This window comes from Rhinolophus sinicus, linkage group LG09, assembly GCF_036562045.2.
Source record: "Rhinolophus sinicus isolate RSC01 linkage group LG09, ASM3656204v1, whole genome shotgun sequence".
In the NCBI taxonomy this organism is placed as follows: Eukaryota; Metazoa; Chordata; class Mammalia; order Chiroptera; family Rhinolophidae; genus Rhinolophus; species Rhinolophus sinicus.
The window spans coordinates 51,148,425-51,725,140 of record NC_133758.1 but is presented as its reverse complement, the minus strand read 5'-3'; the positions used below and the strand labels follow the sequence as shown (position 1 = coordinate 51,725,140).

The 576,716-nt window shown below is 39.6% G+C and overlaps 5 protein-coding genes, 1 long non-coding RNA gene, 1 other non-coding gene and 1 pseudogene across 19 annotated transcripts; 3 read left to right on the top strand and 5 right to left on the bottom strand.

Moving 5' to 3' along the window:
- The first annotated feature begins 67,493 nt into the window (after window positions 1-67,493).
- LOC141573171 (uncharacterized) lies at window positions 67,494-100,308 on the top strand. 2 transcript variants are annotated; one of them, XR_012498799.1, is made up of 6 exons: window positions 67,494-67,861; window positions 71,944-72,044; window positions 91,791-91,884; window positions 93,225-93,303; window positions 96,431-96,487; window positions 97,187-100,308. It is a non-coding gene; the product is annotated as an uncharacterized LOC141573171 (long non-coding RNA). The 2 variants fall into 2 exon arrangements; XR_012498800.1 differs by lacking the exon at window positions 91,791-91,884.
- Window positions 100,309-212,430: 112,122 nt separating this feature from the next.
- On the bottom strand, window positions 212,431-252,984 carry VAPA (VAMP associated protein A). 2 transcript variants are annotated; one of them, XM_019712596.2, is made up of 7 exons: window positions 252,337-252,984; window positions 236,744-236,896; window positions 233,239-233,342; window positions 232,714-232,794; window positions 223,779-223,910; window positions 219,614-219,787; window positions 212,431-215,776 (listed from the first exon to the last, which is right to left on the bottom strand). In XM_019712596.2, the coding sequence occupies exons 1-7, from the start codon at window positions 252,413-252,415 to the stop codon at window positions 215,618-215,620; spliced, it is 882 nt and encodes a 293-aa protein (XP_019568155.1). In that variant the 5' UTR covers window positions 252,416-252,984; the 3' UTR covers window positions 212,431-215,617. The 2 variants fall into 2 exon arrangements, with proteins under 2 accessions (XP_019568155.1, XP_019568156.1); XM_019712597.2 differs by lacking the exon at window positions 223,779-223,910 and having other exon boundaries at window positions 252,337-252,974.
- Window positions 252,985-283,308: 30,324 nt separating this feature from the next.
- On the bottom strand, window positions 283,309-285,792 carry TXNDC2 (thioredoxin domain containing 2). Its single transcript, XM_074339740.1, has 3 exons — window positions 285,664-285,792; window positions 285,440-285,545; window positions 283,309-285,149 (listed from the first exon to the last, which is right to left on the bottom strand). The coding sequence occupies exons 1-3, from the start codon at window positions 285,790-285,792 to the stop codon at window positions 283,309-283,311; spliced, it is 2,076 nt and encodes a 691-aa protein (XP_074195841.1).
- Window positions 285,793-290,973: 5,181 nt separating this feature from the next.
- On the top strand, window positions 290,974-291,321 carry LOC109435040 (small ribosomal subunit protein eS26). The gene has a single exon (XM_019712591.2). It carries the CDS (start codon window positions 290,974-290,976, stop codon window positions 291,319-291,321), a length of 348 nt encoding a protein of 115 aa, XP_019568150.2.
- A 13,679-nt stretch (window positions 291,322-305,000) lies between these two features.
- Window positions 305,001-426,803, bottom strand: RAB31 (RAB31, member RAS oncogene family). 4 transcript variants are annotated; one of them, XM_074340375.1, is made up of 8 exons: window positions 426,285-426,749; window positions 415,412-415,532; window positions 377,990-378,069; window positions 371,360-371,441; window positions 353,991-354,062; window positions 352,760-352,866; window positions 321,720-321,829; window positions 308,482-320,073 (listed from the first exon to the last, which is right to left on the bottom strand). In XM_074340375.1, exons 4-8 carry the CDS (start codon window positions 371,429-371,431, stop codon window positions 319,865-319,867), a joined length of 570 nt encoding a protein of 189 aa, XP_074196476.1. In that variant the 5' UTR covers window positions 371,432-371,441; window positions 377,990-378,069; window positions 415,412-415,532; window positions 426,285-426,749; the 3' UTR covers window positions 308,482-319,864. The 4 variants fall into 4 exon arrangements, with proteins under 4 accessions (XP_019568165.1, XP_074196476.1, XP_074196475.1 ...); XM_019712606.2 differs by lacking the exons at window positions 308,482-320,073; window positions 415,412-415,532 and adding an exon at window positions 305,001-308,475 and having other exon boundaries at window positions 426,285-426,803; XM_074340374.1 differs by lacking the exon at window positions 415,412-415,532 and having other exon boundaries at window positions 426,285-426,740.
- Window positions 413,440-417,496, bottom strand: LOC109435035 (GPALPP motifs-containing protein 1; annotated as a pseudogene).
- An 84,043-nt stretch (window positions 426,804-510,846) lies between the features above and the next one.
- On the top strand, window positions 510,847-576,346 carry PPP4R1 (protein phosphatase 4 regulatory subunit 1). 8 transcript variants are annotated; one of them, XM_074340366.1, is made up of 21 exons: window positions 511,309-511,469; window positions 511,684-511,728; window positions 513,235-513,425; window positions 529,974-530,058; window positions 531,069-531,175; window positions 536,758-536,900; window positions 537,376-537,522; window positions 542,677-542,784; window positions 542,918-542,983; window positions 544,025-544,183; window positions 547,010-547,137; window positions 554,604-555,127; window positions 560,720-560,892; window positions 562,174-562,269; window positions 564,524-564,709; window positions 567,340-567,501; window positions 569,886-569,986; window positions 573,255-573,375; window positions 573,472-573,606; window positions 574,107-574,248; window positions 575,191-576,346. In XM_074340366.1, exons 3-21 carry the CDS (start codon window positions 513,347-513,349, stop codon window positions 575,352-575,354), a joined length of 2,826 nt encoding a protein of 941 aa, XP_074196467.1. In that variant the 5' UTR covers window positions 511,309-511,469; window positions 511,684-511,728; window positions 513,235-513,346; the 3' UTR covers window positions 575,355-576,346. The 8 variants fall into 8 exon arrangements, with proteins under 8 accessions (XP_074196471.1, XP_074196473.1, XP_074196472.1 ...); XM_074340364.1 differs by having other exon boundaries at window positions 529,923-530,058; XM_074340370.1 differs by lacking the exons at window positions 511,309-511,469; window positions 513,235-513,425 and adding an exon at window positions 510,847-510,931 and having other exon boundaries at window positions 529,923-530,058.
- Window positions 524,834-524,907, bottom strand: TRNAI-AAU (transfer RNA isoleucine (anticodon AAU)). Its single transcript has one exon. It is a non-coding gene; the product is annotated as a tRNA-Ile (tRNA).
- Window positions 576,347-576,716: the final 370 nt, after the last annotated feature.

Here is a 576,716-nt window from a genome sequence, read left to right as displayed (position 1 = left end):
AAAATATCAGCCCTAAATGACATTTTAGATGAAATGGACATAATTTACATTTATAGAGCACTTCATCATAGAACATCAGACTATACATTATTTTCTAGTGTACATTGAACCTTCTCAAGGATAGACTATATATTGGGACACAAAATTAGCCTCAGCAAATTTAAGAAGATTGAAATCATAACAAGCATATTCTCTGATCACAAGGCTTTGACATTGGATATCAACTGCAAAAAGAAAGCAGGAAAAACCACAAATATGTGGAGATTAAACAACATACTTTTAACTAAAAACTGGGTCAAAGAAGAAATGAGAGGAGAGATCAAAAGATACATAGAAACAAATGACAATGAAAATACATCTACCAAAATACATCTACCAAAATTTTTGGGATGCAGCAAAAGCAGTTTTAAGAGGGAAATTTACATCATTACTGGCCTATCTCAGGAAAGAAGAAAAATCCCAGATAAACCACCTCCCATTACACCTTAAAGAACTAGAAAAAGAACAAATTAAACTCAAAGTCAGCAGAAGGAAGGAAATAGTAAAAATCAGAGCAGAAATAAATGAAATAAAGAACAAAAAGACAACAGAAAAAATTAATGTGACAAAGAGCTGATTCTTGGAAAAGATTAATAAAATTGACAAACCCTTGAATAGCCTCAATAAGATAAAAAGAGAAAAGACACAAATAAACAAAATCAGAAGCAAAAGAGGGGACGTTATCACAGATGCCACAGAAATACAAAGGATCATCCAAGAATACTATGAAGGACTGTATGACACCAAATTCACTAACTTAGATAAAATTAAAAGGTTCTTAGAAACATATAGCCTTTCTAGACTGAATCATGAAGAACTGGAAAATCTAAATAGACCGATCACCAGTATGGAAATTGAATCAGTCATCCGAAACCTTCCCAAAAGCAAAAGTCCAGGACCAGATGGCTTCATTAGTGAATTCTACAAAACATTCAAAGAGGATTTAATACCTGATCTGCTGGAACTTTTCCAAAAAATTGAAGGAGACAATATTCCCTAACTAATTTTATGAGGCCAACATTACCCTGCTACCAAAACCTGGTAAGGATGACACAAAGAAAGAAAACTATAGACCAATATCTCTGATGAATACCGATGCAAAAATCCTAAACAAAATTCTAGCAAATCGAATGCAACAATGCGTTAAAAAGATTATTCATCACGACCAAGTGGAGTTCATCCCAGGGGCACAAGGATAGTTCAACATATGCAAATTGATCAATGTGATACACCACATACACAAAATAAAGGACAAAAATCATATGATTATATTAGAAATCAGATGCAGAAAAAGCATTTGACAAGACACAACATCCATTTATGATTAAAACACTTAATAAAATAGATATAGAAGGAAAATACCTTAACATAATAAAGGCCATATATGACAAACCCTCAGCTAATATTGTAATTAATGGTGAAAAACTGAAGCCCTTTGCTCTACATTCAGGAACACGACAGAGCTGTCCCCTATCACCTCTGCTTTTCATCATAGTATTTGAAGTCCTAGCCAGTGCAACCAGGCAAGAGAAAGAAATAAAAGGCATCCAAATTGGGAATGAAGGAGTTAAATTGTCACTTTTTGCAGATGATATGATGATATACTGTGTTTCCCTGAAAATAAGACCTAACCAGAAAATAAGCCCTAGCATGATTTTTCGGGATGACATCCCCTGAACATAAGCCCTAATGAGTCTTTTGGAGCAAAAATTAATATAAGACCTGGTCTTATTTTGGGGGAAAAAACGGTATATAGAAAAGCCTAAAGACTCCACCGAAAAGCTATTAGAAACAATCAACGAATACAGTAAAGTTGCCGGCTATAGAATTAACATACAAAAGTCCATTGCATTCCTATATAATAACAATGAAATATCAGAAAAGGAAATGACAAAACCAATTCCTTTTACAATTGCAACAAAAAGAATAAAATACCTAGGAACAAACTTAACCAAGGATGTGAAAGACTTATATGCTGAAAACTATATGACATTTTTAAAAGAAATTGAAGAAGACACAAAGAAATGGAAAGACATTCCGTGCTCATGGATTGGAAGAATCAACATAGTTAAAATGGCCATATTACCCAAAGCAATATACAGATTCAATGCAATCCCCATCAAAATTCCAATGGCATTTTTTAAAGAAATAGAACAAAAAATCATCAGGTTTGTATGGAATCACAAAAGACCCTGAATAGCCAGGCAATCCTAAGAAAAAAGAACAGTGCTGGAAGAGGTATCACACTTCAGCTTGTACTACAGGGCAACAATAATCAAAAGAGTATTGTATTGACAGAAAAACAGACACCCAGACCAATGGAATAGAATTGAGAACCCAGAAACAAACCCACATAAATATGGACAGATAAATTTCAACAAAGAAGCCAAAAACATTCAATGAAGAAAAGACAGCCTCTTCAATAAATGGTGCTGGGAGAATTGGATAGCCACATGCAAAAGAATGAAACTAGATTGCTATCTGTCACCATGCACCAAAATTAGCTCAAAATGGATCAAAGACATAAACATAAGTCTGGAAACAATAAACTGCATAGAAGAAAACATACCGTGTTTCCCCAAAAATAAGACCTAGCCAGACCATCAGTTCCAATGCGTCTTTTGGAGCAAAAATTAATATAAGGGGGCCGGCCCAGTGACTCGGGCGATTAGAGCTCCATGCTCCTAACTCCAAAGGCTGCCGGTTCGATTCCCACATGGGCCAGTGGGCTCTCAACCACAAGGTTGCCAATTCAATTCTTCGACTCCCACAAGGGATGGTGGGCTGCACCCCCTGCAACTAGCCACGGCAACTGGACCTGGAGCTGAGCTGCGCTCTCCACAACTAATATTGAAAGGACAACAATTTAACTTGGAAAAAAGTCCTGGAAGTACACACTGTTCCCCAATAAAGTCCTGTTCCCATTCCCCAGTAAAATCTTAAAAAAAAAAAAAAATTAATATAAGACCCTATATTATATTATATTACATTATATTATATTATTTTATATTATAAAGACCAGGTTTTATAACACTTATGTCTTATATTATATTAAAATAAGACTGGGTCTTATATTACTTTATGCTCCAAAAGACTCATTGGAGCTGATGGTCCACCTAGGTCTTATTTTCGGGGAAACATGGTAGGTACTAAACTTATGGACCTTGGGTTCATGAGCATTTTATGAATTTGACTCCAAAGGCAAGGGAAGTAAAAGCTAAAATAAATGAATGGGACTATATAAAACTAAAAAGCTTCTGCACAGCAAAAGAAACCAACGACAAAATAAAGAGGCCACCAACTGAATGGGAGAAGACTTTTGCAAACAACACCTCTGATAAGGGGTTAATACCAAAAATATATAAGGAATTCATACAACTCAACAACAAAAAAACAAACAATCCAATGAAAAAATAGGCGGAGGACCTGAAGAGACATTTCTCCAAAGAGGACATACAAATGGCAAATAGACATATGAAAAAATGCTCAACATCACTGATCATCAGAGAAATGCAAATAAAAACCACAATGAGATATCACCTCACCCCAATCAGAATGGCTATCATGAACAAGACAAATAGTAACAAGTGTTGGAGAGGCTGTGGAGAAAAAGGAACCCTCATACACTGATGATGGGAATGCAGATTGGTGCAGCCGTTATGGAAGGCAGTATGGAGGTTCCTCAAAAAATTAAGAATAGAATTACCATGTGACTCAGCAATCCCTCTCCTGGGTATCTACCAAAAAAATCTGAAAACATTTATCCATAAAGACAAGTGTGCTCCAATGTTCATTGCAACTTTATTTACAGTGGCCAAGACATGGAAACAACCAAAGTGTCTTTCAATAAAGAAGTTGTGGTATATATACACAATGGAATACTATTCTACCATAAGAAAAGATGAAATAGTACCATTTACGACAACGTGGATGGATCTTGACATTATCATGCTAAACGAAATAAGTCAGACAGAAAAAGTCGAGAACCATATGATTTCACTGATATGTGGGATATAAAACTGAAAACAACAAAAGAAGAAGGCAAACAAATGAAGAAACAAAACTCATAGACACAGACAATAGTTTAGTGGTTACCAGAGGGTAAAGGGGAAGGGGGTGTAGATGAGGGTAAAGAGGATCAAATATACAGTGATGGAATGAGAACTGACTCTGGGTGGTGAATGCACAATGTGATATATAGATGATGTATTACAAAATTGTAACCTGAAATCTATGTAATTTGACTGACAATTGTCACCCCCAATAAACTTTAATTTAAAAAAAAAATAGTCTTTGATCCATTTTCAGTTATTCCTGCAAAAACAATTTTAAAAACCCTGAAAACAAAAAGAATGAATCCATGTTAATGGACTAATTGCTCAATTCAAAAGCTTGAAAAAAGAATAATAAACTAAACCCAAAGAAGGTATAGAATGTAAATAATAAAGATAAGAGGGGTGGGGGGTGGGAGATGAGGGTAAGGGGGATCGAATATATGGTGATGGAAGGAGAACTGACTCTGGGTGATGAACACACAATGGGATTTATAGATGATGTAATACAGAATCATACACCTGAAATCTATGTAATTTTACTAACAATTGTCACCCCAATAAATTTAATTAAAAAAAAAAAAAGATAAGAGCAGGTATTGATGAAATGAAAAACAAAAATGTAATAGAGATCAACAAAAACAAAAGCCGATTCTTTGAAAAAACTAAGTAGGACAAACATGTAGCCAGACTCATATAGACAGAAAAATACACAGCAACTAATATTGGTAATGTGGAAGTGAATACCTTAACGATGTTAAAAATTATGAAAATCTTTCTGCCAACAAATTTGAAAACTTGAAAGAAATAGATAATTTTCCAGAAAAATATAAAGTTACACATAAATTTAAGTGAAATATAAATATGAATGCAAATTTTATTCAAGACAAAATAGAAAATCCATATAAACACAGGACTATTACAGAAACTGATGTAGAAATCAAAAGTCCATACCTAAGGAACCAGCCCCCAGTAGCTTTAGAGGGGAGTACAGTGCAAAGAAACTACGGCCTAGTTACTTTTAGGAAAATATGCAAAGTTCTCAAATAAAACATGGAGAAATTAAGTTCACAGTACAAAAAAAAAAAAAGAAAACAACAAATCATAAAAATGTTGCACTTAATGCAGGAAAGCAAGGATAACTTGAAATCCATCTTGAAAAAGTAAAAGTTGTAGCTTATCCTTGGCTGAGAATAATAGGAACTCCAGCTTCTTTTTATTCACTTTTTTCAGATATAGAAGAAATGTATGTTGAATATTTTTAATTAATTGGAATATCTTAGAATATCAGTAAATCTTGTAATCAAAATACCTGTTGTTTTTTTTAAATGCTTGGTTTATGACTGCTGCTTTTGTTTCTGTTACTAAATGATTCACAGGGTATAAATGTCCTAAAATTGTATGACTTACAAATTAAAGGAAAGAGATGAACAGGCTCAGTCTTTGCCCAGGAAAAGCTCTGTAAGTTAGAGCAAACAGCATCACTGCTATGTTCTGCTTCCTTTAGTGTGCCAGTCAGTCTAGACCTTGGAAGGAAGCTTCTGCTCCGTCCGTGAGGGCCCCATGCCCCTCTGGCTCACAGTCACAACATGCAGGCCCAGACTGGCACCCAGGTGCTGCTCCTGCCCACGGCAGCTTGTCAGCCACCAGGGGAGGAGCCTTCTGGTTGCGATGCTTCTAGTTGTGATGCTTCTGTCCCAGGAAATCGTGAGGCTTTTCCAAGAGGCCAAAGGAGAAACTCTGCCTATATTGCTGTTCTTTATTTCTTTCTCCTAAAAGTTCGTAAAACAAATGAAGGAAAGAGATACAGACAGACGGACAGAGAGAGAAGAAATCTACACAGTGATTGCTTGCTGTCTTTCAAGTAGTCCCTCAAATTTTTGATAATGTTTTAAATATATTTTGTTGCTGTAATATTTAAACTATGAAAATAGTTACTATTCCACTGGTCATTGTGGCATTTGATGCTGGATTTATCCAACACTTGACAAACTTTCCCATTATTGTATTCCTGTTTATATTATAAATAGTGGGGGAAATGGAAAAATTAATAAATACTATAAATGGGTTCCTGATTGGCTCATATTATTCCACTGATACAAGTTGAGCTCAGTCATACCAGTATCCTTCCCTGGGGTAGGATTCCAAAGTGGGTCTGGAACATGTCGGGGCTGCTGGACCCCTGAGATGGAGCACCTAGATGTGGAGGGGAAAAGGAGGAGGGCAGAGACCACCATGCCTTTCTTGCTCCCCAAAGAACAGAAAGTGCCAATGGCCCCATCGGTCTGAAAAATCTAACAATGTCTTCCATCACTTTCATACCCAGTCCTGAGACACAAATCAGATAATATCATTTCCTTGAGAAGCATATAAGCATTTTCTTTCTTTTATTGCACATTTATTCTCTTGGCTTTTGTGAAGAGACTAAATCTATTACCCCACCAACAGCTAAAATAAGTGAAAGTGAACTTTTGTTATTGGAGACCACTGAAATTTGTGGGTTATTTGTTAGCACAGACTTGACTAGTGGAAGCTAATATAAGCACTTTAGCTCAAATTAGTATATTCAGTCTGTTGTCAAGAGCAGGACCAAGGAAAAAGAACATAGAAATAATCAACATTGATGGAGGAATAGTGACCAGGTGTCCCCTGGAGTCTCACAGTAGTTTATGATGGGTAAATCAGTATACTGAGCTCCCCTGAGTTTAGATGATGTTAAAAAAAACTTTAGTCATCTATATGATGTGTACTGAAGTTTCCTATTGTTGCACAATGTAGGAGACGACCTAATGCCCACCATGGTTAAGTAAATTGTGGTAAATGTACTTTTTAATTATTATTTAGCCATCAAAAATTTGAATTATAAAGATCATATAACACTGAAAAGTATGATAAATGTGAAGGAAGAATATGAATTTTTTTGGAAAACCATCTAAAAATATACATATGAACAAATACTAGAACAGAACATGAAAACAAAACAAAATTTAACTTTTTGCTATTTTAAATATTTAAAATGTTACTTTTACAACAATCAAAAAAATAAGAGAGAATAAATTCACTAAATCAAACTGTTCTAACACCAAAACAAAATGTATGGAGTTTTAAAATTATTGGCAAAATATTTGCAATTATTTTTAAACAGTCCATAATTTTCTCGCTAGCATGTGAATTACTGTGAGGGACTCCATCTCATTCTTGGTTTCTTTTTAAGAAATGCAATAATTACAAATATGACAATGGTCATAAAGCCACCACAACTTTCCAAAAGACTGGTTATGCTGACGTAATTAATAAGACCAGAAGTGAGCATTCTTCAGATAGAGAACTATACTCCTTTCACAAAAAGAACCCTGGAAACAAACCTTGTGATTGATCGAGGTTTCTTTAGCATTTCTCCATTGGGAACATGTACACAACTTCTTGCTTCCTAAAAACAACAAGTTTTCACATCTTCATTTGATAGCTACCTTAATCATATATTTCCAGTGCTGTCATGGATTTGTGTTTACAAATAATTGAACTCAGGTTTATATATTATCCAAGTTATGCACAATTATTATCAGATGGAGACTTAACAGCATTCACTTCGTATCTAGAATGGCCAGACTTCCTCACTCTACTCTGAAGCAACAAGGGCAGTATCCCCACCCTTGCGCCTACTCTTTGAAGAGAACCCAGTGATCGCATTCTCCTTTGGAAGGAGAGGCTGTAAGGAAGTGAAGTAGGAAAGGTTTTCATGTTAAAACTCAAGTCCTAATCCTTGGCTCTAACTCCAAATTACACAAGAAATTCCAAGTAAAATATCTTTTTTTTTTAATTTCCCAGTTTTATAAAGATATGTCACATACAGCACTGTATAAGTTTAAGGTATACAGTATGATTTGACTTACATATATTGTGAAATGATTACCATAATCATTTTAGTTAACATCCATCTTCTCATATAGATACAAAAAAGAAAAAAACAACATTTTTCTCCCTGTAATAAGAACTTTTAGGATCTACTATCTTAACTATATACGTGTGTGTGTGTGTGTGTGTGTGTGTGTGTGTGTGTGTGTGTGTGTGGAGAGAGAGAGAGTGCCAAAAAAATGTATACACACTTTAAAGGAGATAGCTCTATTAAAATTGTAATTATACCAATAACGAAAGATGAATACAAGTCATGTGTATACATTTTTTTGGCTCTCTCTGTCATACAGCAATGTTTACTATAGTCATCATGTTGTACGTTACGTCCCTAGTACTTATTTATCTTATAACTGGAAGTTTGTACTTCTTGACCACCAAGTAAAGTTTCTAAATGAGAGAGAAGAGATGAAGCAAAATTCATTAGGAGACATATAATACTTCAAAATTGACTTCCAATGATTTCAGAAATTGATCCCTTCCTGGAAAGCCAGTTGTATCTCTTAGTTCAAAGGTGCTGACACTATTTGCAAAGAGAGAATCCACAATATCCCTAGATACTCTGATTTTCTAAGCATTTTTGACACTATCTATAAATTTCTTCCACGGCAGTCACACATAATACATCCCACTCAGTTCTGTGACTTTTCTGTTACCCTAGTGATGGCCAAGAATAAGATGAGATAGACTTGAATGAATTCTTTTATTTTTATTAGATAACAGTACTTCTCACTTTTTTCTAACTTTACCATAAATTTCTAATTCCCAGCCAAATGTTTTTTCTCTAACATACTATACACTATCAAAAATCTACTTTTTTAAACCTACTTTTTCAAAATTCTCTTTGTATCTATAGTCATAGAGTAAAATTTTTTTAAAAATCAAGGTAGTCATTTAAATTTGTTAATCAGAAAACACATTTATTAGCCAGGAGAAGTTGGGTTATGCTGTTGCAACAAACAACCCCAAAATCTCAATGGCTTCACTGATACAAATTCTACTCCAGATCCAGGCAACTCTCCAGAACATCTACCCTCCGTGAGGTGACTCAGTACTCAAAGCTAAGAAGCTGCAGTCAACTCAGCAGGAAATGCAGGAGTAATGGAAGGTTTCAGAATTAATAAAATGCTACTGTTAGAACTGCGGTCTTCCATGTGTGTGGAATAAGAGGAGACACACGCATATGTAAAAGTACTAGAAATCTCTGACACACATAGATAATAAAATTGTGTATAGATGAGATAATGATACCCTTACTCAAAAAGAGTTCTAAAACTAACTTAGATTTCTTGTAATCTAGAACAGCACTATGCAATAGAAACATAAGGCAAGCAACTAATGTGAGTCATGTATATAATTTTAAACTTTTAAAATAGCTATATGAAAAATATAAAAAACAACTAGTAAAATTAATTTTAATAATATATTTTATTACTCCACTATATACAAAATATTTCTATTTTATGATGCAAACTGTATTTAAAATCAAATGTCTTACATTTTTCTTTTTGTACCAAGTCTTCAAAATTCAGTACATGTTCATTTTTGATAGTACTACATTTCAAATTCTTGGTAGCAATATGTGGCTGGTCGACAGCACAGATCTAGAAGGTGCTTTGAATCATAGAAGAAACTAGTATGTTCATTGACCACTGGTTTGCCATGCATTTGCATATATTAGCATATTTAATCCTTGAATCACTGCTATGAAATAATATGTTTTTCATTTTTAAAAATAGGGTGGAAAAGTCTGGAGTAGTCTAATAAAACACTGATGGCCACATGGGTCATAAGTGATTGAGCCAGTATTCAAAACTATATCTAAATCCAAACCCCATGCTTTTTCAACTTCTTAGATAGAAGTTTAGAGTCAAAAGAAAAAAATCTGAAATTGTAGTACTATTTAGTGAGTGATGGTATCCTGCCCTATAGCCTTATTGTTGTTTCCTCTAGAAGATGTTTAATTTCATCTCTCCTATAATTAGGACTTGATAGAACCAATATTTAGTTCAGCATTTAAAAAAAAAAACAAGCATTTCTTTAGCTTCTTAAATGTGTTCCTTCTCAGGGTTGGATGTGGCAGAAGAGGAGCAGAAGGAAAGAGAAATAGAATGGGTGAGACAAAAGGTAAGAATAGCCCACTAGAGTAGGTGAGGCATGGAGGTCACTACTCTAAAATTTAGGGGCTCAAAATAGCCATTTCATTATATTTCATAATCTCATGGGTCAGGAATTCAAGCAGCGCTTGGCTGATCTTTTCTGTTCCACATGGCATCAACAGATGTCACTCAAGTGTAGATGAGCAAATCTGGATGGCTTGTTCACGATGGCTTTGGGTGAGATGAATGGAAGCCTGGCTCAGGAAGGACTGTCCACCAGAGCTCCCATGAGCCTCCAGCCTTTGAGTGGCTGTCTCTGGGTAGTCAGAATTCCTTCACAACAGCTCAGGGATCTGAGAGAGAGTCCCAAGATGCTGGGTAAAAGCTGCAAGACTTCTTAAGGCCTACCCTCAGAAGTCCCAGGACATCACTTCCACCACATTCTGTTGGTCAAACAAGTCATTTAGGCAGATTCAGGAGGAGGGAAATTAAACTCCACTTCTTGGTAGGCAGAACCTCAAAGAATTTGCAGCCATCTTTAGTCTACCACAGATGGAGAATAAAAAGAGTAGCTTAAACAAGATAGACATTTATTTCTGTCTTGTAAAAGTCTAGATGGAAGCAATCCAAAGTGGTTATGGGACTTCAAGGTGTCAAGGACCTGAACCCCTTCTATCTTGTTGCTCTGCTTTGCCTGGAATATTGGTCTAGAGCCAAGAATGGTAAACCACAAGCCCAAGAGCCTAATCTGGCCCACAGCTTATTTTTGTAAATAAAGTTTTATTGTCACTCGGCCATGCTCCTTAATTTACATATCACCTATGACTGCTTTCACAGTACAATGGCAGAAATGAGTAACTGTGACAGAGACTATATGGCCTGAAAATATTAAAATGTTTACCATCTAGCCCTTTACAGGAAAAATTTGCCAAGCCCTGGCCTAGAGCAATATCCAAATGATGTCCATATTACTTCTACAAAGGAGACTGTATAATATCTGGGCAACCATGTCCCATCAAAATTTAGGACCTCTCTATTACTACACAAAATGGGGAATTTATGAACTGAAGCAAGTCCACAGACTCTGCACCTAGGTCCAACTGCAAGTATTAAGAGGTTGGAAGGCCAGACAAACATAGAATACCCAGCCACAGGCAACAGGGGTTAATCCAGGCATCCATTCTTATCCTGACTGTCTGGTTCTGTCAGGTGACTAGAACAGGGCAAGCAGGAGTCCAGGCCAGGTAGAAAGACGTCAGCATAGGAGTCTGTCAGCAGGTAGCTGGGTCTCATTCTGGACTCATGGGACGGAGGCATCAGTAAACTCACTGCTGCTATAAAAGGACAGGATCTCAGTGCTAGAGAGACTCGTATAAATGTAAGGTTTCAAGAGTGACTGGAATACAGAGGGAAAGATGGGAATCCATTTGATCCAATAGTGTTGAAAAACAGAAGCTGGTTCCAGCAGTGAGGGAGACTTTGGGTTATGAAAAGTAGAGCACAAGCTTGGAGTCAGATGTGCACATATCCAAAGTTCACAGTCAACATTTCTTAAAATCTTCACAAAGTCTGTGTGGATCCTTAAAAACCAGGAAGGGCAGAGCCAGCAAAGATCATATGTTCCCCATTGTGAGGAAAGAAGATGGCAGAGTCCACCAGCAAAATAGAGACCTACAATTTGTGCTTATCATTCCATTATTCACACTTACACTTTTCTTTTCAACCAATTCAGAGGGGAAAAAAATGTACAGAAAGTCCAATGGTGCCACGTTTTGAAACCAGGTAGTCATTAGCATGAGTGACATTGACATTGATCACAGTCCGGCCCTTTTGGGTTTCTTCTATATCTTCAAAAGCCCAATCTTCCTGTCCCATCTAGGACATTACAAAAATACACCCAAAGAATATTCTTTTAAGTGCATTGCCACTGCAGCTAGATGAGTATTATCCTGACTATTCATTATTATTATGGTTACAATTGGCATAATTTCTATATTTATTCTGTGGCCAGTCCAATCCCACATCTAGCCTCCGCAGTCAGTGCTGTGTTTTGCCTGGGAAATAGATGCCCACATGTGGCTCTGTGCAGGCACAGACACTAAAGGTAGCAGCCATGCAGATCTAAGCAGAGTTGAGTGTGTTTGGAGAATAGGTGACCAAATCAAAGGCAGGTGAGCAGGTTTGCCTCCCCAGGAGGATTAGTATGCACAGGCCGGGAGCTTGCTGAGGAAGCATAGTTCCATGAAAGCATTTACCCCAGTGATGCCTAAGAAAGCTCAGCCTGGGTATAAAGAGAAATGTGAAGTGTGCATTGAAGAGCAAGTCCAGACCATGATGAAGGATACAGAAACCAAGCCATCCACCATGGTCCAGGGGCGAGCAATAAGACAGAACTCAAAAGGAATTCAGCCAAAACTCAGAAAGTACACCTAAATCATCTCAGGCGTGCCAAACACCTAGTGGTGTTTCTTCTCAGTATTTGATTTTTTTTTTAAATGAATGTTTTTTTTTAAATAAATTTTATTGGGGAATATTGGGGGGACAGTGTGTTTCTCCAGGGCCCATCAGCTCCAAGTAGTTGTCCTTCAATCTGGTTGTGGAGGGTGCAGCTCAGCTCCAAGTCCAGTTGCCGTTTTCAATCTTTAGTTGCAGGGGGCGCAGCCCACCATCCCATGAGGGAATTGAACCAGCAACCTTGTTGTTGAGAGCTTGCACTCTAACCTACTGAGCCATCCGGCCGCCCCTCCAGCAGCTCAGCGGCAACTAGTAGTCTTCAATCTAGTTGTGCAGGGTGCAGCTCACTAGTCCATGTGGAAATTGAACTGGCAACCCTGTTGTTCAGAGCTCATGCTCTAACCAATTGAGCCATCTGGCCACCCCTTGATTTCTATTTTTAATGCTGAATTTTCCACAATCCACATTACATTAGGGTTCCTATGCACATCTCTTTTTCCCTCCTACTAGGTGGTAAGGTCCTCAAAGACAGGGCCTACATCTGATTCATATGGTGTCTTCCACCCCGAATACAGCATCTACAACACAGCAAATTTTAGTAAAAAGAAAAAAGAATTAATTGAGTTAAAGACCAAAGGGAAACATTTTTAAAGGCTCAGAGTTGTAATAAATCTGGGGTGTAATAAAAGTGACAGTTCACAGCAGACAGAGGAAGATGAAACCCAGGAGAGAAAGTGGCTGTGAATGCCCCCAGTAGCCCTCTGTGTACACTTTCAGAACATATTTCCACATGGACACAAACACAGAGATTCCTCCACAGGATGCAAACATGCTCAGAGCACACCTCCACGCAAACACAAACACACTTAGAGCATTCCTCCACATGGATGCCAAACCTTCCATGCAGAGAAATCCAGCCCTTCCAGAGAAGTCTCCTACCTGTCTATTAGGGTTTGGATATCCCCTAGAAGGAGTAATATTGATCTTTGAGAGGTAATGCATATTATAGCCCCATCTTTATGAAACAGTGCTGGGATTGCCTGGGCAGGGAAGGAGCTAGAACTCGGGGAGTTCAGCTCATGCTTTTGGCAACCTGATATCAGAGTTCTGAGGAGGGCAGCAGGTGGTGGGGCACTTAGGAACCCCGGACACTCAGTCTACAACTGAAGAAGCACATAGGCAGCCTGGCCACACAGCGGACATTTGGAACAAGGGAAGCAAGCTCTGGACTAGGGGACTAATATTGGAATGTAAGTGTATATTTCCAACACAAATGGTATGAAAAAGAAGGAGAAGAAGAAGGAGGGGGAGGGGCAGGGGAAGGGGACGGGGAGAAGGAAGATGAGGAGGAGAAGGAGGAGGAGAAGGAAAGAAAAGAAAAATAAAGAAAAAAAGAAAGAAAGGTGAGAGAGGGAGAGTTCTCACTTATGGGCACTGATGAAATGTGTCAATACCAATGTGAAGCCCAAGCTGCCATAGAGATGAGCTCAGAAAGGACAGAACTCAGGAAACCCTAGGGAAGCTAGTCCAGGGCCTACAGGTGAGAAAAGGCCATCAGAGGCTTCAGGTGACTTTGTGGAGTGACAGAGCATGAATCAGGACAGACTAATTATTGAAAAATAACAACCACCAGATCTTGGGGGGGTTGACCTAAAAAAATTTATATTTTGCTCATGTGGGTCAGCAAAGGAGGGGGTGGGTTTGGGCAGTTTGACTCATAGAGTCATCCAGGAACCCATCCTTCCATCTTTTTTCTCCATCTCCAACTCTTGGAGGCTTCCACTGGATTCTCTACATCTGGTCAGCAAAAGAGGGAAGGAGCGAGCATAGACGATCATATTTGGGAAGTTTTTTAGAACTAAGATCTGTCAGATCTCAGTTCTGCCCACATTGGCTAGACTTGGTATCATGACTGAGGAGGATATCTCAGAAGAAAAGGAGGTAGGGTTGGATGAACACATAGCAGGAGGCAAGTCAAAACAGCAGGTCCTGGAGAGCAAACATGATCAGAGAATATGAGAGAACTGAGGCCCTGGAATGGAAAGAGGCCCCCATGGAACAGGAAAAGATTAAAGAACAGGAAGTAGGAGGGCACTCGTTGCCCCATGACTTATGGTCGTGACATGTTTCGTCACTCACAAAGGATCTGTATGTCCCAGGACTAGACAGGTGTATAGAGCATATAAAATGTATTATATATGTTGCATTGAGGTTTGCAAAACAAGTTGTTTACTAGTAGGGACAGGACTATGGCCACGCATGTGTGAGACTGATAAGAGTGAAGTAAAAAACATGTTTTTGTGTGAAACTGAGCATAACAGAACTGAGTGATAAACACGTTCACCAAAACAACTTCTGGTTATCACCTAAGACGTAAACAAGTCCAACGAGAAGAGGATAAAAGCAGAACACCAGCAATGCTGTGCGCAGTCCGACTGGGGCTCGGCTAAGATCCTCTATGAGGTGCAAGCTGCAAGAACCTGCAAGTTCTTCCCTGCAAGACCAGCTCGCCTCAGATCCATCGTGGGCCCTGTCATCTCTCCCGGACCAGGGACCTTCACCACCTCGATTGACCCTGAGACTTGGTTCATTATTAAATTCTATTCTATTCTGTATAACCTTCTGTGTTTACCAGAGCATTGGCCTCTGGAGGGACATTGGCTCCCAAATAAAGTTGTGTTGATCACTCTATCTGAACCTGTGTGCCGGGACTTTGTTCCCCGTTCACATCACAAGTACCATGCAGGGACGTAGGGCTCTGATGAGGGGTTAATGTCCCCTTGACTTTCAGGAATAGACTGAAGTGTGGTGACTGCCTTACAGGCCCTCACAACAACAGGACAAGACTGTAGATGGAGTTGGAAGAGCGAGGGGCAAAAAGTCTTTGGAGGACCCAAATATCAACAAACACAAAGAACGGGTTCAAACCCATCGACACAGCTCCTGTGGTATGCATGTCTGTTGTAGAGAGTGACTCACGCAAGCCACAGCTACCACTGGCTGGTGGCTCCCAGTATGGAAAAAAGTGAAGAGCTGATGGCAGCCAGGTAGACAGAGAAGAAAGACAGTGGAATGAAATTCCCAGCCACTTCCCAAATTCAACATTTGTAACTAAAACTATCAAGAGACTGAGAAGCAGCACAGAGAAGCATGCACATTCCTCGCTCCCACGTGTCAGTCCCAGTGGCTGTGAGGGGTGGAGTCTGCAGATTCAGGTGTCCATCACTTTTTGGGCATCTCCATGTAACAATCCACACATTGGTTATGTGGTATCTCCCTGTCCATAAACTCTGACTGTGACTTTGTATTTCTCATGGTTCCAGAAATGCCTAGAAAGGGGCAGGGACCATGCTTAAAACTAATAATCTGAGGGATATTATGGAATATTGCAACTGCTATGTTCATTTGGAGGGGAAAGGTCAACTGGAAATAGACACATCATCTCTTTCTTGGAAAATCAGTTGATCCAAACCACTTCAAATGGAAATGATTTTTCAGGATATGTCTATGGAATATTTTCTGTCTTCAGCATCTCAAAAGTCCCAGGTAATTTAAGGGAAATTTTCTGGAGTCTTCCCTCTGATTTTAGTACAAATTATTTCAAAGCTTGTTTCATGCACTCTAAAAAAGAGCTTCTCCAAAATCCATTTGTCAGAAGTTTCCATGTGAGTAACAATGGCCACATCAAGACAATGTTTTTGAAACTTTGAGAAGAAACCTGGTCGTTAAAGATACTAAGCTTTGTTTCTCTGCCAGCCAGCCTGGCAATGCACTTAGGGGAGGTAAGGGCTAAGGACCAGCATGAGCCACGAGCTCTGTCCCTTTAAAGTGGTATAGAGTTCTAAAGGCATCCCCTGAGGGCTAGTGCTTATGTTCCTTATTTTGTTGTAGTTCCCATTTTCATTATAGGCATTTCTTATTCAGCTGTTAATACAGTGCCACAGAATCATATTCAAGAAGTGGTCAAGTGAGGGCCAATTTCCAGAATGAACCCCCCTATCGTTCATTTCCAATCTACAGGACTTATATAGGCTAAACAACACAAAATAAGAGAGACACTCCTGGTCTGTACCTCAGTGGTTCTCAACTGGGGATAATTTTGCTCCCCAGGGGACATTTAGCAATGTCTGGAGACATTTATGATTGTCACTACTGGGGGAATGCTACTGGCCCCTAGTGGGTAGAAACTAGGGAGACTGCTAAACATCCTACTTGTACAATGCACACGTGTTAGTCGGCTCAGGCGCCATAACAAAATACCACAGACTGTGTGGCTTAAACAACATACATTTATTTTCTCACAGTTCTGAAGACTGAAAAGTCCAAAATCAAGGTCCAGTAGGGTTTGGTTTCTGGTGAGAGCTTCCTTCCAAGCTTGCAGACAGCCACATTCTTGCTGTATCCACACATGGTGCAGAGAGAGAACAACTTTTTTAGTATCTCTTCTTGTAAGGGCAATAATCCCATCATGAGGAACTCATCTCACGACCTCATCCCACTCCAATTACCTCTCAAATACCCCATTTCCAAATACCATGATATTGAGGGTGAGGACTTCAACATATGAATTTGGGAGCAAACAAACAGTCAGTCCATAAGAGCACACAGCAAAGAATTATCCAGCTCAAAATAGCAATAGTACCAAGTGGGAGAAACATTACAGCACCCCAACATATACCACTTCTGATGCCTACAAACTATCCTAAGGGAGTTACTCCTCCTGAAAGTCAAAACTATTCAGACAGCCTCTCATCAGTTGAACCATCTCATAAAGGAAAGTAATCTTGTTATTTATAACCTGATGGAAACCACTGAATGATTCCAGACAGGAGAGTTTTCTAGAGCAGAAAGACTGCTACTGTGTGAACTTATACTCACATAGCTGTGGATTTCTCTTTGGGAACTTCTTCCACTGCTCCTTAGAGAAACAAAGGACACTTTATGCTTCACCTAGATATATTTATGTCTCTGATTTTATTTCTTTTTTGTGACATACATGGTGGCATGAGCATAAAAGTACCAAGACACAAGTGAATGGACATGTGGGCGTGGGCAGTGAATGCAAAGATCTTTGTATCACAGGCGGTCACATGACCTCTAAGAGCATGCACCATGGAAGAGGCAAAGTAGACAAAATGTCTCTCAGCCACTCTGGTGCTGGCACGATAGAGGCTACTCATGGCCCAACAGCAGGGACCTCCCATTCATCAAGACTCATCTGGCTGCTGCTGCTGTGAGCATCCAGTCTAGTAGCAAGAGAGACAGCAATTGACCTCCCAATGCAATACCATTTCTCGTGTCTTCTTCTTAGTGTCAAGTTGACTACATTGGTCATCTTTCATCTGAAAGGGCCAGGTTCCCTCAGGAATAGACATGCATTCTGGGTTTAGCTTTGCCTTTCCTGCCTGCAGAGCCTCACTCAGCCAGCACCACTGTCCCAGGGCTTATGAGGCATACGATTAGGGTAAATTACAGTCAGAAAGTCTGAGGATCACTAGCCTATAGCAATCACTCCCAACTTGCTCTCCCCAGGGATAATAATAACTACAAGCAGATTTGCTTACAACCTGCATTTGAACGATACACATGGCCCACTGGATTATCCATTATCCAGCAATTCTTGTCAAGGCACCTTTTAAAACACTCCTCCTCTTCAAAACATTTTCTTATTCCTTTTAGATTTTTTAACACTCTCTTTTGGCCCCTCTTCAATGTACTTTTTACGACTTCAGTTGCCAATGGAGAGCTCAGGTATCAACTAAGACCTGCTGTGATTTCATTCATGTTTAATTAATTCAAGCTGTCTGTTGCTTTCAAGTGTTAGCATGTGTTGGCCGTGTATCCCTGGAGCTCAGGCCCCAGGGCTGGGGAGAGCCTTCTGGATCTGACTCCAAATGAAAGCGTCTCACTTTGACTTCAGAGCCTCCTTGATGAAGGGTCTTCTCCCCATTGCTGCCCTTGTGAGGCCAGGCCTGTGTCTGAGCAGATGACCGATAGCTACCCCAGTGGCCGTCACAGGCGGACTCAGGAGGTGCTTCTGTGTGACCACAGGCTGTGCATACTTGGGGCGTTCCCCCTTCCTGTTCAAGGCTGACAGATGTTTATACCCGACTCAGCATCTGCATGTATCCCAAGTGCCCAGAGCCACGCTCCTCAGCATCACTACAGGTCAGGGCTCAGAACTTACCTAGGAACACGGGCCTCTTACTACTTCATCTCTGTCCCTCACTCGATTTCTAAGCAGGGCTCTGCAAGTAAGTGATCAATACATCTGAGCATGTGTCTGGGATGAGGTGACCATCAGAGTATCAGAAGTTAATTATGCAAATGTAAGTAAACCAAACAAAATCCCCACCTAAGTACCAGAGAATGGTTCTTCTTAATCCAGTGCAGCTTTCAAATTGCCTCCCAAAAGGTTAACTACCATGTTTCCCCGAAAATAAAACCTAATCGGAAAATAAGCCCTAGCATGATTTTTCAGGATGATGTGCCCTGCACATAAGCCCTAATGCGTCTTTTGGAGCAAAAATTAATATAAGATGCGGTCTTATTTTGGGGGAAACATGGTAGCAGAATGAGTCAAAATCTTTCAGAACTGTCTGTCGCCTAGGATGTATCTGATCACAATTTCCTTGTATGTGGTTGGTGTTGTGTATGGTAGTGGTTTTTCCTATGACATTAATAAGCACGAAAGTACCTAACGGCATGACCTAACTGATTGGAGGACATTTCAGTTCTTACTGAGATACAGAAAATCAGACATTTATCTCTCTCTCTTCCCTTCCTAGTCACCTCCCTTAATTTGGTAAGACTTCATTTCAAAATGCCCTGAACAGACATATATAATCTTATCTTTTATTTCAAGAAGTGGGATTCAAGGAGAGACTATCTGTGCCTCACCAGTTAAAGCAGGTGGTTCTGTAACATGAAAGTTACTGATAGAAGTTTCCAACATTCCCCAAATTACTTTTTGCTTCCCTCAAACTCATTGCTCAAGCTTGAGCTTTTAATCCAAATACCAGCTCATCATTAAAAATTGGCACAAAATGAAGTAAATAATTATTTTTCATGCCGGATGAATTTTAAGATGCACAGACACAAGTTCTTTGTCTTCTCTGTCTGAAACCAGACAAAAACAACCCATCTGGCAAAGCATAGCAGTGATGGAAATTTCTCTGGCCCTCACAAGGCTGTCAGTATGCAGAACAATTCCCTCTGCCCCACCCCCAGTTAAGGGAACAATGCTTTTCCCAAGAAAATATACCCTGTTCAAACAGAAGCTTGGTGTGGGGACAGAGCCAGGAGTGCACTTTCCAGGCTCTCGGCCTCACGTGGAAAGGTGCTCACTCGGGTAGTAAATGGCCATCAACTGTGATTGGATGGCCATCAGCTGTGGCTAGTTGGCCGTCAGCTGTAACCAGTGAGCCATTGGCCACTAATATAACTGCCGTGGCTACGCTAGCAGAAAATGGGGGCTAGCAAGAAGATGGTGGCTGAGCTAGCAAGCGGTGGAGTGTGGATTGTGGATTGCAGAGAGGCAGATTGCAGCTAGCAAATGGGGAGTCGGTCGGTTGGCAGAAAGGCGGACAGCAGATCGCACGTCATGTGAATCCAGCCTCCAGTGAGACCATAGTGGTATGACTCCCCTACCTATGGCTCCGTGGGTGTTCCTTTTTGGCCTCACCATGTCCTGCATTCTTATGTGGGGAGCGGGAGCTGAGACCCTGCAGGCTGCCCTGCATGACACTTGGGCCAGCCTCTGTGCTCAGATCTAGAGCACAAGGAGAGAGAAAGCTCGAAATCCATGCCTCAGAATCCACTCTTGCCTGGACATCAGCAATCAATGGTTCAGCAAATGAGCTAGGTTCAGAAGGTTGCCACTTTGGATTTGTACTTTTGTAGATTCTTCAGTGAATATTTAGGTCTCATTCTTGGAAGCAAATAAATGTGTGGCATCTAAATGCTTTTCCTCTTTGTTTTCCAGGGTGAATTAGTATATAAACACACTGAACCTTAGCAAAGCTAATGGCACTCCCCTCCTGCCCCACTGAAAATGTGAGAGTCTTGTCACAGAGGCATACCAGAGAGGAAGGACATAGACCACAGGGAGCAGGGCCGGTCTCATGAGGCCCGTCCAGGGTACATGAAGGAAGCCGTATAGCCAGCCGGTCCCCAAGACAGTAGAGGGAACCTTGTCTCTCAGGATTGAGCTAAACGTTGTGAACAGAAAGAAGACCCAGGAGGCCACCTTTCCATTGTGATATGTTAGGTCTCTACAGCTTGGAGGGCCAAAGGACCGCTGGCTCCAGTCATCACCTCCTGAAACATTCGTCTGTAGATCTTTTTAAAGCGCTGTCGATACCATTCATTCCCGCGGCAGTCCTGTGGGGGCTGCTCAGGACTTCAATCTTGCCAGCTGTAGATGGGGATGAGAGTAATACTGACCTCATCACCTTGTTGGGAGAGGAACAAATGTGAGCCTGATACACATTAAATACACAATAGATGTGAGAGCCTCCCAAGAAGGAAATAGCACTGTCATTAGTATTTCAATGTGAATTTGCTCTTCAGATGATTTTCTTCTTTCATTAGAGAGTCTGTGCAGAACGACAGCACGGGCTCAGGGTTTAGAAAAGATGCTGGACGTGGCAGGAAAGGGGACAGGAACGTATAAAGGGAGATGGAAGGTTGCGGAAGACAAACTTCGCTTAATCTAAGTATTTTTCATTGTGCTGGCAGGGTAAGGAGGCAGAGGCAGTCGGTTGCAGAGGGAGGGGTAATGGGATCATAATGTGGGACATCTGGGCCTCAGCTAGGAACTTGGACTTGGGAGAGGGCACCAGGCTGCATGCCTGGGCAGAGACCAGGAAGGGACAGCCAAACAAAGCACAACCGTAAGGGCTGGGCCAACACAGGGGTGAGGGCCAGGGAATGGGGATCAAGTGCTATGAGTCAGGGATGTTTGAGAATGACAGAATTTGGGGGGCGGGGAAAGAGCTGGAAAGCACTTTAAAATCACATAGCTCAATTTTCATTTTACAGAAACTGAACCAGGTTGTTAAATGACTATTTCCATGTCACAAGGAAAAGTTAGAAGTCAAATTCAGTTGTTTCCATTTAAGTCTAATGATCCCAAGCTTTTTCATAAATAAATAAATAAAAATATAAGTGATACAAAAACATTTTAAGTCACAATTTTCAAATTTCTCAATAATGCAATCAAAGGCAAAGTGAGTTTGATTTTGAACAAAGAGTTCCATTTTGGGCACTGAAATCATAATGACCTTCATGACCTCATTATCTATCAGGGAGACAGATAAAAGGAACCAGAAGACTTGGTTATTTGCATCCATTCCATTATCTGAAAAATATCAGCACATAAGTCCCGTTGGGCTCTAAGGGTTTTATTTCACCACAAGTAGGCAATGTGTGTGAACAGTTTGAAAGTGGGAATTCTCTGGGCTTCCTAAATATGATGGTTGCTGTTAAGTTGATTTATCAGGCCATAGTGATAAAAGTGAAGAATCAGGAAGTAAAGTAAGCAACAAAGAGAAACAATTTTGTCATAAAACTAGTTTGTTTTGTATGGGGGGGGGGGATGGACTTTTTTCACATGCTCAATAGATAGACTTAAAATGTTGATATGTCTTTCCATGTCCAAGTACATGAATGTTGGTGGTCTCCCCAGGGACTGAGTAGAACAAAACCCTAAGGAGAGCCAAATCTCAGGTGACTCCAGGAATATGCAGAGGAATTCCTCTACATGACTTTCTTTGATAAACCCAACTCTTTGTGAAATCAAAGTGACTTACTGGTTTCCCAGGAGCATGGCTGACACCCGTGCTAGTAGTGGCTAGAGTGATGCCGTGTCCCCCAGTAAGAATTCCTTCAGTGATAAGAGCTTCTGTTGTCTTACAGGATGTAAGGTCTCCCCATTAACTCAAACATTAGCCTAACACACTGAGTTCCCCCACAGAGTGAGTGCTCTGGACGTAAGTAGCAGCACCAGCCAGATTAATTAAGTCAGGAAGAGAGTTTGGGCACTCCAAAGACAAACTCTCTGTACCGTTAGATTTGCTTGATGAAAACAGGCCAGGGTGAGTCTCATAATGTTTTCTTCTGTTTGGCCACTCCACGTTGGTCTATGGGACTCAGACTAGCCAACCCACCCACATGTGTGGAAACAGTTCCCATTTAGAAAGCTTTCATTTCTCTTTTATAATCTTCTACAAGTCTAGATAAACTTTCCAGGTTAGATACAACTCAGCTTGATCATTCAATAAATTACTCATCAGACGTGAAAGGAGTCCAGGTCAATATCTAGTTAATGTTTACCCTGCTGACTCTGCCCTGTGCCTGATCTTTTTACCTGCTTTCTTCTTTAGAGCTGAAAACTAAACACACACTATTTGCAAAACGAAGAGGCCTAAGTGGACATCTCTCTTGGCAGGGGGTGAGGGCCCCACCGAGTAGGAATAGTGTTTGCCAACTTGGCCCATCCACATTTCTCTGACCTCTGCTGTCAGTCCTCCAGCTGTAGCAAAAATTCTATATTCAATAGACAGAATCAGTCAAAGGAAAATGATTTCCCAGTCTCAAGTCACTTCAAGTTCTATGTTAAGACCTGTTTCTGACCTGTCTTTGCTGTTATTTCCCTATAAAAATGGAAAAAAAAAAACACACCATATTTTTAGACTGTGTCCGGATTTATAAAGTGACACTTGTGTAAGTCCTTGGAGTTACTCAGTTATTCAGACCTAAGCCATACTGTAAATGAAGCATTTTATGATGGATTTTATAACAAATCCAAACCCTGTATCTTCAGGGCTTATTTTTCACCTGAGACTAATATCAGCTGCCTCCTGGGCACCTCCACTTCAATTGAACAAACCCAAAGCCAAATTAAATATCTTCTTTTTCATACAGTCATCTTCCTTTCCTAGTCACCTGTCATGCAGGGCGGCCTGCGGGGTCTCTGGTCCCATTCCTCACATAAGAACACAGGACGTGGTGAGGCCAAAAAGGAACACCCACGGAGCCACAGGTAGGGGAGTCATACCACTATAGTCTCGCTGGCCTCTGAGTTGGAGACACAGGAAGCAGGAGCCACACTACTCACAACCTGCCATCCACTTCTCTCTGCCAACCAACCCCACTTGCTAGCTACAATCCGCCGTGCTAACTGTAATCCGTGCTTGCTAGCTCAGCCACCATTTTCTTGCCAACCCCCATTTGCTGCTAGCCTAGCCACAGCAGTTATATTACTGGTCAATGGCTCACTGGTTACAGCTGACGGCCGACTAGCCACAGCTGATGGCCATCCAATCACAGTTGATGGCTGTTTACTACCTGAGCCAGCACCTTTCCATGTGAGGCCGAGAGCCTGGAAACTGCACTCCTGGCTCTGTCCCCACATCATTTATCCTTTTTCGCTCCTTCCCTTTGCTCTGTATTTCATAAATGGAACTGTCATTGGCCCAATGATTCAAGCCAGAAATCCAGCAGTCATCCTGCCACCTCCTCCATTCATTCACCAAATCTCGCTAAGTCGGGCTCCCTAACATTTCTTACACCTGTTCACCTTTTCTCCACCTCTACTTCTATTGTCTTTGATGGGGCTTCCATCATCCACCTGCATTAGTGTAACAGTCCCATAACAGGTTTCTCTGCTTCTAGTCTCTGCCCCTCCAATCCTTTGTCCATACTGTAGTCAAAAGTGAGCTTTCTAAATCAAAAACTCTCCTGAAAGCATACCCTCTTTTATAGCATTGGTAGTTCCTCATTGTCCTCTAGATAACACCTAAACTCCTTAATATAGCTATGAGACATTCATTCAAAAAGGACTTATTGAGCATGCTCTCTGGGCTGGGTCCTGAGAATAAATGCAAGCACAGCACACATGGTCTCTGCCCTCATGAAACTAGACTAGTGGGGGAGCCAGCACCACACACATAACCACACCAATCAATATCTAATTATAAGCTGTGATGGGCACTGTGAGAGGAGTTATGATATGGGATGAGAATGTGTAATGGGAGGTGGAGGGTAGGGGCTGAAAAGCTTCCACAAGAAAGTGATGAGGTGGTAGGGGAAGCTTTCCAGGAAGACAGAACACAATTTATAAAAATCTCCCTGATAGTAATGAGCATGTGTTTGAGAATCTGAAAAGAAGGCCAACATACCTGATGTGGAGAAGGCAAGACAAAGCATGACATGAGATGAGACTGCAGAGGTGGAGAGGGACAAAAATCACAGGGCCATCAGGCCATGCAGAGAATGATGCCCAGTTTTCTAGTATGTGCAACTGAATATTGGACTGGGATTCTGAAGGAGGCTGATTTGGGGAAACATAAGCCAGATCTTTAGACAAGCTGTGTTTGAGGTGGTTTGAATCACCCTAGTAAAGATTCATATAAGAAATAGATATCTGTATAAAATTAAAAAAAAAAAGACACTGCAGCTGGAGCTGGGCATTTGATAAACAAGCCTTATTTCTGACTACTGTTCTTCACAGCTCCTATATTCTTGATCAGCACTGCAGACACATGGACCTACTTGCAGTTCCACAAGCCCTCCATGCCCTCTTCCTTTGGAACCTTGCATATGCAGACCCTACATTCAGGAATACTCTCACCACCTCTGCTCATACTTTACCTGCTAATTCTCTACTTGTCCTTCAGGACTTGGCTTAGACAACAGCCCCAGCAGAATGTGCTCCCAAAGACCTGTGCTGACCCCCAAATCATAGTAATCCTCTGTATTGAGAATGTCTGCTTTCCTGTATTTTCCCACCAGTAGACTCCAAGCTCTGGGGAATGTGCTCAGTAAATATTTGCTAAATAAAACAGTGATGAATTTTTAAATTATTTATCCACAGACTCAAGAAATTCTACAAACCCAAAACAAGATAAGTGTGAAGAAATGCACAGCTGGACATATCACAGCTAAAAAGCTAAAAGAAAATCAAAAGTAGCCAGAGAAAAAAGACAAAATAACTGTAAAAGAGTACTAATTAGACTGACAGCTGATTTTCAGCAGAAAAGCAATGGAAGGCAGAAAACAATAGAACAAGTACAAAAGAAATTAACTGACAACATAGTAGCACACTGTACATGGCGAAAATATTCTTCAAGAGTAAAAGTTGGGGCAGCCGGTTGGCTCAGTTGGTTAGAGTGCAGTGCTCATAACTCCAAGGTCACCAGTTCAATTCCCATGTGGGTCAGTGAGCTGCGCCCTCCACAAGTAGATTGAAAACAACGACTTGACTTGAGCTGATGGGTCCTGGAAAAACACAGTATTCCCCAATATTTCTCAATAAAAATATTTTAAAAAGAGTAAAAGTTCAATAAATACACTTTTAGATCAACAAAAACCAAAGTGTGCAAGTAGCTAGCTGACCCACACTGAATGAACTACTAAGTGGCTTTCTTCTGGCAGAAGAAAATGTTCCCAGATAGAAGGCCAGAAATAGTAAATAGTAAATATATTGGTACATACAAATGAATGTTGACTATATAAAACATCACTTCTATATGTCTGAGCAGAAGGGAAAAGAGGTGGTCTCTTATGTCAGAACTGAGACATCAATTGTGAAGCTTGGAAAAAAGAAAGAGAAAGGAAAAACACATTTATTGAGACTGTTATTTTCCAGATTTTTCTACCACCTGGCTACTATTCCTAGGGATAAGGACTTCTGTTTCAAAGGATTTTTAATGCATTGTAACTTTACAAGATAAACTCATGGAATTTCATTGATTCTTAAACCTATCGATTCTATGCAGAGGGAAAAATAACCAAATGATTCAGGGCCAGCTCTGGGTCCCCAGGGGTGTCTTCTCTCCCCTTCCCCCTCAAAGACTCAACACAACAAAACCTTATTTTTCACTAGTGCAAAGTCCTCTGAAGGTCTAGGAGACTCTCCACAGCAGCTGTCCTCCATATATTGGCTCAGTGACCCAATATTAGGGTACCTCCATGTCTTCTTGGCTTCCATCATTCCCATGGGGGGGGGGAAGAGAAAAGTACAGACATGAGCAGGATTTTTTGTTAGCCTAAAGAAGTCACATGGCCATGCGTAATTCAAGGGGTAGGAAAATGGCTCCCCTAAGAACTAAGACCTCAGGGGATGAAAAATAACTCTCCAATCTAAGATGATCCATTATCAATGCCTACTTTAATCATCCTCAACATTCTGAAGGTTCTCTGCCTGTGAATTGTTCCCAACAGCACCAAAAAATAAAATAAAATAAAAATTTAAAACCTCATTACTAACTACAACTTTACAAACCTGAAATTTATTCTTGATTCTTCTCTCTCTCTCCCTCTCTCTCTCTCTCTCTCTCTCTCTTATTTATCTTATTCAGTGAAACACATCACCCATATGTCATAAATATCTCTTAAATTTGCCCCCTTCCCCTAATGCAGCTCCCTTGGTTGGGTCAAGCTGCCTTCTCTCCTATACTCATTGCTCTCCCTGTTTCCAGCCTCATCTCCTTCTTCATTCTCTATACTGACTCCCAATGGGAACTTTGAGCATGCTATGTCTCCTTTTCAAGCCCTCAGTGACTTCTCATTGCCTCAGTACAAAGGCCACCTGCACATGGCCTGAAGACCCCTCATGAGCTGGTTTCTTTCTTTCTCCATCTTTATCATCACCTTCCCCACCCAATCCATGCTTTGATCATAACACATAATTGTTGTTCCCCAAAACCCAAAGCACTGAGAAACACCCTCCATCATTTTTACTACATTTCCCTCAGCCCTACCTGCCTGGTGAATACCTGCTCATAGTGTAAGCACCAGCTCAATGTCCCCTCAGTAACACCAGCTCTGCCCTCTTTCCCCAACTCCTGTTTTATTCAAAGCCCTGAGTCTTATTCACCTCTGTCTCTCAGGGTCTAGCAGAGTGTCTGGCAGAGTAAGTATTTTTAAATGTTTATTGGATAATTAGTAAATGAATACTAACTCTTCCATTTGGCATTCAGCAACTCTGTCCCCAAAAACCTGGGTCCCTATTACCTTTAATAAAAATTATTGTAGAGACAGCTAACATTCCGCTGGTGCTTACAATATGCCAAGTGCGATTCTAAGTGCTTTACATATACTAACTCACTTTCTCCTCTTACAGCCCTGGGAGAGACACACGATTTATCATTCCTATGTTCCTGATGAGGAAACTGGAGCACTGATTAGTAGTGACTTACCCAGGTTACACAGCTAGTAAGTGGCAGAGCTGAGACGTTTACTCCTGCTCTTCACCTCACTGGCTGCAGGGAGAGCCAAGAGCTGTGTTATCATGGCCTCTTAGGGTCCACACATAGACCCTCTGGGGAGGTACTCCATACTCCATATTGGCCAGATGTGCAGTGTTCCTGCCTCCTAGAAGCAGGGAAGGATGAGTGGCTCTCCAATTCAGGTGTCATTCCCTCCAAATCCAGAGGGGCAATGGTGGTGAGTTTGGCTGACTGTAGTAGAAGACTGCTTTCACCCTATCTACTCTCAGACTGACCAAAGGGCGTGCCAAGGAGATATTTAAAGTTCATAAGGAAAGGATTCAGCCTCCATCTAGCAGTGATAACTAACATGTGAGTGATAACTACGCAGCAGTCTTCTAACGACACACATGTATCAACTCATTTAATCCTCCTAGCAACCACTATGAAGTGGACACTATCACTGGCCCCATTTTATAAGTAAGGGAGATAACTCACTCTAATCACCAATGACCTTGCTCAAGGTCACCTGACACCTGAGTGGCAGGGCAGGATTCCAACCCAGATATCTGGCTACAGAAGACGTGCAGGTGAAACCTGGCTTCTCCAAAATACTGAGCTGGGTCATTGCAAGCCAACTGCCGGGTCACTTCTGATTCTCAAAGGCAGTGCTTGCTTAGCTCACCTCCTGTGCCTTAATGTTTTCATCCTCTTTCCCCTTCAAGCTCAGAGCTGAGCTACCTTATGCCTTTTCCAGTCAGCCCTGCCCTGACTTCTTTCCATGTACACCTCCACCAACAATCTATTCTCTTATTCACAGAGGAAGCCAAATTTGCATTTTCCTCCCATTCACATTGGCCCATTAAAATTATTTTTACAGGGGTTTTCTGTCAAAGCAGCTGATTATCTTCCTAAGTTTATCAGGAATGAAGGCTGAAGATGGGGGGCTTGCCCCAGCTTTGTGTCCAAAGAGTTTTTACGCCACCTCTAGTCCATCTATGCCAAATTGATGTGATTTGAAAGGATCTGTCCAAACATACATGTGCAATTTTCATTAACTTGCTCCCTAGAATGCAGGAGTGAGTCAAGGAGAAGTCCTTTACTGGTACATACTCTGTGGGTGAAAACCTCCAGCTTTCCTTTAGTTGGGAAGAACAGTGTCTGGAAGCAGTCCACTGCCAGGCTTTATTAGAAAATTGATATCTTGTGAAAGACCCTGGAGAGACACAGAGAGTGGACAATAGTTATCAGGCCCATCAACATTGATCCTAGGCCAACTCTATCCATCTTAATTTGTCATCTGCGCCCTTCACATAGCTTATGACTAAACAGACTTCATAGTCATTTTAACACTGGAGAATACAAATTTTAATCCTGTTTTCTCATGGTTATCTCTAAGTGACTGGATGAGTAAGAAACCATATGAAATAGCCCCAAAGTTTTCATGATGTTTTGGGAAATATGAATGACTCTACTTAAGACAGATTTTTGTCATGTGTTTTTTTCTCTAACATGACAGGAGATGATCAGGTGACATTACAGTGTCCTGGAGTCCTCATCCTTGAGCCCCCATCCTCGAGTCATATTGTAAAAATCCTCTGGCAGAAGTGTTATCTTTTCAGGGGTTTGGAGGCAGAGCCTCAGGAGTCCCCACATCCTTGACCTTGCCTGTGCCATGCCTTCCTCCTGAATCATGAAGGGTGGTGTATGAAAATATTGGCAGACTTTGGACAAACACAATTATAATATTTATGTTAAACTCACAATCAGCATGGTTAGTTAACCCATCTCTGGATTCAGAGCCATACAAAAATTTCATTACACAAAGCACATCAGATGCATCTTTTACCATACTTTATTTTGAAGGCACTCTTGACTTCATTCCACCAATTATAGAAAGATGCTGTGGAAACACCAGTAGACTTTAGATGTAGTACAACCATTTCTCTAGGTTACGGTCTCTTGACTTCATGCACAATTTGAAAAAGACATTTTTATCTTCCTATTGAGCTTTTAACTTTTACTTTGTTCTCTTCTCTTTGTTCCTATATGTTGTACTTCTCTGATTTTTGTATTTTAAGATTTGAAGTTACCTACTACTTCTTGGACCTGGAGAAACAAATTACTCATTGATTACAGCCAAATGATAAACAGTATTATCATCATCTGGGGGGAAGGGCAGAAATTCCTGGCATTGTGAAGTTAATTCATTGGAAAAATAACAGCATGTGTCCTCTAGTATTTAAATAAATGTGACCGTGGCTACTCCTCTATTCTATATCATTCCAGAAAGTATTCAGCAAAGAGAAACTCAACTTTCTGACATTTTATTGCATCCAACAGACATCTTTATGTCTTACGAAACATATCCTCTCCATCTTAGGAAACAGTGTGCTATAGAAGTGAAAAATACAAACCTAGACCTGGGATCAAATCTTGGCATCATGTGACCTCGTTATAAATTGACCTTTCTAAGCCTTAGTTTGTTCATTGGCAATAATATTACCTACCTTACAAAGTTATTGTCAGGATTAAATGAGATAATACATAGAAAGAATTTACTCAGCATGGAGCCTAAAACATGTATATGTTAATGAATGCTAGAAGTACTGGCAACCATTTTAATGTTCTGAAATAGGTTATTTAGCTTTGGTCTCTAAGTCATTGAGTAGCATGATAATACACACACACACACACACACACCCTTCCCAGGGCTCCAGCTACCATTTGCCATTGATTTCTCTTCCTCCTGGTGAAATCTATGGTTCTTTGACCTGGGGCTGCCTCTTCTCTTTTAGGCTACCAGGCAACATCATACCAAAGAGTCTGTGGTTTCTAAAAAGGTTCTTCCTTTGAATGACAAGGTATAGGTTAGGACCTACAGACACCATGAGATCCTTCTTGGTGAAATATCTCACAGTGATAATTAGAGGCCACTTTTCAGAAATAGCCTGGCAAAAGCAAATGAAAGCAGATGACTTCTTCAAAGAAAGCCCAGGCAACAGATAGGTCCATAGTAAGTAGCGTCGGTTGATGACAGAGCGACAACAGGATGAATCACATCTGATAATCGATAAGCCTGCATTTTCAACTTCAGATCAACAGCTCAACTATTTGTTTCATGTTAGATTGTACCCTTTAATGAAGCACATGGTAACTAGAAAGTGTTTCTTTTTCCTCCACTTCATCTTCTAGGCATGAATTCCTCCGTTATTTAGACCAAAAAATTCACTCCAATCTATTCTATGAAAATTATATAGATCACAAATTGTTTTTTAAATTGGATTTTGTACTTTTTTATCAATTTTATACTTTTGCATGTTTCCTAAATGTTTGGAGGTAAACTTTCTGTATTTAAAAGAATAGTATGACGTTTGAATTTTAAAAATAAAGATGAAGAAAAATAACAAAAACTAGTAAAATCAAAGCGTGTGTTGGAATTAATCCACCAGAAAGTCCTGCAGAATTGCTTAAGGTATCTCAACACTTGGCTCAACTCTGTTTATGGCCAAAGCAACGCTTATATCATAGAGATGAAATCCTATAGACAGCTCAGATTTCTATTATATTCATGTAAACAATGGCCAGCACTAACCGTTGACCGGTGAATGCCTTCCTTTCAGGACGCAGCCCTACTATCCTTTAACAGTGTCTGAGCCCCAGAGGGAACAAAAGGACCAGAGGGCGGTGTGGCCCCTGCCAAGCAGCGGGTGAGTCTGGTCAAACTCACAGGAAAGGGTGAGACCCTGCCTCAAGCCAGCTGCCAGCAGGTGACCTCATCCAGCGTGGCTCCGGCATTCCAACTCTTTCATTAAAGCCATTTTTTTCACGGAGACATTCAGCAGGCCGACTTGCTCCGGGTGAGCGGAGCCGACAGGGGCGGGTGGGCGAGCGGGGCGCTCACACCTGCGCAGCGCCAGGGACCGCGCGCCGCCCCGTGGGGCAGGTAGCTGGCTTGGCCTCTGTGCGCTTGCGCGGAGCCAGGCCCATTTGGAAGTGGCCTGGACGAGCGGCTCTCGCTGTGGGGCAGTGGAAGGGAGGGGCGCTAGGGTGGCAGGTGCACCCTAGACAGAGCTTCACCCTGCAGTAAATTCCATAATTACAGGTCACGGAATGGGCGCCCCTTTGAAGTGAGGGAATTTCTTGTTCCTGTAGTGGATACAATTTGGCTGAGATATCAAATGCAGATAGTAAAATTTTAATTAACAAATCAAAGCCTTTATCTGGAGTTTTTAGAACTGCAGCCAACAGTTTTCTTCGATCTCAAGAGCTCCAGTGAGAGCAGAAGAGAAGAAAGCAGTGCCTTTGTATTGCAGAAAACTTTCGACTTTTCCTGATGATTGCTCTCAAAGATAAGACTCCTATTAACTGCGTTTGGGAAGAGACTTTGAGGCCTTTCTGCAAAGGGGCTGTGTTTTTGAAAGCCCCTTGACATTTTTCTCTGGTTAACCATTTGTCTTCAGAGCCCACAATAATTTTTCCAACAAGCCAAACTATGAGAGATGGTGTGTCTCTCGTGTGGGCGGGCAACACGCCCAGGACCAAAAACATAATCAACCCAAACCTTCTTATTAGGAGCCTATTGTAGACCCAGTCTTAGGAGAAACATAGAGATAAAGTGATATTAATTACTTGCAGGTAACAGTTTACTTCCTATTAGCCTTTCAACAAATTCACAAGGGAAATAGCAGAAGCTGCCATCCACTGCTATTGCAGACCCGGGAGCCCACACTCCGAAAGGAAAAGAGTGTGTTCTGCCTCTTGGTCCAGACACAACACTCACGAATAAAACAAGAGGAAATGATGCACGGCAACATGAAATTAACATGTAATTAAAACATCGGAATCCAAATTTGTGGGTATATGTACTATATATATACCTATATGTATATAGTAAAATAATTAAGTTGTAATATCTGATTGTGATTAAAGACACTTTTTATTTTCATTTTTTGTGCTTTGCTCTAGCTTTGGGTTGTTATTTTTTGTTTTTTGTTTTTTTTTAATTGACATGTGTTAAATTAATAACAAATTGCTACAGCAGTTAACTGGGCTCTTGAAGGCAGAGACCAAGTAGCTCCAGTGACTGACTCCTAGTGCTGATCAACATGTGGTTTTGGGTTAATTGGACTGTGTGGATGGGATGGAGGAGAAATAGAGTTCACTTAAGATTGCACACATAGGATATGAAGTGGGTCTGAAAGAGGAATGCAAAAGAGAAGCAGGGACTCATCTGTAGAAAACACCTATAAATACGTAAAGGCCCTGCTGGCCAGAGGAAAGTTAGGAATCTCCCCCTCATATCACTCCCTTTTCCTGTGTCCAGGTAATGAGCTTAACCTGGAGAATTCTAACTATTCTCCTCTAGTCCATCTGTAGTCTTGCTCTCATTGGCCCTGCAATTTGGAGAAGAGTGGAACTGGTAAGGAAGCCTGAAGTGGGGGGAGAGGAGACCTCTGAGACCTGAGTGTGGGAGCAGAGCAAATCTATTGATTTATTTGACAGCAAATGTTTTTCACAAGTTATGTCTAAAAGAGGTTAAAATTCAGATTGGTTTAGTCAATTTTGTGACACTAATCTCTTTGGTAGGGGTAGGGAGATACATAGGCAGGCTGTGGAGGAAAGAGTGGGATTAGTCAAAGTTAAAATGGCCAATTCAGAAGCAGAATGGTGTAGCCACCTTTAGTGTTGCATGGAAGCAGACACCTCTCCTCAGCAATCTGTTCCAAGTCTGGGAATATTTCAGCATTGCCATGCCTCCCTGGGCAGCTTGTCCCTTGCAGGGAAGTGCTTCACTACATTGAGACCACTGTGCCCAAGGCTACCAGAGGAATCTCTCTTGGAAAAGGTCAGAGCAATTGACTAAAGAAATCCCCTCTTGACTCTGGGCTGTAACTCTAACCCCTCGTCCACAACCATTCCCCTGGGAGGTTTCCATGCCAACCACTAGAATGTTCTGAGCATAAATATGGTCTAAGATGCATTTGACAATTAAAGCTATTTATTGCTATCATGATTTCTCTTTTAGGTGGCTGTCATGTTGGAAAAACAAAAACAAAAACAAAAGAAAATGCCTGTGATGCTCTCAAGATGGAAGCAAGTCCTCAGAAAAACTGTAAGAAGATGGCATCGTGTTTAAAGCATTGCACAGTTTTCAAACATCTGTCCTTGCCTTATGATTAAAAGAGAAAGAATTTGTAAGAAGATGGCATCGTGTTTAAAGCGTTGCACAGTTTTCAAACATCTGTCCTTGCCTTATGATTGAAAGGGAATTTGTACGGTCATCAAAACACAATACGTAGCATTAATTGATTGATTTTTACAATTCACTGGGTCTGCAGTGTACTAAACATGAGAGGCTCCTCTTGGCTAGTCTGTTTTTCATGACTGTGCCTTATTAATTCATTTGTATCAGCTTAATGACTGTGAGGGCTGCAAAGCAAGACCAAGTCTATGGAATTCTTCTTGAACAGCACTTAACTTAACACATGCTCACTTAGGCATTTGATAAATGTGATCTGGCCACAAACTCTGAAGGGAGATGTCCAAAATCTCAGGTGTCCCTATTAATTTGTTAATGCAATTAATTAACTAATCACTATTTACTATTTATTGGGTACTTACTATGTGCCCAGTACTGTAAGCTATAGTTTAATCCTCATGACATCCATGAGAAGTAGGAACAATTATCCCTACTTTCTTAAGACACAATAATTGACAGAGATAGGAGTTGACTCCAGCTCTGTTTTACTACAAAACCCCTCTTCTGAACCAGTCCAATACTGCTGCCACATGACAGGGAAATCTATTGGGGAATATAAAACTGTATGTCTGTGGTCCCCACCTGCCTGCTATGAATTTATGATATATTTTTGCAATAAGCTATAGACATAAACCATCAGCTCCCCATGATGCGATGGAAAGTAAGTGCTGTAGCATTCAAGAGGAAGTGTAATCCTATCTGCTGGAAGTACCAAGAACATTTCCCAGAAGATGGAGCTTGAGCTGGCTCTTTGGTGATGAAGGCAACTCAGGTTAATGTTTTCATAATTTCTAAGTAGGTTAGAAGGTGAGAGGGGCCAGTCATAAAACATCTTTACATGTTCTTGCAAAACTTAAGGAGAAAAGATTCATTTCCATGGCTACAATAGTATCTAGTTTAAACCTACAGTAACAAGCTCATGATAAAGCTAACACCACACTAACCACAGCAGCTACCATTTATTGACTATTTACCCTATGCCGATATTGTAGTAGCAATTATTAGATCTCATCAGATCTTCCAATAACCTTAAATTCCTATATATCCCCACTTAACAGATGAGGAAACTGAGGCCTATGGAGATAGGTAAGTTGTTTGTGTTCACACAGCCCCTAAATGGCAGAACTGGAGTAGAACCCAGGTCTCTCTGATACCAGAATGTACAAGTCTGCACTTGGCCACCCTGCCTCTCTCAGTGTAGCAATCGATGGAAGACATGGGTAAGAATTCAAAGTGACTCTAAAAGGAGATTCTTGGGAGATACACTGTGCAAGCAAAGAATCTTGCACTGGTGATCAGAAATGACTCTCAGAATCAAAGCAAACCTACAGGGTTGGAGAGAAAGTGAGATGAAAGATGACATCACTCAGGTGAAGAATCTTCATTTCCCTTTTTACCTCCAAGAGAAATCTATCTGACAAATAATCCAAGTCCAAGGTAATGGCTCAGGGAATGTGTGTGTGGCCCAGGACTATAGCAGGTGATGCACACAAGAGCCTGAGTATTTGTCTTCCAAGGAGGCCCAGACCTCAGCCTGAGAAAAATGAGCACCCAAAGAGTGGGATCCAGCTGGCCTGGGAAATTGGGGATTCCAAGCGAAAATACTGGCTTGACATTTGTTACATGCTATTTCCCCTCTGGGAGGTATATGTATAGTAAGAAGGCCTGTTCCATAGATATCCACGTGGTCCAACACCCTGGTTAGTAGAAAGCTGATGTGAGAATGTGATATTGCTCTATGACTGGCTTTCAGTTTGACCAACACTGAAAGACAGAGGACTCTGGCATCTGCTGGCCCAGCAGCCACTCCACAGAGCAGAATTTCTCATCCTGGGGCTGTGACTCCAGGAAGAGATTAGCTCACACGGCACACAGAGGCAAACAGTCCTCCTCCCCTCCATTTTTTTCTCTGCTGCCTCCATGTCTAGTTTCCTCCTACCCCACTTTAAGGGTCTGCCCCCTCCTCCCTCCAACCCCACAAAAACAGACACAGAAGTGATACATGCAAAAACCATGGCCTCAGGAAAGACCTTGGTACTGACAGTCAGAGGTCTCAAAGTTAGAGCCTAGGCTCAACCAGAATCACCTATGTGATCTTGGGCAAATCATGTACCATATTTCCCTGAAAATAAGACCTAACTGGAAAATAAGCCCTCGCATGATTTTTCAGGATGTCCGTAATATAAGCCCTACCCCAAAAATAAGCCCCAGTTAAGATCGTCAGTCAGACGGACGCATTTACTACATCATTGCAACACACAGTGGATTATTAAATTATAAAATAATAATGTTAATATATAATTAAATATAAATATTATTATTGACATTAATACTTAAAATAAATGATAATAAATTATAATTAAATATTTGTAAATACCCAAGTGGGCGCCTTTGGATGAGAGGTAAACACCTATGTAAACAGATGAACTCGAGACTTATTGCCGAATGACCAATCAGAGTACAGACATAACGCACAAACGTGAGCACTTGATAACGAATGGACATGATTATGTCTAATATGAATCTTCATAATTCAATACATCGTGTGTTGTAACGGACTTACTTAATGCACTCGTGTGAAATAAAGAAACGTTTTCTGAATTTTGGTTCCTGCAATTTTTCATCGCTTTTGTGTGGACCATCATTCTTAACTGTCATCATTTTTGTTGCCACTCCTGTCTCGTAAGTCTTCAATTCACACTTGATTTAATGGTAGATTTAAAGGGAATAATATTTTGACCCCCAGACAAGATGAGTGCAAAAAGAAAGAGCTGTTCTGTCGAGTACAAGAAAGGAATCGCGGAAGACCCCCGGGGCAAAACTCTTAAGGCTTTCTGCGAAGAGAAGCTGGATCTCTGAATGGTCCAAAAATGGCGAGCAGAGTACAATAACCTCAGTCAACAGGTGGACGAAGGAAATGCTAAGAAGCGCAAGACTGATTCTTTCTCAGAATCTGTGTGAGCAATAGATGGCTGGGATCGGCCTTTCATCCCAAAAGGATGTTCAGAAATTCCACACTCTGAGGCACTTCCCAGACCTACCTTTTCAGTTTGGGTTCATGATGAGCCCGTTTCTCTGTCGTTAACACAGGGTCCTAGGGCAGCAAATCAGACCCAGACTGAGGAAAGAACAAGTTAACCAGTAAGTGATGGCAAAAGGCCTGGGGCTTTTGGGGGTAGCCCTGCCTGTTTCTGTTGCAAAAGTACATTATCTAGTAATGAAGCATTAATTTAATTGCACTACAACAGGTATGGTGTAGAAAAACTAACAATTATAATTGTACCTGCTGTCATGACAAAAGATTATATTGGTCTCCTTACACCACTTCCTGGCATTTGTTTCCCAAATGAACACCAAGTTAGCAACCTCAAATCACTGAAGTGTGAACTTCACTGTGAATTTCTTTAGGATCTTTTCCTGTTTAGGGTTGATGTGGAGCAGATAATGGAAGGAGAATCTGATTGCCCGGGACCGAGTTGGCTGATCTCCAGGCTGGAAACTGAGGATCTGGGGCCATTCGTGTCCTGGCTTCCTCTCAGCAGCCTGATGAGTCCCCACCTTGGGGACTTGGCATGGAAACTGTCTTTAAAGCACAATAAAAAGTGTTTCTCCAGGAAGCCAACTTGGGGAAGTGGGAGGCCAGCAGAACCCAGGCTCCTGGTGGAGCAGAGGGAATGAGGGGTCTTGAGTTATGTGGGTCTAGGCTGTGGTTCTGGGACAGGAACTAGGGAGAGCTGGGTGCCTCTCCACAACAAAGGGAGAGAAGATTGCAGTGGGGGAGTTGATAAGAAGGTAGCAAAAGGTAGAATGAGAGAGATCTGAGCGAAGCTGAACGGGCCCTTCCATGGCAAAAGCAGCAGCAGCGGGAGGTTTTAAGAACTGGATTTGACGGAGGGCAGGGGAGTGGAAGATGAGTGAAAAGGTGAAGGAGAAAAAGAGATACAAATTTCCAGTTACAAAATAAGTTACTGAAATGTAGTGTACAGCACAGGGAATATAATCAATAATATTGTAATGGCTTTGTCTGGTAACAAATAGTTTTCTAGAGTTATTGTGGTGATCACATCATAAGGTAAGTAAATGTCAAATCACTATGTTGTATACCTGAAATTAACATAATGCTCTATGTCAACTATACTTTAATTAAAAAAAAAGAGCTGGGAAGTCTACTGTCTAATTAGGTTACTGCTGTGCAAGGCTGCAGTATCACTGCCTGTTATGTTACCTGCAAATCAGTGATAAAAACCAATGACACACAGCATCCTGTGTCAGCGATGCCTGGGAAGAGAGAGTTCTAGTTCCAATCTGGGGTGAGCCAAGAAGGAGCTAAAGACACATCCTCACAATGTGGAGAATGTGAGCCCTGTTGGAGCAGGACAGGGCTGGAAGAGTGGGCAGAGAGGGGAGCTGTGACACCAGCACTGGGCAGCAGGTCGCTAAGGCACTCTACGCCTGCCAGGCCATATTCATAAAGAGAAAGAAAGAAGTGGCTACTGCATAGTTCATGGCAAGACTTCCGTGAGAAAACAGAAAATGTGCTAGCACAGTGGTTGACACTTGGGCAAGAGAAGGGAATGGTTATCATCTTGCTCCTACAAGTATCCTCCTCTTGTTTCTCCCTTTTTATTAAGTCCCAGCGGGCTAAGGAACTGTCTTCCTTAACGCATTTACTGACAGGGCTTCCCTGTCTGATGCCTGTCCTGTCCTTGCTTCCCTGGGAAACCCCTGCTTTACTCATTACGTGCTGCCTTCAGATCCAGCCAATTTCTACCCTCAGTGTAAGACCTCCACAATACCAGGAGAGTTTTGACTCTGAGGTTTTGTTATGAAACTCGAATCGTTACAGGGCATTGGAGCTAGAAGATGAGTCTTGTCATACACCTGATTAAGACAAGTGATCAGGCAACCCGCAGGAAAGCTGTTTCCCTGTTCACTAAAGCTTCCTCACTTCCTGGAGAGTTCCCTCTTCTTTATGCTCCTGCCGCTTCTGTTTCACCGTCACTCAGCGACGCATCAGGAACATTCAAACTCGCCTAAGGTGGAGGAAAGCAGCCCTGTACCCTGGTCAACCTGGTTTTATTCATTTTGGGAATGTGACATTGAAACAAGTTCTGTTCCCTAGATCAATACTTTATTAGGTTGAAATCTGCAAATGAAAGGGGTTGTTGCCTGCCAGGAAATCTGTGAAAACTATTTTCAACTTTGCTAAGAGGCAAAATATTTGTCTTTAATAAGCATGGTGACTGAGACATAAATGTGCTTATAAATAACTACACCAAAAATGTGCATACACACACTACTTAAGTAAAAGGAATGTGAGGCCTTACAAGTACCGCTCTGATTTCTCCCCAGCCCATGGCCCGCGGGGTAAAAGATAGCTGCCACCATAAACTTCAAAACAACTGCCTCTTCCAGAGCCATAAGCCTTGCTAGGGGAGGTCCCTAACTCACTTATGTCTCATGGACACCCATCTTCCAACATCCCTTAAGATAGTTGTGGCTGTTTCAGACAAGATGGAGGCAGCGGATTGCATCAGCATAACTGTCAGTTTCCTGCGACAGGTACATTGAACCTTAGGTCTCAGGCTGGGGGGCCAGTGGTGACCAGTGAGCCTGGGTATCAAGTGCAGCTCACAGTGTAACAGGCCGAGGTTCTGGCTGCATTGTATATCCCTGTAGAGGCCTCCTTCAGAACATTTCTGAGCTCCCCCGTATCAACTGTAGCACTGTGTAAACACACACACCCCAAACGTGACTGTCCAGCTGACAGGTCAGGATAAAGCAGTCATCTGACCATAACTGCTAAACCACTCAGTTCAGAGAGCTCAGATTACAGGGACTATGAAACCTGAGTAAAACTTGAAGGACCCAGGACACTTTCACCAGCCAATCTCCCTTCTTTACTGCAGAGTTAATAGCAATGTGAAAGAAAACGTGTGTTGGCACCAGCAACAGTTATGTGACCCAGATACTACAGGCTCAGCTTTGCAGACCGCAGCCGGAGTGACACAAAAATCCCAACGGACAGAGGGAGCTGAGGCCATTAAAGGTACTGAGAGATTTTACTGCCATGGAACAATAAATAAACACACTTCACTAAAGAATACATAGATGTCTAGAATTCTTCAGGAGATGGCAAAGTCCCAAAGCACTTCTGGAAGTATTTTTGGCATTCAGCGTCTGCTCCATCTGCATGAACACATCATCCCACTGGGAGAGGTTGGGGTAAATCTAATAAAGCCCTCCAATTCCCTGATTTATAGGTGGAGTGGCCTTTGAGTTGGCCCTAATCCACACCCAGAAATTAATCCTGTGATTTTTCATATGCAATTGATTGGAGTGAGGGGGTGAAATAAAATAAACCCCTAGCCAAACACACTCATACTTACTGAAAGTATACTAACACAGACTCTTTCGTAAATAGATCTTTACTTGACACATGTGTCACAACAGTGTTTATGTTTAGACAGGGACCCAGGAAATATTAGGTGCAAGGATTTGATTGAAAATGTTTTGTGAGCATTTTCAACATATAAAGCAGTATTAAAATATTCTCAAAAAGTACGTAAGTCCTAAACCAAAAGTTATTTTAAGAGTTTAAATATCTTGCATTTTAAACATTATAAGATATGATTACATATTAGTCCTACAGATAGTTCTAGGACCATCCCAAGGTACCTAAGAGGTCACCAGGTCTGGCTCTGCCTACATGAACAATGAGATGAGCCGTAAACCTTGAGACAGCTGGGGCCTGAATGAAGCAGAGCTGTGCCTTCCTCCAAGTCTCAGGGAAAAAGCAGGCATAATTGCCAGGAATGGGATAAAACTGTCAAAAGTGCATAACATAGAGAAATCCTAATATGTAAGTGTAGATTCTATTGTTCTTCAACAGTGAAAAGCTGAGTCTTTCATTCACATGGCAAATGGGAAGACAATTGTCAGTACTGCCTTGGGCCACTGAGCTGGGTAGGCCCACCACCCAGATACACACACACACACACACACACACACACACACACATCAATACTTGCAGGGCTTTGTTTCATTCCATAGATAAACATTTTACTTCTTTTAGTAGTGGGATATTTCCATCATGATCAACAGTAGTTTCTTTCTGGATAAATTGATATTATGGGAAACATTGTCCAAATCTGGTAGCAATCTTTCCATAGCATTGTCTCTGCTTAACACCAGCAGCTCTCTCATGCTCTCACTCTCCTCTTGCAATTGTTTCTTCTTTCCTCTCTGCTACTGCCTCCTCTAATCCAGTCTGAATTTCTGAGAAAGGCTAGGTACAAGTCACCTGTGAATCATGGTTACGCGAAACAACAGTGCCTCAAAATACAAAAGTGTTTCAGAACCATGGACAACAGGACTCAGGTGGGGATGGCAAGTTATATGTGTGTGAGTATTTAATTTGCCTTTATGTATACTGTGTTTCCCCGAAAATAAGACCTAGCCAGACCATCAGCACTAATGCGTCTTTTGGAGCAAAAATTAATGTAAGACCCTATCTTATATTAAAATAAGACCGGGTCTTATATTAATTTTTGCTCCAAAAGACGCATTAGAGCTGATGGTCTGGTTAGGTCTTATTTTCGGGGAAACATGTTACATAAGCAAGTCAAATAATCACATGGGTATATATGATAGAAAAATATATAGGAATAGGTATAGATACATAAAGACAAGTTAAAAACATACATATGTATTTATTTATATTTATAGACACACATATATAATACATGTAAATTTTCTAACTTACATTATTTCTGTGTCAGTGTTTGAGTATTCAACAACTCAAAACAACAGATATTTGCTTTTGTTTTCAGACATGACTAAATCTAAACCTCATCATTTGTAACTTTAGTTAAAACTTACAGTCTGTTCTTTCCTTAACAGAGGAACATCACTAGAATTTTTATTTCACTTAACTACAAATTTGAGTCGGAGAGAAATTTTCCTACAATAGGTAACTGAGAAAGAATTGGAGGGGATCAAGGAAAAGAAGGATTTTTGTATTCACTTTAGAAAAAAGATTTCTGAACATTAAGAAGCATTGATCTGTGAAAGATGAAAGCCAGTAGGTAGCCTGATGTGTGTATATTTCCAAAGGGGAAGAAAAAAAAGTGGTCAAGACCTTGGTCAACCACCAGGTGGTTCATCTGACCTGGACTTGAGCAAAAATAACAGCAGTGATAATAAATAATATTTATTGAGCACTTACCATTTGCTCAGCACTCTAGGGAGAACTTTTCCTATGTTAATTCAAGCAGGAAAAAATTGTTGAAAATTTTTAAATGGGCAGAAGAGATTACTGGACATCTTTTCAGTGGAATGCCAGACACTTCTCTGGTGATTTCTCTTTGACTAGATTGTTTCACAACTCTGTAGAGATAAAGATTAGCTTGTAGAAAACTGAGAGTAATGCAACTTATTCCATAGAAATGGAAACTTTATCCAGTGGTATACAATTGATTATTGTGAATACTGACCAGTTTTTCTAGCTTTGCATCCATTTGTAAGTATATGTCATCACTCCTTATCTGACTCTAGATGTGTGGTTCCTGAACCAGTTGTAACATCTAGTGAATCCCTCATTAATTAATGAGTTATGTAAAATCTTTGACACATGTTCATTTTGAAATTGTGTGAATCATGATTTTATTTTTTTTTAATTTAGCCTTTAACATTCATCTAACCTTCATAATAATATCATGAATAATAGGAGTGGGTTTGATGGGGGCCTTCTAGCAAATGGAAAAGGAAAGGCAGTAGACAAGCAACCCATACATGGATTCAAAGTAAAGGGCTTTAATGTCATTTTATACAAACTCCTTCTTAACATATAAATAATTCTTCTCCAACATCCCTACATACATAAGTACCTAGTACACAGGAACTTGCCACTTAGGAAGTAGTCCATTCCAGGGTTGGAAAACTATATTCTTAGACAGATATTTCTTATATTGAAAGGAATTTTCTCTCTCTGAAATGTTAACCATTCTCCCATGAAAAAAGTCTACTCTACCAAAGAGTCTTTTAACTGTTTAAAGGTAAATATCTCTTATCCCTGCAGTCTTCTCCAGAATAAATTACATTCATCTGTCCTTATTGGAGATGGTTTCCAAAATCCCAACACTACCATCTTGTCTCTTTTCTTGTTGCTCTTGAGTTCATAACATCCCCCTAGAAACGTGGCACCTAGAATTGGAAACAATACCCTGACCCACCCAGCACATTGTTCCTGTGATCTGAGCCCTAGAAGTGTGTAGGATGTTAGTAAGTCCAATGGTTATAATTTGTGATATGACTGTGATTTGCTAGAAATCCATCATATAAATGAAGCTGGCGCCAGTTCTTTTTGCCTTTTATGTGTATTCACTATGGAGAGCAGGAGATTCTTTTTAATATGTATGCTTACTTGTTTCTAGTTAGATTCATTAAAATCTTTATTTCTAAAGCTATTAATAATCCCTTTCATTCAGTTTTTATTGAAAAAATTCTGCTGTTTTCTGCTTATGTTAACATTATTTTTATATTAACAAATTAACTCTAATAATTAAAAACCTATTAAACTATCTATTTGATTTACTACCCTGTAGTCAGATTATTCAAGTATATGATAAAGAATTCATTTTGACACTAAACTAACAATCAATCAATATTTATGGCTACTCTTCATACTTGTTTAAGAATTCATGCTGATGGAATCCACATTTCTGAGAGTTGTTCAGCAAGAAAGCGCTAGCCAGTTGTGGGAAGCCAGTGTGACAAGAATCCATGGTTCCCTAAAATTTGAACAAAGCTGCAAAAGATTATCCCAAGAAAAGAAATACCCCAAAGACCCCCAGGCCTGTAATTAAAGTGATCAACTACCCCCTCCTGTAACTCTCCATCTTCTAGCCCCTGGCTGGCCAGGGCAGCCCTTGGAAGCCTACCCTGTAATCAGAATGGGGGAAAGAATAACAAAGCAGAGAACAGGAAACTGTAGATATCTTCTCTACCAGATGTCCCTCTGCTCACTGAAGTTTCAAAAACGCAGAGCTTTAAATCTGACTTATTTCCTTACAGGCTCAGCTCACCCTCCCTGCTGAGCTCATTCATGGGCAAACAGACAGATCCTCCCTGAAGGTTACTAGCACAATGTTATCCTTGCGTTTCATACCATTGTTAATTATGCACATAGAGTACACAAGCTCTAACATATGTTGCCAAAAAACTGTTGCGTAAAGGAAAAATACCCTCTAGTTCATTGATCTTCATATCCAAACACTGATTTTTTTTTTAACCACAATTATTAAAATAAAGGACATTTTGACATCCTGTATAGACAGAGCCTGAATTCTTCAGTGTTCTTCAATGTAAACATATTAATTATCATATAAGTTCTTTATGACTGGTAAAGGCCCCTTTGATATTGTATAACCATCATAATCATGGGGAAACAGATATTGAAAGAGTAGGCAATAGGCTAAAGGTCACTAGCAAGGTCAAGGATGAAATCAGATTTAAGAGTGAAAGTTTCCACTTCATTAGTCATTATTCCCCAGTGAGACTCCAGCACATCCTGTTAGATCTTGTTATGTCTACATTCAAAGCGAATTTCTATCATCAGCAAGTAAGGAAATCATCTGAGAAACATCACAGAATTCAATTATCTAATTTGATTGTTTGGGTATAGAAATGTGGGTATCTTTTTCAATGTCAAATAACACCTTCAATGTTTCCCTTTAGTTAAATATGGCTAACTCCTTAAACCTAAAATGAGTTCTTAGTTCACTACTGATTCCATTCCCTTAGGAGAGCCTGAAGTAGGAAATACTGACAGAAATCCTTGACCATGTGTTCTGCACACCTAAGCCTTCTCTTTCTGAGTGCACAGCATTTGTATTAATTACTGGACCACTTTAGCTGATGTCGGGAAAGTGCCTTCATACATACAAGGGAGCCTTGGATAGGCACTGAGGATTTCATTTGAACAGAGAACCAAACTCGTACCACTTAATGCAATGATTTAGCAATAAAGTTAGAGCAATTGTCTGGCTATTCCAACTTGTTAGGGAGAAAACCATGGGGAAGCTGTACATGTGAATTCTGTGGAGGTTGATAAATCTTTGGCCAGCTGACAGTGCTCAAGAATGTGCAGATAGCTCCCTGGTGACAAAGCTGTCTTCAGAACAGGGCTAGTCCAGGACCTCAGAAGAGCCAAAGACCAGGCCATTCAATACAAATCCTGGCTGACAGAACAAATAAACTGTGTTGCCTTGAGATGCTTGTGAAAGGAGCTCTAGGGCACCAATGCGTACAGAACAAGCAGCTCAAAGCCATTTGTGTCCAGGCCTCTCAGATCAAAGATTGGTTTGGGCAAAAGGAAATTTTGAATTTGACAGGATTTTCCTGGACACATTCAAAACAGGAATAGCATGACAGACCAGGAGCAACAAATTCAACTGCATGCAAATCTTAAGGAAGTAAGGTTGGATGCACAGGGGCAAATGCTTTAGGGTCCAAAGTGGTGCTGCCTTAGAGAAAACCGGCAAGAATGAAAACTAGCCCTCAATGCAGTAATCCCCAAAGCTTGTGGCAAGAGTTAGAAGTAAAAGAAAGGAGGAGGGGAGACGTTAAAGTAAGCAAACGAATTCCTTGACATATGCCGTATGAGTTTTGACACTTTGATAGGAAGAATCTGTTACAGTGCTTAAAAGTTCCAAGCCTCACCCCGCAGGGTATGGGGGAAAAAGAGCAAAGAGTTCAAAGTGAATAATTACCTGTTATTGATGTACTATATTTAAAGACCCTGGCTAAGGATTAAAGACACTCTCAAGGCTGTTAACAGCCTGCAGTAAACAAGTCATGATTCAGAGGGGAGGAGGAGAAAAGAATTTCAGAAGGATTTCCTCAATCATTCAAGAACCCTCTGTAGGTAAGGCAAAGTATGCATGTTTGCATTACACAGAAGGAATATTTAAGACCAGGAAAAAAATCATCAAACACTGCTGGAGCTTCATCTTGGTCCCTGGAGTCTCCCCCTGTGAACTTGACTCTTCCAAGGACTTTGCCTTACTGTCCATTATATTCCTGGTACCACAGAAGGATGGGCAGTTGGTGCACAATGAACTTGGTTAGTTGAGTATTTGGCAAGATGAACACAATTTCTTCTTTACAGTTTCAAAAAAAAAAAAAAAAAGATTTTATCACTGAAGTAAATGGTGGTCCACCAGAGCCATTTCCTGGGGACAGTCCTAGAGGAGGGATATTTCTCTCTAACAAAGTCCTCAGAAGCAGTCACTGGGCAGCTCCCTGGAGGACGCACTTGCCGATGCCCTGTTTCTGTTCCTCTTTCCCCCTCTGTGGTATCGAATTCTCTGATCTCTCAGCTGAGGACTATTATTCTAATGAAAAACACTTCCAGGAAATCAGTGCAAGACAGATTTAATTTGATGTGGAAAAGAATTTCAGGCGCACATTATGTCCATCGGAAATTACGATCGGCTTTAGCTTTCAAGTACCCAGATCTGAAGATGCCACAGTGCTTTGAAGGAAATAAGGAGTACTTTTTCATTTTGTATTTTTTAATCTCTTTTAGGAAAAAATAAAGAAAAAGAAGAACCATCCTTCCCTCAGGGAAAAGCCAGTTCTGATCAACTAATTGCAACCTGTGTATGGGCAGCACCTGGCCACGCTCTCAAGCCATGAGGCCACGTGTGCCTCCTGGAAGCCGCCTGGAAGAGTCCAGCCTACCCGGGAAGGGCACATCTGGTCCCTGAGAGGCCATCTCCCTCAATTTACCCTCTCCTATGGCACAGCTCTGCTCAGGGAACTTCAACCTCTCAGGTTCAAAGCACATTCTCTGAGCTGAGAATCAAAGCCTCCCCAATTCGCCTACACTTGCTTTTCCAAGCCCAGCTCCCATATGTGCCCTCAACAAAGCATGCCCTGCATCCAGGCTTTTCCAGAGCTTATCACCAGAAAACACTTCACCCAGCCCATAGCCATCCTTGTTCTCTGCTCCTTCCATACCAGAGGGTGATAAAATCCCACATTTTTAGAGCAAAAAGGGACTAACCAACTCTGTACCTGAGTTCCAGAAAAATAAAATAAAATAAAATAAACTCTCTGTGTAATAAGCTGCCGCTCTCTCTTGTCTCTCAGCTTTACAAGACACAGCTCCAAACATTCCTTGTCCTTCCTCTGCTCTGGACTTTGAGGATATACAGTTAAACCAGGCACATCTCCTGAGCTAGAAACTTCACTCACATAGGTCTATAAATATGCTAAAAAAAAATCATAAATGTCATCCCTCCATATATTTTATTGTGGTGAAATATATATAACATAAAATTTGCCATTTAAAAAATTTTAAGCGTACTATTCAGTGGCATTAATTACATTCCCAATGTTGTGCAACCATCACAACTATGTATTTCTAAAACCTTTCATCATCCCACACAGAAACTCTGTACTCATTAAGCAATAACTCCTCACTCTCCCCTCCCCCAGCCCTTCATAACCTCTAATCTATTTTCTGTCACTATGATTTTTTTGCCTATTCTAGATATTTCATATAAATAGACTCATGTAATATTAATATTTGTCTTTTTGTGTATGGCATATTTCACTTAGCATAATATTTTCAAGGTCTATCCATGTTGTACATATATCAGATTTTCACTCATTTTTAAGGCTGAATTATGTTCTATTTACATATATAACCTACATTTTGTTTATTCATTCACCCATCTGTCAATGTGCACTTGGGTTGCTTCCATTTTTGGCTATTGTGAATAATGCTGCTATGAATACGGGGATATAAGTATCTGTTTAAGTCCCTGCTTTCAGTTCTTTCAGGTGTCTACCTAGGACTGGGATTTCTGGGTCATTCTTCATTTATATTTGATGGATGCATGGATAGATGGATGGATGGATGGATGGATGGATGGATGGATGGATGGATGGATGAGAGTTTCCAGCAGAGACATGAATTTTGTGCAAAGGTACCAATGCATAGTGCCGCCTGTGTAAGTCTGTGCTGTAGGAAGCCATTTGGAATGGCTGCATGGGGGAACCCAGCGATGAGACCATGGGGGCAGGAACTCTCCTGAAACCACATCATTTCCGTCATTTGAATGTGCTTAATCCGAACCTGACAAACTCCCAGGAATAGGTCAAAATGTGACTGGTTCCCAAACTTTCCTCTTCCCTGACAACCAGGACAAAGGTCATTCAAAGAAGCAAAATGCCCCATGGCCTGCCAACAAAGTAGCCCCCTTTTTCTGTCACTCCAGAAAGATGTCAAGCTAAGGAGATTTATGTTTTTCAGGAAAGATCATTCTAATGTATAAGACCAACCTTCAGTGTTTTATTTTGAACACCTCTGTTACCCATCTCCCAATCAATAGTGACACAAATTACTGGAGGTAGAAAAATTTTCTGCAGCATCTGTCTCACAGATGAAACCTGCCATGGATCAGCTAACTTTGGAGACAAGCACCATTAGCTATGACAGAAAATATGGGAAGAGAGGGAATTTGCGGAAAATGATGACTTCATTTTCAGACAGAGACTGAGAGGCAGCCCCCAGGAGTAGCGTGGGTGCAGAGATCAGATCTCCAGGGAAAGGTCAGCCTTGAGAGAAAGATGTGGGAGTCAGCAGTTAAGATTATTCAGCTAGGGATATGGTTTCAGAAGAAGAGAACCAAGACCAGAATATTGAATAATTCCAATATTTAAGAGATAAGTCATTACAGAGTTAAAAGAACAGCAAAATTTCATAATGGTCAAGAGTAGTTCAAGGAGAGGGTGATCAACATTACCCAATACCATGGAGTCATGGCTCAAGTTAAGTATTCCATTGGGTCTGACAACTGGTTGGACCAAGAGGTCTTAGAGCAGTCTCGGGGAAGCAGTGGTCAAGATATCCATCTTTGAACAGTGAAGGGAAGTAATGGTGTGGACTAGGAATGACTGCCACATTTGGTAACAGATGCAGTACATGGTAGACACTCGACTGTTTATTACATAAGTAAACGCAGAAATAAACACTTAGAAGAAGCAGCAGTTAGAACTATATATCACTACTGAATATATGACCATCTATATTAAGATTGGGAGATGGGCATATTTAAAATTATTAATCAGTTACAGAAAAGCCTTGAGTTGTTTTAAGTTGGATGAACACTATTTAATGATATGACTGTACAGTTGCCCATGTTTGTAATGAATGCAATAAATCAGATCATTAAATACTCTGGCTTTGAAAACTTGATGATCTGGAAAATTAGAACTTGTTCTGACTTGGGCAAATGTCTCACCTAGCTAAAGGCAGAGCCAATAGTTTAAATACTTTTGGATTATCTTAAATGTTTAAGAATACAGATAATAACAAACAGAAAATACAATGACAATAAAGAGATGAACTAGGATAACCATCTCAATTATGGTCTTGTTTACTGTAGAATATTAAACTCAGAACCCTTCTTCAATCCTCTCAGTTGCCCTGAGGAGTGTGATGAAATGAACTCTGCACTTGAGGTCAAGAGAAATGAAACAAAATGAAAAGAAATCTCTTACTTAAGAAAATCCTAACATCCTTACATCCTACTGTAGTTTAACCAGTGGCTCTTACTGATAACCTGGAAGTCCTACTGGAAACATTGGAGTCAAAGCAAATGGAAACAGCGTTCCACTGTGGGGCCCTGCACCTCTTTGCCATTTCAAAAGGGGTGAGGGGAGTAGGGAAGAGACCCTGCAAACTGGCCCTTCTCTCTCCAGTTTCAGTGTCTTGGTTCCACAATTTTGTCAACTTACTTTTCCTAAAACACCATTTTCATCCTGTTACTCTACAGCTCAAAACTCTTCAATGAATTTTTATTTCCATTTACAAAACATTTGGGCTAGCATTCAAGATTCTCTAGATTCTGGCTTTGTCTTTCTTATATAAATTCTCCAACCAAACTGATCTGCCTATTGTGCTCCAGAAACTCTGCCCACAGTCCTGCTTCAGTGTATTGTCTCATGCGGGATCCTCCCTGAAGGTACTCTCTCCGCTAGTGCCTTCCATCCATGACCTTCCTGCTCACAGAGAGATGCATATCTAGTTTGAGCTTCTTGAAGACATAGGCTGAGAATCAAATTCTTTATATTTCCCACAGTTTGCGGTATAGTGCTATTCAAATACGGGCTCAGAAAAAAAAAATGAATGAATGAATGAATAGAAGAGTAAATGAATAAAATAAAACCCAAAGTTGCAATGATTTTTGGAAAAATAAATGTATTCATTGAGATGCTTTTAACCTGTACTCAAACTGGCCTTCCACAAAGAAATGTATTATGTTTTATTACCACATGCAGCTAGAAGCTCAGTGGGAGGATAAACATCAGGGCTGCTTGGTAAGTGACTCCACGTTGCCATCAGAAGTCCAACCATTTTCCGTCTCTCTTGCCCGCTTCTGCCTTGCTGGCTTTGTCCCAAGAAGGTTGCCCTGTGGCTTGTGATGGCTGTCAGAAGCTACTGGAGCCATGAATGTTTTTTGTTCATGTCTAGTGGGAGATAGCACAACTCCCCGCATAAACCCAGCTCAATCACCCAGCAGAGTGCCACATGCCAATCAGCTTGCACTAAAGTCAGAGGTGGTATCAGCATCGTTTAAGGCACGTGGAATGCCCTAGATAGTTTTCCAACAAGACTAGATAGCCTTCTTAACAAGTTTTATTAGCAAGAGGAAGGGTGGTGAGAATTGACGCTCAATAAGCAATCAACAGTGTCCACTATAGCAGGGCTAAAAACTAAATCATGACGTTATTATGTGCATTATCTCATTGAATCACAATGCTGTAAGCAAGGCATGTTTTTCCCACTACACTGAAGAGGAAACCAAGGCACGGTGATGTCTAGTAAGTTGCTCTAACTCACACGGGTTTTAAGCAATAGAGCCAAGTTTCTAAACTTGGGTTCCTATCTTCATGGTTAAAGAAATGACCTAACTGGAAGTTGCAAAGAAATGCGGCCCTAAATACAGCTCTTCTATTTACCAACCACAAGAGCCAAGAATTCCTGCCTATAATCATTCCTTAAAAGGGAAATCGGCACCACCAACAAGTAAAAACATAAAAGTATTACTTAGGAAGTATTGACATGTTATCACTGACATTCCTGAAATTAGCTAATCAGGTTGGCAATTTATTATTTTAAAAATGAATAAATGGGGAGTCCAGTGAAAGCTGACCAGGCACTATTCTAAGCACTTCTCATGTATTTTATCATCAAATATTCACAAAAACCCAGTGAGGTCATGTTATTCCCAACTTACAGACAGAGAAGGTGAAGCCCAGGGAAGTGCAGCAACTTGCCCAAGGTCACCCACCCAGCAGTTGGCAGCGCTAAGATTTGAACCCTTGCTCTGAAAACCTACCCACATCACTTCCATACGTTAATAATTCTTGTATCTGTTTTGTAAAATCAGAAATTGGGGAATTCACTCCTACCTTGCTGGTAATCCATTGGAACAATAAGGCCAACTCCCCTCTTCTCCCCACGCTCCAACATCCCCACTCTCCCAGCTGTCCCAGGAAAAGAAAAAAAAGAGAGGCCAGGTATATCCCCTCTAAACCAGGCAAACGTATTGTAAAGTTTACTTGGACCCCCAAAGCATACATTCTCAAGGAGGGAGATATCACCCCCAAGCAGGCAAAATTGGTTCTTGGGGGCCAAAAAATTCAGATATTGTAACAGTTTGTGGTCCTCCATAGCACAATGCTACTCAACAAAATCTTATTTCTCAGTATTTCATTTCTGCCATGGGAAGATTTTAAATTTAGTCTAATTTTTCTCCTTAGGAAGGTGATTAAAAAAAAAAAAAAAAAAAGGTTGAAAGGTTGAGAAACACTGCAGGTAAGAATCCATTCTTAACATGGTTAAGAACGCCATGGGTTCCCCATCTCCACAAACAAACCTTCCCTGAATCTGGTCACTGTTAACTGCTGACCTGCTTGTAGGCTCTTTCCCCACATTCCTGATTACTTACCAGAGCTTCCTAAGTATGTTCTTCACATATATTCTGAAGTTTATACATAAGTGTTCCAAAAAAGGAAAAATTGGGGAGAGTCTATACGTTTGGGGAATACTTAATCAGATGCAGTTAAACTGCTCTCTTTGCTGCAGACTCCCCAGTCTTTAGCCCACCAGTGGGCACAGTGACTCTCCAAGTGACCCAAGGCACAGCCCAGAGCTTGTCATGGAGCATCTTCTGGGAGGACAGGATTTGGGAAATGGCTGCCTCAGACTGTAATCACCTGGCACCAGGTCCTGTGGTGGGAACCTGAGAAATCTTTGTTGATGGCATTTACTTCACTTCTTTTTGAATTCAGAATGTTCCGATCCTCACCTCTGCTTCAGCCAGGCTGAACCTCAAGAAAATTGCATAATAGGAAGTAGAAATAGAAAACCATCTACGCGATTTTGTTCCTGTCAGAATTTACAAATGCAGCAGCATTTGCCGTCTACCCCTTCCTCAAAAAACACACCCTACCTGCTATTATTGCATTGCAAAAGGATAATGGGAAAGTGTTAATGAGTATATGCAAATTGACTTATTTGCAGGAACAGTGTTTATAGACAAGAATGAAGGAAGAGGGTAGAGAAGCAGAGTTCTGCTAAGAATTCCTCTTGCAAAGGGAATCTGCTGAAGGAGATGAGGAAAAATGGAGGCCAGAGGAGATAGATTAAAGCACAAAGATCTCAGGGGAAATTTGCAACAAGGCCAGGAAATAGACCTAAGAGCTGAGCCAGGGCACTCTCTGCCAACCCTCACTACCTCGTACAGCCAGGGGTTATTTTAATGGCATATACTAAAAGAAAATACCCCACAGCATTGAAATTGCCTGATCTCCAACAGCCTTTTTAAGGATTTCTGTAAGCACATTTCATTTCCTCCACACGGCAGGACCACCTTCTTTGTTCAAATCTCACCCACACGATCCTAACTCATGCTGCTAAGACTAGTCCTGCTTTCAAAGAGTCACTTGGCAAAGCTAAGGAACTTGGACACTGGCCAGTAACAAAATGTTTCCAACCTGGAATTTTGGAGGAGGCGTACAGGCTATCTTTGCCTACCTCCTCCCTTTCCCCCTTCTAAGCCTGGTAGCTATTTTCTGAGTGCAAGCGTTTGGCTTGGCCCTAGCCTGATGCCCACAGGCATGCTTGATGGAAGAGACATGTCTCCTGCATGAGTTTTATTTTTTATTTTTTGCCTTGTGACCTAAAGATACCTGTACTGGACTCTCTATGGCCATAGATCTTAATCTCCCTTGTTTCAAAAATTGTACCCAAGGTTGCAAGAAATCCTAACTTGCTTTACGTAGCATTTTCCACTGATGTCTGTAAAACTCAAATCCAAAATTTAGAACCCATTTTTGGGACCATTAAGCGTTTTCATCAGTGATATATATTTTTTAATCTTAGTGCTTTAAAAAACTTTTTTTTTCTTTTAAATGTGTGCTTGTGTCCAAGGGCAAGGGATTTGAATGATATTTCTTGCGATTATTCCACTTAATCAACAACCCAATGTAACTCCAGAATGTCTTATGCATTTCTAAGCCATGTGTTTGCAATCGGCAGTTGCTCTTTGAGCATGGCCAGCAGATGTTTTTGGCTTTTGAATTCAATTTCAGCAACCTTGAGAAGGCACACATAGCTGGGCAGGAATTGAATGGTATTAGCTCAGTTTAGATTCTGTAGAAGCCAGGTATCTGTGCAGCCATCTGCCTGCTCCAGGATGTTCATCTGCATATACACACCAATTGCTCACTTAGTTCTAGACCCCTAAGACGTGGACATATAAAGTGAAGGGAATGAAAAAGTCCCCATCTGTCTGAATGCAGGCCTGTCATGCCGGGTGTGTCTATGAAAAAGCCTGGGCATTTACACGTGATGAACACAGTGAGTCCCGCAAAGGCTCTGCTGAGTGCTGGCTTTTAATTTAATCAGTGAAGCTTGATAAATTGCTCACCCCATGCCCTGTATCTTTCACATCCTGAAACATCTGGGGGGAAACTGGAAGGGAAATGTTCTGTTCATCCCAAAGAGCCAGATGTGTGCCATCACGCGGAAGGAATGTCCAGATGCCAGAAGTCTCCACTGAATTCCTCCAAGTGAGGCTTTTCCTGCAGGCCTTTGAAAGTCAGATGAAGAACTTCCAATCGAGGCTTACTCAGTATGGTAGAGTGCTTTCTGCCACTTCCAATCTTTTAGAAGATGTGGTGGTATAAATAAATAACAACTCATTTTATTGTGAGACTAAGAATTCTTTCTTTTTCAAATTGTATTCTATTTTTAAATAAAATCCATTACGTAGATGTAAGTGTGTGAGAGTGTTTACCTGCATATATGAGTGTGTGTGTGTGTGTGTGTGTGTGTGTGTGTGTTATGTGTTAGCTAGAACAGGGATTTCAAAACAAGGCTACCAGTCAGCATTACCTGAAAAGCTTTCTAGAAATACAGATCCCTGTTCCAAATTGGACCTATTGAACCAAAATCTCCACCTTCCAGGAATCAGTATTTCTAAGATACACTCATTTGGTTCTGCCATCAGAGCACAAAGTAGCATTTGGGAACCAGGAAATAGGAATTACATATTTCAATTACTAATACTGATACTAATACTAATATTAATACTAATACTACTGGGTAACTTTCATTAAACTCCTACCATTTGCCAGGCACTATTCTAAAAATTTGAGAGACATCTGATTTAGCCTTTACAAACACCATGTCATGTAGGTACTATATAGTATTTCCATTTTACAATGGAGAAAATTGAAGTTCAATCACAGAGTTGGTAAGTGGTGAAACTGAACATTTAAGATTCTGGCCTAAAGAATTGGTTCTTATTGAATTACAGCTCCTGCAAGGCTGCAGCCCATGTCGTTCCCAGAACCCTTCCCCCAGCCCTAAACATCTCCACTTGATGAGAGCTGAATGGAGAGATTAATCCTCTTATCTAGTCCAAAATATTTGTTTTACAGATGAAGAAACTTTGACCTAAAGAGAATAAGTGACTCTTCTAGGAACATCCAGATGAAACCTTAGATTTTCTGATTTTATCTTTGCCCTGCAAAGAGAGCCAAATTTAGTGGTACTCAATTAATTTTCTAAAATTTCCAAGTTTAAGGGTCTCTGGAATTTACAGGTTAAGTTGAAGGATTTCTGGCCTTAGACTTCTAGAATCCAATAGCGCATGTGTATAGGGTCCTGGGTTTGTTTGTTTGTTTGTCCAGATAAGAAATATATTCAAATTCACCTTAGAAGTCTGCTTTTACAATCCAGTTCTGTGAACATATATTTAGGGTGTAAGAAGTAGGGAAAAAACAGCTAACCTCATGGCATTTGGAGACATCAGACATATGTTTCAACAGTTTTCCCTGAGGCTCCCAACTCACACATTGCTTATTGTTAAATTTTCAGTTAATATGGGCTGCTTGAGACTTAGACCTCAATAATCTGCCCACTAACATACTCTGGAGGCTGTCTCTCTCCTTTGCACACACAAGATTTTTTGTCAACATTATTAAATAACTCTAAACCATTTTAAATTCCCAAATAAAGACATTAGAAATTATGTTTTCACCTAACATGATGCAACTATCTCTCATACACCCAAAGACATGCTAAGTCTCTCCCCACAGTAACATACAAAGTCCCATATTTTACTTCATCTATCTTTGGGGGAGCACATCACACGAAACCATTTGCAAACTAAGACTGAAGTTTTTCCTTCTCAGTAAACTGGTCATAAGGAATCCGCAATGATGCCATAAGTGGAGGTTGAGAGAGTGAGGAGTCACTAGAGCAGAAGTAGGAGCCGTAAGAATCGGAGCCACGTGCCTGTATAGTTTCCATGAGCCTTCATGTTGTGCTCAGGCCCAACGCTGTATGTTTTACTTCCACCTAATGATGGGATGCTGTGCATGCCGAAATTTATGGCTTGGTTGGTCCGAAAACAGCCAGTTAATAATGGGCAGTATAGATTTTTTTTTTATTAGTTTCAGGTGCACAAGACAAAGCAATACTTAGACGTTTATCATTTATATCCCTCACACTGTGTGAACCCCCCTCCCCCATCCATTATCTCTCTGACATCGCACAGAGCCATTACATTTCCACTGTCTCTATTCCTAATGCTGTACTCCGCTTCTTGTAAGTATATACATATATACACACATACATATATATATATATATATATATATATATATATATATATATATATATATAAAATTATAGTTGGCATTCACTATTGTTCAGCTTCAGGTGTACAGTGCAGTGATCAGGCATCTACATCATCCCTGAGGTGGTCTCCCTAATGAGAAAAATGTCCATCGGATACCCTACAAAATCTTTACAACATTATTGATTATGTTCCCCAAATTAATTTTCAAAACCCCATGGCCATCTCGTGGTTACTGACTGTTTTCTAATCCCCTCAGTGTTTTCTAATCACCTTCCCCCTTATCCCCCCCCCCCGCCCATCTAGCAACCCTCAGTTTTTCCTCTATGTCGCCAAAGCTGTTTCTGATTAGTTCATTCACTTATTCTTTTCTTTAGATTCCGCATATAAGTGAGATCATATGGTCTTTGTCTTTCTCTGTCTGACTTATCGTAGCCTATGGTCAAGTCTTCAGCCTCTACTCTGTGTAGATATAGAGACTCAGTCGATACGGCCCTGTAAGAAGCCAGAAGCTATTTCTCAAAAGAATGATTACCTACAGAATAGCATAGCAATGCTCCCAAACCCTAAATATCTGCTCTCTGATTCATTTATAAGGGGCCACCAAAGTCTCAATATGGCTCCTGTGTGTCAGAGACACATCGAATGTCATGGAATACACTTGATCACAAGGCCAGTGTGGCAGCACAGCTTGCACCGCCGTCTACTGCACAGCCTTCTTTTGTTATGAGACACTCAAAAACAGCAGTCTTTTGGGTCACTCAACAAATGGGTCAGAGTGACATGACCAAATGAAGTACATGAAGCCTTCAAAATCCGAAAAAAGTCCATTAGACTGTCTTTTCCTTCTTAGTGGAGGAAACACTGCATGCAGAAACTTAGCTTTCAACATATTTTATAGCACTGGACCCCTCATAAATTTTGTGGGATGTATTTCTGCCCTCTGTTACACATATGTCTTATCAAATTGTGTGGGTCAGCTTCTCTCCAACTCATTTCCTGCTCACTAGGTCCAATCAGCATGATATCATCAATGATCATCAATGCAGTAGGACAGTATGATGTTCTGTGGAATGGAGAGACGAGCAAGAGCCCAGCGGATCAGAGTATGACAGACTAGAGAATTGATATAACCCTGAGTTAGTTCAGTAAAGGTATATCGCTAGCCCTGCCAGCTGAAGGCAAACTGTTTTTGGTGATCTTTACTAATAGGTATAGAGGGAAAAAAGCATCTGCAAGCTTGGTAGCTGCATACCAGATGCTAGAGGATGTGAAAAGAATACAGACATGCCTTGGCAATATTGAGGGTTTTGTTCCAGACCACCAAAGTACCGCAATTACACATTAAAGCAAGTCACAGAATATTTTAGTTTCCCGGTGCATATAAAGTTTATAGTTACACCACAACATAGTCTATTAAGTGTACAATAGCATTATATCTAAAAAAACAACGTATATACCTTAATTTAAAAAATCTTTATTGCTGAAAAATGCTAACCATCATCTGAGCCTTCAGCGAACAGTAATTTTTTTGCTGGTGGAGGGTTTTGCCTGGATGTTGATGAACACGCACTATCTGCAAAGTGTAATGAAATGTGCTGTGCCTGCACACATCTAGAATTGCAACTACATTTGGAGTCACTACCTGATTAAATTCACAATAATCCACTGTTGATTCCTAAATTTGTCTGTCTTCTGCACAGGCCAAACAGGCAAGTTACATGGAAATATGGCAGGATTCACTAACCCTGACTTTTGAGTCCTTGATAGTGGAACTAATCTCTGAAGTCCCTCCAAGAATGTCATAATGCTTTTGAAGCAGTTCTAGAATCTTCCACTTGACCTTTCCCATCATAATAGACCTTGGGTCACTTCATGCATCAGGGAAGCAGTGTGGGGAGTCTGCCAGTTGCTGATATATTCCAGTCTATGCCAATTGTATATTCCAGAACTGGGGATAACATAGCATGGTTTCAGAGACACACTTGGTGTACTGTGAAATGAACGTGAATCAAAGCCTGGTTAATCAACTAAACCTAACAATCTCCTCCTCTGACTGATGAACCATAGCAGCATTTCAAGTCCCTAGAAAGTAGTGTCATTCCACAATCAATATGAAATAATCCCCTTAAAGTCTCATTATTTCCCCTTCCCCAACACACAGTCACCTGAAAAACTAGCCACACATCCCTTTGGAGAAAGGCAAGAAGGAGATTTACAGTATATATTCGTGGCCATGCTGTAGGGTTAGCCTGGCTACAGATGAGCAGTGATAGCTGTGCCTGCATTTGCTCTGAGAGACCAAATGGTAGTCACACTCCTCACACTGCAGGACCCTTCTCGAAACACCTCCACCTACCCACTGAGGGCATCCAGGCAGCCATGCAACCTTACAACCCCTAAAGTCTCTACAGCTAGCCAGAGAGAAAAGGTTGCCTAGACTCTGCTCCCTCTTGTGAGAATATGAGCTCCTGTGGAGATTCTTTAAATATAAATCTGTACGTACCTTAGGGGAAAAGGCCATATAAGTCAGGTATTATAAATGCCCTGTGAATTCATTTCCTGGGGCTGCTAGAACAAATTACCACAAATTGAGTGGCTTAAAACAAGAGTAATTTATTCTCTCACAGTCCTGGAAGCTAGAGCTGAGAAACCAAAGTGTCAGTAGGGCTATGCTCCCTCTGAAGGCTCTAGGGGAGACTCTTCCTTTGCCTCTTCTAGCCTATGGTGTCCCCAGGTATTCCTTGGCTTGTGGCAGCATCACTCCAATGTCTGCCAACATCTGTACATGGCCTTCTCTCCATGTACATCTCTGCATGTCCTCCTCTTCTCATAAGGACACTGGCCCTTGGACATAGAGCCCACCCTACTCCAGTATGAACTCAGTTACATCTGCAAAGACCCTGATTCCACATGAGGTCATATCCTCATGTTCTGGGTGAACATGAGTTCTGAGGGGACACTCTTAAATCTCCTGAGCCCTTTAACAGTATTTCTCAATCCTGATAACCTTGTAAGAATTCGGTAGCTCCCATTAGACCCATGCTGCCTGGGTCCCACTCTCCTCTCCTGATATACTGCCTCAGTCTTTCTGAGATTGAGTCCAGGCCTCAGTGCTTTTTCAAGCTCCCCAGGTGATTTTTTACTGGCTGTGGACCAGTGGTCCCCTTGGCGTATGACATTTCACCCAGCCTAGACCCAGGGAGCATCCCGGTCTCTGCTCTCCTAATCTCCAGCTCCCAGTCATTGCTAACAGTGACCTGTCTAGTCCACAGGGAGTTTGCAAGATCTAAAGTCACTATCCAAACTTTTTGCCTTAAAAAATGCAGGACATAGCATCCACATGGCCAGAATTAGGTCCTACATACAATAAGTACTGCTCAGCCTGGATCCACTCCATTCTGGCACTATTTTTACTTTGGGCATCTATTCTATATTGTCCCTATAATACGCCAGGCAGTGTATTTCTGTACTGCACTTCTCGGTCGGCTGACATCTCTCAGCCTTAGTCATCTCACCTCCCCACAACCCAAGGGACACAGTAATCTCAGAAAGCATAGGCACTCTGTTTCCTAATGCTCCCTCAGCAGAGTATTTCTTATAGGTGTGGGTGTACTCTGGAGGGTGGACACGCCCATCTGCATTCTTTCCCATCCCCAGACCCCAGCCTTCAGACCTTCCTTCCTTCTCCCAACTGCACACATGTACCTGTTTCCTTTGGCGTAGCCCTACCCACTGGCCCCATTGTCCTGCTTTTCCTAGTGTTTACACATCATCCCCTAACACAACTTTATGAATTTAAACATGAATGCACACAAAAAAATATGCTGCGAGTCTACTGCTGTGGGTCTAACAGCTTTCATTTAGGATAAACTCACCTACTGGTTTAAGTTTTCATTTAGGATAAAATTAAAGACTGGCTTCCCAAAACTGAAACATTGGTAGTCTTTCTTATTTACTAACATTGAAAAAGGACATCTCCTTCGCTCTACAAGAGTTATAGTCTCCAGTTGTGGGAGAAAATCTGTGCTTTTCACTTTGTAAGTAAGCTTCCAAGATGAATTAAATCTACATTTATTTCAACCCTGAATGCTCACAGAACCCGGGATCTCCCATTGTGGAGTCGCCCCAAAATTGTCTTCCTAAAATAGTGCCTTGTTCTCTGAAGGACCGTTCAGAGCCTGGACTGCTGTGTTATTGAGATGCATTATTTGTCTTCTCTCCATGTCACTGTGCTGAATTACAGAAGGAGGTAGGGCCAACTTGCCCTGTGATTGGCAAATAAGTGCCAATTGTTTCCAACACTTCTCCTAGAATTATCTGCTAATTCTGTTATGTTTAATATCAGGTAATACTATATAAAATTATAATATTATATACTACATATAATATTATAACAATAAGCTATGTTTCATATCACCTGGTAGGCCATACAAAATTTCTGTGAGCATACTATGCTTATAAAACAGATCGTTTGAATTGCACAGCCAAGTGCCCCTAGCTGCTTAGCTCCCTTTGTACTTTACTTCTTGGCAGTGAAATTCTCTCTCTCCATCTCACACACACACACACACACCCCACTCCCTCCTCATTTGGTAGTGGTTGTTTTCCTTCAAGTGCTTTGCTTGGGGTATAAATATCTTTGTGGTGAGAAGCACATCTGCCGGTTCCTGGAAAACTACATATACAGCAAAGGAAGCTAATCAAATGCACTGAAAAGGACACAAAGAAACCTTGCCCAAGCATTTTTCCCCAAGGCTATTGAAAACTTTACTGCTGCTTCCTCCAGTGCCACATGGAAGAGAGGCTGACAGGGTGCCAGGACAGTTTTCTGCCCTCTCATGGAAATAGTGCATACAGATACCACCACTCACTCTTTCAGGTTTGCTTTCAGACGATGGCTACACACAAACCCTCAGCTCACTGAGGCCCTCAGGCCTCGCTGACATCACTGGCAGGAGCTTCTTTGCACCAGTAGAACTAAAGTCCCAGAGGAAGCCTGGAGGGGAAGAGAGGAGTCAGCTGCCCTGGTCACTCAGCCAGCTCTGCTGGCCAGCTATATTTTGAGGATATTATTCCCCTTCCCTGGGCCTCAAATGCTCCATATTTAACAGTAAAGGATTTGGATTTAGTGATCTCTCAGTACCTTTCAAGAGCTAATGATGTGAAATGCTGAGGCAATGTGGACTGCTGACAAAGATTAGCAATACCTAGCTTCTGTTTGAGCCATTTAACTCAAACTGGTAACATGTTTAGTAAAAACAGTCTCCATGATTTGCATACAGGTCCAAAAGATTTGCACAAATAGGGAGTTTGTGCCTATCCACAAATGTTTTACTCAGTGCCCTCTCCGGGGGTTCACCACGGCAAGAGACGATCTAGTTCCACTTCTTCCTCCTTAACCTGTCTCAGCTTTTATTATTTCTGGAGTATATTCCTGGTCAGTATGCACCATATTAGAAATAAGGTTTCCCTCTAAGAGCTAAACTATGACATAAACATTTAACGAACCCACCAGAAAGACACACAGGAATAACAGAAACAATGCTGTGTGCTCCCCACACCTCCTCCTTTTCCAGGAACGAAGGAAGACACCTTTATCAGCCTCCTTTAAAGTTGGCTTTGAACCACTCACATGAGTTCTCTTCACAAGCATGTGAACAGAAGAAATGCCATGCTGAGGCTAAGGCAGGTGGGGCAGGTGTGTGTTCTCCACGCTGCTCCCATCTGTGCAGCGGGAAGCAGAGCAGTCTCAGGTGGCAGAGTTGATGCTGGAATCATTGTGAGTCTCTGAGTCTCATTTGAAGAAGGCCCACTGAGATACCTGATCACCTCAGACTGTGGTATGAGCAAGAAATAAGCTTATCTGTGTTAAGCCACTAAGATGTCAGGGTTTGTTAGCACAGCAGAGCCTACCCTGTCCTGATACTTCAACAGGCCAGTCACAAAGGCACAGAGAATGAGTGTCCTGAAGACTCCAGCAGCCCCTGCTCCTCCAAACCTTTTCCTGGAAGAAGGGGCCTTAGCCCTGGGGCTTTTTCTGGCTCCCACTGGCAAAGTCTTCCTTGAGCTAGAAACTGATACGGTTATTCGGCAAACTTATTTAATTGATGGAAACTACTAAGTTACCAGTTCACCTAATGTCCCTTCTTCTTATTCATAGCTCACCAAAAAAACTCCTAATTATGATTGGGCATCCAATGTAGTTTTGTTGACAGGGAGAGGATGTCAGATCAGAAGAAATTTGAGTTAAAATATTCCTGTGACAGTGTTTAACTAGACACAGTAAATTACGGCTCTGGCACACTTGCAGCCCCATTTAGGGAAAATGTTCCTGCACACAGACCAGGCTGAGGGGCCGACTTAGAAGGCTATTTTGAGCCATTAGATTCCTACCACAGTCTAGTTGATGATTCATTCATTCACTTATTCATTCAACAAATATTTATTGAGCATCTACTACTGTAGTGGGACAAACTGCAGAATCACATGACAAAGGGTGGATACACAGAGGGTGAAAACTTCAGAATCATAATGCAATGTACCACGTGACCCATCAGGAACTGAGTCAGGGCCCTCGGGTAAGGCTTCACAGACGTGAGCATGCATAAGAATCACTTCCAGAGCACATCAAATACAGATTCCTGGGCCCACCCCCAGAGACTCAGATTCAGTAGGTCTGAGGCGGGACCTGAACATTTACATTTCTAACAAGCTCCTGGGTGAGACCGACACTGCTGGTCTCGGGGCACATACACGTAGTGATGACCCACCCACCCCCTCCTAGGGACTGAGCATCAGATCCATGGGAAAGTAGGCAGAAACATTTTAACTCTCCAGATAATAGCTAATATCTCATAATGCAAATGGTAGGACTCTCTTTAGCTCTGAGTGGGGGTTTCTATTTGGACACATCTGTAGTGCGGGAGACCCTGCTCGCTGTGCCATTTGTCGTGCAGGGCGGCATGCGGGGTGTGGGGACAGAACCCCAAAAAGCAGTTTCGAGGCTCTCGGCCTCACATAGACAGGTGCCTGGCTCAGGTAGTAAATGGCCAACTGTGATTGCATGGCCATCAGCTGTGGCTAGTTGGCCGTCAGCTGTAACCAGTGAGCCATTGGCCACTAATATAACTGCTGTGGCTATGCTAGGAGAAGGAGGAGAGAGAGAGAAAGAATGGGGGCTAGCAAGAAGATGGCGGCTGGGCTGGCAAGCATGGATGGCGGTTTGCAGACTGTGTGGATCCAGCCTCCAGTGAGAGTATAGTGCCGCCAGAGAGAATATAGTGGTATGACTCCCCTACCTATGGCTCCGTGGGTGTTCCTTTTTGGCCTCACCGTGTCCTGTGTTCTTGTTTGGGGAGTGGGAGCAGAGACCCCGCAGGCCGCCCCGCACGACAAATGGCGCAGCGAGCAGGGTCTCCCGCACGACAAATGGCGCAGCGAGCAGGGTTTGGTGCCGGCCAAAGCTCTCCAAAGGGCGGTGGAGCAGTTTGTGCGTATGAACACCCAGTCTGAGGAAGACCAGGAGGAGCAGCTGCCGGAGAGCTGGACCCCCGTGGAGGGGTGGGAGGACGTGGACGGTTCTCCCACCAGCACAGGAAAAGCCATGCAGCTGCTGCAGAGATGGAGCCCCGTGGAGAGGTGGAAAGATGTGGACGGTTCCCCAACCAGCACAGGCCGGAGAAAGCGAAGGTCGTTGCAGCCCTGTGGGCCGGGAAGTTCCTGCTCAGGCAGCCCGGATGCAGGACTTATAGTCCCAGGAGGTAACGCTTGCTGAGTCCTCCATGGGAGATGAGGGTGAGGTCAAGGTCGTCCCTCACCCCCAGGACAGCCCTGGTGAATGACTAAGGACTATGGGGAATTGCCTTCCATCCCTAATTTAATGGACCACTTGACTGTTTGTTTGGGAACTGTTGTTAGTGGAACTGGGGGATATTTGCTTTTGTCTCTTGACTGGCCGCCATTGAGAATATATAAGCACCTTGATTGTGAGTCGCTGTTGTTCCAGCAGGGTACCCTGAGAGGCACAGAGAGTGGCAGTGCCCTGAGAGCCCTGGCTGAGTCCAGGAAGTCTGGCTGAGCCCTGAAGATACCCTGGCTGTGCCCAGGAAGTCGGGCTGTTCCCAGAGAGAGTGGCAGTGCCCTGAGAGCCCTGGCTGTGTCCAGGAAGTCGGGCTGTTCCCAGAGAGAGTGGCAGTGCCCTGAGAGCCCTGGCTGTGTCCAGGAAGTGTGGCTGTGCCCACAGAGAGTGGCAGTGCCCTGAGAGCCCTGGCTGTGTCCAGGAAGTGTGGCTGTGCCCACAGAGAGTGGCAGTGCCCTGAGAGCCCTGGCTGTGTCCAGGAAGTGTGGCTGTGCCCACAGAGAGTGGCAGTGCCCTGAGAGCCCTGGCTGTGTCCAGGAAGTGTGGCTGTGCCCACAGAGAGTGGCAGTGCCCTGAGAGCCCTGGCTGAGTCCAGGAAGTCTGGCTGTGCCCTGAAGATGCCCTGGCTGTGCCCAGGAAGTCAGGCTGTTCCCAGAGAGAGTGGCAGTGCCCTGAGAAATCCTAGCTGTGCCCGGGGAAACTAGTGGTACCCTAAGAAGTCCAGGAAGTCTGGCCGTGCCCAGAAGTACTGGTGGTGCCCTGAGAAACCCTGGCTGTGTCCGGGAAGACAGGTGGTACCCTAAGAAGTCCAGGAAGTCTGGCCGTGCCCAGAAGCACTGGTGGTGCCCTGAGAAACCCTGGCTGTGTCCGGGAAGACAGGTGGTACCCTAAGAAGTCCAGGAAGTCTGGCTGTGCCTAGAAGTACTGGTGGTGCCCTGAGAAACCCTGGCTGTGCCCAGAGAGCCTGGCTATGTCCAGGATGTTGCATTCACCCCCAGGCTCCTCGCACAGGGCCCCTCGCGGAAGATGCTTGTCGCGTAGATTGTGAGGCGAGAGCCTGTAGGGGTGGAGTGTGGGGACAGAACCCCAAAAAGCAGTTTCCAGGCTCTCGGCCTCACATAGACAGGTGCCTGGCTCAGGTAGTAAATGGCCAACTGTGATTGCATGGCCATCAGCTGTGGCTAGTTGGCCGTCAGCTGTAACCAGTGAGCCATTGGCCACTAATATAACTGCTGTGGCTACGCTAGGAGAAGGAGGAGAGAGAGAGAAAGAATGGGGGCTAGCAAGAAGATGGCGGCTGGGCTGGCAAGCATGGATGGCGGTTTGCGGACTGTGTGGATCCAGCCTCCAGTGAGAGTATAGTGCCGCCAGAGAGAATATAGTGGTATGACTCCCCTACCTATGGCTCCGTGGGTGTTCCTTTTTGGCCTCACCATATCCTGCGTTCTTATATGGGGAGCGGGAGCAGAGACCCCGCAGGCCGCCCCGCGCGACACGGGGTCTCTGCTCCCGTTCCTCACATAAGAACGCAGGATGTGGCTAGGCCAAAAAGGAACACCCACGGAACCATAGGTAGGGGAGTCATACCACTATAGTCTCCCTGGCTGCTGGGTTGGAGACAGGAAGCAGGAGCCACACGATCCACAACCCACCATCCTAACTGCAATCCACGCTTACCAGCCACCATCTTCTTGTTAGCCCCCATTTTCTGCTAGCGTAGCCACGGCAGTTACATTAGTGGCCAATGGCTCACTGGTTACAGCTGACGGCCAACTAGCCACAGCTGATGGACATCCAATCACAGTTGATGGCCATTTTCTACCTGCGCCAGCACCTTTCCACGTGAGGTCGAGAGCCTGGAAATTGCACTCCTGGCTCTGTCCCCATACATCTGACAGAGTTAGGGGGAACCAACACCTTGTTGTTCTCTGACCTTGTATAACTGAGCACACAACTTGATCCAAACTCCTCAACTTTTTTCCCTGTCAAATAAGGATTATAACTTCTAAAAAGCATTCTATAATCCCACCCCCAACATATATACGTTGAGTTACCCCTGCCTTCCATTAAGCTGTTATTTAATCTCTATTCAAATATTTAGAGGAGGGTGTTCAAAATATCTGTTTCCAACTCTGCTTTCCTTGAGAGCTGGTAACACCATGAGAGCTGCCTCTGCATCTTCCTCATGGATCCCCCTAATGTCTGACACTTATTATGGTCTAACTTATGTTTGCTGAGTGAATAAATAAGTTGAGGGAGTAAGATTTCCATCTGCTGGGGGAAACAGAACTCAGGTGAAACCATTTGAGAACACTGTGAATCAAAGGATCTGGTCTCCCACTCTTGCATCAGGACTCGGCCCAGCTCTGGCCTCCAGCTTTTCCTAATTTCACATAATTAGAGCAGTGATTTTCTTTATGGCTATATATGAAAACACCAGGAGAGATTTTTAAAATTCTGATGCTCAAGCCACCGTCCAAACCATTTAATCAGAAGCTTTGGAGCGGGACCAGCCATGAGAAATTCTTTAAGCTCCTAGTGATTCCCACATGCAGCCAGGACTGAGAACAGCTGAGTGTCAGAGGATGGCCAGCTCTGCAGGCAGCAGCAACGCCTGCAAGACAGACACAGGGGTACCGATGAGTCATGGCTAGAGCGTAACTATCACCGCCATGAGCACTGCAGCTATTTAGAATCAACAAACAATCTGAAGAAACAAGAAACATATTCTTCCAACCTTGGTATGAAAACAAGGGATTAGCTATGATTGCATAAAAACTGGATGCCTCACTAATCCTTACAGAACCTGTTTCATTATGAGTTACAAAGAAGCAATTGGTATGGGTCCTCGGAAGGACCTTTTGGCTAATGGATGACCTGTCCACAGGCTAGAAGAGGGCAGCTGGCGTGGGGTTGGTCTAACGGCCCCTTGAGAATGGGAGCCATGTAGTACAGGCCCTGCTTGTCCCAGAGGGTGGTATATCACAATTGTGCCGGGAGAAAGGGGTAGAGCACACAGAAATCATGTCCCAGGGAGGCTAGAGAAAGTGCAGAAAAGAAGAGAAAAATCAAGACACAGAAGAGAAGGGAAGAGAGAGGAAAGGCAGGGAGAAGAGAGGTCTAAAGGTGAGGCTGGCCCCTTAGAGATGAATTTGGCCAGGACCTTCCCACATCGCCTTGGCCCCAGGGCCCTCTCAAGCAGCCAGTCAGGCAGAGAACACTGAGCTCTCTCCTTTCTCACTGTCCCCAAATGCCCTGTGTACTCTTGATTCCCCCAGGGACAGAAGGTCATGTTCCCAGATCCGGGAACATGTGGAAACCCAAATGTTGTCCAAAGTCCCATGTGATAAATACCCAGTGGTTTAGGTAGAGGGAAGAACAATGCTGGTGGCTCTGGGCCACCCCTACCAAGATGGTCTGTTGGTTTCTGATTACCCAGAGGAATAAGCTGTGGGGCCAGAGCCCCGGAGAGTAGTTTGCAGGCTCTCGGCCTCACGTGGGGGGGTGCTGGCTCTGGTGGTGGATGGCCGTTGGCTGTGGCCAGTTGGCCGGTTGGCCGCTGATGTAACTGCTGCAGCTAAGGAGGAGAGCCGAGGAGAGCCGAGGATTGCCGAGGAGAGCGGAGGAGAGTCGAGGAGAGTGGAGGAGAGTCGAGGAGAGTGGAGGAGAGTCGTCGGTCGGTTGGCAGAAAAACGGACAGCAGGTCGCACGTCTAGTGAACCTAGCCTCCAGTGAGACCGTGGAGGTATGACTCCCCTACCTGTGGCTCCATGGGTGTTCCTTTTTGGCCTCACCATGTCCTACATTCTTGTGTGGGGAGTGGGAGCAGAGACCCCGCAGGCCGCCCCGCCCGACAAATGGCACAGCGAGCAGGGTCTCCCACACGACATAAGCATTGACTTTGTAGGGTAATAAAAACCCTGCGCCAAATTAGCATTAGTAGGCAGGAGAGCATCTTGTCTTTATCTGAGGCCTCCCTAGCTGAACACAGTGGAGGTTCCACATGTTCAGTAACCAGAAGCAGGAGACCCATGTAACCACCTGGACATCAGTTTCAGAACCAGGCCTTTGGAGACCCCTAGTCTGGCTAATTAGTTCCATGTTCCGTGTCTCAGAGGTGGTGACGGAGGTGGGTGGACACAGACTTCTGGCCTGTATCATACCATTGAGAAAACACTACATGACCATTCCCAGCTGTTTCTTTTATGGCAGGTCCCACTGGCTGTCCTGGCTAATCACATCATGTAGTGGGACTAAACACAGCACTCACCTTCACTAGCCTGGAGAAAGGGAATAAGGAGATTGAAGAGCTGAGATTTCTGTTTTGTCCAGAGTAAAGTGGACATGCTGATTCAGCTTCTGATAATATTTTATCCTCTCAGGAATCTGATGGCAAACTAAGTTCAAAGTGAATCATGAGCTCTGCGACTACCGCTTAGCCATCGGCTGCATTAGGACGATGGAGGGATTTTTCTTAGGGTTTCCACCATACAGCTTGACGGTGCATGTGGCCCTGTAGTAGCTTCTAACACTGTCTTGTGTTTCATCCCAGATAAATCAAGAGCTACATGCCTCAGGCAGTCGTAAAGCCCTGCCTTCCAAACCAGCACCTGTGCAGTCACATTGTCCATTCAGGGACCAGAAGGGTCCGAATCAGGCAAACACCAGGCTCAGCTCTGTTTGGACTCAAACTGCAGCAACAAGCACAGCCAGAGAAAGGGGGATAATAACTACCTGCTCTCTGGGGTTACAGTGATAATCCAATGAGGTAAAATGTGAGAAGCACTTGCGACCCCACCAGGCACATGGTAGGTACCCAATGATTGTGAGAGAATCCATATCTGCTCAAGACCAGTCTATGGTCTGGTCACGCATTCCTAGCGGCTGTGAGTCCCAGAACCAAATTCTCTTTTAAGAAACAGCCTAAGAAGAAAGCTGACTCTTGGCAGAATGTTCAGCTCTAGGACAGAGGCTAGATCAGGACTTTCCTCCCCTCACCCATCACCCTGTAGGTTCTGGGGGAGCCTTAGGGGCCTGGGAAAGAGGCCAACAGCCTCCACAACTCCAGGCCCCTCTCCTACCCTGCCTTCCCCAGCTGCAGGTAACTTTGTCCATTCTGATTTGGGAGTGGGTGTAGGGAGTGTGGCAAAGGGGTGTCATGCTATTGGCTGCTTGTTTGTTGATTTTGATTGTTTTTGGAGAAAAAGAAAAAAAAATTCATGATGTGTTAATTTTTGTTTTCAGAGCTAAAAACATTCAGAAGCACTTTCCGTAGCCTGTGCCACACTCACCCACATTTGCCCCCTCTCAACCACCTCCCTGTGTTCTCGTTTTTTCTTCTACCCCTCTTCTTCTTTGTTGCCTCTTTCCTTTTCTCTCTTCCCTTTTCCCCTCCTCCACCTCCAACTCCTTCATCCTGCCATACACCCCAGCCTGGGGATGACTATGGGTGGGGAGCAGGGGGTGATGGTCAGCAGTGGGGGTCAGGGTGGGAAAAACAGACGCATTCCAGTTCCTTTTTCTCCACCTCAGATTTGTGTTCAGACACATGTGCAATAGGGCGAACAATTCCATTTCATTATATTGTACATCTTTGGACGAGAAGCCCCCTAAACTGAACTTGTGAATGTATTTTTAAAATTACAAAGTGAAATGTGTCTTGAGTGACTGAAGAAAACATATCAGGCAATCTGCTGATTTTCTGCATATCTGCTCCAAGAAGAAAACTAAAATCCACTAGAATGGCATGGGGTGAAATATGACTGTCCTCCTACTGGATGAAATATATCAGATTGGTTAATATTTACTAAGACCCTATTACCAACAAAGTAGAGGTGGTCTTCAGAGTTTCTGCCTCAGGCTTGCTTGGATTTAGATGTCCCTGAAGAACTCCTCAGGAGAGTAGCTCTAGATAGAAAGGAAAAAATGCTTACTCTGGGGCCACACCCCTCCCCCACCCACTGAGGACATTGGCCCCCCTGCCTGACACTCCACCATCCCAGGCTCACTTCAGTCAGAACGCCTTCCACACCGTGGGAGGAGCAGCCACAGCCCAATCTGGGCCCCAATGTGGGCCCACAGACTCTGGCACCAAGAGAGTGGTGCTGGCTTGAATCCATGGAATAAGTCTGAGCCAGCAGCCTCCCCCACTTCACGACACTCCCCCCGTTCCAGGTAGCATCCCACCAGGGCCCTGGACCCTCACTCTCTCTCCCAGAGAGCCTTTGGAGCCGTTGCCCTCACCCTCTGTTCTCTCCCCTTCTATCCCTCTTCCCTCTCTCAGCATTTTGCAAACCAGCTCATCCTGTGATTATTGCACAAGCTGGGACATCAGTGTGCCTACACTCACAGGCAAAAATTGCTCCTGCCTCAAGCAGATGGGCCTTTGAGAATGTGAGTGATTTTTACTGGACCTTGTCTGCAAATACAGTCACCAAAAAATTCTATGCTCCAGGATGCTGACCTGAAGTCTTCAATTCACAGCTCTCCCTGTGAAATGTCAAACTTTTTCCAGAACACCTCTAAAATGAGACAAGTTCAGTACTACACAGTAGATGTTTATGAATTCAGCTATTTTGAAATGGTAATTCAATGAGAATGAGCCTTTGAGAAATATATCTTGGTAGAAATTTCCATGCAGGATCCTAGTTGAGTTTGGTTTTTAAATCTTTTAAGAGATTTTAAAATAACAAAACCCATTCTTTCTACCATGGGGACAGGCTGTGAAAAAATCATTTCTTTGACTTTGAGGTGGAGAAACTCTTTCCTACCTACACGAGGATTTATTTATGTGCATCTCTACCTACTGATTTCTGCAGACTCCTGTTGGTACACAACCCAGTGTATACCAAAGCCTTGTCTGGCTGGGAAGGAGACAAAGGCATGACTATAATACATGTCACAGTGTCCTCTGTGGCTAGTCAACAAGTGACAAAATCATTGCTTTCATGAGATGTTTTGAGGATGGTTTCAGTTTCAACTCATCGATCTCTTTCCTTCCACAGCATAGTTAGAGATAGATAAGTGCAAATCTAATGTTTAACTATTTTAATGGACACATCAATAAAAATAACATTCACATAACACTTTGTGGATTATATGGCATTTAGACAAAAATCATGTTGCTTAATCATCCAAAAGCCAACAACATAGGAATCTCTATTTCCCCAATATTTTGACCCCTCATGGCACAGTAGAGAGATTAAGCAAATTGTCAAGGTCAAACTGCTTGCAAAGGTACTGGGGTTGGGGCTTAAACTGGGGTCTTCTGCCTTGTTCATCACCGTTCTTTGACCACAACCATCTCCCATCAAGAGCCGCTGAGAAGTTGTTCCATTCTTCTGCCTTACAGCAATGCTACACTTGCAGAAAGGCCTGCCTATTTCCAAAATTTTCCATAGCAGACACCCCCCCACAAAAGTCTCTCAATTACAACAGTTGGAGGTCTAACACCCATCCCAGCTGTTTCTTACTTCACCTCTATCCCAGAGCTACACTCTTGCCTTTGGTGTATTCACCTCCGGAACAGAGTAGTGTGGGCTGCCTTCTTCCCCCCAGTCCTTCTCTTCTCAGAAGCAACTAACTAATATATGTTTCAGCCAGGGTGAAGCGGAGGAGCAGACCACATTACGTGATGTGGAAATGGGTTTCTTACAGGGAACAGCCCTTGTGGGAGGTAGATGATGCGTCTGGGTGGCTCAGCCACCTCTGAGCCTGTTGCTCAGCTGGCAGTCAGCAGGACCAGCTCCCAGGAAGGCAAGAGGGATATGAAGTGGGGGAGACCAGTGACAGATGAGAATGACAGCTGTCTCTGACTGTCTCCTGCAGCCGTGATGATGTGGGTGACCAGCAGACAAAACTGAAACCAAGCAGAAGATGCCTGGGAAGCTGGCGCTGCTGCAGGCCTGACCGCCATCCCACCCAACAAGGTCAGATAGCGAGTGGGGGACTTGGGGCTGGATCTGCAATAGCCTGCCCTACTCCTGCCCAGTGAGCATAAAATGGCCACTGCTTCACTCCATCCTTCCAAGTTGCACATAGATTTCTCCTTTGGTGAACTATATATACATACTTTTTTTTTTTTCACTTCATGCATGATTTGCCTTGACTTTGAAGTCTTGCTAGTTTCTCTACTGTTCACATCGCATAGATAGAGCATAAAAGGAAAACCTGATTGCAGTAGGACTGACACCAAATTTGGGTTAAGGTCCAACTATGTATGCCAAAGCCTACTTTGAAAATACTTCTTTAACATTTTCTGCCACGTCCTATTTCACACCAACCTTTATGCAACATTTTAGAGACATGTGAACATGAAAAAAATATCCTCGTCTCTTGCCCAGTCAGTAAATCTTGCCCCAAAGCACGCTTATAACATTGACAAACTGAGATTCACATCTTGTCACTGATCCAGCAAACTGTAGCAAAGCTTTCAAAGCAAATGACCTTTTACTATTCTAAAGTGTGGCTTTAAATTACTGACCCCTCCATAACTCCACAGTCTCAGTGAGTTCATCCCACTCTGCACTAACAACGCAAGACCATCTCATGCCCAGATCAAAGGCAGTGCACACCAGGGCTTTTCCTAAAAAGAAAACAAGACATTTCACATGCTCCTTAAAGGCTCTGGTTAATGGAACTTGGCAAATCTTTCTTCTGTGCATGCATGTGACACACAAATACTGAAATCTGTCCAGATGGGTAAAAACTGTCTGATCTCTGTTATGAATAACAAAGGAACCCAGAAATCAATAGATTGCCTGAGAGTGTGGTGGTTATTATTTCCATTAGTCGATTGACGTGTCCAAGCAGTCATGATTAATGGAGCTGAAGCTTCACTGTGAGAGGAGGGGAATATGTCACATTACCTCAGGGAATACCTGCAAAATTCCATGTCCAGTTAATTAGGCTTTCTTTTAAGTTTAATATTCATCAGAACAATCTTAGTGTCATCATTGAAAATTTCAATGAAATATCCTCGTCAATTTTCCTGCTTTACTCTATAGCACAGGCCTTATACATGTTAAGTAAAAAATGGTATTGAATTAACTAGTTAATTAAATTTTCATTGTTGATTCAAGATCTTGAAGGGCTTCAAATTCACATTCTGTACACAATAATTTCTTTTCAATACCCTAAAAACAGAAGCTAGGTAAAAATTATTGGCTGGATCTCTAGCAACCTTAGAATATACTTCATAAGATTATTTTCAATAAAGCCCTACTATAAATTTCTCTTTTACCATTTGCTTTTTTGACAAAGGAATTCCTGCTGCAGGACATTCTGTATATTGAATAAATCTATTGACTTATTGATTCAATAAATTTTTAAAACTTTTTTTATTGTAGGTTCTGTGCTAGGCCTTGAGAAAAAAAATTATAAAATCCAGCCTTTACCCTAAAAATAGTATAGTCTAATAGATGATGTAGTGAAGTAAACCAGAAATTACAAGGCAGTGAGATAAGTTGCTACGACAAATGTTCTGAGTAGATAAGGAGCTACAGTGGGAGTAAAGTTCTTAGCACAAGAAAAAAATTGTAACTACTTGTGGTAATGGATGTTAGCTAGGTTTGTTGTGGTGGTCATTTTGCAATCTATACATATATTGAATCATTATGTTGTACAGCTGAAAGTGATATGTTATACCTCAATTATACCTCTATAAAATTAAATTGCCATGGTCCAAAAAAAGCATTTAACAATTTTTTTTAAATAAATCGACACTAATGGGGAGTGTTAAGTGAGCAGTGCTATCTGGTTGTGTGTTAGACACCTCACTCTGGCTAGACCTGGAGATTCGATGAAAAGCGAGGGGAGCAGGACAAGGAGGCCAGGCTCAGTCAGGCCTGGGCAGGTAGGAAGAGGACAGCTGGGAACTCGTCTAGTAAAGAGACACTGTGCGGTTCAGTATCTGATATACCTGGTCATGAAGGAGAGCGAGGACTCTAGTCTGGCCCTGGTTCCTGGCGCAAATGATAACGCATAATTCACAGGGAGAGGAAAGCCAAGAAAAGCATCATGACTGTGGGGACAGAGCCCCAGAAAGTAGTTTACAGGCTCTCGGCCTCACCTGGAAAGGTGCTGGCTCGAGTAGTGGATGGCCGTCAGCTGTGGCTGATTGGCCGTGGGCTGTGGCCAGTTAGCCGATTGGCTGCTGGTATAACTGCTGCGGCTACGGAGGAGAGCCGAGGACTGCCGAGGATTGCCCAGGAGAGCTGAGGAGAGCGGAAGAGAGGAGAGGAACAGAGTCAAGAGAGTGGAGGAGAGTCGTAGGTCGGTCGGTTGGCGGAAAGGCCGGATGGCAGGTCGCGCGTCCGGTGAGCCCAGCCTCCAGTGAGACCATAGTGGTATGACTCCCCTACCTATGGCTCCGTGGGTGTTCCTTTTTGGCCTCACCATATCCTGTGTTCTTGTGTGGGGAGCGGGAGCAGAGACCCCGCAGGCCGCCCCGCCCGAAAAATGGCGCAGCGAGCAGGGTCTCCCGCATGACAGTGACTCAGAGGGAAGAGGATGGGATGAACTGAGAACAGGTTGCATTTGAAATGTCAAAGGATGTTCTTCTGGAATTGTCATGGAGAGGGGCTCAGGCAACTGTTAGAGACTATACACATTTGAACAAACAGGGCATGGAGGAATCAGTCAGCAAGAATATATAGTGTGACAAGAGAACAAGACAAAAGACAGAACTCTGGGAAGTACCAACATTGAGGATCGGCTGCAGAGGCAACCAGCACTCAGGAAAGACGGGAAAACAAAACGTCAGTGAGAACAAGGAGAGGCTTGGGCTCAGAAGCCAAGGAAGGAGATCATTTCCAGGAGCAATGGGCCACAACAGTGCCATCCAATCTAATTAAAATGCAAGCCACAGGTGTTCTGGTGGCTACCTTGAAAAGAAAATCAAAACAGGTAAAATCAATTTTAATAATATATTTTGTTTAATCCCGTATAGCCAAACTATTGATTTTTAAATGTAATCAATATAAAAAATATTGATGGATTTTACATTCTTTTTTCCTAAGGAGATCTCAGAAACCTGATATGTATTTTACACTTAAAGCTCATCTCAATTCAGATGCTAAATTTTCCTTAGAAATGCTTGCTCTATATTTATATTTCATAAAATCTAGTTGAAAACCTAGATTCACAGACCCAAGTTGTTCCAATCATACTAAAGAGTTTTTCAATAACTTGCACATGCTAAGTAAAAAATTGTAATGAATTAACTAATTAACCAAGTATCTATTTTTAAATTTAAAATAATTAAAATTAAATGAACAATTCAGTTGCTTGGTATTCAGTAATCCTCCTCCTAGTTGGCTACAACTCTGGACAATAAATACTGTGGACATCACAGAGTCACAGAATCAAATGACACAGAGCAGCCAGTAGAGATGAAGGGCCAGAGGCCACTGGACATAGCAGTGAAGCGATTATTTCAGTGGCTATTGGCTGCACGTAGCCTGACAGTAGAGGGTCAAATGTTGAAACCAAGGTGAGGAAAAGTCAGCAAAGTTAATTCCTCGGATACTGACTTTGTAAAGGAGGAGAGACTGTGGTAGCCACAGTGGAAGCAGAAACATGGGAGCTTAGAACTCTTCCTTTTTTTAAATTTCTTTCTTTTCTTTTTTTTTTTAGTAAGACAGGAGAGTGGTAAGAAAATTGACAGGTTCAGGGAAAGAAAGTACCGAGAGGGAGAGAGATTGCCCTTTAGGAGAAAAATTGGTGCAACCTTTGAGGCTTTATTCTCTGAAACCCCTGTTTAAAGCAATATGTGATAACAATACTCATAACAATAAAGTTTATTGAGTGCTTGGTTATATTTACTTTGTGTATTATCACATTTAACCAACATGTATTTACAAAATCATAGATTACTTTATAACTGTACACAATTTAAATTAAAAATACTCTTTTGCATATCACTTATTCTTTTTACTTATGTTTTTCCAGTTTTATTGAGAAATAATTGACATATATCACTGTATAAGTTTAAGGCATACAGCAAGATGGTTTGATTTACATATATTGTGAAATGATTCCCACAATAGGTTCAGCTTACATCTATCTTCTCATATAGAAAAAATGAAAAGAAAGAAGAAAAGAATAAAGAGAAAAATGTTTTTCTCCTTATGATGAAAACTCTTAGGATTTACTCTTATCAACGTTCTTATATCATACAGCAATGTTAGCTATAGTCATCGTGTTGTACATTACATCCCTAGTACTTATTTATCTTATAATTGGAAGTTTGTCCTTTTTGACCACCTTCTTCAAATCCTCCACCCCTTAACTCCCATCTCTGGTAACCGCAAGTCTGATCTCTTTTTCTATGAGTTTGGGGTTATTTTTTTTAAAGTTGTTTTCTTTTCTTTTTTTTTAGATTCCACATGTAAGTGAGATTATACACCACTGTCTCTGTCCAACCTATTTCACTTAGCATAATGCCTTCAAGGTCCATCCATGTCACAAATGGTCATTTTTTTTTTTTGACTGAATAATATTCCACTGTGTGTGTGTGTGTGTGTGTGTGTGTGTGTGTGTGTGTGTGTATCACAATTCCTTTATCCATTCATCCATTGATGGACATTTACATTGTTTCCATGTCTTGGCTATTGTAAATAATTCTGCTATGAACATGGGGGTGCAGATATCTTTTTGAGTTAGTGTTTTTGTTACCTTTGGATACATTCCCAGAAGTGGAATTGCTGGATAATATGGAAGTTCTATTTTTTATTTTTTTGAGGAAACTCCATACTGTTTTCCATAGTGACTGCACCAATTTACATCCCCACCAATAGTGCACAGGGCTCCCCTTTCTCCTCATCCTTGCCAGCGTTTATTACCTCTTGTCTTTTTGATGATGCCCATTCTAATAGGAGTGAGGTGATATTTCATTGTGGTTTTAATTTACATTTCCCTAGTGACCAGTGACATGTTGAGCATCTTTTCGCATAATTGTTAGCTATTTGTATGTCTTCTTTGGAGAACTGTCTATTCAGGTTCTTTGACCATTTTTCAATTGGATTTTTTGTTTATTTCGCTAGAGTTCCATCAGTTCTTTATATGGTTTAAATTTTAACCCCTTATCAGATATGTAATTTGCAAATATGTTTTTCCATTCTGTAGGTTGTCTTTTCACTTTATTAATGATTTATTTTGCTATGGAGAGCTTCTTAGTTTGATATAATCCTGCCTATTTATTTTTATTTTGTTGCTTGTGCTTTTTGTGTCATATCCAAAAAATCATTACCAAGACCCATGCCAAGGAGCTTTGTTTCTATGTTTTCTTCTAGGACTTTCATGGTTTCAAGTCTTATATTTAAGTCTTTAATCTATGTTGATTTAATTTTTGTGAGTGTTGTAAGATAAAAGTCCAGTTTCATTCTTTCACATGTGAATAACCAATCATCATAGCACCATTTATTGAAGAGACTGCCTCTTCTCCATTGAGTATTCTTGGGTCCCATGTCAAATATTAGTTGACATATATGCTTAGGTTTGTTTCTGTGCCTCAGTTCTGTTCCATTGGTCTATTTTTCTGTTTTTATGCCAGCACCATGCTGTGTTGATGCCTATAGCTTTATCTTATAGCTTGAGATCAGGAAGTGTGATGATGCTTCCTTCTTTGTTCTATTTTTTAGGGGTGGGGAGCTATTCAGGGTCTTTTGTGGTTTCATATAAATTTTAGGAGCATTTTTTCCTACTTCTGTAAAAATCTTGATAAGGATTGCATTAAATTTATAGATGGCTTTCAGTAGTATTAACATTTTAACAATGTTAGTTCTTCCAATCCATGAATCTGCAATACCTTTTCATTTATTTGTGTCTTCTTTGATTTCTTTCATCAATGTCTTGTAGTTTTCAGGGTAGAGATCTTTCACTTCTTGAGTTAAATTTATTCCTAAGTACTTCACTGTTTTTGATACTAGTGTAAATGGGATCAATTTCTTCCTTTTTCAGAATTTTGTTGTTACAGAGTCACAGATTTTGCTTTGAGAAGAAAAGCAGAGACTGGAGCAATCATTGTTAAATCACAATTGGAACTAATAAGTAATCACGATGAAAACAAAATCTCAGAGGAATATGCTAGAACTTGGAGTTGACAGGAAAGGCTTCCCAGTTATGTTTCCATGATCTTTTGCACCGTGGGCTTGGCATTCTCCTATGTAGAACTGATACGAAGTAATTTCTGACACAAAAGCAATGTAGGAACAAACAGGAAGAGAGCAGATTGTGAGCTTGCCTTCCCAGTGCAACTGCACCCTCCAGGGTTACAAAGTCTTGACAAAAACGCAGCTTCCAAGTAACCACTACTCTCAGTGAGGCTGAGGGTCCGCCTCTGAAATCCCCTTATTTGTACACCATGACCAAATCATATGCAAAGTCCTGGGCGAGACTCCTCTATCGATAACTAGAAATCATAAGGAAAAATGATTTATCTCAACCAGCCCTGCAGAGAGGCAAACAGCTGCTCCCACATGCAGAAAACATGTCTAGCCCACTTCAAAGACACTGTGCATGTCTTAAGCACCAAAGGAAAGAATTCCAAAAAGAAAGCCATAAATAAGTTATCAGCGGGAGAAGACATATTCAGCATTTTTGATTGTTCTGTTGAAAAGCAGAGTTCCCCACCCCCCACCCCTGCTTTTTTTCTTTTGCAACCTTGAGCCAATAAAGCTATTCACATATTTTTTTTTATACTGAGTACTAAAAAGTCTATATCAAAAAAAAAAAAAAGGTTTATCCATCTGGAATAGCAATCCTGGTGCATGAGAAAGAAGGCAGTAACCTCACCTGGTTTTGAGAATTTACTGCTAGCCAGTTCCAAAAGTTCTGTGTGATTGAGCGAGACTCTGCTGCCACCGCAGCAGATACCAGAGGGAGGACTTTAGGTGAGAAGTTTAATCCCAGGGTTTATCTAATCATGGTCTTGCTGGTTTGTTTGAATAAAGATTAGCTCAGGGGATCAGCAGTGTCAGTCAGTACAAGACCCTGTTAAGACTCCACAATCACAGCTAACACTTATATAATATACTTGCCTATATCTCTGAGACTATTTTTGCTTAGTTTACTCATTTATTCTGTTCTTTAGATTCCACATATAAGTGAGATCATATGGTATTTGTCTTTCTCCATCTGACTTATTTTGTTTAGCATAATATTCTCTTGGTCCATCCATATTGTTGCAAATGGTAAGATTTTGCTCTTCTTTATGGCTGAGTAATACTTCATTGTATAAATGTACCAGTTTCTTAACCTAGTCATCTAACAATGGGCATTTCGGTTGTTTCCATGTCTTGGCTATTGTAAATAGTGCTGCAATAATGCTCACTAATCATTAGAGAAATGCAAATAAAATAGTGCTCAACCTCACTAATCATTAGAGAAATGCAAATAAAAACCACAATGAGATACCACCTCACTCTGGTCAGAATGGCTATCATCAATAAATGAACGAACAAGTGCTTGCGAGGATGTGGAGAAAAGGGAACCTTTGTGCAGTGTTGGCAGGATTGCAGATTGGTGCAGCCAGTATGGAAATCGGTATGGAGGTATCTCAAAAAATTGAAAATGGAACTACCTTATGACCCAGAAATTCCACTCTTAGGTATCTATCCAGAGAAATCAAAAAAGCTAGTTCAAAATATATATGCACCCCTATGTTTATTGCAGTTCTATTCACAATAGCCAAGACATGGAAACAATTGAAATGCCCATTGAAGGTTGCTAGATGGGAGGGTGATGGGGATGGTGGAGAAGGTAAAGAGATTAGAAAGTACAAATTAGTAGCCACAGTATTGCCATGGGGATAGGAAAGACAGTTTGGGGAATATAGTCAATAATGTTGTAAAGATTTTGCAGGGAGTCAGATGGGCACTTGTCTTATTAGGGAGACCACTTCATGGACTGTATAGGTGCCTGACCACTGCACTGTACACCTGAAGCTGAAGCTGAAAAATATTGAATGTCAACTGTAATTTAATATATATATATAGTCACAGGATGTGGAGTACAGCATAGGGAATAGAGTCAATGGAATTGTAACAGTTATATATGATTTCAGAGAGGTAGTAGATTGGGAGAGGGGGGTTATCACTTTGTGAGGGGTGTAAATGTCTATTACATTGTTTTTTACACCTGAAACTAATTATATAACTATATATATATATACATACATATATATGTATAATTTGCTTGTGCCAAGCAAAATTCTGAATGCTTCACATATTTACGTATTTACATTCCTTTGCTCTTCATAACAACCCTTATAGATGAGGAAACTGAGGAATGGAAAGGTTAAGTAACTTGCCCAAAGTCATACAGCTAGTCAGGTACAGAGCCAGAATTCAAACCCGGGCTACTTAGCTCCAAGTCTGCAAAATGTCTGCTAATCTTGAGTGTTTCACTTCAACTCAACTATTCTTTCATTTAAATCCCAGTGTCCCCATTGAGGAGGACTGACACAATTAAGGAGAAGTCCGTCAGGTTTTCCAAGCTAAAATTTCAACATCATTATCCTAACGGATATGTGTCATTTCAAGGATCAAGTTTTACTGAATTAGAGCTTAGATATTTCCCCAATTTACATTTAAATAAATTGCTTCTTGCTACCATTTCCAAAAATGGGCCTACCTACTGTCAGAGGGACAGTTGGTGGAGTTTACTACTCATTAGTCACATCTATCCAAGAGTATGATGTGAGTTTCTGTATTAGTAAGCTTCCTGATAAAGGCTTTAGCTGCTTCCAGAAGGATCTAGGGAAGCAAGTACCTGTTAAAGACTTCATAATGTTGGTGAGCTCAGCAGAGAGGTCCAAAAGTTGTGGAAACAGGAGGCCTGTGAGACTCTTGTGTTCTCTTTCCCGTGCTCAGTTCACCGTCATCCTTAAAGAAATGACTGACCTAATGGCTCCTCAGTGCCAGCTCCCAGGATAGAGAGAGGGTCTCATAGATAAATAAATAAAAGAAGCTGAACTGCAGCTTCAGAAAATCAAAGAGCCCACTAAAAATTGTCTCTCCCTGGAGCTGTCAGCTTGCTTAATTCGAGATGGCAAATCCTGGGGAGTACGCACACCAGAGAGCCCAGAGAGGTCTAGAACTACACCAAATGTTAGCAGAAGTGACCACAATCTCCCAATTTAAGCCCACCACGGCCGTGGAACTCAACCAACTAAACTCCTAGTAACCCAAAAGGAAAGACATGGGCTCCTGGCCCCAGCTGGATGGCAGTACCCTGTACTGTGGTCTCCCCTCACTGCTGGGAGTGCTGGCAGGGGCTCCTGGCCAGCTGTTGGACCTAAAAGGGAAAAGCAAACTTCTGGCAACATTGTGGACTGGCCAGATTCCTTGTAACATAACAAGTCGTGCTCATTTTCTTGTCCCTGGAGTTCTAAACCAAGTCTCAGGCACAAAACGGGCAGAAACCTTGAGAGTGGCTGAGATGCCTCCTTGTACTTCTTTGGGCAACACAGCTTGTGATGGCAGGACTGTTAAAATGACAGAGAAAAGGGAAGTGGTGATTGTCAAGCACACACTATGAGCCAGGTTTTGTCCACACATTATCCCATTTAATCCTTAAAACCTTGTAAAAGCCAGTGTTGTTATTCCTATTTACATAAAGGTACAAAACACAGAAAGGTGGCACGGTTTCAAGTTGTAAACCAGCTCTCTAAATCCAGTTGAGTCCAAAGCCTTATTTCAAAATATATTGGTACTTTAATCAACTGATTTTTCAATAGTAAATCCTAGAACTTGAGAACTGGGAGAGGTATCAGAGATCGTCCTAGTCAAACCCCTTCCACCTGCAATGGAGCAAACAGGGTCCCAAGAACTAAAGGCAGTGGCCAAAGTCTCAGTGACACTTGTTTGCTTCTGTATTGTTGTCTAGTGCTGTTGTATCAAATTACCAGAAGCTCGATGCCCTATATTGACACCCATTTATTATTCAGTTTCCGAGTCAGAAGTTGGGGCAAGGTGCAGGTCAGTTGGTTCTCTGTTTAGGAGCTTACAAGCCAAAATCAAGGTGTCCGCCAGGCTATGTCCCCTTCCAGAAGCTCGGGGAAGATTCTTTCAAGCTCTCTGAGTTTGTTGGCAGAATTCAGGTCCTTGTGGTTGTGGAGCTAACGTCCCCATTTCCTCGCAAGTCACATCTGGGGGCCACTGACATTCCTGTCTCATTGTCCCTCCCTCTTTATAGCAGCAAAGGCACATGGACTTCCTCTGGTTTGAATCTCTCCACTCTTTCTTCTGCCTCGTCTCTGACTCCAGCTGGAGAAAGTTTTCTGTTTTTTAGGGATCGTGTGATTCCATTGGGCTCACCCAGACAATTCAGGATAATCTCCCCATTGTAACCTTAATTATATTGTAACCTTAATTACAACTGCAAAGTCCTTTTGCCATGACATGGTCACAGGTTCCAGGAACTAGGACGTGAACATCTTTGGGGACCATGTTGCCTACCACACTGTAGTTCTGACCAAAGCCAGAGGAGACAAAAACCCAGAATACCTGTTTAGCCACCCAAATCAAGCACCATGTGTGTCAGGAGCCTCAAGGCTCTATGCTGGACTGATGTTGGGCTGGTGGCTTGTATCAGCAGAGGTGACCACCCCCCATTCCCTGCCACTCATGGAAAGCAGACGAACCACGGCACACTCTGGTTTTCTTGATCTCTGGGGCCTGTTTTGGTAGTATGCCTTCATCATTTTGGGAGGGCTGCTGCAAATCCTCAGAACATTCAGCAGACAGCTGTGCAAATATAAATACCAAAAACCTATTGCAAAATATTCATTTGTATGTTAACGTATGCATCATTCAATAAACATTTATGGAGAGCTTACTGCAAACGGACAATGTGAAAAAGATTTGTGGGTTTGTAGCAACTTTGAATTATTTATAAGGCAGCTCCCTTGATTAATATAAATAACTGAATTGACCACATTTGGGCCTTTCCATGGGTCAGACTTCACATGGCCTGAGTACACTGAAAAGCCCCAAGAGAAATGAGTCTGGTGGCGAAGTGACCAACCCCACTCCACAGGTGATAGATGTTGGAACAGAAGATGAGTGACCTTTAAAAATGGGATGAGGACGTGTGATTGCTGTCACTGCTGTTTGGGCCCCAGTGCCACATCTTTCTGCCTAGGTGCTCAGCATGAAGGAGCAGGCAAGGGGACAGTTGTCCAGCAGGACACATACTAGGCTCTTCAGCGAGGCCAGTGAGGATGTCGTGCGTGGCAGCACATGTAGTGGACCTCCATTCGTGTCCTACCAGAGCCCACTGCTTCTGTGTTTCAAAGCTGTGCACCCTGATTATCAGCTCATCTTCTAAAGGACTGACATGTGAAAATGAAATTATCAAAGCCAGAACTTATGCAGGAACTACTCACTTTTCAAAAATATCCGGCATTCATTATAAAACATCATTAAACAGCAAGCTTTCTTTAAATGTGGTTCGATTTAGTAAGAGGTTCAGATTTGTAAAGCTGGAAGGAGCCTAGTAAACCAACCTTTATTTTAAAAAATGAAAAATGGGGCCCAGAGAGGAATACTGACTTGCCTGAGAGCCCAGCTAGTTGGTGCAAACAGAACTAAAACTCAAACTCTGAGCATGTGCCCTCCCTCTATCACACCACGCTGCCTCCTATAGCAATGGCCAAGTTCATGTTTATAAATGGATAAATTGTGCACATGGATATATTACATGCCAAGTTATATGTAATGCAGGGTCTCAGCTCCCGTTCCCCGCACAAGAACGCAAGATATGATGAGGCCGAAAAGGAACACCCACGGAGCCATGGATGGGGGTTCATACCACTATATTCTCGCTGGAGGCTGGGTTGGAGACACAGGAAGCAGGCTCCACACGATCCACAATCTGTCATCCACTTCTCTGCCAACCAACCAACCCCCTAGCGTAGCCACGGCAGTTATACCAGTGGCTAATGGCTAACCAGTAACAGCTGATGACCACCCAGCCACAGCAGATGGCCATCTAATTACAGTTGATGGCCATCTAATAACTGAGCCAGCGTCTTTCCACGTGAGGCCGAGAGCCTGGAAACTGCTCTCTGGGACTATGTCCCCACATTATATTAAACCTGTACCTCACTTCACACCGAAGAACAGAGAAGTGGGGAGTGCTGGCTATCTGCCAGGAGAGCTGGGTTCTAATTCTACTTCAAAAGTAACAAACTGTGACCGCAGGCAAGTTGTTCAACCTCTCTGGACTTCATTTCCCTTGTATGTAAACTGACTAAGGTTTAAAGCTTTTCCTATCTCCAACACAAAAAGCCTGTGGCGTTAGCTACATGTCATGTGAAAAATAGAAATATGGAAGGGTTTGGGCAGAAAACTGCTGACTTAATTTGTTCTGTGCAAGGAAGGCCGACGAAGCAGGGGTCTTCAGATTTGGTGTAAAGGGACACCGGGTCCATGATGATTGCCCTTCCCAGCCCACTCAGATATGGTGTGAGAGGTGGAGGAGCCCATGGGTGGGAATCATGGAAGTAGGTAGCTCAGATGGAACATTAGAGGAAGCGAGGGCCCACCCACCCCGAGACTACATCCCTACAGCTGCTGCACACTAGACACTGTGAGCCTCTCGAATCACAACCATCTGTTAACAAGCACACTTTCCAGTGCCCTCCCATCCTAGCCAAGGGTGAAGAGGGATGGCACCTGTGTTCGGGGTCGTTGCACTTTTTACCTAAGTCTGAATTCTGAAACATGAGACAAGGATAGCAGAAGGACACCCCAATCTCCAGCAAGCCCAGCTCTGCTTCCTGACAAAAACTGGTTGAGAAAGCTCCCAGTGGCTCTCCACTTGACCTTCACTTCAACCCCAGCAGAGAGACAGATATTCTCCCCATTTTATAAATGAGAAAACGGAGGCTCTGCAAAGTGACTTGGCAGCCCTGCTCATACTCTCAGCCTCTCCATGGAACAATGTCAGGGTCAAGGTCCGTGTACCCATCAGAATGCAGTGTTACATGCAAAGTGGACTTTCACGAACATCAGAACACTCAACAGGAAGGATCAGAGAAGGCCCAGCTTTTATACACTGTGCACAATTACGAGGGCAAAAATGCACAGAAGCTGATAATTAAGATACTCAAAACTGTTGAGGAGGGTAACCAAGTCCTAACTGGCTTTAGTTGGGCTGAATGAGGTTCAACAGAACTTCAGAGAAAGGAGAAGGATAGTAAAAACTCTGCAGCCCTACCTGTTATCTTGCTTACAATCGCAACACCATTTGCTTAACAAAAATAGGTATGTTGAACCCCAAGACAGTAATAATGCTGTTCAATGACAGAAAAAGGAGTTTTTATTACTTGGGCAATCTAATGGGTGTCATGCAAGGACTAGGCTCCCACTCCCCACACAGTAATGCAGGATATGGTGAGGCCAAAAAGGAACACAAATGGAGCCATGGATAGGGGTTCATACCACTATATTCTTGCTGGCAGCTGGGTTGGAGACACGGGAAGCAAACATCTATCAGTATCCCAACGAGGGGTCTTCCTGCACCCCAGTCTCGCTGGCGACCGACAAGACGTAGGAAGTAGGATCAACATGATCCGCAATCCGCTGTCCACTTCTCTGCCAACAAACAACCCCTTGCTAACTGCAATCTGTGCTTGCTAGCTTAGCCATGGCAGTTGTACCAGTGGCTAATGGCTAACTGGTTACAGCTGATGGCCAACTAGTCACAGCTGATGGCCATCTATACCCGAGGCAGCACTTTTCCATGGGAGGCCGAGAGCCTGGAAACTGCTCTCTGGGATTCTGTCCCCACAGCCAGGTAACCTACAATGTTTCTGCCAATTCTGCAATGATGTGCATCCCATCCTTACCCAGGCCCCACAAGAGAGGGCTTGTCATGCAGGGCAACCTGCGGGGTCTCTGGTCCCGCTCCCCACATAAGAACGCAGGATATGGTGAGGCCAAAAAGGAACACCCACGGAGCCATAGGTAGGGGAGTCATACCACTATGGTCTCACTGGAGGCTGGGCCCACCGGATGCCCGACCTGCTGTCCACCTTTCCGCCAACCGACCAACGACTCTCCTCCACTCTCCTCGACTCTCCTTGGCTCTCCTCGGCAATCCTCGGCTCTCCTCCGTAGCCGCAGCAGTTATACTAGTGGCCAATTGGCTAACCGGCCACAGCCGACGGCCAATCAGCCACAGCTGACGGCCATCCACTACTCGAGCCAGCACCTTTTCAGGTGAGGCCGAGAGCCTGTAAACTTCTTTCTGGGGCTCTGTCCCCACACTCCACCCCTGCAGGGTCTCACCTCACAATTTATGCGACAAGCGTCTTCCGCGAGGGTCCCTGTGCCGTATTAGCCTACTGACACCTACGGAGGAAAAGAAACGGTAGTCTTAGGAACCAACAATGGCAAATCCCTTCCATCTGGGAGGATACATGCTAGCTTTTTGTCCTGGGAAAGGAGAGTCGCTGCCACTGGCACCTTTCCTGGTTTGTGGTACCAGACCTTTATGGCAGTGCTTGGGGTCCCTTGCATAGTTTCAACATGTAACAGAACAGGGGACCCCATAATAGGCCATAGTGAGAGCACATAGTTTCCTCGCAAAATCAACCCGGTATCAGGACCTCTGTATACTACAGTCACTTGCGTTGGCCACTCAGCCACCACCCCTGGCATCACTTGCAAATCATGAGTCAAACCGGCCCCCCATGGGGCTATCAGACCCAACCACCGACAGTGGGGGCTTTTGACCTGCCAGGGCCAAGTCCATTACATAGTAGTATGTCCCCAAGCGGACAGTCAGACGATCCATTAAATCATGAATTGAAGGCACTGCAGCGTGCAAGGGTGGCGTCACCTTATTTAACTCCCTATAGTCCACAGTCATTCGCCACGTCCCATCTGGCTTCTTGACAGGCCATACTGGGGAGTTAAAGGGACTGTGCGTTGGCCTCACAATATGTGCCTTCTCCAATTCCAATATTGTACAACCAATCTCCTCCTGTCCTCCTGGCAAGTGGTGCTGTCGCACTGTAACCACACGCCAGGGCTGTGGCAACACTTGAGGAGGGTGGTGAGCATGCACGCGTGTCACCGCTTTCACCACCCGGATCCGGAGACGGAACTCTCCTACCGACGTCTGTAAGCTGAGGCCATGTAGCACGTCCACCCCTAGAATATACTCTGGAACGGGGGAGACATAAACCTTGTAGGTACGAGGAGGAAGCCTTCCTATACCCACTGGTAAGGAAACAGCCTTTACAGTCACAGTCTTTCCCCCGTAGCCATCAATGCAGACTGCTGGTCCTGGGAACAGTTCTGGGTTCCCATAAACAAGACTGCAGTCGGCGCCAGTGTCAACTAGAGCCAAAACCCTCTGTACATTCGAAGGGGACCAATGTATGGACAGTTCCACGTGGGGCCTCCGGTCCCTGCTCATCCTCTCTGACCGGGTACCTTGGCCCCACCCCTAATCAAGCTGAAAGAAGTCGGCCTCAAGCGGCTGCATGAAGTCCTGGAGGGATATGGGTCGCGCTTTCCCAGACTCCTCCTTTATGCTTCTCCGGAATTGTTCCGGACGCAACTGTTTCCAAAGTTCAAGCAGGAGTGCATTGGGTTGCTGGTCTATTTTCTTCCTATCGACGCCTGCTGCCACGAGATCACGCCACATCTGTGCGCGTGTTACTCTCTGAGGCCCGTGACCTCTCCCCTTTACCTTTGGTTTGGGCTTCCAGGTCTCAACTGTGCGGACCTCCTGTCTTAACTTCCTTCGCCTCCGGCTTTCAACATCCCCTAGGGTGGCCATGGCAGTTGTAACTTCATGGATCCGTCGCCCTACATACAGTGTAAGAATAGCAACCAAGGATCCAAAAGCACTCTCAGGTGCAGTATCCAAAACCAGATCTCTCATACTGGCAGTAAAAAGCTCGTCATCTGGGCCCTGCACATTGAGGTTAAAAATAGCATGTCTCATACCCATTTCACGGATTATTTGCGTAAGTTCTGTATATGACTGCCATTGACTCACAGTGTCTGGCAGCTCGCCAGCCTGTCCCCATACTGTGCGTACCGCAGCAGTGAGCCACGCCATTAGAGAATGGTTGCCTTGGTTGTTGGCCAACCTATGGCAGTTTTGTAACCTTTGTCGCAGGGACGGATGTGCTGTCACGAAGGCTAGCTTTTCCATCTTGCCTGGGGAGCAGAGAATGCTGTCTGCTCCCTCATCCCATAAACGTAATAGCCAAGCCGAGACTGGCTCTCCAGGGCGCTGTCTGTACCGCCTCCCCAGCTCCTGCAACTCAGTGGGAGTGTATGGGGTGTAGGTCGTGAGCTCAGTCACAGCTGGGTTGCCGGCAGCAATGCCCCCAGGGCCCAAAGGTTGCTCACGTTTTACCCTTTGCTTCAAGATTGGCCGGGTTTGGGGTTGGGAGCTACATTGTCTCCACTTGCTTCCTCCGCGTCTGCCTCAGAGTCTCCACCTTGGGGGCCCTGTTCTAACAGGCAGACCCGGGCCTCCAGCGCTTCAAACCGGGACACCTGGTTTGGCACCCGGGCCCTTTCATTAAGCCCATTTTCCGTGTTGAGACTCAAGGCCTTGAGGAACATCCAGCCCACGCGGCCGGCTGTAGCCTTCTCCTCCTCCAGCAACCTTTCAGCCAGAGTCTGCAGGGCCCTCTCCACACTGGCCGGAGAGCCGTCCATGTCCTCCCACCCCTCCTTGGGGGTCCAACTCCTGAAAACAGTGGCCACCGAACACCATACACTGTGTGGGGGCCACACATCCTCCTGCCCAGAGTCAGACACCATTCCTACCTGGTCGGAATCTTGCTCACCGTGCCAGGTGTCTGAGTGGGTGGAGGCCTCCTTGTAAGATGTCCACCACCCTCGGAGCTTAAAGCCGCAGCAGATCATCAAAAGGAGGACAACGCCTTCTATGGCCAAGAAGGTGGTGTGCCAGCTGGAGGCTTGAGTCTCCCAGGCAGACCGCGCCTCCCGTTCCCGGTGTCGCTCCTAATGGGCCTCCCAAAGCTGGGCTCTCACATGCACAAACCGCTCCACCATGCTTCAGTAGGTTTTGGCCGGCACCGTACCCTGCTCGCTGCGCCATTTGTCGTGCGGGAGACCCTGCTCGCTGCGCTATTTGTTATGCGGGGCGGCTTGCGGGGTCTCTGGTCCCGCTCCCCACATAAGAATGCAGGATATGGTGAGGCCAAAAAGGAACACCCACGGAGCCATAGGTATAGGTAGGGGAGTCATACCACTATGGTCTTACTGGAGGCTGGGCCCACCGGATGCTCAACCTGCCATCCGCCTTTCCGCCACCCAGCTGACGACTCTCCTCCACTCTCCTTAACTCTCCTGGGCTCTCCTCGGCAATCCTCGGCTCTCCTCCGTAGCCGCAGCAGTTATACTAGCGGCCAATCGGCTAACCGGCCACAGCCGACGGCCAATCAGCCACAGCTGACAGCCATCCACTACCCAAGCCAGCACCTTTCCACGTGAGGCCGAGAGCCTGTAAACTTCTTTCTGGGGCTCTGTCCCCACAGGGCTCCTTCCTGTTTCCTCAAAATGTAATTGCAAGGGCAGGCCTGGACTCATGCTTATAGCCATACAGTTATTACTATACAGGGAAACCTCGAATCTGGATGTAGTTAGGATGTGACAAAGGTGCAAAGAGGCCATGCCCCCCAATGGCCCCACACAGGTGTTATTTCTGGGAGGGCAAGGGAGTGTGCTTGGAAGTGGCTTCATTCATAAACACATGCTCCCTTTCCATTGCCTGCTAATCTTTAAATTCTGACTCATCTGGGCTGAGGACCTTTGTTCTTTTGATGGGGAATTTCCATCTGTTGAATACACTTAAATCTTTTTTTTAAAGGGTTGGCTTTCTAAATGTTTTGGTTCTTAACTTTTGAAAGTTTTTCTGCTTTTAATAAGGTGGTTTCCTTTTTATTTCGTTAACTCTTTTGCTGGGAAAGATCAGAGTAACCACCTGTGCTGGTAGAAATTCAAGTCCACCACTGGCAATAAAAGCCATAATAGTCACTGGGGAAAAAAATCATCATGAAAAATTCTGTCTGCCCTCTTTCTCTGCCCTGTTTTTATAAATAGAGAGTAAATATTTAAGTGGAAGCCCATTGTGGGGACAGAGTCCAAGGGAGCAGTTTCCAGGCTCTCAATCTCAGGAAAGGTGCTGGCTCAGGTATAGATGGCCATCAGCTGTGACTAGTTGGCCATCAGCTGTAACCAGTTAACCATTAGCCACTGGTATAACTGCCATGGCTAAGCTAGCAAGCGCGGATTGCAGTTAGCAAGGGGTTGTTTGTTGGCGGAAAGGTGGACGGCAGATTGCGGATCATGTTGATCCTACTTCCTATGTCTCGCCGGTCGCCAGCGAGACTGGGGTGCAGGAAGACCCCTCGTTGGGGTACTGATAGATGTTTGCTTCCCGTGTCTCCAACCCAGCCGCCAGCAAGAATATAGTGGTGTGACTCCCCTACCTATGGCTCCGTGGGTGTTCCTTTTTGGCCTCACCATATCCTGCATTTTTGTGTAGGGAGCGGGACCAGAGACCGTGAATGACATCCCGCATGACACTGGCCTATCCCACTGTTTTACAGAGAAGGAGCCTGAAGCGTGAGGGGGGAAAGTGATGAACCCACAACTACCCTGGGGTTTGCTGGCAAACCTGGGGCCAGGACTGAGAGCTTTGGACTCCTTTCTGGTGCACAGAAATATGTGGTATCTTCAATCATCAACAGAAAAGCCCAGTGCAGGCACAGGCTTTGCCCAGTCCCGCTCCAGCCCTTGTATGATTTCCTCCATATCCCTATCATTTCCTTGCCGTAGCCCTGGCTGCCTCTCTCTTCTCTCCTTCCCACCCTCTCTCCCTCATGCACATGGCCTCCAAACGACTGCTTCTGTCACCAAACTGCTCTGTATGTACACCAAACAGTATCTCCACCTCACTAGAAAGGCTTGCATGAGGGAGGGGGCAAGTGATGGGTGCAGGTGGAGGGGGTGCAGGAGGAGGGATGCGGGAGGAGGGGTGAGGGAGGGGTGTGCAGGAGAAGAGGTGCAGGAGGAGAGTGCAGGAAGAGGGGTGGACAGAGACAAGTCCCGATCTGGAGCACACAGAGAAGGCATATAGAAAAACTTTAAAGAAGAGTTGTAACACTGGTTGATTTCACAAGGAATGATAAGTGAATGATAAATTGGGGACAGAAGTTTATGCTCCCCTCAATCCCTACAAAAAGCTTTCCACAGGGGGCGATCCCCCCACAAAGCCAGAAACATTCAGTGTCCCTTCAAGGACCTCAGGCTGAAAGAAGGAACCGCAGTGCCTATGCCGTGTCTCTCAGCCGCCACTATGGGCTCCAGCCCAGAGGTTTGCTTTTAGGGCAGACCTCCAGCAGAAGCGCAGGAAGATTTATAGGCTGCTGCCAGAGCACCGGTCACCTTATTCCAATGAGACGGATTTTCTGGCTAGGTAGCTCAAGAAAGCAGGACTTTTTTTTTTTTTTTAAATACTAGATTCTAACAAAAATGGAGGAATGACAGTTTTATCAGCCTGCAGCTGGAATGTCCAGTTGTCAGTTTTAAAAGCCTATGTCTATTTACAAGGCACAGTTTAACCTCTATGGAATTTGTAGACTATATGGATTTGTATTGCTTGATCCTCAGAAAACATGAACGTCTGTGTGATTTCAGTCTAAAGGGATGGATGCTGGTCAGGCTCTTTGATCATCTGGAAGTCCATTTAGACCAACCTGTGTGAGTAAGTCCAGTATTTCCAGTTGTAGTTGTTGTTTTTAATCCACTGTAACTCTAACTTTTTAAGAAATGTTATACAAAATCACCTCAAACAATTTCAAAATGACATTAACTTCCAATCAAATTTTTAGAGTAATTATCAATTATATAACTTTTGTGTTGGTAGCACTGAGTAAAAATCAAACATTGTAACATAATACATATTTTCATATCTAAATACATATACTCATCTTTGAGACTGCTTGATTGAAATCTGTGATCATATCTTTATTTATTATATACAAACTATCAGAGATATGGAAAGTAAAAATGAGTGACTACCATACTGAGTGAACTTTCTGAATCCTCTGCTTTGTAAGTTAGGGTTTCCCAAAGGCTGTTCAGTGACTCTTCCATCAGAAAAGGGCTTCCTGGTGGCCCTTGGGGCCAAAGACATCTTTCCTTCCTTAGCACCATAGCTCCGGAGACAGGATTCCATGGACTGTTAATACATTTTATGTTAAAAGAAAAAAAAATTGTATAGACAAATAAATTTAGAGAATAGCGGGTTGCCAAACAAAGAGAACTTGGCTCATCATCCAATAACTGGTCAATTTCCATTCCTTGCCCTGTCAATGACAAGAATCTCAAGGTAAATTGAATTAGATCTCCTTTACCTATAGGACTGGCTGAGAGCAGAGTCCCAGATTATCCAAACCAATCAGTCCCATGCCGAAGCGGAGACGCTCTGGAACACAACCTGAGCTACACAAACGGACTGAAACCTCTGTGGCATCAGCATCCTCTCATTTCTATCTTTTCACCCCAAACACTAATCCCAACAGCCTGCCAACTGGGCCTCTCTCTTAGCAACCAAACATCTAATTAAACAGTGTTTTGTGGCATCTGCAGATAAACCGCAAAACAGATGGTCTGTGTACAGAGGAGAGTCATCTTTTCTTCTTTCCAAAATAGAACAATGAAGCATAGATTCAGAATTGGCTGTAGCAATATTCTTATTGGTATATCTTTACGTAGTATAGTTCCTAAAGTGCTTCATCATTTCTTTGTGGGGTGGACCTGCATTCATTGTTTTCCCCTCTTCTAAAACATTTAGTATTTCTCCAGCCCCCCTGCCTTTCTCTTACCCACCCACCTCTTTCACTGTCTGCTATATGGAAAAAACTGCAGTGTGTTTTGTGTTGACTAAATACGCAAGAGAATGGTAACCTGAGGAAAATGCAAGACATTTCTTATAGCAGCTCAGAATATAAGGCCACCAGTTGAGACAAGTACCCACCCCTGCTGCAAAGCCCTGTGGGCTTCAGCAAGGCCAAATCCAAAGCTGTCATTCATCATGTTTAGGTTTTCACATTCTGTGGCTGTTTTCCAAAGCATGAAGTGATTCTTAAAGTCCTGGATTGAGATGCTAACCAGTTCTCAGGTAAGCCCTGGTTGGTCTTAGTATGGTCCCTGCTACTAAGCAAAGGGGGTGGAGGTGGAGCCAGTGAGGCCAACTATAGAACTAGATAAAACTCTTTAAGGAAAACTCATCCTACCCGGCATTGGGAAGCTTTGAAATGATAACGTATCATTTTGCACACCAAAAGGGGAACAAAATCAACAGTGCACATGGAAAAATTATGTCCATTGTGTCCAGAGGAGTATTTTATGGTTCAGACTTTCAATCTTGTGTGCCAGAGAGAAGCCCAGTGGTAGACTGATTTCAGAACAAAAAGCAAAATATGGTCACACTTCCCTTTACGCAGAATTCTCTGGTGCTCAGTTGTTTGTGGATAGAGCATGAAATGCCAGCTAGAGGCCAAGGGCCTTGAGAGCAGGGGCTTTGTTTCTATACCTGTGGGCACCACTACACATAGTAGGGAATGAAGCAAGTTTGTTGAATGAATATATGAAAATTCCTTTGCACTTCCATGTTATAAGCTCCATATGAGCAGAGGCTAACTGAATCTTGGTGATTCCCGTATTCTTGTGCCTAAAAGAATGCTTATTCTGCACAAGGGAATAACAAGAAATAGATTTATCTTCCATCTTAAAAGATTAAAACACTAGACAACATATAGAAAATGATTTCTAAACATTGGACAACAGACAATACAAGATAACAATCTCTGAGAGGAGGGAAACAAACAAAATGAGCCTTATGATTGTCTCACCTTACCACCTTAAGACAGTTTCCAGGCTACAAGGCAAGAGGGGAAACGCAAATTAAGCTCTGTGATCTCAATGAGTTGAGGAGACAAGTTGAGAATTCAGGGAGGTCAAGGTGGCTAGAGTTCACAGGGTAGAGGAGCAGACAGGAGCCTAGGACTACTTCATGTACCCACCAGTAATGCCACAATATAAGGCCATCTGGTATAGTATCTCAGGAGTAGGGAAAATAAGTCCCAGACCAGGGGCTACTCAGGTCCCACCTAACAAAGTTTAAAAGAAATTCTCATAACGACCAAATGGCTTCCAAGTAACTTAATTGCATCCCACAACAAAGCCCAAAACAACTTAAATGAATACCAAAAACCCAATGCCTTACAAGGTAAAATGTACAGGTGAAATATCTAGCACCTAATCAAAAATTGCCATCCATGCAAGTAAGCAGGAAAATACAACCCATAAAGAAAAGAATATCAATCAATATACACAGACTTAGAAATGACCAAAGGGTAAAGTTAGTAGACAAGAATATCAAAACAATTAATATAACTATATTCTGTATGTTCGAGAAGGTAGAGGAAGGTATAAACATGTTAAGCAGAGACATAGAAGATATAGTAATGACTCAAATCAAACTTCCATAAAATCTAATATCGGAAATGAAAAATACATTGGATGAAATTAAGAGCAGAACTGCAGAAAAATTTAACCCTAGCAATATAACCTAATATGAAACATTGAATGAGAAAAAGACTAAAAACATTCATTGAGTTGTGAAACTCAGAAGTTTAATATGTATGTAACTGGAACCCCCAACGGCAGGGGACAGAAAAAATACTGAAGCAATAAAGGCCACGTTTTTTCCAAACTTGATGAAAACTCTAAAATCCACAGATTCAAGAAACTCAACAAACTCTGAACACAAGAAATATGAAGAAAACTACACTAAGGCACATCATAATCAAATTGGTTAAAACCAGTGGTAAAAAGAAAAATCTTAAAAGCAGTCAGAGAAAATTGATACATTACATACAGAGGGGAAAAAAAGATAAAAATGATAGCAATTTTCTCTTCAGAAACAAGGCAAGTCAGAAAACAGTGGTTTTCAAAGTACTAAGAAATACCAGAATTCTATATCCAAAAAAAAAACTTTCAAAAATGAAAACAAAATAAACTTTTTCAGACATATAAAAGCTAGATGAATTCATCCCCAGCAGATCTGCACCACAAGAAATGTTAAAGGAAATCCTTCAGGCAGAAGAAAAGTGACACCAGATGGAAATCTAGATCCACACAAAGGAATGAAGAGTTCCCCAAACTGAAAGATAATTATGATACCACTTTGTAAAAAATTCCCCAGCAGAAGCTAATGTTTTGCTCTCCTTTTCTCTTCCTATATCCCAAAATAAGATGGTTACACACAGAGCTTAAGAAATTTCACAAAACTATTAATCAACTAATATTATTGAATATACAAAAAAATGTTTAGTGAGCCATCATTGGTGTCTCATTGGAGATACTTATTAAATGTTGAAGGAAGAGAGAGGGTAGGGAGGGTGGGAGGGAAGGGCACCAACATAGTATTATATTAAAGCCAATATTCATTTATCACGTGAGCTGACTGCTGCTATAACATTTTTCCCTTCACTTGCAAGAACTACCTACCATGTCCTTCAAGAGTCAGCAGAAAGTCTGGCCTCTCTTCTGAAGAGTGCTCATGCACCAGCCCCTCATCTTCTGGGCACAGTAGAAAAGATAAAAATGAACCTTTGCACACTAGCTTTCAAAAGTTATGGCCTCTTTTCCAAGGACTTATAGGACATTGGACCAACACCCCCAAAGGGAGCCCTTTACTGAATAACTGCAATAACCAACAGAATGTTTCTAACACCCACAAAAATAGTTAGACACCCTGTGCTGGGCATACAGCTGAAGACAGACTCAGTGCATTTCCTGATGACTACATTTAAATTAAATCATGTATAGTATGTTCATATGCTATGCTCCAAATTTTACTTCAGGCCAAAGAAACCTGATCTGGCTTAAATATAATGAGCCATCATTAATGTCCTATGGCCTTGGTGGTAGCCAGGGTAACCACTACCCTCCAAGTAGTGCCTCTGTGGGGCTGTTCCACACAACATCAAGACAGCTGAGTAATTTCATGACAAATTAGTCCAATAGTTAGATAGGAGTGTCAAAACAACAACAGAAATTCTTCTGGCATTTTTTTTAAACTTGTAACTACTAGTGAACACAACATGCTCTGTGAATCTTCATAATGCAAAGGATACCCAGTCAAAATTCCAGTCAGCTCAGTCAAACACTTGTCAATTTCTGTAAGACTGAAAATAATAATTTCCTGAATTTTTTACATTTGAAATCTCTTTCATGAATAGATACTGCAAGGAAAGTGTTTGAAGCATTCTAAAGAACGGTCTTCAGTCCCAGCTGGAGTAAGTCCTATCCCCATAGTGGGCAGGGTCCCAGTCTCACACTTCCAGGAGAAGGTTATTTGGAGTCAACTTGTTGGGGCTTTGAGGGTGCCTGTGAGCAGGAAAGGGACCCTCAGCAGAACAGAGACGGGGCAGGCAGAGCTGACCCTCCTGGGGCCAAAATAAACAGGCTTTTTGTGGCCATTATTTTAATTAGATAATTTAATCGGTCTTGACATGCTTTCTATACACAGACAAGAGCACACCCGAACTGCCACAGGGTGGGTGATCTTGAAAAGGTCTGATTTTTCCACTCACTCCTGGACATAAAAATAAGGAAAAGCTAGGAAGAGTTTTATTTTTTTTTCCTTCACACAGTACCACTGAATTTTTTCCAGCGGTCTAGAGAAGAAAACAATCCTTAGAACCAATTTTTTTAAAGGAAATTATTCATTTTTCCCTAATCTTCATAAAACATGGTGACTGCAGAAGACCTCCCTGTGACAACCCTTATTCTCACACAGTCCCAGATTAAAGTGTCCGAGCCCCACCCTTTGTGACCTTTCTGGAGGGAGGGGAAGGAGAGAGGGAAGAGGGCAGAGAAGAAGGAAGGGGGAGGGCAGAGGGGAAATATGAAGCAAAGTTAGTTTGTCTTCGTTTTTAGAAAAGCATAATTAATAGAAAAAAATACATATTTTAACAAAAGTTTCTTCTTTTCAGAAGCAACATAATACTCTTGTAGGCAAAGGGATCAAATAAATACAGTTCCAAGTACAAATTATTTTCCAGGAAGACCTACTGTTTCTGCTCATCCAAAACTTCTTTTTTACCTGAAGGGTGGTCTCCATATTTGGCTTCCCTTAGAGGCTGTTTAGGGACATCTTCATGGGCCCAGTTGCCTCCCTCCCAGGCCACTCCCTACTGCTGTTCAAAAGGAAACATGTATGGTTTACCACTTCAACCCTTGCCATTAGTCTGGGAGGCTTCATTTTTCTTTACCCAAGTGACCAAGACCCTGAATTTTCATTTGATTTCTTGCTACTGTAAACTCTGAAGTGCCTCTTACAAAATAAAGTCACTTCCTCAGATCTGTGTTAGTAACCCCCTGTTAATTCTTTTCCCTTAGCGTAGCGAACCCCAGATAAATGGCATTTCCGTGGAACAGACTGTCCTCTTTAAAAAGATCAGACCCAATAGTTTTTACATATTCTGGATAGTAATCATTTGTGACATCAATATATTATAATATTTTCTTCCAGTTTGTAATTTGATTTTCACTTTGTTTTTAGTGTGTGTGTGTGTGTTGATAAACCAAATTACTCATTTTAATGGGAGTCAAATTTTATCATTATTTTTTCATTTATTCCTTGTGCTTTTTTGTGCCATGATGATAAAAAAAACAAAAACCCTTCTCACCGAAAAGGACATAATGATATGTTGTGATACTATTTTCCAGTGTTTTAATATTTTTAAACTTCACATTTAAGTTTTAATACACTGGAATTAGTTTTTATTATGGTATGAGGTAGGCCATTATTTTTGTTTGTTTTCACATGGGTAACTATTTGTTCCAGCTGCTTTTATTGAACTCTATCCCTTTCTCACTCAATAAAATCTATGTCATGTACCAAATTTTTACACATGTGTATCTGTCTATATGAGGTCGGACAATTAAGTTCACAAACTCATCGTAGAAAAAGTGCTACATACCTTATTTCTGAATATCACTATAGTCCCCTTTGAAGTACTCCCCTTGGGAAGCTATGCCCTGATGCTAGTGCCTAGTCCACCCTTCAAAGCAATTTTGGAACTCTCTTTTTGGAATGGCCATCAGAGCTGTTGTCGTGTTATACTTGATGTCCTGAAGGTCATCCAAATGTCTTCCTTTCAATATTTCCTTTATCTTCGGGTAAAGAGAGAAGTCATTGGGGGGCCAGATCAGGTGAGTAGAGAGGGTGTTCCAATACAGTTATTTGTTTACTGGTAAAAACTCCTTCACAGACAGTGCCGTGTGAGCTGGTGCATTGTCGTGATGTAAGAGCCATGAATTGTTGGCAAAAAGTTCAGGTTATCTAACTTTTTCATGCAATATTTTCAGCACTTCCAAATAGTAAATTTGGTTAACTGTTTGTCTAATTGGTACAAATTCATAATGAATAATCCCTCTGATATCAAAAAAGGTTAACAACATCATTGCAGCAAGTTCATGAATTTTATTGTCCAACCTTCATATGTATATATATATATATTAAAGACATGAGTTCATTCTGAGAGCTCCAATTTCAATCTAACACCACAAGGTTTATTCTAACCTACCCCCTTATCTTATTTGTAACTTCTTTCTCCGATAATGAGAAACATGGCTCTCATTATTTACAATAAAGTTTATTTTTTGCTCTATCTTGGAATAAACACAATGTAGTTTCAATTTTTTTTGTTTTGGTTTTTTTTTTTAAAAAAAAAAAAAGGTCATACCTGAGCCAAGCAGAGGAGATTATGTACAATCCCAAAGAAATAAAGCTGGAAGAAAAAGAAGCAAGTCTGCATATCTCCCTTTCCTAGGATAAGAGTAGAGAGTCAGGGCCACGCCAGCTATGAGCATAGTAGCCAGGCAACCTCAGAGTGACAACACCACCCTTTGGGCAGAATCTGATGCAGGGATTAGAATAAAGAATATAAAGTTTAGCATTGAATCTGATGCAGGCAGTCGTGGGATGGTGGGCCTTACTATTAAAATTGTTGATTCCATATTTACTCACCCTTCTCAACTAAGAAAATTTCAAGAAATCCTCCTCCCTTCTCATTTTCCTGCCAAAAGGGAACCCATACAGAATTATAACAAAGAGGATCTGTGTCTCTGTTAGGTGCTCTCTAGGGTTTGGTTTGCAAATATAAATTCAGTGTATTAACATCTTTGCCATTTTTTAATCTATTCTTAAAAATCACATTGGATTACTTCGAGGTGCTATCAACCCACTTGGAAATGAGAAAACTGGGACAACGTGGCTTCCGCCCTGGCAGGCAGCTTTGACAAAGAAACAGTGAGACTCCTAGATGAAAATCTTAGAACTTTGCTTTCCACTGAGCCCTGATGCTTTCCCAAGAAGTTGAAATATCCAGAGGGAAATGTCTGGGGGCAAGGCTGGAGGAGGTGAAGACAGCATGGAAGGGCAGATCTCTGTCACTTCAAAGCCAGCTTTCGAACCCTGCGATGAAGGAAGTTCCATTCTTTCCCACATGTCTCTGCCTGGCTAAATATAAATCCATCTTGGTTTATATTATGCTGTCTCTAATTGAATCACATTCTTCATTTGTTTAATTCAGAAACAATAAGCCATCCTGAGCGCTCCCCGGGAAGCCTGCCACGGCTGCAGTGGCCGGGTTCCCAGGCACGTCCGGCTGGGGCCTGCCACCAGCATCACACCAGGAGCACATGAGGGGCTCGAATGTAGAGGTAGGAGTGTGGACCTAATAGGTTTTATGAAACCTATTAACATAATTCACTATATCAAGGAGTCCAAGAGAAAAACCTAATACCCACTAGATGCCCAAGAGGCTTTAAGAGCATTGCCCTTCATTCTTGATTTTCACCAAAAAGTCCTAAGTGAAATCAAAACTGACTGTACTTGTTTGACGTGACAAAAGATCTACCTCAAAGCAGAAGCCAAAATTACCTCACCTCCCATGGTGAAGCACTCGGGACACCTTCATGAAAGGGCAGGAGTGAGACAAGTGTGTCACCGGCACCCTGTTATCTAGAATTAGGCTGAAAAAAATGAAAAGGGAAAGAAGGGGGAAGATTTTTTTTAATGGTCATTACTTGTAGATGATATGATTATGTACCAGAAAACCCAAGAGAATTAATTAAAAACTAATATAATTAAAATTTAGTAAAAACCTGGTAATAAATCACTTATCTAAAAATTTATTAACATGAGGTCTTGCCTCTCTCTGTTTCTGTCTCTTTCTCTCTCTCTCTCTCTCTCCCTCCCTTCCTCCCTCCCCCCCCATTATTGCTATTGTATAATATTTTTTTAAAAAAATTTACTAACATGATGAGGTCCTGGTTTATGGTTCCGCATATGCTCTGTTCTCTCACTCTTTGGACAACTTTTGAGCACCTAGTGTGCTGGTGGGGGTCTCGGTGGTGGAGGTTCAGCAGAGAACAGAACAGAGTCCCTCCTTTCTTGTGCAGCTCATCTCCTGGGTTGGGGAGGGAGGGCGTGGGGAAATGGATGGAAAACAAGGGAATCAATAGATACCTAATGTTCAGGTTGTGAGACGTCTGTGGTGAAAATAAGGCCAAGTGAGAGACCAAAGACAGAGGGAAGGGCTGTTTTTTTTTGTAGGAAAAACAGAGAAGTCCTCTCTGCAGAATTGACCTTGGTTGAAGTCCCGGAGGCAGGAGGGGCACTAACAGATACTGGAAGGAGAATGTCCCGCAGATCGGACATCAGGGCCCCCCTCAGTGGGTCTGAGAAACAGATCTGTGGGGGTTAAGGGAGATGCCAATAGATGAGGCCAGAGGTCACTGGGGGGAAATCCTGCAGGGCTTGAGAGGCCATGAGAACTGTGGCTTCTATTGTTTAGAGGGTTTTCAACAGAGAAGCAGCGTGACCTGACTTTCTGTCAGAAGAGAGTAGGACACAAAGAGGTACCACCTCACACCCATTAGGGTGGCCATTATCAAAAAAGTATAAAATAAAAACAGAAAACAACAAGTGTTGGCGAGGATGTGGAGAAATTGGAACCCTTGTGCAGTGTTGGTGGGGATGTCAAATGGTGCAGCCACTGTGGGAAACAGTATGGAGTTTCCTCAAAAAGTTAAATATAGAATTACCATATGATTTAGCAATTCCACTCTGGATACATACCCAAAAGAATTAAAAGCAGGGACTGGAAGAGATATTTATACACCTATGTTCATAGCAGCATTATTCACAATCAGCCAAAGGGTAGAAGAAACCCATTAACGAATAAACAAAATGAAGTGTGTGTGTATATGTAATAGAATACTATTCAGCCTTAAAAAGAAAGGAAATTCTAACATAGGTACAACATGGATGAACCTAAAGAACATTGTGCTAAGTTAAATAAGCCAGTTACAGAAGGACAAATATAGTATGATTCCACTTATATGAGATTCCTAGAGTGGTCAAATTTATGGGATAGAAAGAAAAACGGTGGTTGCCAGGGGCTGGAGAGAAGAGGGAATGGGGAGTTAGAGTTTTAGTTTTGCAAGATGAAAACAGTTCTGGAGGTGGAGGGTGGAGATGATTGCGCAATAACGTGGATGTAATTCAGTGGATGTACCACTGAACTGAATACTTAAAAATGGTTAAAATGGTAAATTTTATGTTCTGTATATTTTTTCACAATTAGAGAGATGGGGGGATGAAAAAGAAGCAGGTCTGTGTTAGTCTTTATTAAAATGTTGTTTTACATATTGCTTGGCCCAAGTGACCTCAACTGACAATCGTTCGTTAACGTTCAAGCGTTTATAATGGGCACACTAGGTAAACAGCCCTTTGCAGAATGCAGCGATAAGGGATGATTCCTTGTGGAAATGTCACATGCTGCAACAGTCCAATACTGACGGGTGAACTGTGCACAGCAGCTCTCTCATGAAGCCAGGCACAGCTCACTGTTCTATTTAGTAGAAACACCAGGCTGACAACCAAAAGTATTTTCATGGCAATTTAATTCTTTACGGCAATCTCTGAGAAATAGTAAAGGGAGGTCTCATTCATGACTCACCCCAGAACTTTTTACGTTTCTCTGGCTCATCTCGTTCTCAGTATCCTTCTCTGAACCTCACAGGGTGGCAGCTACCCTCAATCCTTCCCTCCCTTCAGATGCCAAAGAAAACTCCCCCGCCAGCCTGTTCTGGCTGTGCATCCCTCCCTCCTTCCTCTCTCACTGATCTGAATCTCACCCCCACCACAACCCCATCTCTGCCACAGACAGACAGACTTCTTCCCACACAGGAATTGAGGGGGCTGTGAATACTCAGACATCCTCTCCAGTGGAAAGCACTACTGGTTGATTTATTTCCTCAAGGTGATCAGAATTTGGGAGGCTGCAAATAAAACGTTTCAGAGATCACACAGGTTGAACTACGAGCAAGTTTACTGCTCACCATCCCTTAGGATGGTCAAGGAACAGCCTCTGGGGCAACTTCATTTATTATTAAGAAATCATGAACCTTTAAAGCCACCACACAGGTCTCTGTTTCTGAGCATTGCACCAGACAGAGCCCCTCCCTTTTATCAACTGTCTCCAGGGCCCTCATGCAGAGAGCCCACTTCCTTCCCAAAGCCTCCTTGTAGTGAGACAAGCACTTTGGCAAACTGGATTTTACCATCAGACTATACAAATGACCTGTCCTTCCAGAACAATGTATCCTTCTGATAAATTAAGAAACAAAATCAAATAACAGAAAGCTAGCTCTTAAAATCCATCAGGACAAGTGAAACGTGCTATAAATCACACCAGTTTGTAAGTTTTCAGTTCTATGTTTGTACTATTCTGCTTTCCAAAAAGATACATAGGAGAACCTCCTAAGACTGGGGGATTTGTGGTCTCAGGAACCAGGCTGAGACCTTTGCTATGAGGGTTCCACCCTCTGGACTAAAAGTAAAAGCTCAGGTGAGACCGATCCCTCTGGGCACTGCTTGGCAGGTCACTGCTGGTTCATGTCATTGCAACATCTTCCAACTCAAGGCAAAACCCACAGTTTCTGTGGTTCTGGGTTTTCCATTTGATGTGGTTTTTGAAAATACAACTAATCATTGAAGAGCATCTCTTATTTCAAACCACAGCTCAAGGCTATTTTTTAGGAAGGAGGATAAATTCTGCTCTGCACTTCCTCCTGCCACTTTCATCTTAATGACCAGTTAACCTAGTTTACCACCAAACTAAGCACTGGTGATGGAATAGAGGAAGCAGAAGGTGCTCAGGGAAAGAACTATCTCTGTCACCTACTTTCCCTGTGAGGCCAAGTCATACCCTAACACCTGCGGTGGTCCTGGAGCCACAAGCTATGAGCTGTCTTCTGCCGGGCTCAGGCCTCACGGGACAAGCTACAAATGTGCTTTTCCATTCGAGCTCTGGGCTTCTACATTCTACTAAAGGGGGAGTAGCATTCTCTAATAAAAGGAGGAAATAAAAGCAATATTGGCTGATGACCAAGCAACAGCTGAAAGTTATCACTTTGAGTCATCACGTGTCTCTGTCTTTGGATATTTGTTCTAAAAAAAAAAACACTATAAAGTGGTTCCACACTGTTTCTCACAGTAAATGTGATGATTAAACAGACAACAACTCTCAATTTAAAATTTGCTTTTTCACACAGTCATAGGAAGTGATTTTTTCAAATATCATATTTGTGTGCAGTGTAACTTATGAACACTGAGCATTGTCCAAACTTCTTATAGGCTAGCCAAAGCGACATCCAAACCCACTGCCCCAGGGAACTGCGGGTTCTGTATCTTCTTCATCGAGTTGTAGTCACATTAGGGTGAGCTTGCAAGGTGGCAGGAGGAGCAGGGCTTGGATGCCACTCAGAACATAGGAGCCTTTAGCCACATTCCCTGCCAACACCGTCACCCAAAGTGAATGCTGTGCGAGCACACACCTGCTGGGTACCAAGCTTTGCCGGTACATCATATTGTGTTAGGCCCTTGACATTAGCTCATTTTTATCTTCATAACACTTCTGCGATATAGACCTTCTGTTTTTCATATAATCTCTGAATTCAGCTTGTACAATATAACTTATGACACTCTAGGGAGTCAAGCATCCACCTGGATGCCTGGATTGTGTTATTCCTGAGATCCTTGCATCTTTGGTCTCATAGTGAGGATAGGCTGATGGGGTGGGCCCATTGGGACCTAAATTGCAGGTGAAAACAAGGAAAAAACTCATCCTAAGACATGAATGAGCTGAGGTAAATATCTATGGCTAACAAGGAATGAGTCAGACTAACAGGGGCAGGTGACTGAGTGCCTGCCACACACACTGTCCCCTGCTCAGGTTCTGCTGAAACACACCCGGGGGGCCGGGGGAGGAGGACCAACAACTGAAGAGCTATTCCAAGATGTCCACGAGCCACAGACACTAGGAACAATAGGGTTAGTGGGATTGGCTATGGTGATGGCAGGAGCAGCCCTGAGGGGCCTGCACACAGGCGGTTTGCAGACAGCCACTGATTGGCCGTGAAGAGACATCAACATGTCCAAGACCCTTAGCACAGGGCACTGTCAGACACTGATGTTGTGTCCCAGATGTCTCTGCCAGCCCAGAAAGCACTCCAGAATAAAACTGAACAAGAGAGGCTCAGAATTCATGTAAAAACATTAGGGCAAAAGGTTTGTGCCATCTTTACTTTCCCAAATACATTTCTGAACATTTCCTGTCCTCACCAGGTTCCATGGAGGCAAGGCTGCTGGACCTGGAGTGCTACAAATATAGTAGACACAAGTCTCAAGGGAGGTCTCTTGTTTGAGCTTTCTCTCCAGTCACTCCAGCCAGTTCTTCCATAGCCTTTAGGACCAGTTCCTCCAGAAATGTATGCTTTTCTCTATTTTACATTTTATTTTCACTCCCAAACAAACTGAGTTAAGCTGAGTTCTCCAGGCTGTCTGCAAACTTGGCCACTCCCAACACCAGTCTTCTCCAGGCTCAGCATCGCTGTTTTAATTTCTCTTTTAGGCTCAGTCTTCTAGGTATGCTTTCAGTATCACTCAGATCTTTTTGGATGATGCCATCTAAATGTCTCTTCAAAATGCAGCTTTGTTTTTCATCCAATTGTAAAGGTAACACATGCATTCAAACAAGACGGAAAAGGAGAAAAAAAGAAAGCAAAGATCACCTGAAATCCAATTTGCTCAGTTAAGTTAGCAAATTTTGCAATGCCCAACCAATATTTCTAGTCTCTGCCATGTCCACAGGCCAAAGGGAAGTGAGGAAGATTTGGCCCAGGTTCTATTAGCACAGCTCTGTGGACGAGAAGTTCCATGGGACACAGACGGGACAGGTCGACAGCTATGCCTTCTCTGCCTCCAGCAGCTGTACTGCCAGCAATTGCTTTGACATGGAGAATTGAAGCTTGTGCCTGCAGAACTTCTCTGGGTACATTAAATAAACATTCGTAAATGTCAGGCACTGTTGTGTGATTTTCACCTACCTAATTTCTGGCCCCTACTTCCTCCTCAGTGTCACTTACCATTCTCCCCTCAATAACTGTCCTGTGGCATAACTTACCTTTTGACACAGATGATTCAGCTCTTTGACAACTTTCACTAAGACAGATCTCCTTAGTCTCTCCTAAATCAAAGGGATTTTGCAAGAACAACAGAGTGTAAACTCTAAGTAGTGTTAATCCCTTTGGGGGAAGTCAGTGACCTGAAATTGCACAGCAAGAACATCCAGAAAAAATCACCTCCCACAAAGATGAATGGACCTCAGGCCAAGAAACAGTGTCATCACGGTGATAGTGTCACAGCCATAAGCAATTGAATTTAGCCCGGCTTTTGTATGACCTGTGAATTATGGGTCCTTTCCTTGCATGTGTGCTTTACAAGCATGACTTCAGCCAAAATCCCTATATGGCTAGTATCTAGAGGAATGGAAGGCACGGACAGTTGGGCTAGTGGATGAGGGGGAGCATTTTGAGGCTTGGGAAGTGGTAGCATCCCACCCACTGGTGAAATGGGAGCATGAAGCTCTCTGATTAAAATGCATGTATTCCTGTAGGAGAACTGCACAGATGCTGTCAGCCATAATGATTTAGAGTGATCACGTCTCAGGAAAGAGCCTTGCTGCTCCTGGGATTGGTGGGCACAGAGCAGCAGGGGACTGGTGCCAGGGGAGGGCAACTGGCCAGGGAAAAAACAAGTTGAGTGGATAGGCTTGAGAGGAAGGAAACTGAGAAGCCTGAGGAGCAGGGAAGGATACCTGGGAATCTCTGATTCCTTGTCTTACCTTCTACATCCAGTCAATCGCTAAACCCTGTCAACTCCACCTTCTAATAAATTTGAATCCACCACCTCTATGGCCATTCCCTCTGCTCAGGGTCCTGTCGCCCTCATCTGACTTAGAGCTTCTCCCTAACTTCGGACCTCCAGTCTTGCTCTCCAATCCATTCTCCACATTGCAGCCAAAAATTCCTTTGAGATATATATATTTATATATATATATATCCAATGTGATGTACCTGGCTTAAAGTCACCAAAGTGTCTGCCCATCACTCTTACAGTGAGGTGCAAACTCCCTTGGCATTGCTTACTGAACCCTTTGCAGCCCATCTCCACCTATCCCTCAACCTCGAGTTTCACTTTTTCCCAACTTGTACACAATGCTCCTGCCAAACGCACAGTCATTCTGCTCCTCCAGAAAGGCATCTGCATCCTGCCTCTCCACCCTATGGCTCCCGTTTTGTTCCTTGCCTAGACCCTCTTCCACTCTTTTCACCCTGCTCACTCTTAAGTCATTTAAAAGTCACTGACTTGCAGATTCCTTCTTGATCCCACCAGAGTGGGTAATTTTTACCAAGGGGGTAGGATCCTTCCTCTGGGTGCACATGAAAATCTCTTGGAGAGTTTAAACAGAAACTATACCAATGCCCAGGCCCTCCCTCCCCTAGAACAATTCAACCCACCTCCCTGGGTGAGCACCTGGGCCAGCGGAGTCTACTAGCAAGCCAGGTTTGATTGCTATTGGCTTTGTCTATGCTTCCCAAGTCCCAGGTACTTTTGCTATCATAGCCCTTGTCATAAAATGGCAGTGCTTGGTGTTGCCATCACATCATCATCATCATCATCATCATCATCGTAATTCCTATTGCAATAATCATTGACATGTTATTCTAAAATTCATACTTCTCTTTTGATTTTCACGTTTCATATTTGAAGGCAATGCCCATTTTCATTGTTAGGTTACCTCCCAAAAGAGTGCTTGACATATGAAGGGATAACACCTGTTTGCTCCTTGGCCACCTACGACACCAGGTGCTGCATCTCTATTCACATCTGTTGTTCTGACTCAGGAAGCAAAGCCAACAAGTGAGGCCACATATTGGAACAAAGTTTGCTGGAGGCTCTCGGGCTCCCGCTGCAGGTGCCAAAGAATATCTGCACAGAAAGGCTCTCTTTGCAGTGATTTGGACAAAGAACTGTTCTCTCATTGTTTATTATGAAGAGCCTATAAAGATTCTTACAGATTACTCAACAATGCCTGTGACTCTGGGGTCTGTTGATGGCTGGTGTTATTGTTTTGAGAGCACAGCTCATAAGATTGGCTAGAATCACTCAGGGCCAGTTAATCAGAAGGAAGAGGCGATAATGGCATCTTTATGATATACAGTTATGTGATAAGATACAGACGTAATGAGAACTCCTTTCTTCTGGAAAAGATTAAAGACATAAAATCCTGGCTTAGGAAGAAAAGACTCTTTGTTCTGCTGAAACAAAGTGATCGGATGTCTTGATTTAGGCAGAACAGGACCTGATGCTCTAGGACTGAACCCCTATCCGTAGATTTGGGGAGGGGGATTATTTTTCTCTGTTTCCTGGGTTTGTGAGGCACCTCTTGGAACCTGAACTCTTTTGGGGCTGTCCATCCTCTCCTGGGAAGCAGTGACCCCACTCAAAGACAGGACCAGGGGCCTGGGTCTTCCCAAGCACAGAGACGAGGTCGGGGGAATGCACCCGGAGATGCTTTCTAGCACCCATTTTTGGGGGTGTGCAGCATTGGCAGCTTGCCGAGACCAGCATCTGCCATCCAGAACTAGTTCTCTGCTGGTCTCCCTCCATGGAAATTGTTCTGATTTTTCTCCCTTAAGAACCCATCAAGCGACACAATACACCACATTACAGGAATAGGAAGAAAAATCCAGAGCTTTGGAATCACTAGCCAGGAAGAGAGTTTTGCTCTTCTTCCACTATTACATAAAGAGTTGTGTTGGGTGACTTCTCTCTTCTAAGTCGATGGCCATGGTCAGAATGGTGAATTTGAAGTTAGAAGACTGGGAGCCTACCAGTAACTAACAAGCCATCTGGCTTGGAGCAAAGTAATTTCACTTCTCTAAGCCTAATCCTTCACCTGTGAATTTAGAGGATTAGAAGAAAAATTGACCCTACATCCATGAAGACAAGGATTATATCCATTAGGGTTGAAGTTGGATTGCCAGCACCTTGCAGGGTGCCTGGAGCATAACAGGACCTCGATAAAAATTGCTGAATGAAATAACGAATGCCTGCAGGAATGAAACAACTCTAAAGGGCCCCGTTGGCTCTCAATTCTGTGATTCTTGCCAGATATTTTTCCAAATCACTCAGCCTGCAAAATTTGCACTGAGCTCAACCCCCAGTAATTTTGTTCAGTGTGCAGTGAGTCCACAAGATCAGCCTAAATGCTTAGACTTCTATGGAGATTCCCAGAGAAAACCAACAAAACTAAGCCAAAGGGAGAAATTGATCGCATTTAACAACCTCTCATTTCTAGGCCCCATGTGACTGTGGCATGCTCTAGATTTGGAGACAGAAAATATGATCTGAAACTCACTTTTGTCAATTACCAGTTTTTTTGCCTTTGAATAAGTTGCTTGATCCCTCTGAGACTCAGTTTACTGATCTATAAAGCTGGATAATGATGTAATAATCACACACACTCACACAGGGTTGTTTTGATGATTAAATGAGAAAATATTTGAACTCATATTTTATAGCAAAAAAAAATGCAATCGTGTGTCAGTCTTTGCTATTATATAGGCCAGTGGTTATTTTCAACACTGTTCTAAGTGGACAGGACATAAAAAGCAATTACTAATGCCGCTTTGAAATCTGACTGGATGGGACATCTTAGGAGCATGCCAGACACTCACCCGGTGCTGCCACTTTAGAATTTTAAACATCAAAAAAATCTTCTGGAATAACATTGTGATGTTTTTCACATACACAAATGAAGAACATGTGGATTCAATTTCATTATATATATACACTAAGACTTCAGAGGAACATCCTGGGGAAGGGATGTGAGCTTTGGGAAAATCCTAGGTTTGAAAAAAAATACAACAATTCAAAAGAAAGGAAAACTAATATTTAATGAGTACTTGGTATTGGCCAGATACTTTATATACGCCATCTCCCCTAATCTTCACAACACCCCCATGGAATGGGGACTGCTGTCCCTCATTTACAGATAAGGCAACAGGATTTCAAACAGGGTGGGTTATTTACAGGAAGTCACAAAGTGTGTCAAAGCTGAGACTCAAACCCGAGTCTGACTTAAGCTAACGCCTCTGCAGCTTCTTCTACCCACTATGCTTTGCAGAAGATGCTCAGTACAAGATGGGGTCACGACTGCCTCTCTGCACATAAAATGTCACCTTCCATCAAAAAATGTAGACTGTCCTCCATGGGCTTTGTGGATTTTAAAAGACCTCGACATGGTTATGTTTCCTTAGTCTCTGCTGAGAATAATTTGTAAAATGGCCTCAGCCTGAGAATTAACGCCAGTGATCACTTCACTAATGCTGACGCAGAAACACATTTCCAAGTGTGTTTGCTTATTTAGTAAATATTTATATATGCCTCAGGCACTTGGCCACATCCCAGACAGGCTCGTGAAAATATCATATTTGGGAGCTTTATATTGAAGCAGAAAATCTTTGCTAAATGGTGTGGAAATGACCATAAAGTTAACGAGGACTTATTAGCCTTATTGGAAGAATCTGGCTACTTCTCCCACTCGTTTTCCAGAAGGGTACCACCTTACTGCCTTCCCATGGGAATGACAGAGACTCGTCCCTTCTCCAGCCTTGTCAGTCTTCCCAGCAATACAGGGTAACATATTTGCCGAGATGGTGGCCTGGCCGAAACTTCCGTCAGACTCAATGAAGTGCTGGCCAGTACACAAAGGAATGGCCTCCTTCTGTGTATTCCCAGACCATGACTCCTTAGATCCATAACCAGAGCAGGACATACAATTTGTACAGGTGTGGGGAAGAAAGAAAGTGTGATATGTCCATTCCATACAGTGGGCTTTTACGTTACCCTCTACAGACAAAGAGGAAAAGGGCTTGTTAAAGGTTAAAGCTAGTGGACACAGCTTCAGTTAACATTGTGTGCCAGGCCTGAGGTACACACTGTGCTTGGCCAACTTTAAAGCTATTCTCTCCTCTCTGTTAGAAAATGTTGTCTCACACACAGAAGCTTCAGAGATGCTTGATTACAAGAACTCACTATTAAACAGGCCCAAGAAGAGTTTCCAAACCCATAGGTGATTTTAAAAATCTTCCAGGAGAAAGGTTTCTCAATGTTGACATTATAATATTTCACTTTGCGTTACAGCTTTAAAAACAATTTCTATTTGCATATCTATTTGCATATCATTTTATAGTCTATAAAGTACTTTCATTTTATTGGCCTCATATAACCGTCATCACAACACTTGAGGTAGAAGTTGTTATTGTTACTGTTATAATTCTCATTTTTAAAATGTGAAATCTGGCGCTAAGAGAGGTTAAAATATTTGCCGATGCTCCTGACTTTGGTGCTAAGGTTGGAACACAAACACAAATCTGGCCAAAAATCCTGCAATTATTTTCTAGATCCCTCTTGGCATTTCTTTCATCCCTTAGCCAACAGTTTCTTACAGATAAGAGTTTCATCTTCTGTGTATTTATTATAGAGCCCAATATCGATACAAAATGCAAAATATATGAAGATTTTAATACTGAGCTTGCAGTGAACACTTTTACAAAATAACTGAATAGATGAAGTTAAACAATATTAAATACAATCATGTGTATTTCTGCTATTACCTTCCCGTTTCCCACATACAACATTGTAATCATCATGAATACATATTTTCCTTGCGCTCATATTACATATGTATTTGTCATTTTTATTGGCTACACAATGTTCCATTATATTCATGCACCATAATTTACCACTCCATTTCTCCATTTGGGGCTTTTGAGTTACTTTTCCATTTTTTCCCTTAATAGAGAATTATAAGGTACTAGTTCAGAAAGTCCTTCCCCTGCATGTCACTGGCTGTGCCTCTTCTGACAAGCTCAGTTAGTCAGACAGGCAGAATTCTTATCGGTATCTGAGCAACTTATTAGGAATTAAAAGGTTTTGGAGCTCAAGCTAACCGAAGCAGAACCCCTCTGGGAGTAGGATGGAAGAATCTCCGTTTAACAAGCTCCCTAGTGATTTCACATATCCTAAGATTTGAAAACCATGAGTTATTTACATGAACCTAAATAAAGCTGGATTCTGTAGCCAATTCATTGCTTTTCAGTTGACTACCTGCTTCTAGTTTAGGTTTTCAAATTCTGTACACGTTTATAAAGTATCTCTTGTCCTCATGTATTTAATGGACAAGGATAGGGCTGGGTGACTTGTTGAGGAGTCAAGGGTAAGGCTTTAACTCAGCCTAAAAAGGAGGCTACTTTTGGTTCCACACAGGATTGATTAGGAGTCTAGTGAGGTAAAGGCTTCTGTCTGAGAATGTCCCTGGCACTTTCTCCAATAAGCAATGACCCAACTACTGCATAATCTCTATTATAAACACTCAGACCACCCAACAGAAAGGCAACATTAAGCTCTCCTTTTGCAATCAGTTTGCCATTGTGTGTGTCTGTGTGTGTGTGTGTGTGTGTGTGTGTATTACTATTAATAAATATAAAAGGGCCACAAAAAAGGTAGATGAGATTTTCCCAAGATGGCCCCCAGAAAAACCCTCAAGAATGTCTGCCTGTTACTTTTTTCTTACCAAAACATCCATTCAATTGGAACCTGGGAAATACTCTTTTTTACAAAAGTCATGCAGCAAAAGGCTTTTGGCATTCAGAGCCCAGTATTTGCAAAGATGCAACTCTGCTGTGAAATCTGTTAGGAAGCTCTTGGGTTTGTCAGTACAGATGTAAGAGTTTACTCATTCAAATGGCTATGCTCAGCAATTGCAGTCTGGGAAACTACTGTAATTAGAGTTCCCAAAGTCAAAACTACCCTTGCTTGATGCATGGAGAGACAAAATAGGAGAGCTGGGCTCTTGCACAGTGATTTCTCCCATAGACTAGCTTGATGTGTGTCAGCAGTATTAGAATCTTATAAAGTATTAGAGTGTTCTGGTTTAGGAATCAAGCAGACCTGGATATGAATCACAGCTTGACATGATCTTGTGTGGATCAGCTATCTGCTCAGCTACTCTGGGATCTGCTTCTTTTTCTCCTATTTTATCAAAACATATTAGTCCTCTGACTCATTTTTTCAGCACCTTATTTCAGCAAAAGCTATCCTGATAAACTATTTACAGAAGGTACTAATGGATTAATGCATTACCCTTCCAGTATCATTTAGTTCTAGAAGTAGCCTTAATGCCTTAAAACTATAGCTTTCAAAATGGTGATCCCACGTTTGGGGGCATGCCTTGAGCAGAGGCCCAAGTGGTGGAGCTCTAAGCTTCCCTCTCTCCCTCTCCAACCACAACAGTTCGCCCTTTAGTTGTTCTATTTTAACAGAGCTCCACCCAAGCCTACATTTGAAAAAAGGAAAGACCCATTGCTATGGTAGTCAGAATTCTAAAAAGTGGGCCTCCATCCCAGGATTCCATGACTCATCCTCAGAACCTGTGAGTATGATGAGCTACCACTCCTATGATTAGGTTATGTTATACGGCACAGTGCACCTTTAGGGAGATGATGCAGGTAGCCTTTAAAAGCAAAACACTTTCTCTGGCTGATGGCAGAAGAAGAAGGTGGAGAGATTTGAAGCAGGAGGAGAATTTGGCTGGGTGACTTGACACGTAGCTTTGCTGCTTTCAATATGGAAGGAGACTTATGAGTATTGAGCACCAAAGATGTGTGAGGCATTTCCCCACACACCCCCATGAAGCATGACATTTCACTCCACAGATGAAGAAAGAGAATTCAATGGAGATTAAGAAATTTCCCCAAAATCAAATAAGTGCAACTCTGATTCAAAAACCTGGCTCTTTTTTTACAACTAAATAAAGGATAACCAAGTCATTAAAATACTCTTAAAATAGAAACAGTAAAAAAAAAAAAAAAAAGACAACCTCATTCAAAATTAAATGCATGCAAATTAAGTGCAATATTGTCTATTTATCTATTAACATAAATTTGAAAGCTTGATAATATCAAATACTTATGAGGGTAAAAACCAGACACTCCTTTACTGTAGATGGAAATGTAATTTAGAATATCCTTTGAGAGATAAATATGGTAAAACTTATAAAAATTTGAAATAGATAAGCCTTTGACTCAGGAATTTCACAGCCAGAAATTTTTCTTACAGATCCACTCACAAAAGTATGCTCATGTATCTATGTAATTATGGTCACTGCAACATTATTTGAAATAACAAGAGAACAACAATCTAAATGTACAATAATGCACATAATAAATTACGATTCATCCATACAATAGAAGATCTATACAGGTGTTAAAAAGAATGAAAATAAGGTCAATCTATAAGGTAAATATAAAAAAGAACCAAGAAATGTTATTTCATGAAAGAAACAACATGCAAATTAGTTTATCATATAATCTCATTTGTACAAATAGTTTTTACATTAGATGATGTACATTCGTGTACATTAGTGATGATATGTGAATTACAATTCTCTGGAAGGATCCACAAGAAATTGTTGTGAATCATTTTCCTTTAGAAAGAAACATCAGAAAATAAGGATGAAAGTAAAGGGGAATTTTGACCTTTTTGCAAATGAAATATTAAAATATGCATATTTGTGTTTAAAATATGTATATATTTTATTTTAAAGCATATTTATATGAGTGAATGTATGGATGTGTTTGTTTATTTGTTTAGTTAGATAATTAATGAATATTGCTTGGAAAAGAATAAACCATCCATATTCAGGGTCTCTTCTGCCGCAGCTTCTTGTTCCATAGAATAAGGAAGACATGAAAGAAAGGTGGTTATTTGGGAAAATTCTGATGGAGCTGCTCTGTGCTGGGCAATAGGCAGAAAGGATGGTGCCATTTTAATTTCCTTATCCTTTCTTTTATTATATTTTTTAAAGTTATGTTCTTAGTGGTTGCCCCAGAAATTGCAACTAACATTTGAATTTATAATAGCCTAGCTCAGATTACTACCAACTTAATTTCAATATTACACCAAAACTTTACATCTACAGCTCTGTTCCTTCCTCCCTCTTTTGTGTTGTTATTGTCATACAAATTAGATCTTTATACATTGTATGCCCATCCACACAAATTTGTATTTATTGCTTTATGCAGCTGTCTTAAATCAGATAGGAGAAAAAAAGTTACCAGAAAACAACATTTATATTATTCTTTTATAGTTACCTATGTAGTTGTCTTTATCTGTAATTTTTATGTTTTTTTGTGTGGATTTGAATTACTATCCAGTGTCCTTTCATTTCAGCATGAGTGTCCTTTTGTATGATGTAGGGCACATCTGCCAGTGACAAATTCTCTCTGCTTGTCTTTATCTCGGAGTGTCTCAATTTCCCCTTCAGTTTTGAAGGATAGTTTTAATGGATATAGAATTCTTGATTAATAATGTCTTTCTTTCAGCACTGCAAATATGTCATCCCTTAATTATACCCACTGCAAAAAAACCAAATGATAATTATGTGACATGTTAGAGGTGTTAGCTAACACTATGGTAGTAATCATAGTGCAATGTAGAAGTCTACCGAATCAACACATTGTACACCTTAAAATTACATTATATATCAATTATATCTCAATAAAAATACATACAGTCCCATTCATTTATTTTAGCTTTTACTTCCATTGCCTTTGGAGTCAAGTTCATAAAATGCTCTTTGAACCCAAGGTCCATAAGTTTAGTACCTATGTTTTCTTCTATGCAGTTTATTGTGTCAGGTCTTATGCTTAAGTCTTTGATCCATTTTGAATTAACTTTGGTACATGGTGACAAATAGCAGTCCAGTTTCATTCTTTTGCACGTGGCTATCCAATTCTCCCAGCACCATTTATTGAAGAGGCTGTCTTTGCTCCATTGTATGTTTTTAGCTTCTTTGTCAAAAATTATCTGTCCACATAAAACCACATAACTATTTATGTGGTTTTATTTCTGGGCTTCTGCACAGCAAAAGAAACCATTGACAAAATAAAGAGGCCACCAACTGAATGGGAGAAGATTTTTGCAAACAGTGCCTCCGATAAGGGGCTAGTATCCAGAATATACAAGGAACTCATGCAACTCAACAACAAAAAAACAAACAACCCAATTGAAAAATGGGCAGAGGACTTGAAGAGACATTTCTCCAAAGAGGACATACAAATGGCAAATAGACATATGAAAAAATGCTCAACATCACTAATCATCAGAGAAATGCAAATCAAAACCACAATAAGATATCACCTCACCCCAGTCAGAATGGCTATCATCAACAAGACAAATAGTAACAAGTGTTGGAGAGGCTGTGGAGAAAAAGGAACCCTCATACACTGTTGGTGGGAATGCAGACTGGTGCAGCCGTTATGGAAGGCAGTGTGGAGGTTCCTCAAAAAATTACGAATAGAATTGCCGTATGACCCAGCAATCCCTCTCCTGGGTATCTACCCAAAAAATCTGAAAACATTTAGAGATAAAGACACGTGTGTTCCAATGTTCATTGCAGCTTTGTTTACGGTGGCCAAGACATGGAAACAACCAAAATGTCCTTCGATAGATGAATGGATAAAGAAATTGTGGTATATATACACAATGGAATACTATTCGGCAGTAAGAAAAGATGATATAGGAACATTTGTGACAACATGGATGGATCTTGAGAGAGTAATGCTGAGCGAAACAAGTCAGACAGAAAAAGCAGAGAACCATGTGATTTCACTGATATGTGGTATATAAACCAAAAACAACAAAAGAACAAGACAAACAAATGAGAAACAGAAACTCATAGACACAGACAATAGTTTAGTGGTTGCCAGAGGGTAAGGGGGCGGGGGGTGGGGGTGGGAGATGAGGGTAAGGGGGATCGAATATATGGTGATGGAAGGAGAACTGACTCTGGGTGATGAACACACAATGGGATTTATAGATGATGTAATACAGAATTGTACACCTGAAATCTATGTAATTTTACTAACAATTGTCACCCCAATAAATTTAATTTAAAAAATATATATATTTAAAAAAAAATACATACAAATAAGTAAATAAACAATCCAACTCTCCTCTGGCCTCCCTGTTTTTTAATGAGAAATCAGCTCTTTCTCTTATTAAGTATATCTTGTATTGATGAGTTGTTCCTCTCTTGCTGCTTTCAAGATTTTCGCTTTTAACAGTTTCATTACGCTGTATCTAGGTGTTTCTCTTTGAGTTTATCTTAATTGGAGGAGTTCATTGAGCTTCTTGGATGTTAATGTTTTTCATCAAAATTGGCAAGTTTGGGGTCATTATTTCCTCAAATGTTCTTCTGCCCCTTTCTCTCTCTAATCCTCCTGGGACTCTTATTGTGTTTTTGTTGGTCCACCTGATGATGTTCAACAAGTTTCTTAGGCCCTATTTATTTCTCTTCATTCTTTTTTCTTTCTGGCCTTTTGATTGGATAATATCAATTGACCTATCTTCAAGTTCACTAATTCTTCCTTCTGTTTACTCAAATCTCCTGTTGAAACCTTCTAATAAATATTTCATTTCAGTTATTGAACTTTTCAACTCCATAATTTCTATTTAGTTCTTTTTTATAACTTCTGTCTCTTTGTTGATATTGTCTATTTGGTAAGACATTATTCTCCTGGTTTTCTTTACCTCTTTGTGCAAATCTTTGTCTAGTAAGTTCAATGTCTGGGCTTCCTTTTGGGTAGTTTTTATTGATTGCTTTTGCCCCTTCTTATAGGTCATTTTTTTTTTTTTGCATGTCTCATAATTTTTTGTTGAAATTATATCTCATACACTATAATACTTATATTTTAAATAATATAATGTGGAAACTTAGAATATCAGATTCCCCCTACTCCCCAGAATTTTTGCTCTTGCTATTCATTACTATTGTTGTTATCTGTTTGTTTAGTGACTTTTCTGAATTTATTCTATATTTTCTGTTGTGTCTGACCACTAAAGTCTCTGCTTGGTTAGCTTTGTAGTCAGCTAATGATTAGAAAGAGATTTGTGTATGTGCCTGGAACTGATAAGTCTTCCAAGTCTTTGCCAAGGATTCTGTGTGCCTCAATCAGGCAGTTTACAACTCTGTCTTATTCTTCATTTCCCACTTTTATAGAGCCTTTAAGTTAACCAAAGATGAGAGCTTATAGTCTTCTCAAGTCTTTCCTGAGAATGTCCATAGCCCTGGGCATGCACACAACCCTATGCAGGCACATGGCCTTCTAGAGTCCCAGGAATATGTTCGGGTTCTTCAAATCCCCATATGGACATCTTATTCTTTGGATTTATCTTTTAAGCTTTTTGGTTAGCCTTTCGTTTTCCCCAATTGCTATCCAATGTCTCAGGTAGCTGAGTTATGCAATAATTGCCTCTCATTGTTTTTGACAAACACCACGGGGGAAAATGCTATTCATACTTGACAAACTCCAAGTCAGGTCAAAGACAGCCTTAAAAATGGAGTCTTTCAGGGAACCAGTAAATGGGTCAAATAATGACAATTCTCTGGAAATGGGGCTTTAAAGGAGCTCCGACTCTGTTCAGCCCCCTACAGTGGCTGCCAGGCTGCTGGTTTTCACCATAATCACAGGCTATTTGTTTTCAATACTACAGTGGAGCTGGAGGAAGCCTTTGGTTCATTCTTAGAGTTTTCAAGAAGTTAATATTGACCACTTTTTAAAAACTTTTTTACTTTTTTATTTTTAAGGAGGGCACAGCTCACAGTGGCCCATGCGGGGATGAAACTGGCAACCTTGGTGTTATTAGCACCATGCTCTAACCATCTGAACTAACCAGCCACCCATTGACTACTTCTGTCCATATTTCCATTGCTTTTAAGGAGGAGAGAATTTTCAGAGGTCTTTACTCCACCATTTTCATTGCTATCACTCTATTTTATTTCATTTTAATTAACTTAAATTTAAATAGACATATGGGACTGGTGGCTATTGTATTGGATAGCACAAATCTATAAAATACATTGTGAAGTCAATTGACAATCAAGTCAAATCTTATATAGTTGTATACTAAGGAAAGAGTGAAGAAACAAAATGAAATCACCACAGCCAAGCTAACAAAACCACTTAAATCAGAATGGTCTGAAACATGAGGAATAGATTTATTTTACTTTAACTTGCCTGAGGACTTAAACTTTTGGAACTCTCAGTTCATCATCAATGCCTGGAGATAAACAAATGCTATAGATAACCCTCTGAAGAACCTAGGAAAGAATGTTCATGTGTCCAGACCACCTAACATTCATTTTCCAGACCATACGACATCTGGAAAATCACCACCTTGGACCAGCCCAGAAGCTAAGGTGTAAGACTGATTCTTCTCAAGACCATAAAAACTCTCAACCTTTTATTTTCCTTTGCTACACTCTGAGTAATGCCTGGTAGTGTTTCCAGATTTGCAAATCACTTAAGATCCTTGAATAAAACCCTCTCATTAATTCTAGCAAAGCTTCCTGATTCATTAATGCTCAGTCAATAATACAAATATAGTCAACTTAAAAATGAATAAGTTGTTTAAATGAAACTCAACATTTTATAGCTTATAGAAAACCTTTCCAAATTGCTCAGAAACGCAATGAGAAAAATAGATATCTTCCCATATATATATTTAGAATGTGAAATGGGGCCTCCAAAGGAAGGCAGTCCTAAGGGTTCCCATGTTCTAAAATAGCACAGATGCCCATTGATCTATAGAGATTATTTTTTAAATAGAGGCTAAATCATTTTACAGTTATTTAGCTACTTGCAGCTTTCTAAGCTAAATGAAGCATAAATACAACAACAATGATAAAAATAATTGCAGATACTGAAGAACTACTTGTGCTGTGTTTTGCAAGTTTTGTCCTTTGATACTCCCAAGGGTCCAGTGAGATTGAAGGTCATTATCTCCGTTTTACATGAGGAGACTTGAAGGAGAGAGGCAGATAGCCTAAGATCACAAAACAGTGTACATAGTATTGGGGCTGGCACCCAAGGAATGCCTAGGCCCGTCCTCTTAACTTGTAAAGAGATAACCATACTTTGTGTCATTTTTGCTTCTCCAGGGGTGTTTCATTTTGGTTCGCTTTGAAGTCATTTTGCTTATTTGGGGCATATTTCCATTTTGCCCTCTAAGATCACATTTAAGTGGCAGGGAGCTGGTGGTCCAAAGAGCAACAAATGTATCTCTAAATGCACTGACATTTGTTTCATAGAAACTTGGACGGATAAGGGAACAGCAGGACTACTCACACATCTTGTGTTTTCCTAGCCTGGAAAGACTGATTCTCCTGATCCCATAACTTTGTGGGTAGGTTTGAGGGACTTTCCCAGTTTGGGCACTGAAAGTGCCACATAACAAGAAAACTCTTAGTCCCAGGCAAACATGACAGTTGGTCATCCTAGATGTAGGTGTTATGAGGAAATAGCAGACAACACCCTGAAGTCAGTTGGAGGTAAAAAGAGTATCAGTCTCCGCTAGATTGTCAATTATAGATAGCCACATTTTGACTTCCTTTTCTGCTGAGGAAAAATCCTCTTTTGTCAAGAAAACCGCATCCCTTCATCTGACAGGTCTTGGAACAAGAACTTCAGGGTCTTGTCCCAGGAGCCAGAACAATGATCGTGAATATCCCCTGAAAAGGAGGGTCTTTCCATTTCTCCACAAGAGAACAGCACATGCCTGGAGCCTTCAATGTGAACAACATCAGCATTCCTCCTGCATGACCCAGGTGTAGACAAACATATGCTTCACTCTGGGAGTGTCACCACTAGATGGTAATCTGACCAGCTAAAATCTGCCTCACACTTGAATGTCTATATGTTAATAATTGGGGCGACATCCTGGGTGTGTGTACAGAAAGCTATATGTCAACACTGAAAAAAAATTAGACAAAAATTCAGAGCCAGCAATTACCATGTTTCCCCCAAAATAAGATGGGGTCTTATATTAATTTTTGCTCCAAAAGACGCATTAGGGCTTACTTCAGGGGATGTCATTCTGAAAAATCATGCTAGGGCTTATTTTCCTATTAGGTCTTATTTTTAGGGAAACATGGTATCTATATGGTTGGCGTGTGTTTGAGAAAGCCTGCAGGTGTTTTTACTGGGATCCCCAATGATGTCCTCTCGCTCTTCCTTCATCTGGTTAGCTCCTATATCTCCTTTAGATCTCAGCAAAAGCTTCACTTCTTCTGAGAAGGCTTCCCAGATCTGTCATCACTTACTCCACACATTCACATGGCACCAGGCACTCTCCTTTTACAACATCTTCACATAGTCTTACAATCATTTGTTCACAGTTCTACCCCCAGCACCTAGCACACACAGTCCTGGCACATCATGGGTGCACATTAAATAGCTCTGGAATGAATGGTCTCTATTCAATTATTAAGTGTTCTTAACCAAAAACTTACAAGTTCCTGTCATGTTAAATTTTTCAAGAAATGAGATATCATTTTTATTCTTACTGGGATGCTTGTCTCTGTGCTTCTGGGGGAAAAAGTGGGGAGAAAGTGAATGAATAAATATGATTATCCAACTATCACAAAAGCTCTGTGAAGTATGCAGGCCACATATTATTTCCATTTTATAGATGAGGAAAATCAACTGAGAGCCAAAATATGAGGAAAGAGGAGATGAGGACATCCTCTAGTCGCCATTGGGAGGCCGGGCACAGCTGCTCAGGGAGCGCAGTGCTCTCCAGTGCTGGCACTGCTAGAAATCCAGGGGCAGACAACACATGTGACCGCCAGCAAATTCAGTGGGAAAGGTCCAGCTGTGTCTTATCACTACCATTTGTAGGGATGTTCCTCTCACCCTCTTGTTACTTACCCTCTGGGCTGCCAGGAAGCCAAACAAAATGGAGAGCAGCTGAATTTAAAATATTTTGATGGTTATTTTTTCTAGTTCAATAAATTAAAAACAAGTAGGTTTGGTTTCAAACTGATACACTGGGGTTTAGTTTTGTTCTCCTGCTTTGTTGTACTTTTTTGTTTAAATAACACTGGTTCAATTCATGGGTGAATAAACAATGAATATTTAATTTTAGCTAAGTGGTCAGTAAATTAGAGTGACTCACTCTCATATCAGTTCATAGCTCAGTTTATTCCTAGTCCCTGAGAGAAACAGCAATTCCCTGCCCACCATGCCACATCACATCGGCTCCAGGATGGAGCACTCTGGGTATTAACACACACAGGGCAGCACCTGCCCACTGGCTGGTAGGGCAACATGGAGATTGCATAAATCCAGCTCAAGCTGCCAAGGGGCTCCTAGACTCACCAGATATTGGCTGAGAGCAAATCACACTGAGTAGCACTTGTTTCTGGCAGATAAATAGAAGCAGGGTGAGTACGATGTAGGAAGCCTGTCCCAAGGTATACATTACATTAGACAATTCAGAAAAATGGTGGCTTACTATTCCAGGTTTCAACCAGCCAAACCAACTCTGGCACAAGACCACCAAAACTCCCTTTTCACCATCTTTTAAGAGGCTGAACACAAGGGAAATAAGTGACAATATGCTGATACAGAGAAACACCATCCTAGGAACCCCTTAGGACACCTTCTTCCCCAGGGATTCCCCAGGAAGCCTTTCCTGATGACCGAAGCGGAGCTCGGGGTCCCTCCTCCTTGATTCCTTTCCCTGAGTATAAAGAGCGGCACTTAGCTCTCAGTTTTATAAATTCCATGTTGCCACGTTTGCCTCCCTAACTGGACTGTGAGTTTTGGGGCAGATAATTTGTCTTACTTACCTTTCTGCCCAAGCACCCGCTCCTGGCAAGGACCTTAGGCATACCCTAGGTTCAATGACCTGTATCTATGACCTACATACAAATGTCCTGCACTCAATAAACATTTGTTGAACTCAGCCCAGAATGGCTATGCCCAGGATGCAGAATGTGGTTTCTCGGGAACCTTAACAACCAAACAATCTGAAAACAAATAAAGACCCTTGGCTTAATCACGGGGTTTCTATTCACATGGTTTAGTTTGTTCAAGTCTTTGTTCTACCTTTTCTCTCTGATAACGCCATTGTCCTGAACCATCCAGAGTGCAGGCCGTGGGTGTTTGATGGACACGTGTTGATAAGACATCTGCACTCAGAGCTGACTGGCACTTTCTGACATCACTGGTAAGGAGAAGCCACAGGTAGGGCCTCAAATATAAAGACCGTTCATGGGACCTCCTTATCTTATTTCCTTCTCCCAAGGAAAGAGTTGTAATCATAATGAAGTGTCTGAATTCAACAGGCCACTTGCACACTTCCTCAGACCTGAGTGTGCGGATATAGGGAGTAGCCATCAGCCTGGGGTCGGGCCAGGGCTGTCTCCATCCTCCATCTGGCATATCTTTCCCTACTCACAACACTTTTAGGCAAAACCACTAGCCAAGATAAAGTTCACAGTATTGGTACACTTCATTTTTATGTCATCTTCACCCATCATTTATTTATATACTTAACAAATGTTTACTGAGCACCAACTAGGTCCCATGCACTACGCTACGTGCCATTAGGGTACAAAGGTGAACTAAAACATGGTTCCTCCCCAAGGTGCCTGCAGGACAAGCTTACATAAAGAAAATTGTTAAAATCGTGGGATTTACATAAAAAATATTTTAAAAACATAATAAGGGCACGGAGAGGACACTGAGAAAGACCTGTGTGCAAAGGGTGAGAGGAAGAAAAAGAATCTGAGAAGGAGCCATGGGAGAAATGGAAGGAAAAGGAGAACACCCACCTTGAGCAGCCCACTGGGGCGTGGCTTCACTCATTCATCTCGTGATATGACAGGCTTTGTGCTAGGCTGAAGACCCCAGGGACACATAGCAGGGCTGGAACTCCAAGAGCCAGTCCCCCACGGAGTCTGACAGTCAGTGTGAGAAATTGTTGCAGGCCACCTGAGCAGCAGCTGCCAAGGACCAGCTCCACACTGGACTAACCAAAGGCCGATGTCTTGCAGAGCTTAGCAAAATCTGCCCAACATTCGGTGGCTTGTGCTTGCTTGCATGGAGATTGCTTATAAAAATTTTGACTAGGTTAGTTACTCAGTAACATGGTTTACCCTATGGTAGCTGAAGCCCAGGCTGTGTTCAACAGGTGTCAATTTGCTACCATAACTCTAAGGTATGGTTCAAAACTGACAAAATTCTCAGAACCACCCTAACATACTTCCCACACTTTCCCTCTGTTAGTTTCCAACACCACACCTCCAAGAAATACATCAGCCTTTCCACCCAAATAAAAAGTATATATCTAACTTGACCAGCACATGTTACTGACAGAGGTGTTTTATCTCATTATTCTGACCAGGGTTGGTGATACGGTTCAGTTCGTTAAGGCCAGTTCACATCCTAAAGGCTTGCAGCACTCCGTCCTGCCCTGAGGAGCTACTCATATCCCACACTTGAAATGCTGCTGCGATCCTTTCTACAACAGTTTTCTTCCTGGGTGTTGCAATCCAATTAAAAGTAAAAGAATGAATGAGACCAATGAGATAAAAGAGAACCAGGATAAGCAAAAGCATTCTAGGGTCAGAAGGTAGTACAGGAAACCTCCGTAAAACTTCTTTCATTGAGCAATCACAGATGCTTCATGCCATGTTTTTCTCATTTTTAAACAATGGTCAGGTGTTTTTAAATAAAATCATCTATCCAATTTAACCCCCCTTTGATGGAAATCATTGAAAGTACTGCCTTGTTTCTTCGTCCTGGGTTTCAAGTGTTTAAAACGCATCACATGTGTTCATTCTCATAGAGGAATTCATAGCAGAATTTTCTTCACTTTACATCATGTCAAAATTTAAACATTAAAAGAAAAAGAAAAACTCCTTTAAGATTAAATAATTCTAGCAATGCTGAGAAATCAGAAGACTGGTAGGGGGGTTAGACTTAAGATCTGCCCTTGTGATCTAAGGGTAGAATCATGTCACACGTGCATTAATCGAACCTCAGCAGGTCGCTTGGCCCTGGAAGTCTCCAGCCAAGACAACTGTGAATCATTATAAAGGCCTTCAGTTTCTGGGGCACTAACTGAGCAGGATTCCTGAAGGCAAGAGAACAAAGAGCTGTTCTTTCTCGTGTTTTTGTTGGATGCCCAAGTGTCTTTGAAAAAGGACGAGTATCTACTAGTAGATTAACACTAAGAAAAAGTCAGGATTAGAAAGAGGAGAAAAATCGGAGAGGCTGTGCAACTGCAGTTCTGTAGTAGTTCAAAAGCTCCGTCTAACAAAGTCCTGGCCACCAAGCGACTCCTGCTCCCTCCTGACAACGCTAACAGTTGCCAAGAGGATGGGAGACACATGGCGCTTTGGGACCCGGAAAGCCACCAAGGCTGCAGAGGCAGCACGGAAGCCCTGCGTTGCCCCAGTGCTGACCCACCCTCCAACCCTGCCCCTTCCAGCATCACTCAGGCTAGTCAAGCCTGTTCAACAATTTCTTTTCTGAAATAGTCTCTTTGATGCAGCCTCATTTTGTGTTCAGTGACATGAAAGAGATACTGATGCTGATTATCAAAGGCTTGTGCTCCAAACTCCAAGCGGCTAACGCCTGAGGGATGTAACCTTATCTCTTCCTCTGACTTCAACCTCCCCCAGCTGTGCAGGGCTCCATCAGTGGTTAGTAGCACATCTTTTTTCCCCTACTAATTTCACAGCAGATATTAATCTGAGTTGGGGGAACATGAATTAATACCTTAAGCTTGTAGGTCACACTCAGGCAACATGCTCCACGGAGTTAAACACCATGGACACTGAGAGAAAGCTGACACCCAGGGCTCCCAAGGGAGCAGGTTTGGCTGCAGAATTCTCTCAGCATCAAGGCCTTTCTCCACAGGCCTTACTCCTATGGAAAGTGTCTATTACACCATCCGCCAGAAATCTTCGTTGATAATTTCCTCAGAATAAAAGATCTGGCACCTTCCTGCATTGGGCTAATTATTTTCTGTTCTAGACACTCAATATACGAAATGTCTGAAAACAGGGGTATTAGGTATATCTGCATGGTTACAGCGGAATAGCACACAACCATTAAAAATTACATTTAGCTGAATATCCCATGATGGACAAAAATGCTCATCATATATCACTAAAGGAAAAAATGGAGTACAAAACAGTATGTGCAGAATGAATTTTGTTCTTATAAAAATAAAATATAGTAAACTGAGTTGAACATGTGTGTTTGCGTCTGCACAAAAGAATGTGTGAATGGAGTCCTACCAACCCAGCAACAGTGGTAGCAGCAGTGTAATGGGACAGTGCATGGCTTGCCTTCAGTCTTTCTTTGCTTATATGTATTTCCTGATTTGTCCACAAGGTGCATTATTTCCTTAACTTACAAAAGTTTAGGATTTGACTATCTGATGCATAATAAGGAAAAGAACATTGTCATTTTAAAGAAACCACCCATGTGTGTAGATAGAACATAGCCATACACAAAGGGATAAATTTTAATTACCTTTTATGCATTTCTTTTGAAAAGAAGCCAATAACATAGCAAACTTCTTTATACCTGCTAATTAGACCTGCTGAGTCAGCCACCTTTGACACCAGCATCCATCTGAATAAAATCTCAAATCAGTTATGAAAATTAGGCGGCCAAAATTGTTCCCACTATCTACTTCAGAGTCAGTTTTTAGTGTTAGGCTCTTCATGGAGGAATGTGTTAGAAACACATACCTTTGCTGCTCTGGTTCTGGGATTAAATGAGGTAATGAAGGGAAACTATCAATTGTACCTCACCATACAAGAGTGATTCTTGGTTCTGTCATTAGATATACGGTATCTGGGAGCGGTCATCACACCTGCCTCGCAGCCTAACCCTTTGTCTACCATGAGCCTTTTCTGGTCGATGGGGGTGTGAGTTTCAAACCTGAGTAAAAGGAATGAAGGGTCAGATGCCCCCTCTCCATGGTCTCACTGAAGACAGTTGGGCATGGAAGAGTCTGAAATTCTAAGAAACCATCTAATAGCAGAAGGACACAGGACAAGGAAACCAAGGGAAAACTAAGAGCCAAGAAAATTAATAAACAGATGAGGGTCTTCAGTGTCTGACCCATTGGAGTTATCATTACAGAGGACAGGATGAAAAAGAAAATATATGTTGGCTAGTATAAAAGTCAAAATTCTACTGGAATTTCTTGCTACCTAAAAATGTACACACACACACACACATATATATGACATATGTATATATATACACACACACACATATATATATATATATATATATATATATATATATATATACACACATATATATATCACATATATATTATATATATATACACATGTATAAATATTTATTATATACTGTGTTTCCCCAAAAATAAGACCGGGTCTTATATTAATTTTTGCTCCAAAAGACGCATTAGGGCTTATGTTCAGGGGATGTCCTCCTGAAAAATCATGCTAGGGCTTATTTTACAGTTAGGTCTTATTTTCAGAGAAACATGGTATATATATATATATATATATATATATATATATATATATATACCATGTTATTTTCAGAGAAACATGGTATATATATATATATATATATATATATATATATCCCAAAAAAATGTATATAGGAAAAAACTGTATTAACATTGTAACACTAAATATATACCAATAACAAAAGATGAATACAAGTCACGTTTGACTTCTGCAATTACAAGAGGTGCTCAAAGTGGTTCCCATCAGCATCCAGACACTTCTGATGACAGCAAACTACTGCTTGAGCAACACTGACCAAAGTGTCCACTTATATACATTATTTAGCACCCTCTGTATATGTACTATATATCTTATGTCTATGTCCTCACATATACACATTCCTGAGTGCCTACACTGTTTTCCTCATTCAATAACTGGTTAGTAAGTCTGTTTCACTATCAGTTATGAGACACCCCCCCTTGGGCTTTCCAGCATTATATGTATCAGAAGGTCCATAAACAGGCCTAAAATCTAAAGGCTGGCTCCGGGAGTCTGATGTTCCATATGTGTGCACTCATAGATTTACTGCAGTGAGAAGGAATATTGCAAAGAGTGCCTTCCTCACCCTCACTAAACTAATATTTGGTCTCAGGCCCTTGGAACAAAACACACACACGCATCTGTTGAGCATCCTGTGCATAAAATAATATTCAAGTGTAGAATTGGATCCTGACAAAAAAGGGAGGAAACTAAGTGCATTTCTCTTTTGTTGAGCTTTAAAAACAATTCTTTGTCTTCTTGACTCCTATCAACATGACCCAAGCCCACAGCCTCTCCTCACCTCACAAACAGTGGCCCAGCTACCCACATCCTTTGCACAGACCAGGGCTGAGGGCCATTCAGGTTTCCCCAGATAGGCCCACCAGGCTACCCCACCTCTACTCTGAGCATTAATTTGACATTCAGTGCCCTGATGCAGCAGGAGAGCTTTGCCCACGGCTCTTTAGTTCTGAGGGGTCTGGCCAGAGGAGAGACCTGTGCTTACCTTCCCCAAAAACCCCAGTGACTTTCTGAGCCATTGGAGGTCAAGCTTTACAGTGCTCAGGCCAGGCCTCCCTGCAGCAACCCCCCAACCCTGCCTCCCCTCTGCCCAGAGGGCCTTAGAGGGCATCTGCTACCTTCTGCTGCCCCCAAGTGGCTGACAGCAGAGACCCTGGGAGCACCAGGAAGAGCTTCCAAGTGGGTGTTGTCCTGCTTCCCCCCCCCCGCCCCCCCAACCTGTCCCCTCAGCAGGTGGGGGTAATATGATTCCAACCATTTGCATTCCCTTTGGGAGGTCAATAATCTCGGTGGATGTCAGACTACTGTCACACACCTGCATGAAAGCAGTCAAGGGCTCAGCTCCTGTGCTTGTTTCCTTCATGAAGTTCCAGGTAATGAAGAGAAGAAAACACAAAACTGCAAAGCAAGGGTACTAAGTTCTCATCCTGGCCTCTCGAGTCTTGCTAACTGCCCAAGCTAGGTAACCTAGCTCCCCAGAATGTTTTCTTGAGAGTAGAACAGAAAAAATGGCAACACGTTTTCTACCTATTCAGAGGGGTGATGTGAGAAATGTGCTCTCTCCAGGTAGGGTTACCAGATAAAATACAAGATGCCGACTTAAGCTGGAATTCAGATAAACAATAAATAATTTTTTAGTGTAAGTACATTTCAAATATTTCATGGGACATATTTATAGCAAAAACCTTTTCTTCATTTGTCTGAAATTCAAATGTAAGTGAACATTTGGTTCTGTGAGGTTTTCTTTGTTGTCTGTTTTGTTTTTCAGGGTCTTTTTCCCCCTAAATCTGACAACTTTATCCCAAATGTCAAACGTCCCTACTTTTGCAAGAGTAAAATTCGTTAAACTCCTTCTCCACAGCCTGCCTCTCAGCAACATTATCACCTGGGCTGACACAGAGCTAGCAGTTTCTGACTGGAAAGAAGAGAAGTGAACACAGAACTTCATCCTGAGACCCCCTACATGTGGGGGAGCTCTGCAGGACCTCGCACCTCCTTCTGCTTGTGCTGGGCACCTTAAGACGAGGGCACCAGCTGGCTTTGGGAGTTGCCTCATACCTGATCTCAGCTAATATTTTTTCCAAAGTCAGAGATAAAAAACACTTTTAAGGCCCTGACATCTCCCAGATATCTGTTACTCATTTTCTTTGGTCTTGATTTTGTTTTAATCTTGTATAAGGGCTCAGGCTCACTGTCATGCAGGGCGGCATGCAGAGTCTCTAGTCCTGCTCCCCACATAAGAACGCAGGACATGGTGAGGCCAAAAAGGAACACCCACGGAGCCATAGATAGAGGAGTCATACCACTGTATTCTTGCTGGAGGCAGGATCCGCATGATCTGCAACCCGCCATGCTAGCTGCAATCTGCGTTTGCTAGCACAGCCACCATCTTCTTGCTAGCCCCATTCTCTGCTAGTGTAGCCACGGCAGTTATATTGGTGGCCAATGACTCACTGGTTACAGCTGACGGCCAACTAGCCACAGCTGATGGCCATCCAATCACAGTTGATGGCTCTTTACTACCTGAGCCAGCACCTGTCTATGTTAGGCTGAGAGCCCAGAAACTGCACTCCTGGCTCTGTCCCCACACACATATTTGACTGGTTTGGGTTCCTAAGCCAATAGTGTCCTGGAGTTGATATTTTTCTCTAGATAAGAGAGGTAACACCTATGTTTGTTTCCAAAGCCATTTGACACCATTGCCTCATTTCCCCTTTATAAATTGGAAGACATCATGGTACAGAGCAGGAGACCTCAACCCCAGCTGCACACTGGGATTACCTGGGGATCGGGAGTGGGGGTTAAAACACTGATACCCAAACCATTCCCCAGACCAATGACATCAGCATCTCTGGGAATGGGGACCCTGGCATCAGTGTTTCCCAAGGTTTCCAGGTGATTCCCATGTGCACATAAGACTGAGAACACTGGTTCAGAGCAGTGATTCTCATATGTGGCCCCTGGACCAGGAGCACAAGTAGCCCCTGGGAGGTTGTTAGAAATGCATGTTCTTGGGCCTCATTCCCTACCTACTAAATCAGAAACTCTGGGCTGGGCTGTCCAGGTGATCCTGATACATGCTTAACTCAAGGATCCCTGGGGCAAAGAAAAGCACAGGCTTTGGAATTAAAACAGTCTGGCCCCAGTTCTAACCCCAGTGCTTCCACCAATGAGCTCTCAAATCTTAGCTTTTACATCTGTGAAGTGGAGATGATTCTAGCTATCTTATACATAGATGAGGGAAAGATTCCATGAAATGAGGTGCATAGGTTACCTAGTTAAAAAAAAAAAAAAGAAAAAACTGACCAACCTCAATAAATGCAGTGCCAGCCACCTGGTTTGTTCAGAAAGAGGGGGTCTCTAGGATGTGAGATTTCAATGCTGAAACAAGAGAGCCCAGCACATGGGCGTTAACTAGTCACCCTATTAACACATGCCAGTTTTCTCTGCCCTCATTCCCTCATAACAACACTATGAGGGTGTCGTGCGGGAGATCCAGCAGGGTCTCTGCTCCCGCTCCCCACACAAGAACACAGGACATGGTGAGGCCAAAAAGGAACACCCACGGAGCCATAGGTAGGGGAGTCATACCACTATATTCTCTCTGGCGGCACTATACTCTCACTGGAGGCTGGATCCACACTGTCCGCAAACCGCCATCCACGCTTGCCAGCCCAGCTGCCATCTTCTTGCTAGCCCCCATTTTCTTCCTCCTAGCATAGCCACAGCAGTTATATTAGTGGCCAATGGCTCACTGGTTACAGCTGACGGCCAACTAGCCACAGCTGATGGCCATGCAATCACAGTTGATGGCCATTTACTACCTGAGCCAGCACCTGTCTATGTGAGGCCGAGAGCCTAGAAACTGCTTTCTGGGGCTCTGTCTCCACACTCCACCCCTACAGGCTCTCGCCTCACAATCTACAAGACAAGTGTCTTCCGAGAGGGGCCCTATGCAAGGAGCCTGGAGGTGAATGCAATATCCTAGGCACAGCCAGGCTCTCTGGACACAGCCAGGGTTTCTCAGGGCACCACCTGTGCTTCTGGGCACAGCCAGACTTCCTGGGCTTCTTAGGGTACCACCAGTCTCCCCAGGCACAGCCAGGGCCTCTCAGGGCATTGCCACTCACTGTGGGCACAGCCAGGCTTCCTGGACTCAGCCAGGGCTCTCAGGGCATTGCCACTCACTGTGGGCACAGCCAGGCTTCCTGGACTCAGCCAGGGCTCTCAGGGCACTATCACTCTCTCTGGTCACAGCCAGACTTCCTGGACTCAGCCAGGGCTCTCAGGGCACTGCCACTCTCTCTGGGCAAAGCCAGACGTCCTGGAGTCAGCCAGGGCCACTCAGGGCACCGCCAGGGTTTCTCACATTTTCTCGACGGTGGCCGGTCGAGACACAAAAGCAAACATCTGCCAGTTCCACTACATGGTGGTAAGTTCTCAAGCAAACAGTCAAGCAGTCCATCAAATCAGGGATGGAAGGCAATTCCCCATAGTCCATAGTCATTCACCAGGGCTGTCCTGGGGGTGAGGGATGACCTGGACCTCACCCTCATTTCCCACGGAGGACTCAGCAAACATTTCCAACTGGGACTACAAGTCCTGCATCCAGGCTGCCTCAGTAAGCACTTCCCAGCCCACAGGGCCGCAACAACCTTTGCTTTCTCCGGCCTATGCTGGTTTGGGAACCGTCCATGTCTTCCCACCCCTCCATGGGGGTCCAGCTCTCCAGCAGCTGCTCCTCCTGGTCTTCCTGAGACTGAGTGTTCATATGCACAAACTGCTTCACTGACCTTCGGGGAGCTTTGGCCGACACCGTATCCTGCTCGCTGCGTCATTTGTCGTGCGGGGCGGCCTGTGGTGTCTCAGCTCCCGCTCCCCACATAAGAACGCAGGGCATGGTGAGGCCAAAAAGGAACACCCACGAAGCCATAGGTAGGGGAGTCATAATACTATATTCTCGCTAGCGGCTGGGTTGGAGAAACAGAAAGCAGGAGCCACACTGTTCGCAACCCTCACTGCACCGCTTGCAGGCTCAGCCACCATCTTCTTGCTAGCCCCCATTTTGTTGCTAGTGTAGCCACAGCAGTTATATTAGTGGCCAATGGCTCACTGGTTACAGCTGACGGCCAACTAGCCACAGCTGATAGCCATCCAATCACTGTTGATGTCCATTTACTACCTGAGCCAACACCTTTCTATGTGAGGCCAAGAGCCTGGAAACTGCTTTCTGGGGCTCTGTCCCCACAGAGGGACGTGGGTCAAGCATCATAATCTCCGTTTTACAAGTGGAGTCACAAAAACTTGAAAAGACTTGCCTGAGACCCCTCAAATCTGGTACAGCTGGGCTAGGACCTCAATTGACTGCTCATCTACATGAGGAAACGAGTACCAGGACTAGCTTCATGGGTGTGCAATTCATGCAGTCACATGGGCCTAGCACTTGGTCACATGCCCTCTTAATAATTTTTGGAAGGGACTCCGCATTTTTAATTTGCATTTGGCCCTGAAAATTTTGTAACTGACCCTGTTAAATGCAGAGAGAGACTTAGTGATTTACACAAGGCCACCCAACTGGGAAGTGGCAGAACCTGGATTAAAACCTAGGGCGTTGGCTTCAAGCCTGGGGTCCTGTGGGGACAGAGCCAGGAGTGCAGTTTCCAGGCTCTCGCCCTCACGTGGAAAGGTGCTGGCTCAGGTAGCAAATGGCCATCAACTGTGATTGGATGGCCATCAGCTGTGGCTAGTTGGCCATCAGCTGTAACCAGTGAGCCACTGGCCACTAATATAACTGCCGTGGCTATGCTAGCAGAAAATGGGGGATAGCAAGAAGATGGTGGCTGGGCTAGCAAGTACGGATTACAGTTATCAAGTGGGGTTGGTTGGTTGGCAGAGAAGTGAATAGCAGGTCACGGATAGTGTGGCTCCTGCTTCCTGTGTCTCCAACCCAGCCGCCAGCGATACTATAGTGGTGTGACTCCCGTATCTATGGCTGCGTGGGTGTTCCTTTTTGGCCTCACCATGTCCTGCGTTCTTATGTGGGGAGCGGGACCAGAGACCCTGCGTGACTCCCTGCATGAAAGGTCCTAATGAGAATACTCTGGTTCTAAGAATGAACACTTCTTTTATATTTTCATGCGGAGTCTCAGGTCCCGCTCCCCACACAAGAACGCAGGATATGGTGAGGCCAAAAAGGAACAACCATGGAGCCATGGATAGGGGAGTCATACCACTATAGTCTCACTGGTGGCTGGGTTGGAGACACAGGAAACAGGAGCCTCACGATCTACAAACTGCAGTCCGCTTCTCTGCCAACCAACCAACCCCACTTGCTCTCTGCAATCCGCGCTTGCCAGTTCAGCCACCATCTTTCTGCTAGCACCCATTTTGCTGCTAGGGTAGCTACAGCAGTTATATTAGTGGCCAATGGCTCACTGGTTACAGCTGACGGCCAACTAGCCACAGCTAATGGCCATCCAATCATAGTTGATGGCCATTTACCACCCAAGTGAGCACCTTTCTATCTGAGGCCGAGAGCCTGGAAACTGCTGTCTGGGGCTCTGGCCCCACACCACCGTCTGCTTCTCTGCCAAACAACCAACCAACTAACTCCACTTGTTAGCTGCAATCCACTTGCTAACTGCATTTGCTAACCACAATCCGCCATCCACTTCTCTGCCAACAAACCAACCAATCCCCTAGTGTAGCCACACCAGTTATATTAGTGGCTAATTGCTAACTGGTAACAGCTGATGGCCAACTAGTCACAGCTGATGGCCATCTACCACATGAGCCAGTACCTTTCCACGTGAGGCCCAGAGCCTGGAAACTGCTCTCTGGGACTCTGTCCCTACACATATACAAACACTAAGCAGAAAAGGAATCTCACACAATGTTGGGCACATTAGAACTTAAGGTAGGTCTTCACCTCATCATGAAGTATATGAACCAATCATATTATGACATCATTTGCAACATTTCTTAAAATTCTCTTTAAAATGCCAAAAATACAGAACATTTCAATTTATCAGTAACATAAAGTCAAACCCAGTCATTTTTCTCCTTCCACTTCAACTCAATGAAAGCTACTAGAGCATTCCCCAAACTTGAGGACTCCTGATAAATCATAGCACATGTCTTTGTTGGTTTGGGCAGCTATGACACAATACCATACACTGGGTGGCTTAAACAACAGAAATTTATTTCTCGTGGTTCTGGAGGCTGAAAGTCTGCCATCAGCGTTCCAATGTGGTCAGGTTCTAGTAAGGGCCCTCTTCCAGGTTCAGACTTCTCATTGTATCTTCACGTGGCAAAAAGAGGGCAAGAGAGCTTTTGGGGATCCCATTCATAAGGGCACCACCCTCATCACCTAGTCACCTACCAAAGGCTCCATCTCCTAATACCATCACATTGGGGATTAAGATTTAAACATATTGGGGGGGTGGGCACAAAAATATTCAGACCACTGCAGCACCTATGCTAGGAATTGTCATGACTTCACCTCTTTCCTAATGAAGACAAAATTCCCCAAAATTTCATGGTATGGCTGGTGTCCCCATGCTAGTGTCCACATGTGCCCCAATGGTACAGAACTGTGAGATAAATGCAGAATCAGCAACATCCTGAATCCCCTCACCCTATTCATATCTTCTTTTCCCCTCCATGACCAACGACCCCACCCTAAGTTTCTCTCTTCTTTTCTTCTGGCCTTACCTGTCATACCCTATAGCATTTATGAGGGGTTTAAATGTCTAACTATTATGTTGTCCATCTGAAACTAATTTTTTAAAAAAGAATAAATATATACCTTAGGTTTTCACACCTTAGCATGACTATAGTCAATATGTACTTCTCCCCAGTGTTTTCAATTAGTGGAATAAAAAGCTTTATCTCCATTAAAAGAACTTCAGGTAAGTGTCAGAAACCCCTTGGGGGTTTTGGGGGGGGGAGACAGCAGACTATCCTGCATAGGTGCCATCAACCTTGAGTGAATGAGAACCAGCCATAAATCTATGAAGGAAATCCATAGGCATAAATGAACCACTTTCTTTAATCTCCTCCAACTCCTCCTCACTCAATTCACCTGTCATCCCCCTCATGGAAGATATGGGCTCATAGTCATGAAGGCTCAGTTAGGTCTCATTGGCAAGTATGTCAGAAAGGAGGGAAGAAGGAGTGGACAGAGAAACAACTAGACATGAGGTCAGAAGTATCCCATATGCATGTCCAAGAGAATGTGGGCCTCAAAGTTCAAGTCAACTGTAAGCCAATAGGAGTTGTTTGCTCTCCTAGCATCTCACATTCTAGAGTCACAGCTCATTATGCCTGAGTTCTATCTAAACAATTTGAGGTTTAGAACTACGTTTGAAGAAGACTATAAAAGAGAAATTGGAGGCAGGAAGTTAGTAGAAAATGGATAAGAACTGCAAAAGAGGAAGGAAAGAGATTTAGATAAATGTCAGCCAAGCGTCTGCACTAGTAATGAACAGACTCTGAGACAACTGTTTTGTGAGGGAAAAAATGCTCTGGGTGGATAGAGACAAGTCCAAGACTCTCTAGTGAGGAAAGTAAGATCTGAGTCAAATGCAAGGTTGATGACAGTTGAGTCAGGATCAAATGGGCTATTTGTGAAGGAAGTGCATCTGTTCAGATTTCAGTATCCAGAGGTGAATGGATAGCTAGTAACTCTCAGGGAAAGAAAAAGGAGAAAACAGTACTGGATGTATTATTTTCAACTAAAAACTGGAACAATAACTAAGGAGTATTGTGGTACATTACAGAGTGCCCTATGTAGATTGTCACTTAACAGTTTTTATAATAATTATGTATTTCAAAAAAAAATAGTGGAGAAGAAAACAGAATCCAGAGAATGTTTTGGGTTCGTTGTTTTTTTTTTGTATCTATATATTTATTATTTTCTTTTATTACTTTCAGGTGTACAAAGCAACATAATAGTTAGACATTTAAACCCCTCATAAAGTGATAACCCAGCCCCCCAAGCTACTACCCCTCTGACATCTTATATAGCTGTTACAATACCATCGACTCTCTTACCTATGTTGTGCTCCACATCCTGTGACTATACATACCTATGCATTTAGTTATAGTAGACATTCAATATTATTCTACTTTAGCTCTTCAGGTGAATAGATGCCATCTACACAGGCATCTACACAGTTTATGACGTGATCTTCCTGATAAGTCCAGTGCCCATCTGGCACCTTACCTGACCTTTACAACATTGTTGATTATATTCCCCATACTGTATTAACTATCAATTTATATTTCTTAATGCCTTCACCTTTTTCACCCTGCCCCCAACCCCATTCCCATCTATCACCCTGATAGCTCTAGTACCTATCTGGCACCTTACCTAGTTATTACAATATTGTTAACTATATTCCTTATGCTATACCCTACATCTCCATGACTACTGTCTAACGACCAATTTGTTTATCTTAATCCCTTCCCCTTTCACCTGTCCTTAACCCCCCTCCCATCTTAAAGAAGTCCCTCTAAGAGTCCTCGTAATACTGGTTTGATAGTGATGAACTCCTTCACCTTTTTCTTGTCTGGGAAGCTCCTTCTTTGTCCTTCAATTGTAAATGACAGCCTTGCTGGGTAGAGCAATCTTGGTTGTATGTCATTGCTTTTCATCACTTGGAATATTTCCTATCACTCTCTTCTTGCCTGCAAAGTTTCTGTTGAGAAATCAGCTGACAATCTTATGGGGGATCCCTTGTAGATAACTAACTGCTTTTCTCTTATTGCTTTTAAGATTCTTGCTTTGTCTTTAACCTTTGGCATTTTAATTATGATGTGTCTTGGTGTTGGCTTCTTTGGGTTTATCTTGTTTGGGACTCTCTGTGCTTCCTGGGCTTGTATGTCCATTTCCTTCATCAGGTTAGGGAAGTTTACTGTCATTATGTCTTCAAATAGGTTTTCAATTCCTTGCTCTCTCTCTCTTCTCCTTCTGGTACCCCTATAATGCGAATGTTGGTATGCTTGATATTGTCCTGGAGACCCTTAAACTCTCCTCAATTTTTTGGATTCTTTTTTCTTTTTGCTGTTCTGGTGGGTGTTTTCTGCTACTTTATTTTCTACGTTGCTGGTTGGATCCTCTGCTTCATCTAATCTATTGTTGATTCCCTGTAATATATTCTTCATTTCCATTATTGTATCCTTTATTTCTGACTGGTTCTTTTTTATGGTTTCCATCTCCATTTTTATGAAATCATTGAGCATTCTTATAACCAGTGTTTGGAACTCTGTGTCTTGATAGATTGCTTATCTCCATTTTGCTTAGTGCTTTTTCTGGAGCTTTGTTCTGTTCTTTCATTTGGGACATGTTCCTTTGTGTCCCCATTTTGGCTGCCTCCCTGTGTTTGTTTCTATGTATTAGGTAGAGCTGCTATGTCTTCCAGTCTTAGTAGAGTAGCCTTACGTAGTATGTGTGCTGTGGGGTTCAATGGCACAGTCTTTCTGGTCATCTGAGCCACACACTCCAGATGCATCACTTGTGTGGGGTTGTGTGTGCCCTCCTCTTGTAGTAGAGCCTTGGTTGATAATTGCACATCAACGTGAGGGATTGACCCTTGGGCTCACTTGTTGTGAGGACTGACCTTGACTATAGTGGAAGAGTTATTGCGCAGGGGCTGATCCTACAGAGCGGGATCTGCCTCGGCAGGACTCTGGTGCCTGCCCAATCTGCTCCTTGGGTGTGTCATACTTGGAGATGGCCAGGTGATGCTCCAGCTCATTTTGAAGCTGGTCACTGGGGGCGCCAGCCCCTGGACCACCTTGGAGGGGATCCACTGTAGGTCTACTTCAACCACAGCCTGTGCCCCATGCAGGGCCACCTAGCAGGAGCCAGAAAGCAATCCACAGATGTCTGCCACCTGTTCTGTGCTTGGAAGTGCCTTGAGTGACCAAGCCGCGAACCAAGGCTGGCTGCCACTAGTACCAGCTTAGGGCTGCTCAGCCAGAGGTAAAGGACACACTCAAGCCAGATGCTGTTGGTCTGGGTTCCGTGAACCTTTGAGAATCTAGGAAAGTCTGCAGTTTAAGCCAAGGCAGGCAGTCTGCAACAAAAAGCCCTGGAAGCCAACTGGGTATGCCCGAAAGTTGGGGTGGGGGGGCAGGTCTCAAATCGCCAGGGCAGGATGAATGAATGGTGGAGACTCAGAAATGGTGGCCACCTGTGTTTGCGCCAGGAAGGGGGAAGGCTCAGCAAAGAAACAATGGCCTCTGCCAGCTCCCCCATCCAGGAGAAAGCCACCTCTCCAGCCCCCATTGCAAGCCAGACAACTCAATTCCTCACCATTTGTCCCTACCACATTTTCAGCTGCTGCCCCAGGACTGGAGCTCAGAGCTAGCGATTCCATTGGTGGGTAAGTCCAGGTGCAATCCCTTTAAGAGGAGCGCCTGTGAGTGCAGCTGCACTGTCTCACTCAGTCACAACCTCCGCTGATTTTCACAACCAGAAATTATGGGGACTTCTCTCAACCCTGGGCTGGGGTGGGGCTGGTATGTCTTGCTCCTTAAAGGGATAGGGGTTCCCCAGAGCCGAAGTAGCCCTCCTGATCTTTAATGGTCACACACGGGTGTGGGACCAGCCTGTGTAGCGTCTCTGACCTTCCTACCAGTCTGGAGGTAGCTTCTTCTGCAAGTCCTTAATTGAAAGGTTTCAGTTCAGCCTGATTTTAGGCGATTCTCAATAATGGTTGTTTTGTAGATTAGTTGTAATTTTGATGTAGTTGTGAGAGAAAGTAAACACAGCATTTACCTACTTCACCATCTTGGTTGTCCTGTCTAGAGAATGTATTTTTATAAAATAGATCTGATTGGTGATGCCCTGGGTCCCTTCCCCACCCAGCTAGTGCTGTATCGCCCAGAGCATTCTTGGCTCCTGGGCAGCTGGCGCCACCCCATAAATTGCGGAAACCTTTTACAGCAGTGGAAGGCCATGGCAGCCTAAGGAACTTGCAGTGGTGGAGAGTCAGCCACAACTGAGTTGCATCCTCTTTTTGGTACCTCTAGGGGATCTGTGGGCCTAAGGTGAGTGGTGGCTAGCCAGTGTTTTTCAGGGCATTTCACGAAGTAGTCACAGACCAGCACTGGTGTAAAAACCGAATCCTCATTAACTTTGTAAAAAACACAGCCCACACCCTGTGACTCCCTAGAATCCCACCCCGCCCAGCTAGTGCTGCATCAGTGGGGGCACTCTCAACTCCTGGAAGGCCAGCCTCACCCCACAAGCTGTAAAAGCATTTTATAGTAGCTGAAATTCATGGCAGCCTGGAGAACTTGCAGTAGCAAGCAGTCAACCACAACTAGCACTGAAGTCTCTCTTGGACACTCTCAGGGATCTGTATGGCCCTAGAAGAGCAGTGGCTGGCTACTGTGTTCTCAGAATGATTTGCTGAAGTGGTCACAGGCCCAGCGTAAGAACAAAATCTGCATTAATTCTGTAAAAACCATCAACCATGCCTTGTGACTCCCTGGAATGTTGCCCTACCTAGCTAGTTGCTGCATTGCTGGGGACACTCCCAAAACCAGGTAAATCATCCAGGCCTGTACACCTAAGAAGCTGCTTTTAATGGTTGAGCCTTTCAGGCAGCCAGTAGGTGGCAACAAGCCTAGGGGGGCACTGGGCCATTTGCTAAGCTGCCCCAAACCCAATACTGGTAGCAGCTGGCCTCAGTTCACAGTGAGACCAACCCCACACACCTTCAGGTCTAGCACAGGCAGCAAAAAACCACATATAGCTTTGTGGCTCCTACCAGGTAGCCCTGGGCCAGTCACAGGCTGAAATTGGCCTACACAGAAGTCCCTCCCAAGAGACACCAGAAACAACACACACAAAGATTGACTTCATATCACACCAGAGCACTACCCAGTTAGCCCCACAAGTGGCATACCCAAAGGGTGATCTCAACAGGAACAAGAGCCCACTGTGGTGAACTCCTCTCTGAGGGGTCAGCCCCACACAGCAGCTCACACAGTGTAGGCATAGCCAGTTCACACAGCCAGGCAACATGGGGGTCAAACCCACCCACTGACATGCCAAAAGCAATCAAGTTTCAACTACAACAGAAAAATATATACAACCTATATGGGACACTTCCAGAACACACGTACAGATGATCAGGGAAACTGTACCACTGGACCACAGAGGAACTATAATACATAAGGTCACCCAGCAAAGACTGAGAAACATAGGAGATCTACCTAATCCATAGAAGTAAACACAGAGAGAAAGCCAGAATGAAAAAATAAAGAAACATGTCCTAAATAAAAGAACTGAAGAAATCTCCAGGAAAAGAACTAAATGAAATGGAGGCAACCAACCTACCAGAGACAGAGTTTAAAACACTGGTTATAAGAATGCTTAGGAAGTTAGTGAAAACTTCAACAAAGAAACATTAAGCATAAAGAAGGACATAGAAACCATAAAAAAGAACCAGTCAGAAATAAAGAATACAATAAATGAAATGAAGAATACACTAGAAGAAATCAATAGCAGATTAGATGAAGCAAAGGATTGAATCAGTGATTTATAAGACAAGGTATCAAAAAACACCTAATCAGAAAAGAAAAAAGGAATTAAGGAAAAAAGAAGAAGAAGGTAGTTTAAAGGACCTTTGGGACAATACCAAGCATAGCTACATTCACTGCATGGGAGTACCAGAAGGAGAAGAGATGAAACACGGGATCAAGAACCTATTTGAAGAAACAATGACTGTAAAATTCCCTAACCTGGTGAAGGAAATAGACATACAAGCCCAGGAAGAACAAAGAGTCCCAAAGAAGATGAACACAAACAGGCCCACACCAAGATATATTATAATTAAAATGGCAAAGGTTAAAGACAAAGAGAGAATCCTAAAAGCAGCAAGAGGAAGACAACTAGTTACAAGGGAGCTCCCATAAGATTATCAGTTGATTTCTCAACAGTAACTTTGCAGGCAAGAAGGGAGTGGCAGAAAATAATCCAAGTGATGAAAAGCAAGGGCCTGTAACCAAAACTACTCTTCCCAGCAAGGCTATCATTTAAAATTGAAGGCAAGATAAAGAGCTTCCCAGACAAGAAAAAGCTAAAGGAATTCATTACCACCAAGCCAGTATTACACTTTGTAAGTGGGCATTTTCCAGCCAAATTGCGTCGTAACGCGGGGCTTTTTTGACATTTTCTCGCCAGAATTAGACTTTCCGTAAAATAGTCATATCTTTCGATCTATTTGATATTTTTCTATGAAACTTTCAGTGTTTTAGTTTAAAAAGAGGTCTCTATTTATTTACTTTGCAAAATTTTTGCCGGTTCCAACTAGAGGCGATATGATGAGTTTACTCGTTTCCCACAAACAATGTGTTAAGAAAGACTTCTTTGAGAAGTGGGAAAACAAACAAACAAAGATCAAAAATATGAATAATAAAATGGCAATAACTATGTACCTACCAATAATCACTTTAAATGTAAATGGATTAAATTATCCGATCAAAAGACATAGGGTAGCTGAATGGATAAGAAAACAAGGCACATGCATATGCTGTCTACAAGAGATTTACTTGAGATCAAAGACACACATAGACTGAAAGTAAAGGGATAGAAAAAGATATTTCACACAAATAGAAATGAGAAAAATCCTGGAGTAGCAATACTTATATTGAACAAAGTAGACTTTAAAATGAAGATTATAATAAGAGACAAAGAAGAACATTATGTAATGATAAAGGGATCAATCCAACAAGAAGACATGACCCTAGTAAACATCTATGCACCCAACATAGGAGCACCTAAATATATAAAGCAAATATTGACTGACATAAAGACAGAGATCAACAGTAACACAATCAAAGTAGGGAACTTTAACATCTCACTGACACCAATGGACAGCTCTTCCAGACAGAAAATAAACAAGGAAACAGTGGCCTTAAATGACACACTAAACTAGATGGATTTAATTGATCTTTTTAGAGCGTTTCATCCCAAAGCAGCAGAATATACGTTCTTTTCAAGTGCACTTGGAACATGTTCCAAGATAGACCACATGTTAGACCACAAAACAAGTCTCAATAAATTTAAAGATTAAAATCATATCAAGATCTTCTCTGACCACAGTACTATGAAACTAGAAGTCAATTACAAGGAAAAAAAACTGAAAAACACGCAAACACTTGGAGGTCAAATAACGTACTACTAAATAATGAATGGGTCAACAATGAGATCAAGGAAGAAATCAAAAGATACTTTGAGACAAACGAAAATGAAAACATAGTGACCCAAACTCTATGGGATACAGCGAAAGTAGTCCTAAGAGGGAAATTCATATCAATGCAGGCCTACCTCAAGAAACAAGAAAAATCTGAATTAAAGTCTACACTTACACCTTAAGGGAACTGGAAAAAAAACAGCAAACAAAGCCAAAGTGAGTAGAAGGGAGGAAATAATAAAGCTCATAACAGAAATAAATGAAATAGAGATTGAAAAATAAAAAATACAAAAGATCAATGAAACCAAGAGCTGGTTTTTTGAAAAGATAAACAGAATGGACAAACCTTTAACCAGATTCATCAAAAAAAAAAAGAGAGAGAGGATCCAAATAAATAAAATCAGAAATGAAAGAGGAGAAGTGACAACAGACACCACAGAAATACAAACAATTTTAAGAAAATACTGTGAGCAGCTGTATGCCAATAAATTGGACAATCTGAAAGACATAAATTCCTAGAAGCCTACAATCTTCCAAGTCTGAATCAAAAAGAAACAGAAAATCTGAATCACTAATCAACAAGCTCCCAAAAAACAAAAGATCTGGACCAGATGGCTTCACAGGTCAATATTATGAAACATTCAAAAAAGCATTACCACGTATTCTTCTCAAACTATTCCAAAAAATTCAAGACGAAGGAAGGCTCTCAAGCTCATTTTACAAGGCCACCATTACCCTGATTCCAAAACCGGACAAAAACATTACAAAAAATAAATAAATAAATAAAGACCAAAAAAAAAAAAAAAAAAAAAAAGCCTACAGGCTGATATCCCTAGTAAACATAAATGCAAAAATCCTCAACAAAATGTTAGCAAACTGAATTCACCAATCCATTAAAAAGATCATACACCATGATCAAGCAGGATTCATTCCTGGTATACAAGTTTGGTTCAATATCCACAAAATCAGTTAACATGATACACCATATAATGAAACATACAAGGCTTTCTGCACTCCTCTTATGGTCTTGCAGGAGACACCACTCACTGTGTCCACAGGTCTCTGGGTGTAGCACAGGAGCTCTAGAGCTCCCTATCCTGGGGACCCGACTATGCAAAGCCCTATTGAGTGAGGCTGGAAGAGCAGAGAACCAACTCCCTCTGACATAGGGCAACTCAGCAGACAAAGGGAAAGGCCAGAGCTGCTGAGTCCATCTCCATGGGTCAATTCCACATCTACTTCCTCCTTAGCGTGTGATTTTGAGCAAATTACTTAAGTTTCTCATGGAGATGATGACAATCATTCTAGAACCTTCCTCTTTGGATTATGCTTATAGGCTTTTTCAACAAGAAGAAGAAAAGTCCTGTATCACTGTGGGGTTTCCACACAGCCAAGAGAGAATGGGATAAATTCAGGATAAAAGTCAAAAACTGAAGGGAATCAAAACAACCTAATGTAGACACAGACAGTGCCACTAACACTCAGAAGTTCTTTTCTTTAGGTGAACTATTCATTTAGAATTAACAAAGCAGTTGCAGTAGTAACACAGGCAAAGGACTCAAGGCTGCAATGCCTTGACACACTGCTTTGTTTCCATAGTACCACACTCTGCCTCTGCTCTGGATTCATGAATCCACTATTCATTTCTTTTTAACTTGGATTAATTTTGTCATTTCTTTCCTTTAATTCAACTAATACCTATGGGTTAATAATGCTGATCAGGGAGACATGGTTTTTCTTGAAATATGGACTAAATTATGTTTCCAACCATCATGGCTTTGCCAGGAGTCTTAACTGCCCAAACTGCTCTTTTCTGGGCAAGAATTTTGCATACAAAGCAACACAGGATCCTGCGGTTGTGGGAGAAAGTAAATGTTCTCATTGAACATCTTTTCCAGCACACAACCATCTGTCAACCCAAGCTAGTGGTGTAGGTGACATTTACTTGGGTGGGAGCAGGCGATGAACTGGACATTGCCATGTTCCCCTGGTGAGGCTCAAAGAGCAGTACCAAATGAACGTTTTGGGCCAATATGGCAATGGCCTCACCTAAGAATCACCAAATTTTGTAAAAGCATTTGGAGAATTTACATCACTCAGGGACGGTTATGGTTAAATGAAGGCTTTCTTTAATGATGAAAGACAAAAATATTTTTGATGTTAGAAAAATCTTCCTCATATCCACTTACAGAGTGGAAAACTGCAAATGTTTCAGAATGTGGAAAGAATACCAAATGGAGGCAGGTCCTGTTTATTTCCACCTTCCAGTTCCTCAAACAAGAGGATGTCGGTGTCAGAAAGAAGAAAGAAAAAATGAGACAACACTTCAATCGGATATGCAACCAACCCTGTAGGTTTGGGATGCAGAATGTTAGGAAGTGTCCTGTGAGCTTGGGCCAGCGAATGCCTGAAACAAATGACCCAGATGAGTTTAATGAGTTTATTCCTTCACTGATGAGCTTTTTTTCAAAAAACAGCATTTTTTTTTTAATTGTGGTAAAATACACAGAACACAAAATTTACCATTTTAACCATTTTTAAGTGTGCAGTTCGGTGGCATTAAGTACAGTCACACTTTTGTGCAATGATCACCACTATCCAGCTCCAGAACTCTTTTCATCTTGCAAAACTGAAACTGTGTACCCACTAAATACAAACTCCTCATCCCACCACCCTGATCCATCCATGCCCGCAAATCTCTGGTAACTGCCATTCTACTTTGTCTCTATGAATTTGACCACTCTTACTATCCCATGTAAGTGGAATCATGCAGGATTTGTCTTTTTGTGACTGGTTTATTTCACTTAGTATAATGTCTTCAAGGTTCATCCATGTTTTACCATGCATTAGAATTTTCTTCCTTTTGAAGGCTGACAAATATTCCATTGTTTATACATACCATATTTTGTTTATCCATTCATCCACTGATGGTCACTTGGTTTGCTTCCACCTTTTGGCCTTTGTGAATAAAACTGCTGTGAACATGGGTGTACAAATATCTCTCTAAGATCCTGCTTTCATCTCTTTAGGATATAAACCTAGAAGTGTCTTCCTTAATTTCTTAATCTTTCATAGTGGCTGAAAAATTAAAGACACACAATGATCTTTAGTGAAATGCAAAGTGTATTCAAATTCTGCACATGTGTGTGCTCATATATTAAATAGATAAATAGATAGAGAGATAGATAGAGAGATGATAGATAGATGATAGATCTTATGTTCAACTAACTGCTACATATCAATGGCCTGAGAAGTTGCCTAAAATTCTGTGAAAAACAAGTCTTTTCCTTTCTAATATTTGCCTATTTCCACAGCATGAACATTTTCATTTAAATCATCCAGGGAAGTTAAAACTATAAAATCAATGGTGTGTTCACTCTCTACATGGATGTCCTCTGCAATTTTTTTAATTGTGGAAAAAACAAAACACATAACATAAAGCAATTTTAAGCATACTCACATTGTTGTACAACAATGAACTTTTTCATTTGCAAAACGGAGCCTGTATCATCAACTCCCCTTTCCCTTCTCCCAGCCCTTGGCATCCACCATTCTACTTTCTGTTTCTATGAATTTGACTACTTTAGAGACCTCAGAAAAATAGTATGATTTTTAAAATTAAAATATTAAACAGAATTTCTAGGCAATAAAGAAAATTATCTATTTATTGACCATTAACCACTGTATATACACATAAAAAGTGCTTTGGCAATTTTTTTACAAACTTCTCATTTGTTAGTGATTTAAGACTGTTAACTTCCTCTGAAGGAAAACTATTCAATTTTAGTCAAATATTTGATGAGTAGTTAAAGGTTTTATGATAGAGGCCTATCTACTTCAATCAATGAAGGGAAAGTTATTTTGAGAAACACCTGCTATCATTTCAGATTTCTTTCATGGTTGATATGTCTTGGCCAGATTTGGCCTCACTTTCTGTGAACCATATGTGTGGGGAGGCCTACCCAGCTTAAAGGGCCTGGAGCACTCTAGTTAGATCTCTCTTCATTTGTTTAAGATTTCTTTAGGTCCTTGCAAGAAAGTGGTCAGCAAGGCAAAAAGTAACTTAAATATCTTATGGTAAGATCATGACACTGCCCTGGTCTTGTTTTCCTTCCCTACCCTGGACCACACTGCATCATCTTTCCCAGTATTAGCTCTTCTTCCAGCAGCCCTCCTGTCTCACTAGGTCCCACCCTCCTTCCCACAAGCCCTGTTTTCCCTCCCCTATTTCCTATATCCTCAAGAATCAGTTGCCTTAACAGAACATCTTCCCCACCTTTATTTCTTTTTGTTACTACATGACAAGTACATAAAATGGTAAAGGGACATTAAATGTCTTTGCAAAATGGTCTTCCTTTTCCCCTTCCATCCTCTCTTTTCCTTCCTGCTCCTTCCCTATCACTTCTGCTAGACAGCCTATACTAGCCTCACTAGCTTCCAGGGATCCCTGCTTACCAACAAATCAGTCAGTTGCACACTATTGATATTTACAGAAGGTCTGCCAGCAGCATCTCAGGCCCAGAAAATCAAAAAGAGGAAACTTAGAGCAGATCTAGTTATGTCACCAGGTGAGATTGTGCCAATCGTTCCTTCCTCTTGGGTTGAGTTATCTACGTAGGGTACTACCATGAGAGGAGCTCCAGTCAGGATTTGAGAAGTTCAGCATCAATTCTAAGATGTGACTATACTTCACTTACAAACTAATAAGTTAGTTTAATTCTATTTCATGGATCATGGCAGGAGACGTGAGACTCCTGGATCAGAAACAAATGACTGATTATTCATGATACAGCAAGCAGCATGAGCATCAGCATATTTGCATCATTTCTTCTTGCCCTCAAGTTCCACAAAAGTGACCCAATGAGCCCAGATTGATACTACACATGAGTGGGTCTGTGTCACAGCCGCAGAACACTGAGGGTGGGGAATCCAGTGCTTTTATTAAAAAACGGTAAGCAAATCTGCTCTTTAGGGAATGGGGGGGGGGGTGAGGAGATGTTACCTCCTTTCTCAATGGCAGCAGCTGCAAGAACAACTCTGAAGATGGCCTGGGGAAAAGAGCACTCAGTCTTGGCATATCCTGTAGGAGCACAGGAGGCCTGAGGATTCTCCCAACATTTCCTCCCAGGTCTGGCCCTGGTGGTGTGACTTTCATCAAGTCACAAAACCTTTCTGGCTCCTCATTTCCCTTATCAATAAAATGGTATTAGTAATATGTACCCCATTTTTCTCAGAGAGCCACAGCATCCATGTTGGAGGTGGGAGGTTAGTAGAATTTTGAGGAAGCAAGGAAAAGACTGGTTTCCTGGTTGGGAATTTCCCCTGGCAAACATCAGGGCTATGTGGAATCCATAAGTCACTCTGAGTTTCCTCCATGTCATGCAAAAAGAGTAACATTTTGCAAATAGTTTTGATGCCCAAGTTCCACAAGGTCAGGTTCAGCCTGTGCTTATGCTGAAAGCCCTAGTTCTCACCAGCTTCCTTCATGCTCTATGGAGAAAGCTCACCTGGATCCTGATACTGAATAACAAGTGCTGCAGAAACTTCCCTGTCCCACTCTGTCTTTTTACCCCACTCTCCAGTACAATTTATTTATCTTACACCCTCCTACCTCAGATCACAGTTCTCTACTACATGGCCACATGTCCTGAAGCATCAAAAGGACACTGAATCTGTGCTGATGTGGATGAGTGAATTGTAGATTACACAGAATGATCACAGAAGATAGACTCATCTGAAAACTTTTACCCACTTTCACCCATTTTAAAAAGGCATTCTAATTTACAAACTCAACCTAAGATATTTGCAGTCTAAAGTCAATAAAACATAATTCATTTTTTCAAAAGTTTTAACAGAACTGTGAAAAGGGTACATTAAAATATAAATCTGACTTCATTGGTCAATAGCCCATAACATACACAAATTTCCTACAGGATCCTGATAAAAGGATCTAAAGATTGAAATTTTAGGATTATTGGAGGGAAACACTTAAGAGAAGACCTTCAGATAGTCAAGAATCATAATTTCAAAGCTGGCAACCGAGTGAGTTTTAAGCTGTGCTTATGATATTGGTGCACAGACATATCACTTCATAGCAGACTTAAAAAGAGAGAGAGAGAGAAGACCTCCAGGTCTTCCTAATTATACACTGAGAGTGCCAGTTGATCTGCCCAGACTACTGGCCAAAACTTTATCGTAGTAAACACTTTATCTACAACCTTATATATATTACACACTAAAATTTGTAGGTCCTCATTCCGACTCTAGGAGGTAGGTGAAGTAGACATAATCATTCCCATTTTAAAGATGGCCAAACTGAAACACCTAGAGGCTAAATGAGTTGCCCAAGATTAGACATTCAGCAGGAGGCAAACCTAGAAACAGGCCTAGGTCTCCCACCTTATTGTCAAGTTCCATTACACATCTGTCTCTGAATCCTTCATATTTTTGTAAGAAATGCCTGGATAATCCGGTCAAAGAAGGAAAAGGAAAATAATCCTGCAACTTTTTTAAAGGTCCAGGCTGATGGATATATGTGCCATAGACATAGCTACATAGGTAGATGGATAAAAAAAAGTAGGAAAAAAAGAAACATGTACACATATCCATAAACATTTAAGGCAACTTTGAAAATTAACCACAATATACAACAGAAAATCAATAATAAAATCAGGTTCAAAATTAGTTGAAAGGAGCAAATAAATGGATGCCACCAATCACCAAGATGTAATAGGTGCTGCCACTGGGGGCAAGATTCAGTCTTGAGACCCTTGTGGCAGTCTGGGATATATTTGTCACTATTGGGTAAATATAATTCATTTGGAGAAACGAATCTTTTCATGCCTTACAGGTTTTTATAAAAAGGACTTTGGGTAACATGATAAAGTCCTCCACTGTACTTCTATAAAATACCCAAGTTTGCTCTTCAGAAAAAACATTTCTGTGTCAGCTGCCCTCTATAAAAGCTGAAGACATGACATTAAATCTTGATTCGTTGTATGCTTTCCTGTGGGGAGCTAAGATAATGAGGTCCAGGTACATAGCTTTCAGATGATCTAACTTGGAGCTAAGGTATACGTTGTCTGGAGCCCTGTTTTCTGTCTCTTGACATCTAATTCCCATAGACAGGAAGAGCTCTCAGTGTGTAGGTATCTGACACCCCATAAACATCCCAGCTGAAAAGCTGCAGATGTACTGGAGTTAGATACCCAGGAGTTAGGAAACCAGGCAGAAAAGAAAAGGTGAAAATAAAGGGAGAAAAACACAGGGCTGTAAATTGAAGATTGTAGATAAGATTATGTTTTTATAGTTCATGTGAATGAATATAGACATTTTCTAAGTGCCAGTTACATCAGTTTCTTGAAGGCTTTGATTCTTGCTTCGATTTGTAGGTTTCCACATTAACAGCACATTTAACTTCTGTGAGTTTGTTCAGTTATTTTATCTTCCAAAGTATCCAACAGTTACTGTCTATTTGACATTATTCTCTTGAGCTAATTTTCATGTTTCAGCTGCCCCTTGCCTGCTCACTCTGACACTTCTTCATTGATTAGAAATAAATTTCCTTTTCAATTCCAGTTGCAATCTAAACCAACAGGTATGGTCTCTGAAAGAATAAATGAGGGAAGAAGATGTGAATTGACTTGTACTTGAATAAATGTGTATTCAGTCCAACAAGTATTTATTGAGCTCTGTGTATGCCCGAAACTGTGCTTGGTGTCAAGCTTTCAAAGATGAATAAAGCGTGCCCTACCCCCACAGTGAGCTCATGATTTAACGGAGAGGAGTATGTTGTTGATACACAATCCGTAACAGGAAATCCAGCCTTTGAGCACACATACTATCACACTCTACTCTGTGAGTGCTATGATGGAGGAATGAATGGAGCGCGGTGACTGGAGAGGCCATTCTGGATTGGAGAACAGGTGATTTTTCAGAGGGACAGTGATTGCTACTCAACATCCATTCCACCACCCCAGTTCCTTGTTAACAGAATCCTGAGTTTGTTCATACATCTATAACAGGACGACCCCACAGGAGTAAATCCTGACTAGTCTAACCCTGTCATGGGAATCCCATTCCTCGTGCCAGGATCCATTTAGGCATGGAAATGTGCTGAAATTCTGGCCATGAAGGTATGAAAGAAAGTAGGCTGGGGGAACTTTTAGGAAAGGTTTCCTTGTTCTTAAAAAGAAACGCTCATTTCCTCTGGATCAGATGATGGGAAATGTCAGCCATCTTGTGATTATGAGGTATATTTGACTAAGGGCATTAGGTAGTTGGTTACCTGGTATTTATACGTGTGGACATGTAAATGTACATGTGTGGGCATGGGCATTTATCTATAAAGCTGTGAGCTTCTTAAGAACATGGCCTAGGTGTTACACATTTTTTTCCTCCTGCGGGATCTAGCATAGTGTCTGGCACATAGAAGATATCACCTCAATGTCTTTGAATGAATCAATAAATAGAAATTCTACTTACAACATTTATTACAATCATATATTAGTGTATAACATATCATTTTATTAAAATTTTAACAGACATATGTTTCCAGTATATGTGATGTCTTCTGCTTTATAATTTTTCAAAATACAACCCATGACTAATCTAGACTTATGCTGTCCAATCAGGTAGTCCCTGGACACATGTGGCTATTTAAATTAATTAAAATTCATTAAAAATTTAGTTTCTCAGTCACACTAGCCATATGAAACTAGTAACTACCATATTAGGTAGTACAAATACAGAACATTTCCATTACCAAAGAGTTCTGTTGGGCAGCACTTATCTCAAGAGTGCACTGCCCATCTTTGAATCTAGCCCAGAACTTGGAACATAGTAGACACTTGATAAATATTTGTTAAAATAATTAATTCACTAATGTATTCTATTAATTATTCCAGATATTATTAGAGGAGCTAATATAAACTATGGTAAGCCCTATCCTACCAGCGAAAGCAATAAAACTAAATATTTAGCATATGGCAAAGCCCACTGGTCTATAAGAATGCTGAGCTATCTAGCAGCTCCCACAGACTTCTTTACCACCCAACTCCCCTGTTCATCCAGACACAAAATCAAGCCCGAGTTGAGCTGATGTACTGAGACTGAGCAGCCATCATGGCCTCTACTGAACAGGTTTGTGGTTCATAATAGATTCCTTGATTTCTATCCGTGTACTTGACTCTCCTAAAGGCAGCTGAGCCAATGTTCTTTTCAGAGCTCATGTCCAATCTCCATTCTCTTAAATTTCATCAAGAAATTTCACTATGAATTAGAGATTGGAGATTACTCTCCAAGCCCCAATGGATTAAAATGATTTCTAGTTCTGGGCCAGCAGATAACACAAGCATGAAGGCCAGACTGTTGGACAGCTGGCTCAGCTCCTTCTTAGTTTTGCAACCTCAAGTAAGTTGTCCAACTTCTTCTGGCCTGTGTTTTTTCATCTATACAATGGGGATTTTAAAAGTTCTTCCTGATAAGATTCTTTCAGAATTTGATGGGTCAATGTGTGTGAGGACTCTTGGCCCCTCCCTGCATGGGGTGTGCCCTGGATAAACAGCTGGATAAACACACAGAAGGCACTAGCAAATGCGGTTTCTCCTTTTCCTTTCCCTAGTATAGTCTGCCCCTCAATATGACCACCTTTTTGAGGAGTTTTTACTTATTTTAGATAACTTGTACACTTGAATCCACCAAACAGAAGAAGAAAAATAAACCCTGAGTCTAAAGAGAAATCAGCCCCTGAAAAGCAACAGTCTACCCATAGAGCAGAAGCCTGGCCCAGAGTAAACCTCCTTGCACATGGCTGTCTGCTGTTGCTGCTAACTCACCTTCACACCTTCTGCCCTCATAAAATGACCCACCCCCACGCTCAGGATGTAATCTTGAATCTAATCAAAAGAAAGTAAAGCTGCTCCCAGCCAGTAATGCTTAGATGGTGCTGAAAGACACAAGGTCCACACGGTCATGGGGACTCCCTTGAGACTCTCTGCCCTCAAGCTCAGCAGTCCTTTCTCATCCTCTAGTACCCTTTCTGCTGGCCAATTTCATCTCCCCTCGACCATGGCTGTGCAACCCCCGACCTGTCTCACGTCTGTTCTTTTCTTCCCTCTATCACTAGCCTCTCCACACAGGATTCCTGAAAATCCTTTCTAAAAGAATAATGTATGCTCATAAGGATATATGCACCTAATAGCAATGAATTTAAGAAGGCAAATATTAGAATACGTGTCCTTACTTAAGTCCATTCCTCTCACTTTTCGATGCTAAGAGAGCTTCAGATTTAAAATGAAGGTCTCGGTGGATAAAAATGACCAATAATAAGGAGTTTCTTTAATCTCCTAATAATACATTTCAATACATATGCTCTCTGGGGTAATATAGGAAACTGAGTGAATTGTATTCACTCTTGAGAAAGCCACAAAGCTGTAGAACTAGTACTTGTCACAAAATTCAGCAATGTCATCCAGACATAACTAAGCATCCTTTATTTAGCCTTCTGGTATATATTTACAGTAGTATGTGCTATAAAATATTGTTTTATTCAGTATATTTAAACATTTTTCTTAGCCCTGAAACTGCCTTCTGGCCTCCAGATTGAGCATTATTCCAATTTAAGCTTTTCATGATTTTATCAACTTGATAATACTGCCTCTTTCCACTTTTGTCATTACACACTAAAAAAAAGTCTTAGTGGTATTATTTGCTCATCCTTGGGTCTTTGCCCATCCCAAAGTACACCATAAATATTTTAAGACATTTTAAATGTTATCTTTAATATTTTTAAGATGAATCAGCCTTTCTATATATTTTGTTTGTTTGTTTGAGGATTGTTTCATCATTGACCACATTCTCTCTCCAAGTTAGTGTAGCAAACATTTAACTGTAGTGCATTTGCATAATATGGGGCAAGCTTTAAAGAAACAGAAATACCTAATCATTCATGGAAAGTTCTTAGTTTTTTCTTTGCATACTTATCTATTGATGCTTAACTTGATTGAGCCTTAGTATTTCCAGGCTTAAGGAGATCTTGCTTTGAGTAATCACCCAGGACACAACAGTTTCAAATGCTTCTGGAATGTTTCAGAGGTGAGGACAGCTGTGCATTAAATCAACCACAGACAAACTTTTTATCATAGTCCAGGCAAATGATTTTGACTGCTAAGTTTTGAAGCACTGTATCAGTTTTCCATAGTTCTTCCTTGAGATTAGGAACCAAAAAAATAATGCTTTGCCTTTTATTACTATCACCTCTGGAGGAGCTACTTGTTTCTCTTGCAGATGTTCCTGTCCCACAAAGTAAGAAGTCACAGCTCTGCTCCACTCCCCTAGGCTGAGCACATATATCTTCACATTTTAATAAGAGTAACTGTTTTCCTGCCAATCAAGAAAAGTGTTTCCCCAATAAAGTACATAGGAGAAAACATAGGCAATAAACTTACTGACATTGGTCTCAGAGGGGCTTTTGTGAACTTGATCCCACAGGCAAGGGAAGTAAAAGAAAAAAATAAAAGAATGGGACTACATCAAACTAAAAAGCACCTGCACAGCAAAAGAAACAAAAAGTCAATGAACCAAATGGAAGAAGATATTTGAAAATGATACCTCCAATAAGGGGTTAATATCCAAAATACATAAAGAACTCATACAATTCTATAACAACAAAAATGAGCAGAGGACTTGAATAGACACTTTTCCAAGGAAGACATACACATAGCCAACAGATATATGAAAAGATGCTAAACATCACTAGTTATAAGGGAAATGCAGATCAAAACCACAATGTGGTATCACTTCACACCTGTTAGAATGACTATTATCAATAAGACAAGAAATAACAAGTGCTGGAGAGGATGTGGAGAAAAGTGAACCCTCACACACTGCTGGTGGAAATGTAAATTGGTACAGCCACTATAGAAAACAGTATGAAGTTCCTTAAAAAAAAAATTAAAAATACAGCTGGAATATATGACCCAGCAATTCCTCTTCTAAGTATCTATGCGAAAAATTTGAAAACACTTATTCAAAGGATATCTGTACCCCTATATTCACAATAGCATTATTCATAATAGCCAAGACGTAGAAACAACCTAAACGTCCTTTGACAAATGATTGGATAAAGAAGATGTAGTACATACATACAATGGAATATTACTTAACCATAAAAAAGATGAAACATGGTGTCAGATGGCTACTAGACTTATCAGGGTGATCACTTTGTAAGTTATATTAATGTCTAATCACTATGTTGTACACCTAAATATAATATTGTATGTCAATTGTAATTGAAAAATACATTTAAAAAATGAGATATTGCCATTTGCTACATGGATGGATCTTGAGAGTATCATGCTAAGTGAAATAAATCAGACAGAAAAGGACAAGAACCAAATAATTTCACTCATATGTGGAGTACAAAATTAAAAGCAAGAAATGAACAAACAAAACAAGCAAACAAACAAGCTCATAGATACAGATAACAAGAATGGTGATTACCATATATTTGACCCCCTTTACCCTCTTCATCCTCTCCCACCCCCTTTCCCCTCTCATAACCACTATTCTGAGGATGAGCACACAGTGGAGTATACAGATGTTGCAGTATACAGTTATACACTGAAATAATAACGTTTATATAATGTTAACCAATGTTACCCCTCAATAAATTTAATTTTTTTAAAAAGAACCATATAGTACATATCATTAAAAATGAAAAAGAAAGAGTTTCCCAGAGTGAAAAAGAGGTGGGGAGGAAAAAAAGTGGGTAAAGGGGGTCAATTGTATGGTGACAAATGAAACTAGACTTTTGGTGGTGAGCACACTATAATGCATACTGATATCAAATTATAATTGTTGTACACCTGAGACTTATATAATGTTATTAATCAATGTTACTTGAAAGAAAGGAGAGAGAGAGAGAGAGAGAGAGAGAGAGAGAGAGAGAGAGAGAGAGAGAGAGAGAGAGAGAGAGAGAGAGAGAGAGAGAGAGAGAAAGGAAGGAAGGAAGGAAGGAAGGAAGGAAGGAAGGAAGGAAGGAAGGAAGGAAGGAAGGAAGGAAGGAAGGAAGGAAGGAAGGAAGGAAGGAAGGAAGGAAGGAAGGAAGGAAGGAAGAGTTTACTTTAACTATTCCTGCATTCATCAACAAGCATTAATGGAGTACTTCTTATGTGCTAAACACTGCTGGATCCTGGTACTGTATGTAGTCAAAGCAAGCTCTAGAATAAAACATGCAAACAAATGATCATGGTAGCCCATTGGTACAATGACCAAAGAAGGGACCAGGTGCCACAGGAGGGACACAGAAGAGAGAAACTACTCTCTCTGAATGAGTTGGTGAGGGCAGCAGAGAGATGGTGACCTTCAAGAAGGACTTCAAAGACCAGTAGTAACTCCCCAGACAGAAAGAAAAGACAGAAAGCATTCCAGACAGAAAATATTCACCCATTTAGAAAATAAATAGGTGCAGAAACACAATTCTGTTCCATTTTGGACATGGTAAGTATGAGGTGTCTCCAGGCCCTGGAGGTGGAACCATTTAGCCAGAAGTTTGAAACTGAAGTCTAAAGCTCAGGAAAGATGGCCAAACAAGAGTTAAGATCCCGTGGTTGAAGCCACAGTGTGTCTGGTCTTAACCCAGAGTGTTATGATAGAAGAGAAGAGAAAAAGCTAAGGACAGTGGAACAGACAGGAGAAATGGAGGTAACTCAAGGCAGTGGTTATAGAAGCCGGAGTATTTCTCTTTTTCTTTTGAAAAACCTGTATAAATGAAAATAGAAAGATGTTGAAGAAATCTCATCGACAGAGCCAAGAACGAAATCTCTTCTTCTCGCATTGCACACCACCAAGGGCCTGCTGCTTCATTGCTTTCCCTTTTGGAAGAGAGACATTTACCCTTTCCTGCTTTCTGTATCCTGAATTTTATCCTTTATTTTATGTTCACTCTAACTCCCTCAACTGCTTTTTCCTTTACATTGTAAGATCTTTATAAAAGAACTCAAAAGAACTTGTGGAATGAGAAAATTTATAAATAAAAATAAAGATCTAAAACATTATTCAACATAGTATCCAAGTTATTTTATTTACTAAAGAAGAAACCATCCATTTCTAAAGAATTAGTTTTTCAATGTTTTTAGATTTTAGGCATTTATTTCACTACTAGCAGTATCCTCTCCAACATAAGTGGCCCAAGGATCCCAGATCATCTGAAAACACAGCAGCCAATCCCAAGGCACAAAGGTCTTTCTGAAGTTACTGGATTCTTCATCCAAGTTCCTGAAAGGAAGACTGTCCAGGCAGTGAGTTACATGACCTGGAAATTTACCCAGAGTGATGGGAGAGTGGTGGTCATAGAAAGAAAGTTTTTTTTTAACCTGCCAGCATAGAGAGGAAGTGAGGCCTGAGCTCCCCAGGGATGCAGATGAGGTGGATTAAGGAGTGAAGTCGGGGTCCTGTGGTGAGGCAGAGCAAGGAGAATGACACAAGGCCCAGAGGTCATTAGAATTAAGTTGGTTGGGGGTGGTCTATAGGACACTTGTGCCTTCGGTTCTGTCATACCCACCCATCACTTAATGCTCAAATAACTATAGTCCTGCCACCATTTCACCCAACTAAGGGAAATCCCATCTTTCACCAAGTTTCCTCCCAAAGAGCTTCTGGGAATCCCAAGGAAAGTTTACAGAGTCCACCAATCTAGGCTTCTGTCATTGGCCAGCTGTCTTGTCTCTGGGAGGACTTGCAGGCCAGCTCCTGCCATGTCACAATGCTCTTCCCAAGCTGTAGCACACTTCCCGTGCCCCTCCCCGCAGCATGGATACAAGTTCTAACTCAGTTTCATTTACTCTAAGATCAGACTGTAACTTCTACAAAAATGCATTGAGGACTTGGGGATAACGGGGAGAGTTACAAAACAGAAAAGAAAAATCTTAAAAGTGAATGCCACATACAACTGCATACACTGTCCGTGGGCCGAGGCCCTCCAGACCTGTCAGCTTGCCCGGGAGGGACAATCTAGTTATCACTAGATGTTTCCTGGACTCATCATTATCAGCTCCCTCTTTTCATTCTTTGAGTGCCCCAAAGAGAAAGATGAACTATATGATTTATCTCCCCACCACCTCATTCGGAAGTGCTTTTATCATGGTGCCTCACCACAGGGTCCTGGGCCTCTGCTTCTCCAAAGATCAGCAAGAGGGAAAACATACACCCTGTCCTGAACCAGCTTTCCAGTCAGTGTAATAACACGCAGAATGCAATTCTGTCAGTCTATGCTATCAGACTGGTAAGTTCAAAAGTTTCTTTTTTTTAAGAACTGGGTCATAAATGTACATTTATTTTTCTTCCCTTAATAAAGCTCTAACAATACCTGATTATTGATGGATCAGAATGACCACTCACCACCTCCTGGACAAAGTCCAAGCTGTTCAGCTGAAGTCCTAAGCCAGAAGGCAAGCGAGCCACTCCCACCAGATCTCCTTCCCCTACATTGAGCAAGCAAGAAAGAAGGGCTCAGTTCGGACCTCTCCCAGGGTGCAGACTACTGAGTTGCTAGCTGGCAGGGTACTTCACAACTGCATGAGCCCTGTCACAACTGCATGAGCCCTGACTTAAGGGCAGAGACCCGTAAGCAAGGTATGTGGGAGCCAAGATTGTCTAGGGTAGAGCAGTAAATGCACCTGGTTCTGGTCCAGATCCAACATGTTTTAGCTTAGTCACAAACAACAGCTGAATAGAACACCTGGAAAGGATTCTTTGCCTCTATATGGCTGCAAGGTAATCTCTGATGACTCTAGGACAAACCAAGAGAACACTTTGAAGCTTTTCCCCCTCAAACAAAAATGTAATTGCAAAGAATAATCCAACCTTCCATCCAGAAAAACAGAAAAGCTGCTGGTAGTTTAAACGTAGTAGTCCCCGTGTCTCCCAGATTCCAGCCATCAAGGCTTCCACAGCACTAAGGTTCCAGTTCAGAGCCCCCACACACTCTGTAGCTCCTCAGAGCTCCATCCATTGGTTATGGGTCACTGTTGCTCTCTCGTTTGCCATCCAGGAGAGGGACATGCACAGTGAAGGGCCTATGCTGACCATGAACTCATCTGGAACACAGCTCCTGGAATAAAGTGGTTCTGACCTAATCCAGCGGCTTTGGAATCAGGAAAATGTGGATTTGGTTCTCTGGGCTCTTGACTGATTTATCACGTGACTTCAGGCCTGTGTCTCACTGTATCCATCTGTTCCTCCTACTCCCAGAACCTAAAACTTAAAGGGAGATCTGAAAGGCGCTCAATATTGAGCTGTGTTGTTTTCACATCCATTACTCCATCAAAGAAGCCTGTTAATAGAGTGTACCCTAATGCTTCCACTGCACAGTAACCCATCCGTTCACCTCAGCAAAAACATGGCATTGACTCCAAGTCATAGTTCAGAAGTTAAGTGTTTGTCCCAATGGCTTCTGTTGTGCAGCATCAAAAGGAATGTTAGGTCTGAGCGAAAGGCTGCCTTTGTCCTTGTAAATTTCCCTTGGTATAACTTACAAGGGACCCACTGACCCCAAACGAAAGTGCCTTCTCTTGTCCGTGGTTTGCTATTTACACTATAAAAACCAAAGTAAGCAGAGTTCACCAGCCCTAGAAGCCTTTCAGATGAGTGGAAAGGGTACAGGGACACTGGGATTGAAGCTGTGTGGCAAAGAAAATCTGCTGGCGACAAATGGTAGAGGAAACAGGCCACAGCTATCCTGATGAAATGAGAGGCGATTATTCTCAAAGTGATCTTTGCTGTTTTCATATTGTTTCCACGATAAAATCAGAAGTGATGGCGGGGTGGGGGTGGGGGGAGCTCATTGCACTTCAGTCAGACGGCTTGAGTTATAGCCACGGCTTCACTTCTGTGGTTTTCTGGATAAATCACTGAACTTCTTGATGCCCTGATTTCCTCCTCTGCAAAATGGGGACAGTGGTACACACTATTGTTTTTGACCGAACAACCTCCATACCTCTTCTCTGGTAAGAGCACCTCAAATCTATTTTGGGAAACAGCCTTCCTCCACTTCTGGCCCCACTGAGCCTTCCCTGCGGATCATATTGACAAGATCTGGGCCTGATGGACCCTCTCCCAGACCCTCAAATCCTGACCATAGGGTCCCAAGCATGTACTCTATGAGCCGATTCATCTCAGCCTTACTCTTCAGCTGTTCCTTCAATTATGTGAACACTCTTTATCATCCCAATAAATTCAGTTTTTGCTGAAGCTAGCCAAAATTGGTTCCTGTTGCTTGTCACCACAGAACTCTAATTATAATGCTTTTGATAATTGCCCTGGCTACCTCACGGATTGTTCTGAGACTCAAACTACCATGTAGTAACAGCATTTTGCTAAGCATAAAGCTCTGCATGGATTTTGGCATTTTTACTATATGTAGATTCAAACTCTCAGTGCATGCTGGGTGACACAAGTCCTGAATGCTGTGAAATTTCCATCACGTTGGTCTAGTGGAATTTGGGATACATCGTGCCAAGGACTCTCCCCTCAGGATGAGAACAGCATGCACCATATGCTGCCTCACTCACTTGGCATGATGTTTTCCATTTGGACCTGAGCACCTGGCCAGGCAGGGTCAGTGGGTGCCCATTCCAAGAAGGCAGGCTGCAGGCATCATGAGCTAGATTTATCCCATGGATTAGTTGGGATAAATTCTCCTGGCCCTCAGAGACCAACTAAATAAACAAGGGGAGAACATAATGTCAGTGTGAGCTTTACAGCCTAAAGGACTAGACTTGGGCAGAATGATGTTAGAGCTGTCATGACTTTCATTGAGATGCTTTTTTAAATGCTCAGCAGTTTTAATGCTATTAATTGAGCATGCAGCTTTCTTGGTTTTCCTTTGTGGCTCTTTCCAGCCATGATACAAGTGCCCAAAATGCTAGATTTGTTCTTTTAAAAGAAACAGCTTATGGTGAGAGTTTGGGGTGGGTTCAGTCTGCTTAACCAGCTGAGGGAATTCAAAATATCATTTCAAAATGTACATACTTGTCCCAGAGATTTCTGTTGTCCAGCATCAAGAGGAATTTTAAATCTTAAGTGAAGGGCTGCCTTGAGTAAACAGAAATTATCATATAAATGAGTTACCCTTGCTTCTTAAATTGTCCCTGCATAGGAGAGGTTTGCAGAAGAGGCATTGCACTTCTCAATTTGGTGTCTAGTATGTGCAAAGTACCATGTATGATACATAATTCCTCTGTTACAGTTCTTGCTGACCAGCAGAATGTAGGCTGGAGGGAGAGATGAGCCCTGAGCAGAAACAGTTTTAATCAAAGGTAGAAAATTGAAAAGTGCCATAAGAGAAGCCAATACAAAGAGAATGCTGGGACAAGTGAAAGGATCTGTGCAGGCGTTGCCTCTGAGCAAGGCCCTACAGGGTGGTAGGAATTGGATATGTTGAGATAGTAAGGGGAGGGAAGGAGGAGTTTCAGCTGAGAGGAAAGCTGTGTACAGGGTTTGGCAGCTAAAAACATGAGGCTAGAGTTTAAGTGGGGTAACCTGGGGAAAACTACTGTTAATAAGTGATAAAAGCCAAGTTCCAAGCCCAGATCTGTGTAATTCTTCTATAAACTAGAAAGAAATCAATGGCCACTTGATTTCTGAGAGCATGACATGTACAAGGGGTGATCAAACAATATTGTGAATGTTTAAATTTTAAAAATATTATTACAGTAAAAGACACATTGCCATTAACCCCCCTCAAAATACTCCCTGTTACTCTCACTTTGAACACACTAATCCCATCATTCTTGCCACTTTCTGAAGCAGTTCTGGAATTCCTCTTTCGTGGGTGTCTTTAGTTGCACTGTCTTGGCTGCCTCCATGTTCTGAATCATGTTGACTTTAGGGAAGAGCCAGAAATTGCATGGTTCCAGATCTGGTGAATAAGGTGGATGAGGACACACTGTAATGTTTTTGTTTGACAGAAATTGCTGTATACAAGAAGCAATGTGTGACACGGAGCATTGTGATGATGGAGAATGATTTACAGCACACTTTAAAATACACCTTCTCTCAACCGTAGCTCACACCCAACTGACTGCACCAAACAAGTTGAAACTTGTCACACACTGTTACTAAGGCTTGATGCACTGCTTCCCATATTGAAGATCCCTGCCTTTCTGTTGGATGGCATTTGGCAGCAGCAAAACCATATTTTGTGATCACAACAGAAAGGTTCTGTGTCACACATCACTTTTGGTACGGCAATTTCTGTCAAATAAAAACATTATGATGTGTCCTCATCCACCTTACTCACCAGATCTGGCACCATGCAACTTCTGGCTCCTCCCCAAAGTCAAAATGACAATGAAAGGTAAATGTTTTTAATTAATTCAGGATATCGAAGCAGTCATGACAGCACAACTAAAGACACTCACAAAAGAGGACTTCCAGAACTGCTTCAGAAAGTGGCAAAAATGATTCTGATAAGTGTAATCGAAGCAATGGGGAGTATTTTGAGGGGGATTAATGGCAATGTATTTTTCATTGTAACAATTTCTTTTACTTAAACATTCACTGTGTTTTTTTATCACACCTCGTACATGCAGTATTGCAAAGTCTACAAAGGACTGGGGCACCTTAGAGATGGCCTCTGATATCCTGAGCCCTAGAATCTAGCTGAGGAAGCAGGTCAGACATATACGGTGTATGTGTGGTGTGTGGGGCAGCCTCCCCCAGCCTGTGCCCTCTCCTCTATGTGTACAGGAAAAATCGTCAGTAGCCTCATCCCCCAGAGTATTCGAGAGACTGTCCGAAGGAAACATCCTGCTCAGAAACCAGACTTTCATCTTCACTCACCATTTCCTTCCTCTCCTCTCAGGCCCCTCATGTCAGTGCCCATGACCCTGAAAACTAGAGGAAGGCTACCCACCTTGGCACTGCTGACTGTGCCCAGGAGAGCATATAGATGTTCTTGTGCAAAAGCTAACTGCTGATACTCAAAGCTACCAGCCCTTCGAGTGCCAGGGGAGTGTAGGGATTTGACAGCAATGGGAGAGCCATTGTCACAATAGCCCTGTGCCCCTCATTTCACAAAATCTACCTGAAAAGAGCTTCCTCAGCTTCTGGCCCCAAATGCACCCTCCCTAAAAGAGCCAACACAACCCACAGGGCAGATGGGAATAGATATTAAGCCTCCATAACTGTCATCTCTTTTCCTCACTCTTGGTCCCAGAACCAAAACAAAACATACATCACATCTTCTTTGGCCAAAAACAAAACATACATCACATATTCTCATAGTGATAAGTATCCAGAGCAGTCACTGCATCATTACCCTGCAAACAGCCAAGTTTATATGTATATAAATATTTATGTATATATGTATATATATATAGTATATATATATGAAATATGATATAACATATATGATAGAGATAGATGATAGATGATCGATAAATATAGATAGATGATAGATAGATAACAGATAGAAATTGTATATAAAATAATAACTAAATATATAAGGTAGAATGTGACAAATGTCAAAAGAATAATGCCCTTCTGATGAGAAATCAATCTTAGCAGAATTTCTTTCAGGGAAAGTGGAATTTAAGCAAAGTCTTAAAGACAGAGAAGCAAAGGCTTATTTACGCATGCTTGCATAACTCCCAATACTCCTCCTATCAGAGCACTTTTCCCACTAAATGATGGAAAATGTCAAATGATCTATCTTTATTTTGAAAAAAGTCATGGACACATTCCATCTAGAATTTCTCGGGCCACAATGTGACATAGGGGAAAAGTCCCAGATGTAAAGCTTAAACATTGAGTTCAACTCTGCCACTTGCTTGCTCTGATATAATGGACAACTCACTCAGTCTCTCTGGTGCTTTAGTTACTTCATTTGCAAAAGGGCAATAATAATAATAATAATAATAATAATATCTAGTCAGTCTTCCCCGTGGGTAAGAGGATAATAAGAGATCAAGAAAGTGAAAGGTCTCTATCAACTGGCAGTAACCTCACAAATGCTAATATTCATAGTCAAACGTTCAACCAACCTATGGACATAGAAATGTCACAAAGAGCATCCTCCTTACCAATTTCCAGATGAAACTGAGACACAGGGCATCCAATTAAGTTACTTCATGTGTTGATGCCAGAGAAAGCCATGAAGAGCTGGTCATCTTCTGGCCCCAGACCATTAGACTTTGCTCCTATGTCTGTGAGGGCTCCACGTGGCAGGAGGTAGCTAGCAAGGACCTTCAAAGAACATTAGCATATCCCAACTCTGGGAGACATGGTAGCCATGTCTCCCAGAGCCAGGTGGTGCTTTATAAAATGAAAATTTCAGATACAAACACCACTACATTTCAGTGCACGCACAATGTCCCTTGCCTGCCTGGGCAGAAGATTGGAAACTTTGTGCCACCTACCTCAGTGTGGACACCCTCAGCTTTGGAAGGTGCTCATTGGATCTCATGATTCTCTAAAATAGTCTGGATTTTGTCCTGAAAAGGACATTGAAGATAACCTCGTTCAGTGTGTCATTATAGAAATGAGAAAACTTGTGCTAAAGAAGTGGTATGATTTATTGAATATTCACACTCTGTTGGCCTTGGGGATTTCAAAGTAGACAGTGTATATGGCAATAAAGAAATAAGAGTGAGCATGAAATTCTAATTTATGAATTCTTTTGAAGCCACAGATGGGAAGAAAATTCAAGTGTGCTGTTTATCAAGTGCTGCTGCCCATGGCAACACAATAGTGTCTCTTGACTAATGAGGACTTTGGAGGAAGTTATCCATTTAATCTAACACGCAAGTCATGTTCTGCCTTTAGTCTCCAGGCACAATTCTCTTTTGATTTTGCCACAAGGCCAGATGGCAGGATGTGGCTGAAGAAAGATTAAAATACATTTCTTACTCAAGGACAAAGTAACTGTGAGCATCTCAATGCCCTCTCATTAGCCCCTTCTCTCTACCCCACCCCTATCATAAGTTACTGCAAAGATTATTCCAGTATGTTTCATACACACTGCCCAAGTGTCAACAAAGCCTTGGGACAACTGTCTCAGGCATAACTTCTGATCTTGAGCTAATGAAGTGGAAGACAAAGTCCACTGTAGATTAAAATACAATATTGGTAGATTCGCTCCGTCCTTGAGACTTCTAAAAATAAAGCTCGGGGAGGTAGGGCACAAAGAGTCTGCTGAGGGAGTAGAGGTGACTCTGGGGCCGTGTGGCCTCTGTGTTAGACAGAGTCCATGACCAGCTGACCAGCTGAGTTGGGCATCACCAGCCACATATGAAACCAACTCTCCAGAGGGTAAGGGGGGAGGGGGGTGGGGGGTGGGAGATGAGGGTAAGGGGGATCGAATATATGGTGATGGATGGAGAACTGACTCTGGGTGATGAACACACAATGGGATTTATAGATGATGTAATACAGAATTGTACACCTGAAATCTATGTAATTTTACTAACAATTGTCACCTCAATAAATTTAATAAAAAAATAAAATAAAATAAAATAATTAATTAATTAATTAATTAATTAAAAAAGAAACCAACTCTCTCTTGGAGCGTTTCAGGAGGTAGTGAGGAAATGGAACAGCAAGTTTCCATGTGCAAAAATGGAGGGCTCAAAGTGTGATACCTGGAGGCCTGACCCTCTCCAATATTTGTGTTTTCCTGTGTTATGAACAATGTCTCCATCCACATTCTTGTAATTAATTGTCATTTTCAACATTATTATCAGCATTAGATTTATCTCTGCCCCACAATACAATAGTGTGTTTCCTTATGCCCACAAAAATAACAAGCTGAAAGATTTGAGATCATAAAGAGAAATAAAATTGAATTAAAATCAATGCACAATGAATAACACCCCTACAATGTGTCATGTATGTATTGTGCTACGTATTAGGTATACAAAGCTGATACAAAAGCTGTGTAATCTTGAACAAGATCCTTGCTGTCTCAGTAACTCAGTTATCTTGTGTATAAAGTCAATGGTAGCTAATACTCACCTTGCATAGTTTAAAAGAATAAGTGATGACGACTTTAGAGAACTTGGTTCTCAACAACTGGAAGCTGCTAAGGTGCAATCTTAGCCTTGAGAATGTCAAAACTGGAGCCACTGCTCTCTGGGTCTTTCTGCACCCTCCTTCCCATGTACACCTGGGGAAAGGGCATTGGACACAGGGCATCCTGGGGCAGCAAGCCTATGAAGGTCTCCTGAAGAACAGTCAGCATCTGCACACGACCCAGATGGAGGAACTGACCAGGTCTGCTCTGCCATTGCGATGTTGTGTGGGAGGTTAAAATCCCCATGATGTACCTGGCCATCTGAGCAGTGGCACACCAGAAGGCAGGTAGATGTTGCCTGAGCTGAACTAGTAAGGAGCATAAAGTGACCCCTGTGCCCCACAGACCTGCCCTCCTCATCGGGATTAGTGAGATGTTCTCATTATGTATCTGAGCCTCATTTTAATCTCTCCAGAATTACAGCTTCCAGTTAATTAGTCAGATGCATTTATACATCTTAAAATATCATGCAGGCAAGAGTTTCAGAGCCTCTTCCTTCATTTGTTTGGATAAGGAACCATTACTCCCTAACAAATGGTCACTTGTGTATAAATTCAGTCCATTTAACATCAACGTGGGCTGGACATGGACAAGGCACTAGACTACCCACTCCACTGGCTAAGAGGTCACAGTCACTGTGCTCAAGGAAAGATAAGTATAGCACAAAATACCTATGATACCAGGTAAGTGTCATTAAAAAAAGAAGAAGAAAATTGGGAAAGACTTCATGCAGGAAAGAACATTTCATGTTGACTCAGAAGACCAGAGCTATTCCAGTTGTGCCAGGATTTGATTTTTCATTCATTAAATCAGCCATGATTTCTGAGCAGATGGTGTGTGCCCACTAATGTGTTAGAACGATGGATGTTCTTATAGACGAGATCAGAAAGAGAGGAACCAGGTCTGCGCTGGTCATGTGGACAACCCATTTCCGGAAACGGATCAGCTGAACAAAGACCTTCTATTGATGCTCCAATTCTGGGCTCATCCCCAGATCCAAATTTCCCTTTAATTTCCTTTTTAGCCCAGATTTTAAGGCCATATGGCCACCATAAAACATTTTTTAAATTCTGCTCTTTAAAATTCCATCTTGGAAGTACTGGAAGTGAGTGCCTGAGCAGTTCCAGCTTCCTGCAGCCCTAGGAGCCCCTTACGCTGACAAAATCACCAGTTGTGGTTTCAAACCACGTTTGTACAAACCATCATTTTCCCTTCTTGGATTTCTAGGTTCTGGTCTCATTCACATGCCAGGTTTATGAAGTTGTGCAAAGCGCAGGAAGTAAATTCCTCTCTAAGAAAGTGATTTATAACATTACATTTGTGGGCCCACACACTGTCGGAATAAATCTAGTTGAGTGTTTCTCCAAGTTCTTCTTCATCATTTATCTCTCCCTTATTCCCTCTCCCTGCCTTGTCCAATCCACCTCAATATACGCACTCTCACACACACACACACACACACACACACACACACACATACACGCACACAAGGCCCATAGCCCCTATGCTTCATTCTCATGTCACAGGGCTATGGTAGGATCCCACTCTGGGGCTTGTATTCCCACTTCTGTGGTCTCATTCAATGGCAGGCCAAATAAAGGGCCTGTGACCCAGCTGGAAAACCTGGGCCTAAAATGTCAGCCTCAAAAAGACTCCACAGAGAGAGTCTTCAGAGGGACGTGGTCCATGTGTTGATGGTTTGGCCCAGCTGACTGAAGTCAGCAGAGCCTTTCTGGAAGTCTGACTGTCCACACAGTATTGTGAATCATCAAAAAAGGAAGCTAAAAAGCCAGCACTGTTGCTTTCAAAGGACAGAAGTAGGACCAGGTGTCTCACAGGCATCCCAACAACTGCCAGGAGCCACAGCACTGTATATAATAAAGTCCATCCTAGGAGAGGTGCCTGTACCTTTAACAGAAAGATAAGCAATGGGTCGGTGTGGAGACTGGTTATCTGATTTGGTCTAATATTTCCTCCCGCCATGCATTGCTGTCTACCAGCGGAGAAGGTAAATAGTTATGCCCAAGGTAATTTTCCTCCTGCCCCTTCTTTTCCACGTAGCCTTTTCCACTGCATTCAGAGATGTCCCTAAATAACCAACACTGAACCTCAGTCTCTCTGCAAGGAGCCAAAGCAGGAACATTTGCCTACAGTGTTAAAACAGCCTGAGTTCTGGCCCCAGCTCAGAACCTTGTAATGACTGGGTTTTCAATTCTATCCTGTTTGTTAGATTTCTTGAAGACTGCTTGGATTTCTCTCTATGGTATCAGCCAGGAAGGAAGTGCTGGCACACTGTTCTCCCAAATCATTTGTCAGTTCAGACGATGATTTGTCAGTCCCTGTCTCTGGCTTTAGATGCTAAATGGAAAGGAGAGAAATGTACTGAATTCTGGTTATATGTTCCCTACCAATTTTTTGATGTCCAACAAATAATTAATTATCTGCTCCCAGACAGTAAATACCTCTTCGAGAATAAATTGAATGTGTTGAAGGAGGCACTAGCAAATGCAGGTTCCTTGGTGGGCCGGCCTCACACTCATCAAAAAACCGCCAGGGCATATCAAGAGCCAAATTGGGGAGCAGTCTCTGAGGCATAGGGAAAGTCAAGATCCCACAGTGGGTTGGTGCAAGCAACTCTTTCTGAATTATCCAAGAGAATGATTTCTCCTGACCTATTTATCAAATTTCACTGAAACCTGTTAAAAACACAGATTCATCATTTCAAAATCATAAAATCTCATGGTTGGACAAGAATTTAAAGTGACCTATTTCAACCTTCTTTCTGATGTTTACAAATAGAGTGGTTTTGCAATATCTCCATAAAATATTCTCACTGCCACCCAAAATTCAATCCCCCTTGAAGAGCTATGTGGGAGATTCCCCTACACTGAGGCAGCACCCTCAATGTCCTGGCCCAGCCATGTGGGAACAGTAACCACACAATCTAGTGGCCCTTCTCATATCCACTAGCCTTTCAACTGTGCCAAGATATATGCACCCCACCTCCCTTTCCCATTTTCCATGTGGCATAGTTAGGGATGCCCATGGGTCCTGACTCTTCTCCTTTCAGAGTGCTCCCATTCATTTATGCACCACTTCAAAGAGAGGTGCCCTTATGGAACCCCCCCCCCCATGCTCTACGAGTGGTCCCACTAAGCCAAAACAAGATGATAGCTCCTGTCTTTCTAAATACTACACTTTTGTTACCACGGCTGCAGCTCATATTCTTGGCAGGCACAATATACCAGTACTAAATATTAACTTGATTCTCAAGCAACCTTTAGCTTGTTACACTCCTGTTCCTGCTAACCCCTACTGCTCCACCTTAGATCCCTGCGATTCATTTTCTGGACCCAAGAGCTAAGCCTTTTGTTTGCTGGATATTTTAATTTAAAAGTCAACAGCTAAACCACAAATCAAACTTAAGGCACACCTATCCATGTCCTTTTAAGGTTGCCTCAGAACACGCCACACACACACACACACACACACACACACACACACACACACACACAAATCCAGCAGGAGAATAAGAACTGTCAAGTTGAAATGAAGCCCAGACCACATTTCATTTAGACAATTACTGCCCTATTAATTTTAGTCAATTATTAAATCAAGCCCCCTTGGTATCCAGGGAGCCTGAAAGAATGTAGCCATCTATCAAAGAAATTGCTCAGGTGACAATGACAATGGAGCCATCCTCTTCCCTCAGTCCCAGAACACAACCAAGGCCAGGGAAAATGGAGGGGCCATGCCCGCACCACTGCAGCTCACAGGCCTCCTGGTCTCGGTGAAGCTGGCAGAGTCAAACAAATCAGTGATCTCCCACCCAGACCCACTCACATGCGGGTTCACGTGCCATGACTGGGCTCCCCACGGGATTCTACCAGCAGCACGTATCAGCACTAGTTCTGGTTTTTCCCACTACAAGTATTAAGACATGCAAACTTCCTTCTTTTTTCCCTTGATTTTCAGTCCCTAAATTACAATTACAGGAAGAGAGAAAGAAAAGGGAAGACGAGGAAGGAAATTTTTGAAGAGGATGAGGCTAGTCACAAATATGTCTTGCAGCTCTTTTAAAACATGGACAAAACTCCACATGCTCCAATGTTTTGTAGGAAAGCAAACTTGTGAGAGGGATAAGGTCCACTGACCTCTAGCCTTGGGAGAGGGAATAAATTTTTCCCTCCCAGCATCCACTGGCAGAAAGGGACTGACCCTAGGACATCCAGGCCACCAGTCAGGGGGTCAGATATCCTGGACACAGAAAGCAGATAGGAGGGTTATCCATGAACACTCTAACTAACGTAAACCTGAGCTGCACCCGTGCCTGAAGCAAACATGTTTCTTGTCCACAGTCAGGGTGAAACAGGGTTCTTGCCTGCTAACTGGGGCTTATAAATTGATCACCAGAGATTGTTCTTCCTGGTGATCCTCTTTTCTCCTCCTCGGCTCATAAATCACTTTTAATTACCAACCCACAAGTCTTCCTTTGAACTCATTTCTTTTACATGGCTTTTCGTTGAAAAGAAAATCGAGCACAGTTAGAAGTGCAGTTAGGGCTTTTTTCCTGAACATTTCCATTACTTTGTTGTTGTTAGTACTCTGATGTGGGGGCTGTGTTGGCCAGAGGCACCAACTCCACTTACACACAGCTGGCAAATGAAAACAATATCAGAACATCTCTGTTACACAGCAGGCTTTTATATAGTGATGTTTCATATTTTACTGCAGTTTCCTTTGGAAATGCTGAAAGCAACGACATCTGTTTCCTTTCATTGGGATTTTTATGTTCTTCCAGCCAGAAAGGAGAGGATAAAGTTCATTAATTCAGCATAGTAATAATTACAATGTCCACATAAATTTTGTTGGTTTGGTGCTTTTAAATATTGAAGCATCCAGCAGCACCCTTTTCCCCTCCCGCTTCCTCAGTTAAGAAATGAAGATGATGAGAAAACTGGTAAACCTCAGGGTGAGACTTCAGAGGGCTTGCCAGACATAAAGAACTTGCCACAGGCTTTCCAAGGGGAAGGTGACATTTCCAGCCTGCCACTGTCAAAAACCTTAGGACTACAAAATGAGGTGGTCAATGCACGTGTGATTGGCCAGTCACCATGGACACAGGGAGATTTATACTGTCCCACGTTTTATTTCTAGAAGAAAGTAAAAAATCTGTCACAGATAAGCAAAGGCAGGAGATAAGAGTAAAAGGAGGTAAGGCCAAGACATGAAAATCCACGTAGCTAAGAAGTTTGAACTTCTTCCTAAAAGCATAGAATCCACTGAATCAGAGGAATGACTTGCTAATATGTGTGTTTTTTCAAAGATCACTCTAGCTGCAGTTTAAAAACGTATTGAAAAATAGTAATACTTGAGACAGAGTGACCTAGGAGGCAGGCAGGCACAGTGATTTGGGCAAGAGCTGATGGAGGCCTGGATGTGGGAGTCACAGTAGGCAAGGGGAGACATGCACGGATCTGAGAAGCACTTGGGACATAGAATTCACAGGACGTGGTGATTGAATGAATGGTGAAGAGATAAGAAAGATGTAGAAGTCAAGGGCGACTACCAGGATTCTAGTTAAGATCCCTTACAGACTTGCTATGAGGCCCCTAGGTAGAGAGTGGTCCCATTGACTTGAGTTTGGAAATAGGAGAGGAGTAGTGGGTTACAAATGAAGGATAAAGAGCTCAGTCTTGGACATGCTGAGTTTGCGATGTCCGTAAACACCCTGGTAGAGATGAACATTCATAGTGGATTGTGCATAGCTGGTGTTTAGGAGAAACTAGGCTGGGTATTTAGATGTGAGTTGTCAGAGAACACAGATAACAGTTCAAGCCACAGGAAAATACAATCAATCAGCAGAGCATGCAGGATGTGAAAGAGGAGAAACCAAGACAAAAGCCCAAAGAAGCTCAACATAAAGGGAGAACTGAGGCAGATACCTGCAAATGAGATTAGCAGGGCCATCTGGAGAGGAAGAAGGGAAAACTAGAAGTGTCAACAAATGTCCTAAAAGCTTACAAAATGTTTCAAGGATGAGGAGATGATGAGCAGTGCCAAATGCTGCCAAGATTCACGGTCTTTGGTCACCTTGTTGAGAGCAGTGTTGGTGGCAACAGAATCTGAGAATGAATGAGAAGTGGGGAAGCAGAGACAAACACTGATGAATGCTGGTAGTTGCTGAAGGGAGATGTGGGAATGAAGGTCAAGGGGAAATTTTTTTAACTTAGGAACGAGATCTGCATATGTTTGAAGGCTGATGGGGAGGAGACCGTAGAAAGTGATGAAGGCAGAGGTGGGGAAGAAATAATCCCAAAGAGAAGTCCCTGTGGAAGAGAGAGGGAAGAGGACCCAAGCCCAGGTGAGTTGCCTCACCTTCTCCGTGGCAACAGGGTCTGAGGAGAATCTGCAAGGAAGGAAAGAAGGTTATAGATTTTGTGGCAGAAATTTCATAAAGTTGTCTCCTGACAGTTTCTGTTTTCTCTGTGAGAGTGAGAAGGGAACAAGGAGGGTAAGAGATTTGGAGAAGAAGGAGAAATTTTAACATAAGCTAAAGGAAGGAATTCCTGCAGCCACTGGAGCTCTCCTCTCAGCCTGAGGAGACCAGAAAGTGAGGAATCAAAGAAGTTGGCACCCAGGCGAACGGGGCTACACAGGGTTCCTGGCTGCCATCCACCATGGGCGGATGATAGGATCCCTTACAGACTTGACATATTTAGTTCATTTCATCATTTGCTTTCTAGTCATATATATTTATGGATGTCTTACAAAGAACCAAGCCTATTCTAAGCCCCTGGGCAAACAACAATGACTGATAAGGCAGTGCAGCCCCCCAGGCATCACCCCAGCCACCACCCCAAACGTTCTTCAGTCATCTGTTAAGCTTTCCTTTCAGCATCTTCATCATCACCCTTCAGTAAGAAACTCAAGACCTTTATTTTTTTTAATGTACTTATTTGGGCATTACGTATTTCTCCAAATATACCGAGGGTGCCAAAATAATGTATACGAGAGGACACTTTGGTCAGCGCTGCTCAAACAGTAGTTTGTTGTCATCAGAAGTGTCTGGATGCTGATGGGAACCACTTTGAGCACCTCTTGTAATTGCAAAAGTCAAACGTGACTTGTATTCATCTTTTGTTATGGGTATATATTGAGTATTAAAATTTTAATATATAGTTTTCCTTTCTTAAAATATGTATACAGTTTTTTGGCACCCTCTGTATTAGCCTGGTGGTTATTCCAGAATTTGAAGTAGCTGAATGACAAAGGATTTACTGACTATTTTGTATTAGTCAGGCCTAGAGAGGAGCTCCGATGGCTGCAGGAATTCCTTCCTTTAAGTTATGTTAAAATTTCTCTTCTCTTCCCAAAATCTCTGACCCTCCTTGTTCCCTTCTCACTCTCACAGAGAAAACAGAAACTGTCAGGAGATAACTTAGTGAAGTTTCTGCCACCGAATCTATAACGTTCCTTCCTTCCATGCCTGTTCTTCTCAGAGATTTTTATTTCATTTTTATTTTTAAATCTTAGGAAATTTGAGGAATTCAAGGCCTGTGAATTTAGCACACCTACTCATAAAATAAGGCTGATCTTACGGTAACCTCCTTGGCTCACTTTTTTTGGAGCTGGGTGAGCACTTTAGAATGAATGTCCTTCTGTTTGAATGGGTCAAGTCACCTCGCTGGGCAGCCCCTTGCAGTACACTGAAACAGATTCCATTTTGAAGGAAAAGATGTGACCTTCAGGTGAAATGAAGCAGCTAACTGAAATGCATCCTAAAATATAAACTATAAAAGGTAACCCAGCAAACTCAGACAGGCAGGGGCTGCTGTGTGAATGCAGGGAGGCTAGACACGGCTGACTGACTCTGGCTCAGAACCTCACTACCAAGTGATCTAAGAAACAGTGGTCTTATCCCGTGCTTGCATCATTAAGTCAAGTTACATAATCATCCTGTGCCTCCGGTTCCTCATCTGTTAGATTGGAATAAAAACAGAATACCTACCATGTGTGGTTGTTACACAGATTTATGAGTTACTAGCTACATTAAGTATTTAGAATCTTACCTAGCAGTTTGTAAATACTAAATAAGTAGTATTCTAAATTTTTTATTCCTCACCAAAAACAAAGTTGGTCAAAGAGATGGGATTATGACATGGAAAAACCATCCTCCCTTCTCCCCTCAGTGGGTAACCTATAGAGGACGGAGGAAGTGACTGTGAGATCAGCATCTTCCTTCAACCCCTACACAAAACTATCACATTTATTCCTGTCAGGAATTCCACATTAGGGCCCATATGTCTGATAAGAGCCTGTGTCACCACCTCTCCACTCCCCCAGGTTGTCCTTCGCACTGTGCAGCCAACTGAGGGAGCCTCTTACCATTTCAGTGTGCATTTTTCTGACAGAAAAGCTGAGGTAACAGAGGTGTCCTGGACACTTGAAAAGAGATTACTGAATTTGAGGGGAAGTTGTAGGAAGGCAACTTTCCAAACCAAAGTAGGAGAATGTGATCTAAAGACAATACAGGAAACCTGAAATCAAGGTTACCCTCCTGTTTCAGAAAAACGGCAAGGACCGAGAAACTCAAGCAGCACGCAGAGATCAGGGAGAACACAGCTTTATTACGCCGGCGGGCTCAGCGGGATCCTTCCCAAAAGACTGAGCCCCCAGCAAGGTTTTGAGTAGGTTTTTATGGGTTGGGAACTTCCTTGAGTCGGGGAAGGGGTAGGTGTCATCTGGTGATTGGCTCAAGGTGTGGCTTGGAGGGTGGTTATGGGGAAGTGGGTTGGGGCTTAGGATGGGGACTTCTCTCTCTGCTGGGGCCACCATTTTAGCTCAGTTCCATGTGGCAGGGAACCATTTTAAGGTCAGTTTCCCCATCACTCCTAGTTGAGGTGTGCAGGGAGGCCCCCAAAGGAAGAGTCCCACCCACCCCATTTACACCTGGAGTTCGGAATAGGCTCTGTTTTATTCTCTCCAAAGAAGAGGCTAAAGCTCCCCCCACCCCAAGCTCCCCTCACCCACTAATCTCTAAATTCAAAAGTTCTGTAAATCAACTCAGGGTGCTACAAAATCACAAACTCCCATTTAAAAGTCATGTTTAAGAAACACAGAGAAACTCATGAGTGCTCAGAATTGGGAAAACTCCAGATTAATTGCCAGGTATAATTCCCCCTTTTTATCCCTAGTGCCTCAATCTGACAGCAAGTTTTTCCCCAAACTGCCTGGGGAGGGTGGAGGTGAGTTGCTCTTCCTTGACTACCAGGGTCATTGCCTACAATATATTGGTTGATATTTTGAACCTTAAAAGAGAAATAAACACTCAATGGTGTCCAGATTCTCTGATTGCACGGTTTAGAAATGTGTTCTGTGTTTCCAGCACATCAGATCCTAAACATTGGATTTAGGTGCAATGGAAAGAGACCCACAAACGAATCTGTTTTATATTGTTACATATTTCTGGTTAAGGGCAAAAGCAAGCAAATAAGACTTTCAGCAGATTAAGCAGCCAGGATTCATGTCAGGAATGAAGAAAGCAGTGACGGAAGGACAAAATACTTCTGCATGACATACCTGGGCTCCAATGAGGGTCAGTCCATACTCTTGTTGCCTTCTATCTGCTCCTGCAATCTCAAAACTGCTTCACATGAACTTACTTCCTGTTAAAGTATTAAAAGGACAAGAGAATTCATGAGAAGGGATTTCTTTAAAATTGTGATTAGCTTTTCCCTTTGACTATTCTCAATCACATGCAGAAAAAAACACATTTATGTGTCTGTGTTGTGGGGGATTGTGGGGGCTGCTGTTACTTATCTTGATGAAGTGGGCTCTGAGACCACACTTCAAAGTGACCCTGTCCCTAGGGAATGGAGCCCACTGATGTCTCCCCTTGGTGTCCAAAGGCCCCTTGGTGATTGAACCTGGGCTTGACGAGCAGAAAGCAGATTGGCCATGGGAGGAGGCCAAGTCACTCCTGGCCAAAGGTCATGAGGGAAGAACCCACGTGCCTCTGTTGTCTGGAGTCAATACATCAGTTCATCATGCACGCTCAGGACTGGTGAAGCAGCACTGGGTTGGGACAGTAATGATGAGCACAAAAGGCCCGTGTTTGCACCCTGGGGTTTGGTACGCAGAGAAAAGGCCCAGGTAGACCCTAATGATTTATCTGTCTGCATTCCATGGTTCCAAATGGCTTGAGACAAAGAGTAGTCACCTTGTTTGTGAAGATGGTAAACTGGGGATGAAATCCGGGTTTATTTTTCCTCCCTGTGTTTAATAACCTGTGTGGTATGTAAAGAGTAGCAGAAATAATGCTATAACAAAAGTAAGCTTGAATGGAATTAACTAAGTCAATAAACTGATGGTGTCAGTGGTCTAGATAATTCTAGAAGGAACAAAGGAAACATGATCACATTGGAGTCCTTTTTATACAAAATATACTTGGCAAAGACAGCGGGGGATGCTAGCTCTGTATTCTGGATGGTACTCATGTCGGGCTTTTAGGTATGCTGGAGTGTCCCCAGAGCCACTCCACTGGGCTCTTAGCAGGCCCTTCAGCCTGGGACGCAGTCTAGTGGTGACAGTTACAGGCTATTCCTCAGCTTGGCTCATAGGTCACACCCAGCCCTCTTGGACCCAGTATTGGGGGACTCTGAATTCTCTAAGAACATGCACATGAGATGAATCTTGTCAAAGAAAAGGGACCAAGAATCTGTGCTCTGGGCCAGAGGTGATGAAGAGGAGGGTCTGTTTAAATTCTGCAGGGCTCCCCTAGCAGCCTGGTGTCCTGGAGCAGGCAAGGACTTGACGTGAGAAGAAAAGAGCTGGCTGGGCCTTGCACGGCTCTAACTAAGTGGGGTTAAGGGAAATAGCTTCACTTCTGTGGCCTCAGCCTCATCCTCAAAATAGAGCCAAGAGCTGAGATGAGTAATGCAGGGAACCAAAAACTAGAGCGCACTACAAAAGAGGATTTCCTTTTTTCTATCCACCTGCAGATAAATCCCCTCATTGTTCTTCCCAAGTAGAGGTTGCATAAGAAAAGGGAACCAGAGACAAGCCATGAGTTTTGGGATCATTATAAATGTATTTATAATTTGTATCAATAATTATACATATAAATACACTTAATACTTTATATATTAATATATAGCTTCATAAATATAAATTACATTGGATGGCACTTGGCAGCAGCATTCACCATATTTTTCGATCACAACGGAAAGTCTCTGAGTCACACATCGCTCTGGTATGGCAATTTATGTAAAATAAAAACATTACGGTGTGTCCTCATCCACCTTATTCACTGGATCTGTTACTGTGCAACTTCTGGCTCTTCCCCAAAGTCAAAATGATTCAGGACATTGAGGCAGCCACAATAGGGCAACTAAGACACTCACGAAAGAGGACTTCCAGAACTCCTTCAGAAAATGGCAAGAATGATGGGATAAGTATGTTCCAAGCAACGGGAAGTATTTTGAGGAGGATTAACGACAATGTATCTTTTACTGTAATCAACATTTTTTATTTAAACATTCATTGTATTTTTTATCATACCTCATAATTACATATGTTATAAATATAAATATATACTTAATACATTGTCACATACATATGTATATATATTACATATATGTATATGTGTATATATATATATATATATATATATATATATATATACACACACACACACATATATATATAGCACAAATGCTTTTGTCAGGCAATGTGCTAGGTATTTATACTCCCAACAATATGTCATTATCCCCATTATATAGATGAAGAAACTGAGGCAGGAGGTTCAGGAACTTGCTCTAAATCATCCAGACTCTGCCTGACCCCTTTTCCATGAGAACTGCAGAGAGAGAAGCCTTGGTGTCAGCTCTTGCTCCTCCCAGGTGAGGAGCTGCCCCATCAAAAGCAAGTTTGGAAGTGAGTGAGGAGTTATCCTCTGCCCCAAACCCTGGACTTTTGTTGCATCCAGAGGTCCTGTGACATTCTTCCCTCATTCTCCCACAGTGGGTGGAGGTTGTTGCCCTCTGTTGACAATACAGACAGGAGTTGGTCTTTCACACTCACCAAAGCATGCCCTCAATAGACCTGGGATCCTCATTGCCGCCAGTTCATATCAAGCTGCATCCCACCTCCTCACCCTTTCCCACCCTATGCACACATTCCCCTGGAATGCACTCCCCCATCACTTCCACCTGTCCAAATCCTACTGTCCTTTCAGGCCAGGCTCATTCTCACTGCTTCCACAAAGCCTTACAAAGGTACTCCAACCCCCACACATCACTCCCTTTTCAGAGTCTTTGCTGTCCTTAGTGCAGCCCTGTACAGCTTGATTTGTCACACAACTGCCATTTCTCCCAAACAGACTTTCAATTTCTTGAAGGTAGTGACTATGTCATATGTAGCTTCTGTTGTTTCAGGCTCTGAACCCCATGTACAGCACACAGTCAAAGCTTAACAGATTCTCACGAATTGACTGAATTGATTGATGGGTTTTAATTAAGCAGTAACACCACCAGAAAAAATGAGAAACAACTGGTGGCATTTGATAATGACACCAGGAAGGCTGGTTATTTGGGACCTCAGAAGTTTCATAAACTTGCAACATATGCTTCTTTTGTACAAAACAACCTAATTAGTTTTCTCATAAAAGCATCTGGGTATACATTCCAGGCTCTTATCAGGGGAGCAGTCACAGACTTAATAAAAAGTGACTTCACTCACCATCATTATTAGCCAGTGACAGCAGTGACCTGAACACCAGGGCAGAAGGCACATGCCTGCCCCACCGTCGCACTGCCCGGAACTCCTGCAGTCCGAGCAAAGCGGAAAGAGCATGTTTTCTTATTTGTGTTCCCATCATTTACAATGTATATGCAACCTGTCTCAGCCTAACAAGCTATGCCATAGAGAGCAGCTTGAACCCTCAATTTCCTTGATGTCTCTTATAACTAAAAAGATTTCTTTGCTCTCATTTAAAATACTAGAGCAACAAAAGCAAAAATAAATGAGTGGGACTACATCAAACTAAAAAGCTTCTGCATAGTAAAAGAAACCATAAATGAAATGAAATGGAATAAGAGAAAAATTTTGCAAATCATATATATGTATAATAAGTGGTTAATATCCAAGAACTCATACTACCCAAGAGCAAAAATAAGTAAGTAAGTAAGTAAGTAAGTAAGTAAGTAAGTAAGTAAGTAATCCAACTTAAAAATGGGCAGAGGAATTCAATAGACATTTTCTCAAAGATGATATAAAAATGGCCAACGGGTATGGAAGGTCCTCAAATAATGTTGTTTCAGTCAATGTCATTTCATTATAATGTTGATGAAAAAAAAAAAATTGATTCCTGGCCAGGGCCACTGTCTGTGTGGAGTTTACACATTCTCCCCCGTCTGTGTTTTCTCTGGGGACTCAGGTTTCCTCCCACATCGAAAAGATGTGCGTGTGAAGTGAATTGGCATGTATACATTGTCCCAGTCTCAGAGAGTGTGGGTGTGAGTGGCCCTGCAAATGAAGAGTATCCTTTCCAGGGTGGGTTCCCGTCTTTCACCCTAAGATGTTGGAACAGGCTCCAGCCACCCTCGACGCTGAACTGGAATAAGTGAGTTGGAAAAGAATTATTATACTTGTTTTTATTGATCTTTCTAAAATGTATGTATAGCTCACATTTATTTCAATGTTTAATATTAGAAGTGCTTGAGGTCTTTATTTAGAAGTTCGGTGATGTTTTATAATAAAAAATATGCCATAGTAACTAAGCTCTTGTTTAAATCAATTAGTTTATGGTGAAATTGGTTTCATTATATGTCATTACACTTAAAGTCACAGTTCCAAGAACCTGTCTATGACGTTGAGTGAGGACGTACTGTACATGAAAAGATGCTCAACATCACTAATTATCAGGGAAATGCAAATTAAAACCACAATGAGATATCACCTCACACCTGTCAAAATGGCTATCATCAAAAAATCGACAAATAAAAGTTGGTGGATATGGAGAAGAGGGAACCCTTGCCCTGTTATTGTGCAGTCACTATGAAAAACATTATGGAGGTTCCTCAAAAAGATAAAGAACTACCATATGACCCAGCAATTCCACTTCTGGGTGTTTATCCAGAGAAATCCAAACACTAATTTGAAAAGATATATGTACCACTATGTTCATTGCAGCATTATTTATAATTGACAAGATATGGAAGCAACCTAAGTGTCCATCAGTAGATGAATGGATAAAGAATAAGTGGTACTTATACACAATGGAATATTACTCAGTCATTAAAAAAAGAGTGTAATCTTGTCATTTGCAACAACATGGATGGACCTAGAGGGTATTATGCTAAGTGAAATAAGTCAGACAAAGACAAATACTGTATGATTTCACATACATGTAAAATCTATAAAATAAAATTAATGGACAAACAAAACAGAAACAAACTCATAGATACAGAGAACAAATTGATGGTTGCCAGATGGGAGGGGGTGGAGGGATGGGTGAAAAAGGGGAAGGGATTAAGAAGTATAAATTTCCAGTGATAAAATAGTCACAATGTTGTAAATTACATCATAGGAAATATAGTCAATAATATTATAATAACTACGTATGGTGTCAGATGGGTACTAGACTAGTCAGGACGATCACTTCATATGTTATACAAATGTCTAATCACTATGTTGTACACTTGAAACTAATATAATATTGTATGTCAACCATAATTGAAAAATAAAAAATAATTTAAAAAATGACTTTCCTGAGTGAGAGATCAACAATTTTCCCTCTGAAAGAGTTACCAGGGCTTACAAAGAATTGGCAATTTTGTGGTTCTGGTGAGCTCAAATAACAGAGTCTCTTGAATTAACTACTTTCCCAGACACATTAAGCTAGGATATATTCTTCCAGTTGTTCCATGCACCTCCTTATCTTGTTTCACTACTAAAGTCACCTAATCCAGAAGGGCAGACAGCTCGATTGATTGATGAGTAGCACTCATTCTATCAGAGCGCAGTGAGTCACTAGTGATTTCTGCTATCCATATATAAAGGGAAATCAAGGCACATTGACATAAATGTGGCATCTTTATGGCTTCATTGCGTACATTGTTATTTTCTTGTTATTTTTTGTTTTTAATTTTAAAACTGCTATATTTTTTCTGATTAGATGAGTAATACATCATCAATATATTAATAACACCTAAAAATACAAGGACAAATGAAAACTTCAATTGAAAGTCCACTGTCCTGAGATAAACACCATTAACAGTTTGGCAATCTTTCTGTCATACAGACCTTTATGCGTACACACGCACACCTATAACCATACACACACACACACACACAAACACACGATGTTACATAATTGAATCACATCATACACAATGGTATGTGAAAGAAAACTTTTAAAATATATCTGAGTCTTGTTTGTTTATTGGGTTCCATTTTGTTCTGTTTGCTTCTTTCTCCCTTCCCCCTCCTTCCTATGCCCAATACCAAAAATTTTTATTTTGCTGATTTTATAACACATTCTAATATTTGGTTAGTCAAGTCACATATACTCCCAGTATCTTTTTCCAAAAAAAATTTAACGATTTTCATTTTATTTTCTAAATATAATTTTGGAAAAACTGACATTCTTATGGTATTAAATCTTTCCGTTATGGGATGTCTTTCTACTTGTTTAGATTCCGTTAGTCTTCATATAGATACTATATCTTTCTTGTTAAATTTGCTCATAATTGAGATGTCATCAAAATGGCAGCGTGAGGTGAGCCTCTGTAAAGCTCCCCTGGAATTTACAATGAATCGAACAACAATAACTCCACAAAGGACACCCTGCACAGCAGAAAGGCAAGACGAAGAGGCCCACTACTGAATTCACCTAAAGGTGGGCAAATCACGCGAGCGGGGGAGGAGGGAAGGGAGAAGTACAGAGACGGAGCCGCGCGGGCGCAGGACGCAGACCTAGCTCAGTGCTCCGAGCTCGCTGCTTCCCGGAACTACCGCAGCTGTGGGAGAGGGAAGAACTCGGACTGCTAGGGCTCCACTTATGGCCCACAGGGCTGAGGGGGCAGCATATAACACGGCTGAACCCAAAGCTAACAGCAGAGACCTCGGAGAAAAGACTGAGGAAAGAAGGCTGAAATCAGTGGTTTAAGCCCTCACTGCCAAGCAGAGAATGGAAACCTTAGGCACTGAGACTAGCCGCCCCCTCCCTACCCTCCCAGAGCTCACCCCGCCCCCACCTGCCCAGTGCTAGAAGCAGAACAGTAGCAGTGTCAGATCAAAAGAATAGAATATTTGCTGTTCTGAGAACTGAGGACCACAGACACAGATTTGCAGCCCAACTAGTTCTGGCAAAGGGGAGGGAGCTGTGGAAGCAGGACCGGCTGTGGTGGTGGTCACCGACATTGCTCTGGGCCACCTCTCACAACTCACCCCTCCTCTGGCCCCACCTACCTGGGCGGATCCCTGCAGGAGTAAACAGAACCGCTGAAACATTCGGGCTCTGAATCTGGAGCTGGAAGAGCTTTGGAACATCAAAAGCTCTCCGCATACCCACACAGACACTGCGCCCTGTGACCTAGGTGAACTATTAACAGAGGAGAAGCCCATCTCCCAGGGAATCCCCCCATTGTGTGAGAAGCTGGAATAGTGCAGAGAAAACATAGCACTACCGTGTAAGAGAGAGAAAAAAAGGCTGCAGTCAGAGAAAAAATAAAACATTCTACCAACAATTACTGGAAAACAAAAAAAAGACCTCTTCCTATCAACCTGTTGCAGAAGCCACTCCTGTAGATGTCTAGGAAGAGAAATAATAAATCAGAAATTGCCATGAATAACCAAGACAACAAAACAGCTCAGAAAGAAAATGAAAAGTCTCCAGAAAAGGAACTTAAAGATGTGGAAATATGTGACTTAAATGACAGAGAATTCGAGATTGCAGTTCTGAAAAAACTCAACGAGATGCAAGAAAACACAGAAAGGCAGTTTAATGAACTCAGAAACACAATCAAAGAAAAGCATGAGCATTTTAAGAAAGAGATTGAAATTTTTAAAAAGAACCAAATAGAATTTCTGGAGATTAAGAACTCAATAGAAGAAATTAAGAATGAAATAACCAGCTTAAGTAGTAGAGTTGACCAGATGGAGGAAAGAATCAGTGACATCGAAGACAGAAACCTGGAAATGACACAGATAGAAGAAAGAGACTTGAGACTTAAAAGAAATGAAAGAACTCTACAAGAACTTTCTGACTCCATCAGAAAGAGCAATATAAGAATAATGGGCATACCAGAAGGAGAAGAAAGAGAGAAGGGAACAGAGAATATATTCAAACAAATTATCGATGAGAACTTCCCAAACTTGTGGACAGAACTGGATCCTCGAATCCAAGAAGCAAATAGAACACCTAATTACCTCAATCCCAACAGGCCTTCTCCAAGGCACATTGTATTGAAGCTGTCTAAAATCAATGACAAAGAAAGAATCCTCAAGGCAGCCAGGGAAAAGAAGACGGTAACCTACAAAGGAAAGCCCATTAGATTATCATCAGATTTTTCAGCAGACACTCTACAAGCCAGGAGGGTGCAGAACCAAATATTCAAACTATTGAAAGAGAGAAATTATGAGCCAAGAATAATATATCCAGCAAAGATATCCTTTAGATATGAAGGAGGAATAAAGACCTTTCCAGACATACAGAAGCTGAGGGAATTTTCTAATATACGACCTGCACTACAAGAAATACTAAAGGAGGCTATTTGACCACCATCAACAGGGACAATTTGTGGCAACCAAAACATAAAAGGGGAGAGTAAAGGCCTGAACCGGAATATGGGAATACAGAATGTAAGCGGGCTGAAGAAAATGGAATATGCTAAATATCAAACTTTCTTTTACATAAACTTAAGGGTAACCACTCAAAAAAAAATCCAGAACTGAAATATATACTGAAATAAAAGAAGAAACAGAGGGAGACATCATAGAATACCACCACACAGAAATAATAGACAACAACAAAAAGGCAAAGAAACAATGGAGACACAGCCTTACCAGAAAAACTAAAGATAGAATGACAGGAAATCCTCACATATCAATAATCACCCTAAATGTAAATGGACTGAACTCACCAATAAAAAGGTACAGAGTAGCAGATTGGATCAAAAAACTAAACCCAACCATATGCTGTCTCCAAGAGACACATCTCAGCTACAAGGACAAGCATAGACTCAAAGTGAAAGGGTGGAAATTGACACTCCAAGCAAATGGTACCCAGAGAAAATCAGGTGTAGCCATAATGATATCAGATGAAACAGACTTCAGGGTGAAAAAGATAACAAGAGACAAAGATGGACATTTCATAACGGTAAAAGAGACTATACAACAAGAAGACATAACAGTCATCAACAGTCACGAATCAGGGAGCACCGAAATATACCAAGCAACTACTAACAGAACTAAAGGGAGAAATTGACCAAAACACAATTATACTAGGGGACTTAAAGACATCATTGACAGCTATGGATAGATCATCCAAACAGAAAATAAATAACGAAATAGCAGCCCTAAATGACACATTAGATGAAATGCACATAATTGACATTTATAGAGCACTTCATCCTAAAACACCAGACTACACATTCTTTTCTAGTGTACATGGAACATTATCAAGGATAGACCATATATTGGGACATAAAATCAGCCTCAGCAAATTTAAGAAGATTGAAATTATATCAAGCATATTCTCTGATCACAAGGCTTTGAAATTGGATATCAACTGCAAAAAGAAAGCAAGAAAAAACACAAATACATGGAGATTAAACAACATACTTTTAAAGAACGACCGGGTCAAAGAAGAAATTAGAGGAGAGATCAAAAGATACATAGAAACAAATGACAATGAAAAAACATCCTACCAAAATTTTTGGGATGCAGCAAAAGCAGTTTTAAGTGGGAAATTTATATCATTACAGGCCTATCTGAAGAAACAAGAAAAATCCCAAATAAATAACCTCATGTTATACCTTAAAGAACTAGAAAAGAAGAACAAGTGAAACCCAAGGTCAGCAGAAGAAAGGAAATAACAAAAATCAGAGAACTAAATGAAATAGAGAACAAAAAGACAATAGAAAATATTAATGTGACAAAGAGCCGGTTCTTTGAAAAGATTAACAAAATTGACAAACCCATGTCTAGACTCACTAAGATAAAAAGAGAGAAGACACTAATTAACAAAATCAGAAATGAAAAGGGGGAAGTTATCACAGACACCACAGAAATACAAAGGATCATCCAGGAATACTGTGAAGGACTATATGCCACCAAATTCAATAACCTAGAAGAAATGGACAAGTTCTTAGAAACATATAGCCTTCCAAGGCTGAACCATGAAGAACTGGAAAATCTAAACAGACCGATCACCAGTAACGAAATTGAATCAGTCATCCAAAACCTTCCCAAAAGCAAAAGTCCGGGACCAGATGGCTTCACTAGTGAATTCTACCAAACCTTCAAAGAGGATCTAATACCAATCCTGCTCAAACTCTTCCAAAAATTGAAGAAGAGACAGTACTCCCTAACTCATTTTATGAGGCCAACATTACCCTGATACCAAAACCTGGTAAGGACAACACAAAAAAGAAAACTACAGACCAATATCTCTGATGAATACAGATGCAAAAATCCTAAACAAAATTCTAGCAAATCGAATACAACAATGCATTAAAAAGATTATTCATCACGACCAAGTGGGGTTCATCCCCGGGGCACAAGGATGGTTCAACATCCACAAATCCATCAATGTGATACATCACATAAACAAAATAAAGGACAAAAATCATATGATTATATCAATTGATGCAGAAAAAGCATTTGACAAGATACAACATCCATTTATGATTAAAACACTTAATAAAATAGGTATAGAAGGAAAATACCTTAACATAATAAAGGCCATATATGACAAGCCCTCAGCTAATCTCATAATTAATGGTGAAAAACTGAAGCCCTTTGCTCTACGTTCAGGAACACGACAGGGCTGTCCCCTATCACCTCTGCTTTTCAACATAGTGTTGGAAGTCCTTGCCAGAGCAATCAGGCAAGAGAAAGAAATAAAAGGCATCCAATTGGGAATGAAGAAGTTAAATTATCACTCTTTGCAGATGACATGATGCTATATATAGAAAACCCTAAAGACTCCACCAAAAAGCTATTAGAAACAATCAACGAATACAGTAAAGTTGCTGGCTACAAAATCAACGCACAAAAGTCCATTGCTTTCCTATATACTAACAATGAAATCTCAGAAAAAGAAATACAAAAAACAATTCCTTTTGCAATTGCAGCAAAAAGAATAAAATACCTAGGAATAAACTTAACCAAGGATGTGAGGAACCTATATACTGAAAACTATAAGACATTTTTGAAAGAAATTGAAGAAGACACAAAGAAATGGAAAGACATTCCGTGCTCATGGATTGGAAGAATCAACATAGTTAAAATGGCCATATTGCCCAAAGCAATATACAGATTCAATGCAATCTCCATCAAAATCCCAGTGGCATTTTTAAAGAAATAGAACAAAAAATCATCAGATTTGTTTGGAACCACAAAAGACCCCGAATAGCCAAAGCAATCTTAAGAAAAAAGAACAATGCTGGAGGTATCACACTCCCTGACTTTAGCTTGTACTACAATAATCAAAAGAGCATGGTATTGGCAGAAAAACAGACACATAGACCAATGGAATAGAATCAAGAACCCAGAAATAAAACCACATAAATATGGACAGATAATTTTTGACAAAGAAGCTAAAAACATACAATGGAGGAAAGACAGCCTCTTCAATAAATGGTGCTGGGAGAATTGGATAGCCACGTGCAAAAGAATGAAACTGGACTGCTATCTGTCACCATGTACCAAAATTAATTCAAAATGGATCAAAGACTTAAGCATAAGACCTGACACAATAAACTGCATAGAAGAAAACATAGGTACTAAACTTATGGACCTTGGGTTCAAAGAGCATTTTATGAATTTGACTCCAAAGGCAATGGAAGTAAAAGCTAAAATAAATGAATGGGACTATATGAAACTTAAAAGCTTCTGCACAGCAAAAGAAACCATCAACAAAATAAAAGGCAACCAACTGAATGGAAGAAGATTTTTGCAAACAGTGCCTCTGATAAGTGGCTAATATCCAAAATATACAAGGAACTCATGCAACTCAACAACAAAAAAACAAACAACCCAATTGAAAAATGGGCAGAGGACCTGAAGAGACATTTCTCCAAAGAGGACATACAAATGGCAAATAGACATATGAAAAAATGCTCAACATCACTAATCATCAGAGAAATGCAAATAAATACCACAATGAGATATCACCTCACCCCAGTCAGAATGGCTATCATCAACAAGACAAATAGTAACAAGTGTTGGAGAGGCTGTGGAGAAAAAGGAACCCTCATACACTGTTGGTGGGAATGCAGACTGGTGCAGCCATTATGGAAGGCAGTGTGGAGGTTCCTCAAAAAATTACGAATAGAATTGCCATATAACCCAGCAATCCCTCTCCTGGGTATCTACCCAAAAAATCTGAAAACATTTAGAGATAAAGACACGTGTGCTCCAATGTTCATTGCAGCTTTGTTTACGGTGGCCAAGACATGGAAACAACCAAAATGTCCTTCGATAGATGAATGGATAAAGAAGTTGTGGTATATATACACAATGGAATACTATTCGGCAGTAAGAAAAGATGATATAGGAACATTTGTGACAACATGGATGGATCTTGAGAGTATAATGCTAAGCGAAATAAGTCAGACAGAAAAAGCAGAGAACCATATGATTTCACTGATATGTGGTATATAAACCAAAAACAACAAAAGAACAAGACAAACAAATGAGAAACAAAAACTCACAGACACAGACAATAGTTTAGTGGTTACCAGAAGGTAAGGGAGGTGGGGGGTGGGAGATGAGGGTAAGGGGGATCAAATATATGGTGATGGAAGGAGAACTGACTCTGGGTGGTGAACACACAATGGGATTTATAGATGATGTAATACAGAATTGTACACCTGAAATCTATGTAATTTTACTAACAATTGTCACCCCAATAAATTTTTTAAAATAATAAAATAAATAAATAAATAATTTGCTCATAATCATATCATTGTGTAATTTTTACTACTATTGTGAATACTTCCCATTCTTCCCATTTCATTATTATGTAGGCTTTTGCTATTAGGTGTGTGTGTGTGTGTGTGTGTGTGTGTGTGTGTGTGTGTATCAATTACTTTATCATGTGTCTTATTCAGTCATTTTACCAAATAGTCCTATAAATCTCAGTCATTTTTATTAGTGTTTCTTGTATTTTCTGAGTATATGATTATGTTGTCAGCAAAAAATATATTTTTGTTCAAATATATATACCAATTATTTCAATTTTATATTATAATGTATTAACTGCACCCTTTAAAAATAGTGTTATTAAGTGGCAATAGTAGACAACCCTGCTTTTCCCTATTTGTTATTGAAATGGTTTAGGATTTTATTACTTAGAGTTATATTTGTAATGAGATATGACTAGGCAAAAGTATTCATCAAAAACAGAGGTCAGTAAACTGCTCCTGGACTAAATTTGCTACCCATTTTTGTAAATAAAGTTGTACTGGAACACATCCATGCTTGTTTACTTATGTATTGTGTATGGTAGCTTTTTACTACAATGGAAGTGTGGAGTAGTTGTAACAGAGAACATATGACCCGTATTATCTAAAATATTTACTATCTGGCCCTTTGCGGGAAAAGTTTTCCAACAACCTCTGGTCAAGAGAGGTTATGCTGTAGTAACAAACAACTCCAAAATCTCAGTGGTTTAACACATTTCTTTCTCACTCCCACAAAGCCAGCTGTGGGTCTGGACAACCTCCAGGTGAGCGGTTCTCCGTGAAGTGACACAAAGCTGGCTGTTTCAATCCTGTGGCTCTGCCATCACAATGCAAAGCCTCCTGAATCACCACAGCAGAGGAAGAGAGCATGCAGTGTTCTCACACCCACTCTCCCATGCTGCAGCACAGCTCATTAACCAAAACTACTTATGACGCCACCGAGTTAGCAGCAATAGATCTGGGAAATATAGACTATCTGTGTCTGTAAGGAGACAGAAACCAGATACTGGTAAGCATTATTAATATCTACCAAACAGACTTTATTGCATTTTAGTAAGTTTTTTCCGTTCCTATTAAAAAGTTTTTATTCAGCTAAATTTTCAACATCTATTGATATGTTCCTGTGAGTTTTCTCCATAGGATATGTAATAAATTATACCCATAAACTTTCTGTGAGGAAATCATTCAAGTGTTACTGCAATAAAGTCAGTATTTTTTCATAACAGTTGAATTTTATATAGTATTTTGCAGCTATATTCATAGTGAGATTAAGTAATTGAGCTGTTATTTTCCCTTTTTGTACTAACTTTATCATATTTTATGTTAGGGCAGGTCTCAATCCTGGTACTCATCAAAATCACTCAAGGAGGTTTTGCAAAATACTGATGTCCAGGTCCAGTTCCAGACCAACTGAGTCATAATCTTTGAGTATGGAGTCCAAGCAATTTTTCAAACTCTCTGGTGATTCTAACTGGACAGAATGTACTAAGGTTAAATTGATTTGTATCTTCTTTGTAAGATGATAAAAGTCATTCTAGGGATCAAATTATTTAACCTTTCTCATATACTATGTCTGGCATTCAAACAACAAAGCACACTAGAAAAAAGAAAACCAACAAAAAGGAAATTTACCCTTTCAATTCCAGATAATTGAAGAATAAGGCACAGGATATAAAATAGCTATCCTTAATATGTGTCAGGAGATAAAAGATTAAATTTTTAAATTTTTCAGAAAACTAAAAACTATTTTAAGAAGGAAATTCTAGAACTGAAAAATGCAGCAAAATTAAGAACTGTAAAGGTTTAACCACAGATTAGATATAGCTAAAGAGAGAAACAGTAAAGTAGAAAGCAGAAAATATTCAGGAATAAAGCAGAGACAGACAAAGGAAGAAAAATACAAAAGAGAGGGTAAGATACTTAGGGGATACAAAAAAGAAGTTTAACATACAAATAAATGGAAACTCATTAGAGGAGAAGAAAGTATTTGGGTGGAAGATATATTACAAGGGATAATGAAGGAAAATTTTCTAAAACTGATGAAAAATACCAAGTCAAAAATTTAAGAAATCTTTCTTTCAAACCCAAGCAGAATTGACAAACAAACAAACCCGCACCTCATTGCATCATAGTAAAACTGCTAAAACCAAAGACAAGAATACTTTAAAGAAGCCTGAAGAAAATAGAGAAATTCCTTTACAGGAGCAATAAATAAACTGATAGCTGACTTCTTACAAAAAGATTGGGAACCAAAGACAATGGAATGATATTTTTAAAGGACTGAAAGTAAATTACTGCAAACCTAGAATTATATACTTAGCAAAAATATCCTTTAAGAATATAGGTGAAATAATGACATTTTCAGGTAAATTTTTTAGAAGAAATGGCTATGAAGTATCTGGCTGCTCAGGAACACTTTTAAACAACAACATCAAGTAGTGAGCAATAGACTCTGCTAGTGGGCAATCAAGTTTTCCAGTTCTCTCTCTCTGCCTGGTTTTGGAAGCAGAATGGGTACCTTTAGTCAATTGTGAGGGGTGTGAAAGGATGACAGGAGAAGAGACCTGATGAGGAAGACACTAGACTTCCCACAAATATGGGCACATGGCAGCTGAAGTGTTTTAATAAGAAAATAGAAGCATAGTTACATTTATAGTGGGAAAATTTCACATATAAATTAGAAATGCAGAGAATTTAACCACAATTCACTTAACTTAGGGTTGTTATTTTTTTTTCTCATGCCACATGAAATCCATGAGTAGGTCAATTGGCATTATTTCAGCAACTCAAATGTATCAGGACTTACAGTTCTGTGATTCTCTTAGTCTTTACTTCATGGTATCAAGATGTCTACTAGAGTTAAAGCCAACCAAATTCACATTTCAGTCTGGAAGAAAAAAGGAAAATAACACAAGGAAAAAGTAATAGAAGCCAAAATAAGAGAGTAAAAGATCCCAGAAATTTCCAGCAGTGTTCTGTAAAACAAGAAAGAGGACTAAACTGAAAGAGAAATAAAAAGCACTTACTTGAATACAGAAGTTGCAACCAGGAGACATAGGTTCAGGTAGCAACCTAAAGTGTACTTCAGAAGAAAAAGAAAAAAAAACAGGCCTTATAAAGCCTCAGGTTACATGTGCAGTCCTCAATCTTGTCTTTTTATGTAAATGAAGACTTCTGGTTAGGTTAATTGAGATTGATTAGTTTTAATATGCAAACGAAGAATGCTGGTTGGCAAAACAGATTGGCTCTTTTCAAAGTAAGATGGTGTGATTGCCCTGATGAGGAAGAGATAAGGTTTAGGCAAGGAAAAATATGTTGGGTGGAACGTGTGTAAGACAAACTTCTCTATGGCCTCCCAGCTCCAATTTAGTTCCCTTGACATAAATGACTCCACCTTGGCAACCTTCATTCTCAGTTCCATTTACTTCTGGTTGTTGAGGATAATATCACATGACTTTCCACCCAACTACAAAGGAGACCAAGAAATGTCATTTTTTTAGTGAGACATAATGTTAACCTCGCCCCACCAAATGCAGAGGTCTCTCAGTAAAGAAGAAAGAAAGAATGGATATTGGGGAAGTAGTAATGCTGCTGCTCCAACCACACCAAGTACACACGAAATCCATAATCCTCACTTTGTAAAAATTCATTGTAATGCCTGCTTGAATTTCCAAAATACCTTTATTCAGAGCAGTAAATGTCTCCTTAAAAGTTACGTTTTTATTCTCTCAAAGTTTGTATGGTGTTTTTTGGTTTGTTAGTTTGCTTTTTACAGATGCTTCCAGACTGAATTTGTGGAACATGGTTTGAACACCACGAATATTGTTTTATTTTTATAGTCAACAAAAAAATATTCTCTTAGAAGTCAAAGAATATCATTACAAATGGTACGGCTAAAGAGTAAACATAAAACTATTTTCCAAAAAGCTAAAATCAGATTTTTTTAAATTGAAAATGTCCTGAGGCTTCATTCCTTTCCATTGAGGTAGGGCAAGGAAATGTATTCATTCATTCTTCGGATAAACTATCTAATGATGCTAATGAACTCCACCTAGCCCCGTTTCCTTTACAGCCTAATGAGAAGCAGATATTCCCAGTGGTACCCTCACCCCTGCCTTTGCTCTCCTTTCTGAGGCAAACAGCTTTCAAAAGATCAACCATTTCTGGAGAATGCTGGTAATTTCCTTCTTTCTGAAAAACCATGCCAAGCACAGGGAAAGATGCCCCTTTAGTTACAGAACAGAGACCTCCAGACACTGGCCATAGGATCAGATTTCCTCACCTAAAGACTTTCCAGATTCAGTCAACCTACCCATGAGTTACAGGATGTGAGGGGCCTGCTCTTTGAGAACAGAGACCCAGGCTCCAATTCCAGTTCAGCCTCTGTGGAGGGTAAGTGCCTGACAACTAGCTTTTGATAATCAAAGCATCTATCTCAAAGACATCCATCACCTCGAATAAACACATTGGAGGCTACACAAATAGATAAAGAGCCCGGCCCCCCAACCCATGCAGTTTCCCTTTCAGAAAGCCCCAGGTAACCTCGATAACTGATCACTTGAGTGACCCAGCTTTTCCCTTCCCGTGCTTTAATTACCGCTCATATGTTTTAAATTCATCAATAAAGATTGAACCCAAGAAACCTTAGGCACCCCACCCTCAACCCCAATAAAGGCAGAACCCCTTGTCTGCTCACCATCTCTCTCTTTCTACCTGTGACCTGGTTGTATGTCCCCAGGCATGCTGTGTACTCTTGACTGATAAATAATAAACCTTGTTTTTTCAAAGTTTTCTGAAGGTTGTTGATGAGGTACATCTTGACACAACATTGGCTCTTGTTGAGTAAAAACTGGGGGCTGCTACCAGTAGGCTGGGCCCAGGTGAGTGCCTCAGGCATTCCTAGCTGATAGCATCACTGCTCATAGACTGAGACTCACACAAAACACTCTGTATAGAGACATTTAAATCAAATCCTAAAGCATGCATTTGAACAGCCCCTTTTAAAAGCACATTCCTCTGTGGTCTCCAGATTTATTGCCCTGGGGCAAGAGAAGGCAAGTACTTGGTCCTTTAGCAGGATAAGAGGCCTGAAAAACTGGCTGACCTATAGGGAAATGTATTATAATTTAGTTTATAAAGGACCAAAGCTGGAAAACTCACATCAATTCTCCCCTCTGCCTATTATGACTAGACCAGGAGGTGGGGGTGGTGGGGAAGACGGAGGGTCAGACTATAGTCAGAAGCAGAGATGGGGGGATGGAAAGGAGGGAACACAAGGCCAGTGGGCCCTGGGACCCTCTGAAAGGCCATCTGAGGGGCCCACACCAACTTGGGACAACCCAGCAGTCAGATGGCAGGGCCTCCCCAGATCATGGGTGGTGTGGACCTGGCCAGGGCAGAATCTGTGGAGGGTGCGCTGATCCTCCAGGGGAAGAATTTGCAGAGCTCAGGAGAGGCCAAGTGTGAAGGTTCTCCCTGCAGGCACAGACTGGACCTACCTGCAATAGACAGAAGCAAGGCTGAGCAGCAGCGACACTGAGGCCCCACCCACCAAGGCCAAGGCATTGACGTCCCACCCATAGAGGCCCTAGAGCTCCCAGGAGCCCCTCACCCTACTGAGTCACCACAAACAAACACCCACACACTCCATTAGAATAGAGCAAGTGACTAAAGAGGAAATAAAAAAGTGAACAATTATTAAAAACAAAACACCACATTGCCTGGAGGAATTTTTTTTAAATTATTGGATTAAGAATAAATTTCAAATGGAAAAGAACTAAAAGTGAATTTCCCCTCATCTACTGCCTAGGAGGTGGAGGGAGGATGGTGAGAACTATAACTTTTGCCATAAAACAAAGAGATTGCATTTTCTCAGTCCTCTAAACCATGATACAGCTGGACTCACCCTATACTGCATGTATAACCTGTGCTACTATATAACACCAGGGTATTAGTTTCTTGTGGCTGCTGTAACAAGTTACCACAAATTTAGTGACTTAAAACAACACATTTATTATCTTATGAGTCTGGAGGTCAAACGTCCAAATGGGTCACACTAGATTAAAATCAAGGTATCAGCAGGGTGGTATCCCTTTGGGAGGGTTTGGAGGAGAATCTGTTTCTTTGCCTTTTCCAGATTCTAGACGCTGCCATATTCCTTGGGTTGTAGCCCCTTCCTCCATCTTCAAAGTCAGCAGCCTAGGGCTGAGGCCTTCTCATAAGGCTGTCTCACTAGTTCTCCCTCTTCCAAGTCTGAGGACTTTTTGATGACATTGGGCCCAACTATATAATCCATACAATCTCCCTATCTGAAAGTCAGCTGATTAGCAACGCTAATTCCATCTGGCGCTTTACCCCTCTTGCCATGTACCATAACATATTCCGTTTCCCGGGATTAGGAAGTAGAGATCTTTGAGGGCCAATATTCTGCCTACCACACCAGATAACCCTTTCTTCTCCTCTGTGAAAGGGGGAGGATATGGGCTTATCGGAAGGGTTACATGAGTTAATGTAAGTAAATTGACAGTCACAGAGTAAACATTCATTCAGTACTTGGGTGATTCTACCCTTGATTCACCCACATGATTGCTAAGCTATGCACTCACCCCTTCTTCTACCCCCGTGTTATTGCCTGGCCCAGACTGGATGGCTTTTTTACCAGGCACAACTCAGACACTCAAGAATAAGAATTCTTATCAAAGCTAACCATCTTCTCAGTCTTTGGCTCTTATAGGGTAGTATGTTGAAGCATAGGCTTGGTGTATATTGAGATTCATTCCAAATGGGTGTGCACAAAACCTGATGCATATACAATGCCTGCAGAGAGCAGAAAAAAGCCAGAACTAAATTGAATTTCAAAAGCAATAAAGTTAATGAAGTTACTCTCATTAGAGTTCCAAAACAGTAAACTGGAAAACAATTATGTATTAACATTTTTAATGATAAAAAATTTAGGAATTTTTTTATTTATAAATTACTGTTATTTTAATCTCTTATTCAAGCTTTGCTCCCCCCTTGGCCAGAGATTCAATTTGAAAACTGATGGATAGGACAGGCCATTTACATGTTAACAGGGGTGGAGGGGGAATATGGAAACCAGAATTTAACCATTTAAATTAATAAATCAAAAAGTTATTCAATATTTGAGTAAAGGACCAGATACAAATAAAAGTTTATGCATTTATAAGGCATTATAAAAAAATTATTGCTTGCAACAAAATAAGTCACACAGAAGAAAGTAAAGAAATTAAAGATATTATTCTATATTTTCATCAAATATACTACAAGGGTTTTCCCACATTATTGCTATAATCAGTCCAATTTTATGATGGAAAAATAAACTTTCTATCAACTATCTGATATCTTCTAAGGGAAAAAGGAGGAAAGTTTTGCATCTATCCTTAGAATCAAGACAAACTCTTCCTTCAGTTGGTAATTACAGTTTGAATAAAAAACATAACAGTTTGATGTTGTTTGAAATGTGGATTTTTAAAAGGAATTCACATATCAGTATATGGAATAAACCATCTGTTTATGGGGTTTCCCCATCCAAAAAGCCTCAAGACATAAAACCACATTGCCACCTGGTGGCAGGATCAAATTTTGCAGTACTTCATTTTGATTGCTCACCAGCCTTAGATTTCTATTTAAAAAGTGAAAAGGATGTTGTCTTAGGTGGTTATCCTTTAACTTCAAGAAAAATGAAAGGGGCTGAAGGACAAAGTGTTGGCAGTACTGAATTAAAAGAAAATGTTATTTAAGTGCCAAATCTTCTTAGAAAAGCCATTAGCCCCATTCCTTCTGTGGAACAAAGCCCCACCCCACTGACAACCTGGAACTCCACTTGAGCTCACGTCAGGTGACCCCTCCTTTGTTTGCCTTGAAATTCAGCAGTGCCATTTAGCCAAAATAAAATCAGTAAGGCTTTGGAGGTTATGAAACCAAATATAGTTATTTATCTAGTTGTAAAAAGCATAAAGGAAGCTCCAAGTGTAGGTGTTACTTGAATCTAATAAATGCTTGTGATTTCCTTTTCAAACACATCACAGTAGTTAAAATATTGTGGTTGAGATATTAAAGAGAATGTCATTGTGGGAACAGAGCCAGGAGTGCAGTCTCCAGGCTCTTGGCATCACGTGGAAAGGTGCTGGCTCAGGTAGTAAATGGCCATCAACTGTGATTGGATGGCCATCAGCTGTGGCTAGCTGGCCGCCAGCTGTAACCAGTGAGCCATTGGCCACTAATATAACTGCCGTGGCTACGCTAGCAGCAAATGGGGGCCTAGCAAGAAGATGGTGGCTGAGCTAGCAGGAACGGATTGCAGTTAGCAGGGTGGAGTGCGAGTTGCGGGTTGCAGAGTAGTGGACGGCAGGTTGCGGATAGTGTGGCTCCTGCTTCCTGTGTCTCCAACCCAGATGCCAGTGAGAATATAGTGGTATGACTCCCCTATCTATGGCTCCATGGGTGTTTTTGTTTGGCCTCACCCTATCCTGCGTTCTTATATGGGGAGTGGGAACTGAGACCCTGCATGACACCCTGCATGACAGTCATAAGAAAAAGTGATTCAGCACAATAGCCAACATTTTATAGACTAGGAGAGAACACCCAGTGACATCTTTCCCACATTATTGTTATGTGGGAAAGTGTGAGGGGGGAATAGAAAACGTGCATGTGTCTGAAGCCTCCTGTAAGGTCTACTGTGAGGGGCAGTCTTGGTTCGTCAGTGACTTGGCTGTTCCTCAGGAGAACAGAAGCTTTATGATCCTAAAAAACTCAACAAGATGATTCCTATTTTAAACCAATATAATTTATATCTAACTATAGTTGTATAATTTTGACCCATTTATCCAAATTAAGGCCACATATATCTTCATAATTAGATTACAGAGTCAAACACCAAGCACCGAGCTTTCCCTGGGGCTCACTCCCTAAGTCCTCATAAGGACACACAGCAATGCACTCACCGGCCAGTGCCCAGTCCCCCTTGAGTTCACCTGCTGCCAATCTTCTGGGAGAGCAAGGGATTCCATGTGTGTGGAATCCCTCCAGTTCTTCCCTGAAAAGTCAGTCCCTACTTGCTGGTCTCCAAACCCCATCTCTGCTCACTGCCTGTGGGGACAGAGCCCCAGAGAGTAGTTTACAGGCTCTCGGCCTCACGTGAAGGGGTACTGGCTCGGGTGATGAATGTCCGTCGGCTGTGGCCGGTTAGCCGATTGGCCGCTGGTATAACTGCTGCGGCTACGAAGGATTGCCGAGGATTGCCGAGGAGCCGAGCAGAGCCGAGCAGAGCCGAAGAGAGCGGGAGAGGAGAGTCGAGAGAGTGGAGGAGAGTCGTTGGTCGGTCGGTTGGCAGAAAGGCGGATGGCAGGTCACGCGTCCAGTGGGCCCAGCCTCCAGTGAGACCGTGGTGGTATGGCTCCCCTACCTATGGCTCCGTGGGTGTTCCTTTTCGGCCTCACCATATCCTGCGTTCTTGTGTGGGGAGCAGGAGCAGAGACCCCGCAGGCCGCCCCACCTGAAAGATGGCGCGGCGAGAAGGCCTCCGCGCACGACAAATGGCGCAGCGAGCAGGGTCTCCCGCACGACACTGCCCTTCCCAGAGGCCTGAGATTCAGCCAGCAAATCCTCATAGGATGAGGAAAGAAATTCAAGGGTTTCCCTCAGGAAAACTGCCAGCTCTTCAAGATCTCTTCTTCATATTTGCACACTGGCAGCCATTTTCCCCCAAGACTTGCTCATGAACTCTGGTGGCTGAGTTAAGAGGTTCTCACCTGAGCGACATGCCCCTGGGTCAGAGAAGGGGCCCTGCTCTCCTCATCTTCCTCTCATTGCTTGAGAGTGGAGTGGAACCAGAACAAATACATGTCCCCTTAGGCTGTAAGGACCCTCCAGGGGTCTGCCACCACCATCTCCCCTTGTGGGAAGAAACCAAGTTCCACAAGAGCACAGGCAAATCGCCTACCACTCAAGCTGCCCCTGCCTTCCTGTTCTTGGATATGGGCCCAGCGAGCAGAGGAAGTCCCTCCTTTTCCAAGACTTAAGGCTTGCTTCATTTCCATATAACCACTTCCCAGAATGACTAATATTGGATGCACCAATACCTTTCCAGAAAAGTCTCAACCCAGTCCTGAGGTCCCAACAACTGCGAAGAAGCCAGCATTTCCTAAAGTCAGATTTGTTTGGTCTTCTATGCTCAGAATTATAGAGGATTGGTGCTTGCTAGAAGGGGGTGGTGAGTGTGTTACCGGAGAGCAGACCCTTTTCAGAGCAATGTGCAGGCTTTGTTTCCACACTGGGGGTCGAACCCTGTGGTGTCCGGGCTGGTTTCCCTGACCGGGGGTTGAACCCGGGCCTCATGCACAACTGGGAATCCTAGCCTCTCAGTTGCCAGAGGATGGGCCCTCCTTGGTACAGTGTCCAGGTTCTTGGCGTCTCGAGCAAAGAACTGAATAAGACACAGAAATAAAGTGATGAAAGAGCAGTTTGTTAGAAGAAAAAATACACTTCAAATGAGTAGAAGCGGGCCCAAGCAGAAAGCCGTGGCTCAAGGGCCATTATTGGAATAGAAAGTACACTCCAAAGGGTTAGGAGTGGGCCGTGGCTTAAAGGCTCAAAGGCTCAATGGGCCAAAGGCCAAGGGCCCAAAGTGCTCAAAGGCCCAAAGGGCCAAGGGCCAAGGGCCAGAGCCAGGGCCAGGGCATCATTAACAGGAGAAAAAGTACACTCCAAAGAGTCTGGAGCAGGCCAACCGAACTGGAGAGGACTTGGAGTTTTTTATCCCCTTTCTCTAAAATGGGCTGTTCCTTTCCAGGGGTGGGACCACTTGATTGACACCTTTGATTGACAAGCGGCTATTACCTCACCTTTTTAGACTGCCATGTTCCTTCCTAGAATTCAGTCGGTTATAATGATATTAATGAACTTCTGGGCATATGTATGATATTATAATGATGGCATAATGAGGCCCAGGTGAAATGAAGGTCATTGTAGCCTTTACTGCGCAGGTGTGACTGGTTTAATTTAGTTGGGTATTTTGTACCCATTTGTTTTCTCATAGGGGTAAATAATTATCATGAAAAGGGGAAGTTTTGGGCAGTCTCATTCTGTGGGTTGTGTTGGATGTGCAGGAATGCAGAGACTAAATGCCTATCTCTAACTGCCTTGTTTTCCCCTTGAGAGACTTGATCCCCACAAAATCTCTATAGGAAGTTGAGGGACAGGGGGTCTTTTCTTCTGTACCTGCTTCCTGCTGGGGCTTAGAGCTGTCCCTACACATTGGGGAATTCTCAGAACTCTCACCCTATCTAAATCTTAGATGAGAGGAAGGGGTCTCAAGATCTACCTGGAAGACCGTGTTGGCTTCAGTCTTGCTGGGGTATCATCTGTATCCCAAAGGCCCCTGAATGAGGAAAAATAGATTTTAATTAATAAATTTCTTAAAGAGCAGAGCTTGAAGCTATTGATGCATGATGGAAAATCTATCAGCTCCTATGGAGCCTGTGGCCATTCAACCGGTCACTCAGGTGGCATCAGTTGTCCAGGAGCTGGACCCAGAATAGATTGGAAAGAACATTAGGCTTCAATGATTACAATCAACAAGTATAAATCACAAATTTCAGGATAATTATCTAAAGCTGGGGGTAAAACACTTCTTATGATTACAAAATAATTAAGAAGCAGGGGTATAGGAGCTAAAAAAAAAAAACTGGGAAAAAGGAAACTTTAAGGAAAAGGAAACTTAAAATCCCTATAGGAAAGAAAATTTAGTTTTTCGGGGGGTCAGAGGGAGGGCCACTCACTTAGCCCATATCAAGTGGAAGCAAGAGTTAGGAGTATTGTCCAGGAATGGATGCTGGGTAGACATCGTACTGTCCACATTTCATATCTTGTAAGAATGCAAATAGGGCTAGAAAGCGGCTTTCCTCATATTCATCTCAATATTCTTTTCCTATCAAACTACGTACCTTTCTTTATCGTGTGAGAATGGTGTCTGTTTCTTCTGGGAACTACCTCCTTTTCGTCGGATAAAAGAATATTGTGTTATGTTGTGCTGATTAGGCACTTAGGATCTGCGAATGCTCTGAGGCTTTCTGATCTTGGGGAGTATCTCACAAGCACACTCTGATCAGTAACCCCCTAAATTCTTGAGGGACCTTCTTCGCAGATCCCCTTAGTTTTCTCTCCTTTCTGGTACTCTGCCCTGCTATCTCCTGTTGGTCTCCCCTGACTCTCAGCTACATCTTTTCAACTTGGAAAGTGTTCCAGGCTTAGTTTAGATTACCTCCTCCCTGTGCCTTGGTCCGGAAACTTTCTCAAAGCCGTATCTGGGGTAAATGTGTGGGTCACCTAGTTTCTTTCCCATCTCTTAGTGGTCATGAGTCATCATTATCTAATGGCCGGTTCTTGAAAACTGTTGCTCTTTTGATTTGGCCTATTTTTTTGGTTGTTTCTGGTGCAAGGATAAATTTGCTCCCGGTTAGTCCATCTTGACCAGATGTGGCAGTCATTATGAAATCTTTATGTACTCATCTTAAATTCAATTTTCTTATCCACATTCTATTTACCTTTAAATTTTGGTCATCTTCGATACATAGTTTTTATATAATTAGATGTACTGTTTTCTTTTTTTTAGAAATTACTTCCATTGATTTTAAATTTGGAAAGTTGTTCCTACAATCCCAATAAATCAGATATTCACTTATTTTTCTGTTTTGTTTTGTTGGGTTTTTTCCCTTACATTTTGTTTCATAATTTAGTTCTGGAACTAATGTTAGGATAAGATGTGAGCCTCTCATTTCTTTTTCTCCCTAAGTTGTTAATTTTACTAAAATAAGTTTTGCATAATATACCCCTTCTCTCTTTTACTGACAAAATTTCCTATATAATATTTAAAATTTTTACATATTCTAGAATTTGTTTCATCTCCACTTATTTTTTGTTTTGATCTGTACGTTTTAATTATTGCAGCTTTAGAGCATATTCTATCTGAACAGGTAAGCTTTGCCTCGACTCCTCTGTTTAAAAAATATTATTCTCATTTACTTATTTTGAACTTTAGAATTATTTTATCAAAACCTCGCTCCCTGCTTCCTTCCTCCCAAGATTAATTCCAATGGGATTTTGGTTGAAATAAATAAATATCTTTAGAATATTTGATCTCTCAGAAATATGGTATATCCTTTCATTTTCAAAAAGTTTTCCTTTACGTCTCTCATGAAAGTGACAAATCAATTTAATGTTTGTGATTTCTTTTCCTCTGAGAACACAGTAGAGTTTAACATCGATGACAATCTCTTCTTTGGGGGAAATTTATTCCACTAGTGCAGGGGTGTCAAAACTTTTTTCAACGGTTTTTACCAAGGGCCATATGCGGTAAAATACACAAACAGCCGGGCCACTCACTCGAGGAGAAGTATGTATTGCCTCACTTGGTTTATTTAAGTAAACTAAATATATTTTTGGAATTTGCTGCAGGCCAATTAACAATGGATTGTGGATCGCAGTTGGCCCGCGGGCCGCAGTTTTGACACGCCTGCACCAGTGTTTAGGGATTTAGCTCTGCTCTTCTTACAACTCTCTATCCTGGTCCCTCATTCTTGTTCCTTTCCACACAATTTTACTTTAAAATGTATTGAGTTTGGGAGATGTATTTTTTTCTCTTTATGTAAACAACTGGAATGTGTCAAACTGTGAGGTTCATACTCCTTTAGAAAGTTTGGGTCTTAAAGACCAAGAAACCCTCTATATCAGGAAAACTCTAAGCTTAGGGAAAGCCTTTAGAATATGCCTGTCTTATAGAACACGATGTAAGATTATCTTATCCGTCTGACTCATTAACCTTGTCAATAGTTGTATTCATTCATTCATTCATTCATTCATTCATCATTCATTCATGCCTTCCCAAAATATTTTTTGGGCTCCTAATACAGGCCAGGCCCTATTGCTAGCAATGGTGGTGGCGGGGGTGGGGAGTAGGTAAATGGTGAATGAGATAGGATCCCTAAGTACTTTCAAAGTGCCAAAAATTTGGGGGGTGGGTGGGACTGGGGGGAGGGAATAGGGACAGATTGTGGTTGAGGCTTAAGGGAATGCAGGTCCACGAAAGCAGGTGACAGGCTGACCTTAGGAGACGCTGGCCCCTGAGAAAGGCCGGAACATAAAATAAGAAGGAAATAAAAAGAGTATTGTCTAAGCAGGGATTAGGATCTCGACTGCGGGACCAAATCTGAGTGAGGAAACGAGGGGGGAAAGTTGTCCTTAACAAGAAAATGGTAAGATTGATGTGTGGAAGAGTTAGTGTAAAAAATATGGCAATATGGGATATTTCTGCAACTAAGATGAAAGGATAGAAAGTGTGATAGCAAAGTGGTAAATCTACAGTCAAGATTCCCGAGATATTTCTGTCCTGTGGTGACACCCTTCAGGGAGAGACTGGGAGAGTAGGTGGCAGAGGTGGTGAGAACAAGGCCACTGAAGAGGGGAGGTCAAGAACTAGAAACCTGCACAGTGAAGTCACTGGGAGTCATAAGAGCAGAGTGGAAAGGAGGGCTGGGAGTCGGGAGCTGTCATCTTACACGAATGGGAAGCAACAAGGTCTGACTAGAGAACAACAGTTCAGCAAGGAGGCAACTAGACTATGGATGGAGTGAGTTAGAAATGAGTATAGCTTTTGCAAGAGGAAGAGAGGACAGTAGTTCAGAATAGGCATGAAAATGAGGAAGAAAAGCAGCCCCTCCTCCTGGCTCTGAAGTTCCTTCTCAATTTGACACCTAGACTTCTGTCAGAGCATGGTGGCCAAATGTTTCCCCTAGAAGGTGAAGATAGAGGAAGTGTGTTGATCACACACTGTGAATTCCAGAACTCTGTGCAGAAATTAGTATAAGAAGAAGGGTGAGAGATAGGATCAAGTCGAAGCAGGTCTGTCAGAGTTTTCTTTGAACTAAAACCTGTAGTAAAAATGCATTTTATATTGTTAACCTGTATGCATGCACAATTATGCGCCACCCCTCTCTCAACAAAAATTTCTTCTGCACCTACTACATGCCCATCAGTTCTAGGCACTGGGGATACAGCACTGAACATAGCATACAAAATCCTGCTCTTGTGGAATTTTCATTCTGGTGGAGGAGCAGAGAATACAGTAATAGCAGATAAATAGAGTATATAACATATTCAGTGGAAGTGAAGGGCGTGGGGGGAACTGGCATGGAAAGAGGCTACAGTGTGGAGGGTGGGGTGTTTCAGGTTCAGTGAGAGAGGCCCAGAAAGGCCTCCCAGAGTAAAGGCCTGACAGAGGTGAGGGCCGAGCTGTGTGGACACAGAGGGAAAAGCATTTGGGCAGAGGTAGCACCAAGTGTAGTCTGAGCCTGAAATGTGCTGGAGGAGTGTTCCACAAAAATCCAAAGACCAGCAAGATGGAAAGAAGGAAGGAGCAGGAAATGAGCCTAGAGAGGTAAGGGGGGTCTGGGAGACTTTGGAGCCTTGTAGAACATTGTAAGGTCTTGATTTTTACTCAGAATGACATACCAAGGCTTTAGAGCAGGGGTGTCAAAACTTTTTTCAACGTTTTTCACCAAGGGCCATATGAGGTAAAATACACAAACAGCCGGGCCACTCACTCGAGGGGAAGTACGCATTGCCTCACCTGGTTTATTTAAGTAAACAAAATATATTTTTGGAATTTGCTGCGGGCCAATTAACAGTGGATTGCGGGCCGCTGTTGGCCCGCGGGCCGCAGTTTGGACACCTCTGCTTTAGAGTGCCGTGAGCATAGGAAAGAGGTCATCTGACTTAATAGGTGCACTCTGATTCCTGTTCTAAGAACAGGCTGAAGGGAGACAGGGGTAGAGTGAGGGAGACCTGTTTAGACTATGGAGAACATGAGGGAAATAAAGAGCCTCAGACCGGGGTGGTAGCAATGGAGGTAGTACAAAGTAACTGGATTCCGAGGGTATTTTGAAAGTAAAGGCAACAGAAGTTTTGGGGAAGATTGGTTGTGGCAGTGAAAGAAAGAAAAGAATCCAGGACAACTGCAAGGTCTGTGGCCTGATCAACCAGAAGGATGTCGATGGATGGAGCAAGCACGGGAGTGAGAACGTATATAGTTGGAAGTGTGGAACGGATGTGCGAGGTGGTTGGCTATATAAGCCTAGAATGCAGGGCAGATATCTGAGCTGGAGAGAGAAGAAAATGGGGGAGGAGCAAATATATTAAAACTTTCAGACAGATGAGGAGAAAAGCCAAAGCTCTGCTTCCTGTTGGAGACTAGAGACCTCTTCCAACATGCCCTTCCCCACCGGTGGCAGCCTCGAGAAATGAGAAAAGAAAGAGTGGTGTGCCCTTATGAAGAAAGAGAGCCAGAGAGACTGAAGGGTCTCCCTCCACCCATCTGGTGTATGGAAGGATCTACGAGTTCCTGTTGGAGACTCAGGAAGTAGCCCTGACTTGAGAACCAACGGCCCTGCCATGGGGGGACACAAAGGTGGAGGGTAAGGAGATCCCTGAGCAGGGGTACGATGCAGAGTATTGCTGAGATCTGAGGACCAGCAGCACTGTGAAATCCAAGTCTTTGAGATGAGAATGGTGTTGATAATGACTTGAACCTTGAGTTTAATGAGACAGACTTAACTACTCTGACATGGACTGATTAAACCGGAAGAAGCGGGATGTACTAACTGGTTTACAGCTACATCTCCTACTTTCCCCTCTGCAGGAGTTGGAGTCCAACCTGAAAAACATAGACTTAGAGGGAGAAAATGATAGCCACTGCAGAATAGTGGCCCCCAAAGATGTTCACATTCTAATCCCTGGAATTTGTGAATGTTACCTTACATGAAAGGGACTTTGCAGATGTGATTGAGTGAAGGGTTTTGAGATGCGGAGATTATCCTGGATTATCCAGGTAAATCCAATATCATCACAGTGTTGTTAGAAGTGGAAGGCAGGAGGGTCATAGTGAAGGAAAGAGATGTGATGCTGGAAACAGAGGGCAGAGTGATGTGATTGCTGACTGGTCCACCAGCCCAGGGAAGCAGGTGGCTTCTAGATGGTGGAAAAGGCAAGAAATAGAATCTCTCCTGGAGCCTCCAGAAGGCAAGCAGCCCTACTCATACTCTAAAACTGGTGACTAATTTTGGACTTCTAACCACCTCTAGAACTATAATCAATTTGTGTTGTTTTTAGCCACTAACTTTGCTGTAATTTGTTACAACAGCAATAGGAAATTAATACAGTTCCCTGGAAGAAAATCGGGGTTTTTACAAAAAGAAGAGGGTGAAGTCTGGTTGCAAAAACAAATGAATGATCTATATTCATCTTTCCTTGTTCAGTTCTTCCTCTTGATAAGCACAGCTTGTTGTTCTCCTTTTCCTTCTCTTCACCCTCACTGTACCTAACACTAATAACTCGAGAGAAGAGGCAAGACAGGTGGAAAATGGGTGGTCTTGTAGCCTGATGAGGAAAACATTCATGACCAGGCCCCATAGTTCCACGTTCCATCATCCGGACTCTCACCTGTAAGAGGCTTGATTCTGTCTATAGATCTACTTCACCTTTTAGAATAGTTTCCAGATTGCTGGCTCTTCCCCCTACAAAATCACTGGAATCAAAGCCTTTCCCAAAATAAGAAGATTGACATTCCTAGAGATCTAGATCAGTTTTAAGTTTTAGTTCTAAACAAATGAGGGAAGAGAAGGACTAGATTGCTTCTTACATGTTTTCTCTACCTGCAGAAAGGAAGTTCAGTCCAAAAATGACAAAAGAGAAATATGTAGGTCCCAAATTATCACAATTCTATGCAAACACACTTGTAATGTCATATAAAGAGAAATTTCAAATTTCATCACAATGTCTGAGGGATGATTTGGAAATTAGCACCAGTTTTACACTAAAAAGCTCGAAATATTTTCCACAAGTGTTCAAAAATTTATCAAAATAAAATTAATCTGTTTTATCTGGTAATAGCCACTTCAACAGTGATCACTAGATTCCAAATGAACAAGTTCCCCATTTCTCAAAGGCAGAGCCATAGCAACAGAACATGCTTCTCAGACTAAGGATGAGAGTAACTCTGACCTGCTCTTCTAGAGGCTCAACCGCCATGTGACACAACAATATACTCTTCTGATGTCTTTCAAATCTATTCTGGAGAAATTAGGTGAGCTTGCAATGAATCTTGTAGAAACCAAATAAAGATGTCATGAATAAGAAGAGCTCAGTCATTAGATTCATGAGACTTAGATTCTATCTGTAAAGAGCTAAAACAATGCATGTAGCATGTCAGCATTTCTGAAACTTTTTCTTACTGAACTTCTCAAAATAATGGTAATAATGATATCATTGGGAGAATCAAGATCAATAATGATGGCTAGTACCCATATGGTGTTAACGATGAGCCAGTCGGTTTTCAGAACTCTACAAATATGAACTCAATTAATTCGAACAGCAACCTTATGAAGTAGGTACCAGGTGCACTTTTTCGAAATCCCCTTTTCACAGATGAGGAAACTCAGACGCAATGGTAATGCTGTAAATGTTGTATGGCAAAGACAGCATATGAACCCAGGTAGTCTGATTTTAGTCTTAACCACAAAGTGCATGGGTCCTTTTCCCCCACCTTTCAGTTGTATCTATTCACAAATGAGGGCCAGAACCTCATGTGCCTCTGGGCATGCTACCCTGAGGACATAGCACTTCTGTGAATCTAATCATGAGGAAACATCAGAGAGAGCCCACATTAAGTATTCTATTTTAAAAGGTGAGGGGTTACTGTAGTCTTCAAAAACAGCAATGTAATGAAAGACAAAGGCAGGCTGAGGAACTATTTCAGATTAAAGGAGACTAAAGAGAAATGACAACTAAATGCAACATGTGCCCCCAGCCTGGATCTTGTTTTGGAGAGAAGAAATGCTATAGATGACATTAATGGTTAGGGGTAATATATGCATGCTATATGCAACTTAGTCTTGACTGGTTTAAAGACAAAAAAAACATGGGTATACATATATATGTATAGGTATATATGCACATGTGAATGGGTACATATATGTATGCGTACATGTACATTAAGAATGCATGCTTACGCATACATATCATGAATGTGTACATGCATATAAACTGTATTATTTTATGTGTGTATATGTAGAGTGTAAATGATAAAGCAAATGGGACAAAGTGTTAATTGGTGGATATGTCTAAGGGTTTATGGGTGTTTTGGTACTATTTTCACAATTTCAAAAATTGTTTCCAAGTAAAATAAATAATTAACAATTTTATTCATTGGTTGATGAATACATGTTGTTTTGATACTATCAATATGTATTTACACTAAATATATTTAATACCTAGGCATTTAGAAAGTTGTCTCTTGGGGAGTAGGATATTGGAATTTTTTTCCTTTTCTATAATTTCCAAGCCTCTATAATCAATCACTGTTACCTTCATACTCAGAAGACAAGAAAAATTTTAAAAAGTGTATCACACTTAACAGTCTGCTTACTTTCAAAAATAGCCTCCTTTAATTTAAAGTACTAATACATTTTCTAACTCAAGACTATCCATTGGCCATTAATCAGCGATTAAAACTTTTAAATTCTTGCCATATTTTTGACATATGATTAAAGGACAGAGTAAAAATGGAATTTTAATATTTATAATGTACCAGAAACTATGCAAAGTTCTTTAAAATGTCTTACAGTGCTCACTACAATCCTACAAGGTTACAAAAAATCAGACTGCATCACTGATGAGAAAGCTGGACTTTGGAGAGGTTCCATCATTTGTTCAAGGGCATGCGTCTTTAGTCAAGAGCAGAGCTGAAATCCGAATAATCCAAGTTCCTCTGAAATTCACATGGCTCCTGCTGTCTCTCTATTGGAGCTTTGTTGCATACACTCAGATAATGCCTTCAGCGGCAGAACTGGTTAATGAATTCAAACATAAAATTTCAAGCCAAAATATCCACTGTCTGGATTTATTTTTTTAACCCACATAATCAGGTAACTGCCCAATTTTCCACATCATTTGTACATAAATAATAATCGCTAACATTTGCTAAGCATCTGCTTTATGCCAAGCTCTGCTACAGGTGCTATACTCTTCAATCCCTTCATACCCAGTTAAGTAGGCATGGTTAGTATCCTGCCTTGCAGGAGAAAGCTGGGACACAGTGACATAAAATGCCCAAGGTTATAACTAGTAAAGTGACTGAGCAAAAATAACCTACAGTGTCAATCCAGACCCCAGGCTAATAATCATTTTGATATGCTTCCTCCTCAAGCTACTTATGCTTAGTATTTGAAACCATAATGTTAAATACCATTTATATAGCCATTAATCTAGATTAACTGGTTGAAAGGCCAGCTATAGAGCCTGAATTTCAAAATACCCTTAATTCTGAAACCATACCCCAACTTTTAGTCTCTAGTGCAGTAATAACCTTGAGATATATTATTCTTGATGCCAAAAGCAGAGACATTTTAAGTTCCCAGTACTCAGAGTGACTGAGTGCCAAGTAAGCTGTCATTGTTATTGAAGTGAATGCAGTTTCACAGTGAATCATTCCTTTTTCTCAAAGGCAGCCCAGCAGTGATAGGCCCAAGCTTGGGATCAAGACTGGGGCTACCACAGTAAGCCCAGACAAATTTATTTCTCCAATTTCTCCTCTGTTAAAAAGTTGGAAAGTTTGTTCTGAAAAGGAGATAGTGTATATGTGTCCTGACATATAAGTACTCTGTAAAAGTAGCTTTTACACCTGTTTCAATTGACCATGTTTTGGACATTTTGGGCCAAATCATCTCTTGACTAGGTACAAGTGCCTTTAAGTATTTTGCACCTCCTAACAACAGGGTCTTACCCCCACCTTCACTCCACTACTGTCCATCACAGGGCAAGTACTCAGTTTTAGTAACATGTGATAAGTATCTAAACCAGGGATCACAAATTCAGGTGAACACAGGGATGAATACAAAAACAAGAAGGGATAGGAAATGTTGGTTAAACTGAGTAGCAGTTTTTGTTACCTGTGGGAATCTGTGTTCCGAATCTTGAATTTTTCCACGCAGGAATTCCAGATTTTTGTGACATTTCTCCATGTCCAAAACATGCAAGAAAACCCTTCTCCACACCCACACACAAACACAGTAGGATGCACAGTAACATGATCTCTCATGCACTCAAGCACCTCATGTCTTCCCTTAGACTTGACTCCTGGAAGTACGTGTGCGTATGTACAGTCATCCATACTAGCAGGAAGCTTTGAGGGCAGTATTTGTCAGACCAGTTATCCTCTGGTCAGCCTTCCTCTCAGTCCTAGAACCACAAGAAGTGGCTTCAGCAGCAGTGCCAGGGCCCTTGTAGGTACTGGTGTCTTAATTTTAATTCTAGCATTGGCAGCAACAGAAAACATCACGACAATGGGTCAAAGCTGGTAAAGCAGATAAAATGGTGTATTCGTTTATTGGGTGCTCGCTTCGGCAGCACATATACTAAAATCGTTTATTGGAACACATATGAAGACACCCCAAGGTATATACTTGGAAGTTTGGGGGCCTCCAGCTAAGAACTTTAAGGTGAGGGTAGAACTAGAGAAATAATATTCTGTGTAAAGGACACACATTACATTTTAAAACATGCAAACTTCACAATATACTAAAATATTGACGCATGGACAAGAATGATAAGCATAAATTTCAGGTTAGTGGTTTGACAGGGAAGTGTGATCCAGGAAGGGTATTAAGACTTTGATGATTTGCTCCTTAGAAAAAACCAAAAGATCCAAAGAAAACACAGAAAATAAATTCTGTGAAAGCTGAGGAAAACTTCATGAAATAAAAGCAAAGGAGAAAGAAAACACCATTCTGTAGGCATTACAGTCCATCTTATCCCCACACTACCATGGGGTGGGAAAAACATTATTCAAACGTAAAAGTTCACCGTCTATTGGCATCTGCAGTGCACTTTTTTTGAATTAAAAGAGAACTAAGTATTGGTTGGAAAGAATTGTTTACATATTTAAGTAGCTTAAACACTGTTTGTTGGGAACATTTACGCCATTTACTACCTCAACCAAATGCATAGATGTTACTACAAGACTTTTTAAGTAGTCCATAATGGTAGCTTTTCATTTCAAATTGAATCGTGATGCAAACGTTAAGAAAAGGAAATGAACAAATTTTTAGCACTTTAAATTTCATGTTGGGACCCTTTCAGTATATAGTCAATATACTTATCTCCCTGAAATTCCCATTCCATCCAGCACTTACCTTACAAAGGAATCACTTTCTCAAATTAAAAATTAAGGTTCTTATTAAGGCATTTTTTTCATTGCAGAATGTAAACTCTTGGTAAGAAATCATTTCTTAAAACATGTATAAGGAAATTCCCCAGTTGACAAATTCCATGGGGAGTGAGGGTGTGTGTCTCAAAAATTCAAGAGAATTTTTCCCTTGGGAAGATGAGAATTCACTTATTTGATAAATTAAACATGATCATTAAACTTTCCAAAGAAAACCTGAATTTTATTTCAATAATTTCATGACTTGATGACAAAGTACACAAAAGCACCCTAAGAAATACTTTTGATTCTCATTTATCTTTAAGTTGAATTTAAATGAAGTATTTCCATAAATTTAATTCAAAGTAGCTTGATACACACCCTCATACATTTATCTAAATATTATACATTTAGGGACATACACTTTGGATTAAAATAGCTCACAAAAAGTTTGTCCTCCAACACTATATTAAAACTCTAACTCCTAATAAACTTCTACTTGAAACGAAGTACCAAAGTGAGGAATTCTTATTGTTCAGGATGTATAAGATTTCAACTACTGGCAACTTCAACTCTCCATCACATTTTTTTGGACTTTAGGTGTCAATAGCTTCTCTCCAAAAAACGTATTTTTCCTCAAAGTTCATACGTTTCTCTATTACTTGACATCCTTTGTTCTTTGTAGAACCATAAAGATTGAGATCATGAATTATCAAAATTCAGATCTTTGCTTTAAATAATCATTAAAGAACCATACAGAAGAGGTCACTGTTCTCCAGCTTTGAAGGTTACACAAACTATAAGTTCAATAGCCTCCTTATTATAATACAATAAATTTGCTTACTAATATTCATGCTGGTTTTAACAGCTGAGATTACTAATGGGCATGTTTATTTCTTTTCACTTCTTTGAGATAAAGGCAAGGAGAGTCTTTGAAAAGTTAAAAGGAAAAGTTTTCAAAGAAATATGAGTAACTACTGCCTTTAAAGTGGACTCAAACACATCACAAAATTACCATACCAATTTTTTGTGGAGACAATATTTGACTTGGACCAGGGTACAAGTCATTTCCTTTGCATAGATTACAACAGTTAAAAGCCTGGGCTCTAGAACTACACTGTCGGGCTCCAACTCCGGTCCTGTTACTTAAGCTGTGTAAACCTGAACTTCTCTCCATCTGTCTGCATGCCTATACAATGATGAACAGCACCTATTTCCTAGGCTCTGGGAGATGACTAAATGAGTTGACATTGAACTTAATAGCTGGCACCAGTGATAAGCACCTTGAAAACCATTGCACACTTTGAGAAATAGATGGGCAAAATAAATTTCTTAGGTGGGTAAAGATAATCTCTTTGGATATCAGCCAATTGGTAATTAAAACTGAACCCCATAAAATTTCTCAAATTGTTTATTTTTGTACAGACAGCTCTCATTTACAAGTTAAAATCTTTTACTGGTGTTCTAACAATCCTAACCTTACAAAGACAGTTCTTACATTAAGCAATACCTAAATGTGACTCCTGCAACATAGTTTTAAAGATTAGTATACAAAAAATTCTGAAAATGCAGCTGCCCTATATTGTAGAACTTAAGTCTTGCTTAAACCTATTCTGTATTTGGCTTTGGCATTTAAAAACCTATAAAGCAGTTGTCCGGCTACAAATTAAAATGAGTGTAGAGCTTAAAAACAAGTAACCATGCCAGATCTCCACCACAGACCAATTAAGTCGGTATCTCTAGAGGTACTGTTCAATCATTATCTTCTTTCAGGCTCTTCATGAGTTAATGTACTGCGGTAGTTGAATACCACTAAAAACAGTCATCTTAATACTTCCCTGCACTTTCTTTCAAGATGAGTGTTATATACAGGAAGAACCAGAAAACAATAAACTGAGTTTTAAAACAAAGGTGGTAATAGGACAGTATGCATAACTAGAAATTATCTGGCCAATCAAGCTTTGTATTATAAATAAAATGTTTATAACCTTATGAAGAAACGCATTGTAAAAATAAAGTATTTTGCAGTCACTTATGCTTGGTTTTCAATAAATCAGAAAATGATTAAGTAAAAAAATAGGATACAAAGTTGTATGTATGACTATACTTAAAGAGTATTAATATTATAGGAAAATGTCCACAGAAATTGATGCTGCTGGATATCAGGGTTTGGCATTATTTTCTTTTTTTTCATACTGTATTTTCCAAATTCTCTAAAATGCGTACATTATTTCTACAATCAGAAACCTAAGGTAAAATTTTCTTTCTCTTTAAGGATGAATATTCAAACTTCTTTGCACCAATCTCCAACAGGCTGAGCATTGCCAAGAGGTTAATGTTCCTGCACAGAACTCTCCAGAAGCATGGCTTCTACCAACAGTGGGCTGTCAAATGCGGAACTAAAAGCCCAGCTGATCTCAATTTCCCACTAAAAAGCACTTAACCTCTAGGTCACTAAGCAAAAGACTATCTGCCAACAGAACTCAAGTCCCAGTCAATAACTAGCTATCACTACTTGACAGAACATTAACCAACTATCATAATCTGTTGAAATCAAACTCCTTTTTTTGTTTGGAAAGGAAAATGACACTGCATCACATTTTAAATCAGTTTATTTATTCACGTAACAGCTTAATTTCCTTAGAAAGCTAGAAAATAAAGATCATTTATTTACCTTACTTTGTTGTTTTTCCATACGGTAAACATTGATCTTTCCCTAACTCTCACAAAGGTCAATTTTTAAAGATCTATGCACACACCAAAATCACTGAATAGGAATGTGCAAAGCTCTAGGAAAACTGTTACTTGAATGTTTTTAAAGTAGTAGATGACAAGAACTGTTTTTTTACCTTATTGATAACACTTGTTTTCGAAGTGGCATAATTCGAATGATTACAATCCAAAAGTAATTCCCACAACAGATAATATCAATTTTAGGAGAAATTTTGACCTAAAATACTTGGAAAAATTAAGATATTTTTTTCTTTGACCAGAATTTCTAAATTTGATACACAATCTTCCAAGTGTCTTTTTTTTTTTTAAGTTAACACACCCAGAATACAATTCTTAAATTCGTTTCTTGTTAATACAACAATGGGCAAAATTAGGGTACATTAGTTATAGAAAGAATGAAGGAGAAGGTAGTGCATTTAGCAAGCGTCACATATGAACTTAAGGCCTTAGTTATTTGATTGTGATTTCAGTATTAGCAAGAGTGTATTTCCCTCATGCTTACATACACAAGTAAGCAGGCAAACAAAAATTTCTAAACATGTAAGGAATGAAGACAATTTCATCTATATTGTTGTCAGCCAATTAATACAGTTGGACTCTTTTAATTTTACCACTGGTAGTAAAATAATCTCATCGCATTTCATACAGCAATTAAAAAGAATAGAAATTAAGTCTCCTATACAATCAGAACATCCCCTGATCTGTAAAGCAGTTAAGAAGCCGATGTACATTTTATTTTGCAGATGCTACCCAGACTATACAATCTATCTCAAAACCAACCCTTACATAATGCATTTTATAGAATGCCTATCTAAAAATACATTGTATTTCATAGTGTTTATTACCAACATGAAGAGAGGATTTCTAGCCTTAAACATTAAAACCAAACATATACCTGAAACTATTCAACAATCTTATGATAGAAAATGTCACATACACTTATTAAATAACATCTTATGTTCATTATCTAAGTCATGTCAAATTAAGACACATTTTTTTTCTCTGTAGTTACCAGAAAGGACACCAAGCTAGTCAGGAGAGCAGATTTCTAGATCCAGCTCTGCCTCTACCTACCTGTGAGACATAGGAAAAGCTCTCTTAACTCTCATAAAGGCCTCAGATTCCTCAACTATAAAACAAAGGGGTTGAATACAATGAATTCTAAGGAGCATTCCCATAAAACGGGATTTTGCCAAATTTTTGAGAACTTCAATTTAAAAAAAATTATAGCCATGAAATATCAAGCTTGATACTTATCACCAACAATATAGATTATATAGAGAGCTTTAAGCCAAGGAATTACTGATTCTGCATTTATGGGACAAAAATGCAAGACTTTTTCTAGCATGCTTTGCCAGTTATCAGAAAGGGAGGGAAATTTTACAATGACTGTAAAGCATACAACAATGGATACATACCTGCCGTAACATGCTAGTAATAGATAGGTGTTACTTGTGTTTGTTTTTAGTAACTTTTGCACACAGCAAGAGATTTGTTTTTTATAAAAGATACCATAGAGCCAATGGCACAATACATGTGATCTGACAAATCAAAACATACTTAAAATGAAAAGGCAACCAAAATACTTTACATCTCTCATTTATAAAATGTATACAGACTTGAGCCTAACACACTTCACTGCACCACATCAAGTCCGAAAGTCCAATTTCCCTTTCAGGTAAAAGTGTATCTTTTACAAAACCAATACCTATTTTCAAGATCAAGTCACTTGTATTAGATTGTACTCAGTAAAAAAAACTGAATATATTTTCTATGGTTGCAAAATTTCTATGCCAGTACAAACGAAATGAGTAAGACATAAGACTAAGTGCAGGAGAGTATCAGACCCTATAATGCATATTTATATTGAAAATGTGTTTCATGTGCTTAACAGATTTGCAAAGGATAGTCATTTTTCACAAAGAAGATTCCCAAGGCTTGCTCAGTAATACCAAAGTTCCATAATGGGAATTTACTTTGAGTGTCAAATTGGGTGGGAAAAAACACCTACTTTTAACTATTATTATAAAATTGTTATAAAAGAATTAGGCTGGTTAATAAGCACTTGACTACAACCAAGGAGAATGAGTCTTCCTTGAGAAGATACTAAAAGAACCTAGTGAGACTGGGGTAAATTAAACACAATAGTGCCACAAGGCATACACATAAACTGACAAAAACTACAGCACTTTTATTCTCACGGTACTTGCTTATTTTATAATATCTTGAAGACAAACTGATTATGATCTTCCAAAATACCAAAAGTAGCTTGAAAATTTATCAATTCCTTTCCTTAATAGAATGAGGACTTTCACCTTCAAATATTGTAATATCTGAAAGGGTTTCAATGCAAGATAAAATTATGCATTATAATTTCAAATTATCATAGTATAGCCTCCCTGGTATCCCCGTCTAATGACACAACAGACACAAACAAGCTATCGAGCAAGAATCTGTTAACAGTTTTATTTTTTATGTTAAATACCATGGGACAGGATTTTAAGGATGAAAAACTCAGTCAACAACGGCCTCACAAGGGATAAGAAAAATTCTGCCATGATATTAGCAAAGGTAAAGGAGAAAATTTACACTGTAAGAGGCACCATTTCCCCACAGAATACCTCTTGGCATTTCCTGAATGAGTGGGATTAGCAATCTAAATAAATCATATTTCAAGAGGTAACAGCAACAGATAAAATTTAAAGGTATTATTAAAATAACATTTACAAGACTCTGAACAATTCTTGAACTCTTATTAAAACCACAAAGAAAGAACAATTCTTTATTTATGAATTTCATAAAGGACTGAATGTGCAACCGACATCGCTAGTGAGGATCTGGTAATATACAATTTGTCCAGTAGCCGAACAGTTTTTTTATTGTGTTTTCTAACCGTAAGAGATCATTAAAGGCAAAGCCTATATGACGCTGTACACACACAAAAAAATGGTCACCGTGGGCCATACTACCAATGAAGTGGTAGGTAAACAAATCTTTTTCTGGTCAAGAGGAAAAAAAAAAAAGAAATAGCACTCTGCATGCTTTACTCTACAAGATGAATTTCCCTAGAAAGAATCCAATGAAAATGGCTGCAATTACAACAAGGAGTGAAGGAAGAGGACTGGTGACATTATCTCTGAAGGATGCAGCTGAGGTTGATCCAGGTTTATCCGAGTGTGCTACCTTTCTGAGCCTTAAGCCTTCATCCTAGAAAAAAATATAGGCAAAGAGATTTTAAAAACAAACACGCATGTAAATAAGACTACAGAGGTAAAAATCTACAGACAGAAAGCAGATCTGTATGCATGTGGCTGGGGATGGGAATAAAGATTAAGTGTTAGCTGGCATAAGAAAACTTTCTAGGGTGATGCAAACATTCTAAAACTGGATTCTAGCGATGGCTACACAATCCTATAAATTTACTGAAAATCACTGAATTGTACATTCAATGAGTATCTTTATAGAATGTACATTATAAAAACTGGTTTTAAAAAGTGGAGCTCAGAAATACACTCCTAAAAAATCTGAAAAATCAGATATGGTTGTATGTACATAGAAGGAAAAATTCCACTAAAATTAGTACAATTAAAGAACAATTCTGTGCATGCACTTTTATTTCCATTGTGGCCCACAGTATTTTTACATTTGTTATACCTGTCCTAGCCCCATCAGTGCCGAAGACTACCAGAAACAAATCTGTAATCTGACTGGTTTACTGACTCATTGCAACCAGGGCACCCACGCAGCTGAGGCATAAGGAGTATCTCACCAAAGGAAGAGACAGGACTTTATAGGATTTGGGGGAAGGAGGAAGTTCGGGATGAAATTTAAATAATGCACTGCTTTGATAAACTCAAAGTAATACTTTCACTGAAAAGTTCGACTACAGTTAAATGGTATTTCCATGCCACTGACTGTGGTGTTTGACTTTACCCCAAGAGGTGAAACTATAAAAAATCTTGTTAATCAGTGTTCCAGAAAGGAAGTTTAGGAAAGCAGATGAACATTTTTCTCTATTTTTGTGTTTTTCAAAAATGAATAATAGGAAATTTTTATACTTTAAAATAATCATTTATTTTAATAAAATGTAGCACCTTAACTGAATTTACTTAAAAATATAAATAGTGTAATTTTTATACTTTAAAATAATCACTTATTTTAATAAAATGTAGCACCTTAACTGTATTTACTTAAAAATATAAATACTGTAATTATTTTTTGTGGCTTTTTGACACACTTTGAAGAACAAACTTGAAATCAATTCATGCAGTGAAAAGGGATAAAGTAAAGCAGGAGGGTTGTGTGTAAAATGTTCAGCATTGGGTCTGAACTGCAACGTAGACACAGAATTCTGTTTCTTTGAAATCTACAAATCATAACTGATGTGGAATGTTGCATACAGAAACCTCTCATCTGAAACTCTGCACCTGGAGTGAAAAGGGAGGCTGCTTCTCTGCGCCAAAGTGACTGCACTCCAACAAGAATAGGCTGCTTCACTCTGATATGATGGTTTCATACAACAACGCTTCTGACAGTCTATGATTTTAGGGGCAATGTTTCTCAGTAAGTAGTAGTCACTCAAAATAGGAAGTTGTTATGACACTTTACCAGTGGCAGTGTGACCTTGGGGAAAATACTGATATCTGTATCTGTGACCTAGGCAGTTGGCTTTATCTGTGTGTCCTTCATCCCAACCAGATGAATGGCAGGGCACATTTTTACTTCCTCAGTACCAGCTAATTTTATTTTCTCACACTGATTTTTCTAGGTGTTTATTAATACCAAGTAAAAGAGTCCTCCTGTTATCATACCGCTTTATTTGCATTACTGGATTTTCTGAGGGTTTGTGGGTCTTTTTGGTTTTACTCTAATTAGTCCTGTGTGGAAAGAGCAGTGATTCTCAATCCCAGCAAGAACTTTAAAAAACACTGGTGATTCTGATTCAGTAGGTCTGAGGAGGGACTGACCAGGTCTATTTTTAAAAAGCTCTCCGGGAGATTCAGAGGCATAGTCTGGAAGAAGAACAACAGGGGTAGAGGAATAAAAAGGAGTAGTGATTAGACATGCTCAAGAAGATTAATCTAGCAATAAATTATAATGGCCCTTATGTATCAAATGCTAAAGGGCCTGAAACTTATTCTACAAGCCAGTGATCTTTTACTTATCATTTGAACAGCAGGATGTTTTTTCAAATAACATCTCCTAGAGAGCATCAGCCTATAAAGAGTAGAGACCAGGAATTAAGTCTCACTCAGCTCCCTGTTCACTCTTCTTATTTTCCAGCCCTGCCCTACCCATTCTAGTCCTATCATTTCCACTTCTCCCCTCCCTGCCAAAAGATAAACAGTGTTTTTTTGAACAAATATTCCGAGCACGCTAATGAGCACATCTTTCATCAAAGAACACAACTGTGCAAGACATGGCAAATAAAGTAAAAGTAACAAAAAACTGCACCCTTAAAAATCCATGGGTGTGTGGGTGTGAAATGGAGATCTTCTTTCCACTACCCAGACAGGTGCTGTGGGAAGGGGGTAGGTGGTTCCCAAAGGGGGTACACTAAAGGATATGAAGAGCTAGCCAGAAAAATTATTTCAGCATAGATCAATTCAAGATATAGTGCTTCTGATTCAGAGTGTGGTTCCTTTGTACATTTTTTCCAATTTACTACTTTTTATTTTTTAATTTATTTTATTACATTTATTGGGGTGACAGTGGTTAGTAAAATTATAAAGGTTTCAAGTGTACATTTCTATAATACATCCTCTATATATCACATTGTATGTTTACCACCCAGAGTCAGTTCTCCTTCCATCACTATATATTTGATCCCAGTTCCTATGTACATTTAACAGACAGAATAACCAAATGTAGATTAAGTCCCATAATTTATCTTATTTACTTATATACATTTTTGTATCATCTACTTTGATTAAAAAAAAAAAAAGGACAAAGCCTTAAAAAAGCAATTTAAAGGTACTCAGATCTTGAAATAATTACTTGTCAAAGGCTATTAATAACCTCCACACATATTCAAATTCCTCAATTCACTGGCCCATTCATTTATTCATTCAAATATACAAATGGCTACTATATGCATGTGCTATGAATGCAAAGATGAATGAACACAGTCCTTACACCCCCAAGGAAACTACAGCCCACTAGAGGGAGAAATACTTCCAACAAAGAGGTATGGTGGAAACAAAGGAGACAGCATTCCGAAGCAATTTTTCTTTTCTTTTTTGGAGGGAGAGTGTCCTACTGAAAGGATGACAAGAACCAAGTACCAAGAGATGCATGTGCATGTACTTATGTGCTGTGATGGTAGGAAAGGAATTCGAGACATTCTAGTCAGAGGGAAGAACTTAAGCTAATGCAAAAGAAGGGTGATAAAACAGGGAAGTTTCTTTAGTAGACTACAGTGCAATGCTGTCCAATACAAACATAGTATGGTTTTCAAATGTGAGCCACAGAAGTAATTTTAAATTTTCTAATAGCATGTTAAAAAGGTAGAAAACAATTGGCAAAATTAATTTTAATATATTGTATTCAATCCAATATAACCAAAATATTATTTTAATATGTAACAATACAAAAAAGGGCGTATTTTACTTCTTTTGTACTAAGTCTAAGAAATCGATGTGTATTTTACAATCACATCCTAATTCAAACTAACCACACACCAAGTGCTCAATAGCTCCATATGACTAGTGGCTGGCTACTCTATGGGACAGCACCATTCTAGACAGTTCATATGACTAGGGCACAGAATGTGAATGGTACAAACAAAAGAGGAAGCTAGCAATGTCACAAGCCACATCACAAATAACCAGGCCATCTTCTAGGATAAGAACTTGCAGGCAATCAGAAGCCACAGTAAAACTATAAAAAGAAGATGGGAAGTAGGAAGCAAAGGACAGGACATAATCAAATTGGAAGAGAAGAATTGACCAAAGATACATTAAAAAGCTGACAGATAAAATGGCGTAATAATATTCACATATCCCATGCCTTTATTTAAATCACTTATTTTCAAAAGTAACTTACTCTCAGGTGTCGATTTTCTTCTGATAGCTTCATCATTTCTCCTTGAAGTCTTTTACACTCTTCCATGAGTTTCCTTGTTTCAGTATCATTGAGTGAAACACTATGTGGTTTTGGCATGGGTCCATCTTGTTTAGATGCATTCAGTGGAACAGCTTTGCTAGGTTCCATGTCATTCTGTATTACAAAGACAGTGGGAGTTTTTTAACTGACCAAATCTCCTTACAGGTTTTAAACAAATAAAAATTTAAATTCCACATCCTTCTTTAAAAAAAAAAAAATACTTAAAAGTTTTGACAATTTTCAACTTCACTAAGAAATTTTTTTAATACCAAATGTTATGGTATTTGGTACCTGTGAACAATTTTAGAAGGACTACATCAGTAAATGTCAGCAGTTAGATTAGCAAAATAAGCAGCTCACTCCCCTCCTGTACTCCCATAATCCTTTGCACTTACCTCTACCAAAGCACTTATCATAACAATGCATTTTTTATGTTCTTTCCTACAGTACTTCAAAGGCTGGGATATCAAGAGTCATTTCTCTTTGTATTTATCTCCTTAATCCAGCACTTTGGCCAACAGTTATTCAGTGAAAGTATGCTAAATGACTGATGCCAACCAAAATCCAAATATGAAGGTCACTTTCAGTGCTCTGATTCTGTAATTCAAATGAGGTTCTAGGAGGGTTAGGGAGATATTATCAAATTCCTTCCAATAAAACTAGAAGACTACCTAAGAAAAACACTTAAAACCTAACTCCTATTAATGGGAAAAAATAACTAAAGGAAATAAAAATTGAAGGGGAAATAATGAACATAAACATACGATGGCAAAAAACAAAAAAACAAAAAAGAGGGAAGGGAGTTAATTTCATGATCTTAAAATTCAAAATATAAATGATTCTTTCAAACTAAACAGTATCACTATTTGCTTTAATTCATGAAATTCAGTATGGAATCACTGTACTTAAGATACTTTTATAACTACAAGCCCCCCAAATCTTAATTCTTACCAACACTTACCCATTTGAAACTAGTAGCAAGGGCATGGAAACTCATACTAGGGCAGTGCCAAGTGCTCGAGCCTGTGATCTACAGTGCCTCGGCATCCTTCCATCCTAACATCATTTATCCCATCACATACAACGTAACAGTATTAGTGCAACAAGTCGTCATTTTAATTAAAATTTTACTTGCTAAAAATTTAACTTGTTAGATAGAAAGAAATAAACTGCTTAATTCAGATATAAACATCTAGATTTTAATTATAGATTACACACCTACCATGTTTCCCCCAAAATAAGACCTAACTGGTCTTATTTTCAAGCCCTAGCATGATTTTTCAGGACGACATCCCTTTAACGTAAGCCCTAATGTATCTTTTGGAGCAAAAATTAATATAAAATCCGGTCTTATTTTTGGGGAAACACGGTATCACATCATCCCAGTTCCTGAATTTATATTAAGTGCAAATAAATAGTTCAAGGGGAAATCTAGTATTTTCTTATGCAGGGGATGTGATTTGATCAGTATGTCTAAATCCATGTAAAAATTAATTATGTGAGGTTCTAGTGTACAACACTATATATTTGACCTGTGAACATTCATATTTGTCTATTGTTCTTTAAAAGCCTCACATTGTGAAGGGTTTTTAAGAAGCCCACTTTAATTTTCTTCTTTAAGTTTTTCTCTTACTCTTGTTTTTCACATTATCCTTCCCTGTCCCTCTATTATTAAAAATCTGTTTCAGGTGTATTTTGCTCTCCACCAGTATTCTTTCCTATTCTTTTCCTTAGTATATCTTGATTAAGAATTGGGGAGAAAACATCATGCTTATACCAAAAAGTCAAAAAATTAAGAGGAAATACATGAGGCCAATATCTGAAAAAAAAAAACATTAAAATGAGGAATCATCAAACTGTTCATAATTGGATTTTTATTTTTAAATAAATTCCAAATTCAGACTTAGGAGGAGAAAATCACCTACCTCCCATTATCTCATCAACCCAACACAACAATTATTTGTTATCTTCCAATATTTTTTCATATGCATATTTTGTATAATTTACATACAAGTAATATTTTTATCTTTATTCATTTATATCTTTTATCATTTTAATGACACAATGTCATTAAATATTCTTTTCTGTTCCTTACCAAAATAATTTAAACATTTCACTCGTTAGATATTTGATGGGTAGCTTCCCACTCTTTGGGATTTTAAGTAACATGTCAATGAATATCTTCTTACTGTGGCAGAATTAGATTTTCTTTTTTATTGTAATTTTTTTTAATGCTGTTATACCACTTTTATAACAAAAAGGAGAAGAAATGTCATTACCAATTTGTGGAACACAGACATAAAGGCTAGAATGCAAAAGATACAATGAAGCTTAAACACATTCCACAAGTGATCCAAGTTAAATCATGGAACAAGTTACATGGAGTATTGTTATAGCATGTACTATTCAGGTCCCTACAAAGCAGTCAACATACATAGTAGATACAAAAAAATCTAAGTTATTTATGTATATTTAAATATAAGCATACATAACCTAACTTAGCTGAGGGTTAAGGGAGGTGGGGGGGTGAGGCTGAGTCATTTGTGTAGTAACAATCTGAAGAGCCTGATGGGAAACACTAAGGCTGTTGTGACTTTAAGGATATGCTTCCATTTAGGAGCTCCACTTAATGAGGTTTGGCTCCAGGAAAAGAGCTTGTTCCTTGAGAGTTGCTTCAGAAAATTGATGAATAGTAACATTACATTAACATTATATTTACCACTGCAACTTAGAATAAACTGAAAGTTCAAGGCCATGATATCAATTAAGAATATATACCATGTCTTGTACTTTTTCCACTATTTTATTTTAGCCTATAAGCAGTAATCTCTCTCCATCTATGAGTTGAATTTACTTCTGTATTCTTCTGTAACAATCTTCAGAATTTCAATTCGAATATTGTAAGTTGTTCCTATTGGTGGTAATTAGACAGAGCCGGAGATTGGAAATAGAAAGGGAAAGATAAAATATAAACAAGGCAAGATAGATTTTTACAATGAAGCCTTGGGAAGGACAGAGGAGCAAAAGAACATAAATATGGGGCAACATTCTTGTGACTATTATGAATAAGGGGTGTAAATATATAAAAAGAGAATTAAAAGACTAAAGCCAAGAGCTATAGCATGAAACTGTCAGAGGCATCATTAATCTGGGAAAAGACAGTATTTGAAAAAATAAGGTTATTGAAGATTTCTTTTCACTTTAAACAGCCAATTTACTGTTTCTCTAGGATCATCATTTCTAGAATACCTAAAATCACAAAATCAAAAAGTATTTGACATTCAGATAAAAGGCCAGATTTTTTTAAGCCTTAGTATACATATTCTCTGAGAAGCAAAATCAAAGTATAAGCAACCTGCTCAAACTGTGGGGTTCCTGAAGTTTCCAGAAAACAAGAAATGGTAAAGTGAATCACACAGCAACCATTATACCACCTAAAAGTCACCACTGTCTTATTGATGTACCATCATTTTTCCTGAGTACACAGGTACATATGTGTATACACATACATACATACACACACACACACACACACACACACACAAGTACACTCAAAGATGACCTAAGATATTTAGGGCTAATACCACAAATTCTCCTACCCTGGGACATTGTAAATAACTAACAAAGACAGTTAAAGACGGGTGCTACTATTATTTGTACTTGATAAAACATAAAATAGTAATTTCACTAATTTTTTTAATATATAAACATACATACTTGCCTGGAAAGCAATGTTTGCCAGCTCCTACCTTTACTGCTATGCCTGCTAGTCTATTCAGATATGTTCCTAACTCCCTTTCTCTAGCGTATGCTCCCAAAATCTCAGTGACAGGAAAAATCAGCAATTTCATAATAATGTTCAAATTACATCTGTCCTGCTCAATACTGAGATTTTATTGTTAAACGTTTTTTTAGAATAGAGAACAGTTTGTGCATGATATTTAAGTGATTTGTAGTTCTACTGTCATTTTAAACACAGTTGAAAATTTCAATTCTTTTTACTTCACCCAACACACTCACAATACCACATATGTGCTAGGTAACTACATTAACAAAACCAGTAACATTAGTAGACTCCTATGTCTGTTAGCTCCCTAAAACAAACCTTCTGCTTCTCCTGTTTGAACACAGTGAGTCCCCTGGGGTCATTCTTCATGTTATAACTGGCAAGAGTTGCAACTGTGTGGTTGATGGTGCTCACTGAAGTGACAGCCGGAGCAGTCCCTGGAGTTATACCCTGAGGTGGCATGGGAAACATATTCTCAGATTCGCACCAAATTCTGAGTTCTCCTGCATGGTACTGGGAATGACTAACATAGAAATCATTAGACTCTAAGACATTCACATTTTATTCTATAAAATGATGTTAAACATAAGAAATACTACTAATAAATAATAGCTATGTTAAAGCAAAAAGTACAAAATTTCTGAATTTTTTATATTATTTCCCTAACAAAATTACCTATGATTTTGCATTATGTTCAAATTGTATACAAACCTTATTAAATTTATGCTAGTCTCAAGTTATCCTAAAATGAGTACCTTCTAACTTTGTGACTCTTAATTTTTGTTACTAATCAACATTTACCAATATCTGAACAAGGACTTCATATTTTCTTAACTTTGATAACACTCAACCTGAACAATTAAGTTAATTGAATTTTTCCCCAAGGTTCAAAATCTACAATGATTTATAAACCTCTCCTATACTCAACACCCCTCCCAAAACATACACACACACACATACACACACCCTCCCAAGATCAATAAACAAATTTAAAGATGCATGTAACACTGTAGTATACAATTATCTCCGCAGTTCTCTTCCTATCTTCTCAAGTTCCTCTAATACAGATAAAAATAATATTACCCAAAAAGTTTGGAACAGACTCTGAAATAATAGTTATTGATATCCAGATCACTGTATATAACTAAGAGAACTCTGTCTTAATAATGCATTGTCCTCAATCTGTTCTTTGTCTCAATAGAAAATAATGTATATTTAATCATAAAAGATATTTATACATAAGACTCCTGAAATGCCCTGTTCTTCACAGCCCTTCATTAAAACAAATCATTAATTTTTCCTAGAAAATATGTCATTAACAGATGTTACACACAGGGCATAAATATATTATATGCAGGGCAATACATTTTTAAAATCTGGAAAATGTCAAGTAGAGCTTCAGGCTTCAAAAAAGCAAACAAACAAAAGGTTTAATTGAACACAAAGAACTGAATAGGTGATAAAATACCATAAATAACAAGTTAATTAAAGTCACATTCAATCCTGAAAAAAACACTAGCACTAACTGACCTCAGATTTCATAATACAGAGTTGATAATAACTGAAAAGAGCTAATAATTCAGAAAACCCCACTTTGTGAAATATAAAATAGTCAATGCTTTAGTATCATCTGCCTCCAGCTATCAACAACATGCTGAATGGCTCTCAGTATTAGTGCTGAACACAACTCAATTGAACTCTGTAGACGATTAATTTCCTGAAATATATATCCAGTCAAAGACCAGTTACTACCTAGGACTAGGGAGACAACATGTATTTTAGTGTGCTTAAAGGCAGTATAAGTTAATACCTGTTGTCCAGGGAAAATTATTAATAGTACCTCCTTTTATTCTAAAATAGAAAGGTTCCTGGATTTCTAAGGTCACTCTATGATCCAAATTAGACAGCTATTTCTCAAAAAGCAGCCCACATTGTAATGATGGTTCAAATAAATTAGAATTGTTTTGTCATAAAAAATGACTTCTTTAAACTATAAAAATAAAAACATGGATTCAACCACTGTACTTCTAAAGCTGACACCTTTCTTACCCTACAAGATTGACTACAAAACTTCAATCATTTTCTTATTTATATAATTGGTATCAAGGTCCTAAAAGAACCAAAGAAACCTATAAAACAATAACATACCCTTTTCCCACAGTTTTTAGAACATGTAAGTGCCCAAGAACTAATAGTATACTTAAAAAGATACATTTAGAAATGTATTCTTCTTGAAAGGAAAGTATCACCTTTAATCAAATTGTCAGAATTCAGCTTTTTATAGCATTTTATCAATTTTTCTGTAGTAAACTAACAAACTTTATCTAGACAAAACACTATTCAATAATGCCCTAATTTCCCAACAAATAAGTTTCACACTAAAGATAAACATACATAAAAAGGATGTTAAATAATTTTGTAATTTTATCTATGCTCGATAAACGCTAGATGATTTCTAACTAAATTTCTAGCTGGGTACTAGAGAAAAACCAGTATGTCAAAGACACTATGGTTTTTAAGCAGTTTTATCAACTTCAACTATAGACAACATTGAAGTTGAAGTGACAAGATACAATTATTAACAAAGTCTAATTACCACATGAAGTATTATAAAAGAGGTGTTTTATATGTATTTATATGTATATAAAAGGTTACATCCGTAATTATTGTAGTAAACAAATAAACAAAAACTATATTTTATACTATTTTAAACAGTCAGATTTGGCTACATTGAGGTTTCGTATTTTCTGAAAAGAATGAGTTGCAACATAAAACTGATGACTTGATAGAAAGTCATATAATCAACAACTCAGAAAGAACTGGGTGTGTGCCAGGTTGTACTCAATTTAAATATATTTCTCAGAAATTAAGAATTTTTGTAGAATCTGCAGGTTAGTAGCACTACAAGGATGAGTTTAAGCAGTAACAGTGTTTCCAAAAGTGTCTTTTACAGAATACCAGACATTCCATAAGAAGTAAATTACACTATATTAAATAAAAATGAAATGCTGGGTTAAACATATTTTCTTTATTCAAGGCCTATAATACCGTGTTTCCCTGAAAACAAGACCCAGCTGGACCATCAGCTCTAATGCATCTTTGGAGCAAAAATTAACATAAGGGGGCTGGCCCGGTGGCTCAGGCGGTTAGAGCTCCATGCTCCTAACTCCAAAGGCTGCCGGTTCGATTCCCAAATGGGCCAGTGGGCTCTCAACCACAAGGTTGCCGGTTCAACTCCTCGAGTCCCGCAAGGGATGGTGGACTCCGCCCCCTGCAACTAAGATTGAACACGGCACCTTGAGCTGAGCTGCCGCTGAGCTCCCGGATGGCTGTTAGTTGGAATGCGTCCTCTCAACCACAAGGTTGACAGTTCGACTCCCGCAAGGGATGGTGGGCTGTGCTCCCTGCAACTAGAAAACGGCAACTGGACCTGGAGCTGAGCTGCGCCCTCCACAACTAAGACTGAAAGGACAACAACTTGACTTGGGAAAAAGTCCTGGAAGTACACACTGTTCCCCAATAAAGTCCTGTTCCTCTTCCCCAATAAAATCTTTAAAAAAAAAAAAAAAAAAATATTAACATAAGACCCGGTCTTATTTTAATATACTATAAAACGGGTCTTATATAATAATATAGTATGTGATAAATATAATATATAACATAACATAATACTGGGTCTTATATAATACAATGAGACTGGGAATAATATAATAAATATAATATAACAATATAATACTGGGTATAACATAACATAATACCGGGTCTTATATTAATTTTTGCTTCAAAAGACGCATTAGAGCTGATAGCCTGGCTAAGTCTTATTTTCAGGGAAACGATGTACGCAAATATACAATGTGCTTATTTATAGGGAGAAAGTATTTGCAGCATTTTTCCAAACTCATTTCACCATAGTACCTTTCCAATGCAATACACTTTGGGAAATACTGCCTTATAAAAACACAGCTGTGTTTCAGTCCTTCTTTTCAACATGCACATGAATCCACTAAGGCCACCTCCAGACTACGAGATGTGATCATACAATATGGTGAATGTTTAAATAAAACAAAAATTATTAGAGTAAAAGACACATTATCATTAATCCCTCTCAAAATACTCTCCCTCTCACTTGAAACACACTTATCCCACTGTTCTTACCACTTTCGGAAGCAGTTCTGGAAGTCCTCTTTTGTGAATGTCTTTAGTTGCGCTATCGTGGCTGCCTCGATGTCCTAAGTCATTTTGACTTTGGGAAGAGCCAGAAGTTGCACAGTAACAGATCCAGTGAATAAGGTGGATGAGGACACACCGAAATGTTTTTATGTGACAGAAATTGCCATACCAGAAGCAATGTGTAACAGTGTTATCACGACGGAAGATGCTTTATGGCACACTGTAAAACACACCTTCTCTCAACTATAGCTCACACCTGACTGCACTGAGCAAGCTGAAACTTGTCACACACTGTTACTAAGGTTCAATGTGCCACTTCCCATATTGAAGATCCCTGCCTTTCCACGGGATGGCACTCAGCAGCAGCATTCACCGTATTTTGTGATCACAACGGGAAAGGCTCCATGTCACATATTGCTTCTGGTACGGCAATTTCTGTCAAATAAAAACATTTTGATGTGTCCTCATCCACCTTATTCACTGGATTTGGCACCATGTGACTTCTGGCTATTCCCCAAAGTCAAAATGACCATGAAAGGTAAATGTTTTGACAAGAAACTCAGGACATCGAGGCAGCCAAGACAGCGCAACTAAAGACATTCACAAAAGAGGACTCCAGAACTGCTTCCAGAAGTGGTAAGAATGATGGGAAGTGTCTTCAAAGCGAGGGGGAGTATTTTGAGGTGGATTAATGGCAATGTGTCTTTTACTGTAATAATTTTCTTTTATTTAAACATTTACTGTATTTTGTGATCACATCTCGTGTATACAGTATATACTTTTTTACATTTGTGTTATATAAATTTGAAATACTAATATATTGAAATATTAAGTCTCATTTTCTGTATAAAACTTATAACTGCAAATCCAAACACTTAAAAATATCCATCCAGAATTATAATGGCAAAGCTAACAAGCCATGTGAGTTGCTATATGGAAACAGCACTGCAGCTGGTTCACAGAATACGTGCCTATTCTTCTCAAGGCCAGTGTTGGATTTTACACTTTTAAATTATCCAAGACATTGAAGAATATATCCCAATCATAAAATGCAATCATTACCCCAAGAAATAAAAGGATACACATCATCCTATCTAATGGAGACATAATTTTACCATTAAAATTTTACCATTTGAAGAAGTGCCTTCCAGTGACAATCTGGCCTCCGTTCTAATCTTTGCCAAAAGAAAAGTTTGATAGAAATTCTGAAAAATCATTGTCTTACCCCAGTTCCCAGATTATGATCTTGAAATACCATCTCCCATTGAAAGCAGCCAGAGCTTCTTCAAGAAATGGCTGATTCCAGGTCTGGGTCTGGAAATATCTTGCCATATTAGACATCAAGAAAATTACCAAAGGACCAACTTAAGAAGGTAAACCAACTTAGGGTAAAAGGACTCGGGAATCAACTTAAAGAGGTTCCTACTGGCCAATTTTAGCACTAATAATGATAATAACCACAAGGAGTTGAAACACAGATATGTTAAGTCCATGAGTTTATAACAATACACAAAAGAGAAGAGAGACGGGGAGGAAGGGAGGTTGACTGTACATCTTATCAGAGGGACACCTGTAACCAACTCACTTTTTGAAAGCCTATAACTGAAGAGAAAGACTAAGGCATTTATCCTGCCTTTATAAACTCTATCACTGAATGAATAACAAAATATTAGATGAGCACCAGTTTCTCTCTACACAGGTACTCTAAGTAATATAAAGTAGGAATGACAGAAATATCGCCATTATGTAACCTTAAATAAATTAACTGACCTAAACCATGTTTTTTTAAATTTCAACTTTATTGACATTTTGGGCCTGATAATTTTGTTGCAGGGGCTGTCTTATACATTATAGGAAGTTAAGCAGTATCCCTGGCCTCTCCCAACTAGATGCCTACAGCACATCTCTCCCTCAGTTGTGACAACCAAAAATGTCTCCAGACATTGACAAATGTCCCCTTGGGGGGCAACGGGGGATGGGGGAAGGAGGCTGATCTACACATTGCACACCAATGGCTGCTAACTTCACACAGAACAACAGACAGACATTATGTGCCTCCTTAAGAAAATATATCTCTACCTACAAAGCAGTCTTGCCTCTCCGCACCAGCAAAAATAAATTTCAATTTAATCAAGTTTCTAGTTCCAATTGTAGGACATACCAAAGACAGAAGAAAAGTTAAATGACACCACAAGGAAGCAATCAGCAAAATCTAGTCTGTTGGGAAAAGTCTATATAGGACAAACCCAGTTTCTTTAATAAATAATTTGTAAGAGGAAAACAGTGAGGGAATCTATAGATTAAGAGATTTAAGAAACATCCATAGGAGTATGTGGCCTTTATTTCGATCTCAATGCCAACAAACTGCAAAAAAAATTTAAATGCATTTGTGAGACTAATTTGAATGTTGCCTGGATAGTTTGATATTATCTATTAATCTTGTAAATGCTTACTGGTAATATTGTCATTAAAATTTTTCCCTTTTCTTGAAGTCCTTATAGCTCAATGTTTATACTGAAATAGTTACAGATGCAATTATATTACACCCGGGATTTCCCTTAAATAATGTGAAATGGGAAGTGGTGGGGTAGATGAAATAAGATTAACCATAGACTGGTAATTGTGAAAGCTGATCACAGGTTCACAGGCCTTCATTGTACTGTCTACTTTTCTAAGTCTTTAAATTTTTTCAAGATAAAATGTTAAAAAAATCATGATCTTCAGCAAATATTGCCTACTGCTTAATCAGTCAGTAAGTATATTGCAAGTCCAAGTAGTTCAATTAATGCAAATACATTCTGCAACTAGTTCATGCAGGCTCAAAATCAGATATTCTCTCGAGTACTTTGAAATTATTGAACAGACTTCAGGTTACTAATAATACCTGCTCTGAAATGGTTCCAGGACCAAATCACTTCTGCTCATGTTCCATGGCATGGGACTCTGGGACTCCATTCAGTATTTGTTTACGCCCTTTTGCGGATCCAAAACCACTTTCTGGGATTACTACAGGCTATACATATATGTAGATACACCTGCTACTCTCCTGTATGATGTGGCAAAATGGCTAGGCTCAACTACCATAGCCATATCATTTCCATCAACTTCTGGTTTGGTTTCCAAAGCACTGAGAGCTACTCTTGATCAGCAATATCAAATACTTGGGTTCCAGCCCCTTTCAGACTACACTCTCAAATTGTCTGCTATCCAGAGCATACTAGAAGCTCAGATGAAAGATAGCTCTATGTTTATTAAATGATTGTAATAAAATGACATAAACATTGAGAAAATATCCAAATATGTTTTTAAAATAAGTCAACCCTTATTTCACGGAATTTCACTTTCTGGAATATACCCAAAGGAAACAAAAACACTCTGTCAAAGAGATATCTGCACCCCATGTTGATATAGCAGCATTATCTACAATAGCCATGACATGCAAATAACCTAAATGGACATCGATGGATAAAGAAGTTATGGTATATATAACAGTGGAATATTATTCAGCCATAAAAAAGAAGGAATCTTGCCATTTACAACAATATGGGTGGACTTTGAGGACATTGTATCAAGAGAAATAAGTCAAGACAGAGAAAGAAATACTGTATGAGCTCACTTACATATGGAATCCGTAACAAAACAACACATAGAAAAAGAGATCAGATTTGTGGTTACCAGAGCTGGAAAATGGAAAGGGGAGAATTGAATAAAGGTGGTCAAAAGATACAAACTTCCGGTTATAAGATAAATAAGAACTGGGAGTGTCATGTACAACATGATGACTATAGTTAATACTATGGTATATTTGAAAATTGTTAAGAAAGTAAATCCTAAGAGTTATCACAAGGGAAAAAACACTTTTTCCTTTTACTTTTTGTATCTGTGTGAGATGATGGATGGTAACTAAACTTACTATGGCAATCATTTCACAATATATATGTCAAGTCATGCTTAAATTTATACAGTGCTATATGTCAATTATATCGCAAAACTGGAAAAAAATTTTAAAATAAAATAAAATTAGTCAACCCAGAAAATATACTGTCACGTTTTCTGGGTGCCAATAAAGAGCTCTGCAAGCTACGGATTCCTGGCACCCTAAGCAAAAGAGAAAGTAAAGTCCAAAAGGGATGCATAAAATGCCATTGAACCCTCCTCACTTTCCAGTAAGAATCTATGCATTCACATGAGGTTAGGGGGCATTTAAAAACATAATTTAGTCAAAACCTAATTATCATTCAGGGACTTTTTCATTTCAGCTTATTCTTAAAGAGTATTAACACAATAATTGAGCCCATGTATTTAATCTGCAAGTTTACTTTTCAATAGGGCAAAGAGCCTCCAGATCAAGGGGATAGTCATGTCAGACTATAACCTAATTGTGACAAATAATACTAGTTATCCATATTACTTTATATATTGTCACCAAGAAAAACACCTATTTACCTTTCAAGTCCCTCCTACAACCATAGAAAAAGATTCAAATTTGTATTTCAGAAGGAACATATGGAAAGTGACCACAACCTGTTCTACATTCAAAGATTATTTTTTAAACTACACTTACATGCTTCAGTCCCCCAAATTATATTTACCTCATAGTAATCAAAAAGCAACCTAAAAATTATTTACTAAAGAATAAAATCAGATGGATTTTGGCCAAAATCAAAACTAAGCAAAATACCTAGGGGTAGCCAAATTTGGAATAAACTGCTTGTTCATGTAAATCAAATCTCTTATCCCCAGACTGCTGGTATATAGTTGCCAAAAAGTGGTTTATGTCTGCTGTCATTTAATTATATTTATATACACGCCTCATTTTTTTTGAAAAAGAACTTCAAGTAGTTTAAATGGCAAAAATTTGGTAGAATTAAATGATTCTCCATTATGCAGCTTCTAAAAGCATTTTTTTCTTGAACAAACAAATGTTATAAAATGAAAATGGCATATCAAGTTTTTATTAAAACTTCATCACTGAGTCTTATAAAGCAGAATAACCATTATTATACACCCCACAAAGGTCAAAACAAAAGAAAAATTAATCTCAAAGTAACTGAGAGCTTGTTAAAACAATTTTCCTACTTACCAATTTATCATTTTCATTGGGCATTTCAAAAACACATCTCAATTTAGAATCCATTAAATCATCAGGTTTTGCCTCTTTCCACTAAAAACAAACAAAACCAAACATGAGACAGAAGAAATATGATCCTGTCAAATAGGTTTCACCTCGAGGGACAAGTAAATGATCAGTGTAGCTACTAGGAGCAGGAGTCTTTGGCTCAACCAGGATGCAATGCTGCATTCTGTCATAGTTACCTGTCAATCCACAGAAATTTCTGTATAATCCTAAAAAGAGCTACTATCACCACCCGTTAAAATCACACTACTATCTCTATAGATATTACAGGACTTTCTCCTTAATGGCATTTCTAAATTGTTTCTAAGAAATACTATTTCACAATTCTTTCATCATTGAAATACGTTAGGGTTATCTGTAATAAACAGATCTTTGGATTTTTTAAAAATTAGGTTTCTCAATTGAGAACTAAACAAATCCCAGTTTAAGCAACATTCCCCAAAATAAATTCTATTCAACTTCCATACTTACCACAGCTTCCATATCTGAAGTGTTTGGTGGAGCAAAAATTGTCTGTACCATAAACTTGTGTTTACTCTTTTCATTGGGATCATAGTCAAAAGGCTGTAGCATTACTAAATAAGAAGAAAGGACACATTACATTGTCTTCTGCATTTGTTTGCTTCTTATTCCTATTATCTCATTCACTAATATAATTTAAAGACAACCAGGATGGGTTCAAGAAACCAAACACTGGACTACTGGCATTAAGGATCCAGAATCAACTTTATGTTTTCCAATTATTTTTAAATTGTCCACCTTTCTGATTTTCTAAGTATTTAACAACCCACAAAATAAACTGATGGCTATTTTAAAAAAAATAAATATCAATCTATGATTGTCCCCTCTAAACTTAAATTTCAGGAAATTTTCAAAACTTTGTCAACATTAGCTATTTTAATGCCTGCAAGCTTGGATTAAATCTAGTAAATTGTCTATTAAAACTATAAATTTAGGTTTCATTTTAACAGTGATTACCTCTTAAAATTAGACAACAAGTGTATTTAAAGGAGAAATTCTGAGTAACTTAATAACTCACTACTATGTTAGTGTTCTAATATAACTAAACTTTTTTAAATAGATGTTAAACACCCATTCAAGAATTTATCAATTTGTTTAAACCTGATTCTAAGAAAACAAAGTATACAAGGTAACCACATGGCCGCATGATGTCTAGAATTCTTCTAGCATCCTAATAATTATATTCAAATTTTTTCTAAGAATTTATGATTCTCAGTAGCCTACAAAAGAGGGATTTTAGAGGTCCCATGTGGTTAAAAGTCATGCTAAATTATGTAATATAAATCTAATAATGAATGAATCAGCAATAATACAAGATATGTATATAATACTGTGGAAATCATTCCTCTGATACTTAAATTATTTCTAACATATACAGAGGTTACCAAAAAAATGTATACACCTTTTAAGAAAGGAAAACTGTATTAAAATTGTAATAATATATACCGATAACAAAAGATGAATACAAGTCACATTTGACTTCTGCAATTACAAGAGGTGCTCAAAGTGTCCATCAGGGTCCAGACACTTCTGATTACGGGAACTACAGCTTGAGCAACGTTGATCAGTGTCCACTTGTATACATTTTTTTGGCAACCTTCCCCACCACCCCTGTGTGTATGTGTGCGCGCATGCGTGCACAGCATCTGAGAAGTCCATCAAAGGTAAAAAAAAAAAAAATTTAAGCGCCAAATACATAGTAGCAGAAAATGCACTATAAATGCCCAGAATCCAGACAAAGCACAATAAACTTCCATTAATACCCTTCACTGAACAATCTTTATAAGCTAATCACTAGGAAATGGATAAAAAGAAAACTTAAAACATGGTTGTGACTTTATGACAATTAGACTTCAAGGTTGCAAACCATGGAACAAAGACAAATCTTAAAACTATTAGGTTGGTGCAAAAGTAACTGCAGTTTAAAAGGTTACAAACAATTGCAAAAACCACAATTACTTTTGCACCAACCTGACATATATACACACACACACAAATTAAAAGAGTAAACCCATAAAACTAAGTGCTAAAGGGTGAGAGGAAAATAATGAGTAAGTAGATAATCAATCAGGGAAAGTGGCTGGAGGGAGTGTAGTTTAAATGACTCATATGGAAAGGCACTGCACTAAAAATCAGAAGTTCTAATGGAAGGAGAGGAATATGAGGGCATGCTATGCAAACACGTTTTTAGTAAGTCAGATGTTCAATACAAGGGGCTTATGTTGGAGAAAGTGCTTTGAAAAGTATACATTTTCTTAAGAAACATTAATACAGTAAAACTTCAACAATCTAGAACCCTCAAAGAAAAAGTCATTCTGGATAGTTTTATGCATTTCTAGGAATGTAACTATTTGCATCAAAAACTATTTTTAACCATATGAAGAGAAATAATTCCATTTCTTCCAATTTAGCTAAAGGCTTAAAGATTTAGAGAGCAACTTCCAGAATAAATGTACTAATTGCTTTATCTTCCTATTTCCCATCCATTTTTCCCATGAACTGACGAGGTGGACAAACAAATACGAAAGCATTCCTCCCAGGCCACCATACCACAAGGCTCACTAAAAACATCTTTTCTAGGGCCTCCTACCTCTGAGTTTTTGACATACAACTGAGGGAGGACTTAGGGTCATCAAGAACTCTAATCATGATATGTCCTCTATTGTCTTTGAAGTCAGGTTCTACTTCTAAATACTCTTAATGGGTCTGTTCTAGGCTTTCACTTTGTATAATTTGCTATTTTTAATCTACTGTAGACTTGCAAACCAGAAAATTGATACAGAATTATTATAATACCTTATAAGAAGCACCCAGGCATTTTTTTTTTTAAGGTACACATGTCTAGGTCATGCCCCTAGAGATTCTGATCTGGGAGAAGTCCACGTGTGTTCCTGCTCTGTGTCATTACAACACACAGTGAGAGTTGAGAACTACTAGAAAGTAAAAGTAAATGGTCTCTGTGTGAGGCCTGAGAGGTTCTCCCATTAAGTAAGATGCATTCTCTTACTTGTTTCCTATTTCCCAGCTATGTTAGATAAGATCTTTAGGGAGTACTGTCTTGGAAAATCTGAGGGAAGAAAGAAATATTTTATAGAGGGCATTAACTATGGCACCAGCACAGACTTCACAGCAAGATTAAGCAATCCATTTATGGGAGGAACCAAGTATACTCCTTGGGCTCCAAGTAAACACAAAAGGGAGTAATAAAACTGAAGTTTTCAAGTTCAGAGCACCATTGGCATTTACAATAAAAGGCAGAAATACCCATCTAATTTGATACAATCAGCAAAAAAAGAGGCATTGTATTTTAAGCAAAAGATTTGGAATACTTCTACAGCTGCATGCAACATGTAATGCCGTGTTACCCCGAAAATAAGACCTAACCAGACCATCAGCTCTAATGCGTCTTTTGGAGCAAAAATTAATGTAAGATCCCGTCTTATTTTACTATAAGACTGGGTCTTATTTAATATAATATAAGACCCGGTCCTATTGAATATTATATAAGACCGGGTCTTATATTAATTTTTGCTCCAAAAGACGCATGAGAGCTGATGGTCCGGCTAGGTCTTATTTTCGGGGAAACACGGTATTGGTTAGAAATCTGAATAAGAATGATCAATTACAAAAATGATGTACTATTCCAAAGATAAACTAATAAGGGCAGAGAATGTGGTAGTGAGCTGTAGAAATAATCGATACAAGATTTTAAATTGACAGTAGCTTATAAATCAACCATATAAAGAAAGTCCCATCACAACATTAAGGGTGAGAAATTTTCTGCAACAGTTTGCAAACAGTAAGAGAACAGAAAGACAGCATTGAAGGCAAAGCCAGAATAACTTAAAAAACTTTTCTCTCCCTCCGGATGAAACCCTATTAATTAAAACCAAATTAAACATAATCACAAAATATCAAAATTCAAACTGTATAAATTCAGGATATGAGTTGCTACCTGAAACAGTCACCGTCGACCCTGGGTCAATAATCCCACTGTTGGGCCTCACACAGTACCGACGAGGCGCTGTAGTCTTCACTTTGAAACACACTTTTCTATCCGATGGATTTCGCAATTTAAGATTTGTAGTGACTACATCTGTGAAGGGGCCTGTGAGGTTTAAAAACCAAAAACAGGGAAAAAAATTTTTAATTGGATACATACATATACACACACATACACAAACACACATCCCCACAGCAGAATTCAAAATTAAAGGTATATAACCTCAATTTTATTTAAAGTACATATTAAAGTCTATGTACATAAATATACAAAATGACTAACAGAACTTTTCTCCAAGTGGTAGACTTACAAGTGAGTTTTACTATCTTCTTCATTCCTTACCATAGTTTACAAAATTTCTACCTGAGCATGTATAATTTCTATCAAAAAAAAGTATTTTAGGTTTCAATTTATGAAATAATTACACAATTACATTCTCATAGTAGTTTAGTACATTACTGAAAAGATCAGGATTTTCCAATGGTCTGCAAACCAGTGCCAATCTTCAAATTCATTTTACTAAGCCAAATGCAAAGATCTATATCTGAAGATACATAAATCCAATGACAACAGTGCTCTTTTTTTTAACTTAATTAGGTTTGATTCATTCACTCATTAATTCACTCACATATTTGTTAAGTGTTTATTATGACCACTGTGTCAAATGCCCTGCCCTAGGACACAAAGTTTTTAGGCATTGGTTCTACACCCAAACAACATAAAATGGCAAAACAAGGAAACCGAAAATGGTGATCCAGTCCTGCCTGACTTAAACAAGTCCAAATCATTTTTTTTAAAGGAGGGGAAAAGAAAGATTAGAGCCATTTTTGCTCCTGGCTGAAGAAAAACCCAGACAGATTATACAGATTAATTTAGACAAAATACCCATTAATTTGTAGAGGATAAAACTATGTCCCAATGGGAAGCAATAACTACACACTTCTAACACAAAAGCAATTTTAAATGGTTTTTAAAACAATCAGTTCTAAGTTACCGCTTTTAAAAAAAACTAGAAGACAGAAATCAAAGACAGCTATTATAAGGCTATCTTTCTTTTATTTAAATAAACAAGAATAAGCACGTCTTTTAAAACTTGAAAACAAACAGATCTGCCTAATGCAACAAAAGGAAAAGAAATTTCAAACACAAGGCCATTAAAAGGTACTTATTTGAAGTCCTGGTAAGGGAAATTATTTTATCCTATGTTTAAAGTTTTAGAGTTACAAAATGTTTTCTAACGAAGATTTAAAACTGGGATTAGAGGACAGAGATAGAAATGAGAGAACATTAGACTATACAGAAAGACTGAGAACCACTTACAAAAAAGAAAAAATTTTAATGTAAAATAGCTCTTTAAATCAACGGGTATGCATGTCATTTTGGGGGGGAAAGTATACACAAGGTATATATGAAATACGATCTTCTGAACAACTTGCTTTAATTACATGTCAAGTTAATCATTGAATTTGTGTATTATTTCACAACCTTTGCTTCCTCTTCAATCCCAATTGCTTGCAATTTTTAATGAGCAGATTAACAACTCTACCATACATTAGCATATGAGTAAAGAAGAAAATTAATCTGTTCATTTTGCCACATGAATCCACAAAATGGGTGGCTACAGACACATTTTAAACTACTGACAAAACTAGGAGTCTTAAAGACATAGACTCCCTTTCTTAACAGTCTCAAAGTCCATAAATTACTACAGATTATTGAAAACATATAAAGTTTTATAGAACTATTTCAACTAGAACTTTAACATGACAAAAGAAACATTTCACAAAATTTTAATTTTGAACAATCCTATATTTTCATAATATAATTATGTGAACGTTTCAGTTTTAAATTGCATTTTTGTAATTATCCCCAATTTAGGGGAAAATACCAATTATCCAAAATAAAGTAAAATAACTGATTTTTAAAACTGATTTAGAAAATAAATGTGTCAATTTTCATCAACGTGTGAATTCTGGAATAGTACTTCAACTTTATATTGCTTAGCAGGGCCTATAAATCTTCAGTAATAGGTTGTGGTCCTTCTAGACATAAAAATGCAGACTACCTAAAGATGAAGATAGTATGTCAAAAGAAAAAAAAAACTCCACCAACGTAAAACAAAATTAACTGGATCTGTTAGCCTTATCAATAAAATATAAAATTACCTATAATAAACCCACCTAACAAATGAATTTGAGATTTTCTGCTCCATTGTGTCCCTCCTAAACAAGCCTCTCATTAAGAGTTGCTCCCAGCAGTCTGAGCCTGTTTTCCCAGTTAAAATGGAAAATTAGCAAAGTACTGATAACCATTAGCATAAGAATAATCAGATTTAATAGCTTTAGGGGTCCTGGGAAGGAGTATTGTCCACTCTTGTGGGTCACAGAACCTTTTAAGAATCTGATGAAAGCTTACTACCCCAGAAAAACATACACAAGCTAATATTCACAATAATTTTACACTGAATTGTTGGGGGTTAAAGGTGAGGTTGGGAGATTAAGGTTGAGGTGGAAGGGAGACGTGGACCCCTGAAGCCCGAAGGTAAAAAAAGACCTGATGAAAACTACCTGTACAGAGCCTCAAAAACAGAGGGAAAGAAAAACTATGTACTGTATTTCTTAAAAAAAAAAAAAAAGCCTAAATCCCAGGGTTATACTGTCCCTATCACGTATTTTTGCCTGACATTATGACTGGGTGATGTAATTGTTGGTGGGAGTTGGAGAAGAGGAATAAGATGTTAGACATTCTGCAAAACCAGGGCAGAGGCACACAGCAAAGCATTATGCCCCAATCTCACCAAATTTTCAAATACACCTCCAAAAATACATATTGGTGAAAAATATCTTTTTCAGAAATACATCTATTGTGTAAAACAGGAAAAAATTGTTCTTTGCTCCAAAACTTTAAAAGGTGCGTTCACCATTACAGAAAATTATTCTACCAACAGCAATGTCACTCATGATACTTGAATCAACAATACAACATATCTGTATCAGTAGATATTTGTAGGTGACACATTCATATGATTCTACCTATATGCATATTAGTTTGCCTTTATTTCAAAATGTTAAAAGAAAACTGATCAGCCCTCTACTCAAATAACTCTTGCCTTATTTTCTTAAATGCAAGCTTATTTGTTACAAGCAGCTTACAAGCATCTGGCTACTTCATTGTATCTTCTAGTATAGTCATGCCCAAACACTTACACAATCAAATGCATATTTCACTACAAATTAACTTTCGTTTTATTTCTCCCTTATATTATAGTTAGGAAATTATGTTAAAATTTTAATTATGTATGTTGGCAGGAAATTTTAGGCACGATTTTATTTAAGGATGGTCAAGAGGCCATTACAAAATATAAAATATTAAAATAGAATATTGCATCCTATAGGGTTAAAAAAAAACACTGCATTGTATCAATAATCTGCTAATTGAATACTTATCCTCTGCAATGCTCTGGTAGCTAACGCATTAAAAAAAAAAAAAAAAGTAAATGGTTACAATAAAAGCCAGGATAAGGGTTAACTTAGCAGGGAAAGGAGGTGGTTAACAGGGAGAGAGTACAAGGAGGGTTCTGGGATGCTGGCCTAGTTCTATTTCTTGTCTTGAGCAGTGATTACATGAGCATTTACTTTTGCTAATTCCTTAAACTGTACATATTTTTCCTTTATGCAAGGCAATAAATGTTTTTATTTTTTTAGAAAAGCTGATCTTTGATGTAACCTTAAAAAAAAAAAACTGAAAAAAACAGTGGAAAGCAGGGAATTTTACCCCCCGTTTTACTGAGATGAAAAGCAGTTTTGATGAGAACGTGAACATTTGAACCAATTTATGTAGAACATAAACACCACGTTTTGAAGATTTCTAAAACTCAATCCCTATAAATGAGGAAAATCCTGTGATTTGTCCAATATATATGCAGTTTAACATTTAGAAACAATTATTGCAATAATCCATTTTAAGATCACCTGATAGTCAAGTATACTAGTCATTAACCACAAGTACCATCTGATACATACTTTCTATGTTAGAAAGGAAATTTCACTGCTTATATGTAATAATATTCTATATAAAACAAGAAAACTCCATATAATTCAGGTTACATTTATTTGCACTCTTTTACTGGGGAGGGAGGGACCTACAATCAAAATAACTCTACCACATAACGATTATACATTGGTTGTCCTCCTTTAGTCTAAGGAGACTAGTTTTAAATAGTCATAACATTTTCTGTCACTAAGTATTCTGCCCTAGCTCAACTACAGTTGTCATTGCCAGTAAGCCAAAATCCCATTCACAATCCCAAATTCTAACAATCAGACAGAAATGTAATGTATACACACATGGCCTCTGTGTAACAAGGTTTGGACACATGTCTGAATAAACTTGGAACCTGGCATTTCAAAAAGGTAGGAAAAGTTTAGGGCAGCTCACCCAGAAGGCGATCCTTCCTCCTCTGCCTAAAGATATATTTCCAGCATGAAACACCCTTTATATTCAGGCAGTATCCCGAAAATTCTAGCATTCAGAGCAATGATTTCCTATTAAATAGCGGGACCTTTATTCTCCAAACCTCCCAATCTTATAAGGAACCTTCACATTAAGCTAAAAATGGTACCACTCTGACTAAACAATTTTTTTAATGGTTATCATCCATCCTTATTTTGATAATTGCCATTAAGTTTTCTTGAAATGTCAAGCTGAGTTTAGTTGCAAAGAAAATTCACTTGGGGAGAGAAAGGACGAGACCAGTTAGCTTTCCCCCTAAGATTTTGAAAAATTTCAGAGAAATTGAAATAACTGTACAGTGAACAATCATATACCCACTACCTAGATTCTACAATTAACATTTTGCTCTATTTACTTTGAGACATAACAATCTATTTATCCATCTCTGCCTGTCCGTTCATCTATCCATCTTATCTTTGATACATTCTAAAGTAAGCTAAGACTTCAGTACACTCACTTCTAAACACCTCAACAGGCAGATCAACTTGAGTTCAATATTTGCTGACTGTGAAGAGAACCAAATTTTAATTCAGGATAAGTAGTAATATATGGCACGCAGCGTTTCTCTGAGATGCAGCTTAAGAATAAACAGGCAATGTACATGAACGTTAATTCGTGAACTCTGTGAGATCCATTTCGGCTAGCTACTCAGAGGCCTGCTGCGAGGCAATTCTCCATGGGTTTCTAGCATTTCTGCATGTTTTGCCAAGTGGAGGCACTGGGGGCTTTTATCCAGACTATCTTTTCAAGGATGTATTAAACAGTGAACAGTCTTGAAAGACAATGTCTCCCTCCTGAGGAGAGTATAGGTTTGTTTCCCGTCCAGTATAATAAAAGTAAGTCTCCTCTGGAAAAAAGGTCAGGCAGGTTTCCACGCAGCCCATTATGAAGAGTAATATCCTTTGTCTCTAAACCTAGGAGTCTCGTGTCTTCTACCAACACCCATAAAATTGTAGCAGGCTAAATTTTCAGACCCTTCAGTTCTTGACAAGGCCTTTCTGAGCTCTTAGCTATGAGGTACCTCTGGATAATTAATACCAGAAAGTGCAAAGTTCCAAAGGGTGAATCTCTGAGGAAAAACATGGCTGACAGTATAATTCACATGGTGCATAATCTGTACCTCTCTGATGGCACTTCTCACTTTCTTTTATTATTTATTGATGTACAAGGTCTTATCTCACTCAACTAAACTGCAAGCCCCTTAAGAAACATTCACTTCGTCCCTGAATGAGTAATTAGCACAAGTCTTAAGTCGTACTAGCTGATAACATATTTGTTGAATGAATATACACTGGAAGTATGGTTGAATAGTCACATAGATTATTTTTAATCAACATGCAACAACCACAAAAAATACCAGAAGTATGCATATTTGCTTCAAATGTTTCTAGGTCTTCAATTTGTTTCAAATTGTTTCTAGGTCTTCATAAATCATTTATTTCAATATTATATTCTTATTCCTTCATCCTGCCTTAACTGAAATAGAATAGGTAAAAATCCTAATGAGAAGGCTAGATGCTCAGCTCAAATATATAATGTAGCTGTAGCAATGCCAAGATAATGACTACTTCAGTTTTTCCACAAGCAAATTATCAGCTGTATAAATAGTTTTCCAATTACATAAAGGTTATGTTGCTGAATAGTGTAATGTTAATGCTAACTTAAATAATCATGCATATGAAGTATACAGAATATCTACTAAGAATTACCACAGTAATAGCGTGGTGGCAGCAGTTAACAGTAAAAATAGTGATAATAACACAAGTTTTTACAATAGCTAGCCTTTATTGGGCACTCACCATGTATCAGTAACTGCATGAATTACATTATTTAACCTTCATAACAAGGCTATGAGATACTTTTACTATGTATCATCCCCATTTTACAGATGAGTCAACTCAGACTCAGAGAAGTAAAAACAACTTGTTCATACAACTATTACAAATACAATGCAACTAATACAAAGCAATGAAAGTGGGAAGTCAAATCAGGTCTGACTCCAGAGCCTAAACTCTCTCTCATAAATTCTATGTATTTTATGCAAACTATCTAGCTATATTTATTTCCTAATTCATAAGCACTCCAAGTGGAGTTCTGCAACATTAAAGCATGAAACTGCAGTTAAATCCGTAATATATGAAAAAAGATTTTTAAATGGATTATTGTATTTCTCTTGGTCTCACAGGTCAACAATGAACATTTCCTGAAACGAGCATCAAACACTGAGAAAGTATTTTACGTTTCTATCTAAAAAAGCCCTGAAACATTTTCATTATAAATTTTAAAAATGAGGTCACCTTAATTTATTTGTTTTTTCTATATATTTTTTGAAATGTATTGAAATCTCAGACTTTAGATTAGTTTTTAAAATCTAGATAGGTGTAGGATGTGAGGAAACAAGAGAAATGGATATTTTGGGAGAATATGAAATAAATGCTTCTAGCACCATTTATAGATTTAAAACTCTCATTAGATTAGAAGCCAAATATTTATAACATGAAAAAATGATCACAGTTATATTAACTAAAAAAATTACAGGCTATAAATGTGCAGTTACACACAGAAAACATAAAAAGAAATATCAAATGTTAATAGTGGTAGGTATGTGGTAGCATAGCAAAGTGGTAAACATATAAGTATTGACTTTATAATCAGAAAGGATTTTTAAATGGGTACACACATTAGCTTAATTTGTTCATACACCTTTTATTGGTAAAGTCATAGTGGAAAAACTGAAAAGATTCGGAAAACATGTCTTCCAAGGATGTTGTCATTGAGGGTTTTGGTAGTGGGAACAGAACTCAGAAAACAAGACCAAACAATCATCTTTCCCTACAAGTTATAAAAATAAAATTTTTTTCTGTAGAGAAAATAAACAGAAAATAATCTAGGCTACAAAATACTCTTACCTTTAAAGGTATGACAGTCCAATTCATGTCAGAAAGAGCTCAATGTAACTTAACACATGCGTGTACAGTTGTTATTTGTGAACTGTTACAGAATGGTTATAAATTAATTTACTTTACTTTCCGATAAATATGTTTTTCTGCTTGTTTTTACATGCCTTGATTTGTGAACTGTTCCTACAAAGTTACAAACATTAGACTTGTTTTCTAGTTACCTCTATATAACTTACCTTATTATTTGAAAAAAAAAGACTTTAGACTGTGTAAAGAGGTAAATTACTAATGAATAAAGTAATATAGGAAAGACAAATGAATAAAGCGATACAGGAAGAACAAATGAAACCAAAGGCATCAAGTCTAACAGCAAAGTAATTTTTTTCTCTTACTATAAAAAAGCACTGAATGTTCCTTGTAGAAATCTTGGAAAATACAGAAAAGTTAAAATATAAAAACAAAAGACACTCCTAAATCCTAAAGTAGAGCTATTGATTGCGAACATTATTTCCTTTCCAATCTTTTTTTGTTGCAAATATTACCATAAATGGGCTCATATTTTGCAACTTCTCAATGGAGGGATAAGGCTGTCACCACCAAACATCACTAAAAGTGAGACAACCATACATTATCTACACCTGATGTGTCACAATTCCACCTATGAAGTATTTTTACCAAAAAATATTGAAAACTGAATCTAATCAAGCCCTTTAAATCTAACTCCAAATTTAAAAGAAATACATATCAGAAATATCAGGAATATGGGACATTCTCCTGGAGAACAACCTGGTCTTTTCACCAAGTAAATGGCATGATTAAAAAAAGAGGTAGGGAGAGGCACTGTTTAAGGTAAATAATACTTGGATACAATAAATAGGTTGAACAAACCAACTAAAAACCAGGAGTACAATCGAGGAAATTTCAATAGATTACATATTAGATGATATTAAAGGACTATTTTTGGTTTTATTAAATGATAATGGTGTCATGATTATATATCTTTTAAATGCCCCTTTTTTCACTTATTAGAAATGTAAGGTCAAATATTTAGGCTTGAAATGTTGTGATATCCAGAATCTGTTTTAAAATACTGCAGCAAATAAATAAAAAAAGCAAATATGGTAAAATGCTAATATTAAACTTAAGTATATGAAGTTATTAAATTTAAGTGTATAGAGGTTCATTATTATGTTTGTATGAATGCAAGTTTTCCTAAGTTTCAAACTTTTTATCGAGTAATTTGCATCACATTTCAGTTAAAATAAACCCAGTAAACAAGCATTTGCAAATAATAGCCTCCTCTTACACTTCATTTTTTTAACAAGGATTTTCCTTTAGTAGTTACACAAAATAACATTACATTTTGTGGTCTGTACACTATAATAAACTAGTAAACATTCTCTTAAAACAACTTTTTATGGTTGAAGGAAAGCAAGACTCATCCTATCCTATATTAACTACTATCACCTCTGAAAGGAAGACAAGATTTCACTGAATGGGTCAGTCAAGATACAAAAGCAACAACAAAAAGAGAGCTCAGAAAGTGCCTCCGAGAAAATAAAAAGGTGCTGGCTAACAGACTAGACTATCTTCACAGGCCATCTATGCATGGGCTGGTTAAGAAAGATCTTAAAAGAAATTTAAAAGGTAACTTAGTCCAGTTAACCCACAAAATTATCAACACTAACAATGACGAAATACCAAACCTTGAAGAACTTAATCAAGGTTTCCCAATTCTTTGTTTTTCCATTTCATAGAAAAATGTTTTTTGGACTCAACTGTCATATGTATTCACAAACCTTTAGGACCAGAACAACACCCAAGAAATCACCTAGTCCTACTTCTCACCTCAAAAATGAAAAAGGTGAAGCACAAAGAATGAACAATTTATCTATGGCTAGTCAGCTCTTAACAAAATACCCTACTCTCCCTTTCCTGGAACTACAAAACTTTGAAAGCACACCTATCTGCAATGGCAGATGAAAAACCCTACTGAAAGACATCCAAGACTAAAATCATGGGAATTACAGCAGAAATCATCTTAGTCTTATTAATGCAATCGATGTTTTCTGGGCAATCATCCCATGACTGATCTTGTTACTACTGATATAAAAATAAAAGAAATGGGCACGTAGTTCACAGCGCAGTTTGGTACTGGAAAATATGTAATAAGCATAAATACTATATAATGTGGTAAGCACTGTTATCACAGGGAAGCACATACTTCGACAGTGGCATGAAGAAGGTAATGACCAATTTAGATTGGGGGAATCAAAGCCTTCACAAGAGGAAGTGATTCTTAAACTGGAGACTGTCTAACAGAAATGAAGGAGAACAATATTCTGTAAAGAGCATGTACAATCTTGCAACAGCTTCAAGTATTTGAGAAAAAGGTTTTACATAACCAAAGCTACGGGTAAGAAAGAAATGGAAAGGTAGGCAGCAAATTTTGGACTTTTTCAAGTACATAATGAGAAAATACTGTGGGTTCTTTTTGTTTAACCAAGGGAGCAACAATATCAGGGTTGCATTTTTCAAAGGGTAGTTCTAGCAGCAGTGTGGAAAACAGGCTGAAGAGAAAGGGGCACTGAAGAGGTACTAGCCTGTTGACCAGCAGAGAAAAGATAAAAGATAATCATCTGAAGCAAATGAATCATCCAAAGCCCAAACCTCTCTCTGAGAACCACATCCCTATAACCAAATGCCTACTAGTCACTTCTTCATTAATGTCTTGAAAGGACCTAAACATATCTAAGATATATAATGAGATCATGTTCTTCCTCCTACCATTCTCCCCCACACCCCCAAATAAAAGGAACGTATTTGGTCCTCATCCAGACACCCAAGGTTTCTTAGCTGAGTGCATACCACCACCATTCCTCCAGTTATGTAAGCCAGAAATCTCAGATATCCAAGGTACCTCTATTCTCAGTGCTCATATTTAACAGACTGCCAAGTCTCATAGGTTTGACCCTCTTTAACTTCACATCATCTCCAACACCATTCCCTCGGTCCAGGTTGTCACCTCTTACCTGGACTACAGCAACTGCCTAATTCATCTCTATCTCCCCTCTAATATTACTTCAATTGCTACCAGAGATAGATAGATAGATAGATAGATAGATAGATAGATAGATAGATAGATAGATAGATAGATAGATAGATACAAAAAAAACCAAATGGGATGTCACTCCATTCCCTGTACCAATACCATTCCCCCCACTTAAAATCCTTCAGTGGGTTAGGATAAAAACTGAACTTCTTACTTAAAGCAACATCACACTCATCTTGGCTGTTTCCACTACTGTCACATTGACTCTTTCAGCCTTATAAACAACATGAAATGTTATTTAACATGTTAAATAATATGTAAATATTTTACATATTTTCCCTCCTGCCTCAAGATCTTTACATATGCTGCTCCTACTGCATTTTCCTTTCTTCTTCACCAAGATAACTTCCAGCCATTCTTGGAAAATCTTAGTCCAATTGTGACAGCCTTGCCTGACCAGATTGAAATCCATTATTTTATATTCTCATAGCACTACATCTCTCTTATAGCTGCATTTTCTTCTGCTGATAATCTTGTTAGTGTCTATCTCTTCCACTAGAATTCCCTCATGAAAATAAAGACTGTTTTACTTAAAATCATATTTCCAACATTTATTCACCACACATTACTATAGCAGAAACTCAAATCTTTACTGTATAACTGAATGAATTAAAACAAATAAATTTAAAAGTACAGATTAAAGGGGACAGGTTCAAGGGTTATCTCTGAGAAGCAGAAACACACATTTTAATTATTAGATGTGCAGAGTATTTCTGATGTAAGTAATGATGATGCCACTAAAAAATAAAATAATTTGGGAAGAAGAGTAGGTGTGGGTAGTAAAAACCCAGTTGGTATGTTTGAAACTCCTGAATAACATTTAAATTCAGATAGTCAGTAAGTAATTAGTATGTATTCCAAAATTGACTGAATTAAAAATACAGATTTGGGTGTGTAACATGTGCAGAGAGAGTAAGGAAGAGAAAGAGAAGCCCTCAAAACAATGAGACTGAACAAGGAAAGTTCACAGAAATAAAATTGAAACCAAATCTGAATCTCAGAAACACCATCATTTAAGAAAAAGAAGACCACAAATCAAACAATAAAGGGAGCAAAGAAGAAAATCAGAAGACAACTGTATCATAAAAGTCAAAAGAATTAGTTTTTTTAAAAAAAAGGAAGTGTCAATAATGTCAAGTACCAAAGAAAGGTCAAGTGAGATAAAAATTGGAAACGATCAGTGCAGTTAGCAATCAATAAGTAGTGAGGACAGAGACAGTAGTAGTGGCTACGGAGCTAAGGAGCAGGAGAGCCAGTGAACACTGACTATTTTTCCAAGCTGATTGCAAAGGAAATGAAGATCAGGAAAGGACATGTACCAGAAGGAGTTGGGAGTCAAGGAAATATTTTGTTTGCCTGTGAAATGAAAGACTTAGGTGTATTTATATGTTTAAAGGAAGAAGCGAGTGGTTGAAACATGAGTGGGAAAATTGCTGATGGAACATGGTCTAAGTAAGAATCATGAGGATTTTTACCTTAACCAGCAAAAATAGCATAACAAGCTTGGATCTGAGGATTTTTCTTTCTCAGGGAAGAAAGTATGGATTATGTGCAAGGGAACAGGTGTTACAAGAGGAGATAGCACATCATAGAAGGGCTTGCATGGCATACTAAAAAAAAAAAAAAAAAAAAAAAAAATCAAAAATCAGACTTCTATCCAGTGGGCAATCTAGTTATTTGAAAGCTTTTAAGGAATGGAATAATAAGATGATATCTATGTCTTTGGGGTGGGGAGGGTGGGGGAAGAACCACTCCAAGGTTTTGCTGTAGCCACTGTGAAATAGAAGGTCATCTCAAACACCTAAAATAATGCCAAATATCCAAGCGCAGAAGTATTCTGTATCTTCACTTGTGCTTCTTCTTAGTGATGTGCTGTTAATTAAAAACTAAGGACACATCACAGGTCCCTTGGTCCCTAAGAGAGCTTAATTTTCTTTATTGATTTGTTATTGTTATGGGCCACCTTCAAAACAAGGGTTTTGGTCTATTTTCCTCTTTCTCTGATCATTAAGGGAAAGAATATATTTGCAATTTATTTTCGTATTTTCTGGACTTTCTTCTTCAAATTTTCCTCCAAAACTACAAATAAGTAGGAAAAATAAAATGTAATATAATAAAAAATAAGAAATTTTACGGACAAAAAAATAGTCTCTCACATGTAATAACAAATTTCAAATCTTAATTCTAGGTCAAATTACTGCCAGGGTTTAAATAGAATTTGAAAATACCTATGTCATTTTTTTTTGTACTAATGTAACAAAAGAGCTACTTTAGAATCCATTACATCATTATAAAAGCACTTACACATATTAACAATTATATAAAACAAACAACAAAATTTTTAATACAATATTGACATATGCAGAAAATGAATTAAATTATTATCTGCCTCTCCACAATTGTGCTAAAGTGCTGATAATTCATATGATGAGTATGTTATGCATATAGCAGAAAAATTCACCCAATCTCAGAATGATTGAATGAGTCACTTGGAGAAACCTATCAGTCAAATGTAGTGTCAAAATAATTCAAATAAACCTACTAAAAGATGACATTTTGCAAACTATCCTTTGACAGACTTTTACTTCAATTAAAAATTATAGGTGATTTAGGGCAAGTCTGTTAAATGAGTTTTTATATCATCACCAAACTAAGCATAAGGAGATTGTTAATTTTAAATGAATCTCCTTACTTACTATTAAACTGCACACTGGAATACAGAGCCGATTCCGTCAAAGCTAAGTATTTACTTTTGACTAAAAGAATAACATCAAGGAGGAAGAAACCAAATAACACCAAGTGTCACCTAATTCATCCTATCCCTCCTCTTTCCCAATCCTCCCCATGACCCCACCTGTAAACAGAAACACACAGCAAACCACTGGGTATCTAAGTATAAGCCATACATTCTCTCACATCTGTGGTAGAGCAAACCACTACTCCCTTGCCCAACCCTTTCCCTGCTCCTCAACTGAAAACAAGCTTCTTCCTAGAATGCTTCCTTAAGGAAAGAGAGGTCAGGGAGGAAGGGGCTTCTTTCCTCACACATACTTGTTTTGCCTCTGAAGTAACATCTGTATGCCTTTGATGTCTCCTTCAACTGATACCTGCTGAATGAATTACTCATTGCTTAAATACTCTTAATACAGGGATAGCACAAAGCTTTCAGTAAGTGTTTGCTAAATAAATGACCCAACTGAATGTGTCCCTATAAACTTTTCAATGAAACACTTTTTCAGTGAATTTTAAAAGGTAGTCATTGATGTCCAAACTTTTAAAAATGGGCCTTGTGAATTATTTTCATCCACAGCACTAAACAGTCTATTCTATACTCATAGCTAATAATTCTTCAATACATAAAATAAGTAAAATATATGGATAAGTCATTGTGTAATGCTTTTGGTTAACTTGCTTCTCTACTATTATTAGTCTCTTACTATGGCAACATTACAACTTCTCTAGGGAAAAAGCTTCAAACTTTGGCTATTTCCTGGCCTAAGCCTAGTTAAAAAGGCTTCTAAATCCCTAACAGCAAAACACACATGGTTATCCAATAAAGGAAATTTCCTCTATAAACTCAGCCTGTCAAAAAGTAAAAGCAAAATACTTAAATTCTGGAAAGAATACACACCATAAAAGTTTACACTAAATTCCTCCTATCTAAAATAACGACTATTTGAATTAGGTAATTTCATGATTACCCACAGGCTTTTTTTTTTCCTTTCAGTTAAAACTATGTATAATCATGCCACACGCACCAACTTGAAACGTTAAATGCACTTAGTGCCCGTCAAGGTATTTCATAGTTGTCTTAAAACCAATCCTTACCTAACAAGCAGCTCGCTCACATTTCCATTCAAAGATACTTGCAAATGCACTAAAAAGCTTGCAAAATAAAGGAATTATATAATATTACTCTAACATAATGCCAGAATACACTATTTTAAAATTCCTAGAACTATTCACTTTTCTTATGAAAAATATAATTGTGCTGAGTGACACGTTATCACCCTTATCAGGCGTTTGTTGAAAAACCACAAATGTAAAGGCAAAAGTCACAAACACTTTGTCAAGGCAAAAGTCTCAAACACTTAAGATTCCGCAGCAAAAAAAAAAAAAACCTAAATGAAAGGACTAAACAAGAGCAAATACTAGGTTTGCTCTACGCGGAAGGTAAGCTGAAATGTCCTATCAGAGGACCAGGAAGACGTCTACTATTAACTTACTATCAATTCTCGGACTGACGCAGAGTTTTCCTGCCCGCACGCGCTTGGGTCTCTGCCAATACAACCCGGTAAGTCATAACCAGAAGACTTCATGGGCTTCTCCGCCTCCCTAGCGCTCGATATACCTGACAGCCGACTTATAAACTGGGCAAAAAGGCAGGGAGCAAAACCCTCGGCGTAGGCCGAGGGCGGGCTCCACCCAGCCCCTCCTCAGAAGGCGGACTGAGGCAACGGAGGCCGAGGAGTGGTTCTCTCTCGGAACCGAGTCCAGGGGCTGCCGCGCCACTGCCTTGCCTCGCCTCGCCTCCCACCGCCTCTGACAGCCCGCGCGGGAGACCGCGGCACTTGCGCCAGCCCTAGAGCCCCCCCCCTTTCCACCGGACCAGAGCGTAAGCTCTAAGGTCACCGCCCACCCACGCCCTCCTAGACAACGCCCGACAGCCCTCCAGGACTAAGGACAAGTGCCAGACGCGGGCAGCAGCGCGGGCAGCACCAAGAGGCGCCCCCGCGGGACCGCAAGATGGCGGCGGCGGCGCCAGGGCCGGGCCCCTCCGCCTCGCCCGGGCTGGCGCGCGCACCGAGGCGCGAGCGGCCGAGGGAAGGAACGGGCCCGGCTGCGGAGTAGGCAGGCAAAGGGCCGGAGCGAGGCGCCGCGGGAGAATGAGAGTGCTGGGGCGTGGGGGAGGGGACGCTCACCTAAGGCCCCGGCCTCCGACCTTCCCTCCACACCCACCGCCCGCCCCAAATCAAGCCCTCCGCCCGCCCCACCCCAGTCAGGGGCTGCCTTTTTCCTACCTTTGAATTTGAGGTCTGTGGGCGGGTCCAGGACCAGGATCTGCTCGTGCTTCGCCATGGCCCCAGAGGCGGACGCCATCGGAGACAGCGCAGAGCGGGGGCGCGCCCGCGGCGGCGGTTTGCTGGCTGGAGGTGGGGGACGACGGCGGCGCCGGCTCACCCGAGCCCTGTGATGGGGCCAGCGCACAGCTCCCGCACCCCGACGCTTGCCGTTCTGTCTCCGGGTCGGTAGGCCTCCCGCTGGGTCAGCAGCTTCGGATCTCACAACTGACTCAACCTCACACCAGCCGTCGCGGCCACGCGCACTGCGATCCTCGGCACCCCACGTGACAGTTCTGCGTGCCTACGTGCGCGCCCCAGGAGCCAGGACTCCCTAGCACTCGTCCCGCCCTCGAGTCCTGCTCTAAGAGGCGCGGGCTGTTGCGCCTGCGCACTCCCGGCCTCCTCGGCGCCCGGAGCATAGCCCAGCTGTCAAGGGAACGGGTGTGGAGAGGGGCGGAACTAAGTTCCGTGGAACTAATGCGGTTTGCACTGCCAGGCAGGAGGGCACAATCCTCGTTCACGCTTAGCTGCTATTACAAAACTGGAGAACCCGCTGTGGTAAGGCATCACCATCTCCCAAACGGGAATACCTAACGGAACGAAGGAGTAGTCAGACTCACTCACCACAACTCCCAGCATGCTTTGTGCGGAGGGCGGAGCCGCTGCCTACGGCCTGTTCCTTTTGCGGCACTGCGCGATGCTTGCTGGGAATTGTAGTAGTGACTGTTCGTGGACGGGAAGGAGAGTAAGGTCTCTCGGAGGCCAATGGGCTTGGGCGTGCTGACACTCATTTTGGCTCTCCGATGGCCTCTCGTCTGCGCTAAAAAGAAAAAGAAAAACTTTTGGAGACTGACCTGAGGTCCCCTGGTTAGAAATAAAAATATTCTCTGTGGAAAACATGCCGGGATTTGTCGGGTTTCTCTCTAATCCTACCCGATCCTATATTAGTAAAGGTAAATTCTGTGTCGTATTCCAATCCAATCTCTTCTGCTTCCTGAATACTCCAGTGATGCAAAAGCAGATGAAGAAACGAACCTCATTTAAAAAGCAAACGCGTCGTTGGGGAAATCTGACAAGGCACACGTATAAAGCTAAAAATAAAGTCAAAATCTACAGCGTTCAGTTGCTGTAGTCTATTCATCAGTTTTGATTAATGACAGACCCAAACCAAAACAATTGTCACGTTCACATACAGGAAATGAATTCCATCTGCATCATTTACGGTGGCATGTAGCAAACTGAGCCAAATGAGAAAAATCTCAGTAGCAAAGTTGCTGATAAATCTTTAACCGATTGCCAAGGTAATGGGGATAAAATCATTAAATGAAACAAATAAATGTGCTATAAATAAACCTACTTGAGTTTAAATTCCTAGGAAGCACCGCGAAACAAAAGGCATATTGATGTTACTACCATGAAAGGGCAGCCTAGGTAGTCTAGAAAATAAATGAGACAAATGGAACAGTAGTGGAGGCGTAGGCACAAAGTCCAAGTTTTCAGGTGCACTCCACGTATCAGAGCCCATCTGGGAATAGCTCTCTGGACTACATAGCCTAGCATTCACAGAAGATTGTGCTACACAAGAGGAATGTATCTTCAGTCATGAAAAATCTCAGAAGATAGGAGTGCTTAAGTAGTTTGAAAAGCATATTCTAAATTTACCTTTCCTTTGATTTCTATTTATTAACAAAATTTATTTTAAATGTCAATTACCCTTAAAGGAGAATACAAAAATTGTATGTTTACCAAAGGGGGGGGGGGGGCTTAGAGTTAAAAAAAAAAAAAGTTGAGGTTGACATTCATGCCACAGGATAGTGTTCCACATAATTTGGTTACCAACTGACAGCCCTAAAACTGACACAAACTCCAATTTTTTGCTTGCCTAAGATGTCTTATCAATTGCCAAGTTAGCCTTGGCTGAAGTGGTTCCTCCACAGCAAGAATGACACTTCTCTTACCAGAAAGCATATGAATCCCCAGTGTGCAAACAACCAATTAGAAGGTATAACATGCTGAGGAAGTTCCCAGTCACTCCCCTATGGGACAATGGCTGGGCATTCACCATGAGTTCAATAGGAAGCCAGAATTGGATGTATTCCAGTTTCCCAGTCTGTATCATTAAGAAACCTCTGCCTATTTAAGTCATCACCTTTGGAATCAACTGTTTTTCTCTTCTCGATATTGCTTCAAAAATCATATAGTATAGTCTTAAAATCTATAGGAATTTAAATATACGGTAATCTATTTCAGTGGTTTGTGCTTGGATATTTATCAATACCTTTCTCAAACAGTTCAAAGAACTTTACAAACATCATCATACACTACTCAAAACAACTTTATAACAGTTAACAAGTATTAATTTATTGTTAAATATGAAAAGGAAAACACAGGTGAGAGCATCTCACGTCAGTAATAGAGTTAAACTATAGAGAGAAAGTTACCCAATTTTTCATTCTGTACATTTTTGCTCTTCCCAGTCACAATAAAATGACAACCAAGAGTGATTAAAGCAACCATTTAAAATGTAATTGACCTATCTATGGTTTAACACATAAGCTAGGAATGGAAAGATATGTAGCCTAATGTTCATTACTCTTTTTACATCAATTAATGCAGCTCTCCTGAGATATTAGCAAAATATATCCAAACGTATTTCTCTAGCTCTCAAGCTTTCCTGAGTATAGGAGGTGTGAAGACCTTGAATATTACTTCGACCTACTTGAATCACTAGTAATATTCACCTTTGGACAGATTATCTCATGGGTTTGGCAAGGATTAAAAAAAAAAAAGAACCACCAGTTTCCAGTATTAACAAATGGTATTAACAATGTATACCATCTTCTCCATAGTTAAACATGTTAAGCTTTACTATAGAGGAGTTATATAATTATGAATATGTTTATGATCAATTTTCTGCATAATTCAATTCAGTAAACATTTAAATGGACATGTTTTCAATAAATATTAAAGCAGTGAAGTGTATTGAATAAGAGTACAGGCTTTGGATCTGAACTGGTGGGTTCAAGTACTGTTCTTCTCTATGTGGTCTTAGCAACTTGAAGTCTTTGTACCTGTTCTACATTGGTAAATTGGCGAGAATGATAATACCTATATCTGAGGTTTGTTATGAGAATTAAATGAGTTATTACACATGAAGAGCTTAGAATAGTGTGGATTCCAGGACTGTTTCCTTATTAATGTTAAATGTTAAATTATTGCTGTGTGCTGGGCACAGTGGTAGGTTATATAGTGATGAGCCAATAGACATGGTCTCTGCCCTTACAGGCTTATATTCAGGCAGGAGAGACAAACATGAATGCCCATTTGCAGCTAGGATTCTGTTCTTGAAATAAGTTCAACTAGTGAGGTACACTCACGTGATAGTGGAAAGTTAGAACTGAGATGGAGGCCAGCTTTTTGCACCTTCTGGCTATTTTTCTGCTGAAGCAAGAGCAGAGACTTGAGGCTTTTTGCCTAGCATTCCAGTGCCCATGTACTAGCTTCCTGGATGTCAAGACACAGTTAATTGTTGCAGGGTCAGCAGAAGCAGTAGTTCCTTCCTGAGTCCAGCTTCTTGATCCCTGGGTCAAAGGTAAGAGGGGCAGCCTCAGAGGCAGCAGCTGCCCTGATGGGGCAGTTTATTCTTGCTCTGGGAGTTATCCTTCATCTAGAGGCTGCTCCTCCACCCATCCCCAAAATTTTATTAGCACTTAATTCCCTTTATTGTGTTGCTTCCTGCTTCGGATTTTAGAGTGCTGCAGAGAGTCAGGTGTCATGGAAGCCAAGAATGGATCAAGAAGGTCAATGGTGTAAAAATCTGCTGAATTGTTAACTATAAGGTGAGGACTAGAAACCTTTCACTTGACAGAGTAACATGATGCTGCAGGTAAAATATGAATGAAACAGAATCACTGCACACAAAGAGCTCTTTCTAAAACAGATAGATATGCTTGAGAGTGATAACCAACAGAAATATGCATAAGGTCAACAAGTATTACAGGGATGCACTGCTTGTATAAATGTGGATATGTTGGTGGGGCTTATTGTAGCATACATGTCAAACTTCTGTGAGAAATATAGGTTCCAAGAGAAGGCCGATGGAAGCTGCACCAGATCAAATCAAGTCTGGAAAAAGAAGAATTAGAAAAAAGACTTACCCTGGGACTTTTCTTTGCATGACAACTTAAAACAGTTGAAACTATAAGATTAAGCATCTTTGTATATGAAAAATAATTTGAATAATATGTGTTTTCTCAATTAATCTTTTATGCTGTAAAAGCAATATGTCCTTATTGTAACAAGTGGCACAATCCAAAAGCAAATGAATAAAGTTTCCTCCTATACCTCCAATGTCCACTCCACGGAGGGTAATTAGTGCTAACTGCCTGGATTGTGTATCACTCCCCAACTTTATCCATACTTATAAAAACATAGCTAGTTTGGTTTGGTGGCTTTTTTTTTTTTTTTTTACAAGAATTCTAACATATTACTTTACAATTGCTTTATTCACCTAACAGTGTATTCTGGATATCTGACAAGGTCAATTGGCATCTAACTCAGTCTTTTAACAGCTGAATACATAGAATAGATTCTGAATCCAGAAAATACCCATCTATGGTACCATTTGTTCCCTATTGATGAATGTGCAAATTGTTCTAGGCTTTTATCACAACTAATAGCATTGCAATAAACATCCGTATACACATTTCCTTATTACAGAATGCTTTTATTTCCACAGGGAGATTCCCAGTGATGCAAGCACTATATCAATGATATGTCCTATTTCAATACATACTACATACTGTTTATCCAAAGGGTTGCTGTAGTTCACACTTCTATCAGGAATGTATGAAGGTGTCCATCTCTCCCATCTTCACCAAGTGCTAGATCCCACCCCATACCAGCAACAGAAGAAGGGCTGCGTATAAGTATCCAAAATTGTTTGGGTTAATAGTTTTGGCCTCCAAAATTGTACATTTTCATTGAATCCATCCTTATTCATTGAACCCATCTTCTCCTCTCGATATTCCATTTTTCTTCTCTAGACTACATAGATTACAGCACCTGTAAGCAAACAGATTCACTACCGTTAATAATGTGTTTTTCCCACAAATACAATTATTCTTAAAGGAAACCAAAGGTGCTTATGAACATTAAATACACATTTGACTCCCTGCCTGACTTCTCATAGTCTCTGAACACACAGGTTTCTTCATATAGCCCTAACAAAACCTTGAGTAGATGTGGGTGAAGAACACAGATTTGAACATCAGGCAGACTGGACTTCAGTCTCCATCACTTTTTGCCCAGTTATGTACTTAAACTCTACAGCCTTATTTATAAAATGGCAATAATACAACGTATATTTAATATTTTTTTTGAGTCCTAAATAAGATAACGTTAGTAAAGTGCTTAGCATAGTGCTTGGCAAATAGTAACCTTTTAATAAATGATTGTTACATGACAGTACACAAAATTTGGTATCTCCTTTGAAATATACACTATATATATGTAAGTTGTTAGATATTTAAATTCGCAACTGAATGCTATCTTCTTAATGAGATATGGAAGATAATTTTCTAGGGTTTTATGAAAATACTGAGGATTGGATTTTTTTGGGGGGGTTGTATTTATTTATCCCAATTGTTGGTTAATGACCTGTTTTGGGCCAAGTTACATGGTATAGGCAAGGGCTGACATGAAGAAGACTAATACCTAGTTTCAGTCCTGAAGAAGGTGATAGTGTAAATGGACTTAAACAAGCATAATATAATGTGTGATGTGGTTAAAAGAAGCAACTGAAAAGAATTATGGAAGACTAGGAATAGGAGTGATTAACTCCAAAGGAGTTGGGAAATGCTTTGCAGATATACGACCATTTCAAGATCATGGCATTTTTCATGTCCAGGTACACACACACACACACACACACACACACACACAGGCGCGCGTGCGCACACACCTTCTAAGATTTACTATTGAACATTTAACTTATTTTCCTGGAATATTTTTTATTTGTGTTTTTTGTTTTGCTTTGTTTTGTTTTTTGGTAAGAAACAAAAATATTTAATGTTCATAGCAGCATTATTCACAGTAGCCAAAAGCTGGAAGCAACCCAGATGCCCATCGACAGATGCATGGAGAACAAAATGAGGTAGATACATAAAATAGAATATTATTCAGCCTTAAAAAGAAAATTCTGACACATGTTACAATATGAGTGAATCTTGAAGACATTATGCTAAGTGAAATAAAAGACACAAAAGAACAAATACTGTAGGATTCCACTTATATGAGGTACCTACAGCAGTCAAACTCATAGAGACAGAAAGTACAATGGTGGTTACCAGGGGCTGGGGAGAAGAGGAATGGGGAGTTCGTGTTTATGGGTGGAGGGTTCCAGTCTGGAAAGATGAAAAAAATCCAGTGGATGGATTATGGTGATGGTAGCACAACATTATAAATGTACTAAATGTCACTGAACTGTACACTTAGAAATGTTTAAAATTTCCTGTTAGGTATATTTTACCAAAATAAAATAAAAGAATAAAAACATGTGTTTTGTTTAGCACAAATGGTTAATCATGTCATTCTGTAACAGTGTCCTTGCTGTCTACTTCCATCTCAACATCTCTTCTTACCTCACTTATCCTGGCCGTTTTAAGAAATAGCTTGGGGATCAGAGCTTAGGGTCACTCAAATCTGGGGTCACTTCCTGACTCTATCACTTATACGGGGATAATAAAACTACCTCACAGGGTTGTTGATAAAATTAAATGAGATATTACTTGTAAATTTCTGAGCACAAGAAAAAAGTGCTCAATAAATGTTACCATTATTATAATTTACTTGATAATTGCTCATTCATAGGCAGGCATGAATGTTCATTTCTGGTTCCCTTTTTAGAGGCAATATAAGTTGGGGATAACTAAGACTATAAATTTATCTGAATAAAATAATCAAAAATTTGAATTGTTACCATTGGAGTTTCAATGGCACAATCTGACAGTTATTTATGAAGGAATTCTCTTTAGACATCCTGTTGAACTTGATGCTAGTACTGTCACATAAGTCTGGGCTATACTTCATCAGCATATAAAGTAAGTTCTTAAGCATTACATCAAAAATAAGAATGTGAATCCATTTGGGGATCACTTTTTTATTGCAGAGATTAGTAAGTACCTGTGGTTCTAAACCAGTGGTTTAAGCCTAGGGACCAAATAAAGGTTGGGTGACACCATGATTAAATAGATATCCACTTAGTGAGACCCAACCAGTTACCAGTCAGGAACCTGAAAAGTTCAGTCTGAACCTGGATATGATTAGTTCACTCTTCACAACCAGAGCACCTGTGAGGTGGGGTGGGGCTGGGAGGCATGGAGTCAAGAGTTCACTCAAGTCACTCCAGAGGAGTCTGGGGACTTCACTGATTCATTCATCTGGAGAGTTTTTGCCATGAAATACGTAAGTGAAGTTGATAGCACCAGGTGATAGAGGAAGAGTTCAACATTGTAAATATTCTCGGTATTTTACTCAGCAGTATCACTTAGTAGTATACTTAGTACAATGGCATTAGCCACTGTCAGTTTGTAATATGTTTGAAGAAATTGAAGTATTTAGGTTTAATTTTATTTCAGTGCAGTTACATGGCATGGCATGGAAACTTGTTGAAGGAATTCATGGAGCTGCTTCCTCAGATTAAAGAACTTTCTTTGGAATTAAAACGCTCTGAGAAATTTAATTATCACAGCCTCAGCAGTTCACCAGATTTTATTTCCTTACAGCTGTAATGAAAACAGTGGAATCCTTGAACATACACACATTGCCTTTCTCTTTTTCATTTATATTCTATTTATGTCCTCTCACCTCCTTTTAAACGATTGCCCCGCCAACGCTGGAGCATGCTGGCAAAGAATAAAAGTCACACAAACATAGAGTCCAACTCCAGAATTATAGCATCAATCCCCTCATCCAGCTGGCTTCACCTTCCAGGGTTTCACCCGCAACTGCACTCTGTGGTCAGGGACAAGAGTCAGCAGTAGGACTGCACTGCCAGGCTGCCCCTTGCCCAGTTTCCTCGCCAACAGAGGGTGATTGACACAGCTGGGAAAAACGGAGTACATGGCAACCGGAATTTAATTATTCCTATTTTAAATTTGGGTGAAGATCAATGGAATTACACATTTTGAGTAATTGTGAAGCTAAAGAATGGAAATGAAATCATAATTCAGATGTAAACCATGGATTTTAATATGTATTAATTTTTCTTTAAGTTTCTGTAGTTACATATAAAGCGCAATCCAGATAATGTGTGGTTTATCGCGTAGCAATCTAACCAGCATGGTTCAATTTCAGAAGAAATACATCAAGCTGAAATTAGACTAAGCTCACCAAGAAGACTTAGTAACCATGCAATGTTGGAAATGAGTATATAAATTCTGAACTCTTTGGCAATGTAGTAAATGATGCTTGGCCTCTGATTGGTACATTCTCTTTTACAAAATCTTTGAGATGGAAGCTGACTGTCAGTATAAATTATGTAAACACTGTCTAAAGAATCGAATTTGTATTGTCTTTATTATAAATGGTCAGTGATTAAGATGAGACATATAACTTAATAAACTCCCTGGGAGCAGGGACCTCATGCTGTTCACTGCTGTATCTTCAGCAAGACCTGGAATTCAGAAGGTTCTCAACATGTATTTATTGTTTTCTACTGTTTTATTTTGAAATAATTTTAGGCTTACAGAAAGTTGCAAAAAGAGTTGAGAGAGTTCCTCTATACCATCGCCGTGTTTCCCCTAAAGTTAATATCTTACATAACCATAGAACTGTTTTTGAAAACAGGAAAATATTGATTCAATGTTATTCACTAACCCATAGATCTTTTCAGATTTTCTCCAGTTTTCCTACTAATGTCCTTTAATTTGTCCAAGATCCAATCCAAACTAAGGAGACATGACAACCTCCACCCTGTGATAGCTCTTCAATCTGTTTTGTCTTTCATGTTTTCTCCTGATTGGCTTGAGGTTACACACTTTTAACAAGGATACTGCAGGAGTAATGTCTGGCCTTCCTCAATGCACCCTATGAGATATATGTGGTGCCAATTTATTACTGGCCATGATAACTGCTCCTGTGGTTAAGGTGGTATCTGCCAGCTTTCTCCACTCTAAAGCCACAATGTTTTCCTTTGTAATATGTGTCTTGTGATGAAATACTTGAGACTATACAAATACCCTGTTTCTAATCAGACTTTTACTTGCTAATTTTAGCATCTACCCATGATTCTTGCCTATAACAATTATTATGGAGATATTTGCCTAATAGTGATTATCTATTCCATCATTCCTTCTACATTTATTCATTGGAGTCTCCTGTAAGAAACAGCTGTCTCTTCTCCATTTGTTCATTTATTCATCTATTTATTTAGGTAAGTATGGACTCATGGAAATTTGTTTTGTTATAATCTACTACTATCATTACTTTTGTTGTTGCTCTTCTTCTTTCACATTTGACCATTGGAAGCTTTTTCAGGTTGACTCCTGTGTTCTTTCAACATGCTCCATCATTTTTTGAACACTTCCTTACTTTAGTTACCACAAGATATTTTAGGATCATTCTGTACTTTCTCTGCCAGATCCCTGAGGGCCCTGCTTACTTTAATTTGATAATGGTATTTGGAAACCAAGATTAGCCAATTAGATGTACTTGTGCTACTGGAGTGTCATCACCTATAGGCCCTTTCAGTGGACAAAGCTAGGAAATATATATACTAAAATATACGCAATATACGCATGTATATTTAGTTATGTACATTAAGTTCATACTGATACCTTCCATTCCAATCCAACATCAGAGAGTTCATACTAGCCTTCTCCCCCCTTTCCTTATTTGTAACTCCTTTCTCCAATAGTAAGAGACCTAACTAGCGTAATTTATTTATTTGCTCAGTCCTAACATGCATACAAAGTAATCTCAGAATTGCTAACCCATATCCCTGAGAAAAAGAGATTTATTGACTAGAGTACGATATTTTTGTACAGTTCATTTTGTCTTTTACTTTACCATATAGTCAAAATACTGTTTTCCAAAGTTACTTAGGTTAGTGCTTTTCTCCCCACTGCCTTCACTGCAGTTGTTATTCACTTGCAATACAATTCACTTTTTACTGTTTGTATACCATTTTGCCCCTCCCCTTCGCTTTAATTAATGATTTTGGGGGTATGGAAAGCAATAACATGGTTCTAACAGTAGAAAATATACTTTTTTTCCTTTGGCACGAATGAGTATATATATATATATATTTTTTTTTCTTTTCCCTTATCTAACCGTCATTTGTACTTGAAGGGTAGAATATAATACTCTTTTTTTGCCTTTGCTTTTTTTCACTTGATATATCCTGGAAATCACTCCATATCAGTTCATAGGGCACTTTCTCATCCTTTTGTACAGTTGTGTAGTATTCCATTGTGTAGTAGATATTCAACTACAGTTGACCATTGAACAATGTGGGAGTTAGGGATGCCAGCCACCTGTGCAGTCAAAAAATCCATGTATAACTTTTGGCTCCCCAAAAACTTACCTACTGATAGCCTACTGCTGACCAGAAGCCTTACTGATAACATAAACAGTCGATTAACACATATTTGGATGGCATATGTATTATATATATATAGCATTCCTACCGTAAAGTAAGCTAGAGAAAACAACATGTTATTAAGAAAATCATAAAGAGGAGAAAATACAATTACAGTATTTGTTGAAACACATCTGTGTTTAAGTGGACCCTTGCAGTTCAAACCTATGTTGTTCAAGGGCCAACCGTACTTTGCTATGTCTGAGTATTTAGGCTGTTTCTAACATTTTGCAATAATTAATCAATGCTTCAATGAATAACCTTGTACATATATATTTCCATATTGTTGCTACATATATATTCCCATATTGTGTGTGCAGGATAGATTTCTAGCAGTGGGATTTTTAGACTAAAAGGCAAGTGTAAATGTAGTTGTAGGTATTGACAAATTTCCTTTTATTTTTCTTCGTATTTTCTACACCAGAAGCTATGTGTTTCAAAGACTACTCCATCAAAACAAGCACATTTTAAATTTTCTTGTTGGTTGCCCATATTCTGAACTCCAGATTTAGTTTCAGACTTAGGGAGGACCTAGTTTTACCATCAGTGGGTATAGATCAACTTTGGACCCCATTTCTAACTCCCTTCTTCTCCTTTCCCTGCAGTTTTTCTCATCTCTCTTTGCTCGCCACAAGGCTTACAGTGGGTGAATGTAAGCTAGAATACAGGAGACACACCTGGGATTTTTAACTCCTCTGTGTTTTGTTATCCATCCCTAAATGTGGCTATAATACAACCACCCATCCATTTTCACCTTGCACCCATATACTGAGCTGACTATCTGTAAACCAAGCTTGAGCTCTTTCTTCCCCCTTTCACCTGGTTGTATAGAATCTCCATGTGATCATGGATATGAACTGGTGGAGGGGCGCTGGGGCAACCACCATGGGTGATGTGGGGTTTTGGCTACTGCTCATGTTTACTTGCTCTCTTTTCCTGTTTAGGCTCAAACCCAAATGTGTCATGCCCATTTCATGATGAACTGTTGTGTGACCTGCCTGACTTTACAACTTGGTGGGTCTGACAGAAATCTTTAGACAGTTCATAAGGAGTAGTCCCAGGTGCATAGTTACTTGGCGCCCTGGTAACAAACCAAAATCTGATTTTCAAAAGGTATTGAATTCTCTGCTGCAGACAATATGGTCATGTTCTAGAGCATCACGACTTGTTATCAACTTCCACAGGGTGCTACTGCATTTTTTTCCCACCACTGACATCTCCAGCACTATAGACTGTACTGGATCTTATGGGCCACTAGCAAAGCTCAAAGCCCCACTCAAAGCTGGCAATCTTCCTTCTGTGTCATCTGAGCTGGAGCAGTATTTCCAGGGTAGAACATGTTACATGTGACTTCTTCTTGTGATAGAGGATACAAGAACAAAAATTTGGAAAAGGTATCTTGAAACACCTCTGATCACTGGACCTTTAAAAACTTTCCTGAGGTGGCAAGTTCCTGACTCTCCACCATCCTCCCAAGACCTCCAATACACTAGCCCATTTTGCTGTCCTGCCCGATTAGCATGATGCCATCAATGTAATGGATCACTGTAATGTTTCACAGGATGTTCAGACAGTCCCAATTTCTTCATACTGTATTATAGCAGAGGGTAGAAAAAAAAGTTCACAATGCTCTGGAGAAAAACAGTAAATAAATATTATTGTCCATTCAACATGAATACATATGATTTCTCTTCAGAATAGAAATGAACACATTTGCCAAATCAATGGCCACAGATCATGTACCTGAGGCCTTATAAATCTTCTCTGTTCAGCAACTGCAATGGGGCTACAGCTTGGGTAAGCTTGAGGTATACTATCATTTGGTTTCTGCAGGTGCCAGACTGGCTAGTCAACAGGAGACAGGATAGGAGGTATCACCATTCTGTATGTTTTCAGGTTTTAATAGAAGTACTAGTTGCTACGATGCAATATTGCTTTAATTTATTATTTTGACCCGGGGATTGGGGACTATTTAGAAGCTAGTACCTAGCTTTCTCCACTATGATAGCTCTTACCCTACAAGCCAAGGACCCAAAGAGGGTATTACTCTAACTGCCAATTATACACTCAGGGCATAAGAAGTGACCATTAAGTGGCCATAACAGGGCCAACAATAAGCTAGGCTTTAATCAGGAATGTGAGATTGGGGCAGGGAGAAGAACATGCACAAGATGACATTTCAGATCTCCAGGTATCCATGTCAACAAAGACTCTGTGTCCAACAAGCCTTGAAAAGTCTGGATATTCCCTTTGCCCCGTGTATAGTGAGTAATTCAAGTAAATGGCCAGAGGTCTCTTCAAGGTAGTCTTGAGAGAATCACCACAGTATTTATTTGCTATGTTGTTGCTGCATCCTTCCTCCTGGGGATTTACTCATCTCCTCAGTCAATGTGTTCTGAATGTGAAAATTGGCTTAGGTCTGGGAACTGAGCCAAGGAACATGACTTTTATTGGAATAACTCCCCTTGGCTTACTGTTTCTCTATTCCTGCATTCTTGCACATACTCTTTCACCCATCCAAGGTGAAATTCCAGATTACCTCTCACTTTAATCCTCAGAAATGCCTTCCACTCAAACACAATCTTACAGTCTCTTATTTTCCTCAAACTTCTCGTTTCCCTTCCAATTAATTTTTTAATCAATATTCATAGGCCATCTTTCATATGTGTCATTTGCTTCTTTGTTCAGAACACTGTTGTTATAGGAGCTAAAGAAAGATATAATAAAATATACAGTTGGTTTTTGCATGCAGTGCTTTATAGATTATTTTTTTAAATAACCAACTTTCCATACTACTCAATCTTATGAGGAATTAAAATAATTAAAATATTTCTGTGAATAATATTCTCACAATGGTTCAGAATTTCTTAGACCGTTCAAGAAAATATCATACTAGAAATACTTACTTCATATGCAGGAACATATTACTTTTAAGTATATCCTAAAACTGACCTATCATTGCTACTCTATGTTTACACACCTTTTGCAAAAATATTTTATTCATGAGTATATTAGTTTCCTGTGGCTGCTGTAACAAATGATCACAACTTATTGCTTAAAACAACAGATATTTATTGTCCCACAGCTCTGGAGGTCAGAAGTTCAAAATCAAGGTGTGGGCAGGGTTGTGCTCCCTCTAGAGGCTCTAGGGGAGAATCTGTCCTTTCCTTCTTTCATCTGGTGGCTGCCGGCAGTCCTCTACTAGTGGCCACCTCTCTCTAAACTCTGCCTCTGTCTTCACATAGCCTTTTCTTCTCTCTGTGTGTGTTGCGTCTCCTTTTACCTCTCTTGGATATGGACACTTGTGATGACCTTTAGATTCACCCGGATAATCCAGGATTATCTCCTTATTACAAGATCCTAAACTTAAGCACATTTGCAAAAACGCTTTTTCCACGAAAGGTAACATTCACAGGTTCCCGGGGTTAGGATCTGGTATATCTGGGGCCAACATTCAACCTACTACAGTTGGTACTAATAATCTTCACATCAATTTAAGAACTTGGTTTAAATTATCTTTGACAAATAACCCAACATAGAGAAATGCAATAATATACAGAGGTGCCTATATAACTACCACTAGTTGAAAATATAAAAAACATTCAATCAACAGACTGTTTAACATAAAATGAAAATTATCCCATTTCTAATTCTCTTAAAAAATGACTGAGGTTTTGTGAAAATAATATTCCATCTAAATTATGTGTAAATTTGCCAGTGATTACTATACAAATCTAGGTATCTCTCCTTTTTTTAATAATAGGGTTGAAAATTATCAAAAGTTGAAATGCAAAAGATACCAAAGTCAGATTCAGACCCAAATACTTAACTTTTCCCCCACACCTTAGTAAACTTTGTTTTGTCTTTTGTCAAGGGACAGCAAACCCCATTACGAAATTAAAATATCCTGTATTTCGGAGGGACTTTTAGCCATCCATCTTATTACCTCATTTACAGTGAGATTGGTAAGCATCATCTAGTTACAGCTATCCAGTTTCTAAAAATGCCATAAGCAGTATGATTTTAGATTTCTGGTGCAACCCAATGATCCACCTAGAAAAGAAATAGCAAGAATATTGCTAGGGTGGTCCTCAAACGCTAAGATCTCATTCATTCTGACCACGGTCCTTGAAGTCAGTGTGACCCAACTCTGCTCTGTACCTCTCTCACGCTCACCAGTGGTTGTTGAAGGTGACAACTTTCTTCTCTTCCCACACCTTCCCTACATCATCTCACCTGAGCCCATGTTGTCTTCATGACCAGTAACCAGATTCTGACTTTTATTCCCACTGACCACCCCTATGGTTTGGGCAACTTCTGCAGTCCCTTCCTGATTTCTTTTTTTTTTTAATTAAATTTATTGGGGTGACAATTGTTGGCAAAGTTACATAGATTTCAGGTGTACAATTCTGTATTACATCATCTATAAATCCCATTGTGTGTTCACCACCCAGAGTCAGTTCTGCTTCCATCACCATATATTCGACCTTCCTGATTTCTTATGTCTCTTCCTCTTAGGTGCTTCATTTTTAGCTTGGTTGGCTTCTCTGCTATCTGAGATGAGCGAGATCTCTACTCTCAGCCCTGACCTTCAGGAATTCCCCATTTCCCTGCTGGTCAGCTGAACTCCTGTTCCTCTTGGAGAGGGGACATTTGGACAAGTTTCGCTTGAATTAATGAAAAGGCATCTAATCATCGTCTAAAGGATCAACTAGGGTTATCAAGATCTGATATTTAAGCAAGTCAATAAAGTATAGAAGAATCCTAAGTATTAGAAATTATTTATTAATTTCTTAATTAACTGAAAAATGGAGGAATTTTTAGTTTCATATGCACCTCTAAACAGTTTTCCTAGAGAACAGCCTATGGGCTTTGAATAGTCACTGCATTCAAAACAGTTTATCTATTGGGTGTGAATAGAGCTCATTCTTGACATATGCACTTAGCTTTCTGTCTTCAACCTGAATATCAATAATAAATATGCATACTGTCTGAACCACACATCATAAATCTTGGCCTTTTTTTAAGTACACAAGGAAAAAACAAACAAACAAACAAACAAACAACAACAACAAAAAAATATATATATATATATATATCTCCAAACTGAAGTATGAAGTGGGATTAATATTTGGATTTATAAATACTTTAAAAAAAAACCTCAGATGTTGAAACGGAATTTAAAAGCAAGTATCTTTATCATATAACTAATTTCAAGCTCACAGGAAGAGATCATATTTATTAGGGAAATGAACATAGGGACAAGATCATCAAAATCCATTAATGTTGAATTGTTTTATTAAGATACTGCTCCAGTTATTTAGCTGTTTCTGATAGAATGACAACACACTACAGTCTACCTATTGTTAACTGGTATGATTTAAAGGAGATCTTCTTTAAAGCCCTCTCTGGGAGGTAACTACCTCCTCTCCCAAACTAAGAATCATTAGCTAACTGGTGACTTCCTCCTGGATCTTCCTAATGTCAATGACAGATATTGATCTATGAGTCATTAGACTTGCATTTAGCTTTGTCTTTCTGGCTTTGTAGCCTGCCTGGGTCACAGTAGAGAGATGCAGACCTTTCCATCTTCCTCCAACCCATACCAGTAAGATGGTTCTCCAGAGGCCAAAAACCATTCAGGGATGTTTAGTGAAAATAGCAATAAGGCCTGCAGACGTGTTCTGTGTAAGAACAACCCTGCTCTTCTCCGTTCTTCCCCATGCCAGATTTCACTCTTACTTGAAATGGCCATCTTAACCTAAAAGAACATGATTCTCAACTTTAGTGCTTAAAAGTAATACACTTGTAATCAATATGGAACAGAATGATCATATTTTCTTCCGATTTTCTCAATTCACCTTTCTTCATTTCAATCACTTTCTCTCTTTTTAATTTTAACTTCATGTTTATCATTTTCTATTATCAGCTTTTTCATATTCAAATAAGTTGTCTTTTTCCATTCTGGAATTCCTGATTTTTCTAAGCCTTGAAGCTAGAGCCTTTGGCTTTCTCTGGCTCCACACTATTTTGATCCCAATATTTTTAATTGTTGCTCTTGGCGACTATTTTCACTGTGAGTGTTAAAGGATGTCCTGATTAACATGCCACTGTTACTTCAAATTTTGCAACCTAACTTCTCCTTGTACCTTTTAGGTCATTTTGTTTTTTAGTTAACTTCTATCTCCATAGAATGTACATTTCACAGTTCCCTTACAAGATCTTAGAAACTGCCCAAAATCTGCCCAAAATCATACTGGAATTCTTCAGGCACCAATATACCATAACTTTCAAATATTTACTGAATATAATTTATTTGAAATGAATCTTTCTGCCTCAAAAAGACAGAAGCGTTGAGCATCACTTAGAAGATCAGACCCCAAAATTGTCTTATCCTGTTCATATGCTTTGCATCTTTCTGAGCATCCACTTCATAAGTATTTTGTATTCTTTTTTGATTCGTATTCCATATGTCATCGTTAGTGAAACTTACATGTTACCATAAGATAATTTGTCATTTGAATAAAGCACAGAGTGTTATTTAGTTCTTTAGCCATATAGTTACAGACTTAAGAAAATCAGATTGGATTAAATGAAATGAGGTATGTTTAAAGGGAATATCAGGTTGGGTTTTTCATGGGAATTGCTAAGTGGAGATAAGGGTGATTCTCACCAAATTTTCTGTGTAGCTCTTGGTCTAAGGCAGTGGTGCCAAATGTGACCCCCTACCGTGGATATGCTTGTCTGCACAGTAGTTCTTCAGTCCTCCCTCTCCCTATGTAAGCCTGCTTCAGTCATGGTTTTAATGGCACTGACCCTGCTCCAGGGGTACAAAGTGACCCAGCCTGACCAATCAGATTACCTCATCTCCCCCAAATACACAGGTTCAGGGATTGGCACATTACCCAGTCAATCAGAGTTTTTCCAGAGACTTCTGTTGGATTTATAAGGAAACAGTCTCACTTTTTATCTGTGATAATGAGCCATGGAAGCAATCAATGATAAAATCAAGATGGGCAGCAAAGCTGAGAGGTGGAAAACATCAGCGTCCTAATGATGTTGGTTAACCACCACTTCTGCCTAAAGCAGTTTGTCCCCTTAGAATTTCCAGTTTCAAGATCCAATACACTCTCCATTTCTGCTGGATCAGGTTTGAGTTGGGTTTCTGTCACTTGCCACAAAAAAACTAGTATATCACCTGCCCCTTAACACCCACAATTACTTAGGCAGTTCATCTCCAAACAGAAGAATTTCTACTGATTTAGTCTCTAAGGCTATTTATAATATAAAGTTAAGAATGCCCAGAATGTACAACTAGAACAGAAAAATCTCAGGTTATGTTCAACATTCAAAGACTCTGCCAGAACATCCTTGACCTTGGGCCATTATGTTCTCTCTCCCTTGCTTCTGACCTCCCAGATTTTGTATTTCCTAGCAGTTTCCAAGTAGTTGGAATCTCCGAACTATAACATTGGTTGTTTTTTCTTTTATTATATAAGTAAGCAGAAAAAAATAGAATGAAAGAAAAAATATCTATACAGTGATAACCAATAATAACACTTTATGCTTTTTATTCAATTTTTAAATAAAATATTAAGTAAATTTAATATTTTTACCTTTAATTCTCTCTTTTTTTTTTCACTTCTCAGTGAATTTGGAAGAGGAAACCACTCCTGTCCTCATTCCTCACTCCCACTACTCTAAGCATTGACTGGGAGAAAGAAGGCCTTTTGAAATAAAAGAATTTCAGAAATCTGGCCAGACCTTTATGAGGCATGTTACCAAGACCCCCACATCTATGCTCCAGGAGAAGTCAGTGGGCTGTAGCCCTTTTTAAATTAATTAGACAAGGAGGCCATTAGAATGAAATTGCCCAATGCCTTGGTGACCTACCTAAGCAAATCAAAACCTCCGCCTGTAATGCATCAAGATTAAGAAATCAAAACCTGGAGACTTCCGGAAAAATGGCGGCGTGAGGTGAGCCTCTGTAAAGCTCCCCCGGAATTTACAAAGAATCGAACAACAAAAACTCCACAAAGGACTCCCTGCACAGCAGACAGGCAACATGAAGAGGCCCACTACCGACTGAAATCACCTACAGGTGGGAGATTCGCGCGAGTGGAGGGAGGAGGAGGAAAGGGAGAAGCGCGCGGAGACGGAGCCGCGCGGGCGCAGGACGCAGACCTCGCTCAGTGCGCCGAGCTCGCTGCTTCCCGGAACTACCGCAGCTGCGGGAGAGGGAAGAACTCGGACTGCTAGGGCTCCGCCAGGGCTCCACAGGGCTGAGGGGACAGCATATACCACGGCTGAACCCAACGCTCACGGCAGAGACCTCGGAGAAAAGACTGAGGGAAAAAGGCTGAAAACGGTGGTTTAAGCCCGCACTGCCGAGCAGAGAACGGAGCCTTAGGCACTGAGACTAGCCGCCCCCTCCCTCCCAGAGCTCGCCCCGCCCCCACCTGCCCGGTGCTAGAAGCGAAACAGTAGCAGTGTCAGATCAAAACAACAGAAAATTTGCTGTTTTGAGATCTGTGGACCACAAACACAAATTCAAAGCCCAACTAGTTCCAGCAAAGGGGAGAGAGCTGTGGAAGCAGGACCGGCTGTGGTGGTGGTCGCCGCCATTGCTCTGGGCCACCTCTCACAACTCACCCCGCCCCTGACCCCACATATCTGGGCGGATCCCTGCAGGAGTAAACAGAACTGCTGAAATATACGGGCTCTGAATCAGCAGCTGGAAGAGCTTTCGAACATCAAAAGCTCTCCGCATACCCACCGGGACACTGCGCCCTGTGACCTAGACGAACTATTAACAGAGGAGAAGCCCGTCTCCCAGGGAATCCCCCCTTTGTGTGAGAAGTTGGAATAGTGCAGAGAAAACATAGCACTACTGTGTGGGAGAAGAAAATAAGTTGCAGTTGGAGAAATAATAAAACATTCTACCAACAAGTACTGGCAAACAAAAGAAAGACCGCTTTCTATCAACCTGTTGCAGAAGTCACTCCTGTAGATGTCTAGGAAGAGAAATAGTAAACCAGTAATCACCATGAATAACCAAGGCAACAAGATAGCTCAGAAAGAAAGTGAAAAATCTCCAGAGAAGGCACTTAAAGATACAGAAATATGTGACTTAAATGACAGAGAATTCAAGATTGCAGTTCTGAAAAAACTCAACGAGATACAAGAAAACACAGATAGGCAGTTAAAGGAACTCAGAAACTCAATCAAAGAACAGCATGAGCATTTTACGAAAGAGATTGAAATCTTAAAAAGAACCAAATAGAATTTCTGGAGATTAAGAACTCAATAGAAGAAATTAAGAATGAAATAACCAGCTTAGGTAGTAGAGTTGACCAGATGGAGCAAAGAATCAGTGACATCGAAGATAGAAACCTGGAAATGACACAAATTGAAGAAGAAAGAGACTTGAGACTTAAAAGAAATGAAAGAACTCTACAAGAACTTTCTGACTCCATCAGAAAGAGCAATATAAGAATAATGGGCATACCAGAAGGAGAAGAAAGAGAGAAGGAACAGAGAATATATTCAAACAAATTGTCGATGAGAACTTCCCAAATTTGTGGACAGAACTGGACCCTCGAATCCAAGAAGCAAATAGAACACCTAGTTACCTCAATCCCAACAGACCTTCTCCAAGGCACATTGTATTGAAGCTGTCTAAAATCAACGACAAAGAAAGAATCCTCAAGGCAGCCAGGGAAAAGAAGACGGTAACTTACAAAGGAAAGCCCATTAGATTATCATCAGATTTTTCAGCAGAAACTCTACAAGCCAGGAGGAGTGGAACCAAATATTCAAACTATTGAAAGAGAGAAACCATGAGCCAAGAATAATATATCCAGCAAAGATATCCTTTAGATATGAAGGAGGAATAAAGACCTTTCCAGACATACAGAAGCTGAGGGAATTTTCTAATACACGACCTGCACTACAAGAAATACTAAAGGAGGCTATTCGACCACCATCAACAGGGACAATTTGTGGCAACCACAACTCAAAAAGGGGAGAGTAAAGGCCTGAACCGGAATATGGGAATGGAGAAAGTAAGCGTGCTGAAGAAAATGGAATACTCTAAATATCAAACTTTCTTTTACATAAACTTAAGGGTAACCACTCAAAATAAATCCAGAATTGAAATATATACTGAAATAAAAGAAGAAACAGAGGGAAACATCATAGAATACCACCACACAGAAATAATAGACAACAACAAAAAGGCAAAGAAACAATGGAGACACAGCCTTACCAGAAAACTAAGGATAGAATGACAGGAAATCCTCACATATCAATAATCACCCTAAATGTAAATGGACTGAACTCACCAATAAAAAGGCACAGAGTAGCAGATTGGATCAAAAAACTAAACCCAACCATATGCTGTCTCCAAGAGACACATCTCAGCTACAAGGACAAGCATAGACTCAAAGTGAAAGGGTGGAAATTGACACTCCAAGCAAATGGTACCCAGAGAAAATCAGGTGTAGCCATAATGATATCAGATGAAACAGACTTCAAGGTGAAAAAGATAACAAGAGACAAAGATGGACATTTCATAATGGTGAAGGGACTGTACAACAAGAAGACATAACAGTCATCAATATTTATGCCCCCAATCAGGGAGCACCGAAATACACCAAGCAACTACTAACAGAACTAAAGGGAGAAATTGACCAAAACACAATTATACTAGGGGACTTAAATACATCATTGACAGCTATGGATAGATCATCCAAACAGAAAATAAATAACGAAATAGTAGCCCTAAATGACACATTAGATGAAATGGACATAATTGACATTTATAGAGCACTTCATCCTAAAACATCAGACTATACATTCTTTTCTAGTGTACATGGAACATTCTCAAGGATAGACCATATATTGGGACATAAAATCAGTCTCAACAAATTTAAGAAGATTGAAATCATACCATGCATATTCTCTGATCACAAGGCTTTGAAATTGGATATCAACTGTAAAAAGAAAGCGGAAAAACACAAATACATGGAGATTAAACAACATACTTTTAAAGAAGGACTGGGTCAAAGAAGAAATTAGAGGAGAGATCAAAAGATACATAGAAACAAATGACAATGAAAATACATCCTACCAAAATTTTTGGGATGCAGCGAAAGCAGTTTTAAGAGGGAAATTTATCTCATTACAGGCCTATCTCAAGAAACAAGAAAACTCCCAAATAAATAACCTCATGTTACACCTTAAAGAACTAGAAAAAGAAGAACAAGTAAAACCCAAGGTCAGCAGAAGAAAGGAAATAACAAAAATTAGAGCAGAACTAAATGAAATAGAGAACAAAAAGACAATAGAAAAAATTAATATGACAAAGAGCTGGTTCTTTGAAAAGATTAACAAAATTGACAAACCCTTGGCTAGACTTACTAAGATAAAAAGAGAAGACACTGATTAACAAAATCAGAAACGTAAAAGGGAAGTTATCACGGACACCACAGAAATACAAAGGATCATCCAAGAATACTATGAAGGACTATATGCCACCAAATTCAACAACCTAGAAGAAATGGACAAGTTCTTAGAAACATATAGCCTTCCAAGGCTGAACCATGAAGAACTGGAAAATCTAAACAGACCGATCACCAGTAACTAAATTGAATCAGTCATCCAAAACCTTCCCAAAAGCAAAAGTCCGGGACCAGATGGCTTCACTAGTGAATTCTACCAAACCTTCAAAGAGGATCTAATACCAATTCTGCACAAACTCTTCCAAAAATTGAAGAAGAGACAGTACTCCCTAACTCATTTTATGAGGCCAACATTACCCTGATACCAAAACCTGGTAAGGACAGCACAAAAATAGAAAACTACAGACCAATATCTCTAATGAATACCGATGCAAAAATCCTAAATAAAATTCTAGCAAATCGAATACAACAATGCATTAAAAAGATTATTCATCACGACCAAGTGGGGTTCATCCCGGGGCACAAGGATGGTTCAACATACGGAAATCCATCAATGTGATACATCACATAAACAAAATAAAGGACAAAAATCATATGATTATATCAATTGATGCAGAAAAAGCATTTGACAAGATACAACATCCATTTATGATTAAAACACTTAATAAAATGGGTATAGAAGGAAAATACCTTAACATAATAAAGGCCATATATGACAAACCCTCTGCTAATCTCATAATTAATGGAGAAAAACTGAAGCCCTTTGCTCTACGTTCAGGAACACGACAGGGATGTCCCCTATCACCTCTGCTTTTCAACATAGTGTTGGAAGTCCTTGCCAGAGCAATCAGGCAAGAGAAAGAAATAAAAGGCATCCAAATTGGGAATGAAGAAGTTAAATTATCACTCTTTGCAGATGACATGATGCTATATATAGAAAACCCTAAAGACTCCACCAAAAAGCTATTAGAAACAATCAACGAATACAGTAAAGTTGCGGCTACAAAATCAACGCACAAAAGTCCATTGCCTTCCTATATACTAACAATGAAATCTCAGAAAAGAAATACAAAAACAATTCCTTTTGCAATTGCAGCAAAAAGAATAAAATACCTAGGAATAAACTTAACCAAGGATGTGAAAGACCTATATGCTGAAAACTATAAGACATTTTTGAAAGAAATTGAAGAAGACACAAAGAAATGGAAAGACATTCCGTGCTCATGGATTGGAAGAATCAACATAGTTAAAATGGCCATATTACCCAAAGCAATATACAGATTCAATGCAATCCCCATCAAAATCCCAATGGCATATTTTAAAGAAATAGAACAAAAATCATCAGATTTGTTTGGAACCACAAAAGACCCCGAATAGCCAAAGCAATCTTAAGGAAAAAGAACAATAATGGAGGTATCACACTTCCTGACTTTGGCTTGTACTACAGGGCTACAATAATCAAAACAGCATGGTATTGGCAGAAAAACAGACACATAGACCAATGGAATAGAATTGAGAACCCAGAAATAAAACCACATAAATATGGACAGATAATTTTTGACAAAGAAGCTAAAAACATACAATGGAGCAAAGACAGCCTCTTCAATAAATGGTGCTGGGAGAATTGGATAGCCACGTGCAAAAGAATGAAACTGGACTGCTATTTGTCACCATGTACCAAAGTTAATTCAAAATGGATCAAAGACTTAAGCATAAGACCTGACACAATAAACTGCATAGAAGAAAACATAGGTACTAAACTTATGGACCTTGGGTTCAAAGAGCATTTTATGAACTTGACTCCAAAGGCAATGGAAGTAAAAGCTAAAATAAACAAATGGGACTATATGAAACTTAAAAGCTTCTGCACAGCAAAAGAAACCATTGACAAAATAAAGAGGCCACCAACTGAATGGGAGAAGATTTTTGCAAACAGTGCCTCCGATAAGGGGCTAGTATCCAGAATATACAAGGAACTCATGCAACTCAACAACAAAAAAACAAACAACCCAATTGAAAAATGGGCAGAGGACTTGAAGAGACATTTCTCCAAAGAGGACATACAAATGGCAAATAGACATATGAAAAAAATGCTCAACATCACTAATCATCAGAGAAATGCAAATCAAAACCACAATGAGATATCACCTCACCCCAGTCAGAATGGCTATCATCAACAAGACAAATACCAACAAATGTTGGAGAGGCTGTGGAGAAAAGGAACCCTCATACACTGTTGGTGGGAATGCAGACTGGTGCAGCCGTTATGGAAGGCAGTGTGGAGGTTTCTCAAAGAATTACGAATAGAATTGCCATATGACCCAGCAATCCCTCTCCTGGGTATCTACCCAAAAAATCTGAAAACATTTAGAGATAAAGACACGTGTGCTCCAATGTTCATTGCAGCTTTGTTTACGGTGGCCAAGACATGGAAACAACCAAAATGTCCTTCGATAGATGAATGGATAAAGAAGTTGTGGTATATATACACAATGGAATACTATTCGGCTGTAAGAAAAGATGATATAGGAACATTTGTGACAACATGGATGGATCTTGAGAGAGTAATGCTGAGCAAAACAAGTCAGACAGAAAAAGCAGAGAACCATGTGATTTCACTGATATGTGGTATATAAACCAAAAACAACAAAAGAACAAGACAAACAAATGAGAAACAGAAACTCATAGACACAGACAATAGTTTAGTGGTTGCCAGAGGGTGAGGGGGGTGGGAGGTGGGGGGTGGGAGATGAGGGTAAGGGGGATCGAATATATGGTGATGGAAGGAGAACTGACTCTGGGTGATGAACACACAATGGGATTTATAAATGATGTAATACAGAATTGTACACCTGAAATCTATGTAATTTTACTAACAATTGTCACCCCAATAAATTTAATTAAAAAAAAATAAATAAATAAAAAATAAAAATAAAAAAGAAAGAAATCAAAACCTAAGGATGACCAATAACAAAACAGCCAACTAGTCTTTGAGCTCTAGTCAGTAAATTAATTTCCTCACTGTGCTTCCACACCTTCTCTATGTAAGTTTTCCCCCTAGCTCTTGTCAGCAGAGCGCTCTTGACCACTTCCAGTTTGGAGCTACCCGATTGGAGTCAATTTTCATTCAAATAAACTCTTAAAATTTGTAATATGCCTCAATTTATTTTTAACACCCTGTAAATATGACTCAGCAATGAACCCATTGTCTTATTCCTGGTAGGACTGTGGGGCCAATTTGAGAAAAAGGGGTTGAAGTAAAGATGCTCCCCATATAATAATGTGAAGCCCTAACTCCATTGGAAAAGCCACAGTCTTGTAAACTATTGGGACAGATAGGAAGAGGTTCCTGTAGGAAGAAGGTCCTTATGGGGTTAAACAATTCATCACTGAGAAGTTATTATGTTATGGAAGCGTGTGTATTTGTTCATCAGTTGTGTTCTGAATTATCAGAAAAATAAGGGCATGTTAGGGGGGATTCATAGTAGTGGGAAATCTCAAAGGAGTTGGACCCACCCAAACCCTGGCCTGTTGAATGGAACTTGGACCACAAAAGCCCTCACAGGCTGTGTGGCCCTTTCCTCTCTGGCAGTGGTATTCCAAACTGAGTAGCTGAGGCTTAGGAAGGAAATGCCGCTGAGAAGGTGACCAATTCTAGGGTAAGACAACTCTTGTGGGTTTCTAGAAAGGTGGGTGGAGATTAGATAAAGGTGATTCTGTCCTATAGAGTAATTGTCCTGAAAGCAAGAAAGCACATTTATGAACAACAGTGTGTGCGGGATCGGGGAGGGGACAGTTTAATTTGTTGGATGATTTTCCTTTGGACTATAGTAGAGATCCCTAGGCCCCAGCCTACAACTACTGAATGCAAGTTTTGAAGTACAGAGGCCTAGAAATCTAAATGTTTAACAAGCACCCCATGTGGTTTTTACGACCACTAGTTTGAGAAACCCTGATTTAAATACAATTCCTGAACCACTTTTAGTTTTCTCATCCCCCTCCTGGATGGGACAGCAGAAAAGAATTCAACAGACACTGCATTCCCAACCATCTAATCTGCTTGAGGAAGTGCAGGAAGTCAGTGGAATGCCGTTTGCCCCGGGGTACAAGAGCTTGGTGATAGACCCATCCATACTCCTGAGATTTATTTCAAGGCAGAAGAATCACTTGGAGAAATGGACCATTGGCCTCACTGCCATCTGAGGCCTTGACATTATGATTTCTTGATTTGTGCTTGAAGGCCTATGTTAAACAGACTGCAGATCCATTTGGCACAGTCTTCTCTTTGATCTTTGGATAAGAGCCAAGGAGAGAGGCCTCAGGAGAAAGCAACTCTACCAACATCTTGTTTTCACTTTTAGGGTTGACTCCATAGAGCTCTGAGGCAGCACTTCTTAGGGTACCACCTCCCAGCTTTTCTGATGTGTTATTGGGGCTCCTAAGCTTCCCTTAGAAAATGTTTTCTCTGTGATGCATCCCCAGAAGATACTTTAGGTCCAGACTCTGAGCGTCATCTTAAACTGTTACAGGCTAAATTGTGTCCCTCCCAAAATTCATATATTGAAACCCCAACCCTCAATACCTCAGAATGTGACTATATTTGAAGATAGGGTATTCAAAGAGATGCTTAAGCTAAAATGAGACTGTTAGGGTGGGACCTAATCCAATCTGACTGACAGCATCCTCAGAGGAGGAAGTTTGGATGCACAGACACCAGGTATGTGAGCACACAGAGGAGTAACTATGTGAAGACAAAACAGTGAGAAGGTACCATCTGCAAACCAAGGAGAGAGGCCTCAGGAGAAAACCAACCCTGCCGACACCTTGATCTTGGACTTCCAGCCTCCAGAACTGTGAGAAACACATTTCTGTTGTTTAAGCCCCCCAGTCTGTAGTATTTTGTTATGGCAGTCTTAGCAGACTCACACAAAAGCTAAAGTTCACAATGCTGTCTGCACTTTTGTTATACTGCTATGTTCTCATCAGTAGTATCATTTCCCTACATTCTTGCTGGCTGTACTGTCAACATCTGGTTGACTTTTGTTTATATTTCCCTGTCTATCAGTGAATTTTTTTTACGTTTATTAATTTGTTCTTTAATGTGAACTGACTATGGCTTTTGCCTATTTTTCTATTGGGGTATTCTATTTTTTCCTACTGATTTGTAAGAATACTTTCTATCCTAAATATATTTAATTTCAAGTCATCCATTTTGCAAATATTTTTGTTTTTTTTTTGTTTCGTTTTGTTTCCTGTTACTTTTGTTTATATTTTGTCATGAGAAAGCTTATATTTTTTACATTTGAATCTATTTCTTTAACTACATTTCTATTTAGAAAATTTCTTTTCTATCCATGAATCAGATAAATGTTTAACTAAATCTTCAATTATTTAATGATTCCATAGTTTATTTTTTGTTCTTTAATCCAACTTTTATTTATTTTGGCATGGGAACAGGATATAACTTGATTTTCCCCCCAAATATCTAAATATTGCCACACAACTTTTAAAAAAATAATCCACACACATTCCATTAAATTGAAATGATTCCTTTTTCATATATTATTACTTATATACCGAAGTTTGATTCTTGGTTACCATGACGCTTCATTGCTCTCTCTCCTTCATCAATACCATTCTTGGTATCACTATAGTTACTATACTAATTATTTATTTTACTATCTGATAAGGCAAATTTCATTACTTCTCATTTAAGACTTTTTCCTACGTATTTCTGGCTATGATTCTCAGTGAATTTTTAAGTATTTTATCAAATTCTCCCAATGATCTCATTGAGATATGGGTTGTGATTACATTATGTCTATTAAATTAAGTGGAAAGAATCAACAGCTTTCAGTGTTTTTCTCCAGTGGGGAAATTGAGCTGTGTCTCACTTTATTCAGATCTTCTTATTGTATACCTCTCAAAATTTTTAGATTTAGCCTTAATAATCCCTACTGTTCTTCTAAGTACTGTTGCTAGATATTTTATTTTTTGTCACTATTGTGAATGAAGTCTTTTCACATAATGATTCCCAATTATTTGTCACCGATTCAAAAGGAAGTTATTGGCTTTTGTATGTTACTCTAAGTACTGCCACTTTGTTGAATTCTTATCAATTCAAACAGGTTTTCCATTGATTCTTATAATTTTCAGGTGATTTTGTACTATTCCTGATGTAAGTCAGGGAGGAAAGCAAAGCACAACTTTTGTTCAAAATGGAACATAGTCAGAGAAAGGTCTCTCTACATAGTGAAAGAACAGGTATATGAATCATTAGTAAACATCCATATATATGAAAGTACAAAAGCTACAAACTTATAAACCTTGAATCTGGAATCTGTTCATTGGAAAATGCTTTATGATTACAGTTTTGGCTTATATGGAAGATTATTACCAGGAATAGCCATATGAAAATTTTCTCTGAATTTATTATAAAAAATATTGTCAAGAATATTATCCATTGTTCAATGTCGCAAACTTAAGTTACCAGATGAAAATTTTCATTCAGGAATTTACAGGACAGCTTTTACCTCTTTTCCAAATTCTGATGCTTGCACCTTTCAGGTATTAATTGAGTTTCCCTTTTCTTGCTCCACCTCCCGGTTGCTAAGAACCTCAGAACAAAATTCGCCACTCAATCAGAGCAACGATATGAGCCCTCAGAATTGATTTATTATTTGTTTTCATGTTCCTAATTTCCTCTTACTAGTTTATTATGCTTATCATTAATGCTTTTGTAGGTCATTCCAAATATTTTTTTAAAAAAGTCAAGTATATGTGGTCTTTTGTTTGCTGTTTTTAGGTGTCTGCTTTTAATGGCTCAAATGAAGTCTATGATTGAGATACTAAGGAAAGTCAAGTAGACACAAGATGCAAGTTGTTGGAGTAGTCCCCCTCCTTTGGGACTGAAGATAGGGATTGCAACTCAACTGGATAAATGAAGATGCCAGCCAAGTTCCTCAGCAGTGGACTAGAGAAAGCATGTCCCACCTAATGGAGGTAGCTGCCACTCAGCTCCTAAGATTAGATAGGTTTCATGAGGTAATGCAAACCTGGATTGCTATATTTTACAATTTTTCAAGAAAAACTAGAATTCAATATTTTAAAGAGAATCCCGTTTTTTGAAATGTTGACAACTAGTTCAAATTCTTTAAAACATTCTAAACCAGCAGAAGATAGGATGGTGGCTGACAGGGAACAGGGGGAGATATGAGGAGTTGTTGTTCCATGGGTATAAAGTTACAGCTACACAACATGAATAAGCCCTAGAGATTTACTGTACACATAAATGTGTACTATTTACTGAACAACTATAGTGCCTATTGTTAACAATATGGTATTGTGCACTTAAAAACTTAAGAGGTTATATCTCATGTTAAGGGCTGTTACCACACACAAAAAAGGAAAGGGACACACAAGGAAATTTCTGAAGATGATGGGTGTGTTAATTACCTTGATTGTGGTAATGATATCATGGGTGTATGCATATGTCAAAATTCATCAAATTGTATACATTGAATATATGCAATTATTTGTATACACATTTTTTAAAAAACTCTATTAGCCCATGGTTTTGCTTTCCATGGTTTCCGTTACCTCAGTCTGAAAATATTAAATGGAATATTCCAGAAATAAACAATTCACAAGTTTTAAATTGTGAAAACTTAATAATTCATTAAGTTTTTGTTCTGAATACATGACGAAGTCTCGTGCTGACCCCCTCCATTCCACCTGGGATGTGAATCATCCTTTGTTCTGCCCATTAGTCGTTTGGTTATCAGATTGACTATCCTGGAACACAGTGCTTGTGTTCAGGTAACCCTTATTTCACTTAATAATGGCCCCAAGCATAAGAGTAGTGATGCTGGCACTTTGGATATGCCAAACTGATGCCTTTCAATGAGAAGGTAAGTATGTATAGGAAAAAACATAGTATATATATAGGGTTCGGTACTATCTGTTGTTTCAGGTGTCTACTGGGGGTCTTGGAGCATGTCCACTGTGGATGAAATAGTAGACCACACCACCATCTGTAGCCCAGACCTTAGCCTTTGGGTTCTGAGACATCTGGGAGTAGGTATCAGAAACTCAGTTACCAGAGGGACAAAGCAAAAGGTTTGCCACCAGGGAGGTGATGTCACAATGGCACCAAGGAGCACACTGACTTAAACCTGAATAATAAATAAAACTCTTGGCCTGAGAAACCTGAAATTTTGAGCTCTGTCTCAGATTTTGTGAGCACGGATAATAGAAAGACGCCTGGATTTGAAATCTGGAAGCATGACCTTGGTCTCAGCTCTGCCACCAATGAATCCCATACAGGGTTGGCAAAACCATGGAATTTCCCAAGGCTTCCATAACACTCCCCGCAGAAGAAGAAGGTTAGATATGATATGTGAATCTTTCAAAATCTTTATTTCCTGAAGTATCTTATCAGAAAATCCAAAGTTATGTGAGCATGAGCAAAGAAGTTTCCACTCATCTTTAAATCATGTACTTCTACAGAATTTTCTAAATTTCCAATGTTGCCGCTAACACTAAATGAACTGAATTTCCAAGGGTGAGTGGAAAAAGAAAAGATTAAAAAGTAGAGGACAGCTTGACTTCCAATCTTCACCAAAGCAAATTCTAATATCACACTTTCCTATCAACAAAAACATGGTCATAATATACTGTAGTGCTTTGATTACTTTTTGAAACAGGTAGTTAATATTTATAATTTACAAACGGGCTATTTAGACATACATTTTTGTTATATCTCTTTTGTGAATAGAAAATCACAAGCTATAAACAGCTGACTCTTTACAACACTTTCAGAATACATGATTACTTTAATTCTGCAATGATTGTTTCAAGTTTTTCCTTAAGGGCTCCACAAATTTCGCCCACCTTTTCTTCTTTTTTATAAAACTGAAAGGTTGGAATACAAATGATCTCAAGGTCTTTCACCAGCTCCTCACACACATCAATGTCCACTTCCAGAAACAGTACATCCTCATGCTTCACAGACAGGGAACAAAAAAGAGGCTTGATTGTCCTGCAAGGCCCACACCACATGGCTGAGAAGTCCACAGCCACCAGCCTCTCCCCAGCCTCCTTGAGTGCCAACTCGAAATCCTCCTTGCTCAGGATCACTTTCACCATATTGACCTCTGAGAGCTCCATTGTTTCTGCTGGGATATTGCCTTCTGTGGGCTGGATGGCTTCTTCTGAGGATTTGGGGGTTTCACCCTCCTTGGGCTGGATTGTCTCTTCTGAGGATTTGTGGGTATCACCCTCCTTGGGTGAAGTGTTTTTTTCTGAGAACTTGGGGGTGTTGTCCTTCTTGGGCTGGATGGTTTCTTCTGAGAAATTGGGGGTGTTGCCCTCCTTGGGTGAAATGGTTTTTGCTGAGAGCTTGGGGGTGTCATCCTGCTTGGCTGAAATGGTTTTTTCTGAGGACTTGGGGGTGTTGCCCTCCTTGGGTGAAATGGTTTTTGCTGAGAGCTTGGGGGTGTCATCCTGCTTGGCTGAAATGGTTTTTTCTGAGGACTTGGGGGTGTTGCCCTCCTTGGGTGAAATGGTTTTTGCTGAGAAATTGGGAATGTCATCCTGCTTGGGCAGGATGGTTTTTTCTGAGGACTTGGGGGTGTTGCCCTCCTTGGGTGAAATGGTTTTTGCTGAGAGCTTGGGGGTGTCATCCTGCTTGGCTGAAATGGTTTTTTCTGAGGACTTGGGGGTGTTGCCCTCCTTGGGTGAAATGGTTTTTGCTGAGAAATTGGGAATGTCATCCTGCTTGGGCAGGATGGTTTTTTCTGAGGACTTGGGGGTGTTGCCCTCCTTGGGTGAAACGGTTTTTGCTGCGAGCTTGGGGGTGTCATCCTGCTTGGCTGAAATGGTTTTTTCTGAGGAATTGGGGGTGTTGCCCTCCTTGGGTGAAGTGGTTTTTGCGGAGAGCTTGGGAGTGTTGCCTTCCTTGGGCTGGATGGTTTCTTCTGAGGAATCGGAGGCATTACTTTGCTTGGGCAAAATGGTTTTTGCTGATAGCTTAGGGGTGTCGTCCCGCTTGGGCAGGATAGTTTTTTCTGAGGAAATGGGAGTGTCATCCTGCTTAGGCAGGGTGGTTTTTGCTGAGGACTTGGGGATGTCACCCTGCTTGGATGGGATGGTTTTTGTTGAGGAATTGGCAGTATCACCCTGCTTGGGCGGGATGGTTTTTGCTGAAAAATTACGGGTGTTACCTTCTTTGCGCAGGATGATTTTTCCTGGGGAACTGAGGGTGTCACCCTGCTTGGGTGGGATGGGTTTTTCTGAGGAATTAGCAGTGTTACCCTCTTTGGGAAGGACGTTTTTTTCTGAGGAATGAAGGGTGTTATCCTTTTTAAACAGGATGGTTTTTCCTGTAGACCTGGGAGTGTCACCTTGCTGCGGTGGGATGGTTTTTGTTGAGAAATTGGGGTTGTCACCTTCTGTGGGCTGCATGGTTTTTGCTGAGGAACTGGAGATGTCACTGCGCTGCTCAGGAAGGAATGTGTCCGCAGGCTGTGGAACTTTGGCCTTCTCTGCAGCTTTGTGTTGTATGTTGCTGACGTCATTGGCAAAGGCCTTCTCCTGAGTGTGTGCTGGGACCAAGAACTCTGGGACCAGGAGAGTCACATGGTTGGACAGAACCCGTAGTGATGCATTCTCTGAACAAAAAAAGCAAATAAAATAAAGATGAAAAAAAGAAATTAAAAATAAAATTCTGATCATATACTCCAAGGAAGACTGGTGTCATTCTTAGAGCTCACAAATGTAGTCCTATGAATGAAGTTTTAATTTGAATAATCACATTCAACAGAAAGCCAAGCAGCATGTGATTACATGTATCCTTTATCCTTTTTTTGTTTAACTACAACTTTCTCAGCTTAGTCTGACACTACTGCCTATTCCCTAAGCACATAGGTCCCTTAAGGCAACACTTTTTCCTCCCTCTTACCTTTAGGATCACCTTCATGTGTTTCTGCTTGTTTGTCTGGCCTCATTTCCAGCTCTTCCAGGGCTCCAGCTTTATCACTTTCCATTTCCGGTTTTTTGTCTATATTCTACTTCATAGTGAAGACAAGGCCGTGCCTGCCAACTCTTTTCAATCTAACATCATAAAAGGAGTAACAATTTATATTCTCATAGTACTTACAGATTGTTTTCCCTCTCTGTACTCACAACAGTAACGTTTGAGAGTTTTGTGACAGCCTCAGTTATGCTGGCCACACTGAGGCTGTGCCCACTGCCTGATATGCACTCATAGTCATTATTTCCTATAACACAACAAACCACTGAGGTAAGTACCATTATGATCCTCACTTCACAAATGAGAAAATTGAGCCTTGGAGAAGTGATATAACTCGCTCAAGGTCAAAAGCTAGTATGTGGGGCAGATTCCAAGCCCGCACTCTGAGTACCACACTGCACTGTACTTTTTGCCAAATGCCCTGTCCAGGATGGTAACTTGAAACCAACTTTCCTACAATATCCCTCTAGGATTCGCCAGCTGCAGATTTTTCTTTATAACTTACCCACTGTAACCACCTACTAAGTGTCTCCTCCTAACCACATTACCCTCCTCTGCAAAGTACCATCCTGTACGAGCTATTTGGGTGGGACTAGATTGTGACACAGAAGAATTCCCTAACTGAGAGGAAGAAGTGAAAACATCACCCCTTCTATCCCAGTATACGGGAAGCCAAGAGAACAGGTACATACACGGTCGGACTATTAAGTTCAGAAACTTTCCACCGTGCGCATATGTCCTGGCCTCCTCTCTCCAGGTTGAAACCTTAGCATGGATGCAGGTTAGATGTGTTCATAAGAAAGCTGAAAGCAGAGGAGTATTTGCCTCATGCTCCAACTGGAAGGCCAGGAAAGTCCCACATCCACATGGACGCACATCAACATAGCAACAGGGGCACTGGCAGAGGATGCAACTGGGTTGTTGGGCCTGGGACAGGCTCCTGGCCTTACAGCCTTCCATGCACATGCTAGGAATCCAGAAGTCCTGCATGCCCCAGAGTGGGGTTGTGAGTGTTCTGAGAGGACCAGAGAACCAGTAGAGGTCTCGAGAAAGAACGAAGAAGCCATCGTGTAGAGGGATTTGCAACCAGGGGCAAGGACTAGAGGCACAGGCTCAACCAGTAGGTAGCACGACAGTGCCCCAACCCCTAGATGGGATCAGTGATCCTCAGTAGTCCTCAGTCTAGGGACCAGGCCAGCAGAGGCAGAAGGCCCAGCCACAACTAGTCCACATAGTGCTGTGCACCCATGTATTATGGAGAAAGGAGAGGAACTGGAAAGATGAGCTGCTACCAGAATGAAAAACTGTGCTTTAGGCTGAAACACCACAAACAGGCAGATTTAATTCTGTGTCCCTGCTCCTCACCATCTCTCCTCAAATCCACTTGCGATGAGGCTCATGGGGAAGAGTAGATTCACTGAATAAAAGTTTTGAAGTCACATTTTATCTGCACATCTTGATTAAAGTGAGGAAGTGAGGAACTGTGACCGTTACACTTATACTTGGAGATCTGAGTTGTGTTTTAGGTTCAGCAGAGTTATTCCAATTATTTCTAGTCTTCATTCTGCAATTCAGATGGATTCCAAGCAACTTGTAATATTGATGCCTCAGAATAATTTTTATTCATCTTGTCATAAAATATTTTTTCTTTCAGCACAAACTTGTCCCCAAGTTGCTCATGAATCCTTATGTCAGTTGTGGTTCTGTCAAGAAAACAATCAGCTATTTTAGGCATAGAAAGATTTAGGTGATTATAAAATAGCTGGAAAGGCTGCCTTTGGGCAAGGTGTCCAGGAACAATTCTAGAAAAATGAACAACGTTGCAGAACTGGCCTGACAGGGAAGGTAGGACTCCTTAATATCAGGAGGGTAGGGAATCATAAAGTCACTGCAAGAAATATTGACTTCAAGAACTTTCTGCTATAGCTTCAATCCCGGGGTGAGTCAGCCACCCCACAACTCCCTCTCAGCACAGCGCTAGAGATAAAGGCTGGAGTTCTGCTCCAGTGTCCCCAACAAGTCCCCACCACAAGGTCCCTGCAGAAAGGGACAAAGCTGCAAGTCTTCTTCTCAATAGGTTAATCTATTGGTAGAATCAAATTTGTATCCAGAACCTCAGCTGCAAGGGAGTCAAGGGAATGTGGTTTTTAGTTTTCCAGCCTCTGCAGTGCAGGAAAGTACACTAGAAGTTGGAATAAACACTGAATGGAAATTCATTTCTACCACATATAGTGATGATCTGATGGTCTAGCTTTTTATACATCATACTGGCGTAATTTTTTGGCTTTATACTTACAAAAATAATATATATTCATAACAGAAAAATTAGAAAACACAGATAAGTAAAAACAAAATAAAAATTACTCATAGCGCCAATCTTCAGGTATCACCACTATTAATATTGTGAAGTATAATATTTGTCTTTCTTCTATTCATATGTAAATATTTTCAAATGAGATAACTTTCTAAAAGACACTATAGTTGACCCTCAAACAACAAGGGTTTGAAACTGAAACTGCACAATTCCAACTTATAAGTGGATTTTATTTCAATAAACACTGTATGTGTATTTTTCTCTTCCTTACGATTTTCTTAATAACATTTCCTTTTTTCTAGCTTACTTTATTGTAAGAATAAAGAATATAATACATATAGCATACAAAATACGTGTTAATCGACTGTTTATGTTATCAGTAAGGCTTCCCATCAACAGCAGGCTGTTAGTAATTACATTTTAGAGGAGTTAAATTTATACTCGGATTTTCAACTGTGCAGGTGGGTTGGTGTTGTTTAAGGGTCAACTGTATTTTGCAATCTTTTCACGTAAGAATATATTTCGAATATTTTCCATGTAAAAATATGTTCACCTATAGCAGAGGGCAGCAAACTTTTTCTGTAAAGTGCTAGCGAGTAAGTATTTTAGATTTTGCAGACCACATAGTCCCTATTATAGCTACTCAGCTCTGGTGTTGTAGCATGCAAACAGCTGTTGTGGGTTGAATTGTGTCCTCCCAAATTTCATATGCTGCAGTTTTAACCCCCCAATTCAGATCATAAAGGACTTTAACTTTATTATATTCAATTTCCTTTTGCTTCATTCCTTATGTGTGTGCATGTATATCACACATATTTAGAAATAAAATGTTAATATTTGTTAATTTTGGGTGGTGGGTTTGTTGCAGCTATCTTTGAAGTGTTCTATATTTGTAAGACTACATAAAAGAGGAGGTTACCAGCTGGGAGTTATTGCACATTCTGATGCAAGGCGATCAGCAACTGGACAAGGGTCATGGTGAACAGTGGGGATGACGTCCCTCCTGCAGGTGACTCATGTTGCAGTGACATGTCAGCTCCTTGAAAACGGGCACCTCTGAAGGAATTTGACTGGAAGATTCAACTACAGGGCTCTGTGGTTCAGATCATGTATTTGTTAACTGATAGAGAATATTACTTGAATAGAGAAGCATTTGGCACACAGAATCCCTCTTTATTAAGAATTTCTTTTGTAATCAGATCAACATAGCATGGCTTCGTGCTTGCCATTGGAATATAAGAATGCTTATCTTCAATAAAATACTTCATTTCAGTAGTGATTATTCTAAGTGTAAAGTTATCTACACTTCGTATTCCCCTCCGATTTTTTCTTATTGATAATATATGACTGCTGTTTCAGTACTTTTTGCAAAAGTAATCAGAAAGCAATTGATTGTATAAGTCATTGCACAACTCTGGGTTTTACCTGGTTCACTCACCATATCCTACTTTTCTTTAGAACATCCCCCCAATCTGAAAGATATTGTGGTGGTCTTACATTAAATAAATAAACCCATAGATCAATTTTAACAACTACTGGAGGATTATGTTTGTTACCTAGTTTCTCAGTGTCATAGTAACAAACACTGGAAAATCTAATATATTCTTACTATTCCTTCTATTTTTCAGGATTTTCCAAATTTTCATAGAATTCTATGGAAAACAGTATGGAGATTCCTCAAAAAAATTAAAAAATAGAACTACTATACAATCCAGCAATTCCACTTCTGAGTATTTCTACAAAGAAAACAAAAACAATAATTAAGAAAAATATATGCACCCCTATGTTAATTGCAGCATTATCTACAATAGCCAAGATATGGAAACAACCTAGTTGTCCATCAATAGATGAATGTGATAGAGAAAATATGGAACATATTACAATGGAACATTACTCAGCCATAAAAATGAATGCAATCCTGCCACTTGAAACAAGGTGGATGGACTTAGAGGGTATTATACTAACTGAAATAAGTCAGACAGAGAAAGAAAAATACCTTACGATTTCACCTATATGTGGACTCTAAAAAGCAAAACAAACAAACAAATAAAATAAAACAGAAATAAACTCACAGATACAGAGAACAAACTGATGGTTACCAGAGGGAGAATGTGGGGAGTCGGGCAGAAAGGAGGAAAGGAATTAAAAATAAAAAAGAATAGACATTTATAATGGAAAATAACATTGTTTTTTAAAATGCTAAATCAATGCTTTTCTTTTCTACCTCCAAATGGCTCATCATACAGAGGATTTGTCATGAATAATCAGTATTTTATCTAAGGTGCAGACCTAGTGCCTTTGTACCTGGCTTTCTGAGTTCATTATCCCATTCATTCCTCATCAGTTCTGGACACAATGGTATCTATGTTTTGCTCAAGGAAGGGTACATTACTGACTTTTCTCAGTTCCTTTGTTCTAATATTTAACCCCCAACATTTTTGTGGCTGGGAAGACTTCTAGCATAATGTTTAAATTTCTCCTATGTAAATATTTACTGGAAAATTCTGTTTGGCGCTATTTTGGTAAAATCCAGGTTAGTTGTAAGTTTGTTGTTTTAATACCAATCGGCTGCTACAAAAACTTTCAAAATGCACATTACCCTTCCCAGTGCAGGGATATTGCTCTCTGCACATGATTCCTTGAATCTCCCAATGCCCACCTTCTAAAGGAAGCCAGACAAGTGAGTTAACAGACTACAGTTACCTGCCTCCAGAACAAATGGCACCCACAGCAGGGTAGAGCAGAGCATCAGGCCCCACTGAACATCTCCAGTGCATTAATTGTAGCTTTGATGTTCGGAGTCATGACACTGTTCTTCTTGGGAAGGGCCCAATCTCACTTTCAGCAAAGTGAGTGTGGCATTCAGTGGGCACTTGATGAATGGATGGATGAAAGCAGGATGGATTACAGCAAGTACAATGCGAAACGGTTGATGAAGGTTTACATTAAAACAGTTTAAAAAATATTTTTACTGAAATTACCTTTATTAGAATCTGGCAGACCATCATCCTACCTTGAGCCCTGAATAAAGAAATAGGAAAGAGGTAAAAGAAACTATTCCTGTAATACTTTTTCAAACCATCCATACCAAGTACAAAATCAGAATATTGAAAAACGAATGTTGCTCCCTTGGGTCGTCGCTTCCAAGATGACCAAGAAAAGAAGGAACAAAGGTGGTGCCAAAAAGGCCCACGACTATGTGCAGCCCATTCATTGCACCAACTGCGCCCGATGTGTGCCCAAGGACAAGGCCATTAAGAAGTTCGTCATTCAAAACACAGTAGAGGCCGCAGCCATTAGGCACATTTCCGAAGCGAGTGTCTTCGACGCCTATGTGCTTCCCAAGCTGTATGTGAAAGTACATTACTGTGTGAGTTGTGCCATTCACAGCAAGGTAGTCAGGAATCGTTGCCATGAAGCCCAGCAGGGCCGAACACCCCCACCCCAATTTAGACCTGTGGGTGCTGCCCCACGACCTCCACCAAAGCCCATGTAAGGAGCTAAGTCCTTAAGGATCGAAGAAATAGTCTCTGGGGGAAAAAAATAAAATGGAAATTATACTTTAAAAGAAAAACAAATGTTTAATTAAAAAAAGAGTGAAATGTCACATACTCACATTTGATCCTAGCCACCTGGTCCTGTCAGCACCACAAATTTAGTGAAATGATGTCACATAGCATAAACCTTTTCTCCCGAGTCCAAGTACAAACTTATTGAAGGTAAGGGACATTACACTGGCATCTCCAGTCTTTAGCTTGGAGTGTAACACACTAACACTCAAGGAAAAGTTATGCTGTAGGATCAAAGTGTCATGTGAGTTTCTCTTGTTTCCTGACCCTCCATGGTAATACTTGACTAACTTCCTAGTCTTCTACTGCAATGCTGAGGGTAGAAAATAAAAATGATAATGTAATACTAAACTTTTCATATTTAATGCAAAAAATGTATTATCTTTGATAAACACTATTTGATTTTAACTTATAAGATAACCTGCTACACCAAACTTTACAGTGATTAGAAGAGGAGCTGTTATTCCCCCAGGGGGACCTGGGAAAGCTCCTAGGAGTGCTCCCCAGTCTCCAGAAGCCCAGTGGTGCACTGCCAGGCAGAGAGCAGCAAATGTAGATGGTCTTCTAGTGGGGAGAGCAACGATGAGGTGAAGGTGGTTGGGAGCAGCAGCCCCAGCCAGTGATTGGCAGAGACGGAGTCTGGGCCCAGATGAGAGGGATATTTCACCACAGATGGCAGAGTTGGAATTTTATTTAGTGTGCAATAAATTGTCCCAGAAAATTTTGAGGAAATGAGATGATGTGATCCATAGTTTAGCAGATTCACTGTTAGCAGATTCAACTATAGATTTGAGGGTCAAAGGCAGAATTCAAAGAGATCTGTTAAGAAACTATCGTAATAGTTGAGAAAAAATATTTAAAGCCTAAACAAGGACAGTGGACAGTTCAAGGTCATTCCAAGAAATTCCAGAAATAGAATTTAGATTATTAGATAAATGCTTGAGAAGAGCTGATACTGACTCTCAAATGTGAAGCCTGAGCCACTGAAAGAATGCAATGCACGAAGCACACAAGTAGCAAAGTGGAGGAGTGTCTGCATGCCTAAAAGGGGCATCGGTACCTGAAGCGGGATGCCCGTGGTGCACACTCAGCAGGCAGCTGGGAACCAAGATCTGATCTCTCAAAAGAAGTCAAGCCAGACCACAATTTGGAAGCCAGAAGCAATCGTTGAAATCATAAAATTAGATAAGACCATAAGGAAGGGGGTATAAATTGAGCATGATCGGGAGCATGAATTTGCAAGGAGTACCTGCATTTAAGCACATAAGAAGTCTGAAGGTGCAGTGAAAGAAGCGAGGTGAACCATGGCACCCAGGCCCAGATGCCAGGAAAGGAGCATCAGGAGAGAGAGGTCAACAGCCTCAGATGCCCACAGGGAAGTGGGGAGAGTGTGAAGAGGGAAGTCAATAGTAGGGCAATTAGGTAAGTCACCAGTAACCTTTGAAAGCTCAGAATGAGGGATAGCGACTAAATTCAAGTGAGGAGTGAACAGAAGATCAAAGAAGTCAGAGGGTAAGGGGGGTGGGGGGTGGGGGGTGGGAGATGAGGGTCAGGGGGATCGAGTATATGGTGATGGAAGGAGAACTGACTCTGGGTGGTGAACACACAATGGGATTTATAGATGATGTAATACAGAATTGTACACCTGAAATCTATGTAATTTTACTAACAATTGTCACCCAAATAAATAAATAAATAAATAAAGAAGATCAAAGTAGAAGATCATGATTCTCCTTCAAGAATTTCATTAATGTAAAGAACAGAGAGGGTTGCTTGTTGGGGAAAACGAGATGGATGGCAATTGATCAAAACTAGAGAAGATTTAAGCACATACGAGGTCTGACAATTAAGTTTGTGAACTTATTGCAACGATGTTGCTAACCTTTTTTGATATCAGAGGGGTTATTCATTATGAATTTGTACCAACTGGACAAACAGTTAACCAAGTTTATTATTTGGAAGCGCTGAAAAAGCTGTGTGAAAAAGTTAGACGACCTGAACTTTTTGCTAACAATTCATGGCTCTTGCATCACGACAATGCACCAGCTCACACAGCTCTGTCTGTGAGGGAGTTTTTAGCCAGTAAACAAATAACTGTATTGGAACACCCTCCCAACTCACCTGATCTAGCCCTCAACGACTTCTTTCTTTGCCCAAAGATAAAGGAAATATTGAGAGGAAGATATTTTGATGACATCCAGGACATCAAGGGTAATACGACCACAGCTCTGATGACCATTCCAGAAAAAGAGTTCCAAAATTGCTTTGAAGGGTGGATTAGGTGCTGGTGTGGGTGCATAGCTTCCCAAGGGGAGCACTTCAAAGGTGACCATAGTGATATCCAGCAATGAGGTATGTAACACTTTTTCTAGGATGAGTTTGCAAACTTAATTGTCCAACCTCATGTAAGTTGGCCAGAGGGGAAAAACAGTACAGAGAGAATTTTAAGATGGAAGCAAAACAGAAAGTTTTGGATGTGCTTAAGTGAGATGGGATCCTTTTCCAAAGGACCAAGAAAGGAGACAATGGGTACAAATCCAGAGAAAACTTGAAGTGAAAGAGAGCAGAGAAAGCTGGCCACTCTGGGGGTCATCCAGGCCCACTCTGGGACACCAGTTTTGGCACTGGGTTCTCAGAAGCGAATTCAGGTCTCCGGCCTTACTGATGCAGGAGCGAGATGTGAGGGCCGGATTCGTGTCTCGTGAAAACCGAAGAATGGAAGCACGGACCAAGAAGACGCAAGAAGTTGCAAAAGAGGATAGTTTATTAAAAACCAAAGAAATATGGCTCTCAAGTGGGAGGGGGTTCCCGAATGGAATGCCCCCTGACTGAGGCAAAATCTTCCCTTGCCTGCTTGGGGAAGGGGGCTGGCACCTTTTAATGGAATTCGTCTATCAGGTTTGTTTTGTTTGCCCATCCTGAAGGGATTAGCAAAATAACTCATTCCTAGCTATCAGATCTGCTCCCGTTTGTCCAGCCAAAAGGGATTTATGAGATCATTTATTAATCTCAAGGCACCGTTACATTTTGTCCTGGAGTGAGTGAGTTACTTCAGAACCTGGAGTTTTAGGATATGGCTGTCTTTTGTTTATTCCACCAGGGACCTTCCTGTCTATCTAGCAACATGCTAACTAACTGTAACCCTAACTGCCATTAGGGAACAGGGGCGATGACTGCTCTGGCTAGCTCAGGCTGAGGACGGGTGTAGCAAGAGACCGGCAGCTAGGGCTTGTCCAGAGGTCTATCTAAGGGTCCCCGGTAGATGAACAAGTCCAGGTGAGGATGTTGTTGTCTTATAGGCCATCGTAGCCAACCAGTGGGTAGTCTGTAAGCTGAGATGCATTGTAGGCAACAGCATGAGGTAATACCTATAATAATGACTGAAAGAAAAATAAGAAAAGTTTTCTTAAGTCCCGTTAAACTGGGAAGCCAGGAAGTAAGGAAGGAAAAATCCAGGCCAAAGAATCTTGGGTTTTTGTTTAATATTGGAAACTTTGTTGAACTTTATCTTTAATTAACTGAATTATTAGAGAGATTGAAACAACATAACCCTTTAAAATTTTGACGTCCTTGATTGTGTTTGAGAAGTAGATGATCTATGGCAGCTCTGTTTTTGAGAGCTGTTTCTCTGACCTTTCTTAACTCTTGTCCCAGGGTATAGATCGCCTGTGACATAGTGTGGAGGGCCTTCGTTATTGAGCAAGCTATTTGACTAATCTCTACATTTAAAGCAATGGCTAAAGGTGGGTGATTCGGTGAAAAGACACGGCAATAATATAAAGTCATCAACAATTTATTCATGTTTTATTATAGGAATGGTGGCAGCGAGGTGGTCTTCTTGCGTTCTCCTCCAGAACTTACCAGAAATTGAACATCTATAACCCATCAAAAGACTTCTGCTCATCACACAGAACAGCTAAGAGACTCCAACGAGGATTACTTGAAGGTGGGCAAACTGGGCGAGCAGGGGAAGAGGGAAGGGAGGGGAGTGTAGATGCAGCCCGGCCACATCCACTGCTGCAGAGACACACGGGGTCCCAGGACAGGACAGAGACCACAAGAACCAGGAGGTGGGCTCTTTCCCTGCGTCCCACAGCTGATCTCTCCTGCTGAGAGAGCAGCATACCCAGGTTTGAGGCAGTAACCTCAGCTGAGACCTCCAGCTGGGCCCTAGATCAGACAAAGGAAGTAAACACCATACCTGGGCTCTTCCCCCCACTCTCCCAATCCTACCTCTGCCCTTTCAGAGACTCAAGCTGGCCCCTGAACTGAAGAGTAGTGTCAGATTACAGAGGAGCAGTAGTGCTCAGGATCTGGGAGGACCCAGCGTGCAGTGCAGCTCTGACCCAGGGAAGAGGCTGGGAAGACTGTGACACTGCTGGGCTGGGAGAGAGAAGACTCCTCCATCCCCAGCCCCCATCTTTTCTGGCCTGCCTAGAGCAAGGCAATTACAACTGCGGAGACACACCCAGGGGTCAGCAGCAGGTGGAAGAGGCAGCTCTGGGCTTTCAGCAGCTCAGAAATCTTGTGCCCTGCACACACACACACACACACACACACACACACACACACACACGGAAGAAGTGCCCTAAGACTCAGGAGACCTTGGCACAGGGATGGCTGTGTTACTCTCCGTGCGCATATGTGCAGGCAAGAGCAGAAGCTGCACTGACTTTGTGAAAACTTTGTAAAAACCATCCAGACCCCTCAGCCCCACTCATCTAGAACTGCAGTCCCAGGGTCACTCTGGGCACCAGGTGACCTGCTCTGCCTGCACAAGACGCAGAGGACTCTGGTACAGCAGAGGACAAGCTGGAGATTACTTGGTGGGCTTAAGCCAAGACTGGCGCTGCTTTTTTTGTTTTTTTTTTTTATTATTATTATTTTTGATATTTTTACCTGTATTGAGTGTGGGTTATCAGTTGTTTTTACATGTGAGAGTATTTGTTTTTTTTCTTTGTTGTTGTTGTGCTTGGTGATTGGCTTTGTTCTGAAATTGCCCTACACCAGGGCCCAGCTTAAGAGGCACAAGATTCAACACACCCCGAGGCCAACTTCAGACCAAACCAGAGTACTACCGGGTTTGACCTACAAGTGACACCCCCAGAGGGAATTCTCTACAGGCACAAGAGCACATAGGGACCAAGCCTCACTTGAGCGGTCAACCCTCACGCAGCAGAACATCCTGCTGTGGGCAGAGCCAAGTCTCACAACTAGTCAGCCTAGGAGTCAATCCCACCTACTGACAAGCCTAAAGCAATTAAAGCTCAACTTTAACAGGAGAATACACACAACACAAGGGTCACCTTTGGAGCACATGCACAGGAGAATAGGGAAGTGGTGCAAGTCAAATATAAAGGACACATACTACATAAGATAACTCACCAAAAACTAAGAACCCTAGGGGATCTACCTAATACATCGAAGCAAACACAGAGAGTCAGCCAGAATGGGGAAGCAAAGAAACATGTCCCAAATAAAAGAACAGAAGAAACCTCCAGAATTGGAACAAAATGAAATAGAGGTACATTTAAAGCAATGATTATAGCAGGTACTATAAAAAGAGATAAGGATACATACTCAGCAGGGCTGAATAAATGTCCATTTCTTATAAAAGAGTTCCCATCAGTGAAGAGCATCCTATCTGGGTTATCTATGGGGTATTTCTTGTAAATCTGTTCTAGCAGCATAGGTTTGTATTAACACTTGTTGGCAGTAATTAGAGCTAGGGCTTAGAGGTCTCCTGACTAAGCTTTTTCCAGAGCCCCCTTTTTTTCAGGTCTCTATTTTATCTTTACAACCAAGCAGGTTTCAGAGGAGCAGTTAAGAAAGAATAAATGGCTAATTAACAAGCTTACCTGCCACGTCAAGAGTCACCTGTAGTTTTGTCCCTGTGATGAGAACAGCTTGGGAGCCACTGGGAGTGTCAGGCCCTTTAGTAAATCTCAGCCATTTGTGGGCAAGGAGTTGGTCCCTACTCCCTTCAGAACAGGGGGACAATCCTGCCTCCAGTGCCCTTTAGTTTTGCACTGAGTGCACGGCTGTTTTGGAGGACTAGGACATTTCTTACTCCAGTGGTCTGGGCTTGCACATCCAGAGTAGGCTCCTTCATCTGGCATTTTTTGTTTTCTGGGGCTGGCGGGGTGATCCTGAGGTGGCCCTGGACTTGGCCTGTCTATTAACTGTAGCTAAAAGTCTGGCCTGTCTTTGGCCTGTTTTTTTTTCCTCATCTTCCCTGTCTTGATTGTAAAAGATGTAGCAAATTCCCTGGCCTTTCTTAGGATCTGTGTCTTTTTATTAAGATGCAACAATGGGTCAGAATTACTATAATATAAGGGCAATAATCTAAGCTTTTTCTTTTTTTTGACAAATTTTGTAACAGGGATAACATGACTTTAACAGTAGGCTTATTTAGAATGTTAGTAGGCGGTTTCCCTTTTACAATGAATCCTACTGCGGGTGGTCCCTGCAGGACTCACAATCAGCATAGCAAAGTAAGGGGGAGGGGTCTGGCTTAAAAATTAGCCACTTGGTTTTAAAAGTGTCATTTTTTTTTTTCCCTCAGTTACCTCAGGTATTCCTGGTTATAGGTGGGTTAGGAGATGGGTGAAGTTCCCTTAAAGCGGAAAGAAATGCCTGAACATATGGAATTTATGACCATTTGTCTTCCCGTCTGCAAAACAGATCTAGCTGTACAATAGTATTATAATTAATATTTCCCTCCGAAGGCCAAGTCTCTCCATCTTTTAACTTATATTTAGGCCAAGCCTCGGAATAAAAGAAGACCAGGTACCGTTTTTGTTTTTAGAGTCTGAGGGTCAATTTGTCCCAATGTTTTAAGATGCAATCCAGGGCGGGTGAAGGCGCGTGTGGGCTGATTGCCCATTATGTGCGGGAGAAGAAAGGAAAAGAGGCGTCCCTCTTACTTTTCATCTCCCAACAACCTTGTCTGGAGTGTCCCCCAGAAGCCTGAGCCACGGAGACTGTGCGACTGGTTCCGAGGCGTTTGAGGAGATGTGGCATGCCAAGGTTAGTTGCACTTACCTGGGCTACCCGACCCGTGTCCCCAGGTAACGCCTGTCCATATCCATGTCCATACCCGTCTGGATGCTTGACGCCAGCCCACAGGCAGATAAAGGCAGTGGCCAACGATGGGGTGTGGAAGGGTATATGGCCTAACTCTGGCCATCTCAAAAACTGATGGCGCAATTGATATAATAGCAGCCTTCTGAATACAGGTGTTTAAGGAGGGAGTATATACTCAAAACTTGTAAGGAAGGTATACGGCCTAGGTGAGAGGGAATGGAAGGAGGCCCTAAAGCCTAATAGGTGAGGGGGGACTGAAAGAGATATCTGAAGCCCCAAAAGTCTTCGGACAAGGCTGCTTCTTCAAGGAAAAGCGAGTCTGGAATATGTCTGTCCACCTTAAAAACTTTGCTTGACAGTGGCTGCAGGTACTCCGGAGGAGGTGACCTCTTTCGGCCTCTCACCCTCGGCTGTTGCTGCTGTGGTGCTGAGCTGGGGGCGGAGTCAGGCAGCAGAGTGGTACAGTGAGATCGCAGAAGAACAAAGGGGATGAAAAATCAAGTTTCCAGAGAGACATTGTGCCGTACAAACACAGACCTCACAGGTGTTTGGGTTTGTCTTCAGCACAAGTCCTAAATGACTTGTCCCAAAACCAGGTCATCCTATCAAAGGTGGATCCCCTGGTGGTATTCAAATGTCCGACCCATGTCCACAGAGGATGGCAAACAAAGGTGGTATAGGAAAGTGAGCAAGAGATTTTAGGGTCCCCTAAAAGGGCTTGCTTACCTCCTGACTGGCTTGCCAAAATATGTTACCTGAGAGTGTTGAGGAGGTCTCATGGGGAAGGGACCCCAGACCGACATCTCAAGAGTTGGGGAGAGATAATGACAGGATGAAGAGAGCAGCATGGTTGGAGGAGACATCCCACTGGCACCCTTGCGGGCAGTTGGGCTGAGAAGGGACATATGAGGCCTGTGGAATTCACCATAGAGCAGCCACGACCAGAGTTCCTCAGTTGCCTACAAAGGCCCACAACCCCAGTCGGGGGGTATTCAGTCTCCTTGCAGAAAGGAAAAAGGCAGTGGAGGGATAGGATAAAATAGCAGTAAGGGGGAGGGAGCCTCTGCCTCACAAGAGAAAATGGTCGGACTGGGGACATTTCCCCAGCTCAGCGCTGGAAGGGATTGATCCCAGCCCTTCAGCAAAGCCTTACCTCTCCATGGCTTAAGAGTGGCAACCACGCTGTTTGCATTTAAGTGGCTGACGGAGGCCCACTATTTGTGTGACAAGAGAAAGAGACAAAAAATGACGAAGGCCCATAAGTGGGCAAGTAGAAAGGTACAGACAATATTTACCTCTCCTTCAATCCCATGAGGAGCCCCCAAATGACGTAGGAGATTTTTCCTGTGAGTGAGTGCCAGGATCTTGTCTTGTGAAACCGAAGAATGGAAGCATGGACCAAGAAGAGGCAAGGAGTTGTAAAAGTGTTGCAGAATCCAAGACCGGAAAGAACCCAAGCAGCACTCAGAGTTAGGAGAGTCAGCTTTATTACACCGGCGGGCTCAGTGGGATCCTTCCCAAAAGACTGAGCCCCTAGCAAGGTTTTGAGCAAGTTTTTATGGGTTGGGGACTTCCTTGAGTTGGGGAAGGGGTAGGTGTCATCTGGTGATTGGCTCAAGGTGTTACTTGGAGGGGGTTATGTGGAAGTGGACTGGGGCTTAGGCTGGGGACTTCTCTCTCCCCATTGGGGCCACCATTTTAGCTCAGTTCCACGTGGCAGGGAACCATTTTAAGGTCAGTTTCTCCATCAAAAGAGGATAGTTTATTAAAAAGCAAAGAAATGTGGCTCCCGAGTGGAAGGGGGTTCCCGAATGGGATGCCCCCTGACTGAGGCAAACGCTCTTACTTTTATACCTTCCCTTGCCTGTTTGGGGAAGGGGGCTGGAGGCTTCTAATTGGATTTATCTATCAGGTTTGTTTTGTTTGCCCATCCTGAAGGGATTAACAAAATAACCCATTCCTATCTATCAGATCTGCTCCCTGTTTGCCCAGCCAAAAGGGATTTATGAGATAATTTATTAACCTCAAGGCACATTTTGTCCTGGAGTGAATGAGTTACTTCAGAACCTGGAGTTTTAGAAAATGGCTCTTTTGTTTATTTCACCAGGGACCTTCCTGTCTGTCTAACAACATGTTAACTAACCTGTCTCACTACAAGGTCAGAATTGCTGGACCCTCATGCAGAAGTTATTTCAAAGAGCCAGTTAGGAATTTCAGTTAGGGCTGAACAATGGTGTCAACATGGAGGTCAGTGATATGGAAAAGATAAATCAAGCTGCCTGAACTGTGGGGTCCAGGAGTGTCACTCCAGCAGTTTGAAATCAGATAATAGTTCACTGAAACCAGCAAATCTAGTTAATAGAGTGATTCAGCTCTGTCAGCCTGAGCTGGTTAACCCTTAGCTCCCCAGCCAACACTTCCTCCTAAGATGAAAGAATGGTAGCATGGGCTGGGCATAAATGGGGATACCCTGCTTACTAACAGTTTAAAACTGAGATAGTCAGTTAAGCTCTCCATTCTCCTTCAATTGTGCATCCTTCTCAGATTGTTTCATGGATAAAATAAGGTAGAATTTGAAAATATTTAGCTCACAGGAAATATTCAGTGAACAAGGATTTCCTTTTCCTCATTTCTTTACATTTATAGTGCTTATTATGATCAGAGTAAGAAAAGATAAAATGGAAGTACTTAGAACAGTGTGGCAAATTGCAAATGTTCAATAAATGCTAATTATCATGACGATTATGCAGCCATTTAAAAGTTTAAAGTACATCTGTATGCTGATATGCATGGAAAGAGTTCCAAAATACTGTATATTGATTGAAAAAAGCCAGAATAAATTGAAGATTGTTGCCAGAGGCAGTTGGAGAGGGGGGATGGAATGGATAAAGGGGGTCAACAGGTGCAAACTTCCAGCTATAAAATAAGTAAGTCCTGGGCATCTAATGTACAGCACGATGACTACAGTTAATAATACTGTATTGTATATTAGAAAGTTACTAAGTAAATCTTAAAAGTTCTCATCACAAGAAAAAAACTTTGCAATTATGTGTGGTGATGGATGTTAACTAAACTTTTTTTTTTTCCTTTTTTTAAGGAGGGTACAGCTCACAGTGGCCCATGTAGGGATCAAACCGGCAACCTTGGTGTTATTGGCACCACGCTCTAACCACTGAGATAACTGGCCACCCTAACTAGACTTATTGTGATGACTGTTTTGCAATATGTACAAATATCAAATCATTATATTGTATGCCTGTATGTCTGAAACTATGTCAAGTATAGCTCAATAAAAAAATTGTTATAAAATTTAATTTAAAAAAGGAGAAAATAATAGTAACTAACATTTTACTTCTGTCTTTCTTACTAGTCCATAGTCTTGGGTCTCTAAACTCCTTGTCTCTGTTTTCTCATCAGTACAATGAAGACAACATTATCTACCTCATAAAGGGAGTTGTGAAAATAAAAAGAGGTAATATAATGTAAACCACCAAGCACAGTACCTGGCATATAGCAAGTTGCTATATTCGCGTTAGCTATTATTGTTTTTGAGCATGTGCTGTGTGCCAGGACCATAAGAAGGGCTTCTGTAGAGTGAAACCCCTACAGCCCACTATTTGTGTGACAGGAAGCAGCGCAAGTGTTGACATCCGTGTAAACAGCGCCCCCTGTGGTTGCCTGGAGCTCCAGGGCAGGCAGACCTCCTTTTCACATGCATGTTCTCATTGTGACAACTTGGGGACAGATGTTTCCAGAATTCAGAATTTTGTTTGAATTTTATTAAAGTAATATAGTACATCTATTACAGAACATCCAGCAAAGTCACCCTTATTTGGGTAAAAAAATGACTATTACATCAGTTCAGATCTCGTTTTACTGCCAAATGAGTTCGTATCAAACTTAGAAAAAAAATCTCTCCACTCACGAAGCTTTTTGGATTCCAGAATTGTGGACAAGTGTGCACATAAATTGTTTTCTGCATTTATATGGGAGGAAACTGAGGCCTAGAGATATTAATCTGTTAAACATTCCACTGCCAATTTCCTATAATATGACATTTGGATATTCCAACTTTCCATTACTATAAATGATACTGGGCAAACACCTTAATATGTGCATATCACTAATTAATTAAACCTGTGCTAGCCAGCTACCACATTATGAGGTCACTCAAGCAACCTATGGAGAGTTCCCACCTGGCAAGGAAATAAGGCCTCCTGCCAACAGCCATGTGAGGGAGTCAGTCAAGGCTTAAGATGCTGCAGCCCCAGCTGACATCACAATTCAACCTATTAGAAACCATGCTTCAGAATCACTCAGCTAAGCCATTCTCAAAATCCTGTCCACACAAACTGTAAAATAATAGGTGTTTATTGTTTTAAGCCACTAAATTTTGGATGAACATGTTATGCAGTAATAGATAACATGTATATTATATATAGTACTGTGGGGACAGAGCCAGGAGAGCACTTTCCAGGTTCCTGACCTCACGTGGAAAGGTGCTGGCTCAGGTAGTAGATGGCCATCAGCTGTGACTAGATGGCGATCGGCTGTAACCAGTTAGCCATTAGCCACTAATATAACTGCCATGGCTATGCTCTCAAGCGCTGATTGCAGCTAGCAAGTCGGGTTGGTTGGTTGGTTGGCAGAGAAGCGGACGCAGATTGCGGCTAGCAAGTGTAGTTAGCAAGCGTGGATAGAGGATTGTGGATCATGTGGATCCTGCTTCCTGTGTCTTGCCTGGCCGCTCGTGAGACGGGTGCAGATAGACCCCTTGTTGGGGTACTGGCGGATGTTTGCTTTTGTGTCTCGACCAGCCCCCAGGGAGAATATAGTGGTATGACTCCCCTATCTATGGCTTCGTTGGTGTTCCTTTTTGGCTTCACCATATCCTATGTTCTTGTGCGGGGAGTGGGAACTGAGTCCCTGCATGACAAGTACATACATATATGTATACATATAATATATGTGTATACACATACACACCCACACACACAAACACATCTACTTAATTCCTAGAAATAGAAAAACACGATTAGTGGGTCATAGGATATGATCTTTTCAAATGTTTTAAGTACCTATTGTCAGACTACTTTCTAGAAAGCTTGTACCAATTTATATGCTGATCAATGTGTATGAGACTGCCCATTTTCAGTATACTGCCAATGCGTGGTGTTACTGTTTGGTTTTTTTAATAAACACTGGAAAGGAGGGGAAAATATAGCTTCATAGTTGTACAAGCAGCCTGTTAAACTACACATTGCTGTAGTGTGTCTTGAAACTTTAGAGAAGACATTCCTGGAGATGGATACTCATGGGATTAGGATGAGGTCTCCCTCCTCTCCTAACCATCAGGCCCTGACAATCCTTACCTAAACAGAAAGTGTTCCCCAAATTGTCATATATAGGTAACCACTCCTTAGTGTTTTCCTACACAATCAGAACACTGGGTCTCTTGGTGATTGTGGGTTTTGTTTTCTTTTTCTTGCTTGATTATGTATATGGAAAGCATATGCTTTCCCAGCACATGCTTTGGGTAGTGTGATTCGAATGCTGAGAATATGACACTGCTTTCCTCCCTCTCCACATCCTTTTCCCCTTGTTCATCTCGGCATCAAATGAAGCTGTCAGAGAAATCATAAGATCCACAAGTGTGTATGACAAAGGATGTGTGTGCTGGTGGGCAGGTGGGAGTAGCTGAAATGATGAAGGAATGGGAATAAGTAACCTCATAAAATGTACTGAGCACATTAAGTTGGTGGTTACACTTATGAAATCCTTCTGGCATATTTAAGAAGTCAGTCTAATCCTTCATTGTTTGTCTCCATATCCTATCTCTGAAAAAAATTAATACAGCAAAATATAAGGACTAATAAAACACTTTGAAAGTACCAAATGCTATCATTTTGTCATATTGGCATCAGGTTTTTCTATCATGAACTAAATAAAAATAACTGATAGTTAAATGCCCTCTGTTTCCCTCCCTGATCCTGTTTACTTCCCTACCTCCCCACCACCATGAAGCTGATGTTTTTCCTTTTACTTCTTCCTCTAGTTTTACAGACATATTGGTAAACAACATACGTTATTGTTTTGTGTTAATTTGCATGCTTTTGTATTTATTCAGCTTGCCTTATTCACTCAGCCGGGGCCACAGCCCTGTTGGTCAGGCTGTGGACTCCACTCATGCATACCACTATGAGAGTGGCTCCCCGAGGAGAGTGCAGTATGGTCACCCTGCACTTCACATTCTGTTTTGAGATATATGTTGATGCATGATAGATCTTGCATTCATTTTAGTTACCCATTGTTTTCATCATGTGGCTATGCCACCTTTTATTTATCGATTTCATTAGAAGACAATGTTGTGCTATTGTACAGTGCCAGTGCACATCTTTATGTCTGTCTTTATATGTACAGGTACACAAGTTTCTCTGAGGAATCACCATTCTTTATTCTGAGGTGACTGTAATTTTTTTAAAAAGTATTCTACTGAACATTATAGTAAGAAAAAGACAAATTTGGTAAAACTTAAAATATTTATTAGTATAAATCAATGTGCGTTAAACCAAAAATAACAGATACAATTGGGCGATGTTGAGACAATGCTTTACTATAGGATACAAGGTGGAAAGGTCGTAATTGCCTGCAGCGGCATCTTCTATATGCGAGAACTGGGTCCAGCCCAGACAGAAGCCCTTTATAAAAACACGAGAAAAAAGAAGTGGTTTACACAACAGAGCACTGACATTGGATCACTGGGTCTGGTTTCAACGATGATGGTTGAAAGAGTAAACTAGATAACAAACAGGTCTGAATACAGCTCAGAGACTTTTCTTTTATAAGCTAGCTCATTATTCAACTTGCTATGAGCATTACAAAGCCATGACAAGTGGAGTCCCTAAAAGGACCTCAATGAGGCATCACATGCCATATTCCTTGATCTTAGAGGAAGTACTTCAGTCATCCAAACCTCCCTCAGAAAATGAATTCAATTCTTATTGGGGCACAGCCCTTTTGTTGGCTAAAGGTTATAGTTTTAAGTCTTCAACCTTTCATAGTCTACAAGGTAACGTCATATTCAGCACCCTAGTGTACCATTTTCAATTATAAAATGGCAAGTCACTTATGTACCTACAAAAAAAGTTTGCATAATTCTACTGCCATCTTATGGCTTTCCACTGGGCAATAATCCCAATGACAACTTACGCCTACATTATATAACACACAGTCATGAGCCAAACTCAGCCAGTGAAATGGATTATATGTTGGCGTAACAAATATGAAAACATATTTACACATATAAACATACCGCACATGAAAGGAGAAAAAAGAGCAAATTTGGGGAAATTATGTGGACGAATCTACATCACATGAAGCTACTAGACATTTGGAGCAACAGTAATTTCCAGGCCTTTACATACTATTACTTGGTTATAGTTCAATTATTAGAACAGCTAGAAAGTAATCTCAAGACAGAATAAAGGAAGATAAGAAAGCCTGGGCAAGGCTCCAACATCTATCTGCAGAAAAGACTGTTTATATGAAGGCTTGTGTGCCCAAGTGCCACCTACTTTCTTCACTCATTGCTCCAAGTAATGATTATTATATATGTTCTCATCTGACTGGCTTGAATAGGGAAGGCAGTACAGAACAAGAAAAGAGTGGCTTCACACCCTCATGTATTTCTGAAATAAAACCATGGGCTTGTTCGTAGTTATCTCTTACATGTGGATAATACCAGACATTTTATGCAGGATGCAACCACCAGAGACCCAGCCCAAAGCTGCGTAACTCCACTGGGATGCATACCAACCTAGCTAGGCAACCTGAAAGGCTGTCTAGAGATGAACCCAGGTTCTCATGGACAGGTGGATGAGGAAAGTTTACAAAATAAGCTTGCATGTCACCTGGGAAGGCCATTTCAATTTTCATCCCAAATTTTTGAACTTTGGAAAGAGTCATGCTAATTGCTTGGCCTGCAAGCAGAATCATGTTAGCAAGTAATGTTGAAAATATGGAGAAAATCCTAAAAACCCCTGCAAAGGCCCTGCCAAGACATCTAAATGCCACTTGCTAACATTTTTTGAGGTACCTGTCTGGGAATGCTCAGAGGCACTCGTGAACCCAAAATAAATGTTTCCAGCCTTCACATTCTAAGATTGTCAAACTACTCTTGCAAGTTGGGTGAAACAGTAAGAACATCAAATTGACAACATAGTCTTAAGTTAAAAAACCTTAATCTGTGATTTCCGCCTGTTTTCTTGATTACTGTCCACATAAAGAACTATAAACTTGGCTTTAGTCTCTCAAGGACTCTTCCTTTTTATCAATGGCAGGATTCAGTGTCTATGTGTCAAGAGCACAGAGGGCACAGCCCTGACAAGACTGTGAAGCGCCAACTCGCACTGAGTTACTCAGAGTTTGAGGTCTGTAATCAGCGCATGGTCTCTCTCCTGGCTTTTACATTGTCGGTTTTCAATAAATGTTTGCAGGCTCTTTAATGTTCATAGCAAAGAAGGTACTGGCTGGACCACTCTGCATGATTAACCATTTCTGAGACCATTCTTTTATAGTTTCTTAGCCACAACAAAAGGCACGGGTCGGAATTTCCTTTAAGAATCACCTCCCAGCATAAGCCACAATAGGAAAACCACTGCTTCTTGATCCCAAGTTTTTATGGAAGTTAGAATAGTAATAAGATTTGAATTCGGAATGGAAATAGCTTTTCTTCCTCTCCATGCCTATTCTCCCTTTACTGCCTTTGGATTCTTATATCTTTATTAACTGAGCAGACAGGGAACTTGAAAAGGAAGGTTTCCTTAAAGCCTATTGTCAGTTAATTGGCATTCCAGAGTTAGACCTGTTGTTAGCCCTAATACCTACCTCCCCAGGTTTGGCATCTTCTCACATCCTTTCTCCAATTTTGCAGTTGGGGGTCTAGAATCTTAAGGTGCTGGTACTTTCCTTGGCTGCTTTTCTGTAACCTGTTATTAATTGCTATTATTAGAAGTTTGCCCTATGATATAGACTCAAATGTCCTCCAGTTAATTCCTCCCCCAAGACATGACACTATCACATATTCTCTTAGTAAAATAATATTCTGTGCATTAAACCTCTCTAAGAGAGTAGGGATTTATTGCCGTGGAAGTGATACATGCCAAGTGGTCTCTGGAATAATATTTACATCCTACATCTGTCATGCTTATACAGTAACTACTTAAACGACTCTTCCAAACTAGACCTCCCAAATCCCAAAATTACATGCAATATTTTTAGTCAGATTTGGCTTGTTTGTTTATAAATGACCAAAACTTAGAAAAATGTTGATCAAGTAAAAGTCAGAGATGTAGACAACAGTTTCTAATACACCTTTTTCCACTTCTATAACAGCTCAAGTCTACAGTTTGAGTGATGGTCCAATTATATTCCACTGAAAGGTAAATTAAATAAAATTAAATTAACCTTTCAGTGAAGGCTGGTTAGGTAACAAAAGCAATGGCACTGAAGAAGTTACTGGAATTTGGCTAGGGAACACAGGAAATCAGAATGGACGCCACTTTAAAATCTCACACAAAATAAGCCAGTAAGATTTTTGTACAAATTGAGAATATTTTTAAGTTTTTAACAAAAACTCAACTATACTTATTACCTAACTCCATTCCCTCCCGTGTGCGTTTCATGCATGAAAGGCGATGTGGTGGATTTTTCCAGAGTTTCCTCAAATCCTTTTCCAAGGACATTTCCTGTCCCATTCCCGGCAGGTCTTCTAGGATGCCAAGCCAGAGTGCTCACTTCTCTCTAATTGAGGTGCCAGGCCACCAAGAACGGAGGTCCTTCAGCAGTGCATGGGGAGGTGGCTCTGGCTTCTTCAAGTACAGTGGGTTGTGGCCCTGGTCAGCAGCACCGACGGCTGGCTTGCGTGGTTTGCTTCCCAAGTTTGATTGCTCCATTGTTACCATTTTCATGGGGGTCTAAGGGTGGGATCTGGCGACCTGGAACAAAAAGGAGACCGAGTTTGAGTTTCTTTTTACCAGTCGACACCACACACAGAGTGTGACTGTGCCTCAACAGCGCCACTCTACGGAAAGCAAAGGGGATTCAGGAGTAACTCTTTTCCTTTCTCTTCTTTCTTTCTTTCCTTGTCGCTCTGCTGAATGAAGTCAAACTCATGTTTAGGAAGTTAAGGAAAAGTAAAATCAGCTTTCTGATAACACAGATTTCCTTAGATTTGGAACCTCTTGCTTCTGAGTAAAAGGGGGAAGTTCTCATCCACCTTCTCAGTATAGACATCAGTCCACGGTTCCTCCCCAGCCTTCCCACAGATGTACCCCACTGCACTGAGCTGCTCCATGGCACCCAGCTTTCAATAATAACAGTGAGTACTCATTTTTTCTGCCTCTTAAAATAGAACTGGATTGGGAATTGTAATCTTCCTCACAGTATCATTTATTAACACTCAGCTCCCCACCCGTCACCCTGCCAATACACTTAGAGCATTAGCTAAAAAGCCCTGAGAGACTCTCTTCACAGAAAACAGTATTTTAATGTCATCCACAAGTAATCTTATTTAATTCTTAAAATTATTCAAGAACCTCTGTAAATAAATACAAAGTAGGAATTTAAAAAGGCAATGGAGGGGGATAGTGAGGTGGTAGCTAAAGGATGTGGGGGTTTCATTTTTAGAGAATAAAGATATTCTAAAACTGACTGTGCTTATGATGGTTGTACGTATCTGTGACTATACTAAAATCCATTGAATTGTACACTTTAAATGGATGAAATGTATGGTACATGAGTTTTAAAAAATGTATTGTTATTGAGATATAATTGACATATATAACATCATGTAAGTTTAAGGTGTACAACCTGTTGATTTCATACATTTATATATTGCAATATGATTATTACTGTAGCCGGAGAGAACACCTCTGTGATGTCACATAATTATCATTTCTTTTTTGTTGTGGGAACAATTAAGATCTAGTCTCTTGGCAACTTTGAAGTTTATAATACAGGACTGTTATCTGTAATCACGTATGTGAGTTTTATCTCAATAAAGTTGTCCTTAAAAAAGGCAATAGAATCTAGAAATCACAAATATTTGTTTAGAAACTCACAATTTTCAAAGTTTTTCACAGGCACAATCCTCACTTAACTCTGTGAAGTTATGGAATGGCCATTATCATCACCACTGTACTTTGCCTCGGAGACCTTAGGTTAGGTCCTGAAGGTCAAATCAGTAATTAGTGGCACAGGTAGTTCTTTGATTATACCCTACATCTTGATTTTTCTGACGGACCCCAAAGCCTGTGTTCTTCCTACTCTATCCCATTAGCTCTCTATGCTATTTTTCTATCCCCCGTGAAAAAGGCATGAAGCTAGGTCTAAAATAAGGATTTTTTTATCAGCTAATTAGCATATCGGTTCACTACATAACCAGCAATTAGAAATGGAAGGGAAATAGTTCTAAAGACTAAGTCCTTTAATGCAAGTGGATGTTACCAAAGGACCATAAAGAGAGTCAAAATGCCCTGATAAAGGTGCATTTCCACAAAGGGCAGAAATAAATAGTTCCTTTCGAGGTATTAATGCACTGTGTAGATTGGGTGGTGTGGCCAATCACCAAAGCTCAAACATAAAAATTAAGGTCATTGGCAATCATACAAAATTCAAAATTGATGGCCCTTCATCTTATTATGGAGCAGATGGGAAAGTTGTAATAATTTCTGCAGCTATTGCTTCACCATTTTATATTGCCAACAAAGCTATACAAAACTTTTGCGGGTCATTCTTGAAAAAGTTAACTCCTAATCCAGAAGCAAATGAGAACGTAGGTATGTGTTTTCCTCTTCTGGACATGCTGTGTTCTTTTATTAATTATAATTAAAAACAAAAAACCCAAAATGCTTCTACTACTTTGTCAGTCTTAAGTTACAAATAGAGGGGAAAGTTCCCAATGACTACCAATACTCTGATTTATTAGGTCAGATCTTGCCAGTCAAGTGTTACTCCTTGAAAGAAAGTGATAAAGTGATGGGTTTTGGAGGGATGATAGTGTCAACTTATATCATTATTTAAGTTACTCAAATTAATATTTCAGGTGCCTCCTGAGTGTGTATAGGGACTTTTGCTTTTGCATCTAAAATATTTTTGGACAAAAATTGTAATTCTGATTAGTGCAAGCTATTGCCCTAGTTAACTAAGATAAGCATTATTTACTAATCAGTATTTTGGGCAATATCAAAATCAGTATCTCTACTAACATCAACTTCAAGCTATTCTTATGCTGTTAACTCTAACTTTAGTTACAAAACAGCATTAGGCTTTTAGCCCTCCTATACATGGCTTATTCTACATGCCTCATGTCATAAGCTTTTTCCTGTGAAAAGTACCCCAAATACAGAAAAAGTGTATACATAAGATATTCATTACAGTCACAGAAGGGTGAAAATCCGAAAACAAGGAACATACAAAAACAAAATGGTAATGCTGGGGCGGCCCCTGTCATCCGCACCCTTCCCTGCTCTCCCCTCCTTCCTCCCTCTTTCCTGCCTCTCACTTCTCTCCTAAGACAGTGTTTGGGATGCAAGATTAAGTAAGACCTCAGTCATGCCTCAAGGAGACTCCCCTCTTACTCATTTTAAACTGTTTTTGAATCAGTTGTTGAATCTGGCTTCTTAGAGTCACCAGGTTCTATTTATCTTCAGAATATTCAAAATCTCATGTATTAGAACAAAATACTTCTAAAAACAGAATCACTAATTTCCTCAGATTTCATTTTGCTCATCTGGTAGAAAGAGTTTTGAAATCTGAAAGTCAGTATTCCAGTTAAGAGAACTCAGTCAAGTTATTTAATATCTCCAAGATTTCCTTTCCTCACCTATAAAAAGAATATGGGAAAGTTAACTTGACAACTACTACACCATACAGATATATGGCTATTACTGAGATGACAAAAACTAATGACAGTGAACAGAGTTACGGTTCTGGGCACAGCTCACATGGAGTTTGCACGGAGAGAAACCCCTGTCTAGTGGCTCACCATGGTCAATACTCAGGGTTCAGTTACTAGGATTGGGACCCACCCTGCCTCAACCTAGGAGGCCTCACACACATTCCAACTTCAAACAATGAGAAGAAAGTAAGTGCTTCCACTTTAAGGCAGAAAGAGAAGAAAGGGTCATAACAATGAGGCAAACACCTTAAAAAGAGAAGGAAGAAACCAGTACTGTGAAAACACAAGAGCTCAGGACCTTGTGGCCTGAGTGATTTGGAACTTATTGAAAGGCTAAATGTACTTAGACAAAAGAATAGTTCTGGAAAGTGGCCATAGTGTTTTGTACCAAGGTTATCACCTTGGAACACTGTTGAATCAGTATTAATTTCACAGGGGATAGAATAGGACAAAATTGTATATACAAACATCTGAAAAGGCTCTGAGCATCGTCTGCATGTTTCCACTCTTACAAAATGTCCTCTGAGTACGCAATCTCCGTAACAAGTCATCCTTGAGTATAAATCTAGGCCAGGGTGTTTATTTTAACAAGGTTTGGATTGTGTAAGATTCTGTTTGGGAAAAGTTAAGACTCTTTTTTGAAGTTCAGTTTTCCTGAAAAGTTGACAGCCTAGAGAAAAAGCAGGTTTTATAAATGATTCCTCAGGAATGCACTATGTGAAAAAACAAAGTCCAAGTCTATAAATTTTATAATGGCTCTAGACTGCAGGCTGTAATGCTTTTACACAACAAAGTAAAACAGAATGCTTAGCTGCTGCTGTTCTTCCTTTGTGTGATGGACCAGCCATTTCCTGCATGAACTTAAAGTCCTCCCTGATCGTTTTGTTGTTTATATTCTTCTCTCCTTTTATTTCAGTTCCAGTATTTACTTGACTCACTATCTTTTATTGCGTGTTAGTGGTGCTGGTAGTTGCTGTGTAACTTCTACTGCTTGATCCTGATTTTCTGAATCGTTCATATTAGTAAATTGACCAAGCTTATTAGGACTTGACAGTATTTACTCTTGATAATGAACTTCAAGCCTCTCCATTTAGAGAGGGAGTCTTTAGGGAACACTGCAGTCGTGGCTCACAATCTTGGAACATTGCCCTAAGAATACAGAATGGGGGCAGGTGGAGACATGCGTGACACTTGAGGTCACTCACTGTTACGTCCTCTTGTTGCTGTAAAGAGGACAATACTGGAATTATTAGATGACCCTGGATAATGGTACAGAGTCTGGACATGAGGAATGAGATAACATTCCATATAGGACCAGAAAAGCTTAGGAGACAAGAAGTGAATTCATTCAGAAGCCTTGCTGAAAGTCCAGTTCAGGGATAATGAGAGCCTTAATTTGGGTGCAGTTGAGGGAAGTAGAAAACAAAGACGGAAAGAGCACTGCAGAAAGACACTTGGCAAATGTGACAACTGATTGCATGTAGAAAGGTGAAGAGAGAAATAAAAAAAAAAACCCTAAAGTTAAATCTCTAGTGAGCTGAAGAAAGGTGATGCACCAACAAAGAGGTAAGTAAGGGGGAAGGTCACCACTAGCTGTTAGTCCGAAATGCCAAATATCTTCAACATGGAGGGCTTGACTGACTCTAAAATCATTAGGCTTTCTTATCATTCAAAGACATCTCCCCACCCTTCCTTTTTCTTTCAAATTAACAGGCTATTTTTTTGGAGCAGTTTTAAGTTTATAGAAAAAAACTGAACATAAAGTACAGAGAATTCCCATCTACTACTCTCCTCACCCTCAATTTCCCTACTAACATCTTGCATTAGTATGGAACATTTATTCCAATTGATGAGCCATTATGGATCATTATTATTAACTAAAGTCCACAATTTACCTTAGGGTTCACTCTTAGTGTTGAACATTCTATGGATTTTGATAAATGTATAATGACATGTAGCTACCATTACAGTATTACACAGAATAGTTTCACTGCCCTAAGTGTCTTCTATGTTCCACCTGTTAATCTCTCTCTCCCCATCTCCAAGCCCTTGGCAACCACTGATCTTACTGTCTCCATAGTTTTGCGTTTTCCAGAATGTCATACAGAAGGAATCCTACAGTATGCAACCTTTTTGGATTGGCTTCTTTCACTTAGTAATGTGCATTTAAGGTTCTTCCATGTCTTTTTTGTGATCTGATAGCACATTTGTTTTTAATCACTGGATAATATTCCATTGCATCTATCTCTTTGATTATCTATTTTAATATTTAAAAATTATAAGACACAAAATAACATAAGCCAGAAAGGAAAAAATTTAACAAACTAGACTTCATCAAAATTAAAAACTTCTCAATTCCTCGAGTCCCGCAAGGGATGGTGGGCAGCGCCCTGCAACTAAAATTGAACACGGCACCTTGAGCTGAGCTGCCGCTGAGCTCCCGGATGGCTCAGTTGGTTGGAGCGTGTCCTCTCAACCACAAGGTTGCCGGTTCGACTCCCGCAAGGGATGGTGGGCTGTGCCCCCTGCAACTAGCAACGGCAACTGGACCTGGAGCTGAGCTGCACCCTCCACAACTAAGACTGAAAGAACAACAACTTGAAGCTGAACAGAACCCTCCACAACTAAGATTGAAAGGACAACAACTTGACTTGGAGAAAAGTCCTGGAAGTGCACACTGTTCCCCAATAAAGTCCTGTTCCCATTTCCCAATAAAATCTTAAAAAAAAAATAAAATTAAAAACTTCTGCTCTTCCAAACTCATTGTCAAGCAAATGAAAAGACAAACCACAGCCTAGAAAAAAAAAAAATTGAAAAACAAACACCTGATAAAGAATATATATCCAAAATACATAAATAATCTTTAGAACTCAACAATAAGAAGACAAACAACTAAATACAAAACCGGTTAAATTTGAACAGACACTTCACCAAAGAAGACACAAGGATTACAACCAAGCAAATGAAAAGACACTTATTAGTCATTAGGATGATGTTCATTAAAACCACAAGCAGACACCACTGTACTCCCATTAGAATGGTTACAATTTTATCAACTGACCATACCAAGTGTTGGCAAGGACATGGAACAATTGGAGCACTGCTACGTTGGTATAGGAACATAAAAGGCTAAAACCACTTTGGAAAACATTTTGGCAGTCTCTTAAAAGTTTAAACATTACCTACCAGATAGGCCAGCCATTCCACCCCTAGGCATTTATGTACCCACACAAAACTTGTACATGAACGCTCATAGCAATCTTACTTGTAATTTCCAAAAGCTAAAAACAACCCAAATGTTAGGTGAATGGATTAACAAATTGTGGCTTATGCATGCAGTGGGAAACCACTTAGCAATAAAATGGAACTCAGCAAAATTTATATTTTAAACTCTGTAGGACAAGTGATCTAATTTCTTGAATAAAGAAACTGCATGAGGGAAATACAGAGAAAGATGGAGGAAACCTATTGCTTAAGAGAGGCTTAAATGACATGTGAGGTATGATCACAAAATACGGTGAATGTTTAAATTTAAAAAAAATTATTACAGTAAAAGACACATTGCCATTAATCAACCTCAAAATACGCCCCCTCGCTTCAAACATACTTATCCCACCGTTCTTGCCACTTTCAGAAGCAGTTCTGGAAGTCCTCTTTTGTGAGTGTCTTTAATTGTGCTGTCATGGCTGCCTCGATATCCTGAATCTATTCAAAACTTTTACCTTTCATGGTCATTTTGACTTTGGGTCAGAGCCAGAAGTTGCACGGTGCCAGACCCGGTGAATAAGGTGGATGAGGACACACCATAATGTTTTCATTTGACAGAAATTGCTGTACCAGAAGTGATGTGTGACAGTGAGCGTTGTCATGATGTAGGGTGAAACCGTTTGCCCATTTCTCTGGCCATTTTCTATGCACATCATTTCTTAAATGCTTGTAAAGACATTCACGAAAGAGGAATTCCAGAACTGCTTCAGAAAGTAATAAGAATGATGGGATAAGTGTGTTTGAAGCAAGGGGGAGTATTTTGATGGGGATTAATGTCAATGTGTCTTTTACTGTAATTTTTTTTATTTAAACGATCATAGTATTTTTTGACATACCTCATATCAACTAATCGCTGTGTATGAAACTTAATTTGCTTACTGATTCCAACAATTGGACTGCAATGTAAAATGAAACCAAAAAAACATTTATGACCATTATGAACTATTTGGAAATCTGAACACTGAATATTTGATATTAATATAATAGCACTAAGATTATTAATGTGATAATGTAATTGTTATTATACTAAAAAAGGTTACATACTGATATTTATGAATGAAATGTCTGGGATTCCTTTCAAAATAATACAGGCAGAAGGGTGTGAGGGAGTGTGAGGTAGAAATGAAACCAGCTTGGTTGGTTATGAGTACATGATGGTTTATTATGTTACTTGGTTTACTGGTGTATATGTTTAAATGTTTCCAGAATAAAGTCTTTTTTTCTAAGTTCCCTGGAATGTCACCACCACGAAACAACCATTGTTAACATTTTAATGTGCATGGATCTTTCCAATCTTTACCCAGAAGCATATATTATTTACTATTATATATTACATGGTTCACAATTTATGAAATCAGGATATACTACAAACCAGTTCAACTTTTGCTTCACATTGAACAATGTACCTTTTTTTATGTCAGCAAATAATAGCTACCTTCATTTGACAGCTGCTACAGTATTATGAAATTTGCAAACGTTTTGTTTTTAAATTTCTTTAATCTGCTCTAAACCAAAAGTAACTACCTAAGGAATTTCAAAAGTACAGTGGACTTAAAATAGCTAACATTCTGTGCAAGAAATGATTACAGAACAAGACATGATTATTGCCTATGAGTCTTAACTTCCTTTCCCTCATATTAACATCCTATTCTAATTTTTCCAAATCAATATGCTTGTACCTCTAATTATATTCACTTTAAAAAAACAAGTATTTCTCACCTAATTCTCAAACTAACAACAAACAAACAATAAACCTAGTTCAACGTCTTCAGGTGTGATTTTCAGAAGAAAGCCTGGTGTTCTTTTCTTTACATTATGCATTCAAGTTCAGTGGAACAGAAGCACAGCTGTCTGGCCGAGGTCCCACCCCAGTCCAGACATTTTTCTGGTGAGCTTGCAGCAGCACCTCTTTTAGCCCTCAGGGAGAGTTAAAAAAGGTATTTGAGTTGAATAATTAAAATCCACAAACCAAAGCTTGTGTTCCTCACACTCCAGAATCCAGCCTGCCAGGCTCAGAATCAATCCAGCCCCAAGAGAACTTGCTCCTGTGCCAATCTTCCTCATTCCAGGAAAGGAAATGCTGGGAGTGCGTCTGTGTCACTTTTCCTTGTTCCCCATTCCCAACCCACTACTCAGTGTTACTGGTTCTATTTCCAAAATTTCTCAAATTCGTGTCCATTTCTTTCTACCCTAGTAATCCTCTCTCCTAGATTATTACAACAGCATCCTAACTGGGTAAACCTTTTCCAAGCTTTCCTCCTCCCAAACATTCTCCAGGGTGATCTTTTGGTCAATGTAAATTGGATAAGCCACATTCATGCTTAAAACACTTGAGTAGCTTCTAGTTGCATTCAAAATATCACCCCCTGCTTCCCATTACAAGGCCAAGCAAGGACAGGGCTCAGTCTCTAAGCTCACCTCCTACTGCTGTCCCTGAGCCCCCACCCCGCAGCCTATCACCTTCCTTTCTCTTCCTTAAATGCATCACACCACTTCCTTCCTCAGGAACTCAGCTCTTGGTGTTCACTCGGCTTGACAGCCCTTCCTGAGCACTTTGGCCAATTGTCCTCTTCTCATTTTTCACGTCCAATTTAAAACCATTTACTTGGGGAGATCTTCTCATTTAATCTAAAGTCCCCACCTGTCACTATCCCCACAGTCCTTGTTCATTTGCTTGGTAGCATTTATTACAATGTGTAATTATACACCTATTTGACCTTGTGCCCACAGCCTGTTTCCCCACTTGACCATCAGTTTGTTTTGTTCCCGGTGCCTAGCATGGCACCTGACCCACAAAAGAGGATATATTTGTTGACTAAATGAAAAAAGAGATACTAGGCCTATTCAACTGGCTGGTACTATGCAAACTTAAGTTCCCATAGAAAAGCGACTACATTTTTTATCTAGAGAACCCTCTGAAATATTATCTCCTGCAATATCATGAAATAAGGTTGAAGGTCCAAATTCGAAACTTTTAATTTGGCACTATCCTATTTACTAGTCTCAGCTTTATGGGGAATAGGACAGAATAAGATCTACTCTCAGAGAACTTAGTCTCACAAGAGAATAGATGTATACCTGAAACACTTGGAGAATCACTTAAACAGAGAATATGTTCAAATGTCAAAATGATACAGGAGAACATAAGTAACCTCATTGGTGAGAGTTGGGGCAGATAAAGACTTCACGGAGGGAAAAGATTTGAATTGGACCTTGAGGGAATTAAGGCTTGTAGGGAAGAAAGGAGGAGCACCACATATAGGGCCCGAGAGAGCAAATGTATGAAGGAAAGAAAAAAGGCAAAGCATGTTGAGGACCAAAGGCTGACATTAGGTCTCTTTACCTTGCCTTTAAAGTTACGATTACAGAGACAGGCAGAGAGAATAGTTTCATAAGGAAGACCATCAGGATTTTTGGTTTTGCTTTTTAACACTGTAATAAGTAAACAGCAGAATATTCTTTGTGTTTTCCTACAGCAATTTAAAAACTCAAATGTATAACAATTTTCTTGGCCAAGAATTCTTCTTATATCTTAACTCAAAGAGGAAACTTTTAATGTTCAATGGTATAAGAACCCAAGAAAGAAAAATGAACAACGCTGGGGGGAAATGCATGGAAGAGAATTAGCCCCAGGCTGTGGGGTAAAGTAGGTCCGAAACTGTGATTTACAAAAGGGTGCCTGGAGGAATGCCAATCCCAGGACAATGCATTATGTGAGGACTGTACACATACCACCCAAAACTGGGCAGCACTTAAATCCTTTCCAGGGTAACTTCAGTCTTTGGAAATAGATAATATTTTGGTAAACAATTTCCAGTTAGAAAATATATTAACTCATGTTCAGAAAACACAGTTGATTCATTTCTGGTTTATGAACACTCTGGGAATGTAAAAGAGAAACATTTATCTCTTCATCCAAGTCAATATGAATTAATTTTATTTAAGCACGCCTTTTTATAAGGGCTTTTATTCTCACTGCTCATTCTTGTTTTTCTATTGCATCTTTTTTCTTGGGCATGTTTGCCTCTGGAACATTGTTTTGGGGAGCATAGGTGTCAGCAATATCTCGTTCTATTTTGAGCTCAGGGAGAACCATGTTTAATACAAGCAGAAATAGGCAAGAGGAGAATAAATGAAATGTCTGCTGCAATATATTTAGGTGTACTGTGTTTTAAGTTAACCCATAATTAGGCTACAACACCCCCTTCTGAAGAAATTCACCTGGAGGAATAAAGAGGCCGGGAAGGCACCAGCACTTATATGACGAAGACAGGTCTTGCTGTGCTGTATATTTACAGGCTTCTTTGCTAAGGCACTTACAACAAAAGTATAATGAAACAGAAACAAACAGATGTTTATTTGACATAGAAGATGAGGTGACACACGTGGTCTACGGCTTCTGTAGGAATTAATTATTTGAAACCATAATCACCCAGGGCTTTAAATAAAACACTTGTTTTTTCTTAAATGAATAGATCACTAGGATCTCAAAGTCCCCATCCCTTTGAGCTGTGAAGACCTCATATGCATGGAGGGATTTATAGTGGTTGGACCAAAGAAATATCTTTCAAGTTAAGATATGAATTCTTACTGCTTAGGTTTGTTTTCTTCTTTGAGGTCCTTATTTAATTTTTTAATTTTAATAATGACTTACATACACCTCAGAAAATCTCCTAGCTTGTGCAGAAACCTCAAGTTGAATTTCAGGTGGTATATGGAACGCTGAGCTTCCTTCACTGAGCACTGCCGTTTGCACTGTCTGCCTTCTAGGGGCTAATGCAGAAGAGAGTTCTAAAAAATACAAGTAGCTGCACAAAGGAAAGGTATGAATGCCACAGTCATCAGGAGCTATCTAGCTTCATTAATTAAAAGCATTAATAAAAAGAATTAATAGCTGTACAATTAGTCTAAACTACCAGAAAGCCAAATGCCAGCACAAAAGAATGAGTCTGATCTAAGGAAATATGAGGTTAATGGAATGAGCTCAAGCCAAACCCTCTCAGATGCCATCCACAGTTACACAGCCACGGAGGGCAGCTGAGCAGTTTCCTCACAGCAGAGCACTACACCCAGGGCCCATTTTTGGGAAGGAGCCAGAGTCTGGGGATATGGGGTTTCCAACATAAAATTACAGTCTTAGCATTCTGGAGCTCAACCACTCAGGTCAGTGAGCTTGGAGAACACCATTCTGTTGAGAGTGTGAAATAACGGCAGGAGAACGAATCCTTCTGAAGGAGGCAGGAAGGGAAGGTGGTGTAGACCCAATGGACAAGGAAGGCCAGGCGATGCAGGGCTTGGCTGTATTCTTTCGTGCATTTCTGTATTGTGCAAGTAACCCAGTCAGAGTTCCCCATCTCCAGTGAATTCTCTGTCAAGCCAAAATAAACAAACAAAACATTCCCTGCTGTGGGTTCTCAGAGTCTGAAGTAATGAACCAAAACCAGTTAAAAGCAAATCAAATCTGTTCTGGGAAGCAACGGCCCCTCTGACTTTGAGAGCACTGCCAACAATGACCTCAGAGAGATCAAACTATCAGTTTTCCTTCTGGAATTCCCTTCTGGAACTGTCTGGAGCCAAGATATTTGAGAATAACTGCCAACTGGTCAGGAGTTCAATTTTTTCTAAGGTGACTACCCCAGGACTTTGAGTCCCAGCACCTCACTAAACACATACCTCTTGCAAAGTCCCCGATTATACTCTGAAGTTGTCTCAGGACAGTTTTCCAAGACAGCTATCAGCAGGTCACTCTCTGAGGGGACCCATCACTACCAGAGAAGTTATGAAGGTGAAATCTGGCTATCAGCTGGGAAACAGCTTTTGGATAAAGGTTATTCATGGGGAACCAGCATAAAGAAAGGGAAGTATACCATTGTCCAGAAGTGTAGATGAAGAAGGGAGCCAATACCGTCCATTAATTAGGTGATCAGAAATGAGGAAAATCTTTATAAAATCAACTCTCCACCCAATTCCCAATCTTAGGCCATGTGGGACACTACTTTTGTGGGCAATCATTGGGCAAAAGTACTAAAAGTTTCTCATTTCATTTGACTAGAGTCATTTGGTTTAATGGGTGAATTCAATTTTCTATAACTTCTCACTATTTCATTTCTCCTCCCCTCAACATATTAACATATGAGGAGAAGCAGAGTTTGCCATCCCAAAACAGGCCTTTTGGGATATGGATTATTTTAAGCTGGTTATTCTTAAGAAAAGAAAGACTCAGGAAAAACCTTTGACCTTCCCCCTAACTACCTAAAAGAATTTAGATAGAGGACCTGCTCCAGGAGGAAAGTTATCATCATACATAACAATAATTTAACAGGAACTAGTGTGTGATAGACTAAGGGTAGAGGGGTGGGGGAGACAGGGGGGACCTAGCAAGGCCTGTTTGATTAAAGTCCTTTCTGTGTCCCATTGTTAAAGATGGCCAGCAAACATTTATTTACCAAACGTTTGCTTTTCCATCTCCATGTGAATTGCCTTCCTGCCTTTTGAAGGCCCAAACCACAACCACCCCTTCTCCTTGGCTCAAGATGGCATATAAGCCTCAATTGCCAGATCTTTGGGTCCCACATTCTTATCGACCCCCATATACACATCCATAATAAATTTTGTCATTTTCTCCTATTAATGTGTCTCATATCAATTTGATTATTAGTCCAGGCAGAGAATTTAGAAGGGTAGAAGGAAAATTAATTTTTTTGCCCGCACACATAAACTACTATAGAATATATAATTTTCTAATTAAAATAAATTTTATTTTATAACAGAGTTACTTCATTTTGGTTCACAAAACAGAATTGTCAGGTTAAAGCACAGAATTATGGAAATTTAGAATTGGAGGCACAATATAGGTCAGTAGTGACAAGTGTATGCTTGTAGGTTTTATATCCACAGCATCAAACAAATTCACGCAGAGAAAAAGTTCTACTTCAGCGCTCTATAATTTCATCCTTTGACTCTCAGAGACATAAAAATGTAAGCTAAGCTAAAAACACAATTTCAGGTACTTACTGATTCCTTGAAAGAGCTCTTCGATATTAATAGCATTTTTTGCACTTGTTTCAACCACGATGGCCCCTATGGATTCAGCATATTCCTTCGCATCCTTCAAGGGAACCTCCCTGGAAAAGAAGTCAAACCCAGATAGAAATGAATATGAATGCTTATTTGTAAAATATAACTAACCCCAACAGACCAAACAAAAAACTTATCTGGAAATAGTTCCTTTATTTTCCTGTAGAATATCAACTCCATTGCTCAGCAAGCACTGAAAACTTAGTATGGATGTGACTTTTTAAAGTTTTAAACCTGGTCTCTGGCATCATGGAGACAAGATGTGCATAAATAAAATATTGTCCTGGTCCCACAGAAGGAAAGAATTCCGGAACAGTAGGAAAAATCATTATGAGTATGGCAGTATATATTCCAGCTTTCAGAGTTAGGGTTGATTTCAAATATTTTTCCCCATAATAATGAGGAAAAAATATTTTTTTAATTGTGTGTTTGTGTGCGTGTGCAAGTGTGCACACATGTTTCTATAAGACTTTCCATATGTCGTCTTTGACAAATCAGACAAAATATGTGACATGATCTGAAAGTTTGGAAATGAACATGGTTATAGCAAGAATAGCTATGATGCAGTATGACATATTTGGACTTTGACCCTTAAAAGGCTGGTCCTGCAAAGGTTTTAGGACATAAACTCTATTTAAATGAACATTCTAAAAATACATTTATTGATCTACTTTTAATGTAAAGATACTATGGTGGATCCAAAGACTAAAAAGTCAGTTCCTATTCTCCAAAAGTTTATTTATTCAACAAATATTCATTGAGCAGCTATTGTATGCCAGTCTTTTTGTAGGTGCTAGAGAAAACCCTAGTCCTTGCCTTCTGGAATCTACATTTGAGAGCAAAGGCAAACGCATCCACGGTTACTCTAATCCACAACAATGTAACATCTGCAATAAGTAGATAATAAAGGCACTAGTACAGTGCTTCCAGAGTAGAGGGGTAGAAAGCAGTGCATTTTGATCAGTGGAACCCAAGAAGATGCTTTGGAGGGGCTCATCTAAAGTGTGTCCATGCCGGGTAAGGAGAACAGAGGAGAATTGTGATGCAAATTCTCCAAACAGCCTGACAAAGCCCACGGTACAAGAGTGCCTTCATCCCCAGAGAGTATATTAAAAGTCGATTCTGCACCCCAACACTGCCTTGGGTGTAATGGTGGATTTACAAATGAATGATATGGTGTCTGAGAGAGGGTCCAGCAGGAATCGTGGCAGATGGGCAGGAAAGCACCTGGTGGCCAACAGAAAACAGTGACAGGGTCAGCTCCACATTCTAGGAAAACACAGTACACAAAATGAACTAGCGTGGGGCTGTGAGGAGAATAATCTGGAAGCTCCTCTAATGCTGAGGGCGAGAGAGAACACAACGCTGGACTAGGAGGGCTACAGGAGAAGAAAAACGGGAGGACAGAAAATCACAACTGGGAGGGGGGAATGAAGAGACTTTCTCCATCTCCCCATCTCCTTCCCTTTCTTCTGCCTACTCCAAATTCCTCAGGAATGGTTACAACGGGTTTATAAAAGTACTGGGAAAATTCTACCACAGCATTTAAATTCTTTATGTACCCCAAATTATATAAGAGGAGGACTTTTCAGGTACTAACTGGAAAAGAGCCTAACTAGAGCCTCCCATATTAAAGACAGCTGGCCCAGGATTCCATGCCAGAGGAGAGTCCTAAACCATGTCAGCGGGAATCTGTACTTCACAGTCTCTCTTACCAAAGACATACTAGGAAAAAGTATGCTCTTGAATTTACTCTCTTTATTGTTTCTAACAGATAAGCCCTAGGCCTCTCACAGGTATTAAAAAAAAAAAAAAAATTCAACTTTTTTGGTGGTGATTAATTTTATACTTGAAACATTCCAGAAAAGGGCTTTTCTTTGTTCAGTTTGGCATGCTACCGCATTTTAAAAAATTTTTTCGTGGCAGTCTTTGTCAAACTACAAATAGAAGGGTGGGGGCACATCTGGTAATCAAGGAAGCTTCAGAGATCCCTCAAGTGAGAGAAGGTTACATATACAGTTGAACGCTTCCTTAGATCCCCTCTCATCAATTCCATTGTGGGACAAAGAGGAGTAGAATAGGTTTTGCCAGGATTAAGGTGAGAACAAAGTCACAACACAACACAAAATATCCATGCTGAGAATAACAGTAAACTAGGATGGGCTAATTATCTCAGTCTACAATTCTAGGCCTTGAAATGGAGAGATAAGAAAAATGTGTCCTCAGACTTCTCGTTAGATAAATGACTTGCTCAAGATGACAGAGCAAATTGGGGTGGAGGCAGGGTTGAACCCAAGGCCTTGGCTCTGCCTAGTTTGCTTCCATCAGGCCTTGACAACACAGCCACCCAGCTGGCACCCACACTCTAGAGGCTATTCTTTCAATCTTTATAGACAAAGAATATATGGGTTCAAAATATCCTCAAACTGTAGTCAGGGGTAGAGGATGGGGAGGGGCATATCCCACCTTCCTGAAGAACAGTTCTTACTCTAAGGGTCTGGAGGGCCAGTGAAAATGTCTCTGATATGAACTGAGATTAGAAGGACCAACCACTGTGGTTTGCCAAAATACATTTCCACTGCTATGGTATAATAAGAAATATGTATTTGGTTTTGGTCCCTGGTTCTTCGGACAGAGCTCCTAAAACCCATGGAGTTTCCTGAGTAATAAGTGTGTCATCAAGAGTCCCATTAGACCACACCTGAGTTTCTGATAAGGAGGGACCCCTAGATAGCTTCAGGACGGGGGCTGGTCCCCTAAGGAACCAACCACAGGATTAGAGGGCTGGAATTTTATAAACACTCCTGAACACAGGCTGAGAGCTTCAGGTTGGTGAACACATGGAGGTGCTGGGAGGGCAGCCTGCACACAGAGGGCATGGAAGCCCCACACCCCTGTCCACATACCTTGCTATATGCATCTCTCCCGTCTGGCTGGCCCTGAGTTGTACCCTTTACAGAAAAACTGTAATCATAAGACTAGTGATTTCCTGAGTTCTGTGAGTCTATTCTAGTGAATTAAACCGGAGGGGGTGAGGGGTTATGAGAACCCTCAAATTTGTAGACTGTAGGGCAGAAGTGAGGGCAACTTGGGAATACTCGAGACTTGCAGCTGTCATCTGAAGTAGGGGAACAGTTTTGTGGGACTGAGTCCTTAATTTGTGGGGTCTGTGTTAATTCAGGGTAGTTGGCATTGGAATTTAATTGAATTGCAGGACACCCTATTGGTATCAGAAAATTGCTGTTGGAATGAATGGTGCAACTACAATCTGAAAAAAGAGCCTTAGAAAGATAGGAATATACTTCCTCAGGGCCTCTTGCAAACATGTAAAATAGGGACCTGGGAAGTCCTCGGGCTGCACTGCAAGAAAGTCCCGCTGTACAGACCTGTGAGGCTAGAAGGCTGCCATCACTGGCCTCTGTAATGATGATTGCATGAGACTATGGCATCTAATGACTTTCGTTCATTTTTTTCAACAACTATTTATCAAGTGCCTGCCGTAAGCAGTGCCCTAGGCATTGAAACTTGCCAAGGTATAAACACACAGTCAATTTTGATGGGAAAGACTATTTTTAGACTTTCTAGACTAAACTATGTACAGAAAGTCAGGACTCCCAGAAATCACCCATAAGAGTTATTGTGACCTAGCCAGGAACCGTAGACTTGGGTTTAATCTCTCTCCTCCCCCCTTCACCCAGTCCCCTATGCTCCTCCAACCGCTGTTCCTTCACCCTCTCAGGAGCTGATCATATTCTGTCTGACCCTTAAATGTCAGCTTTACCCAGGGTTTCTTTCTTGACTATCTGAAGTTCTACCCCCACCTCAAGCAGCGGGAACTGGCCAGCTACAGGGAGGTCAAGTGGTCAGGATGGAAGAGGGAATTCAGGGCCGGGGCTGGATTCCCTCTGGAGCCAATGGGAGACACAAAGGGCAGGAGAAGTGGGGAAAGCTGGAGACCACAGGAGAGGCGACAGTCCCCTTACCAGGGAGACACTGCCTTCAAGGGACCAGATAAGAGACCAGAGTCAGGGTCAGAGTGAAGAGCTGAGTGATGGGGAGTGAAAGCAATGCTGGTCAGGATCAGGGAGGTGTGACTGCCTCTAACAGTGGATGCTGTGAAGGAAGGCATTTTATGGACTCACTTGTACATGACATGTGGTTACAGGCTCAGAGGGCCAGAGAGGCTACCTTTTCTCTTCTATATCTAGACACATCTCCCTGTTGAGCTAGCTGATTGCTGGTCATCACTACTTGAAGAGTAAATGGGCTTCACAAATGTAATTTGTCATACCCTGTTAACTGCCTTTCACCACAAATCATCCACTCCTCCCATAAACCTGCTACTTCCCAAGCCAGAAACCATACAGCCACGTAATCTTCTCCTCTCTCACCCCTCAACTCTAAGTAAGGAAGCTTCATCTCCCTGGCAGCCTCCCCTCCACCAGCCCTGCCTGCACCTGAGTTCAGGCCCTCCTCATTTTTTACAGATTTCTGCAGTTTCCTTGTTGTGTACTGATGTAATATGATTTAAAATCCACTTGTTTATGATTTAAGTGAAGTTTTTTTAATCCACGTGTTTATGACCAAAAAAAAAAGGTTGCTTTGATATAAGAATGAAGTAAGTCATGTCAGGATGTCATCATTCTGCATCTGTTGTCACTGATAAGCAGTCAGCAGCCAGCTGCTGAGGGGCCTCTTCTTATCAATAGGAACATGTGGAGAAGCAACTCTGGCAAGGGGACATTTAGACTCTAAGTATCAAGAGTTTGTGAGGACTATTTGAGATGGGGCATTCACTCCTATCTTGGTGAGGTGATAGCACAGTGGCCCCAGGAAAGAGATCAGCCCACCTACCAACACTGGCAGCTTCATTCCCTAGCAACGTACCCTAGCAACAGAGGACTTTTGCTATTGGCACTGGAAATCTGGAAACTAGTCAGTTGGTCTGGACTCTTCCCAAGTGCCTCCTCATATAAAAAAGGTAACACAGAAGAAAAGGTAGGAATGGCGGCAGCGAGGCGGACTTTTTGAGTTCTCCTCCGGATCTTATCACAAATGGAACATCTATAACCCATCAAGGGACTCTCTGCTCATCACGCAGAACAGAACAGCTAAGAGACTCGTGCAAGGATTACTTGAGGGTGGGCAAATTGGCCAGCAGGGGAAGAGGAAAAGGAGCGGAGTGTAGACGCAGCCGCATCCGTGGCTGTGGAGACACGGTCAGTATATGCGGCTGTGGAGACGCAGCCAGCATCCGTGGCTACAGAGACGCAGGGGATCCCAGGATGGAACAGAGAACACAAAAGCCAGGAGGTGGGCTCTTTCCCTGCGTCCCAAAGCTGCTCTCTCCTGGCGAAGGGGCAGCATATCCAGCATTTGAGGCAGTAAACTCAACTGAGACCTCCAGCTGGGCCCTAGGTCGGACAAAGAACACAAACTCCATACCTGAGCCCCTCCCCCCACTCTCCCAATCCTACCTCCGCCCTTTCAGAGATTTAAACTGGCCCCTGAACTGAGGAGTAGTGTCAGATTACAGAGGAGCCATAGTGCTCAGTTTCTGGGAAGATCTGTGTGCAGCTCTGACCCAGGGAAGAAGCTGGGAAGAGTGTGATTTTTGCTGGGCTGGGAGAGAAGAGAATCCTCCACCCCCAGCCACCACCTTTTCTGGCCTTCCTAGGGCAGGGCAATTACAACTGCGGAGACAAACCCAGGGGTCAGCAGCAGGTGGAAGAGGCAGCTCTGAGCTTTCAGCAGCTCAGAAATCTTGTGCCCTGCACACATACACACACACACACACACACACACACACACACACACACACACACCGAAGAAGTGCCCTAAGAGTCAGGAGAACTGGGCACAGGGCTGGTGGTGCTACTCAGTGCGCATATGTGCAGGCAAGAGCAGAAACTGCACTGACTTTGTAGAAACTACCATCCAGACCCCTCAGCCCCACTCATCTAAATCTGCAGTCCCAAGGTCACTCTGGGCACCAGGACACCGGCTCTGCCTGCACAATACGCAGTGGACTCTTTGGTATAGCAGAGGACAACCTGGAGATTACTTGGTGGGCTTAAGCCAGGACTGGCACTGCTTTGTTTTGTTTTGTTTTTATATCTTTGATATCTTAGCCTGTGTTGAGTGTGGGTTATGGGTTGTTTTTACACTTGAATGTATTTGGTTTTTTCTTTGTTGTCATTGTTGTTGTTGTGCTTGGTGATTGGCTTTGTTCTGAAATTGCCCTACGCCAGGGCCCAGCTTAAGAGGCACAAGATCCAACACACCCAGAGGCAAACTCCAGACCAAACCAGAGTACTACCGGGTTTGACCTACAAGTGACACACCCAGAGGGGATTCTCTATAGACACAAGAGCCCATAGAGGCCAAACCTCATTTAAGTGGTCAACCCTCACGCAGCAGAACATCCTGCTGTGGGCAGAGCCAAGTCTCACAACTAGTCAGCCTAGGAGTCAATCCCACCTACTCACAAGCTAAAGGCAATTAAAGATCAACTTTAACAGGACAATATACACAACACAAGAGTCACCTTTGGAGCACATGCACAGGAGTAGAAGGAAGTGGTGCAAGTCAAATATAACGGACACATACTACATAAGATAACCCAGCAAGAACTAAGAACCCTAGGGTACCTACCTAATACATTGAAGCAAACACAGAGAGTCAGCCAGAATGGGGAAACAAAGAAACATGTCCCAAATAAAAGAACAGAAGAAACCTCCAGAATTGGAACCAAATGAAATAGAGGTAACCAACCTATCAGAGTCAAAGTTCAGAACACTGATGATAAGAATGTTTAAGGAGCTTAGTGACGACATAAAGAAGGACAGAGAAATCATAATGAACAACGAGTGAGAACTAAAGAATACAATAACTGAAATAAAGAACTCACTTGAAGGAATTACCAGCAGGTTAGATGAAGCAGAGGATCGGATCAGTGACTTATAAGACAAGTTAGCAGAGATCACCCAAATGGAACAACAACAACAAAAAATAATAAAAACAATGAAGATGGTTTAAGAGACCTCTGAGATAACATCAAGCGTAACAACATGCGCATTATAGGAATACCAGAAGGTGAAGAGAGAAAGCAAGGGATTGAAAACATATTTGAAGTAATAATGTCTGAAAACTTCCCTAACCTGGTAAAGAAAACTGACATACAAGACCAGGAAGTGCAGAGTTCCAACCAGGATAAACCCAAACAGGTCCACACCAAGACATATTATAGTTAAAATGGCAAAGGTTAAAGACAAAGAGAGAATCCTAAAAGCAGCAAGAGAAAGGCAGAGGGTTACATACAAGGGAACTGCTATAAAACTATCAAATGACTTTTCTACAGAAACATTGTAGGCCAGGAAGGAGGGAGTGGCAGGAGATACTCAAAGTGATAGAAAACAAAGGCCTATAACCTAGATTGCTTTATCCAGCAAGGCTATCATTTAAAATTGAAGGAGAGATAAAGAGCTTCCCAGAAAAGAATAAGCTAAAGGAATTTATTAACACCAAGCCAGCATTGTAAGAAATACTAAAAGGACTTCTGTAAATAGAAGAAAGATGAAAACAATCTAACTACAAATTTAAAAATGGCAATAACTATGTACCTATCAATAATTAATTCAAATGTAAATGGATTAAATGCTCCAATCAAGAGACATAGGGTGGCTGAGTGGATAAGAAAGCAAGACCCTTGTATATGCTGTATACAAGAGACTCACCTCAGATCAAAAGACACACATAGGCTGAAAGTGAAGGGCTGGAGTAAGATATTCCATGCAAATGGAAATGAGAAAAAAGCTGGTGTAACAATACTTATATCTGACAAAATAGACTTTAAAATGAAGAACATATTAAAAGATAAAGATGGGCACTATATAATAATAAAGGGATCGATCCAACAAGAGGACATAACCCTACTAAACATCTATGCACCCAACATAGGAGCACCTAAATATAGAAAACAGATATTGACTGACATAAAGACAGAGATCAACAGTAACACTATCATAGTAGGGGACTTCAACACACCTCTGACAACAAGGGACAGGTCTTCCAGACAGAAAATCAATATGGAAACAACAGCTTTAAATGACACATTGGACCACGTGGATTTAATTGATATTTTCAGAGTATTTCTCCCCAAAGCTGCAGAATACACGTTCTTCTCAAGCGCACATGGAACGTTTTCCAAGACAGACCACATGTTAAGCCACAAAACAAGTCTTGATAAATTTAAGAAAATTGAAATCATACCAATTGTCTTCTCTGACCACAGTGCTATGAAATTAGAAATGAGCTACAGGAAAAAAACTGGAAGACACACCAATTCATGGAGGCTGAAAAACATGTTACCAAATAATGAATGGGTCAACCATGAGATCAAGGAAGAAATCAAAAGATATCTCGAGACAAACGAAAATGAAAACACGACGACCCAAAATCTATGGGATGCAGCGAAAGCAGTCCTTAGAAGGACATTCATAGCATTGCAGGCCTACCTAAAGAAACAAGAAAAATCCCTAATCAACAGTTTATCTTCACACTTAAGGGATCTGGAAAAAGAACAGCAAAATAAGCCCAAAGGGAGTACAAGGAAGGAGATAATAAAGATCAGAGCGGAAATGAATGAAATAGAAACCAGAAAAACAATACAAAAGATCAATGAATCCAAGAGTTGGTTTTTAGAGAAGATAAACAAAATCGACAAACCTTTAGCCAGACTCATTAAAAGAGAGAGAGAGAGGACCCAAATTAAAAAAATCAGCAATGAAAGAGGAGAAGTGACAACAGATACCACAGAAATACAAAAAATTTTAAGAAATTACTATGAGCAACTATATGCCAACATATTTGACAACCAGGAAGAAATGGACAATTTTCTAGAAGCATACAACCTTCCAAGGCTAACTGAAGAAGAAACAGAAAACCTGAATAGACTGATTACCACCAGGGAAATTGAATCAGTAATCAAAAATCTCCCAACAAACAAAAGTCCTGGACCAGATGGCTTTACAGGTGAATTTTACAAAACATTCAAAAAAGAATTATTACCTATTCTCTTCAAGCGCTTCCAAAAAATCCAGAAGGAGGGAAGAAGGCTCCAGAATACTTTTTATGAGGCCACGATCACCCTGATCCCAAAATCAGACAAAGACACCACAAAAAAAGAAAACTACAGGCTGATATCTCTAATGAATATAGATGCAAAAATCCTGAACAAAATATTGGCGAACAGAATTCAGCAATACATTAAAAAGATCATACACCATGATCAAGTGGGATTCATCCCTGGTATGCAAGGGTGGTTCAACATCCACAAATCAATTAATGTGATACACCACATTAACAGAATGAAAAATAAAAATCACATGAGCATATCAATAGATGCAGAAAAAGAATTTGATAAAATCCAGCAGCCATTTGTGATAAAAACCCTTAAGAAAGTGGGAATAGAGGGATCATATCTCAATATAATAAAGGCCATATATGATAAACCCACAACTAACATCATACTCAATGGGGAAAAGCTAAAATCATTCCCCCTAAGATCAGGAACAAGGCAAGGTTGCCCACTTTCTCCACTTCTATTCAATATAGTGCTGGAAGTTCTAGCCACAGCAGTCAGACAAGAAAAAGAAATGAAAGGCATCCCAATTGGTAAGGAGGAAGTAAAATTGTCATTATATGCAGATGACATGATACTATATAGAGAGAACCCTAAAGACTCCACCAAGAAACTATTAGAGCTGATAGATGAATTTAGTAAAGTAGCAGGATACAAAATTAATATTCAGAAATCAGTTGCATTTGTATATACCAATAATAAAACATCAGAAGGAGAAATTTAAAAAACAATCCCATTTACAATTGCTTCAAAGACTATAAAATACCTGGGAATAAATTTAACCAAAGAAGTAAAAGATCTGTACTCAGAAAATTATAAGACACTGAAGAAAGAAATGAAAGAAGATACAAATAGATGGAAACACATACCATGTTCATGGATAGGAAGAATTAATATAGTTAAAATGTCCATACTGCCTAAGGCAATATACATATTCAATGCAATTCCTATCAAACTACCAATGACGTTTTTCACAGAAATAGAACATATAATCCTAAAATTTATATGGAACCATAAAAGACCCCGGATAGCCTCAGCAATCTTGAGAAATAAGAACAAAGTGGGAGGTATAACGATACCTGACATCAAATTATACTACAAGGCTACAGTAATCAAAACAGCATGGTACTGGCATAAAAACAGACACATAGATCAATGGAACAGAATAGAGAGCCCAGAAATAAATCCATGCCTATATGGCCATTTAATCTACGACAATGGAAGCAAGAATTTACGGTGGGGTAAAGACAGTCTATTCAATAAATGGTGCTGGGAAACCTGGACAGACACATGCAAAAAAAAAAATGAAGCTGGACCACCTCCTTACACCATATACAAAAATAAATTCAAAATGGCTTAAAGACTTAAATGTAAGATCTGAAACAATAAAATTCCTAGAAGAAAATATAGGAAGAAACTTTACAGACATTACCCGGAGTCAGATTTTTACTGATATATCCCCTCACATGAGGGAAGTAAGAGAAAAAATAAACATGTGGGATTACATCAAACTAAAAAGTTTTTTCACAGCAAAGGAAACCAACAGTAAAAGAAAAAGGGATCCTACTGAATGCGAAAAGATATTTGCCGATGATATATCCAATAAGAGGTTAATATCACAAATTTATAAAAAACTCACTCAACTCCAAAAAAACAAACAACCCAATTGAAAAATGGGCAGAGGACATGAAGAGACATTTTTCTAAAAAGGACATACAGATGGCAAACAGACATATGAAAAAATGCTCAACCTCACTAACCATCAGAGAAATGCAAATAAAAACCACAATGAGATACCATCTCACCCAAGTGAAAATGGCTATCATCAATAAATCAACAAACAACAAGTGCTGGCAAGGATGTGGAGAAAGGGGAACCCTTGTGCACTGTTGGTGGGATTGCAGATTGGTGCAGCCACTATGGAAAACAGTATGGAGGTATCTCAAAAATCTGAAAATGGAACTACCTTATGATCCAGCAATTCCACTCCTAGGTATCTATCCGGAGAAATCCAAAACTCTAATTCAAAAAAATGTATGCACTCCTATGTTTACTGCAGCACTATACACAATAGCCAAGACATGGAAACAACCGAAATTCCCATCGGTAGACGACTGGATTAAGAAACTGTGGTACATTTATACAATGGAGTATTACGCAGCCATAAAGAAGAAAGAACTCTTATCATTTGCAACAACATGGATGGATCTAGAGAACATTATGTTAAGTGAAATAAGTCAAACAAAGACAAACACCATATGATCTCACTTGTATGTGGAATCTAAAGAAAAGAATAAGTGAATGAACTAATCAGAAACAGTTCTGGAGACAGGAAAAAGTGAGGGTTGCTAGATGGGGGGGTGGGGATAAGGGGGAAGGTGAGGGGTTTAGAAACAGTCAGTAACCACAAGATTGCTACGGGGTCATGAAAGTTAATTTGGGGAATGTAATCAATAATGTTGTAAAGATTTTGTAGGGCATCTGATGGACTCTTGTCTCATTAGGGAGACCACCTCAGGGAAGATGTAGATGCCTGATCACTGCACTGTACACCTGAAGCTGAAGCTGAACAATAATGAATGTCAACCACAAGTTTGTGTGTGTGTGTGTGTGTGTGTGTGTGTATGTATATATATGTATGTATATATTTACAAGAAGCGGAGAACAGCATTAGGAATAGAGACAGTGGAAATGTATTGGCTGTGTGAGATGTCAGAGGGATAGTGGATAGGGGGTGGGGGTTGACATAGTGTGAGGGATATAAATGATAAACATCTAACTATTACTTTGTTTTGTGCACCTAAAACTAATAATAATAATAATAAATATAAAAAAAGAAGGTAACATTAAATTTGGACTTTATTCCTTCATCTCCCTTTGCCTGGAACAATAGTGTGATTAATCTGTCATTTGTTTGGAGCATGTTATTTCTTTATTTGGCTTATTAAGAGATATCCTGTATGCTGTTGGCCTATGAAATAATTATAATTCCCTCAGTGAACCTGTGCTAAATAAAGTGCGGGCAAAAACAACTCAGTTTCTGAGCATGACTTCGGCTGCTTCCCCAAAACAAAAATTAAACATGCCTCTAACTGGTCTTCCAGCCTCCTGCTGTCCACTATCCACATGCCCACCACGGGGATCTTTCAAAACTGCAAATCTATCAAGTACTCACGTGAATAGAATTCTTCAGTGTCTTCTGGTTGCCTCAGGATAAAACCCAAACTTTAGCAGGACAAGGCTTCCTGTCTCATTCCTCCCTCATTCATGTCCAAAGCTACAGCCATTCCAAGTGGGCCATTTGGGAACTTGTGCTCATGTCTGCTTCTGGGTCATGCACCTGCTCTTCCGTTAGTCCACTCCTCCCTGTTCACTTCGAGATGTTCCACCATCACCTCCCGGAGAGCTCAGTCTAGCATGCCCTCTCTCCAGGGTAGATGCTCTTCCCCCACTGCCCTTACACTGGTGCATATTTTAGCCTAATACTATCATCCTTGTGAAGCTGTGTGGCTCCCAGAATAGGCTGTGGATTTCTTGATCAGGACCGTGGTTTTTGTTTTAGTGTGCCAGGATCATAACAGTGCCTGGCACCGAGGAGGCAATCAATTAATGTCTGTTGAATGACTGGATGACAAGAATCATCCCAAGCTGCCTTCAGCAGAAAGGAGGACTCAGGTAGGGGAACCACTGTGAGATCTTAAGGGGAAGTGTAGGGGGTGTTGAGAATGTCATCTGGAAAGGTACCAGAGGCAGAGACTCTCCCACCCTTCTAAATGAGCGAGGAGGGAAGCTTAAGGGTACACACAACACGAAAGGGGGAGTCTCCTGATAGACCCAGGCTCTCGTGTTAATCAGCTTGTATTTCAGCGTGGTCCACATATCAGCCTGTTGTGTGTCTAGGACACACAGCCTGAGCTGGCCACAGCACTCAGAGGCTCTCAGCAGGGGAGGGAGGGTCAGGAAACAACATTCCTATGGGCCCCAGATTTTTCAACAGGCTGTGCTGACTAACAAGTGTCCTTGTTTTGTTGTTCATTGGTGGAACCTGGCAACATGGCAGCTGAGTCATTCTAATTCCAGGGCTATTTAATTTTCTCCATGATTCTTCTCCACTGAGGGCAAGGAGAAAAGAGGACAGGTACGCCAAGAAGAGTTCCTGAAGCCCCTCCTGTTAAGAAGAGGAATTAAACCAGCAGGCTAAGGTAGAATAATGCTTTATCCCCGCTAGGGGTTCACTGGGAAGGTTCGGTTCCATAGGCTCCTTCTGAAAGTCAGTGGAAACAAATGACTTCCACTGACCTGTGCTGAACAATTTGTTTTGGCCATGGGTCTTAGTTGAGAATCTTTCACAGATGGCCTAGTAAGTAGCTGATGTGAGAAAGGCAGTTCAAGTGTGCTGCTCCCAGAAGTAAAAGTATTTCCTCCTTTAACAGACAGCCACCTTAACGTCCACTTCTCTCAGGGCTTATTCTACTCATTCTACTAGATGAGGTTAAGTGCTTTACAACAATTTTAAATGTTAGGTAAGTTGATTTTATAAAGTACTCAAACCAATGCCTGGCACATACTAAGTGCTATATCAGTATCTGTTTAATAGATCTTTATAAAGCTGTACAAGCAAGGGTGATGTCATGGCACCATTTTCTTACAAAATGACAAAATAATTGAGGAAATGATACAAATGGAGGAAACAAGTAAATAGGATACTCAACTTACTTCACAGTCTAAAGACCTTTTATAAGTTTATCTGACTCAACCCATGGCCCAGGAAGGCTCCCAGTCCAGTCATTACTATTCCATGGAAGAATTAGGGAACACAAACTGTATCAGCCAACTTGTTAAATATATTATTTTCTATAAATTACCCCAAAAGTAAAATTACATCATATTTTAAAGTCCTTTCTCCATCAGAAAAACCTGACATTAATTCTAAGTACTTTTATTTAAAAGTACTAGTGAGCAATTTTTCATTAACCATGAATACTTCTTGTTCTCTGAAATTCTTGTGCATGTTCTCTGCCACTTTACTTGGTTTGTTTGGATTTATTCATATTTATTTGCAAGTGCTCTTTGCATATTAAAGAATCTAGCCCTTTCTAATATATTTTCCACATTTCTTTCAGCTTATCATTTGATTTAGACCTTGTTTGTGGCATTTTTGCCACACAAAAGTTTTTACATAGTCAAACTTATTGATCATTTTCCTCTTTGGCTTCTGAGTTTTGTATCATGATTAAACAATTCATTGCAATTCCAAGATTATTTTTTAAATTCACCTGCTTTCTCTAACTTCTATAGATTTATTTTATATTTAAGTCCTTGTTTCATTTTGAATCTATTTTTCCCTATAACTAGCTAATTACCCCGAAATGATTTATTGAATTATTCCTTTTATACACTATTTTAAGGATCACCGTTATCATATACTAAATCTGCCTATATATTTCACCCTATTTCTTGATTCTCTACTTTGTTCATTGATTTTCTGTCTAGTTCTGTGACAATGCTATATTGTTTTATTACTAAATCATTAAAATATGTTTCTATATCTGCTGTTATTAGTCCCTCCAATACAAGCTATTTTTGCCTGTTTTGTTTTTCTAGATGAATTTTAGGATCATTTTGTAGAACCCCCTTTAAAATGTTATTTTGGTAATTTGACTGGAATCTCATTGAATTCATGGTTTAATTTAGAGCAAACTAACATTTTTACAGTACTGAATTTTCATATCCAAGGAATAAGTACACATTTTCATTTATTTAAGTCTTCTTTTACGACCTAGCATAGAGTTATAAATTTTTATCTACATATGTCTTGCTCATTTCTTGCTAAATTCATTCCTTGGATTTTAAATCAAAAATTTTTAAATGATACATACATCAAAAAAAGTTGAATACTAGGAATTTAAATTTGTATTGCTATTATAAAGAGGGTTTTAACATCTACTTGATTTTTAAATTGTTTATTATTTGTATATAGGTGAAAAATAGTTATTCAGTAGAAAATCTTGGTTTTCCTAATCCTGCCTGCAATTAAGAAATTCACATGAAAATGAGGATCACATTTTTCATGTGTCAGATTGGCCAAGATGAAAAGGTTTAATATCTGCAGTCTTGGAATGTGGAGAGAGAAGAATGCTCGTATAATGCTAGTAGGATAACCGTGTGATTCCAAACAGGTCATGGTTAACAACCTGCAGAACAACCACATGTAAGAAGTTGTCAGGTGTCTTAGGATAGATGCACAAAAGCCCTCATTTTCCCAGAAAATTAAAAACATAAGTTAAAAAAACGAAAAACTTTGATGCTAAAAACAAAGAGACAAAATGAGGACAATCATCCAAGATTCCTGCACTCCTCTCTGACACATAACAATTATTACTAAGCCTTCTCCAGACATTTTCGGAGGACACCCATGAATCTTTTAGGACATCATTCTCAGGTATGTTCTACAGACATCTATCCCAGTGATTATTTGCAGCTTGTTAAAAATGAAGGTCCCTGTGCTCTAGACCAGGGGTGTTCAAACTGCGGCCCACGGGCCAACTGCGGACCGCAATCCATTTTTAATTAGCCCGCAGCAAATTCCAAAAATATATTTAGTTTACTTAAATAAACCAGGTGAGGCAATATGTACTTCACCTCGAGTGAGTGGCCCGGCTGTTTGTGTATTTTACCGCATATGGCCCTTGGTAAAAAACGTTGAAAAAAGTTTGGACACCCTTGCTCTAGACCTACTGAACCAGAATATCTATTGGGCAAGCCCCAGAAATACACATTTTAGCAACTTCCCAACAGCTTCATTCTATAGCTTGAGAATAACTCTTTTAGGGGATGGTCTGTAAAATATTGAGCTTGGCATTTTATCTGTCTATTCATAATCTGAATAGAGTTTGGAGATATGTATAAAGATGACTGACTATACCTAGGACATAATGAAATATACAGTCATGTTCTATATAACAACGGTTCAGTCAACAATGGACAACATATATGGTCGTCCCATAAGATTACATATATGGTCGTCCCATAAGATTACAATGGAGCTGAAAATTTCCTATCACCTAGTGATGTCACAACTGTTGTAACATCAGTGCAAAAACCAACAAGGCTGTGGATGAGATGGCGAACCGCTTTAACCTGGGTGTGGATGATGGTGACATGGAGGAACTCCTGGAGGTGGCTCCTGGGGAACAGACTGAGGAGTTGTTGGAACTGGCACAGGAATGCATAGCTGAAGAAGAGGCAAGAGCAAAGGAAACTGCAGGAGAAGAAAAAGAATAAAATCCCCAAGAAAATTCACAGTGAAAGGCTTAGCAGAAGTCTTTGCAGACCTCAATAAGCTCCTTAAAAAGTTGAAAACATGGACCCCCAACATGGAAAGGTTTTCATTAATAGAGAGGAATGTTCATGGTGCATTATCTGCTTACAGGTAAATCTATGACAGAAAAAAGAAACAAGCCAGACAAACCACCATGGACGTATTTCTAAAAAGAGTGACACCTCCTCAGGTAATATTCCAGGTAATATCCTCAGGGGATATTCCAGAAAGCACTGGTATTATCTGAGATGGCAGCTCCTTGCCGTGTCATTGCCCCTGAAGACCTTCCAGTGGGTCAAGATGTGGAGGTGATCTTGACCCTGTGTAGGCCGATGTGTGTGTGTGTGTCTTAGTTCTTAACAAAAAAAATTTTTTTAATGAAACAAAAATCAATGAATAATTTAAAAAATAAAAAAGCTAACAGAATAGGAATATACAGAAAGAAAATGTTTGTATAGCTATATAATATGTTGGTATTTTAACCAAAGTGTTATTACAAAAGAATTAAAAAGTTTAAACTTTTTTTTAAGTTTATAAAGTAATAAAGTTACAGTAACCTAAGATTAATTTATTATTCAAGAAAGAAAAACGTTTTTAAATAAATTTAGTGTAGCCTCAATATAGCGTTTATAAAGTCTCTAGAAGTGCACAGTAATGTCCTGGGCCTCCACATTCACTCACTCACTCACCAGAGCAACTTCATTCATGGTAAGTGCCCAATAGAGTTATACCATTTTTTAATCTTTTATACCATATTTTTACTGTAACTTTTCTATGTTTACATACACAAATACTTACCATTGTGTTACAATTGCCTACAGTATTCAGTACAGTAACATGCTATACAGGCTTGTAGTCTAGAAGCAATAGGCTGTACCACAGAGCCTAGGTGAGTAGTAGGCCATATCAGGTCTAGGCGATCCCTCCACGATGTTCACACAGGGACAAAATTGCCTATCAACACATTTGTCAGAACATACCTCCATAGTTAAGCAATGCATAACTCTACACTTCTCAGGCACCATTTTACAAGTCATAAAATATAAGAATAGTGGCCTCATGAACTCTTCCCAGAAGAAATCTTCTAGTGGTTCAGGTAGGTTCTAGCAGGTATATTATATTTCCAAAACATCATACAACAATAACGAAGCATTTTATACTCTCCCAAGCTCCTGGAATGTAACAGTTAACATGAAATGTTTACTCTATATTTTTACTCTCTGCTCTAGCCATAGCCCCCTTCCAAGGTCAAGCTTAAACAACCAATCAAATGATCAGTGAGTAAGTAGCAAGCCAACAGTGAGAAGGAGACGGCTGTTAAATGTCTGGTGGAATTATTTTTTGTCAAAACCATCCCACATGTTTAAGGTATTCTAGCCAAAAGCAATGGAAATCATTCACAACATTCCATCAAAATCCAGCAAAGGAAGGCTGCAGGCTGTTTGCAAAGGCTGAGGTGTGCCATGAAGCACTCTGTCTTCCCTACTCCCTTAAGCAGCCACTGAAATGAATAATCAGGGCTTGTTGTGCCCCCATTAGCTCATATTTTCTCTAACTATCCAAGATATTTGTGTAACACACAGATGAGGCAACCATTTTAGCAATAATTAAAGCAGCAAAATCTCTGTTTAAAATGCTAGTTCTTTTAGATACTCAGACTGGTTTGCCTGTGAGGTGGAACTAAAATTAAAATGAACTTTTTTTTAATGAATAATTACCACCTTTGCAATTAATATCTGATTGGACAATAATACTTTACAATGACCTAAGCACTTACAGTTAAGGCACTTGACATGTGTACCCTGGGAAGAATTTCTGCTCCCATGGGGCCTTGCCTGCTTATTAATGTGTGTCCATAACTGCTTTTCACCTGCAGCCAAATTCCTAGTGTCAAGTTCTAACAAGCAGTGTCAGGTTCTCGCCACAGACTTAAATGGATTGTTTCGCATGAAAAATGTCAGAATTTGAATCTAATGAGGACTGTACAGAAAACATAGGTTCTCTAGGGGGACCTGGCCAGTCTTTTGCCTCTTAACACCCCCTTTTCAGACAGAAATTTAGGCTAGTCCTGAAGAGGCCAGAGAGAACCACTGGAAAGCATCATTAGCTCCAAATCCTCTGAGTAGAATCAAATCAGCTTCCATTTTGCCCTGGTCATTCAGAAATTCTCTCCCTCATGGATCCTTTTCGCACTTCTTACCAGAGGCAATATAGCATGATGGTCAAGGACAGCAGGTCTGGGACAGAATATCTGGGTTTAAAGCTGGGACCTACACCCTCTTAGCTACAGGACCTAGGACAAGCTCCTTAACCTCTGTGCCTCAGTTTCCTTATCAATAAGATAGAATGATTGTAACTTTTTCACAGGATGGTGAAGGTTAACATACACTACTTATAATAGTATCTGGCACATAGGAAGCATTCAATTCAGGTTGGCAATGAGGATAATGATTGATGATGATTAACTTGCTTTCAGTTGATTACCTACGTCAACAGTACATAAATATAAGTAAATATTGTGGCATTTGGAAATAATCACTGAGATAGTTGTAATCCTTAACAGAAATTAACATTTTGAAATTCTGAAATTTTGGGTGTCATGTAAAGTGAAAGGGAAAAGATTATTGTATCTTATAAGAAAATTTCCAGGAACACAGAAGCTTACCACGCCCCGTGACTCAGGCGGTTGGAGCTCCGTGCTCCTAACGCCGAAGGGCAGGTTCCATTCCACATGGGCCAGTGGGCTATCAACCAAAAGGTTGACGATTCGATTCCTCGACTCCCGCAAGGGATGATGGGCTCCGCCCCCGCAACTAAGATTGAACACGGCACCTTGAGCTGAGCTGCCGCTGAGCTCCCGGATGGCTCAGTTGGTTGGAGTGCGTCCTCTCAACCACAAGGTTCCCAGTTGGACTCCTGGAAGGAATGGTGGGCTGCGCCCCCTGCAACTAGCAATGGCAACTGGACCTGGAGCTGAGCTGCGCCCTCCACAACTAAGACTGAAAGGACAACAACTTGAAGCTGAACGGCACCCTCCACAACTAAGATTGAAAGGACAACAACTTGATTTGGAAAAAGTCCTAGAAGTACAAACTGTTCCCCAATAAAGTCCTGTTCCCCTTCCCCAATAAAATCTTTTTTTAAAAAAAGTTTAAAACAAACAGACAAACAAAAAGCTTACCACTTAGCTCAGTCATACATTAGTTGATGACTTTTTAAAACATCCCCCCCACACACTATTGAAAGTTAGAATGAGCCACGTGCTTCTTGATTAGAGTCAGAGGCATCAATATTAACTTATGCTTATCTTAATCTACCTACAGATGCATAGATAAAGAAATAATTACATATATGTGTGTATGCTCGAGTTAGCACACATAAATATATTTTTCACCTGTTTACTGAAAGGACCTAGACCCAATGACACCCCAGCAGCAACAAGCACACCCAGCCCAGATCTTGGGTTTCTAAATGCCATTCTCCAGTGAAAGGGCTAGTTGGAGACATGGCTGATTCTAGGGCTGCAGCTTAAAATATATAAGATGAGCCTGCAACATATTGTTGTACCAAACAGTAAGGAAGTGCTCAAAAACCAAAATGATAGGAATATGTTATAGGGACACAGGAACCAACAGAAAGAGATCCCAAAACTGGAATAATTTGAGGAACAAATTAAATAACACAGTATTGCATTATAACCCAAAGTATAAAATAAATATCCATGAGTCCATACTGATATAAACAAACGATTGAATAAATAAATTAAGGGAAGAAAGGAGACAAATTCACCTGCAAAATTCCAAATAATTTACGTAGATACTTCTCCCTGAAGGAGGTGGAGCTGTGCATAGAGACTTCCTTCCAAGGACTACAATAAGGAAAGAGAGTGAGGGGGTAACTTTACAGTTACCTCAACCAGGTGATCAAAGTCAATCTTTGATACATTTAAATATAAATACGATAAAGTAATAAAAATAGCACTTTATCTCTGTGGTCTTCCTCCCAAAAATGCATAGCCCCAGTCTAGTCACGAGAAACACATCAGACAAACCTTAACTGAGAGATACTCCCCAAAGTATCTGACTTGTACTCCTTAAAACTGTGAAGGTCATCAAACACAAAGGAAGTCTGAGAAACTGCCACAGCCCAGAGGAGCCTAAATAGACATGACAACAACATACAATATGATATTCTAGATGGGATCCTAGAACAAAAAAGGGGAGGAGGACTAATGAAATCTGAGTAAAGTATGAACTTTACTTACTAATAAAGTATCGATATTGTCTCCTTAATTGTGACAAAGGTACCACAGTAATATAGGATGTTAACATAGGGGAACCTGGGTGTGGGGTATATGGGAACTCTCTGTACTATTCTTGCAACTTTTCTGTAAATATAAAACTATTCTAAAATAAGTTTATTTAAATATTTTTTTTAAATGAGTCATAAAAATAAACACCCACCACACAGCTTCACCACATGTAGATACCGGCCTGACACTCCCCTAATCTCTACCGGCCGCAGCACACACATCCACCTCCACACCATACGTCCTCATGAATCTTCTCTGGGGCCAACAAATACTGGTTAAAGAGATTCCAGTCCATATCGTAAGTCCAGGCCATTAATCAAGACTTATGGTAAAGTTGTAATCATTGATTCAGGGTAGTATTGGTATTAAGGATGGATACGTAGGCCAATGGAACAGAACAGAGTCCTAGAAATAGGCCTGTGCACATGTGACACAGGGTACATGACTGAGATGGTATGGAACATCGTTGGGAAAAGAATGCACTTTGTAGCCAACACTGCTGAGACAAATGGATATCTACATAGGAAAAATTAGTCAGCATATATAATAATCAATTCCAAGTGATTTAAAGACAGATAGGAAAAATGAAACTGTCAAGTTTTTAAAGATTATCAAGATAGGGAAATATCTTTATTACCTTGAGGGTGTGGGAAGATTTCTTAAATAAGACTCATCCTTCTCCCCTCTCCTCCACCCCAAGAACTGAATAAAGGAAAAAATTAACAAATTCTATTACATAGAAAGTAAGGACTGTGGGTAATGAAAAGACAATACAAAGAAAGTGAAAAGATGAGACGTAAATTTGAAGAAGATATTTCAACACATACATATGATAAAGGAATAGCATCAAATATATATATAAATCCTATGAATAAACAAGACAAACTCAGTAGAAAAAGTGGCAAAGACTTGAACAGACTCTTCATATAAGAGGAAACTTGCTTGAATGGCCAATAAATATATAAAAAAGATGCCAACTTCACTGGTAACTGGGAAATTGCAAACTGAAATGACTATCAGCTATCACTCCACACCCTAACATCTTACAGTACAAGACTTGGTGAAACAGGAAGCCTCATGCAGCACTGGTATCCACTTGGAAAACACTGGCATTACCTAGTAAAACTGAGCATGTGAATACCCTGTGACTCAGAAATGCTTACACATGGCACTATGAGATGCATGAGAATGTTCAAGAAGCAACGTTCATAATTACACCAAACCAGAAATAACTCAAATATCCATCAACAGTAAGATGGATAGATAAACTATGCTGCACTCATAAAACAGAACAGTATACAGCCATGAAAATGTACCAACTACAGCTAACATTCATTATGATGAACCTCCCAGGCATGTGGAATGCAAGAGACAAGTCATCATAGAATATATACAGGGTTATTCCATTTATATAAACTTCAAAAACAGGCAAACCTAAATCTATCACTTAGGAATACAAACATGAATAGTAAAGTATACAGAAAACAAAATGATTGTCACAAGTCAAAATAGTGGTTAATTCTGGATAGAAAGAAGGGGACACAACTAGGGAGGGAGGCTCACTCAGTTACATAGCTGTTCATCTTGTTCTTTAAAATTCCTGTTATTCTTTAAAATACATATAAATGTTTTACAGAGTCTTCATTAAGAATACTTCAGGACTGAGAAAGAGAGAGAGATTCCAGATGCTCTTGCTTGGCTCTTTGGGAGCTCAGTCTTCAGTTCCTAGCCTCTGGCTGGACACTGGTGAGCGGATGCAGGCTCAGCCACAAACACAGCATTGGGAGAAGGTAGGAACACTGACGGTGCAGCTCAGAGCACAGAACAAAGATTTTAATAGTGCACCCTCTACTCCGCCTCTTCATCTCACGTAAAGAAAATGCTGTGTGCATTTTAACACTGCCCATGATATTTCCAGACCTTTTAGTGGCTTTTGATGTTCATTGTCTTTTGTGCTTTTAGTATTTGGAATAAGTTGGATTTTAATTATCTAGCATCTCAAGTTCTCTTATTTGGCTTGTATAATTTTAAAGAAACTCATACCCATTTTTGGACCATTATTAAGACTAGAATGAGTTTTGGAGTCACATGTAAGAAATGAAAGCAATTTATGCATTCTTAGTAAAAAACATTTATTTCAAAATATATTTTTAATCTACCAAAGACCTCAACTTTATCCAAAGTTGAAACCACAGATGCCTGGTGATTTCTCACTTGATTAGTGTGTACTTCAGGAAGCTGCAGAAGGGGCACTTAGGCTGCAAAGTCCCGCTCCCACCCCAGTTTCCAGCTCTAGATTGCACAGGATACTGTATGAATCCTTTACTTGCTCAAGACTCTAAAATCCTTCCACAGCCTCCCTTGAGGTTGGCAAGTAGGTTTCATCTCTTTAACTGGTGGTGACTACGTGGGTATTGTGTTAAGAAGGAGCCTGAGGCCACAATAGACTCAGGAGAAGACAGTGTCATGACTGATGGGCAATGGGGCCATGGGTATGAGAGACGCGGAAGCAGGAGGCAGGAGCATTGAGTGTTTGCCATCCTGGCCCAACACATCAAGTCCAAACCACTCTGCATACTTTTAAGCCATTCATAAACTATCCCCTTACTATCCATTTATCTTTCCCCCCATTCTCCAGGCAAGGCATCTGGTAGATAGTCTAGATGTCCCCTCCCCGGTTACACATGTCAAACTCTCCTCCCATCTCCATGCCTTTGTCCGTTATCTCCCCTTTCTGGAATTTCCTCCTACTGGACTCATCCTGAACAGCCCAGCTTGTGACACATTTCATCCATGAGCCTTTCCAAATCACTCTAGTTGACTAGTTTCCCCTTCCTGAAGTCCTTTGTACTTTCTGCACCATGACTTTTAGAACTCTCTTAAATATAGTATTGTATTATTCATTAGATATTTTCCTCCCCTGGGTACTACTCTTGGCTCCCCAAGCTCAAAGGAAAATACTTTCTTCCCTTTTCTTGTACTTTCCATAGTACTTTCTGCACACAAAAGAACTACCAAAGATTACTCGCTAATTGAATGACTAAAAACTGATAGGACCAATTTCCTTCCTCCTGTCCCACCCTAGTTTCACCTCTATCCCCAGATGCTCCCATCCCTGGAGTGCAACCTCTACTCCAGGAAAAAATTATTGACTCACCAGCAGCAGCCCTACCAATCTCTCTCGCTGTTTCTCTAGAGAAAGCACAAGTGTTGATACAAAGTCATGATCTTAGGGACCATGAGTCCATTCCTCAGAAGAGGTCAGAGGACACACATCATCCCTAGTGATCTCCTGGGGTTGTGTTTATGGGAGATGGGAGAACACTTGGGCAGAGAGGGTCAGTGATAGAAGAGCTGCCCCCAGGTGTTTACCCACCACCTCTGAGTAGAAGGTTCCCCCACTCTCAAACCCCTAATTTCCACTATTACTTTTTTTTAAATTGGTGAACATTGGAGAACAGTGTGATTCTCCAGGGCCTATCAGCTCCAAGTGTTGTCCTTCAATCTAGTTTTGGAAGGCGCAGCTCAGCTCCAAGTCCAGTCACCATTTTCAATCTTTAGTTGCAGGGGGTGCAGCCCACCATCCCATGTGGGAATTGAACGGGCAACCTTATTGAGAGCTTACGCTCTAACCAACTGAACTGTCCGCCACCCCTCCAGAAGCTCAGCGGCAGCTTGTTATCTTCAATCTAGTTGTGGAGGGTGCAGCTCACTGGCCCATGTGGGAATCGAACTGGCAATCCTGCTGTTCAGAGCCCACACTCTAACCAACTGAGACATCCAGCCGCCCCTTCACTATTACTTTTGTTGGGTAATTTCCCACTACTACCATTTGCAAGATAAAATAACTTAAGCCTGAGAGCTTTTCTTCCATCAGCACTTCTACATGATCCCTCCCTCACCCCCACTGATTCATTCACAGCCCTAAAGATGCCAGAAAGGGACAGAATCCCAAGGAAAAGCCAACAGGAGACCCTTGAGCAGGTCAAGTTAGAAGCCATTTGAGGAAGGCCAATGTCCAAATAATCAAGCAAGTCAGGAAGAATTTCTAGTTTGGAGAGATCAAATTACTGCTTCTGGATCCTGAGGAATGATGAGCCACTGTTTCCATTCTCCGTGAGGTCTGAAGGATGAGGGGAGCCCAGGCAGGTGAGGCTTGCAGTCAAAGACCTGCACAGATCCCCAGTTAGATTCCAGGACTTCCTCCTTCTTCCCTACCATAAACTCCTATCACCTAAGGCAATGCTTTTCCAAGTATGGCACATGGACCACTTATAAAAGAATCACCTTTTAAAACGTGTATTTCCTCAGCCTGCCGTTACCTACTGAATCAGAATCTCTGCAGCTGGATCCTGGAATCTAAATTTTTAATAAGTGCCCTATATGATTTTTACATTCGTGGAACTTTTAAAATTACCAAAGCAAGATGACCGTTTGCATTTTTTTCGTTTCAAGACTTCTTTGCCCCAGTTCTTTCACCAGGCCCAAGACAAGGCCATGCAGTCTCTTGCTCAGACTTTCTGAGAAGAAGGTTTCTTTTCTATCTAGACCCCAGGCCAAGTCTGCACTCCTTAGAGCCAATGGAATTATCCCAATGTCCTGCATTACGTGCTCAGAAACTCAGTGACCTGCCACAGACTCATGTTAGCTTTGCCTGCCATCTGCGTTAGGCAAATCGCACCATTACTCTCTCTGCTCTGAGCTGTACGTGCTCTTCAAGTCAGCTACTACTCCAGCTCCTACATCATCACTTCAGTTGAGGTTCTCTCATTTTCCTTCAACCGTGTACATCCCTAAAATGTCCCCAACTCTGCAATTCCTACATCAGCATCAGCAGATGGTAGGGAGAAGGGGGTAGCCCCATTTCCCAGGCCTCATGAGGAATGGCACACTCTCTTCCCTGGGAGCTGTTACCAGAGCTTCTCTCCGAGGCATATCTTCAATGGGGAGGAAGATGAGCCATGGGAAAGTTGGGAAGTGACATCCCCTGAGCACCTACTGTGTGCAAGCTCAGCCCTCTCACATACAGTATCACAAATTTCACTTTGCTTCCTCCCCTCAGATTCAGAGACTATACATGATCCCAATGTCACAATAATTTGGGCACCGGGAAATTTTGTCTCAAATTCTTCAAGACATTCAGGAAAATCTCACAAAGATCAGGAGCCTAAAAACAAACAAACGAGAAAAAAAACCTACACTAGAAGTCCTGAATTCACTGGACCAGAGGAAGGCCTTTCACTCTAAGTAGTGTGGCCAGACCTTTATATCATCTTCTGGAACATGCGTGAATATGAGACACACTGACTTGATGAGGAATCTCCTCTATGAAGCACTTCTGCACACAAAGGCCTCAAGTGGGCTGAGTCAAGCTCGGGGAGTTAATTTCATTTAAATGCCAGTACCCTCTCAAAATATGCCAGGCAAACAAAGCTCCTCTTAAGGATTTATAAGCTTACACAACCAAAGTCTGTTAGATGAGACCAGTTTCTCTCTCTCTCTCTCTCTCTCTCTCTCTCTCTCTCTCTCTCACACACACACACAAATCTACATACTGTCCCTTTCCAATACCCAGTGAAAAATGAAACATAGTCTTCTGACAATTTCTGACAATTACAGGAAAGCAAAGTGTTTTAGGGTTAGAGTAAAAGAAGGTCAAGGTGTGCTACATAAGGTGTGGGGTCTTGGCTGATTCCCCAGAACAATCGTACCAGCAGGCAGAATCTGGAGTAGACAGATTGGCTGACCAAGAACCCGATTCCACTGCCATGGAAAGATGTCAACAAGCCGATGCCCATTAGGGTCGCAGGCTATTCCTGTCTAGCGGGACAAAGTTTATACTCTGGGAAGGGACCAATAATACATCAGGTTTCCCCTTCCCTGCTTTCCTAAAAGGGAATTTTTAATATAGTTATCTGATTTATCTTTTGTAAATTGTATGTTCTGGGGATAAATTCATCGTTTGTCCCAGGGTGTTTACCAAACTTTATTTAACTATATATGTAATATATATAACATGTATATACTGCTGTTTTAATATTTAGTTGTTTTTATGTCAGTTTTTTGTTAACTGAAAATTTTATAGAGGTAATTGTAGATTCATATGCAGGTAGTTATAAGACTTAATATGGAGAGACTCCTTGTTGCTTTGCCCAAGTTCCCCAAATGGCAACATTCTGTAAAACTATGTTGCCTTACAGCTGCCAAACCATTTGTTCCCCTGAGCTCTACCCAGGATTTCACAAGGGAGTGCTTCAGCAAACTGAGGCCTGATGGGGAGATATCGGGAAAGCTCCTTTGAGGGGGTGTCTCAGCAAACTGAGACCTGATGGAATAATATCGGTCCCTCCCCTTTAATGGATTCCCTGGAGTTATGCGTGTGTGTGAAGGCACAGTATGTGCGGAGCACATGTAGGCACAATGGGGACTTTCGGAGAGACAGCCAGCAGGCACATAATTCACAGATCTTGAGATTAACAAGCTTTTCTTCCTCATCTGTTAACCAATAAAAGCTATGTGTTGGCTCAATTTGGGGGTCAGTCCTTGAGGATAGAGTCCCTTGGCCCCGCTTGCACTCTATTCTTGGCTGCTGTCTTTCTTAACCCTGCACTGCCCTTCTCGCTTCCCACAGCTCTTGTCGTGCAGGACGCGACAAAACTATAGTATAACATCACAAACAGGATATTGACATTAATTCACTCTATCTTACTTAGATTGCCCCAGTTTTACTGGTACTCGTGTGTGTGTGTGTGTGTGTGTGTGTGTGTGTGTGTGTGTGTGTGTTCTATACCATTTATCACCTGTGTAGGTTTGCATGTCCACTACTGCAGAGAAGATACTGAACATTTCCAACATAACAAAGACCCCTCGTGCTCCCCGTTTATATCCATACCTACTTTCCTCCCCCTCCCCTGCCCACATCATCCCTAACCATAACCTCTGGCATCCACTAATCTGTCCTCTATTTCTAAAATGTTTTCATTTCAAAATGTTATATAAATGAAATCATACATTATGAAACCTGTAGAATTGGCTTTATTCACTCAGTATAATTCCCCTGGAGGTTTGCCCAAGTTGCAAGTTGCATGTTATCAGTAGTTTGTTTCTTTTTATTATTGAGTAATATTCCATAGTATGGATGCACCACAGTTTGTTTAGCCATTCACCTTTTGAAGCACTCTGGCCTGATTACAGTTTGGGGCTATTACAAATAAAGCTTCTATGAATATTCATGTGCGGGTTTTGTGTAAATGTTTAAGTTTTCATTTCTGTGGGATAAATGCCTAACAGTACAATTGTTGGACCATATGATAATTGCATATTTAGTTTTAAAAGGAATTGCCACAAAATTTTCCAGAGTGGCTACACCATTTTATATTCACACCACCAATGTGTGAGTGATCCAGTTTTTCCCCGTCCTCACGTGTTTGCTGATGGTTTCTAATTTAATTCCAATGTAATCTGAAAACATACTTGTATGATTTTAATTATTTTAAATTTATTGAGGTTTATTGTATGGCTTAGTATATGGTCTATCCTGGAGAATGTTCCATGTGAGCTGAGGCTAACAAGTTTTTAACACTTATTTTTATACTTGCTATTCTCCCTTAGAGAGTGAGAGAGAGAGAGAGGAATGGCAGGCCTAATATTGAGGGCTTTCGGCAGATAGCTACAGTCGTGTGCTGCTTAATGACGAGGATATATTCTGAGAAATGCATCGTTAGGCAATTTCATTGCTGTGTGAACATCACAGAGTGCACTTACACAAACCTGGATGGTATAGCCTACTACACACCTAGGCTATATGGTATAACCTATTGCTCTGAGGCCACAAGCCTAGTAAAATGTTGCTGTACAAACCAAGAAGAGATTAAATCAAGCACAAGAGGAAATGATACAAAATTGGGAATGACTGTAATGGGCATGGTGTTTCCTTGTAGGGTGATAGAAACATTCTAAAATGAGATGTAATAAGGACTGTACAACTCTATAAATATACTAAAATTCATTGAACAGTATTTTTAAAACAGATGGATTTTATGGTTTGTAAATTATCTCAATAAAATATATTAAAAATTTAAATTATATATTAACAAATGTTTAAAAATTTACTAGCATCAAAATAATTTTTCTCATTGACTTAAACAGAGGCTTGAAGGAGAATTGCAAAGGGAGTCACTTCTTTCTGCATGATTCAGTAACAGGTAGCATTTAAAATAACTCTGAGTATAACAAAAGATACATATTCCACACTTTAAACCACAACCGCAGGATCTTGAGAAGCCACATTCAGATCTCACTGAGCCCAAACTAGTGGAAAAAGGCTATTACCCAGACAACCTGGACTCATGGAACAGTGTCACCACTGGACGTAGTAGCTAGATGTCGGCTTGGATTGTCTCCCATTGGGGATGGAGAGGCTAAATTTACGGTTGGAAGTGAGATGGATGGATTCTGCTAGGGAGGCATTTTGCAAATTGTATATATAGGAATTGGCTGGCAAAAAGGAGAATGCCTGCTGAGGAGAATGCTATACCAGTGCATAAAAGGATAATTCCACCCTGAGAAATCATGTCTTTAGGTGCCACTAGCCAAGCCAGCATGTCACAGACATATTTTGTCTGTCCAGACTGCACTTTTCTAGGAACTGCCCCTCTTCCAAACCAGCCACCCTCCCATTCTCATGGTTAAGGTGGGAAAAATCATTTTCTACTGCCCAAGTCCCCGCCCTTAGCCACAATGCCGTGTCATAATGTGGGAAACCCTTCCATGACAATTTAGACTGGAAACAGAGAGAATGCCAGACCAATATCTTTCCAGAGACTAAAGATGGAACATATCATATACCAGAGCTAAAGGCAGCTCTGTTTTTTACTCTGTGGATACCAGTACCTTCCAATAAATTCCTCTTTTTCCTGAAATTAATTTCAACTGGTTTTCAGTTCCATGTAACCAAGAGTCCTAATAATTCCATTCAAGTTTAAATTGTTTTCTCCTTAAATTCTAGTCCACTGGTTCTCCCACAATACACAAGGCTTAGTTCACTTAAAGTCACGCCTTTTACCACAGTTCAGTGGTGTCAGATGATAGCACCTCCTGTCAGCAAAGGCCCTCTCTACCCACCCCCATCCCTTCCAATGACAAAAGTTAAAGCAATTCTGCTGGGAATACTAGACAAGCAAGCTGTTGTAGGATTACAGTAAAGAAGGTAGGGATCTGAATTAAGTCTGGAGAGTTTAAAGATTTGTCTAGCTCCCAGAAGAACAAATGATTAAGTGGTGTTGATGGCTGTTATTATAAACCAACCTGATGCAATGTGATATAGAGCTTTTGAAATCCCAAACAGAGTCATTTGTCAAGGGCCACATTAAGAGCTTTTTAAAGATCTGTTTTCATCGTTATTTAACTTTGGTTTAATCATATTCAGATTAGCAAAACCTGAAACTCGATGTCATTGTCTTTATGAAAATAAACTACTAGAATTGCTGAGAATTAAATTAACCCGGGGGATGGAGATAACACAACTTCACTATGTTCTTATTTACAACATTTTTATTCAGTAAAAATAGCTAGCTTATCAGGTTAGACAGATCTCTAGTCTCTATCAGGGTAGATCACATCTCTAGTCCACGTGGGCTGGGTCCCTACAAACATCTGTCCAGGCACAGGAATTCAACAATCCAGTGTCTCCGGCACAAGCCATAGTGTTCATATCTGATGCATCATATTCAGATCTTAGAACAAAATAGTGAGATTATATAGTCTTGACTACATCCTTAAATTAAAGTCTAGAACTAAAACAAATAGGGATGCTATGGAAAATGTTAAGAATCTAACTCTCCTTACCATATGAAAGTGTTACTATAATGGTGATAGTAGTAATAATGACAATAATCCGAGAAAAGGTAACAAAAATAATAAAACCATGTAGCCCAAAGACATCTAGAGTCAGGGATGTAACTGTGCCATGTATAGGAGATTTGATTTTAATATTCATTACTGTGTGGTCCATCAAATTTGCATTTCCATACTATTTTCCCTTAATTCTATTCTGGTTGAATGAATACACCACTTTGACCACCACAAGTGAATGACACAAATTAAATTATTACACTGAGAACACAGACATTACAGCTTTTTGCATGTAGACATTCAGGTATGGAAGATATTAATACACACAAAAATTGTTAAATGCATCTTACCTTATATCTGAGAGATCACATTTGTTCCCAGCAATAGCCATTACAATGTTTTCTGGACCATGTTCTTTCAGCTCTTTCACCCATTTCTTCAAAGTATGGAATGAGTCCTAAACCCAAAGTGTAAATCAATCATTGAAAAGACCCATCAACATAACAGTTATACGTTTTATAACATGACCCTATGCACATAAACCTTATGTATTTCATACGTAACTCTCTATATTTCACCCAAGTAGAAAACAAACCTAGCACAATTTAATGGAGAAAAATATTTTCAGGAGACTCTACGTAGATCAACATACTACATCTATCTTGGCATAAATTTTAATATTAGCTAAATTATACTTCAGTAGCCTGTAAAAGATTCCCTTTTCTAAAACTGAAACTTGATAAAATGAAGAAAATCCTATTTGTAATTTTCTCCTGTAAATAAAATTAATTTAAAAGTATAGCCTTGACTTAACATGAAAAAGGATCTCGTCATAGGACTAAGACAATGCTCATACTTCAGGAAAGAAAAAGGAAAAAACTACACACACACACACACACACACACACACACACTTTAGAGTCCTGTTGTCCTTTCAGCTCTTCACTCACAACTGTCCTTCAGGAAACAAGCCAAGGTAGATACCACATTTAGGTAAAAGTGGTCAGGAACTCAAGGATGTAACTGTGATAGGTCATTAAATGAGTGGTCCTGTGCACTGGGTCAGCACTCCAATGGGAAAAATGTCAGCAAATGACCGTAGTCATTTGCTAATGGATATCCAAGAGCCTCAACATGAACACTACAAATGTATTTATATTATATGTACACAGATACACTGTACATACATGAACATTTCCTTGGCATTTTAAGCAGTGTGATTGAAACACTAATAGAAAATATTCTATAATTATAAAACATACAAAACATAAAAATAATTTTCCTTTTCCTAAAGAGCTGACATTCTGGTGAATAGTATTAGTAGGCATGACCTTAACTCTACAGACAGTCAGTTTTAAAAGTGAATGTTCATTGTTGTTTATTAAATTTAGCAGATAAGCCTGAGATGCTTCATTACATATAGGTGAAATAAAATCAACATATAGTGTTCATTATCCCCAACCACCACATGAAATCTCATTCCAGGCTACCGTCAAGACTCAAGCAGTGAAGTCTCTGCTTTGGTCTTTATAAGACCGAGAATCACCATAAATCATCTAAATTCTAGCGGGGTCATTCTTACCTGTTTGGTAATATCATACACTATGACAGCTGCAGCGGATCCACGATAGTACATAGGAGCCAGTGAATGAAACTGTTTAGAAACAATGATTAGTTTTAGGCCAAAGTGAACACATTTTATGCAATCCCAAATTAAATATAAAACTTTATCCTACATCATCCCTACAAGATCCCTGAATTCCCCCTAGAATTTTCCCAGGGTTCATATTAGATTATAAATTTTCCTCCTCAACTGCACACACGCTTGTTGTTTATGGACCGTGAAATTCACTCTTGGGCAAAGGCCAAAAATAAATTTTATTTTAAATGCTAATATCCTATGAAATTTCTTTTCTCTGCTGTTCATCATTTATTTAATATGGTTAACCTAGGGCAATCTCATTAGAATTACACAGCAGTAAGAAAAAGATGTTTGCCAAGGGGAGGAAAAGACGAGACTGGCACAGATCACAAGACCCTTGCTGAGCCATTAATGAGGAACACTGCAGCAAGGGCACCTCGGCAACTGCCCTCAGGTCTGGATGGCTGCAACCCTCACGCGCATGACAAATGGTAACAGAGATGAGCTTCATTCCAAAATGTGAACAAAGCAAGTCTCTTCGGTCACTAGAATCATTTATCCCTACGCAGGATAATTATTCTGAGGATACACAGGTTTTTTTATGTATATTTGAAAAATGTATCTTTGAATATATTTGAAGAATATATTGTAGAGGGGTTTTGAAAGTCAATAATAAAAAGATAACTCAGCTCAAAAGAAAAATGGACAAAGAATAGATAGATAGATAGATAGATAGATAGATAGATAGATAACAAAGAGATCTAAATTGTCAATGAGTATTTTAAAACATGTTCAATTATAATAAAAGAAATGAAAATAAAAGCAATGATGAGGCATTTACCAATTTATTAAATATTTGAAAGATTTATCATATCTAGTCATTGTGGATTTGGAAAGGGAGGCACTCTCATAAGCTACACAGGAATGTATTCTAAGACCATCTTATAAAAAGATGCTCAATATCACTAATCAGGAGAAAAATGCAAATCAAAATCACAATGAGATATCACCTCACACCTGTTAGGATGGATGTTATAAAAAAAAAGTAACAAGTATTGGTGAGGATGTGGAAAAAAGGGAATCCTAGTACACTGTTGGTGAGAATTTAAACTGGCATAGCAACTATGGAAAATAATATGGATAGTACTCAAAAACCTAAAAATAGAACTATCATATGATCTAGCAATTCACCTTTAAGGTATATACCCAAAGGAAATTAGTAACTCAAAAAGATGTCTATACTTCTATGTTCACTGTAGTATTATTCACAATGGACAAGAAACAGAAAGAACCTAAGCATTCATCAACAAATGAATGGATAAAGAAAATGTGGTAGAGATATACACAATGGACTATTATCCAGCCTTATAAAAGAAGGAGATCCTGCCATTTGCAACAACATGTAAGAACTTGAAGGACATTATGCTAAGCGAAATAACCCAGGCACAGAAAGAAAAAAAATGCACGATCTCACTTATACATGGAATGAGAAAGTCAAATACATGGAACCAGAAAGTGCATCAGTGGTTACCAGGAGCTTGGGGAGATGGGTGGGATGGAAGATGTTGGTCAAAAGGGGCAAATCTGCAGTTATGTGAGATGAATAAATTCTAGAGATCTAATGTATAGCATGATGACTATGATCAATAATACTGTATTAAATGTGGAAATTTGCCAAGAAAGTAGATTTCAGGTATTCTTATCATTTTTTTAAAGGTAAATTATGTGAAGACGTTAATTATATTAATTTAGTAATCATTTCACTATGTACATGTACATCAATCATTATGTTGTACACCTTAAATATTTATTTTTTATTTTAAAAAAGAGAGACCTTCTTTCAAAGACACTGTCAGTAACACATATCAAAAGTTGCAATGTGCACTTATAGGAACAGACACTGGAGTGATCATCGCATACACACAGACACTTATCCCTATGTTGTAAATGGGATCAAATATTTAAAATTAACCTAAAGGTTAATCATAGAGAATTCATTAATGGTATATGTATATGATGGAATATTCCGCAACAATTAAAATGACAATGAGGATTTTTACTTATAGAAAAGGTACCCTTGACATACTGTCTCAAAGCAGCGCATGTACCATGATATAACTTCAGGTAAAATGTGTGTGGGTGTATGTCCGTGTGTGTAAGTATAACACAATGTTTCTCAAAATGTCAATGGTGGGATTTCTAGCGGTTTGTACATTTTCTTTATAAGAGTCTGACTAGTATAAATTTTTACAATGGTTTTTGATGAAGCAAAAAAGAGTTAACGAAAGTGAGTCTGAACGGGCACTGCCCAGGCCTGCATCCCCCTCCCGAAGAACCACCCAAACTCAGCCCCTAGAGACAAATCTTCCTATTGAAACATCCTTAGAAAAAGGAGGTAAGACCCAACCAGAAACATCAAGTTTTGTCGCCTGTGCAGATCGCTGGAGCCTGCCCCCAGCGTGAACTCCAGCCTCATTACAATACAATTAGAATAAAATGAACATTAAGGCTTGCCCACACCTACCCCCCCCCCGCGGGTTTTTTGTTCTGTTTTGTTTTGTTTTGTTTTTGGGGGATATTGGGGAACAGTGTTTCTCCAGGACCCATCATCTCTAAGACGTGTCCTTCAATCTAATTGTGGAGGTTGCAGCTCAGCTCTAAGTCCAGTTGCCGTTTTCAACATTTAGTTGCAGGGGGTACAACCCACCATCCCATGCGGGAATTGAACCAACAACCTTGTTGTTGAGAGCTCGTGCTCTAACCAACTGAGCCATCCGGTGCCCGCCACCCATGGGTTTTTCTGTGTGACTCTGGGTAAGAGCATGCACACAAAGAAACTAGTTATATAACTAACACATGTCAATCAAATGACATGTGTTAGTTATATATGTCATTACATTTCTTGCTGTAAGAAAATTTAGTTCTTCTTTCGTATATAAGAAAAAGCTAACCTGAAGTTAGGTACAGCTGTCCACTCTAAGACTCTGCCCCTGACATCCCCTCCTCCCCCGCCTCTCAGGTGTTTCTCTCCTTACTACCTGCTGCAGTTGTCTTCTTTAGACATTACCATGGGCATTCTATCTCTGCCCAACCTTCAATAAAACTTTCTTTGCTTTCCTACTTTTCTGAATTCCTACTTTTCTTGTGAATTCTTTCACCTTCAGCGAATAACCAGGGGTTAATTCTATGCCAGTACAGTTTTTAAATAAAATGGTTTTAAGTTTTACAAAAGCATTCATTTTTACTGAGGAGTAGGGGAGGGAAGAGGGAAGGAAGGAAGGAAAGGAGGGAGGGAGGAAGGATGGAGCCCGAAGCTTTTCCGGCAAACAACAAAACTATTACTCATTCATTTTTATTTCCCACACAATACTTATCATGGAATAAGCACTTTCCAGCCTAAAATGATCCATTTGGAAATCTGAAGCACATCAGTTCCAGAGCTTTCCCTAGTATTGCACTGAAGAATACTAGTGCGGCTCTCACAAGAGTGGAAGGAAGCAGGCAACTCTTTCCCATCTCCACACTCTCCTGCAGTTCTCCACCTTGAAGAGACATTGCCCCAGTGCCTCTGTGGTTTTCAGAAAAGGGATCAGACTTGATGGAGCTCAGAATGAACCCAAGAGTTCCCAGCTAAAGAGCCTGGGCCACTTGCCTCACTGGAGAATGGCAAGCTAGTTACCATGTATGTCTTTCCATAGTCACTGACTGCCTGACACTGTGTTTGATAAAATATAGGTATCGATAAATCTACTTTAATCCATCCTTTGGCAATTCACTCCACATGTAGAAAACAAAATCAAAATCCTGCCCAAATGGAGAAAAAACGCAATGCATTTTTGAGACATTCCTGCTTTGCTAAAGGTAGGAAAAACATATAAACTATCCTTTTGGCCCAATTATAAAATGTCCAGTTTTTTCAAAATAGCCTCCATATAAGAATGGTCCATTTAAACATACCAAGTAGGAGAGAAGGTACAAAATTTATATCTCAAAAATCAAGGTACTTGTGGATTCAAGCACAAAGAGGAACAAATTGTGGACGTCTTCTAAGACAGAGTTCACTTTCAGCTGTAACACTATGAACTGAATCTAAAATGGTCACTGGTGTGCAGGTCTCATGAATTATTGAATAGATCTTTGTATATAATGTATTATTTGCTCTTTCCTTCCTCCAAATGGAATCATTTTAAAAATAAATCTGTTGGTGAAGCCACTTAAACGACTTTATTGCCAGGGACTTGGGAGTTTTAATGAGTTAAAAGTTCACATTTCAGTAACCCAGTAACACATCGACCAAGTGGTAATATTTGTGGAGGACAAAAGGATAAATCACTTCTAGCCTACAATGTGCATACTTTTCACCACACAAATATAAAACAAAAGCATCATAACAGGCATCAATACTGAAACATGACATAATTCAATTTCCATGGGGTCAGAAGACTGATAAACACATAAAGAGTCTTCTAGAAACAAAATTCACAATCATGGGAGGGTGTTACAAGTTTTTAAAATCTCACCTTGAAAGGCGATTTGAAAATTAGCCCAATAGATGCAAATTCAAAACCCTTTCTTCCCTAACCAACAGAATATTTGTAATACCAAATTAAACTATTCAGATAACTCTCAGAAAACATTCACTTTTTTTAGAAGAAGCACAGGGAATTGTGAAAAGCCAATTTGTCCCTTCAAAAGAAATGGCTGTTTATGTCCTTAGTATGTGTGAATGCTTGTTTTTTCATTGCTGGCTGTCTACAGGACAGGAGGAAAGGGAATGGCCTTTGAACTTCTTAGACTCCTCAGCTTTGACAGATGGATGCTAATAACCCTGCCCCCACTTCCAGCAACTGGTAGAAGGATAAGTGGACGTAAGCTTTCTGGAAAGCAACTGGACAATGTATTTTGAGAGTCTTGAAATCGTTCATATGCTTAGATTCAACAATTCCACTTCTGAAGGGAATAATCAGAGATGATCGCAAAGCAACCAGAATTCATTCTAGAATGATCAGTAATTCTGAAAAATTGGAACCAACCTGAATATCTAACCATAGGGGACTAGAAACATCAATTTGGCTTAGCCACGTAAGGGACTATTGGGCAGCAATTAAACCCAAGTTTCTGAAAAATATGAAATGGCACATGAGGCAAGATGGCTTAGTCTGGTATTCCCAAAGGTTTTCTGCAGAACCCTGTGCCCTTAAGGTGTTTTTTGGAAAAAAGCTTTCTTGACCCAGTAAGTTTGAAAAACACAACACATAATGACTGACGCTCCCCTGAAGGTTTAAAAAGTATTATTAGTACCTTAAAGGCTCTGAAAATGTTTATAGTAAAGACATCTATTTATTTTGGTTTGAACTCAGGATTTATTTATTTATTTTTACCACTTTTTCAAGTAGCACATATTAACATCCAGGGGCCTAGAACCTGTCCATCATACCGGCACAGTATGAAGAGATCTAGACTCAAGGTGGAGTCTAGATACCTGTGCCTGGCTCTATACCGGTTTCATATTTTGTAAAATGGACACTGTGGTGGGAATGGGATCGGTGATGATAGTTAAAGTTCTTCCAGCTCTGTGACGACACTCATGGCCAAGGTGAGACAGGCTCTGACTAGAACCTCCTTCCCTTGCCCCTTGCCCTGCTCTTGATTCTTTGGAGTGCCTTACCTGCAGCACAAACCTCCTTTCTTCCCCTCGTGTGTGTGTGTGTGTGTGTGTGTGTGTGTGTGTGTGTGTACTCAGCAGACAATGGAAAGTATTGTTCCAAGAAATCTCCTAATCCTTCAGACCACCCAGCATGCTTCAGGCAAAATTCCTTAAATGCAGGTCTGTGACATCATAAATTCCATAGCAGCAATATTCAGCATGTCAAGAATGAGCAGTGATGGAAAATACACAAAATTTCCAAACAAGGACAGTCTGCAGCTGGCCTGCAGATGAGAATTATCCAAGCCAGAGGCTCTGACATCAGGTCTGGGAGCTTGCAATGATTGGCTCTGTATTACGATTTTCAGAGGACGCTCTGTCCCTGGAGAGTCAATTCGATGCAGCCTGGGAGCCAGTGCTGGTCTGTCTCGGGTGCCAAAGCACAATCAGAAATTCTCACCCTTCTACAGAATGCTGGGGCCATGGACAGTTAAGGACAGAAGCCAAAACATATCCAGCAGTCCATTAGGATTTAAACAAAGAGGAAAGTGGTAAAGGAAAATTCCTGACATTCCCAACATTCTCAGCTGGCAAAAGCTGAATGGAAAAACCATTGCTGAATGTTCTCTCTGTGCCATTCAGAAGAATGTTTCTGACTTTTATACAAACCCTCTCTCTCCGCAGAAAAGCAGACAGCCTGTTTCATATGCTTACTCAGATGTCCTAAAACCCAACATTATGTAAAGCTGAACGGGAAAAGGGCTGGGAGACTACAGTATACCAAACTATTAACAATGGTTATTTCTGAAATAGGCAGATCACCACTTGTTTTAATATCTCTGAATATTTTTTTTAAACTTTTACTTTTGGATCCCTTACTTTTGCAATGAGAGGGGGTCTTTTTTTCTTTTCTTTCTTTTTACTTTTTTCTTTGAACGTGCCAATTAATGTCAAAGAGCTTCCTCAGCATTCAAGAATCAAAGGGGTGAAGCAAAAAAACCAGGAGGCAGCGGGGTTTAGAGGTGACCTGACATGCGTTTGACTCCTAAGGGACAAGATGTTGAGTAAACCTTCTTTAAGAGAAAATGATCCAACACAAATCCAAACATTTTTCCATAAAAAAAGGTGTTGGGGGCGAGGGCGTGAGCTAGTGTTTTTTTTAAAGACAAGGTAATGAACTGGCATATTCTGATCTCTAAAATAATGTATAAGACAGAGTCAAGGTTTTGAAATGCTATAGAAATACATTTTTTTCCCACCCATAAATCCCAACTGTAGGGAACCTCAGCTCTACTTCCCCTGTTGGCAAGCAAATGGAATTTCCTACAAGTCCAGAACTATGACATATGACACACCGTGTCCCTAAGTTATCGGTGTTTCTCATCACACAAAGCCATCATTTTGTGCATTTGCAGGGAATGCCATGAAGGTCAATCATGTCTCTCCCTCTCTCTGCTCTGCTCAGGTCGGTGTAGTCTCTCCTGTCCTTTGCCCTGTTGTTCCCAGTAAACGTCCATCTTTAAGATAAGTCTCCCTACAGAACAGGGCAGCAGGCACACATCACCCGGGATCACGCCTGGAGCAGTACAGATTTGGCCCAAGTGCCGCCCCACAGCAGAGCCTGACCCAGCACTCCCTGGCAGAGGTGCCTATCCCCTCCACTCTGCCACCACTATGCCCACAAGAAAGCCCACCCTTGCTGGGCAGCCACAGGGGGCCTCCCATGCCTGTGACAGCACCTTGCTAGGAAGGGATCCACAAAACGCACTTGTAAGTGAGTGATTTCATTCACCCACAGTATGCCAGGTGCCTAGCATACTGTGCTGTTCTCAAGTGCCAACAGCGCCATCACATAGCCTGCAGACCCAGCCTTCAGGCTAACTCAATCCACCCCTCCTGTCCTTCCCAAGCCCAGGCCATATTTTCTTAACTGCTTGTCTGGAAGTTTCCATCAGAGCATTTAGATACTGCAGTGGCCTCCACGCTGGCCACACAGCGCCAGAGGGATCCTGTTTTTAACTGCTGACTTAACGATATCTATTTACATATAACATCAAATTTATTTTTAACGTGTTATTGCAGAAATTTTCAAACAGATAGATAACAAGAGAACATAGTATAATGCACTTCCATGTTCTTATCAGCTAGCCTCATCCCGAACACGCAGCTCCTGGCATGTTCCTACCCTCTCCTCACTTCCCACATCCCCCCTCCCCCGCTGGAGTCTTCTGAAGGAAATATTTAACATTATACTGTGTTAACTGTAATGCAGAGTGATTCTTTTCCTTTAAATATAAGTTAAATTGGGTCACTTCTCTGTTCAAAATCCTTATAACTTACAAAGCATAAAATCCAAAGTCTGTACTATGGTGTGTAAAGCTCTAGTCACTCGAACACTAGGCCCCTCTCCTGCTTGTCTCCAACCTCTGGCCTCGCTGTTCCCTGAACATGCAACCAATGGAGCCTTAAGGCCTTCCCACATACTTTCTTCCAGCCCCGACCCTCCTCCATTAGATATCCACAAGGCTCACTCCCTCACTTCACTCACACCTTTTCTCAATTGCTACCTCCTCTGAGAACCCTTCCCTGACCCCACTATCTGGGCCAAAGCAGGGAGTCAACAAATATTTAATGACTGAACACATGTGATGAATCAATAACCCCGTGAAGGCAGGTGGACAATACGGTTGGTCCTATTTTCCGGATGAGAAAATAGGCTCAGAATGGTTAAGTAAATTGCCCACAGACACATAGCTCTTAAATAGTAGAACTAGACCTTGAACACAGGTCTTCTGACTCCAAATTCCATGCTTTGTCCATTCCTCGGGTGCTTCTCTGAAGTGAAACATTGCTTAAATTGATATAATGAGGATACAGGTTTATGCTAAATTTATTCATTCATTCAACAAGTATCTACTGAACACTTGGTACATGACAGGTACTGGTCTAAGCAATGTGAAGACAAAAGTTGGTGGGTAGAATAGCCCCCAAAGATGTTTACGTCCTAATCCCTAGAACCTGTGAATACATTATGGTACATGGCAAAGGGGGAATTAACGTTGCAGACAGAGTTAAGGCTGCTAACCAACTGATCTTGAGATGGGGAGACTAACCTGGATTGTTCAGGTGGCCCCAATGTCAACCCAAGTCCTTACAAGTACAAGAGGGAGGCAAGAGAGTCAGAAAGACTGGCTTTGAAGATGGAGGAAGAGGCCACTAACCAAGGAAGGCATGAGGTCTCTGAAAACGGCAAGGAAACAAATTCTTGCCAGAGCCTTCAGAAAGGAACACAGCCCTGCTTGTACTTTGGTATTGGCCTGGGAAGACCCATTTTGCACTTCTGACCTTCAGAACTGTGAGAGGATGAATCTATTAAATGTGTGGTCATCTGTTACAATAGCCATAGGAAACAAATAGAAAAAGGGAAAAAGACCTCTGGCCTTGGAAGGTGAATGCTTTTCTTGGAGTGAAGGGTTGAGTCAGGCCACCTTCAGAGGAGCTGCTCTGCATATAAGTGTCTCCAAACTGAGAGATCTATGCTCTGAGGACACTCCAGCTGGTCCTGTTTACACATGTCCTTTAGCACCTCAGGAGCACGCTATTTTGATAATTACATGAAGTCCATGTACCTAATTTCCTTGTCAGGAATGAGACTCATAGGCTTCATAGACCTCTTTACCTATATTTTAAACAGATTTAGGGAATTAGCTGCATAAAAGAAGAATCGGTAGAGGAAGGGAGAAGGGAAAACACAACCAGGTAAAGAGCTTGTTAGATTTTTAATAACTTCAACCCCAGTGCCACCCACCTCACTCTCCCAACACCTATCTCCAGCTCAGCTGCTATAATCTTTGCCACATGTCCTCTGAGAGTCAGCAGAATGGAAACTGGCCTCAATCCAAGAGGCAGACACAAGCAGTGCCTCACAATTAGAAGCTACTCAGGGCAACCCAAACTAAAATACACACCAGTGAAATGTCGTGGCCAACTTGTGAAGAATCTTCTAACGGAGTCACCTTCCCTCCCAGAACATGCCTGTCCCTGAGGAAGGTACGTGGAGGATGGGGAATGCCCACTGGGGAACAAAGGAAAATAGTGGGGTCTGTTGTGACACAGAAAATGCAGATGCAGCAAAGGGCCGGGTCTACTTTCAGGCATGAGAAGCTCATTCTTGCTTTTTAAGATCAACTCACAGTTGAGAATTTCCTCCTCGCTGTTCCTGTCTCCCACTTCCCATTCCTTTTCCTTCATTCCCAGCTTTCCCATCTCACTAGCTGAGCACAGAAATGTTTCAAGTGTTTCCTGAAGGACTTACTAAATTTATATTAATATGTGGACATATCTTCTGTTTCTCTTCTGTCAGTGGCATTCTGACACCTGAGGGCAATTCTGCACCTTAGAATTGACTCCTAATTTCCTAAACGACACCAGCACCCCGAAACAGCACAACTCTGGGAACAGGTGCCAGCAATGGTGGCTCCAGCTCTGCCCACACAGCTGTTAGCAAATGCCCCTCCTCGAATACCACTGTCATGCTTTCCTTCTGTAGTTTCTGTCGCCAATTTTTAAACATCATTGCACCTCTTCAGCTATACCACTTTTAACTGAAGGTGATTCCTGAGACGTCTTCTAAATTGAGATGACATGGCATAGCCCTATGGATAGCTGTTTATCTCATTTTTAATAGCACACATCCTATCTGCAAGCTTCGGATCTGTCTCTTTGCCATGAGGAGAAGAGGGGGGAATGGAGGGGTGAATATTTATTTCTCTTATCAGGATTTCAATTTGCACTAGTTAAAAGCACTGTTCTCTTGGGGAAGAAGGGGAAGCAAAATCGTGTATTTATTCTACCCTCTCTCATCAAAGGGATGTTCCTACGAAAACCATTCTCCAGTGGGTTTGTGAGGAAGATGCCATGGGGTAAAGCATTCACCTCCAACAGTGGGTTAGGAGCTGGATTCTGAGTGTGTGCTATTTGCTGGTGGTGTTTAGAACTGTGCCTGTATTTCCAGTGGCTGCAGGGCAAGTAGAGGAGAAAACAAAGAGCAGCTCATTCTGAGCTTGTAAGACGCCCCATTCTTCAAGGACCCCCAAAGGTTAAGTTCCTCTGGCTTTAATAATGGCATAGGAATAGTGAATCACTTTCTTGACCATAGACTTCAGAACCCTGAAGAAAGAAGGAAAGAGAACAAAAGTTTCTTTTGATGTTTGTAAAGGTTGACCTTGACCTTGGATATCTGGCATCTTTGGTTCTCTTTTCTTTTTCATGAACCCATTCAGGCCCAGCTTTGCTTGCCTACATCCTGGCCCTCTAAGTACAGGTTGTCCAGTCACCTAATCTTTCAAATTATGGTAGACGGATAGGCGCTTGCAAAATTAAGCCAAAGCAGGTAAACAAGTATTATGGTTAAACAGCACATGGTACCCAGATTTCATGGCTTCATCCATTAAACTCCTGGAGGGCATAAGCATGACTTTTCCTTCTTCAGGTATCCAGGGTTCAAGGAGAACTTCCAACAGAAGAAGCAAGTAAAGATTAAACAAATCTCGGTGGTACAGATAGAAATGTTTATTACATTATTTTCTGTGCTCTTTCTGGAATACTTGAAACACCTCACAATTGGGGGGGAAACGTTGTGCATTCACTAGGAAAGTGACTGTAAGCCTTTTGAATCAATAGGTTTCAGAATATTATGTGATCTTTAGCAGTACATAATAAGGTAATAAAGTCTAGTCCTGAGTTAGATAATAGTGCTGAAAAGAAAACTAAATCAGTTACAAATAATTCTATTTAAAAGAAGATTCCTTCTTTTAAAAAAACATAATTTAGCTAAATATAAATTTCAAGTCTAATAATTGGTTGGTAAATTTTATTATAAGTGATTATAAATATAACCTTGTTTATTGTTCTGTATGAATTTACTACAGGGAACACACTTAAACATTTAAAAGATTTAATACTTCATTCAGAATTTTTTCTTAACGTACCACTCTGAAATCAAGGCTGCATTTCCAATCCACACATAATCTCCAAAGAGATGAAAGACAGCGTACAATTTGCTTACCAAAGTCCAGAATTAATATAAAGGTTTAGGAGTAAGTAACCTCAAATTCATCTACATATCCTATACAATCCCTATCAAAATCCTAACTGGATTTTTTTTATTTTTAATTTACAAGCTGATCCTAAAATTCATATGGAAATTCAAGGGACCCAGAATAGCTAAAACAATCTTGAAAAAGAAAAACAAAGTGGGAGAACTCATATTTCCCAATTTCAAAACTTACTACAAAATCACAGTAATCAGGGCAATTGGTACTGGCATAAGGATAAAATTTTAGGTCAAAGGAATAAAACTCAAAGTCCAGAATTAAACACTCACATTTGTGGCCAACTGATTTTCACAAAGGTACTAAGACAATGAACTGGTCAAAGAACAGTCTTCAACAAACTGTGTACGGACAACTGATTTTGTATGATGTTTCCTTATACATAAAAATTAACAAATGGATTATAGAGCTAAATGTAAACACTAACTACAAAACTCTTAGAAGAACATACAAGAGTAAATCTTTGTGACTTTGAGTTAGGCAAAGACAAGTGTTAATGAGAATTTGTAGAATTTGGAATCACAAACATTACTGATAGGAATATAAAATTGTGCAGTCACTTTAGATAACAGTTTGGCAGGTCCTCAACATGCTAAACTTAGAGTTACTATATTACTCATCAATTTCATATATATGTATATATAAAACATAATTTAGTTAAATATAAATTTATATATATATATCTCCAAGAGATTTTTTAAAAAACATGGATCTGCACAAAAACTTGTACTTGAACGTTCATAATACCATCATTCATAATGGCCAAAAAGTGGAAACAACCCAAACATCCGTCAACTGGCAAATGGATAAACAAAATCAGCCATAAAAAAGGAAGCACTGATCTATGTTACAACATGGATGAATCTCAATATCATTATGAGAAGTATAAGAAACCAGTTACAAAAATCTAGAGATTGTGATTTCATTTATATGAAATGTCCAGATTAGGCAAATCTGAAATTAGCCTAGGGCTGAGGGGTTTGGGGGTAGGCTATTTTTTAGTTTATACATATGTTCTCCAATGTCATCTTTAAAAAGCACAAAATAATGAGTTCGATTTCAAAAGTCAATCTATTCCACTTCAGATGTGTTTGTAGAGCAGTGGAAATTTTTTCTGCTGATACGGGAACCATAAATTCCACCTTCGTGGAATTTGTAACTGGTTCATTTGAAACCCAATTTTATCAATGCAACAGTTATGACTCAGGAAGTCCGCTAGAAAGACAGGCATCTACAAATATAACACTGGCTTCAACCAAATAGAATAAAAGAATAAGATGATGTGAATATTTTTCTATGTGAGACTCTTAAAATAATGTTGCTCTGATGGATCAGAACAAGAGAACGAAGTTTGAAATATTTCCAATATACTGTCGTTTTTAATGGAGAAATCCCATGGATTGCGATTGTGTTTCAAAGCACAAACAGAATGATTTGGAAGCACACATCTAGAAAATGAAGGTTGCATTTCCTAATGTGATGAGACATTTTTAACAGCAATAAGGATATTCTCATGCCCAGTTTAGCAGAAAAACAAAGGAAGTCAAAAGGAAACTCAGTGGAAAAGAATGACAGGTTGACATATTAGGACCGAAGTCTTATCTCCCCCATCACAAATCCTGACAGATGGAAGATGGAAGGACAGAGCTGGGCAGATCAATTCCCTTCTCTCCCCTGGGGACCTCTCTGAGCTGTGGTTTCTGCATGCATCCTTCTGACCTACTGCTGCGCTTTTTCATAGCTCGGCATCAAGCAGAAACCAGCACAGCAAACCATCCAAAGAGGACATGATGAAAACCCATAAAAGCCCACACTCTTCCCTTCTCAACAACCCTCTCAGTAGCAAATTAAATGCACAAATCTTGAAAATGTTAAGCTTTTAACAAATTGGATTCAATAATCAATTAGAAATTATTAAATTCTTTTAAACATTTTTTTTTTTTTTTACAGAGGCACTCTACAGGTTAGTATTTGCCATCCAAAGAATCACAGGGAGCGCATCATAATTGGTTGAATAAAAAGCAAAATTAAGACAGTAAGTCAAGAATGAATGCTCTCTTATACAAAGAGGGAGGAGGCGGGGAATCCTTTTATATTTCCAGTGCTCAGAGGGAAAAATAATTTTTCAAGAGTATGAATTTGTGCCACAAATATAATATACAATTTAGTACTGGGCAGTAAATAGGGCATTAACCAGAAAGCTATGCATGCTAGGCAGAACTTGGTTCAATCATTCCACAAATAAACAAGTATTTAGTAATTAACACATGCAAAGCATTACGCTGAGCATTACTCCCTCTGAGGACACAGAGATCTACATCTTTATATTGTCAAGTCATGAATCCAAAGAGATTTTGTTTACCTAAAAACTAAGGAGACCCATAGCATATTTCTACAAAGATAAGGAGGGATAATAAAACGCATTGTACTCCAACAATTAATGAGACAGAACAAACAGCAATAGGCACAAGCAACAGCAGGGAATTTATTTTTAACTCAAACATTAGGCAACGTCATTACAAGCACGATTAAGTCCAGCAACAAGCTGCCAAAACGATTGAAAAATTGCCATCACTGGAGAGATGAAAGACTGCACCAAGGGACACGAGACAAGGACAGCCTGAGGATAACTAAATCAGGCCTTCAAGGGTTAAAGTGATCCGATGACCACAAAGGCCATGTAGATATTGCTTACATTCTCTCCACAAATCTAAATTCTAAAAAACATTCACCTGAAATTATCATCCAAAGCTTAATCACTCTCCCCTGAAGCACTGCTATGGAGTCGTACCTTGCACACATAATACTAATAATTACAATAATATATAACACTAAGCATACATATAATACTGATATAATGCATATAACACTTTTAAAAATACAGGCAGAGCAATACAGTCACAGATGTCTAAAACATCTAATAGTCAAATTTTAGGGAAAGCAATTACAATAATTAGAAATACTATCCTATAAAAAATTTTCTATTGCTATTTTGCTTTGAGATGGTAAGTGGACCCAACTATAAACCACAATAGTCACTTTAGAGTACCAAAATTCATCAAAAGCAGTCAACTCCTTGAATATTATATTAGATAGAATAGGTAACTAAATGTCAAATATTCTGCTTAAATCATACAGAAATCTGCCCATAGGAACACTGTATTATCAAATGAAAACAGCAGGTTATAAAGAATCACGATCCCATTGGTATGAAATTGTCAACACACACTCAGTGAGATACCTGAAGAATGGTCATCTAATGTCAAAGTGGAAGTATCTGGGTAGTGGGATTTGGGATAATTTTACTTTTAATTGTATGGATTTTGTGTGGTTCTTTTATCAGAATAAAACTATAAAACTCAGAACCCAAACCGCTGGATTCAAATTTCAACTTTGTACCTTATTGACTGTGTGATCTTGAGCAAGTTACTTAACCTCTCTGTGCCTCAGTAACCTCAGCTGCAAATGGGGATAAAAATAATCCCTACGTCAGAGTGCTATGAGAGCACTAAATGTGTTAGTACAAGGAAAGCACTCAGAACAGTGCACGGACCATAGCAAACCAGTCAGGGCATATCAGCCAGTAGTAGAAGCAGTAGTACTGCTAATACTAAGCCAGATTATTTGTAAAATTGACTTATTATGCTCATTAATAGCAGCTGCAAAAGCAACTATTTCATGGCCAGAAGTAAAAAGGGGAGCAAGAAAACCCCATTGCTTAAGTTTAAATAGCAACCAAAACCCCAAAAATACCAAAAGACTAGTTGAACAACTACAAAGAAACAAAAGCACGTAAAGAGGAGATCCTTAAGTAGACATTTTTTCCTTCAATCTACCATCCTCATTTCAGGAGTCAGCATGCACAGCTGACTAACAGAGTTGAAGAGGTGCTTTAGGCAGTGGCTTCACTTGTATGCAAGCCTGTGCTCTCAATTTAGCAGCAAAATAGAAGACATTCTAATGAGGTTAGCATTTGTAGGCCAGAAGAACTGTCCTAATTAAAAAGAAGAAATCTTTGAAACGCCTCTATCTGCAAACCCTGGAAAATTAGTTTTAAATGGGGATTTACATAAAATGAAAATTATATAAACACACATTGATTTGTTAGGAGCAGATAATGAAAATGATGGGTTATCCTGAACCCTGTATTCTCTTCCTTTGAGGGAAAGAGACAATAAACAAAATCAATATGTAAATTAAACAGTATATTAGGAAGTGGTACGAGCTGTGTAGAAAAATTAAGTGAGTGAAGTAGGGAGGGGAAAGGAAGAAGTGTTGACATTTTAAATGGGGTCAGTAGAGAAGGTGACCTTTGTGGTTGGATCGGACAAGGGCAAGTTCAACCTATCTCCATAATTATTACCGTGTTTCCCCGAAAATAAGACCTAGCCGGACAATCAGCTCTAATGTGTCTTTTGGAGCAAAAATTAATATAAACCCAGTCTTATTTTACTATAAGACCGGGTCTTATTAATATAATATAATATAATATAATATAATATAATATAATATAATATAATATAATGTAAAATAATATAATACCGGGTCTTATATTAATTTTTGCTCCAAAAGACACATTAGAGCTGATTGTCCAGCTAGGTCTTATTTTCGGGGAAACAGGCTAGCTCTGATGAAAGTTTTGATCAGGCTGAAAGCTCTCAGTTAAGACAAGGTATTGGTTATCCCTGTGCTTCATTCATTTTTCTGACCACCCCTTTCAACTTTGATAACACACTCTAGTTACTACACAAATTCCCTGTTATAGACACACAATCTATTGGTATTCATTATTTCACTTTTTAAAGTCTAAAGACATGAGCTTCTTAAATTAATAATCTCTATAACTCCACACAGCAAATAAAAATAATTAAGAAAGACATCATCTACTGTTTCTGGTAACCCAACATCCATTCCCCCATTTTCCAGAAGAGAATCCACTTTCTTTGGGGAACTAAGCCTACCTGACTTCCAGCCAATGTGGTTCAGGTAGAGCTGATAAACAGACCCTACCTCTGGAGTAAGTGTATTACCTGGCCCTACCAGCAGGAGCACCAAATCCCCCAAACTCTATGCAGCATCAAGTTCAAGAGTGAGCGCATGATCCAAATGACCAATGAGAACCCACAGGCGCCAAGACATAGGGTACAACCCATGGGAAAGAATTACTTTCCTTCACAGGGTTGCTAAGGTTGCTGCGGAATGTAGGCCTAGAGTTGCTTATTTGGCCATCCTTGTCATCCTTGGGGAAGGGAAGGAGGAGGTTCTGCCTAAAAATGAAGCCAATCTAGAGGCAAACATGCAAAGAAAAGGAATAGAGTTGGGTGCTTTTGACAATACATTTGGAGGACTTGAACTCAACCCTGACTTAAAATAGGCACTCCCTTACATTTTTCTCATAGTTGAAGAGAAAGGTAGGTTTCCTTTTTTGCTTAAATCGTTCCAAGCTGAGTTTTTGTCACTTGCAACCACTGGAGTCTTGCCAAATACAAAGAAACCCACAGAAACTGATCTCAGTAGTTTCCCAGAAGCCAACAACCGTGCATCCTTACCCGTTCCTGACCAGCAGTGTCCCAGATGAGAAACTTATGAAGTTCATTTCCACAAGGCACAGTTTTGGTCATAAAAGATGCCCTGAAAAACAGAATCAACATCTCCACATTACTGATTACCCTCTACAATCTTCACAAAGACGTCCATTTCAAACAAATTGACGTTATGCCTCAGCAGGATTCCAAAAGCTCCCAGCCTTGCCCTTGTCCTTGGGGGGCCACCAAAGGAAAAAAGGGCTATTAAAGTTCTGTCACACAAAAGAAAATATTCTTCATTTTCTCTTAGTCCAACTGGAGGTTTGAGGTTTGGGGGAAGGTAAAGAACACACTCAAAACATTTATCTTCAATTGTTTGCAAAAACATTTATCTTCAAGTGTTATAAGATAATATATCCAAAATCAGGAAAGAAAATAAAACCTTAGATTTTAAAAACATTTTATTACAACAATTAAGAGTGAAAAGGACAGCTGGTATTTGAACATGTTACAGTTTGGAACTCACAATGGCACAAGAAGAGAATTACCTTACATCTTTACCTATGCTATGTAGCAACAAATAGAATACTATCTAATTCCCATCCTGCTTGCATAAATGCAGGGATAAAGATTGGTAACTTAACAAATATTTATGCTTTCTCCACAAAAAAAGGAAGGATTTTAAATTCTCAGTAGATAATGAAACACTTGATTTTTTTGCATATTTCCTCTTAATAAGCTTTTTCTTTGTGCTCATGAAAGATGTAAAAATCTAATACAAGGAATGTTTAATACCCTTGACTTTTTTGTGTGTATGAGAGATAAAGCTTCCCATTCATTAAAAAACAGCAAGTATCCCCAAGCATGGGACAACCAGGCATGAGAATCCTCCTGATGTGATGGACTTAGAAGTACATACATCACCTATGCAGCGTTCTGACCAAAAAATGTTTAATCTGAATTTAATGATGAAGAAACAATCAAGCAAATCTAGAATGTGGAACATTCTACAAGACAACTGGCCTGAATGCTTCAAATAAGTCAATGTCATGAAAAGCAAACAAAACAAAAGACAGGGAGATTGTTCTAGAATCTAAATTAAGAATGAAGAAAGCGATAATACAACCAAACGCACTATATGGACCTTGACTGGATGCTAAATTAGGCGGAAAGCAGCTTTAAAAGATACTTTGAGAACAATTGGAGAAATTTAAATTTAGATTATATGTCAGATGTTATCATTGAATCAAAATTAATTTTCTAGGTACGATAATGATATCCTTATTCTTAGGAGATGCACACTAGAGTTTTAGGGATAAAGTACCAGGATGTCTTCCTTCACTTTCATATGGCCAAGCTGGGCCACCCAGTCCAGTGCAGAGTCCAGCCCTGAATCCCAGTAACAGTTCCTCAACTTCTACTATTTTCCCCAAAGACAAGCTACAGAAGTCCCAAGGAGAAAAATGTTATGTCCCTGCAACTCCCGCACTTTCCCCACAACATACATACACACGCCAAAGGTTAATAGTTACAGAGCTCTAGTTATCAATGTAAATTGCACTAAATAGAAATTCTAAGTATTTTTAAGTGATATGACCAAATAGTATCAAAACCGCATTTGTCCCATGACATTTCATTTCTTTAAAAGTGCTAAAAATATACATCCCAGACTACTGATAAGAGCAAATATATTCCAAAAATGGAAATACCTTTATTACTTTTCCCACTATAAAAGCAATAGATATATTTCACCAAAAAATTCAAAAAAGTAAAATAAAGAAGGACATATAAATCAATTGTTCATTTCACCACCTAGCCACAATCACTGCTAATAAGTTGGTATATGTCCTTCCAAATTATTTTTATACAAGTTTTACCCCCACCAATTGATCATACTGTAGGTAAATTTTGTTTCTTTTACTTTATATATCATGGACAGACATCTTTCCATTTCGATGAATATAGATCAACAACATTATCTAAAATGACTGAGTCTTATACACCACGTTACGTATTTATTCACTACTCCACTGACCCTATTTTTCACATTATGACAATGATTACATGAATATCCTTGGACCTAAATTGCTGGGTCTTTCTACAACTATTTCCTTGTAGTTAATTCTTAGAAGCAGATAAGCTCCCCATTGCTATGCTCATCACACTGGGCTGTACCAACCTACCCGCCCGTGGTGGTGCATGCAAGGGCCTTCTCCCCAACCAGTACTAACCCTTCGAATCTTTCCTGGTACCTATGTAGAAATGGTATCTCAGTCCTGTCGTTATTGTACTTTTTAGACCTTTGGACATCATTGTTGGGTTTATTGTTCACTTTATTTTTCTTTTGTAAATATTTACTTCATGACCTTTGCCTGCTTTTCAGTTGTGGGTGTTCAACCTTCTTTTGTGCATTTTTTGAGTATTTTATACTAACTTTTGCAACAGCATATTTAAAAAAATTTTTTTTGCAGTTTAATCTTTGCCCTTAAACTTTGTTTATGGAATTTTTTTCCATTAGTGCCTTTTAAAATTTTAGGTAGACAGCTATCTCAATATTTTGTTTTTGTGTTTATTTGTGCTTTTGTTTTGACTTTGATGTACGGCAGATTTTCATTTATTCCTATATTCTAGGCAATGGATAAAAATATATCAATCCACCCGTTTAAAAGTTCTCAGATTTAGAAAATTAAGTTCATGCCTTTTAAATCTTAGAATCATAGACTTTTAGAACTGGATAAAACATAAACTATCCAGGCCAACCCCTTCACTTTACAGATGGGGGGCTGGTGTGAAAAAAGACTGCACTGACCCTGGTCTAAGAAGAATCTAAAGGCAGTCAGGAAAGAATGCAGAGGCCCTCACTGCCAGCCTGAGTGGAAATGAGCAACTTAGACAGCCCCTCAGTTTCCTCATCTGTGAAATAGGACCAATATCTACTCTACATGATCTGGAGAGCTGTTGTAGGGTCAAATGACAAAATGACACCTGTGAAATTTCCCCTTGATATACAGTAAATCTGTGAGGAACAGCTTTACTAGTAACAGCAGTAATGCGTATCATATATACAGAGGGTGCCAAAAAACGTATACACATTTTAACAAAGGAAAACTGTATTCAAATTGTAATACTCAATATATACCAATAACAAAAAATGAATACACGTCACATTTGACTTCTGTATTTAGAAGAGGAGCTCAAAGTGGTTACCATCAGCACTCAGACACTTCTGATTATGGTGAACTACTGCTTGAGCCACGTTAACCAAAGTGTCCACTTGTATACATTTTTTGGCACCCTGGTGTGTGTGTGTGTGTGTGTGTGTCAGCGCGCACACATACATATGTATGCATATACATACACGCACATATGTAGGCACACACACATGCACACACCCCTCTGTTCCTGATTTCTTGCCACTATGAGAAAGATGATCAATATTTGAAATGAAGACTGACAATCATTCATCTTTTGGTTGTTTGGGGGGTTTTTCAGCCTCTTTGCTAGCTTTCAATCTGAAGATCCTCAGGTGTATTTTTCTTCTCTATAGATTTCCTTCCAGAGGGGTGGAGGGGTGAGCACTGGCAATGCTGAACTGATTTCATTATCTGTGGGAACCAAAATCTGGCAGAGAAGTAACTCAGTTTCCTTGTAAAAGTTGAAATAGACAGGGAGATACACACATATACTTATATATGTTCAAGATGTTGACACAATCTGCTTGAATAGTAGAGCCAAGATTTTTCAGTGTTAGTCACAGGAGATGATAAGAATTAACTTTTTCAATGCTGAGACAATGACATTTTACAGCTTATGGACTTTTCCCAATGATAGTGTGAATAAGAGTGGACTCTGAGTGGACTCACTTGGTTTGAGTCATAAATTTGCTGCACAAGGCTGAGTGCACCTAAACAAATCACCTAGCTGCTCTAACCCTTGGGGCCAGGAGAGTTACTGGGAAAAACACTCTTGTGTGTAGAACTGAAGTGTCTACTCGACCAGGTCAGACATGTAAATGAGTGAGGCATGCTGGGAATAAAGGTAATTGTGATAAAAAAAATAGTAACAATAAACAGTGAGAGCGACATGGAGCAGAAAGAGCCTGTCCACCCACAGCGGGCACCTGTGGGTCAAGTCCAGCTGGCTTCTGCCACGTGAGCATGCGGTCCAAGCCTACTGATTTTATAAGATAAGCCAGAAATGTAAGTTTATTATGTAAAAATCTCTTGATTCTTTATTATTGGCTTAAAATTTTTAGAGCAGGCTAAACAAAACACTTCTATAAGCCAGATTGCCAGCCCACCAAATCTACAAGATGAGGGATAAGCGTAAAATCTTTTTTAAAGTATTCCATATATGCCATCTTCCAAGAAATCTATATTCATGAAAAAGAATAAGGAAGACCTACATGGACAGAGAATGCATGCTGAAGCATTAGGTAGGGTGATACCATTTCTGTTTTTAGACATGATGTATTTGTATACCTGCATACCCATAGAAAATATTTATAAGAAATATGTTAAACATGCACTTTGGACTCTAAACTTTGGTAATATAAACTGAAGAATATGGGACTGGAGAGTTAATAAAACTCTCTCACTTCACTTTTTATTTTATACATGTATGTATGGTCTGTATGTATGGTATGTATGTATAATGAACATTATAATTTAAAGAATAGATACATTTTTTTTTTAGTTAATAGACTATTTTTTAGAGAAGTTTTAGGTTTACCAAAAAATTGAGCAGAAAGTACAGAGAGTTTCAATACAATACATAATTTTTTAAAACCCTAAACCACCACAATGTATTTACCAGACAAAGCACTGTCAATAGTGCTTGATCGGTTGTCTCCAAAATGGCTACCAGTGATCCATGGGGAGATGAGCGGGTGTTTCCTACACTGCCCATCCCACCATGAGGTGGACTTTATTTCCCCACCCTTGAATCTGGGCTGGCATTATGATTTGTTTGAACAAAAGACTGTAACCAAAACAATATACCTATTGTATAGGCATAATGATGTTCATACCTACACATAACAACGGTTTAAAACCTTTATACATTTACTGTAATTTGTGGTAGGAGCACACATTGCCTTTTTATTTAAAAAAAAAAAAAAATCATTACAAAAGAAATGCAGATTTTAAAATACAGATTTAAAATTTTTTTTTTTAATTTTTTAAGTTTAAAAAGTAGACAGTAAAAGTCTCTCTTCCATCTCTGGAACCACACTTCAGAGGTAATCCTCTTATGGGTTTTACTTTTATTATTAGGAAACACAAAGTGGGAAATTAAGAAAGAAAAAAGTATATCACAAAGAATAGTGAAAAGAATTTACTCTACAAAAATTGTCCCCAATTAATGAAGTGCCTATGTTGGGAGATAATTCTCCATGGGTCTCTTGTGCAGAGGCACCGTCTTTTTCCCAGATCCTGTTTTCAAGGATGTGTGTATAGCAAATAGCCTTAGAAAGGAGAGATAAGGTCTCCCGCTGGAGCAAAGCACAGACAAAGCACAGACATGCTTATTGCCCATTATAAAAGATTTGGGTACCCTAACTTGGGGTTTCTCTCCTATAACACAACCCACTATATGTAAGGTGTCACCTGACCCTCTTCACATCATCCTATGGGAAACTGGGGTTCGGGAAAACAATGCAAAACAATACTCTGGCTACAGCTGTTTCCCCCTATCTCTGACCCAGGAATCCCAGGTGTCTTCTCCCAGCATCCATGACAGTGGGACAGTTAAGTTTGTTAGCCTGCAGATCTTGCACAGTTCTTGACACATATTTTTGTGAACATGTTTCTGTAAGCCATTTTTTAACTACAAAATGTGCTGGTTTTCTCACCTCCACCGCTCCAACCACTAGCCTATCAACCAACTGCTCCTGAGCATGTTTATACCCTGCCATGAATTTTTCTACTTACTACCGAAAGAGACAATCACCTTTATCATCAATCCTACAAGAGTTCCCAAAACATATATATGCATTGTTTGCCTCCTGAGAAAAATGAATACTTGCTCTTTGCAAAGACCATGCTATCTTCAGAAGAAAAATAAGTTCTAAGAGAGTAAAAAATCAAGCACCTGCAAAATGATACAGCAAAAGCACATATGGCAAAAGAATCCACAGGAAAGGAGAATATGGAATAGGAAAATGCTTCTGCATTCCAAGGTCTGCATTCCAAGTGAAAAATCACCTCTCTATCCCCAAGCATTAGAACAGAAATGCTGACATTCGATTAATCTAGAAAAGGAAAATCAATCTGCCCCACAAACTGTGCAGACAGCTCTGACATGTGAGTGGACAGCATTTCCAGGTTTACTGGCAGGCAAGTTACACCAGAGCCTTTGTGGATTTCTCCCGTGTCTCATCTTCCATCTGGAAAGAAAGCTGGCAGGATTTACAGAATGATGCTCTTGGAGATCAAAGAACCAGCCTTAGGCTGCAGCATGACAACAGTTGGCTAGAAAAAAAAAATTGGCAGGGACATACAACTTAAAAGTACTTGAATTTCTGTCAAACTCTTTATCATTGGGATAGATTCTCAATGGCTGAGATGAAAACCACTTGAAGGCTCACGAGCAAAGTAACCTCTCTGAGTGCTTTGAAAGGAAGAAATGTTAAAGAGAAGAACGTACGGAACTTACCCAATGGTCGGGCTGATGTTGTGGTCAAAGTGATCCTGGACAAATCGACACACAATGCTTGATTTCCCAACCCCAGTGTCCTGGAAGAGAATGAGGACACAGCCATGAAAACCAAGGATGCCAGTTCTGACCGAGTATACACGTAGAACAGGAGGATAGGACAGGTCATTTCTAGTTGATGGGAGTGAGGGAGTGGAGGGGGATATTTTCTTCTGTTTCTTACCAGTACGTTCTACAATTAAATTGTATTGCTTCATAGAAAGAAAAGAAGTATGATAAAAATAAGTTTTAGAAACGTGTCCCACACACATACAATAATTAAACTAGAACTGGCATGTTCACATGTATTGCCAGAAATTTGGAAATTTTTGGAGTGGTCTAGAGAAGTATGGCAATACACCACATTGTTTGAGTAGAGATAGAATTGATTTTGTTCAAAACCTTAGCACTCAAAAAATATGTAACCTATTTTTGTAGGTATCATCCTATGAGACCAATGTATTCTAATATCTGTATTTCTAACATTTTTCTTTAGAATCTGATGGTCGCATAATAATCTCCAGTATTGCTTAATTATATAAAGGTCTCACCTCAGCTCTTCCTCTGTCAAATAATTCTTTAAAGCTAATTAGGATAGAGGTCCAGTTACACATTGGAAATCAAATACATGTGTTTCTATCCATTCCCTTCCAAAACCCTTGCAAAATGGTTTAAGGAATAGAACGTACAAATATACAAGGTCAAAGAGATAGGAGAAGAGACACCACCAGACAAGTGATGTCAACAGAAAGCACTTGGTCACTGAGAAAGAAGACCTGGAGCCTTATGTGCCTGCAGGGAGGAAAGCCAATGAGAAGCCAATCAATTCATGCCACAGAATCCCAAACATATCAAGAATTGGAGGGCAAGGCTAAAAACAGAGTCAGTGAAAGGCTCACACAAGCATCCCCTTGGTGCCCCAAAGAACAGACCCTCCTACATTCCAGGAGAAGATGGGAGGTTGACTCTCCAGGAAACCTGCATTAGACAAGGGCTGGGCTAAGGTACTTCAGATACAGCTCAGGGAGGGCCCGATGCTATTCCCCTGCCCTGTGCGAGCCCAGACAGAAGAGGTGAGGAGACCCCTCTGGGTAAGAGGATCCAGATCATTAGACTCTCCCAACTAAAGGCAATGTGCGCATCAGTCGACAAGCCTCAGTGCAAACAGAGATTTTTCAGCACACATTTTAACCTTTTAAAAAGAAACACTCAGTTAAGAAATACCAGACGTTTATAACCACAAAAAAGGAGTAGGATGCTATCTTAAAAGACCATTCAGAGTAAGGCTGACCTCTTAGAAGTTAAAAATATGATGGCAGAAATGGAAATTTCAAAGAGAGAGTTATAAGGCAAAGTCAGGAGATTCCCCAGAAAGTAGAACAAGCAAGAGCAATGTAGTTAGTTGCCAATAGCTACTCTTCTGAGAAGGGTGGCAAGGCCAGAAGAGGTTCACAGATTATCAACACAGAGAAGCCCGAGTCAATGTGTGCTTATCTGAAAGGATTATGGAGACATTTTGAAATCTACAGAGGGTGCCAAAAAAAATGTATACACATTTTAAGAAAGGAAAAAAACTGTATTAAAATTGTAATACTCAATATATACTGATAAAAAAAGACGAATAAAAATCATGTGTATACATATTTTTGGCACCCCTGGTATCAGTGAAAGCAAAACAAGATATGTTTAGCCCAAAAAGAAAAAAAATAATCCTACAGTTCTCTTATATTAAAGGTATAACTTTAAAAGCCTAAATATCAAAGAGAAAATGTTGAAACTCAGAGAAACATGTTTTTCTTTAGACACTGAAATATGATATGAGATCTGAAATATCAGCTGGCAATCTGAATTACTTTTACTCCTTCTTACCCTGTGTTTGGGGAACAATTCCAGCAAACCTGGAGCAATAGGGGCGTTGGCTGGCGCTACACATCAGAAAATCATTCTCCAGAAGGTCTCCCATCCTAGTGAGAGCTGCCTTCACGGGTTCTGAGCCATAATAAAACAACTGCACCAAAAGCCATTTATCTGCAGTGTGCAGATCGATGTGCGGAGTTCAAAAAGGAGACGACAGAACTTAAAACCTCAGCTCCTCAGATTCCAAATCAATGCTGCTATTTCTGAGCTGCACCTTCAGTATAGATTCCAGCTGATGTGCTCCACACTGTCACAAACCACAGCTCAGTTCTTTTCATCTCAGTTGGGGTTTTTTTAAAAATCTGTTTGTTGATTTTTTTTCAAAGAGGGTGCCGCTTGTAGTGGCCCATGCGGGATCCAACTGGCAACACTGGTGTTAGTAGCAATGTGCTCTAACCAACTGAGCTAACCGGCCACCCCATCTCAGTTGTTTTTAAGCCCCCCTGTGGATGAGCAGACCCTGGCCATCCTTTGGTCTGTGCAGCCCCAGAGAAACTGAAAACTGATGAACTGTGCTGCCTACCTTGAAGACAAGGGAAACACATTCTTTCATAAGATGAACTGTTTTCTGCAAATTGCCAAGTAGGCATGGTGGGGACCTCTCCCCAACACCAACTAAACCAAGCTTTATTTTTATATCACCGTGCTCATGGAGTGCAACACACACCCCACCCCCGATAGAGAGCTTTCAAACGTATTATCCCACAAGAAATGTTAAAAGATTAATGTCTGCCCTCTCTTGCATCCATTGAAACCATTTCCACAATGGAAAGGCATGTTAATGCGAGAGCCTATCTTGTCCCTCTCCGGGTCCCTCTATCACAGTTTAGAAATTCCCTTTCTCAGGGCTCCTTTATTCGTCCATTCTTCACTGGTCCAGCAAACACTCATCAAGTGCTTCACATGCCAACAATAGGCAAGCCCTGACCGATAGGAGATAACATGGCCCCCTGTTGGCCTCCCAGAGTTCCACAACCATGAAAGGTGCCTGACAGAGGCAAGTACCAGCACACAGAGGTGAACAGGGCTACTGTACCTGCAGCTAAGAGCTCAGGAGACAAATCCTTACCTCCCACACTTTGTTCCTTTTGGCCTTCCTTGGCATCCTTCAGCTTATACCCAGGCTCGCCCTACTTCCAAGCTGAGAAAACTGCCCCTCTGAAATGCCTCTAGTTCATCCCCGTCTGAGAGACCCTTGCCCCTGTAAGCATCATACCCCTTGCTCTCTCTGAGCATCCCGTGGTGAACAGGGTTTTGGCTAGTCTGGCATCTTCACAGCCTCACTAAGTGCTGCTCTGCAGATATTTTAGGTATCTTTATAGGTCGTAAGGTTTTTGGGGAAACTAATAAGTAATATATATTATTGATAACATTATAAATCAACATACTTCTTATGGAATGGAAATTACAAACCAGTCAGGACTCTGCTCTAGGAAGCACATTCTGGAGTCTATCCATTCACTCTACCCAAGAGCTCTGCTCAAAACAGCTGGCTCCAAATCCCCAAAATAGCCCAACAGATCCTGCAAAAGCAACCCTCAAAAGCCATTTAATTCACCTCTATTCATCTTCTATAGATAAATCAAGCTAAAATATCAGCTTTTCTAAGTAGTTAAAGCAGCAAACCTGCTCATATTTAAATTTAACAATTTATTCTTCAGCCAAATGTACTCAGCGTTCCTTTTCTTTTTACAACTTAACTCTCAACATTTCTCTCTCGTTCATTTAGACACTTGATAGGGAAAAAAAAATAACCAGGACAAAAGGATAGACAAAATTTTAGTTTGTCTCAGAAAAGAAAATATTCACTATACAAAGAAATACTTCAAATAATCTCTGGCCAGTGGCTTTACAATGGCTCCAAAAATGACCCCAGGGCTTCCTTCTCCCAGGAGGACTGCTGTTCTCCAACTGGCCACGAGGGGAAGGCCCTGCTCAAGGATTGCTGAGGAGAGCCTGAAGCCGGGTTACTGGGCAATTTTCATGAATCACTCAGCTTTCTGATTCCTTTTCCTGCAGGAACCCCATTCGGACAGTGACACACATACACAAGAGGAAAACGCCAATGAGTCATGACTATTACACAGGAAAACATAAAAGTTTAAAGCAGGAAAAAAGAAGAAAGCCTATTGGGTGAATAAAGGAGTCTGTGAAGAAAGAGAAAGGATGAAAGAGGAGGATCATGGCTGCCCACCATTCTTTAAAGGCCACTTTACTCTTAGTGGACTTACACCAGTACAAGAAAATTTGTCTATGCATATATTTTTCCATTTCATAAAAATATAAAAACCCATCTTGTCCAATCTCCTAGTTTTGCAAAAGAGGAAACTGCTTGACTTCCTCAAGGTCACACAGCTGGCTGGCTGGTAGAGTCAGAATCAAATTTTTTGAGTCCCAGTGAAAGCCTCTTAAGGCTCTTACCAAGTTAAATCAACCTCCCTGCCAAATGTAAATTTCTTCAAAGGAAAAAAGTCTATTTTCTAGAACTCACAACAAGTTCTTTTATTACTGCTTTCTAATTTCACCTTCACAGTAGCATCAAGTGTTCTCAAGATAGAGCTGCTGGGATATATATATATATATATATATTAACCTGTAATAAGGGGGACATACTACCAACTACTGGGGAGATATTAGAATAAAACTGATTCCACAAACCAGGAATAAAGGTTAGTAAAATCCTCCCTGGGGGATAACCAATGTTTCATTGTGTTCTCCTTTGTAAGGTTAATGTCAGATGGATACTGAGACTTAGCAATTGGTCTCATCTACTTACTGGGAACTGGATCCCTCATGATATTCCTCCCATATTCGATATTATTTGGAGTTAATAATACAATTCTCTGAGAATGATCACTTACTCTGACATGAGAATTTCTGCTGTTTGAACTGTCACATTTATTAATCATGTGTACATATGTAATTATAAAATCACAAACCACAAACTGTCAGCTTCTGGCACATAACTCGAAGCATCGCTTGAACTGCAATGGGCTTCAGGTAGGGGTTCCCACCTTTCAAGATAAAGAACAGTAAATCCTAGGCAGATGCATCACTGCTACCTAATCCTACTCTCATGGAAGACCTCACTGATCAATTCAGGACACATTATTTTATTGAATCTGAAAAGGCCCTCAACTCTTTTCAACCCAGCTCTGCAGATAATCACCAGGACTCAATCAAGGTGGGATCTCAGAACAATGGCGATCCTCCCCCGTCGCTGACTCTTTCTGACCGTCAACATTCCTACTGACCCCTCCACTCCGCCTCACTAAGTGCTGCTCTGCAGATGTTTTAGGTATCTTTATAGGTCGTAAGGTTTTTGGGGAAACTAATAAGTAATATATATTGTTGATAACATTATAAATCAACATACTTATGGAATGGAAATTACAAACCATAACAAGACACAGACTCAGGAATGCCATTCCTAAGAGTACAGGTAAAAGAAGAAAAAAATAAACACAGAAAGTTTACTGAAGTATTATTTATAAACATTAGAAATGGCCTAAAAATAACTATAAGTTAAATAAATTATGCCATAGACAGTAATCTCTTAAGCTTCCATTTCATGGCTATCAAAATGTCAAAGAGGCAGAATACAATTTGCCCATAATATATATTATGGAAGTGATAACTCCATCATCTGTGTCTGGTCTAGGCGTCAGAAAGAACCCATGTGGCAAGGATTTTTGCATTTATTTGTTTCATTCAGTCATCCATTTATTTGTTTAGACTTTAAGCTTTACATACTTCTAAAAAGTCTTAAGTGTCTTATGTGTTGATAAGGAGTTAAATTAGGAATTTAGGAGACCTTTAGAGGCCAGCTAGATCTTATAGGTGGAGAGAAACAAAATATGAGAGAAACAAGCAGAACTATGGAATGGTGAATGGTTTGATTTTCTGATCCCAAAGATGAGAGAAGCCAAAAACAATTCAGAGTCCAACTCAGCGGAGTAAGGTCTGGTCAAGGGCACCAGATATGGCCACCAGCACCCTACCCCACACCACCCCACCATCACCCTGGTCTTGCACACAATGGCCTTGTGTATAGACAAACCACAGGCAGATGCAGAGAGCTGTGATTGGTAACTCAGGGCAGTGCCACGCACACCTGGTTATTCGTTCCACTTTGTGGAAGATGGGGGGAAAATCTGGAGAAAGTGTGTGCTGCTGCTGAAGAGGAGGTCATGAGGAAAGGAGTTTCCATTTCCTGTATCTGTAGGGCACTGTGAACTTCACCACCATGCCCTGTGTCAGAGGGCTGGGTCCCAGCCATCCGGGTCAGCACTCCTCGATGGCACCATCTGCCCTTTCCATGGCCCAAAATCTGGGTCCACCCAGAACAGAAAATAGAACACGAGTCAACACAAAGGAATATGCCTCTGTCAGGCTCAGGAATCCAATCCGGGAAGCTCTGCAGTCTGCAGTTAGAGGTTTCAAAGAAACTCCACAGAAATGCAGTACAAATTCCTTATGAACCCACCAAGCCTTTTTTTTTTAAGTTTTGGCCAAGGGGGAGAGGACACATACTCGAGTTCCGCTCCTTTGCACTGGAATTCTAATAAAGCAACTACAGAAAACCCCAATTACACACACCCTTTACAAGGATCAAAGACCACTGTTCTGAGGCACCTAAATTGACCAGCCTGAGGACTCAAGATCAGACATTGCACGTCACTCCCAGAGCTTCAACTGCGCTCCCTGGAGATCTGCAATGTATCATTCTGATTCTGTGTCTACATCTACTTTCTCATAGAAGGACTGAAGTACTTTGCTCCTGGATACCATTCAAGGGTGTATTGGAATTATAGAAGCAATGGGCCTGTTGGCCCCTGAGCTCTAAATAGTGTCTTGCTGGAATAAAATAATTCCTATGCATCCCCAGCACTTTTTATCAGATGCTTTAGCACTGAAAAGGGTTCGATACTTATAAATCACAGGAATCACCACCCAAAAAAAGTGCCATAAAAGCAAAAAACATCATTAAACTCAAGTCCACAATATACTTGTTTTATTACCACACATTCTTCCAAATTTCCTCTAGTGGTGGTGAGACCTCTATCCAAACAAAGTAAAACACAGCCTTCACACTATGTTCAGGGAAAAAGTGAGCTAATAATACAAGAAAATCCAACTCTAGGCATCTTACTATATTTAGGAAACCATACCACAAATTTATTTGCGGGAAATACAATATAAATAAAAAGCTCCTGAGCATTCCCAGAAACAACCCTGCAATTCTTTCTGTCATGATTATTTTGAAACATGTCAATGGTGCATATTATAACAAATGTCTTAAATCCATTTACAAAGGGGAACTAACTATATATCTGACAAAAATGGAACTGAATTGTCTCACTGAAATAGATGGCTTCTGTCCCAAGTCTGAGAGTCACTAGACTTTGTTTTCTCTATCTACCTCATGGGGGGAAACAGCTAATTTTAAGCATATAAATCAATAAATTTAAGCATTTAGATTAATGCCCCATGGACATTAGAGAACATAGCATGGAAATTCCACAATCCTCTAGACGTACGTGAAAATAATCTGAAGTCCAGATACAGAAACAAAGGTGCTGTGTTTGAGGAGCGAAAATGACCAGGAGAAATGGAAAAAAATCTTACTAGAAAATATGAAGAAATAAGCAGAAATGAGCATAAAAGACACAAGAAAGAGATGATGAGATGGTTCAAAAGGAAACAAAGACACACATGTCCACTTACTTTATCTCACGCAATCCTCACCACAACCCTTTGTAAAGGGGGAGACAGATGGCATTGTTCACATTTCCCATAAAAGGAAACTATGGTCTAAAAGTTTACGTAAATTGCAACAGTACTATAACTAGTAAAAACTTCATCAAGATTCAGACTTCCCTTTGCCCATTTCCAGCACTCTGCTTGCTGGCCAAACCCTCTATCTTCAGGAAGAATGCATCCATCCTCTCATTTATTCATTCATTTATTCAGTGAGTGTGCAGTCAGCAGTATGCAAGGACAAGAGATAAGAAGATACCAGCAGTCAGAACACTTGTACATCAGACTTAAAACTTTACAAAGGAAAAGATTTTGTAGGGTGTCAGGTGGGCACTTGTCTCATTAGGGAACCACTTCATGGATGGTGTAGATGTCTGACCACTGCACTGTACACCTGAAGCTGAAGCTGAATAACATTGAATGTTAACTATAATTTAATATACCTAGTAGTTACAGGATGTAGAGTACAGCATAGGGAACAGAGTCAGTGGAATTGTAACAGCTATGTACAATGTCAGAGGGGTAGAAGACTGGGGGAGGAGGGTTATCACTTTGTGAGGCGTATAAATGTCTAGCTACTACATTGTTTTGTACACCTGAAACTAATTTTTAAAAAAAACACTTTACAAAGGAATCAGACAGGAGGTTAGTGGGATGGTGACTGAAATCATCATACAAGTAATCACCAATACATCAACTGGATGACTGATGGCTGTGCTCCAAAGTGCATTTGTTGGCTAATCATTTGAAATTCAGATATGCATTCTTCCATTCAAATAATCCTGCAAATAAATAATGATTATTTCCCAAACTTGCGTGTAACTATACAAGAAAGAACCCATTATCCATTTATAACATTGTTTCCATAGGAAACTTACTCTAATTTCAAACTGGGGATTTCAGCCAGTGGGAACCAGACTCCCAGGCCTTTAGCACAAACAGAACATCCCAGGAGAGTAAGGAGACCTTTGGGGAACAAATGGTCTGGATTTGGACTTCAATAATATTGCCAATAGTACAAACCTTTCATAAGAACAGGAGTGGGCAAAATAGTAATATGGGCAATGACAAAAGCTGACATTTATTGAGCACATAAAAAGTTCCAGGCACCCAGCTAGGCATTTTCATATATGGAAAAGCATCAGCTATTACTGTTCAGGGATTGTTTCTGCTCCATTATACATCTCTTCTATCCTTCTGGGACTCCAAGTACGCCTGTAGTAACCTTTTCACCTTATCATATATATCTCTTATATCCCTTTTTCATTTTCCATCTTTTTGTCTGAGTTTCAGTTTGGAGATTTTTCTTCTGAGCTATGTTCTAGCTCTTTCTACAGATGAATCGAATATGAGAGTAATTTATTTATTGATTTCCTAATATCAATTACTATATTTCTTCTATTGCAAAATTTTCATTGTATAGCTTTCAATTGCTTGCCAAATTCTGACATCATGACTTTTATGTCCTTAAACATATTAAACATACATATTTTAATGCCCATGTCTGGTAATTCCATTATATAGATCTTCTGTGGGTCTGTTTCTATTGTCTGTGAAAAGGTTTTCAATTAAATTGGCTTTTCTCCTCATATCTTTGGTCATGTCTGATTTAAGTCTCAGCAGCATCATTTTAGAGGAAGAAATCACAGCAATTTGTCCAAGGACATGGGTGTCAAAGCTAAGACTCCACCCAGATCTTCTCTGACTCTTCAATGAGTATTTAAAAGGAAGAGACAGTTTTCCTTCTGGGATATCATCTACCCCCAAAGAAACTGATGCTAGTAAGAAAATATTTATAATATTAAAAAATACTGTCCCCTTCTACTATTAATTTGCCTATGGTTATTCTAGATTTGGCAGATCCGGTGGATTCTGAAGTTCAGCGATATTTCAGTCATGGAGCACGCAGACCCCAATGCTGAGGTGGCTTATTTACCCTGCTGGTGGCAAAGGAATGTGTTAGGAGCCAAAGTCACTCTGTACCAAGAGTCAGAAAAGATGACTGCCATAGGCTCCAATCCCTCTCCTCTCTCCAGCTCTTAAAGAAATCCCCATGGTCACTATTTCTCCTCCTGCCTTATTTCTCAGATATGTTAAAGAAGAAAAAAAAAGAAGGAAGATACTTCTTAAATGGAGAAGAAGAGGAAGTTCCCTAACTCCTTCACTTCCGTTATTCTTATAATAGCCCCCACGGCTTCTCTGCATTGCAGAGAGCAATTTGTCCCGATGTGCAAACTCTGTGCAACTAAGCAAAAATTTCAGTTTATCTAGTGGGTCCTAGAAGGTGTGACCTTAACTATTTAAAAACTATTTTAATAGTCTTTTATTTAAATCACACTTCCTGCCAAAGAAACCACCTGTTCTTTTGCCACCTTTCTTTCCTCACAAGTACCACATGTGTGGACTCTTGGTTGGGTAGGATAGGTCACTAGACAAATGACAAAGACACAGGCTGCCCTTGTCCTAGAGGAAAAATCAACTGATCCCATGAAATACCAGGCCTACATAGGCACCAAGCACCAAACATTGGATTTTATTGTTATGTTCTGTAATTTTTTTTTTAACAAACCCTCAATATTCACTTTTCCAATATCCACTGTTGCAGATCTAGAAAATAAGCATAAATAATTATTATAATTGCAATAGGCAGCTACTAATGGTTCCTAATTATCCCCTGTATGTGGCCTGGACCGAACAACTTGCTTCTAAAAGAAAGAATAAGGCAAAATTGATAAATGTCACTCTCAAGGTTAGATTATAAAATACTGTAACTGACCTTTTTCTCACACTCCTGCTTGCCCCCTCTCACCTGTTTGCTCTAATGAAGCAAGCCGTCATACATGGGGGACCACATCACTCATGGGGGACCACGAGGCAAGGAACTGACAGGGGCTCCAGTCAATAGCCAGCAGGGCCTCATGTCACACCTACAACAGGCTCCCAGCAATTGCATCCTGCAGGCAACCACCAAGGAGCCTGGAAACAGATCCTATCCCAGTTCTACCAAAAGGTGACTGCAGCAACAGCTGCCACCTGATTGTAGCCTTGTTAGAGACCCTAAGCCATAGGACCCATGAAGTTGTGCCCAAATTCCTGACTCACAAAACCATCAGATAATAAGTGCATGTTGTTTTAAGCCGTTACTTTTTTTAATTCAGGAATAATTGACATATAATATTATATTAGTTTCAGGTATACAACATAATGGTTCTAAGCCATTAAATTTGGGGGCAAGTTGTTACACAGTAATGGGTATTACAGATGTAGCAGATAGTATTTACTAAGCACTGACTCTGAACCAATTTTATTTAATCCATACAGCAACCCTAATGAAGTAGGGTTATCCCCATTTTGCAGAGTATGAATTAAAGTTGAGGGCAGGTCAGCAGTGTGAGAGGTTGGCCCTTGATGAAGGCAAAGTTGTATAGGACTTACGAGGCACTGCCCTGAGCGCAGCGGTTTTGAATATTCCTACAAAAGTCCAATCTCAGGGTTGTGGGAAAAATATTGCATTGCTTTAACAGAACAACCTATTACAGTGACTTAAACACTGAGGATAAAGCTAAAGTCAGCAAGGGAAGTTGTGTGGATAAAAAAATACAATAATTCAGTCTTAAGGGTAAATCTCTGCAGAAGATATCACAGCATCCAAGATCAGAAAACAGAACTGGAGATTTCAGAATTTGCTGTTAAGATCTCATCATAGACATTTCAGAGTTGCTTTGAATAACCATTCACACGGCTCCCTATGAAGTGTTGCACCATTTTATTAAGTACCTTTTCATCTCACTAGAAATATTCTTCATCTGGTATCATTTCCACACACTGTGAGTCAACAGGGAATCCAACCCCAATGGGTGCTCTGTTTTGGTTCTTCCTATTTCACCTCCTCCCTCCACACACCAGCATGGGCCTTAGGAACCATAACAGAACATTTCAGGGAAACTGTAGGAACGTTCTCACATCCAGCAGTTGGGCCATGGCCAGGATGGTTGACACCTGGACCTGGAAAGAGGCGGGAGAAAGGAGGCATGGAGTACCCATCCAGGAGCTCCTTTCCTCATCTCCCAACTTTAAATAATCCTATGAACCCACCTCAGAAGACTGCTCTAAAGAACAACTCATTAAACTGACCCAAAGCTCAGTGGAGAAAATGTGTAATAGTGAAGTCTTAGACAAAAGCCAAAGCAAAAGCAATCCAACAATTTGCCTGCCCTCATACCTGCTGCGAATGTGTTCATAGGACCACTTACACTGATGCTCCCCCTTTTCACTGTACTCTCCCCCTCCAGCCAGGGAGCTTTTGAGCAGACACAATCCTGATAACTGACACATCAACTCATCAAAGTCAAAGACCATTTGGGATGTTTACCCCTTATTACAATCCAATGGCATTGCCTTTATTTTTATACCATCATAAACAATGTGAATGAAAAGGGGGCTGTGTAGCAAACCTGACAAGTTCAGAGGGCTCCAAGCCTGACAAGCTCAGTGACTGAAAGTAACCACATGGGATGTTTTCCTCATAAATTCCTAACTGGGCAGGTCATCGTGGGTAGTCCCACCGCAGGCCTACAGCTTTCTCAGTAAAAGGTTAACTTTTGCCTTAACCTAGCCCTGTCCATTTTTCTTGTGCACCTAAGATAACATACCTTTTATATGCCAAAGTAATACTCTTTTCCAGACCCCTCGGAGGTGTAATCACCCTCATGGGAGTACATGCACCGAAACAGCTCATTGTCATCTTGCTGTCGTTATACCAACCATCTCTATCAACTATAAATGTTAAATGTTAAGTATCCTACACTTCCAATGTAAAAGAAGTAGGTATCTCTCCATTTTACTTTTTATCCACTTCCAGAAATTTTCCCATTTGCTTTCTTCCACCTCCTTAATCTACCACCAATCTACTACCCTTATAGCGTTTCCTATAAGCTTCCTTACATTTTCTCCTTTCGTTCTACATGTATAAAATAAACTGCAAAACTGCCATTCTCCAGAGCATTTTATCAATCCACTGAGATCTTGCTTCCGGCCATGTCCTTAGTTTGGCTCAAATAAACTCTTAAATTTTTTTCTATAGATTTGGATGTTATTGTGTCGACAATAGGCAGAAGTACCTTCCATTCAAGTGAGAGGCGTGACTATGAACTGAACGGGCTCTGGAATGAGGACGAGGAGACATCTCCCTCCAACCTCTCCTTTGTCTCCACCAGCCATTCAACCTCATACAAGCACCTTGCTCTTTGGTCTTGTCATCCCATCTCTAGAACGAGGGTCAGAAATAGAGCATAGATGTCAGGCATCCAATAACCCCCAAATTATATGTAAACCTTGTAGGTAGGCAAGTTTTTCTGGAGAGAAGGTCCCTCAACAGATTCTCAGTGTCACCTATGACGTAAATATTTTTAAGATCCACTGAAAACACAGAACCCTCCAAGTCCTTTTCATTCTAAGAAGCTGAGCATTCACATTGAGGCTTCCTTCCTGATCTCTGAATGCCTATGAACACTTGGTCCAATCCCTGGAAAAGGCAAAGACACTACTGCTTGTCCATCTCAAATCCACACACTGCCTGATCTCAAAGACTGTAAATTCTGCTTAATCTTCTACTGCCCTACATCCTGTTCCCATCCACCAGGGTGATCTGGTGATTTCAAAAGATGTTATAAGTTACTTCTGTCTTAAGCTCCTGCCTTCCATGCCGTACTTTCACACCAGAGGTTCTAGCAGTGGTGGTCACCTGGTCATCCTTACAGGGAGAGAGGCAGGGGGATGAATGAACCATAACATACACACACGTGTACAAACACACACATGTGTATACACACACACACACACACACAGCTTGGAACTTGGAATCAGAAAGACCAGGCCACTTATCACTTGTATGACATCAGGAAGGTTAGAAAATGGCTATTATTGATAAGTCCCAGCAAGCTCATATGTCCCTACCTCCACAAAACCCCTATGCAGAAGCAGTGGTTGCCCACAGACATCAGCCCCAGCTCCTCTGCAGGCTGCTCAGTGTTGGCCATGGTGGCTTCTCAGAGCTTATATGAAAGCCCCCATCAGATCACCATGCTGATGCTTCTCTGGTTAAAGGTGTTTCCTCTGATCTTCAAGTTCCTTCCAGGCCTTCCCTTCAGCCATCCACGCTGGAACCAAGTGCGACAACTGTGATAAATTCCTCTCCCACAGAGTAGTTCTGCTTCTCTGACTAAACCCTAACTGATACTGATACACCCACTAAGGAGAAGCAACCTGGAAACAAAAGAGCAGGAGCATGCAAATGAATATGCTTCAGGTAGAGAGAGAGGTAAGCCTGGCAGGATGATGTCAGGATGATTTAACTGCAGGCACAGGAGTGTCAATCAGAACAGACCCCAGAACTCCTACCACCAAGGCCAAAGGTGTCGTCAGTAACTCTATTAGGGTGTTTGGATTTTGTCCTGAGGGCAGTGGCAACCAATGAAATCTACCCAGTTGTGGACTGTCAAGAGGACTGGAGGGAAATCAAAACAGGAAACAGAGGCCAAGTAAAAGGCTGTTCTTTCATTCACTGCATGTTTTTGAGCATGAACTACATGCCAAGCATTCTCATAAATGATGGTGGCCAGAGTCTATCATGTGAAGAGTTTAGCTTACAATCTATGCCCAATTCTGTAGGTCAGACAAAAGGAGTAGTTATTCATCTGACTATAACAAACTTGAAAAGTTAGTATCCTCAGACCACTCACTAACATGAATTAACAGTTACGATTTTGCAGACCACCAAGCCAAGATCCTGTGTAACATAGTTAACTGTTATGATCCTTTAATCAAAATACTAGATTATAGCTATGTGATTTAATCACATAAGACATGTGCTCATTTGTGAACCATACAGAGAACAGCAAGCAGTCAGTATAGCTTCACATTATTTACAAGCTGGGGATATTACAGCCTGCTCACAACTTATCTACCTTCCTTACTCTATCACCATTCCAGTTATATAATAATAGTTTTTGACCCATGATATATTAGGAGTCGTCTTATAATTATGAAGGCCAACTATATCAAGGCCCAGAATTGATATCACACTAGTGTTAAGAAAGGGACTTGCAAGAAAGGGAGGGAGAGTGTGAGAGGAAGGGGGGTTGGGCCACAGAGTGTGAGAAAAATCATCCTATAAATATCATGTTGGCCTGTCTCATGGTTTAAAATTTCTACAGTCATCCAGCATGTATATAAATACTGAAGAGACTTTACAAAATATGAATAAAAGTCATCATTGAATTTCTATCTCAAGGAAAATTACTACCACTCTCCCTTTCAATCCATGCTCTTTGGAAATAAATGCTACAATATTATATTTAATTTAAGAAATTTGATGAGGAAACACAAGGCTGCCTACATCACAACTATTAAAGACTGCACCTCACATTGCAGCCTCTGAGCAGAGGTCAGGAGAAGCCCCCACTCAGAAGCTAGAACCATCACATGTGAAGCGAAGCTGGAGGCAACCATCTTGTAACCCCTGCCAGGGGAAAAAGAGAACAGCAGTGCAGCGAGAATGAAGCCAAACAACCCGAAGACAGCACTCCCAGGACTGCTAGTGATCCTAGTGCATTCCTGTCTTCCTGAGGCCCAGCTGCATTCTTGCCATTGGGTTCCATGGGACGGTCCATATCTTTTTTTTAACTGGGCCTTGGGGCATGTTGGGACTTCCTTATGCCACTAGCATCACAGTTGGAACCTCCTGCTGTCCACTGCCGCTTGACCCCTAGGAGGAAATATTCCGAAGGATTTTATAGATGAGCCCTGGCCATATAACACGTCACCACACCTCATTCCATCGGGCTTCTTCACTCTGCCATCACACCATCACACACACTATTATTGTACAGGCACTGGTTCAAGCTAGTTGCAACAAGCAGTCCATCTGCCTCTGGCCACAGCATCAGGAGCACTCACTCGGCCACATTTTACACTTGAACATATTTCATCTGCATCATGGGCCACGCTCATGCACTGCTATGCATGCACTCAGAATCTGTGTACATCCTCTAATTTGTCACAGAATGTTCGTATCTATATTCTAGCTTTAAAAAAATACAACCTATTGACTTTATTTAAAAAAAAAAAGAAAGAAAAATAAATGTGCTAGGGAAGATGATTACTTGCTCCTGAAGAGAAATCATCATTCTGGTTTGGTCTCTTTCATCTGTTGACATTTTGACTCTAGGAAGCAAAATATGCCCCCCCAGCCTCCCGAATTCTGTCTCAAGCAGGCACAGGAAGACTGCAGTTAGATTGAGGCAACCAGCCCAAAGGTTTACCGCTAATAATTTGGTCAGATGAAGCAAAGGAAGTATGTTTCTTCACTTAGTGGTTTGGACAACTTCAGAGGTCAAGAAAGAGATTGCAGACCTTCTCTGAACCTCAGAGCACAAACTTCTACTCCACCGTGATCTGACCATACGACCTTAACAGCTAATTTCAAACTTAGGTTTCCTACCCATAAATCTGGTGTATTACCCAAACTGGCATAAAAGACTTTCCCAAGTGTCTGATTCATATAAAAACATGCTGATAAATGTGCTTACACAGTCCCCTGTTCTGTGTGCTTACTCCTTTCCCCAAAAAGGATTAGTATATTTAAGGATGAGTTCCCAGAGTCCCAGCATGCCAAGCCTGCATTTTTACCATGAGACGGGATCCTCCTCTGTTAAATGGATCTAAATGGCAAGCTGTATATGTCAGGGTCAGCCAGGACACACAGACGGCAGCCACATCCTGCCATTCTGCTGACTGGAGGAAGAAATTTTTGGACCTTAAGTTTTCTATTACATTTAATCTTGATTCTAGACCCAAACAAGCTAGCTGTTTATGCTCCCTCAAAGCAGTAGCAATAAGACTGGCTGGCATCACTACACTATCTGTTTCATTCCTTCTCCACAAAAGCCATAACATACACCCCCAGTGAACAAATGTTCTCGCTCACAAACATTTCCAAAACATCCCGTCCTCTGAGATGCCACAGATTCACAAAGCATCCCAACCCCCTATCCTGTGACCTGTTCATGTAGTACTGGTTTGTTAGCTAGGCGACAAGCTACATTGCAATCTGGAGCTCAGTTTGGGGAGACACAATGACCTAGTGTGAAGAAAAGGAAGAAAGAAACAGCAAAAGGCCCACTAGACCAAGGGTCAGGAGCTTCCTCGGACCAGACTGTTATTCTGGGACCCAGTCACTGTGTAGCAGGGTGGGCAGAGGAGACCTAGAAAGTCTCAGTGTGTCTCACCCATGTGGCATCCCAGAGGAACAACCAGTACTTGCCTCCTACAAAAAATAATAGTCTCTAAAATTTTATTTTTGTATGCACACCAAGCTATAAAAATTATAGACACTCTGTTTTCCAGGCTAATATATCAAGACCTGGCAGTCCTTCTTGGGAACAATTTTGCAATCCTTAATCACTATTGTTTTGCTCTTTTTAGTTACTCCTCATCTTTTTTTTTTTTTTTTTTTAAAGATTTTATTGGGGAAGGGGAACAGCACTTTATTGGGGAACAGTGTGCACTTCCAGGACTTTTCTCCAAGTCAAGTTGTTGTCCTTTCAATCTTAGTTGTGGCAGGTTCTGTTCAGCTTCAAGTTGGTTCTTTTCAGTCTTAGTTGTGGAGGCGCAGCTCAGCTCCAGGTCCAGTTGCCATTGCTAGTTGCAGGGGGCACAGCCCACCATCCCTTGCGGGAGTCGAACCGGCAACCTTGTGGTTGAGAGGACACGCTCCAACGAACTAAGCCATCCGGGAGCTCAGCGGCAGCTCAACTCAAGGTGCCGTGTTCAATTTTAGTTGCAGGGGGCGCTGCCCACCATCCCTTGCGGGAGTCGAGGCATTGAACTGGCAACCTTGTGGTTGAGAGCCCGCGCTCCAACCAACAACTGAGCCATCCGGGAGGCAGCTCAGCTCAAGGTGCCGTGTTCAATCTTAGTTGCAGGGGGCAGAGCCCACCATCCCTTGCGGGACTCGAGGAATTAAACTGGCAACCTTGTGGTTGAGAGCCCACTGGCCCATGTGGGAATCGAACCGGCAGCCTTGGAGTTAGGAGCACGGAGCTCTAACCGCCTGAGCCACCGGCCGGCCCCGTCATCTCTTTTAATTGGAGGAGGACAACGTAAGGGAAGTCCAATAAAACAGAGACCCCAAGAGGTCACAGCCTGGAGTGAGATGCACAGCACACACATCTTAGGGACACTGACAAAATGGAAACAGAAAACAACAGTCAAGGAGTAGAATGTACAGACACTGTAAATAATGATAGCCCCCAGTTCTCCCACAAACTAATCGCATTGGAGAGCAGAATGTTGTGGTGGTCAGAGGGTGGGTTTGGGGTCAGACACATGGAATTTAAATTTCCTGGGTCCCTCTGTGCGTCAGTTCCCTCACCTGTAAAACAGGAATAACAGTAGGGCCTATCTTGCAAGATTGTTGTGAGGATTAAATGAGGTAATATGTCCCCAACACTTAGGATAGCATTGGCACATTGCAATTGTTCAATAAATGCTAATTATCATCATGATGATTATGCAGCCATTTAAAAAGAATAAAGTACATCTGTAGGTACTGATGCGTATGGAAAAGGCTCCAAAATATATTGGTTGAAAAGCGATAAGCAAATGACTTTTAAAAAAAAATCTGTGTGTGAGGAAATGCACACAAGCATGAAACATTTCCTTAAAAAGAAAACCACAAGAATATATTCAAAGTGATTGTCCAAGATAAAGAAGCCTTCTCTTTTCTTTCTGTGCTTTTCCCATTTGAATTTTGTTACCCTAACAAGGTATTCCTTGAATTTATTTTTAAAAATGAATAGATGTGATCTACATGGAGAGATTAGATACAAATTTTATATTTTTCTTTAAGATTCTCTATACAAATGTAACGTTTTCTCCCCACACTCCTGTCCCTCCTTCATATGATCCAAATTTTAAATAACCATCATCTAAATCACACATTCTTGCCTCTGTGAAGTATGCCACAAGTAATTTATATTAACCAGAGTTAATGCAACAAAGCCGATGAGGTGGAATTACAGGAAACTCACTGGAAATTGCACATAATCCTAGAAATTCCTGGAGTGTGTTTCTTGTGGGGATGCCACCAGCCATACGTGCTGTGGGTCTGGGGTGGGAAAGTATTAATACTGCTAATCTAAACCCGCTTCCTACTGAAAAATAATTACTCACATTTAAACTATATCAAACATGTAAGTTGTCTACATTTGTTTTTGTTGAAGTACAGTTTACATAACATAAAATTAACTATTTTAATGTGAACTCACTGGCAATTAGTACATTCACCATGTTGTGCAACCACCACCTCTATCTAGTTCAAAAGCATTTTCTTCATCCCAAAATAACTCCATACTCATTAAGCAATTACTCCCCATTCTCCCCCACCCATAGTGCATGGCAATCACAAATCTACTTTGTATGGATTTATCTATGCTGGACATTTCATATAAATGGAATCATACAATATGTGACCTTTTGTGACTGGGTTTTTTCCTCAGCATAATGTTTTCAAGGTTCATCCACATTGTAGCAAACACCAGTACTTCATTGCTTTTAAAGGCTGAATAAGATTTCATTGTATGCATGTACCATAATTTCTTTATCAATTCATCCATTGATTGACATTTAGGTTATTTCCACCTTTTGGCTACTGTGAACGGTGCTGCTAAAAACATTCATGTGTAAGTATTTGAGTACCTGTTTTCAGTTGTTTGAAACATATACCTAGGAGTGAAATTGCTGGGTCATATGGCAATTCTATATTTAGTGTTTTGAGAAATGTGCAAACTTCTGTTTTTTACAGGAGCTACACCATTTGACATTTTCACTAGCCATATATGAGGGTTCCAATTTCTCCACATCCTTCCCAACACTTATTATGCCCCCCCTTTTTTTTAAATTACAGCCATCCTAGTGGATGTAAAATGGTATTTTGGGAAATTTGTATTTCCCTGATTCCATTTCCAGTCAAAATGGTGGAGTAGGTAAATGTTGTCCTTGCCTCGTCTCATGACCACATCAAAATTATAAATGAACTACAGAACAACCATCATTGACAATTACCTGAGGTCTAGCTGAACAAAAGTATTACATCTAAGAACATACAGAAGAAGTGACCTTGTGACAGGTAGGAGGGTTGGAGATGCGGAACAGGCTGGTCCACACCTATGTGTGGTGTTTAAAAATCAGGAGGGATATCTCAACTGCAGAGGTTCCCTTGGAGGAGCAAGGGGCGTACTACACCAGGCTCCCCAGCCCAGGGTTCTAGTGCTGGGGAGAGAGGTCTCCATAAATTCTAGCTGTGAAAACCAGCGGACATTGTGGCTGAGTGAGACGGAGGGTGGCTGGAGTCCCAGGCATTCCTCTTAACAGGCCCATGCACAGACTTACTCACTGATGGACTCCTTCTAAACTCTAGCACTGTGGCAGCAGCTCAAAAGGTGCCAAGGATATACAAGGAAGAATGGAATTATCTGACTTCAGCGCAAGGTCTGGAGGGGCAGCTTTCCCTCAGACAGAATTGCCGGCAGAATCCATTATTTCTTTTTTGAATCCTCCCCAATCCCGGTGTGCAGACGCAGGCAGCTGCCATATCTGAGTCTTCATCAACCTAACACCTTTTGCCCCGCCCTGATGATTCCCTGAGACCCCACCCTACCCAACTTGTGGGCCCAAAAGCTGCTTCCAGGGCCGGCCAGGTGGCTCAGGCGGTTGGAGCTCCGTGCTCCTAACTCCGAAGGCTGCCGGTTCGATTCCCACATGGGCCAGTGACTCTCAACCACAAGGTTGCCAGTTCGATTCCTCGACTCCCTCAAGGGATGGTGGGCTCCGCCCCCCGCAACTAAGATTGAAAGGACAACTTGACTTGGAAAAGTCCCGGAAGTACACAATGTTCCCCAATAAAGTCCCGTTCCCCTTCCCCAATAAAATCTTTAAAAAAGGAAAGAAAACATTTTGATGGTTGCCAGATTGGAGGGGTTTGGGGATGGGAGAAAAAGGAAAGAATTAAGAAGTACAAATTGGGAGTTACAAAATAGTCATGAGGATATAAAGTATAGCATAAAGAATACAGTCAATGATATTATAATAACTATGTATGGTGTCAAGGGTACTAGATTTATTGGGGTGATCACTCTGTAAGTTATATAAATGTCTAGTCACTATGTTGTAAACCTGAAACTAATATTATATTGTATGAAAATAAATAAATAAATTTGCATTTCCCTAATCTTTTCATGTGCTTTTTGCCATTTGTAAACCTTCTTTGGAGAAATGTCTACTCAAATGCTTTGCCAATTTTTTAACTTTGATGAAGTCCAATTTATGTATTTTTTTCTTTTGTCGTAATATCTAAGAATCCATTGCCAAATACGAGGTCATGAACCTCTGTTTTCCGTTTAACACATTTAGCTCTTATATTTAGATCATTGATCCATTTTGAGTTAATTTTTGTAAATGGTATGAAGTAAGGGTTCAATTAAAACATGTGGATATCCAGTTGTCCCAGCACCATTTGTTGAAGAGACTATTTTTTTCTCATGAATGATCTTGGCACTCTTGTCAAACATCAACTGGCCATAGATGCATGGGTTTATTTCTGGAATCTCAATTCTATTCCATTGGTCTATATGTCTATTCTTATGCCATTACCACACTGTTTTAATTACTATAACTTTGCAGTAAGTTTTAAAATCAGAAGTGTGGGTCCTCCAAATTTGTTCTTCTTTTTCAAGAATAATCCTTTCAATGTGTTTCTGATTCACTTTGCTGCTATTTTGTTGAGGATTTTTGTATATCATAAGGAATTTTTGTGATTTTCTTCTCTTGTGTCTATCTGACTTTGGTATCAGGGCAATGCTAGCCTCATAAAATAAGTTAGAAATTGTTCCCTCTTCTTACATGTTTTAGAAGAGTTTGAAAGAGATTGATATTATTCTTCTTTAAATGTTTGGCAGAATTCACAGTAAAGCCATCTGGTCCTTTTCATAGCAGCACTATTTACAATAGACAAGACATGGACACAACCATCAATGTATAATGGAACATTATTCAGCCATAAAAATTGAGGAAATCCTGCCATTTGCAACAACATGGATGGACCTTGAGGGCATTACGCTAAGTGAAATATGTCAGACAGAGAAAGACAAATACAGTATGATCTTACTTAAATGTAGACTCTAAAAAACAAAACTCACAGAAAAAGAGATCAGATTGTGGTTACCAGAGGCAGGGTATGGAGGAGGGAGAACTGAAGGAAAGAGGTCAAAAAATACAAACTTACAATTATAAGACAAATAGTTACTAGGGATATAATGTAGAACATGATGACCATAGTTAATGCTGCTACTATATGATATATGTGAAAGTTGTTAAGGAGTAAATCCTGAGTTCTCATCAAAACAAATTTTTTTTTCGTTTTGCTTTTTCTTTTTATTGTATTGATATGAGATGAATGCTAAACTTACAGCAGTAATCAGCTCACAGTATATGTAAACTCTGCTGTACACCTTAAACTTATACAGTGATTTATGACAATTATATATCAATAAAACAGGTGGGGGGGGAGCCATTTGGTCCAGAACTTTACTTTTTTGGGAAATTTTTGATAACTGATTCAATCTCTTTACTTGTTATAGGTCTGTTCATATTTTCTATTTCTTCTTGGGACAGTTTTTGTAGTTTGTATGTTTCTAGGAATCTGTCCATTTAATCTAGGTTATCTAACTTTGGGGCATAAAATTGCTCAAAATATTCTACTGTAATCCATTTCATTTCTGTAGGGTCAGTAATAATGTCCCCACTTTCATTTTCATTTTACTTATTTGCAGCTTCTCTCTTTTTTCTTCACAATCTAGCTAAAAGTTTGTCAAGTTTGTTGATCTTCAAAGCACCAACTTTTGGTTTGTCAACGTAAGAAAAGTCCAAACCTGTAGAGAATTTTTAAAAGCGTTTAGCTGAGCCAAACTGACAACATACGCCAGGGAGCAAGTTTTCAAATGCTCCAGAAAATAACAGTTTTGAAATTTATTTTATGCATTTGAGATTAAGGAGAGACGGTGATGAAGATTACATGAGGGTGGAGAAAGCACGGTGGGAATTTGATTACTACAGGATTCTTAACTATCCTGTAATCCAATCCCTGCCTCATGCTTTCTTAAGGGTGGTTATGCTTTCTAGGGGTATTTTGTCTGATATCTCAAAGGCATGTTAACATAGATTCACAAGAAGAATGGACAGGGCTTGCTTAAAAACCTCTTGCTAAAGAAGTTATAGGTCTGGGGCATGACACTCACCATGACCTGCCCAGTTAGGAATTTATGATTAGATCACCCTGTGAGGTTACTTTCCATAGAATCGCTTTTCTCATCTGATGGTTTCATTGATTTTCCCTATTGTTTTTCTATACTCTATATCATTAAAGTTAGGTTATTAATTTGAAATCTTTTTAAGTGTAGGCATTTACAGCTATGAATTTCCATCTCAGCCCTGCTTTTGCAGTATTCCATAAATTTTGGTGTGTTCTGTTTTCATTTTCATTCATCTCAAATTATTTTCTAAATTCCGTTATAACTTCTTCTTTGACCCATTGATTGTTTATGAGTCGACATTCATTGTTACAGTATTAAGAGAAAACTTCTAATGTCTTGAACCCCTTAAGATAAATTATTTCTTCCATCTTTTGGATCCAAGTTCCTCTTACTAGAGTCAATTCTTGTCACTGGTTAACCAGGAAGCACAGCACCTTTGTTATTTTTAATAGAGACCATAAAATGTTATGTTAAAGAATAATTATCTCAAATATATGGTTATGGAAAGAGAACTGACTCTGGGTGGTGAACACACAATGTGACATATAGATGATGTATTACAGAATTGTACACCTGAAACCCATGTAACTTTACTAACAATTGTCACCCCAATAAATTTTAATTAAAAAAATAATTATCATTCAATGATAGCAGTGTTTTTAAAGTTAAATGAAGAATAAACTCAAATATAAAAGCTAAAAAATATAATTACCAAAGAAAAAAATCATGACTCTCATACAGATATAAAAATGAACATGTGTTAAAGATTTTACTGACCTAGTTATGAATGAATCAATAAGATGTTACAACCAGTTCAAAGGAGAAGTCAGAGAACCACAAATTTATATATTAAAGGAATGATCTAATTAAAAGGTTGAAATGAATTTACAAATAGGCAGTAAACTGGCTTTGTTTCATAATACCGATAGGGAGTGTTAAACAAAAATTTTAATTTCCACAGCTGAAAGTGTTTTTAAAAGAAAGGGTTTATTGGGCCATTGCTACATAGCAAAAAAAATGGAAAAACACCAGCTCCTAGAGCATGAAGTCTAAACGACCAGCAGCAGCGCCAGGCGGGGAAGCAACATGTCCACTGTCCTGGGGCTGACAGGCTTTGTTTAAACATCAAGTAGGGTGAAGAAAGATGTAAGTTGTTTTGAAAGAATTCGCATTGGCTATCAATACAGGGAGTGGGAGAAGGTGAAGCAGGGTTAGTTTGGGGATAGGCGCAGAGTCTGTAAGGAAGAAGTGTTTGCTACTTTGGATTTGTTGTGGGCCACAGTCCAGAAAGTTAATATGTAAATAAGAAATGGAGGCTCCTGGACTTTGATGGAGCCTGGCTATTCTCACTTTTAGGTAATGGGAAAACAGTCACCTAGAAGTTAAACCAAAGTTCCAAATTACACTCAGGAATGTGAGCAGTCTTGTTAGCTGGCCCCTAGCTATTAACAGGCTAACTATTCTGTCTCTCTCTCTCTCTCTCCAGACCGCTGTAATTTAGAACATCTCAGAATGTTTTTCTTGTCAGGAGTCATTTTAACCACACCGATAGACGATTTTTTTTTCCACATCTACAGACAGTAATTATTTTGTATTGCTACCAGTTACCTAAAACTTACAGAGGTGTAAAACAGACCATTCTAGCAAGAAAAGGCTAGAATCACTACCTTGGAAGGGCATTCTCTACATGATACATAGTTTTTTATCAGAGACATCTATTAATCTTTCCTGCTTATTCCAAATTTCCTCAAAACATGACATAAAAAAGAAGAGAAAAGCTACAGGTGTGGATGAGGAAAGGAATTAGCAGAGGCAAGTCCACCACTATATAAAAATGAGAACTAAAACGGGAAAGGAGGAATGGGCTTACGTATCCCATCAGGCTTCACACCTGCAGTATAGTTGGGGAGGTCACCTGGGGGAGAAGGAAGAAGCCCAAGGCATGGAGAGTGAATTGACTCTGCTGCCCCACAGGTGGAGGGGGGGCCATGCCATATCCCAGGAGCCCGGTTGCAGAATCTGTGGGCTAAGGTCCAGATCTCTCTGCAAACTGAGACCAAGACCTAACAGAGAAGAGCCCAAAAGGCACCGGACACAGGACAAATAAACTGATCTGGGCTGCAAGGCAGTAAAACCTGGCCCTTCGAGGTTTTTGTCACTGCGTCCCAGAGGGGGATGTGGGGACTCAGAGTGTGTTAGGGATGACTAACAGAACCATTATTGTATGTGGGCTGAGAAGGGAGTTTTCCCAAACCTACCCAGGGCCCAACTTGGCATCCATCTGGGAGCCCGGAAAAGGTTCGGCTTTGGCACTGCCTTCCTAACCAATCCGCCCTCCTGTGAACCAGCCCTTCTAGAAATCTAGAAAACAATAGTGTGGATGAAAAAGGGGCCACATATTAAACCTGACAAGCTCAGGAGACTGAAAATAACCACACAGGATGTCATGAGCATAAAAAATTTCATAACTAAGTGAGCCATAGCGGGAAGTCACACCTTTAGTTTCCTTCATAAAGTTAGTCTGTGCCTTTAAGTGGGCCTGTCTGTAGTCTTTTTTGCACCTAAAATGACATCTTTGGAATGTCAGTAATCCTTTTTTCCGGACCAGAGCAGGAAAGTACAGAAACCCTCATTATTATTCTTGTCCCTTGATCAACATCTCTATGTGAACTATTAACTATCCTGTACCACCTGCGTGTGAAAGAAGTACCTGTCTCTCCAACTTACTTTTATCAAATCCCAGAGACTGCCCCACTTTGCTTTATCCCATCCCCTTAAGCTATTGAGACAGGATAGTTAGCAAGTCCCTAGGTAGACAGGGAGGTCCCTGGTGGAATAAACAAAGACAGCCATGTCCTAAAACTCCAGGTTTTGAAATCACTCCTTCGCTCCACGACATAATGTAACAAGGCCTTGAGGTTAATCATAAAATTCATTTTGGCCTGACAAACGGAGCAGATCTGATAGATAAGAGTAGGTTACTTTGCTAATTCCTTTAGGATGGGCAAGCAGAACAAACCTGGTAGACGAATTTCATTAGAAGGCACTAGTTCCCTTCTTCAAACAAGTTCCCTTCTTCAAACAGCTCCCCTTCCCCAAACAGGCAAGGGGAAGGTATAAAAGTAAGAGCCTTCGCCTCAATCACGGGGTCACTCCCATTCGGGATCCCTTCAGCTCAGGAGCTGTGACTCTTTGCTTTCAATAAACTATCCTCTTTTTACAACTCTTTGCCTGTCCTGGGTCCGTGTTTCCATTCTTCGATCTCACGAGACAAAATCCCGGCCCACAGCCAGAAACTGCCGGCAGATCCAACATTATCTACATCATTTGGGGAATCACAGGAAAAATATTCCTCCATCACTATCACCAATGGATTTCACGTAACCTTCCTCCTTTGATTTTATGTATAAAATAAGCTGCAAACTGCCATTTTGCGGAACATTATCTCAATCTGTTGAGATTTTGCTTCCGCAACTGTCATCAGTTTGGCTCAAACAAACTCTTATAAGCTTTCTCTTAGGCTGGCTGTTTTTTGTTGACAATAGTAACTTTCAAATATTTTTCAGATATATAAACAATCAGGTTTTATTATTTGGATTAAGGCAACACATCATTTTCAAGTGAATTGAGATATACAGTATAATTCAAATATTATATCTCTCCTGTTTATTTTTGGTAACATAATTGTTTTATAGCATTCAAGTTATTTCTATATCTGTTAATTATTTTCCTCACATGCCAGTAATGCCTGTACAGGGAAAGTCACCACAAAGAACTGATAAAATTATACAATTCAAGGAAAATAAATTATTTCAAGTAAAACTATTTCCATCAGAAGTAGTTCTAGGGGATGAATTATTAAAGCATGTTCCTGGTCTTCATTTCACTCAGTAAGTACTACAGACTGTTAACAAGTGCTTTCTAAATGGGCATTTTTCCTTTTTTTTTCAGCATACAATTCAATGGCTTTCACTATATATTCACAGAGTGGTATAACCATCACCCCACAATTAATTTGAGAATATTTTCATTACCCCAAAAAGAAACCCCTCACCCCTTAGCTGTGAACCCCAAACTGCACCCCGCCCCCCCAGCCCTAATCCCATCCACGTTTATAAATAAAAACACATCTTTTATTAGAGGACAAAATTCTATAAAGAAAACACTGAGAATGTACAGTTGCAGAGCAAAGGGCTGCACGTGCCCCTCCTCACTACTTTAACAGAACTTGGCTGTTCCTCTATTGCCATTAGCATTTCTTTACTCTTCTTGCCCAGACAAATGGGATGATTGTTCATGACAGGAACTTCCCAGAAGGCCCATCAGCTCTTCAATGGGAAGCATCAACACACAGTTTGTGCCTAGAATTCTTTGAACCTCTCCTTTCTGTTTCCACCAATCCTGCACTGTGATGTCATGAATCTTATCCAATCCCAACCAAGTTCCTGCTTTGAAAGACTGCCTTAAATGAAAGTTGGAATTCTCAATATTCAGACCTTGGCTCCCCCTATGGAGATGCTGCCAACACTTTGGCTCTGCCAGGTGGTCAGCAATGAACTCAACTCTCTTATCCACAGGCTGTTAGTGAGGTCTGGGGACTTTGGACAAGAGACGTGGTGGGGAGCCAGAGGGCTGGAAGCCATTTTGAGAGGCTACTGACTCACTCTCCCTGCTGGCCCTACGGACCCCTGTAGCATCAAGAAACCTGTGGGCACTGAATGAGGGAAGAGGTTCAGTACATAAAAGACAAAGGAGCCTCATGGGAAAAGGAGGTGAGCATTTCCATATGCAATCCTCCTCAAATGGCAATCTCAGGGTTCTTGTGGCAAGTAACCGTATCTAAGGGAGCTAATGGGCCCCTGTTAATTCCCAAGGCTGAAGCAGCAGGAGGGACCACCAACGTGCAGACAGGCAGATACTGACTTCAATAAAGCATGCACAGCCGCTGCAGGAAACCCAGGCAGGAGGCAGTGACCTCCACTACCTTTGCTTTGCTGGCCCCCTGAAAGCCAGCAAAGCACTCTGCACAGCCGCCTGTGTGCATGCACGTGTGTGAACCCAGGCAGGGGAGGGGGTGCTGGCACACCCCCAAGTGCACAACAGTAGTGGTGGGAAGGAATGTGATGTTCCCATGGCCTGAATTCCCTAGGGGACGTGAATCTCTGCTGGGCCAGCTTCCTGGAGAAGGACAATGGCAGCATTCCCAGTAAAGCCTCATCAATTCCAACCCCACCACTTCAGTCTTTGTGTTGTGTCCTTGACAGTGCTGGCACCCAATTCTGGAGCTGCTTCACTGTGGACTTCGTTTGCCACAACCTAGGGGTGCCACTGACCACGTGTCAGACTTCAAACACACAGGGCCCGAGCAGGAGTCACACCTGCCTCAAGACAGCACCTGCCAGGGGCTTGCCCAAGTCCAACATCTTGCATGACGCTCTGAGTTTAAGACCGAGGGACCACAGGCCACATAGGCCAGGAGGAGCACAGCTACACTGCAGCGAGGGCTGCTGCTCACTGCCGCTTCAAGGCCACCTGCTGCCACTGCCAACCTCTGTAAAGTAGCTTGCATGTGTCATTTCCCAAGGAAATCCGATTTTTTGTTTACCCCCTTCATTCTAGCATTGGTATTTAACAAAGCCAGAAAAAGATGTGTGATATGTGTGATAACAGTATTAGTTCCCTCTGTGTGGGTGAACATTAGCCCATCAATAGAATTTTTATATTTGCATTTGGGGAAGTAAAACTACACTTACTGGTGCAAAAATGCAAATTAAATCAAGTTTCTGAGAAAATCAACTTGTTTTTCTAGAAGTGTTAGTTGAGGAAGTAGATGATTTCTATGGTTCTCCCTAGAGAAGAATAACAAACTTATATTGAAAACTTATCACATTATAAGCATGATCCTGGATGTTCTCATGTTACTTGTGCTATTTAATTATAACAAACTGTGAGATAGATATTATTATCAACATTTTAGATATGAGGTATCTGGGTCTCAGGCTCAACAACCCAACTTCAGGCCAACTCCAGCAAGTGGTAGAGTCAGGATTCAGTCACTTGATTGGTCTTACTGGAATCACCATGCTCTTCACATGGTCCCATCTTGCTTCTCTCTCTTTAGAGTCCACAGTCTAAGAGAAGAATCGATTCAAAGCTCCAGTCAAGACATTGCTGGCCTGGCAGTGACCTTGTTGGGTGCAAATGGGAGAAGCTGTTAGGGTTCCATGATACCCACTCTCCCCTTCATCCATTAGAAAGAGCCCTGAGTTTTGGCTGGGCGCTTGGTTACCCTTGCTGGTAAAGGTGGCGATGGGACTGAGTTCTGGCAAACAAGACAGAAGCACAGGTAATGTGCTGATCCCATAAGCCAGCCTCGAACCAGCTACCAGGGCTGATAAAGGAGAAAGAAATGGTTTCTATCCTATTTAAGTCACTACACTTGGGATCTGTTTCAGTACCTTAACCTGTACCCTAATCAATACAATGTACCTAAGAAACTTAAAAACCTGTGTATTCCTCTACCTAGGCTAAGAATTATCCTTATAGTTTCTTTGGCCTATTTATTTGCTTAGCATACCACTTAAAAAGGGGCACACAGATACATTCTCCCTGTCTCTGAGTCTGAATACTCACAAATTCTGAATCCAAATTTATGAGATATGTAAAGTATGACACTATACCAGGCATCACAATCCATTTCTTTAAACCCAGATTCTTCCCAACGTCTTTATTTGGGAAATGCCACCCTTCCATATTTAGCTATTGGACAGGTGGTCTGTCTGCCACCATGGTTTCCCAGTGGCCCAGGCCGGCATTACCTCATTTGAACCGGGGTATGCTCAGGGCCCTGTCAGGTTGCACTTGTCCTTCAGCAGCTGCATCTAGTTTCACACGAAAGGCTAGTGGGTTGCCACGGCAGCGAGCACCATTTAAATGCTGGCAGGCTGGCTGCCTGCCAGGACCAAGTTGTTGGTAGGCCTGTCTTGTTGGTTAGTGTTAAGGCAGACAAAACTCTTTTTATAATCATTCAGTAACAAGAGCTTTTAAGAGAAACAGAAAGGGGGTAGAGTATCTGTTGGAACCATCTGACCTATTTAGAGACCCTGGCTTGGACACCTTATGCAATGTAGTATTTCAGCCCCTCCACACATAACCAACCATAATTACCTGAGATTATATAACAGGTATAGATCAGTTTGTTCTAGCCTGCCGTTTTCTGCCTCCACGACAACCTATTACCAATCCAAGATTGATTTGCTGTGACATTGACTGCTATCCCACGACCAGAATAATAAACACAAGCAATTCACTTTGGCCACTACAGTGTTGGTGAAGAGCTGTAGTAGAGGATAACATACGTCTACTCATTAGTGGCAGCACATAATTAACAGCATTATTTACCCACCCAATACCAAGTAGTATAATGAAAACATTGTTTCACTAAGAGAAACCAGCATCATCCTTTATATATTGAATTATAGATACTATACTCTACCACTCACTCAGCCTCTACTATAACCTAAATAAATATACATTAATATTACATACAATACACATTTATAGTATACTATATGTATATATATATATATTTTTACATATACTATGTAAAGCAGCTGTGTGTGTGTGTGTGTGTGTGTGTGTGTGTGTGTATGTGTGTGTGTGACCATCTGCTACAGAGGCATGACTGGGGCTAATCTTATAACAGATGGATTCGTCAGCTATGCTGACAAAAAGACTACTACCGAATTAAACTGACATATGGAACTGTGCTTTTTATGTTATTTGATTGGAATTTTTATGTGCTTGACCTTGTCACAGGAGCAGAATCCATCATCTATGGAAAGTCATAAAACTGACAGTGTCACCTTGGCACACTATTCAAAAGTTATTAACCAGCCCTCTGCTAGACACATAACTCTATTTATCCATTCTTACAATTGGTATATGAAACATTTGTAAGTGCAAATAGGTAATAAATTTTAATATATATTTGAAAGAGTAAACTAAAGATAACACAGATTTAAGAACAAAAAAAAAACCGAGCCATTGCCCCTCTCACCCAACAATATCTCAAAACACTGCCATAAAACCTTTTTTAGTTTTAGGGAAAACTTGGAAATTCACCGTGAAAGAGCACTGTTTTCAAAATAAATTAGTGTATTCTAACAGAAATCACACAACATTTTCAAAACAAATTTATTACCACCATAGTCTGAAAGCTTTTTAGAAACTGAAAGCACAAGCCTCTTAAGACTCCTCTTGCCTTTGGCAATTCTAATTATTAACAAACATTTACTAAATTAGCTTTGAACACCTCATACCACATAACACAACCAGCAAATATTAACCAAAAAATTCCCAGGATGAATACCACTATTTTGATATATTGAGTAGTCAAGGAATTTATAAGTAAACAAATATACGAGGTCAGACAATTAAGTTCACAAAATTATCCTAGAAAAAGTGTTACATACCTCATTGCTGAATATAACTACAGTCATCTTTGAAATACTCCCCTTGGGAAGCTATGCACCCACGCCAGCACCTAGTCCACCCTTCAAAGCAATTTTGGAACACTTTTTCAGGAATGGCCTTCAGAGCTGGCCATTATCCTTGAATGTTATCAAAATGTCTTCCTTTCAATATTTCCTTTATCTTCGGGTAAAGAAAGAAGTCATTGGGGGCCAGATCAGGTAAGTAGGGAGGATGTTCCAATACAGTTATTATATTGGGGGAGGGAGAGGAAGAAGGGGAATTAAAAACAAAAGAAAAGATCTAAGTTGGAGACCCTCTTGTGGAAAAAAAATCTACTTAAACTCCTCTGAGCCTCGTGGTTATCAGGATATAAAATGTTTTGGGGTGGAAGAGATAAGAGACTTTTTCAAATATGATATGCTAAGCAGGGTTCTCTCTTAGAAGGGTTATAGATGCAAATTGTCGGCAGTTTACAAAGGTAGTTATGTGATTTGCGGGGTAATTGAGTTACCACGTCTGCCTGCCCAGGCTTGTCCACTCTCACTGCGCTGTACTGGCAGAAGGCCTGTCCAGCTGTGATAACCGTTGTGAAGGCAGTCCTAGAAACTTCTAAAATCCAGCAGTCCCCTATAATCCAGCATGTTGGCCTTCCTGATTGATTAATCACAATTCGCAAAATGACATTTCTTGAACCCAAATACAGCACTTGAAACAGATCCTACGAGGGAATAAAGGGAGAAAATGACTTAAATAAAACATCTGCTTCCCGGACACGCGAGCCGGGAAATGGGAACGGCCAAAAAGCCTGGGCCCAAGGGTGCTCCCCAGACACAGGTTCTGTAACCTTGAGCAAAGCAGTTACTTAGCCTCGGTCTCTCACACCTACAAATAGGGACAAAATGCCTACCATATAGGGTTGTTTGAGGATTAAATAAAACAACACATGGACAGCACACTGTGAACTGTAAAATGCTAAACAAATACGAGGCGTGTTCGGCTGTGATTGTCTCCATGCCTTAGTGTTGTCATGGATGTATCAGGGCCTTCTACTGTCACCAACATCCAACCCTGCCCGACATTACATTTTGCCTTCTTCACATCTAACATTCCCAGAAGTGAGAAACAGTCATCTTACCTCCCCAAAACAGTCATCTTACCTTCCCTTCTCTTGTGGGAATTTGCCTCTTTTTCGCCCATGGAGGTACCTCACACCTGGCTCAAATTATTCCATCAGGTTATTAAATTATTATCATTAATACAAGACTTTTTAATGTTTTTTACATCCAATTGTATTGATTCAGTGGTGCTCTCCCTACTACATGCCAGTTGTGAACAAGTAATTTGTGACTAATAACCCAGTCTGCCGCACAGCAAAGCCGTTACATGCATTGGGTTCTGGAGTCACGCAAAGCTAGTTCTAGTGTGTGAAGCATCACTTATTAGCAGTGAGTCTGCACATGTTACTCAAGCCCCTAAGCTTCAGTTTCCTCATCAGTAAGACAGCAATAATAATAGAACTCGCCCTTACAAATCCTTTAATGCCATTCTGTATATAAAGCACTTATTCAGTAAGGGAGATAAAAGATGACCATAAATTCTTGCTATTCCTCCCTTCAAGAGGTAGAGTCTAATTTTCCTGCCTTTGCTTCTGGGCTGGACTTAGTGATTTACTTGAGTAATAAAATGTGGCAGAAATGACATTATGGAATCTACAATGCTAGGTCACAAGAAGCCTTTTAGTGTCCGCCCACGGCTCTTGGAACACTCACTCTGGAAACAGCCAGCCACCATATAACAAGTCTGAATACCATGAGGCTCCATGCTATGAAGACGCCCAAGCTAACTGTGTAGAGAGGCCACATGGAGAGAGATGCCTGGTTAGTTCCGGCTGATCCAGTCACCACAGCCCAGGCACTGGACATTTAAGTGTGGAAGCCTTCAGACAGCTCCAGCCCCAGCCACCATCTGAGTGAAAACTGCCTGAGAAACCCCAAGCAAAAACTGCCCGCCTGAGCCCAGTCAACACACAGAACTGTGGGAGAGAATAATTGTTATTTTAAGCCAATAAGTTTGCGGTGGTTTGTTACACAGCAATGAATAATTGAAACCCTCAGCATAGTGTCTGACACATGAGTTATAGTTAGGACATGTCTACTATTATAATTATGTGGTGCTCATAAACTAGAGCGATTTCAAACTCATCTGTATGGTGACATCCTTTTGAATCAAAGGCATTCTGAAGTGCTTTCTTGATTGGGAAAGAACAGAGCAAGTTTTGGCTTCAATTCCAGGACTATACAGCAATCCTTCTCAACTGTTACCAATGTCACCGTGATTAGGAGCAGGAGCAATTACAAATTATTACAGTGCTTGTGAGTTTTTAATTACTATTTTTCTTTTACCCATGGTTTTTTTTGTTTGTTTGTTTATATTTTTAGTAGCCACAGATGACATTTTTACTTTAAAAAATACCAAATTTTCCAAAAATATGTTAGGAATTTATAGAAGATTGAGGAGCTAGTAAACATTTCTTCCTTTCATCAGGGAAAAAATTATAACAAAATTAAATAAAAGCAATGGATGCTGCTGCATAAAGTTTTGTGTCCAGAAAACATCACCCACGAAAAATGGCATCTTTGGTCAGAAGGCAGCACTGTTTAATTCTGCTTAGATGAAAGGCCTTCTTATGCATTTGCTTAGGAGACTAATTCATCTTTTTAACAGCAACACCCCTTGACTGGACTACTATTTACACTTGTTACGGAAAATATCATTGCACTGCTATGAGAAGGAGAATCATTTGTACCATTATTTGAACAGTTCACTCAATTTTTCATAAAGCCCAAATGAACTAGAATCAGAATCTTTTCCCATTAAAACCTTGTGCTTCATCAAAACTAGAACACAGGATTAGCAGAACTATTAGTACCAATTTGTAAGGAAATACCACTTACAGAATTTGAATTCAGGCTTTAACTATTTAGAATTTTCTATTTAACATCTTATAGCATTCCTAATTTATAACGCTCCCACTATGATGGTTATGATTACAGAGTGTCATTTCTTTAAAAAGCCTATTCGTGATTGATATAAAAGATCTGTCCCCAGTAAGTTAGCTAAAATCTGTTAGATACAAATGGGTAAACTAAGATCAGAAAAGTGAGATCAGGGTCAAGCAGAGTTTAAAGATTTAGAAAGCTTTGGTTAAAGTCACAGAGCTGAGCCTTGGACTTCACACTGCTAATGGTTAATGGCACGTCTTGTCCCTCAGATTGCCTCCCCTAGAAATACTTATTAAAGTTGAAAAAAATCAAAATAGTTTTTCCTTAGCAGATAACATAGAGATCCCTCTTTCTGACTTAAAAACAGACCTAAAACCCAAACAACAAATAAAAAGCCCTGAGTGCCCAAACAAGCAAACTGTTAAAAAAAAAAAACAGTCAAGACCTCCATACCTTCTATTTCCAAATAAATGTATGTTGACTGCTGCAGTTTAGAGGGGAAACCCAAATCATTTCAAATTCATGGGTTTACTGCAGGGACCCGGCACACTTGTCCAGGGCAGATTATTGATTTCTGACGAGGAAGTCCAGGCATGGTAGAGACACAGTGGGTAGTCCTGACTAGGTCTAAGAGGGTACTTGAGACACCACAAAAATCAGGGCATGGGGGAAATCCTCTTAATTATTTGAAGAAAAGCCCATGCTTTCTCAGAAGCCAAAGACACATCAAGTTCTATTCTACATAAGAAATACTGATTTTGTTTTCACATGACTTTAAAAAACAAACAGAACAAGGTAAGTTTGTATGGTTTTCAAGACTAAAATATGTAATCTCTAATCTTAGGAAACTCAAAACAAAGAAATAAAGGTAAACAGATAAAAGAGTATTCTTCAACTTTTCTTCATTGCACAGGGAAATCCCCTTATAAAAACATACTGCCTATGCCATGTAAAAATCTGGTGTTTAGTTCTCTAGATTTCTTTATTAGGGCTTTTTTCTATGCTTCATCAAACCGATTAACCTTGAGATCCTTATCACGGTCAAATGGTATTCTTACTTGGGGCTTACTTTTATCTTCAGCAGCCTTATTCTTTAATTTTTTATGATGAATGTCAACAAGAGATTCACTGTATGAGGAGTATATCTGCTCGAGGAGATCTGCTCAGCCAATCTCTTTTCCCTTCCTGACAATATCGGGCGTGCCAAAAAAATGTATACACAGGACTTGTATTCATCTTTTGTTATCAGTGTATATTGAGTATTACAATTTTAATAGTTTTTTCCTTTCTTAAAATGTGTATACATTTTTTTGGCACCTTCTATATATGTTCATAATCCTTGTTATTGAATGACTTCCTTGTTTCTTGTGTCTCCTTAGTTTTCCTTTCCCAGTCAGCTGGCATATCTATCCAGACTGATCGATCTCCAGATTTGTCATTGGCTCTTCTCTTAAAAGTTCTGGGCCCAAGACCAAAGTCTTTCAATTCTGGAGGAAGCTCAGTCATCCATGACTCCCTTGTAATTGGTTTAGAACAATCATCATCTCCTTCAGTCAGTTTTTCTTTCATTCTCTGGGCCCTTTTTTCAAATCCTGTTGTCACACTATAGTTCACCGGTCCTTTTGTAGAAATTGGTCCAACAATGTTCTCATCTTCACTGCTGTTTCTTTAGAGTTGAAATGTGATGATATTTGTTGTCCTGGATCATCTCTGCCTTTGTCACTTTTCTTTGTAGATTTAATAAAACCAGGTGGCAATGCAGGATCTATGATACGTCTTAGAGAAGAATCATCTTGCTTTTTAAATCCAGGAGGAAGGACTGATCCAAAAAACCCTTCATCATCATCATCACTGGCTTCATCAACTTGATTTCTCCTGTTTTCTTGCAGTTGGGCCAGTGTCATCTTCTTCAGATTCTTGATTTCCTTCTTCATACATAGAGCGACTGTCCTCATCGCTGTCTGATGACTCTGTACTACTGCTTTTATAATCAGGGGTAGGGCTGGTCCTGCAATGGGGCTGGGGTCCACTCCTTTTCCTCCACTGTCCCAAGGGCCTTGAAGCCGGCGGCAGTGCTGGACTGATCAGATCCCTCACTATGCACGGTTGCAGACACTGGTAATGGAGGCAAGTCTATATCCATGCAGAGTCAAACCTACCCCTACCCATGAATATTTTTTAATAAGGAAGAAGTCGAGGACATATGAAGATAACACAAATAAAGTATCTAACTACAGTGCTCGTAAGCAAGTACAAGGATGTGCCCATTTGATTGTGACACAATAGTTATGATTACCAAATCGAAGCACAGGGCCTCTGCAAGTGAAATGTGCAATAACGCAATTCACATTAATAACAACAACATATTCAAATCAGTAAATTATATCAATTATAATTTTAACATTTTAAATATTTATATTTTTAGTTGAACAACATTATATATTAGGTTATCATACTAAGATTAATCTATGAGGTGGAAGTCTGGAGATAAACAACCCATCTTTTTAAATAACTCATCTTTCTTTTAAAAATTAGATATGCCATATTTATTAATAGCTCCTTTTAAATTGAATTCTTCTGGAAGATCTTTAAATGACTGAGTTCATGACTCAAATGCTTATATAAATAATGCCTTTATGAGAAGAGCATTTTAAAAAAACCTAATGCATTATTTGCTTTATGATGTTACATACACTTTGAGGTTTCAACAGAATCTATGTATAATCCATGAGAGTATCCAAGACTTTCAATGTTGTCCATTAGTTGTGTCTCACCGGAAAAAGCAGTAAGACTGTAGAGTTGGGGTCTGCTGCTCTAAGAATAGCACTGCAGGCCGACACTCGGCATAGCTCAGAACATACCTCCACATTCCACCTGGCGGTGCCCAGGGACCAATGATCACTGGAACGCAGCCTTCCTTTCCCAGCGCCTGCCAACACTGACACTTCATTAGGGAACAAGAGCCTGTCAGCCACGGCCAACCTGAATGGTGTGAGAGCAGTGTTTCTCAGACCTTTTTAAAACTCTACATATAGGCTTTTTCAAGGGGAAAAGCAATTCCATGGACCCCAGTGTAGACTTTAATTATTACATAAATAAGTACAAACAATGGAAGTTCACACAACAGTTTATGCTATTATAAAACAATAAAATATAGATCAATGTATTAATTAAATACAAATTAAACTATAAATCCAATAATATTCAAATCAGCATTAGTCTAATATGACAGATAATATTGCTCTGCTAAACTGAAACAGCTAAGGGCTATGTTGGATTCTGAGGCCTGCATGCTGTATCACAATTGCCCTGTGATGGTTTAATTCCCTCACACTCCACACACAATCTGTGGACAACGTCTTCAGTTCTATCTTCAAAACAGCCCAAATGGGATCCCACTCACTACCTAGGCTGCTGCCCTCTGGAGGAAGTCACCATGACCTGGCCTCCCACCAGGACAGCAGCAGCAGTCTCTCTCAGGCTAGCTCCCTTGCAAGCATCCTCCTGTGGTAATAGTCTACACTCCACACAGCTGCTAAGGAGATTCTCATAAAAAGTAAGTCAGATCGTGTCACTGCTCTGCACAAAAACCTTCAATGGCTCCCCACTGCATTTCCTGGATATGCCACAATTCCCACACTGGCCCTCTAGACCCCACATAATCAGGCCCCCAAACTTCCTTCTGCTCTCTGTCCAATAGTTGCTCTGTTCCAGCCACACTGACCTCACGGTGGGTCCTCACACTCAGCATGCAAGCCCCTCCCACCCCAGCCTCGGGGTCTTCACTACTGGAAGGGCCCAGCTAGCTCATGAATATTGTCTTTGTCTTAACTGAAAGGCCTTCTCGGTGAGTCCGTTCTCAAGCCCTCCTTAAGGCCACACCCTCCCAGCCAGCACTCTTAGGCCCTGCCCTGATTTCTTTCTCTCTACTTCTCTTGTCACCATCTGTCATATTAGGTATTTGTGTGCTGTCTGTTTACTCTACTAGAACATCAGCTCCATGAGGTCACGGATAATGGGTCTGTTTGTTTAACCCTAGAATAGTGCCTGGTAAAGATTTGTGGCATGTGCTATGGAATCACCAGAGCGTTATTTCTGCATTAACTCTGCCTCTGTTCTTTTCTCATTAGTCAGTTTTCATGGGCATTAAAGTTGTGACACAGAGTTTTGTTACAAAATGATCACGGGCAAGATCCAGGATGTAATTTTACTTATTTTTGAAAGAACAGCATTGAAACAGGCACAGAAAACCTGCAGACCCTGCAGATGACAGACCCATAACTTTTTTAGACCCCATTTTGAGAAATACTAGACAAGAAAAGGGTGAGAAAACAGTCATGTACCACACCCCAAACAGAAGTGGCTGCCCTCCACAATGGAATAGGGAACCCACGTAAAGACGTGCACAAACGAAAACACCGCACTACCTGATAAGCCACTCAAATTTTATGTCCCACTGATTATACCCATTATTTCAACTAGGGTATAAACTTTCACATTTCAAAGCCCTTTACAGTCTGAGCCAAGTTTACTTTCCACTTTTATTATCAGTTTATCAGTTATTTCCACTAACAATCAAATGGACCTCTACCCACCAAACATCTCCTTGTGCCCTGCAGTGATTTTCTTGTAGCTTTTTAAATTAAATTAGCCAAGTAATGCATGTGCACTCAATAAACCAACACAGAAGCAAAAGAGAAAGAACAAGTTATTTATAAGCATAAATCAGCTGCTGTCCCACTCCAACAACCACTTTGACATTTAAGTATTTCCAGAACCTTTTCCTGTTTACATGTGCATCATGTAAACAGAGCCACTCCTGTCCCCTTCCAAACATTTCCCTCCTCTGCACCCAACCTAACTCAGCAGGCACCCACAATCCCTCCCTCGCCACTCCCATACTCCACAGGCCCTTACCTTGAGAACATTTGGCAATTAAGCGTCATGTGACATCCCATGGAGTTGTCTGGTGGTGTTACTTACCCTTTCCCCCTTATGCCCTATCAGACCAAGTACACTGCTAGACAATACACGTAAAGGACAGAGTGCCCTCGTCTATGGGAAATTGTTCTATGAGCCCACCGCATAGCAGCCATGCACCTCTATTCATCCCTCATAGCACAAGACGTATTACTTAATCCTCATTTACTTTTACAGACCCATTTCATTGTTTTTAGAACTAAAACAACAAGACATAGAAAATGTCTGCGTTAGTCTCCAAAGGGTAAACCTGGCCAGGTTTTCTGGTCTACACTGGCAGCAGGAGGAACGGTCATGGCACATAACTCAGCACGCTCCATACTCAACGGAGGGAGCAAGCGAAAAGCAGAGTTAGAAACATTTTCCCCTCAGAGCTAAATGCTAGGATGCCTCTTTAAAGGAGGACAGACTGATGAGTCACCGGTGAGAAGTAGAGAGAACAAGAAAACAAATTAAAATGGTGGAAGAAAATGATTCTGCAGGGAAGACAAGAACAGAGACATAAAAGAACTATGGGGCAGGATGGTGAGCTTGATGCTGATCATAAAATAAAAAAGCAGTCGTCTGAATGTAAAAACAATAGACCGGGAAAGAAGAGCTGCGAGCAAGTGAGCCATGAAGTAAAGGAGGGCAGGCAGGATGACGTCTTCACACCTGCAGGGTTTCACACTAACTAGAGGAAAACAAGACATCAGCAGGTTGGTACAATTATATGTGTCCTTATAAAGAAAGGATGTTATAGGCATCACCCTGTATTCCTTGTCTTTGTGACCTCAAAGTACAATCAACATTTGCCATTTCACTATTTAATCATTTCTCCTACCTTATTAGATTCCAAATTGAATTAAGATGAAAATGGATTACTTCACAATGAGAAAAATAGCTTTTTAGAAGCTTGTTATGAAAAAAATTAGATAACATATTAGTTCCTAAAATGAAACATGTCTATGAAGTATGTAGTATAATGCTGTGAGATGTTCTTTTAAAAAAAAAAGACACAAAAAAGACAATTAAGCTTCCCATAAATGCAAATGTCCTGGCTAATAGTTTCACCAGGAAAAACAAAAAACAAAAACAGGAACAGTTTGCTCTTTCTCCTTGCCAGCACAGGGCAAATTTTATTGATCGTGTGTGTGTGTGTGTGTGTGTGTGTGTGTGTGTGTGTGTGTGTGTGTCCCTGCCTCCCTCCCTCTCTTTCTCTCCCTTCCCTTCTCTCTCTGTCTTTCCTCTTCTCTGTCTTTCCTCTTCTCTGTTTTTCCTCTTCTCTGTCTCTCTCCTCTCCTCTCCTCCTCCTCCCTCCCTCCCCTCCCTCCCCTCCCTCCTCCCTCCCCTCCCCTCCCCTCCCCTCCCTCCCTCCCTCCCCTCCCTCCCCTCCCCTCCCCTCTCTTCTCTTCTCGTCTACTCTTCCCTCACTCCTTCTCCCTCTCTCTGTCCTTCCCTTCTAAGGAAGTCTTTGATAAAGGCACTTTTTAAGGACTGCACATTCTATTTGCAGATCCTAATTAGAACAGTGATTCCATAAAGACAGAAAGAAAGTAATACTGGAGAATTCAGGCACCTTTTTCTTCTAGATAAAGGAATACTGTTGTCCATGCAAAGGAATCCAGCTCTCTGGTATCTTGTTGAAAGAGAAAATGGGAGGAAGATCATTTCCCCTAGGTTCTGCTTGCTCTCCTGCAGGGCCCATTCAATCTTCTGATAACCCAAGTTTTCTAGGAACCTCTGGGGGAACTGAAAGTAGTCTAGGCTACCTTCTGGGTTAAATCCTGAGTGAGCAGAAGCCATCTTCATGACCTCCAGAGAAGTTGGAGCAGGTCTGAGGCATTAGGAGCAAGGAAACACATCAGAAAAAGACATGACAAAACAGAAGATTTCCCAGTGAGAAACTCATTCAGTGAGGCCAATGTTAAATCCCGTTTTTCTTTTCCTTACTTATGCTGACAAAGTCAGGCAACAAGAAAGAAAACTCTGGTTCATCTCCGGACAAACGTGACTGTCAGCAGCTCAAAGACCACGTCATGAGACTGAAGTTGCAAAACAAAGTCAACCCCTGCGTAAATGAGAGGCAGTGCCCTCATCTGGTTCCTGACAGAGACTGAACATATTCAATCACTCACCACCCTACTAACCTGCTCCCCGGGACCTCTTGTAGCTCCTGTGCCCCTCACTTGGCTCTGTCATGTCTTTTTCTCCATATAACACTTATGACCTTCTGACACGCCATATACTTTATTTTTCCCAGCTTCCTGCTAAAATGTAACTTCTATAAGGTCAAAGCCTTTTTTCAGTTCAGACACACCACTGTTTGGCACTTGTAGAAGTGAAGAGATATTTTTTGAATGAGTTCCATAGGAGTAAATGGAAAGACTATTTTAATATTATACATGAGCATATACAAAATAAGACCATTCTTAGAGGGACGTTCAGCCACTCAAGATTAAGCAATAACAGATGTATGATGCCCTTTGATGTCTGGGCTGCACGTGCACTACACTGAAAAATAAGACCATTTAACATCATCTATGTTGTCTTCTCACCAAATGCTTAACTTGGAAGAAGCAGTGAGGAAGCAATCAGACTAATTGAGATTTTGGGACTTTCTCCAAGACAACTGGCCTGGATTCTGCAAAAATATCAATTTCATGGCAGGAAAAAAAGGAGAGGAACTGTTTTAGATGAGAGACATGACAAGAAAAGGTAATACGTGATCTCTGACTGGAACCTGGATTTTTTTCATCAGCTATCAAGGACATTTGGGAACAACTGGAAAATCTGACAATAGACTCTATGCTCGATACTACTGTTCTATCCGTGTGACATAATGCTAGTCCAGTTGTGCAGGAGATGCCGTTTTTCCTAAAAGACACATACTGAAGTATTTAGGGGTTAAGTGCTATGTCTGCAATTTACTATCAGATGGTTCAGAAAAAAATTCATATTATCTAGGTATGAATTTTTTTCTGAACCATGTGATACAGACTTCTCATTGTATCACCCTTTTAACTTTGTAAGTTTGAAATTTTTCAAAATAAAGCATGGAGAAAGGGGAGTTAAAAATTAAAAAGACCCCATGCTAGAGAGACAGTGGGGTCAACAAGAGAGTGATAAACATGGGAGTGGAAGGGCTGTGCTCTTTGCCTCCCTGTACCCTCCAAACACATCAGCTCTAAAAAAATACCTAACATTCAGAGCTCCACTTGCTCTCCTCAGTGGCTGGGGTCCACACCCACCTTTCCTTTCCTGTCAAAACCCTACTTGTCCTTTGAGGCATGTTCAAATCCTTCCCACTCCGTGAGACCTTCCCCAGATTGCTCCCTTCCCAGCCTCCACTCTGTTGGATTTAAACTCTATCATCTCCCACTGCACCATGTGACATGTCCAGGATCCCACGCATCACAGTTGCCAGGGATACTAGTTCCCGTGTATGTGCCTATCTTTCCTGCCCAACCAGGAGCTTCTCCATAAGCAGGGATCAGAACCGCCCTCCCTACTTTCTATCTCCGGCAGAGCTAGCACAGCTCCTTATCCACAGCAGATACTCAAAAAGACCTTGAGCAAAAACTTTCTGTTCCTTACCTGTCCTCATGTCTAATAAGATGGGAGATAGTCAGTATTTATCCTATCCACTCTGTTACATCTGTTGTTCATGCCTCTGCGGTAAGTGCTGTCACAGGAAGACAACCCACCATGCAGTTTAGCTCATTGCTAGAGGCGTGTCCATGTCCTAGGAAAGGCAGAGCACTCTTTGAAGACGAAGATCACAGCTGTCCTGTCTACTTGCAGCCACCCACAACTCCCAGCATGAAAGGAGCACTCAATAAATGGTGAATGGTTGAGTGAATGAATGTCTATCGCATTTTCAAACACATTTTAAAAACCAAGACAAATGAAAGTGTAGTAGTTACACAGACATGCAAGCACTACAATTAGTTTACTCTGTTGGACACAATTAAATTTGAAGACCTTTTCTAATTCATGGACTCGAAATCTTTTTATGTCCTAACACCTTAAAATGTAAAGTTTTCTATTTTCCAGTGGCCATTGCTTTGGAGCACACCTGAGGGATACAACACAATCCCTAAAACAGTGACCCTAGGCTGGGACAGATGTGGGGTCACAGGTCTGAAAGCGTTAAACAAAGGGATAGGGAGGGGCCACAGACCTCTGAAAACACTCCACAATGATTCAGATACACACACTAGAGACATATTGAGCTCTGAAATCTGAGGGAGAGCAGCATAGATGCTGATCTTGAACAAAAGAGAACAAAGGGACCCTGGTGTATTCTATCACCCTGGCCTGGGTATTCCAGGTTACTGTATGCTGGGCACTGCTGGGAAGACATCCCACTCTACCATTTACGTTTATTCTCTACCCAGCACCAACACTGAACCGCACTTTCCACAAAGGGTAATATTTAACAGAGGAATCAGGTGTGGTTTAAAAAGCAATACATTATATTGCTAGCCTCTCTGCATACCCTCTCACCCCAAAGAGAACGCTAGTTTCTGAGAAAGAAAAGGGGGAAAAAATGAGTACATTAACAGAATCACAGGTTTGGAAAGCAAATGCAATGGTTGCCTGGTCCAGTCCTGCCCACACTGTGCATTCATTCCTTCGACAATGACCCTAACAGATTCATGTAACCTTATTAAATACTTTCAGTAATGGGAGTTCACTATTGCTCAAAGCAGTCCATGTGAGGTTCCACAGCTCCTGATTGATCTGCCTTATGGAATGAACAGAAATCTGTTCCACTCGAGTGCTAGTGCCCTTGGGAACTACATAGCCCTTTCCTGTGAAGGCCCTGTACATATGTATCTGAATCCGTCACTGTGAAGATGTCACACCAAATCCCAAATATTTGACTGCTCAGGGAAGAACCACCATAGATTCCAACAAAGGCCAAAAAGAGAGGCTTCACCAAGCTCCTTACCAGAAGCAGGAATGCCTTCAGTTGTCTTTTAAACATGTCACTCAGCTATTGAGGAAGTGGCAGAAATCTCTAAACTGTTGTCAAGACGACTGAAGTCCAAATATAAATCTTTTGGGGATTCCATCCGGAAGCAGTTTTAAGTGCATGCACATACACACACAGGGGAAATAATAAAAGAACGATCCTCTCCTCCACTTCCTCCTTCTCTCCCGTCCTTCTCTTCTCCTCCTCTCCCTTCTCTCTCTCCTCTTGCTTTTTGCCACGTGATGATGTGTGTTAAAAATGCATACTGGGAAGCTTTCCACCTTTGGGGTTGGAACAGCTGCTGCCTCAATATTGTTTTTGTTAGGTTTTTAACATACTTTGCTGTTTTTAAGGGAGTTGTTTTTAAGCTACATGTTTCATAATACTAGTTGAGATTACAAAGTGGGACAACTGGCACTCTATTGTCAAGAACTCATGGGGTCCCTAGGTGTCAAGCAAGGACCCCTATCAAACACACCCTCCTGCATGGCTAGCTTCCGTAGATAGCTTGGCTTATCCCAGGAAAGGTCTTTGGGATAAAGGCAAGAAAGTCCACCCATGAGAGCAATGAGAGCCAAGAATGTATAACAGGGAGCCTAAAAAAACCCAAAACTCTTTGAGTCCTTAGTTTTTCCAAGAACACAAAGCATTCACAGAATGTTCCACAGACTATTGTCAATTCCATCTAGGAGCACTTGCCCCCAAAAATAAGATCAGATATACCTAACATCAGGGCTCTGAAAGGTACAGGTACAGATAAAGAAGATATATCATCTGGCCTGTTCTCACTTCCACCTGCTGCAAATGACCCACCTGTCCGGAACCTCTGACCCCACAAAGGGAGCCAGAGACTACTGCTAATAGGGATAAAAGCTGGCTCTGTCCATGCCTAAAACAACCTTGTGCCTTAAATGGGAAGTACATCCCTAAGTGATCACTGAGCAATCAGGGCAAATGACCAGATACAAAAAGTCTAGCCCCTCAGCATCTCCAGTGAGAGAGCAAGAGTCCAGTTAGGAGGTTGCCATTCTCCATCACCTTTTCAATGGGGCCCAACAGCAAGTAATACCAACAGAGGGTATGGCTGCTAGGGTCTTGGTCATACTGAGATTTCAGGGAGGTGTGGCAGTGGCTAAAAAACAGGAAGTTGAGTGGGAGCCACATGCAAAACTTCATCGATCTCTGGACACAAAGAGCAAAGGAGCTCGGGCTCCTGTTAAATTTTTGAAAGGGCTTTTAGACTTGGCATTGACTCTGTTGTCCAGCCACTGACACAGAGAGTTCTCTCTCAAATCAGGAGAGCAAACCCAAGGCAGTTACAATGGCCTTGGCCTCACCCAAATGCTCTTTTCACCCAGAGAATCACCCTATTTGGATGAGCAACACAAGACCAGCCAAACTGGAGGACTTAACAAATATGACTCAGTGTAGATAATAAGGTCATTGGCCTTTCAAATAAGATATCCTCTGATCTAAAAATGACTAAAATCTAGAGCCACTCAAAAAACAAACAAACAAAAAAAAAACGGCCACGGACATGATGTGATATGGTTGACACTTCAAAACCTCTGTCTATCCACAAATATCTTCTTGCTCTGCTTTGGCACTGTTCTCCCCTTCCAAACTCAAACTCCTACCAATAGAGCCACTGCAAAAAACTAGCAAACAAGGTGAGGCACTGTCTTCAGGAAGCCACTAAGAGTGTGTTTCATTCTCAAAGATAAAAGAAGTAAAGGGATTTCCTCCAGCTTTCTCATCTCCCAGGTTTGCTAATTGTTACCCTGGAATCATATGTTAACAGGAAATGGTACTATATACCTGAGGAAATCATCTGGTATAGTACTCTGCCTTAAAAGGAAAGATGTTATTATGTCCATTTTATAGATGAGGCGATTGAGATACTTGTCGAAAATTGCAAGGCTAGTGAGTGGGAAAGAATGATAACTCAGCTTTGCTGCCTTCTGGTATAGGGCTCTTTCTACCTGATCTGTTTCTTTGTAAAAGGATATAGAGAACTCATCAAATAACGAACTTGAAAATAATTCCTGTGACGGGGCAGGGCCTGTGCCATCTAAGTGGATGACAAAGGGGAAAAAGGCAAAACATTGTCTACTTCATTTATTCCCAAAGCCAGGGCTAACACACACAACACACATCAAAGTTGCCTCTTGATTCTTTGGGACAAGACATTTCTTCCAAGTCTTTGAAGGCCTTCTGAGAGGCTGACATGATTCCTCACACAAGGAAAACATGGGATTCCAGAAATTCATGTCTGGACTATGTTAGAAAGTCTGTCAGACAGTGAAACCCATCCCTGTAACACTGATAAAGGTCAACAGAGGAAGACCAGAGCAGCATCCTATCCAGATGCTAGCTGGAGCCAGCCAGGGGGCAGGAACAGTGAGTAGTTTGTGTCGGAATAACAAGAAGGAAGGGCCTTTGCCAGATGCCCTGGAATTCTAGGCCAACTGGACAGTTTGGCAGAAATGAGAGTTCTGGCAAAGGACAGTGATGGGAGACAGTCAAGAACGCTGTCCTGCCAAAGGTTCCAGAAGAGCCTAGATGGAGCCTGGACACTCTGTTGGTCTCCTACAATTCAATCCTAATTTAGAATCATTTCCTCTTTATAAGCTTCCTGTACATCCATCTTGAAAGACGAGTTAGCATTTCTTTGAGACAAGTGAGAATGACTATACCCTTACGCTGCTCTTTTTTTAGGAAATGGTTTTTTGTGGACCAGATTTGCCAAGGACAGTACAACTAGGCATCAATGCCAAAGACTGCTGAAACGGCTCAAAATTAGCTCTTTCATAAGAGGTAATTCTGTTATTTGATGTGCACACACACACACACACACCCCAAAAAAGGAAAGCAAGGAAGGATCCTTAAATCTCTAAACTCCCCCGGGAGGGGCGAGGGGGGGTTCCGAGGAGCTGTCCCGTGTTATCTGACACGTCTGCCAGAACGCGCAGCTTGGGTGTTTGTTTTTGTCTTTGTTTCTGGCTTCCTTCATGATTCTTCAGGCTCAGAAGACCCACTTTGGAAGGGGAAGTGGTGATAGAGGACTTTCTCATCCTGCCTTTATCGGAGTCACAAAAGTTCTCCAGACGGCAAACTCTACAGAACGTTCTTCACCTTCCACCCCAATCATCCCCTCGCGCTTTCCCACCCTCAGCTAGGCTTTCTGTTTTTAAAGTGAATAAAGCAATTGCCCCCGGGAGGCACAAGAGGACTCCGCGCCTTGGCGGAGTAACTTAGTTTCCGCCGGAAGGAAATTATCAAAGGCGAAGAAGAAAGCCCTCCGCGGCCGAAGAGGCCGCGGCGGTGGCCAGGTCTCACCACCGCTCTTCCTGTCACCGCGCAGGGACCCGGGCGCCCGGCCCTGGCGCTGCCCCCACAGCGCGGCGAGGCCCGAGCTGATCCCGGGAAACCGGCCGGCCGTGGTGGAAGGAGTCGAGAAAGCTCCCTAACAGTCTCGGACCCGAACCCCAGCAGGAGTCGGACGCGGGCGACCCCAGGGTCGCGGGGACAAGGGGGGAATCCCAAGGGATGAGGGGGCACGGGGACAGGGGAACGCACGAACTAGGGGAGCGCCGGGAAAGAGGGGGCGCACGTACTGGAGGATGCGGGGGAAGAGGAAAGCGCACGGACCAAGGGGGACACAGGGAACGAGGGGGGCGCGGGAAGAAGAGGGGACACACAGACTAGTGGGGCGCAAGGGGCAACAGGGGCGCAGGGGAAGTGGGCGGCGCACGGATGAAGGTGTCCCCTGCGGCTGGCGGCTCAGGACTCACCCCGAGAAGACACACTTTGAGCTCCCGTATCGCCATCATGTGCTCGGGGTCGGTCCGGGTAGGGGCTCAGCATCCTCCGGGGCCCGGGCCGCGCCGCGTCGCGTCCGCGCCGAGCCAGAGTCCTCCAGTCTCCGCCTTTCCCTCGCGGCGCCCGCGGGCGGAACCGCCGCCGCTGCTATTTCTGGGCCGCCCGCCCCGCCGCAGTTGGTCACGTGGCCGCCGGCCGGCTCCTCCCGGGTCTTCGGGTCTGACCTCCTCGGCCACTAGCTCCCAGGAACGCCCCCGGACAGCGTCAGCCACCCCGGGCCTCTCCCGGGATTTGCGGTGGCCCTGGCAGAGTGCCTCCTCTCTCGGGCCAACTCAGCAGCTGGACCAGGCTCTACAGAGCCCTCTGTGGCAATTGCCCCGCCAGCGCTGCTGGCTGAAATGCCCCGTGGGGTGGAAGGAGTGCAGGACCCACTGTGAGGAGATCTGCACCCACGACTGGCTGTATCACTGACGATTCCATTCCTCATCTGAAAAGTGGGTGCTCTCAGCCGAGATCATTTATATGGGAGCACTTCAAAGACTGTATGTCCGTCCCATCATTAAATGACACACTAGGTTCCCGTCGGAAATGAAACCATGCAAGAGACAGTTGTGAGGGTGAAAAGGAGGGGTTAACTTTACTTTTTCTAATACTGGGGCTGTTTACCCATATGTAGCTCTTCACTCTCCCACCTGATTTCATTTTTCTGTATGAAGTTGAAAATGGTTCTAGAAGCAATGTTCTATTCCTCCCTCTAACACAGGCGTGTCCGTGTCTGAAAAGGAAACAGGCATTCTAATGAAGAATCTGCCTTGCTCAGTATAGAAAATGCTGCAACTTGCCTTCTAAGAGGCTGAAATGATTCTTCACAAGGAAAACATGGGATTCCTGAAATTGATGTCTGGACGCTGTTAGAAAGTCTGGCAGACAGTGAAACCCACCCCTGCAACACTGATAAAGGTCAACAGAGGAAGACCAGAGCAGCATCCTATCCGGATCCTAGCTGTGAGCCAGCCAGGGGGCAGGAACACTGGGTAGTTTGTGCCCAGATAACAAAGAAGGAAGGGCCTTTGCCACATGCCCTCCAATTGTAGGCCAACTGGGGAGTCTAGTGGAAATGAGAGAGTTCTGGCAAAGGACAGTGATGGGAGACTGTCAAGAGCACTGTCCTGCCAAAGGACCCAGAAGAGCCCAGACTCCGTTGGTCTGCTACAATTCAATCCTAATTTAGAATCATTTCCTCTTTATAAGCTTCCTGTACATCCATGTTGAAAGACGAGTTAGCATTTCTTTGAGACAAGTAGGAATGAGTATACCCTTACACTGCTCTTTAGGAAATGGTTTTTTTGACACACACCCAGCCCTCAGAACTATAGCTAGAAATATGTAGCTCCCCACAGACGTTCTGCATCCTTCCTTAACCTGGAAATAAAGAGAGATTCTGGCAGGAGACAGTCAAGGGAAGCTTGTGAGAACTGCCTCCTTTCCTTCTCCAGTATACCTCATCCGCTCAGACAACTTTATTTGTTGCTGCTATAGAAATGTCAGCCTTTTGGACATATCTACCTGAATAACTTACTGGCATTTCCAATTAGAAGTAATATGACTTTTTAAAAAAAACTTCATGCTCTATCCAAAACTCTCAGCCCTCTCTCCCTACTCACCAGTTTTGATCAATGACATTTCCAGTCCCCCCAGCAGATCACCTACCTTGATCATCTGGCTTTGTTCCCATTGGAGCCAGGTTGAAGCTAGGAGCACCCAAGTAGCCCTATAGAATAGGGACTTCCAAATCAAGGCCTCCAGAGAGAAAATCCTATTACACAGGAGTCAAAACAGGCCACAAAACAGACAAGTGGCAATGAAATTCCCCATAGCAGCAGGGTATTCCCCTTGCCACGTACAGGTTTGTGGAGGGTTACTCACATAAATCTGGACTAAATTGTTCAAAAAGTAGCCATGGACAAGATACAAATCCTATTCAACAAGGAAATTATTGTGTCAATATCTGTCCTTCATTTGGTGTCCAAAGTAAGGACAATCTTACATGTGGGCAGAGTGAAGGGAGGCCTACCCAGAATTACCCAGCCCTGGCCACAATCCCTCACTGTCTTCAGATTTGCTGAGCAGAGAACAAGTACTCTAGAGTTGCAGAGACGTCTTGGTAAAGCAACAACTTGATCAAGGCCTTCAACAGCCTTCCCCAGCACCTAGACCATCCCCGGCAGTATGACTTGAATCTCCATGTAGAAGCACTTCCCTTTGGCCTTTCTTCTCACTTCCCAAAAGCTGGTGAAAGCTTTTTCCATTATCTACACCCTATAAAATAAGTGGGAATTCATAAAATTGCAATAGGTCACTGAGGACAGGCCCGCCCCAAATAAAAATGAGTTGACAGAATTTCTCTTCCATTCCCTTACTCTTTTTCATGATTCTCCTCCTTCCACACTCTTCTCCACTAGCCTAGGTGTCTGGGATGCTTGTGTGGTTTCTAGGCTCTTCCGAAATAGTCCTTTATCCAGGCCTCCCCCCGCCCCCCATAAAGCACCCTAGTCTGCTTGTCCTTCTCCCCACCCCCAAGCCCATTAAAAATCACCTCATTTGTGTCTCATTTTGATCAGGGTGAGCATTCTACTTTACAAAGTGTCAATACTTGTCTGTCAACCAGACCGCCTTCATGGGTTTATACTCCGTCTTCAGCCAGGTCATCCTTGAGGGCTTAAAAACTGGCCTCGTGAAAACCCTGCTCTGCACGATCAACCCAACATGACACATTGGCCCTCACCAGGAAGGAGGAATGATGACTGCTATGAGACATATTTGGGAGTGACATGTCCTGGGTAGCTCTCAACATTTTAAAGGCATAATATTCTCTATGAATGCTATTATTATATTCAATGATTACTATAGTAAGGGCCTGTCGTTACTCCTCTGGAATTTTCTGCAAATATGAAGAGGTTCTGATATAACTTAGGCAGGGATAAAAATGCAGTGGTGCATACTGAATTTATCAAATAAAAGAATAGAACATGCAAGATTTTCATATGAGACCTTTGTAAAATAAAAGTTCACTGTACCAATTCAGACTTCTGCTTTTCTGCTGCTTTAAAGTCTTCAATGGCAGCATGTAGGAAGAAATCCAAACTCTTCAGTATATCTTGCCCAAACTAGCCTCTTCTCCGCCCATCTGGTGAAAACCGATCATCCTTCAAATACCTGCTCAAATATCACCTCCTTAGGAAAGTCTCCCCCTGAGTTTGCACATATTCTGCTCACACTTCCCTTAGCATTTATTCAACATAAATAATTAGCAACTAAATCCCTTTTACAACAAGTCCGAGTCCAAACAGATACACAAATGTAATTATCTGTCTATATGAGAGGTTACCCATAGATTAAGCAAGGATCGTTTCTGTACCATCAGGATTTTAAAATGACAAGAATTTTTTTCTTTTTAAAGAAAAGTGACTAGAAATGAATCTCTTTATGTCAATCTACTTAGAACTTTTTCTAACAGAATCTTTGGCCTTGTATGCTATTCAAACAAGCCTGCAGTTTCATGGGTACCTAAGTCTGGGAGAACACAGAGTCGTCTTCATGATATGACCCCAGGGTCTAGGGGCTATCCCCCTAACAGTATGGCTGAACCTGGTACACTCCTTATCCTGGGACTTCATCAGGGAAGGTTCTGTGGGGGAATTTCCTATAAAAGAAAACAGTAATTCACCAAGAAGTGTTTAGTGAAAGTCTGCCAAGTGATTGCAAAGTGCCTGGAAAAAACAAACACAATGTTTCTTTAAAATCTACCAAAAGCCAATAACAGCCATAAAACTAATCATGTTTTTGATCCAGCAATCTTTTTTTTTTTTTTTTTGACAATAACATGGAAACAAATACAAAACAATGAACAATTATAAAGCCTGCCTGTTCATGCATAAATATACAAAGAAACAAAGAACTACATTAGAGAAGTGAAAAACCACCTCTACTGAGATAAAGGGAGAATAGTTGCATTAATTGCAATATTAAAGGTGTGAAACAACTGAAATCTCTCAACCTTTGAGGAATGGTTAAAGCCAACTACGGTGTCTCTACAAGGGTATGGTATGTTTAATGGTGTACAATGGTGTATGTCACTTAGGTATTAAATGAAATGTGTATACTAAGTAGATTTATAGAGAAGTTTGTAGTAAATAAGTTTCTATGAGAATAATATGACACAAAATTGGATCTGCACGCTAAACAATATAAACCATACAAATTTGTTACAACTCCCCAGACTGCAGGTTCATCTCAGTAGACCAGTGGTGAGTCAACTGCTCTGCTCCAGGGAAAATTAAAGAAAAATAAAAATGTTTATAAACCTTGTTTTTAATAATTATATCTTGTTTATGGAACTTTAGTGTCTGCAGCATCAGTTAAATAGCTTTTAATATTTCTCATTTTCTGAACAACTTTCTTTCTCCCTTCCTTCCTTCCTCCCTCTCTTCCCTAAATTCCGTACACTTTCTAACTAGCATGTGCTGCTGCCTCTTATTTATAAGTCAGACCCTTTAAACACATTATAAGGAGCTGAATTCAGGACATAGCCCGATAAGGGAGGAACCTGAAGAATTTAGGAAAGCAGAGGTGAGAGGACCCCACAATTCACCCACAGACTTGGAGAAGAAGAAAGCAGCCTGAGGGATTCTGAGCTGCTAGTGTAAAATAATAAACTTAACTTCCACAGTTGACAGTCTTTTTGAAAGAAAGCGTTTATTGGGCCATTGCTAGCAAGAAAAATTGAAAAACACCAGCTCCTAGAGCATGAAGTCTAAACCACGAGCAGCAGTGCCAGGTGGGGAAGCAACATGTCCACTGTCCTGGGGCTGACAGGCTTTGTTTAAACATCAAGTAGGGTGAATAAAGATGTAAGTTGTTTTGAAAGAATTCGCATTGGCTATCAATACAGGGAGTGGGAGAAGGTGAAGCAGAACTAGTTTGGGGATAGGCGCAGAGTCTGTAAGGAAGAAGTGTTTGTTACTTTGGATTGGTTGTGTGCAACAGTCCAGAAAGTTCATATGTAAATAAGAAACGGAGGCTCCTGGACTTTGATGGAGCCTGGCTATTCTCACTTTTAGGTAATGGGAAAACAGTCACCTAGAAGTTAGTTCAACAGATACTCAGGAATTTAAGCAGTCTTGTTAGCTGGCCCCCAGCTATCAACAGGCTAACTATTCTGTCTCTTTCTCTCTCTCTCCAGCCCACTGTAATTTAGAACATCTCAGAATTTTTCTCTTGTCACTAGGGACGCCTGAGAACAGAAGGAGCCGCCATCTGTGGAGAAGAGATGGTCCCCGGCAACTGAGAATGGGACAGTATGGCTGAGGGCATGGGAGAGAAGTAGATACAAATCCCTTTGTGAATGACTGTCCTCTATTGGCCACTCCAGTTGTCTTCATCTTTGTATGCAAAGATCAATGACATCTCTTAGAAGCTCAGGAGCAGCAGCCAGAGAAGCGGGTCAGTTGTCAGTGCTCAAGACGAATGAGAGCAGAGGAGGGTGGGGAGTTACCTTCCTCATTTTCTCCATCACCACCTGAACAGGAGTACTCAGAAGAATTGGAGAACAAGCAGATCTCCCTCACTTAAAACAAGGGAAGCATCTGTTGGCTCTCAAAAGATTTGCTGTCAGATGACAATTTTTAGATTATTTTCCAGATATACTTTCCTGAGTCTCAACACTGGGCACCAAGCCATCCTCCTCATCTGACTGGTCTCTTCATGGACATTCCTGCCCATCAGCCTACAATCTTTCCAATCCCTAGTTAAGCTGAAAGAATTGAGTTAAAAGAAGACATTAAGATATGTATTAACGTCTCCCACAAAATGTAAATGGATGAATTCAACTGGGAGACCACCTCCCAAAAGCCATAAACAATATGTAACCCAGTCAGTCTTATCCATTGTCATCACTTACTTGTAAAACTGGAAAATAAAATTACAATGATGCAGACCAAAGACAACCCAACCCAGTTTCATTTCTTAGGCCATCAGTAGGTTGATCTTCCTGACTAGTCATATAAATTTCACTGCACTTGCTTAGAATAATATTGTGGAGTTTAGGATATAATTTTTTCTTAAGAGTGGCTGTGTTTAACATTTTTTATACTTAACATTATGTATCAAACTGGAAAACTGATTTTAGACATTAGAAACAATTCTCACATCTTCAGGAATTTCTGTTTTTAATTGTTTACACACCCATTCAGCAAATAGTAGGTGCTAATTATGTGCTAGACACTGGGCATGCAACTAAACGAAACGGAGGACACCTGCTGTTGTAGAGCCTGCAATGGAAACAGGCAAACAAATAAACAGGCAACTATAACATGCTGTTAAATGTCTGAGGCTTAGTATATTTGCTTAATTTTTCTTATTCTTTCAATTAGGAAAATTAATATAACTTCCAGAGTCAGCAAACCTTGAATGCAATCAAACCCAGCCCCCAATTAAGCAGGGTAGGGAGAGATGGTCAAGATGGCTAGAGTTTGAACCTAGTCAACCAGGAGGGGTGTGTGTGTGTGTGTGTGTGTGTGTGTGTGTGTGTGTGACAGAGACGGAGATCTTTGTTCTGCCTGAATTCCCAAGATTGCCCTAGACTAGGAAGAGCCTAATGCTAACTATTCCCTAATTCACTAAGTGCCTCTCAGAAGATCTAAGTATAGTAAATCCTCACTTAACCCCCACAGTAGGTTCCTGAAATGGCAACTTCAAGTGAATGATGTATAATGAAACCAAGTTTACCACAAGCTAATTGATAGAAACAAGAATTAAATTCCTACGACATATTTCTAGCCACAAAAACATCACCAACTTCTAAATAAAGACTCAAAACATTTCTTATATTAAATATTGAAATAAGCATGTGCTATATATACATTTAAGAAAGATTAATAAAAGCAACTAAGATAATTCTTTTCCAACCTGCTTGTTGGAATAAGTGCTGTAGGTGGCTAGAACCCAACCTAGACAGGATGCCTTCCATCACAGGGCCACTCGCACCCACACCCCACACTCACTCAGACTGGGACAATTCAGACACTCTAATTCACGTAGTGTGCACCGCTTTGGGATGTGGGAGGAAATGCAAGTACCCAGATAAAACCCACGCCAACACAAGGAGAACATGGAAATTCCACATAGATAGTGGCCCCGGCCAGGAATCGAATTTTTTTTAATCAAAGTTATAATAAAACATTGAGCAAAACAGTATTATTTAAGGACCTGCTATACCTAGTTTAAAAGTTAACTGAGTTAAGGACACACAGATGGCAAACAGACATATGAAGAAATGTTCAACCTCACTAACCATTAGAGAAATGCAAATAAAAACCACAATGAGATACCACCTCACCCCAGTCAGGATGGCTATCATCAATAAATCAACAAACAACAAGTGCTGGCGTGGATGCGGAGAAAAGGGAACGCTGGTGCACTGTTGGTGGGAATGCAGATTGGTGCAGCCACTATGGAAAACAGTTTGGAGATATCTCAAAAATCTGAAAATGGAACTACCTTATGATCCAGCAATCCCACTCCTAGGTATCTATCCGGAGAAATCCAAAACTCCAATTCAAAAATCTTTATGCACTCCTATGTTTATTGCAGCACTATATACAATAGCCAAGGCCTGGAAACAACCGAAATGCCCATCAGTAGATGACTGGATTAAGAAACTGTGGTACATTTATACAATGGAGTATTACGCAGCCATAAAGAAGAAAGAAATCTTACCATTTGCAACAACATGGATGGACCTAGAGAACATTATGTTAAGTGAAATAAGTCAGAAAGAGAAAGACAAATACCATATGATCTCACTTATATGCGGAATCTAAAGAAAAGAATAAGTGAATGAACTAATCAGAAACAGTTTTGGAAACATGGAGGAAAAACAGAGGGTTGCTAGAGGGGCAGGGGGGTGGGGATAAGGGGAAGGTGAGAGGTTTTGGGAACGTACAGAGGGATAGTGGATGGGGGGAGGGGGGTTCACACAGTGTGAGGGATATAAATGATAAACGTCTAAGTTTTGCTTTGTCTTGTGCACCTGAAACTAATTAAATAAATAAATAAATAAATAAAAATTAAAAAAAAAAAAAAAAGAGTTAACTGGAGTTGACCTAAGGTTCCAATGACATTAAATTTTGTTTCCACTGTGGTGTTTATTATTGAGCGATTACTCTCATTGTTATCGGTTGACTTGCTTGAGGTACCAATATGAGAGTGCCTGTTATAAACCATCTATAATCCAGTCCTTAGCACAGTACATATTCGGCATGCTGCAATGAGTGTGTATCATTACAACAGATGATCTTAAGTGTGGTAGGGTTGGATGAGCACTTTGACAGCGGACAGAACCAAGTTTAACTCTAGGCTCCTTCATGATGCGTGAATTTAAGGAAGTTCCTGAATCTCTTAGGCCTGCAGTTTCATACTTTGTCAAAGATGGATATAAAAAGGCCGTTGCATTGTTTTGGGGGAGGATTAAATTAGATTTGTGTGAGTGTGTGACTAACCATCCCTGTTTGTGGGCTATCCAGGTTTTAACACTGAATGTCCTGCATCCTGCGAAACCCTACAGTCCTAGGTAAAAAAGCACCAGTTGGTCACCCTATTCCCTTCCCTAAGCCTATAAAATTGTTTCTGGGCTGCTACTATCCCTTAAAAGTAAGTTTAACTTCTACACATTCTCATTTCCTTCCTCATGTAGAAAGACTCCGGACTTAGAAAACAATATCAATATTTTACACATAGCTATAAACCTCTGGATTATCTATCACCTCTCTCCATCTTACACTCAGTTCATATGGAAGGTTTAAATATATAAATTAGAACTTCAGCTAAGTAATAACTGTTTCACTGAATGACATGCCAGGTTTTTAAAAAGAAACAGGAAATAAGAAAAGATTGCTTAGTTTCCCAGCACTCTAGTGAGGCCCCTTTCCCCCTTTTGGTGCTTAACAATCCAACGCCTCTCTCTCTCTCTCTCTCTCTCTCTCTCTCTCTCTCTCTCTCTCTCTCTCTCTCTCTCTCTCCCTTCCTCCCTCCCTCCCTCCCTCCCTTTCATTCCTGATCTCCAACACACACACACACACACACACACACACACACACACACACACACATACACACACACACACCTCAAATGTTATAGTCTACTAAACTGAACCTTTTCTTCAAAACCAATCCATCATAGTGAAACCAAGGGTCTTTATGACCTTGATTAAATTTAGTTTTAAATCCTAGCTCTAGAAATAATATCCCTCTCTCTAATCCCTCTCTCTATATATATACCCCTCAGAGACCTAGCCTTGCCCCTGGATAATCAGCAACCCCAGAAGCATCAGAAGACAGTAGTGGTTCCTGACTAACCAGCACACAGTCTGGACCTCTGGCAGGCTAAAGATAACATTTTAACCTACATAAGTTATGTTTCAGTTCCTGAGCCCTAAGGTGGAACAACCCCCTGGCTACTTTCCCATGAGACCAGACAGAGGAACTTCTAAAAAGACCTCAGAACTGTCCTCAAGACCTTCAGGAATGATTCATTACCCTTACCTCACCTCCAATCTGCTCCCAACATGATCCTGAATCCCTAACCCACTGTGTTTTGTGATTTTGCCCTATATCATCTGTAACCTACATGTTTTCAGAGAGCCAGGTCTTGAAAGCACTAGCTCACTTGTGTCTCCAGGCTTGGTGTCATTTCCTTAAATAAACCTCTGCTTTCTCTGCTGCAAACTCCTGTTTGTGTCTCCGTTGACTTTGATGCACGCAGGCAAAACAAACACCTTGAGTTCAGTAACAACTGTTCGAGTAGAGGGGATTTTAAGGCAGAATCCTTTCTTGGGTAAACATTTCTGGGAAGTTGACTTTCCTCCAAACATTTATTCCCTTAGACCACTTGTGACTCCCTGAGTTTCAGGCTATGGAACCTCTCTTGGTTCTGCTCTCAGCAGTTGTTCAAAAGTGTTTGCCAAGATTATCTGACGGTAGCCGTGGAGAGGCTGAGAATGGAGGGACTCTGGCTCTATTTCTCCTAAATGGAGGGAGGAAAATGCAGATTTACTTTCGGAAATCACAAAGAGAAAGACTTATAGATTTGAACACATAAAAGTTAACGCGTACAAAGGACCTGAATAGACATTTCTCCAAAGAGGACATATAGACGGCCAATAGACATAAGGAAAGATGCTCAATGTCACTAATTATCAGAGAAATGCAAATAAAAACCACAATGAGATATAACCTCACACCTGTAGAATGGACATCATCAATAAATCAACAAACAACAAGGGTTGGTGAGGACACAGAAAAAAGGGAACCTTTGTGCACTGTTGGTGGAATTGCAAGTTGGTGCAACCACTATGAAAAACAGTATGGAGTTTCCTCAAAAAATTAAAAATAGAACTACCTATGACCCAGCAATTCCACTCCTAGGTATTTATCCGAAGAAATCCAACACTAATTTGATGTTTGTTGGCACTCCTATTTATGGCAGTACTATTCATAATAGCCAAAATATGGAAACACTCCTATTTATGGCAGTACTATTCATAATAGCCAAAATATGGAAACAACTGAAATGCCCATCAATAGATAATCAGAAAAATAAATTGTGGTACATTTATATAATGGAATATTACTCTGCCATAAAAAAGACTGAAATCTTACCATTTGCAACAAGATGGGTGGACCTACAGGGTATTATACTAAGTGAAATAACTCAAATTGAGGAAGCCAAATACCATATGATCTCTTATATGTGGAATCCAAAGAACAGAATAAATGAACAAACAAAACAGAAATAGACTCATAGATACAGAGAACAAACTGATGGTTGCTAGATGGGAAGAGGATTAGGGGGATGGGTGAGAAAGGTGAAGGGATTAGGAAGTAAAAATTGTAGTTATAAAATAGTCACAGGGATGTGAAAGACAGTGTGAAAAATATAGTAAATAATACTGTAAAAACTACGTACAGTGTCAGAGGGTACTAGACTTTTTGGGATGGGGGGAATCAGTTCATAAATTATATAAATGCCTAACCACTATGCTGTACACTTGAAACCAATATAAAATAACATTGAAGGTTAACTATTATTTTAAAAAAATATGTAGCATGGGATGTAAAGTACAACATAGGGAATATAGTTAATGGTATTGTAATAGCTATGTATGGTGTCAGATGGGTAGACTTGTTGGGTTATCACTTTGTGAGGGGTGTAAATGTCTAATAGCTATGGTGTTTTGCACACCTGAAACTAATAATTAAAAATAATTAAAAATAAAAAGTTAACACCTACTCTATAGAGAAAATATAAACACTATTTTTAAAAACTGCAATCTAGAAGGATACTTGGCATAAATATAATTCAGTTAATGATCTTAGTATAGAAGTAATTAATATATTTAAAAAGAAACTAAGATCCCATTAGAAAAAAATGAATAGACACTCCCACTAAGATCAGACATGAGGGAAGGACATCCCTCTCACCACTCCTTTTCAACATGAAATTGGAAGTCCTTGCTGATGCAATAAAACAAGAAAAGGAATTAAAAATGTGTACAGATTAAGAAGGAAGACATAAAACTCTTTGTTGGTAGGTAACATGATTGTCTATGTAGAAAATCTGAAAGAACTGACAAAAACTAAAACCTAAAACTAGTAAGCAATGACAGCAAAGTTGTAGGATATAAGGCTAATATACAAAAGCCAACCACTCTCCTATATATCAGCAATGAACAAGTGGAATTTGAAATTAAACACAGTATCATTTACATTAGCACCACTAAAAATGAAATACTTAGATATAAATCTAACAAAGTAAGTAAGATCTACATGAGGAAAGCTACAAAACTCCTATGAACAAAATCAAAGAACTAAATAAATGAAGAGATATTCCTATGTTGATGGAAAGGAAGACTCCATATTGTCAACATGTCAGGTCTTTCCAGCTTAATCTATAGATTCAACACAATTTCAAGCAGAATCCCAGCCAGTTATTTTGTGGGTATTGACAAATTGATTCTAAAGTTTATATGCAGAGGCAAAAGACCCAGAATAGCCAACACCATATTGAAGGAGAAGAACAAATACCAAGGAGCGTGATTGTTGGATTATGTGGTATTGCTACACACCTATTAGAATGGCCAAAATCTAGCACACTGACAACACCAAATGCTGGTGAAGATATGGAGCAAAAGGAACTCTCACTAATTACTGGTGGAAATACTAAATAGTACAGCCACTTTGGAAGATAATTTGGGAGTTTCTTACAAAACTAATCATATTATTACCATACGACCCAAAATCATACTTGTTAGTATCCACCTAAAGGAACTGAAAACTTAAGTTCACTCAGAAACCTGCACATGGATATTTATAGCAGCTTTATTCATAATTTCCAAAACTTAGAAGCAACCAAGATGTCTTTCAGTTGGCAAATACTTGCACATAAATAACCTGTGGTGCATCCAGACAATGAAATATTATTCCATGATAAACAAATATTCTGTGCCATTAAGCCATGAAAGACATGGAGGAAGCTTAAGTGCATATTACTAAGTAGGAGAAGCCAATCAGAAAAGGCTACATATGATTCCAACTATATAACATTCTGAAAAAGGCAAAACTATGGTATGGCGACTATAAAAACATCAGTGATTGCCAGGGGTATGATACTATAATGAGGGATACATTTGACCAGACCTATAGAATATGCAACATAAAGACTGAACACTAATGTAAACTATAGGCTTAATGATGTGTCAATGTAGGTTATCAGTTGTAACAAATGTAACCTCTAGTGAAGGATTTTTATGATGGGGGAAGCTATACATACGTGGGGCTATACATACAGAGTTATATGGGAAATCTCTTTACCTTCCTCTCAACTTTGCCGTGAACCTAAAACAGCTCTAAAAAAAATTGTCTTTTAAAAAAAATGAGCAGACACAATCAGGCATTTCACAAGTAGGAAACAAGTGTATGAAGGAAGTATCAATTTCACAACTAAGTAAAGATTCAGATTAAAGCATCAAGAAACAATTTTCTACTTATCAAATTAGCAAGGTCGTAAAACCTAAGCTTCATGCTGCTGTGAGTGGGATAGGAAGGGGAATGCTCAGGGTTGGCAGACTGTAAACTGGTTTGACCTTTTTGAATCACAGTCTTTCTATATATGTGCTAATGTCCTCACAACCATTCTTTTATGAGGTGCCTTCACACATCTTTTCTCTGATTAAATATTTGTTTATTTTCTTTTTTTACTGACCATGAGCAAATTCACTTAGTTTTAGGTTTTAGTGGGAGGGGAGATAAAGAATCTGAACGCGCTCTGATCATTGCCAAATATACAACTTAGCATATAGAGAATAAGGAGGGGAAGAAAAGGAACCTAGAAGATTTAGGTCTAAATAACTGGTAATACTGGTAATACTCTCTTCTTTTGAATATAAAATCTAGAAGGAAGAATGATTCTTAACAATGAAAGCAAACACGAACTGTTAATTGCTAGCTAGGTACTGGGTACCACTCTGCCAAGTGTTTTATATCAATTACATCACTGTCCTCCTGCCTAGGAGAAGGTGTTATTGTTCTTGAAACTGACGCATAGAGGTCTCTTGTCTTCATCGGCCACAGCCAGGATTCAAGCCCAGACATCGTGACTCTTCAGTGAGCACTTTAATTACCACATAATGTGTTTAACTTTACTTGGTTTTTAGTTTGCAGAAATGATGAACAGAGTGGGAAGTAAAATATCAGAGCTATATGTACAGAATCAGGAGTTAGCTGCAAAGAGGAGAGTCAGTGCTGGCTGGCATAATTTGGACAGATCCTATTTCTGCTTACTGACTGGAAGCTCCTAGGTGTCCAGGACCACATCCTGAACATTCCGGTATTCTCCACAGGCCTCAGGAGTCTCTCCCAAAGAGTAAAAGTAATAAATATTTGTGGAACATATGAGATCATGTCTATGAAACACAACATTTTCCACTCAACTGTATTATTCTTAAGGCCCTAGAATTCTTACCTAAACAACAAACCTGACACTAATACTTGTGATGGTTAATTTCATGTGTCAACTTGACTAAGCCATGGTACTCAGATAGTCAGTCAAAAATTATTCTAGATGTTTCTGTGAAAGTATTTTTAAGATGAGATTAAAATTCAAATCGGTAGACTGTGAGTAAAGCCGATTACCCTTCATAATGTGGGTGGCCTCTTCCAATCAGTTGAAGGCCTTAATAGAAAAAGACTGACTTCCCTGGAGGAAAAGGAAATTCTGCTAGCAGCCAGCCTTCAGACTTGAACTGCAACTCTTTCCTGAGGCTCCTCTCTACCGGCCTACCTGACGGATTTGGAATTTGCCAGGCTCCACAATCACATAAGCCAGTTCCTTAAAACAAAGCTCTCTGTAATGTATATACATTCTAGTGGTTCTGTTTCTCTGGAGAACCCTGACTAATGCAATATTCAGCTAACTTTTTCTTTGTCCTTAATTTGCCATCCAGTGTGCATACATACTGGTCCTGACTCTGTTCTCCCAAATATTAATCAGGCACCCACTGTACACCAGACACGAGCCCCAGAGCTAGAGATGCAAAAGGTCAACAAGGAAGCCTTGGCATCAAGAAGCCTACAGTCTGAGTTTACCTCTGACTGTGACCCTTTGAAGAAATAGACTGGTTTCCAAACCTCTATTGCTGTGGCCACAATGTGAAAACTCATGAATATAGATGTGGGTTTGGGCCACATTAATATTGTGAGGAGAAGGAAATAATGATTGGAAAATAAAAATTGGAAATAATAGATCCAGGTCCAAAGCAGAAAAGATATGGTCTATAAGGTTTATGCCAGTGACCAAAAAGTGGCAGAACTAGAGAAAAGGAGCTGGTGAAGGAGCAGAGATGAGTCCAAGCTGAAGATAGTCGTTTAGAAAAAAATAGCAAAGCTACTGCATGGGGGTGTGCACCCAAAGAGGAAAGGCACCAGTTGGGGAAGTTTTCACTGACCACACCATCAGGGTGTCCAGAACATTGCCTGGACTGCACTATCTAGCCTGACTCGGGCCACAACCCAGAGAAGTGAAACAAAAAAGGCGTCGCTTCCTCACCATCCAAGGGAATCGAGAGAGAGGGTGGCAGCTCAAACCAGCAATAGAAAACAATTGTATTCAGAAAATGAAAGAGAAACAATATAAAAAGTCAGGTGTGTTCAACCAGCCCCAGCGAGCCAGAAGAACAAGCCTGTGTGCTTACAACTTAACTACACAGGCACAGGTGCTGCCCCGGAGCACAGAGTGGATAGATGCTCGATAAATATTTGCTGAGAAAATGAATGGATGAATGAATGAAATCCCTGGAACATGCTGACAGCAGAATGAAGGAGGAAAACCAAAGGGGAGGTGAAAGAGGAGAGGCTGGACATCGAGAAGGAGGTCTCTAGGAAAAACTGTGGTGCTGTTGGGTGGGTAGTGGACAGTTACCACTTCTGCTTGGAGGACAGCTTACTTCCTCATCTGGTGCCATCCTGAGTCTCTCAGTTCAGCCTAAGGTCTCCAATCCCAGCATCTGAAACACACACTTGTCCCAAAACTCAATCCTGCCTTTCAAGACAATATTGTTAATCTCGGTCAAGTTATACTAGAACTGGTCCTCTCCTTTTCCTCCTCTTTTCAAACAATTTTTAACATTATATCTGTATATTTATTGAAAATTAAAAAAACTCTGATGGTGAAAATCACATTTTTACCATTCAAAACATACACACATTCACATACACACATGCACACACCCAGAGCTAACATCAAGTTATTTGATCTTTTTTTTTATATATATAAAGTTGCATCTTGGAATAGTTATAATCATTTTTACATATTTTACATAATTTTCCATCTTTTATCTCTTATCATTATATCCAAAGTATTTTCTGGTGATATAACCTAGTTTTATTAAAAATATACCTTTTTTATTATAGTAGAATACACTTAACATAAAATTTACCATTAGTGACAATTAGTATAGTCACAAATTTTTGCAAATATCACCACTATCTATTTCCAGAACATTTTCATTATCTCAAAAGTAAACCTCATACCCATTAAGCAGTCATTCCCCACTGTCCCTTCCCCCAGTCCCTGGCACCCACTAATCTGCTTTCTGTCTCTCTGGATTTGTCAACTCCGGATATTTCACATAAATGGAATCACACAATATGCAGTCTTTTATGACTGGCTTCTTTCACTTAGCATAATGTTTTCAAAGTCTATCCATGTTGCAGCATGTGCAGCACTTCATTTCTTTTTCTTTTTTTTTTTCTTTTTTTGTATGATAGTATTTTAAATTCTACTCTTGGGCTCAAAAATCTTGTATGGCTCTACCCTTCATATCCAAATAAAGTCCGAGTTCTTTCATGTGGTATTCACTGCTTTACAAAATCCTGATGGCCCATCTTATCTGCACAAACCTACTTTCCTTTCTTGCTTCTGCACCTTTGCCTAAGCCCCAATCTCTGCATCTCTAAATCTGTGGTTCTCAAACCATGGTCCCTGGACCAACAACATCAGCATCACCAAAAGGTTTTCATTAATAGAGAGGACTGTCCATGGTGCATTATCTTCTTCAAAGTAAATCTATGATTTAAAAAAAATGAAGCAAAATACTATCAATATATTTCTGAAAAGAATGACACTTCTTCAGGGAAATCCTTCAGGAGGTCTTCCAGAAGAAGGCATTGTTATCATAGATGGTAGTTCCATGCATGTCATAGCCCCTGAAGACTTTCCAGTGGGTCAAGATGTGGAGGCAGAAGCCAGTGATATTGATGATTTTGACCCTGTGTAGACCTAATGCATGTATTTGTTTCTTAGTTTTTCATAAAAAGATGTAAAAAATAAAAATAAAAATATTTTAAACAGAAATAGCTTTTAGAATAAGGATATTAAGAAGGAAAATATTTTTTTATAGCTGTACAATGTGTTTGTGTTTTAAGCTGTGTAATTATGAAGGAGTCGAAAGGTAAAAAAATAAAAAGTTTATAAAGTAAAAAAGTTACAGTTAACTAAGATTAATTTATGACTGAGCAAAGAAAAATCTTGTAATAAATTTAGTGTAGCCTCAGTACAATGTTTATAAAGTCTCCAGAAGTGCACAGTAATGTCCTAAGTTCTCAATCACCACTCACCACTCACCACTCACCTCTCACTCACTGACTCACCCAGAGCAACTTCCAGTCCTGCAAGCTCCATTTAGGGAAAGTGCTCTAGACAGGTGGACCATTTCTTATTTTTTATACCATATTTTCCCATACTTTTTCTATGTTTAAATGTGTTTAGATATACAAATACTTATCATGGTGTATATACAACATTAAAGTAAAATACTGTACAGGTTTGTAGCTTAGGAGGAATAAGCTATACCATACAGCCTAAGTGTAGAGTAAGCTATACCATCTAGGTTCCTAGTGCACTCTATGGTGTTCACACAACTACGAAATTGCCTAAGGATGCATTTCTCAGAACATATCTCTGCTGTTAAGTGACTCATGACTATAAAGCTAAAATAACATTTTCATTCCCAAGTTATTTAACATTGATAAACAATTAATTAATGACATTAATTATTATATTAATAATTATAACAATTAATTCGTTATATTAGTTAACTAATGTCTAATATACAATCCAAAGTTTTATGCCTTGTTCTATCTTCCAAGATTTTTTAAAATTTATTTTTTTTATTAGTTTCAGGTGTAGAAAGCAACGTAATAGTTAGACATTTATACCCCTCACAAAGTGGTAGCCCACCCCTTACGCTACTACCCCTCTGACATCTTATATAGCTGTTACAATACCATCAACTATCTTCTCTATGTTGTACTCCACATCCTGTGATTATATATACTTATATATTTAGTAGCAGTTGGCATGCAATATTATTCTATTTCAGTTTCAGGTGTATAGCGCATTGGGCATGCATCTACACAGTCGATGATGTGATCCCCCTGAAAAGTCCAGTGCCCATCTGCCACATTACATGATCTTTACAACATTGTTGATTATATTCTCCCTACTGTGTTAACTCCCAATTGGTATTTCTTAATGCCTTCACCTTTTTCACCCTACCCTGAACCCCATTCCCACCTATCACTCTGGTAGATCTAGTACCTATCTGGCACTGTACCTAGTTATTACAATATTATTGACTATATTCCTTATGCTATAGCCTACATCCCTATGACTACTGCGTAACAACCAATTTGAACTTCTTAATCCCTTCCACTTTCACCCATCATTAAATCCCCTCCCATCTTAAAGAAGTCCCTTCAAGATTCCTTGTGATATTGGTTTAATGAGGAAGAACTCCTTCAGCTTTTTCTTGTCTGGGAAGCTCCTTATCTGTCCTTAAATTCTAAATGACAGTATTGCTGGGTAGAGCAATCTTGGTTGTATGCTGTTGCTTTTCATCACTTGGAATATTTCCTGCAAATCCCTTCTTGCCTGCAAAGTTTCTGTTGAGAAATCAGCTGACAGTATTATAGGGGCTTCCTTGTAGGTAACTAACTGCTTTTCTCTTGCTGCTTTTAAAATTTATGCTTTGTCTTTAATCTTTGGCATTTTAATTATGATGTGTCTTGGTGTTGGCCTCTTTAGGCTTATCTTATCTGGGACTCTCTGTGCTACCTGAGCTTGTATGTCTATTTCCTTCACCAGGTTAGGGAGGTTTTTTTGTCATTATTTTTTCAAATAGTTTTTCAATTCCTTGCTCTCTCTCTTCTCCTTCTGGTACCCCTATAATGCAAATGTTGGTATGCTTGATATTGTCCCGGAGTCCCCTTAAACTCTCCTCAATTTTTTGGATTCTTTTTTTCTTTTTACTGTTCTGGTTGGGTGTTTTCTGCTACCTTATCTTCTGCACCACTGGGTGGATCCTCTGCTTCATTTAATCTACTGTTGATTCCCTGTAATATATTCTACATTTCCGTTGTTGTATCCTTTATTTCTGACTGGTTCTTTTTTACGGTTTCCATTTCAATTTTCTTGCTTCCTATCTCTCTGTCGAAGTTCTCCCTGAGATCACTGAGCAACCTTATAACCAGTGTTTGGAACTCTGCATCTGATAGATTGCTTATCTCTGTTTCACTTAGTTCTTTTTCTGAAGCTTTGTTCTGTTCTTTTATTTCGAAAGTGTTTCCTTTTCTCCTACCCTATGTTTGTTTCTATGTATTAGGCAGGGCTGCTGTGTCTTCCAGTCTTAGTAGAGTGGCCTTATGTAGTACGTATACTGTGGGGTTCAGTGGCGCAATCTTTCTGGTCACCTGAGCCACGCACTCCAGGTGTATCTTTTGTGTGGGTTGTGTGTGCCCTCCTCTTGTAGTGGAGCCTTGGTTGATAATTGCATATCAATGGGAGGGACTGACCCTTGGGCTCACTGGTTGTGAGGACTGGCCTTGACTATAGTGGAAGGGTTGTTGTGCAGGGGCTGAGCCTACAGAGCAGGATCTGCCTCAGCAGGACTCTGGTGCCTACCCAACCATCCTCTTGGGTGTGTCATACTTGGAGATGGCTAGGTGATGTTCCAGCTCATTTTGAAGCTGGCCACTGCAGGCACCAGCCCCAGGACCATGTTGGAGGGGATCCCCTATAGGTCAAGTTCAGCCACAGCCCATGGCTCACCCAGGGCCACCCAGCAGGAGCCAGAAAGAAATCCACAGATGCTGCTGCCCGTACTGTGCTTGGAAGCACCTTTAGAGGCCAAGCCACGAACCAAGGTCAGCTGCCACTAGTGCCAGCTTAGGGCTGCTCGGCCAGAGGTAAAGGACACACTCAAGCTAGATACTACTTGTCTGGGTTCCGCGAACCTTTGAGAGACCCTAGGAAAGTCTGTAACTTGAGCCACCGCAGGTGGGCTGCATGAAAAAGCCACTGAAGCAGCCTGGGTGTGCCTGAAAGTTGGGCGGGGCCGGGTCTCGAATAGCCAGGGGTGGCAAACGAATGGCAGAGACTCAGATATGGCAACCCCCTGTGTTCATACACTGCGAAGGGGGAGGGCTCAACAAAGAAACAATGGCCTCTGCCAGCTCCCCTGTCCAGGAGAAAGCCGCCTCTCAAGCCCCCGTCCCAAGCTAGGCAACTCAATTCCCCACCGTTTGTCCCTACCACCTTTTCAGCTGCTGCCTGCTCCTGTGCTGGAGCTCAGAGCCAGTGATTCCACTGGTGGGTAAGTCCAGGTGCCATCCCTTTAAGAGGAGCACCAGTGAGTGGAGCCTCACTCAGTCTCACTCAGTCACAATCTCCACTGGTTTTCACAACCAAAAATTATGGGGACTCCTCTCCCCAGCACTGGAACCCTGGGCTGGGGTGGGGCTGGGATCTCCTGCTCCTCTTAGGGATGGGGGGGACCCCCACAGCCGAAATAGCCCTCCCAATCTTTAATGGTCGCACGCAGGTTGGGGGACAGCCTATTTCATGTCTCTGACCTTCCTACCAGGCTGGAGGTAGCTTCTTCTGCATGTCCTTAGTTGCAAGGCTTCAGTTCAGCTTGATTTTAGGTGATTCTCAATAATGGTTGTTTTGTAGATTAGTTGTAATTTTGATGTGGTTGTGAGAGAAGGTAAACACAGTGTTTACCTATTGCGCCATCTAGGTTGTCTCCTATATTCCAAGATTTTTGACAATTTTGAAAAACCAGTTGTCTTTTAGAATATCTTCCACCATCTGAACTTGCCTAACTGTTTTCTCCTAATTAGAGTCAGGTTAAGCATTTGGCTAGAATACTGCAAAACTGATGTGTGTGTGTCCTGTCCACTGCACCATAGCAGGGGGCACAGACGTCAGTTTATCCCATTACTGGTGATGCTAACTCAGTGAAGGTGTATGTCTTTGCATTTAATAAGTAATTTAGCACAATAATGGTGTCAGATTCACCTTTTACTTTACCTGCCTGTAGTCAACTATTTTTCTAAGGAGCTTTGATTTCTTAAAATACGGACTAGTGTTTAGACACCAAGATTTTGGTGCTAGGTTTTTAAGAGATTAGAAAGGGCATATAGGCCCTTTCAATGGGTTAGATTAAGCAAACAAACACGAGTTCACTCTAGGCAATTACAGCTCTTTTTCTCACCTCCCCCTATAATTTACTTGTATTTCATTTTTCCTCAAAAAGAAACCTGGTTCCCAAGAACATGTGGCATAACTACCCTAAAATATGCAAAAAATAATTCCAATATCACTAAATTAATACAACTTCCAACAACAAAACTAGTACTAAGTAAATTAAAGATTTCTCCACAGTTCCTTTTTCCTCATATATACAAAAGGCATACAATCAGGGCACTTGATTCAAAAGCAAATTGAATTGTGTTTTTCTGTGTGGTTACATAATCATTTGATGTACAGTTAGGTTTATCAGTTTATGTTTATATTCAATTTTAGGTTAATATTGTTTTGTTTTGTGCTATAGACTAAATTTTGTCTTCCCAAAATTCACACGTTGAAGCCCTAACCTCAATGTGACTATTTGGAGACAGGGCCTATAGAGAGGTCATTAAGGTTAAATAGTCATACAGGTGAGATGGGATTAGTGCCCTTATAAGAAGAGACACCAGAGAGCTTGCTCACTCACTCTCTCTGTGAGCACGCATGAGGAAAGCCTATGTGAGGATTCAGCAAGCAGGTGGCCACCTGCAAGCCAGGAAGAGAGCCCTCAGCAGAAACTGAGCCAGCTGAACTGTGATCTGACTTTCATCCTCCAGAACTGTGAGGAAATACATTTCTGTTGTTTAAGCCATCCAGTCTGTGGTATTTTGTTATGGAAGTCTGACTTGACTAATAAATTTTGCTTTGTTCTTTACCATAATGTTGATTTCTTATAGGACAGTGAGATGTCTGCTTCTCTGAAAGAATGTGGTCCTGACCATAATGAACATACAAATAAATAATAAAAATAATAATCAAGTATATACGCAAGAAGATGTCTCTGCATAAATTATAGTTATTAATACTTCATCATACTTTTAGAGCAAATAAGACAGTATTATGAGATAATTCTTTAGGGAAACCAAGCCTAAGTGAGACGTTAACCTGAAATATTAGCTGCTCAGTGGTGAAATCAGGATGAAAGTCACATTTTTCCTAGACCCAAAGCTTGTGCTTTTAAATACCATGATATGCTTCAAGAAATAATAAGGATTAATAAGAGTTTCATGGATTTTAATGAGTCTGTAGAAAAACTGTTCACTATGCATTTATAAAAATAGATAAATATATACATGTATATATTTTGTTTTCATATACATAAAGAAAATGAACAGATTGACTTAGATTTAGCTGCATAAGGGAGAGAGCTTAATTAAATGCATTGGGATTGATGGCCAGTCTAAAATACAAAGAGCCCTCTCTGCAAAGATACCCCTTATCTTAGTCCCTCAGCACTGCATCTTTGAAGAAAGAACTCACCCTTAGGTGACAAGGAATTGCTGTATCCAAGTCAGTCCAAGAAAGCTCAAGGTTGCTTCAATTACCCCCATTTCAGAGAGGTGGGAAAGCACTGTGATGGCCATGTCAATACCCACAGTGGAAAAAAAGAGAGATGGCACAGGGTCACAAACTTTACTTTTAAGGAACATGGTCAGGTAGCCATGAAAACTCTCAAAGGAGACAGCATTTATAATTAAGATGTTAAGCCTGAAGAGCCTAGGTTGAACCCCTTTTGTGGTATCTGTTTTAAAAAAATAGAAATACCAACATTGATCCAAAAAAACAGAGGGACTTAAAGTGTCACAGTCCACAGTTGCAGTTATCCCCAAGACCAAGTCATCTCTGTCCTTGCCTAAATTTGGTATCAAGAGCCAATAAAGTCCCCCTCGTGGTTTAGTCTAGGTGCAGTTGAGTCTCACTTGCAAACAAAAACCCCTGGCTAGTACACATCATTCTTAACCTTCACACTAGCCCATGGGGTAACTAGGAACATTTAGCTGTTTTGTAATGAGAAACCTAAATTTCAGATACCTTAAGTAATTTATGTAAGATCAAATTTTTAGCAAATGGCAGGCAGGATTTGAACTAAGGTCCTCTGAGGCTGAAGCACTTTTCACTAGGTTACATCATTAAATATGTTATATATTCAACAACTCGATGAACAAAAAGTTTACGCTTACTGAAAAAAGATAGATTATAACACGTGTTTTTTTCTCACTTCTCAGTTATCATGAAAGGAACAAAGAGGATGTTTATTGAGCTCATGCCACAGGCTAAATGCTTTCCAACATCTGAGGTCACTATCCCTCCCAACAAGCCAGGTAAACATCCCCATGTTATAGATGAAGATACTGAGGTTCAGAGAATCTAATTAGTAATTGTCCATAGTCGCACAGTAAGTAGCAGGACTAGGGTACAGACAATTTTTTCTGACTAGAATTCTGGTGTTCTTTGTACTCTACTAAATTACTTCTTCCTAGTATAGAATTTGATTGTTTAACCCTAATTCTGCAAATCAAGACACTAACAGTCATCTAGTCTCTTCTGTCCAGGGAGTGGAGACAGAGCTTATGAGAAACTAACCAGCCTTACGGACAACTTTCCATGTTCAGCTGTTTCAGTGGTGGAAACTATCATGGCATTTCTAAGCAAGTACCTAAAGCTCATCTAAGAGCTACTCATGACTTTAATATTCATCAGCAATAGATTTACAAAGACCAGAGTAAGCATCCAGGCAAATAAATAATTTCATTTATATGTTATAATTGTCTTTTTCTAATTGGGGAATATTGGGTAACAGTGTGTTTCTCCAGGGCCCATCAGCTCCAAGTCATTGTCCTTTAATCCAGTTGTGGAGGGTGCAGCTCAGCTCCAAGTCCAGTTGCCATTTTCAATCTTAGTTGCAGGGGGCACAGCCCACCATCCCATGAAGGAATTGAACTGACAACCTTGTTGTTGAGAGCTCACGCTCTAACCAACTGAGCCATCCAGCCACCCCTATTATAATTGTCTTGGCTAAAAAAGTTTACCTTGATAAGAACCAATAGTGGAACATAGTTTGGAAGCCAAAGTGTTTTCTTTCATGGCCCATTAAATATCTTAGACCATTTCTACAATATTTTTATCATTCCATGACCATTAATTAATTTTATTTTTGACAACAGTGTTAGGTTCCAACTTAAAGCACAAAACATTTTAAATGTATGACAAGTTTTTATAAACAGATTCCTTTGTTCTTATAATAGCCCATAGACTCACATTCTTTTGGAGTCTGAAGTGATAGAAAAAGCTTTGCTACTTCCTTTTGAGGACTCCAATCAGATTTATCTTTTTCTTTTTAAATAAAATTTTAATTAAGGTATAATGATGCATGCAGAAAAATTCACAAATCATAAAGTGAATAATTCAATGAATCATCACCAAATTAAGCATACTCATAACCAACACCCAGATCACGAACCACCAGAACCTTAGAATCATTCCTACCTTGGTCCTCCTCCAAGTCACTACTCTCTCCAAAGATAATGACTATCCTGGCTTTTAATGCAATAGATTCATTTTGCCTGCTTTTGAATTTTATATAAATAGAATCATAAAGTTCTATGTATCAGTCTGTTGGATACATACCTAATAGTGGAATTGCTAGGTCATAAAATATTCAGCTTTAGTTGCTGCCACCAAACAGTTTTCCAAGTTGGTTGTATGAAGCAGAGTATGAGCATCCAGTTGCTCCACATCCTTACCCACACTTGGTATGCCCATCCTTTTCAGGAATATTAGCCATTCTGATGGGTGTGTAGTACTATTTTACTATGGTTTTATCTACATTTCTCTGACAGCTGATGAAGTTGAGCCTCTTTCCTTACGTTCTGTGTCCATTTAGATAGTCTCTTCTATTCAGCCATTAATTGAGGGAAATCTTCAAAATCTAGATATTCTCTTCTCATCTCACTCTTACATTCTCTATTTAAAAAACTAACCTTTATCCACAGCTTGAATTATCTGCCATTTCGCTTTCTCTTCTTTATTCACTTATTATACATTTACTCAACTCCTACTGAGTATAATCCAAGGCACTGGCTACACAATGATGAACAAAAACAAAGTTGGAATATACAAAGAACCATTAACACTCAACAATAAGAATATGAACAACCCAATTTAAAACTGGGGAAAAGACCTGAACAGACACCTCACCAAAGATGTACAGATGGCAGATAGGTATGTGAAAAGATTCTCAACAGCATACATTACCAGGGAATTGCAAATTAAAACAACAATGAGATACCAGGGTGCACCCATTAGTACAGCTAAAATCCAAAATACTGTCAACACCAAATGCAGATGAGGATGTGGAGCAACAGGAACTCTCATTCAGTGCTGGTAGAAATGCAAAATGGTATAGTCAATTTGGAAGACAGTTTCTTATAAAACTAAACATACTCTTACCCTATGATCCAGCAGTTGTACTGCTTGGTATTTACCCAAAAGTGTTGAAAACTTACGTCCACACAAAAGCTTGAACATGAATGTAGCTTTATTCATAATTGTCAAAATGTGGAAGTAACCAAGATGTCCTTCAGTAGGCAAATACATAAATAAACTCTGGTACATCTAGACAATGGAATATTATTCAGCAGTAAAAATAGATGATCTATTAAACCATAAAAAGACATGGAGGAAACTTAAATGCACATTACTAAAAGAAGCCAATATGAAAAGGCTACATATTGTAGGAGTCCAACTATATGACCTGGAAAAGGCAAAACTGCAGAGACAGTAAAAGATCAGTGGTTGCTGGGGCTGGGGATTGGGGGTATGAACAGGTGGAACACATGGGATATTTAAGGCAGTGAAACTATTCTGAATGTTACTATAATTATAGATATATGTCATTATACATTTGTCAAAACCCAAAAAATATACAACACCAAGAGTAAACCCTAATGTAAACTATGAACATTGGGTACTAATTCATCAGTTGTAACAAATGTACCACTCAGGTGTAAAATGTTGATGTGGGTAAATGAGAACTCTTTGCACTTCCCACTTATTTTTTCTGTGAACATAAAAATGCTCTAAAAATAATACAGTCTATTCTAATGAAAAAAGAACAGACTTGGTTGTGTTCTTATACTCTGGTGACAAAGACAGTTGTTAATCAAATCAGGATGCAAATAAATGTAAAACTGCAATTGGCAATTGCTTCAAGTGCTGCAAAAGTGAAGTGCACATATGTGGTGCTGTGAGTGTTTATTATAGGCATAGCATCACGAAATGTAGCCCTGGGGAGGTGACAATTGATCTGGAATCTAAAGGAAAAGTAGGGGGTCATTAAGGAAAGAGGAGAGGGAGAAGGATTTGGACAGATGGAACAACATATCCAAAGGCGCTCGAGAATAACATCCCTGATGAAGTAAAAGGTCAGAGTGGCCAGCGAATGGCCACAGATGACCTCAAAATCACCTTCAGCTTTGACCTTTCCTCGGAGCTCCAGGTTCTCATATCTACTTACCTGACATTTCCACCTTGAATGTCTCTTGGGCCCCTAAAATTCTACATGAACTCCTCTCCAACTCTGGTCTTCTTCATTCTGGTTATCCTGCAATCATGGTAACCATCCCCTAAGCCCCTCGACAAAGTTATGACTCTCTTACCTTCCTGACATTTCTCAAAATCAACTGCTTCCATTTCTACTGCCACCACTGTCATGTGGACCACCATTTTCTCCTATTGAGATTACTGCACTAGCATCCTGATTGGTCTCCCCACGGATATTTCTTCTCCTCCTCAGGACACTTTCTACATTGCAATCAGAATGGCTTCTCAAAACTGAAACCTTATTACATCATCTCCCTTGCTTAAAATCCAACCATGGTTTTCCATTAGTCTTGGCATAGAGACCAACATGTATAACCTGGTCTAACACGCTAGGCACGGTCTGACCCTTGCCTACATACTCTGCCCCATACTGCACTGCTCTCTCTCATTCTGTACTTCAGTCCCACAGGGCTGCTTTCAGATCCCTGAATGTGCCATGCTTCCTGCCACCTTTGCACATGCTCTTTCTTCTCCGGGGATGTTTCCCCCCTTTTCTCCTGTATGCACTTACACATCTTTCAAATCTTAGCTCCAACATCCTCACACCCAGAATGGTTTGCCAAACTCCAGGGTAGATCAAGTTCCAGGATCTGCTCTCATCACTCTGGCTGCCTTTTCTCCATAACACTTAGCATATTTATTTGTGTTATTCTGATAAATAGTTGTCTCCTCAAGAGATAGTAATCTCCATGAATGTGGAAAATGTTTTAATTTTTATAACTTCAGCTCCTAATAGACATATAATTCATATTTTTGAACCAGTAATGAATACCCTCATTGATACCATGTTATCTTCTTAGTTTTGGATAAGCCCCTCTCATTTGAGGTCCCACCATATGAAGGAGTAGAGGGGCCTTCCTTTTCAGTATGGTATCATATGAAGGTTACCATAGGGCCCCACTTCCCCGAAACAATGTCTACCAGTTTGCTATGGCATTATTAGATGCCCACTATTACAGTCATTCCCATTAGATAAAGCCACCATAACTGTGCTGTCCAACAGCCACTAACCATGTGTGGCTATAGAGCTTGTGAAATGTAGTTGGTCCACCCTGACATATGCTATAAGTGTGAAATACATAAGCTTCTCAAGATTTAGTATGAAAAAAAAATTCAAAATATCTCATTGATTTTTTGTTGATTATATGTTGAAAATACAATACATTGCATATAGTGGGTTAAATAAAATATGTTATTAAAATTAATCTAACCTTTTCTTTTTTCAGTTTTCAAATGTAGCTAGTACTACTGTATTTCCCCGAAAATAAGACCTAACCAGAAAATAAGCCCTACAGGAAATGGAGTCGCAAGAAATTCAAGCCACAAGTCAGGGTTTGGAGAGTTATGATGATGTTCCAGAAGAAGATGACATGACTGTATTTGGATAAAGGTAGATTTTTGTACATGAATAAATGAACAAATGTAGATTGTTGTACATGAATAACTATAGATTGTTGTACATGAAAAAATAAGACATTCCCTGAAAATAAACTCGAATGCATCGTTTGAAGCAAAAATTAATATAAGACCAGGTCTTATTTTCGGAGAAATATGGTAGATAATTTAAAATTACATGTGAAGGGGTGGACTGGTGGCTCAGTTGGTTACAGTGTGAGCTCTGTGCAACAGGGCTGCTGCTTTGATTCCCACATGGGCCAGCGAGCTGCATCCTCCACAACTAGAATGAAGTAAATGAGCTGCCATTGAGCTCCCGCTGAGCTCCCTGGTAGCCAGATGGCTCAGTTGGTTGGAGCATGGGCTCTCAACCACAAGGTTGCCAGTTCAACTCCCGCATGGGATGGTGGGCTGTGCCCCCTGCAACTAACAACGACAACTGGGCCTGGAGCTGAGTTGCTCCCTCCACAACTAAGAATGAAAGGACAGCAGCTTGACTTGGATAGAGATGATGAGTCCTGAGAAAAACACACTACTGTTCCCAATAAAAAAATGTCCTGGAAATACACACTGTTTCCCAATAAAGTCCTGTTCCCCAAATAAATAAATAAATAAATAAATAAATAAATAAATAAATAAAAATAAAATTACATATGAAGTTCACATTATATTTCTATGAGACAGTACTTCTCTAACATAACTTTCAAAACATAAAAATTACTACATCATTAACATACCCCAAGAAATTAGCATGAATTTTTTTTTTTTTAAGTAACCCGGGATCATATTGAAGTGAAACAGATGTGAGGCAACTTTGTATCATGTAATAGTAAACAACTTGGGAGCTAGCTTAGGCCCGAAAACCTGGTAGCTATGGGGAGATAATGATTGAACAGCTTCTGAGATATCTCGTAAAGTCAAGATGGGGAATGCATCTGGGACACAGGAAGGACTGGACTTGGAAGAGCAAAGTTATCCAGACCTTCCTTTTGGCTTCTGCAGGCATATCTGCTTCATCCTTCATCCTCTCTGCACGCTGGGCTTCTTGGCCTGTCCTGTTCACACAGCAGGACCTGACAGCACACCATCCCTGAATCTTACCTATTACAATGATAGCTACACACATACTGAGAGGCAGGACCTCAACTTACCCTGTACTGCAAGTTGGTTGTGCTGTGAGAGAGTGCCTTATAGAGTGGGACTCTTACAGCGGAGGGCACCAAGAACTGGGAACAATGATAGGGGAGTCCCAAAATACAACGTGAAGGGAACAGTTTGCCTGCTTAACAGCTTCTGTCTCAGCTTGAATCGGGTCATCATGGAAAGAACCTAGGGAGACCCAATTTTTCTGACCATAGTTGAGACAGGATAAGTTTGCTATGGCATTTTAGATTCCCACTGTTGAAGTCATTCCTGTTAGTTAAAGCCACCAGAACGGTGCTGTCCAGTAGCCAGAAAATGGCCTCCAGGAAATCAAGAGCAGACCACTGAGAATCCAGCCACACAATCAGAATAGAGGTGGGAAGAGAACTGATATGTCTGACACTTGGCCTTCACTACTTCTGAAGAAGAGTAATGGACCAAGAACTAATGAATTATGAAGGTGAAATAGTTAAATGTGCCTCCTAAGCCTTTCTTTTCCAGGAACTGACATAAATTCTGTTTGTCTGCCTACATGGAGTTGTGGTTAAGAACACATTTCTGAGGAATTGGTTTGGTTTCAATGTTTTCCAGTGTCTGGTAAAAACAGAACTCTGAAAGTTGAGCAGTCAAAGACTTTTGTTTGGGTTTTGAAAGAGGTACATTTTGAAATATTGATTATGTTATTCTTTCAAATCATTATTTTACTTAGAGTATCTCTTAAAGATACCAAAACTTTTGCCACTAACATAAACACTTTAGTCTTCATTTTTGCTCAAAAACCAGTTCAAGATATTGCAATTTTAGAGGCAGGGAAGAAGGAAGGGAAGAAAGGAAGAAGAGTGAAAGTGAGAGAGAACACACCACAAATGAAGAGGAAATTTGAGACAGTTATGTATGTCCTTCTCCTGAATGTTCTAGGTGATCACAAAATCCCTTTCCCTCCTTCGGCTGTGGAGATCTTTCCACAAAGTGCAACAAAACTGGCAGAGGTTAGAATTTATCTGGAGCAGCTATTTGTATTTGATTTTTAATATCTTTAAATAATGTGGTTGTCTATATGCTTTTCTTATTTGTACATAAAATCTCTCCTATGTATGCTTTTAAATTTTCTTCTTAGCATGTACATCTAATATCTTTTTACTTACTGCATTCAGAGAGACATATAGAAATTAAAAAGGGTGTTGTAGATTTCTGTTTCTAGCCAAGATGGAATAACAAGGACCAGATTTATGTCCCTGCCTGAAACGCCTCCCCACCAAAAGGATAAAAAAAGGTTCCAAAACACTAGATTTAGTCAGCAAAAGTCAGTAATCCCTCTAAGATAAGAAACAAAGTGACTGAGCCCTATGATTGCTCCATTTGGTTGCCTTGAGACAGTTTCCAGTCTGTGGTGCAGAGCAGGAAACACAGACAAAGCCTGATAGATTCCCTGAGTTGTGTAGAGAGAGATGGGGGCCTAAATTTAATTTGATCAGACAGTGGAGCAATTAACCTGTTTTTTCAACAGCGTACTTAAAATAATAGAGCTATCAACTGGCAATCAGTAGGGCCTAAGCACTAGTTGTGATTCCAACAGAGGCAGACAGCTTAACAGAAAGATCAAGGAAAGAGACAATCAAGTGGACTCTGTTAAAACCACTGTCATCCCAAGGTTGCTGTGCACATGCCCAAAGCTGCACGCTCTGAAGAATGACATCAGAAGCTTCATACTGTGGGGAAATAGACTTCACTAAAACAGTACAACCAAGCCACTGGACAAATAAATAAGCAAACAGCAATAAACCTGGAGGTGGAGAGGCAAAGTAAGGATTGATTATCTAGAGTTGTTGCAATGTCTAAAAATTCCATTTTTTCAATAAAAACTTACAATGCATGCAAAGAAACAGTGAAGTATGAATCATACACAAGAAAAAAACAGCAGACAACAGGAACTACCTATGAGAAGGCCCAGATGTCAGACTTAACAGACAAAAACTGACCATAGCTGAGAAGGGATAAGTCTTGCCTATTAAAAGTCTAACTATAACAGAGGGTGCCCAAAAAATGTATACACATTTTAAGAAAGGAAAGCTATATTAAAATTGTAATACTCGATATATCTCGGTAACAAAAGATGAATACAAACCACGTTTGACTTCTGCAATTACAAGAGGTGCTCAAAGTCCAGAGTCCAGACACCTGATTACGGAGAACTACTGCTTCAGCAACGTTGACCAAAGTGTTAACATCTCTTAAAATGTGTATACACTTTTTTGGCACTCCTAGTGTTTAAAGAACTAAAGGAAACCATGCTAAAAAAATAAAGGAAGGTATGATGACACTGTCTCATTTGTTAAATTTGATCTATAGATTCAAAACAATCTCTATCAAAATCCCCACTGAATTCTTTCCAGAAATTAACATGGTGATTCTAAACTTCATATGGAAAATCAAAGGGCCCCAATCTTGAAAAAAAAAATTTAGGAGTGATCTCACTTCCCAATTTTAAAACTTACTACAATGCTACAGATTAAGATTGCGTACACTAGCACAGGATAGACATATAAATCAATGGACTAGAATTCAGAGTCAAGAAATAAACTATCATATTTATGATTAATTTATTTTCAACAAGGGTGCTAATGGAGAGAGAATATTCTGTTTTACAAATGGTGCTGAGTAAGACAACTAGATATCCATATGCAAAAGAATGAAATCGGGCACCTTTTTCATGCCATACATAAAAAATGTACTCAAAACGTATTATATACTTAACTGTAACACCTAAAGTTATAAAACTCTTAGAAGAAAATATAGAAGACATCTTTATGACCTTGGGTTAGGCAATAATTTCTATACCAATGCACATCAGAATCAAACTAGTCAAACCAGAAATAAAAAACAAAAGGTAAAAACAGCCAGAACACAAAAAAGACGTACTCCATATAAGTTAACAAATATAAGAAAAATGGCAGATTACTTGTGGTAAACAATACAAGCAAGAAGAAAGTTGAGTAATTCCTAATATACTGAAAGAAAATGTTATCAACCTAGAATTGCATGCTCCATGATAATACCTTTTTAAAATAAAGGTAAAATAAAGACATCTTCAGATACACAAAACCTGAAAAACATAATCAGTAGCACATCTGCAGCACAAGAAATGTTAAGGGAAGTCCTTTAAAGAGAAGGAAATGATACCAACTAGGCAATATTTGTTAAAATGCAGATTCCTTGGCTCCAACTCAAAGATTTTTTACTCCAGTTCCATAGTATGACTTAAACATATATATTTTATTTTCATATTATTTATTTTCATATTTTTAACTTTGTTTTCATATTATTTATTTATTACTATTTTCATTTTATTTGTTTTAATACGATGTCTGACAATAAAGTTCACGAACTTGCCACTGTGCCCTTACACTGGCAGCACTGTACAAACAGCTCAGTAAGGTTTCATAACCTTGGTACATCAGTGTCTCATAGCTGTGTTCATGTCAACGTGTGGCGGTATCTTGCTGAGTGGCGTTCATTATTGTTGTTGCGTGTTTTTCTGTGCAGCCACGACAATGTCTGAACTTGAATTATAGCAATGAACAAACACTAAATTTCTCATTAAACTTGGGAAGAGTGGAAGTGAAATCAGGAACACGTTAGTTCAAGTTTATAGGAATAACGCCATGAAGAAAACAGCAATGTACAAGTGGATTAAACATTTTTCTGAGGGGAGACAATGCATCACTGATGAAGAGAGGTCAGGGCAGCCAGTAAAGAGCAGAACTGATGAAAACATTGCAAAAATTCATCGAATTGTGCGTCAAAAATCATTGGCTGACTGTGAGAAGCATAGCAGACCAAGTAAACTTCAATAGAGAAACAGGAAAATCTTCTCATGGGAAAGGTGTGTGCAAAAATGGTCCCAAAGGAGCTCACCAATGAATGAAAGCAAAGGAGAGTTGAAGTTTTCCAAGACCTTTTGGAGAGGCAAGTTGATGTTTTGGGCCATGTTATCACTGGCAATGAAACATGGGTGTACCAATATGACCCTGAAACAAAACGTCAAAGTGCACAATGGAAGTCAGCCAATTCTTCACGACCAAAAAAGTTCCGTCGGTCCAAATCAAGACTCAAAATGATGTTGCTAAACCTTTTTGATATGAGAGGGATTATTCATTATGAATTTGTACAACTGGACAAATAGTTAATCAAGTTTACTATTTGGAAGTGCTGAAAAGGCTGCACGAAAAAGTTAGACGAAAATAACCTGAACTTTTCACCAATAATTCATGGTTCTTGTATCATGACAATGCACCAACTCACACAGCACTGTCTGTGAGGCAGTTTTTTTAGCCAGCAAACAAATAACTGTATTGGAACACCCTCCCTACTCACCTGATCTGGCCCCCAATGACTTCTTTCTTTACCTGAAGATAAAGGAAATATTGAAAGGAAGACGTTTTGATGACATTCAGGACATCAAGGGTCATACGATGACAACTCTGATGGCCATTCCAGAAAAACACTTCCAAAATTGCTTTGAAGGGTGGACTCGGCACTGGCATCAATGCATAGCTTCCCAAGGGGAGTACTTTGAAGGTGACCATAGTGATATTCAGCAATGAGGTATGTAGCACTTTTTGTAGGATGAGTTTGCGAACTTAATTGTCTGACTTCATATATACCACAAACACCAGAAAACATGAATAGTACAAAAATGTTGGTAATTGTTGAATCTGGGTAATGGATACATGGGGATTCATTATACTGTTCTCTCTACTTTTGTATACGCCTATATATTTCATAAAAAGCTTTTTAACACACAATGGGATTTATAGATGATGTAATCCAGAATTGTACACCTGAAATCTATGTAATTTTACTAACAATTGTCACCCCAATAAATTATAAAAGATGAATTAAAAAAAAAAGGTTTTTTAAGGAAAAAGAAAATTATACCAAGTAGAAATATGGATCTACACAAAAGAATGAAGAGCACCAGATATGGTTTATTACATGAGTAATTATATAATTTGTTCTTACTTTTTAAATATATTTCAGAGATAATGGACTATTTAAATAAAAATAAGAACAATGTGATAAAAATGTAGGTGTGAGGTAAACCTCTTGAAATTTCCCCTGGAATTTACAACAAATTGAACAGATATAATTCCACAGAGGACTCCCTGCACAACAAACAGGCAAGACTAAAAGGCATGCAACTGAAATCATCTAAAGGTGGGCAAATTGGGCAAGTGGGGAAGTAGGGAAGGGGTAAGTGCGGAGACACGGGCTGCAGTGCGGGCTGCAGAGCATAGATGGAGAGAGGAGCTCTGAGCTCCCTGCATTCTGCTCCCTGCATTCCAGAGATACCGCAATCCCAGGAGAGGGAAGAATTCACACTGCTAGTGCTCCCCTTATGGCCCACAGTCCAGCCTGAGGGATCAGCATATAACAGGGCTAAACCCAACCCCCATGGCAGAGACCTCAGAGCAAAGACTGGGGGAAGAAGGGTGAAAACAGTGATTTAAACTCTCACTACCAAGCGAAGGACAGAAGGCTTAGGCACAGAGCCTAGCTGAACCCTCCTTACCCTCCCACAGCTTTCCCCACCCCCACCTGCCTGGTGCTACAAGTGGAACAGTAGCAGTGTCAGAACAAAAGAACAGAGTATTTGCAGTTCTGAGAACTACGACCCACACCCATGGACTTGCAGCCCAACTAGTTCTGGCGAAGGGGAGGGAGTCTTGGGTGCAGGACTGGCTGTGCTGATGGTCGCCGCCATTACTCTGGGCCACCCCTCACAACTCACCCCACCCCAGTCCCCACCTATCTGGGTGGATCCCTGCAGGAGTAAACAGAGCTGCGGAAACACACACAAGCTCTGAAACTGGTGCAGGAAGAGCTTTGGAACGTCAGAAGCTCTTCACATCCTCCCATGTAGGTGGTGCCCTGTGACTCAGGTGACCCGTTCACAGAGGAGAAGCCCGCCTTCCAGGGAACCCTCCCATTGTGTGATAAGCCGGAATAGTGCAGAGAAAATGTAACACTACAGCATGAGAGAGAATTAAATGCTGCAGTCAGACAGAAAATAAAACATTCTACTAATACCTACTGGAAAATTAAAGGAAGACCTCTTCCCATCAACCTGTTGCAAAACCCACTCCTGTAGATGTCTAAAAAGAGAAACAGTAATTCATTAACTGCCATGAATAACCAAGGTAACAAGACAGCTCAAGAAAAAAATAAAAAGTCTCCAGAAAATGAACTTAAAGACATGGAAATATGTGAGTTAAATGACAGAGAATTCAAGATCGCAGTTCTTAAAAAAACTCAACGAGATGCGAGAAAACACAGACAGCCAGTTTAATGAACTCAGAAACACGATCAAAGAGTAAAAGGAACACTTAACCAAAGAGAATGAAATTTTAAAAAAGAACCAAATACAATTTCTGAAGATTAAGAACTCAATAGAAGAAATGAAGAATGATACAGCCAGCTTAGGTAATAGAGTTGACCAGATGGAGGAAAGAAACAGTGACATCGAAGATAGAAATCTGGAAATGACATAGATGGAAAAAGAGCATTAAAAGAAATGAAAGAATTCTACAAGAACTTTCTGACTCCATCAGAAAAAGCAATATAAGAATAATGGCCATACCAGAAGGAGGAGAAAGAGAGAAGTGGACAGAGAGTATATTCAAACAAATAGTCGAAGAGAACTTCCCAAACTTGTGGAAAGAACTGCATCCTCAAATCCAAGAAGCAAATAGAACACCTAATTACCTCAACCCCAACAGGCCTTTTCCAAGGCACATTGTATTGAAGTTATCAAAAATTAACGACAAAGAAAGTATCCTCAAGGCAGCCATGGAAAAGAAGACGGTAACCTACAAAGGAAACTACATTTTTCAGCAGAAACTCTACAAGCCAGGAGGGAGTGGAATCAAATATTCAAACTATTGAAAGAGAGAAATTATGAGCCAAGAATAATATATCCAGTGAAGATATACTTTAGATATGAAGGAGGAATAAAGACCTTTCCAAACATACAGAAGCTGAGGGAATTTTCTAATACGTGACCTCACTATTCGACCAGCATAAATAGGGATAATTTGTGAAAACAAAAACATAAAAGGGGGAACAGTAAAGGCCTGAATCGGAATATGGGAATGGAGAAAGTAAGCATGTTGAAGAAAATGGAATACTCTAAATATGAAACTTTTTTTTTTACATAAACTTAATGGTAACCTCTCAAAAAAAAAAAAAATCCAGAACTGAAATATACAATGTAATAAAAGAAGAAACAGAGGGAAAAATCATAGAATACCACCACACAGAAATAGCAGACAACAACAAAAAGGGAAAGAAACAATGGAGACACAGTCTTACCAGAAAACCAAAGATAGAATGACAGGAAAGCCTCACATATCAATAATCACCCTAAATGTAAATAGACTGAACTCACCAATAAAAAATCACAGAAAAGCAGATTGAATCAAAAAACTAAACCCAACCATGTGCTGTCTCCAAGAGACATATCTCAGCTACAAGGACAGACATAGACTCAAAGTGAAAGGGTGGAAATTGATACTTCAAGCAAATGGTATCCAGAGAAAATCAAGTGTAGCTATACTGATATCAGATGAAACAGATTTCAGAATAAAAAAGGCAACAAGAGACAAAGATGGACATTTCATAATGATAAAGGGGACTATACAACAAGAAGACATAACAGTCATCAATATTTATTCCCCCAATTGGGGAGCACCAAAATATACCAAGCAACTACTAACGAACTAAAGGGAGAAATTGGCCAAAGTACAATTATACTAGGGGACCTAAATACATCATTGACAGCTATGGATAGATCATCCAAACACAAAATAAATAAAGAAATAGCAGCCCTAAGTGACACGTTAGATGAAATGGACATAACTGACATTTATAGAGCACTTCATTCTAGAACATCAGACTATACATTCTTTTCTAGTGTACATGGGACATTTTCAAGAATAGACCATATATTGAGACATAAAACTAGCCTCAGCAAATTTAAGAAGATTGAAATCATACCAAGCATATTCTCTGATCTCAAGGCTTTGACATTGGATATCAACTGCAAAAAGAAAGCAGGAAAAAATCACAAACATGTGGAGATTAAACAACATACTTTTAAAGAACAACTGTGTCAAAGAAGAAATAAGAGGAGAGATCAAAAGATACGTAGAAACAAATGAGAATGAGAATACATCCTACTAAAATTTTGGGGATGCAGCGAAAGCAGTTTTAAGAGGGAAATTTATATCATTACCAGCCTATCTCAAGAAACAAGAAAAATCCCCTATAAATAACCTCATGTTACACCTTAAAGAACTAGAAAAAGAAGAACAAATAAAACCCAAAGTCAGCAGAAGGAAGGAAATAATAAAAATCAGAGCAGAATTAAATGAAATAGAGAACAAAAAGACAATAGAAAAAATTAATGTGAGAAAGACCTGGCTCTTGGAAAAGATTAATGAAATTGAAAAACCCTTGGCTTGACTTACTAAGATAAAAAGAGAAAAGACACAAATAAACAAGATCAGAAATGGAAGAAGGGAAGTTACCACAGATGCCACTGAAATACAAAGGGTCTTCCAAGAATACTATGAAGGACTATATGCCACCAAATTCAATAAACTAGAAGAAATGGATGTGTTCTTAGAAACATATAGCCTTCCTAGGTTGAATCACAAAGAATTGGAAAATTTAAATAGACCGATCACCAGTAAGGAAATTGAATCAGTCATCCAAAACCTTCCCAAAAGCAAAAGTCTGGGACCAGATGGCTTCACTAGTGAATTCTACCAAACATTCAAACAGAATCTAATACCTGTCCTGTTCAAACTCTTCCAAAAAATTGAAGAAGAGACAATACTCCCTAACTTATTTTATGAGGCCACCATTACCCTGAAACCAAACCATGGTAAGGATATCACAGAAAAATAAAATTACAGACCAATATCTCTGATGAATACAGATGCAAAAATCCTAAACAAAATTCTAGCAAATCAAATGCAGCAATGCATTAAAAAAATTATACATCACTTCTAAGTGGGGTTCATCCCAGGGGCACAAGGATGGTTCAATATATGCAAATCAATCAATGTGATACACCACATAAACAAAGTAAAAGACAAAAATCATATGACTATATCAATAGATGCAGAAAAAGCATTTGACAAGATACAACATCCATTTATGATTAAAACACTTAATAAAATGGGTATAGAAGAAAAATACCTTAACATAATATAGGCCATAAATGACAAACCCTCAGCTAATATCATAATTAACGGTGAAAAACTGAAGCCCTTTTCTGTGTGTTCAAACATGACAGGGCTGTCCCTTATCACCTCTGCTTTTCAACACAGTGTTGGAAGTCCTCGCCAGAGCAATCAGGCAAGAGAAAGAAATAAAAGGCATCCAAATTGGAAATGAAGAAGTTAAATTGTCACTCTTTGCAGATGACGTGATGCTATATATAGAAAACACTAAAGATTCCACCAAAAAGCTATTAGAAACAATAAACGAGTACAGTAAAGTTGCCGGCTACAAAATCAATGTACAAAAGTCCATTGCATTCCTATATATTAACAACAAAATCTCAGAAAAAGAAATAAAAAAACAAGTTCTTTTGCAATTGCAACAAAAAGAATAAAATACCTAGGAATAAATTTAACCAAGGATGTGAAAGACTTATGTAGTGAAAGCTATAAGACATTTTTAAAAGAAATTGAAGCAGACAAAGGAATGGAAAGTCTTTCCATGTTCATGGATTGGAAGAATCAACATAGTCAAAATGGCCATATTACCAAAAGCAATGTACAGATTCAATGCAATCCCCATCAAAATCCCAATGATTTTTTTAAAAGAAATAGAACAAAAACTCATCAGACTTGTTTGGAACCACAAAAGACCCCGAATAGCCAAAGCAATCCTAAGAAAAAAGAACAATTTTGGAGGTATCACACTCCTTAACTTCAGCTTGTACTACAGGGCAACAGTAATCAAAACTGTGTGGTATTGGCAGAAAAACAGACACACAGACCAGTGGAATAGAATTGAGAACCCAGAAATATACCCACTTATACGTGGACAGATAATTTTTGACAAAGAAACCAAAAACATACAATGAAGAAAAGACAACCTCTTCAAGAAATGGTGCTGGGAGACTTGGAAAACAACTGTGCAAAAGAATGAAACTAGACTGTTAGCTGTCACCATGTACCAAAATTAACTCAAAATGGATCAAAGACCTAACATAAGACCTGAAACAATAAACTGCAGAAAGGACAACATAGGTACTAAACTTATGGACCTTGGGTTCAAAGAGCATTTTATGAATTTGACCTCAAAGTCTAGGGAAGTAAAAGCTGAAATAAATGAATTGAACTCTATCAAACTAAAAAGCTTCTGCACAGCAAAAGAAGCCATCGACAAAATAAAGAGGCAACCAACCGAATGGTAGAAAATTTTTGCAAACACCTACGATAAGGGGCTAATATCCAAAATATATAAGAAACTCATACAACTCAACAACAATAACAAAACAAACAATCCAATTAAAAAATGAGCAGAGAACAAGAATAGATATTTCTCCAAAGAAGACATGTAAATGGCCAATAGACATACGAGAAAATGTTGAACATCACTAATCATGAGAGAAATGCAAATAAAAACCACAATGAGATATCACCTCACACCAGTTAAAATGGCTATCATCAACAAGATTAATAATAACAAGCATTGGAGAGGCTGTGGAGAAAAATGAACCCTCATACACTGTTAGTGGGAATGCAGATTGGTGTAGCCGCTATGGAAGGCAGTGTGGAGGTACCTCAGAAAACTAAGAATAGTTACCATATGACCCAGCAATCCCTCTCCTGGGTATCTAGCCAAAAAATCTGAAAACATTTATCCGTAAAGATATGTCCAATGTTCATTGCTGCTTTATTTACAGTGGCCAAGTCATGGAAACAACCAAAGTGTCCTTCAATAGATGATTGGATAAAGGAGTTGTAGTATATATACACAATGTAATATTATTCTGCCATAACAAAAGATGAAGTAGCACCATTTGTGACAACATGGATGGATCTTGAGATTATTATGCTGAGCAAAATAAGTCAGACAGAAAAAGTCGAGAACCATATGATTTCACTGATATGTGGTATATAAAATTGAAAACAACAAAAGATCAAGACAAACAAATGAGAAACAAAAACTCATAGACACAGGCAATAGTTTAGTGGTTACCAGAGGGGAAGGGGGGAGGGAGGTAGTAGATGAGCATAAAGGGGATCAAATATATGGTGATGGAAAGAGAACTGACTCTGGGTGGTGAACACACAATGTGATATATAGATGATGTATTACAGAATTGTACACCTGAAATCTATGTAACTTTGCCAACAATTGTCACCCCAATAAACTTTAATTAAGAAAAAGAACAATGTAGTGCAGGATATAACATGTATAAAAGCAAAATATATCACAACAATGAGGGGGGAGAAATAGAAGTATACTATTACAGTGCTATACATGCAGTGGTATAATATCACTTGAAGCAGATTGTGACAAGTTAAAGATGAATACTATAAACTCTAAAACAACGTTACCTAAATGACAGAAGAATAGTAGGTAATAATCCAACAAAAGGAATAAAATGGAATCATGAAAATATTCAATCATTCCAAAAGAAGACAGAAGAGTGGGGAAAAGGAGCAAAGGGAAATGAGGTGTCATGTCGATATCTGAGTGGGTGGTATCCCCGGGGTAAGGTGTCTATGACTCTGAGAGCTGGAAGAAGATGCATGGAACCAAAGACAGAAAAAGTCAAGAACCATATGATTTCGCAGACATGTTTTATTCACAGGCTTCCTAGGCACAGCCAGGGTTTCTGTCTCATTGCTGGGCACAACTAGACATTTCGGGTTACAGCCCGCAGCCAGCAGCAGCCTTTGTCTCAGCAGCCCACAGCAGCAGCCCTTGGGTGCGGCTCCCACAGCCCCATTTTTCAGCAGCCCTCACAAACTTTGGGCATGGCCCACATAGCCAGCCTCATCAAATGACTGGACCGTTTTATATCATGCAGAGACAAAAGTGACGCACAGCCAAGGTGCTTACATAAGTGTATACAAACAACAACATCTTTAAGATGGATGGCGCTTGCACAACATTTTATCTCATGTGTGCAACAGGTCACCGGGTCAGAGCCACCAGATGGCCAGGAAGGAAGCCTGACGAACTTTATTGTCCCTACATGAGTCAAATAGAAAACTAATAACAAGATAGTAATCAATCATCTCAATAATCACATTAAATGTAAATAGTCTACACACTCTAATTCAAATACAGAGATTTTCAGATTGGATAAAAAACTATAGGATGCCTATAGCAAACACACTTTAAATATAAAAATAGAGAGTTAAAAGTAAAATAATGAAAAAAGATATGCCATGCTAGTCAAAAGAAAGATGGAGTAGCTATGTTAATATCAGATAAGGTAGATTTCAGTGCAAAGAATATTACCAGGGATGAAAAAAGTTCATTTTATAACTAGAAACAACCTAAAGTTCATCAAGAGGTGAATGGATAAACAAATTGTGGTTGTGATGTTGTAGTTTATAATAAGAAATATATATTTGGTCTTCATCCCTCTTCCTGGCACAGAGTCTCTAAAACTCTTCTAATTTCCTAAGTGATAAGAGCCATAAAGGTGAAAGGAGAGTCTTCTATTATTAATAACAAGCCCCTTTCAAATACACTTGAGTTTGTTAGTGAGGTGATGGAAAGCCCCTAGATAACTAAGGAGGGAATGGGGCTGGTTGCCAGAGGAACCAACCATGTGATTAGAGGGTTGGAACTTTCAGCCCCTCCAGCCCCTGACTTCCTGGGAGAGGAGATGGGGGTGGACAGTGGAGGTTGACTTAATCACCAATGACCAATGATTCAATCAATCAAACCTATGTAATGAATCTTCCATAAAAACCCAAAAAGACAGGGTTCCTCAGAGCTTCTGGGTTGATGAGCACATGGAAGTGCTGGGAGGGTGGTGTGCCTGGAGAGTGCATGGAAGCTCTGTGCCCCTTCCCCATTCATTGCTTTATGATTCCATCTGAATATTCATCTCTATCCTTTGAAATATTCTAGCAAATTGCCAATAGTAAGTAAAATGTTTCCCTGAGTTTTGTGAGCAAAACTGATGAGTTAGAAGCACAGGTAACAACCTGTGATTGGAATCTGAAGTGGAAGGAATCTTGTGGGACTGAGCCCTTCACCTATGTAATCTGATCTCCAGATAGGTAGTGTCAAAATTGAGTTAAATTGTAAGGCACACAGTTGGTGTCAGAGAATTACCTGGTGTGGCAAAAACATCCATTTGGTGTTCCAGAAGTGTCAGAAGTGAAGTAGTATTGAGAGTATAGAAGTAGGCTGTGAGTAGAATTGTGAGGAGACAAAGTTGAGATTTTCCTGTTTAGTGTCATATATGCCAAATCTACTGCCCACTCCTCCTCCCTCCCACCCCAAATACAAGCAACCTTATTGATTATACATCTGATTTAAACATGGAGGCACAGGCACTATTCGTTCATGCCATAAATCTCCCTTAGTCTTTTTTTTTCCCCCTTTTTTTTTTTATTGGGGAAGGGGAACAGGACTTTATTGGGGAACAGTGTGGACTTTCATTTATGTGGAAAAAGAGAATATTCAAATGTCATCAGAGTGAGGCATGCTGAATAACCAGTTTAAATAGCATTTCAGAAGCTATTTCAAGTTTTCCACTTTGCACCATTTCAGGAGAGGACCTGTATCCCTTTCTAACATTGAACATTCCCTTTTTCAGCTGGAATTCATTTTTCCCACATATTTTCGATAGATCTTGGCCTTACCTATTATTTTTAAAGAGGAAAAACTCACTGAGGTCAAACAATCCCCCTGATTTTGATCCAATCAGGGGATTTCAAATGCTGTCAAATGAATATTGAAAAGTCACCAGTAACTACCCCAAGGTAAAAATCCTATCACCTTGATATTGAAATTCTCTCACTGACCTGATGTTGGAGGAATGGGGCAGTATAGGAAATCAAATAATGGACCAGGGCTTATTATTTAAAACTCTGGTTAAAAATGAGTTTGATGCTTTTAATTGCTTTAAGAGAAATCACAAACATGCTGTTCAGTAGTGGAAGCAAAGAGGCACACAGGGAGGGCTTCCAGTACCCTCTAATTTTCATAGCATTTCACCAGTGGTTAACCCACAAAGTGATATTTTTTTGAATGGAAAATGGAGCTTTACCTTACTGTTATATAAATTGAATAATGCTATGCTGTCTTAAATGATGTGCAAGTAGGTATATTTAATTAAAAACTCTGGGTTTACTATTAAATACTACTATGATTTCAGCCAGATTGCTACCTCTAAAAATTTCTTAGGCAAAAATGCTACAGCAAGCCCATGGTTTTCATGAGATAAGTTAGAAGTACCTAAACTTCATAAATGATCAAAATTGATATAACCAATAAAAATATTAACAGGATTATTTAAAAGGAAACTACCTGATTCTAAATTTCATAGGAAAGATAAACAAACAATAATAGCCAGTAAAAGACAAAAAGTAAAATATATATATGAGAGTGGCCTATCAAATATTAAAATTGTGTGGTATTGACACATGAACAGAGAGATCAATGGACTGGAACATTGTGAAGTCCAGACTAGAATCAAAGAAGTGTGAAAATTTAGTATGAGACAAGTGGCACTTCTAATCATGAAGGAAAGATTTTTTTATCTAACACATAATATGGGGGACAAAAATAATCCCAAAGAAATCTTAAACTAAATTTATATTGATAGTGATACTGTTAGTATTGTTATTTTGAAATTATTTCATATTCATAGTAGGATATATATACATATATATGCACTCATATGTACATGCATTTATGCATAAATACATACACATGTATTCATATGTATGATGTATGCACACATGTGCTAGTCAGAAATCTATTGGAGATGCATTTGTCTCCCTTAGTCTTTTTTTTTCCTTTTTTTTTTTATTGGGGAAGGGGAACAGGACTTTATTGGGGAACAGTGTGTACTTCCAGGACTTTTTTCCAAGTCAAGTTGTTGTCCTTTCAATCTTAGTTGTGGAGGGTGCTGTTCAGCTTCAAGTTGTTGTCCTTTCAGTCTTAGTTGTGGTGCAGCTCAGCTCTAGGTTCAGTTGCCATGGCTAGTTGCCGGGGGCGCAGCCCACCATCCCTTGCGGGACTCAGGGAGTTGAACTAGCAACCTTGTGGTTGAAAGCCCACTGGCCCATGCGGGAATCGAACCGGTAGCCTTCAGAGTTAGGAGCATGGAGCTCTAACCGCCTGAGCCACTGGGCCGGCCCTCCTTTAGTCTTTAATAATTTACTTCTCCTCTCCTTTTTAATACTGCCATTTATTTGTTGAAGATGTTGGGACAATTTTCCTGTAGAATTTCTCACAATCTGATTTTGGTTGATTAAATCCTTATTGGTCATTAAAAATGCCCCAAATTTCCTGTAAACTGATGGTTATATCCAGAAGTTTGTTGTCATTCAGGTTTGATATGGATGGGATCAAAAATACTTCAAAGGTGGGACTGTACATTTCGTATTGTATCTCATGAGGAAGCGCCCTCAGGTTTGGTTGTCTGACTCTTAGTTGCATCAAGATTGATCAATCAGTGCTTCAAGTTTGGTCGACATGACCATCCAGTAGAACATTCCCCACTACTGTCCATCTACTGGCTTTAAGTCCATTCTTCATTCCCTGTCTCTATTATTTCATTAGAGGAGGCACACAGTGACTGTCTAATTCTAACTCCACCCTCACATCTCAATCATTAGCTTTGATCCTTCTATAAAGAACTCGAACTCCAACTCCCATCAACTATTTGTTCACTATGTGTTAAATGAGTTGTGATAAATGCTTGACCTTTTCCCTTATGTCTCAATTTTAGAAATAATGAATTGGTGCCTGTATCAAACTTAGGGCTATCTCACTTCTTGTTTTCTGTTTCCTGCTCCCTCTTCACCTAAGTTGACCCTTATTTATCCTTTAAAGGGATTTCTTGGGGAAGTCTGTTGGTCAAATCCCCCACCATTTGGTTTCATAGTACCCACTGCTTCTTCTATGGTAGTTAAGAAAATTCTTTTGGTTGCAAATAAAAGAACTCAATTAGGGAAAGCCTAAGAAAAAAGCATATAATTTATTAGAGATACTGGTTATTGCAGAATCAAAGGAAGAACTAACCCAAACAGAGAAGGAATGAAGAAAGCTCTGAGCACCTCAGCAGCAGGCGTCCGTGGACTTTCTCCTTATGTGACACAGCAACATTGACTCCCAGAAACTGGGTTCAGGAGTTTAGCTGAGTAGTTAGAGGAAACAGTCACCACAAGAGATCGCTCTTACTTCTGACGCCAATTGCAAGTTTGATGGGGGTTGCAAAAACCACCCTCGGTTTTTATAATACTGATGGTTATGGTACAGAGAAAAGAAACATTAAAATCAGCCACAGCAGCAACACATTGGAGCAGAATCCAGTAGAGTCCAAACACGGAACTTCTGTCTGGTCATCCTCTTCATGTTTTTTATGGATGGCATTAACTGCTTCCAGCCATGATGCGACAATATGCATGGAATACTGTTAACCAGGGGAAGCTGACCAAAGCCTTTGTGTCCAGCATCTTTGTTGGAGCTTGATCACATACTTTCCACATGGCTAGCTGTTAGTCTCTAGCCCCTCCTGGAGGTCAGGTTGATATCTTTCATTTCCATCCCTTCCAAAGGCAGAACTGATACCACAAAAACCCAAGGCCCCCATCATAAATCATATTGTTAGGCTGTCTGTGGCCAAAGATTCCAGGAAAACAAAGACACTCCCGTCATGCAGAACATTCTGGGGGCCTAGAGATCACCTCCCAGTAGCAAAATGCAAAGGCCAGACCTCTCTTTGGGTTAATTCTTCACTGCACATTAGGTCTCTCCATTCCAAATTTAACATTACATAAGAAACAGAAACTGATTGGCCCAGTTTATACAAAATCACTTCATTCAGACTTTGCCACTGGAAGAGACCATGAGAAAGAGCCTTCTATATCTTATATACACACCCTTTCCCTCCATCCTTTTAGAGATACTTCTGTCTAACACAGCTGAACTAACCTCCACTCCTCTTACCCAAGAAGACATAACCCCAAGTTAAACTCAGCAGCTGCCTGCAAAAGTCATTTCATGGAGCCACCTTCCCCAGGGTCAGCATCACAGGCCAGGCTCATGTTTCTGTAGTTCTGCTGAGATCCTGTTTTAGTGTTCTGCACCTTGGAGACACTTGTACATTCAGGCAACAATATCACATCCAATATCAAGTAGAAGAAAAATAAAATTTAAAAGGACAAATTATGATCACTTTTAAAAAGGGAAAATGGTAGTTCATTTTGGCAATAAGCAATGAAATACAGATGGTATCATAGGTTGAACTGTATCCCCTCAAAAAGATATTAAAGTCCAAATCCCCAGTACCTCAGAATGCAACCTGATTTGGAAAAACAAGGTCGGACAATTAAGTTCGCGAACTCATCCTAGAAAAAGTGCTACGTACCTCATTGCTGAATATCACCATGGTCACCTTCAAAGTATTCCCCTTGAGAAGCTATGCACCGATGCCAGCACCTAGTCCCCCTTTCAAAACAATTTTGGAACTCTTTCTGAAATGGCCATCAGAGCTGTTGTTGTATTAATCTTGATGTCCTAAGTGTCATCAAAATGTCTTCCTTTCATTATTTCCTTTATCTTTGGGTAAAGAACGTAGTCACTGGGGGCTAGATCAGGTGAGTAGGGAGGGTGTTCCAATACAGTTATTTGTTTGCTGGCTAAAAACTCCCTCACAGACAGTGCCGTGTGAGCTGGTGCATTGTTGTGATGCAAGAGCTATGAATTGTTGGGGAAAAGTTCAGGTTGTTTTCGTCTTTTTCATGCACCCTTTTCAGCACTTCCAAATAGTAAACTTGGTTAACTATTTGTCCAGTTGTATAAATTCATAATGAATAATCCCTCTCATATCAAAAAAGTTTAGCAATGTCACTTTGACTCTTGATTTGGATTGATGGAACTTTTTTGGTTGTGGAGAATTGACTGACTTCCATTGTGCACTTTGACATTTTGTCTCAGGGTCATATTGGTACACCTATGTTTCATCACCAGTGATAACATGACCCAAAACCTCAACTTGCCTCTCCAAAAGGTCTTGGCAAACTTCAACTCTCCCTTTGCTTTTGTTCATCAGTGAGCTCCTTAGGGACCATTTTCTCACACACCTTTCTCTGCCAAGATTTTCAGTTAAGATTTTCCTAACTGTTTCTCTATCGAAATTTACTTGGTCTGCTATGCTTCTCAGCTGACGATTTTGATGCACAATTTGATGAATTTTTCATCAGCAATGTTTTCATCAGTTCTGCTCGTTACTGGCCGCCCTAACCTCTCTCCATCAGTGACACATTCTCTACCCTCAGAGAAATGTTTAATCCATTTGTACACTGCTGTTTTCTTCATGGCATTACCCCCATAAACTTGGACTAGCTTGTCCCTGATTTCACTTCCACTCTTTCCAAGTCTAACAAGAAATTTAACGTTTGTTCATTGCTCTAATTCAAGCTCAGACATTCTCACAACGGCACACAAAACGTAACAACAATAATGAACGCCATTCAGCAAGACACCGCCACATGTCGACCCGAACACAGCTGTGAGACACTGATACACCAAGGTTATGAAACCTTACTGAGCTGTTTGTACAGTCCTGCCAATGTAAGCGCACGGTGGCAAGTTCGCGAATGTAATTGTAAGACCTCGTATATAAGATGTTTTATTCAGAGAACCAAAAAACATTAACAAACATATTGTGGAAGTAATAGAGATGAAACAATGTTTAAATTATGATCATTGAGGTATTTTTTTTCAAATAAACTTTTCATATTTATAACAGCAATAATAAAAACGTACATGTATATAGTGATTTACATCTAAGAAAGAATATTCATAATCATTGTTTTAATTAAATGTTCTGATACTATTTTTAAAAAGAGTGGGCCGGCATTCAGAAGTCTATATTGATCAGGACAAATACAGCACAAATATTTAAAAAATGCATTGCAAACACAGTGTCAAAGCCTAACATTGTACAATAACCAGGTTGTACTATAACCAGCCAGTTTTATATCAAAGGCCTTCAGGATTCAACATCTTAGAGGATAGACCAAAGAAAGACAGATGAGGTAAGCATCTATGTATGCTTCTGCAAACAAACGAACTTTCTGGAAGGATGCAGAATTGAATGCTAAGATAGTGAATGTGAAGTATAAAGTGGAATAGAAGACTTTTTCTTTTATGCTTTTCTCAACTGTTTGAACTTCTAAAAATAAATATGTATTAGTTTTATAATTTTACAAAAGAGTTTCTCCATTAATGGATGAATGGATAAACAAAATGTGATATATTCATATAATGGAATATTAGTCAGTCTTATAAATGAATGACATTCCAACCCATGCTAACAACATGGATGAACCTTGAAGACATTATGCTAAGTGAAATAAGCTAGTCACAAAAAAAGAAACGCTGAATGATTCCACTTAATGACATACCTACAGTAGTCAAATTCATAGACAGGAATTAGAATAGTGGTTGTCAGGGCTGAAATGGGGAATTGTTGTTAATAGGTACAGAGTTTCAATTTGGGAAGATGAGAAAGTTCTGGAGATGGTTGGTGGTGATGGTTATACAACAATGCAAATGTATTTAATACTATTGAACCATACACTTAAAAATGGTTAAAATGGTAAATTTCATGTTATGTAGCATATGTGTTATGTATTTTATCAAGCTTTTTTAAACAATAACTTTTTTTGTACTCCCTCTATAGTGAATTGTCTCATCTGTCCTTTCCCATTAGTCCATTCATTTGAATGAACTCATTATATATGAGAGGATATTAAGGTTTTTCTCTTTCATATTTACTTAGAGTATATCTCTAAATTTATAATTTATTTCCTTTTTTATTTGGAAAATTTGATTTTTTTGAAACTTAGAAGCTTTTCATAATTATGTAGTTATTTAAAAATCTTTTCCTTTAGGATTTCTCCTACCACTTTAAGCTTCTGAAGTGCCCCACCCTCTCAGTGTTTTGATATTTTTTTCAAATTTTTCTGTTTATTTATTTTTTTACACTTAATTGTTTAATTCATCAATTGTCACAACATAATTAATTAAATAACTTTCCTTTCCTATTGATTTGAGATGATTCTTTAATCATATTAAAATGGATAATAAATTAAAATAAAATTTATAATAAATTCAGTTGTTTAGCTTCCTATTTTGTGCTATAGATAGGATGTTTTGTTTTAATATCACTACAATCCTTTTTAATTATTGTACCTTTATGTGACAGATTATATTTTGCAAAAAATGATTACAATAATATTTCCCACCCCACATGGTCTTCTAGAACCTTAGCATTCTTCCATTAAGAGGTAGAAGCTATGTTCCTTCCACTTAAAACTGGGCAGACCCTTGTGAATGCCTCAAAGAATACTATGCAATGGAAGTGACTCTTAGTGACTTTTGAGAACAGGTTAGAGAAGGCCATGAAGCTTCTTAAACTCTATGGAGACAATGGTCTTGGGAGTCCTGAGCCATACATAAGAAGCGCAGCTATCCCGAAACCACTATGTTAGAGAGACCAAATGGAAACAGAGAGAAATGCCCAATAGCTCCACAGCTCCAGCCTTAGCAATTTCAGTCTTCCTAGCCCAAGTAACTACCAGACCAGGCAGTGAGCAATTCTTCAGATACTGCAGCCCAGCCATCATCTGACTTCAAAGCCATGCAAAAGCCCAAGTAAGAACCACTTACCCTAAGCCCAGTCAACCTCCAGATTCATGAGAGATGATAATAAAATGATTATTGTTATTTAAGCTGTTAAATTTGGGATGATTTACTATACAGCAATAGATCACTAGAACATTTTATAATGTGTTTTAAAGCATTTCTGGCATTTTTTAAATTGTCATTACAGTTTACATCTATTTATTCTTCCCATGAATTTTAGAATTATTTCATCACGTTCCTACTTCTTTCTAGTTTCTTTTCTTGGAATCCATTATTATAGTTGTAACCATGTCTATATAGAATTTTATTATCTTTTTAAATAATACATTGAAAATTTTTTCCTATAGCTACATAGCTTCATAATTTTACTTAATTAAATTCTATTTCTATTATTGGACATTTAAGTTATATCATCTTTTTCATAATTTAAATAATTCTATAACAGATAACTTCATGCATATAATCTTTTCAAATAGTGGTTATCTCTTTAGAGTAATTTTTCTGAGTGGAAATTCCTGGGTCAAAGAAGTAGGAGTATTTTTCAGGATTTGGTACAGAATTCCAAGTTGTTGTCCAAAAAGGTCATAATAATTTATACTCCCCACTAATAATGTATACAGATAGCACCATAGTTCCTCTAAAACTTCCTGTTATAGTTTCTATATTTCAAATAGCAAAAAAATTTATTTTATATTTTTGTTTGACTTATACTTCTTTAATGTTGCATATTTTCTCATCTGTGAATTATGGATTGTCTATTTACATCCTTTATTAATTTATTCATTGAGGTCTTTTTTCCACTAATTTTGTGAGTCCTTGAGTGTTTAGCTGTTTTTTGTTTGTTTGTTTGTTTGTTTGTTTGTTTGTTTTTAGTGTTTAGCTCTTTATAGTGAATGCTATGGTGTGCTACCTAGAACCCTAGGAAGATGGGAGCTCTCATTCCCCCACTGCAAGGAAGGCGGTCTAGCTGCTGACAATTTGCAACTGCTTCCCTCTCTGATTTTTAGGGAAGAGAGCGCCTCACCTGAGGTAAAGCTCCCTCTGTGGGGGCACCCAAAGATGAATCCAGTGGAGACCAGCTCCCTTGCCTTAATTTGAGACAGTTCTGAAGGGCCATCTGAGGCCTCAGCTGCTGCTGCATCCCTGCTCATCTCCCCGCTCTGTCCAGTCCTGCCTCCCTCACTCCTCCATAGGTACTGTATCTAGAACCTTCTCTAATAAACCTTTTCCCCCCAGCTTTATTGAGGTATAATTGGCAAATAAAATTGTAAGGTACATCATGATTTGATAAATGTATACATTAAGAAAGGATTTCCTTATCAAGTTAATTAACACAGCCATAACCTCACCTACAGAGGGTGCCAAAAAAATGTATACACATTTAAGAAAGAAAAAAAACTATTAAAATTTGTAATACTCAAAATATATACTGATAACAAAAGATGGATACAAGTCACGTTTGACTTCTGCAATTACAAGAGGTGCTCAAAGTGGTTACCATTAGGGTCCAGACACTTCTGATTATAGCGAACTACTGCTTGAGCAACGTTGACCCAAGTGTCCACTTGTATACATTTTTTTGGCACCCCCGGTATTTACCTTTTTTTTTTTTTTTTTTTTTTGGTGAGAACATTAAGTTCTACTTTTTTAGCAAATATCAATTATACAAATGCAGTATTATCAACTATAGTCACCATGATATACATTATATCCTCAGACCTTATTCATCTTATATCTGAAAGTTTGTACCCTTTTACCAACCTCTTCTATTTCCCCCACCCCCCAGCCAGTGGCAACCACTTTTCTGCTCTCTGTTTCTATGAGTTTGACATTTCTTTTCTTTCTTTCTTTCTTTTTTTCAGATTCCACATACAAGTGATACCATATAGTGTTTGTCTTTCTCCGTCAGACTTCACTTGATTATGTCCTCCAGTTTCATCCATGTTGTTGCAAGTGACAGGATTTCCTTCTTTTAATGGTGAATAGTATTCTATTATATATATATATATATATATATATATATATATATACACACACACACATATATATGTATATAATATATGTATATTATGTATAGTTATATGTATATTAAATATACATATAAATACAATATATGTATATTTAATATTTCCTTGATCCAGTCATCCATTGACTTAGAGCCAAAACGCTTCTTGTGCACAAAGCTTCATTTGAGCCTGTTGCCAAGAAACCTGATTTGTTTCTCATTGACCTATAATATTATTTCCCAATCTTTTTCTTCTTTTCTTGGACTTTTTTGTTATTTGCAGATACTGGATTTCAAAATACCATACAATCACATCTTTTTTCTATGTAATTTCTTCTAAACTTTAAAGACCTCCTCACATACACACACCAGAGGTTTAACATTCACTTCTATTTTCTTCAAGTCTTCCTGTGGTTCCCATTTTAGTCTTAACTTCTAATTCTAATGAACTTAATTTTAGTGAAGGATTTAAAGCAAATGAGTAAATGCCATATGTTGACTAGGCCTCTTTTCTTCCCTTCACTTGCAATGCCTCCATTATATTTTAAATGGAGGCTGTATTCTTACCATATTTGCAGCTGTAAGAAGACTACTGATGAACCAATTCTTGGAAATTATTTCTTGTGCTATCAACAATTTCCTCCCCATGCATGGGCTTCTCAAGTGTTCCTGCCCAGTTGATGAAGAGTTTTGGCCAAGCACCCCCTCTGCTCCCTTCAGCACAGCCCAGCACGTTACCATGTTTAAAAAAAAGGCTGAATCCCAACACTGACCCTCCTTTACCTTCCAGGAAACTTACCCATACATTAATGAACTGGATGGAACTTTAAATTCAATACAGATGTCCATGTTTATTGACAAATTGCCAAGAAAACATTCACAATTTCACTTCTTAATTAAACCACATATTGTAAATGAGGGGAAAACAGAGTATTAAGATCAGAATTTTATTGTCCAGTAAGTGTACTTTTTGTGTGTATTACCAAGTGAGGATAATAGGCTCTTTTATTACACAGTCAGCATTCATGTTTTGCCAACCGGGCATGAGGCTTATTTCAAAAGATCCTTGTTATTTTGTGCCAACCAAGAAGTTTTTATTCAGATTTGTCTGCAGAGCCTTAGCCAATAGGTATGTTTTCACTTGTGTGTTTCTTCCTCATAAGTGTTCACGAGAACCTATTTATAACTTTTCCCAGACTAAGATTTCAGAACAGACCTGAATGGAATTCACACGTTCAAAGCTTAGGTGTGGTCTAAACAACCTAAACAACCCCTGTAACCAAGTAAGGAGCCATAACATTCAGGGAGCTTGGTTTTCCACAAAGCCCCCTTGATGAACTGTGCACACCTGTGTAACCCACAGACTGTGTCCTAAGTGCTCCAGGAATGGAAGATTTGGTAAGGGGATGTGTAGTGTATTCATACCCATCTGTGGGGACAGAGCCAGGAGTGCAGTTTTCAGGCTCTCGGCCTCACGTGGAAAGGTGCTCACTCAGGTAGTAAATGGCCATCAACTGTGATTGGATGGCCATCAGCTGTGGCTACTTGGCCGTCAGCTGTAATCAGTGAGCCATTGGCCACTAATATAACTGCCGTGGCTACGCTAGCAGAAAAAATAGGGGCTAGCAAGAAGATGGTGGCTGAGCTATCAAGCGCGGATTGCAGCTAGTGAGTGAGGTTGGTTGGCAGAGAGAAGTGGACGGCAGGTAGCGGATCCTGTGGCTCCTGCCTCCTGTGTCTCCAACCCAGCCGCCAGCGAGACTATACTGGTGTGACTCCCCTATCTATGGTTGCGTGGGTGTTCCTTTTTGGCCTCACTGTGTCCTGCGTTCTTATGTGGGGAGCAGGAGCTGAGACCCCGCCTGACGCCCCGCGTGACACCATCACGCAGAACTCAGGTAACTCAACGTCTCCAGCATTAAAACCCACATGTACACAGTTTGGAGGCATTAGGGAGAGGGTGATAAAGCTGTTCTCACTTTAGAAAGCCATGTCTCACTGCCCAGATTTCCCTTAATAGAAATTCACCAGGTAAACACATTTTCTTCCCATGAGCCCCACTTATTCCTTCTCAGTGACATTTGTCCTTTCAATTCCTTTTCTTCTCCCAAAATTCTGCCTTCCTCATTTCTTGGTAGCACTATATTTCCCCTCTCCAACAGATGTTAGCAGATTCCAAACTTCTTTGGTGTCTTAGAAATTTTCCCAGGTCCCTCCTTGAGTTGTAAATAACAGCTGTTCTCATCCCTGCCTATACCTGCTGCTGAGTAGAGGGAAGCGACAAGCACAGGAGCCTGAGATTAGATGGGGTAGGGAGATTAAGGGGTTTGGAGTGATTCTTCACTTCCCAGATATAGTCTGGCTTTTTGCTCTTTGGTTATTTCCAAGTATATATATTTTTAAATTACACATCACTTACACAGCAAGATTTAATCTCTTTATCATTGCCCTCTTTCAGTTTTCATATGGACTCAAATCTCCATCCCAACCCCTGCTTGCATGTGTGAATTTACTTATGAAAAAAGACCATTGGTTGCTCTCTGACCTTTAATTACATGACAAAGCCACTTCTACCAATTTGGCATTCATAAGAGCCAGGCCAAATTACCCTATCCTGATTCCTGAGTAATCCAACCACGTAATTTTGATGCCAGCTGTATACAGAAGGTGCCAAAAAAAGTATACACATTTTAAGAAAGGAATAAACTGTATTAAAATTGCAATACAATGAATGACGCCAGGATTCAATTGGTTAATGCCATCTTTTGAGCAAACGTCATACTACACATTGTTACCATAATTCAATTCAACTTCAAAAAGTAATACATACCTAGATAACATCTCTTAAAATGTGTACATTTTTTTGGCACCCCTGGTATTTCCACTGAAAGACATATTCTCACTTCTTCCCACCTCATCATTTGCTCCCCTCTATAACTATTGTTTAAGTGTGTGGACTGAAGAAATTGGGGCAGCTGACTTTTGCTCATAGGTATCTGTGGGTAGTCACTGTACCCTGCCCAAGAAGTGGGTAAAAGCCATATTCATGGATGACCCAAGCAAGAGGCCTTGGTTGAGACACCAGTATGACAACTTCCTGGAAAAGTTTCAACATGTTTTTGGTAATCCTGTCGAAGAGTAAAGTGCCACGAGTGGTATTTGACAAAGGCATAACTCAGCCACCAGTGCACCAACACCTTCAGCATTCTTCTCTAAGACCCAGTAAAACTACTCTACTCACCCTTGGGTCATGCAGTGACTTACTGACACATCTAAAATATCATGTCTTATATATTCATTGTTGGAGAACCTCATGGACCTGACCTCCTTCTGTGTTTGCAAGCTCACGTTAAGGGCCTGAAACCAGTGCTTGATTTCCCCAGGAGAGTGCCTCAGACCCCAGCAATATACTGCTGAAAGGCAGGACAGAACAGCTAGGTAATTGAGCAGTTTGTCACCCTGGGTGGAAGTCCATTTATGCAGCTGTGAAAGTTTACTCCACGAAAAAATTGCCAGGACTGTCATTACCATCTTGTGGTGGAGATTGCTAGTACTCAATCACCCTTACTTCCATATTAATCGAGTTTAGGCTGAGCACATTTCCCAGATACCCAGAAGGCTAGGTATGGCCAAGTGACTAAGTTACTAAGTGACTAAGCAATGAGCAACTTCCTCCTTATTCCTTGAAAGGAAGTTGCTTGTCTTGAACTTCTGCTTTTTTATACTAACCTTGAGTTGGAAAACCAAAGTTCCTAGCCTTGTCCGGGCTTTTGATCGGGTCATAGTTTGACCAGGAATGTGATCTAATTCAGGAGTCTTAGAACCTCTTCTTTGAAAGTTTGGTGACACATATGAATCCTTAATCAGAAAAGTATTTTCAAGTGCATAAAACAAAATACACCACAAAAGAGCCACTAGAGTAGCTAAAGTTTAAAAGACTAATAATCCCTAATATTTGCGACATTGTGGAACAACTGGAACTTTTATACATTGCTTGCTAGTAAGAGTATAATCTCATTCAACCACTTTGCAAAATAGTTTGGAGGTATGTACTAAAGCTAACCATATGTTTATCCTATGACCCAGCAATTCCACCCATACATTTATACCCAAGAGAAATGAGTGCATATGTATACCAAAGATGTATCTAAGAATGTTCATAGCAGCTTTATTTATAATAGGCAAAACAGGAAGTAATTCATATGTTCATCAGTAGGAGAATAGATAAGTCAATTGTTTCCATTCATAAAATGCAATACTACACAACAATTAAGGGAAGAGATTACCAATACACAAAACTTGAATGATATTAAAATCTCAGATATTATGTCAAGTGAAAGAAGCAACACAAAAATGTACACGTTAGTTGCTTTATTGTAGTGATCATTTCACATTACGTACAAATATTGAATCATTCTATTGTACACCAAACTAATATAATGTTGCATGTCAATTATATCTCAATAAAAATTATTCTGAGGTCAAAGGAGAGATGAATAGACAGAGCACAGAGGATTTTTAGGCAGTGAAAGTGCTCTGTTTGATATTATAATGATGGATACATGTCACTATACATTTGTCCAAGTCCCAGGGTGTACATCACCAAGAGAGAACCCTCCAGTAAAACTATGGACTTTGGGTGATTATGTGTCAATGTAGATTCATCCTTAGTAAAAAATGTGTCATTCTGGAGAGAGATATTGATAATGGGGGAGGCTATGCCTGTGTGGGAAGGGGGAATATACGGGAAATCTCTGTACCTCCCTCTTATTTTGTTGTAAACCTAAAACTGCTCTAAAAATAAAGTCTTTTTAAAAGGTATACACATTATATGATTTCATTTATATAAATGTTAAGAATAGATAACACTAATTAATGGTAAAGAAATCTAAATAATAGTTACCTTTGTAAGAGAGACACCACAAAAAGAACTGGGAAGGAACACAAGGAACTTTCTGAAGTGATGAAAAAGTTCTATATTTTGGTATCATGAAAATGTATAATTTCACCTAGCCATACCCTTAACATTTGTGTGTATTTTGTTCACCTTACCATGTATATAACTCAGAAAAAGTAGAATATACAAATAAATAAATAGAAAATAAAATTATTAAAAGTAAAAAGAAATTATATTGAAATAAACTGTTAAAAATATTATAAAAGTTTAAAAAACTAATTTGTGATATAGTAATATACATGCTTCTTTAATGATGCATCAAATATTAATAAGTAGCAGCAGTTTTGTAATTACCATAATTTCAAAGTAATGATGAATATAAATGCCCTATACATATAAATGTATCTTCTCTCTGAGAGAATGTTTTACCAGGTGAGACCCCTAGTATCTGTGCCCTTCCTCCCCTTTTTATGCTTTCTCCCCATCTCAATCCCCAGGCATGGCTTCAGATGTAAAACCCTGTTAAAGAGCTCTGGCTTAAAATTACAATACCGCCTCTGAATGTCTAAAATTATTTCACAATAAAAAGATAAAATATATGTAATTTGAAAAATTATAATCCCCCATATTACCTTCTGGTGCCTAGAGTAGGTGGCTCAGACATACAGCCCCACTGTTAGATAGTGTATCCAAACCTGGGTCTGTTTCCATGTCACTACCTGTAGCAATGGTGATTATCGTTGACCAAACAAGGACTGTCACCTAAGAGCGCTAGGTAAAAGTTTAAACACACACACACACACACACACACACACACACACACACACACACACAGTGATTGAAATTTAAAATGTATAACTATTTGATTTGTCATTATTTAGTTGAAATCTCACTATACTTTTACTCTATTAGAATATTGAAGAGAATGTAAGTTTAATTTGTAGAATTTTCTTAGCTATTTAAGAACTTGAGAATGTTTTCTTCTATTAAAGTTTGAGGTACTTTTTAAAATCAAGTACAATATCATTACACAGTTTGAAATATCTAAGGAAATTTAATTTGTAGAAGCCCCTCTAAAGGCAATGGCTAAAATGTAGTAAATTAACACATAGAGTACAATATGTGAACTGAATGGAAATGCTTGAGAGCTAGGTATTTACAAATTTTAGTTAATTACAATTAATTTTTAACATCAGAGTAAATCCCTGAAAGATCAGTAAAAACTCTTATTTAACTAAGACCAAATCCAGACACCATTCGTGATGACTAATGATTTGTTGCCCAAAAATTCCTGTTTGTGAGATTCTCGCACAGGGCTGGTTCTCAATGTCTCCTGGACAGCTTTTTTAAAATACAGATTGCTCAGCCTCCACTACAAACTGAATCAGGAATTGGGGTGAAGTCTGAGAGCTGTGGACTTCCTTTTCATGTACCAAGGAAGAGGAAACCTTTAGGGCATTGAAGTCTATTTAATATTCATTTCATTCATCACCATGCTTTCAATGAAGAACTTAAAGTGCTTTGCATACGATTTCTAATGTATGTTAACATCTGAATGTGTGGTAATCATAAATCCAGGCATGGTGGATTTACAAATGTCTCCATGGCAATAATTTACTCTCTGGTCTCCATGGTGAGGTTTATAAGGACGCTAAAATTTACTTTATTTAAAATTCTAAATTGTTTTTCTGTTGATCAGACACACAAAATAACTCTCTATACCTTGTTCAGTTCTATGAAAAAGAAAAGGCAAAAAAGGAAATAGAAAGAAAAGTAACAGTAATAAATCAATTCCTCTCATGATAGCTCATTTTATGTGGCAATGAATTAGAATATCAAGGTCAAATGATGTAAAACTGAATTACATAGCCTACATATATTTTTAATCTGACACCTGTTTGTCAAAATTCATTTTGTATTATTTAATATATAAAATGATTCATTGTTCAACTAGACATCACTTTCATGCATTAAAAACATATAAATCATTTCAATATCCTTTATGCAAGAAACAGATTTCTCTTTGTATAACACACATCTTACTCAGATGTCTGATCATGGAAGAACCAACTGAAAAAACGCTGTTGAATTAAAATGCCAGTCCTGATAGGGAGAATGCCTTACATTGAAGTACAGGATTTAAAACGAGAAGTTGTACCATGAATTGTTACTTCAAAAATGTCACAAAGTAAGAGTACCATTTTTTCCCTTTTGTTAAGATTTGGGTTAATTTACAAATGGAATTATTAAATAAGGAAGCACCCAGCACATTTCAACCTCAGGCCCAAATACACCAATAAACACATATTTATTTATTGCTTGCCTGAGGATTGGTAGGACCTACTCACTCAAAAGACCAAAATGCACAGAGTATTAGTGATTCATTGAGCTGTAACAACAGTTTCCAGGAGATGATGAAATAGCCCTGAGCAGCCTGACAAACTCGTACTTTACTCTAAAATCCTGACCAACATTCCTGTCTAGATCCATCCTCTCAGGGTATTTGTCCCAGCATCTGCCTTCTTTCAGGATTGCCCTGGGGAAGATGTTCTGCCTTCCGCACACTCACACATTTCCGAGGCTGTGTTTACCGCTGTGGATTATTTGACAAAATTCAGTTGTATGAAAGTTTAATATTGTGAACGGCTGGACTGGACAGTAAGGCTCGGTAAACCCACAGGATTATTCATCTTCTAATTATCTTCAGTCCCTACTGCACTACTGCACTGACTCTCAAAGCAGGTATTTATTACATGTTTGTTGACTGAGAATGAATGAATGAATGCATGCATGCATGAATGAATGAATATAGACAGCATGAGCCAGGACATGGGGAGAAGTATTTGGATAGTCTGTGTGTCATTATTTCCTTGGGCCAGCTGTTGGGACCACCAGTACTGGGGTACAACTGGCCTTATGAGTTCCCACTTCATACCAATATCCAGGGGGAGGGACGCACCCCTTTTTGGCCCCACTGCCACATCTAGGAGAACTCGTAGGAGGATGTACCACCTCCCTAATCTTGGCCTGAGCCTGTGGAAGTAGTTTATTCTGAATACAGGCTTAATCGTTATCTTCACTGTGTTACTTTTCTTTGCTTTATTTTACCACATCTTATCTTGCTTATACTTTTGGAACAAAGGATTTTCATCCTTATGTTATCATGGAGCTGTAGTCTTGTAACACTAAAATGACATTAATCTTCTTGTTAAAAACAAGTATTCTTCTAAAAGAGTTCTGGGTGTTACCAGTGGTGATTTGCGGGGAAACAACAGGATAGGCTCTGTCTGGCCCCTCAAAGATCTGATTCTGGTTCTGGTCTCTGCCACTACATACATGTCATTTTAAAGTCACCTGCATCCTGAAGCCTCATTTTCTTCATCTATAAGGAGAGAAAAAAAGATCTTCTCTAGGTTTCCGTCCAGCTTCAGAATTATCTGCGTGTGGGTTTCCTGTGCTCATCACAATGTTGGGCACTGAAGTCACTGAGGTTGGACACTGAGGCCATGTCCCTGGGACATAAGCCCTCATGCAGCACAGCTGGTGCCCTGGGGTTGAGCAGAGAACAAGTGCAGGGTTGTGCTGGGCCAACAGCAATTAATGATAAGTGTATGTCATTTATTCTATTATCTAAAAGGCAGCATCATAAGGACCAGGAAGGAGTTCACGTGGAATCACAAGGTGCTTTTCTTGAAAATCTGGAGCCTATGGAAAAGCTGAGTTGGAAATCAATGGTGTTGGGAGCATGAATGGTTCAATCAACACGTTGTTTAGACAAATTTAACTGAACAGTATCTTGGTCATCTGTATGGAATTTACTAAAGCAAGCACTTCATTCTTGGGATAACTTTTTCCCTGACATTTAAATTGACATTTAATCTCTAATATGGTATCTGGTAGGCAGAATAATGCCTCCCACCACCACCCCCAGAAAAGATGTCCACATCCTAATCCCTGGAAACAGTATACTTTAGGTTATGTGGAAAAGGGGGAATTAAGCTTACAGATGGAATTAAGATGATTAATCAGCTGACCTTAAAGAGATTATTCTGGATTACCCAGGTGGGCCCAATGTAATCAAAAGAGTCTTTTAAAGTGGAAGAGGGAGGCAGAAGTGCTCAGAATCAGAGAGGTGCTTGAAGATGCTACACTGCTGGCTTTGAAAGTGGAGGAAGGGGACATGAGCCAATGAATGCAGGTGACCTCTAAAAGCTGGAAAAGGCAAAGTAACAGATTCTCCCCAAAGCCTCCAAATGAACACGGCCCTATTGACACCTTAATTTTAAACTCAGACCCATTTCAGACTTCTGACCTCCAGAACTATAAGAGAATAAATGTATGTTTTTATACAATTGCCACTAATTTTGTGGCAGCACTAAGAACCTAGTAGATGGTATATATCTAATGCTCCAAAGATTTACTATAGTGATTTCATTAAGATGGCTGAAAATTGATACATTTAAAGCAAAAGAAATACTAAATTTAAAATTCCAGAATAAAACTACAAGGAAATGAAATGCTCATTATTCTTTTGAATTGAAAAAATTGAGTTGTTTCACCTTTCATGATCCCTATGAGCTATGAGCACCAATTGATCACGGAAGCAGGGTGAGGGGAGAGAAAGGGGAGAAAAATAAGCACCAGGTATGACTGAACCTGGCTCCAAATTTAAAAGAGAACTCAGAAGGTAGGAAACATATTGGTACCAGACATCTCAGCAAGGCACCTGGCTAAGCAGGTGAGACCATGACCCTGGTCATACAGGAATCCTGAAGCTCGAGGCAGGGCCAGAAACTTGGAAGAAGATAACAGCAGCAGACACAGGGCACCCCCACAGGGAAATCTGTAAAGTAAGGGGCTGTCTTTGTCAGTCAAGGTGCCTCTGACATACTTCCTGCTGGGTCAACAGCCATTCTGGGGGCACAGAGGTGGGACCAGGTAAGAAGTATTGGGGAGACACCAGTCAGGTTAGCCTTGCTGACAGGGAGTGTGGGGCCACAGCAAAGGACACATTTTGATATTTGCCCAATTATAGAATAAGTGATTTTATTTGTTTGGTCATTTTAAAAAACTTTTTACTGTGAAAATTTTCAGACATATACCAAAAAGGAGAGATAGCCAATTTTATTTGCACCCGGGGAAGTAAGTCCCAGAACCTGGTCCTCAAGCAGATAAGCTGGTAGTCAAGGTCTCCTGGCTCCATGGGAACACTGCTTATCAGACAGCCAGTTCTGCACGCTGGCCAGCAGTCAAGGTCTCCCAGCTTCTTGGGACACTGTGTGCATGAGAGCAGGCCTGCAGGGCCTGCCAGATGATTTCTCCCACGGAATGCTTTTTGTTTTGCTGTACCTACACAACCTTGCTTCTTTTCCATCTGGATGCGGGTCACTATGCCTGTGGCCCGCAGCCACGGGAGACTCCCCGGTCAGTAAGTCTCAATAGACCTATGTCTCACACTCAGCCAGCTGGGGTGTTCTTTGGGCTTGTGGCTTTTCAGGCACAAATCTTGGAACAACTCAGACTCAGTCCGAACACAGACATCATATCACTTCATCTGTAAATATTTCAGTATTTGTCTCTAAAAGGTAAGGAATCTACCTGGCCAGTTTTTAATATAAATACTCATGCTAAATTGTTTCAACTGTCTTGCTCAACCCGCTTCTCTAGTCCCTGCTCTCCCAGCAGTCTGTCTGACTTAACTTCATCCTTTGAAAACACTGTAATTATCTAGTGGCTAGGAAATCTGTGAACCATCTCTGACAGCCCAACTCACATGAGCACTGGATTTTATAATTTACAAAGAATTTAGGCATATGTACAGTCACCATCTCCAGAATGCTTTACATTCCAGCCAACACTTCTTGCAGTCCCTTCTTCATTTCAGTTGTAGAGACAAGTGAACTAGACTTATGGGCAGGAAAGTGTGGTTTTGCAAAGCTATTTGAAATAGGTACATCACAATTTCCAGATGACTCATCCCTCCACGTTGTTAAACAGTTGTGGTGAGCCAGGGATTGAGCTAGGTATTTTAGGCATGTTCTTTCAATGAAACTGTCCTCTGAAGTTGGCACTGTTACAAATGATAATGACATTTCCCCCCTTTTTACAAATGAGAAACCTCAAGATGAAAAACGTAGAATCACTTGTCCAGGATCAACTCTGGAACATTTTGGATTACCAGCCAGGTCTGTCTGGCTCATACACCTGGGCCATCGTTGACTATACCCGGCCTCCTCCCACCTCCCAGCCTTCCCTCCCTCACCCTCATCATCATTCTTTCCCTCTACCCCAGTGTCAGCAAAGCAGTTGGCTGCTGGAACTGTAGTCCCTTTCCCCCCTAATACAAAACACTTCATCATATTTTAGTGAAGAACAGAGGATAAACAGGTTTCTGATCTCCATGCATTTCAAATCTCAGAGTCTGATTTTTCAGACAGTTAATGAAGCTTAAACTACAGGGTATCTATCTCACGTGCTGAGACTCTTGCAAGGCCTGGGAGGCACCCTATCAATATGTTCACACAGACTTATGTTTTTGTAAAATGGTGAAAGGAAGTGATTTTAAAATTCTTTTTCTTAAATAAAGCCCCCAAAGTTATGTAAGCTCCCTATAACCTGGATCCTCTGTTGTAAATCTCCACCATCACAGAAGCCTTCACTATCCTTATGTATTGGCTTCGGACCTGAGGGAGCTCCAGCCAGGAGGGAAGCTGAGGGGGGAGCCCTGATCCCAAGATTGGGCAGTAGGAAGTGGCGTGCCTGGCTTCAACATTTGAACAATTTGAATTTTCCCATGGGAACCTTGACATAATATCTATGGGTCGTTGAAAGAATTTATTTATAATATTCCTCAGGTAATGTTGTAGGTTAACTGAGCTTTTGTGGACAGACCAGGGAGACAAAATACCAGACAGAATATTGTTTCTATGCAAAATATGTTCCAAATACCAATGGTCAATTTGAAAAAAATTGTCTATGCACCACTGATGGAAGTGATTTTAATCAACTCCATATGTACAGATCCTGCCCACTCTTCAAGGCTCAGTCTACATATCTGCTTTATTAGCCAACCTAGATTGGACAGAGGCTGAGTTATCCCTTTGTGTTCTGAAATTCCAATACATTTATCTCTACGTCTCTTGTGGCACATATCACCTTCTTCCTTGCATTATAGTTATTAGTGTGCATGACTTAGCTTGTCTACTACAAGTCTGAGGGAAAGGCCCCTTTCTTATTCATCTTGAAATCCTCTTAGCACCTGAATTCTTACTCACTGAGTGAATGAATGAATTGGTGATTGAGTGAATGAAATTTGTTAGGGGTCTATCTCTCTTCTGAACTTCTAAATTACATTTCTCCTCTATAAGTTAATTATATTATGTATTCCATATGACAGCTCATGGTTTATTCACTCCCACCCCCCACCCCCAAGAAATTAAGGTTCTTTAAAAAGGAATCATGATCTCTGTTTTTTTTTGTATACTCCACGGTAATGAGCACTGGGGCTTGTGCAGTGTAGGAGCTTAGTAAATATTGATTGGTACTTAAAAGTATGTAGGATCACACAATTATTAAACATAAATAGGCATTGACGTATCAGTCATTCATTCACTTTCGTGAAAAATGAGCTACTAGAAATTTAATACTGATCAGCATAACTGAGAGTATCCCCATTCTATTTAAACATCTTTACTGCCAGGTCTGGAGTAAATCCTTTAACTTTCAAAATGAAATTGAAAGTGAAAAGATAAAAATCCATTATCAAAAAATTTTTAAAAAAAAGGTACTTACGTTGGTCTATGTCATTATCTTAGACGGAATTTTTTTCTTATAAGGAATTGGTACATTTCTTGTAGGGAATGGATACCTGAGTTTTCATCCCCATAGGCACAGTAAGATGTTGGCCGAATTAATTTCCTTTTTATGCCTTGTTAATTTTAAACACAGGGAGTCCTCCTCCTGGTCTTTGCCTGAGGTCCCTCCCACTACTATTTGAACAAGGACACGTGGGGATAGTTATAATGCCAAAATGAGGGCACCACAGTGCTCATGACCACAGGCCTGAATCACTGTCTCTAAGCCATTACCAGAAACTTCTTTTGCTTTAAAGTGGTCTGAAACAAAATGGCACTTGTTAAACAGAGAAATTCCATACATTTCTAAGAACAAGATAAGAGTTGGGTAAACAACTACCCAGTTCAAGTTCTATCATACAATGTTCCAGGGATTTCAATTAGTGACCCATGGGAGTGTCTCTATGAAGTCCAACAAGAACAGAAAACCCTGGGAGTGGCCGGTTATCTCGGTTGGAGCGTGGTGTTGATGGCACTAAGGAAAAGAACAAAAAACCCTGAATCAGTGCCACAGAGAGAGTGTTAGCACGTAGCTTGTCCATATCAAAGCTGTGGGTGGGCCTCACTATGCCTAGCTTACACTTGGGTCAGTGCCACCATTTTGTCACCTCAGTTTATAAATGAGGAAAGTCAGGTCCAGAAAACTTGAGTGGATAGCTAAAGATCCTGCCTGAACACTAAAAATGCTAGAGAGAGGAAAGAGGAAATGAAGATGAAAGAAAGATGATGGGTAAGGGAACTGGAGCTTCACCTAAACTCTGTCCACTTGAGGTCTATTTTTTCCGTTCCCCTAGTCATGCTTCTAGTGATTAAAGCTGTTAAAGCTTCATAATCAGACAGATTTGGGTGAGAATCTTACTTCTGACTCTTGTTTACCTCTGTAACCTTGGGCAAGCTTCAATTTTCTCATCAATTTTCTATAATTGGAGGTAGTACTTCTTCATAGTATTATTGTGAGCACTAAATGTAATGTGCATAGAGTCTGAGTTACAACAGACATTCGGTAAATGATAATTCTATCTCTTCATATCCAAAATGGTATTTCAAATTTGGAATTGTATATTTCACAACATCCAGCTTCATATATTTTTATTGAGTTTTTAGCCTGGAAGGATTTGGGGTTCTAGGATATCAAGAAGTAGTGGACAGCCCCAGAATCACTTCTTTCTTTGCATTAGCACAAGTTGCCATTTGTAGGAGCCAGGAGGAGATTGAAAATGACTGCAGTGGCTTCCCCTTCATTTCCAGCAGCCACTTCAGCTTCTCCAGTCCCTTACTATTCACTGCCAATTCTGAGTAACTTCAAGTTTGACTTTCTGTTAAGAGATGATGGAGAAGCAACAGTGTTGCTCATTCATATTATTTGCCCTAGGCTTTGAGATTTCACAAGACAGCGACACATGGCACAGCCCGGTGGCCTTCAGTACTGCTCCAGACTGGAATTTCCTGGAGCACACTAGCGCCAAGCATTTATGTTCTGGCTGGAAGGGAGTAAATATGGCACAAGAGATACCGAGCAATTTAATTGTCCTTGCTGCCCAAGTTCACTGGACTTTTGAATTCTTCATGAAACTTTGAATTTATTGGTATCATCACCAATTTACAAAAGGGAATCAGAGGCTCAGAGAATTTAAATGATGTGCAGTTTCATACAGCTAATAAATGAAAAAGCTAGGAAAGTCTTTAAACATAAATTTGAAATTTCATATATTTTTAACCTTTTATTTTGAAAGATTTCAAACATTAGAAAAGTACAAAGAAGAATATAACGCAAGCTACCCATTACCTAGTTTTAACAATATTCAACACCTTTGCTTCTTTTTATTTTCTTTTTCTGCAAAGTTTTCTATTATTGACATACCATCTTATCTTTAAATACTTTGAATGTACCTTTGAAAAATAAGGACATTTTCTTATATAACTTTAGTAACATTATCACACCAAACCTAATTAGCAGCAATTCCCCTCTCATCAGCAGATACTCAGCCTATGTTCAAATTTCACCAATTGCACCAAAATTGTCTTTGGTAGCTTGTTTATTCAAACCAAACTCCAATTGAGGTTATGCCTAACATTTGGTTGTTTTAAAGTTTTTTTTCTTTTAATCTAGAACAGCACTCCTTTCCTCTGCTTTTTATGTTGACAATGACTTGTTGAAGTGACCTGCTGTTTTGTTTAATCTCCCACTTTCTCAAATATTCTGTTGTCTAAACATGCCGTTTAACTTGCTCCTCTCTGCCCTGTATTTCCAGTAACGGGGAAGTTAAATGTTAAAACTTGATTATATTCAGGTTAAACATGTTCTCACTCTACTATATCACCCTGATTTCTCTGCAGATAAATCTTACCCATAATAGTTATCCATTGGGATTTGTCAGTGACTTGTTCGTTTTGGGAAGTTGAGAAACCAGGAAATACATTGTTAATGAAGACTGGGCCTGCTATGACAGGCTGTAGTGCTTATATAGAGTCACGTCAGAATGGTTCTCTCCCTCTTGTTGCATTATCCACAAGGCTTGGTAACCTAGTGACAATCTGAAGACTACTTATGTTCTAATCACTTTATATAATAAAGGACTAAGGCTTGAGAATCCATTTATGAGAATAAAAAGAAAGTGCTACTAATCTGCCAGCAAGTCGTTATTTTCAGTCTAGTTGTGGAGGGCGCAGCTCATTGGCCCACGTGGGAACCGGACCGTGGTGTTATAAGCACCGCACCCCAACCACTGAGCAAACCGGCCGCCCACCGGAGTCTCAGCTCCAAGTTCAAACCATTGCTTTCAATCTAGTTGTGGAGCGCGCTGTTCTTTGGCCCATTTGGGAATCGAACCAACAACCTGTTGTTAAGAGCTCATGCTCTAACCAACTGAGCTATCCAGTCACCCCGATATTCAATCATTTTTATCATTAACTTAGTAAAACTCTAAAGTTTCAAGTTATCAAAAGAATTTGGGAAACTATATTTAAGCATATACGAGGTCTGCCAATTAAGTTCGCGAACTCATCCTAGAAAAAGTGCTACATACCTCATTGTTGAATATCACTACGGTCACCTTTAAAGTACTCCCCTTGGGAAGCTATGCAACAACACCAGCGCTTAGTCCACCCTTCAAAGCAATTTTGGAACTCTTTCTGGAATGGCCATGAGGGCTGTCATCGTACTGTGTTTCCCCGAAAATAAGACCGGGTCTTATATTAAGTTTTGCTCCAAAAGACGCATTAGGGCTTATGTTCAAGGGATGTCCTCCTGAAAAATCATACTAGGCCTTATTTTCCGGTTAGGTCTTATTTTCGGGAAAACACGGTATTACTCTTGATGTCCTGAATGTCATCAAGATGTCTTCCTTTCAACATTTCCTTTATCTTCAGGTAAAGAAAGAAGTCATTGGGGGCCAGATCAGGTGAGTAGGAAACATGATCCAATACAGTTATTTGTTTGCTGGCTAAAAACTTCCTCACAGACAGGCCTGTGTGAAGTGGTGCATTGTGATCATGCAAGAGCCATGAATTGTTGGCAAAAAGTTCAGGTTGTCTAACTTTTTCACGCTACTTTTTCAGCACTTCCAAGTAGTAAGCTTGGTTAACTGTTTGTCCAGTTGGTACAAACTCATAATGAATAATCCCTCCGATATAAAAAAAAGTTAGCAACATCTCTGCAACAAAGTTCACAAACTTAATTGTCAGAGCTCATATGTATCATGTAACATCATTATTATTGAAGTTTTATCAAAAACCTTTTAAAGTTACATTGATTTATTAGTTCTTAACTCAATAAGCTTTCGAAGTTAATTATTACCCAAGCTATTCTCTTGACAAATTTTGTAACAGAGATAACATGAACTTATTTTTGTAAGCACAGGTAAAACGAAAATATATTATTTACTGTTAGTAACTATAAAAAACAATGTCTATTTAATGAAACCAAACTTAAACTAGTTTTAATGTTGAATATTTTCTCATATCATATAATCTTGAAAAGCATCTGGGTTAGTTTCCATTGTATTTTTGAGTAAATTCATATAAGCAATTGTTTGTTTAAGCCAATTTAGTAGAGGTACTTTTTTATAAATTAACAATACCATCTGGAGGTAGAAAATACCACACAACACGCCAAGAACATACAAACAGACATGAACAGAAACCTCCTACTCTTCGTTTTAAAGTTACTGTCATAGGATGCATAAGATCATATAAAGGAACAGTTGGATCCAAACTGTTTCTGGCAGAATAAATTAAGGTTACCTGTGTAGCTTTTTCTTACTAGTATTCATGGAGAAAAACGCTTAAGATTTGTATTTGTCCTTGGCAAAGATGCCTTGGAACTACAGAAGCAGTTTTTACTTTAAAAAACACCCTAATCTCCCTTTTTTCCCCTTCAGTCTTAGGAATTGGGGATGATAAAGATACAGGTGGACTTAAACGGCCTCTAGAGCTGCATTTCTGGTTTCACAAAGACTTGCAAGATAATAATTGCTCTCAGAATTTGGGTTGAAACTTAGAGACATCATAGATTGACCAACCTGTCTAACTACATAATGTCTAATTTGCTTCTTTCCCTCTGGGTATATCGTTCTATTTTACACTCAGAGGGAGTAAAATAGGGAGGGGGTTCAAAATTAAAAAAAAAAATTCCTATCAGACTCTGGCATTAGTTTCCAATGTGGCCAAATTTCTAATCAAAAAGTTATTAATTCCTTTAAAACCTGTTGAAATATACCACTTCTCATAGTTTTATAGCTCAATAACCTTATAAAATTTTTCATCTTGTTAGGAAATCTCTTAATTTTCCCTTCTGCCTCTTTTAAAAATTCTTTTGTAAATTAACCTAATGTTTATTAGCACCTGTAAGACCAAAGAAGCTAAAAGCAAATTCAAAAGTCTTAAGACAAGTTATTTTTCTTTGTACTTTTTTTTTTTAAGTGCAGGACAATTGTACTTCCAATGTCCTAATTTCTCACGGTATCTGCAAATGTCTGAAGGTAAATAGAAAGGGGTCTGAGTAGACTTTGGTTTCTGTTCTAATTTCTGTCCATCCATCTTATTAAGGATGTTTCAACGGCTAGTTATTATACCAATATTAAGCTCTCTGAAATTTTTCAATTTAGAAGTTTTTCCAATTCAAAGTATCCATCATCTGTCCAGTGACAGTAGAATTTTAATAGTGATTCAAACCAATACATCTTTTATGACCTAACTAGGGAAGCAAAATTCTTCCATAAAATGTGCAAAGGAGGCAGCCTCACAGACCCAACAGTTCATTCCCAGAGATAGCCTACGAAAGATGGGGTGCCCTGTCTTTCAACAGCCAAAACACAGGGAATCACGTGTTTCCCCTCTTTTGAACAAAATAAGTTCCAATTTCTCCACATCTTGCCAATGCTTATTACTTTCTTTTTTTTTTAATCATAGCCATCCTAACAAGTGTGAAGTGGTATCTCACTATGGTTTTGATTTGCACTTCCCTAATAATTAGTGATATTGAGAACTTTTTAAGTGTTTGTTGGCCATTTGTATATTTTCTTCAGAGAAATGTCTATTCAAGGCCTCTGCCCATTAAATATACAAAATAATTTTTACTGTCATTCAAGGGAACTCATTTCTTATAATTCTTTAATATTTAACAAAATATTTTCATCTTATCACAGGCCAGTGTTCCTTATCAGCCCACATTGATTTGGGAGATTTTGAGGAAAAATATAGTAGATAACTAGTGTAGCATGCATGTAAATAGTATGCATATACATACCATATTTACTCATGATGTATGTTCAAGCAGTGCACTGAATACATATCATGGCCAAACGCCATGTTACCAAATCTTAAAAAGAATATTTAGCCAAAGCTGGGAGTGTTCCAAATTCACTCAAAGCTGAAGCAGACGCTGAATATCACAGATTAACCTTCTGGAGTACAGAAATAAATGGCATGTTGTCAAAATTTAATTAGGATTATAATTTTAGCCTTAAATATTTTAGTAAACAATATTTTAAAGTTTGACATTATTGTGTAGGAACAAAATTTGTCAATGTTGTCATCTGTGAAATCACTTTTGTAGTTGCTCTGCTGCACATTACTGAGACTAAATTGTCACCAGCACATTGAACAGTGAATGGCACTAATTTTTTATGCATAACATAACGTAATTTGAGAAAATGGTTTTCAGTACCGTATTTCCTCAAAGGAATTGTGTACCTAGAAAAATCTCAAAAATATGTCTTCGATTACCAAAAAAATGGTTGCAGACCATAGCAAATATTTGACAAGGTTTTTATTTTGTGGGGCCTAAAAAAATATTTTTCCTCCCATCTTCTACATTTTTCTAGCTGAACTAATACCGTGTTTCCCCGAAAATAAGCCCTAGCATGATTTTTCAGGATAACATCCCCTAAACATAAGCCCTAATGCGTCTTTTGGAACAAACCTTAATATAAGACCCGGTCTTATTTTTGGGAAACACGGTAATCAAATTAACAGACAGACTTACAGGAGAAAATTTCCAAAGTATATTACAGATATACATGCTGAGGGGTGTCATAAGATATGAGACCCCAAAATGCATTGGGCAGTTGAGGTATATATGTCATTGTGGACAAAGGAGAAAGGGGACAGAAGTCTGAGATTTCAAAGAAAACAGGCAATTTACAGGTAGTTGAGGAAGAGCTGAGCGCATAATGGCAGGCAAATTCTTGGTAGCTAACCCAGAAACAATGGGACACAGTGGGTAATCTAGTTAACAGGACCCTGCTTAGAGACTTCCTATCTACCAAACTTAATTCAAATTAGGCTAAGGGGAATATGCTAAGATTTCCTTCGTGGAACAGGTCTTTCCATCTGAATCTCTTGGCAGGAAAGGGGGTGGGGTCAAACATTCTTTCTGAGTCTTTTATTTCTTAATAACCAGCTTAAAACCACTATCCCAAAAGACAGTTTTAGGGTGGCAAATCTTTGTTCCCTTCAATTTTAATGTTGAATTTCAATGGTATCAAATATATAAGGAATTTTTTCCTGTAAGTATTTTTGTGGCATCTGTTTTTAAGTTTATTAGAAGGAACAAAATATACTTGGGATACCTACTTTTTCTCTAATAGTTTTTTTTTCCCTACTGTTTATACACTTTAGTGTATCTATTTGGATTAAACATAGTTCATTGTGTTGTTACTGTATGTTGTTTAGGAGATGGCAAAGTTGACATTATGATTTTAATGTCATTCTCATGAAACGTAAAGAGTTTTCAAATGGGACTTTTTTTTTTTAAGATTCTTAGCTTAAAGGGTATTTTTTAGAACTTAAAAGCAAGTGCAGGGGGTGGCCAGATGGCTCAGTTGGTTAGAACGCAAGTTCTTAACAACAGGGTTGCTGGTTCAATTCCCACGTGGGCCAGCGAGCTGTACTCTCCACAACTAGATTGAAGACAACCAGCTGCCACTGAGCTTTTGGAGGGGCAGCCGGATGGCTCAGTTGGTTAGAGTGTGAGCTCTCAACAACAAGGTTGCCTGGGATAGATCTTCCCCTAATGCTGCCTTTGGGGAAAGTTCTCTTTCTTCACATCCCTGCAGCGAGGGAGGGTTGTGTTTATCTTGCTCTCTCATGGCCATTTCTAGACAATTACCCTTCTACTTTCTTTTAAAAATTCTCCATCTTTTGAGCTTCATACTGCCTAGCATTTCCTCCCTGTAAGTGTCATTATTGAGCTCTCTGCTTACTCCCTTTTAACGATCAAAGACTTTTTAGCCAACCCAATGTAAACCTAGAATATTTCAACGTCCATATAACACACTTAAAAACCTAGTCATATTAGTTAATGTAGCTGCTATACATTATAATATACTGCTACAAACTTGGTGGCTTAAATATAACATAAATTTATTCTATCACCGTTGTGGAGGCCAGAAGTCTGAAATCAGCATCACTGGGCTAAAATCGAGGTGCCCTCTGGAGGCTTTAGGGGAAATTTTGTTTCTTTCCTCTTTCAGCTCCGGTGGCTGCCAACATCCCTTGGCTTGTGGCCATATCACTCCAATCTCTGCCTTTGTGGTTATATTGCCTCTACTCTTTGGAGTACGTAAAATAAAATCTCTTTGCCTCCCTCTTATAAAGATCAGCATTTAGGGCCCACCCATATAACCCAGGATAAGCTTCCCCTTCTCAAAATCCTTAATTTAATCACACCTTCGTAACCCCCATCCCCTCACCCCTTTTGACACATAAGGTGACATTCACAGGTTCCAGGGGTTAGGATGTGAATATCTTTTTTTGGGCGGGGAGAGGGCATTTTAAAAAAGAACACAAGTTGCAGGTCCAATTCCCTCATGGGATGGTGGGCTGTGCCCCCTGCAACTAAAGATTGAAAACGGCGACTGGACTTGGAGTTGAGCTGTGCCCTCCACAACTAGATTAAAGGATGACTTGGAGCTGATGGGCCCTGGAAAAACTGTGCCCCAACATTCCCCAATAAAAAATTAAAAAAAAAAAAAGCAAATGCAGTTTTTACATATTATTTTCTTTTTTGAGTCGTAAAGTTAATATAAATATGCAAAGAATAATACAACAAATTCCTTTTAACACTGCTATATGTAGTTCAAATATAATTTTATATAAAACATTAACTTGAAGCTTTCTTTATAGCCCATCCCTAGTCTTATTTCTTTCCCCATTCCAATAACAAACCAGAATGCATCCTTCCTAGCTACTGCTAATGTTTTTACACACATGTGCCTCCACAAAGGTAAATTATTTCAAGTATAAAAAAAAGTTATTTCAAGTATAATACTAAAACCTACTTTTTTTGCATTCAACATTCTATATTTGTGGTATTTATATATACACATAGATCTAGTTCATTTTTTAAAAACAGTTATACAGCATTCTGTCACATATGGTATATTTTATTTTTTCTTTTGGTGGATGTTTCAGTTCCTTTATTTTTGCTGTTTTAAACAATGTTTTAAGTGAGGCCCATATACACATTTCCCTATGCACATGTACAAGAATATTATTAGGTTACGTATTCAGAAAATCAATTGCTGGGGAGTTGTCAAATATTTAAATAGGTATCTCAGAGATCATCTGATATTATGAATTCACTTTTCTGAGGCACAATTAAACCAGTAAGAAGCATAGCTAAAAGTAAATTTCAAGCCTTCTGGATCTTATCTGTGCCCTTGATACTGTGTCACTACTTTTAATCCATCTATGTCTTTTTATTTGCTACAGAGGTGCTTATTTTCAATTAGACCCATGAAAACACCCCTTTTATCTAATTATATGATACCATAATGTCATTGACTAGGCATTTGCATGAGTTTGCAAGGACACAGGACTGGAGAATCAGGAGACTTCTGCTGTGCTATTAGAGTTCGATACTCTGTGGTCACTGCACACCTTACTTAACTTTCATGTTTCCACCTCCTCCTTAGACCTTTCTTTGGCCCAAAAAACTTCCCATTTAACATCTCTAGTTGGCTATCTCACAGGTATATCAAATTTAACATATACAGAATTGAACTCTTATTCTATTACTCCCCCTTTTGCCTTCCCCGCAGCCTTTTCCATCTCAATAAATAACATCTCAATAAGAAACACCCAATAGCTCAAGACAAAAACCTGAGAGTAATTCTTTTTCTTTTTTGAGGTTTCTATTTTTCTTCTTGTTTTTCTTTTAATTTTAAATTACAGTCAACATTCAATATTATATTAATTTCAGGTGTACAGCATAGTAGTACTTAGACATTTGTATAACTTGCAAAGTGATCCCCTTGATGAGTCTAGTACCCCCCTGACACCATACATAGTTATTACAATATTATTGACTATATTCCCTATGCTCCACTTTGCATCCCTGTGATTATTTTATAACTTCCTATTTGTACTTTTTTTTTTTATTGGGGAACACTGTGTATTTTCAGGACTTTTTATTGGGGAACGGTAGTGTATTTTTCCCAGGACTCATCAGCTCCATCCAAGTCAACTTGTTGTCCTTTCAATCTTAGTTGTGGAAGGTGCAGCTCAGCTCCAGGTCCAGTCGCCATTGTTAGCTGCAGGGGGCGCAGCCCACCATCCCTTGAGAGAGTCAAGGAGGTGAACTGGCAACCTTGTGGTTGAGAGCTCATGCTCCAACCAACTGAGCCATCTGGCCACCTGGGAGCTCAGCGGCAGCTCATTGACTTCATTCTAGTTGCGGAGGGTGCAGCTCGCTGTCCCATGTGGGAATCGAACCAGCAGCCCCGTTGCCCAGACTTCGCACTGTAACCAACTGAGCCACCTGTCTCCCCCCAATTTCTACTTCTTAGTCCCTTCACTTTCTTCACCCAGCCCCCCAACCCCACCTGGCAACCATCAGTTTGTTCTCTGTGTCTGAGTTTGTTTCTGTTTTGTTTGTTCATTTATTTTGTTTTTTAGATTCCACATATAGGTGAAATAATATGGTATTCATCATTGTCCGATTTATTTCACTTAGCATAATATCCTTTATGTCTATTTATGCTATCACATATGGTAAGATTTCATTTTTTGTGGCCAAGTAATATTCCATCATTCATATGTGTCACCTCTTCTCTATCCATTCATCTATAGATGGACACTTAAGTTACTTCCATATCTTGGCTATTGTAAGTAATGCTGCAATGAATATAAGGGTGCATATATCTTTTAGAATTAGTGTTTTGGATTTCTTTGGACACATGCCCAGAAGTAAAATTCTTGGATCATATAGTTCTATTTTTAATTTTTGAGGAACCTTACTGTTTTCCATAGTGGCTGCACCAATTGCAATCCCACCAATAATGTACAAGTTTTCCCTTTTCTCTACATCCTCACCAACACTTGCTGTTTGTTGATTTACTGATGATGGCCATTCTGACAGGTGTGAGGTGGTATCTCATTGTGCTTTTAATTTGTATTTCTCTGATAATTAGTGATGTTGAGTATCTCTCCATATGTCTATTGGCCATCTTTATATCCTCTTTGGAGAAATGTCTATTCAGATCCTCTCTGCCCATTTTTAAAATCATATTGTTTGTTTTTTTTGGTGTTCAGTTGTATGAGCTCCTTATATATTTTGTATATTAACCCCTTATCGAATGTATCATTGGCAAATATCTTCTTCCATTCAGTAGGTTGTCTTTTTGTATTGTTGGTTTCTTTTGCAGTACAAAAACTTTTTAGTTTGATACAGTCCCATTTGTTTTTTTTCTTTTGTTTCTCTTGCCCTACGAGACATATCCAAAAAAAAGTTACTAAGAGCAATGTCAGACAGTTTACTGCCTATGTTTTATGATTCCAGGAGTTTTATGATTTCAAGTCTTACATTTCAGTCTTTAATCCATTTCAAGTTTATTCCTGTATATGGTATAAGAAGGTGTTCTAGTGTCATTTTCTTGCCTGCATCTGTCCAGTTTTCTCAATGTCATTTATTGATGAGACTGTCCTTAACTCATTGTATACTTTAAGCTCCTTTGTCGTAAATTAAATAACCATATAGATATGGGTTTATTTCTGGGCTCTCTATTCTGTTCCATTGATCTGTGTGTCTGTTTTTATGCCAGTACTATGGCATTTTGATTAGTAGAGCCTTATATAGTTTGATATCAGGTATCACAATACCTTCAACTTTGTTCTTCTTTCTCAATATTGCTTTGGGTATTCAGGGTCTTTCGTGGGTCTATATAAATTTTAGGATTATTTGTTCTAGTTCTGTGAAAAATGCCATTGATATTTTAATATGGATTGCATTGAATCTACATATTGCTTTAGGTAGTATGGACATTTTAATGATGTTAATTCTTCTTATCCATGAGCATGGTATGTGCTTCCATTTCAGTTTCTTTCCTCAAATCTTATAATTTTCTGAGCACAGGTCTTTTACCTCTTTGGTTAAATTTATTCCTAGGTTTTGTGTTTTCTTTTTTTAAATTTTTTATTGGGGAACAGTGTGTTTCTCCAGGGCCCATCCATTCCAAATTGTTGTCCTTCAATCTAGTTGCAGGGGGTGCAGCCCACCATCCCATGTGGGAATTGAACCAGCATCCCTGTTGTTCAGAGCTCGTGCTCTAACCAACTGAGCCATCCGGCCGCACCCCCTAGGTATTTTTTTAATGCAACTGTAAATAGGATTGTTTTTTTAACTTCTCTTTCTGACTGTTTATTATTAGTGCATAAAAATGCAACCAATTTCTGAATATTAATTTTATATGCTGCTACTTTACTGAATTCATTTATCAGTTCTAATAGTTTTTTAGTGGACTCTTTAGGGTTCTCTTCAGATAATATCATGTCATCTGTAAATAATGACAGTTTTACTTCTTCCTTTCCATTTTGGATGCCTTGTGTTTCTTTTCCTTGCCTGATTGCTGTGGCTAGGACTAGATTATTCTCTTTAAGGATAGAATTGCAAGTACTGTATAATAAACAATTCTGAAAAGAATGGAATCATAATATAGTCACTATTCTATTTCCTTATATTAGTAATTAAGTTTTTATAAAAACTTATTGGCTCCAAAAGTATATAATGTTCTTCTAAAATTAACTATATAAAGCACTCGGCTTTAATAATATTCATTAATATTGCAGCATTTACTCTGGCAATTATAAATTTATGTAGAACTTTTTAATTGATAGAATTTCAACATAAGAAACATAAGGAGATTTTCCTTTAAGTTACATTTAGAATGTTTAATTATATTCGAAAGAGTATCTTCAGATAATAATAACAAATCCATGCCACAATTTTTTTAATTATTGAGATTGTCACACTTATTAGATGTGATGGAACCCTGTGCACACATATGATCACTGAGCAGCATTATCTCAGGGATGCTGCTATGACATTGAAGCAAACATGGGGCTTTTTGATCTTCTGAAGGCTGAACTCAAAGCTGAAATTAAATAGCAGAGTTGGGATGAGCGCCAGGGCTGAAGTAAAAGTGCCATTACATCCCTAATATATGCATTATTTATTTCTAAAACAGCAGAAATATAGAAATGAGAGCTCTGTGAGCATGGGGATACCAGTCAACCTGAAGTGTCATTAAATTTGGGAGACTGTCATTCCCATTTCCTGAAGAGCAGAGACAGCCAAAAATAGAAAGTAATCAAAGGCAAATTGGAGGCCCACTAGATCTACTAACATTACTATTTACACCAATAATTTCAGATGCTCAGAATGAATGATTATTTAATATGTTCTCTGTTGAATTTACTTACTGAGTTTTTACCATGTGCCAGCCACTGCATCAGTACTTTACAGGTATTAAGTACTTCAATCCTCAGAGCAATGCGTGAGAAAGGCACTTTTATTTTTTTATTTCCATTTCATAAACATGAAAACCAAATTAGAAAGAAGTGAGGCAATGCTCAAAATCCATGGACATGTAGTGGCAAAACCAGGATGCAGAGCCCAGGTCCCGCTGACGCCACTACAGGGCCTGGGTATGTGTGAGTCTAGGGATTGGTCTCATGATTGGCATTAGGATTTTCTTTCAAGTTTCAGTCTTGGGAACTCACCAGTGGTTTCTGCCTGAGGAGCTTGGAGGTGCAGCGAAAGACTGAGATTCCTAAACTTGCAGCTGAGGAAAATAGGGTTGAAGACACAAAGAAGAGGGTAGAAAATAAAGCTAAGAGAAAAACAATAGATAGGGATAAAAGAAAGGATGTGCACAGGCTTCTCTAATTTTCTTTGGGAAAGGCAAAGTTTACCTCGACTATAGTGAAACACTTTGTGCAAAATGCAAAATAATTATTAAATAATCTAATTAAGTAAGGTAAACATTTTCTTTTCCTTTCTTCCCCCCTTCTCCTTCTTCTCCTCCTCCGTCTCAGAAAGTACACAAAAGCATTTATTAGGTTGGTGCAAAAGTAATTGCGGTTTTTGCATTGTTGAGATTTGCTGTTTGAAATTGGAATACATTCTTAAATAAATGTGGTTATGTTATACATCTTTTTTTTTTTTTTTAAGGATGGTGCAGCTCACAGTGGCCCATGTGGGCATTGAGCTACTAACCTTGGTGTTATCAGCACCACACTCTAACCAACTGAGCTAACTGGCCACCCCTGTTATACATCATTTTAATGCGTATTTCTTGGTTTATGTCTTTTTGCTAATGACATATTACTTGTGGTTTATTTTATATTTATTTTAGACTATGGAAATGATGGTAGGCAAAAAGCAAATTTGAGTGATTTTCTTATTTGAGCTCAAAATGGGTCGTAAAGCAGCAGAGACAAAGCATTTGGCCCAGGAATTGCTAAAGAACATACAGTGCAGTGGTGGTTCAAGAAGTTTTGCAAAGGAAAGGAGAGTCTTGAAGATGAGGAGCGTGGTGGCAGGCCATCGGAAATTGACAACGACCCACAGAGAGCCATCATTGAAGCTGATCCTCTTACACAAGAAGTTGCTGAAGAACTCAACGTCGACCATTCTACGGTTGTTTGGCATTCGAAGCTAACTGGAAAGGTGAAAAAGCTCAATATGTGGGTGCCTCATGAGCTGACCGAAAATCAAAAAAATCGTCACTTTAAAATGTTGTCTTCTCTTATGCTATGCAACAATAATGAACCGTTTCTCGATTGGATTGTGACGTGCAACAAAAAGTGGATTTTATATGACAACCAGCGATGACCAGCTCAGTGATTGGACCAAGAAGAAGCTCCAAAGCACTTCCCCAAACCATACTTGTACCAAAAAAAGGTCATGGTCACTGTTTGTGGTCTGCTGCCAGTCTGATCCACTACAGTTTTCTGAATCCCAGCGAAACCATTACATCTGAGAAGTATGCTCAGCAGATGCACCAAAAACTGCAACACTTGCAGCCAGCATTGGTCAACAGAAAGGACCCGATTCTTCTCCATGTCAACTCCCAACCACAGGTCACACAACCAACGCTTCAAAAGTTGAATGAATTGGGCTACGAAGTTTTGCCTCATTTGCTATATTCATCTGACCTTTCGGCAATGAATTACCACATCTTCAAGCATATCGACAACTTTTTGCAGGGAAAACGCTTCCACAACCAGCAGGATACAGAAAATGCTTTCCAAGAGTTTATCGAATCCTGAAGCATGGATTTTTATGCTGCAGGAATAAACAAACTTATTTCTCGTTGGCAAAATGTGTTGATTGTAATGGCTCCTATTTTGATTAATAAAGATGTGTTTGAGCCTAGTTATAATGATTTAAAATTCACACTCGGAAACCTCAATTACATTTGCACCAACCTAATAGCTTAATGCCTGGTACATAGGTCTCGAAATATTTCAAAATGTACCATATTACCTATTGGGAGAAACTAGGTGAAGAAGGGTACACAAACACTTCCCGTATTTTTTTTTTTTAACTTCCTGTGAATCTTTAATTATTTCAAAATAAAAAGTTAAAAAATGTATTAGTTATCTTGTATATGAATTGTATTGTATCATTGGGCTAATATTTTTCTTACCAAATGAAGGCTCAAGGACCAAGAACACAACAATTTTGTTACAAAGAGATACACAGAAAGATGAAATTAGAATGGAAACAATTTCTTCTGAGTTATAGAAATATAGGGCAGCCATTAGTGTGAACGGACCTTAGAATCAAGACATAGTTTAATCACCGAGTTTTTCTGGGTTTTAATGTGTGGTTTACTTATGATTTTTTCCTGGTTCAATTTGACTCATCCATTCAGATTCAGAATAATAAGCATTTCTACAGCACCCACTCTGCTGGACAAAGTTGGGATAGGCTCTTCCACATTTCTTTGAATGTGATTGCAATTAATGTTTTCTGTATTTTAAGAGAAAGGTATTAATGAAAATCAACACTGCCATTTTTATTAATTTAATGCTATTTTCACAACTTAGTTTTTCTAATGAAATTAAAATATGTGGAACACATTTTATAGGATGCTTCACCTCTGCTGGGATATCTACAAAATTGCTCAGGGGAGAATCCTTTTGTCTCTGCTAATCTGGAGCACAGTGAAAAGCACTGGAGTACTTAACAAGGTAGATAAGAAACAAACGATTTATTTTCTTTTATATTAGATTTACAGTGGTGATTCTAGTAACATGATGCACTATTCTGGTCAGAACAAGCCTATGCTAAGAAACTTGCAGCCATGGCTAACCGTGGGACAGAGCTTATGTTCTATTGCATTCTATGGGCCACCTTCAACTTCTGTAAATTGGGAAGCGCAGCCTGAATAGAGATACCTCTGGATGGGGCTCAGTTCTGTAGCTATTTTTTTTCCTTCCTTCCTCTTTCCTTCCACCCCTTTTTTTTCTTCCTTCTTTCCTCCCTCTCTCCTTTCTCTCTTTTCTTTTCTTTTCTTTTCTTTCTTTCTTTCTTTCTTTCTTTCTCTCTCTCTCTCTCTCTCTCTCTCTCTCTCTCTCTCTCTCTTTCTTTCTTTGTCTTTTCTTCCTTTCTTTCCAAGTCAAGTTGTTGTCCTTTCAGTCTTAGTTGTGGAGGGCGCAGCTCAACTCCAGGTCCAGTTGCCCGTTGTTAGTTACAGGAGGCGCAGCCCACCATCCCTTGCGGGAGTCGAGGAATCGAACCGACAACCTTGAGGTTGAGAGCCCACTGGCCCATGTGGGAATCGAACCGTCAGCCTTTGGAGTTAGGAGCATAGAGCTCTAACCGCCTGAGCTACCAGTCGGGCCCTCTTCTTCTTTCTTTTTTTAGGATTGTGTGAGAAAATGTATCTGTAACTGATGTGAATAAAAAGAGATCCAGTGTTTTCGAAAAACAAAACTAAATTATTAAAGCTATAGGAAAGGCTAAGATTTCACTTTTTGGAATGTCATCTTGACATGGAGCTTTAAAAGGAAACAGAAGCATAGAAGAAAAAATAAAAATTTCACACAAATATTTACCTGTATACCATTTACCAAAGTATGTATGGGAAGCTTAGGGTAAGAGATTACCTAAAGCAATCAGTCAAAAAGGAAAATATTTGTTCTTTTTACTTGGGAATGGCAGTCTGTGAGTGATGTCTCATCAATCTGGCTCAAAAAAAGAAAACAAAACACTGAGATGAATGAAAATAAAGGTTAAAAAATTTTGTTTATAAAGTATTTTTATCATATAAGTATTTCTCCATTTTCAGATTAATTTTTGTATTATTCAAAACAACAATTAATAATCTGCCTTTTATGTATGTTCAGCTTTAGGAACAATCAAGCTGAAGAAAAAAGGTAGAGTCCAAGGGGTGGCGGGTTAGCTCAGTTGGTTAGAGCGCGGTGCTCTTAACAACAAGGTTGGCGGTTCAATCACCTATAGGTCACTGTGAGCTGTGCCCTCCACAACTAGATTGAAGCAACTCCTTGACTTGGAGCTCATGGGTCCTGGAAAAGCACACTTAAAATAAATAAAAGTTAAAAAGTAAAGGTTTCAATTATTAATATAAAAATCAATAAATGGGATAGAGGGCGGTCAGATGGCTCAGTGGGTTAGAGTGCAAGCTCTTAACAAGGTTGCTGGTTCAATTCCCCCATGGAATTGTAGGCTGTGCCCCCCGCAACTAGATTGAAACAGCAACTGGACTTGGAGGTGAGCTGCTCCCTTCAGAACTAGACTGAAGGACAATGACTTGACTTGGAGCTGATGGGTCCTGGAAAAAAGTTACCCAATAAAAATTTAAAAAAATATATATATATATATAATAAATTAATATATATATATACATACATACATATAATAAAAATTTTTTAAAAAGGGATAGCATCAAGCAATGCCAGGCAGGTTTGTTTTTTTGTTGTTTATTTGTAATACTTTCCCCATTATGTTTATTATGTTTTTGTTTGAAGAGCAAAATCATCAATTTCCAAGGTTCCTTGGCTGCTAATAAAAGTTTTCACTATCATTTGGAAGAGGACTTATCCTGAAACATTCTGGCCTTAGTAGCTATATAGTGGGACAATACTTTTTTAAAAGGTAACTTGTGACATTTCCTCTATTTTACAGATTTGAATGCAGAGCAAGTTAAGGATTAAGACTTCGTGTTGTGTTCTGACTACTAGACAATACACAGCTTCTGGTATCCACAGGCTACATTGTAAGTGAAGTGGGGTAAGGGTACATAGAATAATGATTGCTATATTTTTAGATATCATTTTTTTTATAAGGAGGGAACAGAGTGCGTTTTATAAATACTGGTTTTAAAACCGTTGATCTTATCTTTGAGGAAGGAGTAATGAGAGAAAATCAAATGTAAAAAACATGTACTTGTGCTGAACTGTGAATGAAGATATTCTCACTGAAATGTCTAAACACCATACTCCCTAAAGGGACATGCTGTAACGTGTAATGCAGGTAAGATAATCAAATTCATAGGTCTTGAGCAGTATGGACAAAGTTACACAGACCCTCCTTCTTTGCTGCCTTCCCAGAGAATACTGAGATCAAATTTATTGAGGCCGAGCGACCAAAGGCAGTTAGTCACTCCATATCCTACCTAGGCTATCATTTGGTACATAACCTCTATTTTATCATGATCATGGAGAATTGTACTGGGTAGATCATCCAGATAGTTTTGTCTTTGCATGTACAGTGGCTGAAGAATAGTTGACACTCTGTAAATTTTGTGTTGTGAGATCACCAGTTAGTGTAAACAGCCAAATCCTCTTCCTTCCTCCTTCTATCCAGAATTACTAAAGTGGTAGGTGTCCACAAGACAAGTACCACAGCAGGGCAAAACCCTTACAGGTTGAGTCAGCTGGGATTGGTTTCTGTTGCTAGTTTGTAATTTCTAATGCCCTGTCATTTTGAGAGTTAGTGTCACAGTGAATTCACATAAGGGCATTCTGCAAGGTCAGGAGAGAAATACGACAATTTAGCCTTCAGTTTTAATTACTCTGTATTTGAGAAAATTAGACATACCTGGAGTCACAGATTGTATTCCAATTTTTATTACTCTCAGAAATTTAATACCTACTATACAATGTGTTCTATGTTGTAATATCTGACAGGGAAGTTTTTGGAATAGCTATGCAGAGCCCATTTTATTACACAGACATGAATTTCAGAGGATCTGATACACACAGCAGAAAAAGCTGATTAACTATTTATAATTCCCTCTCCTCCCCAAGAGTCCAGATCCCCAAACTGGCATCATTTAACAAGTCCTTGTTTTGTTCTCCACTTCAAGAGATTACCATTTTGGAGGCCTTGGATAGAACTGGAGATAAGATTAGTCATGGAGATAGGAGTGTGAAATGGAATCAGAAAACCTAGGTTTAGCCCCCACTTTGCTCTTGAGAGCTTGAGCTACTCACTTAACACATGTAAAAAAAGGAGAATAATACAAATTTCGGTTGAGTGCAAGTGCTGCCAAAATTAAACTATTCAAAGAAAAGAAAACTAATCATAGGCACCCTTCGTCGAGCACCTCCTAGATATCAAGTACTGTGCTAGGTTGCTTACATTCTTCATTAATCCCAATAATCCCAAGAGACTGTTATCATCCTTCATTTTACAAATGGGTCACACGCCTACTAAGTAAATGGCAGAATCGAGATCTAAACTGAGGCCTGCCAACACTCTTGCTGTTGGATCTCCGCTTTGTCAGCTCAGGATTAGCAGGACATGGAGGTAATACTCTGTGTCTAATAATTAAACGTGCTGGGTGTGAAAGCCGGGTGAACAAGGATGACTTTGTCACTCCACGACCAGGAAACCGGGCCCTAGGCTTTGTTACCAGCCACTTCGCAAGTGTCCCCGGCGCGCTGGGAGGCGGCGCTTCCTCCACCCGAAGGGTGGGACTCTCGGCCTCTGCTTGGCCCCAGATCGCCGCCGACGTACGTGCAGCCCTGGGGAGGGGTCGCGGGGCCGCGAAGGGCGCGTCGGCGAAAGGTTGCGGCCAACGAGGTTGTGGGCGAGGCTGGTGACCCAATAAAGCGGGCCGGGCCGCGGGAGGCCCCGCCCGGTCCCGGGCACACACCGCAGGGTCCCGGGCCGGCGGCACAGCTTGCGCGCCTTCGACCGAAGCGCTCGGCTTGAGGGTGCCTCCGGCCGAGCCTGTGAGCGCGCGCCGCCGGGCCGGGCCTGGAGTGAGGGAGGCGGGAGGAGGGATCACCCGCCACCCGGGAGCCGCACGGTGCGGCCGGGCAAGGCGGGGCGAGGCCCGGGGCCCGCCCGCCCCCGGCGTCCGGGAGCCGCTCCGCCCGCGCCCCAGTCCCGGGCCCTCGGCACGCCCCGCGCGCGCGCCCCCGCCGGCCCGTCCCTCCTCCTCGCCGCCCCTCCCGCGCGCGTCCACCGGCTCCCCGGCTCGCGCCGCTCCATGTAGCCCCGGATACCCGGGAGACCGAGGAGGAGGGGGCGACCACAAGATGGCGGGTACGTGGCCCCCTGTTCTCTGGGTGGCGCGGCGGCGGCGGCGGCGGCGCCTCCCCGCGCCCGCCCGTCTGCCGCCGCCCCGAGTGGCTGCCGGACCGAAGCCGCCGGCGCGGGGAGCCGCCGCGGGGCCGGGAGGGCGGGTGGCGGGCGGCTGGGGCGGCGCGCAGTGTCCCTGAGGCGCTGACCGGGCCTTTCTTCTCTCCCCTCGGCGCAGACCTCTCGCTGCTCCAGGAGGACCTGCAGGAGGACGCGGACGGATGTGAGTGCGCCCGCCCTGCCGTTGCTGTCGCCGGCGGCCCGCGGGGAGCGGCCGGGAAGGAAGGGCGGGTGGCGGCGGCCTGGGCCCGGCCCGGCGGGAGAACCGCCCGGCGAGGCGTGGTCCTGGACCGGCGGGGGTCCCGATTTTGAGAGAAAGTCGCGCTTTCTGGAGGAAACGGTGTGCCCCCATTCCACTGGTGAAGAGAGATGCCCTGTGTAATGTTCCAGCTCGGGTTCTGTCCCATCGCCCACCCCTCTCATCACCTCCAACTCTCTTGTGGCCCTGGGAGCTGCCAGGCCGTCTGTTTTTGAAAAAAGTAGTAGACAGAAATTTGAAATGGGAATTTGGGGTGTGTTTTTCCCTTTTTGAGTGCCTTCCGGGGGCCGCCCCTTTCCTCTCAAGCCTCCTGAGGAAGCAGGCTATGAGGAAGGAAGGTGTGTTTCCTTAGAGTTGCTCGCAAGTTAGCGGCCAGCTGTAGGGACGCCTGGTGGTCCCTGTTAGCGTCCTGGGTTCACTTGTCCCGTTTCTGATTGTATGGAGATGACTTACCTGTAATTTCACTTTAGCTCCTAGCAGTTTTTACGTTGCTCCACATCATTTGATTTGTGATTTACGGGAAGCTTAGAAGGTGTGGCCTTGGCAGGAATCGTTAGGTTTAGAAAGCATATTTCTTTAATGCAAATGTTCACAAGTTATCCAGACCTTAAATATTAAAATTTCAGCTTTCCTTTGAAACAGTGAAGTTTTACAAGTGTTGATTCTTTTGTTTTTGTTTTTTATTTTAAGTTGATATTGTTTCCAGAATAGTGTTAGGAAGGAATGTTCATTTCCTGTGTGCTTTTTTAACAACAGAAGGTAATTTGGAAATTATTCTGAATTGAAATGATAACCGTGGTAGAATGTGTGGTGTAGTTAGTGGAAAGCCTGTCTGATACTGAGATTTACTGTGACTAACATCTGTATAAGTAATTCAGAAATAGCTGCAGTTTGAAATAGCTCTTTTAAATACTGTGTGATTAATCCTTAGCATTGTCCAATATGGTTTCCCTTGCCCAAATTAAGCTTAATTTTTAAATTCCTGGATGTTTTGAGTGAAGTAAAGGGAATTTACTATTTAGAAAGATTCTATAAAAAGAGTGATTATTTTTAAAGTAATTGAACCATATGCAAGCTTACCTTTTGCTAAGTCTGGGTTTATTTTTTAAGTAAAAGCTCTCTTAAACGGAGCAGTACTCATATAGCAAAGGACAGCTTTTACATTTCATTTACTGTTTTTCCTTAGACTACTTAGCTGCCTACGAGTAAATTTAAATTGTTATTTAAAGCAGCTATTGATTTATTACAAAGTTAGGATTACAGAGCTGGCTCTGGCTTTCACCGCCAAACAGGGGCTTCTCATTGTTGTATTTTGATTCAAGACTTTGTAAATAGAAGATACATTTATTCAGCATGTGTTTAGGAATGTCTGGAGCAAGAACTTCTGCATATTCATTTATTTTCACTTAGGTGCCATGCACTCTTAAAGGAAGAGCTGCAGTGTCACTTATGTCATTGACCCTTAAGGAACATAGTCTGGAGGGGAAGGCATACCTGTGAAGAACTCAACAATGATTTATTCATGAGCCTCAAGACTTCTCTGCTCGGTTCTGAGGATGGTCACAATCCATGCCCTCTAGTGGTTTATAAGCGATTTGAATGTAAGTGTGATAATGAAGGTATTAGAGCCAGTATAGCAGAGTAGTTAATAGAAAAGAGCCAGACTGCTTTGTTCGAATCTTGGCATTGTCACTTTGGACAGACTCTTGTAACTCACTCAACCTGTCTATGCTCAAGTTTTGTTATTTGTAAATAGACATAATAATACATACCTCATAGAGTTGTTCAGAGCCTTACATAAATTAATGCATATAAAGCCCTTAGAACAGCACCTGGTAAGTAGTGAATAAATATTACGTTATTATATAAATAGTAAATAAATATTATGTGTTGCTATGACTAAAGTGTAAGGGAAGATGGAAGAAAAGAGCAGAGAAGGAAATACTGATTGTATATTATATTACAGAATTAATATAGATGTTGCTCATGCTTGCAGTTAACTTTTTTAAGGTTCTGTTCTCAGTGTGTTTTAATTTAGGATAAAACGTTAGACATTTGGAGGCACAAATAGTTTATTTGCATATTTATAATTTCATTGAAGACTTTGTTAGAATAATTGCTTACTTTTCTCAGTTGTTAGTTTTTATAGGTGGTGCTGTTGTGATGGAGGAATCTTTCCCCTTACCCTTTTTAGTTCTTGTGGCTGGTCAAATAAGTCAAAGGACATACAGTAGATTAACAGGAGAAAATCACATTGTATTACCTGTGCACGGGGAATTCACATAAGCATGAAAATTCCAAAGACAGTGAGGCAGAATGGAGATATAGATGTCATTTTGGACAAAGAGAAAGAAGGGGCTGTTTGGGAGTTCAAAGGAGACATAGGTAATTCACCGGTAGTGGAGAAAGTCCAAACAAATTCTTACTAGGCTACTCAGAAACAGTGGGACAGAGGGGAATCTAAGGAACAGATTTTTGCATGGATCCTTCCTGTGTACCACAATTCACATGTGCTGAAGTGACTATGTTAAGGTGATAATGCTAAGGTTCCCTTCCCGAAACAGGGTTTTCTATTTGAATCTCTTCAAGAAGGAAAGGGGGAGGTAAAACAAGCAACAACAAAAAAACTTGTCCTGAATTTCTTGGGCATTAATTATTTACGCTTGAAATAATCTGCTTGCCAGGACGGCACATACCTGGGAGAGCTCCCTGCCCTGATAATACCTTTACCTAGAAATTCACAAACGAGGGATCTTTGAACATGGCCAGTTGAAGGACCAGTTGCCTTCTACTGCAAAGGGAGAAAGAATGAAAAATTTTCTGATGGTGCCTAGGTTGAGAGCAAGATGTTTGGTAAGGGAATGGAGTGAAAAGGCTTTTCACATCCTAGAGAAGCTGGAGAAGGTAGAGGACCAGAGATGTCAGCGGGAATGGTGCTTGGGCTGCCTTTACAACTAGGTGGTATCTTATGAATCTTATTTTCTGTCTCAGGGAACACTGTATGGAGGCCCGCCTCGGGAGTAGTTGGACACCAGGTCCTGCCACTTCCACCAAGCGAGGTCTAAGTCAGCCGCGGAGATGGGAAGAAATTATTTTCTAGCCAAGCTCTAGAATCCTAATTGCCTTTCCTAAATGTAGAACCTAGACTAAGGCAGAAGAGAGAGTAAATACTATTGTACAGGTAATCTGGAGCTGTGGAGAATACAAGAGGACCTAGGTAGGGTCTAGATCTTGAAAGGGGGGCATTGCCAGATCTTGATAAGTGTCTCAGGTCTTTTGATTGGTTTTAAGCCCCAAAGTCTATGTATAGTGAGTAGAAAGTGGGTAGAATAGGGGAAAGCGTTGGTGAAGGACTGACTTGACTGATACCCTGGGAGAAAAAGAAACAAAATCCTAGTATGTAAAAAATGGTGTGTTGTATGTCCATGTTAAAAGGTCATAAAGGTAAATAAATAAAATTATTATTAAGTAATATTAAAATTAAGTTTAGGAAAATAATGCAATGAAAAAGTATGCTTGTTTTAATTTAAAAATGGTACTTGAAATCCTGTATCATGAAACATACTTTGAATTTCAAAGTGAAAGCAAGAAGACAGTGACTCCATTTGAATAGGTGTCTCAGCAGAGTGACTTCAGAGTTGGGTAAACCCTTCTGTTCCTTAAATAATGGAAGGCAATGCAAAATGACAGACTTTCAGAGAAAGATATTTCAAATTTATATTGTCAGTTTTCCAGAGATGCGATTTTGATTTACATTTAAGTTGCTGGATTTCTAAAATAGGTGAGGTAGGACTTAAGATACAGTGTGATTTGATGACCTAATGATTGTAAAAATAATTTCATTGAAGGAGTTTGATTGAAATTTACATTTTTGAGAAAACATTGAAGAAGAATATTGTAAAAGAATGATTATATAACACTTGATAGTTTATAGCTTTTATGAACAGTATTCTTCATAGCAGCCCTGTGATGTATAGGCTGTGGTAGTCTGATGTTAATAAAAAGTCAACTGATACACAAAGGGACTAAATTGTTTTCCGAGGAACAACATTCCTAAGTACCAGCCAGAATTTTAAGCTAGGACTCCTGATTCTAAATATTATATTTTAAATATTATCTCTTCTTAAATTGCCCAGTTTACAACATTGAGCAGCCCAAGCTTCTTGCATAGGCAATTTGTTCGAGCCATGCTTAAAATACCCTTGAAGATTAATCTAGTATGCTGCATATGGTTTAATTTAACCTAGAGAGAGATAATTAGAATGGAGCTTGCATGTAATATAGCTTACTTAGTCTTTATGTTAACTTTTCTTCCATTTGTAAGTAGCCTTTATGTAGGTCAATATTTATGTTATATATTTAGGTGATTCTGTGTTGCGCCCATAGATATTTACTAGGGTTATGTCCTCTTGTTCTATTGATCCATTTATCATTATATAATGTCCCTCTTTGTCTCTTATTATAGTCTTTGTTTCAAAGTCTATTTTGTCCGATGTAAGTACTGCTACCCCAGTTTTTATTTCATTTCCATCTGCGTGAAATACCCTTTTCCATCCCTTTTAGTCTATGTGCGTCTTTTAGTCTGAGGTAGGTCTCTTGTAGACAGGATATGCATGGGTCTTGTTTTCTTACCCATCCAGCTACCCTATGTCTTTTGATTGGAGCTTTTAATCCATTTACACTTAAATTGATTATTGATAGATACATAGTTATTGGCAAAAGGAAGAGCTTTTGGAACTGTATTATGGATATACCATACCACAGGATTTTTCAGAATTCAAGTTTTGGAATCCTTTTACACTATATTATTTTTTGGGTTTGAGGGCAGTGGTGAAAATAGAATGAATTAACAACAGATCCAGAACTAACTGGGTGTAACTGCCTAGACTGCACTCCTTTCAAAGAATCTCTGGGCCCTCTGACTACTTTTAAAAACTAGTTTCGATAATCTTCTTTAAGTCCTTGCCACACGGGGAAGTGAGAAGTAAAAAAAATTGGGGCTGTCCAGTACCAGCCTGGGAATCAGTCAAAAACCCTAGGAAGGTGCCCTTGAAAGTCATGATATTTAGAAGTGTTGTTAATAGGGATTTGGAAGAGTGAGACATGAGACTTGGGAGCATGTTTTAATTGCCATCAACAAGACTGGATAGAAGAAATCTTTATTTAGAGACAGTATAATTGATACCCTAGAAAAGAGTGCTTAATGATTTTAATGGTACATACGTATAGAATCAGTTAATGCTGCCTTGGGTAATAATTCCCCCTATAGAATTTTTTTTTAAAAAAGAAAGAAAAAGGGGAGGGAGGAGAACCCTTTGTAAATTATACATGTTGACTGCCTGGGATTGTAGCTGTACCGACAAAAACAAACAAGAAAAACCCTCCCTAGATACATAGGTTTTTGTTTATTCTTTCTGGCTATTAAAGGTAAATAGCCCTTGCTGCTGGTCAAGTTCATTAGTCTGCCACATTTGTTTGATCACAGGTTTATTATTTTATTTCTGGTCCTTTTACCTCTCAGTTCCTCTTCTCATCAAAACAAAGAATTTACATTAATTTATTAAACTATTGTTACTTCTACATTTGCCTTGTATTTTGGAATTTTGGATTGTTTTTCTTTTGATGGCAGTTTTTGCCATCAACTGCGTGATAGGGTGAGCAGACCCTAAACTCAAACTAAGGTGTTGTTTTGCTTTTAGCTTGGATCTGAACATAAAACTAATTTAATGTTTTGGGAAGAAGAGTGAGGTGGCACACCTGTGGAATTTTGACTAAAGAGGTTAAAAAGCCTTCTTTCCCTGTAACTTCTAACAAGGTACTTTTGTACAGATCTTTCAGTTGGCAGATCACCTAACGATCCCGCTCTCCAAATCCATCCCCCGACTCTCCTATGTCAAGTCTTCTTAGCTCCTTATCCCCCTAGACTTAGGAGCAGACTTGTTTTCTGGCCTAATTGGTGTCACTTTGGTTGGTATTTGAGCCTTTATCATGCTATAATTCTGAAATAATATGCCAGTATAGTTTTGTGTAGGGGAAAAGAGCACTGGGCTTTGTAAATCTTTAGACCTGTGTTCAATTTATAACTCTTGCCATTTATTTATTGTATAATCTTGAGCAAGTTACTTTTCTCAGCTGTTCTGTCTTTAAATTGTTGATGGGGTTTGGATTGTTTCTGGCTTTTTACTATTACAAATAAAGCTGCATGAGCATTCATGTACAAAGTCTGTGTGGATATACATGTTTTTTCTCTTGTATATACGCTTAGGAGTGGAATAGCTGGTTATCTTTTTATTTATTTATTTATGAAGAGGGCACAGCTCATAGCGGCTCATATGGTGATCGAACCGACAACCTTGGTGTTATTAGTACCATGCTCTAACCAACTGAGCTAACTGGCCACCCCAGGGTATCTTTTTTAAGAAACTGCGAAAGTGTTTTCCAAAGTAGCTATACCATTTTACACTCCCACTGGCAGTATGTACTTCATCCCCTTGTCAACACTTGGTGTGGGCTGTCTTCATTTTAGCCGTTCTATTAAATGGTAGTGGTTTTTCTTTGTAGTTTGAATTTGCATTTCCTTAATGACTAATGCGCTCATCTTTTCATGTGCTCATTTACCATTTACATGTCTTCTTTGATTAAGTGTCCAAATCTTTTGCCCATTTTTTATCGGGTTATTTATTAAGTTTTATTTATTAAGTTTTCAGAGATCTTTATTTCAGATACAACTCTATCATTTTGCAGATATTATTTGCCATCTGTGACTTGTCTTTTCATTGTCTTAACTGTATTTCAAAGAGCAGAAGTTTTGGATTTTGATGTTCAACTTATTATTTTTCACAGATGACCTGTATCAGATTGAGAAAATTCCCTGAATTTCCTGAAAGCTTTTTTAAAATTAGGAATGGATGTTGGATTTTGTCAAATGCTTTTTCTGCATCTATGATATTTATTCTTTTTCAGTTTTTTAATATGATGAATAACACTGATTTTTTAAAAAGTAAATATTGTTTATTTTTTTAGTGGGAGTTTCAAATATATAAAAGCTAATGAGCCATCGTATATACCCACCACTTAGCTTCAACTTGCATTTATCCCCCTTTAACATCTGTACTTTTATGGGTGTAAGGAAGGAGTAGTCAGAGTACTTTAAAGACATCCATCCCAGGTTTAGTTAAAATTTTATTTTAACTAAATATGTCACAATGGGTATTCTTGAAGTGTGATGTTTTAGTCGGTGAACAGAAGGACACCTAAGGTTATGGTAAGGCATGGTAATTTATGAAAGTTTAAATGATTAAATTCTTTAGACCTTTGCTTTGCTGGTTCTACTACTATATCTGTATAATTACTAAACCCACTTACATTTTAATCATATTGATCACCAGATTAAGAGAAGCAACATCTTGTTTATTTTTATCTTGTTAAAAGCACATTTCACCCCTTTAGGTCAACCTTAAATTGTGGTAAAGGAATATTGGTAAACAAAAGTTGACTTTTATATATTTTAAATTGGTTTGCTATATCTAGAGGATCGATAAACTTTTTAAATTGTATCTAGAGGGTCATATAAACTTTTAAAATTTGAGTTGTGCTATGCTTCTGGTAAGCCAGTGATCCCAGAATTACTGACATCAAGAGCTAGAGAACAGATAATATATTTGTCTCTTTCATTTTAAACACAAGGAATTTAGGCTCAAGTTCTCACAGATAAAGGTGGTGTGGTGGCAGAGGCTAGAACACAATTGAGACCTTGTAGGTTTTAATATTTTCCTAGGTATCATTTAACATAGTTCTTTAACTTGCTGCAAAAGGGAGATGGGAGAAATTTCTGGATTTAAACAGATTTTTAAGTTACCATTTCCTGTCATACTGTATGTTGGACATTGTGCTTTAACCTTATAACATTCCTGTGAGGTATGTAGTCCCACAATAGTGGTACCTGATGAGGCTTATCTAACGGTTAATTTACTCAGTTACCTAACTTGAAAGTGGTCGGTTAAATTTAAATCTGACATAATATTTATTACTTTATTACTTTTTATTATTGTGCTCTTACTGCTTTCAATTTTGGCTTCCCTTAATTTATCACTTATTTAGATCATTTAACCTACTAAAGTTTCTAGAGGATATAAAATAAAGGTAATAGTATGCTTTAAGTATTTGGTGGATAAAATAATTTTTGTCCTGTCTGTCATGGGAATGTCTGTCATGGGAATGTTAGAAGCAAAATATACCCTTTTCTTTGTTTAAAGCACTAGTGTATGAGGGAGCCCGTCATTGGAGTAAAAGTGGGTGAGAACATCGCCTCGATCTGATGTGTCTTAATCCTATCACTAGGAATGACTTGAAGTGATCATTCCAACATCTTACTGCTGAATTTATATTTAAATTTATATATACTGCTTTGAATTTATATTCAAAGTCAGATTTGGTATAAATAATTTTTACATTGAAATCTATCAACTTAGTTTTTGGAAGAATTAAGACCATCAAGACTTCAGATAAGTTCAAGACTTCATTTATTGGGGATTGGCAGTAATTTCGACCTGAATTAGCTCAAATTTTATATTTGTATTAGGTTGGTGCAAACGTAATTGCAGTTTAAAAGGTTAAAAATAATTGCAAAAACTGCAATTACATTTGCATCAACCTAAGATTAACCTATGGAAAAAAGGATTGCTAACCAAAATAATTGGGTCAGTAGACTATACAGAAAATACTTACTCACTGAAGTAATGTATGGAGAGCCACATCTGCAAGTGCTTTGATATGTTGCGTATTTCTGTCAAATACTGTTCAGAAAGCATGATTGGTAACTAATTTGAAAGTAGATAAACATACAACTGCCTTATTTATTTACATGTATATTTTAGGGAAATCTTTTTTGAAATATTCATAGAGAACTTCAGCAAATTCTTGCTTAAACTCAATTGTGAGATTAAACATGCTATAGGACAATTTTGTACCTAATTAGTAAAGGTTATTTCTAAGGATTTAGTAAACTTTTAATATTTATATTTGAAGAGAAGACTTTTTTTGAAGGAAAGATTTCTGATAAACGTCACAAAGTACAAATTGAAACTTGATAGACGTGTTGCTTAAGGCTATAAGATCCTTTAAATTTGTTATTTATCTTTTTCTATTAGATTTTTTTTCCCCAAGCAATGACTTAATTGCATTTCTGCTGTATCAGTAGACTAGGGATTGGAAAATTTCTGTAAAGGGCCAGATAGTAAATATTTTAGGTTTTGTGGGTCATGTGCTCTCTGTTTAAACTACTCAGATCTGCCCTTTTAGGATGAAAGCAGCCATAGACAATACATAAATGAATGAGCATAGCTGTCTTCCAATAAAACTTTTTATTTACAAAAACAGACATGGGCTGGTGATGGAAGAACTGACTCTGGGTGGTGAACACACAATGGGATTTATAGATGATGTAATACAGAATTGTACACCTGAAATCCATGTAATTTTACTAACAGTTGTCACCCCAATAAATTAAACAAACAAACAAAAAAAACAGACATGGGCTAGTTTAATCTGCTGGCCATAGTTTGCTGACCCTGCACTATAATATAAGCCCAAGGTCTATAACATTTTTTCTTCTTACCCATAGCTGAGTGCCCAGCACACAGTAGGCCTTCACATACTTGCTGAGATGAATCTTGTTTTTTTCTGACCAAGCTAAATAAGGCCATAAACCTAACTTGCAATCAAATAATGAAATAATTTATTTTTAAATTAAACTTGTTACTTTGAAAACTTTCAGATCTATACAGAGTTGCACAGGTGTTATAGTTAATTCCCAAAACTCACATTCAGCCATTAGCATTTTGCCAATTTGCTATATTTTTCTCTATACAATTTTTTATATATACATACACAATGGAGTATATACATTATTATTTTTTAAATTTTACTTTATTTTTTTTTAAGGAGGGCGCAGCTCACAGTGGCCCATGCGGGGATCAAACTGGCAATCTTGGTGCTACCAGCACCACACTCTAACCTACTGAGCTAACCGGCCACCCCAAATATACATTATTCTTAATCTTAACTTCTTTTCATCTTTTAAAGTGTAGAGATTATGACCTTTAGCCTGTCATCTCCTAAGAGCAAGGCCATTTTCTCAGTCAGCAACCAAATGCAGAAAAGGTAACATTGGCACAATTGAATTATGTAATATGTAGTTCGTTTTCAAATTTCAGAAATTATCCAGTAGCGTTCTTTATAGCAACTATCTCGTCAATCCAGGTTCCTGCATTGCATTCACTTGTCATGTCTCTTTAATTAATTTGGAATAATTTCTCAGCTTTTTGTCTTTCATGCTATTGATATTTTTGAAGAGTCAATTTGGTTTTATCTGTTTCTCATGATTTGATTCAGGTTATGCATTTGGGGGGTGGGCAGGAATGCTATGTAAGACTGATTTTTCTCAGTGACTCATCTCAAAAGCACCTGATGTCAGTTGTCCATTATTGGTGGTGGTAATTTTTAACCACTTGGTTAAAGTGATGTCTTCCAGATTTCTCCACTTAAGGATTTTGTTTTTTCCTTTTGTAATTAGGAAAGGAAATAATTTGGCTGGGGAAATAGCCCATTCCCAACCAAACTTTTATGGAGTAGTGTTAGAATGTGTTGATGGTTCTTACCTGAAGCAATAACGTTTACTGACTGTCATTCTGCTTTACAGAAGAGCTTACCCTCCCTCTCTATTCATTTATTGGTTTATTTATTTGTTATTAATAAAATATTATTTTGAAGCCCCATATCTTAGGTAGCTCTAATAAAAATGATTGCATCTCTGTGGTGTATCTCGTTATCTTGCATTTTCTAAAATATAAAGACTTGGGAAACAAAAGAAAATTTGGCAAGTTTATTGTGGCCTAAGCAGTATCAAGGGAAAAATTGAAGGGGAGGACCGACCTTCAGCTTTTTTTGTTTTAGGGGGTATTGTTAGAGGCAGTGTGTGGAATAGAATGTTGTTTTGATCAAGCTTGGTGAAAAGTTAGGTTGTATAAATTAATCAGTTCTTTTTGGTATGGTACTTCTCAAAGGCATTTATAATTAATATGCTAATGGCTTGTGAATACATATCTTGGAGGATAAAGCATGGTTTAAAGACCCTTGTACCCTCAAGTATCTCTAGGGACTTCTTTTTCATTAACAAATATTAATGAATGCGCATTCTTCAGAAAATGCCTTAGATGTTGCTTTTTAGGTAATAAAAAGATTAGCAAGACAGTCTTTGTCTTCAGGAAATTTATCTGCTTTGGGGTGAGGGAAGGTAGAAGAAAATGAGAAAGGAAAAACTAACTCAAACATTGCAGTTGCTGGCAGAGTAAAAGCAAGGGCCCCAAGACTGGGGAATTCAAACTGTAAGAGCTAAAAAATTTAATACTTTTCCTGCCACCTAAGTGGTTCTAGCTGGCTAATAGTCAAATTAACAGAGACAGATTAACATGAGAAAATAAAATGTTTAATACATACGCATGTGGAATTCACTAAGCATGAGAATTCCAGACAGTGAGGCATTTCACATTTTTGGACAAAGGAGACAGGTAGGGCAGGGTATTAGATTTCAGAAGTGAGAATGGGCAATTTACAGGTAGTTGAGGAAGAATGGAACATACAGGACAGGAAAATTCTTGCTGGGCAACTCAGAAACAATGGGACACAGGGTATTAGCTGGCAGGCCCCTGCTATTTCCCATACTTATTTCAAATGAGGCTAAGTCCAACATTCTAAGATTTCCTTCCTGAAGCAGGGGGAGGGTCAGAGTTTCTTTTTGAGTCTTTTTCTTAATAAACAGCTTAAAATCAATATCCCAAAAAGGCGTCTTTGGGTTGGCAAAACTTCGGTTCCTTGCAGAAGGACGAGATCTTAATTTGAAAAATAGAAAACGCTTCATTGATGGTTTTGTAAATAGGTACATTTAAACAGATCTCAGATGATAAAGAGGGCAGAAATAGGACAGATGGAATCACATGACAGGAAAGTAGGGGGCACTCGGACCCTAGCATGGACTATGTGCAGTGGAGGAAAATAGGTCGCAGCCAGATCTTGAAGACTATTGAATTACAGCATGAGAAAGTTGTACCTTAATTCATATTGCCTGGGAGGTGGGAGTGGGGAAGGGGGAGGGAAGAAAGGAAGCGGGGTGGGGGTGGGGTATATTACAGAGTAGTACTTCAGGAAAATTGAAGTGGTTCTGATACACAAACCAGATTAGAATGAGGGTAGACTGGAAGTAGATGGTTTGAGGCAGTTGTAATAGTATAAGGCAGTGGTCTTCAAACTTAATTATACCTCCTAAAATATTTTTGTATACTCTGTATCATACATTTTAAACTTCAGGTTATTTTTAAAATAATACTGTTATAGCATTTTAAAAATGGAGTCTAAATACCACAGCACTTTGATACCCACTATCATCCATTTTCAAAAATTCAAGAATATACTCTTTAAATTGGGAGTTTTACATTGTTCTTTTTTCTTCTTGCTCTCTTTTCATTTCCTACACAGCGTTTAAAATATATTTTTATGCTTGAAAGTTTTATTGATTACCTTGTTACAATTCTTTGCACCAAAATATGTACATGAAGAGAAATTTAAATTTTTAATTTCCTGTGGCCATAAAACTTAATTTTTTGTTTCCATTAATTAATACTCGGTTAATTATTCAGAATGCATTACAAATGATGATAAACACTTTGAATCAAAATTTTATTGATTAGACATCTCAATGAAATGGATGAGGCTTTATTAAAAATAATTATGTATTCATGGATGAATATAATTTATTGCTAGAATGAGACAATATTTAGCATCAATTTCTACATTTTAAGAGCTATAAGCACTGAGAAATTTTGTTGACATAAGTTGATGGAAAGAGTTTTGTTAGTGCCACTAATTTCCTTGAACTTCTTCCAACATATGTGCTGAAAATTATAAAAATTATTATTATTATTATTATTATTTTTAAGGAGAGCACAGCTCACAGTGGCCCATGCAGGGATCGAACCAGCAACCTTGGCGTTATTGGCACCACGCTCTAACCAACTGAGCTAACCAGCCACCCCTACAAAAATTATTTTAATGAGCTATCTATCAGTCAAATTCTTTTGAAAGCAAAGGATTGAAAAATACCTTACTGGTAAAAGTATTTATTACTGTCTTTAGCGAGTTGATCTCATAACACTTTCATAACTACTTCAAAGGGTCCCTTTGTTTGGCAATGTAGTTTTCTGCCTTGGCTGTGCATCAAGTGGATCCCTGTGCATCAAGTGGATCCCCGTGCATCAAGGGCATCAACTGTAGCCTTGAGATAGTTGAGAGATACGCCTTTCTTTGTCTAAGAGGAGGAAAGAGATTGTGATCCAAAACCCCCAGGCACATTTTTGGGGTTGAGAACTGTAAGTTGGGGTCCAGAATATCCTTTAAAGTTATCCATTTTATTTATTCTCAGGAAAATCTTTGTCTACCTCACCATGTAGTTTGAATACCCTAGTTTGCTCTAAGCAAAAGATACCAGAGCCTCTGAATTAGGGTGTTGGGAACTCAGAGGTGGGAACACAGAATACTTTATAAAAGTAGAATTTATAGTTCTTAACAACTGATTTAGATATTGGGGCAAGAAAAGATACGGTAAAAAAAGTAACTGTAAACCTCATGTTTGAGAACTCAAGGTTATTGGGAAGAATGATGGTAATTGAAAAGTCATGAGGAAGAGCTGATTTTATAAGATCAGTTTGGACAGTTTAATTTTTCAGAACAAATGCAGCATTGAGGTAGAGATTCTATGAAGTACTTGCAAGTGTGGATCTGGGGATCAGGGCAGGAGAATTTTGAGGGTCATCTGCATTGTGATTGTTGAAGCTGTGGATTATGAAAGGGAGAGGTGTGTGTGTGTGAGAGAGAGAGAGAGGGTAGAGGAAGAGGGAGGCATGTATGAGGACAAAAGTAGAGGGAAATTATTTACATAAAAGTAAGAGGCAAGAATAGTCCAGAAAGATAGAGAAATACTCAGGATTTTGTGCCTCCAGAGAACTCATGAAAAGAGAATTTAAAAGGAGGCTTCTGGGATAGGACGAGTCAGCCTTATCAAATGCTGTAGGGAAGTAAGACAGTAGATCTAAGAAGGGTCCCCTAATTTTGGCAAATTACTGCTAATTTTTGAGAAGAGACTCAGGAGTGAAAGAGAAATAGGTGAGGAGGTGAAAGCTGAGAAGGAACTACACCTTTAAGAAGTTTTTATGAAAAAGTTGTTTTAGAGAATAGCAAGCTTATGTTCTATATTTATTGTGTCAGAAAAAACACCATGTAGTCAGAATTGCTCGTAATCACCTTTACTCGTAAAGTATGGTATACATGGCCATATTTACAAGTCTAAACAGCCAAATTTTCCTTCCATCATTGTAGCATTATTTCTGTAGTTGAGTCCTAAATGAGGTGGTTGGTATTTAAAGGCCATGTAGTTGGAAAAATACATCTATAAACAGTGGTTGTGAGATGTTCCATTTTGAGAAGCATGTGAGAACAGCTGAAGCACTTTTTATCTCCTCCTGGTTCTTTTAGGCATACATATATATGTCATTAATTTTTGCTCCAAAAGATGCATTAGAGCTGATTGTCCAGCTAGGTCTTATTTTCGGGGAAACACGGTAGTATTGATGCAGATAGAGAACTCTGTCGCCATTGAGTTAGAATGTTGTACTTTTGAGGAGACTAGGGCTTCTATGTACTCCTTCCTTTGTTCTTTGACAACTAGTCGTGTAGGATAACTGGGAGAGGAGTGAAATGAGGCTTGGGGTCCTCTTAGAATGCTGTGTAAAGACAGGTTGCTCGGCTTGGAAAAGCCATCATGATCTTTGCTGCTTTCTTAATTTTAAAAAGATAAATGATGGTTTTAATTAATAATTGATAATTTAAATCAAATTTTATTATAGCATAGTAAAATAAGAATATATGCTGCCCGGAGTTGTCTGTTGCTTAAAGGAGGTAACTTGAATTTAACTAAGTTGTTACTTAGAAAAATTTCAAATGCGATTCCAAATTATAGGGTGGTAATGTGATTTCTCTAGTCAGGTAAGAGGATTTTGTACAATGTAATAATATTACTCTTTAAAAATTAGAAGGCTAGATTGATTTTGGTTTGTCACCTTTCCCTACTCCCCTTGACTCAAGTTTGTGTGAACCCTTGTGCCCTACTAAATTACTTGTCATTTTCTAAACATGACATGGTTTTCCTTGACTCTCCCTGTCTTTCAATTTCTATGCTTATACCCTCTTCCTGCCCTCTGTCCTGCCTTGGCAAACTCCTGTATCTTCTTAGAATTGGCATAGGAAGAGATTAATTAACTACAATAACTAGTAATAAAATACAGCAATTCTAACAATATACTGAAGTAAAAGCTATGTGAACATGGGGGTGGTCTCTCAAAAAATCTTATTGTACTGTACTCACCCTTTTTCTTTTTGTGATAATGTGAGATGATACAATGCCTACGTGATGAAATGAAGTGAGATGAATTGTGAGGTAGTGTTAGGCTATTTACTGACTTGATGATAAGTCTCCTAAGTGGTTGGAAAGTGTGTGCAGCGTGGATGCACTGGACAAAGGTCTGACATCCCAGGCAGGCAGGATGGAGCGGGACAGTTCAGGATTCCATCCTGCCACTCATTCCGTTGTCATTTTTTTAGTATTCCATTTTAATTCTTTGGTTGACTTTTTAGTATCCTTTCTTGTATGTCTTAGAGATTACTGCTAAGGATTGTATTTGCACCTTTAATTTATCATAATCTATTTAAAGTTAATGTACAACTTTGCATAAGCTATAGGATTCTTGTAGCAGTATAGCTAAATGTACTCCCGCTGTGCTATCTGTTTTATCTGAGGATATTATTGATTGTACCATCACTTAGGGTACATGCTGTAGGATTTTTTTCATTAGCGATGATGGTTTTTTAAAATTACTGATTATATTTGAGTTTTTCCTTGTAACCTATGGCAGACATTTGCAGGATGAGGGTAAGATTTAAGTGTGGAGTATTTTTGTGGCCTCCATAAAGATGAAATCCAGAACCTTACTAGTCCAATCAAGAGTTGATGAGGAAATTGTGAATCTGGAGAGGATGATCTAGGCCAGAGTGACAGGAGGCGGCAGTACTGGGAAATGGAAAGTAACTTTTGTCACCAGTGCGCCTGCTAGAGTGGAACATCTCCTTTTGTATCAAAGTAATTATCAACCATGATAGAGTGGTCACAAAAGTTGAAGCAAAATACGACTTTGTTACCCTCTCCTAGGAGTATGTTTCTCAAATATGGTTGTTCAGCAATCTGCATTTGAATTAGTGGGGGTATTTATTAAAAACGAATGCTTCTGGGCCTTACTCCAAACTTATATCATCAGTGTCTGCATATGAGATTTGGGTATCGGCATTTAGAGGTAAGTGTTCCAAGCTTATCTTGAACCACAGCTATGTTTGACAATCACTGCTCTAGAAGTCTTCCCACTGCCCCTGGCTTTCTATGGATCAATGTTATTAATGTTAATCTTTAAGATTAACAAGTGTAAGTCTGACAAAAACAGGTTTAGTCATAATCATAGAATTCTAGAGCCTAAAGTACCTTCAAAGTCATGCTCGTTCAACAGTCTTAGGTCACAGAGGAGAAAACAGGCCAAATGAGAGTGTCAGTGGTTTTTACAACTCTGGTTTGTAATTAAGATACTTTGTTGTGAATTGAAGATCAGAATAACCTTTTCTGCACTTCGGAAGAAATTAAATTGCATAAAACTTTTCTGCACTTCGGAAGAAATTATTTTGCACAAAATTTTCTGCACTTCGGAAGAAATTATTTTGTGTTAGGTGTTATTTGTAATCCAGCTTGACAATCTGCCTTTTGATTGGGCTATTTAGACCATTTGCACTTAGTGTTATTATTGATATTGTTGGGTATAAGTCTCTCATCTTACTATTTCCATCTATTTGTCCTCTTTCTTTTATCCTCCTTTTTTGCCTTTCTTTGGATTGAGTATTTTTTATGATTCATTTTATGGCCTATATTGGCTTACTAGCTGTATGTCTGGTTAATTTTTAATGGTTGCTACAGTTTATAATTGGTGTACATCTTCTAATTTATTGCAGTCTACTTTCAAGTAATATGTATCTTTTCACATTCAGTATAAGAGCTTTAGGACAGTATACTTTACTCTTTTCCTGCCTTTGTGCTATTGTAGTCATACTTGTTTTTCTGTATATGTGACAAAGTCCAGGGTACATTTTTTAACTTTTTATTTTACAGTACATATTTTTGCTTTAGTCATTTATCTTTTAAAGATATTTTTAAAATAAGAAGGCTTTGTATTTACCCACATATTTACCATTTCTGATACTCTTCATTTCTTTGTTATAAATCCAGATTTCCATCTGGTATATAGTTTTCTTTTTGCTTGAAAACGTCCTTTAATCTTATAGTATAGGTCTGCTGGTGATGTCTGTCAGCTGTTGCATATCTGAAAGTCTGTTTCACCTTTGCATTTGAAAGATATGAATTTCAAAGATATTTGAAAGATTTCTATTTACTGAGTATAGAGTTGTGGGTTGACATTGTTTTTTCTTTCACTGCTGTAAAGATATTGCCCTGCTGTCTTCTGGCTTGTATTGTTTCTAATGAGAAGTTTGCTATAATTCTTATCTTTGCTCTTCTGTATGTAATGTTTTTCTCTCTGCATTACAGAATTAACTATCAGTGTTTGACATTTTATTTATTTACAAGTTATTAGTGTTCTGATTGAATGTGTAAGTTCTCAGGTCTTTGTGATCACGTTTTTTGAACACTGTTCTGTAATCACCCCATACTGAGTTTCTACAGCCTCTGACCCCTATGTTTCTAGAGGCAATTAGAGTATATCTGTGAAGAGGAAGCATCCTTCCATGATTCATAGCTTCTGAGCTGAGTCTAAGATTCTCTCATGATGTGTACCACTCCAAACTCATTAAGGGCAGTTTCACTTATGATGCTTCAGACAAGCAAGGGGTACTTTTTAGTTTCAAAGTGTTATAAGGAGTATTTCTGATGTCTCTGATAGTTGGTGTGGATGACTACAGCTCAGAGTCTGATGTGATTATTATACCTTCAGCCCTGGACTTTGTCTCACAAGATGAAATGTTGACGCCACTGGGGAGATTGGACAAGTATGCTGCAAGTGAGAACGTATTTAATAGGTACGTGGGTATTCTTTTCGTTAAAATGGAAGTGTAAAGACGATTTTTATTACATTAATTTCAGTAGGGAAAATGAAATTATCCCGTTTAGAGTTGGTATTATTAACATGTGCAGTCTGAGTCACCGAGTTCTCTTAATAATCACAGCCACGGCCTGGTTTATAGTTGTTTACTCCTTGATCCTAGTAACCTATACAGCACTCTTACTTTGCTTTTCGGCAAGGAAAAAAAAAAGATACCATTGCCTTTTTTTTTTTTAACTCTTTTTTAAAATTTATTTTAAATGTGTTTTCCCAGGACCCATCAGCTCCAAGTCAAGTAGTTATTTTAATCCAGTTGTGGAGGGTGCAGCTCACAGTGGCCCATGTGGGGATTGAACTGCCAACCTTGTGAAGAGCACCGTGCTCTAACCAACTGAGCTAACACTGCCCCCATATACCATTGCTTTTTTTGCTGTTAGGCATAATTTTGATATCCACGTATAGTGATTATTGAGGAGTATATTATTATTTCAGCAGATGATGTTGTATACCTATTGTGTGTCAGGTAATGTTCAATAGGTTTGGGACATGGTAGTGACCAAGACCTAGCACTCTTCCTAATGCATCGTTTTTCTAACTATGGTCCCAAGACCAAGTCTGAAAGTGCCTAAATTTTTTGAGTATAGATTTGTATAAAACTCATTTAGTAAAAAATATAAAGATAGTATTTTATATAATGAAGAATGAGTAAATTTTCCCATTATTATAATTGAAAATAACTGAAATCAACTTTGTCGCCTTAGAAATTTGTCAAATCAGTTAAAGATGGAAAATAGTAGTAAATATTCAATTTCATCTTGTTAAAATAAAATCCATGCTGGCATTTGTCACTTAGGAAATTAGGGACTTATATATGTTGTAAAATGTATAAGAAAAAATTTTTTAAACTGTATGGATTCTACTTTTTGAAATTCTGAATATTAATTATTGATGCCACTGAACACTATATAATTTTCTTTTTTTGTGTAGACAAATGGTGGCCCGGAGTTTGCTGGATACATTGAGGGAAGTCTGCGATGATGAAAGAGATTGTATTGCTGTTTTGGAAAGAATTAGCAGATTAGCTGATGATTCAGGTATGTGTTTATGCAGAGAAAGTTTAATCAAATTTCTTTATTTAAAACTAACGAAAAACTGTGTGTGATATGAAATTTCTTTAAAATTTTTCCTAATTATCAAACCAATTAGTAATAAGAAAATAACAACTTGTTACTAAGATTCAGATATTTTATAATAGGCCCATTTAGTTTAACTTTGTAAATTTCTCAATAGAAAAATGTTAAGAACATTGCTTTGCATCATCGATGTTAATATTTTAGCATTAATAAAAACTTTAAAAAATAATTTTGAATAAATTAAAAGGGATGGACTAGGCTGTAAATTTTTTTAGTCATTTTTTTGTATGCTTTCTCAATTTCAAAAAATGTTAATCACCCATGGTAAAACTAATGCTGTTTGCCTCCAAAGTGAAGATAGGAGGGTTTGCTTAAGAGGTAAACTTGATTTGAGGCTTGGAATACACTTATATTAAGTTTTTTTGAAAAAATGTTTTTTGGTATGGTAAAATAGATATAAGAAAATTTATCATTTTAATTTAATACTAAATTTTAAGTATATTTTATTATTTGATTTCAGAAACAAATAAAAAATAAATTAAAATATTTTTTTCTTAAACCCATTATCTTTATTAAAATACATTATCTTTCAATTTCTAACAAACTTTTTGGCATTTCAACAAGTCTTTTCATTTTTAGATGTGTTCATCTTTTGGTAAGCAATTCATTTTATGGGAATATGTTTAGTATTTACATAAGCCTTAAATAATTTTTATTTTCTTAAAAGGTAGAAAAACACGTTTGTAACTTTACTAATAATCTTTCTCATTATGACTTTCTGTGTACATAATTGCTCATGCATATGCTTGTTCCAGAATGGTTTTAGTAGAATCTCATCAAATGTAATTTGTACTTTTATTTTTTGATTTGGTAGAGATGCAGTTTAACTTAAACTTTTGTCAGTGTTGCATCCCATTGTGGTTACTACTTTCTTAGTAGAGACATAGGTATTTCTTAAGGAGGAATTGTATTTTATTTTACCTGTTTACCAATCATAGTGCTGGTTTTTATAAACATACATGTATATTAATTTAAAAAATATATGTTTTCAAGTTGTTGAGTTGATGGTAAATATCTCTATTGATTTTTACACTTTGCATATTCTATGCCAGGTTCTAGATTAAGTATTAGAGCAATTACTAAAGTGAATAAAATTCTTGTCATCAAATTAACAGTTTAATGAATGCAACATATAAACAATAAATTATAATGGGGAGGGTTGGGGCTGGCTTCAGAAAATTAGTGGTATTTGAGTTGAATTTGATGGAATGATGAGGTACAAAAAGGGGAAAGAACATACTCAGGAGAGGAAAAGATAGGTTTAGAGGCTTGAAAAGTTCAAGATGTTGGCCTATTTGGTCAACAGTGAGTTTGCTGAGTCTACAGTTAAATGAGACTGTTAAATAAGATAATTGAAGGCTAGAATGTAAAGATTTGTACTGTACCCTGCTAGAGAGTTTGGATTTTTTGTGGTTTAGAACAGTAAGTAGCGGTATGGATTGACTTGATGAAAAAGATAAGTGACACGAAGACCAGTTGGGAGACTACTAATAGGAGTTGTTTGAGAGAACTTGAATTGCTAGGGACCAATTTCAAAGCTACTGTGACGGTTGAAGGGAGTGAAGGAAGAGAGAGAGTCGACCCTAAGGTTTCTAACTTGGTAGGTTGGGTTGATTGTGATGGTCAAGTAAGATAAAGACAGTTGAAAAAGCTACAACTCTAAAGTTATGCATATAATCCATCCTCCTAAGCAAATAAGGAACTTAGAACGTTTAAATCTTTGTTCTGCCCTATTTTTATCAACTTTTATCTTGCTTTTTTTATTCCCCTAAATTTAGCATTCATATTTTTATGATTTTATACAGTAAATGTTTGTTTAAATTTACTACTAAAATTTTTTTTTCTCCTCAGTACATCTTTGGTTTCTGGTTCTGTTTCCCCTTTTTGAAAGGACATGTATTGATGAGGGTCTGACAGTGACATCTTTTTTCTGAAAATGTTTTTATTTCACCATTACTCTTAAATTATCGTTTTGCTAAGTATAAAAATCTAGTTGATAATTTTAATATTATTCCATTTTCATTTTACTGTTATTATTGGGAAGTCTGCTAGTCTAATTTAGTCTTTGTAGGTAATCTTGTTTTTCCTTCCTGACTGCTTTTAAGACTTTTTTTCCTTAGCATTTTTCAGTTTCATTACCATGTGTTTAGGTACAGATTTATTTTACTTTATTCTACCCTGCCATCTGACTGTTGAGTATTTCATAGCCATTAACTCTGTTTTTCATTTTCAGGAGCCTTAAAAAATGCTTTGTTTTTAATATCCTCTTATTTTTCTTTCCCTATTCCTATGTTCCTTTTCAGAATATTTCCTTTTATTACATATTTAAATAGAATGTTTAACCTCTAAAGGTTGTTTATAGTAGGTGCAGTTCTTGGTGTTATAATCCTTTGGTGTCTTAATCTTTTTGCTACTGAAGGATTGATTCCTTGTCATTTTTTTATAGTTTTGGATTGTGAGCTCATCTTTAGTGGGTCTTCATACTGTACTTGTTTGGTGTTTGGGTCAGCTTTCATTGTGGGAGTGTCCCTCAAGTGGTTTTGAGTTGTTCTACAAGACTCAGGGTTGTAAACAGCTAGGAGTAATTATATATTGATGTTTCATATGTGCATGTGTTTGTAATTGTTTGGGTGGGGGAGAAGAAGAGAGGCAGTTTTCCACCTATTCTTGGATGTATAAATTTGGATCCCAAACCAGTTACAAGTATATTTCCAGCATTTCAGAAATAACGTATTTGAAGCAGATTTTTTCCTGTTCCTTTAATATTGAATATAACACTATAAAAAGTACATTAACTACAAATGTACAGTTCCATAAAGTATCACAAAATGAAGACCCATGTAATTAGTACTCAAACCAAGAAACAGAAGTAGTAGCATCCCAAAAACATCTCACGTCACCTCCTAATTTCTGTTCCATTCTTCTTCCCCAGAGGTAACCAACATTTTGACCATTAAACCTATAGATTAGTTTGCCTGTCTAAACTTTATATGGAATCATACTGAATGTATTCTTTTGTATCTAGCTTTTTTTATACCTCTAAAGCTTATGTTGCATGTAACTGTATAGCTTTTTAAAAAAATTGTAATACAGTGACTATTGTGTGAATATACTGCAATGCTTTATGAACATACTGCAACTTATTTATCCTTTATTCTGTTAGTAGACCTAATGTGGATTACTTCTAGCTTTGGGCTGTTAGTGCTGCTGCTGTGAGCCAAGGAGTCACATGGAGCACATGTGCACTCATTTCAGTGGGTATATACTTGGAATTTAGAACTGGCATTGCTGTGTTATAGGATATGCATATATTCATCTTTGATGTGCCATAGAGTTTTCCAAAGTGGTATGACAATTTGTAGTCCCATCAGTAATGTATGAGAGTTCCTATTGTTTCACATCTTAACCAAAACTTGTTTATTTTAAATTTCCAAAGGGGTAGTAATTTAAATTTTATCTCATTGTAGTTTTAATTTACATTTTCTCAGTGTCCAGTAAAAGCTGAGCACCTGGTTATATGCTTATTGACTATTTGGGCATCTTTTTTGAAATACCTGTTCAAGTCTCTCTCCACCCTTCCCCCCCCTTTTTAAATTGGCAGGCTTTTTATTACATATTTGCAGAAATTCTGTATTTTGGATACAAGCCCTAAGTCATATATATGTATTATAGGTATCTTTTTCACTCTATGACTTGTCTTTTTACATTCTTAATGGTGCCTGTTAAAGAAGAGTTATTTTCTTTTATCAGTAGTACTATTTGTGTCCTGCCTAAGAAAATTTTCCTTACCTCAAATTCATGAATATTTTCTCATATCTAATATAAAAGCTTTGTTGTTTTTGCCTTTGACATGTGGATCTACATTCCACCTAGAATTTATTCTTGAATATGAGGTAAAGTAGGGGACAAGTTTCATTTTTTTTTAATGTGACCATCCAATTAACACAACATTCTTTATTGAAAAGACCATATTTCCCTTTTCATCTTTTAATAAATTAGTTATATATATTTGCATGGGTCTGTTTCTGTAGTCTGTTTGTTCCATCGGTTTATTTGCCTAAGCAGGGCTTTGAAGAAGAACACTTCCTGATTTTATTCTTAACTAAAACCATAATTTGTCTCTTTCTTTTGCTTCAAAGTATATGTAAGTATTAGATTAATGTTAGCATATTTAGAGTCAATGAGGAAAAATAGAGACCATATGTACAGCAACTCTGTTTTGTTCAAATATTGTCTAACTTCACATGTTACAGCCATGTGATAGAAATTCCCAATATTGCTTTGTTGATAAGACTCTTAGCTTTGTAAAATGCTAGTATAGTACAGTTTCTAATTTATTAATATCTGTTTGTTGAAATCTAAAGTTCCTTAGGACACATTCATAGATATTTACCTTAATGTAACTTTCATAATATTCTTAATAGGTGCCAGAGTTCTAATTAGGTCTGATGTAGTGACTTTTATTGATAATCCATCATGTCTGTATGTGTGCCAGTCACTTGCATTTCTTCTGTGAATTGTCTATTTGTATCCTTATTTTCTTTCTTGTATTCATTTGAACAATAGGTTCTTTATATATTTAGTTATTAATACTTTATTATACATGTATTTTCTCTTAGGAGGTTCTGCCTTTTAACTGAGTGTGGTACCTGTTGACTATAATGAAGTCTTTATAAAGTAAAATTCGTCGATTTTTTTAGTTGGCTTTTTGATTTGTTTGCCTTGAAAGGGCTTCCTACCTCAAGCTTAAACATTTTTTTTAAATGTTATCTTTTAATGCTTTTGATCTTTAATAAAAAAGTTTGGAACTTTAATTCACTTAGAATTAATGTATGGGTGTGCAGGATAGGTATCTTTTTTTCTTCAAATAACTAGCTGATTTTCCTACTATTACTTACTGGGTAATTCATCCTTTTGAATCTCAGAAATTTGAAATGCCATGTATGTCACATTTAAATATGCCATATATACTTGGCTCCTTTCAGATTTTTTTTTTTAATCTGTTGGTCTCCTTTAATATTCACTTAACTTTTTAGTTCTTAGTTAAGTCTAATCGTAAATCCTCCATTTGTTGACTAAACTTAGATTAGAAGCCAGTCCTATGACTTATCTTAGAAGGTTTTTAAATAGTAGCCTTTATACATAGTGCCATATTATAGTTGATGTGAAAATTGGATATTTAACACCTAGCACTAATTAGGTCTGATGCAATGGCACAGTATAGGTGATGAATAAATTCAGTCATTATAGGAAATGATTGCATACTCAGTGAATATACAAACTTGGGGTGGGGAGGAGGCCCTCCTTTAACTCATGGGATTGACCTGTGTATGATTGTGAAAAGGATCGCAGAGTAGAGAACTCTTTTAAGTCCTTTTAATGCTGAGGATGAAAGTCCAAACCTTTCCTAAATAGGCTCAAGCCCAGGCAAAGATTTTGTTACTGTGAGAAAATGTTTACTCACATTTCTGTTATTTCAATAGAACCAACTGTGAGAGCAGAGCTGATGGAACAGGTGCCTCATATTGCCTTGTTTTGTCAAGAAAACCGGCCTTCAATCCCATATGCTTTTTCCAAATACTTACTGCCTATTGTGGTTAGATATCTCGCAGATCAGAATAATCAGGTAAGAGTGCCATTTACATGTTCTTAATGGAAATGTATGTAGTATAATATATGTAGAATGCCCTATCTTAGGTGGTCTCATTTAAGTACTTTTTCCCCTTTGACTTCGTTATTCTATTTTTCAAAACTACTGTTCATGTTAGACAAGATGTGCTGAGAGTCTGGCAAATCTAGGTCTCCTTAATGCTGTCATAGACAGTGCTTCCTAGCTGCAGCCTAGCTTGGTTGCTTTTACAGATGTCTCTCAGAAAGCTTCCTTGTGAGTATATTTTAAAAGATGGCGTTTTTGTTCCACTTCTGTTAAAACACAGCCTACCAGGTTCTATGTTTGCAATTCTTGAAGAAAATAGCCACAGGTTTCTATTTGCATGATTTTGCCAGTTATAAATTGAAGTCTTCAATTTTCTGAAAATCAAGTAAATAGAGTTTTGTTGTATCGTGTATATACTTCATTTATAGTGTTAATTTTTTCCTAGGTAAGGAAAACAAGTCAGGCAGCTTTGCTAGCGCTGTTGGAGCAGGAGTTAATTGAGCGATTTGATGTGGAAACCAAAGTATGCCCAGTTCTCATAGAGCTAACGGCCCCAGATAGCAACGATGATGTGAAAACAGAAGCTGTGGCTGTAAGTAGAACGTGACTTTTTTTTTTCTTTTTAATTAAAGTTTATTGGGGTGACAATGGTTAGTAAAGTTACATGATTTCAAGTGTACAATTCTGTATTACATCATCTATTTATCACATTGTATGATTACCACCCAGAGTCAGTTCTCCTTCCATCACCGTATATTTGATCCCATTTACCCTCATCTACCACCCCCCATCCCCCTTACCCTCTGGTAACCACTAAACTATTGTCTGTGTCTATCAGTTTTTATTTGTTTGTTTGTCTTGTTCCTTTGTTGCTTTCAGTTTTATATCCCATATATCAGTGAAATGGTTCTCGACTTTTTCTGACTTATTTCGCTTAGCATAATAATCTCAAGATCCATCCACGTTGTAGCAAATGGCACTATTTCATCTTTTCTTATGGCAGAATAGTATTTCATTGTGTATTTATACCACATCTTCTTTATCCAATCATCTCTTGAAGGACACTTTTTGGTTGTTTTCATGTCTTGGCTATGTGATTTTTCAATTTACGTATATTGACAAATAGGAGGTGCTCATTAAATATTATGCTGCATTATATGCTATAGGGTTTATACATGTTACTTACCAAAGTAGCCACAAATCACTGAATTTGATATATAATGCCAGGCTAGAAAGGGACATAGGTTTATAATGGAAAAGGTGTATTTTCTGTGGGCCCTCTATTATATCAAGCAACTGGTAATTAGATAGCTCTGTTGCTGGGCTCTGACAAGCAAGATATACAGCAAGAAAATAAGTAACTAAATTTATGTCAAAATGGAAGAATAAGATGGGATAAAATCAGTGCAGTTAAACACACACACACACACACACACACCCTGTATTGAATGAAGAAACATTTGAACCCCTTTAATTATTATTGAACACTTTTCTAGGCATTGTGTAAGAACAGTAGAAAAAAATAATACTTAGCTCCTGCCCTTACCAGTATGATCTTTGGGGGAAGGATGGAAGGCAAGTAATTTTACTATAATATGATATATGATGTAAATTATCATCAGAAAAATATACAGATTGATTATGTACATAATAAAGTCAAGTATAATAGTAAATTTTCTAGATTTTTATGACCTGGTTGGCAAATATTTTGATAGAGAGCCATCAAAAATAGGGCATGAATTAGAAATTATAGTAATATCTGTTGCAGTTCACATCTGTGGTTCCTGTGTTCATGTAGTAAGAACTCTAATAAATTAGAAAAGTGAAAAATCCACCTGAAAATGTATTCAAATCTATTTGGATAGTGAGAGTTGACTACTTAAACCTAAAGTAGTTAGGTTGATAATTGCATCTTGGTTGATACGAAAAATATTGCGACAACATTTTATAGTGCTTCTGAATCATTAGTAGGATGAATTTGATCATCTCTCTAGTCCCTTTCCCTTGGAAATTCCTGGATTTCATTATTTTATTTTTTATTCAGGTACCAGTCATAATAATTTAAATGTTTTTCCCCCAGTGATACCATTTTTATTGAAGTGAAACCCACATAATATAAAATTAGCCATTTTGAAGTGTACAATTAAGTAGCATTTAGTATTTTCACAATGTTTTACAACCACCACTGTCAAATTCTAAAACAGAATTTTCTTTTTTTTTAATTTAACAAGTTCCCTTGTTAAGGGAAATCAGTTTTGGCATCACTGTTGGTTTATATTGAGCAGGGTTTAACTTGTTCTATTACAATTTTTCATGTGATTTAATAATAGTAAAACATAATTACAATAAAAAGACTATCCAGTGCTAGTCTGAAACCCATGATTCTCTTACACTTAGTTTATTTTGTCATGTTTTGCATTCCTTGGCTTCACTGCTGTTCTCTATCTGGTAAATAATTTATTCTAATGATAGATTAGTGATGCAGTATAACTTTGGATCTTTAACCTAGGGCTTAGAAATGCTTACTGTATTTCCCCCAAAATAAGACCGGGTCTTATATTAATTTTAGCTCCAAAAGACGCATTAGGGCTTATTTTCAGGGTATGTCTTACTTTTTCATGTACAACAATCTGCATTTATTCATGTACAAAAATCTACCTTTATTCAAATACAGACAGTCATGGCATCTTCTTCTGGAACTTCATCATAACTCTCCAAACCCCGACTTGTGGCTTGAATTTCTTGCGACTCTATTTCCTGTAGAACCATTGGCCCCAATCTCTCATGTCCAGCAATAGAGCTCTCCTTAAATGAGCATGTCTTGTCCATGTAGCCTGCTCGTAGTGCATTGGCAACACAGCTGTCAGTGATTTTATCCCATGAATTCTTCACCCAAGTCACGACCTCCTGCAGGCTAGGCTTCACAAAGTTTCCACACTGATTTCTCTCCATTCTATTTTCAATGTCATTGATTTCCATGGTCAAATGGTCTTTGAATGGCTTTTTTATTGCAATATCGAGTCTGGAGATGGGCAGTCATTCCTACGGGAATCATTGTTTGATCTATTCTTCTCTTTGCAAGGAAGTTCTTCATGTCTTTAGCGTGGTGAGTGCTGGCTGAATCCGAGACTAGCAGATCTCTTTGGCCCCCTCGCAAAACAAGTGGCAGCATTAAATCGACCCACTTCCTTATAACTGCTTCTGTGCACCAGGCTTTTTTGATTTCAAGAACATAAATGCCTGAAACATGTTCAACCTTATCTTTCTCGCCCTTAGTGGTGATTAGAGGTGGGGGCTTTCTTTCCATCCAGACGAATTGCCAAACTACAGGTAACACGTGCACTTTCGTAACCAGTGGAGGGAATGTAGATTGATGAGGCACTTCTTTGATAAATTGTTGTTTGAGATCCTTGGCCCATAAACACTGCAGTTTCATCCATAGCAGTCATGTTGGAGAGTTGGTACTTAGAAAAGTTGATGCCATCAACAAAGGACTTGAAAGCAAGTGCACGTTTAATAACTTCAGTGTCTTCCAGCTTGAACAGTATTGTTGATCTTAGAGACAGTTCATATCGCTGAAGGAAGCCATCCAGCCAGTGTTGTGATGCTTTGAATTCTTCTGGGGGTATTTCTAACTGTGGTGCCATTGCAAGGGCAAATGCTTGAATATCAGCCCTGCACACAACCAAAGCCTTTGCTCTCCTGTCAGCAATCCACTCACAGATGATGTCTTCCAGCTCAGGAAATAATGGTTGCCCACCTGATCCACACTTGCGCTCCTTAGCATTTCCCTCGTCCACCTGTTGACTGAGGTTATCGTACTGTGCTCGCCATTTTCAGACCAATCGGAGATCCAGCTTCTTCTCTTTGCAGAAAGCCTTAAGATTCTTGACCCGGGAGTCCTCCATGATTCCTTTCTTGTACTCGACGGAATAGCTCTTTCTTTTTGCACTCATCTTGTCTGGGGGTCAAAATATTATTCCCTTTAAACCTACTGTTAAATCAAGTGTGAATTGAAGACTTACGAGACAGGAATGGCAACAAAAATGATAACAGTTAAGGATGATGGTCCACACAAAAGTGACGAAAAATTGCAGGCACCAAAATTCAGAAGACATTTCTTTATTTCACACGAATGCATTAAGTAAGTCTGTTACAACACACGACGTATTGAATTATGAAGATTCATGTTAGACACAACCACGTCTGTTCGTTATCAAGTGCACACGTTATTTATGCCTTGTGTCTGTACTCTGATTGGTCATTCGGCAGTAAGTCTCGAGTTCATCTGTTTACATAGGCGTTTACTTCTCGTCCAAAGGCACCCGCTTGGGTATTTACAAATGCTTAATTATGATTTATCATTTATTTTAAGTATTAATGTCAATAATATTACATATCTATATTTAATTATATGTTATTATTTTATAATTCAACATGTCCATCGTGTGTTGCAAGAGGCATACTAAATGCATTCGTCTGGCTGATGATCTTAACTGGGGCTTATTTTTGGGGTAGGGCTTATATTACAAGCATCCTGAGAAATCATGCTAGGGCTTATTTTCCGAATAGGTCTTATTTTCAGGGAAATACAGTAGAAACAGACCTGATAACAGAGTCAAAATATAAGTGGCTTTGGGATTTGGGAGATCCCAGTTCTGAGAAGGCAGGGTTTTGGTAGGAATTGTGTTGAATCTATACATCAATTAGGGGAAAATTGCCAGCCTAACAATCCATGAGCATGGTAGATAGAACTCTCCATTTATTTAGGTCTTTTTCTTATCAGTGTTTTGTAGTTTTCAGTAGATCACATGTATTTTTTGAGATTTCATGTTTTTTAACACAGTTGTGAATGATAACTATTTTTAATGTTTCCATTTGTTCATTGCTAATTTACAGAAATGCATTTGATTTTTGTATTCTGACATAGTGCTCTGCAAACTTCCCAGGCTCACTTATTTGTTCCAGTGGCTTCTTTGTAGATTGCTTGGTATTTTCTATGTAGACAATCATGTCATATGCATATGAATAGAGCTTTCTCTTCAATCTGTGTGCCTTTTACTACTTGTCATATTTGCATGGCTAGGAGTAGATGTAATAGATAAATGATGACAAATCATCAGATTTCTTTCTATACTAGCTGTGGGGGGAGTTTATTTAAATAATGTTGGGCTGGTTTTCACACACAGTTCATCCTCATTTTGCCTAGTACTGTGTTAACTGAAGTGCGCATATCAGAATTGTGTCCTTGCCTTGATCTGCCTTGACCTGCTTTGAAACCTAGGCTTTGCAGAGTAAGGGCGCAGTTGTAATATGCACAGGTTTCATTTAAAACAGATACTTTGTAATGTAAGGACTGCCCCTGTATAGTCTTTTCTTAGCAGTATAGATGTATTGAACCCAGATCCTTACTATGGATAATCTTTCCCTTGGAAGAGTCACCATTTATTTTCTTACTGGAGAAATGTAGGGTTTTTTTTTAACTTTTAAAGTTATCAGGCAAAATGATTAATAAGATTGAAATTGTAGACAAAATTGAAATTTTTAGTTTTCTCTGTGTTTATTATGCATTTAGTAATTATTGGTTCATTTTATTGGTAGTAGTTAATATCTATTTTTCATCAACTCAGATAATTAAGATGAGTATTTTTTGTAATGTACATGGTATAAATAAGTTAGCAAACTTAACTGGAAAAGTCTTAGTTTGAAGATAATTTCAGTGTATTTTTGTTCTTATTTGTTTTAGATAATGTGCAAAATGGCTCCAATGGTTGGGAAGGACATTACAGAGCGTCTTATCCTCCCTAGGTTTTGTGAGATGTGCTGTGATTGCAGAATGTTTCATGTTCGAAAGGTATTTTTTAGTCTTTTTGTTTAAGAACACATGGTTCTAGTGGTTACTGTATTGATATGTGAAATTTAAAAGATTATTTTTAAAGAACTTCATGTGTAATATTTTGAAATGTCAGTGATGCTTTTGTTATCAGGTCTGTGCTGCCAATTTTGGAGATATTTGCAGTGTAGTTGGCCAGCAAGCTACTGAGGAAATGTTGGTAAGTGTTACGGAAACAAAGGAGAAAGGAGTGCATTACAAAGTAGCACATGAAGTTTGAAATGCATACTTTTACCCCCACATTTTATTAACACAACTTCCTGAATGTAAACCAGACAGATAATAGGATTTGGAGTCTAGGAATTTAAATTTCTATAATCAGAACTGTGTTTTGATAAAGAAAGTTTGTTAAAAATGCAAATATGTTTAAGAACCGTTGATCCATTTTTACCTCTTCCATTTCTATTAAATCAGTTCTTATTTAAATGAATCTTTAGTTTTATTGCTACCCTCCAGTCTTTTGGTGACAAATTAAATCTGCAGCAGGTTATTTTTAAATGGTAGTACATGGGATATATATATATATATGCTTAATGTGTAAGTTATCACACTTTAAGAATTTCTGAAACCATCTGTTACCAAAACAAGTTTAGGTACAAGCTCTTGGATTATAACATTTAAGCTGTGTTTGTTGGGAGTGTTTTACTTTTCCATAGCCAATAGTATTATAAATTAGGTGTAGTTTATTTTAAATTACTGAGTGTTAATACTAAACAGGTCTTCTAAACTTTGTTAAGAAAATCTAATATTTTAAAACACTGAGAGCAGAAAATGAAATAAAAATAACTGCAGGCATACCTCGGAGATATTAATAGTAAGAGTTTAGTTCCAGACCTCCACAATAAAGTAAATAGCACAATGAAGAGAATCATATGACTTTTTGGTTTCCCAGTGCATATAATAGTTATGTTTACACTGTATTGTAGACTATTAAGTGTGCAATAGCAATATGTCAAAAAAACAGTGTATATGTCTTAATTAAAAAATACGTTATTGCTTAAAAAACTGCTAACCATCATCTGAGCCTGCTGGAAAAATGGCACTTGATAGACTTGCTTGATGCAGGGTTGCCAAACCTTCAGTTTGTGAAAAATGCAGTATCTGTGAAGTGTAATAAAGCAAAGCACAATAAAAGAAGGTATGCCTGCATTAAACCTTATTCTGTTCATCTGCCTAACACAACACTATCCTTCTTGTATAGCTGCCCAGGTTTTTCCAACTTTGTTCTGATAACGTCTGGGGAGTCCGGAAGGCTTGTGCTGAATGCTTCATGGCAGTTTCATGTGCAACATGTCAAGAAATCAGACGGACTAAATTGTCAGCATTGTTTATTAATTTGATCAGTGATCCTTCACGTTGGGTAGGATTTTGTTTAATTATCATTTGTAAAATAATACATTTTACAGCAAACATGATTTTGATTCCATAATTTAAGAAATAGTTTATAATTTAAGGTATGTTATTGTTAATACTTCTAGGAGTAAACAATAGACGACTATTAACTTTTTAAAAAACTGGTCAAAATTACTATACAAATTAAATCATCTTTATTATATTGATATGATATATCATATGATTTTCAGATGTTAATCCTTCAGTCTCTGGGATGTCTCACTTGATCATATAATTATATGTTGCTGGATTCTGCTAGTATTTTGTTAAGGATTTTTATATTTGTATTATAAGAGATAATGGTCTGTTTTCTTTGTTGGGTTTTTTTTCTTTTTTATTGTTTTGTTATCAGGATAATAGTGGCCTCATAAAACAAATTGGGAAGTGTTTCCTAGTCTTCTATGTTTTGGGAGAATTTGTGAAGAATTTGTAGTAATTCTCTTTTAAATGTTTAGTAGAATTCAGCAGTGACGCCATCTGGTCCTGGACTTTCCTTTGTGGGTAGTCTTTTTTTTATTACCAATTTAATCTCTTGTTATAGGCCTGTCCCGAATGTCTGTTTCTTTCAAATACATTGTTTTCTCTTTTCTCCTGGTAGTCCCATTACACTCAGGTTGGTATGCTTAAATGGTGTCCCACATTTTTCTGAGGCTCTATTCATTTTTCCTCGTTTCCTTTTTCCTCTCTGTTTTTTGGCTTGTATAACTTCATTGATGTACCTCTAGTTCACTAATTCTTTTTTCTGCCAGTTCTGTTAAATCCAGTATCTTACTGCTCTCACACACAGTTTCTGTTACCTGATTTTTTTTCCAGTGTATGGATCACACTTTTCTGTTCCTTTTCATGCCTTGTAATTTTTTGTTAGAAACTGGACATTTTAGATAATATATTGTAGCATATTTGGATACTGGTACCCCTATCAGGGGCTTGTAATTGTTATTTGCTTGTTTGTTTAGTGACTGGCTAGAATACTTTAGTGTGGACTCTTGTTGCCCCCTTCCAGGAAGCACAGCTTTGGGTATGTCCTTAGTCACCCTTGGGCTGTCAGCATTTTGGTGGGAGTGGAACAGACAGCAACTTGAGTTTCTCTTGGCTTGTCTGTCCTGGTTCTTGGGGCCTCAGTATTATAAGCCACATCCAAGGTAGAGCCTCCAACACACGAATGGGTGTTAAGTGGGAGAAGGGAGCCCTCAGCATTCCACTGCACTTGCCCAGGACCTGGTCTGGGTAACAAGTAGCTAGGGGCAGGGTGAGAAACATTGAAAGGCCGCTGGCTGGGGGAGAGGGAGTCCACTGTTCTTGGCTGCAGCAGTCTGGAGTGGAGTCTCTGCCTCCCTGAGCTGGTCTTGCTTCAGATACCTCAGACTTTCGGTTTTTTTAACTGAATTTTTGTGGATTTTCTTGAATAGATATTCCTTAATTTGTTGTTTACCTTTAGGACCATTTCCAGAGGTGTTGAATGGTGGGCTTTTCTTTCCTATTTCACTGGGGAGTGGGTCACTTGAGATCCTCACGCTTTCATGTGCTATCATGTGAGAAGTTGATCTCAGGATCTCACCACATTCATTTTCAAAACAAAATCTACATAGAGGGAAAGACTGTTAAAGCCTTAGTGCTACTTTAATGTTTTTAATAGTATCTTGTATAAGATTATTAGAAAAGACTATAGTTTATTTGAAGTTTTCATTTTAAAACTTTAACTACTTTGTCATTGTTTTGGCTGAGTTATACAGTATTTCCTGTTAATTTGGGAATACGTTTATGTTAAAAAGAAGGATTCCTTAAATCTCAGTCATTTGAGGTATATAAATCCTATGTCTATTTGAGATAAGCTCAGAGTTTTAACAATATCCAGAGTAGACTAAACTTGTGCATATAATTTTAAAAGTTAACTTGATGCTTTTATGGAAATATAAAGGGAAAAAAATCTGTAAGTTAACATATACACACTATTTTTTTTGCTATCATCACATAATTCAAGCCTTTTTTTAACCAATTGAATTAACTTTGTAACTGCTTCTCCAAGCAAGTAAATTACACAAAACATGTAATCCTTATTTTAAAACTTGAAAAAGGTATTATTATGCCTAAAAAGGCATAATCTCAGAGAAATTGGTTTGTGGTTTTCACCATCATAGTTGCCTTTGTCAGATTATGTCCATCCTTCTACTTCCTTTTATGAAACCTCTCCTTTCCAAATGTGTTTTTTTATATTTTGATTACAAACATAATCAAATATGATATGAAATAAAATTCTCTAAACTTTTTAGCTCTACTACTTGAGACATTCTTTAATAACATATGCTTCCAGATTTTAGTGAAATATGTTTTGTCAATGTTATATTTCTGATGAGTGTGTATATAGTTCTGGTACACCTGCTTGCTACCTTGTAGTGAACAAATTGCAGTATTTCCTACCGGAAAACATTAAATGAATTTATCACATTTTGTGACTTTATTGCTTTATATTTTCTGTTTGAAATCTTGACTTCATTCTTTTTATTCTTGAGAACATGATAGGACTTTCTTTAATTTTGTTCCATGTAAATGTTTTATAGGATCTCATATTCATATTTTCATGGTTTAAATATTCAGCCAGGATAAAAAAATTAAAAGAGAAAATCGTTTATAAAGAATTTTAAATTCTAGCTGAATAATGATTTATAGTTCTGAATCTGGGTTTCATTTAGAAAAAAAATTACTGTCTTAAACATACTTCATTCAGTGTGTGGAAAGTAGGTTATTAATAATCCTGTATTTTTATGTTTTATTACGGTCCTTTTTTTCTTCCTAGGTTCGCCAAGCAGCTTTTCAGTCTCTGGGACCTTTCATATCTACTTTTGCTAATCCATCTAGCTCAGGCCAGTATTTTAAAGAAGAGAGCAAAAGTTCAGAAGATACAGCAGTAGAAGACCAAAATAGGTACAATTTTTTAAAACTTTGCTTTCCAGTTTTATTGCTTGTGAACATTTTTTTCATTTTCACTATTTTATAATAAGCGTTCTTTTTGGAGCGTACTATTTCCCTTGATTATACAAATTGGCAAATATTCTTACAGAGTTTTATTTTAAATACTTTTGTTAAACGTCATTTTGGTTGGTTATATATTAGATGAGTAGATGAAGATGCACGTGACACTGAGCTTGATGCCAGGCACATAGTAAAAGATTCGATAATAGTTTGAAATAAGTTTATTTAATAACTTATTTACCTAGTAAACCATGTGTTGACATTTAGAATATATAAGGTAATGGTTATTCAATTTAAAGGGTGTTTTTTTTTTAATTTAGGATATGTTTTAGTATATAGTGCATTTCTTACTATTATTTTTCCTTCCAGTCAATTAATTTAATTGTGGACCTTGGATTCTCTGTCTACAGAATGATGATTGTAATCTCCCAATTGAAGGGGAAAGTAATTTAATGGTTAACACCAAATTAGTATACTTATTAACTAGAATATCAATTTAAGTGTATTAATCTAATAGGGCAACAGATTTTAAAATGAAGCTGAAAGAGGACAACTCTTGATTTTTATTTTAAATTTTTTTTACATTTAAAAATTTGAGTTTTAGACTTTTAAATTTATTATAATATATACTGATGGAAAAAACAATTCAAACCTTATTTAGTGCATGAGAAATAAGCACAAACTTTTACAGGCATGCACTTGAAATAATTGAGTAACCTGTTTTTGAAACAGTCCCTAGTGTAATGCTTGAGTTACCATAGTGTCTTGTCCCTCCCTTGTCATGATGCTAATGGACATTTTCTTCTGTAGGTCTTGATACTGTGATATTTGCTTTCTTGGTGTTTTGATTTGGCAGTTCTTCCTTTCTTCTCTGCTGCCTTGTTTTACCTTTTTGCCCGTTCTCCTACTGTCCTGCTGAATAGCCAAACAAACCTGAGGTACTGTTTTTTGTAAAGGAAGAAAAATCACTAAACCTACCTTCCTAGCAAGCAAAGTTTATCAGTTCTTTTGAAAACAGCTGCTACAAGGAGTTTGACAAAAACAATGATTGGGGGCGGGGTGTTATCTGTTTTTCATTTTTAAAGTCAGTGAACCTTTTCACTATCAAATTTGTACAAAGACTGTTATGCAACTTTTATTTATTTTTAAAGTTAGGGTTTAGTAAGTGAAAACAAAAATTTACAGAGAATTACATAGGACAGGGGTCAGCAAACTTTCTGTAAAAGGCCAAATAATTAATATTTCCGGTCTCTGTCACTACTGCTCAACTCTGTGTTTGCACTGTGTAGCAGCCATAGACAGATGGGCTTGACTCTGGTCCAGTAAAACTTTGTTGACAAAAGTAGTTGGTGTGGGTAGCGTGGCCAGTAGTTTGCTGACTGCTGGTATAGAACATTATTGGAAGAGCTATTTAAAGGTAGTTATCTTTTAGTTGCAAATCTTAATTTCTCTTCCATTGTAATGAGGTATGTCTTAAGGTCAAGTCAGTACTATTTATGGAATTGGATTTTCACTATATTATTAGACTATTGAATTGCATTAATGGTGTAGGGGAGGGAATAGAGAGTTTCTGGCTAAGGAACAAGTTGTGTTACACTTTTGTAAAAGATTTTGTGTAGTTTTATTTCCTAGCTTCAAGAAGAGTTATCCTACACATTATTAGAATCATTAGTTTGTTCACCCTCTTTAATACTTCACTGGCTTTTGGTTTAAGCTTTGTTAGAATTGTTGTTTTGTTCATTAAGATTGATTGATTATCTGAAAATTAATTGAGCACCTACTAAGAACCAGCTCCTGTAAATACTAATAGAAATAGAGAACTTGGTTCGTGTTCTCAAGGTCCTCTTAGTTTTTTAGAATTCAGAGTTCTCAAATATCTCACAGAGTGAGGAAGGTTTGGATAATGTATTTCCACTACTACTTACTTATTATATATTATTTCATCTGACCCTGGAATCATTTAATATCAATAACACTATTTGAAGTGTTTATTGATTATAAACATCTGACTTTTTATACAAAATTTATGTTTCACTCACCCTTGATCAGGCTAGTAATGGTTCGTGTGTTTTTTTCTTCAATTTTTTATTGGGGAATATTCGGGAACAGTGTGTTTCTCCAGGGTCCATCAGCCACAAGTCAAGTTGTTGTCCCTCAGTCTAGCCATGGAGGGCTCAGCGCAGCTCCAAGTCCAGTCACCGTTTTTCAGTCTTTAGTTGCAGGGGGCTCAACCCACCATCCAATGTAGGAATTAAACTGGCAACCTTGTTGAGAGCTCCCGCTCTGACCAGTTGAGCCATCCGGCCGCCCCTCTGGAAGCTCCTTGGCAGCTCATGGTCTTCAATCTAGTTGTGGAGGGCGCAGCTCACTGGCCCATGTGGGAATGAAACTGGCAAACCTGTTGTTCAGAGCTTGCGCTCTAACCAACTGAGCCCTAGTAATGGTTCTTTGAAGGTGTTAATAAAGGCTATTTACAGAAGCAGAATTAAACATTCAAATTTGAATTTCTAAATTATGTAAAATAAGCATTCTCTTTTTAAGTCAAACCAACAATTACACTGTTTTTTGAATACATTATGTCCTTTGGGTTCTTCCTGCTTCTGTTTGGGAAGCCCTTCCTATTCCATTCATACCTCATTTAACAAAGTCAGTGTCAGCCTGTTTGCTGTCTCTAAACTCGATACTTCTGAGAATCTTTCCATGAGTTTTTCAGGAAATTCACAGCTTTTGCATCTTGGCTGTCAGGACTGCAATGAGAGCACTAATATTTAATCATATCTTTTTAGTTGTGTATTTGCATATATCACCCAGTAAACCACAAGTCAATCTGGTGTAACTATCTAGTTTTTTATCTCTCTATATACTAACACCTTCTTGGGGCCTGGCATGTAGGTTACACATAATAAATCTTGAGTGAATTATTATAAGGAAATAATGTATTTATTTTATTATTTATAAGGAAATAATGTATTTATTTTATTAATATATTTATTTTGAAAATAAAGTCTTAAGTAACTGAAAAAGCCTTAAGTAACTAAAAAACTAGTATGCTAGTTTTTGTCAGTTTTGCTTAATGCCAATTATGTGAAAGTCAAATTGATTGTTATTGGTACAAATTCGCAAGTATTTCACTGCTGTTAAAACTTCATTTAGTTAATTCACAGTACTTGAAAAATATATCTTGGAAAGTGTTCTTTCCATTTTTCTGCTTCTTTAACCAGATGTTCCATAGGTCATTTTCTCCTTGAAATACATATAAGTACTTATTTTTCTAGGCCTGTGGTCTCAGTTCCTAGTCAGTAACTCTGAGAATATTAATTGTGAACTATGTAGACACTAAAGAAAACTTAAGGTTCTTTTTGAGAGAAATTCTGCTTTACCCTCTGGTGCTCGTTACCTATACTCTCCTAGGAGATAGGATAGTCATTCTCTCATTATGTAGAATCATGTCTCCTCGATTTTCAAAACATTGTTTGCTTATATAATGGCATTTAGAAATCTGACAAAAATGTCAGAATTTTGCCATTGACTGTTATCCAGCTCCAGGAAAAATCAATATTTAGAGAATTTATGTTTTTGATATTTTGAAGCAACTGTTATTCATACATGTAGTAATTCTTGCCAGAATTTATTCTAGGGAAAATTTTTGTCTCTTTAACTACTAAGAATTTGAAGTTTGGACAAACTAGTAATTTTACATTAGACAAATAGAATGATTTGGTCATTTTTTGTTTTTGCTGCTAAGAATATTAAAATTTAATAGTCTTAATTAATTTTAGCATTACAATTTAATCTGAATGCTAAGGTGAAATAGTGGTCAAGGAACTTCAGCCCTTAGAATAGTTTTATATACTAAATGGCCTTTTAGTTGTGTTCTTTTTGTATATTTTAAATGGAACTTTCTTAAATTCATTAGATGATAGATGAAGTCTTATAGGTTTTACTCATTTGTTCCTTCTCTCCACCAGACAATACCAGTTCATAATTTTTTAAATATAGTTTGAGAATGATATCAGAAAAACTCTAAAATAGCACAAAGAATCCCATATACCTTTTACCCAGATTCTCCAAATATTAACATTTCACCATATTTCCTTTATTTTTTTCTGACTTCTTTGAGAATAAGTTTTAGACACGATACTCTTTTTATATTCCTTAAATATTTCACTGTATTTCCTCAAATCACAGTAATACATACCACACAGTCTAATTACCAAAATTAAGAAATTACATATATACAATATTGTCATCTAATCTAGAGACTTCATTCAAATTTTACCAATTATGCCACTAATGTTCTTTAAACAAGAGACTAACTATCTTTTAATAAGAACAACATGATTGGAAAATATTATATACAGGAGTACTTCGGTTTTCGAACGTCTCCATTGACAAACATTTCGGTTTAAAATGCGAAAGTAAATCGGAAGTAAATGCTTCAGTTTTTGAACACGTCTCAGAAGTCGAACATGTCACGCGGCTTCCACTGAGTGCAAGATCCTGAGGCCTTAGGTGTCGGCTATTTTCGAACATTTTAGAACGCTAACGGTCTTCCGGAATGGATTATGTTCGAAAATCAAGATACCACTGTAATTCATACACGTATAGAAGGCATTTATTTTACATAATAGCACTAGGTTCAAGAACTATTTTGGAGAGGAAAAGGATCTTATAGGCCATCTAGGCCAATCCCTCATTTTTATGAATAAGTAATAAAGTGGAATCTGAGTCCTTAAAAAGCTTGGAGTTTTATATTAATGTAATGCCAGTGTTGGGATAAAAATCTTAAGAACTTGTAGTTAAATATTTTCATAGTTGTAACAGAATTTTATTATATATGCATACTATATATTTTATAGAAATAAGAATGGAAGGGCAACATCAGAATTGAAAATGCTATCACTGTGTGGTATGTTTTCAGATGACTTATTAAATATTTTTATCTGTATTTAAAAACTTTTTAAAAATCACCATAGTGTGTTTTTAAAACAGGTTTCTGAAAATAATGTGAACATTGCTATAAGATAAAGCCTAATCAGAGGGAAGTTAATAATTTCATGAGAACATTTAAGGTGGCTATTCAACTGGGATATTACATAAGTGTGAACGTCACCTTCCTTTTGCACAGTCCTGGCACTGTCCTGGCAGGCCTTCTGTTTAATATCTTTTGTTGTTTATATGTAAAGGCACAATGTTTCAAGGGAGCACCTTTAATTTTTTTCCCCCACACTCACCTTACATATTTACCTACATATCCATCCTTCCTTTTCTTTCATGTTTCTTAGAAAGAGGTATCTCTTCATCTGTCCACCTGTGTTCTAGAGCCCATCATCTTTCTGCTTTATCAGTTATTTCATAAATCTGTGTCTCTAGTTCCTTCATCTCTTATAACCTCTTTCTCTAAGCCTAAAAATATGCTCATCTTTACCACCCTTTTATACAAGAAAAATGCCTTCACTCTGTTATTCTATGACTGTCGTGTTTTCCTTCATTTGTATTTCTTGCATCACACACATCTGAGCCCTATACTTCTGAGTTGATGACCTCCAAATCTGCCTCCAGTGTCTGGCCAGTTTCGCATGGATATCACCACCACCTTCAACGTAGATACCTAACTCAGCCTATCCAAACCGGAACTCATTAGCTCTCTCGTTAAACTGTTTGCGTTTTGTACCAGCATCTAACCCAGGGGTGTCCAAACTTTTTTCAACGGTTTTCACCAAGGGCCATATGCGGTAAAATACACAAACAGCTGGGCCACTCACTCGAGGTGAAGTATGTATTGCCTCACCTGGTTTATTTAAGTAAACTAAATACATTTTTGGAATTTGCTGTGGGCCAATTAACAATGGATCGCGGGCTGCAGTTGTCCCGCGGGCCACAGTTTGGACACCCCTTCTCTAATCAGTTGCTGTAGCCAGAAATCTGGAAATCTTTCCAAATTTCTTTTTTGTTTCTCATCTCCAGCATGCTATAAGTGAACAAATCTGATTGGTTTTGTCATCATGTGAATGTGTTTATTTCTTCTGTAGCCCCCAAAACACTGCCTTCATTCAGAAAGTCATCACTATCTCTCACCTGCTCTATATTTCTGCCTCCTGTTTGACCTCCAACCAATTTTCTATACTGCTTCCAGACTGGTTTTTCAAAAATAACACATCTAAAAATGTAAGTCTCTTAATTCCTACTTTATTTCCTATAGCCTGTAGGATAAATTCCAGAGGTATTTAGTGTGGAATGCAGTGGTTTCTGCAGTTTTTCATCCTTGTTGTCCATCATTTCCTTCTCTTAGCCATAATAAACTCATTGCTGTTTTCTGAAAGTGTTATACCTCCTCTACCACCCTTTGCATATGCTATTTCTTTCAGTACATTTTCTTCCCCTAACCTCATAAACATTATTGGTTCTTCTAAACACAATTCATATCATTTCCTCTAAAACCTTTTAATTTCAATTTTCATCTCTACCTTGTGTGTTCAGTGTTCATACTTCTGTATTTACCATTCTTTCTGGCAATTATTTGCTTATAAATTCGCTTTTCCTATTTGCCTCTAATTGTAATCTCATGAGCAAGATGTGCATCTTGAGTATGAATCCTCAAAAACTGTTTCATTTCCTGGCTCCTAGTAGGTGCTCAATACATATTTGTTAAATATAATTGAATTTAATAAAATGTAGGGGATAAACATCAAAACTTGTTGTAGTACTTTAGTTTATATAGTGGATGGCGATAATCAGTGGGTTTTAATTTAGGAACTTGTACCATCTGTCCTTAGCAATTAGGTCATGACTCCATTTTGGGAAAACCTTGGAGTAGAACTAGAAACTGGAAAAATTAAAAATAACTTTTTACTTAAAATACGTAAGTAGGTTGTAATAATATTTTGTGAGATAGTAAATAAAATAAGATCTTTTGTAATGCTATATAGAGGTTGTGTTTTTTTTTGTTTTTGTGTAAGCAAATAGGTTTTAATTCTCAACTTTTCAGTATGTCATTAGAGCAGAGTGGCAATATCATAATCCTAAAAAAAATCAGATAATTTTTTAAATGTATCTTAAAATACATTGTAGGAATTTATGTTCCTACTATTATTTATTTAGGAAATTATCGTGGTATTGTAGAATCCCAGGATTCTTAACTTTTATCTTCTCCAACTAACATCTAATGCTTTAATATCTAGACTTAGGCTTAACAGATGTTTACATCTCTGAACACAGAACAACTGATGGAAAAAGAAGCATTACCAGTAATTTATATAAACTACTCATTTTCTATGGATAATCTGTAATTTTTTATTATTTAACATGTCAAAATGCTTTATATAGTATCCTTCATTGATTTTTCTTCAGTAATTATTTTTATACTTTCATTTTTTCCCCCCAAATGAAACAATAAACAATAAATGAAACAATAAAAGTATCGGAGATCAAGAAGTCCCAGAGGATGTACAACTCAGGCCAGAGGATGTTCCTTCAGATCCCAGTATTAGTAATTCCAGTATCAAACTGGAAAACACGATGGAAGATTGTGCTGAAACATCTAGGAAATCTCCAGGTGAAATAAGTGTTCCAGTGGACAGGTCTTTACTTTGTACTTTGTCCTCAGACTCTCATCAGGAAGCAGCTAGTAATGAGAATGATAAAAAGCCTGGTAACTACAAGTCCACATTATGGCCAGAGGTTGGCACCAATTCACAAGATTCAGCTCTCGTAGATCAGGAATTGTACAACTCCTTCCATTTCTGGAGGACTCCTCTTCCTGAAATAGATATAGATATAGAGCTTGAGCAGGGATCTGGGAATAAACTCAGTCCAGAGAGACCAGAAGAAACACCTGAAGTCACCATGCCAAGTTCTTCAAACATAACTATGGCCACCAGAAAGGAACTTGAAGAAATGATAGAAAATCTAGAGCCACATATTGATGATCCAGATGTTAAAGGTATGGAAGATTCAGTCAAGTTTTTTATTCTAAAGTTGATATAGAATGTTCTTTTCTGACCTTTTTTCCAGAAAAATTGCCTTTAAAAAATTTATCTGGACCATTATCATCATGTCATGTCTTGATATATATCTGATTTTTAGGAAATTTCATTTAGATAAACTCATCACTGTGTTCCTAACTATAGTATACACAGAATTGTTGATACACGGATCACTCTAGCTGAAATTTTGGCAATCATTCAAACAATGTTTAACAATTTTAAATCTTGTTCTGCCTTAACTATTCTTCTCTGGGTCTCATTAGCTTTTTTATAAAATAGAAATGGACATGGTGGTGTTTTTTAAGGAAGGACTATAGTCTATTAACTAGACAAAGACACAGATTTTCCTATGGAATATGTTGTTTTAAGAGCTGTAGACATCTACAAGAATTGATGAATTCCTCAGTTTTGACTTTTTTCCATTGAGTTACATGTATATCACCTAGATTCTTTCATTGTGAATGATAGCCTTGAAAGTTGTTTTATGTTAAAATCAAAAGTTGCCTCTTATGAAGTGAAATATGTGTTCTAAATTGTGGGAAATGTGATGTCCTGAAGCAGTCCCCATTGTGCTGGGAAGTGCTTTAAGGTCCATGGAGCTAGAACCTGATGCAGATGTTATCTTTCTGCTTCTTTGAAGACTAAGGCCTTCCTAATGACTCTCAAAACCTTATTCTGTGAACTCTGAGATGTTATTTAAAACAAAAACAATTTTGAAAAATCCCATAATTACAAGTCTTCAGAACTAATTTCTCTTTGTGGGGTTTTTTCTGGCATTGTTAGTTCCAAAAGCTAAAACTTATAAACTATTGGTTTGCTCATTGCTGGTAAATACCCATTTTTAAAGTAAATAGCGTGATACCTTCAGTATCCTTCTAAAACATATAAAACCTTGTATTTAAACTTTGAAAATTACATCAGTTGTGGGTGGTTAAGTTGGCAGTTTATTTGGCTTTAATTTACCATGATTTTTTAAAAGATAGTCTATTACAGGGGGTGGCTGTTTAGCTCAGTTTGTTAGAGTGTGGTGCTGGTAGCACCAAGGTTGCCGGATCGATCCCTGCATGGGCCACTGTGAGCTGAGCCCTCCTTAAAGAAAAAAAAAGATAGTCTATTACAGTTTTGCACTTGGAGAAAAATTAAACTATTTGATTCGAGGCAAATTCATATCCTTGATTGTTGAAAGTTATTTTAATTTAACTGGTAGATGGTCAGTTTCATTTTTTTAACTTTCTTTTTTTTTTTAGGTTTATTGGGGCATAATTTCTATCAGTAAAATTTAGCCTTTTGAACAGACAGTTCTATGAGACTTGACAAACATACAGTTGTGTGTAACTATCACCACAGTCAAGACACAGAACAGTTCCATCACCCCAGAATGTTCCCATATCCCCCTTTCTAGTCAGCCCTTTGTTTCATGCCCAGCCTGTAGCAACCTCTGATCTGTTTTCTGTCCTATGATTTTGCCTTTTGCAAAATGCCGCGTACATAGGATCAACTGATGCAAACCTTTTTGAGTATGACTTCTGTCACGTAGTGTAATGTATTTAAGATTTATCCTTGTTTCATGTATCAGTAGTTCATTCCTTTTTATTACATTCTGAAACAAAGGCAAGAACAGAGGACTGAATATTTTCAGTAGCATATCCTATTTTTTAATCTCTTGTGGTAGATTATTTTTTATGAAAACCTTACAGTTTCCCTTTCTTTGCTCATTCCTCAATTGTGGCTTCTCTCACTGATTTTTACCCCTTTGAACCAGTATTCTGCATTTTATGACATCTTAATGGTGAAGCAAGTACCGAGGTTTTTGTTTTGTTTGACAAATTAGAATCTTCATCAAAATCTTGCCTTTTTAGTCCCCCTCCATCCCTCTTACTCTCTTCCATCCCCAGACGAGGAGAACTGAGACGCAGAGAATTATACCTAAAACTAAGGATGTTCACAACTGAGGATAGTCAGATCTTGATAACTGTTTGTCTTTACAGTGGTTAGCTTTTTGTTTAAATAAGCTTTATGTCATTTATCAACTTAAGTTTTATTCAGTTGATCAGACTTCAATAACTTTCACACTTTTTCTTACACTCCATTTTTATGGAAAAAGGCTTTAATTAAGCCTGTTCTGGGAGCTCTCTGTTATAGCACCTTCTAGTTCTCTGACACATAGTAGGCACTTAACAAATACGAAATGTTGAATAAGCTACTTTAATTCTTTTTAACAAATCAGCTAAAACTAATATGTGTAGTTTGCTTTTTAAAAAGACCTACATGTACATATAAGTTTCAATATATGACTTTGCGTTTCAGAAGATGGCTAATACCATGTTTGACTTAAAATTGTATTATAAATTTACAGGCCTCAATTGAGAGATTTCAACACAAATACTACATTGTGATTTAATCAATTTTCTTTCTAATTTAACTCTTAAACCTACTATGTTTTATAAATTTGTCATGTTCTTTCTGTCCATAAGGATGATATTTTCATAACATATCCATTGATTTATTTATTCATTCATTCAGCGTTACTTATTGAGCATCTGTTGTGTATCAGATACTCCCCTAGACACTAAATACATAGCAGCAACAAACCAGGCAAAAATCCCAGCCCCCGTGAGCACAAAGGGCGAGACAGTACATAAACTGCCTACAGTAAAACATAGATGGGCAGTATTGGGGATTTTATGCTTAGGCTACAGAATTCTTAATCATTCGGGTTTATTGAAATCTGAGGGTGTGTTTAATCCATGTTAATTTCATAGTTGAAAATTAATTTTCTATGCCTTAATTTTCCACTGTATAAGAAGGTGTTTTGAATTTTTAAAACGATATACCTTAGTTTTGGGTACTTTTGTTTTTCTAATTCTGCCATTGTGGGCAGTCATTTCTTTCAAACTATTAGAAAATGTCTACTTTTTTGAAAGGCAGAACTTTAATCCAAAATTGGAAACTAAGTTCTTACCAGGGACTAAACTAGTTATGTTGTATGTGTAATTTTTTTTTTTTTTTTTTTTTTTTGTCAGGCCGTAAAATCTGGGGAGGCTCTGCCCAGAGAAACCATCTTAGGGCATCTCTTCAGAAGTCGAATTTCAGCTTTTGCAAGCCTCTGTGCCACTTGTTCTTTACCCTTATTACTTTTGGGTGGGAAATATCATGGGAAAAAATAGCAAGACTTAGGGTTTTTTTCTTTTAAGGCAGACTTTGCTTCATAGTCTTGCTAATTTAACTCTTAACGTTCCTCAAAACGTTGATGGTTTTTTTCTTTGTGAGTTTTTGGCCAAAAAATTTAACTGTTTCCACAAACTAGAATGAAATACTCCTTCAGGAAAAGAAAAGTCCTTCCTCAGTTATAGAACAGAATAGATCCTACATGAAAGGCCAAATGGGGAAGTGGTAAAATATGAGGAAGGTGTAAGAGATCCTTTTTTCCAAATTACTTATCTAGGGGATTTGATGTTTTTCTGTCTTTGTTCAGGACAGTTTCACATCCCTGACATTTGGAATTGCCAAGTTGATTCAGGATTGAATTTGAACAGTGACCGAGTAGAATTATTGATTTACACTAGCTGGGTTCATAGACTACAAAAGAAAAAACTGCCTAAGCTCACAAAATACACATTTCTTTCCAATTTGGGCCCAGTGGAAGAATTGGGACCTTTTGGCAGCAGAAAAATCATATTGTCACTGACTGAAAGCAATAAATTGTTAGGAATTTGTGACTAATCACCAATATAATCTGTGGAAGAGTTAATGGATTATAAAGGTGTGTAACTCAGCTGTACCAGCTTCTTCAGGGAAGGAGTAAAATTCAAAGTTTCCAGGTGGTCCCTATTTCTGAGCATAAACCACAACAGACTTTCTTCACAAATCTGTGGTTAAATTATCTCTGGTTCCTGGGATTTCAGTCAAGATTGTAAGAAAATGGAGATCTTAATAAAGACCTATGTGTTCAGTTTTCTTAAATTTGTCATGGTGGTATATCTTACCAAAATTTACTTACAAGCTAAGCATTAAATAGATACCACCTCATTCTCTGATGGGGAATAGAAGCATCAGGTTTCCTAAGGAAGCGTTAGTCTCTACCTTAATGATCTTTTATATCAATTTTTTGACGAAACTAAATTCAAAGTGTAGCTTATTTAAACTTTCATGAACATACAAACCTAAAGATGAAAATTAACATAGACAAATAGAAGTAAGTAGTCCATTTAGAGACAAATGTTCTCTGTAAAGCATTTTCTGTGAATAGTTCTGATTTATTAATTACTTTCCAGGGAACAGAATTGAGATGCGTTAGGGATCACCCCCCCCATACACACCCCGCCCCCAGAGACACACACCCATGCGTTTTATGCAGGACAAAACATTTTAACTTTTATGTATTGTGCGGTCTCCTTTAGTACTATTTTGATTTCACTTGGAAACTTAAAAGATTCTAAGTGATTAAATAGCCAAAGTGATTAAAAGGGTTAGTACACATTGCAGTTGAAATGCTCAAAAGAATGAGGATACTTTTCATGAGTAACTTTCCATGATTAAACACCTTCAATTTTCTTACTTAATTTAGCAAATAATGACCGAATATTACAGAATAGAAACCTCATTCTGTATGTTTATTGTATCTCTATTGCCAGGTACCTGATATACTTAGACTAGAATTTTATAGATGTGTCAGTATAGTAGTAGGTTATCTTAATAAAATCATTATCTGATTGCTTTTCTTACAATCTTTAAGTAGGGGCACACCTTGTCATTTTTGTGCTAAATAAATTTGAAGTAAAAATTTTATAAATTTTTGTATTTTTGAGCATTCAGGTAGATTGTTACTTCAAGTAATATTAAACAATACTTTTTGCTAAAGTTCTCATTTTGGGGGAAGGAAGAATGCCTTATTTGAATTTGAACCACTTTTATAAAGAATGTTTAACTCAAACATAGGCAGTGCTATTTGCCAGATTTAAGAACCACTTTTTGGTAAGTCATTTTGGTTTGCTGCAAATAAGTCAGTGCTCATTTGGGGATCCCTGTGTTTGGGACAAGGCACTGATTTCATTTTCAAAAATAGAGAATGATAAAATAAACTGGAATAAGATATGAGATGCTTAAATGTAACTGCAACAAAAATCTTTGTAATTACCATTGTTTTATGTTGGCAGGGTTTGTGTGACTGCTCTTCTGCTAAAATAGCTTAGTAAGTAAGCCTTGTAAGTTTGATTCATGCACTACCAAAATATAGTTAACTTACACTGAAATTGACTCCTTTTAATAAACTGGAGGTACCTCCAAAACTAGATAGCCTTTCTCTTTTCATACTAACGCAGAATAATGTTCAGTAGTGGATAAACATTTTTAATACCATGAAAGCATATTAGTGTTCTACTTTTTCTCTTGGAGGACTAATGATTTACCACGGTAGAGGTTTTTTTCAGCTTTGTGGTGGCAGTGTCAAAAAAGTATACATCTCATTGTTAACATATAATACAAATGGAGAAAAAACTTCCAAGCATGTTGTAATTCTGCTTACTTGCCTTTCCCTGTTCTGCCTATAGCGCAAGTGGACGTGCTGTCCGCAGCGCTGCGTGCTTCCAGTCTGGACGCTCGCGAAGAAGCCAGTGATGCAGGAAAGAAAAGTGATGTGCAAGATGAGCTGGGTGTCAGTGAGCTACCAAACTGTAAAATAAATCATGATGCCTCCGTGCCTTTAATCAGCAATGCTGTTGAGGTAACAAACTCATAAAGTGTTTATCAAGTGAGAGCCGTTTGAATTAGATTTGTTTCATTGGGAAATAGTTGTAACTAATCACTTTCTAGTTAGTACATTCTGGTGCTGATTTTCTCAGTTCTCCCATTTGCATAAAGTGAAAGTAACTGTCAACCACATCCTATCTTTGTGACATTAGTGTCATGTTCAATGCTTGGTAAAAAGTGCTGTCTACATGGTCATTTTAGTAGCCTCAATGTTAATGTGGCTCACTGCAGTGAAATAGTCTTACTGGAAACAAAGCCATTTATCAAGAATAATTAACTCTTCCTTTTCTTTTTGGAGAGGTGCTTTGTTTCTGATCGGACCATTTCACTGCAGCAAGCAACACAGTATTCTGAGCAGAAGATCGGGACTTGAGGCCATGTTGCGGAGGGCCAGTGACATTATCTGGACTGTGGAGTGTGAGGGTGGGTACTATTACTAGCATCATCTTCGCGGTGTCCTTGGAGCTGTTCTGTGTGATCCTTCCTTAGTTTCCTACTACATCCCACCAAGCCAGCATTAGTTTCAGTATTTCTGATCCCTTGTTTATATAAAAAGGGAAAAGGAATATGCCACTGAATGCCAGAATAAAATGGTCACTAATCACAGTGGCTTGAATGAAAAGCTCAGGAAAGAGTGCCTACATACATACACTGGGGAGAGCAAGAGGTTTCTCAGACCTTCAGTGGGCCTTAAAGGTTCACAAACCTTTCTGTTTTTGTTTTTTGTTCAGTGATACCTAGTATAGTTAGAAATCTTGTATAATAATATCAGTGGTTCAGAATGAAACCCTGATCACTTATTTGGAGATTTGAAAACTGTGCTATCTCTGTATTTGGGAAGGTGTTTTGTTTGTTTGGGGGTGTGGCTGTTAAAACCGTACATTTGTGAAATTAAAAATAGGCAAGAATAGAAACAGTAGAAGAAAAACTACATATGACATCCCAAGGCCTCTAAAACAGTTGACTGAAAGCACTCTTTAAATACTATTTTTATAAATAAGCTAATTTTAGATATTTGGGTAATTTCAAGCTTCTAAATTTTTAATTTCATTCAAAAATTTATTTTCATACATTTAGCAAGCTTGATTTAAGGTAGGTGAAGTTCTTATGAGGCCTTATGTATGTTTATAAACTTTTAAAAGCATGAAGAATGTCTGTCTTTGGCAGTCTTGAAAGGTAAGTAACTTGAGATAGCTTAAATAAAGGAAACTTACAAGACAGGACAGTTCTTTAAGTAAATATTTTTTCCTAACAGAATATGGACTCGACCCTTCGCTATATTCATAATGATTCAGACTTGAGCACCAATAGTAGTTTTAGCCCTGATGAGGAAAGGAGATCTAAAGTACAAGTAAGTGACAAAAAATGCTTTTATTTGGTGTGGATGTTAATTAATTCCTGTTTTAAACTCATTTCCCACTGAATTTGTTCTATTTTATGATTTTTAAAAAAAATTTAGTGTGTCACCCTTTTTTTTTAACCCTTTATTTTTTTCCCCCCTTTTTCCGCCTCCCCCCACCCCCCACTCCTATTCAAGCCTTTGTTTCTCAGTCTAGTTGTGTAGGACACAGCTCCCGGGCCCATGCTGGTATTATGAGTCTTGCGCTCTTCCGGGCTGAGGCAGTCGGTCGCCAGTCGCTGGTCGGCTACTTACGGCAGCTCATGGCAGCTCTCGCCGGCTGCCGGCCACTCACGCTGGCCACCGGCCACTCATGGCAGCACATGGTAGCCCATAGCAGCCCACGGCAGCACACAGCAGCACATGTCACACTTTCAATACGAAAATTCAAATAATGGAGTAAAATATAAGTAAAAACCTTCCTCTTCCCACCTGTAATCCCATTCTTCATTTAGAGCTACCACAGATCACAGTTTCTTCTGTACTTCTTCATAAATTTATTGTGGGTATATAAACATGTGTGTACCCCTTTATGTCTTTCAAAGACAAATAGAATCATACCATCATACCAAGGTATGTCAAAATACCTAAGTTGCCAAGAAGTCTAAGATGCAGCTCGATTTCAGAGATAAAAACCTGAAAAAAAAATGGCTCAAAGCCATTATAAAGTGCCTTCAGTGACAAGTTGCACTCCAATTTTAGAGGTTTTTTTTCCCCTCCCCATTTACCCCGCAACTCTGAGTCAAGCCATTGTTCTCAGTCTAGTTGTGGAGAACGCAGCTCGCTTAACCCATGTTGGTATTATGAGCATTGCACTCTATCTGGCTGAGCCAAGAGGTCGCGGGCCTCACACCAGCTGCCCGCCACCCACACCAGCTGCCGGCTTCTCAGGGCAGCTCACGGTGGCCCAGCTCCAGGTGGAGCCGTTGTTCACTAATCTAGCTGTAGAGGGCGCAGTTCACTAGCCCATGTGGGAATCGAACCAGCGACCTCTGTGTTAGGAGAACAGCTCTCCAACCATCTGAGCCACTGGGCTGACCTATTTTAGGGATTTTAATGTGGGAAAATATGTTCATGTAATCAGAATATGATACTTTGTGCTTTGCCTTTTTTCTCTTTTTTAAAAATACTGTGTCTTGGAGATCTTTCCGTATGAGCACATAGGACTCCCTCCTCCCCACAGCAGCACAGCATGTGAACAGCCTGGTGTCATGCTCCATTAGAAGAAGGTGCTGCAACTGTAGTAGTTCCTTACATGCTCCAGGTTTAGTTTGTTACCATGTTACAAGCAGTGTTACGTTCATCATAATTATGTATGTTGTTTTTTCTGGAACTATATATATATTATTATAAGTAGATTTCTGAGGTGAAATGATGTATGTTCTTTATTTTTGTTATATTTATTAAAAATGGAGTCAGTATTTATATTGTTTTAAAACATGCTTTCACCATTTACATTGTAGATATATTTTCAAGTCAATACGTATGGATTGTCTCGTTCTTTTAATGAATTTATTTCCATTTTAATTTATTTCAAAAAATAGATAAGTTCACATAGTTCAAAATTCAAAAAGTACAAAGGCATTTAGTGATATTTCCTTCTCAGTTTTTCTCCTCTACCATCCATTTGCTTCCCCCAGCGCAACCAATTTTACCTTTCTTTTGTATATCCTTCCAAAGCTATACACGCATAACTAAGATTGTATACATTCTTTTTCTCACATTTATACAAATGGTTAGGTGAATATACACTTTAAATTTTTATAGGTAATGCTGAATTTCCACATGAAGGTGGATGGTAGTGTGTTTTTTTTCTTAAAATACATATTGGTTAGAATTTTTTAAAGTGCCTGTTTAACTAGGTTGCATCAAACTTTATGATCTTTGCCAACATTGAAAGGTGCTGGTTTTATTTTTAATGTGTCTTTTAGATTTATTAATCAGTTCTAATTGTCCTTTAGGTGGCTTTCTGTTTTAAGATTTTATTCATTGTTTTTCTCCTGGAGTTGATTTTATTTAATACACTCGTATGCATTCCTCTTACCATGTTTTTCTTACCTCTTTTCAGTTATTAGATAAGTGAAATTTTGAGATTGGTGTTTCTCTGCTATTTGAGATATTAAATTCATACATTTAAAAATAAGTTTACCTGATTTATAGCTAAACTGCCCAAAGTGCATCACTGTTGTGTCTCTCTCTTCATTAGGATGTTGTGCCTCAGGCTCTGTTAGATCAGTATTTATCTATGACTGATCCCTCTCGTGCACAGACGGTCGACACTGAAATTGCTAAGCACTGTGCATATAGCCTTCCAGGTGTGGCCCTCACACTCGGCAGGCAGAACTGGCACTGCCTAAGAGAGACTTACGAGACTCTGGCATCAGACATGCAGGTGAGTAAAGCAGCCAAGGAATTAACAGAACATGCTCATGGAAGGCACAGTGTTTTGCCTTTCAAAACCTAATAGAATTTCTGTTTATGTTCTAATAAGCTCTTGGCCTTACAGAAAATTATGTGCAGAAGAGCTTGAAAGTAATACGAAAGAGCTGGCTTTTTGCATGGTCCACGTACCACGGTTTGGTGGCCTTTTTAAAAATCTAAAGTATTACAAATTATCACATTTGACATGTCTAAGTCCCTAATTTACTAATGTGTTGTCTAAAGTTTATGTATAGATTAATTCTTAAGAATATAGGATTTAGTTTTCTCCCTAGAAACTGTGTTATAAATGCTACTCATATTTTAAAACCTTAATAGAATTGTACTAATATTAGTACTGCTGAGTTCTGGACCCAGAGTGCAGTGAGTGTTGCTGTGCAGGTGGGAGAAGGCTAATGGGGCCGGTGTGTGTGTGTGTGTGTGTGTGTGTGTGTGTGCGCTCTTCCCTGTACCACACACCACCACCACACCCTCTGAGAGAGCACAACATGTAGGACATTGACCATAGGTCATTTTTCTGGATATCTGACTTTTTTGTGGCTTTTTTCTTAGGCTTTGTTGACTTACCTTTAACTTCTCCTGCTATTAGGTCTGATTTCCACATACCAAAATTTTGCCTGCCTTCCACGAAACGTATTTCTTCAGTGAAATTAATAACAGTTTTTAAGAAATCATCATGATTAGACTAATTTATACTGGGGTATGAATGATTTTCCCTTAATATGTCTTAATAATTATTGCATTTTTCAAGAAATCAGTGCAATCAACTCGGTAAATTAAAAGTTGAAAGTAATATTGAGAAACCATAGTTTACATCCCTCCGCTGACCTGTGAGGTTAGGAAACCAGAGTCGGGGCAGAGTGAATTAACCCATTTTCACACACTTCAGTGGTGCAGCTGGGCCTAGGACAAAAGGCGCAGTTTCCACAGCATGCTTCATCTATGTTAGTGGTTTTCCATCTCATCTCACAGAACTCTACGGGTTCCTGTGGGGCAGGTACCCCAGGACTCCTCATGACTAGGAAGGCTGTGGATGGGCAGGGCTTCATGCCTCCTGTCCCCTTCCCCCCATGAAAACATCTCTGCCTTTATCTGTTTGCTATGATGAACATGGAACATGGGTATAAAATTTTATTTCAAGATCTGTTCTAATGTTTGTGATGGGGATAAAACCTTTGCTCTAAATATTTTCTTAGGTGAAGTTTTAAACTAACAGTAAAAATTTTAAAATTAAAACAGCATGAAGAAAATGATGCTTTTAATGTAAAGCTTCCTGTAAATGCAAGGCATTTTTTAATAGGAGTTCTTTTCCAGGGCTGTTCACAAAATACTTTCCTATTTTTGTATTACTTTAATTGCCAAGTCATTAAAAGCTAGTTTTTTTTTGTTTTAATCAAAAATAGGCTGTAGAGGAATCAGAAGGGGAGCAGTAAAGCAAGGATGATCCTAGCCAGTCTTTTGGTCAATGTGGGACATCAGTAAGTTGGGCATCCAGTGTTCAGAAAACTACAAAAACTATGCCATTAATAATTTCCAAACAGTTTTTTTCTTCATAAAAGACAGAGAATACATGCTGTGCAGGGATTTTAATTTTTTCTTCCGATTTTTGATACATAGTAGGTACTTAAAACAGTATTTATTATTACTATTACTTTTATTCTGATTTAATTTTTTGTGATTAATAACATTCAGATGTAAATTAGCCTTGATATACAGTAGTTCGTCCCCGTTTATCTTTGGGGGCTACATTCCAAGACCTCCATTGGATGCCAAAAGTGCTGATGGTGCCGAAACCTATATATACTGTTTCTTCTTATACATACATATCTAGGATTAAGTTTAATTTATAAATTAAGCACAGTGAGAGATTAACAGTAATAAGTAATAATAAAATAGAACAATTTTAACTATACTGTAATAAAAGTTATGTGAATGTGGTTTCTCTGAACAAACCAGCACAGATTTCTTTCTTCATCGTTACCATAGGTTTTTAGCAACCTCGGCATATGGTTTATTTTTGCTGTCCTTAAGTTTTGAGAACTTTCATGTTTTCACTAAAGGAAGCTCTTTGGCATATCTGAATTTCCAGCGTCACTTCTCTTGTGCTTCGGTGCTATTATGAAGTACAATAAAGGTTACTTGAACCCAAGCACTGTGATACCACGATAGTCATCAATATGATAACGAAGAAGGCTAAGTGACCAATAGACAGGGGGCATCTACAGTGGGGACACTGGACAAAGGGATGATTCATGTCCAGGGTGGGATGGAGCTGGACGGCGTGAGATTTCATCATGCTACTCAGAATGATACTCAACTTAAAACTTATGTATCATTTATTTCTGGGATTTTCCACTTAATATTTTTGGACCATGGTTCACTGGAGGAACTGAGACCTCAGAAAGCGAAACTGCGAATAAGGAGGAACTACTATTAGGTTGGTGCAAAAGTAACTGTGGTTTAAAAGGTTAGAAATAATTGCAAAAACTGCGATTACTTATGCATCAACCTAATATATTGTCTAAAAGTTGAAGTCTTAAGTACTTTGTGTTTAACTTACTAATGCAGTTTTCATTTCTGCAGTGGAAAGTTCGAAGAACTTTAGCTTTCTCCATCCACGAGCTTGCAGTTATTCTTGGCGATCAGTTGACAGCTGCAGATCTGGTTCCAATTTTTAATGGATTTTTAAAAGACCTCGATGAAGTCAGGATAGGTGTTCTTAAACATTTGCATGATTTTCTGAAGGTAATTTTTAAAATCCTTTTGCATAAAAACACACTAAAATTCCACTGTAGATCTAAAATTTTGATTTTCTGCTACTACCAAGATTGGTTCTGTACGTTCTGTGTAAGAAAATGTAGCCACAAGTTGATGGTGAGCTGTGACTTAAAAAAAGAAATAGTCCTATTCTGATCAGTTTTGCTGGTGTCATTTTAATTTTTAATTTAAAAATAATTATATTAAATTTCATTTTTAAATGACGTTAGAACATGTTTACAAATATTTGTACTTTTTTCAGAATTGAATTAAATATAAAGAAATTTCATGAACATTAAATTTAGAGGTTTTATGTGGTGTTTCAGGAGTCTGAGAATTTAACCTTAGTCCTCACGCCTTTAGTCTTCTGCCTTGAAATTGGCTCTCTTGTCATTCTAAGGTATGAGGTACAGAAGTACCTCAAAAGGATTACCTTGTAATCCTACTTTTTAAAAAACATTGATACCATGTTATATTTTATACAGATCATTCTGAAATTTCTCTGATTGTCCCAATGTCCTTTATAGCCTTTTCTTTCCTCAATTCAGAATCCAGTCAGGAGCTGCATGTTGAATTAAAGATACTAAATGTATCTTTAGTCCTCTTAAATCTAGAACCATTACTGTGACTCTTTGTCTTTAATGTTGTTGGCAGTTTTGAAGAAGCCAAGCCAGTTGTTTTACAGAATGCCCTTCAATTTGAAATTTTCTGAGTACTGTTGCACAATTAGATTCAGGTTAAGCAGGTGTTTTTTTGTTGTTGTTTGTTTTGTTTTTTCAGGAATATTACCAATCTATATAGGTCGCCAGGTGTTTTCTGAAGGTATCCTGTTAGGGCTAACGTGATGTTGGCCTTATGATCCCTGGTGATGCTGGTCACTGGGTTATGGTGGTTTGGGCTCAAATGACCTTTCTCCTGTGTGATTCATCTTACTGGTGGGGTGATGCTTTAAAACTCTGAACATCTTTTCCCACAAATCTTTACCCAGTGCTTTTTCATCCATGCATCTACTTGCGGTTCTTCCCTGAATCAGTTGTTACTGTGTTGTGCTGGTTGTAAAGTACTGATTTTCTATTTTTGTAATTCCTTCTATATTTATTAGTTGCCTTTCTCATGTAAAGATAACGTTTCCCTTTTTCTCCCTCCCCCTTTTTGGAAATTTTTTTAGTATCAGTGTGGTCTCTAGAATTATTTTTTTATTCATTGTAATGTAATCCATTTTTATCATTTGTTTTAAGCATCCAGTTTGGCTAATAGAAACCTCTAAAAGCTACCTCCTGTGTTTTTTGTGTTTTTTTCTCATTTTTAAACATCATTACTTTCACACCCACCTTCTTTCTCTGCCCCAGCCTAGAGTCAACTATTTCTCCAATGAGCCCTGGTGTTTTTGAGTAAAGAGTGTTACTTAGAAGCCAAGATCCAGCATTAGATGTACACCTTGCCCCAAGGGTGGCATTTCTTTTAGGCCTTTTCAGGGCAGAGAAGCTAGGAGGGACTTTTTGTTTGGGGATGTGTTTTTTTTAATTATTGAATTCATATTCATACCTCTACTTCCAATCCAATACTTTTATTCACTTCTAATGTTTTCTTTTCTCTCATAGTAAAAACTGTTAACAACATTAATATATTTAGTCACTTGTTCAACTCTATTACATACATGAAATAGTTTTGGGATTATACTACCAATTATTTCAACATTAAATCAACTAAGTAATGTTCAAGATTTCCTTCAGCACTTTCTGTCCTTAGAACATATCCCATGAAGATGTATGGTCAGAGTACTAAGTTCAAACTTAGACTTTTTTTCCTGTGTGATTCTTATCTATTTGATGTATGATTATGTTGATTTGTTTCTGTTTATATCAAATTTTAGGGTTTTCCCTTATGTTGACTGTAAACCTACTTTTAAATATTTGTAGAGCAAATATTGGGATAAATTTCTTTTTTTTTCATGCAACAAATATTTATTGAGCACATACTGTGTGCCATCATAGTGCCATCTGCTGGGCTCACATATATGAATAAGAGCACAGTTACTGTCTTCAAAGAATTCGTGGTTTGAGGGTGTCATATGAATGAAGTGGATGAGTGCTATAATAAAGCTGTGCTGAAGTACTGTAGAGTTCGGTGCAGGTCACTCACTGGCTCAAGAAACAAATCTTTCAAAAGAGGATAATGACTCTTAAAGGCTAATGGGATTATCAGGGGAAAATGAACTTAACACCAATTTTGAAAACAATTAAATGTACCTACTACATGTGTACTCCTTCAGAAGCATTAACCATATTATTTATAGTCTTTTTTAAGCAGTCTAGTAAAAGAAATAATGTCTATACCTTGTCTTAGTGAATATTTTTATTTTGTTACGTCAGCTTCTTCATATTGACAAAAGAAGAGAATATCTTTATCAACTTCAGGAGTTTTTGGTGACAGATAATAGTAGAAATTGGCGCTTTCGAGCTGAACTGGCTGAGTAAGTTCTAACAATTTTTTAGACTATGTTTTGGATGGGTATATATTTACTTCATCTTTACCTTTTCTGGATTTGTCCATTACTTTGTATAAATCCAAGTTTCTGTCTGGTGTCCTGTTCCTGTAACATTTCTTGTAATAGAGGTCTTGTCAGCAGTCAGTTTTCTCAGCTTTTTAAGAGTCTATTTCTCCTTTAAAAAAAAAAAGTGGTATGATACACATAACCAAAGATACCGTTGGTTACATTTAGTACACTCACAGTATTATACAACCATTGCCACTGTCTAGTTGTAGAACATTTCATCATCTCAGAAGAAAGCCCCAGGCCCTGTAAGCAGTCGTTCCGCATCCCTCCCTGCTCCAGTCCCTGGCATCATCAGTCTACTTTCTGTGTCTGGAATGCCTCTTCTGAACATTTTATATAAATGGAATTACATAACATGTGGCTTTTTCTGTCTATCTTCTTCACTTGGCCCAATGTTTTCAAGATTTATTCATGTTGTAGTATGTATCAGAACTTTGTTACTTTCTGTGATTGTATAATACTCCATTGCATGAATATACCACTTTTTAAAATCCATTCATCTGCTGATGGGCATTTGGGTTGTTTCTACCTTTTAGCTGATGTGAGTATGGTGCTCTGAACATTCATGTACAAATTGGCATTTGAACACCTCTTCAGTTTGTTTGGGGTGTATTAACTGGGTCATTGGTAATTCTTTGTTGAATTTGTGGAACCACCAGACTTTTTCGTAGTGGCTGTACCATTTCCCGTTCCTACCAGCAATGTGCGGGGGTTCCAGTTTCTCCCCATCTTCCCTAACACTTGCTATTTTCCTTTTTAAAAATTGCAGCCATTATTATAGTGGGTGTAAAGTGTAATCTCATTTTGGTCTTTATTTGCATTTCCTTAATGCCTAAAGTGATCTTTAGCACCTTTTTATGTGCTTGTTGACCACTCGTACATGTTCTCTGGAGAAATGTCTATTGACCTTTTTTAAATTGGGTTGTTGGTCTTAAATTGGGATGTTGAGTTGTAAGGATTCTTTACATAGTCTGAATTTTAGACCTCTCCTGCATTTTTTAAAGATACTTTTGCTGGCCGTAGAATTTGGGGCTGGCTGTTTTTCTTTCGGTACATTAAAAATGTCATTCCATTGAGTTCTAGTTTGCCTGGCTTCTGACTGGAAATGAGCACACCTCTTCTGCCATTAGAGTGGAGGGTTGAATCCATGTAGCCAGGAAAGGCTGGGTTTGGGTTTATTTGTTGCTGTGGTTGCCTTCAGTGCACCAAAGCTTTAATTACATCTGTGGGTGAGGTTGGGAGCTGGAGTGCTGATGGACCTTTTCATGTGTTAATACTCCGACCTCAGCTTTCAGCTGCTCCTGCACCTTTTGGAAACAGGTGGGTCTCTTGCCCCTCCCCTAACTGTAGACTACTGTTACAAGGTGGTAGACTTGTGCTGGGAAAGGGGAGAATCTCTGTTGTTTTCGTTCTGCTTCAGTCTCTGGGAGGCTCTGTGTGCCTGGACTTGCTCAGAATCTCTGCCCCCTCCCTGTGGCATCCAGTCTCTGCCTTATAATCTGTAAGCAGTCTTGGGCAGAGGTTTTCTGCCCCTCCTCAGCAGGAAAAGCTTGGTATCAGTATACAGTCTTAGCTCAAGATGATTTGGTGCCCCTCTCCCTGGGATAGAGAGTTTTTCCCGCTCTGCCACTTCAGTATGTCTGTACCTTAAGGCTTTTGCTTTGTGTGAGAAAAGGGCCCAGGGGAGTACATGGGGTTTCACACCTGTCCCCCAACATCTGTCAGTTACTTTGTTTCATTTCCCGACCCCATTCTCTTGCACACTAAGAGGAGGCCAGTGAGAAAGTTTCCAGTGTCAGAAAATAGTCAAAAAGTGTGCGTTTCTCTTTGAGGATTTGTGTTTATTATATATATATATATATATAGGTGCATGTCATCACTACATTGTCTGTATTTATGGTTGTACAGAAATGCCCCCTTATCTATGAGGGATACATTCTAGACCCCCAGTGGATGCCTGAAACCGCAGATAGTACCAAACCCTATATGTACTGTTTTTTTTCTATGTATACATACCTGTGATAAAGTTTAATTTATAAATTAAGCAATTTCATAGATGATTTGTTCTTACTGTAGATCTTAGCAACCTCAGCATATTATTATTTTTCTTTCCTTGTTAAGTCAAGAACTTCCCCCTTTTCACTTAAAGGAAGCTGTACAGCTTCTCTTTGGCACATCCTGATTGCTAGCATCACTACTCTTGCACTTTGGAGCCATTATTAAGGAAAATAAATGTTACTTGGACACAAGCACTGTGATACCATGACAGTCAATCTTACAACCAGCTACTAAGTGACTAATGAGCAGGGAGCACGTACCGTGTGGAGCTGCTGGACAGTGGGATGATTCCTGCCCCAGGCAGGAAGAAGCAGGATGCCTCGACAGTTCACCACACTGCGCAGAATAGCGTGCAATTTAAAACTTATTAATTGTTTATTTCCGGAATTTCCATTTAATATTTTTGGACTGTGGTTGAACACTGGTAATGGAAATCCTGGAAACCGTAGATAAAGGGGGACTGCCACAGTTACTTCCTGTTGATTACAAATGTAAATAATCTTGAACATAAAATCTGAAAGGCCAAAGTCTCATTCATATTCAAGGTATTTCTCCATGAACATTGTTGCATCTACTCAAATTAGCCTGGTGGCAGCTGTTAGTCTTCAGTTCTCGTCAGACATAATAGGAACAGTTGGTAGAGGACCACTTACTTATGTTCTCGCTAGTAAATGTATCACTCCCTTAGAAGCAGCGTAGAGCCTTGACAAGTACACATCAGGCTACTTTAAACTGCTAGAACTTGCTTATTTAGGTAACTGATTTGTAGATGGAGGTTTCTCAGCACATTCTAAACAGTTAATTATGGGGAAAAAATGTGTTCCATGTTCCTATTGAACATAACTAGGAAATGTTTTGCTCTGTCTCGGTCCCTGTGGACACAGCATTCCACAGGAGTTGTTTTCTTTACATTCTAAGGGGAAGAGATACTTACTGAACTTGAATAGTGTTTAAATGCATTTCCAGATATACAGAGACGAGGTAATTCTCTGAGAAGCCAGGTTAATCACTAGTTTTTGCATGTGTTCATCTTACAAATAGTATCCAGTATTACAAATTATTCAGATGATTTTCATTTTGTCTTATTTTAAAATTTTAATTATATTTTTATAATTCATTTTTGTAGACAACTGATTTTACTTCTAGAATTATATAGTCCCAGAGATGTTTATGACTATTTACGCCCCATTGCTCTGAATCTGTGTGCAGATAAAGTTTCTTCTGTTCGTTGGATTTCCTACAAGTTGGTATGTGTTAAAATTTTTACAATTTTAGATCAGCAGAGTATTCAATAAGATCATAAAATAAGGTATTCTTTTACTCCTCTGTGTTCGCCTTCCTAGGTCAGTGAGATGGTGAAGAAGCTACACATGGCAACACCACCAACGTTTGGAGTGGACCTCATCCATGAGCTTGTAGAAAATTTTGGTAGATGTCCCAAGTGGTCTGGTCGGCAAGCCTTTGTCTTTGTCTGCCAGGTAAGTGAGAACTTACCCATTTGTGACACATTTTCCTATCTAGAACTGTTTTTATTCTTTATTCCTTGCCTCTCTCAACACCCTTTTTCTTATTCTTAAGGAACAGAACTTTGCCACCTGGCTGTTTATAGGATCCCCTGTTCCTCAGTTGGGTATCTGTCAGGCTCACCCTTTCTCTCCCAAGTCCACTGAGCTCTTTATAAAGCTGGCACCTTCACAGTGGTCCCCTAGAGGGCACTCAGGATCTGAGGCCCATAGCACAGGTGTGAAAATGAGTATGACGGTGAGTACTCCAGGTCTCTGGAGCATTTAAAAAACTGTGTCTCAGTGGGGACTTAATTACATCATTTTTGTTTTTGAGTTCCCAGGTGACTAGAATATTGGTTTAAAAAGCAGTAACTAAAATCTGTAGCAGTGACATTGTTACTAAAAAACTGTTAGATAGTATGGCTTGGGTAGAGTAAACTGGCGAATCTAAAGCAGTTACTTCTTTTCCACAGACTGTCATTGAAGATGATTGCCTTCCCATGGAGCAGTTTGCTGCGCATCTGATGCCACATTTGCTGACCTTAGCAAATGATAGGGTACCAAATGTTAGAGTGCTACTTGCTAAGACATTAAGGCAAACTCTACTAGAAAAAGGTAGGTAGGTGACTCTTAGGAAAAGTGTCTGTGGTGGGGAGGAGGTTCATAGCCTACATGAATAGATAAGTATCTAAACTGAAATAGAATATGTTCACAGAAATAATCCGATAGAAGAATATATTATAAGTTGTTAGTAGTCGTTCCCTCTTTAAGAGGAACACAGATTAAAGGGTCAGGAAAGGGACTTTTAATTGTTGCCCTTCTGTTCTAGTTGAATTTCTTTTTATATTTTAAAAAGTAGTTTAAAAGATTGGACATTCACTTATGACTGTGTGAAAAGTCACTGCCTTTGGTACACTCCCCTTCACATCTGTTATGTTGTTTGAGGGCCAGGAGGTATGTTTGTGTTTCCTCCTCCCTTTCCTTTATTAGGCAGAAGACAAATGCCCCATGTTATTTGCTTTGATGCAAATTACAAGCTCCTTGAGATTCAGGTTGTTTTATTTATTGTAATCCCTTCAAAATGCCTAATACCATTTGAATATATGAACTCATGAATGAAAGACAGAAGTTTATATAATAGACTTCAAAGAATATGGGTAAATATATATGGCTTCTTTTTTCTCCGTTTGAATCCATTTAATTTTTTTTAATAACAATTATAATAAAATAGAGAAGACTGGTTTTTAGTGTGTGTGGTTGGTATTTGAATATGTTTCCTTTTACTGAGTTAATAGCTACAAGTTAACGGCTTTGCTGCTATTGAACATCATGAGATTTAGTCTGTTATAAAAAAGTCAAGATAAATCTGATAATTCTCTTATGTTTGGGGATTTTTTTCATACAACAAATCAGTTTGGATTACTATTTATAATTCAACGTAGCTTGTATTTATACTTGTAGAAAAATCATGTTTTATGACTTCAAACTTTGTATGCTGCACTTGACAAAACTGAAATTTTAGACTAATTATTTGTAACTTGCGCTTCTCTTTTCCAGAATATTTCTTAACCTCTGCCAGCTGTCATCAGGAAGCTGTAGAACAAACTGTCATGGCTCTTCAGATGGATCGTGACAGTGACGTCAAGTACTTTGCAAGTATCCACCCTGCCAGTACCAAAGTCTCTGAAGATGCTATGAGCACAGCTTCCTCAACCTACTAGAGAGCTTAACCCTCGGTGTCTTTCCTGCTTCCTAGGAAGCCGAGGTTCCACACGTGCTCCACACGTGTGAGCTGGGACAGCCGTGGGGAGGGGAGACCTTCCTCTCTGCAGATTTAATCGCAGGTGCAAGTTGCCTACACCGACACCAGGGATTTTAAGAGTCAAGAGAAAGTACAGTAAACACTATTATCTTATCTTGACTTTAAGGGAAAATAATTCTCAGAGGATTATAATGACACCGAAGCCTTAAATCCTTCTGTCTTCCTGACCGAGTGAAACTTGAATTGGCAGAGCATTTTCCTCTTGGAAGGGATGACATTCCCAGAGATCTGCGTTGCTTTCTCCTGGTTTTATTTAATGACTGATAGATGGAATTATAGCCAGAAGGTGGCTGCGAGCCAGGATGTGAGAGAGACTTTCAGTATTAGGCCTCACTGTTTCCACGCAGGCAAGGGCCTGTGCGGTTGTGGCCAGTTGCCCAGTCCAGCCCTAAGTGTGAATAGTTTTTGCCGTGTTAACGGGAAAGGAGATTTTTTTGGATTTCTCCTAAGGGCTTGATGATAACACTAAAGTAGAGTCTGATTTTAACTCTTCAATGCAGCATATTGCTGTACATATTTACAGAACGTTTGCTGAATATCTGTCCTGAATTTTTTTCATGCTGGTCATGACCTGAATGAAATTTATTAGCACGTGTACTGTGTGTCGGGTGTTTTTAACTTGATCATGATCAGCCCCGAGGTGCAGCTTTTTCTTCACATTCTGTACATGCCTGTGAGCGCTGCTGCGAGTGGCGCAGGCTTTAATCATGCTGTTGGAACTGTTGTGGCACAAGTTCTCTTGTCCAAATAAAATTTATTAATAAGATCTGTATAGAGAGATATATACAATTTTGATTGTTTTCTAGATGTCTGAAAATAAATGCAATTTCTGACCTGTATTAATGATTTAGTATAAAATGGAAAAACTAGATTAAAATATTTGTCTTTTAACTAGTAATTTCTTTGAAATCTGTATATGCCCCCAGGGCCAGGTTCTGCTCTCCGCAGACGGCAGGGGCATCCTGGGCGCCGTGCTTCCCAGGCCGGTCACAGGGCGGCCTGTCCTTCTCACAGTGTGTTAAATGCAGTGGCAGCCAAACCCTGAGGATGGGCAGGGGCATTGAATGGATCGTGTCTGACATGCAGCCTTTCATTATATAGGATCTTCTAAGGGGGAAAATTGGATTTACAGAGGCAGCACAAAAGCAAGCAAATTTAGAAAACTGGTGAGTCAGCAGTTCTTTGAAATCCCCCAGGAGGCAAAAACAAAACAATTCATAAACTGTTAACTTCACAATAGAAAAATGAATACAGTAGTAAT

Bases quoted from the DNA above. Each gene is read 5' to 3' on its own strand.
- VAPA (XM_019712596.2), bottom strand. From the start codon at position 252,415: ATGGCGTCCGCCTCTGGGGCCATGGCGAAGCACGAGCAGATCCTGGTC. The intron at 233,343-236,743 runs GTAGCAACTCAT...CTTCTTATTTAG, and splicing joins GTCGACGGTGACTGTTTCAG to TAATGCTACAGCCTTTTGAC. The intron at 232,795-233,238 runs GTAAGTATGGAA...GTTTGTTTTTAG, and splicing joins CTTCAGATATGGAAGCTGTG to TGGAAAGAGGCAAAACCTGA.
- TXNDC2 (XM_074339740.1), bottom strand. From the start codon at position 285,792: ATGGTACTTACCTCAGTGGTTTGTTGTGTTATAGGAAATAATGACTAT. The intron at 285,546-285,663 runs GTGAGTACAGAG...ACTATGAAGTAG, and splicing joins AACTCTCAAACGTTACTGTT to AATATAGACAAAAAACCGGA. The intron at 285,150-285,439 runs GTAAGAGGGAGG...TTTTTTGTTCAG, and splicing joins ACATGAAGGTGATCCTAAAG to AGAATGCATCACTACGGGTT.
- LOC109435040 (XM_019712591.2), top strand. From the start codon at position 290,974: ATGACCAAGAAAAGAAGGAACAAAGGTGGTGCCAAAAAGGCCCACGAC.
- RAB31 (XM_074340374.1), bottom strand. From the start codon at position 426,323: ATGATGGCGATACGGGAGCTCAAAGTGTGTCTTCTCGGG. The intron at 354,063-371,359 runs GTAAGGATGCAC...GTTTCTAAACAG, and splicing joins ACACTGCTGGTCAGGAACGG to TTTCATTCACTGGCTCCTAT. The intron at 320,074-321,719 runs GTAAGTACCTGA...TTGGCTTGACAG, and splicing joins AGAGCTCTTTCAAGGAATCA to AGAATTCACTGGAGATGGGG.
- PPP4R1 (XM_074340364.1), top strand. From the start codon at position 513,347: ATGAGCCTCAAGACTTCTCTGCTCGGTTCTGAGGATGGTCACAATCCA. The intron at 555,128-560,719 runs GTATGGAAGATT...TTCTGCCTATAG, and splicing joins TGATGATCCAGATGTTAAAG to CGCAAGTGGACGTGCTGTCC. The intron at 560,893-562,173 runs GTAACAAACTCA...TTTTCCTAACAG, and splicing joins TAATCAGCAATGCTGTTGAG to AATATGGACTCGACCCTTCG.